The sequence below is a fragment of the Mesoplodon mirus genome, assembly GCF_964341445.2.
Source record: "Mesoplodon mirus genome assembly, chromosome: 1".
Lineage (NCBI taxonomy): Eukaryota > Metazoa > Chordata > Mammalia > Artiodactyla > Ziphiidae > Mesoplodon > Mesoplodon mirus.
Window position 1 is genome coordinate 26,533,951 of NC_138976.1, and position 528,041 is coordinate 27,061,991.

General features: G+C 38.9%; 6 protein-coding genes and 2 pseudogenes across 15 annotated transcripts; 4 read left to right on the forward strand and 4 right to left on the reverse strand.

The window, feature by feature from the left end:
- Positions 1-9,947: 9,947 nt before the first annotated feature.
- LOC309800378 (cytochrome b-c1 complex subunit 7-like) lies at positions 9,948-10,290 on the reverse strand (annotated as a pseudogene). Its single transcript has one exon. The product of its transcript is annotated as a cytochrome b-c1 complex subunit 7-like (transcript).
- Positions 10,291-32,525: 22,235 nt separating this feature from the next.
- STX17 (syntaxin 17) lies at positions 32,526-117,873 on the forward strand. 4 transcript variants are annotated; one of them, XM_082619737.1, is made up of 8 exons: positions 32,526-32,544; positions 41,078-41,260; positions 54,042-54,107; positions 93,647-93,872; positions 101,642-101,757; positions 101,835-101,885; positions 116,794-116,880; positions 117,625-117,873. In XM_082619737.1, exons 2-8 carry the CDS (start codon positions 41,138-41,140, stop codon positions 117,862-117,864), a joined length of 909 nt encoding a protein of 302 aa, XP_082475863.1. In that variant the 5' UTR covers positions 32,526-32,544; positions 41,078-41,137; the 3' UTR covers positions 117,865-117,873. The 4 variants fall into 4 exon arrangements, with proteins under 4 accessions (XP_082475863.1, XP_082475862.1, XP_082475861.1 ...); XM_082619736.1 differs by lacking the exon at positions 32,526-32,544 and adding an exon at positions 32,571-32,655; XM_082619735.1 differs by lacking the exon at positions 32,526-32,544 and adding an exon at positions 32,590-32,720.
- Positions 79,987-81,356, reverse strand: LOC309801564 (large ribosomal subunit protein uL22-like; annotated as a pseudogene). Its single transcript has one exon. The product of its transcript is annotated as a large ribosomal subunit protein uL22-like (transcript).
- A 13,953-nt stretch (positions 117,874-131,826) lies between the features above and the next one.
- On the reverse strand, positions 131,827-219,849 carry ERP44 (endoplasmic reticulum protein 44). The gene is made up of 12 exons (XM_082628937.1): positions 219,621-219,849; positions 187,478-187,550; positions 185,675-185,714; positions 180,597-180,712; positions 160,468-160,652; positions 159,621-159,736; positions 156,793-156,850; positions 154,292-154,408; positions 150,480-150,591; positions 149,289-149,430; positions 133,963-134,065; positions 131,827-132,062 (listed from the first exon to the last, which is right to left on the reverse strand). Exons 1-12 carry the CDS (start codon positions 219,675-219,677, stop codon positions 131,961-131,963), a joined length of 1,221 nt encoding a protein of 406 aa, XP_082485063.1. The 5' UTR covers positions 219,678-219,849; the 3' UTR covers positions 131,827-131,960.
- A 214-nt stretch (positions 219,850-220,063) lies between these two features.
- INVS (inversin) lies at positions 220,064-367,044 on the forward strand. 2 transcript variants are annotated; one of them, XR_014293943.1, is made up of 18 exons: positions 220,064-220,224; positions 223,401-223,530; positions 237,959-238,125; positions 291,692-291,865; positions 295,689-295,856; positions 299,573-299,753; positions 302,054-302,163; positions 305,517-305,688; positions 310,692-310,847; positions 311,616-311,845; positions 315,661-315,767; positions 324,394-324,606; positions 336,222-336,508; positions 349,325-350,042; positions 362,814-363,043; positions 363,812-363,883; positions 366,417-366,539; positions 366,872-366,951. XR_014293943.1 is itself a non-coding variant. In XM_082619619.1 (17 exons), exons 2-17 carry the CDS (start codon positions 223,425-223,427, stop codon positions 367,018-367,020), a joined length of 3,240 nt encoding a protein of 1,079 aa, XP_082475745.1. In that variant the 5' UTR covers positions 220,082-220,224; positions 223,401-223,424; the 3' UTR covers positions 367,021-367,044. The 2 variants fall into 2 exon arrangements, 1 of the variants encoding a protein (XP_082475745.1); XM_082619619.1 differs by lacking the exon at positions 366,417-366,539 and having other exon boundaries at positions 220,082-220,224; positions 366,872-367,044.
- A 1,603-nt stretch (positions 367,045-368,647) lies between these two features.
- TEX10 (testis expressed 10) lies at positions 368,648-432,515 on the reverse strand. 3 transcript variants are annotated; one of them, XM_082619690.1, is made up of 16 exons: positions 432,337-432,515; positions 428,832-429,020; positions 427,145-427,384; positions 426,672-426,856; positions 426,036-426,279; positions 419,056-419,168; positions 410,079-410,317; positions 409,211-409,346; positions 407,528-407,703; positions 405,741-405,918; positions 401,361-401,449; positions 399,705-399,838; positions 377,146-377,226; positions 375,335-375,516; positions 370,285-370,495; positions 368,648-368,782 (listed from the first exon to the last, which is right to left on the reverse strand). In XM_082619690.1, the coding sequence occupies exons 2-16, from the start codon at positions 429,009-429,011 to the stop codon at positions 368,669-368,671; spliced, it is 2,502 nt and encodes an 833-aa protein (XP_082475816.1). In that variant the 5' UTR covers positions 429,012-429,020; positions 432,337-432,515; the 3' UTR covers positions 368,648-368,668. The 3 variants fall into 3 exon arrangements, with proteins under 3 accessions (XP_082475816.1, XP_082475815.1, XP_082475817.1); XM_082619689.1 differs by having other exon boundaries at positions 426,672-427,384; XM_082619691.1 differs by lacking the exons at positions 426,672-426,856; positions 428,832-429,020; positions 432,337-432,515 and having other exon boundaries at positions 427,145-427,230.
- On the forward strand, positions 421,383-423,228 carry LOC309797730 (ADP-ribosylation factor 1-like). Its single transcript, XM_082610965.1, has one exon. The coding sequence runs from the start codon at positions 421,509-421,511 to the stop codon at positions 422,052-422,054; it is 546 nt and encodes a 181-aa protein (XP_082467091.1). The 5' UTR covers positions 421,383-421,508; the 3' UTR covers positions 422,055-423,228.
- Positions 432,516-484,306: 51,791 nt separating the features above from the next.
- On the forward strand, positions 484,307-507,939 carry MSANTD3 (Myb/SANT DNA binding domain containing 3). 2 transcript variants are annotated; one of them, XM_082624038.1, is made up of 3 exons: positions 484,307-484,459; positions 498,166-498,616; positions 507,260-507,939. In XM_082624038.1, the coding sequence occupies exons 2-3, from the start codon at positions 498,199-498,201 to the stop codon at positions 507,667-507,669; spliced, it is 828 nt and encodes a 275-aa protein (XP_082480164.1). In that variant the 5' UTR covers positions 484,307-484,459; positions 498,166-498,198; the 3' UTR covers positions 507,670-507,939. The 2 variants fall into 2 exon arrangements, with proteins under 2 accessions (XP_082480164.1, XP_082480165.1); XM_082624039.1 differs by lacking the exon at positions 484,307-484,459 and adding an exon at positions 484,561-484,639.
- Positions 507,940-528,041: the final 20,102 nt, after the last annotated feature.

The following is a 528,041-nucleotide window of genomic DNA, read 5'->3' on the forward strand; positions in this document are numbered from 1 at the left end:
GGTAAATTAGGAATTTGGGATTAGCAGATACAAACTACTATATGTAAAATAGATAAACAACAAGGTCCTACTATATAGCACAGGGAACTATATTCAGTATACTGTAATAGACTATAATGGAAAATAATCTGTATATGTATAACTGAATCACTTTGCTGTACACCAGAAACTAACACAACATTGTAAATCAACTATACTTCAATTTTTTAAATATATGTATCCATGATATCATATGGCTCTAATTCATTAATTTTCACTGCTTTGTAGTACTTCTTTTAATACATTATAATTTCTTTATTCACTGTCCTGTCAATGGTTATTTAAGTTGTTTTTAAGTTGTTGTTTTTAAGTTGTTACTTAAGTTGTTATTTAAGTTTCCATGTTCTTACTATTACAAGCTATAATATCAGGAACATTTTTGTACACATCTCTTGATAAACACAGGCAAGAATTTTTCTAGGCTAGTGGTTTTCAAAGTGTGGTCCCAGGACCAGTAGCATCAGCATCACTTGGGAACTTGCTAGCAATGTAAATTCTCAGGTCCCACCCCAGACCTCCTGAATCAGAAACTCTGGGGATAGGGCTTAAGAATCTGTTTTAATAAGCCCTCCAGGTGATTATGATGCATGCTAAAGTTTGAGAATCACTGCTCTAGGATTACCAAGAAGTAGAATTGCTAGGTTATAAAGTATGCAAATCTTCTCCTGTACTGGGTATACCAATATTCTTCAAAAGTGGTTGTACCAATTTACACTCTGAACAACATTATATGAGGGTTCCATCTGTTCTACATCTTCCCCAACACTTGAATTCATCAGGATTTTTTATTTTTGCTAACTCAGCATTTATAAAATGGCACCATGTTGTGTTTTATACAATTATGAATAGAGCTGCCTATTTACCTACAGGCCTTTGTGTGATCATGCTTCATTTTTCTAGAGTAAATACCTAGGAGTGGAATTGCTGGGTAGGTTTAACTTCATAAGAAACTGTCAAACCTTTTTACATAGGAATAGAATATTTAGCCCGGCGCATAGCTACTCAGGATAAACACGTTTCTCAGACTTCCTTGCAGCTAGGGGTGGTCTTGGCACTGTGTTCTGGTCAATGGGATATAAGTGAAATTGTCGTCTGGGTACTATGTCTCTCCTTCCAGATGGCATTTGACAGTGGCCTTCTAGAGACAACATTATTATTGTTTGGCCCCAGAAAGTGGCTTTATGGGTAGAAATTTCAGCTTGGAGAAGAATCAAGAGTAGTATCATAATAGGTGATATTTTAGGATGACTTGTACATAGGGCTGGTCCTGGAATATGTCTGATTGGTATTGTAACCCACATGTTAGCTGGGGCCTCTTCTCCTTAGGATCTAGAAGGGATTGTTTTGAACTCCCTATTCCACAAATAGTGAGGTCCAAAGACTTCCTCAAGATATCTGCAAATTCTGCCAATTTTTACATTAGCTCTGGCTTCAGTTTCCCAGTTCTGTTTGCTTAGCTCTGTTAATGGACTGTCTTGCTGTACTGCTGATGTCATCCCTATTTCTGGTGTTGCTCTAGAAGTAGAACCATCTCCCTACCCCATCAGTTAACTGTGGTTGAAGAGGAACATGCATTGACCCTTCAGAAAATATTGTGACCTGAATAGTTTAAATCTGAAGGGGCTGTAAATATAGTGGCACTGTAACTATCATGTCTAGTATAGTAGGAAGCTTGACTTGGCTCATGAAGCCATTGTGAAGGGTAGTTTTGGTAGAATCATCCTCAGTACCTAGCACAGTGCCTGGTTCACCAGAAACCCTTAGAAATGCTTACTTAGTGAATTCAAGTTAGATAGTCATTGATGGAGGTGGGAGATGGAAACCACATCAAATTCCCAAGAGATAGACTATGTCATGATTTTTGAAGTTGGTATCTAGAGCCAAAGTGTCTAGTCTCATATTTTTCTGAACTTCAATGCCAAAGAGAGAGAGAGAGAGAGAGAAAATCAACACAACCCCAAGGAAGGTTTGTTTTTTCCCTTCCCTTTAGAAAGCAGCTGTCAGTTTAACTTATCCCAAAATACTGTCAGTGATGAGCATGACTGAAAATGCGTTTTATCTGTAATTAGAGAGATTACATTAAACACTATTATTTGCAGACACACATTGAATTAACCCTAATCGAGGCTAGCAAATAGTAGAGCCTGCCTATTTTTCACCTCAAAATTTTTAGAAAATTGTGACAGTTGACACACGAGGGACAATGCTGACAAGATTCCTTTCCATCAAATGCCAGACAGTAATTACAATTGCCTTTAAAAATGTTTTAAGCAGTTTCGTTAGTAAATCAGAAGTTGCCACAAATCATGCTGATAGTTTCTAAACATGGAGGTTGTTGACTGTGCATTCCAATATGAGTTTAATGAATTGATTTTCTAAGGAATTTAACTTTTCATGTTTTCAGGTGTAATTAATTCACTCTGATTAATGTGATTAGCATAGATATCAGTGGATTACACATGATGCCCTCTATTTATTCACTTATTTTTAATCTGCCACACTGTCCATTGGGAAATTATATATGTGTCTTTTGGGGGAAACATCTTGCTCACGGCTCTGATCACATTGGATTTCTGCAAAGCAAAATCCTGGTAGGAATTCATTGATTATTTACAGGCTATGCAGCAATGTACTTTTGTTTGAGGGACCTATTACAGTTTACACCGTTCCGGGCTTTAAAGAGCTTATAATCCAGAGGGGAAGATGAGACAAACATTCCGATGCAAGTCACTCACAAGGAAGAATGACTGTCCTCAAATTCTTCTTTTTCTGAGCACTTCTCCCCTCCTCCTCTTAAATAATGCTATTACTCAATGGCCCTCCTCTTCTCCAGTGTTTCCCACTATCCTGGGTACTCTTATTTGTGGCTTCAACTACCACTCCCAAACCTATATCTCTAACTCAGTCCTTGCAGATGCCTCCAGGTAGCTTCACCTGTATATCCCACGGGTACTCCAAATTTAACATACCAAACCCCAATCTCCATCCAAACATGCCCCTCCTGTCTTCCCAATCTCTGTAAATGCCTCCTCCATCCATCCAATCAGCCAAGCTATACTATTATTGTGAGTCTCAGGACAAGAAGAAATTCATTTATTCCCCATCGTTCTCAAAATTTAACATTCATTTTAACGTTCATTAGAATCATCTGGAAAGCTAATTTAAAGCACAGCTTCCTGAGACTCGTGCCCAGAAATTCTAATTCAGTGGTCTGGAATGGGATCCATGAATTTGCATTTCTAACAAGCTCACATGTGACACCAATGCTGTTGGACCAGGGGCCACAGTTTGAGAACCATTGCCCTAGATAATGAATATAACATAGACACATTTCCATGAGCCGTCAAATCCCTAATCGGTGAGCAATCATTGCTAGAGAATGAAGGCCCAGGAAGTAAATCTCTGGAGAAAGCCTCTCTGCATCAATCAGAGTCAGTAAGAATTAATGAAAAGGCATGTGATTTAATTATTCCTTCATCCATTAACTATGTATGAGTGCCTACTCTCTGCGAGGCACAGTGCAAGGCACTGAGCTATTCTCTGAGATACAGTGCTGAGTAAAACCATGACACAATCCATGTTTTAACAGGTGGATTCAGGCACTCCACTGAGACTTAGATAATCTGTAAAATGGGGACTGTACAGACTTTATGAGAGATATCAAACAGAGGACTAAAGTAAATGCCTAATTCAGCACCTGGCACACTGATTCTCAAAAAGGATGCTGAATAATTGGTAATTAGTTCTTATTTTTTCATGTGAGAATTAGCCACTCTAAAGTGCTATGCAAATGCTAGTTGTAATTATTTTTAGCATTATTTCATAGACTCCTCAATGAGTTTACCCAGGTAGTTTTTGATTAAAAAAGAGTATTGGTTTATTTACTTATGTGTATATACATAGAAAGAAGTTCTGGAAAGATATATAACAAATTGTTAACAGTATTTATTTCTCTGTGGAATAATTATGATTAATCTCCAAAGATTAATCTATATTTTCTAGATTTTTTTACTTCTTTCTCTTTTTCTTACTTTTTAAAAATTGAAGTACAGTTGACTTACAATATTATATTAGTTTAGGTGTACAACATAGTGATTCAGTATTTTTATAGATTATACTCCATATTAAGTTATTATAAAATATTGGCTGTATTCCCTGTGCTGTACATTACATCTCGGTGTCTTATTTATTTGTTTCTAAATTTATTTATTTATTTATGGCTGTGTTGGGTCTTCATTGCTGCACATGGGCTTTCTCTGCTTGCGGTAAGCGGGGGCTACTCTTCCTTGTGTTGTGCAGTCTTCTCATTTCTGTGGCTTTGTTGCGGAGCATGGGTTCTAGGCACGCAGGCTCAGTAGTTGTAGCTCATGGGCTCTAGAGCACAAGCTCAGTAGCTGTGGTGCGTGGGCTTAGTTGCTCTGCGGCATGTGGGATCTTCCCGGACCAGGGCTCGAACCTGTGTCCCCTGCATTGGCAGGCGGATTCTTAACCACTGCACCACCAGGGAAGCCCCCCTTCTTTCTTTTTTTTTCTTTTTTTTTTTTTTTGCGGTACGCGGGCCTCTCACTGTTGTTGCCTCTCCCACTGCGGACCACAGGCTCCGGACACGCAGGCTCAGCCGCCATGGCTCACGGGCCCAGCCGCCCCGTGGCACGTGGGATCCTCCCGGACCGGGGCACGAACCTGCGTCCCCTGCACCGGCAGGCAGACTCCCAACCACCAAGCCACCAGGGAAGCCCCCGCAGCCCCTATTTTTTAACCTAGAAGTTTATACCACTTATTCCCCTTTCTCTATCTTGCCCCTCCCCCCTCACCTCTTCCCACTGGTAACCACTAGTTTGTTATCTATGAGTCTGTTTCTGTATTGTTATATTCGTTCATTTGTTTTAATTTTTAGACTCCACATATGAGTGAAAACATACAGTATTTGATTTATTTCACTAAGCATAATAACCTCAGGACCATCCATGTTGCTGCAAATGGCAAAATTTCATTCTTTTTTAAGGCTAATATACCATAATATATATATTAATATATATATTCCGTTATATCTTCTTTATCCACTCATTTGTTGGTGAAAACTTGGCTATTGTAAATAATGCTGCAATGAACATTGGGGTGTATATATCTTTTTGAATTTGTGTTTTAGTTTTCTTCAGATGTATACCCAGTAGAGTAGGTCATATGGTAGTTCTATTTTTAATTTATTGAGGATCCTCTATACTGTTTTCCATAGTGGCTATACCAATTTTCATTCTCACAAACAGTATACTAGGGTTTCCTTTCTCCACATTCTCACTGACACTTGTGAGAATAGCAATTCTGACAGGTGTGAGGTGATAGCTCATTGTGATTTTGATTTGCATTTCCCTGATGATTAGTGATGATGAGCATCTTTTCATGTACCTGTTGGCCATCTGTACATCTTCTTTGGAAAAATGCCTGTTCAGGTCCTCTGCCCATTTTTAAAATCAGCTTGTTTGTTTTTGTGATATTGAGTTGTATGAGCTTGTTATTAATCCCTTATCAGACATACCATTTGCAAATATCTTCTCCTGTTCAGTGTGTTGTATTTTCATTTTGTCAATGGTTTCCTTTGCTGTGCAATAGCCTTTAAGTTTAATTAAGTCCCATTTATTTATTTTTGCTTTTGTTTCCATTGTCTGAGGAGACAGATCCAAAAAGATATTGCTAAGACTGACGTCAAAGAGTGTACTGTCGGGCTTCCCTGGTGGCGCAGTGGTTGAGAGTGAGCCTGCCAATGCAGCGGACATGGGTTCGTGCCCCAGTCCGGGAAGATCCCACATGCTGCGGAGCAGTTGGGCCCGTGAGCCATGGCAGTTGAGCCTGCGCGTCCGGAGCCTGTGCTCCGCAACGGGAGAGGCCACAACAGTGAGAGGCCCACATACCGCAAAAAAAAAAAAAAAAAAAAAAAAAGAGTGTACTGTCTATGTTTTCTTCTAAGAGTTTTATGGTTTCCAGGCTTACATTTGGGTCTTTAGTTCATTTTGAGTTTATTTTTGTAGATGGTATGAGAAAATGTTCTAATTTCATTCTTTTCCATGTAGCTGAACAGTTTTCCCAATACCACTTATTGAAGAGACAGTTGTTACCCCACTGTATATTCTTGTCTTCTATGTAATAAATTAATTGACCATAGGTACATGGGTTAATTTCTGGGCTCTCTCTTCTGTTCCAAGGATCTATGTGTCTGTTTTTGTGCCAGCACTATGATGTTTTGAATGTTAATGTTGGTATGCTTGATATTGTCCCAGAGGGATTCATTTTTTTAAATTTGTTTTTCTTTTTGCTGTTACAACTGGGTGAATTCCACTATTCTATCCTCGAGATCATTTATGCATTCTTCTGTATCACCTAATCTGCTATTAATTCCTTCTAGCTTTTCATTTCACTTATTGTATTCAGCCTCTGACTGGGTCTTTTTTATATTTTCTAGTACTTTGTTGAATTTCTCACTCTGTTCATCTATTCTTTTCCCAAGTCTAGTTAGCATTCTTATTACTATTGCTTTGAACTCTTTATCAGGTAAATTATTTGTCTCTGTTTCATTAGGGTTTTTTCAAGGACCTTATCTTGGTCTTTTATTTGAAACATCTGCCTCTGTTTTCTCATTTTGTTTACCTTTCTCGGTTTGTCTCTATGAAATTAGGTGAAACAGTTACCTATCCTGGTCTTGAAGGCATGTCCTTGTGTGGGAGGGTCCCTATGCAGTCTGCGTGTCTCCAGCGGCTTTAGGGGAAGAACTGGATCTGAAGTGAGCATGGGCCATGTCTTCCCCCCTGCACTGGCAGCCACCACCTTGATGGGAGGTAGGGCTGGAATCAGTGGGGCTGGGTGCAGAGAGCCAGGTGCCAGCACCAGTTTCTCCTAGGCTCAAAGACAGTCACCGCCCTATCGTGGTGGGGGTCAAGGCCAGAGGGGCTGGAGCAGAAGCCCTGAGGAAGTTGGGCTTCTACCCGGTGTGATGGAGTCTCCACCTTGGTTGGGAGCATGGTCAGAGCCTGAGGGCTTGGGGCTGCACTTCCGAGCTGGTTCCACTTTTCCCCCAATGTGTGGAGCTTGGTTAGAGGCTGGGCTGGGGTCAGAGGTGGAACTGAAGGGGTTGGAGACACACTGTTCAGCTGGCTCTGCTCCCTCCCGGGTGTGAGCTTGTGATGGTGGCGGGCTCCTGCTAGAGGCAGGGCCAGACCAAGCTTGTTCATCTCCCTCCAAGCGTGAGCACACTCACTGGCAGTGGTGGCCTCGGCCTTAGCGGGGAGCAGCGGCGGAACAGGAGCCTGGTATGGGGTTGGGGGCAGGCCCTCAGAGCACCTGGCAGTTTTCAGACCGCTGCTTCCACACTGGGACTGGGAGCAACCAAGTTTGTGCACGTGACCTTCAAGAGCAGAGTCTCGGTTTCTTACAGCCCTCCGGTAAGCCCCACTTCTTTTCAAACCAGCTCATGTTCCTAGTGTTGAACCCCAGGGCTGGGGTGCCTAATATGGGGCTCGAACCCCTCACTCCTTAGGGAGGATCTCCAAACCTGTGATATCCCCGTCCTGTTCTGGGTCACCCGCGAGGGGTGCAGGTCCTCATTAGATCACTTCTCCTTCCCTCCTACCAGACTCTGTGTGGTCCTTTCATTACAGCCTAGGTCGTAGGAGAGTCATTCTGCCAGTTTTCATGTCATTCTCAGTGAGAGTTGCTCAATATGTAGTTGTAGTTTTATTGTTGTTGGTTTTTTTTTGCGGTACGTGGGCCTCTCACTGTTGTGGCCTCTCCCGCTGCGGAGCACAGGCTCCGGACGTGCAGGCTCAGCGGCCATGGCTCACGGGCCAAGCTGCTCCGCGGCATGTGGGATCTTCCCGGACTGGGGCACGAACCCGTGTCCCCTGCGTCGGCAGGCGGACTCTCAACCACTGCGCCACCAGGGAAGCCCGTAGTTGTAGTTTTGATGGATTCATTGTGGGGAGGTGAGCTCAGGGTCCTCCTGTTCCACCATCTTGATCCTGCCTCCTGCATTTTCTAGATTTTATTAAACAACCATATAGGATTGGTGTAATAAGCATTTAGCAAAGGGAGAAAGAATGAGTCCACAGGACCTACAAGGAACAGGTAAACACATGGAAGCCCTCAGGCAATGTTTCCAAACTAGGCTGCATATTAGTATCAGCTGGGGAGTTTTTAAACATCTAATGGCCTGGCTGCCCCCAAGACCAATTCAATGTAAATCTCTGGGACTAGAACCCAGGCTTCAGTAGTGTTTAAAGCTCCCCAGCTGTTTTCAATGTGTAGCCAAAGTGGAGAACCCCTGCCTCAGGAGAACTCCTGGGTTTTCTTGTTCTTGGTAGGTCCTGGGAGTCCTGGCTTATGGGGGCTTCCTGGATCCCTACAACCAAGCTCAGCCCCAGGAGAGACATCAGTGTTCCTTGGCTCCCAGTATGAACATAGTTTTGTTCAGATTTCAGGATAAATGGATGAAGGATGAAATGAAATGGATCAGGGCTAGAAATGACTTTGGCCACTGGATGAATATAGGGAGAAATAGTTGAAAGAAGATGTGAATTAGAATATCTGGGTTCTTTGTGAGGTCTGTCATCCAACAGCTATGTGATCTTAGGTTGCTTTTCACTGAACCTCAGGTTCCTCATGGCTCTGCCTTTCTGTGATGCTATTAGGATTAAATGAACTAAAACACATGAAAAGAGTTTTGTGAAATGTAAGGTACTATATAAGTATTATTATTTTTATTATTTTGTAACTAATATTATGAAGAATGCGCTCAGAGAAAGATAGTATCTGAGGAAGACACGAGAAAGGTTGAATTATCCTCCCATAGGAGACCCAGGCCTCTGGATGGACAGGGGGAACTAAGTTCAAAGCAAATCAAATAAGGGGCAAATCCATGGACTGAAATGAAAAGCAACTTGACATGCTAAACACGAAACACTTCTTTCTCAGAAATCCAGAGAAGAGACTCTGAGAAAGATCTTCCCTTTGCTTTTATGATGGCTTCCAGGAATTTATCCCAAAGTGGTGATGTCTCAGAATAAATAGGTTTTCTTCTCATAATTAAGCCAGAAGTTCTGGAAAAAGGCTGAGCACAAGGCTGAATTCACTACTGAGATTGCTTGCAGTTTAGCTTAGGTCCCAATGAGGCGATCCCTATGTGTCACCAAAAAAAGAGTCCTTGCATATAGCTTTTTAAATCGGTGGTGGTTTTCCAGAATCCTTGCATCTGGACAACAGCCTATGTATGTCTCTAGACTGCCTTTATTTTCCTCTGAAATTAATTTATTCTTTGAAAATAATAGGCCCTGGAAGGAACTTTACTGCAGCACTCTTTGTGGGAGGAGCTCAGCTTTAGAAAGGGCCATCTGAGATATCATTTGATGTGGGTCATGATGAAGAGAGCTGAGAGCCCCTTAAGCATAGGGACCATGACTTTTTCATCTTTGTATCCCCTACATGTGCGGTACCCAGAAAAAGTACACAGTGAATCAATGCCCTGGAAGCATATCCTGTAGGCACAGTCCCTAGCTCATGGTAGGAAATTAATAAATATTTGTGGAAAGAATAGCACTGTCACCATGTCTAACACACTGACAATGTCCACTATCATGCAAGCATGTTTTCCTTTTGTTCATCTCAGCCCACTATCAGATGCAACTTCTCCCATAAAATGGAAATCTATTGACCCACATTCTCAGGGTTAATAGGGATCTATACTGAAAATAAACCATAGCGTTTGTATGGTACATTATAGTTGTGTTACTTTTTTATAATTATTATAGACATTTATTTAAAATAATACATTTACAGCCCAGATAGTTCTACATTGTATATTCCAGGTTTAACTAACTTCATAAAAAGACTTTGAGAACAGCTGCATCCACAGATTTTTAAACTACATGATTATTTCTTTGCCCATTCTTCTCTCTCTTTTCTTTCCCAAATAACCTCTTTCAGATATGGTTCAAGGTAGAATTTATCCTCCTCATATTTTGTCCACTGCTCTTTAGGCAAGATCTGCTGCCTCATGGTCAGGTCCAGTGCTCTCTTAACGCAGAACACCCTGTTGTTATAAAGGTTCTCAGGAAGCCTTCTTATGGATTCTTTTACATCGTCATTCTCATATGTTGTATCATCTCACATTAAGCCCAGTTTATTGAACCCGACAGCATTGTAATACCATTTTCAAATACCCTCCAGCCGTTTCCTTGACGCTGCAACAGCAGGCTTGCTTGCCATTTTGACCCGAGACCTAGCTGTATTATTGAACTGGAGCTTCACAACTTGAGGAAGAATGACTTGCAATAATCATTGCAGGCAAAAGATTAAGGAAACCTAAGCAAAGAGAGTGACAGCTTTCTGGCTTGGGCACCTGAGTGGATGACAGTGCTATTCACTGAGATATGAAGGAGGTATAGTTTTGAGGGGAAATAGGACACATTTAGTTATAGACCTGCTGTGTTGTAGGTGCCTATCATCCAGGTGGCGGCACTGGGTAGACCACTGAATATACAGGTATGAAACTCGGGAGACACCTGGATAGATACATTCTTGAGCACTATCAGCATATAATAGTTATAGAAATCCAGGGAAAAAAATAGTATAGAGAGAAGAACAGTGAGAGCAATTTTAAGGGGAAGGATGTGATAGGCCAGTAGCAGAGGATTGAGGAGAAAGGTGAAAATGGACACAGCATGAAAGAAGAGAAGGTAGTGTGGAAGGGGCCATAAGGTTAAGGGGGAGATTTTTAAAGATTGGAAAGACATGTTTAAATGCTAATGGGAAAAGACAAGATGGACCTGCTAGGCACCTCTGTATCTGTTCATCACCACATTTGACCACAATAACCCTCAGAAAGTGTTGACTTCAGCCTTTCAGACCTTTAGCACAAGTTCCTCTCTTAGCCAACTCTAACTCATACAAAAAAAATGGAATTCTAGGAAATGAAGCTCTCAGTTCATCCAAGTTGATATATCACAATCCAGCATAGTTCATCCCTTGTCAACTTGGTGTCTACACACGCTCTTTAACTATATTTAATTTCCAAATAAAACCATCAATGAGACCATGCTTTTGTATAACATGATTAAACTACTCTTCACACAACTGAAAACATGCTAACCGTCTCCTAACCAAAAGCTACACAAAGTCCACTTCATCTATCCTGAAGAGCAAAGTTTTGCCATCCATCAGGCACTAAACTGAATCTTCAAAAGGCTATTACATAATTCAATCAGGTGAGCTGTTTCTAGGTGATGGGAAGACTAGTATTGCCCTCGTTTTCTGTAAAGTGAGTTCTCTGGTCAGCAATAATGCTCTGTGGGATACGATGACGGTGCATAGCGCTTTCTGTAAGTCCATACATAGATGGGTGTTTTGGGAAGAATCACTGAGGAGGGGAAAGCAAATCTATATGCAAAGTAAGTATCTATTCTAGTAAGAACAATACACTTTCCCTTCTATTATGGAAATGGCTCTGTATACTCAGCCTGATGCCAGGTGAACTGAGAAACAATGTCATATATTTGACTGGTGTTGGTCTTTGCTTTTGGCAGTTAGGGACTCAGTAGTGGAGGTAACCAGACTGGCTCTTTAACCAGCAACATGGACAACCTCTATCCTGCAGCCATGGCCACTTTATTTATGAATGCCTTGGTCGAGGACAGGAGTCACTGGGGAAAGAGTTTGACTGACATCCACAAAACAGGTCATCTTGTCTACCTGATTAAGATCTTGCTCTTTGGTTAGCATTCACCTGGGACACGAATATCATATTCTGTGCTCTTTCAAAGAGGTCTATCCTCATACTTCTTCTCCAGAACTCATTGCCTCCAATTCTCCAAGTCATCTTCCTTCCAATCCAAACTCAGTGATTTGCTCATGAATTAATGTAGAGCAATACTTTTGTTCATCTCTCCTTCCAGGCAAATTAACCAACCAGGTGTACTGCTTGGAGTTTTGACCACCGAAGAGATTTCTCTTCAACACTGACCTTCATAGTCACACTGAGTGGAGCTATAGTGCTGCAGGCATCCAATTTCAACTTGTGCCAGTATTTTTGGTGTTGATTTGGAATGAGAGACTGAAGAGGGGTGTGAGCTTAGAGAATAATTCTGGAGAGAGGGGAAAGAATTTTGAAGAGAAAAGAGAGCTGCTGTCCACAATGGAAAACTGGGGAAAGAACAGAGATATTTAACAGATTTTATTAATGTTTAAAATATAATTTTTCAATATAGAACCTCTTCCCCTAGTCCCACGGGATTTTCAGTAAAATATTCATTTCTCATCCATGCATGGAAGAGGTGGACCTACAGTGGGAATACATCAAAATGCTGAGTGCAGTCTCAATAGTAGGCCTGGAGCAACAGCTTAAGCTGCTCCCAGGAAGCCTGCTACACCCCTGTTATATTGGCGAAAACCAATGCAAAGCACTGTTATTAAATTGCTGTGAGCAGTTTCTGCCCTGCAAGAATACACTTTGAGGCAGATTGTCCTTTGTTTCAGGAGGCTAAAGCCCTGAACTGGCCCTTTAGTCACCCAAAGTTTCTACCTGTTTTTCTTGGGAAGATCTGTTGTGTAACATAAATGCAAATATTTTTGCCTAAAAAGCTAAATGACTGTGGTATAATATAAATTGTCCTGGCTAGGTTTTAGCAGCCAAAATTATGCATCTACAGATTTTGTTGCTTCTTTTTGGAGAAATGTTTATTTTCTTTGTAGACAATTAAACTGGAAGTTCTTCACCTAGAACTGGTTGCTTACTCCTGTGGATATACATGTGCCCTTATGTGCAGAAATAGGAGCTATGAGGAAAAGAAAGGCAGGGGGGACATGTAAGTAAGGTCTTCACCTCACCCTGGAATAGTCTTTAAAAGCTGGGCTTGGTTTGATGCATGCCAGCTGTTTAATGTCTTGTACATGGGACATGTGGTTAAGAGCATGGACTCTGGGGTTAGATCACCTTTGTCTGAATCCCCCCCTCTACCATTTACAGGCCATCTTGCCTTGAGAAAATTACCTAACTTCTCTGTTCTTCATTTTCCTTATTTTAAAGTTGGAGGGATAATAGTTGTTACTCTATAAGGTTGTTGAGAGGATTGAAATGAGTATGTAGAGAGTTTAGCACAATGCTTGGCATATAGTAATATCTCAATAAATTTTAAAACAATCAAGAAAATACTGATACTGGGCTATCAATGCTATGATTGTTTTGTAGGAACCAGCAGGTGAGGCCACACTCCTTTGGGTAGGCTGGAGTCTCTTCCAGAAAGGTAAAATTCCTACTGGCACTCATCCCAAGAAGATGTGGATTCCAGGAGCAGATGATGGAATGAGAAATCAAGGATAGGTAACATGAGAAATGGGTCAGAAATGAGTGAGGCAAAAGTATTTACAGTGAAGTCCCAGATCTTCTGGGGGAAATGGAGAAACAGTCTCTGAAATAAATAGTGGGGTTTCTGACCAGAAGTAAGACCCCCAAAAACAAGAAATGAAGGCTGTCAAGCTCTGGTCAAGGAAGATGCTTCAAGATGATAAGAAACTTATGTATGAGATAAAGGGGAGTTGGGGTCTGCACCCATCTTGGGGTACCCACTCACGACTTATGAGGAACACACTGAAGAGGATACTTTTTCTGTCAGTATTGCTGTATAACAAACCACCCCAAAATTCAGTGTCATAAAACAATAATTGTATTATACTCTTGGTTTCTGTGGGTCAGGAATTTTGACACAGCACAGTAGGGCTGGCTTGTTTCTGGTCTCTGATGTGTGGGGCCTCCGCTAGCAAGGCTTGAATGCTGAGGTGACTTGATAGCTGGGGTTTGGGATCATCTAGAGGTGTCTTTAAAGTTGATCCTGGCTGTGGCTGGGACCTCAGGTGGGCTGATGGCTGGAAAAAGTACAAGTGATCTCTCCATGTGGTGTCTCAGCATGAGATAGTTTGGGCTTCCCCATAGCTTGGTGGTTGGGTTCTAAAAGTGAGTCTCCCAAGAGAACTGGGCAGAGACATGATTCCTTTTTATAATCTAACCTTGGAAGTCACATAATGTTGCTTCTTTCAACCACAAATCCACCGTTTCTAGGGAAGGGAACATAGATTCCACTTCTCTATGGAAGGACTGTCAAAGTCACATTGTAAATAAGACTATGTGGAATGGGAGTTATTCTTTTTGTCATATTTAGAAAATATAATCTGCCACAGATGGATGACACTACCAAATTGCTCTCTTGCCTGGGTTTTGGGGGAATTCTTTTAACATCCCTCCACACTTGGGACTCAAAAGCTAAATGAGCAAAGCTCTATTTGACAGTCCAATAGGACAGCATTCCTTTAAAAGTTAGAATTGGAAAAGTTGGCTGCATGATATGTTATCAGCTGGAAGGAAAAACCACTTTCAACACAGTGAGTGGAAAACAGGGACAAACATAATTATGGAAAAGTAGGAGCAACAGAAGCAAATCCTGCCTGGAGAAGCAATGGAGAACAATAGTAGCAGGATGAAGAATGGGGAGAAACAGCAGACCAGTGAAGACCATAAAAGGAAAGAATAGTTTCTGTGAAACAAATAAATCTTGGGTAAATTTAGCCAATCTTTTTTTTTTTTTTAGATGTTGGGGGTAGGAGTTTATTAATTCATTTATTTATTTTTGTGTTGGGTCTTCGTTTCTGTGCGAGGGCTTTCTCTAGTTGTGGCAAGTGGGGGCCACTCTTCATCGCGGTGCACGGGCCTCTCGCTATCGTGGCCTCTCTTGTTGCGGAGCACAGGCTCCAGATGTGCAGGCTCAGTATTTATGGCTCAGGGGCCTAGTTGCTCCACGGCATGTGGGATCCTCCCAGACCAGGGCTTGAACCCGTGTCCCCTGCATTAGCAGGCAGATTCTCAACCACTGCGCCACCAGGGAAACCCCAAATTTAGCCAATCTTGACTTACAAAGAGTATAAGTTAAATGCCCCCTCCCATTTTAAATTAGGGGGGACATTAACTGAGAGAAATTATTTGTTGTTAATGTGTATTAACACTAAGTATTCTTTCATATTCAGGAGTGACAGCTCAAATGGGGACCATACTTCTAAGAGATGGTGACATCTCAGAACTACATAGTAATTACTACTATTGCTTCTTATAAATTTGTGCTAACAGGTATACTACATTCATTTCTTAAATGATTATATGATATTAAATTAGGGATTTTTCAATGTTATATCTTTTATTTATTATGTTAAGCATCCAGTATCCTAATTTGTGTTATCTCTGAGTCTAGGTTATACTTCTGGAGTTTGTCAAACTATTTAGGCATCACTACCTAGAACATTTCAGCACCAGGTGGCAGCAAAATCTGAGAGCTGAGATAAAATTCTTGGCAAGAAAGTAAACAATTAAGAATTTGCCTCAAACCTCAGGATGGTTAATAAGGAGTAACAAATGCATAACTTCCCCGCTCCCCTTGCTTCTGTTTAGAGCTCCTTCTCTCTCTCTCTCTCTCTCTCTCTCTCTCATTTTAGTGAGTGATTATCCAAATTGTGCACACACCCTCCCCCTGCCCCCCTTACACTCACTTATACTCTTGAACACACAGAGAAAACAGCCAGTCAGCCAGCTGAGTGGACTGTGCTGGAAATTAGATTCAGAAGGGCAAGAACTAGGATAGCCCAGAGCATAGAAAGCCAGCAGAATAAACCAAATTGGAATCTGTTAGGAAAATCCAGGGTCTAAAGGAACAGAGACTAAGCTCAAACACCAATTCCAAATGGCCAGAAGCAGAACCAAAGTCAGGTAGCTGAATAAAACAAAGAGGTGTAAAGCAAGAGCAGGTAAGACAGATAAGAGTAATTGATCTTCAGAGGTCAGTGAGGACAAGTGCTTGGTTATTTTGAGCTAACCTAAAGAGACAGAGAAGAAACTAGAGTCATTCTCTCTTCTTAAATGTATCCAAGTGTTAATGACATCAACTCTACAAGATTCTCCATTCTCTATGGACTGGCCAAAGAACAGAATTCTGGGATCTTTTTTCGGTTTTACCCTGTACTTGCTGGATGATCCCGACTGGCTGTTTCCAAGCTTGAGGCGACTCCTTCATCAGACGAGAGTTAGTGCTAATCTAGTCTTGCCAGAAGAGATGGTAGTGATTGGGGATGGCAGCTCAAATTTGCTCTTATTTAAGAAGCACTGCCTTAGTCACTTCAGATTTTTTTCTGGCTAGGGCCTGGTATTTAAACTGCCAAACCAGATAGAAATGCATACTTCTTTTTTTTTAATGCATATTTCTTAAACACAAATACAAAATCATTTTAAAGTCCATTAAACAGATTTTTTAGTTGGAGAGTAACTCAAAATTGTCAATCAACTTTCCTTTCAGGTGCTTCCTTAATTATGATAAAGTTCCAAGTTGTATTTTTCAATAGTTATATTTTGCCAGTGTTTTTTAAGAACGGGTGTTAGGGCTTTTAGGCATTTTTGAACCTTTTTCCTACTTGTTGAAAAGGCCCACAGTTCAGTCCTTGGAACGTGTATCAAACTCTCATCAACATTCATCAAACTCTCATCATCGTCTGAAGAATCTCTAAAAGGTTTGGAAGGGACTCTGTTGTAATCTTTATTTCTGAAGCTTCCCACACAATTGCATGGCTGTAAAAATGGATTTTCACATCATATGTCTAAAGAAAAAAACAAGTGTCTTTGTTCCATGGTGCATTTCAGAAGATTAACAGGTGTTAACAGATGGGAGGATTCCAGCTTTTGCTCTTAAGAGTAAAAGGTCTATCGTGGTCAGTAATTGCCTCTTAAGAAGTAGCCGTGTTCATTTCTGGCCTTGCAAACCAAGAGGTGGACTGTCTTTATAGAGCAGGTGTTTGTGGACAACTAGCAACAAGTAGGAATCAAAGTGCCCCATGGTGAAGAGTTGCTAGGTGCCTGGGGAAGCCTTAAAGTGGCAGTACCTCCATGCTCCAGGGTTATACCTCGGGAACCTGATTTTGTAGCATGGTGACAGGATTTCTCTCTCTCTCTCTCTCTCTCTCTCTCAGGTGAACATTTACTAACAAACTCTGAAATATAAACCAGGAAGCTTGTTTATTAACTTATAACTAGGAACTTGGATCCTCTTATTTCTACCTGTGATCTACAGACAGATCTACACAGAAAGCCAAATTATTATCAAAAGTCTGCTGCACATGAGCATAGATTCAGCATAAGGTGAATTAGCACATGATTCAAATGTTTAATAGCATTAACTTTGATAAAGCCCAATGTACTTGTCTCCACAAGGAACAAGATACATCAAATCCTTCACTTGTTTCTTGACCTTAATTTGATCTAATAGCTTTTCTAGTTCTGACATTTATATTCAATTTCAACTTGATTTCCATTTTCTTCTGGTGCAAATGGAAGCATAAAGGAAATCAAAAGAGTCAAGACCAACCACAGTAGTAGAGAACTGTGGCTCGAGATATATGAGGAGGAAGAAAGAGTGCTCTAAATACTCTGCGTGACTTCAAATCTCTAGACCGAGATAAATTTTATTCCACAATGTACAAGAAACACAGACACTGTTTATCATCCTCTGAGCTGTCATAGAGATGAGAAGAGGTGCTTGAACACTAGAAATAATCATATATTTTGACTTTCTAAATAGAGAAATTATTTGAGCCTTCAAAGACAGGAAAAGTAAGTCTAATGAAAACCTCTGGAAAAATTCAGGCAGATTATTGAGCATAGAAAAGAATGCAGTGATCACCAGGAAGTAAAATGAGTTCACTACAAATGCATCAGTCATTCAACCAGTTCATCATTTACGTTCTAGGCTGAGTTATTAGTAGACACATTTATGTATTGGTTTATCAGATTTAAGATAAACCCAAATTTAGATCATAAAGTCAACCGGATGGTACTTAATTTTCTTTCTATGTTCCAAATCAGTTCATGTAGCAGCAGTTATTCATTCATCAGAAGTCTGGGTAAAACTCAGTAGTGGGTCCATCCTGACCATGCACCCAGTCTACCTCCTGCAGTCACCCTGAAGGTAATGTTTTAGTTCTAATAATATTGCCTGCATTTGGAACATCTCTAATTCCACTTTCAGAATTCTCTTCTGAAGTTTACTACAGGTAGAAAGGCATTGCCCTTTGGAGAATGGGTTTTTAACTTTTTCAGAAATAATCAAGTCTATTAGAAACAAAAAAGGATGAACCTGATCACCTAGTCAATTGAATGAGGGGGTACGGAAGTGAGGAAGGCAGAGATTAACTGTCTACACATAAACCAAGGAAACTGATTTAGTTAGGGGTCTTGTAAATTGGCTCTGAAAGCAATCTCTAAACAGGGTTTTTTTTAATGGAGGAAAATGTCCTTAATACTTTCAAATTCTTAAAGATTGTCTTGCTTTTTAACGTTTAAAAACGCAAGTTTAGGGCTTCCCTGGTGGCGCAGTGGTTAAGAGTCTGCCAGCCAATGCAGGGGACACAGGTTCGAGCCCCGGTCCGGGAAGATCCCACATGCCGTGGAGCAACAAAGCCCGTGCACCACAACTACTGAGCCTGTGCTCTAGAGTCTGTGAGCCACAACTACTGAAGCCCGCATGCCTAGAGCCCATGCTCCACAACAAGAGAAGCCACCACAATGAGAGGCCTGCGCACCGCAAAGAGGAGTGGCCCCCGCTCGCCGCAACTAGAGAAAGCCTGCACACAGCAACGAAGACCCAATGCAGCCAAAAATAAATAAATTTTTTTAAAAAAGCAAGTTTAAAATGATAAGGGAGATTGAATATCGGAAGACATACAGACTTTTCTATATCTTCCTTTCTTCTGATCTAGCAATGTAATTCTAGCATTACAAATATCTTTTAGTAACAGAACAGGTTTCATTCCATTTCAAATGCATTTTTATATGTATGATTTTTTTTAATCAAGATAACAGATTTTATCTTCTAATGCTCTGATAGGCTGTAAATCTTAGCTCTTTTTTTTTTTTTTTTTTTTTTTTTTTTGCGGTATGCGGGCCTCTCACTGTTGTGGCCTCCCCCGTTGCGGAGCACAGGCTCCGGATGCGCAGGCCCAGCGGCCATGGCTCACGGGCCCAGCCGCTCCGCGGCATATGGGATCCTCCCAGACCGGGGCACGAACCCGTATCCCCTGCATCGGCAGGCGGACTCTCAACCACTGCGCCACCAGGGAGGCCCAATCTTAGCTCTTTTATTTAAACTTAAATAGAATTTTTTAAACACACAGGAACAAAGATTTAGGTAGTCTTAAGTTTGTATCTTTTCTTAAATTCTTTTGAAAACAAAATTCAAACTTTAACTCTAAATGCAAAAATATTCAGTTACCAATAGATTCACATTATGTTCAAGTGCTATGTTATACAGGACTTAAACCAAATTTTAAAAGTTAGGAGATCAGCAGTAGAACCAGAAAGTAACGCCTGTAATGTTATTTTTCCAATCTGCCTGATCCATGCAAATTTCCCCAGGAGACATTTCAAATACTCTTCACTAGAAGTTAATTGAATAAGAAATTTAAAAATAAGAAATGATCTTTATCTATTTATAACTTACCCTTATTCCAGAAAGGATTGAAGATGGTTTACAAAACTACATATAATTCAACTAAAATTTTTATTTTTTTAATTTATTTTTTATTGAAGTGTAGTTGATTTACTATGTTGTGACCATCTCTGCTGTGCAGCAAAGTGACTCAGTTATACACATGTAGACATGCGTTCTTTTTTATATTCTTTTCCATTATGGTTTATCCCAGGAGACTGGATATAGTTCCCTGTGCTATACAGTAGGACTTTGTTGTCTATCCATTCTAAATTCAACAAAAAAATTTTAAAAGCAAGGGAAGGATTAAAAAGAAAACAAATGTGGGTAAAGTAAGAAAGGGCTGAAGTGAATATTCACATTCATGATTTGAAGTCCGATACACTTGCTAAATTTGACTTAGGCTTTTTAACAGCCGTTGCAAAGAAGGAAACAATCAGTTCCATAATTCATAAAGTTTGGGAGGGGGGAAAGGTCTGTTTAGAGGGGGACAACATTCTAGATTCTGAAGCCTGGGGGTGAAGGAGCTCAATCATCTGCTAACCTAAAATATTTCCTGATGGTTGAAAGCTAAACTGAGCCTTTTGTCAGGAATACCTGAAATGCAGTCACACCATGTCACTCCCCTGCTCTAAAAAGTTCAGGAGCTCTCCATGGCCTATAAATTAACTATAAATGTCTTAATCTAATATTTGAGGCCAAATATCAAAACCAAATCAAGGTGACCTCTCTGAAGGCAGACAGCATTTCGTATTCAATATGGTGTTAACCAACGTTGTCACAGGCCTTTGTGACAGAGTAGGTGTCAACAGACACTCAAAGATGTTATCTAGAGGAACTCTAAACCAGCCAAGAAAGTTGGCAGAAACCTCTCCAGTCCTCATTTCTGTACTCGTAGGGCCTTCCTCTGACAGCTTTCCCTGTGGAATGCTGACCAATATCTTCAAAGTCAATAATAACGATAACATCTCCATCACCAATAACAGCTACAGTAACATCACTTTGCGTTTGTAGAGTGCCTTACAGTTAACAAAGTTCAGATACAAAGATTTTAAAAGTATTCTCACAACCAGTTTGCTTTTTGGTCTGAGTAGGAATCATGGGCCTTCCTACAATGCAGAAACGAAGTCTTGTAGAAGGTATGTCTTTATTAAGTGGTGGAGGCCATTTCCTCCTGATTTCCACAGCAGGATGTGGTCTCTTCCTCCCCTTCAAATCCTGGTGGCATTTGGTTTGCACATCTCTTATGACAATAATAACTCCATATGTTTTATATCAGGTGTTACAGTTTGCAAAATTTCTTATGCTAAATACCTGTTTCTTTTTTCATTCTCACAACAATTTCATTTAAGGAGAAGATAATCCTTTACCTTGAGTACCCTGCTGCTCTCCCCACACTCTCTAAAAATATAAAAAGTGAAAGCTACTCTGTAGATTAACACTGCCCATTACCACCACCATACCATCCTCCAACGGAAACTAACATTTTTTCAGCTCCCTATTCTCTGCCAGATGCTGGGATAATTTTTTATAAATAATACAGTCGGCCTTCGATATCCTCAGGTTCTGCATCCAAAGATTCAACCAACCACGGATTGAAAATATTTGAAAAAAATTCCCGAAAATTCCAGAAACCAAAACTCGAATTTGCTGCACACTGGCAACTATTTACATAGCGTTTACATTCTATTTTAAATTATTTCTATAGCATTTACATATATGCAATTTTATATAAGGGACTTGAGCCTGCTTGGATTTTGGTATCCATGGGGGTCCTGGAACCAATCCCCCTTGGATTCCAAGGGAGGACTGTACAGCTTCAATTTATCTCTTCTTTGCCTTTAGATTGTTCAATTTGATTCCCTGCCTCCCCCAAAAAACCCAGCCAAAATCTAGAAATAAAATATGTACTTTCCTTCTCTGTGGATATTCTAATAAGGAAAAAGAAAAGGGGTGGCAAAGCTGAGAAGAAACTGACACCCTTTCTGAAAACTTTCCTGCAGTGGTTGATTTAGGGACCAATTCTGTGGATTTCAGCAGGATAGCGTAACACACTGGCTGGATCAAGGCTGTGTTGACAAGAGCTGCCACTTACGGGAATTTCCAATGAAGACATCATCAGGTAGGAAAAGACTCCAGCAGAAGTATTTTAGTGAGAAGGCTCTTCATTCCCCACGTTGGTTCAGAGTAACAGTTCCAAGCCAGAAGAAGGCTGGGGAGAAGAAGCAAGATGGAGGCCACCACCGGAAATCTGGGAGGACAGGAAAAGCCCTGCTCCAAGATGTGGCATTACCCAATTCCAGGGGGCGCCCTTCATATCGAATACAATGTGCGTTGTGCCCTTGGAGTTGTGCAACATGTGATCCTCCCCATTCCACTGAGGGCTATAGGGGGTATCCATGTTGGGGACTGTCAAGAGAACTGGGAACTCTCAAGCTTTCTTACTCATTTGATGGTTTGATGCCTGGCATTTTGATTTCAGTTCAACGGGATTCTCTAGACAAGTTGATCAGGACCGTGAAGGCAAGTATCATGTCCAACATGTGATTCCTCCTACAGAAACTCAGGCTCCTTGTGGCAAAGATTTCTCTGGAAAAAAAAGTCAATTTCATGTAAACTGTGTGGCCCCATTCCTGTAGTTATGTTTTTTTCTGGGAAAAGCATCACCATTTGAGAAAAATGAATTAGAAATTATTCTAATTCCTATATGGGGCCTAGTAACTATTTCTCACCTGCCCTTTAAGTCTATGGTTCTCAAAACCGACCACACTTAAGAATTATCCAGAGAACTTTAAAAAACATATTGATGCCTGGTTTCCACTTCAGCCCAATGAAATCATAATCTCTGAAGGTGGGGACCAGGCAATTACATTTTTTAAAGATCCCCAAGTGACTTTGTTGTGTGCCTCAGGTGGTTTTCTTATTCTTCCTCTGATCTCACCCTCAGTGACAAATAGCTTTAAGAAGGCTTGCGGCTGCGGGAACTCAGTTGTGAAACTGGAGAAGACTAATCAGATTACAAAGGTGATGAGACACACGTCATTGAAAACAAATATTATCAAATGCCACATTCCAGGGCATGTGCTGGGAACACACAATAAATGACACAAGGTGCCTGCCCTCAATAAGTTTCTGCTCTAGTTGGAAAGACAGATATGTGAATGACTATACTGCAGAGTAAAATTAAATCAAGGTACTGTGGGAACAGGTGGGGGGGGATAAAGGAAGGTTTCTCTGGAGAGAAGAGATTTGAGGTGTGTCTTCAGGGAGAAGTAAAATTTTGATCAATGGAAAGGAAGCAGAAAACATTCCAAAGAAAAGAACAGCTTGAGCAAAGGCATAGAAGAAAGAAAGTGGATGGGATATTAGGAAATTAGAGGAACCTTGTGGAGCTTCAGAAAATGGTGGGCTATGAAGCTGGAAATTTAAATGAAAACTTGGAGAGCCTCAGAAGCCCCCACAAGAAATCACAAGTGTGTGTAAGATTGTATGATGCATGTCTGAGAAGGAGGGGGCCACAATAAAGGTTTAAAAGTAATTAGTGCCATGACCAGATCTGAAACAAATAGGAACATGATCAACATGTGTTGGTAAATACATTTGAGGTAGTTACTCATCCTACCTTCAGGCAACCTTCTCTGCTTATCTGCCCCTGGAACCTGCACTCTGGGGACCTGAACACACCTTTGTTTCATTCTTTGTGCCTTTTACATATTTTCTCTCTGTGCAGAATGCTCTGTCCTCCCTTCTTTAATAATTCCTATGTATTGACCAAACTCTGAAGTCACCTTCTCTGTGCTTCTTTCTATAGCACTTGTGTAGGGATAGCTTAAAAGGGCTTGTTAACTGTATTGTATTCATTGACATGTCTGTCTTTCCCTCCAGAAGGTGAGCTCCTAGAAGACAGAAATGAGATCTTTTTAAACTTTCAATCACCAGGACTCAGCACAGTGGCTGGCATATTGGCTGTGCAGACAGACTGATTGAATGAATGTGAAAGCACTTACCAGATGTTAGAAAGATTCAAACTTACAATTTATGTCCTGTAATGTTTAAGTACAGGGATTCAGGAACATTTTTTCCATATTTAAAACCCGTTGCCCAGGCTTGAAACATTTATCGTCTGAAGTGTTCATTTATATAAGCAAAGTGAAAGTTACTGAACCTATCAGTTTATTTCCATGGAGCAAGCAATATTTCTTTCTTTAGTAATAATCTGCCAAAGGAATATTACAGTTAATGTGTCTTTGGCTAGAGGAAATATAAATACAATTCAAACAGCTCCTGTAATCCATTGAGGCCTACAAAAGGGAAAAAATCCCCTAAAGGGTGTGACAATGACATTTGGGCACTTGCTGGGCTGAGAAGAGGGAGGGTGGAACTCTGTGAATTTTGTTGATTTCCAATCCCTTAAATGTATTTCTGCTAGTTGGAGGATTAAAAGTTTCACTGATGAGAGTGTCAGTTATGAAAGGATTGAGGATAGATTCTATAATCCTGTAAAAGAGAGCCTCGGCAGGTTCTCCAACGGGAATCTAGAAATATTTGGTATCTTGGAAATCATTTTGCGCTATTGTTATATTCTTAGTTCTTCTATGACAATCCTGCTGCCCCTGGAAGAAATGGCAACTTTCATGAACTTAATTTTTGTTGCTCTCATATTCTATTTGCAAGGCACTTTATTTTTCCCTGCAGTTCTATCAGGCTTTGCCTCATGTATTTTGGTGTTCTGTTGTTAGGTGCATACACATTAAGGACTGTTACATCTTCTTGGAGAATTAACCCCTTTATCATTAGGCAAAGTGTCCCTCTTTATTCTTGATAATTTTCCTTGTTCTCAAGTCTGCTTTGTCTGAAATTAATACAGCTACTCCTTTTTTTTTTTGAAGATTTATTTATTATTTAGTTAGTTAATTTATTTTTGGCTGCGTCTGGTCTTAGTTGCAGCACGCAGGACCTTTGTTGTGGTGCATGGGCTTCTCTCTAGTTGTGGTGTGTGGATTTTCTCTTTTCTAGTTGTGGTGTGCAGGCTTCAGAGTGTGTGGGCTCTGTAGTTTGCGGCACTCAGGCTCTAGTTGAGGCGCGTAAGCTCGGTAGTTGCGGCACTCGGGCTTAGCTGCCCCAGCATGTGGGATCTTAGTTCCCTGACCAGGGATCGAACTCACGTCCCCTGCATTGTAGGGTGGATTCTTTGCCACTGGACCACCAAGGAAGTCTCTGTATAGCTACTCTTTTTTTAAAAAAATATTTATTTATTTATTTATTTATGGCTGTGTTGGGTCTTCATTTCTGTGCGAGGGCTTTCTCTAGTTGTGGCAAGCGGGGGCCACTCTTCATCGCGGTGCGTGGGCCTCTCACTATCGCGGCCTCTCGTTGCGGAGCACAGGCTCCAGACGCGCAGGCTCAGTAATTGTGGCTCACGGGCCCAGTTGCTCCGCGGCATGTGGGATCCTCCCAGACCAGGGCTTGAACCCGTGTCCCCTGCATTGGCAGGCAGATTCTCAACCACTGTGCCACCAGGGAAGCCCTGTATAGCTACTCTTGATTAGCATTAGCATGGTATATCTTTCTCCATTCCTTTACTTTTAACCTTTCTGTGTCTTTATATTTAAGGTGGGTTTCTTGCAGAAAACATATAGCTGGGTCATGTTTTTTTGTTCACTCAGACAATCATGCTGACAAAAAAAAATTGGTGTATTCAGAGCATTCATATTTAAAGTGGTTATTAATATAGTTGGTTTAATATTTACTATGTTTATAACTCTTTTCTGTTTGTACTTGTTCTTTGTTTCTCTCCTGCCCCCTTTTTGCACTCTCTGGTATATCAATTATACTTCTTTTTAAACTTTTTTTTAGTAATTTCTCTAGAGTTTATAATGTATATTTCAACAAATCTAAGTCCCCTTTCATATTACACTTACCACTTTATGGGTAGTTCAGTTACCTTAAACAGAGTTTTCCCAATTCCTCCCTCCTATTCCTTAAAACATTGCTACCATTTATTTTACCCAATGTATTGTTACTATTATTACTTTGAATAGTTATCTATTAGACCAAGTAAGAAGAAGAAAAATAAAATATTTTATTTTAAATTTATTCCTCTTCTGGGCTCATCCTTTCTTTACATATCCAGATTTGTAATCTATTACATTTTCTTCCTCCCTGGAAGAATTTCTTTTAACATTTCTTGCAGAGCAGGTCTGCTGGAAGTGAATTCTTTCACTTTTTTTTTTTTTTGTCATCTGAGAAAGTCTTTATTTGTCCTTCACTTGTAAAGGATAAATTTGCTGGATATCAAATTCTAGGTTTGTGTTTTTTTGGATTCTTCTTTCCCCAACACTTTAAATATTTCACTCCACTCTTTTCTTGCTTGCATGGTTTCTGACGAGAATTCAGATGTAATTCTTATCCTTGTTCCTCTATACATAAGATGTTCTTTCCCTCTGACTTCTTTCAAGATTTTCCCGTTGTCTCTGTTTTTTTTGAGTTTGACTATGACATACCTAGGTATAGATTTTTTTGGCATTTATCTTGCTTGGTTTTCTGTGAGCTTCCTGCATCTGTGGTTTGGTTTCTGTCATTAATTTTGGAAAATTCTCATCCATTTTTACTTCAAATACTTCTTCTGTTCCATTTTCTTTCTCCTCTCCTTCTAGTGTGCCAATTATGTATACGTTATATCTTTTGAAATTGTCCCACAGTTCTTAGGTGTTCTGTTCTTTTTTTTTTTTCCTTTGCATTTTAGTTTGGGGAGTTTCTATTGCTATATCTTCACACTCACTGATTCTTTCCTTGGGACCATGTCCAGTCTACTGAAAAGCCCATCAAAGGTGTTCTTCATTTTCATTAGAGTGTTTCTCATTCTCGGCATTTCCTTTTGATTCTTTCTTAGAGTTTCCATCTCTCTCCTTCCATTACCCATCTGTTCTTGTATGTTGTCAATTTTTTCCGTTAGACTCCTTACCATATTAATCACAGTTATTTTAAATTTCCTGTCTAATAATTACAAAAATCTATGTCATATCTGAGTCTGATTCTGATCCTTCCTTTCTTTAGACAGTGCTTTTTCTTGTCTGTTAATAGGCCTTGTAATTTTTTGTTGAAAGCCAAACATGTTGTATCAGGTAGTGGGAACTGAGGTGAACAGGCTTTTAGTGTGAGGTTTTACATTAATCTGGCTAGGAGCTGGGCTGTCTTTAATGTTTGCAGTAGGTATAAGAGGCTTCAATTTCCTCTAGCATCCTTGTTGTCTGGATTCTCCTAAAAACTCCTTATATAGAGACTGCACCTTGCAGTTCTTTCAGTTCTAATCCGCTGTGATTATTCTGAAGACCTGTAGAGATGGTGCTAAGGTGTAGGGGGAGCAGAAGCATTCAATAATTATGATTTACCTATGATTAATTTTCAGTCTTTCAGTGGTCTTGTGTCTTTGGGCTTTGACCTTCAGAAGTGTTTCTCAGCCACTTCCCTGCCTTAGGAGAGACAGGAAGTATAGAAGGGGCTGGAGTTGGGTAATGCAACCCTCTCTCAGCACCTCCACTCCCCCCACCACCATTCGTCTCTGGCTATGTAGGCCTTTGTTGTAGAGAAGGCTCCATGTATTTCAACATAGGTTATTTTCTCCTCCTCTGCCAGAAACATGAGTTTTTTTTCTTGGCTCTTCACCATGAGAACCTGGTGAGCTTCCTGGAGGTAAAGCTCATGAATGTATGCAGTTCCCCCCCTAAGACTGCAGGCCCCAAGAGTTTCTCACTCTCACACTAGTCCACACTCCACCTCCAAGGATTTGTCAAAGTTATCATGTAAATGTTTCCACCAGCTTAAGGCTCCAGGGACTTCTGTTTCAGATAAGCTAATGTTAGTTGTGATTCTCTGTATTTGCCTGTCTCTCCAGATTTCTGGGAGAGGGGCAGTTTGCCCTGAACCTCAATTCTTTTATGAGTCAAAGAAAGGTAATTTACTTTAAGTTTGTTCATCTTTTTTCTTGTTGTACGGATGGGGGTGATGACCTTCAAGTTCTTTACAAGTCAGAGCTGAAACTGGAAGCCCTCAGAACTCTGTAAAAACAAATTTAAATAGTGCTTTGTCATTTATCCAATTATTCATTTATTACAGGTACAAGGTATTGAACTAGAATCTATAGGTGGATACTGACATAAGCAAACATGGAGCCGGTCCTCAGGAAGCTTATCTTCTAACGTGGGATGGTACAAGACAGCTTCTCAACCCCTGTGCTTGACCGTGTCATAGGTATGTGGAAGCATTAACTTTCCGAGCTCCCAGTGCAACTGAGCCAGTGGCAGACGCTGAGAACAGCTTTCTCTCTCAGTTTTGCTTTATAAATATCATTTTCTATTTGTGTCATGACAGGGAAAAGGGTGAAAAACACTGGATGTGGCAACAAAACACACACCAAATTACTATAATAAAATGCAGACAGTGATGTGTCAAAAAAAGATCGGATTATTAAGGTGGGTGTTTAGAGGAGGGAGGCCTTAAATCTAGAAATTCTAGAAAAATTACGAGAGGTCACATTTGGAGTGAACATGGGAAGATGAGTAGGATTTGAATGTGCAGAGAGGGAGGGGCAGTCGATGGAGAATATTCCAGGTGTAAGGCACAGGTAGGATTGGGAAAAGGATTGGGATGAAGAATACTGAGTTCAATTTGGTTAGAGCAGAGGATGAGTGAAGAGGAATAATGGGAGCTAAAGTCAGAAAGAAAGGTTGGGTGCATGTGGCATATCTATCAACTTGCACATTTGTATATTTATCATGTGATATTAATTATATTCATGACAATAACTAAGGTACTACAAAATTCAAGGTGCCTTGTAACTTGCCAAGGTTTAAACAATATTTAGTAAGATTCTAGTGCTAAGTAAGTTTACTGTGTCTTAGCTGCAAGCATAGTATAAAGTTGCATCTTTTGAAGGTGAGTTGGATGGTAAGAGGTGTGGGTATGGATTAAAGTCATTGATAAAGCGAAAATTACCATGTTAAAACTACTCTTGAAAATTGCTTAAATTGCCCATAAGGTCTTTTTTTTTTTTTTTTTTTTTTTTTTGCGGTACGTGGGCCTCTCATTGTTGTGGTCTCTCCCATTGCGGAGCACAGGCTCAGCGGCCATGGCTCACAGGCCTAGCGGCTCCGTGGCATGTGGGACCGGGGAACGAACCCATGTCCCCTGCATCAGCAGGCGGACTCCCAACCACTGTGCCACCAGGGAAGCCCGCCCATAAGGTCTTTTAAGCATGGTTTTATAAATACTACCTTGTGCAATAATTGTTGGGAGCACTAAGTTCTGAGAATTATTAAGATAATTAAAAGAACAAAAAGGTGGGGAAGGAGTCTTTAGAGAGATGTCTGGGCATTTAAGCTATTCTACATGTTAAATGGTTATCAAATTCCTAAGTAGTGAATGGTTGATAAGCAGAGAATTCTAGTGTTATTGTTTGCCTGCAGAGTTCACTCCTTTTGGTTTGACGTAAGGTCTCTATAATCTTAATATATATGGACAGATTGTTTGGTAATGGTGTATGTGTGTGGTGGCAGGAGCCACTAAAGCAGAAAGTGGAAAGGTTTAAGTACTAAAGCCAGGGAACACTATGTGTAAGTTTAAAATGATATCATAAGATAATAGAAACAAATGGAATTTTGTGTTGATAACAGAACTCTCTTGATTGAAAGTAGAAGTTCACTTGAGCTAGTTTAAGCAATTAAAGAAAATGCAGGGTGAGAGCTGGGGTAGGGTGGGGGATTAGGAGGCTTTGGGGTTTAACCAGACCTAAGTGGTTAATGCTAAGCCACTCTGGGGTTAAGCTAAGCCTCAGGAATGAGCTGGAACCAGGAATTTGAATGTGCTGCAAACTCTGTTTCTTTTTTGTGCATCTAATCACTCTCACCTACCTCGCTTTCTGTCTCTTTCATGGCTTTTCATTTTATATTCTAAAGGTTGAAGGTTTCTAACAAGGGTAGGGATTACTGCTGCTATTTCACCACTATTTCAGAGACAGGTAGTAAAGAGAAATGCTATTAAGGAAGTATATATTCCTTGTCTACTAAGAGGTTTTATTTGTTCTAAATCAAGAATTACTAGCTCCTTATTTTCCTTTTTTTATTATGGTGTAACTCACAAAGTATATACACAAATCGTAAGTGTACAGCTTGATGAATTTTCACATATGTAATCACAACGGTTCAATACACAGAAACTTTCCAGCACCCCAGAAAGCTACTTATGCTCTCTCCCAGTTAATCCCACATTAAAGGTAACCACTATTATCACTTTATTTTTAACCTTTCTTCATCTCAGTTCACAAGATTGTTGGAATGTTAGAATGCACAAAGATAGAATGCATTCAGAACTGCAGTAGATATTTCAATAGTTCATATGCTAGAGAAAGAACTTAGTGAAGGTAATGGCTTTACATATTTTTTGAACATGACCTACAGTAAAAAAAAAAACAACCCCCCCACATTTTTTAACAACATGGCCTAGGATATACATACAATCATCTCTCCACAATTTTAAGTGGGATCATGGGCAGCATGGCTTCCTCTGATTCACCAGTCTATGGAGTCAAAAACACAGCCACCAGGAGCTCTGCTGTGAGCATCTTCTCCATTCAAGAAACAAACCATATTAAAGCTAGAATCCTAGTCCCAATCTCAGATTCCTGGAACAGGTATATTATTGTTCCAGCTTGGGTTAGGGGTCTGCTCCTGGACCAATTCACTATGGTCAGGAGCATGGGTTCATGCCTGTATAAAATGGCTGCCAGAGGCTCATAACTGATAGCCTGCAGATCTGGTGGGGAGAAGCAGTTCCCAGAAGAGGAATGGACTAGGAAGATAACCTAGGAGGTCTATATTATTGTGCCAAATCTGAATTTGATTCTCCATATACTTGCTCTACAATACTGGAAAAATTATGTCTTAATTCATAGAGTGAATATATATTGTTTTCTTAGCCTGTTCCAAGAACGTGCTACTTTCTAAGCAAATGATAATATACACCTTTCCTCAAGAAACAGCCTTATTCAGGTATAACTGACATACCATAAACAATATTCATATTTAAAGTGTATAATTTGGTAAGTTTTAACATATATATACACCCATGCAACCAGTACCACAAGCAAGATAATGAACATATCCATTATCCCCAGAGTTTCCTCGTGCCTCTTGGAAATCCCTCCCTTCACCCCTACTCCATTTAGCTATTATTCTTAATTCTTCAAATAGCTCCCACAATTCCTTACAGACACAAATTAGATTCTGCTATTTGAAAGTGATCTTTTCTCCCATTACAATTTTAAACAGGTGATCGCTGTTTAGGAAAGCTATTGCTCTAGCCATTTTACTGAATGTGTTTCAATTCATTCCTTGGGTTTTCTAAGTAAGCAATCATAATACCTAAAAAGAATATTTTTCTTTTTCTCCATTTATTTATTTATTACTGTTTGTTTTGTTTGGCCTTCCTGGTTCAGTTAGGACCTCAGGAAAATGTTGGCTAGTAGCAGCAGGCCTGCTCCTAACAATTTCAGTGCCCAGGCAAGAGTACAAAAAGAGGTCCACACACCATATATCTAAATATTTAAAGATTATAAATCAAGCTAACAAACTGTTAGATTAAAACATTCTATTTAGCTACCTTGACACACCTAACTTAGAGCAAACATACGTATAATAACCTAGAAGGCTAGGTTCAAGTTTAGAATCCTTGAGTGTCATATCTCCCTAGTGTACTTGAGGTAGATTTTTCAGAGCTTAACTTGAATGACCTTTACTTCAAAAGCTCTTGTCTTGCATAAAAAATTTTTTCCCATGGTATTGGCTAATACTTTAATTTTTCTCCTTAGAATTAAAATCTTATAAACACCTCATTCCTAGAGTAAAAGAAATCAGCATTCATTATACTCACAAAGAAAATCCAAAATGCTTAGCAGATTTTATGCTTTATTTTAGAAATTACCTTTCAATGCAATTCTTACAGACCCCTAATATTCATTGGTCCACAATTTCTACCCCTACTCCCACTCCACTGGAAGACCCTAAGAGCTGAGTTTCCTTAGCTATGGCTTGAATATCCTTATGACTTCTAAGGATAGTACCATCAGTGGATACGTTCTGAGCAAGTCATCTGAATACTCACAAACGCATATTAAAAAGGCTGGATCTGGAAGTCAGGCCATCCAGGGAGGAGGACTTGTGACGTGAACAGGGCTTCAAAGCCGTTCATTGGTATCAGCTGGTATGACTGGAAGAACTTGAAAAGGGAATTAGGAAACCCAGTTGAAGTTCCAACTGTGTCACTACATGGCTGAACTGCTAGTGAGTCACTAGAACTCTTTGTTGAGCCTTAGCGTCATTATCTATAAAATTGGAATAAGGTTACTGGCACTGGGTTGACACTGGTTCAACCCGTTTTTGGGAAAAAGCACAACTTGTCTGAGTTTCAGTTTCTGTGCCTGTTACAGTTAAGACTTGTGCCGTCTACCTCAGAGGGGGGTGTAGATGGAGAAGGCACAACCTCTGTGAGCTTCAGTTTCTACAAGTGTAAAGAGGTAAGAACGCCCGGCCAGCCCACCAATAAAATTCCTAGAAGAACAGAGGAAAATGGACAAAAAAGTTGCAAAATGTAGTGGGCTATACAGATGTGTATTGCCTCACACTTAAAACACAACGAACAGACAGACTTAAAGAACATTTGTGCGTCTCCTTCCTCTTGGCTCCCTTGTTACAACCCCACAACATAAATCAAGACCACGTAGTAAGACGATCCAGAGCGGCGACCGCGTCTGTACACACAGGGGCGCCAGCCACACCCCTCGAAGCCGGGACTGGGCGGGAGGGGGCGTGGCGCAGCCCAGCCCGCCTATCGCGACGCCCAGTCCCGTCGCGCCCGCGCCTGCGCCGTGCGTACCCACCGGCCTCGAACGTCCCGGCGGGAGGTAAGGGGATCGCGATAGGCCCCCTCGGGAGCGTAAGGCCCTGGCAGGCGTCGTGGGCCGGGTGCCAGACCCGCGCGCGGGAGGGGTGCCCCGCAGGAAGCAGGGCATCAGGTTGGAAGTGCAAACGCTGTGGGAGCTCCTCTCGGCTTGAAGAAATGGTGGTTTCGGTTTTGGAGGTGCTTTCGAAGCGGGTATAGGGAGGCGGCCGACCGGGCGAGCTTGACGGCCTCCCGGGGTCTCGGGGTGGAAAAGTTTACTTCGTCTGCCCTGCGTGTGACGCGCTGTGGGTCTTAGGTCATCAGGGTCGCCGGCGTCTCGGTCCGGAGAGGGGCCCGCGCACCCGTTCGGGGGCGGGGGTTGGGGGAGGCGGCGTTTGGTTTATATGGCCCAGGTGCGCGGTGGGTGACGCTGCGAGGGATGACGCGAGGCTCGAGGGTTTTGAGGGGAGGTCCTGGGGCGCGAGGGGGGAGCCTCCTGTCAGCCATACCGGGCAGAGTGGTTCGCAGAAGGCCCCACGTCTGTCTCCCCTTTTTACAATTCGGGGAGGCTCCGAGAGCAGACCGTACGGTAGGTAGGTCCGAGGGCCTTGATTTTCTTTCCAAATTCAGTACCCCTTCCCCCAGTGAGAAACATGGGGCGACGTGCCTGAGGGAATTCGGTGCCCCAGGTGTGGGGAAATGTGGGAAGGTGTTCATAACTTTTTTGGAAGGGGGTGTTGCCAGCGCTATTGGACTTTTCCTGAGAAATGGGGCTTTTCACTTATAAGTAACCTTAAGTAATTTGGTTAACCTCCCAGTACTTTTTCCTTATTGGAAACGTGAGTAGTATGGTACTCAGCTGGTAATAGTTGTAAGCACTAAAGGTAGTTTGTAAAGCACCTGGCACCCGCCCCGCCCACCCCAAGTGTTAGTGCAGTGAATATGATTGCAATTCTTTGACCTCAAAATATTTGACCTGTCTTATGGGAAACATCAGTCTACACATTATTTTAAGAGACTTTTTATTTTGAAATATTTTACAATTACAGAAAAGTTACAAAAGTAATGCAGAGTTCTCTACAATTTCCTTTAATGTTAACATCTTACATAACTGTAATGCAATTATCAAAAGTAAGAAATTAACTTCAGTACAACGCTGTTAACTAAATCACCAACTTTCTTCAGATTTCATCATTTTTTGTACTAAAGTCCTTTTGCTGTTCCACGATCCAATCTAAGATCCCGCGTTGCATTTAGTTGGCATGGCTCCTTAGTCTTCTCCAATCTGTGACAACTTCTAAGTCTTTTCCTGTCTTTCATGACCGTTACACTTTGGAAGAGTCCTGGTTAGTTATTTTGTAGAGTGTCCTTCAATTGGGTTTTGTCTGATGTTTTCTCAAGATTAGATTAAGGTTGTGTACTTTTGTTGATACCACAGAAGTGTATATGCCCTTCTCAGTAGTTCATCATATGAGGGGTACATGATATGACACACTGCATTTGATATTGCTCTTGATCACTTGGTTAAGGTGGTATCTGTTGGAATTATCTAATGTAAAGTAACTATTTTTCCCTTTGTAATTAATCAGTATCTTGGGGGAGAACTACTTTTAAACAATGCAAATATCCTGTTTCTCCTCAAACTTTAATTTGTTGATTTTAGCATCCATTGATGACCTTGCCTTCAGTAATTATTACCGTAATGTTCTAATGGTGGTTTTCTGTTTCCCTCATTCCTTCATAATTTATTAATTGGAGTTTTTCTGTAAGGAAGAGCTGCATCTTCATCCCATTTATTTATTGTTAATTTTTTGTATCTGTATGGACTCATTTTTCTATTGGTTATTTTCCTACACTTTCGTTATTTGTTTTATGTCTCAAATTGTTCCAGCTTCGTCCATTTCAAGTTTTTTCAGGTTGCTTCCTGTGCCCTTTTTATAGGCTCTCATCCTTTTTTGAGAACTTCCTTGCTTTTTGGATGCTCCAAGCTTCTCTTGCGTTTTCCCTGCCCTGGAATCCACCATTTCTCCAAAGACCCTTGCTTTCTTTGTTTGGAGGGTAGTATTTAAACACCAAGGATCTGGGCGCTAGGTGTGCTCATTGCTACTGGGTTATCATTACTTCCAGTGCCTGGCAGAAGACATCTTAGAAGCGTGTGTGAGTGTATGTATATATTTCTAGCTGTATATACAGTCGTCCCTTGGTATCCACAGAGAATGGTTCTAGGACCTGCAGTGGATAGCAAAACCCGAAGCCGCTTAGGTCCCATAGTTGGCCCTTTGTATCTGCGGTTCCATATCCATGGATTCAACTGTGGATCATGTAGTATTTATTGAAAAAATAGTATTTATTGAAAAAAATTCACTGTAAGTGGACCCTCGCAGTTCAAATCCATATTGTTCAAGGGTCAACTGTAAATCCATATATTTCATGGAGGTACAGGCACACATATGTGTATATTCATGCATCTGCAAAGACTTATATTTATTTTTGTGTTTATCTGTATATATGTATACACACACATGTATTTTAGATATATGTCTCTATATATCTATATAAAGATTTTTTTTTCTAAACTAAAGTTTATCCTGATACTTTTGTTTCTAATACAGTACCACAGGGTTCATTCTAGTCTTGCCTCTTACTTGTAACTTCTTTCTTCAACAGTGAGAAATCTGGCCTTTGTGTTCTACAAAATATTTCCTTATTTGTTCAGCCCTAGTATACACATAAAGTAATTTCAAGATTTCTAACCCATAGTCCTATGAGAAACAAATATACTAACTAGAGTACAGTATAGTTGTGTGTAATTCTTTTTGTCTTTAGCCTTGTAGTGTCCAGTTTAGTATCTAGGATCCCATATCTAGACACTAGTATCGAGTATGCAGCATCTGTTTTCCAAAGTTACCTAGATTAGTTATTTTCTTCCCCTACTTCTTTCATTATGGTTATATTGTTCATTTGTAATACAATTAATTTTATTTTTTATAGTTTGTATTTCATTTTGGGTTCCCCCACATCTCGTTGTTTTTGTTTTTTAATATACAAAAATTCACCTTTTGTGGTGTACAGTTCTGTGAATTTTGATAAATGCATGTAATTGTTTATCCACCACCGTTGTCATGATACAAACAATTCTGTCGCCCCAAATATTCCATTACACTTGAAAAATAAAGTTAAAAGTAATACAACAACTTTACAGAAGTTTGAGAAATTAGGCATTTTTGTGTGTTTTCTCTTGTTTTTTCATGGGCATATTTTAAATACCTGTGATGTTAATGTAAATGTATTTTTTAATCCTATGTTTGACTTATATCAGAAATATTTCCCAGTTTTCTGACTTAAAAATCAAGAAATGCTGAAATACATTTTCAACTCATTATTTAATCACACTTTTAAACCAGAATTTCTTTATTGAATTATGACCTTCCCTTAATAGCTTATAAATATTAGTTGAGCTATTTTATGATCAGAGGCACTGTTGGATGACTTTGTTTCAGTAACATCATACTTTATACAACTATTTGAATGCTGTGTTCCCTTCTTAGTTTTATATGGGTATTTTATTATAATTTTATAGAAATGGAAATGGTGGAGAGAAAAAAAATACTCTAGAAGGAGACCAAGAGTTGGGAAAGTCTCTTGGGAGGGTCTTGGGCCAGAATGTCTTCCCCTAGAGATGGCCCTTGTGAGGCAGCAGGTTATTCCTTGAGCACAAAAAGCTGAGGGGCAGAGTCATGCACTCTGACCTGGAAATATTACTTTTTGAATTCAGAAAAGAGAGCTATCATCATAACATAGGGGAGCAGTGAAAACAAGCCAAATAGTCAATAATTGGGGTTTGTCAAGTACACCGTAAACTGATTAGTGGAAGAGAAGGCAGAATCATTTGAGTTGTATCTCAAATGATACACAAAGTTGAGAGGCAGATGGGATATAAAAGAGCATCTAGACAGAGGGAACACCTTGCAAAGCCAAAAGTAGAGATTGGGTGGCTTACTTATGAACATTTTATTTTCTTGTTCAGATAATAGGGAACTCTTAGAAGTTTTTATTCAGAGGAGGAGCATGTTGCCTTTGGTGTTTTAGATATATTCATTGGTGATAGTCTATGGGGAAAAATTGGAGAGGGGAGAGTCTAAACGCAGGCCAAATAAGACACTTGTAACGTGCTATGCATATTGTGCTGTTTGACTAGAGTGATAGGATTAGATATAGTGTAGAAGAGACATGTGAAGAAATGTTTTAGTTCCATTAGCATCTGTTGAATACCAGGTATGTTAAAAAACATTTTGATAGGAATAGTAATAGATATAAAGGTAGCTTCTTATATAATCTGCATAATGGAAGAAAACACAAGAGGCAATGTGATAAACTGGGAACATTAGTGTTAGGGAAATATTGATAATTTATGAGACTATTATATGTTAATATAATAAGAAAAAGTCCCTGTAGCATGAGCAGGCAATTGATGAAAGAAGAAATGCAAATAGAGAATAAATCTCATTAGTAATTTAAAGAATGCAAAATAAAACAATAATGAGATACCATTTTTGTCACCAGTTGAATGTCTTAAGAAGAATGATAATATCAGGTATTGGTTGGAGTATGGATAAATGGACATTTTAAAGTTTTTTAAATTGAAGTATAGTTGGCATACAATACTGTATTTATTTCCAGTATACAAGCATAATGATTTGACATTTTTATCCGTTATGAGTTTATCACCATGATGTCTAGTAACCATGTATCATCCTACAAAGTCATTACAATATTATTGACTATATTCCGTACGCTGTACCTTACATCCCTGTGACTTGTTTATTTTATAACTGGAAATTTGCACCCCTTACTCCCCTTCACGCATTTCACTCACCACGCTGCCTCTGTTCTGGTGACCACCAGATTATTCTCTGTATCTGTGGATCTGTTTCCGTTCTGTTTTGTTTTTTAAATTCCACGTGTACATTAAATCATATGGCATTTGTCTTTGGCTTATTTCACTTAGCATAATATCCTCTAGGTCCATCCATGTTGTTGCAAATGACAAGATTTCATTCTTTTTTATGACTGAGTAATAGTCCATTGTGTGTGTGTGTGTGTGTGTGTGTGTGTGTGTGTGTGTGTATGTATCACACCTTCTTTAGCCATTCATCTATCTTTGAGCACTTAAAGGTTGCTTCCATATCTTGCTAATGTGAATAATGCTCTATGAACATAGGGGTGTATATATCTTTTCAGTTAGTGTTTTCATTTTCTTCAGATAAATACCAGAATTAGAATTGGTGGATCATATGATAGTTCTGTTTTTAATTTTTTGAGGAACCTCCATACTGTTTTTCATAGTGGTTGCACCAGTTTACATTCCCACCACATGCATGTGGGTTCCCTTTTCTCCACATCCTTGCCAACAACCAACACTTGAAATTTCTTGTCTTTTTGATGATAGCCATTCTGACAGGTGTGAGGTGATAGCTCATTGTGGTTTTGATTTGCATTTTCCTGATGATTAGAGATGTTGATCATCTTCTCATGTGTCTGTTTCCCATCTGTATGTCTTTCCTGGAAAAATATCTGTTCAGATCCTCTACCCAGTTTTTGATTGGATTGTTTATTTTTTTGATATTGAGTTGTGTGAATTCTTTGTATATTTTGGATATTAATGCCTTATTAGATATATCATTTCCAAATATCTTTTCTCATTTAATAGGTTACCTTTTTGTTTTGTTGATGGGTTCCTTCACTGAGAAAGCTTTTTATTTTGATGTAGTCCTGTTTCTGTGTTTGCTTTTGTTGCCCTTGCCTGAGGAGACAGATCCAAAAACATATTGCTAAGACCAGTGTCAAAGAGTGTACTGCCTATGTTTTCTTCTAGGAGTTTTATGGCTTTGGATCTCCCATTTAAGTCTTTAATCCAGATAAATGGACATTTTGATATGTTGCTAGTGGGAATGTAAATAGGCACAGCCTTTTTTGGGACATTTAGAATCAGGAGCCTTAAAAAATGTGTGTACCTATTAATTCTATTTCCAGGTATTTACTTTAAAGAAATAATCATAGATGGTAGTATGGATTTGTGTGAAAGAAGAGTAATTACACTGTGGTTTAGTTTATAATAGTGGAAAATTGGAAACATCCTGAGTGGCCAACATTAGATGATTAAATTATTGAACATCTGTACAATGTGATACCATGCTGCTATAAAAAATACATTATAGAAAAATAGTAATTTACATGGAAACATTTTTATTATATTTGATCAGGTTATTCAAAATAAATCTTTTATTTGTTCTTCATTGCTTCCTTTATTCACCCAGTAACAGTATACTTTATTATACTTTTTTGCTCCTTGCCATTCCTTTCTTTTGGGTTTATTTTCTTTATTGTTAAAGCATGCCTTTTTAGTAGTTCTTTTAATGAAGGGCTTGGTAATAAACTCAGTCGTTGTATGTCTGAAAATGATTATTTTACCTTCACTTCTGAATAATAATTAACCTGGGTATACACCAACTCAGCACTTTGAAGATATTCCTATCTTTTGATATGTTGCTTTGATGAAAAGTTTACTGCTTTTGTTGTTTTAGTTTATCTGTCTTTTATCTCTGGTTTGCTTTTTAAGATATTTTTTCTTTGTCCTTAATGTTCTGAAATTTCCCTTCCATGTGTTTAGGTAAATTTGTTTTTTTATTTATGCTACTTAGTGTTTATGTGCATTTTCAGTTTGAGGCTTTACATCTTAATTTTCAGCATATTCTCTTTGAATAGTGCCTTTTTGCCACTTTATTTATTCTTTCCTTATGGGACTCCTACTTGTTATTGAGCTTGTCATTTTATCCTTAATGTTGCTTATCTTCTTTTTATGGGTCCTTATTCCTCTGTGTTCATACTGATAGCTTCCAATCAATAATTGCCTTTTCAGCTACAAAATTTACTGTTTAACCCGTCTTTGGAGGTTTTTATTTGTAGAATTTTTACTTGGTTTATTTTCAGATTGACCTGTTACTGTTTCATAATATTATCTATTTTTTTAAGATTCTGTTTCTTTCTTTATATCTTTATTTTAAAATGTACCTATTTTAATTTTATTTTTAGGTTACTTTATTATCTCTAGTCCCTTAGCTGTAAATTTTCCCATTTTGTTGGGTCTGTGGACCAATCTTTTGACGGTGAACTTCCCCATCATCTCTAATTCCCACTAACTACTGTAGCTGTTAGACTCTTTATTTTTGGTGTTTGGAGATTTTCCTTTTTTGCTTTCACGTTTAGATTAACTGTAAAGACCAAGTTACTGGTAGATGAGATAATCTGTATAACCAACACTTCAAGATTTTCAACTGTGAAAGAGAGAAACAACATTATTTAGAATAATAGTTCTTAATGATTCTGGAGTGATAGAGCTTTTTGATAATTTCCTGAAAGCAATGGACTCTGTCTTCTGAAATAATTCAAAAATATATTCATAATTTTTTGTAAACAAACATTCAGGAACTCTCAAGTCCCACACTCCTATCTCTATGGACCCAAGTCTAAGATACCATAACCCAATGGAATTAACATAGTCAACTTATTTATTTTTAATATGGGAGAGGTTATGGCTAATTAGATGGCATGAAAACATGATGTACAACAGTGGTTTTCAAGCTTGCTTAAGCAGTGGAGCCCTTTATTTACAGAAAATCTAATAAGTTCAAATTTATGAAATAGATATAAGTAAATTTTCTCCAGCTGAAGCAGGTGTGGGGTCCTGGAGCCTGTCCACTTGATAACCTTTACCATCACCTACCCTGACCCCAAAGACATAACCCTGGACTCTCTGGAACACTGCTCAAAAAACTGGTGAATTAGAAAGAGCATTTGATTGCACTCTCAGGAATACTGGGTTCTTATTCCAGCTCTGTCACTGGTTACGTGTACTGATTGTAGACAATGCTAATCACTTTGTAAGAAAGGGAAGATGCAATTTAAAGGACATCAATGAGAAGAGTTGCATTTTATAATATATTTGAAGTATATAATTACATATGTTATATTAGAAATGGAGTTTTTACAGCAGAAATGTTAAGAATGAAATTTTTTCTTCCAATTTTGCCATTTGACGCTTTTTTAGAAAACATTATTCACTGTCCAGGGTACATTGGGAGATAAAGACTTGAACAGTATATTTCTGGTTTTTTGAAAAAAGTTATTTAAATATATGCATACATATATATATCCTTATATTAAAAAGCCCTGGAAAGACATACATCAAAATGGAAGTAGGGGGGTGGGAGGGGGAAAAATGGAAAGAGTAGTTAACTATAAGTGAGGAGATGATTGTTGATTTTATTTTATTCTCTTTTTCCTATTTTCTAATCATTCTAAGGTGAATGAATATACATTACCTTTGTAGAGAGAAAAAGATTTTAAAATAAAAGTTTTGTTAAAAAAACAGTCACTGAAGTTCAGCATTAAGTTGAGTATGTATTTAGAATATATTGTAAAATTACCTAATTGTTGGCTTTTAAAAATAATGGAAATTGATTTTTAAAATTCTTAAATAAATATTTCCCTTTTAGGTTTTTCTACATGAGTGGAGAAGGAGAGTGCAAGTAGAAGAGATACAACATTTTTTTAGGATGTCTGAAGATGAAGAAAAAGTGAAATTACGCCGTCTTGAACCAGCTATTCAGAAATTTACTAAGATAGTAATCCCAACGGACCTGGAGAGGTTAAGAAAGCACCAGATAAATATTGAGAAGGTGAGTTTTTTTCTTTCTTTCTTTTTTTCCATTTTTTTCTTTTTTTACCACAAGAAACAGTTACATATTCTGATTTATATTTGTTGTGCATTTCACCTACATTGAGAATATTAGATAAGAGTCTTTGCTAAAACATCTAGCTCCTGTTGATTTAACAACATTATTCATTTTTTCATCTGGTTTTTCTGTTCTACAAATACCCCTCTCACATTATTCCTTTTTTAGGAAGGGATATAAGAATAGAATCAGGGGCTTCCCTGGTGGCGCGGTGGTTGAGAGTCCACCTGCTGATGCAGGGGACACGGGTTCGTGCCCCGGCCTGGGAGGATCCCACGGGCCGTGGAGCGGCTGGGCCCGTGAGCCATGGCCCCTGAGCCTGCGTGTCCAGAGCCTGTGCTCCGCAGCGGGAGAGGCCACAACAGTGAGAGGCATGTGTACCGATTAAAAAAAAAAAAAAAGAGTAGAATCAATGCCTTTTTAGTTATACACAGTGATGAATTGAGCAGTTAATAATTAAAATACAAACTGTTTGATAGTTGACTATAATGTGAAGGTAGTGGACTTTGGTTAAAGGGCTTCCCTTAATTTCATTCACCCCATGGCAAGTTTTCTGAACTGTGAGTGTGTGTTCCTGTCCTTTTCAGGTGCCTGTAGATTAAAGAGGTAAAATCACTGTTTGATATGAGGGAATTTCCCAACTTCACTGCTTCCCTTTGAGGAAAGCCCAAAGTTGAGAAATATTAGCTAGAGGTCAGTTTAAGAGATAGGTAGAAGGAAGAACCAGTCTCAGGGACTGTGGTGGTTTCATAGAACCTGGTCTGGCTAGGGTCTGATGGAGTGGTTGTGGCATTTGTGGGAACGTCAAGTTTACTGAACACTGAGCATTGATTTCGCAGGTTACCTTGTTTTATTTGCTGTGGGACAGATCAGTGGTATTTGATCCTTCAGAAGAACCTCCCCCAGTATAAATTTTAAGCTGTGTGGCCCTCCATTAATTTTTTTGGGAGGGCGGGGGGAGGGTGGAAGTGGTCATTAAGCCTTTCAGTATAAATAATAATTATCACCCTCAACTGCATACCTTATACAAGTAAGAAGAGTGTCAACTTTTTCTCTCATAGATACCAGCTGTCTTCCTAGTACTTAAGTCTTTTGTAAAAGTATAGAAAATAAGTGCCAAGAAAAATAAGATGAAAATTTCAATGCAAATATGAATAGAATTAAAGATTAATATTTAGTCATCTCTTAACTTCTTTCTTCTTTATCCATAAGCAATAAGTGCGATGACTTTTAAGGATGGAGAAGTTGTCTGCTAAACTGATTATTCTTGTCATGAGCAGAAACAAAGTGTTCCATGCTTTGATTAATAAGGAGGGCTTGTTCTTTTAGCACTGTAACAATATAGAAATGGAGTTGTTTACTTCTGATTAATCATATCTGTGTTTGGTAATGTGTGTGTCAAAGTCCTGAGCTTATGTTGAAGTGCTCAGTTACAAAGATGGTAAGAATTTGGCAAGTGAATTGATTCTGAAAGGAATAAATAGGTGGACTGTGGTCTATTAAGACTATTTCTTTTATTGTCCTATTTTACCTTTGGCATTTTCCCTTTGGCAAATTTCCCTTTCCTTATATTTATTCTATACAAATGTGCTTGCTGTCATTACCCTCAGATCCTAGCCACATGTACCACCAAGTCATCAATGGAAAGGCCCGAACCCTGGGAGAAAGCTGTGGGGATAGAAACAGGTCTATTACTGATTTAATTAGCTGCGTCAGAATTCAGAAGAAAATTATTCCAGAGTTATATAGATCTTTTTCTGCTGGAACATTTTTCCTTTACCATTTTCTTTTTTTTTTTTTTTTTTTTTTTTTTGCGGTACACGGGCCTCTCACTGTTGTGGCCTCTCCCGTTGCGGAGCACAGGCTCCGGACGCGCAGGCTCAGCAGCCATGCCTCATGGGCCCAGCCGCTCTGCGGCATGTGGGATCTTCCCGGACCAGGGCACGAACCAGTGTCCCCTGCATCGGCAGGCGGACTCTCAACCACTGCGCCACCAGGGAAGCCCCTCCTTTACCATTTTCTGAAATTTTTACTTACTAAGAAATTTTTAGACAATATCAGAATAATTATAATTTACAATATAGGTGATGCTGTCTGAAGCTAAGCAGTTAAACTCATACTGAGCTATGTTTTATTCCATAATCTTGATCATTCTGTCTCTAGGTTTTCTAGTTTAGTTATGAAAGTAATTTTTTTATCTATGTAAGATTGAATAGCATATTTTAATAGATAGTTTATGGCAAAGTAAAAACATTTAAAAGCCACAGTGTTCACTGTGGACAAAAGAGTTAAGAACTAAGTTTAGACTCCAGGTGTCTAACAATGCCTCATTTTCAAAAAGGCATGTTTTTCCTGGGGGAAGGGTGTAGAAAGATAAAATATTTATTATGTTAGCCATCAGTCATCCAATATGAATTTAAAAGAAGAAAGTCAGGCTGAAGGGAAATTGAAAGTAAGCCTTAGTGGAGTGATTCTGCAACATCTGAAAACAATGAGAGTAGTGTGTTGTGGACACCTGGGACTATATTCCATAGGTCCTTCAGCATTATGTTTTATTACACATGATAGACTTGATTAGAATGTAATCCTGAAATTTGAAGTGTTAGCATTCAGCTTTCTTGGCTAACGCAAAATAGACTTAAGCATAGTTAATGGGAACAATATCATAAGCTTGGAACATAATTTTCTTTGTTTCATTTTATAGGGGTTTGGGGGAAAACTTACTGTGTAACATGTACTGTATTAGTATATGGTTAAAATGCAAGTGGCAGAAAACCTAAAAATAGCTTATTAGATGAGATAGAGGTTTTTTGGTTTTGGTTTTATTTTTAATCTCTCATAGTTTTGGAGGTGATCTAGGGCTCCAGTGGCAGCTCAACAGTCATTAAAGACTTAGGCTGTTTTTATCTTGCTTTCCAATCCTCAACTTGTTTCTGTCTTACATGTAAAACAGCAGCTCCAGCTCTAGCTATCACATCCACATTCCAACTAAGATGAAAGAACCAGAATCCTATTTTTTCTGAATATGTTCTTTTTTCTCTCAATTCTCTCTTTTTTTCTTTTAAAGAGAATCCTCCTGTTCTTGTTTTATGGATGCAGTATCATATAGTCTCTCTATGGTGGTATTATTATTACATTTTTTAAAGTTTTCTTCTGCTTCCCCTTCTGTGTTTCCTTCCTTCCTTCCTCCTGGCTTCCTTTCCCCCCTTCCTTCCTTCCCCCTTCCTCCTGCCTTCCTTTTCCCCCCTTCCTTCCTTCCTACCTCCCTTCCCCCTCCCTTCCTCCCTCCCTCCCTCTCTCTCTCCCTTCCTTCCTTCTTTCCTCCTTCCTTCTCTCTTTTTCCCTTTTCATTTCCTAAATGTATTCTTCTCTCTCTTTCCCTCTCTCCTTTTCTTCCTCCCTCCTCCCTCCCTTTCTTCCTCTTCTCCTTCCTTCCTTTCTTTGTGTCAGTCTACAGTATTTTAGGCTTTCCTTGGCCAGCTGTCAATATTTAAGAGTGCTAATTGGAAGGGGTGTGTGTGTGAGAGAGAGAGAGAGAGAGAGAATGGGTAGCAGAGAGAGAGAGAGAGAGAGGGAGGGAGAGGGAGAGGGAGAGAGAATGGGTAGCAGGGCAGTAGTAGGGGCCTTTTTACCTGGAGAGGTGAACAGAGGAGGATCTGTTTTGATGGGGACCCACCAGATACTCTCCTGGAGTGTTGTCTTCTGTGATGATAGAGGCAGTCCAGTTGCTTGGGCCTATGAAGAGGACATCTGATAGACTACCTATTCCTTACATAAACTTTCAACTAATCCTTCTGTTTTTAGCCCCACCGTACACATCCTCCTGGTTACCTGGTAGCTGGTACCTTTGGTTACTGAGTCTTTCTGGAGTAGTGCTATGCATTGGTTTGCTTCTCACTGCCTTTCTCCCCCACCATCCACCCCTTCTGTAGCCCTAGGTTTCAGCTTTCTCTGATCTGCTAAGTTCAGCTGCAACATGTCCATAGTCTTTCCAGCTTCCAAAATTTTGTTAAAATTTATTGTTCATTGATATCTTGTTGTATTCTCATTATTCTTGTGAATTTATACCTTTTAAAGTTCTTTACTGTCATTTTAGTTGAGTTTTGGAAAAGAACAGAGATGACTGTTCAGTCTGCCAGGTTTAATGAGAAGGGAAATTATTACAGGATATAAATATATGTTAGCTTTTCATAAGTGTTGGTGTTTGCTGTTTCTTATATTGTTAACATTGAAAATTATGTAAAAAATTAGCTTTCTAACCTGCAAGAAGTTTACAGTCCAGTTAAGGAAATAAGATAGGATATGATGGGGCAACATATAATTAGGTGTGAAAATGAGTGTTCAGGACTGTTCAGGCAGCATGAAGCCTGAACTATGTGGTACAAAATCAGATATAAGCAGTCTTATTGATTTGTTATTTTATTGATTTGGTTTCATTTATTTGTTTTCTTAATTTGTGGTTACAACAGAAACCTTTCCCATTTCTCTTTTTAGTCTGAGAATGTTTATTTCAATCTTACAATCACATTTTACCCCTCATTCTTTTTTTCTGATAGACTCCTGATTCAGTTTGCTTTCTCCTGTGTTACAGGATAGGAAAGCCTCAGCACAGGTGGTGAACTCCTCTCCAAGTGTTTGGAATAATAGCCTTTAATAATGTAACCTAATTTAGGTTTAACATTGTGTAGCAAGCATAGAAAGTCTGACCTATTTTATTCCTTATTTTTCTTAGAATTTTGTTATTATAAGACATAAGATCATCTATTCAGTCTTCATCCAAGACACTAATCTCTTCTACAACTTACTTGACAAGTGAGCAAATAATAATAATAGTAAAGATAGTCGCTGTTGTGTTTATTTGTTGAGTGCTGTGTAGGGTTTTTATATATATCATTTAATCCTCACAACATCCCTATAGGTTACCCTTATTTTTGTCTTCCTTTTTTAGGTGGGGAAGCAGACTTGGAGTGGTTAAATTACTTTCTTGAGATCACTATGCTGCTAAATATATTAATCTTCTAATGTTGTGCTTGAAACATAGTGTGTTCTAAGTTTGTTCTTACTCTTTCTTGGTTTTCATTTTCCTCTTAGTCATGTTTATTGCGGACAGTTCTATTTTATGATCATTTTCCTCAATGAAGAAGGAAGATGTAAAAAAAAAATAGAGTTGAATACTTTGGCTTTCCTCCATCTATTAGCAACATCCACTCCATTTGTTCACCTTTCAAACTTTGTTTTTTTGTTCAGATCCCAACTTAGTAATGTTCTGTGGAACATGCCCTGGTTGATTCCATCCTGGGTCAGATATAAATGCACCATCCTCACACAGCACTCTGCAGTAGACCTTAAGGTTCACTACCCCATGATTGATCTTTAGAGAGTTGTAAAGGTAACATTAAAATCTTTCTCATAGAGTTATTCTGAGGATTGAGATACTATGTGAAGAACCCTTGAATGCAAGGTTGATACTTGGAAATGAGTTACTTATAAGTAAGTTATCGTTCCCGGGCAGTCAACATTGGTGCTGTCAGTTAATTGTTTGTAATCATTAGGAGATTCACAGCATTCCTGAGACCCTTTTTGTTTGTTTTGGGTTTTATATTTTTTATACATGGTAGGCACAGTAAGATGCCTTACATTAGCTACACTATAAGGTAGATATTATTATTTATCTTCATTACATGAGTAATCCTAAGTTTATGGCTTATAATCATTGGGCCATCTATTATTATTATGTAGCTTTACTTTTAGAGTCTTTGATATTTTCTCTTTTGTTGAGTTTAATAAAGTGAATTTATTTGAATTGAATACTTACACTTTTTATCATCTACAATACTGATTATTATCCCACCTAATTAATCCCCCACAAAACCATCATCTTCCCTATGAAAAGTTCTGTTCATTCTGATCACTGAGATATCTTCTGATACCTGGCAAAAGAAGCCTTCATCTACTTTTTCTGCTTCTTTTCTCATCACTCTTCCCATCATACATTATACCACAAACACATTGATCTTACTTCAGTCCTTTGGATTCCACATGACTTTACACCTCAGAGTATCCCCAGGTCTTTTTCTCTCCAATTGAAACGTCTTTTTTCCCTACTATGCTTTGTAAATTCAAATAAATCTTTTAAGTGTCAGCATAAAGTTTAAATTAAAGTGCTTTTATACCTTAAAATCCTAAATTCTGAATATTCTCTATGTTATATCATCATCAAATTCCCTGAACCTCTAGTGAATAACATTATATAATTTTAGAAAATTATTTTTAATAATTATGAGTAGCTTTCATGTTTTTATACTCTAAGCAATATGAAGCAGACTTATTATTGTTATTCAATTTTGAATCAAAATATTCTGGAAGATGAAATGACATAAAATGCGAGGCTACAAATATATAAAGTTGATTAAATAAATGGTGGGGTGTTCTAGAGAGAACTTTTAGTCCAGGAACCACTCTTAAAATATTTGTTCTCTTTGCCCAGCAGGCAAAGCAAAACTGAGACCTGGGTGTCACTGCCAAAGAGCACAAAGGGATGAATGTTGGAAGCCTGAAAACACCTGTGCAGAGGTGTTCATCACACCATGGTGTGGGTTTATAATCAGGGTTATCCAAAAAGATAAAATAGAAGAGTGGGTAAAAGGAGACAATGTATTCACCAGGATGAGAATGGTGAACACGGCTTTTGTCTCACCAGGATAAGAATGTGCTTTCGTCTCATGGGAAAGTCTAGGGGAAAGGCTGTTTCTGTGAATGTTGGATTCTCTGCTTATGCCTGTGCCAGAGGAGAACCATGGCGCCACTGGTAGACCATGGGGCCATAACATGTCAATGAAGAGCAACATGAATGCATGTAGTGAGACAATACATCTTTCTGAAATGACTGAAAAACAGTATCTATGAATTTTTTCTGTAGTTGTTTTTCCTCTTTCTTGATCCTGTTTATTCATAGCAATTAGAGGTATTTATCAGAAGTTTCAGTATCCAGTGGAGGAAAGAGCAGAATCCAATGCACTTTGGGCATGTCATTCTGAGTTCCACCTACCTTGAAATGTTGGGGCAGAGCTTAATGGCCTGGAAGCCACTCAAGAGCAAGTAGTGCTGAGACAAATCCTTCTGCCCACTCTGTGAAGATAAAAGTATAAATCCAACATCATCTAGAAAATATTTCCTTGCAAAGCTACCATTACCTTTAAAAACCCTGTAGAGAAAAGCCCAAAGGAGAAGCCCTTGGCAAAGACAAGCTGTTTTACCCAATCTCTTGACAGATAATCTCCCCGTCATTGCTATTCAGTCTCTTTGAATCTAGTCTTTGATATTTTCTTTGTAGACAATCATGTGAAGACACACTGTTTTATTTCTTCCTTTCCAGTCTTGGCCTGTCTGCCCACTTCCTTCCTTCCTTCCTCTCCTTCTTTCTTTCTTTCCCTCTTTCTTCTCTTTCCTCTCTTTCCCCTCTTTCCCTTCCCCTCCTCCCTCCTTTCCTTCCCTCCTTCCCTTTCTTCCCTCACTTCCTTTCTTACCTTATTGTGCTGACTAGGGCCTCCAGTGCAATATTGAATAGGAATGGCAAGATCAGACATCCTTACCTTGTTCCCAATATTAGGGAATGGTCTTTCACCACTAAGCATGATGTTGACTGTAGGGTTTTTGTAGATGCCTCTAATGTTAACTTCTTTTTTAAGTTTGCTGAGAATTTTTATAATGAACAGATGTTTATCAAATGGTTGTCTTTAAATCTACCATCTTGCTCTTTTTGTCTGTTTGTCCCATCTCTTCTTTGTCCCCTTTTTTCATCTTTTACTCCCTTTTGGATTAATTGCATATTTTTTAAGATTCCATTTTTTCTTTTGTTGGCTTATTAATTATACCTTTTTGTATTTTTATTTTTAATGGTTGCTTTACAGTTCAGAGTATTTATCTTTAACTTATGACAGTCTACCTTCAAGTAATGTGTTTCCATATATATATATATATATATATATATATATATCACTTCACGTATATTATAAGAACCTTGGACTTCCCTGATGGCGCAGTGGTTAAGAATCCGCCTGCCAATGCAGGGGACACGGGTTCAAGCCCTGGTCTGGGAAGATCCCACATGCCGCGGAGCAACTAAGCCCATGCGCCACAACTACTGAACCTATGCTCTAGAGCCCATGAGCCACAACTTCTGAGCCCATGCGCCACAACTACTGAAGCCCACACGCCTGGAGCCCGTGCTCTGCAACAAGAGAAGCCACCGCAATGAGAAGCCTGCGCACTACAAAGAAGAGTAGCCCCCACTCACCTCAACTAGAGAAAGCCCGCGTGCAGCAACAAAGACCTAACACAGTCATAAATAAATAAATAGCCTTATAACAGTACACTTCGATTTCCTCTCTCAGGGTCTTTGTAGTATTATTGTAATTTATTTTACTTCTATGTAATATTGTTATTTTTGTTTTAAACAGTGTTATCTTTCAAAGAGATATTTAAAATAATAAAAAGTATATTTTATATTTATCTATATATTTGCCAATTTTCAATGCTGTCACTTTTTTGTAGAACCAGGTTTCTGTCTGGTATCATTTTCCCATTAACCTGAAGGACTTCCTTTAACATTTCTTTTTTTCTTTTTTTTTTTTTTTTTGTGGTACGCGGGCCTCTCACTGTTGTGGCCTCTCCCGTTGTGGAGCACAGGCTCCGGACACGCAGGCTCAGCGGCCATGGCTCACGGACCCAGCCGCTCCGCGGCATGTGGGATCCTCCTGGACCGGGGCACGAACCCGTGTCCCCTGCATCGACAGGCAGACTCTCAACCACTGCGCCACCAGGGAAGCCCTAACATTTCTTATAGTACAGGTTTGCTGGTAATGAATTCTGCTTGCTTTTCTGTGTTTGAAAAAAAATGTTTATTTTGCCTTCACTTTAAAAAAATATTTTCCCTGTGTATAGAATTCTAGGTTGAGTTTTAGATTGTTTCAGTACTTTAAAGATGTTGCTCTGGTGTTTTCTGGCTTGCATTGTTTCTCACAAGAAGTCTTCTGTCATTCTTATCTGTGTTGTTCTGTGCTTCACATATCTTTTTTTTCCCCCCAAGGGAAAGGCATTAATTTTATTCTTCAGTCTTTTAACAGCCATCTCTCTCTTTGAACTCTAGATGCAAAGGTTACAAAGATTACACATATCTTTTTTTCCTCTTGCTGTTTTTAAGATTTTTCTATCACTTATTGTAAGTAATTTTATTATGATGTGCATTAGTTTAGTTTTGTTCATTTTTCTTATTTATGGTATTCCTTGAGTTTCTTGGATCTGTGGGTTTATAATTTTTACCAGATTTGGAAAAGCTTTGGCCACTCATTTTTCTTTTTTTTCTTCCTTACTGGGATATAACTGACATACAGCACTGTGTAAGTTTAAGGTGTACAATATAATGATTTGACTTACATACATCATGAAATGATTATCACAATAAAGTAGTGAAGGTCCATCATCTCATATAGATACAAAATAAAAGAAAAGCATTTTTTTCTCTTGTCATGAGATTTAAATTAGGATTTACTTTCTTAACAACTTTCATATATAATATAGCAGTGTTAATTATATATATTAATCATGGCATACATTACATCCGTAGTACTTATTTATCTTATGACTGGAAGTTTGTACCTTTTGACCATAAACTATAGGGTTCCTTTATATCTTTAGTTGTGGAAAATCTCTTCTGCTAGTCTTTAAGTCATTCTCATCCATAATTGCTCTGAAATTAGTTGTAATTTCGGTGCACCTATGGGAAGAGGTGAGCTCAGGGTCTTCCTCCTCCACCATCTCAGTCACTATCTCATTAGTTTTTCAAAATTTTTTTCTCTCCTTCAAGGAGCCCAATTGTATACATAAAATGTTGCTTTCAGTTGGCCTGCGACTCATTGATACTCTATTCATTTACTGTCCATCTTTTTTTCTCTCTGTGTTTCATTTTGGATTGATTCTACTTTATATCTTTAAATTTACTAGTCTTTTCTTTGCATTGTCTTACCTTCAATTAAACCCATCCATTGCATTTTTCATTTCAGATACCTTTTTTAATTTTAGGAATTGAATTTTTAAAAATATCTTCCATGTCTCAATATGCTCATGTTTTCTTCGTTCTTAACAACATGGAATATATCATAATAATTTTTAATATCCTTGTCTATTAATTCCATTATCTATCATATCTGAATCTGTTTCTAGTGATTGGTTTTTCTCATTGCAGATCATATTTTCCTGCTTTTTTGCATGCATGGTAATTGTTTATTGGATGCCAGACATTCTGAACTTGTTGGATACTGAATATTTTTAAATTACTTTGAGTACTTTTGAGCTTTATTTATTCTGAGACACATTTAAGTTACTTGGGAACAGCTTGATCCTTTTGAGGCTCTTTTAAGCTTGCATAGGATCAGAATAGCCTTTATTCCAGGCCTAATTTTTCCCCACGTAGGACAGTGCTTTGGAGTACTCCACCTGATGTCTAGTGTGTTGAGAGATTTTTCCAGTCTGACTTGTGGTCACATGAACTGTTTCTGGCCTTGTGTGATTTTGGGGGATTAGTTTACCTGGTCTTTTCCAGTGGTTCTTTTTCTGACTTCAGGTAGTTTGCTTATGTGCATGTGCTGATCTGTTCTCAGCTGAAGCCTCAAAAGGAAAACCCTGCAGATCTCTGGAGCTCTGTCTCAGTATAGTCCTCTCATTTTCAGTTATCTCCTCACATGCAGCTTTTTCCTCTCTGGGACTCTGCTCCACGATTCTTGCAACCCTGACCTCTCTGGACTTTGAACTGTTTCCTTAACATTAATTTTTCTTAAAATGTCATGACAGATTAGTATTAAGTAATAAATTTTAAAGTCGCTTATTTTCAGACATGTATCTTTGGCTTACATTCTTCTTGTTAATATAACACTAAAGGAGCATTTATACTGGGTCTGATGGCATCAATTAAATTTTTCTTAGAAGCAAAAGTAGTTTGATAGTGGTTTTAAATTTATTTGATGGCATAGTGGTTTTAAGTTTATGTTTGGTAAATATATTCTCAATATAGTCTATTTATTTTTATTGGAGTATAGTTGCTTTACAGTGTTGTGTCAGTTTCTACTGTACAGCAAAGTGACTCAGCTATACATACACATATATCTGCTCTTTTTTGATTTCCTTCCCATTTAGGTCACCACACAGAGCACTGAGTAGAGTTCCTTGTGCTGTACAGTAGGTTTTCACTAGTTATCTGTTTTATACATAGTTTCAATAGCATATATATGTCAATCTCAATCTCCCAATTCATCCCACCCTCCTTCCCCCTTGGTGTCCATATGTTTGTTCTGTACATCTGTGTCTCTATTTCTGCTTTGCAAATAAGATCATCTATACCATTTTTCTAGATTCCACATATATGCATTAATACACAATGTTTGTTTTTCTCTTTCTGACTTATTTCACTCTGTAGATGTAGTCTCTAGGCCCATCTACATCTCTACAAATGACCCAATTTCACTCCTTTTTATGGCTGAGTAATATTCCATTGTATATATGTACCATGTCTTCTTTATCCATTCATCTGTTGATGGGCATTTAGGTTGCTTCCATGTCCTGGCTATGGTAAATAGTGCTGCAGTGAACATTGGGGTGCATGTGTCTTTTTGAATTATGGTTTTCTCAGGGTATATGCCCAGTAGTGGGATTGCTCGGTCATATGGTAGTTCTATTTTTAGTTTTTTAAGGAACCTCCATATTGTTCTCCATAGTCTAGTTATTTTTAAGCTTAATGGCTATTGTTTAGTTCTTAGATGATATAAAAAACAAAAATTCAGGAGTATCAAGAGTTTTTTGCTGCATTATTCACTACCAAATTTAAAGAATATGCAGAATAGGGAATATAAAAATACCCTAGAAAAAATTTTAGAGCTCTACGTTCCTTCCATGTGCATATGGGGCATTTTCATGTTTCTGTGCTTTCAAAGTAGTGTGTGTGTGGGGGTTATACCAAAAATGTGTTTAATGTCATTATTCACATCTGCTAACATCTTAATTATTTGGGTTTTTTATTTCAACCAAAAATAATGTGTGACATTTGGTGGTGTTTATATTTTATACAAGTATTCCGTCATAATGTTATCACATTTTCCTGTCAAATTTTCCATTATCATGCTCATTAAGTTTCTTGGATGAACTCTGAAAACTAAACATTACTTTGGTAAAAATTAAGACATATATATTAAATGTTTATTCTCATTTTTATATACTTTCTAGTCTGTAGTATCCATGTTACTTTTTCTCAAATCAGATTTTAGTTTTCAATGCTTGACTCTATCATTAACAAACATTTCAAAGTCTTCATATATAGTAGGAATATCTGATGAATGCTGTTAATCTTTTCATTTTTCACACTCTTTTACATTCTCACTTTTTTCACCTCCTAAGATTGTGCATTATAGACAAAATACATAATCTTTTTCAGTAAAATAAAGAGTATTTAGTGATTTTTGTTTGTTTTTACCATTTACCAGAATTTTGTGTGTAATGTTTTTGAAAACTTCCTATTGTATGGACTTTGGACAGTTAATTTCCACTACTAAGTCAGTAGCTTTTTTAGCTGTTATGTTTAAGTGTGGGTGGGTGAGTGGGGATTTTTGAGGTAAATTGGGAATAATCACTTAGTGATAAAAAAAAATTCAGTACCTTTCCCCTTTCTTTCGTATAGTATCAGAGGTGCAGAATCTGGGACAAGTTGCATGAAGAGCATATCAATGCAGGACGTACAGTTCAGGTAAGGCTATTTTATTGTTTCAGGTAAATCAGTATGAAAAAGACAGTCTTAAGGAAATTTTGCTAAAATTTATATACCCTTGTAGCTGAATCCTTTTATATGTATTTGTAACAATTTCCTTAAGGATGCATTTTTAGCAGGAATTATTGAATCAGATGTCATACATATTTTTAAGATTTTGATTCATATCACCAAAATTTTCTCCAGAAATGATACATCAACTTACACTTTCACAATGAATGCATTTTACAACACTAGTATTACTCATTCCTCAGATTTTTGCTAATTAGTAGGTTAAAATAACACTGCTTTGTTGTTTTAATCTGGATTTTTTCTTTTATTGCTTTGAAGGGTGAAAGTTTTTTAAATGCACCTTGGATAGTAATGTTTTTTGCGTGGATTGCCTGTTCATGTCCCTTGCATATATTATATTATGTTGTTGTCTTTTGTCAGAGTTCCTTATAATTTTAAGATATTGGTCTTCTGTTTATAAGATTGTTGCAATAATGTAGTGTTGCAAATATTTTTTTGCTAGCTTTTGGCTTTGTAATAAATTTTAATTATTTTAAATTACTTTTTGAAAGTCATATATTTACATAGTTAACAGCCAAGTAAAATTAAAAGCCTTATAGAACCCTACCCTTCTCCATCTCCAAGTCCTACTTTTAGGAGACTACTTTAAATCCTTTTGGCCATTTTCCCTGGTATTTAGCTCTTTATTCCTAAATACCATGTGTAGACTGGTATTTCTTCATTAATCAGGTTTAGGCATAGTCTCTTCACTTCTTGCTATAGGAGATGCAGATCTAGCTTTCCACCCTACTCTCCTAATTCCTTTCCCCCCTATAATTACATATATTATAATTGCTGGTTAAATTAGTGATCAATATCTCATTATTTTGATTATAAAGGTATTGTTTCTTGCTAAGCCAAATAGTGACATACAGTACAGCCTTTTGCTTTTTTTCCCTTAAAGTGTCACTTTCACTCTAATGACTTTTTAAATGTGTTTAGTGTTTTTTGTTTTTAATTGAGATATAGTTGATGTACAATATTATATGAGTTATAGGTGTACAACATAGTGATTCACAATTTTTAAAGGTTATACTCCATTTATAGTTATAAAATATTGGCTATATTTCGTGTTGTGCAAGGATATATTTATCCTTGTAGCTTGCTTATTTTATACATAACAGTTTGTACCTCTTAGTCCCCTACCCCTATCTTGCTCCACCACCTTTCCCTCTCCCCACTGGTAACCATCAGTTTGTTCTCTATATCTGTGAGTCTGTTTCCTTATTGTTATATTCACTAGTTTGTTTTATTTTTTAGATTCTACATATAAGTGATATCATACAGTATTTGTCTTTCTCTGTCTTTTGACTTGTTTCACTTATACCCTCTAAGTCTATCCATGTTGTTGCAAATGGCAAAATTTCATTCTTTTTTATGGCCGAGTAGTATTCCAGTGTGTGTTTGTGTGTGTGTGTGTGTGTGTGTGTGTGTGTGTGTATACCACATCTTCTTTATCCATTCATCAGTTCATGGACACTTAGGTTGCTTCCATATCTTGGCTATTGTAAATAATGCTGATATGAACATTGGGGTGCATGTATCTTTCTGAATTAGTGTTTTTGGATTTTTTTGGACATATACCCAGGAGTAGAATTGCTGGGTAATATGGTAGTTTTATTTTTAGATTTTTGAGAAACTGCTGTACAGTTTTCCACAGTGACCATGCTAGTTTACATTCCCACTAACAGTGTATGAGGGTTCCCTTTTCCCCACATCTTTACCAGCATTTATTTGTGGTCTTTTTGATGATAGCCATCTGGCAGGTGTGAGATGATATCTCATTGTAGTTTTAATTTGCATTTCTCTGATGATTAACAGTGTTTAGCATCTTTTCATGTGCCTGTTGGCCATCTGTATGTCTTCTTTGGAAAAATGTCTATTTAGGTCTTCCGCCCATTTCTTAATTGAGGTGTTTGGGGGTTTTTTGATGTTGAGTTGTATGAGCTGTTTATCACATTTTGGATATAAACTCCTTATTGGTTATATCATTAGCAAATATTTTCTCCCATTAAGTAGGTTGTCTTTTCATTTTGCCAATGGTTTCTTTTGCTGTGCAAAAGCTTTTAAGTTTAATTAGGTCCCATTTTTTAATTTTTGCTTTTATTTCCTTTTCTTTAGGAGACAGATCCAAAAAAATATTGCTATGATTTATGTCAGAGTGTTCTGCCTATGTTTTTTTCTAGGAGTCTTATGGTTTCTGGTCTTACATTTAGGTCTTTAATCCATTTTGAGTTTATTTTTGTATATGGTGTTAGAGAATGTTTTGATGTCATTCTTTTACATGTAGTTGTCCAGTTTTCCCAGCACCATTTATTGAAGAGGCTGTTTTTCTCCATTGTATATTCTTGCCTCCATTGTTGTGGATTCATTGACCACGAGTGTGTGGGTTTATTTCTGGGCTCTCTGTTCCATTGATCTAAATGTCTGTTTTTGTGCCAGTACCGTACTGTTTTGATTACTGTAGCTTTGGAGTATAGCCTGAAGTCAGGGAGCATGATTCCTCCAGCTCTGTTCTTTCTCAGGATTGTTTTGGCTTTTTGGAGCCTTTTGTGTTTGCATACAAATTTTAAAATTATTTGTTCTAGTACTGCAAAAAATGCCCTTGGTATCTTGATAGGGATTGCACCGAATCTGTAGATTGCCTTGGCTAGTATGGTCATTTTAACAATATTAACTCTTCCAGTCCATGTACATGGTATATCTTTCCATTTGTTTGTATCATCTTCAGTTTCTTTCATTAGTACCTTATAGTTTTCTTAGTACAGATCTTTTACCACCTTAGGTAGGTTTATCCCTAGGTGTTTTATTCTTTTCGATGCAGTGGTGAGTGGAATTGTTTCCTTAATTTCTCTTTCTGATAGTTTGTTGTTAGTATATAGAAATGCAACAGATTTCTATATACTAATTTTGCATCCTGCAACTTTACCAAATTCATTGAGCTCTGGTAATTTGCTGGTGGCGTGTTTAGGATTTTCTGTGTGTAGTATCATGTCACCTGCAAATAGTGACAGTTTTACTTTTTCCTTTTCAGTTTGGATTCCTTTTATTTCTTTTTCTTGTCTGATTGCTGTGGCTAGGACTTCCAATACTATGTTGAATAAAAGTGCTAAGAGTGGACATCCTTGTCTTGTTCCTAACCTTAGAGGAAATGGTTTCCTCTTTTTACTGTTAACTATGATGTTAGCTGTCCTTTTGCTTCTTTGGAGTTAATACTTTTCTCACTTTTTTATATTGCCGGGGTTTTTATGTATTTTTAGTTAATTTTTTTTAAGTGCTCCACATTTCTGCCACATGCTGTCAATATTTTTCATGTGTTCAAATACATCACTTCCATTCTTTATCCTAAAGACTCCTCCCTGAAGCCCTTCTTCCTCCAATTCCAATCTGGACTCACTTTCTAGGCTTGTTGCACAGCTGTTGTTCTAGGACTTCCCTCCACTCCTCGTGTGTGGGATTCCTGTTTTTCCTGGCTATCATGTCTTCTTTATTTTGGGCTTACTCTGTTATTTTGTTGGAATACATCTTTCAATAGCTTTCAAGTAAGGGTACCTTAGAGGTAAATTTTTAATTTATTATGTGTCTGATAAACACCTTTATTCTCCCCTCACATGTGATTGCTACTTTGAGTAGGTATAGAATTCTCTTTCAATATTGAAGGCTTTCTAGGCTTTCTAGTTTAGTGTTGCTCTTAAAAAAGCAGATATCATCTAGTTTCCTTATCTTTGTATAAGACCAATTTTTTTTTCTCTTTGGGAACTTTTGTGATCTGTTTATCCTGGTGTTCTGAAGTTTGATAATATGATGTGCTTTGTGTTGGACCCTTTCAATCTAAAAACTCATGGTTTTAGTTCTGGGAATTTTCTTAAATAATTTATTTGATGATTTATTCCTCTTTGTTTTTTGTTATTCTCTCTCTCTCTTTTTTAAATTCTTTTATTGCAAGGGTCAGCAAACTATAGCTCACAGGCCACATCTTGCCTGCTGTCTGCCCCATTTGTTTATGTACTGTCTTTGGCTGCTTTCATAGTACAACAGCAGAGTTGTTTGTTTGCAACAAGAGACCATATGGTCTGCAAAGCCTAAACTATCTACTGTCTGGCCCTTTGAAGAAAAAGTTTGCTGATCCCTATTCTGTTGGATGGAAGACTCTTGGATTGCTAGTCTAATTTTCTGTTCTATTTTCTGAGAGATTTCCTCAGCTTTATTTTCAATTCTTTCTACTGAATTCTTTATTTCTATTACAATATTTATTTTCCAAGAGCTTTTTCTTTTCTTCTTATTTTTCGTAGCACTTTATCTTTGGACATAAAAATATTTCCTGCTTTTCTGAGACACTAAAAAGCTGATTGCTTGTCTCCTGGTGGACTTCACCAAAGGTGCTTTGGTAGGCTGTCAATTTCCTTGGAGCAACCTCCAAGTGTCAGTATCTAGAGGTGGTTCTGGTTTAGTTTTCCAAAGAAGAATCCTCATTTTCCCCCAGGGTAAGTAGGCACTTATTTCCTAATTATAGAAGCAGCTTAGATGAAGGCTCCTGTGCTTTCATTGTTTAGTACAGTCTTTCATATGAATTCCATTTTTCAGTCCTGTGCCTAGTGTTTCTTTTTTTTTTTAATACATCTTTATTGGAGTATAGTTGCTTTACAATGTTGTGTTAGTTTCTGCTGTATAACAAAGTGAATCAGCTATATGTATACATATATCCCCAAATCCCCTCCCTCTTGCATCTCCCTTCCACCCTCCCTGTGCTCCACAAAGCATGGAGCTGATCTCCCTGTGCTATGTGGCTGCTTCCCACTAGCTATCTCTTTTACATTTGGTACTGTATACATGTCAATGCCACTCTCTCACTTCGGCCAAGCTTACCCTTCCCTCTCCATGTCTGCAAGTCCATTCTCTAAGTCTGTGTCTTTATTCCTGTCCTGCCCCTAGGTTCTTCAGAACCATTTATATGTGTTAGCATATATGTGTTAGATTCCATATATATTCCATATATATGTGCTAGCATACGGTATTTGTTTTTCTCCTTCTGACTTACTTCACTCTGTATGACAGACTCTAGGTCCGTCCACCTCACTACAAATAACTCAATTTCATTTCTTCTTATGGCTGAGTAATACTCTATTGTATATATGTGCCACATCTTCTTTTTCCATTCATCTGTTGATGGACACTTAGGTTGCTTCCATGACCTGGCTATTGTAAATAGAGCTGCAATGAACACTGTAGTACATGACTGTTTTTGAATTACGGTTTTCTCAGGGTATATGCCCAGTAGTGAGATTGCTTGGTTGTATGGTAGTTCTGTTTTTAGTTTTTTAAGGAACCTCCATACTATTCTCCATAGTGAGTGTATTACTTTACATTCCCACCAACAGTGCAAGAGGGTTCCCTTTTCTCCACACCCTCTCCAGCATTTATTGTTTGTAGATTTTTTGATGATGGCCATTCTGACTGCTGTGAGAATTACAACTGGATTGTATAAATATACCTCATTGTAGTTTTTTTTTTTTTTTTTTTTTTTTTTTTTGCAATACGCGGGCCTCTCACTGTTGTGGCCTCTCCCGTTGCGGAGCCCAGGCTCCGGACGTGCAGGCCCAGCGGCCATGGCTCACGGGCCCAGCCGCTCTGCGGCACGTGGGACCCTCCCGGACCAGGGCACGAACCCGTGTCCCCTGCATCGGCAGGCAGACTCTCAACCACTGCGCCACCAGGGAAGCCCCTCATTGTAGTTTTGATTTGCATTTCTCTAATGATTCGTGATGTTGAGCATCCTTTCATGTGTTTCTTGGCAATCTGTATATCTTCTTTGGAGAAATGTCTATTTAAGTCTTCTGCCCATTTTTGGATTGGGTAGTTTGTTTTTCTGATATTCAGCTGCATGACCTGCTTGAATATTTTGGAGATTAATCCTTTGTCAGTTGCTTCATTTGCAAATATTTTCTCCCATTCTGAGGGTTGTCTTTTCATCTTGTTTGTAGTTTCCTTGGCTGTACAAAAGCTTTGAAGTTTCATTAGGTCCCATTTGTTTATTTTTGTTTGTATTTCCATTTCTCTAGGAGGTGGGTCAAAAAGGATCTTGCTGTGATTTATGTCGTAGAGTGTTCTGCCTATGTTTTCCTCTAAGAGTTTTATAGTGTCTGGCCTTACATTTAGGTCTTTAATCCATTTGGAGTTTATTTTTGTGTATGGTGTTACAGAGTGTTCTAATTTCATTCTTTTACATGTAGCTGTCCAGTTTCCCCAGCACCACTTATTGAAGAGGCTGTCTTTTCTGCATTGTATATTCTTGCCTTGTTTATCCAAGATAAGATGACCATATGTACGTGGGTTTACCTCTGGGCTTTCTATCCTGTTCCATTGGTCTGTATTTCTGTTTTTGTGCCAGTACCATACAGTCTTGATTACTGTAGCTTTGTAGTAGTCTGAAGTCAGGGACCCTGATTCCTCCAGCTCCGTTTTTCTTTCTCAAGATTGCTTTGACTATTTGGGGTCTTTAGTGTTTCCATACAAATTGTGAAATTTTTTGTTCTAGTTCTGTGAAAAATGCCAGTGGTAGTTTGATAGGGATTGCATTGAATCTGTAGATTGCTTTGGGTAGTATATTCATTTTCATAATGTTGATTCTTCCAATCCAAAAACATGGTATATCTCTCCATCTGTTTGTATCATCTTTAATTTCTTTCATCAGTGTCTTATAGTTTTCTGCATACAGGTCTTTTATCTCCTTAGGTAGGTTTATTCCTAGGTATTTTATTCTTTTTGTTACAGTGGTAAATGGGAGTGTTTCCTTAATTTCTCTTTCAGATTTCTCATCATTAGTGTATAGGAGTGCAAGAGATTTCTGTGCCTTAATTTCGTATCCTGCTACTTTACCAAATTCACCTATTAGTTATAGTAGTTTTCTGGTAGTATCTTTAGGATTCTCTATGTGTAGTATCACGTCATCAGCAAACAGTGACAGTTTTACTTCTTCTTTTCCAATTTGGATTCCTTTTATTTCTTTTTCTTCTCTGATTGCTGTGGCTAAAACTTCCAAAACTATGTTGAATAATAGTGGTGAGAGTGGGCAGCCTTGTCTTTTTCCTGATTTTGGTGGAAATGGTTTCAGTTTTTCACCACTGAGAATGATGTTGGCTGTGGGTTTGTCATATACACCCTTTATTATGTTGAGATAAGTTCCCTCTATGCCTACTTTCTGGAGGGTTTTTATCACAAATGGGTGTTGAATTTTATTGAAAGCTTTTCCTGCGTCTATTGAGATGATCATATGTTTTTTTTTGTTTTTTTTGTTTTTTTTGCGGTACGCGGGCCTCTCACTGTTGTGGCCTCTCCCGTTGTGGAGCACAGGCTCCGGACGCACAGGCCCAGCGGCCATGGCTCACGGGCTCAGCCGCTCCGCTGCACGTGAGATCTTCCCGGACTGGGGCACGAACCCGCGTCCCCTGCATCGGCAGGCAGACTCTCAACCACTGCGTCACCAGGGAAGCCCGATCATATGGTTTTTATCATTCAGTTTTGTTAACGTGGTGTATCACACTGATTGATTTGTGTATACTGAAGAATCCTTGCATTCCTGGAATAAACCCCACTTGATCATGGTGTATGATCCTTTTAATGTGCTGTTGGATTCTGTTTGCTAGTATTTTGTTGAGGATTTTTGCATGTATATTCATCAGTGATATTGGCCTGTAGTTTTCTTTTTTTGTGACATCTTTGTCTGGTTTTGGTAGCAGGGTGATGGTGCCCTCATAGAATGAGTTTGGGAGTGTTCTTCCCTCTGATATTTTGGAAGAGTTTGAGAAGGATAGGTGTTAGCTCTTCTCTATAAATGTTTGATAGAATTCGCCTGTGAATCCATCTGGTCCTGGGCTTTTGTTTGTTGGAAGATTTTAAATCACAGTTTCAACTTCAGTGCTTGTGATTGGTCTGTTTATATTTTCTATTTGTTCCTGGTTCAGTCTCAGAAGGTTGTGCTTTTCTAAGAATTTGTCTGTTTCTTCCAGGTTGTCTGGCATATAGTTGCTTGTAGTAATCTCTCATGATCCTTTGTATTTCTGCAGTGTCAGTTGTTACTTTTTGTTTTTCCCTTCTAATTCTGTTGATTTGTCTTCTCCCTTTTTTTCTTGATGAGTCTGGACAATGGTTTATCAGTTTTGTTTATCTTCTCAAAGAACCAGCTTTTAGTTTTATTGATCTTTGCTATTGTTTCCTTCATTTCTTTTTCATTTATTTCTGCTCTGATCTTTATGATTTCTTTCCTTCTGCTGACTTTGGGTTTTTTTTATTCTTCTTTCTCTAATTGCTTTAGGTGTAAGGTTAGTTTGTTTATTTGGATGTTTCTTGTTTCTTGAGGTAAGATTGTATTGCTCTAAATTCTGTCTTAGAACTGCTTTTGCTGTATCCCATAGGTTTTGGGTTGTCGTGTTTTCATTGTCATTTGTTTCTAGGTTTTTTTTTTTTTTTTTTTTTTTGGCTGTGTTGGTTCTTTGTTGCTGCGCGCAGGCTTTCTCAAGTTGCGGTGAATGGGGTCTACTCTTTGTTGCAGTGTGCAGGCTTCTCATTGTGGTGGCTTCTCTTGTTGCAGAGCACAGGCTCTAGGTGCAGGGGCTTCAGTAGTTGTGCCTTATGAGCTCTAGAGCGCAGGCTCAGTAGTTGTGGCGCACGGGCTTAGTTGCTCCGCAGCATGTGGGAATCTTCCCGGAGCAGGGCTCGAACCCGTGTCCCCTGCAATGGCAGGCGGATTCTTAACCACTGTGCCACCAGGGAAGCCCCTCTAGGTATTTTTTGATTTCTTCAGTGATCTCTTGGTTATTTAGTAGTGTATTGTTTAGCCTCCATGTGTTTGTACTTTTTACAGTTTTTTTTTTTTCCTGTAATTGCTATCTAGTCTCATAGCGTTGTGGGCAGAAAAGATACTTGATACGATTTCAATTTTCATAAATTTACCAAGGCTTGATTTGTGACCCAAGATATGATCTATCCTGGGGAGTGTTCCATGAGCACTTGAGAATGTCCTATAAATATCAATTAAGTCCATCGTGTTTAATGTATCATTTAAAGCCTGTGTTTCCTTATTATTTTCATTTTGGATGATCTGTCCATTGGTGAAAGTGGGATCTTAAAGTCCCCTATTATTGTGTTACTGTCGATTTCCCCTTTTATGGCTGTTAGTATTCGCCTTATGTATTGAGGTGCTCCTATGTTGGGTGCATAAGTATTTACCATTGTTATATCTTCTTGGATTGATCCCTTGATCATTCTGTAGTGTCCTTCTTTGTCTCTTGTAATAGTCTTTATTTTAAAGTCTATTTTGTCTGATACGAGAATTGCTACTCCAGCTTTGTTTTGATTTCCATTTGCATGGAATATCTTTTCCATCACCTCACTTTCAGTCTGTATATGTCCCTAGGTCTGAAGTGGGTCTCTTGTAGACATCATATATACAGGTCCTGTTTTTGTATCCATTCAGCCACTGTGTGTCTTCTGGTTGGAGCATTTAATCCATTTACATTTAAGGTAATAATTGATATGTATGTTCCTATTACCATTTTCTTAATTGTTTTGGGTTTGTTATTGTAGGTGTTTTCCTTCTCTTGTGTTTCCTGCCTAGAGAAGTTCCTTTAGCATTTGCTGTAGAGTTGGTCTGGTGCTGCTGAATTCTCTTAGCTTTTGCTTGTCTGTTAACGTTTTAATTTCTCCGTCAAATCTGAATGAGATCCTTGCTGGGTAGAGTTATCTTGGTTGTAGCTTTTTCCCTTTCATCACTTTAAATATGTCTTGCCAGTCCTTTCTGGCTTGCAGAGTTTCTGCTGAAAGATCAACTATTAACCTTATGGGGATTCCCTTGTATGTTATTTGTTGCTTTTCCTTGCTGCTTTTAATATGTTTTCTTTGTATTTAATTTTTGATAGTTTGATTAATATGTGTCTTGGCGTGTTTCTCCTTGGATTTATCTTGTATGGGACTCTCTGCACTTCCTGGACTTGATTGACTATTCCCTTTCCCATATTAGGGCAGTTTTCAAGTATAATCTCTTCAAATATTTCTCAGTCCCTTTCTTTTTCTCTTCTTCTTCTGGGACCCCTATAATTCGAATGTTGGTGTGTTTAATGTTGTCCCAGATGTCTCTCAGACTGTCCTCAATTCTTTTCATTCTTTTTTCTTTATTCTGTTCTGTGGCAGTTTATTCCACTATTTTATCTTCCAGGTCACTTATCCGTTCTTCTGCCTCAGTTATTCTGCTATTGATTCCTTCTAGAGAATTTTAAATTTCATTTATTGTGTTGTTCATCATTGTTTGCTGTTTAGTTCTTCTAGGTCCTTTTAAACATTTCTTGTATTTTCTCTATTCTATTTCCAGGATTTTGGATCAGCTTTACTCTCATTACTCTGAAATCTTTTTCAGGTAGACTACCTATTTGCTCTTCATTTGTTTGGTCTGGTGGGTTTTTACTTTGCTTCTTCATCTGCTGTGTATTTCTCTGTCTTCTCATTTTGGTTTACTTGCTGTGTTTGGGGTCTCCTTTTCTCAGGCTGCAGGTTCACAGTTCCTGTTGTTTTTGGTGTCTGCCTCCAGTGGGTAAGGTTGGTTCAGTGGGTTGTGTAGGCTTCCTGGTGGAGGGGCCTGCTGCCTGTGTTCTGGTAGATGAGGCTGGATCTTGCCTTTCTGGTGGGCAGGACCATGTCTGGTGGTGTGTTTTGGTGTGTCTATGAACTTATTATGATTTTAGGCAGCCTCTCTGCTAATGGGTGGGGTTGTGTTCCTGCCTTGATAATTGTTTGGCATGGGATGTTCAGCACTGGAGCTTGCGGGTCGTTGAGTGGAGCTGGGTCTTAGTGTTAAGATGAAGATCTCTGGGAGAGCTCTTGCTGTTTGATATTACATGGGGCTCGGAGGTCTCTGGTGGTCCAGTGTCCTGAACTCGGCTCTCCCACCTCAGAGCCTGAGGCCTGACATCCGGCCAGAGCACCAAGACCCTGTCAGCCACATGGCCAGGTGCCTGGGGAGTTTCTTGTCTTTTGGGAAATCTGAGGTCTTCTGCCAGTGTTCAGTAGGTGTTCTGTAGGAGTTGTTCCATATGTAGTTGTATTTTTGATGTATTTGTGGGAGGAAGGTGATCTCCACGTCTTACTCCTCTCTGCCATCTTGAAGGTCCTCTCTTGTGTTTGTGAGTCTATAGTCTTTTTCACCGAAAAATGCATCTCTGGTCCTCTTACATTTCAAAAGGTTATTATAGCTGCAGTATAGTGAATAGACTGGGAGAGAATGAAATGAATGCAAAAGATCATTTAGGAGTGGTTACGGAGATGGTGAAGATAGAGAAAAAAAGATTGATTTGAGACTTAGGTGGAAATTTGACTTGCCTCTCTATATGTGTATTTTATTTCTTGCTACCTAGATTATAGCCCTAAAGATCAGGGACTATGTCTCCACTAATTGTGTATGTCACGGTACCAGGTGCTCAGCAAGATGCAGAGTTTATTAAATGGTACTGTACATGTTAATGTCAATGAGATTATTATGACTTTCATTTCTTACCATCTTCACTGTTTAACATGTCATTAAAAATCCCTTATGATTTTCTTGAGACAGTGGTATGGTCAAAGTGTTTGTTTACTGATTTAAAAATATATATATATATTTACATTATTGATCTCCATCTGGCATAAAAGCTTCGTGTGTGCCATTAAAATAATGAGATCGAAACTGTTGTTAGATGTAGGTATTTGCTTAGCTTTATTCATATCTGCCTTGAATTTTTTGTATAGGCTTGTTCTTTGCTAGTTTGTGTAAAACTTATTTTTAGACAATTTCATGAACAGTTACTATAAATTTTCTAGATTTATCATTATTTGTATAGTAAGGAGTAACTTTTTACTTTTGGTATAGTGTCTTTGTTGAAAAGGGGTTCTTAATTTAAATGTGTCAGTCTTTATCTAATTTATCAGTGTTTTCTCTTGTGGTTCATGCTGTTGGTATCTTGTTCAAAGAATGTTCTGTATCCTAAGATCAAGAAGATAATTTCCCTATATTTTCTGTTGAATGTTTTAAATGTTTTGCTTTTAACAGTTAAGTTGTTAATCCATCTGGTATTGATGGTATGAGATAGATATAAATAAAATTTTGTTTTATTTCTTTTGGAAAACTAGTTGTCTCTCATTATTAACTGATTTCTGCAGTGTTATTTACATATCACAATTCCATATATGCATAAGTGTGTCTCCAGTCTTTCTCTTCTATTCCACTGGTCAATTTGTCTATTTCTCCACCAAGGTCCACAATATGTTAATTAAGAAAGTCTTATGATAAGGCTTGATATCTAGTTGGATAATACAATTACCTTATTCTACCTTTTCAGGAGTGTTTTGGCAATTCTTGGCCATTTAGCCTTCCATATAAAATTTGGAATCTGCTTTTCAAAGTTCATACACAGTCTTGTTGGAAATTTGGGAATTGCATTAGATTTATCCATCTATTTAGAGAAAAATTTACAATGTCCAGTTTTACTGCCTGTGAATATGGGATATTCTTGTACTTGGTTATGTATTCTTTATTATTTGTGTATCTTTATAGTTTTCTGCATACAGATTGTGGTAGATTGTACATTTTAAAGATACCTGCAAAGTATCTTGCATCCTACATCATCTTCTACAGTATGACATTGCTACTTACCCACAAACAGTAGCAACAGTGGAGTCTAATTCTCCTTCCTTTGAATCTGAGCTGAGGCAGAAGTAATGCCACCAGACTTCTGAGGCTAGATCAGAAAAGGCCAGATAGATCCCACTGGTTCTCTGAGGATGCTTGCACTGGGGGAACTTAGCCATCATGTGAAATGTCCAAATATCTGAAGACTCCCACATGGGAGATAGCCACAGCCACAGCTGAGCTCAGAAATTTCCAGCCTCAGGTGCCAGCACATGAGTGAGCCATCTTGGACATCAGTGCAGTTGAGCCTTCAGATGACTGTAGCTTCAGCCAACATCTGACTCAACCACATGAGAGACCCCAAGTGAGAACTCCTCAGCTGACTTCCTAAATGTCTGATCTGCAAAATCATTAGCAGAACTAAGTGGCGGTTTTAGGCCTTTAAGTTTTGGAGGAATTTGTTATGCAGCAACAGATGACGAATACAGGGCTTACACTTAACTTTGTTTCTCTATTTCAGTCTATTTCATTAATCTGTTCTTAAGTACTTTATTGTTTTAGGGTTTGTGTGTGTGTGTGTGTGTGTTTGGGGGAGGTGTTAAATATGTCCTTTTGAATTATGTTTTCTAACTTTTGGTGGTGTATATAGAAATATAGTTAGTTTTCATATATAGATCTTATGGCCAATTATCTTTAAACTTATTATTTCTAATAATTGGTCTAAATCCCTTTTGCACCTTCTATTAATAGGGTTTTTGGGGGGAGGGTGATATTTTTCTTGTCTTACAATATCACCCATTTTTCCTTTCTTGTTTCAATTCTTTATGGTTTTTTTTCAATCTGGCTCACTGGTTATTGAAAGAAACAGTTAATAAAGCAACTTGTTCAAATTTATCTTTTAAGGAGTTTTTTTTTTTTTTTTTTTTTTTGGCTGCGTTGGGTCTTCATTGCTGTGCTCCGGCTTTCTCTAGTTGTAGCGAGTGAGGGCTACTCTTCGTTGAGGTGCATGGGCTTCTCATTGTGGTGGCTTCTCTTGTTGTGGATCATGGGCTATAGGCGTGTGGGCTTCAGTAGTTGTGGCGTGTGGGCTTAGTAGTTGTGGCTCATGGGTGCTAGAGCACAGGCTCAGTAGTTGGGCATACAGGCTTAGTTGCTCCGTGGCGTGTGGAATCTTCCCAGACCAGGGCTCGAACCCATGTCCCCTGCATTGGCAGGCGGATTCTTAACCACTGCGGCACCAGGAAAGCCCCAAATTTATCTTTTAAAAAAGACCTTATAAATGACAGCAGCTCCCTCTGCAAAAAAATTCTTAATGCTATTTATATATATTTTTTCTGAAAGTAAAATTTCATTCTGTATGACAGGATGGTTGTAAGGATTGTTGACCATTGTAAGGATTGTTGACCATGTGTGCAAAGTGCTTACACAGCTCCTCTCAGGGGAATTGGAGTAAGTTTGATTTGAAACTCCCATTTTTAACTGCTAGATCAAGCTAAAAAGATTCTTGGCTTTTTGTTAGTTTAATTTAAAACACATTATAATTGCATCACTTTTTACCATTTTTTTGGCTTGTCATAGAAAAGTACAAAACATATTCTTTAAAACTCAGCTCTCTCTGTCCCTCTCCCCAAACAGTTAACATATGGTAATAATACTAGTTGATAATAGAGGATTCTGAAAAATGTGTCATGGTTTCTGCTTTGAAGAAACTTACCTAGATGAGAATTCATGAGATGTTAAATGTTTAAATAATAATTTAAAGCTTTAGTAAAATGTTAATATAAGTCAGTATATGACTAATTGTCAAATATTCTATAGAGACCAGTAAGTGAAAGAGTGCCAGCTATCTGGATGCTAGATTAGGGCAGTGTTATCCTTATTTTTCAGATAAAAGAAGGCTGAAGAACAGAGAAACTTTGGTGTTTGTCTAAAGCACAAGGCCTTCATAAGTGGAAGGGCAGGGATCCAATCTGGAATTATTTTTACTATTAACTCAGATGGATAGACAATCCAGGAATATTCTCAGGAATACTGTGCTTAATACCTATATTGTAGGTCTTCATTAGATATTTGTTGAGTAAATGAATGGAGGCCCTTTTCTCCTTTGGTTTTCATTCCTTTTGGTGGTTCATTTAATATTTTTTAAGCTGTATCTATTCTTTTTGGTGCCTTCTGATTTTGAAGTAAGTGTGAAGTCATTACTATTAATACCTTAGTGTAGTAGTTAGGTAATACAAGCAAGGAGAAGTCCAGATTTATTTTAATTAAATAGTTATGACTCTGGAGTCCTTAATGATAAATTGTATGACATCTAGAATGTGTTTACTCTAAGTTGTTTAAATGTTTACCAGTGGACTTGTGCTCTGTGTTTGTAAAGAAATTAGATTAATTATTATGATACCAAATGTTTTCTACTGTGTACATTTGCTCTTAAAATTACATGTTGTAAAAACATATTAGAAATCCTTAAATCAATATTTAACAAAGGCAAATATATGCATAGCCTCTCTTCTTTTAATCATTAAATACATAATTGAACATTTTTCAGAATTTTAATTAACTCAGAATAATTACTTTTTACAATTATCAGTATGGATAAATATACATTTAAACATATCTTTTAATCTTTAGACAGAAATTTCAGGATATTTCTGGAAGAAGGGAAAAAGCCATAACTAGTTATTAAATTTAGTTTCAAAACTAAAAAGAGAGAGATGTCACCTTTACTGAAAGTTTGGCCATAGTTTGCTGTTTACTGGTTGCATACTGCAAAGCTTTTTAATTACTGAGTTGGTATACTTTCTTTTTTTCCCTAAACTTCCTTGGTTATAGTGCCATTTATCAAACTTGATATTTTTGCAGATTTTCAGAACTTGACATAATATCTTCCTTTCTGACCTGATTATTAGAAGAACAGAAACATTTGAATATTTACTACATCCTAGACACATTCTAGACACTGGAAATATAGCTGTGAGCAAAACAGAAGAAAATTCTTTTCTCATTGAACTTACATTCTGGAGGTAGGAGTGAAGAAAACAGATATATTTTAAATAAATAAATATGTAATATTTAGATGGCTATAAGTACCTTGAAATAAAAGCAAAAGCAGGTTAAAAAGAATAGAGAGTCACAGAAGGTGATGAGTGTTCTTTTATATAGGGTGGTTATGGAAGGTTTCTGATGACATTTGAGCAAAGACCTGAAGGAAGTGGAGGCATAAACCATTGGGAATAGACTTCTCCAGGTAGAAGGGAAATCAAGTGTGAAGACTCTGAGGTGAGAGGATACGTGGCATATTCAGGGAGTAATAAGGAGGTCAGTGTGGCTGATTGTGAGCACAGGAGAGGAGGTCAGAGAGATCAGCTGGGCCTGATTACGGAAGGATATCTAACAAAGTTAGATATCTAACAGGATATCTAACAAAGTTGGATAGAAAACCTTTGGAAGGTCCTGAGCAGATGATAACCTGATATGATTTAAAAGATGACCTTGACTGTTTTGAAAAGGATAGATTCTAAGGGAGCAAGGATTGAAGCAAGAATACCAGGTAGGTGGCTAATATAATAATCAGGATACTATGGGTCTACTTTTTAGAAAAATGCAGAAACACCCATGTACAGACAATTTTGTGTAGAATGTCAGGGGCCTAGTATGTTATATTTTTACCTACTCTCTGTAGCCCTAGGAAATGGTTCTGAACTTAAACGCTTGAGAGAGGAATAAGGAACTACCCTGACAACAACCTTAACATTGAAGTACCTTTTTCAAAAATTACACATGCACACACACACACACACACACACTTCAAATGTACAAAAATGTAGGAAATAATAAAAATAATATAACACTCATCACCCAACTTTGTCAACTCTTAACATTTTTTGCCACAGTTTCATCCCCTTTTTTGGAAGAAAACTTTAAAAATACCACTGAAGTCCCTTGTGTACCCTTCCTTGATTCCATTTACTTTGTTCCTGTCTGCATCTGAAGGAAATCTTTTCCCCTGTTTTAAGTATTTATCATTTTTGTGCACATAACTATATATAAATAATATATGATATTGTTTTGCAGTTTTCTTTCTGCTTTTTTCCAAACAGGTTTCTTGAGGTGTAATTGACATATAATAAACTATACAATTCGATAAGTTTTGACATATGTATACACCATGACACCATCACCACAATCAAGATAATGTGAACCCATCACCACAGTCAAGATAATGAATATATCCATTGCCCCCAAAAGTTTCCTTATACCCGTTTGTAACCGGCCTTCTGTCTTCTCCCTCCCACATCCTCCCACATGCACATACACCCTCACGACTCAAGCAACCATTGACCTGCTTTCTGTCACTATACATTAGTTCGAATTTTCTAGCATTTTATATAAATAGAATCATACAATATGTACTTCTTTTTTGTCTGGTTTCTTTCACTCTGCATGTATATTTTGAGGTTCATCCATGTTGTGATGTGTATCAGTATTTCATGGCTTTTTATTGTTGAGTAGATACTCTGTTGTATGGATATACCACAGTTTGTTTATCCATTCGTTTGTTGATGAACATTTGGGTATTTCCAGTTTTTGGCTACTACAAATAAGGCTACTATGAACATTTGAATACAAGACTTTGTATGGAAAAAGGATCTCATTTCTCTTGGATAAATACTTATGAATGGAATGACTGGGTCGTATTCTTCACCTAAGAACTGCCAAACTGTTTTCCAAAATAATTGTACCATTTTATATTCCCAACAGTTCCTTCATATCCTTGCCAACACTTAATATGGTTAGCCTTTTTAATTATAGCCATTCTAATAGGTCTGTAGTGGTATCTCATTGTTGTTTTAATTTTCATTTGACTAATGATGTTTCTGTTTCATATTGAATTAATTCAGTATTTTTTATCCCATTTTGTCTTCTTTCTTGTTTTGCTGGCTTTAACTCTTTGTTTTTTTAGTGGTTATTTTAGGGTTTATAGTATACCTCTTATTATAGTTTATCTTCAAGTGAGATTCTACTATTTCACATGTTTAAGAAATTTACAATATACTTCTTCTCCCCTCCCAGTCTTTATGCCATTGTTGTCATATCTTTTACTTATACACGTGTTATATACTTAATAATGTTTAAACAGTTGTCTTTTTCAAGTGATTTAGATATTAAAGGGGGAAAATCTTACCTGTTTACTTCTGTCATTTCCATTTTTGGTGTGCTTAATGCCTTTGTGTAAGCCCATATTTCCTTGTGGTGTAATTTTCCTTTTGCCTGAAAGACTTCCTTTAACATTTCTTAGAGTGCAGTTCTGCTGTTGATAAATTCCTTTGTGTATCTATCTAAAAAGGCTTCATCTGGCCTCTGTTTTCAAAAGGAATTTTTCTGTATATAGAATTCCATATTGAATTTTTTCTTTCAGTACTTTACAGATGTTCAACTGTCTTTTCAGTTGCACTATTTCCAATGAGAAATCTGTTTTATTCTTATTTTTATTCCTCCGTATGTAATATGTCTTTTTCCTCTGCGTACTTCTACATTTTCCCTTTATAACTGGTTTTGAGCACTTTGATTATTATTGGCCTTGGTGGAGTTTTCTTCATGTTTGTTGTGCTTCAAATTTATTGAGCTTCTTGGATCTCTTCTTTTATAGTTTGCATCAAATTAGGAAAATTTTTGGCCATTATTTCTTCAATATATTTCTGTCCCCTCCAATCTCTATTCTCCTTCAGGGACTCTAATTACACATATGCTATGCTACTTGAAGTTATCTCACAGCTCACTGATGCTCTTTTAAATTCTTTTGGATTCTGTTTCCTCTGTGTGTTTCATTTTGTATAGTTTCTTTTTCTATGCCTTCATGTTCACTAGTCTTAGCAGCAGCCATGTCTAATCTGTTATTCCATTCAGTGTATTTTTTATCTCATATTGTAATTTTCAACTCTAGAATTTTGATTTGGGTTTATTTTAATATCTTCCATGTCTCTACTTAACTTTTTGAACATATGGAATACAATTATAATAGTTTTAATATGCTCTGCTAATTCTAACGTCAATGTCAATTCTGGGTCAGTTTCAATTGATCGATTATTGTCTTCATTATAAGCCATATTTTCCTCTCTCTTTGTATGTCTGGTGGTCTTTGCTTGGGTTACCTTTCCATGGCTGGATGCTAGATATTTTCATATTCCTATAAATCTTCTTGAGCTTTGTTCTGGAATATAGTTAAGTTACTTGGAAACAGTTTGATCCTTTTGGGCCTCACTTTTATGGTTTATTAAGCTTGATTGGAGCAATGCTTGTCTGGGGCTAATTATTTCCCCACTACTGAAGTAAAAACCTTTCTGAGTGCTCTGTCTAATGCCCTATGAATTAAGAGTTTTTCCAGTTTAGCTGGAGGGAACAGACACTCTTTCCAGCTTTGAATGAGTGATGGGCACTGTTCCCTCTAATCTTTTGGGATGATTTTTTTCTCCAGCCTTGAGTAGTTTCCTCACATACATGTTCTGATCAGTTCTTTGCCAAATACTTGAGAGTTACCCTTCTGCGTATCTCCAGCATTCTCTTTCTGTACAGCTCTCTCCTCTCCAGTACTCTGTTCTACACACTCTGCAGAAGCAGAAGTCTATCTATTATTACATTTTGAAACTACAAGTAGAATAGGTTTAACAGTTTTATTCTCTGAGATAAGAAATCATTAGGAATAAGAAAGATTTTGTGATCAACTTTTGAAACAGTGAAAAAGTTGAAATGGTAACTACTGTAATAATTCAATGAAGAACATTAATTTGGCTTTTATAGAAACTTGGTCAGCCTAGTCTCTGTAACAGTGGTGATGCAGAACTTGCTGAGAACACAGATTTCTGGGACTTACCTTAAAGATTCTGATTCAGTAGATGTCAGACCACATTTGGAAAGATACTGCTCTACAGAGTCTATCCTAGTTCCACAGGTAGTGTAAATACAAAGAAAGTCAGACATGGAACTGGTAGAAGTAGAATGTGACTTTCATGATTTTACTAGGAGAAATATAGAATTCTTGAGCTACTTTTAAATTTTTTAAAAGAAAATTTTAAAGGGAGAAGCAATAGAAAAGAGAGGGAACAAGGAGGAGAGAGGGAGAAGTGAGGATAGTAGACAAAAGTTAGGAAAAAAGAAGAAAAGATTAGACAGGAGCAAGGCCAGGTAGAGAACAGAAGAGAAGATAGAAGAGTAGATTCCAAAGTGAATGCTGTTAGGAGGTAAATTGTTTTAGGTTATTATGACTTTAGAGGAATTTAAACTTAAATTTTGCCTTGAAATATCTGTGAGCCGATTAATCAGGATTTAGGATCCCCCCCCCTTTTTAAAATAGGTATAGTACCTATGCCTCTACTCTCATTGGCAGAGTATACCTATAGTATCTATGCCTTTACTCTGATTGGAACTATAGAACCTCAGGGAGGAAATTAAATCTAAGTTACCATCACTTGTAAGATACACCAGTATTTTGTGTACCTCTAAGAGAGAAAAGTGCTGCCAGTTAAGTATAGCACAGTGCTTTTTTTTAACCATCTATTTTAAGATACATTCCAATTTCAGAGATGTTAAAATGTGGGAAAGATGTTGTGTCCTCAGATTGATGAAATACAGTATTTAGAAGTCTTCTACCTTTCTACTCCACCTCTGTCTTTTCCTGATTTATTCTTTCTGTTTAGTAAGTTCTGTTTTTTCAGTATTATTCATCAGGAGTGGCTCAAATCTCACCTCCTTCATGAAGTCCGTGTAGATCCTTACAGTAAGATGTTTCAAGTGTCCTTTGAGCATGTTTCTTACGCCCCTTTCAATTTTGAATATTTCTTCTTAATGGAAAGTCAAAAGCAAAATAGGAGTTAAGTAGTTCTGTTTTCTCTGTATTGTCTGCTAACATTATACCATCTGCCCCAAGCAGTAGGCCTGTACCTTCTTTCTTGTTCCTCTTGCCCTACATGCATTTTTAAAAATCTTTTTTATTGTTCTTAACATTTTTCGCCAGCCTCTGCTCATTTTGGGCTCTTACTTACATGGTTCTCCTCGTTTCGCATCAGTCTTTTGTATTCATCCTTGTTTACATGCCTTTCTTTTCATTCCTTTTTTTTTTTTAAAGAAGTATCTTAAAATTCTGAACTTACAGCACACCTTACCCAATCATATTAGATTTTTTTAAGATGTCACTTTTCTTCCTTATCTGATTAACTTTTAACTTTTTTTTATAGTGTCAGAATTTTTACTTTTTAGAAACTCTCTTTTAAAAAATGTTTTCCTGTTACAATATAATCTCTGCTATGGCATCATACAAGTATTTTCTCTAAACTTGACTCACTTCCCTAAAGTATCACTGTTTCCAGTATTCCTTTTTGTAACTCTTATGAACTCCAAGATGGCAAGGTTGCTTTCTCATGGTTTTCATTTCCACTTTAGTTTTTTTTTTTTCTTTTTTTTTTTTTTCTTTTTGCGGTATGCGGGCCTCTCACTATTGTGGCCTCTCCCGTTGCGGAGCACAGGCTCCGGATGCGCAGGCCCAGCGGCCATGGCTCACGGGCCCAGCCGCTCCGCGGCATATGGGATCCTCCCAGACCGGGGCACGAACCCGTATCCCCTGCATCGGCAGGCGGACTCTCAACCACTGCGCCACCAGGGAGGCCCTCCACTTTAGTATTTTATGCTTCTGTGTCAGAATTAATTCCCAAAAAGTAGTTCCTTTCATTATTTCTTCCAACTAATGGAAGATGAAATGTTTCATATGCTAGTGACTTATATTATGCTTTCCTCGGCAAGTTCTAGCTGGTTTCTTGATAGTTGGAGATCCCTGTTGTTGGACCACCACTTTGCTACTTTGTGGAAAATATTATAATAAAAATTTCTAAAACTATTATTGTAACTTTCTATTATGAAATATAATATACATGCTATAAAAATTCATTAAGCATAAATATAAACCTGAACAAGTTATTGTACTGTGAATACTCATGTAACCACTACTCAGATTAAGAAATAGACAATTACCAGCATCCTAGAATCCCCTTATAGCCTCTTCCCACTTATAAACACGTCTCCCTGCAAAAGTAATCACCATCTTGATTTGTATGTTAACTGCTACTTAGTTCTTCTGTATGGTTTTACCACCAAAATACGTCATTAAGACTATAGTTTAATTTATTCTGGGTTTGAACATCATACAAATTGAACTAAACAATATATCTTTATATTTGGCTTGAAATTTACCTACATTATTGCCTATAGCACTAGTTCATTCATTTTCATTGTTGTATGTATTCCATTGTATGAAATACATTGGAATATCCATTCGACAGTTGATTAATGTTTGGGTTGTTTTCAGTTTCTGTTACAAATGCTATTAACATTCTTCTGTATGTTTACTGGTACACATGAACATATATTTCTGTTGAGTATATTCCTAGAACTGGAACTGCTGGTTCATTGGGCATCCTGTTTTCAACTATAGTGGATAATGCCAAACTATCAATATTTTCCAAAATAACTGTACTAGTTTTACACCCCTTCCAGCAGTAAACACGAGTTCCCGTGGATGCCATATCCTCACCAATATTTAGTGAAGTCGGATTTTAATTTTAGCTGTTCTGGTGGGTAACTAATTATGGTTTAATGTACATTTACCTGATTATTAGTGAGATCAAGTAACACTATTACTTATGAGATGTGCCCATTTAGGGTACTTGCCCACATTTCTACAGGTTGTTCCATCTTTTTCTTACTGATTTGTAAGGGCTATCAGTATGTGTGTTGCAATTGTCTTCTAACACTCAGTGGTTAACCTTTTCACTATCTGGGCTGTATCCCTTGATGACTAGAAGTTCACTTAATATAGTTAAGGTTATCAGTCTTTTATGGTTGATGCTTTTTGTGCCACATTTAAGAGGTCTTTCCTACCCCAGTATTGTGAAGATATTCTTCTATTGTTTTGCCTTTCACATTTAGGTCTATAATCCATCTAGTTGATTATTGTGTATGGTGTGAGGTGGTGTATCCAGTTTTATTTTTTTCCATGTGGATACCTGAATAATCAAGCACCATGTTTTGGAAAGATCGTTTTTCCTAGCACTGCCACCCTTGTCATAAATTCAGTGCACATGTGTTTGGGTTGTTACTGGGTGGTTTCATTGGTGTATTTGTCTGTTCTTGCACCATTACCACACTGTCTTAATTACTATGGCATTTTTTTTTTACACCTGTATTGGAGTATAATTGCTTTACAGTGGTGTGTTAGTTTCTGCTTTATAACAAAGTGAGTCAGTTATATGTATACATATGTTCCCATATCTCTTCCCTCTTGTGTCTCCCTCCCTCCCACCCTCCCTATCCCACCCCTCTAGGTGGTCACAAAGCACTGAGCTGATCTCCCTGTGCTATGTGGCTGCTTCCCACTAGCTATCTATTTTACGTTCGTTAGTGTATATATGTCTATGCCACTCTCTCGCTTTGTCACAGCTTACCTTTCCCCCTCCCCATATCCTCAAGTCCATTCTCCAGTAGGTCTGTTTCTTTATTCGTGTCTTACCCCTAGGTTCTTCATGACATTTTTTCCCCTTAAATTCCATATATATGTGTTAGCATACGGTATTTGTCTCTTTCTGACTTACTTCACTCTGTATGACAGACTCTAGGTCCATCCACCTCATTACAGATAGCTCAATTTCGTTTCTTTTTATGGCTGAGTAATATTCCATTGTATATTTGAGCCAAATCTTCTTTATCCATTCATCCGATGATGGACACTTAGGTTGTTTCCATCTGCAGGCTATTGTAAATAGGGCTGCTATGAACATTTTGGTACATGACTCTTTTTGAATTATGGTTTTCTCAGGGTATATGCCCAGTAGTGGGATTGCTGGGTCATATGGTAGTTCTATTTGTAGTTTTCTAAGGAACCTCCATACTGTTCTCCTTAGTGGCTGTACCAATTCACATTCCCACCAGCAGTGCAAGAGTGTTCCCCTTTCTCCACACCCTCTCCAGCATTTATTGTTTCTAGATTTTTTGATGATGGCCATTCTGACTGGTGTGAGATGATATCTCATTGTAGTTTTGATTTGCATTTCTCTAATGATTAATGATGTTGAGCATTCTTTCATGTGTTTGTTGGCATTCTGTATATCTTCTTTGGAGAAATGTCTATTTAGGTCTTCTGCCCATTTTTGGATTGGGTTATTTGTGTTTTGTTATTGAGCTGCATGAGCTGCTTATAAATTTTGGAGATTAATCCTTTGTCAGTTGCTTCATTTGCAAATATTTTCTCCCATTCTGAGGGTTGTCTTTTGGTCTTGTTTATGGTTTCCTTTGCTGTGCAAAAGCTTTGAAGTTTCATTAGGTCCCATTTGTTTATTTTTGATTTTATTTCCATTTCTCTAGGAGGTGGGTCAAAAAGGATCTTGCTGTGATTTATGTCATAGAGTGTTCTATAACACTCTACTATGGCATTTTAATCAGTCAGTATCTAATAGGCAATTTCTGTTACCTTTTATTTCAAAAGCTAGTCTCAGCACTTTTTATTTATTTTCATATACATTAACCTTTTAAATATTTATTCTAGATGTATTCATCTAGATTATTGAATCTGTAGATTCAAATTTTATTTGATTTTATTGAATTAATAGATATTGAGTCTATATATTAAGTAGATTTATTGAATCTGTTGATCTATAGATGTCTATCAAAGTGACATCTTTGCAATACTGAGTCCTCCAATCCATGAACATGTTCTATCTGTTGATTTATTATTATTGTTATATTTTATATAGTGGTAGATTTAAATTGCTGATATTTTATTTAGAATTTTTGTATCTTTTTTTTTTTTTTTTTTTTTGCGGTACGCGGGCCTCTCACTGTTGTGGCCTCTCCCATTGCGGAGCACAGGCTCCGGATGCGCAGGCTCAGCGGCCATGGCTCACAGGCCCAGCCGCTCCACGGCATGTGGGATCTTCCCAGACCAGGGCACAAACCCGTGTCCCCTGCATCGGCAGGTGGACTCTCAACCACTGCGCCACCAGGGAAGCCCGAATTTTTGTATCTTGTTCTTAAGTCTGTGAGACTGATTTGAATTTTTCCTTTTGCTTACTTTCTTCGTTGAGTTTTGGTATCAAGATTTGCTATCATAAAATGAGTTAGAAAATGTTCTCTCTTTCTCTTGAATAATTAGTGTAATTTCCTTTAACTATTTGGAAGATTGGCCAGTGAAGCCACCTGTGCTGGTGTTTGGTTTTGTTTATGTGTACAGGGAGGTGGGGGAGTTTCAAAATGCACATTTAATTTTTTAATAGTTATGACTACTCAGATATTTTTCTTGTCAGTTTTGGTAAGTTACAGTTTTCTAGTACTTTATCCATTTCATCTAACTTTTCTAGTTTATTGACATAAATGTATTCATATATCCTCTCGTTAGCTTTTTTTTTTAAATTTAACTTTATTTTTGGCTGCATTGGGTCTTCGTTGCTGCACACGGGCTTTCTCTAGTTGCGGCGAGCGGGGTCTACTCTTCGTTGTGGTGCGTCGGCTTCTCATTGCAGTGGCTTCTTTTGTTGTAGAGCACAGGCTCTAGGCATGCGGGCTGCAGTAATTATGGCATACGGGCCCAGTTGCTCCACAGCATGTGGGATCTTCCTGGACCAGGGATCGAACCCGTGTCACCTGCACTGGCAGGCAGATTCTTAACTAGTGTGCCATCCCCTCTTCTTATCTTTTTAATATCTGAAAGATCATTAGCGATGTCCCCTTTTTTTCATTTCTGATTTTGGTTATTTGGACCTTCTTTATTTTTTTTAACTACTTCTGAGTGAATTTTACCAACTTTATTAGTCTTCTAAAACTGAAAATTCGGCTTTTTTAACCTATTGTATGCTTGCTTTTTCTGTTTAATGAAATTTATGTTCACATATTTATTATTTTCTGCTTTCTTTGCATTTCTGAGTTCCTGAGATGGATGTTTAGTTTATTAATTTTCAGCCTTTCTTCTTTTCTAATATATATGCATTTAGAGTTATAAATTTCTAACTACTGCTTCATCTGCCTATAAGTTTTAGTGTGCGTTATTTTTCTAATGCAGTTCAGAGCATTTTAATTTCCATTGTGGGGACTCCCCTGGTGGCACAGTGGTTAAGAATCCACCTGCCAATGCAGGGGACATGGGTTCGATCCCTGGTCCGGGAAGGCCCCACATGCCGCGGAGCAACTAAGCCCATGTACCACAACTACTGAGCCTGCACTTTAGAGCCTGTGCGCCGCAACTCAACTACTGAAGCCCACAAGCTCTGGGTCCCGCGTGCCGCAACTACTGAGCCTGCGTGCTGTGACTGCTGAAGCCTGCATGCCTAGAGCCCCGTGCTCTGCAACAAGAGAAGCCACCGCAATGAGAAGTCTGCACACTGCAATAAAGAGTAGCCCTTGCTCGCCACAATCAGAGAAAGCCAATGCACAGCAATGAAGACCCAACACAGCCAAAAATGAAATAAATAAATTTATTTTAAAAAATAATAATAATTTCCATTGTGATCTCTTCTTTGCTTTGTGGATTATGTATAAGGGTTTTTCTTTGTTTCCAGGCATGTAGTGTTTCTGGGTATATTTTTGTTAACGGTTTCAAGTTTAATTTTATTTATTTATTTTTTTTATTTTTTTATTTTTTTCTTTTTGCGGTATGCGGGCCTCTCACTGTTGTGGCCTCTCCCGTTGCGGAGCACAGGCTCCGGACGCGCAGGCCCAGCGGCCATGGCTCACGGGCCCAGCCGCTCCGCGGCATATGGGATCCTCCCAGACCGGGGCACGAACCCGCATCCCCTGCATCGGCAGGCGGACTCTCAACCACTGCGCCACCAGGGAGGCCCTCAAGTTTAATTTTATTACGATCAGAGTACATGGTCTTGAATGATGTTCCTTTTTTTTTTTTCTGCTTTTACTTTTATTGGCATTTTTTTATGGCATTTACTCCCGGGCCGTAAGTTTTTGTTTCTTCAGTTGCTTCTGGGATATCTTCTTCTGGGCAACGTCCTCTTCTGGTTTAGGAACAATCTGTTCATTTTCTGTAAGGATCATCTCAGTGTGGCAGGGAGAGCTCATGTACGGGTTGATCCGACTATGAGCTCTGTAAGTCCTGTGCCACATCTTAGGGACTTTGTTCACCTAGATGTGGTTAATGACCAGAGAATCTACATCTAAGCCCTTAAGTTCAGCATTACTCTCTGCACTTCTGAGCATGTGCATTAAAAATTCAGCACTCTTTTTGGGCTACTGACCCTGCGTCCAGCCCCACTGTTTGGCCTGGGCACACCTACCAACTCTACCATTGTAATGACAGAATGGCACACATTGCTTCTTTAAAGTGACATCCTTCAGATACTTGGTGGCTTTTCGGATATGCATACACTTAATGGCCTGGGCAGTTTCACGAGTGTTCTTAAAGTGAACATGAAGATTTGAACCTCTTGACTTGCATGATTTTGTGGGTTTTTTTCTGGGTCAAGTGAATAGTGAACCATTTTTAGAGGTCACCTCAGGCCGCTTACCAGAAAAGTCCATTTTTTTAATTATAGTTGATTTACAGTGTCCTGTTAGTTTCAGGTGTACAGCACAGTGATTCAGTTATACACACACACACACACACACACACACACACATTCTTTTGCAGATTCTTTTCCCTTATAGGTTATTACAAATTATTGCATATAGTTCCCTGTGCTATACAGTATGTCCTTGTTGGTTGTCTAGTTACATATGGTAGTGTGTATATGTTAATCCCATCCTCCTAATTTATCCCCCTGCCCCCCGCCCCTCCCCTTTGGTAACCATAAGTTTGTTTTCTATGTCTGTGGGTCTATTTCTGTTTTGTAAATAAGTTCATTTGTATCTTATTTTTGTTTCAGATTCCACATATAAATGATATCATATGATATTTGTCTTTGTCCAGCTTACTTCACTCATTATGACAATCTCTAGGTCCATCCATGTTGCTGCAAATGGCATTATTTCATTCTTTTTATGGCTGAGTAATATTCCATTGTATATATGTACCACATCTTCTTTATCTACTCTTCTGTTGATGGATATTTAGGTTGCTTCCAGGCCTTGGCTATTGTACACAGTGCTGCAATAAACATTGCGGTGCATGTATCCTTTCACATCATGTTTTTCTCTGGATATATGCCCAGGAGTGGGATTGCAGGGTCATATGGTAGCTCTGTTTTTATAGTTTTTTAAGGAACCTCCATACTGTTCTCCATAGTGGCTGTATCAATTTACATTTCCACCAACATTGCCTTTTCTCCACACCCTCTCCAGCATTTATTGTTTGTAGACTTTTTGATGATGACCATTCTGACCGGTGTGGGGTGATACCTCATTATAGTTTTGATTTGCATTACTCTAACGATTAGTGATGTTGAGCATCCGTTCATGTGTTTGTTGGCAGTCTGTATATCTTCTTTGGAGAAATGTCTATTTGGGTCTTCTGCCCATTTTTGGATTGGGTTGTTTGTTTTTTTTGATATTGAGCTTTGGATTGGGTTTTTTGGATTGGGTTGTTTGTTTTTTTTGATATTGAGCTTCATGAGCTGCTTGTTTATTTTGGAGATTAATCCTTTGTCCGTTGCTTCATTTACAAATATTTTCTCCCATTCTGGGGGTTGTCTTTTCATCTTGTTTATGGTTTCCTTTTCTGTGCAAAAGCTTCTAAGTTTCATTAGGTCCCATTTGTTTATTTTTGTTTGTATTTCTGTTTCTCTAGGAGGTGGGTCCAAAAGGATCTTGCTGTGATTTATGTCATAGAGTGTTCTGCCTATCTTTTCCTCTAAGTGTTTTAAAGTTTTTTGGCCTTACATTTAGGTCTTTAATCCATTTTGAGTTTATTTTTGTGTATGGTGTTACAGAGTGTTCTAATTTCATTCTTTTACATGTAGCTGTCCAGTTTCCCCAGCACCACTTATTGAAGAGGCTGTCTTTTCTCCATTGTGTATTCTTGCCTCCTTTATCAAAGATAAGGTGACCATATGTGTGTGGGTTTACCTCTGGGCTTTCTTTCTTTTTTTTTTTTGTTATTAGTTTCTGCTTTATAACAAAGTGAATCAGTCATACATATACATCTGTTCCCACATCCTTCCAATCTTGCGTCTTACCTCTGGGCTTTCTATCCTGTTCCATTGATCTATATTTCTGTTTTTGTGCCAGTACCATACAGTCTTGATTACTGTAGCTTTGTAGTATGCTCTGAAATCAGGGAGCCTGATTCCTCCAGCTGCATTCTTCTTTCTCAAGATTGCTTTGTCTATTCAGGGTCTTTTGTGTTTCTGTACAAGTTGTGAATTTTTTTGTTCTAGTTCGGTGAAAAATGCCATTGGTAGTTTGATAGGGATTGCATTGAATCTGTAGATTGCTTTGGGTAGTAGAGTCATTTTCACAATGTTGATTCTTCCAATCCAAGAACATGGTATATCGCTCCATCTGTTTGTATCATCTTTAATTTCCTTCATCAGTGTCTTACAGTTTTCTGCATACAGGTCTTTTGTCTCCTTAGGTAGGTTTATTCCTAGGTATTTTATTCTTTTTGTTACAGTGGTAAATGGGAGTGTTTCCTTAATTTCTCTTTCAGATTTCTCATCATTAGTGTATAGGAATGCAAGAGATTTCTGTGCCTTAATTTCGTATCCTGCTACTTTACCAAATTCACTGATTAGCTCTAGTAGTTTTCTGGTACTATCTTTAGGATTCTCTATGTATAGTATCTTGTCATCTGCAAACAGTGACAGTTTTACTTCTTCTTTTCCAATTTGGATTCCTTTTATTTCTTTTTCTTCTCTAATTGCTGTGGCCGATACTTCCAAAACTATGTTAAATAATAGTGGTGAGAGTGGGCAACCTTGTCTTGTTCCTGATTTTGGTGGAAATGGTTTCAGTTTTTCACCATTGAGAACGATGTTGGCTGTAGGTTTGTCATATATGACCTTTAATATGTTGAGGAAAGTTCCCTCTATACCTACTTTCTGGAGGGTTTTTGTCATAAATGGGTGTTGAATTTTATTGAAAGCTTTTTCTACATCTATTGAAATGATCATATGGTTTTTCTCCTTCAGTTTGTTAATATGGTATATCACATTGATTGATTTGCATATATTGAAGAATCCTTGCATTCCTGGGATAAACCCCACTTGATAATGTTGTATGATCCTTTTAATGTGCTGTTGGATTCTGTTTGCTAATATTTTGCTGAGGATTTTTGCATGTATGTTTATCAGTGATATTGCCCTGTAGTTTTTTTTGTGTGTGACATCCTTGTCTAGTTTTGGTATCAGGGTGATGGTGGCCTCATAGAATGAGTTTGGGAGTGTTCCTCCCTCTGATATATTTTGGAAGAGTTTGAGAAGGATGGGTGTTAGCTCTTCTCTAAATGTTTGATAGAATTCTCCTGTGAATCCATCTGGTCCTGGGCTTTTGTTTGTAGGGAGATTTTTTTTTTTTTTTTTTTTTTTGCGGTACGCGGGCTTCTCACTGTTGTGGCCTCTCCCGTTGCAAAGCACAGGCTCCGGATGCGCAGGCTCAGCGGCCATGGCTCACGGGCCCAGCCACTCCACGGCATGTGGGATCTTCTCGGACCGGGGCATGACCCTGTGTCCCCTGCATCGGCAGGCGGACTCTCAACCACTGCGCCACCAGGGAAGCCCCTGTTGGAAGATTTTTATTCACAGTCTCAATTTCATTGCTTGTGATTAGTCTGTTTATATTTTCTGTTTGTTCCTGGTTCAGTCTCAGAAGGTTGTGCTTTTCTAAGCATGCATCCATTTCTTCCAGGTTGTCCATTTTATTGGCATATAGTTGCTTGTAGTAATCTCTCATGATCCTTTTTATTTCTGCAGTGTCAGTTGTTACTTCTCCTTTTTCATTTCTAATTCTACTGATTTGAGTCTTTTACCTTTTTTTTCTTGATGAGTCTGAATAATGGTTTATCAATTTTGTTTATCTTCTCAGAAAACCAGCTTTTATTTTTATTTATCTTTGCTATCGTTTCCTTCATTTCTTTTTCATTTATTTCTCATCTGATCTTTATGATTTCTTTCCTTCTGCTAACTTTGGGGTTTTTTTGTTCTTATTTGTCTAAGTGCGTTATGTGTAAGGTTAGGTTGTTTATTTGAGATGTTTCTTGTTTCTTGAGGTAGGATTGTATTGCTGTAAACTTCGCTTTTAGAACTGCTTTTTCTGCATACTATAGGTTTTGGGTCGTCGTGTTTTCATTGTCATTTGTTTCTAGGTATTTTTGGATTTCCTCTTTGATTTCTTCAGTGATCTCTTGGTTATTTAGTAGTGTACTGTTTAGCCTCCATGTGTTTGTACTTTTTACAGTTTTTTTTCTTGTAATTGATATCTAGTCTCATAGCTTTGTGGTCAGAAAAGATCCTTGATATGATTTCAATTTTCTTAAATTTACGAAGGCTTGATTTGTGAATCAAGATATCTGTCCTGGCGAATGTTCCGTGAGCACTTAAGAAGAAAGTGTATTCTGTTGTTTTTGGATGGAATGTCCTATAAATATCAATTAAGTCCATCTTGTTTAATGTGTCATTTAAAGCTTGTGTTCCCTTATTACTTTCATTTTGGATGATCTGTCCATTGGTGAAAGTAGGGTGTTAATATCCCCTACTATGATTGTGTTACTGTCGATTTCCCCTTTTATGGCTGTTAGCATTTGCCTTATGTATTGAGGTGCTTCTATGTTGGGTGCATAAATATTTACCATTGTTGTATCTTCTTGGATTGATCCCTTGATCATTATGTAGTGTCCTTCTTTGTCTCTTGTAATAGTGTCTATTTTGTTTGATATGAGAATTGCTACTCCAGCTTTGTTTTGATTTCCATATGGAATATCTTTTTCCATCCCCTCAATTTCATTCGGTATGTGTCCCTATGTCTGAAGTGGGTCTTTTGTAGACATCATATATATGGGTCTTGTTTTTGTATCCATTCAGCCAGTCTCTGTCTTTTGGTTGGAGCATTTAATCCATTTATGTTTAAGGTAATTATCAATATGTGTGTTCCTATTACCACTTTCTTAATTGTTTTGGGTTTGTTATTGTAGGTCTTTTCCTTCTCTTGTGTTTCCTGCCTAGAGAAGTTCCTTTAGCATTTGTTGTAAAGCTGGTTTGGTGGTGCTGAATTCTCTTAGCTTTTGCCTGTCTGTAAAGGTTTTAATTTCTCTGTCGAATCTGAATGAGATCCTTGCTGGGTAGAGTCATCTTGGTTGTACATTTTTCCCTTTCATCACTCTAAATATGTCCTGCCACACCCTTCTGTCTTGCAATTTCTGCTAAAAGATCAGCTGTTAACCTTATGGTGATTCCCTTGTATGATATTTGTTGCTTTTCCTTGCTGCTTTTAATATGTTTTCTTTGTATTTAATTTTTGATAGTTTGATTAATATGTGTCTTGGCGTGTTTCTCCTTGGATTTATCTTGTATGGGACTCTCTGCACTTCCTGGACTTGACTGACTATTCCCTTTCCCATATTAGGGCAGTTTTCAAGTATAATCTCTTCAAATATTTCTCAGTCCCTTTCTTTTTCTCTTCTTCTTCTGGGACCCCTATAATTCGAATGTTGGTGTGTTTAATGTTGTCCCAGAAGTCTCTCAGACTGTCCTCAATTCTTTTTTTTTTTTTTTTTTTTTTTAATTTTTTATTTATTTTATTTATTTATTTTTGGCTGCATTGGGTCTTCGTTGCTGCATGCGGGCTTTCTCCAGTTAGGGCGATCGGGGGCTACTCTTCGCTGCGGTGCGCAGGCTTCTCATTGTGGTGGCTTCTCTTGCTGTGGAACACAGGCTCCAGGCACACGGACTTCACTAGTTGTGGCACGCAGGCTCAGTAGTTGTGGCTCACGGGCTCTAGAGCACAGGCTCAGAAGTTGTGGCTCATAGGCTTAGTCGCTCCGCGCATGTGGGATCTTCCCGGACCAGGGCCCGAACCCGTGTCCCCTGCATTGGCAGGCGGACTCCCAACCACTGCGCCACCAAGGAAGCCCTGTCCTCAATTCTTTTCATTCTTTTTTCTTTATTCTGTTCTGTGGCAGTTTATTCCACTATTTTATCTTCCAGGTCACTTATCCGTTCTTCTGCCTCAGTTATTCTGCTATTGATTCCTTCTAGAGAATTTTAAATTTCATTTATTGTGTTGTTCATCATTGTTTGCTGTTTAGTTCTTCTAGGTCCTTTTTAAACATTTCTTGTATTTTCTCTATTCTGTTTCCAAGATTTTGGATCATCTTTACTCTCATTACTCTGAATTCTTTTTCAGGTAGACTGCCTGTTTGCTCTTCATTTGTTTGGTCTGGTGGGTTTTTACCTTGCTCCTTCATCTGCTGTGTATTTCTCTGTCTTCTCATTTTGCTTAGCTTACTGTGTTTGGAGTCTCCTTTTCGCAGGCTGCACGTTTGTAGTTCCCATTGTTTTTTGTGTCTGTACCCAGTGCGTAAGCTTGGTTCAGTGGGTTGTGTAGGGTTCCTGGTGGAGGGCCTGGTGCCTGTGTTCTGGTGGATGAGGCTGGATCTTGTCTTTATGGTGGGCAGGACCACGTCCAGTGGTGTGTTTTGGTGTGTCTGTGAGCTTATTATGATTTAAGACAGCCTCTCTGCTAATGGGTGGGGTTGTGTTCTTGTCTTGCTAGTTGTTTGGCATGGGGTGTCCAGCACTGGAGCTTGCGGGTCATTGAGTGGAGCTGGGTCTTAGTGTTGAGACAGAGATCTCCGGGAGTGCTCTCACTGATTGATACTACATGGGGTTGGGAGGTCTCTGGTGGTCCAGTGTCCTCAACTCTGCTCTCCCACCTCAGAGGCTTAGGCCTGACACCCGGCCAGAGCACCAAGACCCTGTCAGCCACACGGCCAGGTACCTGGGGAGTTTCTTGCCTTTTGGGAAGTCTGAGGTCTTCTGCCAGCATTCAGTAGGTGTTCTGTGGGAACTGTTCAACATGTAGATGTATTTTTGATGTATTTGTGGGGAGGAAGGTGATCTCCACGTCTTACTCCTCCGCCATCTTGACGGTCCTCTCACTTTCTTTTGGATTGATCTCTTATTTTTTATTGATCCATTTTTTCCTCTGTTAGTTTTGGAATTATATAGTCTTTTAATAGAATTTTCTTTTCATACTTTGAATATATCCTTGTTCTGTCTTCTGGCTTTCATTATTACTTTAAGAAGTTAAATTATAATCTTACTGTTTCTTTGGTCTTTATTCTGGTCTTCTAGGGGTGACAATGCCTTTTTTCCCCCTTTGTTCAAGTTTTATTTGGTGTTTTTGTTGGTATGACACTTGGATTTTGGTTGCATTTTTTATAAGTAAATTTTTCTTTTTACTCTATAATGCAGTGTATAGTATTCTGATATGTATAGTAAACAAAGTAAGACCCTTTAGAATATTTATGAATGATACATGTAATTTGGATTTATACATTAAATCGCAGGGCATAATTGATTGGAAGGAAAAAAGTTGGATCAGGCATGTTGGGTGAGAGAACCAGATGTTACATAACACGGCAAACATGCATCTTGTTTGAAGGGCAACTACAGCATGTGTAACATTGGCTGTGGTTCCTCTGAGGTGATGGATCTGTTATTCAAGAGATTGTGTTGTCTTTAACTCCTTTTGAGCTCCTTTTGAGACATCAGTTCTCCACCTCTTCTTTTTTTCTTTTTTGGCTAAGTGTATTTTTCTTTGTCTATACTTTTCTTAGGATTTGTTGACCTTCTTGAAACGTGGGTTGATGTCTTTTCTTAGTTTTGGAAACTCAGTCACTATCTATCCAAATTTATTTTCTGTCCATTTCTTCTAGGATTCTAAATATATGTATACTGTACCCTTCTCTAACCGTATCCTCTATGTCTCTTACCTTCTCTTCTGTATTTTTTTTTTTTTTTTACTTTCTTTGTTTCTTTTTTGTATAGTTTTACATAGTTTCTTCCTATCTAGTTTCCAGTTTACTGTCGTTCTTGAGTTGGGTCTAATATGCAGCTGAACTCATTTATTATTTTTCTTTTGCATAGTCTTTTTTTAATTTTTAAAAACATTATATTTTTATACAATTTTTAAAGATTACTTTCCATTTACAGTTATTACAAAATATTGGCTATATACCCTGTTTTGCACAGTACATCCTTGAGCCTATCTTACAGCCAGTAGTTTGTGCCTCCTGTTCCCGCATCCCTCCCCTACCATGGTAATCACTAGTTTGTTCTCTATATCTGTGAGTCTGCTTCTTTTTTGTTATATTCACTTGTCTGTTTCATTTTTTAGATTCCACATGTAAGTGATGTTATACAATATTTGTATTTCTCTGTCTGACTTATTTCACTTAGCATAATGCCCTCCAAGTCCATCCATGTTGCTGCAAATGGAAAAATTTCGGTCTTTTTCATGGCTGATTGGTATTGCATTAAGTATATATACCACACCTTCTTTATTCATTCATCTGTTGATGGACACTTACTTTGGGTCCATATCTTGGCAGTTGTAAATAACGTCGCTATGAATACTGGGTGGGGTGCATGTATCTTTTCAAATTAATGTTTTTGGGTTTTTTTGGATATATATCCAGGAGTGGAATTGCTGGGTCATATGGTAGTTCTATTTTTATTTTTTTAAGAAACCTCTATACTGTTTTTCACAGTGGCTGTACCAAATTACATTCCCACCAACAGTGTACAAGGATTGTATACTCTATTTTTAAATGATATTCATTCTTTTCTAAAATCTGTATTTTGCTTTTTATAGTTTCCGGTTATCTCCTGAATTTTCAAGCTTGATACTTATATCTTGGAACAAAATAACCATAGTTTTTTATAAGTCACATTTGCTAATTCCCCTATTAGATGTCCCTTTGGATGCTTCAATTGTCTGTTGTTTCTGCTGTTTCTTCATTATGTTGTGTATGTCCTCATGTGCTTGGTTGTCTTTGATTGGTGGACATTATATTTGAAACATAATTTATGGAAGTTATTGATAGCTAGGAATGATTTTCCTCCAGAGAGGATGTTCATTTGCTTCTTCTAAGCCTCTGGGATGCTAACTTCCAAGATTATCTTTATACTATTTCAGAGATAAAGATTTATATTAGCTGTACAAAAGACAGGAAGCCAAACTGCAGTTCATGCAAGGGCTGATTTATTTCAGGATCACCTGTGCTCCTAGGGTGCAATTCTTTTAAGATTCCAGCCCAAGGCACCATAGTGCTTATCCTTAGTAGGTCCTGGCATTGGATATTTTACCCTGAGATTTGTGAGGCCGTCAAGCACTCTGGTAAGCAGATACCCTCAAGCAAATGTGACCTAAATTCAAGACTCATGTCTCTGGATTTCCATCTTTGCCCAATTCTTGGCCTACAAATTTCTCGCTATCTTGTTTGCTTTTTGATGCTTTTGAATTTATTTTTCTTTTGGTTTGTTTTTTGATTTATGTTGGTTTCAGCTTTTTAAGTAGTCATTAATGGGAGGGTTATTTTGAATTATCCAGCCTGCTATAGCCAGAAGCAGAAACACCTACTTTATATTCTTCACATATTAACTTTAGAGAGACTCTGTAGCTATATAGTAGCTGTCCAATATAGTAGCCCTTAGCCCCATATAATTGTTGAGCACTTAAAATGTGGCTAGTTTGAATTGAGATGTGCTGTGAATATAATATATATGCCAAATTTCTAAGACTGACTGCAAATAAAATCACGTAAAATATTGCATTAATAATTTTTATATTAATTACATGTTGAAATGATAATGTTTTGGATGCATTGGGTTAAATAAAATATATTAAAACTGATTCATCTCTTCCTTTTTACTTTTTTAATGTGACTATTAGAAAATTTAAAATTACATAGTGTATGGCTTGCATTTATGGTTTGTATTATATTTCTTTTGGATAGTATAGCTATATAGTAAAGTTGTTGAGAACACATGCTCTATAGCCTGAATTTGATTCCTGGCTTTACTTTTTACTAGAAGTGTAATCCTGGGATATTTTCTTAATTTGCTCTTAATTTTCTCTTCTGTAGAATGAGAATAACAGTAATATCTATTTCAAAAATAAATTGTGAAGGTAAAACAAGATAAAGAAGGTAAAGCACTTAACATAATGGACAACTTACAGTAGTGTTGATACAAATTTAGCCATTATTTGTGTTTTTGTTATTACAGTATCAGATTTTATAGTTAAATGGGTATTTTCTTTCTCTCCTTTAACATTTTTCCCTTCACCCATAGTAATAAAGAGTTCTTAAAGCTAGACACCATAATTTGACTGGGGATGTAACATCTGTAAGAGGGGAAGAATATGTCAGAGGCAAATGCTCATTAGCTGCAGAAACTTCTTAATGCTTCTCCAAAGTAACATCGCCTAAAATACCTCTATGAACTATGTAGCAAGTACATAACCAAGTTTTAACTGTAGTCCAGAAAGGAATCACACAGCCAAGAGGTGGTGTGTAGGAGACAATATTTTTCCAGGACTTGAAAACTGGACTCTAGTCCTAATTCTGCCTCTGTGTTCAGCTGGACTCTAGTTTCCATATTGTAAAATTGTGAAGTTGAATTGAATGATCACATAAGCCCCTTAGGGTTCCGTGAATTTTACATCTAAAATGCTTATGTATCACATATTTTTAATCCACAGTCCAATTATCTTTAGGTTTCCCAGCTCACATGGGGATGATAAGAGTGGACATAAAGTTAAATGAAGTATAGAGTCATGATAGGATAGAGGTATAACTTTTTGATTCACCCACAGAATCTTACAAGATGCTTTAGGTGGTAGCTAAACTTTTTTTTTTCAGAATTAGCTTTAATTTTAAGAATACAATAGATAATTTAGATTGTATTAAGGTACCGTATAGCTAGGAATCATGGTTATAGTTTAATAGAAAGGTTTCTGGACTTGTAAGAATACCTGGGTTTTAACCTGAGCTTTGCTGCTAGATAATTAAGTAAATCCTGAACAAATTTTTTTTGTGTGTGGTACGCGGGCCTCTCACTGTTGTGGCCTCTCCTGTTGTGGAGCACAGGCTCTGGACGCGCAGGCTCAGCGGCCATGGCTCACGGGCCCAGCCGCTCCACGGCATGTGGGATCTTCCCAGACTGGGGCACGAACCAGTGTCCCCTGCATTGGCAGGTGGACTCCCAACCACTGCGCCACCAGCGAAGCCCCTGAACAAATTTTGTTTTTATTTCTCTATGTGTAATAATGTGGAATGTAATAATATGGACTATATCATTTCACTCATAGTAGGCACTTGAAAAATTGAAGAAATCAATACTTTTCTGTCTACTGTACAGGATTTGCATTAGTGTCTGTGAAAGTACATTAGGGGAAAAGAATTTAAAATATTATATGACTAGAGATCTGTAATTTTAAAATAAGCATCATATATAGATCATTCTTACAAGCTCTGTTTAATTGTAAAAGAAGAATTGGTTTTTATGTTTTTCAAAGTCTAGACCATTGAAAAAGATGAAAAGCTCCCCAGTTTATTTTATGAAGCTAGCACAAACTTAAACCTGTTAGAATACGTTTAAACCTAGTGAAGATAGTATAGACACACACACTGTTCATGTATGCATCCATGCACACACACACACATTCATATACTCACACAGATGTACTAAAATTCCAAATAAAATATTAGCAAATTGAATCCCACAGTGTATTAAAAAATTGTATATATTGACCAAGGAGGGTCTATCTCAGAAATATTAAAATGGCCCTATACCATGAAATTTGCCCATAATTTATTATATCAATACATTCGAGAACAATTTATAAATTATGCCAACAGGTGATTTTTAACAGCAGAGAAAGTCATTTCATAAAAATCTAGCAACTTCAGAGAGCAATTCAAAGTAAAACAACAGTGAGATAACATGTAGTACTGGCAGTATATGGGGAAATGGAAACTCAGACTTTAGTGGTAGTGTGAGTTGTTAAGCCTTTTGAGGAAGAACTGATAATAGCTATTGAAATAAAAATACATATTATCATTTGAGTGAGTACTCTAACTTTGGGGAATCATTCCTACAAAATGTAGTATAATAGTATATGCTAGAACACTAATATATACTGTTACCATATATTAGGGTTTATAGTCTAGTACATTTGTTTCATAGTTTGTAATAACTAAAAACTGGAAACAACATGAATGATTTTAATCACTGGAGGAGTGATCGAATAAATTATACTACATCAGTACTATGGAATATGGTACAGTCATTGACCAGGAGGGATATCCATTATGATATTGTTAAGTTGGGGACTGGAAGTTTGTCAATTGTAGATTATTGTGCATAATGTAATTCGTTTTTTATAAAAAGAAAAGCTGTATATGCTAATGTTTGTATGAGCAATAAGTATGTGAAAGGACTGAGTTAAGAGAATTGGTAGGATTGGTGAAGTGGGGAAAACTAACACAACATTGTTAATCAGCTATACTCCAATATAAAATAAAAAGTCATTAAGTTTTTCTTGATGTGTTTCTGCAGTGTTTCATTTATTGTGAAGAGCATTTGTTACCTTTGTAATAATCACATTTAATGAAGGAAAAAATGCTAAATAAACTCAGAGTATGATGATGTGAGCTCTAAAGAAGCTGGATTTGGCCAGAGACATGAAAAAACAGAAAAGTATTAATACATACTGTATGTTGTAGAGAATACTTCTGATTTCCATTGAAAGCCATTATCACAAATTACCTCTGAAAATAAAGATATTTTATATTAAGAGATGGTGGCTTTAATGATTTTTTTTTCTTTTACAGCAACTCCGCTCCAATATCCGAGAAATGGAGAAACTTTGTTTGAAAGTCCAAAAGGATGACCTTGGACTTCTGAAGAGAATGATAGATCCTGTTAAAGAAGAAGCATCAGCAGCAACAGCAGAATTTCTTCAACTCCATCTGGAATCTGTAGAAGAACTTAAGAAACAATTTAATGATGAAGAAACTTTATTACAGCCTTCTTTGACCAGATCCATGACTGTTGGTGGTAATGTACTAAGTCTTATTCTTGATCATAGTATAGTAATGCAGTTAATTAAGTTTACCTCATTGTATTGATATTGCAGATTATATATAAATCTCCAGGGATCACCTCCTAGTCCAGTATGCTGAATTCTTGGACTCTGAGTGTGCTTGGAAATGCATATCCTAAAAGTTTTACAGGGTAAAAAAATTGAGGCTATGCTGTATAGTGAGGAACTTAAAGGCTTCAAGGACCTATTTGTGCATATATTAAAAATAAATTTTAAAATGTTTCCTAAGGAGAATGTCATCCTTGTTTGCAGAGTACTCCTCCCTCATCTCCAGGTGCAGGAGTGGCCTAGGTAGGCATGCTTCTTTCTTAGGCATTCTGGTTTTCAGAGGGCATGTTAGATCTGTCTCCCAGAAAAGTCTGCATTGGGGGTCATGCCATTAACTTTTATGAAGTGATACTCTAAGAAAGAGGCCAATGAAACTTGTCATGATAACTCTTCTAAGGATGTAATTGATAATTGTTGATTGCATTGTATAGTGTCTGTGTAAGGAACCCTGAAAACAATTCTTGGTTTAATAGGTAGTAGTACTTCAAAGCAATTAATCTTTTTTTTTTTTTTTTTTGCGGTACGTGGGCCTCTCACTGTTGTGGCCTCTCGCGTTGTGGAGCACAGGCTCCGGACGCGCAGCCTCAGCGGCCATGGCTCACAGGCCCAGCTGCTCCGCGGCATGTGGGATCTTCCCGGACTGGGGCACGAACCCGTGTCCCCTGCATCGGCAGGCGGACTCCCAACCACTGCACCACCAGGGAAGCCCCAATTAATCTTTTTTATTCTTCTGGGTATTGAATGGCATAACTAATAAGATTTCTCTACTTGAATTGTTTACTGGAATACTTAAATCTAAATTTTTTAATTTGCAAAAGCCCAAATTTTGAACTTTCTTGGCTTTGTTTTATGATTGCTGTCCTTGTATTTCCGTTTTTGTTTTAGAGTTTCTCTTTTTAATTTATGCCATCTTGTTACAGTTTATATGTGTTCTAAGCCACCTTAAAACTTTATGGAAAAGATGCAGTATAAATAAATTACAAATTAGAATACAATCTGAGAGATGTTACAGCTGACCTGTTTTCCTCTTTTTATTTACCTAGGAGTTAGGAGGCTCCTGTATCACTCCCTGTCTCCAAAACCAGATTATTTTTAACGCTGTATTTTCAGTGCTAATGATCCAGTTTTACAGGGAAATTTTTGTAAAATATAGAAGAAACATTTAGGCCATCATGCAGAGTTTCTGGGTAATCTTGCTTTTATTGCCTCCTTAGTACCTAAGCACATAATACATAGTACTTGGCACATAGTGGACCATTAATAAATGTTTTAGAAATATGAATGAATAAACATCTTTTTAGAGACAATTTTATAATTTCAGATGTGGTCTAATCACTTCACTCTGTCGATAACCACTACCTAGCAACACTGCCTTAAGTGTTGTTCTGGGGAGAAGGAAATGTTAGCACTCAACCTTGGTCGAAGAGTGTTTGGGACGAATGCTTTTTGATAGTTTGTAGTTACTGTTTGCATCATCTTGTTCATATGTAATTATCACCTCCATAATGATGCAGCTTAATGCTGTTCTTACCATGTAGTGCAAACCTATACTTTATGTTTGTGTATAGAGAAACTGGGCCTTATAAGTTCCATGAGATTAAGGAGTCATCTTATCTACCAGACATTGTGACAGTTGTGATGACAGTAATAACACTGATAATGTTGGATTTTCTGGAAAGAGTCACTGGCATCAGTCTCTTCTGCTATTTAGTTTGTTTTGTTTGTTTTTTTGTTTTTTTTGCGGTATGCGGGCCTCTCACTGTTGTGGCCTCTCCCGTTGCGGAGCACAGACTCCAGACGCGCAGGCTCAGCGGCCATGGCTCACGGGCCTAGCCCCTCCGCGGCATGTGGGATCTTCCCGGACCGGGGTACGAACCCACGTTCCCTGCATCGGCAGGTGGACTCTCAACCACTGCGCCACCAGGGAAGCCCTGCTATTTAGTTTTGAATTGCTATCACCAGCAATTCCCTAGAAAACAAAAATTTTGAGTTCTGTTTAAGTATTCTAGCTTTAATTTGCATTTTAGTATTGCATTGTTTGTGTTTCTACCAGTAGGATTGTTTGGGCTCAACAAATTTGGATTTATATGTCATCAGAGGAATTGGGTGATTATTAGAAAAAGGTAGTTTACCCAGTTTGCTGGCAATTAACTTTCTCTGTAGGGAGCTGACTGGTGTTAAAAAAGAAATGTTGGCAAAATTTGAGGAAGCATGTGTACGGAGGAAGTGAAGAAGATTGGGGCAGAGCCAGAGGATGAGGGAGAAGAAATAGGTAAAATTTATTTTCCAACTCTGTTGGTTCTCAAACTTCTCAATTCATGGAATACCAAATTAGCTAAAGAGCTAATCACTTGCCACTGAGAGAAACTACAAAATTAAATCTCTGCATCTAGTGCTGATTTAATTAAAACAGTCATTCTATTTATAAAATCAGATACCTAAATTAAACCTAAAACAGTGTGTATAGTTTCAAATTCTGAACTGTCTGCTGGTCAGATTGTGCTTTGACTTTGAATCCATTGCCAACATTAAGCAGTTAAAATTAACTGTCTCACTCAATGCCTGAGTATTTCACCAAATGTGAAGTTTCTACTAGGTTGTGTTAAATCCATAAATATTATTAACAAGTAATTGAGAGGGTGGGAAAGAAGAAGAATAAAGAAAAGAGAGCAACTAATACATAAGACTTTAATAGTGGGGTAAGAACTGGGTTTGCTCCATGTGTGGTCTTCTAGCTGTAGACTCTTTTCTGTCATTCTACATGTTTTTATCCTGTGCTCTCTTTTTTTCTTATTTTTGCTTTAGGCACTCATAATAGTAATGACAGCCTATACAGAAAATATGTGTTTGATTTGCACAGAAATTAAGTGCCTTCAAATACTTTTTCCTTTAAAAATTCAATCTGATTATAAATAAATTGGTTGGAGACATCGAGATTCAGGAGCAATGTTGCCACATTTCCATGACTGAGATCAAAATACAAAAATAGTTTTTCATTTACAGATAGAAATAACAAGTAGAATAGAATGTTTTATGTTCTCTGGAGAATGAAAGAAGCTTATTAAGTTTAGGGGGAAGCTGTGATGATTTTGCTATTTCTTTTGTCCAGATTCTGAGAGTTCCTAAAGCAAATCTTCTCTGCCGATCTTGCTTGATCTGAGAAACTCCCTTCTTTCTCTCCTGTGTGTCTAGTTCATTTTTAGCATATTGCCTCCCACCAAGAGAAGTGATGGGCCTACACATTTGTTTTGTATTTAGAAGGGTGTATCAAGGCATACAGAGCAAACCAGTGCTTCTCTCTATCTTTCTTTCTTACTCCCCATCCAGCACACACACTTCATCAGTGCATTAGAAACAGAATCTTATTACATTTTAAACAAATACTCACAAAAGGAAAGAATCCAACCTTTTAAACTGCTGGGAACTTCAGACCAGCATATTGAATTTAATGAAATATTAGATTTTATTACAGGTATATATATACACTTGTATTGAACAGTTTTGTAAATCATGTAGATGCTTTTGTATATTATTCAGAAGGTGTATTTTGTATTGGTTTTAATATTCTTAAAAATTCTCCTCTGCAGCTTAGTTAAGCCATGACTTAGAAGTCATCTTATTTCAATGGGTAGGTTTATGTAGATGATCAGTAAAATAATGTCACTATGTTAAAGCTGTTAGAACATGAAAGAATTTAGGAAATGCTTTTGAATTAACTTGGATTTATAATGGAACTTTTTCTAATATAGTAAAATTTAGTAGAAATTCCTTAAATATGTGTTGTAATTCTTACTAGAATCATTGCCCTTCGTGATGTATGGAGAAAGATGGGGGGGCAGAGAGAGAATATGTTTAGACACCTAGAGAGAAGGGAGAAGTCTTATGTCCATGTTATTAAGCTTATTTTTCACATGAACTAAAAATATCTTAATGTTTATTTGAGTTTATAGTCAATAATGTTTTATAAACAGAATTTGAAAAACACTGGTGAGCGGTACGTATAGTCCATGTGCCCTTTACACTTGCAGTTGTTTGCAAGTGGATGGAACTGAGATTGTTATGTCCTGTAAAACAATAGCAATTTTGACTTCTGTGGACAGGATAAGAACTCTTCAGCCATCTTTCCTGCAGCTATAATCTATCTCTGTGTTTTGCCTCATCATGTCTGTAGCAACTTGTAAAAGTTCAAAGTCAATGGATGATCACTGAGATATAGTGATTTTTAATACAAGCTGGAATAAATGAATTACGGAAGTTGTAGAAATTAAAAGATTCCTTTCTCAATTGTTAGTCACGCCTCGAATTGATTAGTGATGTTCCGAGTTGTAAGTTTACAGCAGGATTTTCCATGGAAGAGAACAGATTTCTTTGTTCTAAGTCTCCATTTGAACTAAGATGCATACGCAGTTTGGTTTCAAGTGAAACATAAATGACTTAAACATTTTTTATTTTTTCACTGAGGGAAATCTTTTGTGTTTGCTTCAAATGTCAAACATTTCCCATCCCTTCATTTTTTAGATCAAGAATTTATGTAATCAAGATAATAATAATTATTTTGTTATATATCCTGGCATATTTCATTGGAATCTTCTCTAACAGAATGAAGATTATGGCTTAAAAAAATCTTTTGAGTGGTGGTATGTTTATAAAGTTCTGCTTTACATTTGATCTGTTAATGATAACAGTTATCATTATTCATCATCCTATTAAAGAAGTTGGAAGCTCTTATTACAAAAGCAATATTAAGTAGAAGAAAGATCTTAGAGTAATTAATTACTTTGAAGTGAGAAGTATTTTTATGTGATGACTTAAGACATAGGGTAGGGCCTCCCTGGTGGCGCAGTGGTTGAGAGTCCGCCTGCCGATGCAGGGGATACGGGTTCGTGCCCCGGTCTGGGAGGATCCCATATGCCGCGGAGCGGCTGGGCCCGTGAGCCATGGCCGCTGAGCCTGCGCATCCGGAGCCTGTGCTCCGCAACGGGAGAGGCCACAACAGTGAGAGGCCCGCATACCGCAAAAAAAAAAAAAAAAAAAAAAAAATCATTTGAGGGCTTCCCTGGTGGCGCGGTGGTTGGGAGTCTGCCTGCCGATGCAGGGGACCCGGGTTCGTGCCCCGGTCTGGGAAGATCCCACGTGCCGCGGAGCGGCTGGGCCCGTGAGCCATGGCCGCTGAGCCTGCGCGTCCGGAGCCTGTGCTCCGCAGCGGGAGAGGCCACAACGGTGAGAGGCCCGCGTGCCGCAGAAAAAAAAAAAAAAAAAAAAGACATAGGGTAAATAACTCTTTTAAGCATTTGTAAAAATCAGAGCTTTAAAAATGTTGGATATTTGCTATATGTTGTAATGTAAAACATATTTTGTTTTTGATGTTTTTGCTCTTCCTTTAAGGTAGGGAAATGTACTCATTTCAGTGAAGATTCAAAATTAAAAGAACACTGTCAGTTCTAATAAGCCTACAAATTAACTTTTAATCAACTGACTGTGCCCTTCCTAAACAATTCAAATGGGTTTTTTTCCTCAAGAGGTAAAACATTCTCAAATTTTAAACATAAAATAGTAATGCAGTTTTATAAAATACCACTTTTATATTGTATGTCTTTTACTTTATGCTTTGGCAAGACCAGACTGCTGATTTTATATTAAGCTATATTGGGTTTTTTTTTTGTTTTTTTTTTTTAGAGGACCTTTTTCATGCTGGTCTCTCCACCTAGAATTTCTATTCCTATCTTCTTAGGCTAGTAGAAAAGGTCACCCTTTTTAGTTTGGTGCACACCACACCAAACTAGGTCAGATGCCACCCCCAGCTTGAAAGTGCCATAAATACTATATGTATCTATATTTATCTAGATATCAGTGCACTCTCTTATTGTTTTAGGATTGTCTCTTTATATGTCTTCTCTGCTAGAATATAAGTTCCTTGAGAGCAGCTACTTTGTATTCACTTTTTTATCCCTGGTACTCAACACAATACATAATGGGTGCTCAGAAAATATTAAAGTGGAAGGTGTTTTGAGCTTGCAGTAAGGAAGACAAAGGGAAGTAGACCTTCAGATCTCTTCTATCCATTTCCACTGCCACTATCCTAGAGCACACCATCATCATTTTGCACCAGACACATTGAAAAGCCTCCCAACTGGTTTTTCACTCTTTAAGTTTTCACCTTTCAACTCCATCCTTAATCTGTTGTTCACACTACAGCTGTGGTTACCTTTCTAAATCTGAAATCTGATATGGCACCCTCAGCTTCCCAGTAGTCTCCCACTCCTTTTAAAAGTTCCATATTCATCTTAAGAGAAAGACAAAACTCTTTAATATAGTTTACAGTGCCATAAATGATGTCATCTTAGATTTCCAGCCTCAGCCTTTGCTTTCTCTTGTCGTAGTCTATGCTTCAGTTATACTGACTCCTTTCAGTTCCCAAACTTATGCAAATATTGTTCTCCCTGGCCTGAATACTTTCTCCTTCCTCCTCTACCCTTGCCCCAGTTCAGCTATATAATTTCTGTTCATCCTCAGGCTTCAGCTTCAGAACCTTCTCAGACCACTCTTCCTCCACAAGTCTAGGTTAAATACCTTTCTTTGGTGCTCACATAGCATTCCATGCTTACCCATATCATAGTTCTTATCAGACTATACTGAACTTGCCTGTTAACATGTCTATATCACACATTATACAGTAAGTTCCATTAACAATAGCAGCAGTAGCAGTGACAGTAATAGTAACTATTAACCACTTGTTCTCAATAGATAAGCCAGCCACAGTGCAAAATAAATACCACCTCATTTTACAAATGAGGAAAATAAGTCAAAGAGGTGAAATACCTTCCCAAGTCAAAGAGCTAGTAAATAGCCAAACTAGGATTCTAACCCAGGTCTTTCTGACTAGGCCCATACCCCTAACCACTATGACTTGGAAATGTCTTGTGATTTACCTTAGCACACTGATTGGCATATAGTAGGCATTTTATAAATATCAGTTTAATGAATGGATTGGTAAAACCAATAGAAGGAAATAAGAAAGACTTGGAGGTGGAGTTTGGAGTATAAATTAATTCATCTTTATAGCAGTGTTTAATGAGGAAAGCCTTAATGGGTTGATGACTTTTTAAAATCCAGAAATGACATAGAAGCAATGGAGGCATGGGCCAGAAAAATTACTCTGAGGAGAAGAAGGATGGCAATATGTACAAAAAGATACATATGGTAAGAGATGTTAGTTTGATGACAAATTTATTGTTACCAAAAATGACTTGATTTTCATTGCTAAAAATACATCAGTTCCCTACTTTTAAAATCTTGTGAATCTGATGTTTATTACTAAAATAGCTGAAGAAATGTTAATGATTTAGCAATGAAAAGTGTTAAACATATCTACTGGGTATCTCTTCATAGAACATTGGCCAAATAGAATAGTTCTACTTTGTGCTACTTCCACATCTAGCCCTAGTTATTCAGATTGGGTAAGTTGTATTTGTAGCAATTTTTTAAGATGACTTTGTAAAATAATTAAGGAAAAATATTTGTTAACTAACTTGCCCATAGATATATAATCAATTTACTTTTAGCCTGAATTCTGTTAGTAAGCCTTTCACATGGTAGTTGTTTTATGGAATTGATTCATTCTACCGTCTTTCTAACAAAGCAGATAAACTCTAAACATGAGGCTGTGTTCATCCAGGAACATTTCACACTACTGAAGATGAAGCTGATCCTCAGAGTATGACTCAGATATATGTGTTGCCTGAAATTCCTCGAGATCAAAATGCTGCAGAATCATGGGAAACCTTAGAAGCGGTATGTTAAAAATGATTTTCCTTTGGTAGCTGTGAGGTATGAAAGTAAGTAACTTCCTCTTTCTCTTTCTTTTTAAGGACTTAATTGAACTTAGCCAACTGGTTACTAATTTCTCTCTCCTAGTGAATGTAAGTATATAACTTTTTGGCTCAGAGATGTTAGATTAATAGGATAAGAGACTTTTATCAGTCACTAGGCTTCTGATTAGAATTTTAATAGAATTTACAATTTTAAAAAAATTAAGCCTCCTTATTCTTTTTTTAAAATTAATTAATTTTTTATTTTTGGCTGTGTTGGGTCTTCGTTGCTGCGCGCGGGCTTTCTCTAGTTGCGACGACCGGGGGCTACTCTTCATTGCGGTGCGCAGGCTTCTCATTGCAGTGGCTTCTCTTGTTGCAGACCATGGGCTCTAGGCACGTGGGCTTTGGCAGTTGTGGCACGTGGGCTCAGTAGTTGTGGTGCATGGGCTTAGTTGCTCTGCAGCATGTGGGATCTTCCCGGACCAGGGCTCGAACCCGTGTCCCCTGCATTGGCAGATTCTTAACCACTGCGCCACCAGGGAAGTCCCGAATTTACAATTTTTAAGACGGGTATTGAGCCATGGACAGAAGTCTTAACTGTCCTCAAATCCCAGTTCAATTAAAAAAAAACATTTATTAAGCACTTTTTATAAGAAAGGTACTTGGTATTGGGGTTCTGACAAGGTTGGATATAGAAATGAAGCCTGCTGTCTGTCTGTAAGGATTTACAGTGGGTCGCCATAAGCTGGGACCCACCCAAAACTGAAATTTCAAGCATTATTGTTAAATGCAAAAATAAGGTGTGAAGGGCGTCCCTGGTGGCGCAGTGGTTGGGAGTCCGCCTGCCGATGCAGGGGACGTGGGTTCGTGCCCTGGTCCAGGAGGGTCCCACGTGCCGCGGAGTGGCTGGGCCCGTGAGCCATGGCCGCTGGGCCTGCGCGTCCAGAGCCTGTGCTCCACAGTGGGAGAGGCCACAGCAGTGAGAGGCCCGCGTACCACAAAAAAAAAAAGAATTTTAACTCGGGGCTCTCTTTTCTGTTGCATTGATCCATATGTCTTTTTTTGGTGCCAGTACCACACTGTTTTGATTACTGTAGCTTTGTAGTATTGTCTGAAGTCTGGGAAGGTTATGCCTCCTGCTTTGTTCTTTTTCTTCAGGATTGCTTTGGCAATTCTGGGTCTTTTATGATTCCATATAAATTTCAGGATTATTTGTTGTAGGTCTGTGAAAAATGTCATGGGTAATTTGATAAGGATAGTATTAAATCTGTAGATTACCTTGGGTATATGGCCATTTTAACAATATTAATTTCTCCAATCGAAGAACACGGGATATCTTTACATTTCTTTGCATCATCTTCAGTTTCCTTTATCAGTGTTTTATAGTTCTCAGCATACAATTCTTTCACCTCCTTGGTCAGGTTTATTCCTAAGGTTTTGTGTTTTTTTGATGTGATTTTAAAAGGGATTGTTTTTTTACTTTCTGATATTTCATTGTTATTGTAAAGAAATGCAACAGATTTCTGTATGCTAATCTTGTATCCTGCTACCTTGGTGAATTCATTTATCATTTCTAGTAGTTTTTTTATGGAGTCATTAGGGTTTTTTCTATACTACTCAGCCATAAAAAAGAATGAAATAATGCCATTTGCAGCAACATGAATGAACCTAGAGATTATCATACCAAGTGAAGTAAGTCAGAAAGAGAAAGATACCATATGATATCACTTATATGTGGAATCAACAGAAACAGACTCACAGACAGAGAGAACAGACTTGTGATTGCCAAGGCAGAAGTGGGGCTAGGGAGGGATGGATTGGGAATTTGGAATTAGCAGATGCAAATTATATATAGAATGGATAAACAACAAGGTCCTATTGAATATAGTTCCCTGTATAGCACAGGGAACTATATTCAATATCCTGTAATAAACCATAAAGGAGAGGGGAAAAAAACCAAAAAGTTTTTCACTTCTTTGAGATCAACATTATCCTTCCCAACCCTACCACACCTCAGCATATTTTCTTCTCTTAAGAACCCTTGATTCTCTAATGTGTTCTTTCTAGAATATGATTTCTCAGCTTTTCAGTACTAGCGACTCACTCTGCTTGTTTTCTGGTTTGTGGATTTTTTTCTTGAAATGTAATGCCTAAAATTGAGTACAGTAAATTGTTAAAAGCGTTTTCCTTTTTTTAATGCTTCTAAATCAGAAGCAGCAAAATGTTTGAAATTTCTGAATTAGGTATCTATATAGTGTGTTAATATATTTGCATATAAAAGGGAATAGTACAATATAAATCCCAAAATATGTTGTTTTTACAATCAAGATTTATTCAATTATTGTAACTCATAATCTGATCTAATGCAGTTTGTAAAATCTGTACATAGTTTGTAAAATCTGTATCGTTACACAAATATTTACATTTGCCAAAAGTCATAGATATGTACACGATAAAATGGATAAGTTACAGTGTATGTAAATTATACCTCAAAGTTGATATAAAAAACAATCTAAACATGTACAAAGTTCTTCTCATTCAAAAGGAATACATTTCTCTTCCAATGGAATAGGCATGTGAAAGGGAAATTAAGGGTTTGTGGCCACTTAACAAGTTGTATTTCTGATTACATTATGTAAGCAGCTCCTAACTCCTAATCTGAGGAAGATTTGTGCAGGAAAACTTTGGGTGTAGCCATGGCTGTATACAAATGTCCTATTTATAATAGTCTGTGTAAGGACATGAGACAGAATGCTATTAGGCAAAAGCTCAAGGGAGAACCCCTGATTACTGTTCCCAGGGTGAGTGAGTTCTCATGACCACATTGTCAAGCACTCAACAGAAACTCCATTTAGACACCATATGATTTGGGAACGTAACAAGAGTGACCACATCCTCTCATTATCGTCACATGGTCATGATAGTATCTACGCTAATTAACCATGTATTTATGGAGTGCTTTCTATGTGCATAACACTGTGCCAAACTCAATGAAGAATAGAGAATAGTATAAAAAAAGAACCTATGGTTTAGTCAAGATAGTTACACAACATTGTGAATGTACTTAATGCCACTGAATTGTACACTTAAAAATTGTTAATTTTATATATATATATTACCACAATAAAAAAGTACTTGCAAAGCCATTGAGAGATCCACATGTGGTCCAATAAATGTCAATAAGTTAATATCTACTAGGCACCCTGCTTTTTTTCTTCAACCTTATTGCTCAAGTGCCCTCTTCTATTCCTGTATCTGTGGAACCAACCCTATTTCTAGTCAAGGGGAATTAGAAGAACTCTGGGCCATTCGCTCAACAGCACATCACCACTGCTACTAGTCCAGTTTTGTCTCTACCTTTTGTCTTATTCCTTATGGCTTTTATAATCAAGTTTTAGTCCCAATGCATAAAAACTGGGTTGTAATAGATTAGATCAGATTCCTCCATTTATTACCAATGCGACCTTGAGGATGTTAACAACACTAGCTTTGTAAGTTGGTGGGAAGACTCCATGAGATACTTTCTGTTATTTCCCACTCCATTCCCTACCACACTGACCCACTGCATTCTTTCTTTTGTCCCTCCCTTATTAGATTCCCTCTTTGCTTGGTATTCTGCTTTGCCACCACCAATACCTTTAGACATTTTAGTACTATGGTTCCTATAGTCCCTTTCCTATTACTAAAATCTCCTAATGTCAACACCGTACTTACCTACTCTGTTTATTGCCTACTGTAGGACAGTATACTCTGCCTGTATATCATAGTGTTTGTGTGTTTGTTTCTGGGCTTTTCTCTGTATATGATTGCATGTTAATTAAGGCATATAGATTATGTATCTTTGGAGTTCAGAACCAAGATAGCTCAATTGGTTGGGATCTAAGACTAAAGCTGGCCTTGAAAGCTGGCTGGAATTTAGAGAGTGAAGAATAAAGGAACATACCTGGAATTTTGGCATTAGCATCTTAAACCTGTAGCTTTCCAAGCACATTGATTAAACTGCACAACTACCAGCAAGGGAAAAACAATTCTTCATTAGTTTTGACTTCAAATGCCTAAATTGCATTCTACTTGACAAATATTAATAAATCACATTTTTTTCAGTCTCTTAGGTGCTCCTATAACTGCTTATTAAGATTCTGTTATTTTTTTCAGGCAGACAAGGAAACCTAATTCAGTGTTTCTTAAAATCCATGGACATATTCTTAGAGTATTTCGAGAATTGTTTTCCTTTAAAAAGGGAAAAGTCTGTATATTACTCTAGTTTGAGAAAACTACAGTGTCCCTCATAAATGGTTTTAACTCATTGTTAAAGGGATGTTGAGAGCATATATGAGGTGCCAAATGTTAAAAAGGAAGTTTAATTGTTGTCAGGTTTGGGAGGCCTAGGAGATGAAAGCAAACATAAGCAAATCAGAAGCAAAAAGGGAAGGCTCGTAGATAGTGACGTGTAGGCTTCTGAGCTGCCAGTGTTGTTAGGAGCTTGGTGTGCTGTACCAGGATAAAGTTATGTATGTATGGTTTGGCCCAGCATAAAGAGCCAAGGTCATAGTGGACAAGTGGTGACCAGATTCAGCTCTGAATGGAGCCTAGTTCGGCATTCTATGGACAGTGATAGACAACTCTGACACCAATTTGCTGCCTAACAATAATTGTCTAACTATATCACTGAGTCCTCCTTACTCAAGGAATAGAATTTGAAGATATGGGCAAAATTTGAGATTCAAATCAAGCAAAATAGGGGAAGAAGAAGGTATAAAAAGAAAGAGGGCCAACTGTTTGTTGATCCCGGGAGAGGGGCTGGTCTGTGCTTTGCTTTACCTCCATGCCATTATTTAAGCAAGCTTCCTGATATCAGTAAATATGTCCTTACAGGTGTGGACTACTGTCCAGGGTGAGATAGACTTTATCAAGTACTGGTGATTGCGGTGATGGGGAATATTACAGTTCAAATAATCAGTGATCTCAGGCTTCATTTTGTTTTGTGGTCCTTTCTCCAATTATTCCAAAGGATTTTTGTGGAAAAAAAATTTTTTTTTATTGGAGTATAATTGCTTTACAATGTTGTGTTAGTTTCTGCTGTACAGTGAAGTGAATCAGCTATATGTATACCTATATCCCCTCCCTCTTGGACCTCCCTCCAACCCACCCTCACCCCCCGCCATCCCACACGTCTAGGTCATCACAGAGCACCAAGCTGAGCTTCCTGTGCATTATAGCATGTTCCCATTAGCTATCTATTTTATGCATAGTAGTGTATATATGTCAATCCTAATCTCCCAATTCGTCCCACCCTCTCCTTCCCGCCTGTGTCCACATGTCCATTCTCTTATGTCTGCATCTCTATTCCTGCCCTGCATATAGGTTCATCTGTACCAGTTTTCTAGCTTTCACATATATGCGTTAATATACGGTGTTTGTTTTTCTGGCTTACTTCGCTCTGTATGACAGACTCTAGGTCCATTCACATCTCTACAAATGACCCAATTTCGTTCATTTTTATGGCTGAGTAATATTCCATTGTATATATGTACCATATCTTCTTTATCCATTTGTCTGTCGTTGGACATTTAGGTTGTTTCCATGTCCTGGCTATTGTAAATAGTGCTACAATGAACATTGGGGCACGTGTGTCCTTTTGAATTATGGTTCTCTTAGGGTATATGCCCAGTAGTGGGATTGCTGGGTCATATGGTAGTTCTATTTTTAGTTTTTTAAGGAACCTCCATACTGTTCTCCATTTATTGTTTGTAGATCTTTTTTTTTTTGTGGTACGCGGGCTTCTCACTGCTGTGGCCTCTCCCATTGCGGAGCACAGGCTCCGGACACGCAGGCTCAGCGGCCATGGCGCACGGACCCAGCCGCTCCGCGGCACGTGGGATCCTCCCAAACCGGGGCACGAACCCACGTCCCCTGCATCGGCAGGCGGACTCTCAACCACTGCGCCACCAGGGAAGCCCTGTAGATCTTTTGATGATGGCCATTCTGACTGGTGTGAGGTGATACCTCATTATAGTTTTGATTTGCATATCTCTAATAATTAGTGATGTTGAGCCTCTGTATGTCTTCTTTGGTGAAAAGTCTGTTTAGGTCTTCTGCCCATTTTTTAATTGGGTTGTTTGTTTTTTTTTCATATTGAGCTCCATGAGCTGTTTGTATATTTTGGAGATTAATCCTTTGTCAGTTGCTTCATTTGCAAATGTTTTCTCCCATTCTGAGGGTTGTCTTTTTGTCTTGTTTATGGTTTCCTTTGCTGTGCAAAAGCTTTTAAGTTTCATTACGTCCCATTTGTTTATTTTTGTTTTTATTTTCATTACTCTAAGAAGTGGGTCAAAAAAGATCTTGTTGTGGTTTTTGTCAAAGAGTGTTTCCTATGTTTTCTTCTAAGAGTTTTATAGTGTCCGGTCTTATATTTAGGTCTTTAATCCATTTTGAGTTTATTTTTGTGTATGGTATTAGGTAGTGTTCTAATTTCATTCTTTTGCATGTATCTGTCCAGTTTTCCCAGCACCACTTATGGAAGAGGCTGTCTTTTCTCCATTTTATGTTCTTGTCTCCTTTGTCATAAATTAGGTGCCAGTACGTGTGTAGGTTTATCTCTGGGCTTTCTATCCTGTACCATTGATCTATATTTTTTGTTTTTGTGCCAGTACCATACTGTCTTGATTATTGCTGCTTCATAGTATAGTTTGAAGTCAGGGAGCTGATTCCTCCAGCTCCGTTTTTCTTTCTCAAGACTGCTTTGGCTGTTTGGCATTCTCAAGAATGGTAATTTGTTGTTGTTGTTGTTGTTGTTGCGGTACGCGGGCCTCTCACTGTTGTGGCCTCTCCCTTTGCGGAGCACAGGCTCCGGACGCGCAGGCTCAGCGGCCACGGCTTGCGAGCCCAGCCGCTCTGCGGCATGTGGGATCTTCCCGGACCGGGGCATGAACCCGTGTCCCCTGCATCAGCAGGCGGACTCTCAACCACTGCGCCACCAGGGAAGCCCAGCCATTGGTAACTTGATAGGGATTGCATTGAGTGTGTAGATTGCTTTGGGTAGTATAGTCATTTTCATGATATTGATTCTTCCAATACAAGAACATGGTATATTTCTTCATCTGTTTATGTCATCTTTGATTTCTTTTTTTTTTTTTTTTTGTGGTACGTGGCCCTCTCACTGTTGTGGCCTCTCCCATTGTGGAGCACAGGCTCCGGATGCACAGGCTCAGCAGCCATGGCTCATGGGCCCAGCCGCTCCGCAGCATGTGGGATCTTCCCGGATCAGGGCACAAACCCGTGTCCCCTGCATCGGCAGGCAGACTCTCAACCACTACGCCACCAGGGAAGCCCCTCATCAGTGTCTTATAGTTTTCTGAGTACAGGTCTTTTGCCTCCTTAGGTAGGTTTGTTCCTAGGTATTTTATTTTTTTATTGCATTGGTAAATTGGACTGTTTCCTTAATTTCTCTCTGAGTTTTCATTGTTGGTGTATAGGAATGCAAGAGATTTCTGTGCATTAATTTTGTATCCTGCAACCTTACCAAATTCATTGATTAGTTCTGGTAGTTTTCTGGTGGCATCTTTAGGATTTTCTATGTATAGTATCATGTCATCTGCAAACAGTGACAGTTTTACTTCTTCTTTTCCAGTTGGTATTCCTTTTATTTCTTTTTCTTTTCTGAGTGCCTTGGCTAGGACTTCGAAAACTATGTTGAATAAGAGTGGCGAGTGTGACGTCCTTGTCTTGTTCCTGAGCTTAGTGGAAATGCTTTCAATTTTTCACGATTGAGAATGATGTTTGCTGTGTGTTTGTCATACATGGCCTATATTATGTTGAGGTAGGTTACCTCTATGCCCATTTTGTGGAGAGTTTTTAACATAAATCAGTGTTGAGTTTTGTCAAAAGCTTTTTCTGCATGTATTGAGATGATCACATGTTTTTTTATTCCTTAATTTGTTAATATGGTGTAGCACATTGATTGATTTGCATATATTGAAAAATCCTTGCGTTCCTGGGATAAACCCCACTTGATCATGGTGTATGATTCTTTTAATGTGTTGTTGTATTCTGTTTGCTAGTATTTTGTTGAGGATTTTTGCATCTATGTTCATCAGTGATAGTGGTCTGTAATTTTCTTTTTTTGTGATATCTTTGTCTGGTTTTGGTATGAGGGTGATGGTGGCCTCATAGAACGAATTTGGGAATGTTCCTCGCTCTGCAATGTTTTGGAAGAGTTTGAGAAGGATGGGTGTTAGCTCTTCTCTAAATGTTTGATAGAATTCACCTGTGATGCCATCTGGTCCTGGACTTTGTTTGTTGGAAGATTTAATAACAGTTTTAATTTCATTACTTGTGATTGGTCTGTTTATATTTTCTAATTCTTCCTGATTAAGTGTTAGAAAATTGTACCTTTTCAAGAATTTGTCCATTTCTTCCAGGTTGTCCATTTTATTGGCATATAGTTGTTTGTAGTAGTCTCTTATAATCCTTTGTATTTCTGCATTGTCTGTGATTTCTCCTTTTTCATTTATAATTTTATTGATTTGCGTCCTCTCCCTTTTTTTCTTGATGAGTCTGGCTAAAGGTTTATCAATTTTGTTGATCTTCTCGAAGAACCAACTTTTAGTTTTATTGATCTTTGCTGTTGTTCTCTTTGTTTCTATTTCATTTATTTCTGCTCTGACCTTTATGATTTCTTTGCTTCTACTGACGTTGGGTTTTCTTTGTTCTTTTTTCTCTAGTTGCTTTAGGTGTAAGTTTACATTGTTTATTTGAGATTTTTCTTGTTTCTTGAGGTGAGATTGAATTGCTGTAAACTTCCTTCTTAGAACTGCTTTTATTGAGTCCCATAGGTTTTGGGTTGTTGTGTTTTCATTGTCATTTGTTTCTATGTATTTTTTAAATTTCCTCTTTGATTTCTTCAGTGACCTCTTGGTTATTCAGTAGTGCACTGTTTAGCCTCCATGTATTTGTGGTTTTTACAGTTTTTTTCCTGTAACTAATTTCTAATCCATAGTATTGTGGTCAGAAAAGATGCTTGATACGATTTCAGTTTTCTTAAATTTTCCAAGGCTTGATTTGTGGCCCAAGATGTGGTCTATCCTGGAGAATGTTCCATGTGCACTTGAGAAGAAAGTGTATTCTGCCACTTTCAGGTGGAATGTCCTATAAATATCTATTAAATCTATCTGGTGTATTGTGTCATTTAAAGCTTGTGTTTCCTTATTTATTTTCTGTCTGGATGCTCTGTCCATTGGTGTAAGTGGAGTGTTGAGGTCCCCTACTCTTATTGTGTTACTGTGAATTTCCCCTTTTATGGTTGTTAGCGTTTGCCTCATGTATTGAGGTGCTCCTGTGTTGGGTGCATAAATATTTGTAATTGTTATATCTTCTTCTTGGATTGATCCCTTGATCATTATGTAGTGTCCTTCCTTCTCTCTTGTAACAGTCTTTATTTTAAAGTCTATTTTATCTGATACAAGTATTGCTCCTCCTGCTTTCTTTTGATTTCCATTTGCATAGAATATCTTTTTCCATGCCTTCACTTTCATTCTGTATGTGTCCCTAGGTGTGAAGCAGGTCTCTTGTAGACAGCATATATATGGGTCTTATTTTTATATCCATTCAGCCAGTCTGTGTCTTTTGGTTGGAGCATTTAGTCCATTTACATTCAAGGTTATTATTGAATGTATGTTCCTATTACCACTTTCTTAATTGTTTTGGTGTTATTTTTGTGGGTCTTTTTCTTCTCTTGTGTTTCCTGCCTAGAGAAGTTCCTTTAGCATTTGTAAAGCTGGTTTTGTGGTGCTGAATTCGCTTAGCTTTTGCTTCTCTGTAAAGCTTTTGATTTCTCCGTCAAATCTGAATGAGATCCTTGCTGGGTAGAGTAATCTTGGTTGTATGTTTTTCTATTTCATCACTTTAAGTATATCCTGCCACTCCGTTCTGGCCTGCAGAGTTTCTGCTGAAAAATCAGCTGGTAACCTTAGGGGGATTCCTTTGTATGTTATATTTTGCTTTTCCCTTGTTGCTTTTAATATTTTTCTTTGAATTTAATTTTTGTTTGTTTGTTTAATATGTGTCTTGGTGTGTTTCTCCTAGGGTTTATCCTGTATGGGACTCCCTGCAGTTCCTGGACTTGGGTGGCTATTTCCTTTCCCATGTTAGGGAAGTTTTCCGCTATAATCTCTTTGAATATTTTCTTAGACCCTTTCTTTTTCTCTTCTTCTTCTGGCTCCCCTATAATTCAAATGTTGGTGTGTTTACTGCTGTCCCAGAGGTCTCTGAGATTGTCTTCAATTCTTTTCATTCTTTTTTCTTTATTCTGCTCCTCAGCAGTTATTTCTACCAATCTGTCTTCCAGCTCACTTATTCGTTCTTCTGCCGCAGTTATTCTGTTTTTGATTCCTTCTAGTGTATTTTTCATTTCAGTTATTGTGTTGTTCATCTCTGTTTGTTTGTTCTTTAGTTCTTCTAGATCTTTGTTAAACATTTCTTGTATTTTCTCGATCCATGCCTCCATTCTATTTCAGAGATTCTGGATCATCTTTACTATCATTACTCTGAATCCTTTTTCAGGTAGGTTGCCTATTTCCTCTTCATTTATTTGGTCTTGTAGGTTTTTCCTTGTTCCTTCATCTGTGACATATATTTTGTCATCCCTTTTTTTTTTGACAGGTGGGATTGTGTTCCTGTCTTACTGGTTGTTTGGCCTGAGGCTTCCAGCACTGGAGTTTGTAGGCTGTTGGGTAGAGCTGGGTCTTGGTGCCAAGATGAGGACCTCTGGGATACCTCACTCTGTTGAATATTCCCTGGGGTCTGAGGTTCTCTGTTAGTCCACTGGTTCGGACTCAGAGGTCCCACCACAGGAGCTCAGGCCTGACCCCCGGCTTGTGAACCTAGATCCCGCAAGACGTGCAGGGTGGCAAAAAAAAAAAAGGAGCAGAACAATAACAAAGAGTAAAAAATAAAATAAATTAGAAAACTAACAGATATGTTAGAAAAAATAAAAATATAAAAATATAGATGAGGGACTTCCCTGGTGGTGCAGTGGTTAGGAATCTACCTGCCAGTGCAGGGGACACAGGTTCAAGCCCTGGCCCAGGAAGATCCCACATGCCACGGAGCAACTAAGCCCATGTGCCACAACTACTGAGCCTGTGCTCTAGATCCTACAAGGCACAACTGCCGAGCCCATGCACCACAACTACTGAAGCCAGTGTGCCTAGAGCCCCTGCTCCACAACAAGAAAAGCCACCACAATGAGAACCACGCGCACTGCAACAAAGAGTAGCCCCTGCTCGCCACAGCTAGAGAAAGCCCACGTGCAGCAACAAAGACCCAACGCAACCAAAAATAATAAAATAAATAAATGTATCAAAAATATATATATAGATGAAACAACAACCAGAAGGTAAAACAACCACAATAGCAAAAAAGAGGAAAAAAAAAAAAAAGCCAGAAAAGGCCTTGGCTGTGGGGCATGGGGCTTAGGCAGGGGCGGGGTTTAGGTGGTGGGCGGGACCTATGTTTAGGGCCCACAGGGCTGGAAAAGGAGGGGCCCAGGAGTGCCTCTAGCCTTGGAGGGCAGGGGACCAGGTCTGGGACCCCAGCAGGATCCCTGGGCCCGAGTGGGTCAGGGATACGCTAGGCGTGTTCCCCCATCCTCCAATCCCAGAGTGTCCCTCCCTGTTAGCCTCTCTTCTTCCCCCCCACTCCTATGCCCCTAGGACCCATGTGGCCAGAGGGTGGCCCCAGAAGGCAGGGGACCAGACGTGGAAGCTCAGCAGGCTTCCCAGGGCCGAGTGGGCAGGGGAAATGCCTGCAGCGCTTCCCCTGATCCTCTGGTCCCAGAGGGTTCCCTGTCCACTGTCCACCTCTCCTCCTCTTCTCCCCCCCTCCCTCCCTACCACACCCCTAGGACCCATGTGGCTGGAGGGGGCCCCAGAAGGCAGAGGACCAGGCTCAGGAACCCAGCAGGCTTCCCAAGGCCCAAGTGGGTAGGGGAAATGCCCACCGCGCCTCCCCTGGTCTTCCAAGCCCCTGAGGGTCCCTCCAGGCGTGGGAACCCCTCCCCTCACCCAGCCACCCCTCAGGGGCACCGGTCCTGTCCAGCCTCCACTTCTCCTCCCCCCTCACTCCCCCCCACATCCTACCCAGTCACTTGGGGGTTCCTCCCATCTCCTTGGGCTTCAAGGTCCCCCACCAGCATCCAGCAGGTGCCCTAGTTGTGGGAAGATGTGAACTCCGCATCCTCCCATGCTGCCATCTTGACTCCATGCCCTTGGAAAAAAATATTAAAAACTTTTTTGAATTTCACTTTATTGAAAAAAGGTCATAGAGCTTCAGTATCCAACCATTTTAGAAAAAAGCATTAAAATTTTTTTCTCTTGAGGTCTTGAAATCGCTCTTGGAGTATAGAAATGGCAATAATCCTGGCAGCCTGTACCATCGTGGCAGAATTATTTTGGGGCTGAGAGAAAGGAGACATGTTGGCTTTTCCCTCTACTCCTCAACTAGTCAAGATATGAAGGTTGATGTTTTATACCTGTGATTTATCTGCTATCATAGACTTTCCGGCAAGAACTGAAAGTGTTGGGGGTGTCCCAAATAGAAATAATGACAGAAATCAAGACAAGCTGAATATTATAAGCACTGGCACTTGATGCCTCTTTGGGTTGGAAAAAGAAAGCTAACATAAAAGAAGTTTTATTGTCTGAGGAAAATAAAAATTGAATGAATGAATGAGTGAATGCTAGGAGAGATTTAATGTTTTAGTGCCCCAGAAATTTTCAAGCATCACAGGAAAAACTTTGATATATTTTTTGATAGAAAAGATGGGAGTTAAGCTTTCTTGGGAAGACAATGACTTTTCAAATTTTTACCCTCATACTGTACAGACACTGTCTCATTTTATTCTCAGTTCAGCTCTGTGAGGTGTAAGTATCATTATCCTCAGTTGGCAGATAAGAATATTGACAGCTAGAGAGCTTGAGTAATTTGTCCAAGGGCGTACAGTGATAGTGCTGGGATTTGAACACAGGACATCTGACCAATGGTTGTGCCCTTAATCCTATGGTGTATAGATACTAGTGGTTTTTAAAGTATGAGAATCATGGAGTTGCACCATCAGCATCACCTGGGAACTCATTAGAAACGCAAATTCTCAGGCCTCATCCCAGGCCTGCTAAATCAGAAACTCTGGGGATGGGGCCCAGCAACCTGTGTTTTGAGAAGTCCTCCAGGTGATTCTGGTGCACACTCATGCATGAGAACCACTGTTGTATTTGCTCGGACAGAGATGTTGGAAGGAAAACTGATAAAGAACTTTTTTAGGGATTGTGTTAGAGATGTCAAGATAGTAGTGGAGAATATGGGAATGAAGGTATACCATGTAAAGCTCCAGTAGTGAAAAGGATATGAGAAGGGAAAGAATGTCATTGATACTGATAGGAAGCAACTGTGGAGAAAAACTAGATGTGTTGTTTGCGTTTCATGTTCTCAAATGAAATGATTGGAATTAGAACAGTGTGTTAGTTATAATCGCTTCAGTATAAATGAAGAGGTCAGTTATATAAGGGCAATCAAATACTTCAGGATTAAAGTTGAATTATTTAACAGTCATTGTAGAAGTTGAAATTTAGCTGGGATCAAAGAGGGATTCTCTTCTTTTTTCTGTGAATTAAAAAAACCAAAAACTAAATAGTGTATATATTGATGTGATTGTGGTTACGTGGGTTTATACATTGTCAGAACTAATCAAAGTATGTGCCCTAAAAATTGGGTGCATATTATCATATGTAAATTCCATATAAATAAGTTGATTTAAAAATGGGAGTGTGGGACTTCCCTGTGGCGCAGTGGTTAAGAATCCACCTGCCAATGCAGGGGACACAGGTTCGAGCCCTGGTCCGGGAAGATTCCACATGCCACGGAGCAACTAAGCCCGTGCACCACAGCTACTGAGCCTGTGCTCTAGAGCCCGTGAGCCACAACTACTGAGCCCGTGTGCCACAGCTACTGAAGCCCGCATGCCTAGAGCCCATGCTCCACAACAAGAAAAGCCACTGCGATGAGAAGCCCTTGCACCGCAACAAAGAGTAGCCCCCCCTCACCGCAACTAGAGAAAGCCTGCGCGTAGCAGCAAAGACCCAACACAGCCAAAAATAAATAAATAAAATAAAATAAACATTTTTTTAAATAGATAAAAGTGTGTTCCTGTGTCAAGTAGTGAGTTCCTGTCACTGGAGGTGTTTGAGCAGAGATTCAGTAGCCACTTGTCGGAAGTGTAGTGAGGCTTCACACAGCTGAGGGGAAAATTGCACTCAATGACCTAAACATTCCTTCTACCCAGAGATTCCATGAGTTTCTGTTGTGTCAGCACAGGTGTTGCCTTTTTATGTAGAATGCTTTATTAATATGTTGGATCTGAAACATTTTAACTTGTCACGATTTTAAAATGTATTAAAGTGTACAGGTGTATAACATGGGACAGTAAATTCATTTACTACTCCCTAGTGCATATCACAGGTGGAACAGTTTCATGGCAGATCAAGCCATATTCTTATTCCTAAAATATAATAATTTGTGTTTATTGGATCAAGGGCATTTAACTCCTAAGGAAATTTGCCTGTTTTAAACTGAATCTTCAAAGAAAGTAAGTTAGAAAGGCTTTTTGGTTTGATTTTGTTTTTGTTTTTTTCTGTAAAACCCAACATGACATGTAAATGCTTATTTAGATATTTTTCCTCCTGGAAAGTAAATTCATTTGGAGAATAATATGTTTGTATGTTTGATTGAATTTTAGTGTGAGATGCCTTTTTCTATAAAGGTGCCACCCTCTTCTTATCTAATAATTAAGTCACCCTCTTTTTTTCATATGAGTGAATTTGTACTTTCGACATCGTTTATCAGATGCTATTAAGACTGCAAGGCTGCAGTACCCAGGGCTCTGATTACAGGAATTAAAGTAGTGTGTATTGGCTGACTGCTGCTCCCCAGCAGGAACGCTCACTCATAATTCCTTTGCATCTAGTCTCAGCAGGAGAAGATTGACAGCGTTGAAGACCATGTCAACAGTGCTGCTGTGAACGTTGAAGAGGGAACCAAAAACTTGGGGAAGGTAAGATTCTGCTCCTGCTGACAAATCAATGGTACTCTGGCTCTCAGGAATCCCTAGTATTAACCCAATTGATCTGCTCTCTTTAATGTTGAGGGAACCAGCAATTAAGAAAATAAGGAAGAAATGACACATGGGTAGTGCAAGAAATCAATGGCTCTTGTAATATTCTGCTCTAAGATTCATTCTGTTGGGAGAGAAATTTTTTCAAAGAGAATAAACTGAAGCCCTACTTTAAGGTATTTGGTGTTACAAGGGGATATTTGCCGGAGTTCAGGGAGAGGCATAGAGAGGCTTTCCAGAATCCAATAGGGGCAAAATTGTAAGGACGTGACAGCACACATGGAGTGGGTCCATTTGTTTCCCATAGAATGTTGCGTTTAACCCCAGGTATTCGCACGAAATAATCTCTGCAATTTAAAAGCTTTGGGAATATCTGTGGCTGCTGAAACTGTTTAAATAAGCCAGCTAGATAGTTAGTGGATTGATTGTTTTGCAAGTAAAATCAATTTATAACAGTCTACTCTTTGTAGCTCATTTCTCTTAAGTTCTGAGATCTGGAGCAATTGTAGTACCTGTGGAATATTTTCTCCCCTCCCCTGACCCCAGAACGATCTCTAAGGTTAATTATGTACCACGAGTTAAAGAGGCATTGCCAGGAGTAATGAGAGGAAAATGCACATCACCACAGGGAGATATTCTCAACTCAGTTTCTAAATTGAATTTTTTTTTTTTTTTTTTTTACAGGCTGCAAAATACAAGCTGGCAGCTCTGCCTGTGGCAGGTGCACTCATCGGAGGAGTGGTGGGGGGTCCGATTGGCCTCCTTGCAGGCTTCAAAGTGGCAGGAATTGCAGCTGCACTTGGTGGTGGGGTGTTGGGCTTCACAGGTGGAAAATTGTTACAAAGAAAGAAACAGAAAATGATGGAGAAGCTCACTTCCAGCTGTCCAAATCTTCCTAGCCAAACTGACAAAAAATGCAGTTAAAAACCAAACTTCAATATTACTGGTGCCAACATGTCTGTCCTTTGCTGCTGTTGGACACTCAGTCAGCTTTTGGAACATGATTATATCAAAATAGTGGCTATAGATTCTCAAGTGGGATTGAACTGTGATAAGTGGATATATTTTATTGTTTGCTGGGGTGTTAATGGGGATGTTAGAGATTGAGGAGCCTGGACTGAGGGTGTACAGTGTTTGTCAGGTAAAGTTTAAGGACTGCCAGGGAGCAGATTTTTTACCTGGAAATGTGAAAACCCAACCATAACTTTGATAAGGACTTGTGATGTGTGAACATGTTGTGTTATGGAAGGATAGTTTTCAGAATAGTTTCTTCCATAACCCTGACTTGGAGACTCCAAGGCTAAGCATATTGTAAATATGCTTCTTTATCTCCTAAATATAGATTTTTAAGGCATTTTAGCAGAGAAAAGAATGGAAGTTCAGCAGCTTTTCATATCAAATAGGGAAATCAGGATCTAGCAAGGTGCATGAGTAAACTGCATAATGGAGTCCATTTGGTGAGCCCTATTGCAATTTGGTCTAACAATATTTTCAAGTGAAGGAAACAAACAGTGTAAGAAAATGGAAAGAGAGGCCCAACTTCTCTTTCAGATATCTTAATTTATGACCCTGGCTTCTTCTCTGAACTCTTTTTTCTGCCTCTCTGTAAATAAAGAACACAGAGTCTCAAGTGGTAGACTTATAAAGCCAGTCACTAAGCTTGCTCTGTCAGCCTGTCTCTTAACACCTCAAATATCTAGTCCTCTCTGCCTTCCCTCTCTTGTAATTTTGAAAAGTTCTTTGACTTAATGGGGTGAATTCTACCCATGTGTAATGCAGACTTCTCTCATAATGTTTTTTTTTTGGTAACATCTTTATTAGAGTATAATTGCTTTACAGTGATGTGTCAGTTTCTGCTTTATAACAAATGTTTGGTTTTTTTGTTGTTGTTTTTGGTGTTTTTTTTTTTTTTTTTTGGTATTGGCTGCCATCTTTGTTCATCCTCTCCTGTAACCTCTAGGTAAAAAAGAAGGTGAGAGAAAGAGAGGTGTCGATTTCCAAATACTTCCAACACTGTTAGACTTTGAGCTAAAAAATAAGCAAGGAGGGAACACCAGATCATTTCTTGGGGCATCTTACAATTTCAGGGGGCTCATGTACTTGCCGTGCAAGGGAGTGTTTGACCCTAAGTCTCTTAAGCTGGCACTTGGAGGAGCTAAAAACTAGCTTTCTACCTCACTTCTGTTGCTACCATCCTTTTCCCCAGGCTTTGCTATCTCCTGTGATTCCTTCACTTTGCACAGCTGCTGTTTCTTCCCAAGAATGGCATTCATGCTTGCCTTTTCTCACATTCAAGGTTGATGATGGACAAAGCCTGATGCCAAGACTCAGTCCTGGTGGAGGATTTGTGGTGCTAATCTCAACACTTGACATTGACAGCAAGCGTGGCTCAGCCCAACCCACTGTCTGTCTCAAATAGCAGAAAAGTTTTAGATTTAGAAAAAAAGAACTTAAGATTATATAGGCAGCCTCATCCTGTACCCTCAACTGATTTGAAATAGGAAGGAACCACCTTTTGCCTTATTCTTTATTTTCTGAGGACAGAGGAAAGGGCACCTACACCACAGAAGGTGTGAACTCTGCTCAGGAGCCAAACGGATTCATCAAGTAGTTGAATGGTTTATCACTTCTCTCTTGCTGGGTTTACTCTTAATAACTTTTATTGATTGCTACCTTTTTTTTTTTTTTTTTTTCCCGGTACGCGGGCCTCTCACTGCTGTGGCCTCTCCCGCTGCGGAGCACAGGCTCCGGACGCGCAGGCCCAGCGGCCATGGCTCACGGGCCCAGCCGCTCCGCGGCATGTGGGATCCTCCCGGACCGGGGCACGAACCCGCGTCCCCTGCATCGGCAGGCAGACTCTCAACCACTGCGCCACCAGGGAAGCCCTGATTGCTACCTTTTACTTCTATATCTAATCTAAAGAGACCTTTCTCTTTCATACTTTTTGCTTCTCACCAGTGAATTCCAATGAGGCAACACACCATTTCTCATTGTTCTTAAATAACTGGAAAACATCAAGTATTGCTACCTGCTGACTCTCATCTTTAATATAATACCAAGAAGGCAAGTACTTTGAGTAAGTGTCAGATTCTGATCAAGTATTTGGTATGTGATATTTATCCCAACCTGTAAGGTTAAATAAATAAATTTTCTGATCCTTGCTGTCCCTTTGACACAGGGCGTTCAAACCAGAATGAGGATCAGAATTGCCCAGGGTGCTAATTTAAAACAAGATTCCTAAACTTCAGTCCCATGGGTTCTAATAATAGCCAATCTGGCCTGGTCAGCTAAAATTATAAATTTAAGATACAGTTATATCAAGATTCAGCTGTATCGTTGAATTCTGTAATTTCTAGTATTCTACCCTTCAGCCAACCTAAAATTCCTATTCTGCCAACCTAAAATTGGCTAGCTCACCATCTTAACAGCACTAGGGACTCATTATACTGTCAGGCTGGTTTTACCTCAAGACATGAAGGAGAAAAGAGGCCTGTTATTGACTCTCACAGTTTGTTTTGGGAGCTCTCCTTTTTACTGAGCCAGTGTGGGACATCACTGTATATGCTCGTATAGGCCTTTGATTTTTACTACTCATCAGGATTTGAATATTACTCTGACAGTCTTCATGCTTAGGCAAGTTACAATCCTTTTAAGAAGTTTTATAATTTAAAATTATTTAGAAATTGTATCTTATTTCCCCATAATAGAACCTAATAGCCAACTTTTTGTAGAAATTCTAGATGTGCTTAATCAACTATAAATGATATACCTATAAACTGTAAAGTGTTTAGAAGTATAAATTAGTCAGTATAACACAGAAACCAATCTTAAAATTAAATTTAATGCCCTACAGTATCAGATTAAATTTATCTTCTCTATGATTCATGTCTTGTTTTTATTGCAACAAGTTAGAAGGTAAGGAACACTTTAAGTTCTTAAAATTTACAGGGTCTCATTTGGATAAAGGCAGCACTCCTAAAGCCTTTTTAATATAATAATCTGAGAATTTCTCTGTAGAGCAGAGACTTTGAAACTTTTTGGTTGTAATCCACAGTAAAAACTGCATTTATATCAAAACTCAGCATGTGCATTATGGAACAATACTTGCCATTATGTGCAGTGTACTCTGATGTTTTTTATTGTTTCAGTTTTTAAAATATTCTAGTTGTAACCTACTAAATTGATTTCATAATCTACCAAAGGGTTTTTTGACCCTTAGTTTGAAGAAAAAAACAACACCCTTATAGAGGAACTGATATTTATGGAGTATTTTCTGTTTGCTAGGCACTTCACTAGGCATTTTACAGGTAAGGAAACTGGGTCTCAGAGAAGGTAAATAATTTGCAGAGGGTTATTCAACTACAAAAGGGTGAAGCCAGGATGTAAACTAGGTCTGTTGAACTACAAAAACTTCTGTTACTCTCATACTGTGTTGCTTCTGTATATTAAAATCGAGATGGGCTATTCACTCTGCTTCACCCAAACACCCATATATTCTGTAAGGCAGGCCTGCTTTGAAATTACACATACCATTCATTTGCACTTTTCTTAAAATCTTCCGTGTCCTCACCAGATGGCCAGCAGCCTCGAAGTTTTTAATGGTGGCCAGTGCAGAAGTATGTAGTGCTGAATTTGGTCCTTAGACTATAAAATTAATAGTGTTTCCATCCCACCCACACATCCTACAGACTTCCTTATATTTGTGAGTCATAGCCATCACTTAAACAGTGCTTTTTATATTGAGTTTTAAAATAAACTTTAATATTTTTTAAAACAGTCGTAACTCACAGAATCAAATGATTATCCGTCAAAGTGGTGCCCTTGGGAGGCCATGCACTTACTGTAGTGATGCTAGTGCTACTTAGAGTAGTTTTGAAACTCTCCTCTTGGAGTTGCCTTTAACGACAGTTTACAAATCCCATTAAAAAAGCCATCGCAGCGCTTATCAGTCCCAGCCTATGCTCCCTTGTCCTTATGACCTCTTCTCTCTTCCTTCCTCAGTTTTGCTTTTCTTCTGCTGGTTTAGCTCTCCTACCCACCTAAGCTGGAGCCAGTAACCTAAGAAGCCCCAGAAAAGGGGTGTGCTGGCCAGAGCTCCTGGAGCAAGAACTTTCAGGTTATAATGAAGCCGAGTGCTGTATAGGGAGAGTTCTGCGAGTCCAAAATCCTTCCTCTGTGGGTTGCCTGCCTGCCTGTAAGTGCCCTAAAGTAGTCTGCACAGGAGTAAGGACTGAATACTGGCGTTCTCTATCAATCACAAGAAGCTGTACATAAAATGTACAACATTTTTCTCCAGTGAAAGTCACAGACGCCAAACCAAGCCATTCTTTGTGTTAACTTAAAAACGGAAAAGTCATTTTCAGGGTCCCCCTTGCCCTTTGTTGCTGCCACATGAAATCTTTGGGAGGAAGGATGAAGAAAAGCATGGGGAAATGGTTCTCCTGGGAAATGGAACATTTTCTTCTCATAATAAAGTATAACATGGCGGTGGCTATCAGGTACTTATGAACGCTAGAAACTCCTTTTAAGTAGTCAGAGGCCTATTAAAAGGTAGGGAGGCTTCCCCCTAGCCTAAATTAATGTGAACAGTTCAGGTTCTGTTTGTGTTTTTATTAACATTTCATGTTGTTTCTAACAAGATGTTCTCAACTATTTATATTCATTAATTTGACACCATTTTACAGAGACACTTCTTGGGTATTGTAAACTATCAATGGTAAAAGATCCACATATAGTCCATATTACTGCCCTCAAAGAAGTTATTTATTGTGGGAGACAAGAAAAACGTCTGTGCAATATTAACAAAAGAAATAAATTCATATAAAAATGTAAAAGGTGTCAAAGGCAAATGAATTGCCCAGTATTAAAGCTAGTTAGCCAAAAAGCTAGAATTATAACCATGGTTTAAGAAAAAAAAATCCACAAAGTAATTTAACTGAGTTTGTTACACCATATCAGGTTGCCTGCTGAAGCTTGTGGTCTTTCAGACCAGCTTTAACATTCCAAATCAGTCAACAGCTATAGTGGAAAGAGAACTGGATGGGGAATCAGGAGATCAGAGTTTTACTTGTGGCTTTGTCTCTTATAGTAAGCTTTTACTCAGGCGTGGCTGCTTTCGCCCATTCTAGCCAGGGATTCTCCATTCTTTATATCTAGCCTCTTACTGGGTCTTGTTAATTGTTTGAATATTAGTTGCATTCATTTCTTAAATATATTCATAACCATCACTCTAGTAAAAGACTTTATTACTTCACATCCCCTACCTCATCTTCCCCAACTTTAGGCCATTCCTCACATCATTGCCACAAGAACTGTCTTTCATTTTTCTGCTGAAATATTTTCAGCAGATCCTGTTGAATACCTGATAAAGTTCAGCCTTCCACATACTGGCCCCAGCTTTGTCTCTTCAGACTCACTACTCAACCATCTGACAATGCCACTGAAAATCAGACATTCCACAAGAATGATTTTAAGCTTTTTCTATGGTGAAGGTACAAACTGGTAGTAAACTATGTTTACGTTTTTTCCAGACTAAAGCAATTTTTGTAGTACTACATTTTACAAAACTAGTCAACTGAGTTTTGTTTAAGCTCTTGGACAAGTCTAGAAGTTGTTTCCTAAGGAGAAGAAATCTTTTGTCCCCTCAGAGGAAATTACATTCAATTTCTTAACCTCCAAAACAATGTCAGTCTTGTCACCTGTACATTGGATAGCCAAAGCATGAAGATTTTAATTTAGCAGCATAGATACTCCAGACTTGAATGGACCATTGTCCAGCTCCTGTGAGAAACGTGACTAATAAATATTTGAGGCAATTACTCGAGTATATACATGTTATCCATACATTTCTCAAGTACTTGAGATTATCTTTTATTAAGGTTAATCACTAAAAAAGATGTTTACCAAGGTTACTTTAATTAACCCCCTAAAGATGTTTTCCACTTTATTGTTAAAACCCTTGGTGTTAGCAAGGTTCAGCACAAAAAATGGCCCAATGGTGAGAATTTCTACAAATTCTGTAAAGCTTACTGAATTCGCTTATTATGTTGCTGAGTGGTGCTTATATAAGGAAATATGCAATAAATTCATTCAACAAACATTTAACTGAATGCCTGTTGTGTGTTGAGTGTCAGTGCCATACGTAGAAAAATATTAGGCCTGTAGGATCTACCCATGTAAACCATTCAGGCTAATGAATTCAGATACTCAAAGCAAGTAAATCACAGTAAAACATGGTTAAGTACCCTAAAAGAGGAGAGCAAAGTAATATGAGGACACAGAGAATGGAGTGACTCTTTCTGCCTGGAAACGAAGGGGAAGGCTTTGTGGAACAGGTGGTATTTGAACAGTACTCTATAAAGAAGAATCTGCCTGACTGAAGACCAGGTTTGTGAGCTTTCAAGTGGCAGAGGAATTGCTCGTACAAAGGGTTCAAAACATGAACAAATATTCATGTTTTAGTGCGCTTAGAGAAAACAGGAATTGAATGTGAGTGATGAAGCTGGTGAGATGAAAATACAGGCTATGGTAGTTTTCATACGTGTATGTGTATATGTATTATGTATATATTTTTGTATATACTTAATAATTCTTTGTTTAAAGGGATTAATGTATTGCTTTGTGTCAAGTGAGTCTGTTATAAGCCTCCGAGTTCTTCGTTTTGCCTTCGTTGGCAGAGAAGTTAGTAATAAACCTCACATTTGCCTGGACTCTTGGTATATTTGGCATATTTGCTTTTCTTTCCCACATGTAAGAAATGATTTGTGCTTTCTTGCCTCTGCTGTAAGATCCCCTGCTTGACATTGAATGCCTGCTTTCTTCCTATCCTGTTATTCATTCCATAAATATTTATTGAAAACCCACTGAGAAAATAGTCATGAAATTTACTTTTGCCTTTCAGTGTCCAAGACCTTCATGGTCCAGTTTTCCATCTCTCTATGAATATTTCTTGACAACTGCAATTCAGTGGCTTCCATTTTCACTTGGGGCTAATTCTGCAATGTTTTACAACTTCAGAGGTATAAAATTCTTTCATTTGTGCTAGTGTGACCTCTATAACTAGAATGTAAGCTTCTTACAGGGCAGGGACCTATCATCTGCTTCTTAGAGTATTTTATAACACAAAGTACAGTGATGAGAAGGGGAAAAGAAACTACACCCCTATTAGTGACTCCCTGATGGTGAGTGATAAGGTCATGGCATGTGTGTTCTGCTGTTTACAGGGATACGTACTGAAATGTTAAAAAGCCTTCTAAAACGTATCAAACCTTTCCTCAGTCCTCACTTTTGTATATTAACATAGGAATGAATGAAGCAAAAGAAGAAATCTGGATAACATCTCTAAGACTTGGAAGTCATGAATTGAAAATTTCAGAATTTGGAGGTAAAGATATTTCAATCTCTTTTTCCAATTAAAAGTCATGACTTGGAAGAGAGAGGATATGAATCACTGAAGAAATGATGTGGGAAAATTGTGTTATTTTCTGTCTTACCATAAGATTAGTGGGCTCAGAATATTAGGGACCCAAGAAGGCTATAATCCGATGGTCTAGTATTGAAACAGAATAGTGGCAGGAATTTAAATGGTTTCTCAGGCAAACAGAGATTGGAATTAAGCAAGGGCAAGGTTCAAGTTAAGAGGTAGGCATTTGATAGGATTTGAACCAAGTTTTCTAATACTCAGATTCATGTACTTATTCCACCAAACTGCCTCTCAGTGAGTTTAGGAATGAAAAGGAATAAAGTGCTCGTCACTTACTAATTCTCCATAGAATTAGTCCATAGGTGTTAGTTCCCTTTCTTTCCTCTCTAGGTTTTATTTTTCATAACAGATTGCTGCCTCTTATCTGGGTGAGGATGGGGGCCAACAACTCAGGGCTTCCTTAGTGTTCCCCTCCTTGCATCCCCCTCCCCATTGGTACCTCACCCATCTTACAGGGTAGTCATGAAGATTTAAAAAGTTATACATGTTAAGTGCCTAAATGGAGCCTGGCTCATAGTAACTGTACAAATGTTAGTTGCTACTCTTACTGTTGTTAACTATTACTATTATTTTTCCCCAAAGTTTAAACAAAAGGCACATTAATGAGAAATTATGTACCTACAAGAATAGTGTTAGGGAGACACCTAAAATGAGTGGAGACTTGATTTAAAAAATAGCAAGTATTCTTAAATTTTTTAATAGGCTTAGTTATTAAGATGATGATATAATGGTGACAGATGCTTGGTGGAAAGTAAATCTTTTTTATCTCTATTAAGAATGCTACCCAAACATAAAAATGTATAAGATCTGGTTAGGAACAGGGTGATGATACATCCCATCTTGTCTGGGACAGTCTTGATTTACATCTCTTGTCCTGGTCAAATTATTACTTAATGCTCCCTTTCACTCTCAGATGTCCTGGTTTGGATGAAAAAAATTACATGGTCACCCTAGTTACACAGGCAGTGGAAATAAGTGTGGGGTTACCAGAAAAAAAAAAAAAAGCATCTGTGTTTTAAAAGAATTTATAGTTTCTAGGCTCAGAGAAAAAAAAACATCCTAAGGTTCGTGGGAACTTGTAGATGTGATCCTGAAGTACTACCAGCAATCTTCGAGGAACCAGGAAACAGAGAAGGTGCCAGAACACTGAGCTTGGGCAAAAGTCTAAAATTTAAGGGATGAAGTTGCATTCCAGAAGCCAGAGAGCAGGGACTTTACCTTCTAATCCTAGAAAATTTTAAGTGGACTATTCAACAATATTTTAAATCAGAAAGCCATGCTCATTATGAAGACATGAAGAATTATGAAGAACTGATAAGTCAGAAGAGAGGCCTTGTTTTTATCCCTATGTGCATAGCCAGGGATGCCCTGCTCTATTCCTCTGCTTGGGCAATGGTTAGGGCAAGAAAACAATCATAGTATCAGGCTTCCAAGACTGATCTGGTCTTCCCTAGGCAAGTTTACACATGGCATCATGAGAGTGGGCATACAGCTTCCTCCCTGGCATTCATCCCAGTAAGTAAAACACATGAGAGCACAGATAGGCAAGTATGTGATCTTTCAGCTGAGTGGCCGAGTTAGGAAAGAAACAACAGGACAGCAAGGCCTAGCAATACTTTGCTATTAAAGTAAGATACTAATAGAGAATAAAAACAGCCTCTATTAATGTAATTCTCCTGGAGGGGAGAAATTTAGGAAAGTATAGCTCTTTCTATTCCTAGGCAAGAAAACCAGTTCTTGTGGGAAGGCTCCCTTGACCCCCCAGCTGCACACACACCTCCAGGTGCCTGTGGTTAACTCACAGCACGGCACCTACAACATTCTATTATAATCATCTTTTTACCCGTCTATTTTGCTCCTTCGCTCAACTTAGAGCTGACAGTAGGGGCAGTCTTGTTCACTGTTGTATCCTTAGCCTGGCAACAGTAGACTAATGCTTGCCAAACGGTAAATGTATGGTGTTTTGTAAACCACATGTGGCATTCTGTCAACTCACTGTAGTCTGTCCTTCCACAAGGCTGAGTGACTAAGCTAGGGGTCAAATATACCTCACAGAAAATGTGTAGTGTTCATGGGAAAGTTTCCAGCACTTCTGCAGGACTCTGCACTGCCCAAAAGAGCACTCCAGTATCATTCTGAAAGTTATGCATCTCTGGGTTGGTGTAAGATTTTAATCTATTCTAGACTAAAACTCTTAAGACCCCATAATCAATTTAGGGTATAGGATTAAATGTGACTAGATATCAGATAATTGGGATTCACAGATGACTGAGTCCATTCCAGTTATGGTGATGCTTTCTTGTCCCTTATTCATTCGTTCATTTATTATGTAATTTGGCTTTTTTTTTTCCATCAGAGACTTATTAATCACAGTGCTCTAGGTTGCTGGAAATACAAAGATGGAGCAGTTCCTGCTTCCAGAGCATTCACATGGTGATAAGGAAAAGGGATACATATACTTCCAATTTTCTATTAGACTGGCTATTCTAAAACATAAATAAAGGGCTGTGGGACCACAAGTGATGATAATTCATCCTGGGCATTGAAGGATGGACAGAAGGAATTTACTAGGCAAGGTGGGGAGTGGAAATAAAGGGAGCATTTTAGAGAAGCAATTTGTAAGCTGCACTTTTCCTCTTCCAGTGACTCCAAAACCTATTCTCTAAGGGCAGGCCAGCCCTTCCCCAGTGTGCTGTGCAAGAGGGACCTTTGATGCTTAAGCTAAAGGCTAGGTTTGAGTTATCTGCACATGGATTCATATAGCTTCCCATTCTGAGTCATGTACTATTAAATAATCCAAAAAATAACTTTAAAACTGGAAAATCTTGTGACTTTGGTCATCTGGATTCTGAATAAAATGTTCATATTTATGACAAATTGAATTAGTAAAAAGTCTCAAATATAGAAATATTTTATAAATATAGTTTTATTACTTGGAAATACATACAAAAATTCAAACACAGCTAAAAAACAGTTGCCAAGCAGCAGTCCTATCCAACCTGTTTTAATGAACACATAAAAGTTATAATCAGCACAAAACAATTTAAGTCCTAAAACAACTTATTGTCTTCAGGGTCTTTAAATATTGGGCTTAAAAACTGGTTATTCTTTGCAGTTATTTAAATCATTCCCCCAAATATAGACTACTAACATTTCAGTTTGGTTCATATTTTATTTAGAAAATAGCAAAAGCCCTTTTACTACTGATTTTGAAAACTGGAATACTGTTTGTCCATTTCTAGTCTTCTGTTACTTTATAATCCCCATGGTGTCTCAGAAATTCCCAACAGTTGCTAACAGAGCATTTGCAACATCCAGCAGCTCTCTGCAATACTGAATTTTGGGCCTAAGAATCCTAAAACTATTCAAGGTGACAAGATTTTTACTTCTCATTTTTACAGTTTTGCTTATGTCATTTTATTTTTGTCCAGGCAGACTAGACCTCCTTGTCAGAGAAAAAAAAAACATTGAATTATTCTGCGTTTCCAGATTGTTAATCCAGTATACTCCTTTTCTATTCTTTTTGCTGATTCAGGTTTTTAATTCTTTCTTGGCAACTTCAGCATTTTCTGCAAATTTAAGCTCATTCTGAGCTTTAACATTTCAAACACTTTTTTATATTTCACTTTGCTCTTTTGGGGCTTTATCATGCCAGTTTTTCCTTCTTTTATATGTGATCTTGACAAACTGACTTCATCAAAGAGCTCTCCATGAGATGCTTTAGATGCTCATTCTCTGTCTTCCTCTCTAGGTCCATTTAACTTAAAAAAATAAAAGGTTCAGAATTTCGTCTAAAGTAAGTTTTCATTCTTTTATGGTCCCCCTCACTACTGTAACACTTTTTGAAAAACTGGAAAAGGTAGTGGGCTGACAAGCAGTCTAATTTTGGTTTTGCAACCTAACTATGTTTTTCAGTCTAGTCTAGCATCCCTTCTCTTCACAGCTAAGGAGCCTGAGGCCTGGAGTAGATTGGATAATATTAGAAGACTTCCACCTGTAATATTCTCTGATTCGTGCATGGTTCAGAGGGGAAGAAGTCTAAATTGTGAGTTCTAGATTCCTGGAAGTTCTCTCTTTACATCCAGCTGATGACAAATCCCTATGGAATCTCTTGTATTTGTTCCTCTCCATCTCTGCTGTCACTGTCTTATTTCTGGCCATTATCTCTCCTCTACTGGACTCAATTTAATCATAACCTAGACTTGCTGCTACAGTGTTCTTTCTCAAACTTAAATATGAACGTACTTGCCTGCTTAAATTTGTTGCTGGATCTGTACTGGCTATAAGATACAGTAAAAACCCCTTCCTTAGCTTGGCATACAAGGCCCTGCACAATCAGCTCCAACTTTCTTTCTCACTGCTCTAGCTACAGGCCTTCTCCCCACCCTGACCCTGCACTAGCCCTGTGGCAAGAACTTATTTTATCTAATGCATTTTGCTGTTTTGCACTTGAGCTTGTTAACTTTTTATGAAATTGGGCACCAGGTCCTCGTGAGTGCTGAGCCTTTCAGGGATACAAAATTACCCAAGGTCACTGCATATCTCATTCACTCAATAAACATATGATGATGACTACTAAGTGTCCAGAAATGCTAGACACTGGAGATATAGGCATACAATTCAGTATCCTTGTCCTCAGTGGCTTCATACTCTAGAGAAGACAGTGATAGTGGCAGGGCTAGAGCTTAAGTCCCCATATGCATGAATGCTAAATAAAGTCTCAGATCCACTCACTTTTTTAACAGCCACTCAGTTACCTTAGATCACATTGAACATGTGCTCCTTGAGGCCTTTATCATAATAACTACTCTAAAACCAATGCTGTGCAACACAATTCTTAAGTGTTATCTTTTGTTTACTATTTTCTAAAAGCCAATTACAGGATTACAAATTTATTCCAGTCAACTGCAGGTGCTGCTTTTGGTTTTGTGTGCTAGTTTAATGTTTGTAAATTTTCATTCTGACCACCTCACATTTGGTCCATCTTCTGACCTGAAGACTGTAGCTCTGATTTCAACGTTAATGATTAAAAGCAATGAAGAGAACAGAACTAAGGCCCAACCTTTAGGAAGCTCTGTCCTGCTTTTCTAGCATCTTCTACTAAACATGCCCCTTACTACCTGGTTAACAACATTTATTATTCTAAATGAAATGATGGGTAAGTCATGCATAACTAAGAATTTTAGGCTGATTTTTAAAAATAACAATCATTAAATATTTATTATAAATATTTATTTTAAAAGAATTGGAAGATGTTACATATATTACATACTACATATAATGGCACATGTCAGCCTTTTAAGCTTAAAAATAATCTTTCCCCAAACTGGGATTGACTTAGACTCTAAGTATAAAATGACTCTTGGCCTATAGCACCAACCCAGGCCCAGAGGAAAGCCAATTTTGAACATGTCCTCTGGCATTGGGCTTCCTGATATGACACTTGAGGGTCCTCTCCCTCTGGTTTTGTTCCCTGGCAGTATTGAGGCCTGGCACAGGGACCCATTTGACTACACTGCAGGCCTAGGAGATCAGGGAATCTATAGGGCGCAGCGTCCTCTAACAATTTTACAATGGAAAAAACAAAACAACCTATGTGCCTTATTGTCTTCATTTTTGATCTATACAACTAGAACAAGACTACAAGATAGAAGAAGGTTAGAATTACTGAAATACATTTTCTCTGCTGGTTTTTCTCTTTGGAAATTTAAGTATCGTGATAGGAGGAGCCTTAAAAGTCATCTAGTTCAATATTGGTAATCTGTTCCACTAGTATCTCCTTTTCCCAGATTTAGGTATAATTCAAAGTTTTAAATGCCATCCATATGACACTTTGTTAGACAAACACATAGAAATTTAATAACACTTTTCATTTTCTTTTTCTTAATTCATAAGGACAATTCCTGCCAAATGTTCTGGCTTATGGCTCTCCTCCTCTTCATAGTATGTTTAAGTTACACATTAAGAATAAAAAAAAACCCACTATGGAATCTTCATAAGCAATATCCAACCAATCAGTAAAACACAGTACACAGTGTGAAAATTTTAATTTATTCCCCCCCCAAGTATCCAGAATACGTACCCCCTTAGCTTTGAGAAATGTGATAACTAAAATAACCAACAGAGGTGATCATATATAAAGAAAAGAAAGAAAAGCACATACTACACAAGAAACATCCCTAAGTCCTCCCTAACCTAGTAGTGCAAGTTAATGGTATATTTCTGGCAATGTCACCTTTCACTTGATTTATAAAAATTTTACAAGACAGATTTAAAGCAAAGATAGACCTCAGATTTAAAGTAAAGATAGGCCTCTGATTTTCATTTATTTTTTAACCCTAGCAGATTTTTTAAAAGAGGCTGTATAAATGACAATACATTTTGAGTCAGGGAGAAAAAAAAAATTAAAAGCCCAAAACTTCTTTCAGTTTATTCAAAATAAAAATACACATAGAATTATGAAAATATAGGTTTACTATTTCCACCATGTAAGTTGATGCTGCTGTTTGAAAGGCTTGCAAATTGTTTTTCCAAGTTTTTAAAGCTCATCTCGATCCCTCAATAAAGTATACCTATATTCACTGGGTGCTAGTTTCTGGAAGGAGCTCTCAGGTGGACTGCTTGCTACATCTTGGACTTCCTATTAGGGAAAGAATAAAACATTTTTACATCAGTATATTTTATAGTTATAATATTTTAAGAATATTAGATGAATGGTAATTGCCCTTTAATTATTTGCTTAATAATCAATAAAATAGAGCTATTATGTACCAAAGACAAGAGTTAAGTTTGAAATCTTGCTTTCCCCATTTCAGATGCCCTTAACTCAGATTCTCCAAGGCAAGGCTGCCACAGAGCCATTAACCATGAACCTGATGACAGTTCTGAGGTGTGGTGGAGAAACAAAATACCTGACACCTGGTTGCTTTCCTAGAATATTCTGTAGAGGCAGCATAACCCTAAGTTAGCCAGAACCCTTCCCTCTTACAAAGGACTGCTAAGATTATTAAAGACACCTACTCTGAAGATAGAGACCTGGATGCCAGCAATTATCAAAACTCAGTTGACGTAAGGAAGAAAAACACTTCAATACTGCAAGAAATTAATTTCTGTAGTATTTTACGTGTACACCAACAGTACATAAAAATATACAGTGGAAATATGAGCGACTTGCAATAATTTTAGAGAAAAGACAGTGTAGCCTATCTCTACACCATGAGCTCCTCAAGAACAAACATGATTATCATTGTTTTAGTATTTCCTGTAGTTTACATAGGCACATAGTACATTATATATATATATATATATATATATATATATAAAGCACATTCCCATTATAATCGGAAGCAGTGTGTCCACAAACTTCCCTTATTAGTCATGTTCCCCTTCCCCAATATATTTTTTATTTTTTTGCTGAGATGTTTTGTTTAAGCTGAAGCTATATTACTATGAAACGAACGTGTATTTGGTGCCAACTATGTATTAGTATGCAAAGATGAATAAATACAATGAGTTCATTGTCTAATGGAGAAACTGAAACAAATCAGGATAATATAATAATAGCAAGCTACATCTTTTCCTAATCTGATAAAATACTAAGCAGGCCTACTTTGGGTTACTGCCAACAAAGTTTTCCTGCATCTGTAGTTGCTTAATTATCAAAGAAAATCTGACCTCAGATTTCAAGGAAAAAGCATGTCATCAGATTTCTAAAAGGAACTCTTAACGCTGAACTTAATTTGACTCTTAAAGAAAAATTCACTTAGTTTTTATTTTTCTTTTACATGCGGTTCTTTGGACAAAATAGTGGATTGAAGTTCTGGGCATAGGCAATAAGAGTTTTGGTATATATCATCTTCCCTCTCAGTATAATGGTAATAGACATGATATAAATCAATAATGCATCAAAATGCAAATTTAGGAATATTTAAGTGGAACTTATACAGAAGTTTAGAAGGTTACTTGTAACAGAAGAAAATCCTCAGGTTAAAAAATATATATCTATATATCAAGCAGATATAAAGTTGTGTTGATAAACAGTTGTCAAGCATTCTAAATCTCAAATGGAAAAGCTGCATAAAACTAAGTTTTGAGCATTATGAATACTGTAGTGATGAGGGCTCTTAGGATATCAAATCATTATTTTCTTTATAGTGTGGTCAATCTCTCAGCCACAGAGGAAGGCTTGAACAATTAATGGAATCCACTGATTTCTTCACTAATTACCTGCTTCTAATCCCTACCTCCTACTTCTGTATGAAGCCAACTGTATTTAACCCCTTCATAGCCATTTTCCACAAAGGACTTACTCAGACAACCTTCATTTATATGATCAAGAAACTATATTGTAATATTCCTGCAACTTCTCTGAAGGTTTAAAATTTTTAAAGGAAAATAATTTGTATATTATCTAGAGTTTGTTCAGAATTTCTTTACAAAGACATTTGGGGCAGAAACTCAAGCCTATGCAAGAGCTTCAGAGTCTCCTCAAGACTAATTGAAAAAGAAAAAGAGTTCCCACTGAAAAACAAGAGTCCTACCTGTCCTGGGGCTGTATCAGTTGGGTCAGGACCATGATGGAATTCTCTGTGTAGTTTTCCAGAATGTAAGTCAAATACAAACTGCTTGAGTTTTCCAGGAATTCTAAAACCAAAGTAAAATAAAAATTTAGCTTAAACTATTTAAATGGACTTACATCTATTTTACCAACTTCACAACATTAAAAACAATTTTTTAAAAAACTTACCTACAATCCCACCATCCTACCATAACTATTAACAGGCTAGGTACATGTCAAACATTTTGACACAATTGTAATCATGGTATGTAGATACTCAATTTTTTGTTCTAATGCTTGCATTTGTTTTATAGACATTTTTCTATGCTTATTGTAACAGATGCATCAGAGTCTATCAAGATGCTGTCCTAAGACTTACTCCCTTACTGTTGGGCATTAATATATTTTCCTTAATATATATAACTGCAAAACTTTATGTTCTGCAAAATTACACTAAAAATAATAGGGGCTCAAGGGAAAAATAGTGTTAGGGACTAACCACTTAAAACTATGTAGCTTTGTAACCAGAGTACTACTAAGAGCCTAGAGCAAAAATGTTAGCACCCTTCAGCCTCCTCCAGCATTTGAGCCCTGTGTCAGCCAGGTGACCCTACGTAACCTTAACCTGGAGCTTAGCAGTCCTCTTTTGAGATGTATGTAGGTCCTTGAGGGCATTCACTGCCAGCACAACCAATTTTATTAAAATAATCTAAACCAGGGTGTAGCTTTTTCATATTTTTCTTAAAACAGAGGAGGAAATTTCTTCACAACTTCTTCAACCACACAGGCGGTTTCACAGTGTTCACTTCACAGCTTAACACTGAAAAGCAAAGCACTTCTCAAAGCCATGAAAGTGGCTTTTTTTTTTTTTTAATGTCTTCATATACCACTAAGGCATTGTCTTTTATGGTGAAAAAGCTTTCTTTGGTGGCTTCATACTATTCTGAGGAATATAACATGAACCAACACAACTCACTATATACCTGACATCATTCCCATAATTCCCAATCATTGTAATGAGCAAATCTGCAGTACAGAAACATGCACTGTAGCAAAACAGACCAATATAAAGCTAAGCAGATTTATATAGCAGCCGTTTTTTCTTCATAATTATTTCCTTGAGTTGTATCTGGTAAAGTAGGAGTAATGAGTTAAAGAATAAGAACTTTAAACAAAGTGTGGGCAAATTATAGGCACAAAACATCGATATTTACTGCTACTTGCCTACCTGTTCTCTGAAGTCTTGCCAGCACATTTGTCTTTATTAAAATTTGTTTCACTAATTTAATAAGTAAAAGACACCAGCACTTTAATTTCCATTTCTTCAGAAATTAAGCATTTTTTCCATTGTTTTAATTTATATTTCTGCTCATATGAATTGTCCTCTACCGAGATCAATTAAAATTCATTATATTTTTAAATAGAAACACTTTGTTTTTCATATCCATTACAAGAATTAAAATGCAGGTCCACAAACACTTTAATTCCTTCAATAGAACTGACTTTTTAAATCACTGCTTTTTTGGTAGCATACCTGGCTTGTGTTAATATTACCAGTTTCTTTTTCTTTTTATCCTCTCCTGAGGTCCTGCAAGTGCTGTTTCTTCTCTTCAATAACTCCCACTGAGATGTAACGCCAATAACTTCATTGTACACCCATTTTGGCTCCCCACTAGCTCCAGTGCAACAGAGGCCAGCAGGTGCCAAATGCACAGTTTACAAATACAAATGACTGTCAGGTAGCTGTATTGACAGAATGCCTCTGAAAGGTTCTCTGGTACAGAAGAAATTGCATATGCACTAGAGATAAACACTGAGAGGATGTCAATTTAAATTTAATCTGACATCATCTACTGTCACCCATAGCAAAGTGCTAAAATATATCCATTCAATGCAAAGAACTGCAAAGAATCTATAATGTTTAAGATAAAGCCCCTGCTAATTTGTTATTTTACAACGTTCAAAGATGATCACAACCAATACAGTGTGAATTGCTTCTGCTAGTCGAGCAATAATTTATAATTAGATCTTAAGTGTAACAAATTCATAGAGTACACTCAAAACAGATTTTTCCCCAGCTTGAGTTTTTTCCCCTTGGCAACATATGAGAGAATTGTGAGCAAAAAGCAAAGATGAGAGATAGGATGAATCGGAATTGATGTGGTAGAAAACAGATTACGAAAGAACTCTTACCTAGCTTGTGGCTAGAAATTATCCATCATTATTAGGTAACAATCAGTGAATCAACAATATATTGTCAAGAAAACAGACAACATGGTTATCTGCTAAAAAAGAATAAATGGACCCTTGCCGTAATAAATTCAATTATATTTTCACACTTTAAGGTATACTTTTTCTAATCAGAACACGTAAGTGTTTCCCATCCTCCACTTACTTTTTTGTTTACAGTATTTTTAGGTGATGCAAAATTTATACAGTGAAATGCACAAAACATGTTAAGTATCATTTAAACGAGCTTTGACAAATGCATACAAGGTAAGAAGTATTTTTATTATTTTTAAAAATTTACATAGAGTAGAATTCATTTTGGGGGCTTAAGTTGTATGAGTTTTAACATAGGCTTATGGCATCTTGTTACCACCTCCACAAATAGGATACAGAACACCCTTTTTTTTTTAACTCATATCTTCCTCTTCCCCTTAACTCCTGCTGATCTGTTCTCTATTCCCATAATTTGCCTTTTCCAGAATGTCACGGACATGGAATCATACAGCATATCATCACGAGACTGGCTTCTTTTACTTAGCACACTACATTTGAGATTTATCCATTTTGCTGCATGCATAAAAATGTTTGTTCTTTTATTTATTGAATAGAATTCCACTGAGTGGATATACCACAACTAGTTTATCCATTCACCCACTGAAGGACTTTGGGTTCTTTCTAGGTTTTGGTGATTGTGAACAATGCTACCACAAACATTTGTGCACAGGTTTTTGTGTGAACGTAAGTTTATTTCTATAGGAAAAATACTGGATTACATGGGTGGTGTATGTTTGACTTTTAAAGAAACTGACAAATTGTCTTCCAGACTGGCTGTATCATTTTGCAGTCCCACCAGCAATGTATGGGAGTTCCATTTGCTCCATATCCTCATGAACACCTGGTATTATCAGTATTTTAATTTAGCCATTCTGAAATATATAATGGGATCTCATTCTGGTTTTAATTTGCATTTCTATAATGAATAATAATGTTGAGCATTTTTTCATGTGCTTATTTGTCATTCATATATCTTCTTTATATTCTAACAGTATATTTTGTGGAACAAAAGTTCTTAACACCATGAAGGCCAGTTTATCAATTGTTTTCTTTTATGGACGGTGCTCTATCTAAGAACTCTTTGTCTAACACCAGGTCATGAAGAGTTTCTCCTACATTTACTTGTAAGAGTTTTACCTTTCAATTTTGGTCTGTGATCAGTTCTGACTTAATTTTTTTTTTGGTATGAACGTGTTCAGGTGGTCCAGCACCATTTATTGAAAAGATTATCCTTCTCCACTGAATTGTCTTTGCACCTTAAAAAAAAAGCAATTACTATATTTGTGTGTCTATTTCTAGATTCTCTTTTCTGTCCCACAGCTCTATGTACCTACTTTTTCACTGATATTACACTGCCGTGATAATTTTAGCTTACAGTAAGTATATCTTAAAATTGGGTAGTATGAGTCTTCCAACTTTTTCAATAGTGCTTTTGTTATTCCAGTTTTACCTTGCCATATAAATTTTAGAATCAGCTTGTCTGTATCTACAATAAATCTAGCTGAGATTTTGATTGAGACTGCATTAAATCTATAGGTCAGTTTGGGGAGAATTGGTATCTTAACAGTACTGAGTCTTCCAATCCATGCACACAGTATGTTTCTTCATTTCTTTTGGTCATCTTTGATTTCTTTCATCAGCATTTTGTAGTTTTCAGCATATAGATCCTGTACATATTGTGTTAGACTTATACCTAAATAGTCCTTTAAAAATTTTTTCCTTTGGAGCTATTATAAATGGTACTTCAAAAGTTTAATGGGGCTTCCCTGGTGGCGCAGTGGTTGGGAGTCCGCCTGCCGATGCAGGGGACACGGGTTTGTGCCCCGGTCCGGGAGGATCCCACATGCCGCGGAGCGGCTGGGCCCGTGAGCCATGGCCGCTGAGCCTGCGCGTCCGGAGCCTGTGCTCCGCAACGGGAGAGGCCACAACAGTGAGAGGCCTGTGTACCGCAAAAAAAAAAAAAAAGTTTAATGGTTTCCAACTGTTCTCTGTTAGTGTATAGAAATAAAAGTGATTTTAAAAAAGTTGACCTTGTATTCTGCTAAAAGCACTTATCAGTTCTAGGAGCTGTTTTGTGAATTCATTGGGAGTTTTTACATACACAAGCATGTCATCTACAAAGAAAGATAGTTTCTTTCCAGTCTGAACACCTTTTATTTATTTTCTTGTCTTACTGTACTTGCTAGGACTTCCACTATGACATTAAATAGAACTCGTGGGAGTGGGCATATTTATCAAAAACAAGAAAATACTTAGGAAGAAATTTAGCCAAGGAGGTAAAATATCTGTACACTGAAAACTATAAAACACTGATGAAAAATGACATAAATAAATGGAAAGATACCCTGTGTTCATGAACTGGAAGAATTAATATTGTTAAAATGTCCATACTACCTAAAGCAATCTAGAGATTCAACACAATCCCTATCAAATCCCAAAGGTATTTTTCACAGAAATAGAAAAAACAATCCTGAAATTCATATGTAACCACAAAAGACCCTGAATAGCCAAATCAATCTTGAGCAAGAACAACAAAGATGGAAACATCACACTACCTGATTTCAACATATACTACAAAGCTGTAGTAATCAAGACAATATGGTACTGTTATAAAGACATATAGATGAATGGAACAGAATAGAGAGCCCAGAAGTAAATCCAGACATTCATAGTGAACTGATCTTCCACAAAGGTACCAAGAATACACAATGAGGAAAGGCTAGTTTTAATTTATTTATTTTATTTTTGGCTGTGTTGGGTCTTCGTTGCTGCGTGCAGGCTTTACTCTGGTTGTGGCGAGTGGGGGCTACTCTTTGTTGAGGTGCGCAGGCTTCTCATTGCGGTGGTTTCTCTTGTTGTGGAGCATAGGCTCTAGGCGCACAGGCTTCAGTAGTTGTGGCTTACGGGCTCTAGAGCACAGACTCCGTAGTTGTGGTACACGGGCTTAGTTGCTCCAAGGCATGTGGGATCTTCCTGGACCAGGGCTTGAACCCGTGTGCCCTGCTTGGCAGGTGGATTCTTTTTTTTTTTTTTTTTTTTTTGGCGGTATACGAGCCTCTCACTGCTGTGGCCTCTCCCGTTGCGGAGCACAGGCTCCGGACGCACAGGCCCAGCGGCCATGGCCCACGGGCCCAGCCGCTCCGTGGCACGTGGGATCCTCCCAGACCGGGGCACAAACCCGTGTCCCCTGCATCGGCAGGCGTACTCTCAACCACTGCGCCACCAGGGAAGCCCAGCAGGTGGATTCTTAACCACTGTGCCATCAGGGAAGCCCAACAAAGAGTAGTTTTTTAAATAAATGGTGCTGGGAATCACATGAAGAGGAATAAAACTGGACCCCTACCCAATTTTATTTTGTATATCTCTCTCACACCATATACAAAATCAATTCAAAATGGATTAAGGACTTAAATGTGAGACCTGAAACTGTAAAACTCCTAGAAGAAAACATAGGCATAAAGTTTCTTGACATCAGTCTGGGCAATGACTTTTTGGATATGACCCCAAAAAGCATAGGCAATAAAAGCAAAGACAGGGCTTCCCTGGTGGCGCAGTGGTTGAGAGTCCGCCTGCCAATGCAGGGGACATGGGTTCGTGCCCCGGTCCCGGAAGATCCCACATGCCACGGAGCAGCTGGGCCCGTAAGCCATGGCCGCTGAGCCTGCGCGTCCAGAGCCTGTGCTCCACAATGGGAGAGGCCACAACAGTGAGAGGCCCACGTACCGCCAAAAAAAAAACAACAAAGATAGACAATGCAATTGTATCAAGCAGAAAAGCTTCTGCACAGCAAAGGAAACAACAGAGTGAACAGACAACCTACAGAATGAGAGAAAATATATGCAAATCATATACATGGTAAGGGTTTAATATCCAAAAACAGAAGGAACTAACACAACTCAATAGCAAGAAAACAAAAGCCTAATTTAAAAATGGGCAGAGGACATGAATAGACATTTCTCAAAAGACAATATATGAAGGGCTAATGGGTACATGAAAAGGTATTCAACATCACTAGGCATCAGGGAAATGCAAATCAAAAACCACAATGATTTGCAAAATGCACAATGATTTTACAAAACTCACACCTGTTAGAATGGTTATTATCAAAAAGACAAAAGATAATAAGTGTTGGCAAGAATATGGAGAAGAGAGAGCCCTTGTATGCTGTTCATGATAATATAAACTGGTAAGGCCATTATGGCAAACAGTATGGAGGTTCCTCAAAAAATTAAAAATATAACTACCATATGACCCAACAATCCCACTTCTGTGTGTATACCCAAAGGAAATGAAATCAGTATCTTGAGATATCTGCACTCTCATGTTCATTTCAGCATTATTCACAATATCCAAGAGAGAAATAACCTAGTGACCATGAATCAATGAATGGATAAGGAAAATATGGGTAAGGTTTATATACACACACACAATGCAATGTTATTCAGCTTTAACAAAGAAGGAAATCCTGTCATTTTCGACAACGTGGATGAACCTGAATGACATTATGCTAAGTGAAATATGAAAAAACAACTCACAGAAGCAGAGGACAGACTGGTGGGCACCAAGGACTGAGTGGGTGGGAGACATGGGAAAGTGTTGGTCAAAGGATACAAAGTTTCAGTTATGCAAGATGAGTAAGTTCTGGAGATCTAATGTACAACATGGTGACTATAGTACTAATATTGTATATTAGTATTGTATATTTGAAATTTGCTAAGAGAATACACCTTAATTGTTCTCACCAAAAAAAGAAAAAAAAACATAACTATGGGAGGTAATAGATAGGTTAATGAGCTTGACTGTGGTAATTATTTCACAATGTATACATATATCAAAATGTATCTTAAATATATTCAATTTTGTCAGTTATACCTCAATAAAGCTGGAAAAAAAAGGGGGGACATATAATTTGGAGTGCAGAGGGAACCGATCTATGTGTGTTGAGCCAATCAGATCCTAGAGGATGTGAACTAAGAGATATAAGGAACACAGATGATTTGATTAGAGTTACAAAGTCAAAGAGTTATAAAATATAGAGTTCACGCTAAGTCCTGTCATGATAAATCAGAACCACATCTGTGGGGCTTCCCTGGTGGCGCAGTGGTTAGGAATCCGCCTGCCAATGTAGGGGAAACGGGTTCGAGCCCTGGTTCAGGAAGATCCCACATGCTGCAGAGCAACTAGGCCCGTGCGCCACAACTACTGAGCCTGAGCTCTAGAGCCCGCGCGCCTAGAGCTGGTGCTCCAAGACGAGAGAGGCCACCATAATGAGAGGCCCGCTCACTGCAACTAAAAAGAAAGCCCACGCACAGCAACGAAGACCCAATGCAGCCAAAAATTAATTAATTAATTAATTAAAAAAAAAGAACGATATCCATGCAGAAGTTACAGCACAGCAGCAGAAGAAGCTGCTATCCAGAGAGAAGGATGGGGCACTTGTGTGAAGATGGAAAAATATTGTATATCTATGCTGTCAAATACAGGAACCACTACCGCATGTGGCCATCGAGCACCTGAAATGGATTTAGAGTGCCCGAGAAACTGACTTTTAATTTATATCATTTTAATTAATGTAAACTTAAGTATTCATATAGGGCTAGTAACTATCATATTAGACAGCACAGCACTATGATCATTATTACAAAGGGTGAAAGACAAGAAGCACAATCAGTAAAAGACAATGAAAGCACCAAAAAAAGGTGGGGGGGAACAAGGGAAAATCATGATGGTGTCACAGAACTCGAAGTGTTCCACACACCCAAAACTACAAGAATGTTCATGAGGATGAATCAGGTAAAGTCCCATTACTAGCAGTGTTATTTATTTTTTCATGGGAAAAACCTGGATTTCAAACGACAGGGGTTATTTAGACAAATCATGAAACAATCCATTCAAAGGCAAGCTATCTGACCATTAGAAATAACAGAAAAATATTAATGACATGGAAGATGTTTATAATGTGTGGATAAAAAGAAAATTCATAAAATAGCATAGCTCTAATTTTATAACATACATATGTATAGAGCTCTTGTGGATTTATGGGTGATTTTTAATTTATTCTTTGGCATTTTATCAACTTTAAGAATTATCCACAAAGAAGATAAAATTTTTATAATCAGAAATAAGGAACAAATGATATACTTAACACACACATACAAAGAGAGTAGACATCTTTGCCTGGTTCCTGATCTTAAGGGGAAAGTATTCAGTCTTTCACCATTAAATATGGTATTAGCAGTAGGTTCTTTGTAAATGTCCTTTATCAGATTGAGGAAGTTTCCATATATTCCTAGTTTGTTAAGCATTTTTGTCATGATGGGTATTGAATTTTGTCAAATGCTTCTTGCATATGTTGATATAATCAGTATATGCTGAATTACTCTCATTGATTTTTGAAGGTTGAATGAGCCTTGCACACTTGGGATAAAGCCCACTTGGTTGTGATATATTATTCTTCTTTCATACATTGCTGGATTCAATTTCCTAATATTGTTTTCTACTTTTTGACTCAACTTATACAATAATGTAGTTTGAACTCATTCAGTGTATTACAGTGTAAAATCACTGTATCTTGCCATTTAAGTTACTTAACGTCTTTGACGTCTTCAGCTTTCTGATATGTAAAATGAGAACAACTGCTTTAATTAACTGTATTGTTTTTATAGTCTAACAGACTTGGATTTGAATCCAAATATATTATTGCCTATAGTAATCATAGCTAGCCTTCTAATAGCACTGGCCATGTATCAGACACCGTTCTAAGAGCTATAGATATATACGTTCATTTAATGCTCACAACAACCCTATTAAGTAGATGCTATTATTATTCCTATTTTACCAATGAGGAAACAGAGGCATAGAGGTGGTAAGAAATTGCCCAGGGTGATATAACTAATAGGTAACAGATTGGGATTTAAGTCTAAGCAGTCTGGATCTAGAGTCTTGTGCATCTAACCACTATGCTATATCGCCTCTATGGTGACTCCATTTCAGTAAAGTTTATAAATCTCTCAGAGCTTAACTTCTTTATTGTAAAAGTGGAAATAATACCTATCTTCTAAGCTTGTTATAGATTAACTGAAAACACATACAAAAGTATAAAGTAAGGCTGGTACAGTGCCTGGCTCTGTCAGTGTTTGATGTCTATTTTGCTGGCAGGACCAAATAAGGTAAAATATATTGGAATGATTTGTAAAATAAAAAGTACTTATAAATATACTACGTATCAATATCAGTTGTACGATAAGTACGTTATATGAAAATAAAAATGGTGTTTAGGGACCTGGACCACTGTGTATATTGCCCAGTGGTTGACAGGAGAGACAAATTCAGAGAATCAAAAGTATACAGATGAATAGGAGAGGTGGGGAATAGGGCAGATGGGTAGTTGATAAATATTAGGATATATTCCAGATATATACATTCAAAGTAGTCAAACTCTTAAACTTGTAATAAGCAGATGAAACTAAAAGCAAAGCACTTGATGAACATCTACTAACGCCGTTACAACGCAGTTATTATAGCAAGAGATAATAAAAACTAAATAAGGTTTGCCTTTTAGAAAGATTTCTCATGAATTGGTTTGCAGGGCACAAGTTGAGACACAGATGTAGAGAACAAACGTATGGACACCAAGGGGGGAAAGCGGCGGGGGTGGTGGTGGTGGTGTGATGAATGGGGCAATTGGGATTGACATGTATACATTGATGTGTATAAAATTGATGACTAATAAGAACCTGCTGTATAAAAAATAAAATTTTAAAATTTAAAAAATAATAAAAAAAAGATTTCTCGGCACCATTTTATTTTCAATCAAGAAAAGCCTAATTTGGGTAAAAAAAAAGAACCCCCTAGACAATGAAGAACAAAACCAGATTCTCAGGGTTAAAGGGGAACTTAATGGTGACCTGATTTTAAACATTTCTCTTACCTGTCCCTCCAAGTTCTTTACCATTTCATTCAGTTCCTGGTTGGTTCCAAGTTCAACCAGACAGGCTAGTTCATCGTGGCAGACAAGCAAATTGCTGAATTAGGGAGATACCCCACCCCTGTAGTTTCAGTGTCGTCTCAGCTCCTCACCACAACCACCCTCACCTGAGTACTTCAAGGAATTACGATCATAATTCTCAGTGATTTAGTGATTTGGAAGAAATGACCTAGAGCCCAGAGTTGGGGAACTCATTAGCATTAGAGTAGCTTGTTAATTTTCCTAGGAGTGACCTGAAGTCTGTCCTGCTGCTTTTTCCCATCACTGGGGCTCCAGTGGCAGCTTACATAAGAACCCTTAAGCAAAGGAACAGATGGTAGGGTATTTGCAGGCCACAGTTTTTTAGAAGGTAAGATTCTCTAGAAAGCCCTTCCACAGTCTTATACCAGACCCCATCATTTATTCTCTTCTCTCCGGACTGGAGAACATTTCCTAGACCTACCCTTAGGTGCTCTTGGGCTTCAAAACTTCCCCCCATTCCCATCTCCACATAAAAGTTTTTCCTTTACGTTTGGCAAGAAACCAATCTGGTCAAACTATAGAAAAAAACTAAGGATTTAGAGATCTGTGACTTAGTTTCCGGTACTAGCAATATTGTCTCTTCAAACATCTTTCACATTCACACTTACACTGCTTTTATATATACTGAAAATGTAACTGCTTTGGTATCAAGTGTTATGAGCTTGGGATTTGGGGGTTCAGTATACTCTGACATGACTCCTAGCCCTGCCACTAATTAGTTGTGTGGCCTTGCTGGTTACCTTACCTCCCTAACCCTCATTTTCTCTGCAAGAAGGAAGAGATGAATACAACACTGGTTAGCACCTCGCCCTGCCCCCACTATGCTGCAGTGCCTGCCTCTAGCTTGGGAGGAAACTGCAGCATAAATCTGCATTGTCTGTCGTTACCACAACCATACGTCCCCCACTTAACCCCAGAAATGCTGTGCTACTAAGCAAAAGTAATAGTAATTACACTAATTTATGGAAACTGTTGATCATTTAAGCCTTAATTACCATGCAGCACAATAACAATTACACAAGCCATTAAATGTGTCTGATTCACTTTGCTGCATGTTTTGATTTTTAACACTTATCTATTCACATAGGCTCAGTTTGTAGCTCACACAGCATGTGCCTCCTTACAATTAAAAAAATATTAGAGGAAATAGTGCTTAGGAGGGGAAATCAGGCACCTAAGGGAGAAATTAAAGAAGTAATTTGTTTCAGAGCTTCAAATACAGTCACTTCTCTTATCTCCGTCCCTGCTCACAGGACTAACCACTTTCAGGATGGGAGAGGATAATTTCCCATTTCCATATTTCTTTGGGGAATCTTATTGACTCGGTGTCTTTTGGTACCAGGGCACAAGCACAATGCTGCCAGCTGATAAATTAGCTTTTCTTGGTCAAGTGCCCATCTCTTGATCCAGTGAACTATGGTTGGAGGATAGGGGGACTGGGTCATGTGATAAAGAATATGACCATTTATCTTAGTTTGGATACTCTAAGAAACAGACACCAAGATGGGATTGTTAGTGCTAGAGTGTTTTAAACCCGACTTCAGAACTGGAGGAAAAAAACTTAAGATAGCCAAGATGGAATTCGTCACGTTTCCCTTCATGTGTAACATTCCTAGGAATAAAAGCCAAAGTTGGGCATAGTTTGGTTGCTGATTGGTAAACCTAACCTGAGTCAACATCCTATTGACTTCCACTAATTTGAGACTTCATAATTAGGGCTGTAAATTTCCAGTGAAAAGAAGAAGTAAATAATCAACCCAAGAGTTATCCACTCTACCAAAGGTAGGGAAATGGCCTGATAAGACTTCATGCAAATGACCCATGAATAGGGCAGCATTTTAAAGCCAAGCACAGTCACTGCCTGGAAGCTCTTGCAGCGAGCTCAACCACTAGAACAGCTGCCCCCTCTCCTAAAAAGTTTGTTCTTTTATCTTGAGCTTGCAGTCTCTGGAGGCAAGCCAATGAAGTAAGAGGAAAAGGACATGCAATCAGCTAAGACATTTCTTTCTGTCTAGCACAACAGTCAACGCTCACACAGTTGCTAAGCGGACTGTATGAGTTCCAATTTTTATCCAAATAAATCCCGGATTGTTAGGGAGATCTGCATCTTTATGGTGGATTTCTGGGAACAACTACTTTTTAAATCCTTTTTAAATCCAGCACAGTCCTGCCCTCTCAAGTATCCCCCAGCTCCTCACTCAGCAAATGATCTTGCTTCCTTAGCCACAGTTAAAAACAAGAATCAGACAGGATCCTCAGCAGTCTTCTGCTGCTTCACTAACACCATAATCCCCAAAAAACCCAAAGAAATGCTGCACCCTTCCTTCTCTTTCTCACTAGGAAGGGTAGGTTATTTCCTCTCCTTTGCCCCTCATTCCCTCTGTGCTCCTTACGGCTTTGCTTTATCAGTGAGCCCCTCTTTTCCCTATCTCTTCAATAAATCCATTGGATTCTGTCCCACAAGCATTTAATCATGTTTAGTTTCTTGTTACCCTAAGGGGGGTGGGGGGAAGAAAAGCTAAAACTTCACTTCACCCTATGTCTCTCTGGAGCTATCTCCCTATTTTTCTTTCCCTTTAGAGGCTAGCTTCTTGCAAGAATCTTCATGTCAAATCTTCATTTCCTTACCAAACACTCTTCAATTCATTGCAATACAGCCTTTTGAGGGTCAGATCTAACAGATGCTCCATCCTTACCTTCTGGTTGAGCATTCCTTCCTGCTACAAGTGCTCCTCCCGCAATTACCATATTACTCTTCTCTGTTTTTTCTTTCACTTCTTTGATTCCTCCTCCTCTTCAGTCTTCTGCACATGTTCCTTCTTCTATCCTCTCCTTAAATGTTGGTATTCATCAGGGTTCCATTTTCAACCCTGTTCTAGGTCATCTCATCTGTTTCAGTAACTTCAACTACATCCCCATGTGTTCAAGACCCAGCCCTTATCTCTCTGTTGAATCCCAGAGCCATGTAAACTCTGTTCTGGACAATCTTCTCCTTTGTAGCCCACAAGCACCTCAAATTCAATATGCCAAGAAAGGGAACTCGTCATCTTTACCACAAGGCTGCTCCTCCACTAAGTTCCCAGCTCAGTTAGTGGCATCACAACCCAGTTAGTTGTCCAAATCAGAGTCCTGGCCATCAGGGCTAGCCTTGCCCCTCGCCCACTTTCTGAAATACCAAGTCCTCCTATTCCACCTAAAAAAAAGTCGCAAGAATCCTGCTTCTCTCTAGCTTTACTTAGTGCTACTGCCAGAATTTTGGAAATTCATTCATTTAAGTATCTATCATCAACTCTTGCCTGGATTACTGAACAGCCTCCTAGATCCTATTTTGACTCCCTCTAATCTATTCTCCAGTTTGCATTCAGAGTGATCTTTAAAAAAACAATCCCCTGATTAAAATCCTTCATTGGCTCTTCATAGTTTTCAGGATCAAACTTCCTTAACACAGCATGTAGGGGCTTTCATGAACAAGCTCCTATTTACTTCTCTTGACCTCATCCCTCAGCGATACCCCTGCTGTCCACTCATATTCAGCCAAGAGACTCTGTACTTGTTTCTGCCAACATCACCTTTCTCCAAGCCCTGTCTCCTTCTCACTTCCATGAACAACTTCTAGAGAACTTTAGGTCCTACCTTAGGCATTAACATCTCCAGAAATCTTGAATCAGGTGCCCCTTCTGCTGAACTCTGTCAGAGCACTTATCACATTATAAAACAACTGCCTGTTACCCAGCTTGTCTCCTTTTTCTACCTGGTTGTGAGTTCTTTGAGGGCAGGGATACAGTCTTAGTAAACTTTAAACCGTTGGTTTTTATATGACTTGGTTTATGTTATACAACTGTCGTATAGAAGACCCGAATAAATTTTCAATGAGTTAATATGCTAAGTGGTATTCTTTTGAGTACAGGTAAAATAAAAACAGTATCTGTAAGTACTTTAAGGTTCATAACACAGCCATCATCTCTCATTAATTTCTGTAACAATCCCATTAGGGAGGCTGTACCACCAACCATATTTTAAGTGTAAAGAAACAAGAACAGAGAAGTTAAGTGACTTGACCGAGGTAGGACTCAAATGTAGGCCTCCTCTATATGAGGACTGAGAATCTTCTATCAAACAACCACATCTCTGTTAAAATATTTAGAAATGAGTGAGGTAATTCATCCTGCAATAGGACTTCAAATCACCCTCTAACTGTGAAATTTAATCTTTGGACATTAAAAAAGGGGGTTATTTAAATGAATTTTAAAAAGAAAAGGTCTAGTTTGAATTAATACCTGTATTGCTTAAATTTTTCATATATGAAGAAACATTTTCATTTTTAATCACTGTATTTAACATCTCAGAAGGCTGATAAAAATTTAATATCTGTGGTAGTTACAAGGTTTATATGTTTATTAATACTATGGAAAGGTGAGAATAGAGTCAGAAAGCATATTTGTTCTTGGAAAGGTTTCTAGCTGTATGCCCTTATAAATGCCTTGTCATAGCCATCTTCTGGGTCTTCAATACCACTAATGTTCTTGGTAGACACAGTCACAAATGAGCATCAATATTACCCATTTCCTTTAACCTACCTAGGATTAACCTACTTTCCTTGATGTGCTGACAAAGACCAAACTCAATTCTAAACGAATTTCTCATAGGTCAAAAATTTTCTTTCAGAGATTAATTCCCAAGCATTTAGGATCATCTAATGCTGGCATTTCTATAGAGATATATCATAATTCTCAGAGTCAATTAACATTTTCTTTTCTTTTTTTTTTTTTTTTACCACACTGCTCAGCTTGCAGGATCTTAGTTCCCCGACCAGTGAAAGCGCCAAGTCCTAACCACTGGACCATCAGGGAACTCCCCACAGTCAATTATACTATACTCTGGAGTGAAAAAAAAAAACCTCTTCCTTCTGAATAACAAGGTATTTCAACACAGCATTATGTAAAATATTCAGACAATTACTTTAAGTTCATTTTTGAGACATATATCAGTAATTTAAAAAAACCAAAATGAATACTTACAATACATCCCTGAAGTCTCCAAACACATACATATGCCTAAAGCTGTCAATAGCTATTACAGGGCAATCTGCTGGAGTTTTCTGTATATGCAGAAGAGGATGTCTAAATTTGTCACAGTCAGCATGTAAAAAGTTTATTGTACCTTTAAAAGAAATAGAATTTGGAGAGGTAGATTAGAATATTCTTTTGAGGGTCAAAAGAGGAAGAGGACATGCAATCAGCTAAGACATTTCTGTCTAGCATAACAGTCAGCGCTCACACAGCGTATTCTCGTAAGTTTGCAAGTTCATAAAAAGTGACGTACTAAAAAAACCCAACATGCTCTAGAGTAATGTAGACCACAAAAACTAAAACCTAAATATTACACTTTAAAAAGGTAGGATCTTAATTCTTAGGGCAGAGAGTATAATTTCCTTAAAAATTATAGGAACTCAACCCAAATTCAAATGCTATAGTGAATTTTTAAATTTTCTTTAAGTGGGTAATCATTTGCTCTGCAGATTACCCAGGTCTTGGGAACAAGTTCCAGAAACTGATATATGATTTGTTCTCATGGGAGCATCTTCATTTCATCAAGGATGCCCCTCCAGTCCCTATTGGTTGATTTTTAATCCAATTCAACCCCAAAAATATTTACAGTGACTAATATGGGCATGGCTCTATACAAAGCCTTCAGTTTATTTTGTTTGACTTTCTTCTCTAACTACAGAGGGAAAGCTGGTGATACCTCAAATTCATTTTTGATGCTTTGGAGAAGTCTGCAGAGAACTACTCAACTTTCTTTCACTTGGAAATATAGTAAATGTTAATCTGACTGTGTAAGTTCTCTCAGCAGTAATTCTGGGACTATTTGAAAAGGACCAGAGAAGTATCAAGGTGCTGCAAGAAAGTGCCTAAAACTTACACTGTCCACCCATGACCCCACTTTTCATGCTGTTTGATTTTAGAGAGCTAAAAGAGTCAGGGTTTTTTTTGTTTTTTGTTTTTTTTAAAAAGCTATTGCTTCATATTATCTCTACCAATGCCTCCCATCCCCATGTTTTCATGTAAATTCAGGAGTTGAGTAGCGTTAAGATAATTTGTTAAGTTTTTAACCCAAATATGTTTATGTGAGTATTAATGTAATGGAAAAGGGAGAAGGTAAAAAAATAGAGAAAGGAAGGATATAAACAAACACCTTAATCTGTCTACCTTTTTCACTTATTAATTGTCGGGCTACTTCATTCTGGAATATTTCTAAACTCTCTGTATCTTCTTTCATGTGGAAGAGTATGAGAAAAGGCAGTCCTTCTTCTGTCAATTCCTGTATAGAGAAGTATTCAGTGAGAATTATCAGGCCTCTCCATTCAGCTCTAGCTATTTTCTAGGTAGGAACAATTTTAAACCCAGCCCACATAACATGCAACAGCTGCAACATCCCAGGAAAGAGATCCAATGGTGTAAATAAATGCCTTAATGCAAAAGGAACGCATGCCCTCCACCTGAAGTATCCAAGCACTCAGAGGACTCACATGTCCTACTGTACTGTAGATGCTGACCTGCCTTAAAGTAACCACTGGGCTGACCTGTTAGCTAGTATTGGATGAAGCCATGACATTTAAAACGTGAGTTGACCAAAGGAGGAACCATGCTGATTCTTTTTCAAGATGTTGATTTTATGAGGGGATAAACAGTCTTCGCAGATAACACTGAAAAACTGAGTGTACCAGCAGTAAATAAATCTAACTGATTTGCAAACTTATGCTTATTCTAAGGTTTATTGCAAAAACCACTCCACTTACATGAGACCTACCAAAAGCTGAAAAGTGTGATTCAGAACAAAAGACAAAAACCCCATAACATAGCCAGTTTTCAACCAATACACAATTTATCAACATTATTAACAAATACTTGCCACTATATATGTGTATGTTTATATATCTTGTATGTATACATACACAAAAACATCTTGAAATTTTTGTTACTTAAAAAAATTTTATAATTGTTATTGGAGAATACAAGAGAAATGTGATAAGTAGACAGCATATTTTGATCATTTATTCTCTCTGACAAATGCTAAGTTCTGACTCATAAAAAAAGTCCAGAAAGGGCCTCATAATAAAATCATTTCCATTAACAATTCTTTTGCCTATCTCTCTATAATTTAGGAACTGCCTCAGCAGAAAGCACACATGTCCTTACCCTAAAAAAACTGAAACTGGAACCTATTTTATAGGATAAGAGTTTTTTTTCTGGTTCCTGTCTCCATGTTTAAGCCTGTTCCACTCATACACAGGATAAATGATTAAGCTTTTCATCAAGTTCACCTTTTTTTGTTAATTGAGATATATAGTCGGCCTTCCATATCCACAGGATCCACGACTGGTTGAATCCATAGATGTGGAACCCACAAATACTGGAGGGCCAACTGTAAGGGACTTGAGCATCCGAGGATTTTGATATCCGTGGGGGCCTGGGAATCAATTCCCGGTAGAAAGCAAGAGATGACTGTAATTCAAATACCATAAAATGCAGCATTTTAAAGTGTACAATTTGGTGGGTTTTATTATATTCACAAGGTTGCAAGCATCAACACTATCTAATTCCAGAACATTTCATCACTCCTAAAAGAAATCCACAGTCATTAGCAGTCACTTCCCATCTCTCTTCCCCCCAGCTCCTGGCATCACAATGATGTTTTATAGCAAACTGATTTAGAATTTCTTCTTCCTCACTTTTTATCTCTTGTGCTCACATTTTTTCTTTCCCAACATATTAATTGCAACTACTCCTCCATGGTTCTGTCTTTGGACTTCTCTACTCTAGCCTGGCAACTTCAACTAGGTCAACAATCTCAGTCACCAACTCAAATTGGTCCCTTATTTATATCTCCAAGTCCAGTTCCAGTACCTTCAATGCTCAACATAAATGCACTGTCCCCTCCTCTTAATTCCCTATTTCCATTAGTACTCCTCTTTCTCTTTTATCCCTTTTGTTTCAGGACTGAAATGCCTCTTTTAGAGAGCCATTCCTGATTCTATCCCATTTCTGCCAAAGGTAGAACTGAGTTCTCTCCTCTGAACTCTCAGAACATTTTCTCAGTGCCCCTCATGTGGCATGGGGCATGTCTTTATATTGTCTGTACTTGTGAACTACTGGATTGAAAACCCCTTAAAGACAGAGAATCTTATTTCACTTCTCCTTTGCTCACAGATTTTTGTACACAATATATAATCAACCTATGACTGAATAAATGAAGACACAAATGTTGCTGAATAAATACTAATTGGGAAAGAAGACTCAGCAGTTACCTTTTGGAAAATTTAAGAACTAAGAAGTTAAAAGTAGAAACAAATATATTACTTTGTTAGTAATAAACAAAAGTACTAATTTTGTAAGTAAACAAAAAAAATTTTTTTAAACAAAAAACACAAATATGGATTAGATAACAGCTGTTAAGAAGCAAGTAATAAACAGATTAATAGTTCAAAACTATGTGAATTCGTTTGCTAAACTGATTTATCAGTACATACGTTAACATAGTAGCTGGTAGTTTATGCTGCTAGAGCTTCCAAGTGTACCCATGTCCACATCCATACCAACATATTCTTTACCCAGCAGGTATTAAAGGATTCAGGAGAGGGATAGCAAGACAACCAGATTCAGAGGTTAACAAATCTTTCCCTATAGTTTAAAGGATTTATGGGTAGTTGGTTACAACATGTAATAAATCTAAAGAATTATTAAATGTGCCAACTACCGTAGGGCGGGAGGCAGGGCTGGGGGAGGATGGACAGAACCCTGTTTAATTGTTTAAGATTTTCCAGCTCCATAACTTTAAATTCTGTTTTGAAAGTATCCCTGTAAGAACTGTCAAAGCAGGTGAATAATCGTGACAGGTTACTAGATCTTTCTCAGCCTCTAAGGACTAAATGATACAATAAAAATGTAAGTTAATTCAGCTAAACATACCTGAAGCCCTGAGAACTGAGAAAAGTAGAAGGGATGTTCATTTGATAAAAACTAAGACAATAAGCAAGCAAGCAAGCTTTACTGGAACACAACCATACTTATTTATGTACTATCTAGGGCTGCTTTTGTGCCACAACTGCCAAGTTGAGTAGTTGCAACAGAGACTATATGAACTGCAAAGCCTGAAATATTTACTATCTGACTTCTTACAGAATTGCCAACCTCTGACTTGGTGGGGATTACATGGGTGTGTTTTTACTCTGTGATAATTTCTTGAGTTGTGCATTCAATACCTGAGCTATGCACTTATAATTCTTTGAAGTATGCATATAGAAAGGTTTTTTTAAACTTTTTTTAAATGTTTTTTAAAAATTACATTCTTAGACTGAGGGTTTTGAAAATGAAGGAGTAAAATGAAATGAAATATATGTTTCAAATACAGTAAAGAACAGAGAGATGCACCTCACAGACACAGCTCTTTGTTCTTGCTCCTCCAACTTCTTAGGTTTTTGTGTTTTGGTTTTGTGGGAGTTGTTCAGAGTTTGGGATGGGCTTTATTTCAGGCGCATGGGATGACTGAGGACAGTTACATGGTAACTGATAATTGCCTTCATTATTTATGATGGAAAGAGAACACAGTTTCATTCTTTTAGGATAGACAGGAATCAGAAAAACCTTTTTATACCAAAGGATTATTCACTGTATGTAATTAATTGTAACTAAAATCTGCAGAGCATTGCTTCTAAAGCAATCCCCTTAAACAAGGATCTTCAACCAAGAGTGGGATCAGAATCACCTGAGAGGCACTTTCAAACTCATTTTCAAGGCTGTCATGAACCACTGCTATTGCAGGAAATACAACAGTGAGGTTCTGGTGTAGCAGAGGTGGAGAACCATTGGCCTGTATTATGGAAATAGCTATATGTACTTATGGTCACTGTATGATTTTTGTAACTGATAAGTTCTGTGGTAAAATAGTAAGATGGGTGGAGGAAGCTTGCTCTTTCGGAAATCTTAATTAAAAATAACAACACACATTACAAAGTCCGTACCTCTCCATTTTCAAATGTTATTTCTCGGACAAGAGGAACACATTTATCTTGAATCCAATTGTAAGTCCCATCAAAATTTGTCATAGATCCCAAGTACACCATATCTGGAGCAGAATGCTGTTATAAAAACAAAGAAAAAAAATTAAACAAATCTAACCTGTGCTAGCAAAAATGCATTCTTAAAGCCATCAATAAGCCCAGAAAATCTACACAGGATACAAAAGAAACAAAAAACATGGAACTTCTAAGAAAGAGGGCTAGCTATAGATGGTAATAAGCTGATAACTCTGTGATTATCGGGGACCTGATTATGCAACCTGTGATGTGTAAGCCTTCTGCTTTCCCTTAGATTGCGTCAATTAAATGTTTACCAGTATCTTCATCAATAGCAGGCAGACATTGTGAAAAGAAGAATTATCCTAATGATTTAATTTAGCTATCTCTCCCTTCAAAAATGTTAGAAGAAAATTTGGAGACTTCCAGTGAAAAAGCCTTGAAAAATACATGATACTATATAAATCTAAGGTATGGCTTATCTCTAAAATTAATTAACTGCAGTATCTGTTTCCACATTCACTCAAAATCGTATCTATGAAGTGCCTAAAATGATGGTAAATAGCTAACGTTACCTAAGCCAACTTACTGTGACCAAGCACTGTTTTACCACTGTAAATACCTTGTATGTGTTGACTCAATTAATCCTCGAAACATCCCCATAAAGCAGGTACCACTATTATCATGGATGTTTTTACTAATGAACAAACTAAAGCACAGAGAAGCTAATAAACTTTCCCAGAGTTATACACCTAGGAAGGTAGCAGATTCTTTTTTTTATTTTATTGAAGTATAATTGATTTACAATGTTGTGTTAATTTTTTCTATAGAGCAAAGTGACTCAGTTATACATATATATGTATAAGAATATATATATATTCTTTTTCATATTCTTTTCCATTATGAATATTGAATATAGTTCCCTGTGCTATACAGTAGGACCTTGTTTATCCATCCTATATACAGTAATAGTTTGCCTCTGCTAATCCAAAACTCCCATTCCTTCCCTCCCCTACCCACTCTCCCCCTTGGCAACCACAAGTCTGTTCTCTATGTCTGTGAGTCTGTTCGTAGATATGTTGATTTGTACTGTATTTTAGATTCCACATATAAGTGATATGGTATTTGTCCTTCTCTTTCTGACTTAACTTCCCTTAGTATGATAATCTCTAGGTCCATCCATGATGCTACAAATGCCATTATTTTATTCTTTTTATGGCTGAGTAATATTCCATTGTATATATGTACCACATCTTTGTCCATTCATCTGTTGATGGATATTTAGGTTGTTTCCATATCTTGGCTATTGTAAATAGTGCTGCTATGAACATAGGGGTGTGTGTATCTTCTTGAATTATGGTTTTGTCTGGGTATATGCCCAGGAGTGGGAGTGCTGGATCATACAGCAACTCTATTTTTTGTTTTTTAAGGAACCTCCATATTGTTTTCCATAGTGGCTGCACCAATTTACATTCCTACCAACAGTGTAGGAGGGTTCTCTTTTCTCCACACCCTCTCCAGCATTTGTTACTTATAGACTTTTTAATGATGGCTATTCTGACCAGTGTGAGGTGGTAAGGAAGGCGGCAGATTTGACATTAAAACAGTCTCATTCCAGAGCCTGTGCTCTTAACAAGAAAACTACACTGAGAGACACATAGATTCTGATAATCCAGAGATGGTCACACTATGTAAGCTATTATTAAAGAAATACAATTGCAGAGAATACAGGCAAATACCTATATGAATTCAAAATAGGAAATGAGCTTTCTAAGCAAAAAATTCATTCATATGACTACAGAAAAGTTAAAAACTTCAGTGTGTCAAAACACCACAAAAAAAAACATTAAAATGAAAACTATGAATTAAAAAAAAATCCATAGATTTCTATTTGTGTGTGTGTGAAAATTGCAATGACAGACAGTTACATCAATTTGGGGTGACAATACTGTGATTTCGGTCTTTTTTGTGGCTACCATCACCTGGGCCTAAACAGCTACTTCTAAGTTTAGACACACCTAACTTCTTAGCCAAGGGTTAAAAACAACTTAGCACTCTTAGTATCTGGCAAGTACCAGGTGAACTTATACCCCAGGAGATTTGGGAGCGTGGCTAGTCTCACTCAAGTTGGAGTGATGATCATAGACCACTGAAGCCTTTTTTAAAATTTGAGTCCCAGGCCAAAGGCAAAACAGAGAGGTGAAAAAGGCCTGGGGATCAGGGGATCTCTAGTCCCAGCTCTGCCACTAAATGCCTGAGTGACTTTAGGCTTGTGTCCTCATCTTTACTTTGAAAGGTTTGGATTAGCATAAAATGATGCCTTAAGGTTCCTTCCTATATTAAAACTTTATGATTCTGTGAACATTAACAATGTACAAAAGTACAGATTATACTATATATGTATTTAAATTATATTAAAAATTATACACTAAGAAATGGCAACTTACCCCTGGTGGTTTGTAGATTATGTTGTCTCCACTGTATCTTTCTGGTTTTGAAACAGCTCTAATGGAAAGAGAGAAGCAGTAATAATATTTTTTAAGAAAACTAATAGCAGCAATATAACTGAATGAAGAAGAATTCCCTAGCTGTTTTGCAACATATGAACTATAACAACTTGAAATATATACTTGTCCATCCTCTTTTCTACTTATAAGATTATGCAATACCGGGCTTCCCTGGTGGCTCAATGGTTAAGAATCCACTGGCCAATGCAGGAGACACGGGTTCGAGCCCTGGTCCAGGAAGATCCCACATGCCACGGAGCAACTAAGCCTGTACGCCACAACTACTGAGCCTGCGCTCTAGAGCCCGCGAGCCACAACTACTGAGCGCACGTGCCACAACTACTGAAGCCCGCACGCCTAGAGCCTGTGCTCCACAAGAGAAGCCACCGCAATGAGAAGCCTGCACGCCACAACGAAGAGTAGCCCCCACTCACCGCAACTACAGAAAGTCCACACGCTACAACGAAGACCCAACACAGCCATAAATAAATAAATAAATAAATAAGATTATGCAATACCAACAAAAGCATACATTTAAAGGAAAAATTTAATACGAGGCAGATTTTTTTAAAGGGAAATTTTAGTTAGCTGTTTTTGTGACTCAGTATTTTATCTGTGGATTGTCAGTTTTGGCACTAAATAGCTGTTTTTGACCCCAGATTGTTTCTAGTAACTGAGGATCAAGGTCATTGATGTAGTCACATAAACCAGTCACACAAACATATTATCTGCTTGTTAAGTCAGACTCAACCGTGAATTCTCTTTTTTATTTTTAAAACCAAAACTTCTAAAAAAAATAGATGAAATGAAATAACCCACACATCATTAGAATATAGTTCCATAAATAACTAATTTTTTGTTTATTTGTTTACTATTTCCCATGCCTGGTACAGGCACATAATAGGTGAATAAATATTTGGTGAGTGAATTCTACAACAAATTCTAAGTCAAAATGGGTAACTTTTTCTCTCTCTAAATTATATTTGGATTAATTGAACCCTGATTTATCTCCAGGTTCTGACTGCAGTAGTCAGGAGACAGGGGCAAGCAGTACTAAGCTAGATTGATGACACTGGAACAGAAAGGAAGAACATGCTCCATTCATTCATTCACTATTTACTATGTGCTTCCTCTGTACCAGCTATGTTCTTGGCACTTGGTACACAGGAGTGAACAAAACTGACAACACCCTCTCATGGAGCTTCCATTTTTGTGGGGAAAAACAAACAACTAGATATTTTTATCTTGGGTGGTTAAAAACAAACAAAAAGTGCTATGAAGAAAAATAAGTGGATAAAGAATGACAAGTTGGATGATGATAGTGCTATTTTATATACAGCTATCAGGAAAGATCTTTCTGATGAGATGATATCTGGACAAAGCACTCTGGATAGAGACAGTAAGGGCAAAGGCTCTGCTGCAGAAGCGTGCTTGCAGTGGTTGAGGAATAGCAAGGGGCCTGCATGGCTGGAAACAGTATTACAAAAAGCATGGGGGAGAAGTTCTTTCGTTATTTACTCTCTACAACGATCTTCAAAAAACACTGATAATGTTTACAATAAAACACACATAGAAAACCTATAGAAGCATTTAAAACAAGGAAAGAGGTCACAAAATGAAGAGGACATACTATGCCAGAAATCTGGGCTCTACTCAAGATAGGTACCACAATAGAGTCTACCAGTTATAGGCCAAAGAAAAGAGAAAAATAATATTGTATAACATCAAAGCATGGGGGAAGATAACCTCCAATGAGAAGAAAGAGTCAAAGACAGAACCATAAGAATGATTCCATTTTGAAAGAGAAAGAAAAAAAAAAACAAGATAAAGCCAGAGAAGTCAGAAAGGTAAGGATCAAACCAGGGAGTTCAACATAAAATGTAGACACAGCAGAAGAAGGACAGGGTAGTTGAGGGTCACATCCTTCAGAGAAACTGAAGAGGATTAAGATTGAAAAAAGGCCACTGGATTTGTTAATTAAGAAGTCACTTCGTGACTGTGTAGAGAGAAGTTTCTTTAGGGTAATGGAGGTAAAAGTTAGCTTCCAGGAGGTTAAGGTATTTTAACTGGTTAAAGTATGAGAAATTCAAGGTAGCCAAGCAAAACTAATCTCTGAAAAGAAATTGAGAATGAAAAGAAAGAGATGAGATTATAGCTCAAGAGATAGAAGGGACAGATCAGGAAAGAGAATCATGTTTTTGGAAAAGGAAAGGAGTTCATGAAAAGCGTCAGGTTGAAAACATGAGAAGGCAAGGACAACTGATGGATCAAAGCCCCAGAGGATTTTGAAGGGACAATTACAAGGAAACAAAGAGGTTAGCCGGGGAAAGGAGCATTGTTCCTCTGAGACAGGGAAGGCAGAAGAAAAGGTGGTGGAGAGCCAGAGATGAGTAAAGATGATGAAGTTCATGGTCATTAATGAGAAACACTGTGTTGTTTCAGTTTGGAAACCCCACGGGTTAATAAGCATTTTTTGTGGCACAGGATAGTGTTAGTAAATGAGCTGAACAAAAGTATGAGAGTTAACCTGTCCAACCTTTTCCTCTTACCCACATTTTGAAATAGAATATAGTACAGAAAGAATAATTAACAGACTTAAACTCTTAGAAGGAGGTCAGAGATAGGTGTAAAAATTTGTTGGTGACTTTAAGAGGACTGAGATAATCTTTGGAGAGGTCATCTTCAGAAGACGACCACACACAACAAGAATTTAACACGACAGCTGAGCAGACCCGACCCACGAACACACTCTCAGTTAGGCTACTTACCCAAATGCAGCTAGAAAGGCACAATCATCATGCAAAATATTTGCTACTCTTTCAAAAACTCTATAGTTTTCTGAATCCTTCTGCTCAAAATATCCAATGATATTTCTTTTGCTGCGCTGTAAAATAAAGTATGTAATTACTTTATAAATACATATAGTTCTTTAAGAATAATGTTATTGCATTTACCCAGCTGCTGTTCAATTATCTCCAAATGAAGTATGACTATAAATGCATAATTGGCTTTTAACACCTAGTCCAAAACTATTAAAGATTACATTAGGTTGAAAACAGTCTTAATTATCATCTAATATAATAATTTCCTTCCAACATTTTATTTTAAAATTTCAAGAAATATATAACTGTTTAATCAGTGACAGTCCTTCCTAAATAAGATGATTAATTCTAAGATGTGTTAAAATAATACATCAATTCGTAATGTGTGACTGTTGGTAGAGACTCCACCGTGGGTCTCTCACGCTTCTACATAAGGGTCTCCACTAAGCAAACTATGGAAACTTTGTTTGTGTATGCCTGACATTAACTTCTATTTCTTCATAATTCAGGCTACCCTTTGCCCTCAATTAATTCAAATTAGTACAACTTTACTGTACTGCTATATACATTTTATCCAAAGGTTCAGTAAAATATTAGCATTTCCCTTGAGAATTAATTCAAGAAAAATTCAACTTGTTAAGTATGTGTGTGTGTGTGTGTGTGTGTGTGTATATATATATATATAATCCACTGCAATGAACTATGAGAAAATGCCAGATTCTTTGATTGCATAAGAATTCGTTTACATTAATCAGGCAGGCTTCATTTGATCCAGCAAAAGTTAATGACTTACGTCAAGAGTGGTGATTTCTGCTAAGTCATGAATTTCTTGAATAGGGTCACTTTTTTGTTGCCTGATGTAATCTGCAAGTGCTTTCACTGATCGCTGACCCCTGTATTCTCTCTTCATCATCATCCCATTACGAAACAATTTGAGGGTTGGGTATTTGCTTATCCTATATCTCTGGGCTATATCAGCTAAAAGAATGAAAAAAAAAAAAGTAACGTCATCCTCAAACTTAGTCTGAGTGGGCCCATTAGCCCAACAGTGAAAAATCTTACAATTATTTAGGGAGAACATTTTGGTTCATATAATTATTTTCCAGTATTAGAGAAAAAAAGAGTTTATACTGGTTAAGAGGCCAGGCTCCAGACATATATTACCTGGTTTAAATCCCAAAGCTATTTACTGTATGTGTGAACTTGTAAGGTACATCAACTCTCCATGCCTTACTCTCTCATCTGTAGGGATAATAATTTCTACTACATAGAGTTGTTTTAAGGACTAAATGAGACAATACAAATGCATGACAGAGTAAACTCTAAATAAATGTCAGTATTATTATAGATACAGTCTAGAAAAAAATTGGAATGTACAAAATTCCAATTTTGAAAACAGTCATTCAAATCACTTTATATTGTGAGGATCTCTTACAGTATTTAATAAAAGGGAATTAAATGTAAATTAAAATCACTCTTAAAGGCTAAAAACTAATATTAGATTCTTTGCTAGTAGAAGAATTTATAATCCCACATATGCAAATTTTGTGTAAGCTAATACAATTAAGAGCAAAACTCAGCAGTATACACTAAAAGAAAAATCCCTTTATTATGACCTGTGGGTATACTCTCGCACAAATCATTAAAATTAGGATTTATAGCCTCAAAATAAGAAACTAAGTAAAAATGTATGCTGATCTCACTTTTAGGAATCACAATTACTAAGATACTGACTCAATCAGAATGGAATAGCCTTTAAACTTTTCTGCTGTTATTTCCAAGAGGTAGCAAATAGGAGAAATCAATGGTTTCTAGACATTGGTAAAGCTCAAATGTCATGCTAGTCACATGTATGAGAATGATAAAAGATACACTACTTTTTTAGAGTGAAGGGGACCTGAGAGAGCACAAGTAGCTTAAAACAGATGAAAAAAAAATTTTTTAACTGAATTTTAAAATGAGGGCAGAATTCTAAAATGGTGGCTAAAAAAAAAATACATGAAAATTCTCTAGCCCCACCTCCATTCTTAGTAGTTACAAAACAAACAGAACTGCAATAAACTCTGTTAACCATCTTAATTTTCTAGGAGATTAGATGGTAGAAACAACTGTACCAGAGGGTATATACATATATGTGTGCTGACAGTTTCACAGGTGTATACATAGGTCAAACTTAATTTGTACATTTTACAGTTAATTCTAGGTTAGCTATACCTCAAAAAAGATTTTAAAAAATCTAAATGAATACTGACTATACAAAACAACAATAATTATGCCTTATGGAGTTTGACACAAATTAAAATATATAATAACAACAACAACATATAAACTGGGGGAGGGGATGTAAGCAGAAGGTTAATGATTCTAAGTATTCTAAGGTCTTTACACTGCCTAGGAAGAGCTAAAAGTACTTATACTATTTCGATAAGTCAAGGTTGCAATTTTTCCTAAGATAAGAAATCAAAGAATACTAAAACGGTGTATTAGAAGTTAAGGATGGAATATGGGTTCTCAGAAGGGGGTTTGGAGAAAAGACTATGTAATTAAGATCACATAACACTTTGTTAAACTCCATGGAGGACTTATAAAGGGGAAATATACTTGACTATTAAAATTCTTTAAACAGAAGACAGATATGAGCAAACAGACAGAATCACTGGTCATTCTTGAGATCGAGGAGAATATTTTATTCACCAAATCACAGAAATCTGAAATAATATTAAGATACCTTAATATACAAGTATTTAAATAGACATTAATCTGTTTGGTTTAGGAGTTAATACTTTTTGAAGCAGAACACTAGTGGATATATCAGCCATAAGCCCTTTTTCAACCTGATAAATTAATGAGAAAACGTGTCTTTGAGTTGTAAAAATGGTGATTCTATTACCTTATCAAGGAATTAATTAGATTAAACTGGTACTACAAATTCACGGGTAAGAGTGGTTGTAAAAGCAAGTAGAAGTCTTTTAAGATAAACAGAGGCACCTGTTATAAGGCAAAGGCCACAAAGGCTTAGGCTTAACCTACTTAGTAGAAAATGAGCCCAAAGAAATAATAAAAAGTACGGAACCTCACCTTCCTAACTAAAAAACTCATTCAGTCACCAGAATACTACACACTGAAACCTAGCATACTGAATTTTTGCACTGATATATAAATGAAAAAGTTTTTAATAAAAATGCTGTTAAAATTAGGTTAAATAGTTCTATAATACTAGCCAATGCTACAATGCTATGGTCTGGAATGTGGAAAATGTGTTTTTAAAAGTTCCTATTTCCCCCAAATATCCATCAGTAGGAGACTGGTTAAATGAAGTATGGTACACCCATACAATGAAGTACTAGGCTGTTATATAAAGGAATGAAAAAGATCTCTTTGTGCTGCTAAGGAGCAATCTCCAGATACACTGTGTTAAGTGAAAAAAGCCAGGTGCAGAGAAGGTAAAAGAAATATGGAGAAGAAACCTGGAAAATAAGTAGGAATATATATATACACGTGTGTGTATGTGTGTGTGTGTGTGTATACACACACACACACACACACACACACACACACACACACACACACACACACACACACACATATATCTTTGCGGCGCTACCTCCTCCAAAAAACAACATCAATGGAAGAAAATGGAAGGAGAAGTCAGGAATGGAATTCATATCTCCCTGACTATACCTTGTTACAGTTTTGACTTGGGACCAAGGAAATGTTTAATAGTAAAACAAAATTAGATTAAAAAAATTTTAATACTGTAATTGTTATTTTGAACTAAACACGCACAAATTATAAATAAAGCACACGAGTAATCACGCTAATGCTATTAAGAATCAAGATTTTCAGCATAAGGAAAAAAGATACAAATATAAAATTGAGGGAATTAAGTAAAAACCCTGTAATATTTAGTTTGAATTAAAACTATTAGCAAAAATTCATGATGTGTTTTTCTCTTTCAAAAATACATATTTCTAAGCTCTTTCCACTGAGAGCTGCACTGGCTAATTCTACCAAATATTTAAGGAAGAAATAATTCCACTTCCACACAAACTTTTCTTGAAAACTGAAGAGAAGGGATTACTTCCCAACTCATTCTGTGAGGCCAGCATTACCCTTATACCAAAACCAGACAAAGACATTATAAAAAAATTACAGACCAATATACCCAATAAACAAAATTAGAGGACCTACACTAGTGGACTTCAACACTTATTGTAAACCTACAGGAATCTAGACAATGTGATACTGGCATAAAGACAGACGACAGACAAATAGATCAATGGAAGAGAGTCCAGAAACAGACCCACATACACATGTAGAAGTGATTTTTGACAAAGGTGCAAAAGTAAAATCTAACTATATACTACTTATAACATATACATCTAAACATAAGGATGCAAAAACTTTAAAATTAAAAGGATGGGAAAAATATTCTATATAAAACGAGTCAAACAAAATCTCGTACAGCTATATTAATAGTAAATATGTACACATTAAGGCAAAAAGCATTACTACAGATCAAGAAGGTCCCTTCATACTAATAAAAAGTTTAATTCCCTAGGCAGATGTAACTATTCTGAATTTCTATGTGTCAAATAAAAACCTAAAAATACATAAAGTAAAAAATGACAGAACTACAAGGAATATCTATAATCATGGTGGGAGATTATTATCACACCTCTTATAGCAACTGATATAACAAATAAAATCAATAAAATATAGAGAATTTGAACAACACAACTAAGAAACCAGAATTATTTGACAGATATATTATTCACTATCCCAAAGCTGCAACATACACATTTTTGCAGGTATATATATCATATAAAAAACAAACATATGATGAATCAGAAAAAAAGTCTCAACAACTTTCAAACGATTCAACTCATAATGAGAATAAAGTAACTTCTACATGCCATGGATCAAAGATGAAATTACAAAGGGAAACCGGAAAATATTTTGAACTGAATGATAATGAAAAATACATATCAGAACTTGCAGCCTACAGCCAAAGCAATGCTTAGAATGAAATTTATAACATTAAAATGTATATGTTAGGGGGAAAAGGCTAAAAAACAAAAAAGTATTAATCAAAAAAAAAACATAAAAGAACAACAAAAACAAAGAAGAAAGAAGTGAATGAAAAAGATAAAAGTGGAAGTTGATGAAGTGGAAAATAAATATACAATATAAAAAACCAAAAAAGCCAAAATCTGGCTCTTTGCAAAGGCTAATATAATAAAATCCATAAAGCCCTGGAGAGACTAACCCAGAAAAAAAAAAAAGAGAAAAAACACAATTTCAGGAATATAGCGGGAGTCTGCAACTCAGATAATAAGAGAATATTATCAATAACTTAATGACAGTAAGTATGGAGATTTCGATAAAATGCAAAAATTCTCACAAAACCACAACTCACCAAACAAACACTAGAAAATATAACTGGTCCTACAATTAAGGAAACTGAACCCATAATCCAAAGCCTTCTCACAAAGAAAACTCCATTCCTAGAAAACTTTACCAGCAAATTCTACCAAACATTTAAGGAGCCAATAATGCTATTTATACAACCATTCAGAGAAAACAAAAAGAGGGGACATTTCCCAAATATGAGGTCAACATAAACTTTCTGCCAAATCTGACAAGGAAATGATGAGAAAAGAAAAATACATGTTAGTCTCAATCAAGAACATAAGATGCAAAACTTGAAAAGAAAGTATTAAAGTGAATTTAGCACTGTGTACAAAAGATAATACATCACAAGCTGGATTTAGCCTAGCACTTCAGTTTAATGCTTGAAAATCAATCAATGTAATTCATGACATTAACAGAATGAAAGAGAAAGGTTCTACTACTTCTCAAAAGAAACAGAAAAACATTTGGTAAAATCAACATCTACTCACACTTAAAAATTTTGTCAAACTAGGAATAGAAGGGAACTTCCTTAATTTAATAAAGGGTATCTAAATAAACAAATACCAAACAACTTGACAGTAAAACACTAAAAGCTATCCTGCTGATATCAAGAAAGAAATAAAAATGCTTGCCATCACTTCTACATAACACTGTACTGGAGTTCTTAGTGTGATAAGATAAGAAAAAGAAATAAATACACACACACACACTGGTAAAGAATTAAAATGTCATTATTTGCAGACAATCTTACTGAGTTCACAGAAAACCCAAAAGAGGATCTACGAAAGGATTTCCACTTCCAAGCAGGATATAGTAGGTAGCAGAAATCTACTGCTTCCGCTGTGATGACTAGGAAAAAAACAGACTTTTTTTTAAAATCACATTTTTAAAGATACCAGAGACCATGAAACCAATGAAGACTAAGTGATTTGAAATTCCAGAAAGGAAAGGACCATTCCTAAGTAAGCAAAAGCTCACTCACTGGCATTTTTTTTTCCTCTAGGTTTCCTATGCAATATTCTTTTTAGGAATTAAATCTGCAACTTGTGCAGATTTAGGGCCAAGGATTACACCTGCATAGGCAGAGAGAAAGAGAAATCAGTGAAGCTATTCATAGTACCTGGGCTGCAATGGTGGACTGAAAGGGACCTTGAAACACACAGGAAGTTTTCCCCAGAGGATATTTACTGAGTACAGGGGTGGCATAGGAAGCTGGGGACTGAGCTAAAAAGACAGAGTAAAATCTCCCATGGCCTTGTAGTGCTTAGGAGATACTGTCTAATTGTATAAAGGCCTGCATCAGCATCAAACATACAACCAAGACATTTGCCAGATTTTGAAGCTGCCTAGGCAAGGAAGCATCTAGATGTTGAAAACACCATGAATTTTTAAGACAAACAGGAAGAAAGATATTGGTGACATATATGAGACAAATTATTAATATTCAGAATATATAAAGAACAGTTACAAAAGGACCATCAAAAAGATAAATGGGCTAAGATTATCAGTCAATTTATGAAAGAAACACAAATGGCCAATAAACATGTAAAAACATGCTCAGTTGTAATTAAGAAGCAACGAATTAAAGCTACCAGAGAACACATTTGGCCCATCTTATCAGCAAAATAACAATAACTTTTAAAGAATTTTTAAAATCAATATTATCAAGCCCTATGAAGGGAAAATATATCCTACCAGGTCCAATTTAGGTGCACATTCAATGTTAATAAAGCTAAACTAGGGACTTCCCTGTTGGCGCAGTGGTTAAGAATCCACCTGCTAATGCAGGGGACACAGGTTTGATCCCTGGTTCGGGAAGATCCCACATGCTGCGAAGCAACTAAGCCCATGTGCCACAACTACTGAGCCTGTGAGTCACAAATACTGAGCCCATGCACCACAACTACTGAAGCCCACGTGCTGCAAATACTGAAGCCAGCGCACTCTAGGGCCTGTGTGCCACAACTACTGAGGCCGCATGCTGCAACTACTGAAGACCGCACATCTAGAGCCCATGCTCCAGAACAAGAGAAGCCACCGCAATGAGAAGCCCGTGCACAGCAACAAAGAGTAACCCCTGCTCGCTGCAACTAGAGAAAGCCTGCGTGCAGCAACAAAGACCCAACACAGCCAATAAAAAGAAAAAAAGCTAAACTAGACTAGCTGGTGCCTGATTTGCCAAGGGATTTAATCCCCAAAGGATTTGGCAGAAAAAAATATGCAATAGACCCAGAAAGAAATGAACTAGTGTAATACGAAACATCCATTTTCTATGTGGCCTAAGGATCAGTATGAAATTGGACAGCAAGAGGCACTGCTAGAGACAATATAATGCTTTCTACTTCCTTAACTTGGTGAATTAGTGGCCATAATCGGAAAACAGTGTGCTAACAGCAAATACGCATAAACTAGAAGTGAAATAAATAAGGCTACAGATGGACTCCAGAGAGTCTTAAGTGCTAAATTAATGGTATTTGAATTTTATCCTACATGTGATAAAAGGTCACTGAGCAGCAAAGCTGGGCTTTAAAAATATTCACCTAACAGTGGTAGAGAACCAGGGAGACTAGTAAGGAAGCCACTATAATAGTCCTGGAGAAATAAGAGTCTGTTTACCAACTTAAAAGTACAACCTTTAGGTTGCCTTAAAATTCTAGTTATGGATAGAAAAAGATTTAACACTTAAAAACTATTAGAGGAATAGATACTTGCATGCTTAATTCTCAAACAACATCATGACAACAAGAATACTGCATAATTAATTAATTTAATTTAATTATTAAGAAGCAAAAACCTGGGACTTCCCAGGTGGCACAGTGGTAAGAGTCTGCCTGCCAATGCAGGGGGACATGGGTTCAAGCCCTGGTCCAGGAAGATCCCACAAGCCGTGGAGCAACTGAGCCCACGTGCCACAACTACTGAGCCTGCGCTCTAGAGCCTGCGAGCCACAACTGCTGAAGCCCGCATGCCTAGAGCCCATGCTCTGCAACAAGAGAAGCCACCGCAATGAGAAGCCCATGAGCCACAATGAAGAGTAGCCCCAGCTCGCTGCAACTAGAGAAAGCCTGCGCATAGCAACGAAGACCCAACGCAGCCAAAAATAAATAAAAAATTTTTTAGAAAAAGCAAAAACCTTAAAATTACATTGATCAATAATCTCAGACATAAAGGTGACTTTTTACAAGCTTTGGTCAAAAGTGATTTTAAGATAATTACAATGTGACATTTTGACAATATAACAAAGAATGACTTAAGGGGTATAATAAATGGAGGGTTTTTTTTATTATTATTAACTGGATGGATCAAATGTTAAAATGGATGTCAAAGGAATTATAAATTTAAGAAGGTTAACATCTCGCTGACTGGAAAATTAGCAGGTACTTTTGCTTCAGTGGCCACTTACTTTGCCTTGATGGGTTCTGCCTGCCAGCCTGCCTGCCTAATGCCCAGCAGGGTTCCAAATGGGAAAATGCCTCTCCTCTTGTCTCAGCAATGTCCCTCCCTGCCATGATTATCCATGTCAGATAGTAAAAGAGGCAGATGATTTCAACAGGAAGGTCTTACTGTTCTGGTTCCAGGATAAAGACCACTGCCACCTATGTACTTTTTCCATTCCCAAACCATGCCCTCCCACAATGTGGTAAAAAAAACAAAACAAAAAACAAAACAAAAACACAACAGCAAAATAAAACCGTAAACAGAAAAATTACAAACAAAGCCTATAAACTTATTCAGGATTCAGACTAAACCTGTTCATCCAAGTTCTATTTTATGCACATGAATCCTTCACTGTATATTTTCTCTTTTTTTTTTTTTACTGAAATACAGTTGACATATAACATTGTATATAAATTTAAGGTGTACAACATGTTGATTTGCTACATTTCTATATTACAATATTACAATATGATCCTCATTGTAGTGTTAGCTAGCACTCCTATCACTTTACATAATTATGATTTTTTTTTGTGGTGAGAATAATTAAGAGCCAGTCTCTTAGTAAGTTTGATGTTAATACAATATTGTTGTCTATAATTATTTTCCTATTCTTAATGTCTCATTTGTGTATAGCTCTTATAAAAACTTCTCAGTTTCTAATGTGGAAGGTTCAAGTTGCATTGGAAGGCAGACAAGTGTGAGTAACTCTGGTATTTGGGAGCAAGTGCTGCCTAATTCAAGGACAATTACAAAGTACATTCCTAAAAATGTTAGTGGGAGTCAATGTTCTGCACTGGCCAGCAAATAATATAAGAACGTCTCTTGCTCAGTGCTATACAGCCTATAGCCACTGGAGGGCAGCACAGAACCTGGTCCCAGCAGGGGCAGATGGATGGGACTTTCTACATCTAAGGCAGCATGACCACCAGAGAGAGTGATGAATTCTACTCTCAAACTCTCCAAAAGAGGCTGCAAAAGATTAGATAAAGTGATATCATGATCCATAGTTGAAGCAAAGGCAAGTTTTAATTGTGTGTGTGTGTGTGTGTGTGTGTAGAAATTTTGGAAAACAAAGACAACTACAAAAAAAGGAAACAACCATTTGTAATCCAACTACCACTGGGGAAAACCACTATTATTAACATTTTGGTTATATCTTGCTGACTTTGAATAAAAACTGCTTAACTAGCAGTTGACATGTTTCAATTGAGAAAAAATGAACTCTACGGTTAGTCAAATAGTAAAGTCTCAGCATCAATACTTGCAGAATGGGTATGAGCAGCCTGGAAGAAAATCCTAGAAAAAGTAGAGTAACATTCTTTAATCAAGAGTGATACCAACACTCTTAATGGCACAGAAATCAATAAATATTGTGTGGAAAACCACAAAAATCAATGACTCAGAATTGGTAAGTGATTGCACAAGAGTCAGATTCTGAAAGTGAAACTGTTTCAGGATTACTTGAATAAATTACTACCCTTTTTAGGTACACAAATGAATGATATGACAAAAAATCTGTTATCTAAGTAATTCTAAAATAGTTCTTATGATAGACATAAAAATCCTAAATGATAAGAAAACATTGTGCTAGGGCTTCCCTGGTGGCGCAGTGGTTGAGAATCTGCCTGCCAATGCAGGGGACACGGGTTCGAGCCCTGGTCTGGGAGGATCCCACATGCCGCGGAGCAACGAGGCCCGTGAGCCACAATTACTGAGCCTGTGCGTCTGGAGCCTGTGCTCCGCAACAAGAGAGGCTGCCATAGTGAGAGGCCCACGCACCGCGATGAAGAGTGGCCCCCACTTGCCACAACTAGAGAAAGCCCTTGCACAGAAACGAAGACGCAACACAACAAAAATAAATTAATTAATTAATAAACTCTTACCCCCGACATCTTCTTTAAAAAAAAAAAGAAAGAAAGAAAACGTGCTATAGTTCAATTTTTCTGTTTTTCAGTTACAGATAAAAGTGTGCCTTATAATCAGTGACAAGTAAACTTGACAAAATACTGCAAAAAATACCTTACCGTATGTTGAGAGATAATGATATAACCTATTTAAAGTATTTAACAAAGCACCTATAAAACTAATAGTTCATAAATGCTGGCTACTATTTATCCATCCATCTATTCAATAACTATAAATAAACACCTATTATGTGCTAGACACCCCAATCCAGTGCTAGGGATAGAGGGGTAAAAAGATAAGGTTCTTGCTCTTATAGAGCTTACATTTTATCATTATTATTATTATCATTAATATTACTACTGCTGCTGCTACTACTTCTAATTGTTTCCACAGACTAGAATCTTAAATGAAATTCTTAAAACTCTTAATGTATAATACATGTAACAAAAAGATATACCAGTTTGGATTCCCTAAGATCAGTATAAAAGAAATCCCCTAGTAAGTCCATAATAAATATGTCTTCACCAGAGATGTAGAGATTCCTTTTATGGGACCCCCAGCTGGGAGAAACTAAAAGGGCAACTGTCAGATCTGTGACAAATATGAAACACAGTACCCGTCCTCTGCAGGATAAGTGGGGACACAGCGGCAAATGCTCTCTGGGCTGTAGGAGGGAGCTGCTCCTCTATGTGTACCTTGAGTCTGTCTCTTTAATTGCCCTGACTTCCTTTTCCTTTTTCTCTTCCTCTACTTCTCTTCTACTTTGTCTGTTCCCTACCTTAAATACAATAGATGGAGAAGTTAGGGGCTTAGGAGGTGAACTAAATTTTACCACTAGATGAGGGTTTTTCAAGCTACAAGATTTACACTGGGATTTCAAAAAATATATAGCTAAGCTTAAATAGTTGGAAGCTTCCTGATGTCATTCCAGCAACAGTCTAAGTTTAAAATTCTCTTACAGTTTCCAACCTTTTTTGGGGAAGGCGGTAGAGTGGGGAAGGGAAATCAAAGCTGCTGCAAGCAGCTCATACACAGAAACAAAAGGGCTGACTGAGTGAAATAAGCCTGTTACATCCACTCTTGCCTTCTCTCCTCCAGTTGCAAGTTCTCAGCCTATTTACCTGAACCTTTCAACAAAGAAAGTCCTAGGAAGGGCATATAACGAAGTGAGATAAAGGTAGGGCAGAAAGCACTCCATGGGATGCTCCTACGTGAAAGAGACAGAGATAGAAAGAAATGCGGGCAGCAAACCTAGAATTATGTACTGAGATGGCTTTTCCTGATCAACTAGTAAACTGGCGTAGAGGACAACTCCAAAAGGAGGCCCAGCAGGTTCTAAGGGATGAATACATGCATTGCCTCCCACAGGGGCTGCTTTGAAAATACTCGGCATGTTTTATGAAAATCAGTGCCATTACATTTTTATATTGTTATATAATTATGTTGTTTCTTCACTTTATGGTCTCACCTCATCCTCAATTCTTAAGCAGTGCTGATAAAGTAAAAAACTATAACACCGCACTGGCAGAAATTCCCAAATGCAAGACAATATACCAGATTTGTGGCTAAGACAGACAGACTCACAACTAAATTCAGACGTGTCACACCTCAATTTGAGCTTGCAAAATGTTAAGAAGCAATACATAGTCATTAAAGACTTTAAAAATTCAATGCAAGCAAAGGATGGCTCATTCATTTTGCCACATTAATTTCTTCCAGGAACCTTGTTGGGTTTTATCAAGTCTTTCAGCATTTATTGATAGGATAAGCTGGTTTTCCCCATTTTAGATACTGATGGGATTTATTCTATTTCCTAACATTAAGCCATCTTTGTGTTACTGGCATTCTACTTGGTAATGGGAGAATATTCACAAAAGGCACATCTACCTTCCATAGCACCCAGTGGTAACGCAGACATGCTACTGTCCAGGAGATGGCAACTTATGAGAGAAGGCAGTTCATGACCAAGAAAATGCCTTCAACTGCCATCCCTGCACACAGGAGGTTTTCACTAAGAAATCGAGACAGCCACAGAGAGAACCAGGGCTCAGTTTCCAAAAGCCATCAAGTGGCTCTAAGTATTCCTCAAAATGCCAGTAAAAGTCTATCCAAGGAAATTCTCTTTAAATTCAATAATCATGTTGAAGGTTACTTATCATAGTGAAAGTAACAGAAATTACAATTAACAGTATCACAGTACACCTGTACAGTGCAGATTTCAAGCTTCTTTCACACATATTCTCTCAAAAACTCTAAAGCAACAAGGTGCTCCTCCCTCTTTTCCAAACCAGACAAATTACAGGTTGTGAATTTTTATAACAGCTTTCTATTTTGAAAATTTCAAACTTAAAAAAAGATGAAAAAGTAATATAATGAGCACCTGTATGCCCTCACCTGGATTTAACATTTTACCACATTTGGTTACCATATCCCTCTTTCTCACCACACACACACACACACACACACACACACACACACACACACTTTTTATGGTGAGTCCTAAATCAAGTTTAGCAATTTTTTTGTTTTTTTAGATAACCTGCCCAACTGTATATGACTTAGTAAGTAGTAGGCCTCTGGTACCAGAACAAAGGATTCTACCTTAGTAGAGGGTTGGGCCACACAGTATAGAAACAATAATACCACATATAAGTAATTACATTTTTGTTTATATACTGACCCAGTAGGGATAACGTAAACAGACTATTACATTATTCATAACAAACATTTTGTCTTTTTTTTTTTTGGCCATGCAGCACAGCATTCTGCACCTCAGTTCCCCGAACAGGGATTGAACCAGCGCCCCCTGCAGTGGAAGCGCAGAGTCTTAACCACTGGACTACCAGGGAAGTCCCCTTGAGTCATTTTTATGCAGGAACTGCGTGAGTTCTCAGTTTCTATGAGAAACCTCAATTTAAATTACTTTACTTTGACCTTCAAAATAGTACAGTTACCTGATAAAAGCTGTATACTGCTGGCGACAAGTCTGGCTCCCCCCATTTACTATGTAACCTTGGTAAATCACTCAGCCTCTCTAAGTCTTTCAGTGTCTTCATCTATAAGATGATAATATACTCCAGCTCTCTGCAAGTCCACTGTTCATTACCACCTCAGAAACTTCACACCTACTCCTCCATTTGTCTGAAACACTCTTCTTCTCTTTTTTCCCTTAAAAACTCCTACTCTTCCTTCAGGTCTTGTATCATTGCCTCAAGAGAGGACCTTTCTATGCCCCTAGACTAAGTCAGACTTATTATCTCATAGCACCCAAAACCTTCCCTTCAAAACAGTTATCCCAATAAGCAATTGTGTATTTATTGCTCTTGCCTTTCTGGGTGTGTTTGGCTCACTGCTATATCTCTAGAACCTCCCACATTGCATTCTAAAGGGCAGGCATATTAAAAAAAATGTTGTGGAAGAAATGCATAACACTATCTCAGTAGTGAAGATAACTGAAATAATACATTCAAAAAGCATGCCTGGGCTTCCCTGGTGGCGCAGTGGTTGGGAGTCTGCCTGCCGATGCAGGGGACACGGGTTCGAGCCCCAGTCCGGGAAGACCCCACATGCTGCGGAGTGGCTGGGCCCGTGAGCCATGGCCGCTGAGCCTGCATGTCCGGAGCCTGTGCTCTGCGACGGGAGAGGCCACAGCAGTGAGAGGCCTGCATACAGCAAAAAAAAAAAAAAAAAAAAAAAAAAAGCATGCCTAACTCCAAGTAAGCACTACATCAACAATAGTTTTTCCCAGCAATTTGACTAGAAACCTTTTACAGGACCTTTTCCAAGAAATAACACTATTACTATGAATGGAAGTTATGGGTGACACACTGAGCCGGAAGCAAGAGAGACAGACTTAAGTATCAGAAGGCAGGACAGAGTGGGTTGCCACAATGCCAGACAGGTGATTAATAAGAACACATATGTGAGCAGGATGATATCTTGATTCTGAGATCACCTTCTGGTTCTGCTAGGAAGCTTCATAGAGAACTTCTGCCTGACAGAAACTAATCCTGAAGCAGCAAGTAGGTACACTTGGCTGGAAAGAATACTGTAAGGAAATAAAGACCGTAAGTAGTAAAACTTTTTATTTGCAAACAGTACAATTGCCTAAGTAGAAAATCCTATGGGATCTACATAAAACTTATTAGAACTAATAAGTACCAGTGTACAAGATCATTATACAAAAATCAATTGTATTTCTATATACTAGCAACAAACAACAGAAATAAAAATTTTAGTTTTGACAAATGTACCATGGTAATGTAAAATGTCAACATTAGGGTAAACTGGGTAAGGAGTATAAGGGAACTCACCGTATTATCTTTGCAACTTCTCTGTATCTCTACATTTGTTCCAAAAATAAAAAGTTTATTTTAAAAATATCATTTACAACAGCATCAAAAAATAAATAGTGATAAATCTGACAAAGATGTGAAAGACATGTAGACTAAAACATTGCTGAAAACTGCAAAACATTGCTAAGAGAAATTGAAAAGACCTAAATAAATGGGGAGATATACAATGTTCATGAATTAGAAGATTCAATAGTGTCAAAATGACAGTTCTCCACAAAGTGGTCTAAGGATTCAAAGTAATCCCAATTAAAATCCCAGCAGTCTTCCCCCTCAGCACCCCCTCTGGCTAAAAATTAACAAGCTGATTCTAAAAGTCATACAGAAATCCAAAGCAACTAGGGTAACCAAACCACTTTGAAAAAAACTGCAAAGTTGGAAGATTTACACTAATGACTTCAAGACTTATTTATAAAGCTACAGTAATCTAGAAAGTGTGGTATTGGTGTAAACATAGACAAATAAACAAATAAATCACAGACAAATATATCCAGTACAGAATAGAGACTAGAAATAAGATCCATATATATATATGGTCAGTTGATTTTAACAAAGATGCAAAGTTAGTTACTGAAGAAAGGATAGTCTTTTCAATAAATTATGTCAGGACAACTTGATAACTATTTGCAAAAAATGCATTCCAATCCATACATTGTGCCACATGTACAAACTAACTCCAAATGCATAATAGACCTAAATGTAAAACTTCACGCTATAAAATGTATGAAAGAAAACATGGCAGAAAATCTTTGTGATCTTGGGTGAGGCAAAGACTTCTGAGATACAGAATTTAAAAATATAATCCATTTTGTAAAAGGATAAATTGTACTCCATCAAAATTAAGAGTATATGCCCTTCAGAAGATACTCTCAAACACAACTGGAGATCTCACACTTCCTGATTTCAAAACTTATTACAAAGCTACAGTAATAAAAACAGTGTGGTACTAGCATAAAGATAGACATATTGACCAATGGAACACAACAGAGAGCCCAGAAATAAACCCTCACGTATATGGTCAAATGAATTTTGACAAGGATGTCAAGTCATTCAACAGGGAAAGGACAGTCCATCAACAAATGGTGTTAGAAAAGCTGAATGTCCACATGCAAAAGAACGAAATTGGATCCTTACCTTGCACCATATATGAAAATTAATTTGAAATGAGTAAAGACCTAAAGTACCACCTAAATGATTAATACTCTAAAAAGAAAATAGGGGAGAAAAGATTCATGACATTGGATTCGCAATAATTTCGTGGATATGACACCAAAAGCAAAGGCAACAAATGTAAAACCAGATTAACTGGACGTCACAATTTAAAACTTCTGTGCAAAGGACATAATCAACAGAGTGAAAAGGCACCCTATGGAATGGAAGAAAATATTTATAAATCCTATTATCTGATAAAGGGTTAATGTCTAGAATATACAAAGAACACCTACAGCTCAACAACAAAAAATAAACGGATTAAAAAGTGAGCAAAGGATTCAAACAGACTTTTCACCAAAGAAGGTATACAAATGGCCAAGAAGCACATGAAAAGATGCTCAACACTACTAATCACTAGGGAAATGTAAATCAAAACCAGGATGAAATATCACTTCACACCCTTTAGGATGGCCGTTATCTCAAAAACAGAAAATAAGTGTTGGCAAGGATGTGGAGAAATCAGAACCCTTGTGCACTGCTGGCAGGAATATAAAAATTGGTACAGCTGCTTTGGAAAGCAGTATTGTGATTCCTCAAAAATTAAAAAATAGAACTATCATATGGTCCAGCAATTCCACTTCTGGGTATATATCTGAAGGAAATGAAAACAGTATGTTGAAGAGATATCTGCACCCCTATGTTCACAGCAGCATTATTTACAATAGCTAGGACATGGAAACAACCTAAGTGTCCATCGATGGATAAATGGATAAAGAAGTTGTAGGATAGCCATACAACAGAATATCATTCAGCCATCACATGGAAGGAAATTCTGACACACGCGACAACATGGAAGTACCTTCAGGACATTATGCTAAGTGAAATAAGCCTGCCACAAAAAGAAAATGCTGTATGATTCCACTTTTTACCAGGTATCTAGAATAGTCAAACTCATAGAAAAATAAAGAGGAATGGTGGTTACCAGGAACTAGGGGGAGAGGGAAATAGGGAGTTGTTTAATGAGTATAGCATTTAAGTTTCACAAGATGAAGTCCTGGGGACTGGTTGTACAGCAGTGTGAATATACTTAATGTTACTGAACTGTACAATTAAAAATGGTAAAGATGGTAAATTTTATGCTCTGTGTATTTTAGCACAATTAAAGACACTCTTAAGAGAGTAAAATGGGAGAAAAAGATCTGCAAATTACACGTGTAAAAGAGAACTTGTATAAAGAGTTCTCAAAACCCAGTAAGAGTTTATTATAAGAAATTATTACACCTGTTAATAATTTAACAGATATGCTAAATTAAAAAGACTGACCATACCAAATGTTGGCAAGAATATGGAACAACCTGAACACTCATACACTGCTAGCAGACGTGTAAAATAATACAAGTACTTTGGAAAACAGTTTGGCAGTTTCTTAAAAAGTTAAATATACACCTACCGTAAGACCCATATATTTCACACCTAGGTATTCGCCCAGGATAAATGAAAGCATGTGTACAAAGAGTCGTACCTGAATGGTCATAGCAGCTTTACTTATGATAGCCCCAAAATGGAAACAACCCAAATGTCTGTCAACAGGTGAATAGTTAAACAAATTATAGTATATAGCCATACAATGGCATGCCACTCAATAATAAAAATGAATAATACATGTAGCCATCTCGAAATAACCATGCTGAGTCAAGAACAACAACAACACACACACACATACACACACACAGAACACATGATGTATGATTTCACTTATATAAAATCCTAGAAAATACAAACTAATCTATAGCAACAGAAAGCAGTTCCATGGTCCCCTGAGGATTGACAGGGGAAGAGAGGGACCACAAAGGAGCACAAGCAAAATCTGGGGGATGACAGATATGTTGACATCTTGACTGTGATCATGGTTGCACAGCTGCATACATGTGTCAAAACATTAAATTGTATAATTTAAGCTTGTACGGTTTATTATATGTCAATTATATTTCAATAAATCATTTTTTTCTTTAAAAAAGCAAATCCTACCAAAGAACAATGTGCCTAACAGGCACTTCTCTCCAGACCACAGGGCTCTTACGGTCTTTCCAGTTCAAAACCTCTATAATTCAACTGGCACATGAGGGGTTACCCAAAGTACAGTCTGTCATACAATCTCAAAGAAAGAGTGGAAAACATGAACAAAACATCAATAAGGATTTCATAATGTCACTTTAAAAAGTGAAGAATTACACAGAAGGGAAAAAATATTTAGAGAAAATACACAATGTCTCAGATATAACTTTCATTAGTAAAAAACTAATTTTGTAGATATCTCTGGTGGATCAAAAAAACATCTTAACTATGGTTATTTACTCCCATAAAAAGAGAACTTAATTACTAGCAATGATGTCAGATTTATCTCATATGTTAATATGTTCAGAAGTAGAATAAATGATATGTATTGTTCAACAATAGTTAATTTTTCTTTCTGATAACTGTAAGCTTGAGAGCATAATTTCAGACCTTATACTCCAAATTCAGTGAAAGTAGGCACTGTTGTCTGTACTGTAATGTCTAATTAAATACATAAAGAATAGAAAAATCTGAAATGAGAGTCCACACCAAAAACATCATGTTCTCTGTCAGTGAAAGGTGGGAGGAAAGATCCAGAAAGCAGTGTGGAAATGCAGGCCATGCTTGTACTGACAACCTTTTATTGCTCCCTTCATCGTATCTAGTTATGAACCACGGCAGACAGAAATGTGGGGTATGGCTTATAAGATTTTGAAATGCTCTGCTGTTAGCCGTTTCTGGGATTTTTTACCAGAAAATCCCCAAAACGTTTGTTGAATTGAATAGAAAAGAAGCAAATAGGTCTAGGAAGGCATTTGGTCAGGAGGATTCTGGATTCTAAGCCTGCCATGACTAGATAGTAGGCTGTATGACACTGGTTAAGCCACTTTATTTCCATTTCCTCATCAGCAAAGTGAAAAGTTAGTGTATACACATACATACACACACACACACACACACACACACACAGAAATTCTACTTGTCAGGTGAAATGTAAAGGATAGGAAATTTGCACAATGGGAGTGTTCCATAATTCAGGACAACTTATCAATAACTCAATGCAACAAGCTTTCATTTTTTTATTTTTTTTTAATTGGAGTAAAATTGCTTTACAATGTTGTGTCGGTTTCTACTGTACAATGAAGTGAATCAGCTATATGTATACCTATATCCCCTCCCTCTTGGACCTCCCTCCCACTGCCCTCCATCCCACCCATCTAGGTCGTCAGAGCACCAAGCTGAGCTCCCTGTGCTATACAGTGGGTTCCCACTAGCTATCTATTTTACACATGGTAGTGTATTTATGTAAAACCTAATCTCCCAATTTGTTCCACCCTCCCCTTCCCACCCTGTGTCCACATGTCAGTTCTCTACATCTATGTCTCTATTCCTGCCCTACAAATAGGTTCATCTGTACCATTTTCCTAGATTCCACATATATGCGTTAATATATGATATTTGTTTTTCTCTTTCTGGCTTACTTCACTCTGTATGACAGACTCTAGGTCCATCCACATCTCTATAAATGCCCCAATTTTGTTCCTTTTTATGGCTGAGTAATATTCCATTGTATATATGTTACCACATCTTCTTTATCCATTCGTCTATCGTTTGACATTTAGGTTGTTTCCACGTCCTGGCTATTGTAAATAGTGCTGCAATGAACACTGGAGTACATGTGTCCTTTTGAATTATGGTTTTCTCAGTGTATATGCTCAGTAGTGGGATTACTGGGTCAAATGGTAGTTCTATTTTTAGTTTTTTAAGGAACTTCCATGCTGTTCTCCACAGTGGCTGTATCAATTTACATTCCCACCAACAGTGCAAAAGGGTTCCCTTTTCTCCACACCCTCCCCAGCATTTATTGTTTGTAGATTTTTTGATGATGGCCATTCTGACTGGTGTGAGGTAATACCTCATTGTAGTTTTGACTTGCATTTCTCTATTAGTGATGTTGAACATCTTTTCATGTGCCTCTTGGCCATCTGTATGTCACACACACACACACAGAAATTCTACTTGTCAGGTGATACATAAAGGATAGGAAATTTGCACAATGGGAGTGTTCTGTAATTCAGGGCAACTTACCAATAACTCATTGCAACAAATTTTTAATCAGTAACTACAGCAAATTTTACCTCAAAGACAGTCTAAGACAATCTTAGTATAATCTTTTAAACAAAAGAAACCACCCCAAAATCTGAGATTGTTTTATCTGAAATGACTACAAATAGTATTTTTGCATGATTCTAAAACTAACAGAAATCCTCTTCTTTCCTAAAACTGTATTTCAATTTTATTTATTGATTTTGGTATTTGCTTTGGTAGAAAACCAAAATGATTTACTACCTATATGCTTGCCCTACTATATTTTAATGAAAAAAAATTTTTTTAATCCCTCACACAGGCAAAATGGAAAGTAGTGTTGTAAATACATAAAGATGAAATATTAACATTTTAACCAAGGTCACTAGAACATTTTGGCTTGTTCTCTACTTAAAACAGAGCATTAGGAAAAAAAAAAAAAGTGTGTGTGTGTGTGTGTGTGTGTGTAGGAGAGGTGGGGACAGGACAGTTTCTTCCAGACTTCCTATAAGGTACTTACAGTGCTGATCACAATCAACTCTGGCAAACACGACTTGATTTTCATTTGGATATTCTTCCTTAATGACATTGGAAGCTTCCTCAAAAATTGGGTGCAACATCTGGCTGAAACGACACCTATGCACAGAGGAGGATACCAATTAAAACTGAAAATCAGAAGCCATAAAATTCTATTGATATTTCTGTTGTTATCCATCCATAGTTAGCATATAATAATAAACAGAATTAACAATCACACTGTTAATTCAGGAATCCTGATGTCATTCATTGGAGAGGAAAACAATTTTGAATTCAAAGACTATTCCATTTCAAAGACTGGACAAATAATTTAAAGATTCTGGTTTTTTTCACTGGAAGAAAATGGCCAATATTATGGAGCACAAAGCTAAGGACCTCTCACAGTGGCAATGAAACAAGTCTGAAATAAGCCCTCTAAGATGTATCTACTTGGACTTGTAACTACTAAGACTCAGGCATTTATGAAGGAAATTAGTTTTCTCCAAATAATGAACATATTTTTAGGCTACAAAATCTTTAAAATCGTAAGTTTATTGCAAATATTAGACTGATTCACCTGACAAGTTCAGTCAAATCTCATAGGCAAGTTAGCATACTAAATAAATAAGTTTTATAAAAATGATATATGGGGGCTTCCCTGGTGGCACAGTGGTTGAGAGTCCGCCTGCCGATGCAGGGGACACAGGTTCGTGCCCCGGTCCAGGAGGATCCCACATGCCGCGGAGCGGCTGGGCCCGTGAGCCACGGCCGCTGAGCCTGCGCGTCCGGAGCCTGTGCTCCGCAACCGGAGAGGCCACAACAGTGAGAGGTCCGCGTACCGCAAAAAAAAAAAAAAAAAAAAAAAAAAAAGATATATGGTATAGAGTGAATTTCCCCCTCAAAATTTACCTCTGGTTAAAATGGGCTTTTGTATCTATAAACTATTAAATATACTAAGTTCAGGAGCAAAATTTTTTAATCCCCAAATGAGACTTTCCTGTCCATGTTTCCTTTGTCTGTTTTTGTTTTGCTTTTACTTTTAAAAGGGGGCACAAACCCCATAATATTTCAGAAACTTGATACCTCTAATTCTGACTGCCCCTTAATCAGGCCAACCACTTCACAAATATATTCTATGGGTCATTAAAGGGACCCGATAAGAAAGAGAAGAATAAGAATCAGCACACGAGCAGCTGCGCTAGAATGGTCATTCTCATATGAAAACGGTTTGCAGTGTTTGTCAACAACAACAACAAAACCATAATTGCTACTATTGCTTCCTGAGCCCTTTGCCATCAAGAAATTTTCTTAAATGAAGCCTGTGAGCTCTTTAATCCACATGTGATTAGGTCATACATATTAACTGTAATTCAACAAAAATATTATTAAAGCCTGTGAAAGGAAAACAAACTTTATGCTTCTTCCCTATTTCTTTCTGTATGTAACTCTTCTAGCCCACTCACCTGACTTCCTAAGGAGATGTCCTAGAATATACCAAGGAGACACAATCTGTATCTTCAATCTCTCGCTTTCAAGTGGCTCTTTCCTCTTTTAGCATTCTTAAATCTCTCCCATCTGGGATAGGTGGGTGGGGTCTGTGGATATCAGGGACCGTGTCTTATTTGACTACATATTCTAATAAGCATTTCAGTAGATGTCCGTTAAATGAATAAACTGATAGACTGGAGGAACTGGAGAGGCTAGGACCACAGGCTTGTGGGTTCTTACAGTTTGCTGAAGATAGCGTTCTAGAGGGCCAGGGAGGCAAGGGGTAAGGACTGATTAATGGTTTCTTGAAGAATTAGGATATGGCCTAGTAAAGAATCAGTGGACAGGCTCCTGGCTTATGGGCAAGGTAAAGACAGATATTAACGGCTCCTTTCTGGATTGTCCAGTTTGCTGCCCAGTAAGCACTTAAGCACAGATTCATGTTTAAAATAGGATCAGTTTTAATACCAAAATGTGAAAGGGGAAGATGAAATAAAAATTCAATTGCAATATTACTGTACCTTCATACATATGGAAAGTTACATTTATAAAAGTAACACAACCAAAGAAAATAGATCTATTAACAGGGCCTTAAGGGTCATCAGAATCCAATCTCCAATCTAGTACTTGAATCGACCCTTTACAAATCAACCAAATGGGTAAAAGTCTCTGCAGGGACAATTTAGGGGCACCTGCTAATAGTATAACCTAGTGGGGAAAAAAATAAGCTTTGGAGTCAGACATACCTGAGTTTAAATCCCAGTTCCACCACTTACTAGCCATCTGACCTTTCTGAGCCTCAATTTCCTCAACCTAAAATGGAAATTATAATACCTACCTGCAGGGTAGTTCTGAGCATTAAAAGCAATATATGTAAAGAGTCTGGCACATAACAGCATTATTAAGTTCCTATTATGGTTTATTGTCCTCTCAGGTATATTTTTAGGCAGGTCTATTAGAGAATTCTTCCTTAAACTGTGCCACATCCATAACTTCCAGAGGGAACTCAGAATCCAGCCTTTGAGGCCACACAGTGTAAGTCTATGTCCTATGGCCAGTTACCCAAGTTTTTTCAGTTGAATAAAAGAGTATTAATTTATGAACAATTCCAGGTATTCTTTGGTAATATGTTTCTCAAATAACTGCAGTTATTCCACATTTCCAATTCACTTTTTGCAAGAAGGTCAGTGGCATGTTCTATTTCTTTTTCTTATAACACACAAAATCCCTCCATCAAAATAACTGCATTCTAGTTTTAACTCTGCCATAATCTAGTCAGGTGACTGTGGGGAAATACTTTACTCCTCTGGATCTCAGTTTTATCTTTAAAGTGGACTGAATTAAATAATCTTCTACCAAATGTTGTGGCTAATGTTACATCTGGATAATCCTAATTTACCTTGGAAAATGCTTCCTTTTGTTGTACATTTTATAAATGGTATTTTCTCTGTATATCTTCAACATTTTACTGAAGTTCTTCAAATACAGATACTATACATCATTCATCCAGTAAATATTTATTTGTTGATAAATATAATAAATAAATTAATAATATAATAATATAATAAATAATATAATAAATAAAAATAAATATTTATTTATTATGTTAATACTTATCTGCCAAGTATTATGCAAAGTGCTTGGGGATTCATGTTGAAAAAAGAGATACAGTAACTTTTCACAAAGCTACTAATACAGTAGGGAAGTACCAACTAAACCACAGCATACAAGTGTTATGACTGGGTAAGTATGTAGTGTTATGAGAAGATATAAAAAGGGTTCCTAACCTGACTTAAGAGTAGGGGTAGGGGTACTGATGTAGGAAGGTGACCTGGAGAAAGTGGCATCTAATCCAAGACTTGAAAGATGATTCAGACTTAAGGAAGTAAACAAGTGGGTAAGAGAAGAGAGATCCATTTAGACAGAGAAAATACCATGACTAAAGGTCCAATGATGAAAGAATACAGAATATTACATAAACTGAAAGACATTCAGTATAACAGAACAGAATGTGGGAGTGGAGAGAGGCAAGAGATACAGCTGCAGAGGAAGGAAGGGACCAGGTCATCAGGGGCCTCCTAGGCAAAGGTAACAGAAAACATTTAAGGGTTTTAAGATGAGATGTAAACTAATCCAATTTGCACTTTAGGAAACATACTCCGGCTTACTTTGTAGTGAACAGAATGGAGACACAAAGGACTAGAAGCACAGGAAGTAAACTAGGAGACTGTCACAGGAATCTAGGTAAATTGCAGTACTGTGGCCTGAAGTAGGGTAGTGGCATCTACTAGGTAGTAAGCCTAAAAGGGTCATATTCAGATACAGATTGTCTAGGAATAAGGATCATGTGAGTGTTTCAAACTTCTCTCCATCTGAAGCTCCCTTCTTCCTATCCCCATGCCACATTCTTTAACGTCTGCTATATATTATGCCCTTGTAGATGCTGGGAATACTAAGTAAGACATCTCTGCTCTCAAACTCTGTTTGCTAGAGCACAAAGATGAAAGACAAAACAAAACAAACAAACAAATAAAATGGTTCCAATGAACCTAGGGGCAAGGACAGGAATAAAGACCCAGACATAGAGAATGGACTTGAGGACACAGGGAGGGGGAAGGGTAAGCTGTGACAAAGTGAGGGAGTAGCATGGACATATATACACTACCAAATGTAAAACAGATAGCTAGTGGGAAGCAGCCACATAGCACAGGGACATCAGCTCGGTGCTTTGTGACCACCTAGAGGAGTGGGATAGGGAGGGTGGGAGGGAGACGCAAGAGGGAGGAGATATGGGGATATATGTATATGTATAGCTGATTCACTTTGTTATACAGCAGCAACTAACACACCATTGTAAAGCAATTATACTCCAATAAAGATGTTAAAAAAAAAAACAATGTAGCAAGAAAAGAATGTGGTACATAGGGAACTATATGAACACATAAGACAGAATCCAATTCAGACAGGGAAAGGAGTAAAGGCTTCCTAGAAGTAGTAGGTAGTAGTAGATGGTATATGTTATAAAATGTCAAGATTATTTTTCCTTCTAAACTTGCCACACCCACATCCTCACCTCCAAACACTGCCTTACTCCTCAGTCAGGAAAAATAGAGAATTGCAATACGTAATTGTGTGTGTGTGTGTGTGTGTGTGTGTGTGTGAGAGAGAGAGAGAGAGAGAGAGAGAGAGAGAGAGAGAGAGAGAGAGAGAGAGAGGGAGAGACAGAGACATCTGAGTTTTTTTTTTTTTTTTTGATTAAAGTTTTTTTTCTTTTTTAAATTTTATTTTATTTTATTTTTTTGCTTTATAACAAATTTAATCAGTTAGACATCTGAGTTTTTATGTTACCTGCTTTTATTTTAAAGTGTGGGATAATGGAATCAGGTATATTTTCTCTCAAGACAAATGCTCACCAAATTGAGCTGTTTCATCTTTGAATGAACCTTAATTGATTTTTGTATATGGAATATTGTCTCACAAAAAAAAGAGGCTTCCCCACTTACTCCTTTCTAGCAAAGAAAAATCACCTCTAGAAAGTTAAAAAAAAACTTAATGATGCACTCCCCCCCGCCAAAAAAATAAAATATTACTTACCAATCAGCATAAAAATTTACTAAAGCAACATCAGCATTGTCTGAAATTGAAAAACAAAACCAAATAACCTAAGTTACTCGTGCCTACATAATTATGACATAATTAAAGATATGGTTTTCATCATGGTCTTTTTTCCATTCTTAAAGGCTCACTAAAAATACACAGTAACTTATCTCTCACTCAGAAACCCATACAGAGAGTCATGGACAGCTTATATAATTTGTGGGAGTCCCTGTTCCTTTTCTCTGTATCGTCCTCCATCTTAATACCTCCACTGAATGAATATAAAATAAACAGAGAATCAAACCCAGATCAGGCAAGTAAGCTACTAAATAGCCTACTCTCATAAAAAGTGAAGTGGAGTGATTTGGATTTTAATAATCCATTTTTTGACCTTTCATATTCATGAATAACCGAGTTTTGCAAATAAAATCCTATTCAGAGAACAGACTTGTATAACTAATCTATTTCTAAAACTCAGATGCCACCTAGTTGCAACAAGTAATCTACAAATAACAGTGTTGCATAAGATGTACCTTTTCTGGTTCCTACCCATTTAACAGTTATTCTCTGTTGTAAAATATAACAGTATTATTTGCATATCCGGATGTGAAGACATGAGAAAGATATATCTGTTCCTTTTGCCTAAACCTAACAAAGAGAAACTTAAATAAACTCAAGTACTCAGTACTCACACACACACACACACACACACACACACACACACACAGAAACCATACCCACAAAGATATTCTAGAATTTGAAAGATAAAAGGAGTGAAGATGATTTGCAAGTTTCAATTCTCTTTTTCCTTTGTTTACCTTCAAAGCACTTTTTATCTACTTGCTATTTACTCTAAAGCAGTGTGGTTCACAAACTGTGATCCCTGGGACCAGAAGCACCAGCATCATGCTGGAACTTGTAGAAATGCAAATTCTTAGGCGGGGTCTAGCAATTCCTATCAGAAACTGGGGGCAGGCCTAGCAATACTGACAATAAGTCCTCCAGGTGACACTGATACAGGCTAAAGTTTATAGCACCATTTCTCTAAAGAGATCCCATAATATGGGAATAGACTTTCTAGCATTTAAAACCAGTTCCAAGAACACAAAACAATATATGATGGTCAATGAATAACTCCTTTTAACTCTTACTATTTTTAGTTTTGCTCAAACCAGTGGGTGAAATGGAATGCTTAAAAAAAAAAAAGACATTATTTATCCACACTACATTTTCTTAAAACTCCTAAGTTGTGATTTTTCTATCAACCACGTCTTCATCTTCCCTCTACTACTTTTAAAAACAAGAAATGTTTTCCCCCAAGTTAACTGTATCTACAATCACATTGTCAGCAAACAAGCAAAACACTTATTGAACTTAATTGGACCAATGACAATAAAAGAGATCAGAGTAGGTGATTTAGTTAAAAGCTAAAAAAAAAAAGACAAAAAAAAATTGTAGGCTGTGTCCTAAGGTCATTAACATGAAATACTGCACAGTGGAAACTGCTGGCCTCTAAGCAACAAAATACTCTGAATTGTTAAGAGCGGTATTCATGACAAGGCAAAGAAACAAAACAAGACTAAAAGCTTACTTGTAACACAGGAAAGTAGACTTACGCATTTTAAGAAACTTTACTAAAAACTAAAACCAAAAATGCTTAGTTAATTCCCTATACCATGGAATTAATCAGAATGCTGGCTCCTCAATTGTTCTAGATAACTGAGATTTTATTTTGTTTTTGTATATAAACTAACTCTTTAGAGAGAAGAAAGTATACTTTAAAAATATCAAGGTACTTACTTAAAATGTCATCTATATTCTCTGTATCAAGACTTGCTATTTCAGTTGTTACAGGGGTAAGAACCCAAGTTACCTGGAAATTTAAAAAATGTGAAATTAATAAATGTTTCCACAAAAGGCAAATAATGCTGAAAGTCTAAAAAGAAAAAGAAAATTTATGAATTAAGTTGGTTCCACTATTTAAAAAATTATCCATCAGTTGGTTTTAATCTTTATTATCTATTCTAGCCCTTCACAAGATCAGTGAAGTAGAAGTACAATTTCTCAAGCCTAGAAACTGGTTCAATACATTTCCTATACTTCTAAATACATAATTAAAAATGTACTCACTGTTTTAAATTAATATTCTCAACAAATTTATCTCTGGTGCCACAAGAAAAATTTTGCCAGATTATTAACAGTTTTGAAAGAATATAAAACCAAAAGCTAAGTCTGCTGATTCTATCCCACCATGTCTCTAAGACAGAACAAAATAATAAAAAGAACAATTCAAGAAAGACTTTTCAAATTGTTAACCAAAAGCCCTTCTTGTCTGGTCTTCACTTACAGGTGGTAACGATGTGTTAGGTGAGAGGTTATTAAAAAGAGAGTTAAGAGCAGTAAAGTGCATCCACTTTAACGTGTCTAAAACGCTAAGTTCAATTTTATCAAAACCTTAGTGTTTCTTAGTGTTCAAAGAAAATCTCAGCTTGCCATCTGCAGAACAAAGAAAAGGCATGATTTTAAACTAAACTAACAACTGCTTACTTATTTTAAAAAGTAATATTTAGTGTATTTTGTTTTTAGGTTCCATCTTTAATACATTATGTGTTTTTTTGTGGGTTTTTGTTTTTTCTGCACTCAGAAAGTTTATTGTCTAATGGAGAAACAAGCATTAAGTTACAACAAAATCAAATAAATCGTGTATTGTCTCTAATGCAGTAAGTAGTTTGATAATATCTAATACAATAAGTGAAAGAGAGATGTTTCAGCATCATATTTGGTGGGACTGGTGAACAAGGCCATGAAAAATAAAATCAAGCAAGGAATGAATACATACAAAATCAGCATAGAGGATAAAGGTAGAAGCGCAAGTATTTAATTTCAAAAAGAGACACACATCTGCTTTGGCAGCAAGCTATAAGGAAAGGTTTGAAACTTACATTTGGCCCAAAAGTATAAACAGGATTACCCATGGTGATGTTGCTATTTTTTTTTTGTTTTTTTAAATTTTTATTGGACTATAGTTGATTTACAATGTTGTGTTAGTTTCAGGTGTACAGCAAAGTGAATCAGTTATACATATACATATATTCACTCTTTTTTAGATTCTTTTTCCATATAGGTCATTTCAGAGTACTGAGTAGAGTTATGCAGTAGGTCCTTATTAGTTATCTATTTTTTCGTTTCTCTCTCTCTTTTTTTGGCCATACCTCAGAGCACGCAGGATCTTAGTTCCCCCACCAGGGATAGAACCCATGCCCCCTGCAGTGGAAGCGTGGCATCCTAACCACTGAACCGCCAGGAAATTCCCTAGGTTTCTATTTTGTATATAGTAGTGTGTATATGTCAATCCCAATCTCTCAATTTATCCCCCACTACCCGGTAACCATAAGTTTGTTTTCTACATCTGTGACTCTTTTTCTGTTTTGTAAATAAGTTCATTTGTACCATTTTTTTTGTTCCACATATAAGCAATATCATATGATATTTGTCTTTCTCTGTCTGACTTACTATACTGAGTGTGACAATCTCTAGGTCCATCCATGTTGCCGCAAATGGCATTATTTTGTTCTTTTTTATGGCTGAGTAATATTCCATTGTATGTATGTACCACATCTTCTTTATTCATTCCTCTGTTGATGGACATTTAGGTTGCGCCCATTTGATGCCTGGACAGTTTTTTGCTCAATCTCGTTTATGTATGGAAATCCATTCGCTGAACCACTGCTCTTTATCAAGTGACAATTAACATTAGGCCCCGATCAAGGTACTGAAGACACTCCTCTGCCCACTCATTTCATGGACACTTTTGGTACTCACAACAGTTACAACTCAAAATTGTATAATTCACCAACAATTCAATTTCTGAATAGTATAAAGAGACATGTTGATGCTGGTAGGTAAATAAGCCCATCTAATTATTTGAAATATTGCTATAAATTCATTCTTTTCTTAGAAAAAACCTAAGAATAACACCAGTCTTATTTTCAAGTTACCATAATAGTGTAGCCAATAGCTGACATTATTTCTGTTAGCAACCAGTAAATTATACTCTCCTAAAAGTAAGCTAGATAACTTAAAATCCCTGAATATTTTACTTCTATAACTAATTTCATTATTTTCAATACCTCAAAAATCAACTGGAAAGATCAGACTTCCCTCACTAGTCATTACTTACTACCCATACCTCAATTAACAGATCCCTCCCACATCAGTGTATGACCAGCTCTAGACAACTGTATAAACTGTCAGAAGATAAACTGAAGCGTATTAAGATGTTTAAGGGTTTATATGAGCAGAAATCAATTTGAAGCACACAGCATCCAATCTAGCAGATAGAAAGGAGCTCCAAGGAGCTGTACAAAATATCAGACTTTTATAGGCAGAGGGGAGCAGGAACAAGGACGTTATACTAGGCAAAAAAATTGGATTGGTTATTGCAAAGTTAATTTCCTTTAGAAGATGGCAGGGGTCTATCTGGCAGATTACCTAACATGTGCTGATCAGGAGACTCCTGATTGACTGCTTTAGATTCCATTTCTGGAAGAGCCTAAACTGTAAGTTAAGCCTCAGTTTGGTGATGTGGGGCTTAGCATAAGCAACTCCATTTGGGGCCTGTTGTCTTGTTTCTAACAATTATATTGATAAAGGAAGATTTTAAAGTGGATTGTACGCTGAAGAAAAATTCAAGAAGACCACATAAAAATAAAGCAACAAAGTTGGTCATTATCAAACTCAAGTCATTAAATAACTTGACAGTCATTTACAATGTCTGCTAGGTACTGAGGGCACAAATGCACAAGGCATAGCGTTCATGCTCTATCTCAAGGAGCTCAAACTAGTGGTGGTGGTAAGGAGGGGAGAAAAAAGTGATAAATACAGATATGATCATGGCCTTCAGCTGTATAATCTAAGGAAGCCCATTTTTGAAGAGTTACTTACTGCCTATCAAAATACACGTTTCCAGGGAAATATATTCTAAATGTAATTGCTTTTTACATGTTAGATAATGACAAAAATGAGGCACAATCAATTTGGCTGTATTAAACATAACCATTACGTAAGAAACATTGTGCTAATAAGCATGCAACTGGTAAGAAGAATTCTGTTAACAGCTGTGTTTAAGAGGGCCCAAAGCAAGAAAACTGTCTCTGACCCAATAATTTCTCCTCCCTGTAGGGTGTAAAAGAGGCAATTTATCATTAACATTTCTATTAATATGCAGTATGAAAGGAAAGACAAGTTGTTTATTTGAATTGTTAGCAAGCTCCACTAGTCTGACAAATCGTTTCTTTTCATGTCAGCCCCGGGCAGAAACAATATTCTCCTGGGGAAACACCTTTATGTGTCAAATGCTATAGTGCTTAAGTAAAATAAAGACAAGTAGCTCTAAACCAGGAAAGGAGGAGGGAAATCATTTAATTTTTAAATTTAGACTTGAAGTAAACTTTTAATTTTTTTTTTAAAGAAACAACAAAAACCTACACAGAAATTTTCCGTAGATCTTAATAGTCATGGAGAATTTAGCCTCTAATGATGGAATATTACAACATATGTAAATATACAGACATAAACTTATGAAATATTTTACAAACTGGTCACTCTCTTCAGTTCATTAGCTCATTTTCTTGCCAAGAAAACCGAGAAGCATCTCCAATAATCTTCTATAATTCATTAGATAATTCCTTCCACATGCATTTATTGTACAAAATGTTAAACATTTCAGTCTGAGACATGTCTACTGATATGATCTTATATAAAAGGCACATAGTAAATAGTAAACACTGCACCCAAATTCATTAAAAAACAAATAAAGTGAAAGGCTAGCTTTAAATAGGAGCTTCTTCAGACTCAGCAGATATAGAGAACAAACTAGTGGTTACCAGTGGGGGGGCCTGGGGGGTAGGCAGGGCAATATAGGGGTGGGGGAGTGGGAGGTACAAGCTATTGGGTGTAAGATAGGCTCAAGGACGTACTGTACAACACAGGGAATATACCCAGTATTTTGTAGTAGCTGTAAATGGAAAGTAACCTTTAAAATTGTATAAATTTTTTTTAATTTAATAAATAAATAGGAGCTTCTTTAGCAAGTAAAGTGTATTTTCTTCCATTAGATGGTTTTTAAACATTGAGATATCTTTGGGAACTAAAAAAGCTTTCCTTTCCTTTAATTTCCCTGTATCCTTCATGACCACCTAACTGGCTGGTGATGCCAGTGCACTAGCTGTATTTCCACAGCATTTTTTAAGCCACCCAGTAGCCAGCTGCTTTTCCCAAAACATGCCCCACAATTTTTCTGCTTCCTTCTCTGTGCGTACATGGTCTCCTCTTTGTGGAATGTCCTCTTCTCCACTACTGCATAATCAATCCTTCAAGGACTGATTCCCTCTTCCAGGATGCCTTATCTGGTTTTCCTGGTAGAAAATGCCTTTTCTTTCCCAAAAGCCAACCTACTCCATGAGGATAGAAAAAGGAAAAATGTAGGTTAGGGAAATGGGAGTTACTGCAAAATCAAAATTCTCTCTAAATTAGACATCAGTTTGAAACAAGATACAATGAAAAGTTGGTTACATGATTTTTAAAAAAAGTATTTTAGAAATAAATCTTGGGAAGATTTTTTACTATGCACTCTCTCTCAATGTTAGGTCAAACTTTAATTGTTACAATATTAACACATAAACATGCTATAATACGAACACATATAAAATGCTCTGGCATTCACTGCTAGGCCCCAGTGCTATTCCTCTTTTGAAAAAAACATTAGTTGAACAAGACACCAACCTAACAGGATCTTTAGAAGTACGAACTAACATCAATAATAACACATATTGGAAGCAAGTTATTAAAGCTCTCAGCATAATTTTTAAAATAAATAAATACATTTTCCTGGTACATTAAGACCATTCGAGTAGTTACCATTTGAATATACCCTTAAAGGGGAGTACTATGACACTCTCTGAATCGATATCTCCCTTCAATCCAACCTGCCCACAGAGTCCGGACTAGTCTTTTCCAATGCTGTTTTGCATATATTGATTCCTCTGCCCCTAACAAAACTCCAAGTGTTTTTCGCTGTCTACAGTATAAAAGCCTAACTCCTTAGCCTGCATTTAGGACCACTCACAACTAGCCCACACATGCCTTCCTAAATCACATGGTACTGCTCCCCGTCCATATTCTATACTCCAACTAACAAGAACTATAATTAGAGTAACCATACTTTCTAGTCGGCCATATACTTACTCTAGATTGCTTGAGACAAACCCAGGATATGCCTGTTGCCCTGGAATATTATTAATAGCACCACTCTCTTTCAAAAGGGTCCCAGTTTGGGCAATAAATTATATATATGGTCACCCTATTTGCAGTAGACTCTTGGCAACTGAGAGGAACCATAACAATCTCTTCACAAATTCTAAATTATTAATAAGCATATAGTGTCCTCCCATATAACATGTGGTAAAATGAGAAAGGAATGAGAATGAATAGAGAAAAATAAAGATGGACCAAGATATGAATGCTAAGCTACACCAATCACTAGCCTCAGTCATTGACTTGAAACATTAGGCTCTTAGGAAGGGAATAAAATCAGTAACTCAGAAAAATTACTACATGACCCTTCAAGGGTCACTCACAAATGGTCCAAATCCTCTAAGTTACAAATCCAAGAGCAAGGGGTCTTAGTACTTGCAATTCCTAAAATGTATCATCTTAGTCTCTTGCCTCCATACTTGGCTCATGTAGTTTCCTCTGCTTGAAACAGCTAGGAAAGCTTATCTAGTTTTCAAGACCCAATTCAAATGCTATCTTTTCTATGAAGCCTTTCCTGATGGTCCCAGACAAGAGTGATTAACTTCTCTCTCTAAACCTCCAGAGCACTTTCTTAGGGTGTTAACATATTATTTTTCACACAGATTATTTGTGCCATCTTACCTCCTCTAGGAGACTCTGAGTACCTTGAAAGTAGAGACTGTTCCTTATTCAATTTTGTACCCCACATATCACCTACTACAGTACCCTACCAGTACACAATGAGCACTCAAATATGTACTAGGTGAATGAATGGGTGGATTATGGTAATAAACTAAGAATTTAGAGGGAGGGTGTTAGAAGTAAGAAATAGGGGAAAGGGGTTCAGAAATGGGAATAGTCAATAAATATTTTTTACATGTTTGAGGAAAATAAGGTTATCAATAGGAATGAAGTCTGTATTAAAATTTGTTTTTAATAATGTAACAATGAAAAGCACAATACTAGGTGATGATTCATAGACTCAGATTTAGAGGGAATCTCAGAAGTGATCTTCCCACCCACTGCAGAAACCCCTCTATATTGCTGTCTAAGAGCCGTCACGAATTCCCAGCAATACCTTCTTCCAGTTCCCCCAGCTATTCCTTGGCATGACTTCCAGACATTTCAGCACATAGAACACCCTCACTTAAAAATAGCCATGCTGGGCCTCCCTGGTGGCGCAGTGGTTGAGAGTCCGCCTGCCGATGCAGGGGATACGGGTTCGTGCCCCGGTCTGGGAGGATCCCATGTGCCGCGGAGCGGCTGGGCCCGTGAGCCATGGCCGCTGGGCCTGCGCGTCCGGAGCCTGTGCTCCGCAACGGGAGAGGCCACGACAGTGAGAGGCCCGCATACCGCAAAAAGAAAAAAAAAAAAAAAAAAATAGCCATGCTACGTTAGTGGATAAAAATCCAATACGTCTTGTATTGTTCCACTGTAAGGTTGTTAATTCAGTCATGAAAATAAATGATTTCAGACTTTCAGGACCAGAAGCTAATAAAGTACCAGGAAGAAGAGGTTATTAAATATGATTTCTGATAGCAAGATTTACAGTCACAAAAGCATTTGCTAGGCCTTACTTTAAGTGTTTTATTAGAATATCTTAGTATAAATGAGTTTAGAAAACAGAAAGTATTTCCGGTGAGTTGGTTTGTTTTAAAACTCAATACTTAAAACCTTGCATTCAAATGGTGGTCCCTGAACCAGCAGCATTGGCATCACCTAGGCGTCTGTGAGAAATGCAGGCCCCACCCCAGACCTACTGAAACAGAATCTCCATTTTTATAAGATCCCCAAGTGATTCCTATGCATATTAAGTACCACTGCCTTAGAGAACAAAACTCTTGACTCTACAAGCATGTAAATTCATTTTAAACTTTGTACAATGTTTTTGGTCCTCAAATATGAATACAGTAATACTCATTCGTGAGAATTCTGTATTGAGATGCGTAATACTGTGATTTTAGAAAAATGTGGAATCTAAAATCTCATTAGAAATCTACATTGATGTTCATTTTTCAAAGTATACTGCCTTCTGCTTGAATAGATATTTCTACACTAAAATTATTGGCAAAAAATAGAAGCTTCAATAGAGGATGTTTCCTTCCCTACGGCATTACTGTTCTCAACTGCCATTACATCTGCTAGGAGCTCTGCAGTAACGGCTTAGTGTATTTTTGCTAAATCTATCATTTACCTGCCTTTCTGCTGGGAGATTCTCAAAGCCCTTTACAAACTATGTCTCTTCTATAGCAAGAAATAAGTAATGTACCAGGCAACAGCTCCCTTCTATTTCTAATCCAGATTGACAAATCAGCCTCCCACCTGAAGTCCCAATGCCATGGGACCCAGGCAGCTTCTCCTCCCTGGGGCCACTACTCTCACTCTCAGTTTTGCATTAAGTTGGCAGGCAGCAGAAACACAGAGGTCTGCAGTTAGCTGCAAGGAGCTAAGAGATATGAAAGGTCCCCAGAGAAAGGCTGACAGGCACTGTATTGAAGCTGAGTATCAATCAAGGCACATCTCACTGTTAGTATTCCCAGAAGCATTATAATGAGCCAGAAGTTCAAAGAGAGGGGGAAAATAGGACTAAGTATAGAATAGCACTGGAAAGCCACTTTAACCCTTAAATTGCTCAGTGATACAACCTTCCTATAATATCAGGGCAACCCATTTTGGACAAGTCAGAACCAATCTGCTTTTATAAAGAAACATTAAAACAGTCACAACCTTCTTCATTAAATAACTCAAAACATGGTGGGCACAGACATGTTTGGGAAAACAAATTCTATGCAAAAACAAATAATTCAAAAATGAATAATATAACCCCTAAAATCAAATTCTGCCAGTAAAAACAACCATAGAAAATAAAAAGAAAAAAATTGTTGCAATTCATTTTCTTGCATATTAGTTATTAATCATGCACGGATTTCCATTAAAAATTGATGTTGAGTGTGTTTTGTTCTTCACTGTATCCTAAAAATGGGATGAATTAATTTACCTGGAATAGACAGTGCATTTCTCCGACCTTCAGGAAAGGATGCTCTTATTACAAAAAGTTCTTCACAACTGGGAATGAGCTTCTCAATGTGTGGAAAGGATTTTTCTGTTAAAACGACCATCTCACTAAAACTCAGACCTAGCAATGAAAGTACTAACAAAGCATAGGAACTGGGAGAAAATTCAAGTTGAGAATTGTTTTCTTCTTTTTCTGAACACCCTCTGGGACCCAGGGTTACGGGGCGGGGGGGAGGATGTGTGAGACAATGTTCCATTCATCACTGTCTCCCGATTAGTACCCAGCACTGGATCTTCTGAGTAATAATCCAGAACAAACATTCATACATATATGCCAAGAGAAAATTATGACTGCCCGCCTTGTGCTACACTGTAATTCTTCCCCAGGGTGCCTGATGAAACTAAGTTCCCTTAAGAGAGTCTACAAACATGTTGGTACATGCATTCTTTTGTTAGGTCATTCCACAAATCTTTCACTGAGTCATCTATTACATGCTAGGCACTGTCCTAGGCACTGGGGAAAGGGGTGTGAATAACATTATATAGATATTTATATTACACCTGGCAATATCATCAAACTTAACAATTTCACTTTCATATTAAAAAAGAGAAAGAGAAGATTCTCTCTCGAGTATTTTAATTTAAGAGCCACCATAATTCCTGCAAAGTCATGATCTATTCCCAAAAGATAACTGCTGGGCACTGAACAATGAGAATTACACAGTATGTCATACTCCCTTTTTGCGTAGGTTTCAAGAAGCCTTGAGTTAATCTTAATGTGGAACAACTGCATCAACACTGTCACTGAACAATCTTAACATCACTGAAAGTGGGACAACCACATATTATCACTTCTTTTTTCTTTCTTCCTGTTTTCTTGGGATATGATTGACATACAGCACTATGTAAGTGTTAGGCGTACAGCATAATCATTGGATGTATACACTCATGAAATTATTACCACAGTAAGTTTAGTAAATATCCATCATCTCATGTAGAAACAAAATAAAAGAAAAAGAAAAAAATATATTTTCCTGTGATGAGAATGCTTAGGATTTACTTTCATTACAACTTTCATATAGCATTCAGCAGTGTTAATTATATATTAATGCTTCTTGATAAGATGCAATAGGAAATAAAAAGTACCACTTATTAAGTAATCTTAACCCCCCCAAAACTGAACCTGACCACAATCTAATCAAGCCCAAGAACTAGTGTATAGGAAACAATGAATACAGAGGAACATGTAAAACGACACCATGAGGATGCAAGAAGCTATGTCAAAATAAAGGGAATTTTATAGGAAAAATGACAGCCTATCTTCATTTGGGCTCCCGCCAGAAGTGGATCCCTGAGACAAGTGGTAAAGTACAAGCAGTTTATTTGGGAGAAAAAGGAAGGACCCATAGAAAAATGAGGAAGTAGGATGGGAAAGACAGCGAATATATAATATAATATAGTGAAATAAATACCAGTGTTTTCACTTATGTAATTTAAATTCTTTAACTTTCTTATTTACCAGATTCTGCTGGTAGCATATGCATTTCTACAATGCAGAAAATGAATATGAAGGAAATATCTCCTACATATGTCAAAGAATGCTTTTATTTCACTATTAAACATGTGAACTTGACTTTTTTTTGGTGAGTCAACAGCCTTCAATGAAAAACTGTTCTTCAGTGAAACCTCTGGTTTCCTACTTTCTATATTCATTTGGTTCTAGAATGAACTCGGGCTTTCTAGTTTCTTATTCTTCGGTACTATGTTCTAGGGTAAAAATATTTTTATTACCAAATCCAAGGATGATTCCATTATTATATAGGCCTAATGTATTAATCCACTGCTTACTTTAAAAACATGTTATCTTAATAACTGTCCTGTTACTTCTAACCAAACCAATTCTAAATGTCAATCAGAAGTAGTCCTCGAAAGGCCATATACTTTTTTTTTTTAATTTTTATTTATTTATTTTTGGTTGCATTGGGTCTTCATTGCTGTGCGCAGGCTTCCTCTAGTTGCATCGAGCGGGGGGCTACTCTTTGTTGCAGTGTGTGGTCTTCTCATTGCGGTGACTTCTCTTGTTGTGGAGCATGGGCTCTAGGCATGCAGGCTTCAGTAGTCATGGCACACGGGCTCGGTAGTTTGGGCTCGAGGGCTCTAGAGTGCAGGCTCAGTAGTTGTGGCACACGGGCTTAGTTGCTCCATGGCATGTGGGATCTTCCTGGACCAGGGAATTGAACCCATGTCCCCTGCATTGGCAGGCAGATTCTTAACCACTGTGCCACCAGGGAAGCCCTGAAAGGGCATATACTTGCTGAGACATCTAAACTAATTAAATAATCATTAGAAGAGAGACTCTTTAATGCTGCTTCATATGCCACATACCGTTTTAATTAACTTTGTAAAGCAAATGGGTTTGTCTTTCCCTCATTTGGTCTAAACCCCCCCGAGAGATGATCTCAAAGCTTTCATATATATTAAGGGTCATTATCTCATGACCTCCATCACTACCATATAGTATGTGTCTACCAAAATATTAATCAGGAAATGACCATGGTTTACTAAAAGGAAACCTGAATTTAGGAATCTATCTCCTTTGTGCATTTTTGTCTCCCTTTTCTTAACTGCCATGAGATAGAGGTAAAGAAAGAAGGAAAAAGCATTGGCATAATTAGGAATTACAAACATTAGAAATGAATGAGGGGACATCACTACAGATCTCATGGACATTAAAAGGATAATCAAGGAATATTAACAACAACTCTATGCCCACAAATATGATAACCTAGATGAAATGGACCAATTCCTCAAATGACACAACCTATCAAAACTCACACTAGAAGAAACAGACTATCTAAATAGATCTATACCTATTAAAGAAATTGAATCAATAATTAATAACCTTCCAAAACAGAAAGCACCAGGCACAGATGGGTTCACTGGTGAATTTTACCAAACATTTAAGGAAGAAATTATACCTATTCTCTACAATCTCTTTCAGAAGACAGAAGCAGAGGGAATATTTCCTAACACATTCTATGAAGCCAGTATTACCTTAATACCAAAACCAGACAAAAACATTGCAAGAAAATAAAACTACAAACCAATATCTCTCATGAACATAGATGCAAAAATCCTCCAAAAGATATCAGTAATTCGAATCTAACAGTGAATAGAAAGAATTATACACCATGACCAAGTGGGATTTACCCTAGGTATGCAAGGCCAGTTCAACATTTGAAAATCATTTAATGTAATCTACCACATCAATGAGCTAAAGAAGAAAAGTCATATGATCATATCAATACATGCAGAAAATGCATTTGACAAAATCCAACACCTACTCATGATAAAAACTCTCAGTAAACTAGGAATAGAGGGGAACTTCTACAACTTGTTAATGAACATACAAAAAGCTTACAGCTAACATCATACTTAATGGTGAAAACCTTGAAGCATTCCCACTGAGATCAGTTATAAGGCAAGGATGTCTCCTCACACCATTGTTTTTCAAGATCATACTGGATATCCTACCTAATGCGATAAGATAAGAAAGGGAAATAAAACATGCAGACTGGGAAGGAAAAAATAAAACTGTCTTTGTTTGCAGATGACATGATAATCTATGTAGAAATTCAAAACAAATGACAAAAAAACTGCTGGAACAAATAAACGATTATAGCAAGGCTGCAGAATACAATGTTGATATACAAAAGTTAGTTGCTTTCCTAAATCAATAAACAAGATAAATATGAAATTCAAGACACAGCATCACATTGGCACCCCCCATAATGAAACACTTAGTATAAATCTAACAAAATATGTACAAGATCTATATGAGGAAAATTTCAAAATTCTGATGAACAAAATCAAGGAAGAACCAAATACATGGAGAGTTATTCCATGTTCATGTACAGGAAAACTCAAAATTGTCGAGAGGTCAATTCTTCCCAACTTGACCTACAGAGTTAATGCAAACCCAGTCAAGTTCCCAGCAAGTTATTTTATGGATATTGAGAAAATAATTCTAAAGTTTATAGACAAAGGCAAAAGATCCAGAATAGCCAACATAACACTGAAGGACAAGAACAAAATCGGAGGACTAACACCACAGATTCAAGACTAACTATAATGCCACAGTAATCTAGACAGTGTGGTATTGGCAAAAGATCAATGGAAATACACAAATAGATCAATGGAAAAGAATAGACAGCCCAGAGACAGAGCCAGATAAATAGAACCAACTGATCCTTGATGAAGGAACAAAGGCAATACAATGGAGAAAAGACAGTCTTTTCAACAATGGTGCTGTAACAAACTGGACATGCAAAAAAATGAATGTAGACACAGACCACACACCTTTCACAAAAAATAACTCAAAATAGATCACTAACCTAAATGTAAAACACAAAACTATAAAACTCCTAGAAGATAACATAGGAGAAAATCTAGATGACCTTAGGTTTGGAGATGACTTTTTAGATACAACAGCAAAGGCATGATCCATGAAGGAATGAATTGATAAGCTGGACATCATTAAAATTAAAATTTTCTGCTCTGCAAAAATTTTATTTTACTTTACTATTTTTTTTTTTTTTTTTTTTTTTTTTTGCGGTGCGCGGGCCTCTCACTGCTGTGGCCTCTCCCGTTGCGGAGCACAGGCTCCGGACGTGCAGGCTCAGCGGCCATGGCTCACAGGCCCAGCTGCTCCGCGGCATGTGGGATCCTCCCGGACCGGGGCACGAACCCGTGTCCCCTGCATCGGCAGGCGGACTTTCAACCACTGTGCCACCAGGGAAGCCCCTACTTTACTATTTTTTAGTAAATTTTATTTTGCCAATGAAGTGTAGTTTTTATACTGTTTTATTCATTTACTTGGTAGAGACTGAACAATGTTTAATGAACAAAGGGATTAACCAAGTAACTTTAAAATTCTTCCATGTTTAGACATTCTACAATTCTTTGAGACCTCAAGAGAAGCCCAACTACTTAAAGCTGGGAGAGGACATGAATGACATTTACTTTGCTGTTAGAAGGCATTTTCTGAAATCTTTGCTTGGGGACTAGAACTCAAATTATGACAGTGAAAAGGATCACTTTTAAATAGAAAAAAACATATAATTCATCAAACAGCAATAATTCTAGAGAGCTTCCACCCCGAAAAAGACTTGAGAAGAACACTTTGGCCTGCCTTAGGACAAACTAGCAAGTAAAAAAGTGACAAATCAATTCACAATCAAATTAAGAGAATGAATCACCATTGGATTCATTTAAAAAGCGAGAAAAAGGCAAGTTTCAATCAACCAAAGTTCACATTCTCTATCCTTGCAAGAAGGAGTATAATTTTCCTATTTATCATAAGTAAAATGAACGCAGCAGTTCCGATGAACATTTTGTTTTCAGTAATTCAAAACAATAAAGTTTTCGGATAAAGCATCTATGTAGGCTAGATAGTCTTCTAAATGGAACTCTCTCAGTAGTCAAAGAAATAACCAAATGTGAAGGCCACAAAAATATATTTTGTAATTTTGAATTTTGTTTTCAACATCACAAGGTGTAAAGAGAGCACTGAAAAACAGGTCTATAAACTACAAAGATTACTCAGCTATAAATTATAAGTATTATTTTTTAACTTCTTATCATTACCTTTGTCAATTCCTCAATTCCCATCAGCCTCTCTGGCCTCTATTTTATTAGGTCAAAATAGTACTTATTTAGAATTACAAAGTGAAGGGGGCACTAGTTTATCTGACTGAATAATACCCTCCCCTCCTACCTCGTGCAGGACTCTCCTTGACAGCATCCTTGGCAGAATGACCATTTAGCCTTCAAGTGAACACTAGCTATTATAGAGAACTCACAGGACGAACCAATACACTTTAAAGTGGAAAGTTTTACCCTACTGGGCTGAACATCTGCTCACCTTTACCTTCTACACATTCATCACAATTCTATCATGTACAGCTCACCAGGAATATATCCACCTGCTCTCCCACAAGCTCACCGAAGTCCTTCGATGAGAACCTATGGGGATGGAAGCACTGAACCAGGTAGGGCCTGCAGGGAATAAAAGGCACATTCTGTCCTTCAAGAAATTCATGACCATGCATGAAAAGTTAGCCTACCAGATGTATGACGCAAGTACTGTAAGGCTTACAGAAAAATTTAGAGAGAGGGCCGAAAAAAAGGCAGAGAATGCTGCATCGCTTAAATGAGCAGAGTAGTTTCTATAGATGAAGTAAGTGAAGAGAAAGCCTGGCTAAGGAAGTTCATGTAGTGCAGTAGTGGGAGATGAAGCTGGAAGGTTAGGCTGGGGCCAGAATGTTAAGGAAAAAACCAAGGTGTTAGCAGAGTAAGTATAATACCCTTGAAAGCCAGATAGAAGAACTGATATCTGCTGTAGCAGAAAGTAAGAAGCCAGGGGAGACTTCTCAGTAAGGGGGGAGCACTCATCTTTAAGTCTTGAAATTACTGTGCTTCTCCCTTTACTGGGGAGAAGTAAGACTATACAGCTAAGAGTAAAATGGTAATACAAGGAAGGAAGGGAAACAAGGGCCTGGACTGAGGTGGGGAGATTTGGAGAAACTTTCAAAAGAAAGACAAATGGGTCATGGTGACAAACTAAAGGGCTGCAAAAGTCAATGAGCCAAAGCTCATGATGTGTCACTCTGGACTTATGAACTAGGCATAACAAACATCATTTCAGAAGCTAAGCAGAAAGAGAAATCTTTCTTTATACTTTTTAATGATTTCCAGCAAAAAAAAAAAAAAGGGACACATTCACATTTATTTGGCTTGTGTGAATGAAACTGACTTTAATTACCTAAAACAACTTATGGATAGGAATTACCCCAGTCCTAACAATGGGATAATAAACTTTGATAGTAATACAAGTGTCCTGTATTTCTCTTAGAAGAAAATGTGCCCAGAAGACACCCTTGTTCCTTAAACTAAAAACCATTTAAACAACCTGAATAAAAGTGCATTTTAAGCCATTAAGAAAATATTTTCTATCCCATCTTTAGACTATTCAGGGATATTTATTAACTTAGTACTTCAAAGTAATATTCCAAAATAGTATACTCTTGGAAAATCAACTCATGTAGGAATACAGACAAACTCTCTGCTAATTTCCTTATATATCACAATCTATTTTGCATTAGAAATAACAGCTAAAGATGATCAAGGGAAGTTAGTACCACTGTACATGTAAGTATTCCCCAAATAATGTAAGCTAAGAAAGACTTACATTAAGGCATCAAACACTATACTTTGAGTACAATTAACTACTTCAGTGATGGTTTCTCTTGCCTCATGGGCCAAATGAGAAAAAGAAGACTGAAAATCTGATTATTTTGCTACAGAATATTGGATACTTCTCAGAATTAAAAGCTAACCAAGTACCCATCTTCCCAAAGGAAGGGGTTTGTAGATGTATTCATGAGATTAGAAAAGGAAAACCGTACAACGAGCTTTTCTTGATCCAAGCTGAAATTCTCATTATAAACTACCTTATATGCCAATAGGTTCTTACCAAATACCTTCATCACAGTATCTAAATTCAAGAAGATCTGTTATATCCTCAGTTTTCATCAAATCTATAAGCAGATTTAGATTAACGGCCAAAGCTTACTAAAAGTAGTAGATATCATACATGCTTATGTGTAAATAACTTCACACCTCACTGGAAGCAATATTTAAGGGATAACTATGGTATATGTAAGTTAAGCTTATAGGAACATATGAAACTATATAACCAGCAATTTGAAATCTTCCACACTTACACAAATAGGATTTTTACGTTTGCATCTTTTTAGTGACCAAAATATGCTATAATCATCTTCTCTTCCCTAACTAAATTCTACTAGAGAAAGATTATATATTTCTAAAGAATCGTCATCGGGCTTCCCTGGTGGCACAGTGGTTGAGAGTCCGCCTGCCGATGCAGGGGACATGGGTTCGTGCCCCGGTCCAGGAAGATCCCACATGCCGCGGAGCGGCTGGGTCTGTGAGCCATGGCTGCTGAGCCTGTGCGTCCGGAGCCTGTGCTCCGCAACGGGAGAGGCCACAAGAATCGTCATCATTTTCCAAATATCTAGTCAACTACAACAGTCAGGGATGTATTTTTTGAATGTACAAAGTAAAAGAAATGATGCCTTTCTATGTGGAGCAAATGATACCTTTCAAATAGCAAAGCATAAAGCATGTTTCCCACTTTCATTTATACCACTTACAGGAATTTATTTGCTTTTGTATTAAAGGTAGAAATGCATATCAAGTTAGATTTTTATTTTTATCAATCACAGTTACATTTGTCACTATTTTGATAAGACTATGCTATAACTTACCAGGGGAAAGAGACAAGTTGATAAGCACTTTAAGAAACCACTAATATTTAGAATCAGACTTTTAAAATAAAAAGCCTCATCCATTTACCCATTTCAGAAGGTCGAAAAGGCACTAGAAGCAGAGAGAGATTGTCAGAACAAGCGCAATCCTCCTCCAAGGCACTTCTTCCATTTTATAATGACGACTCTATCCACTTGGCAACCTTTCCTTCTCTGTTCATTACCTTACAAAACAAAAATCTCTTCTATACGCCAGACATGATGCAAAGTACTTAATATACATTATATCTTAATCTTACAACCTTGCAAAATAATTATCCCCACTTGCAAAATAGGAAATTGGAGGGTCAGAAAGATAAAGAAATTTGCTTAATATCACACAGCTACAAAGAGGTAGAACCAAGAATGAACTAGGTCTTTCCAGCTTCAAAGTCACTCTACTTCTACTATTGTCAGTTATCCCGGAAATTCAGACCCTAGAACTATTTCCATAATGCATCAACTCTCCCTGAAAGGGATGAACACATTGCATACCTAGGCTTCTGGGGGAAAAAAAAAATCTGAGTAACAAACATACGTTTGAAGCACACAAGAATATTTCAATGTAACAACATATATATTTACTATTTACAAACACATATCTCTTTTACATCATCACATCAACTCTTGAAGCTGAAGTAGGAATTATATTATCCCTATTTTATAAATGAGGAAAATGAAAGTATGCAGTATGTGACATATAGTATATGCAAATATTTGCTAAAGAATTAAGACTCAAATAGGCTAAGTGACTTGTGCAAACTAGTGGCAGAACAGGGTTCAAACCCAGGTCTCTCTTAATTCTAAAACCAGTGGTCTGTACAACAAAATACAACTGTTTCCATAAACTATTTTCATCATTATATACTGAATTTAAGTACAAAACTAAGTAAAGTTATAAAACAGAACTAGACAGATAATTTATTCACTTCATGGTCACATTTTTAAGCTGTTTTTGTTAGTATAATACTGACAGTGCAATTATCACCAGAAGACCACAGGGGGCTTGGAAGCTAGTCATGCCAGCGCATTATTTCAGTGCATACAATTTTAATACCACAGGGTGGACAATTTGAAGGTTACCCAAAACAGCAAATGTATTCAATCATTCATTCACTCACTGATTCCTTCATCTAAACAACATTTATTGAACACCTATGATGGACAGAAGTCGGAAAAGTTTAAGTGCCTACAACGTACCATGGACACGTTCATAAACAGTCTCATTTTGTCTTCCCAGAATTCTTCAAAAGAGGGCTGTATCCTCATTTGAAAGGTGAGAAAAAGGAAGCTCAGAAGGGTTAAATAACTTTCTAAAGTTAAGTGGTCAAGCTCAGTGCCATTTCCAAGTTCTATGAGTACAAGCACCGGTATACACACAGGCATCATCTTCTGTTCCCACGTAGCTGGCAGTCTACCACTCTACACCACGACCAAACAAGAGTGAGAGCCCAACCCTACATTGTTCAAAACGTACATTTTACTGTTAAAAGTCCTTTCAATATGCACACAAAAGAACTGGAAGGATATTCATTAAAATGTTATCAGTGGTAGGGGTATGTACTTTTTTTCTTCATTATGCTTTTCTGTACCATGAAAGTATACTGCTTTCAGGAATCAAAAAATATGTCAGGAAATCTTTTGTTTTCACAGTTTAAGTTATTACAACTGCAGGTTGTGACCCATCCTGTCACACTTAGGGAATATTTTGAAAATAGCAAACTGGGGGAACACTGGGGTAAGCAGCCAAGGCAACTCCCAGCAGAGCCAACTGGGCCAGGGCTGAGGAGATCAATATTACCAGCAACCCTGTTATGGAGTTCTACCTTACTGGGTCAGATCAGCGATTTTAGAAAACAAGAAGAAAGAAAACATCAGCAAACAACATACATAGTAAGTACAGTTTTGGAAATTGTGTTTTAGCTACATGGTCTTTTTTGGCCCAGCCACGTGGCATGCAGGATCTTAGTAGAAGTGCGAAGTCCTAACCACTGGACCGTCGGGGAATTCTCAACTTAATCTTCTAATACGCTGCACCTTCTTCACAGCATGACAGCTATACTGCCCTCCTTGCTGCTCCTTGAATATGCCTGTGACACTGAGGAACTTTGCACTGGCTAATGCCCTTGCCTGGAAGGTTCTTCCCCCCAAGAAATCCAAATGACTAACTTCCTCACCTAGTTCAAGGCTCACCTTCTTGGTGATGCTTACAAACTCCCACTCCCCTGGGCATTCCTGATCCTCCTTACCCTAGCTGTACCTTTTCTTTTTTCCATACACGCAATAAATTATTATTAAGCACTTAACCTGTGTAAGGTATTGTACTAGAAACTAAGATCTAAGAATAAGAAAGCGTGATACCTTTTTAACACTTTTTGTTCCACAAAATCATAGAAGCATGCAAACAACACCTCCTATAAGTCAGACACAAAACCTGTATTATTCCTCAGAGGTTAACAGGCAAGATAACAAAGGTGAAAAGCAGCAGATTCAAGATTTGAGCCCACATCTCTGACTCCTAAATTAAATATTCTCCTAAAAGTCTTCTCTTTAGTTGATATATTTTCAAGTTATTATTAATGGAAAATATTGTGTGGGCCAAAAGGTTCATTTGGTTTTTTCCATAAGATGGCTCTAGTAGCACTTAGTTGTCTTCAACTTCATTCAAAACAATTTTGTTAGATTGTATTGTGACAGCTATCATATCAGCGTGCATTTTAAAAAAGACATCAAAATTGGTAAGTTTTTGTGTAGCCTTTTTAATATTGAAGATGCAAGAAAAAAAGCAACATTTTTGGCATATTATGCTTTATTATTTCAAGAAAGGTAAAAACGCAACTGAAATGCACAAAAACATTTATGCAATGTATGGAGAAGGTGCTGTGACTGATTGAACGTGTCAAAAGTGGTTTGCGAAGTTTTGTGCTGGAGATTTCTCACTGGACGATGCTCCATGGTTGGGTGGACCAGTTGAAGTTGATAGCGATCAAATCGAAACAATAATTGATAACAATCTTCTTATACCACACAAGAGATAGCCGACATACTCAAAATATCCAAATCAAGCGTTAAAAATCATTTACACCAGCTTGGTTACGTTCATCGCTTTGATGTTTGGGTTCCACGTAAGTTAAGCGGAAAAAACCTTCTTGACTGTATTTCCACATGTGATTCTCTACTGAAACATAATGTAAATGTTCTGTTTTTAAAACAAATTGTGACGGGTGATGAAAAGTGGATATCGTACAACAATGTGGAATGGAAGAGATCTTGGGGCAGATGAAATGAACCACCACCAACCACACCAAAGGCTGGTCTTCACTCAAATAAGGTGATGTTGTGTATATGGTGGGATTGGAAGGGAGTCCTCTATCATGAGCTCCTTCCGGAAAGCCAAACGATTAATTCTAACAAGTAGTGTTCCCAATCAAACCAACTGAACGCAGCACTCGACGAAAAGCATCCAGGATGACTCAACAGAAAACACATAATCTTCCATCAGGATAAAGCAAGACCACGTTTCTTTGATAACCAGGCAAAAACGGTTATGACTTGGCTGGGAAGTTCTGATTCATCCACTGTATTCACCAGACATTACACCTTCAGATTTCCATTTATTTCAGTCTTTTACAAAATTCTATTAATGGGAAAAATTTCAATTCCCTGGAAGACTGTAAAAGGCACCTGTAACAGTTCTTTGCTCAAAAAGATAAAAAGTTTTGGGAAGATGGAATTATGAAGTTGCCTGAAAAATGGCAGAAGGTAGTGGAACAAAAGGGTGAACACGTTGTTCTATAAAGTTCTTGGTGAAAATGAAAAAATGTGTCTTTTATTTTTACTTAAAAACCCCAAGGCACTTTTTGGCCCAGCCAATACTTCACTTTACCTCTGGAAGATACTCTATAAGACCAGAGTACAGGCACAATTAAATAATAAACAAACTGGACAATTTCTAAAACAAATAAGTAGAACATGCTTTAAAATTTAGCACAGTTTTTATAGTTCTAAAGCAAAATTAGGGTATGTGAAACTGTTCATTCAAAGATTAAATAAAGAACCAAGTATTTTGCAACACTGGTACTTGTGTTAATTGTGAACAGATCACAAGACTTCCTATGAGAATCAGTATCCATTCTTTTTTTTAAATAACTTTTGTTTAAATTTATTTATTTAATTAATTTTTGGGGCTGCGTTGGGTCTTTGTTGCTGTGCATGGGCTTTCTCTAGTTGCGGTGAGCGGGGGCTACTCTTCATTGTGGTGCATGGGTTTCTCGTTGCTGTGGCTTCTCTTGTTGCAGAGCACAGGCTCCAGGCGCCCGGGCTTCAGGAGTTGTGGCTCGCGGGCTCAGGAGCGCAGGCTCAGTAGTTGCGGCGCACGGGCTTAGTTGCTCCGTGGCATGTGGGATCTTCCCAGACCAGGGCTCAAACCCGTGTTCCATGCACTGGCAAGAGGATTCTTTTTTTGTGTGTGTGTGGTATGCGGGCCTCTCACTGTTGGGGCCTCTCCCGTTGCGGAGTACAGGCTCCGGACGCGCAGGCTCAGCAGCCATGGCTCACGGGCCCCCAGCCGCTCCGCGGCATGTGGGATCTTCCCGGACCGGGGCACGAACCCGTGTCCCCTGCATCGGCAGGCAGACTCTCAACTACTGCGCCACCAAGGAAGCCCCGGCAGGAGGATTCTTAACCACTGCACCACCAGGGAAGCCCAGTATCCATTCTTATAGTAAAAACTGGTGCTAGAAACTGTGAAATGAGTCAATTTGAGTAGCTGTTTTCAAAGAATTATTTTGACTACAAAAAAAAAAAATGTAGCTCTTTCAGAATGTGAAGTCATTACAGAAACGTGAGCTTTTACCAGCTAGCTGGGATTCTACTGCAGTTGGTCCAGAACCATAGTAATAAAATGAAAGGAACTGAGAAATATCCAAATTTCTCTCTCAGATCACATTCACAACTGAAACTGTTCTTTACTCACAGACAGACTTTAATGTTGTGTCAGTAATATTTTAAGAGTTGGCATTTCCCCCTACATTTTACAAAACTTCAAATACAACAAAACACCTAAACAGTAGGCATGTAAATATGAGTATCTTGTCCAAAGGGCCAAGAAATTTTAACTCCATTTAATATTTTACCTTATAAACTTATTCATGATCTCTACTCCATCACTAAATCATACTTTCTTCACATTTTGGAGTGGGCTCAAATTTAGAAAACTGCTATATGTATTAAATATTAGCCTGTCTTCATGAGCTCATACAACTTCTGGCCGTTTTAAAGTATGCAGGAAGAGAGATGCACAGTAATTTGAGTTTATCAAATTAGAAGATTAAGTTCCTGGCAAAGGTACCCTTCTGATACCTGAGGCAAACAAAATGTATCAACAGGCCATCTTTTTACAGGTAATTTTACTATTTAAAAATGTAGGTAAGGGCCTCCCTGGTGGCGCAGTGGTTGAGAGTCCGCCTGCCGATGCAGGGGATGCGGGTTCGTGCCCCGGTCTGGGAGGATCCCATATGCCGCGGAGCGGCTGGGCCCGTGAGCCATGGCCGCTGAGCCTGCGCGTCCGGAGCCTGTGCTCCGCAACGGGAGAGGCCACAACAGTGAGAGGCCCGCGTACGGAAAAAAAAAAAAAAAAAAATGTAGGTATGTATTTAATAAAATTTTCTCTATATCATTTCTAAAAATTAAGACTTCAAAAGGGACTTTATCACAGAGACAAACCATAGGCCATCAAGTCCCAACATCCCAGTCACATTCCACTGGAAGGTCTGCTAGACTCCTCCAAATAGTCTATGCAATCCTACTCAATTTTCAGTTGAAAAACTAAGGCCTCAAGAAGGAAAGAGATTTGCCCTAAATGACCTTGTGAACTAGTAAAAGAAAAATACTAACACTCCAACTCTTATTTTCAAGTTTTAACTAGTATTCTCTGGTGCCTCCCTAAATCTGCCATTAGGCAACAACCAAAAGCCAAATCTGTGCTAATAAGATTATTGACATTTTTTTCCAGGTTATTGCTATTCCTTGGACAGGTAAAATATGTGTTCCTCACAAGCCATGAAAGACTATTTGAGGCATTTTCCTCATTCTTTACGTCACCTTTGTCTTGGTTTCTGAGACAGACAGCGAGAGCAAAGCTCTAGACCAGCCCTATCCAATGGCACTTTCTGCAACAATGGAAATGTTTCAGCACCTGCATTGTTCAATACAGAAGCCACTAGTTGCATGTGACTACTGTGCCCTTGAAATATGGCTACTGTGACTGAGGAACGGAATTTTTTATTTTATTCCATTTTAATGAAGTTAAGTTTACAGTACAACTCTAGATAACTATAACTTCAGTCATTATACTGCCTGTGACCCAGTCATGGTTCTTATATCCCTTCCCACCTACTGAACTGAGCAAAACACTAACGATAGAGTCCCACAGAAATAAAAAGGCCTCCAATTCCTTTTTTCCAGGGTCAAAAATTCTTCTGATTCCTAAAGACCTTTTTCTAAAATCTCTTAAATCCAGTTACCAAAGCTTCCACCACTAGACCCTTATAATCTTGAGGAAGAAATGGGTAAAGTATTGGCACTCTACTATTCACCCTGCAGTTTTCTTTAGCTCCAATACTAGAATGTTTTTCTGAGATGATTTCTTCCTTCATTTTCATTGTTTTTCTCTATCATTTTAGTAATGTTCATGTCTACAAACTCAGGTGACTAAAAATTAGATACATTAAAATATAATGTTGGGGCTTCCATGGTGGCGCAGTGGTTGAGAGTAGTCCACTTGCCGATGCAGGGGACACGGGTTCGTGCCCCGGTCCGGGAGGATCCCACATGCCGCGGAGTGGCTAGGCCCATGAGCCATGGCCACTGAGCCTGCGCGTCCAGAGCCTGTGCTCCGCAACGGGAGAGGCCACAACAGTGAGAGGACCGCGTACCGCAAAAAAAAATTTTTTTAATAAAATAAAATAAAAAAATATATATAATGTTCAAGGTTCTACATAATGAGAAAATTACAGAGCTAGAGGAATCAGAGATCTTGACCACAATATTACCGTGGGAATCAAAGCAGTTAGAATTTGACTGCAATCTTTACAAGAATAGAACTAAGACCTAAGATCCATGGCATTACATAAGAAACTTCTCCAAAGTTTCTTCTCCAAAGAAAGTCTCCAAAGTCCCTTTTTTGTCCCTCTCCTCTTGAGTGGAGTAATCGGAAAGCTGGTGAGAATCCACTAAAGACCATGATTTTTATTTTGGCTAAGATAATAATGAGCTGTTCTAATGGAAACTGGCCAAAGGGTTTGCCAGCTTCTTTAGGGCCAAGTCTGACATCTGGCCATGTCAGTAAGCCACACAGCAAGACTCCTTAAAAAAAAATGAGACCAAAAAAGCAGGTATCCAATTCACGTTAACGATTTACTGTTATTGCAGGGTACAAGCCTTCTTATTCATTCCACCCAAGCCTGAAAATTAACCCATCAATTTAACCTTTCAAGGCTCTACTCTCATCTTCCTTCAAGAAGATTTCTCTGATTCTGCCAATGAGAATAAATTAGCTTCCTTTCAAACATCTACAGCTGTACTTCTCATACTTTAATGGGCATATAGGAATCAGCTGGGTACATTGTTAAAGTGCAGATTCTGAATCAGTAGGCCTGGGGTGAGGACACTGGAAGAAGATCCCAGGTGATGCCCAGGCTCACCACCACATTTCTGTATAGCAAGATCTACAACCCACTTCTACAAATACCTTAAGGGCACCTATCACTTTCATTTTGGAATTCTAATTATTTACATATACATCTTGTCTCCCCCACTGAATTATAAATTCCTTGGAAGCATGATATGAATCTCAATTATCTTTTTCTTTTCCACAGCAGACAGCAAACAGGCATTCAAATGCCAGGAGTAAAGGAAAGAATAATACCAAAGAAATAAAGTTCCTGCAGCCTGGGCCAAAGGTAGTTCCTCTCTATGGAATCAAAGGTAGGTTAAAGAGCACTGAATTCTGTGAAAAGTCAAACTGTTTTTCATTTACTTGGTTAAATGAAATAGAGTGCAGTAATATCAGAAAAGCTGTGACCAAAGCATGCTATTCCTTATACTGGATAGCAGAGTGATGGGGCACAGACCTGCAAAGCTAGCAGATTTTTTGAGGAAATACCCAATCAAATAATAAATTTATTAATTAGAGGAGTTAGAGGAATATCCTTTTTAAAAAACATAATAGACTACACAAAGAATCACTGAATCATCAAATCCAGTATGTTTAACTTATAGACTAAAAAATTTAGCTAGGTGATTTATCCAAGGATACAAGTATATGGAAGAGGTGGAACTTGTACAGAGATGCCCTGACAGCTAGTCCAGTATTCCTTGCACTATGCTACCTCATGAATGGACACTACATGAAGAAATAACACTTTCCGTCATTCTTAAACTGTATCTTGTGAGCACATCTATTCTGAATTACTGGAAGAAGAATGAGTGAACAATTTTTTGAAAAGGGGGCAACTAACATAAATACATACTCAAGCAGGAATATAAATGGTTAATAAATATGAAAAAAAATCAACTTTGGTTGTAATCACAGAAACGTAAATTTAAATCAGATAATATTTTTGGTCTACTAAATTGGCACAGACTACAAAAACACCCACTGTAACTAGAGTGTAAGGAAGTGGGCATACTCATACACTGTTTTGTTTTGGGGTTTTTTTCCAGAAAAATTGCTTTGTTTGCGTAATACCAAAGTGTTTCTCCCGTTGTAAAAAAAATACATCTTTATTGGAGTATAATTGCTTCACAATACCGTGTTAGTTTCTGTTGCACAACAAAGCGAATCAGCCATATGCATACACATGTCCCCATATCCCCTCCCTCTGGAGCCTCCCTCCCATCCTCCCTATCCCACCCCTCTAGGTGGTCACAAAGCACCGAGCTGATCTCCCTGTGTTATGCTGCTGCTTCCCACTAGCCATCCATTTTACATTTGGTGTGTATATATGTCGATGCTACCTACTCTCACTTCGCCCCAGCTTCCCCCTCCCCACCATGTCCTCAAGTCCATTCTCTATGTCTATGTCTGTATTCCTGCCCTGCCACTCATACACTGTTGACAGAAATAAATGTCTGTACAACTTTTCAGTAGGGCAAATTTGTACAATGTATCAGAAATCCTAAATAAAAGACATACCATAGGATCTATGAAATACAATTCTGGAAAATTAACCTGAGGATGTATCTGGAGATCTGCAGTGAACATCATTGTATATGTATCATTTGTACATTTTTTTTACAATTGTGAAAAGCTGGAGATGACCAATAACCATATTTTATATTAAAAATACCATAATTTATATTAAAATAATAGTATTTTAACATACGATGGAGGAAAATATAGTGCATCTAAAAGTTGAGCTACTATAGTGTGGAAAATGTTTTCAATAACTGACAATCAGACATCTTTTCCAAGGCTTTTACAAGTTTTAACCCATCAGAAATATTACTGAATAGAGTAATATATTCCAGTGCTTCTCAATCTGGCTGCATCCTTGGATCAACTAAGGAGACAAAGGGTTAAGAACTCCGTGTCAAAGAATGCAAATGGCCTTTACACATAAAAAAGCTCACATGGAAAGAGAATCAAGTTAAAATGCACTGAGACAGGGCTTCCCTGGTGGCGCAGTGGTTGAGAACCTGCCTGCTAATGCACGGGACATGGGTTCGAGCCCTGATCTGGGAGGATCCCACATGCCGCGGAGCAACTAGGCCCGTGAGCCACAACTACTGAGCCTGCGTGTCTGGAGCCTGTGCTCCCCAACAAAAGCCGCCATAGTGAGAGGCCCGCGCACCGCGATGAAGAGTGGCCCCACTTGCCACAACTAGAGAAAGCCCTCGCACAGAAACTAAGACCCAACACAGCAAAAATAAATAAATAAATAAATAAACTCCTACCCCCAACATCTAAAAAAAAAAAAAAAGCACTGAGATACCATTTCTCACCTATCAGATTGACAAACACCCAATCATTTGACATCAACCTTATTAGCAAGGATATGAGAAAAGCCTGTTACATTGTTGGTGAGAACTCAAAACTGCAAAACTCCAGGTGGAGAGGAGTTTCCACTATCTAGCAACATCTACAAAGTTACAAATACATTTACCATTTGCCTGAGTAACGTCAATTACAGGAATCTATCTCAAAGATACACTAGCAAAAGTAGTTTTGCAAAGTAGTTTAACACATTTGTTAAAGCAAAAGGACGGAAACAATAGTAGCACATCTACCCAGAGGAGCAATAAGCAGTTTAAAAGAAATAGGGAATATTTCTACCCTGATCTCTAGGATACACTTCATAGAGTTTTAAAGGGGAGAGAAAGAGGTGGGGAGAGAAAGTATGAATAATATGCTAGAGTTTATCAAGGGAAGGGAGAAACAAATATACACAAATATATAAGTACAAGTAGATTGCTTACATTTTCTTTTTAAAAGGAAGAATTAAAAAAATTTTTTTTAATTTTAAAGGTTTCTTATATTAGGAGGAAGTTAAGACAGTAGAATAGACAGGGATAGAAGTTAGCCTGCTGTAAACATAGCTTGCTTTAAAGATTTGCTTTGGAAGCAGTCAATTTTACATAATTATATATTAGAAGATATTTTTTTAAAACCTGAAAATTGAAAGCTAAATGAAACAAATGAACCTAACCATATATTGAGTTGATGGTTAAGCCCACGTAAATTTAATTACAAATTTATAGGGAACAAAAGGAACAGAGAAACATGAAACTACACTATGAGGATCCAATCAGCAATACTCAGAATGTGGCAAATTCTACAGGACAGAGGACCCAGTTTCCCCAACAGTAACTTACAAGGAAAACAAATGAGATGGAGAGTGAGCCTATAGATTTGTAAAGTTTTATAAGAGACATATAAGCCTATTGGGATGTATGAACCTTATATAGCTCCTGCTTTGAACGTTCAAGTTGTTTAAAAAAATTTTTTTTTCTTTGAAACAGTCATGAAAATCTGAACATTGACTAGATATTTGATGACATAAAGAAATTTCAGTTACTTTTTCTAGATGTGATAATGGTATTCTGGTTTTTGCTTTGTTGTTTAATTCTTATCTTTTAGAGAGACTTACTAAAGAAAAAACAAATGACCTGGGAATTAAAAACAAACAAACAAAGAACAATGTTTGGATCCCACAGATACAACTAGCCTGATATAGGGCCTACACATCATTGTATTAAAACTGCCCCAGGTGGTTCTAATGAGTCACCAAGTTTTGTAAACCACTGATCTGGGGCAAGTCATATCAATAGGATAAATAACTCACTGAGTTATGAATGGAACTACATGTCTCCAAAAGTACTCTTCTTGAAGGTAGGAATCAGTATTTATCATTGGCACTAATGGCTAAAACTGACATCTTTGAATTCTACTGTACTTATTTTTAAGGTACTTATAAAGTTAAATAAATGTTTACTTAGCTCTCTGATTTACTTAGTTTCCTAAGCAAACTTTTCTTGGCTTCTTATACATATTGAACAAACCAGGAGCAATAATGGTAAAAGCCTTAATGTCCAGGCACAAGGCAATTAGAGCTAGTAACAACTTATGATCTATAAACATAAACCACTAAGAGATTAACAAGAAAGCATTCTCAATAAAGCAACTGGAGGAGGTTACAAACCTCTGAACCACAGAAGGTTATTTAGGCTATATCAGACAACTTCATTCCAATTTAGTCTTATTTCTCTTATCTCACCTTTTCAAAACTTTTGTACACAACCAATGCAGGAAGAACAACTGCTAAGAAATAATTAATTTAAGGGGAAAATGATCACTTTTAATCCTGAATAAACCCATCTCAGGTAGAAAGATAAGCAGAAAAGGGCTAATTAATAAGTAACTGATCCAGGGCTCCCCTGGTGGCGCAGTGGTTGGGAGTCCGCCTGCCGATGCAGGGGACACAGGTTCGTGCCCCGGTCTGGGAAGATCCCACATGCCGCGGAGCGGCTGGGCCCGTGAGCCATGGCCGCTGAGCCTGCGCGCCCGGAGCCTGTGCTCCGCAACGGGAGAGGCCACAACAGTGAGAGGCCCACATACCGCAAAAAAAATAAAAATAAATAAGTAATTGATCCTTTGGTTAGTGATAAATGAAATGTCCCTTTAAATTATCCTATAAGCTGCCAAGTAATGACTGGCACAAAGCAAAATGAAAAGATAATGCCGATCTGGCCAGGTGTTTTCCTCTGATTCCGGCAGCTCTCCTTAAAAGAGCACACAACTGGGAAGGAATTTCCCAATCCAGACATTATATACATGGGGTTTTAGCAGAGAAACATTGCTGTCTCCAGTATTCCAATCATCCACAAAATATGATGAACAGTTATGGAGGCAGAGATTATACAGTTCAGAGACTAAAGTTGTAATCACATACCTAATGGATCAATTCAAACCGTTACAGAAACAATAAATATTCGTGAGGTACTGAAAAGGTATCAGGAGAATTATGCCTCTTTGCATTTGCCAGGTGACTCAAATTTTTCTTCTGAGTTATCCAAAATCAGTGCACCCCTATACTACCGCACTTTGTCCAAGACATGCTGCAAATTCAGTGGAGTTTAAAAATAATTTAAAGGCAATGGGGGTGTTTCAAAAAGCAAGTCTGAAATAAAAGAACTCATTCTCTAAGACCCTGACTTTAAAGATATCTATACATAAAAGCTCACGGGGAAAAAAGTTATCACATTGAACTTCTGTGTTTAGTTACCCATCCCAGAAAGGCTTTTTAGGCATAGAATGATATGTCCCAACATGCTTTTGAGATCAGGGGGAAAAAAAAAACTACCTGCCTGCAGAAGTTTAGGATTTTATGTTTCTGCTGTTATCTTATGAACACCACTAAACCTCAATAGATCTAGTTCTTTAGGGCTGAGGTAGAGTTTACCTGAAAAAAAATTATTGTGGTAAGAGAATATATGGCTTCTTATAGCAGGCCATTTAAGGAAAAAAATGACCTCAGCTAGGGGGAAACTTGGATATTCAATGGCTGTATGTGGGAGGGAATAAACTTGAAGTCTGAGAGGGGAAGTTGGAGGGAGGAGGAAGAAAGCCCATTGGAGAAGATAAAGGGTGTATTTTTAGACAGGTGGGATACTGAGTAAGCAGTTTGCATCACTAGAACAGAACTGCCAGTTAGATAAGTAATTCAAACTGTGATCAGACAGATGTTCTATAAATATTTGCTAACTGGTATATGACTATTAAAACTACTTTGGTAAATACTGTGTTCAAACTGAATCTAGCTCGACTTGTAACTCTGGCTTACTAAACCTTTTCTTGGGCTTTATTTTCCAGCCTACTAACCTTTACAGGTATTCTCTAAAATGTCTTCTATTCCTCTACATTTACTCAGAGAGATAAGTATACAAAATGTTAACCAGATTTTAAAAGTATTAGAAAAAACTTTTTTGTGCTTAACACGGTTTGTAGGTTTTCTATAAAAAGCATGAGTTATTTCAAAATAAGTTCTTTTCTCCTTCTTAAACTTAGCTCTACAACCAAACAGTGCATCTGATGTAGTTTTCCTATTCAGTATTTCAACTTTTCTTTCCAATCTCTTAAGATTTTTTGCCCTTCATATTTTTTGTAACCTAAAAGTAATTTCTGGCAAACAACTCATAATTCAGGCCATGTTTATGGATATGGAAAGATTAGTATCTATTATCCTTAAAGAGGAAGTGGTCTCTGATAACAATGAGTATTATTCCAGTACTGCTAGAAGGAAGAGAGCCACAGAGTATAATGCAATTACCAAGAAACAGCTCTCTACAGAGTATTTTCCTCTATACAGAAGCCATTCATTACCACATAATTATAAGAAGTCCCAATAAGACACTTCATCATTTAACATCACCATGTTTATATGCAACTTTTAGTTCTCAAAAGTACTTTGACATTGCCCTTAGTTTTTATAGCACTTATCCTCTGAAAAGGTCCAAATACTGTGTATGGCCTTTGAATATGACTTGAAAATCACAAAGAAAAGAGAGGGGAGAGAGGAAGGAGAGGGGAGAGACGGGAAAATGGGGAGAGAGGGAAAAGGGAGAGGGAGAGAGAAACTATTTCAAACACAAATATTAAAAATGTAACGTGATATGGCAGAATAAGCACTGCGAGTCAAGAGATATGCTTCAAATCCCAGTTCTGCCGGCAACCAGCTATACGCCTTCCTCTGAGTCATTTAATTATTTTTTTTACATTGTCAAGAGTGATTTTGACTTAGTGTTCACCTTAAATTTAGCTTTTTTAAAACCTACTACAATTAAAGTACTTCAAATATCGTATTATAACACTAGCTCAGTTAAAGGTACATCATTTTACCACCTGGAGTTAGTCCTTCACTTTTGTCTCAATTTGACCTGCAGCCTGGATTACTTAGGCTGCACCCTCAAGATGTATTTGGAGGAGGAGGGACTGGAGGAAGATTCCTTTACAAGATGGGATGGTGCTGAGCCGGTGAGGAAGTTAAGGAATAAGTGCACATGCATGCAGAAAACCTGGTCATTCACAACTCAGGAGCACTGAAGAACAACTCTGCTTAAATTTCGGGAGGTATAACCAGATTTGAGGGAGGCTCTGAGCTGAGGCTTTCTGGTAATCACAGCCTCCACCCTTCAAACCTTTACTCCCCCAGTGGACACCAAACCAATTTCCAGTTCCGGGTTCCCAACCAATCGTATCAAGCCACAACAGAGGGCTCCACCGACCCGGGCACCGTTTCTGGGCTCCAGAGCGAGATGCACAAGACCCCAGCACCTGTCGGCCTCACATTCTTCCCAAAAAGAGGGGGTGGGAGGGAACAGTAGGTCTATGCCCCGACCTTCTGTACTCAGGTTACCACCAAGTCCATGAGCCCTCTGGACTGAAACAACCTCCGAACTCCAGGGGAAGGGGCGCTGCTCGCCATGACCCTCCCACAGATCCTTCTCCCAGGGCTAATCTCCGGTTTATAGGTCCCACCTCCGACCGTGGTTTCTCAGGCCTCGGGAACCCCGGGCCTGGGAAGCTGACGGACGGATGCCGAGAATGAAGGCAGCGGGGGAGGGTGCAGTCCTCGCCACCAGGGGAAAAGATAGGAAAGCAGGGATAGCGGCAACTGTGTCCCCCTCGGCGAGGGCGGCAGGCCATCCGAATGTCTGTCGAAGGGTCTGTCATTCCTTCAGTCACTCACCAGGAGCAGCAGGGAGCATCTGAGGTCGGGTAAGGATAGGAAGACGGCAGGACTCATGGTAACGCCGGGGTCCGCGGCAGGGACTGGCGTTGGCGGCTGGGACTGGACAGGGTTGGGTTGGGTTAGGAAAGGGCTGGGCTCCGGGAGCCGGCGGCAGGATTCTCCCGGCAGCTGCACCTCGTCCTCTCGACCCGGAGCTCCAGCGGCGAACACCCGGGACAACTTCCAGAGAGGCCTTACACACCCTCACTTCCGGGTCCTGCCTACCTCGGAGCACATCGGAACATGTAGTCCTGCCCCATTCTCAAAGAGCACGTCATTGGGCACCAAGAACTCTTTTCCCATCAGGCTCTCGGCCCTGGTCCACCGAGCCCGCCGCGCGCGGGGCCCTGTGGGATAGAAAGGGCGGAGGGCGGGAACTACAATTCCCAGAAGGCTGTGCGGTCGAGAGTCTCGGGCGGCCTTCCGAGGGGTTCCGCCAGTTTCAGCGTGGTGGGCTCTGTCCCAGCCGGATGTAGTGGCCTGACCTGGCAGGAGGGGCGGCCCAGCGGGGTTCGTGCCTCCTGGAGCCGCCCCCAGGACGTGAGTCCTGGAGGAGGCGAGGGTGAGTAAGAGGGGGCCTGGCTGGGGAGGCTCCTATCGATCTGCACTGCTTGGCCCCTGCCTCAAACTCACGACCCTCCTGTCCTGGGCTGTGGCCTGAACCTCCCATCACTGGCCTCCTCGCCTGCTGCCTCTTCTCTCTGCGCTAATTCTTGCATTATAAAGCCCGAGCCACCCCTCTGGGTTTCAGTGGAATGTGTCAATGACTTACCCCTAATTGTCTCTTTGGGCTACTGTAAGGAATAGATGTGGGATGGACTGGGAAAGCACGTTGTAAACTGAAAAGCTCAGCGCGAGAGTGATTGCTACTAATGCATTGATCACACCTGCAGGATAATTTAAAAATTCGTTAGCCAAGCAGTTGAGGAACAACCTGGCTGCCCCCGTTAGCTCTCCAGCCTCATCTAGCAACACCCAGCCAGGTCCACGTGCCCCCAATTGTAGCCACACAAATCACAACTGAGTAGCCGTGAGGCATTTGACTCTTCTGTGGTTCTCCCTACTCCTTGCCTTTGCTTCAGCTTCCCTGCTGCCTGGAATGGCCCTAACCCCTTCTCTACCTGGATAGCCATCTCAAATGTCGCCATCTCTGAGAACGTACCAAACAACCAACCATTTGGTCCTAATCAAAATTTCTCTTCCTTTGCTTATGACTACAGCACCACTAGTTTTCTATGGTTTTAACTATTAGAGCATTTATTACACTGGCTTGTTCTATAATTAGTTAATGATGATTGTACCTTTGCATTGTATAGCATTCCATAATTAACAGTGGTTTTGATTTTCATCTGTAAAAAATTTACAAATAGCATTAGCGCTAAAAAAAAATACGTATCCGTTTAAGCTTAAAAAAAGGGGGGGGGGCTTCCCTGGTGGCGCAGTGGTTGGGAGTCCGCCTGCCGATTCAGGGGACGCGGGTTCGTGCCCCGGTCCGGGAGGATCCCACGTGCCGCGGAGCGGCTGGGCCCGTGAGCCATGGCTGCTGGGCCTGCGCGTCCGGAGCCTAAAAAAAGGGGGGGGGGGGACCTTAAAGAATGGATTTCTCAGGCTGACAAAATTAAACAGTGATGGAGCCAAGATTTTTATTTAAGTCTCCTCTCTCCTAGTCCAGTGTTCTTATCTCTATACCACTCAGCGACCTCTCTGACAGAGAGATAGAAATGAGGAATTAAAAAAGAGCAGAGACTCAAGAGTATGAACTCATTACTTCAAGAAACTAAACTTTGACCCTGCTCACCCTCTGGACTTAGCACTCAGCCTATGACTTTTCATTCAACCAACATTCACTGAACACTAGCACCTGTTACTGTGCTAAATGCTAAGAATTATGAGGTGAAGTATATATAAATATATTGGACTGGCCAAAAATTTCATTTGGTTAGTGAATACGTTTTTCAGTAAAGTTCTTCGTGAAAATGAAAAATGTCTTTTATTTTTACTTAAAAGCGAACGAACTTTTTGGCCAACCAAATATATAACAGATACAATTTTTAGTTTATTTTCAAACGTTTTTTGTGATTCTGATGTGCCTAAAACTCTGATTACCTAGAGTCTAAAGTGATAGGCATTAGAGTTCAGTACAGTGCCTAGCACATAGTTGGCACTCAACTTGTTGAATGATCAACTTGGTCTACCAATTTCATGTTTCGTATTTTACAGAAAAGCAGAGCTGAGGCAGCCTAAGTGTTCACTCCATATTAACGAACTGGATCTTGATCCCAAGTGCAGTTACTCCTCTACCGTGTTTCCACCTCCACCCCTGTTTTGTAGCTTCTTTCAAGTCACTTTAATATAATCCTGTATATGACTGGTTTTTCTGACATGACAGACATGCTCAGACATGACAGAGTCTCTCAAAACGCCCATAATTTCTGCCAACACGTTAACTCAAATTGTCAGCAAAATAAAGCCATGAAGAGCTGACTTTACCAAAATTAAGAAAATGCTTTCACTCTAAGGCAGAACTTGAACCAAAACTCTTCATCAATGACAGCCAAGTACTAGCTCATGAGTTGTGATAAATTTATTTTACAAAGCTCTCAGATCCTTGGTAGTCACAGAGATTGGAGTGTCAGTTTCTGGTAAAATCAGAAGAGGGCTTGCTTACCCTTATTGCAGATACTAACTGTAGCTAATTAACAGCTGCTCCCTTTAGATAGGTATGTATGCTCCAGTTTGCCATGTTCCCCATGACTCCCCGTGTTTCTTGCCCTTGTTACCTCCCTGATCCTTGTAGGCATTCAACTTTGGAACTTTGATATAGCATCTTTGCTTTAGGATGGAAGTTTAAGATCATTGATGAAACTACCCCTCTTTCCTTCCCATCAGATGCTTGAATTCTTCCTGCTGCATTTCTGACATAATCCAGCCTCTGCTTAAACACTCTTATGATAAGGAACTCACTATTTTCCTATGCAGCTAATACATTTCTAGAAGGTTCTATCAAACCATATGAGACTACCAGAGCAAAATTTTTCCTTAATGAAACATGGTTTATCCTAATGATGTGATTTCCAAGTTAAGTTCCTAAGGTCAAGATCTCTAACTAGGTATATTTCCCTGGTGGACACAAAGGAAGAACAAATATAAATTCCTCCTTTTGTGGGCATGAGAGGAAGAATGAGGTACCTTCTAATTTAGTGCTTAAATCTAGGTAATTCTAACCTGACAATTAAGTTCACATCATACCTATTTTGTAGCTTGGTCATCACCTTTATTCCCAATATCAATTCTAATATTTAGTATTATGTGGAATCAAATCACCTGTATTAACTTAGCAAGTCACTGTGACTTTTGGACCCTGTATCTAATGTTAAATATTCAGCCTTTTTTTTTTCTCAGCCCCTGAGAAGGGTCTTGAAGCATCTAATCCTTTCATTTTACAGATGAGCATCTTGTACAAAGGGTCACCTAACTTACTCCATTATGGCAATTCTAAGACTAGGACTGTAGACTTTTTGAATCCTGGTGAAATATTTCTAGTAAACCATGTTTATAACATACCCATTTAGAACTGATGAGATGGATTTCCTACAGATACTTATTGGTTGCATCATCATTTCAGGTTGTTCCAGTTGTTGAGAAGACTATGAATGTAAACCGTGTTTATAATGTACCCATTTAGAACTGATGAGATGGATTTCCTACAGATACTTATTGGTTGCATCATCATTTCAGGTTGTTCCAGTTGTTGAGAAGACTATGAACAGGTCAGAGAACTTGTTCTTTCCTGGTTCCTCATTAGCATCCCAAGTTCATGCTGCTGCTATTAATGGAGATAAGGGTGCTCTTCACAAGCTTATCATAGGTAAGCTCCAAGCTCCCCTTAAGTACAGAAACTTTAAAAATAACTCTTTGTCCTAAGGAAGTTTGTTAATCTTAGTCTTAATTTGCAATTTACTTACACATTTTAATGGAAACACATTATTGTTTATATTTGGTTTCAGGACTTGGACAAGAAAGAAATTAAGTCCCGAAACTTAAAAATACAGGTCAAGATTAGATGAAAAGTACTTGAGAAATGTCTGTGTGTTTGGCATTGAACCTGGATATGTACTTTAAGGTGCTAAGAGAATTCATCTTTGTAACAGCAGAGATCTGGAATGAGATATTGGATAGTGAGCTATAACATTTAATATATACCCAAAGTACTAATGTTTACAAATAATTTAAATTTTAATGATTTAAAAAAATTTTTAACATCTTTATTGGAGTATAATTGCTTTACAATGGTGTGTTAGTTTCTGCTAATGATTTAAAATTGATTCAGTGTTCTCATTGTCATTGATTCAACTAATTGAAATTGATTGTGTTCACCCTATCTTATAGTGAGAGAAAGGTCCAATATGGAGGGTCTAGAAGAACTTTCTAGAGAAGTTCTAGAGAGTAAAGTGAATAGGAGAAAGACAGTGGGTAAGAATATTCCAGAATTGTAAAAACCACAAATCCACATGTTTACAAGTCATTAGTCCCAAAGAAAATAAATAAAATAAAAATTTCCACTTCTCCCTCCCTCCCTTCTCTGCTAATGCTTTATGCTTCTTACCAAAAATGAAAACACTAAATAGGAACTCCCTCATCTTTCAGCCCGATAACTACAAATCAACCTACAGCTACACCATCCTCTTCTCTCTCCCTGCTAAAACAGAGCAAATATCCCTTTCTGTCAAAGATCAGTTTTTCCACACATACTCTGTATTATATTCCTTCCTATCTTCTCAGGGATCTTGTTCCATTTTTTTTAAACCTCTGATTACTATATCAACCTTTTCTTCTATTCTATATTCTTTTATCAACATTTAAACATGCTCTATTGTCTCCATTATTTAAAAATCCCATCCGAGTCACTGCACCAAAGGGAAAAAAAAAAAAATCCCTTCTCTGTTCCTTCATCCTGCTCTAGGTATTACCATATCTCTCAACTTTCCTTTGTGTAAGTGTATCAGTACATGGGCTAAACTGCTATAACAGTGACTTAAATAAGATAGAGATATGTTTCATTCTCATAACAGTACAAAGGTAAGTGGGCAGCTAGGGTGGATAAACATCTCTGCTTCATAAAATCATCCAGGGATGCTGCTAGGGCTTAGCTTTGCCATTCTCAACATGTGGCTTCCACCTCTGGGTCAAAGGCAGATTCTTCCACTGTAGTCACAGCCCAGCCAACAGGAAGGGGGAAGGAGAGAGTGCAGAATAGCAATTTGTCATTCTGGAAATGCGTGGACTTAGAGCCACACCTAGGACAAAAGAGGCTTAAAAAAAATCTCTCTCCCTGGATGGCATCATGCCCAGCTAAAACTCAGGGTGTTCAGTTCCCAAAAAGAAGAATGAGAGAATGGATATGGGGACAATTATCACTCTCTGTCACCAAAATCCAGCTTCTTGAGCCACCTGCACTCATTATCCCCACTTCTTTATCTCAATCCATATTTTTCTGAAAGAAAATAATAAAACATGCTTTCATATTTTGAAATATACATATAGTGAAGTCCATAGAACATAAATGTTCAGTGTAACAAATAAATATAAAGCAAACATCGATGTAATCATCACTAGGTCAAAGAACAGAACATTGTTCCCCCAGAAACCCCACTGCATCCTTCCCTCCCCCTTGGACTAATTTGCTGTCTTGACGTTTACGGTAATAATTATATTGTAGTTTTACCACCTAGTTATATATCTTAAACACTATAGTTTAGCTTTGCCTTTTCTGGACTTTTTTGGCTAAATGTTCCATGTTTACTTGTACTAAAAATTGTGTACTCAGTTATGTCACTTTCATGCTCAAAACTCTTTAATTGCTTCCCATTGTACCTGGAATAAAATTTGAAAGTGTACCTGTACCTCTTTCCCTCTCCAACCTCACGTTTCACCACTCTCTTCCTAGAAAAGCCTGCTTTATTTTCATTTCCCAAATCTGTAAACCCTTTTCCGTCTCAGGGCTTTTGCCTGAAATACTATTCTCCCCATTCTCTGTCTGACTGACCCTTACTCATTCTTCATATCTCAGCATTAAGGTCACTTATTCAAAGAGGCCTGCTCTGCCCATCCATTCTCAGAGAATTCTGTTCATCGTGTCCTGTCTTGGAACTCTGCAGTTTTCCTTCACAGAATTTATCTCAGATTGTAATTCTGTGTGTATATGTATGACTATTTTAATGACTCTCTCCTCTGTAAGCTAAGAGCCTCCACAAGTATAGACTAGGTCTGTCTATAGTTCATCATTATATACACAAAATCCAGCACAGTGCTTGGCACATAGTAGCCATATGAGAAATATTTGTTGAAGGAGTAAATAAATATTATAATCATTCTTTAAGTATCTTTCCTCCCAAGAAGTCTGTAATCATCTAGAGGGCTGAGATTAAATCTGAATTTAGTTGAATTGAATTGAGAGACAAGTTAGGACTAAATTCCATTGGAAAAAAAATTATTTAAGTCAGAATTCCTCAAGAAAACATATCTTATAAAATAAATCTTTTATTATTTTAACATGAAATATAATCTTCAAAGGGAACAAAGTGTGCAGTATGTTGTAAATTCAAAACACTTATACAGGCTCAATCATATAAATTAATGTGTTACATAATAAAACTTGAAATATTCCTATAATTCTATATCCCCAAAGAAAAAATTCCTTAGAAACAAAGAAGCAATCATGATGTGAAACGAGTACAGAGCTGATAAATGTATTTATAAATTGGTCCCCTATGTTTTCTGTCATCTTGTCTAAGGAACCCCTTATTCATTACTGACTTTGAGCTGTAACACTGTTCACCTTTTAAGAATTCCGCCATTTTTGTCTTCCGTGCAAAGACAATAATACCTTTGCTCTGTGGTATTTCCTAACATTTGTATATTCCTATCAAATAATGTGGTTTTTTTTAGTATTAAGATACATATTAAATTTCAATGCATCTTGTACCTTCTTTTATATAGCACGAGAGTGACTATCTCTAAATATATGCTATTTCTCTTTTCTAAACTAGTCACATAGTACTACAAATGAGTTATATTTTTTCTTCAATCTTTGCTCACCAATTCAGTGAATTCATTCACTTTAGCATTTTCTGTTTTCCCTTCTCCGTTTCCATGGAGAAGTATGTCGTGATGTGTTTGACTCCATGGAAACAGATGAGCATCTCTTTCTACATACACAACTAATTAAATCGAACACTTTCTGTGCTGCCCATTGTCTAGGAGGAGGAGTGAAGAGGCTTTCCCTGAATGAGACATCATTTTAGTCGCAATTCTTAGTGTTTACTGTAATACAATAGATTAATGTTTTAACATAACTCATTACATCCTAGATTCAGATGAATTAGGGCTCAGTCTTGGGCCCTAAAAACATAAACATACATAGTAAAATCCTTACATGCTATGACTATCATTTATACATAAGTAGATTTTTCTTGTAATATCCATCTCAAGTAATTTAATTGAATACCAGAGACATCGTTGATAATATATTCTAGTAGATTCATTATAATACTATACAGTGTAATGTAGTAGAAAGGTTATAGATTTAGAGTCAGGTAAACCTGAGTCTTGAATTCTGGCTTTGTCATTTATCAGTTATATTACCTTGGCTTGAACCACTTAATCTTTTTGAGCCCTCAGTTTCCTCATCTGTAAACTATAGATTATAATACTTTGCCTGTGGGACAGTTAAATTAGATAATGACTGTAAAACATCTAGCATCGCACCTGACACATTGTAGACAATAAATAGAACCTTATTACTATTATTATATCAGGTTGGATTTCCTGTAAAATAATCCAATCTTACATAGTTTCAGAAATGTCTCAAAATGAAAAAGCTCTAAATGCTAAGAAAAAAAAGATGCTGCTTTCTTTGTGAAAACCAAACAAAATAATCTATAAATATTCGCTGTGTAATGATGGTTCCTGGCATTGCTGCTAACAGTGTTTGGGGCATTTGCAGTGGTGAAGTGACCAAGCAGCACCATTTCTGATTCTACTACAACTTTTGTTGGCCTGTCCATGTTCTACACTAATATAAATCTCTCTGAATCATTGTCTCTCTTTGTTTATAACATCTCCTAACACAATAGCTGGGTGTGGCAAGGAGCCTCATAAGTGGTAGGGCAGTGACAGTATTTCAGGTTCCTTCTTCCTTTACTTCAACCCTGTCACTGAGGGTTAGGGTCATTGAATGTTTTATAAATGCTTGCTTATATACATGTATTTACAAATATACTTACATGCATATGCATCCATACTAATAATAGCAATAAAATGAGCCAACATTCATAAAGTTATGTTATATAAGCACTGTGTTAAGCATTTTGTAACTTATGAGCTCATTTAACAGCAAGACACCACAAAGGGTTTGGGGTACTCTCATTTCCCTCATTTCACAGGTCAGGAAACTGAGATGCAGACAGATTAAGTAACTTGTCTAATAAGTAACAGAACTGAGATTGAGGCCTGCAAGACTCATTGTAAAGCCCATGCTTTTAACTACTAACATATGGGGCCTCCATGTGTGGGTGGATATGTCTACATATACATGCACATTCGTATGTATGAGTACATAGAGAATGAGAAAGACAAGAAAGATGATTAGGTCTAAACCTTGACAGATGAAATTCATGGTTATCTAGTTGGAACTTTTCTGAATTTTTTTTGTGCTATGAGCCCTTTTGGCAATCTGGTGAACTTCATGGACCCCTTCTCAGAAATATATATTTTAAGAGCTTAAATGTAATATAATAAGAATCCAAAGAAAATCAGCTGTACTGAAATACAGTTATCAAAGTATTTTCAAATTATTATGTAGCAGTATACTTGCAGTCATTTTTTAACACAGCAAATAGCAAGATCTAGTGGCAGATCTAACAACTATGATAATTTCAAAGTAGCAATGAGTGTAAATGATATTTAAGATACCTCAACAATGATAATGAGATGTGTAAAAATATTTTCTAAAATCTCAAGTACCCTCAAAATATAATATGTCCCATGTTATTATTATTATTCTCATTTTAAATTAGGACACTGAGACTCACTCAGAAGTTAAGCAGTTTAGTTGCATAGTTAATAACTGCAAGGTTGAAACCCAAACCAAGTCACTGGATTATGAATGCTATCTTCTTTCCATTGTTCACATGTTGCCTCTATTACAATAAGCAGATATTTTTAAATGACCACAGATGATGGTGACAATATGAAAGGTGTGAAGAAGTAGGTGAAAACAGATAAATGCATCTTTGATGCCACACAAAGGTAACATTTTAGAACAAACATAAGATATCAGTAGAGAATGCTGGATTTACTTGTGTTGGACAGTATGGCACCATAGCTATTGTGTAGAGTGGCACAACTGTCACTACAAGTGACAGTCATTTCCTCTAACTGCTAGAGCTGGAGCTCTGGTTTCTACACATACATACAGAGACTCTTCTGCTTCAACTAGCCTTAAAATAACCGAATGCAGTAGAGCAATCATGGTTCCACCTCAGCTTTCTGATCTATGTTCAGACTGAGCACAAGCAGAATGCTGGCCCCCGTTGGTCATGGATTAGAGGCTACCTCCACAGTTGCCAGAATAATTAAAACAACACAGCACACTAGCCAGCTGCATCCTATATTAGCTGTTCCTGATAGGAATGCAAGTTTAAATGCACTGCCATCCAGTGAATATTAGTTTACATCATAAGCCCCACATTTGTGTAACATGTTGCAGTTACCAGACACAAACGACAAATCATTTAATTCATTCATCAAAATAAGCTATGGTAGAGACTGGACAGGTATTGGCTGAATGTTGTAACTGAGGAAACGAAGGAAGGGAGTAGGGTAGCTAGATAAAGAAACAGGCCTTTCTCAGTTACTCTCGTTCAGAAAGCTCAGAACTTAATGGGACACTCACCACTCAGGAACTAGCCATAGAACCACTATCCCCCTAAAAGCAACTCAAAACAGGACCCAGGTGAGACTAAGTGCTGCTTTTTCTAGTTATGACTAGGGGATGCATGCTTTCAGCTACCTCAGGTGCAGAAATTTTCCTTATAGGCACAACATATTAGATGGTGGTGACATAACCCAATTAAATCTTCTGTTGGGAAGTATAAATACCTGTGACACAAAAGCAAAGTATGTCAGGGATTGAAGAGAAGGCTTGAAGTTTCCCTGTGTCTTACAGCCGACTTGGTAAGAGTGGAGCAACTGGTGTCCTGGGAGGTAGAGTGACCTATTACCCCTGTGGTTCTGACTCCACTTTGGCCCTGAGAAACCTGATCAGTTAGGATTGTCCCAATGTGTGATGATTGCCTTCATTTATCACATTTGTTCTTGTGACCACAGGTCCTAAATCCTCTCCTTTACTCAAGCTTCCAAGGAAGAATCTCACTGGGCGGGGACGGGGTGGGGGTGGGTGATTATAATATGAATTACTGTCATCTTGCTAATACTAAGTACTACTGTCTTTGCTTAACGCTAACAAATAAGATGCTGGTAGAGAGTAGCTGTTAATCATGAAAGACAACTGGAGACTAGCTTTTACTACAGCATATTCTCTGTATCATTTTCACTCCAGAAGGGCTCAAGTGATAAAAGGAACATGCTCTACCTGTAATACATTTTAGTTCTGTTAATGAGTTTGGGTTTAAATGATTCCTTATCTATAAATGCAGTGATAGAATCTACGGAATCTTCTGGATTAGATATTGGAGGTCTTTGTATAGAGAATAGTACCTAATGGACTTGAGGACACAGGGAGGGGGAGGGTAAGCTGGGACGAAGTGAGAGAGTGGCATGGACATATATACACTACCAAACATAAAATAGATAGCTAGTGGGAAGCAGCCTCATAGCACAAGGAGATCAGCTCTGTGCTTTGTGACCACCTAGAGAGGTGGGATAGGGAGGGTGGGAGGGAGATGCAGAGGGAGGAGATATAGGGATATATGTATATGTATAGCTGATTCACTTTGTTATAAAGCAGAAACTAACACACCATTGTAAGGCAATTATACTCCAATAAATATGTTTCAAAAATAAACAAATAAATACCTAGCTCTGCGTGACCACTCAGAAGACTTGTGCATAAGAGCTTCTGTTATCAGATATGTTGAGTCAAATGCAAAACTTGCCTCATCTTCAAAACCAAGATTCTGAAAAAAACAAAACAAAACAAAACAAAAACCATGCCTCTTCCAGGAGTTACTATACACAACCTGAGTATTTTGTAAAGCTCTTTCAAATTTCAGGAGCAGTGACCTTTCTTGACTTATTACCAGCATACAGGGAAACATGGATTAGCAAAGTGAGTTATCTGAGAAGCTATGAAGTACTTCTGGGTCCCAATATATACAAGATTTAAATATATATTGAAATATTTAGAGCTAAAACATCTTAGTTTCAGGCACAAAACAACTCAGACAGAAGTGTGGCACATTCTCTTTCTTCATCTAGCATTTGTATTTTGCCAAAGCAAGTATTTCATTTGCTCAGTTTTCTTCCACCATTATCAGTTCATGCCAAAATACCTTAAAAGTAACTGGCTTCCCTCATGCGCAACTCATATATGATTACCCTTAGCCAGTGTGTGAATACCTGGTCATTGTTTGTGATGAAAGTAACAAAATTTTTTCACTTAAAGTACATGGCAGGAGCCATGATATCTTTTTTTTTGGTGTTGTTTTTAAGTAAAGTTTATGGAGCTTTTTACACTTTTGCAGTGTACAGTTATTTAATTTTAACAAACATATGATCATGTAATTACCACCACAGTCAAGATGTACAACGGGTCCATCACACCCCAAAATTCCCCCATGTCCCTTTATCATCAATCCCTCCACACATCTTAGCCCCTAGATACCACTGTTTTCTGTCCCGTGGTTTTACCTTTTCCAGAATGCCATGTAAATGAATCATAACAATATGTACCCTTTGAGACTGAGTTCTTTCACTTAGCATAATGCATTTGAGATTTTTCCATGTTATTGAGTAGATCATTACTTCATTCCTTTTTATTGCTGAGCAGTATTCTATTGTATGGATGTACTACAGTTTCTTTTGTCATTCTCCAGTTGAATGACAGTGAGATGTTTCTAGTTTTTAGCAATAATAAATGAAGCTTTCAGGGCCTCCCTGGTGGCGCAGTGGTTGAGAGTCCGCCTGCCGATGCAGGGGATACGGGTTCGTGCCCCGGTCTGGGAGGATCCCATATGCCGCGGAGCGGCTGGGCCCGTGAGCCATGGCCGCTGGGCCTGCGCATCCGGAGCCTGTGCTCCGCAACGGGAGAGGCCACAACAGTGAGAGGCCCGCATACCGCAAAAAGAAAAAAAAAAAAAAAAATAAATAAATAAATAAATAAATAAATAAATAAATGAAGCTTTCATAAACATCCACATGCAGGTTTTTATGTGAACATAAGCCTTCATGCTTTTATTTTTCCTGAGTAATAAACACCTAGAAGAGATTATTGGGCCATGTAGTAAGTGTATATTTAACTTGCTATGAGTGGCGAACAGTTTTCCATAGTGGCTGTACCATCTATGATACCAATCCTACCAGCAAAGTTTGAGAGTTCTAGTTGTTCTACATCCTCACCAAGCATTTGGTATTGACAGGTTTATTTTGGTTTTGGTTTAACCATTCTAATAGATGCATATTGGCCTCACGTTGTGGTTTAGATTTGTATTTCCCTGTGTATTAATGATGTTGAGCATCTTTTCATATGCTTTATTGGCGAAATGTCTATTCAAACCTTTTGGCCATCTTATAATATCATTATCAGTCTTTTTTTATTTTTATTTTTTGGCTGCGTTGCGTCTTCGTTGCTGCATGTGGGCTTTCTCTAGTTGTGCCGAGCGGGGACTACTCTTCGTTGCGGTGCGTGGGCTTCTCATTGCAGTGGCTTCTCTTGTTGTGGAGCATGGGCTCTAGGCACGCAGGCTTTAGTAGTTGCAACACGTGGACCCCAGAGCACAGGGGCTTCAGTAGTTGTAGCACACAGGCTCAGTAGTTGTGGCTCGCAGGCTCTAGGGCGCAGGCTCAGTAGTTGTGGCGCACGGGCTTAATAGCTCCACAGCATGTGGGATCTTCCTGGGCCAGGGATCAAACCTGTGTCCCCTGCATTGGCAGGCAGATTCTTAACCACTGCGCCACCAGGGAAATCCATTATCAGTCTTTTTATTATTCACTTGTAAGAGTTCTTTCTTTATTCTGGATAGAAGGCTTAGTCAGATATGTGTTTTGCAAATATTTTCTCCTAATTTTTGCGGCTTGTGTTTTCATTTTCATAACAGTGTCTTTCAAACAGAGTTTTAAATTTGGATGAAATTCAATTTATCGATATTTTAATGGATTGTTCTTTGGTATCATATCTAAGAAATTTTTGCCTAACTCAACGTCACAGAGATTTTTTTTCATCTTTGTTTGCTTCTAAAAGTTTTATGTAGTTATAGAGACTTTACATTAAAATTTATTATTGATTTCGAGATAATTTTTGTATATGATGAAAAGTATAGGTTGAGAGGTTTTGGTTTGTTTTTTCTTTTTGCATATGGATGTCCAATATTTTTAGTACCATTTGTTTAAAAAATTGTTTATTGGTTTGCCTTTGCACCTTTGTCAAAAATCAATTGATCAGGGAGGGATTAAATTAGGAGTTTGGGATTAAACTATACATACTACTAAATATAAAATAGATAACCCACAAGGGCCTACTGTATAGCACAGGGAACTATACTCAGTATCTTATAATAACCTGTAATGGAAGAGAATGTAAAATATATATATATATATGTATGTATGTATGTATGTATGTACAACTGAATCACTTTGCTCGAAACCTAAAACTGACACAATATTGTAAATAAACTATATTTCAATAAAATTTTATAATAAATAAAAGAATACTTGTTATTCCAAAAAAATCAATTGATCATACATATAAGTCTATTTCTGTACTTTCACCTCTATCCTATTGATCTATATGTCTTTTTTTTGTTATTTAAATCGTGAGTTTATGGGCATAAAATTGTTTATTATTTATAATATCCCCTTATTTTCCTTTTAATGTCTACAGGCTCTGTAGGGATATCCCTACTTCAATTCCTGATATTGGAAATTCTTGTCTGCTCTGTCTTTAATGATCAATCTGATTGAAGAGTTATCAATTTTATTGATGTTTTCCAAGAACCAACTTTTAGCTTCACTGATTTTTCTCTAGTGTTTTTCAGACTTTAATTTCATTGATCTCTACTTTTTATCTTTATTATGTACTTCCTCTGCTTGTTTTGGGTTAAGTTTGCTCTTTTTTTTTTCTTTTTCTTTTTTTTGGGGGGGAGGGGGTCCTAAGTAAAAGCATAGATCACTGATTTGAAACTATTCTTCTATTCTAATACAAGTATTCAATGCTGTATATTTCCTCCTAAGCTCCCCTCATGTGTAGGGTAGGAATCTTACAATAGTATTTTTATTTTCATTCATTTAACTGTATTTTTACATTTCCCCTGAGATTTTCTCTTTAACCAATGGACTGTCTATTTGTTGAACACATAGTTAATTAATCATAGTTAATTAATTAATCACTGAATAATTCCCAAATATTCAGTGATTTCCAATTATCTTTCTGTTATTGATTTCTAGTTTAATTACATTATGGTCAGAGGACATACTTCATATGAATTCGCTTCTTCTAACCTGTTAACATTTATGACCAATCTGTGGTCTATTTTGGTAAATGTCCCATGGTTGTTTTAAAAGACTGTGTATCTGGCTGTCAATGGATAATATGTTCAATAAATACCAGTATACCTGCTGCTTTATGATAATATTCGCTTCTTCTTTATCCTTGCGATTTTCATTCTAGTGATTCAAGCAATTATTAAGGGAGGGGTGTTGAAGTTACCAGCTCTAACTGTGAATTTTTCAAGTGTTTTTTCAATTCTCCCAGTTTTTGCTATTTGTATTTTGAAGCTCTGTGGTTTGGTACATACACATTTAGGATTGTCATGTATTCTTGATGAATTGAACCTTTTATCATTGTATAATATATCTGTTTGTCTCTGGTAATTGCCTGTGCTCTGAAGTCTACTTTATCAGATATTAATATAGACACTCCAGCTTTTTTTTTTTTTTTTTTGCGGTACGCGGGCCTCTCACTGTTGTGGCCTCTCCCGCTGCGGAGCACAGGCTCCGGATGCGCAGGCTCAGCGGCCATGGCTCACGGGCCCAGCCGCTCCGCGGCATGTGAGATCTTCCCGGACCGGGACACGAGCCCGTGTCCCCTGTATCAGCAGGCGGACTCCCAACCACTGCGCCACCAGGGAAGCCCGCTCCAGCTTTTTTGATTAGTGTTCACATGGTATATTTGTGCCCATTCTTTTACTTTTAACCTATTTATGCCATTATATTTCAAGTGAGTTTCTTATAAACAACATATAGTTGGGTCCTCCTTTTTTTTTTTTAATCTTTTTATTGGCGTGCTTATACCATTTGCCAATAATGGAATCATTAATGTTAGAATTTAAGATTTCCAACGTATTACGTATTGTTTCCTCTGTTTTTCAATCCCCCATTCCTGTCTTCCTCTGCATTTCTTAAATGTTTTTAATAGTCCATTTTAATGTGTATGTAGCGGAGTGTTTTGTAACAGCTTTGTTGAGATCCACCATACCAACATACCATACAATTCACCAATTTAAAGTGTGCAGTTTAGTAGTTTTTGTATATTCACGGAGTTGTGTTGTACAAACATCACCATAATTGATTTTATTTCATTAGCCCCCCCAAAAAACCCTTTACCCTTTAGCTATGACCCCTCAAACACTCCTCTTTCCTCCCTACCCCTGGCCCTATGCAAGCACTAGATATAAAATTCTGGGTTGATAGTTCTCCCCCCTCCCCCAACACTTGAAAAATGTTGTGCTATTGCCTTATGGCCTCCATAGTTTCTTATGAGAAATACACTGTAATTTGAATTTAGTTTTCAGAAATTTGATTTTGATTGACTCAGTATGGATTTCTTTGGGTTTATTTTGTTTGAGCTTTGTTCAACTTCTTAAATTTGTAGGTTTGTGTCTTTCACCAAATTTGGGACATTTCTAACCATTATTCCTTCAAATATGTTTTCAGCCCTTCATTCTTTTTCCTCTCTTTCTGGGACTCTGATGATATAAATGGTAGAAACTTTGTTATTATCCCACAGAGCCCTGAGACTCTGTTGATTCTATTTGTTTCAATCTTTTCTATCAGTTGTTCAGACTGAATAATTTCTATTGGTCTGTCATCAAGTTCAGTGATTCTTTCCTCTGTCATTTCCATTATGCTATTGTGCCTATTAGGTGAGATTTTTATTTTGGTTATTTTATTTGCTTTTTTACCTTTTTTTTTTTTGGCTGCATTGAGTCTTTTGCTGTATGCAGGCTTAGTTACAGCGAGTGGGGGCTACTCTTCATTGCAGTGCATGGGCTTCTCATTGCAGTGGCTTCTCTTGTTGTGGAGCACGGGCTCTGGGCATGTGGGTTTCAGTAGTTGTGGCGCATAGGCTCAGTAGTTGCGGTGTGCAGGCTCCATAGTTGTGGCTCATGGGCTCTATAGCGCAGGCTCAGTAGTTGTGGCACACGGGCTTAGTTGCTCCGCGTCATGTGGGATCTTCCCGGACCAGGGCTTGAACCTGTGTCCCCTGCATTGGCAGGCAGATTCTTAGCCACTGTGCTACCAGGGAAGTCTGGTTTTTTACTTATTTTTAAACATTTATTATTCTAAATTTTTCACTGGGTTTATATTTTCTCTCTTTGCTGGGACTTTGGATTTTTCCATTTGTTTCAAGAGCATTCATAGTTACTTGTCAGAGCATTTTTATGACCGTTGCTTTAAAATCTTTGTCAGATAATTCTAATATCTGTATCATCACAGTTTTGGTGCCTGCTGATTGTGTTTTCTTGTTTAATATTTTCCTGGTGTTTGGTTTGTCTGGTAATTTTGGATTATATCTTGGACATTTTGTGTATTATGTTATAAGACTCTGGATCCTACTTTAAATCTCCTATTTTAGTACACTGACAATCTGTTTAGGTTTGGAATGAACATCTTGTTCCAATTTTGTAGACTGTGGTTCAAATGTCAAGTTAGTTTTGAGAGCTCTTGCGAGTTATTTTCTGGTCTGCCCTATTTTTGTGCTACCCAGGCCAATTTAGAACCTAGGAAGTATCCCACCAAGAGTTCCATTCTCAAAGCTTTTGCTATTTTGACTCTGGTCAGTTTCACATATGGGCTGCTCAGTTATCCATGGCATCATGCACTGATTTAAAGAATTGCTTTCTCTAGCTTCCTCCTCTCCATAACCTTTCCCCACTCTCTAGCTGGGAAGGGGTAAGATACCACCTTGTTGCTATCCTTTGCCTAATTCAGGGCACAATGCTTCATAGGGCTCCTCCCCACAGTCTCTGCAGTATCCATTGGAGAGAAAAAGAGGTACAATCTATTTTGTTGAATGTGCTTTGAGTAGCAGAAGTATAGTCAAAAGAGTTCACTCCTGCAGAGCTACTCCCTTCCCAATATTTTAACTGGAGAGAGCAGGCTTCTTGGGGAATTTTGTGTATGTGCCCACTGGTATTTCTGATGAGCTACTTTAGCACCCAGGCTGGCTTTATATAGGAGGCAAAAAAAAAAAAAAATCAGGGAACTCAATACCAGGTTGTTCCTGAAGTTTCATAGTTCCCTAACCAATTTGCCTTCTTTTCACCACCTTTCATTTATTTTGCCTGGGGTGTTTAGTTTTAAGTAGCAGGAGGATCATGATAGTATGCGTTTGCTCCATATTGTCTAAAACAGGAAGCCAACTATGATTCATTTTTGTAGATCTCAAAAACATGCCACAATGCCTAGTGTATGATCTACACTAAGTATTTTTTCACAAAAGGAGTAAGGGAGGAAAAAAATAACCTCACATCTCAAAATGTTAATTTAGTATGACAGAGTTGTTAAGAACATACCCTTTAAAGTCAACTATCAGTTTGAATTTTAGCTTCACCACCTACTGTCATTGTAATGTGTACGAGTTACCTAACTTCTCTAAGTCTCAGTTTCCTATACTATAGGGACAGTAATATCTATCTCATAGGGTAAGAATGAGATAATATATTTAATGCATTTACCACAGTACTTGATAAGAAACAGCTAGTAAATATAGTTCATAGTTATATTAGTAATAAAAACAATAATTATCAAATATCACTATCTGTTTCTTATCCTCATAGGAAATTCTGCCGTTAAAGACAAAGAAGATCAATTTGGGAGAACACCACTTATGTATTGTGTGTTGGCTGACAGACTGGATTGTGCAGATACTCTCCTGAAGGCAGGAGCAGATGTTAATAAAACCGACCATAGCCAGAGAACAGCCCTCCATCTTGCAGCTCAAAAGGTGAGAAGTAAAACTACCGTGAAGAGTAAACCTTTTCTGGGCCTCCCTGGTGGCGCAGTGGTTGAGAGTCCGCCTGCCGATGCAGGGGATACGGGTTCGTGCCCCGGTCCGGGAGGATCCCATATGCCGCGGAGCGGCTGGGCCCGTGAGCCATGGCCGCTGAGCCTGCGCATCCGGAGCCTGTGCTCCGCAACGGGAGAGGCCACAACAGTGAGAGGCCCGCATACCGCAAAAAAAAAAAAAAAAAAAAAGAGTAAACCTTTTCTGTGGTATTTGTTAATTGATTAGTGGAACTGTGAGATGGACACATGGTAAAGAAATCACAAGTATATAACTCTTAGTTTCATATGTTTTCTCTAAAAACTGTAATCTTTAAACTGCAGAGAGTAAGCACAGATAACCGTCAGTGGCTGCTTTCACTTATCCAAGTTCCTCCAGCGATGGAATTTATTTTCTGATCTAAAGTTAAGTTGGGAAAAAGGAAATAAAATTATATGTATTAATATGATTAAACTATATTACAAATCAATTTATGCATGAGAAAAGGCAAAGAAAAAAAGAAAACCACCATACACTAAATTGTCAATAGTGGTTGGATTTGGGAATTCGCTGGCCATCCAGTGGCTAGGGCTCCATGCTTCCATTGCAGGGGGCATGGGTTCGATCCCTGGTTGGGGAACTAAGGTCCTGCAAGCTGTGCGGTACGGCCAATATATATATATATATATATATATATATATATATATGAACTGTATATATATCTCAGTAGTGGTTGAGTTTAAATATTGGGAATATATATGAATTTTGGTACTTTTCATTGTTTAAAATGTTTTCCTTAACGCGTGTTACTTTTACAATAAAAAGTTGTAGTTGCCCATAAAGTATGTGGCATTAGGGAGCATAAAAGAAATTTATTTTCTGATATGTATTTTCAAATTTTTAAAAATCTAAATCTATATTGCTAGTATAAATGATTTCAAGTTTTTAAAGGCTTGTTAAGAGCTCAGTTTTTTAGGATTATACATATCAAAAAAAATAAAATGGGAAGCTTCTAAATTTATTTGAAGACTTATTTATCTGAAAATGATTTTTCTCACCATAAAATTTTGGTCTATAAAATATATTTCCAGTGCCTGATATTTTTCTCTTTGTTATTTTAGACTTATGTATTTTGGGAATAAAAAGCAATGAAAATTAGTTAGATCCAGCAGAAACTATTAGAGTTACTTCCCATTAAAAAATGTGAACCAGATATAGCTGATTAATTGAGGGGTTAGAAAAATACCTTTTCATTAGTTGAAAGCATAAAAAGAGACTGACATTAAGATATACTTCTGAATATGCTAGTTATATTCTCTTATCAGTTAGGTCTGTCAGGTTATTTCCAAAGTTATTGCTCTTGAATTTGCTTTTCATTACAGTAATTTTTTAAAAAAATCTCTCATTTTCAATCTCAGTTTTAACTACTGCTCAGGTATTTATAACCTTTCACCTAGGCTTGTCAGCTGTTAAAATTATTTACTAAGGAAGTGTAACTCTATTTAACTTGTTATCATAAAAAAGTAAACATTTCAGATTGGGAATAGCCCCACTACTAAGAATTTGACACACTTTAGATTTTTTCATTGTGATTCACTTAGGTTTAAAACTCAACTTTAAAAATGTAAGTTGGGGGAAACTAACTGCACATCAAGTGGACCATGTGAGGAAAGAAAAAGAGTTTAAGTTGATGATCCAACAGTATGACGTTTTTGTAGAGGTATCATGTGAAAACGGTTGAGAGGAGGGGAGAGCACAACCAGACATGGGAGCTGCTAAGTCTCTCTGTGCGATGCAGTGCATTGTTTCTGTTTGCTTTTTGTTTCTCCTTTATTTTTTTAAGCAGATATTTCTTTAGTGTCAAAGAATAAATAGAACTATGATTTACATGTCACAGTTTACATAGCTGATTTCATAAGTAACACGTTTCATGTTCTTTCACCTATCTGATAATTATGCGTTTCCCCATCTCTGTGTTCCTGTTTGTATTTGCATGTTTGCCAAAAGCCGTAATATACCTTTAAGCTATACTAGCAGTAGAATTTCTAGAACAAGGGTGATAATCATTCTTTAATACTCCACTCTGTCCAGATCAAACCTGGGTATTGTGTTTGGTTTTGTGCTTCATGCAAAAGCACCATGATTAAGAAATCAGAGGTAGTATACTTCAGGCAGGGATAAGATGGTGGACGATCTAGAAATAATTTTCACAAATAGTTGGAGATGACATGTCCCAGCTCTGTAGCCACCCTGCCTCTAAGCAGACACAAACACAAATTCTTTTAGAAAAAATATCTTCACCTTTAACTTCCAGGATTCCCCCATATTAAAACAGACCAAACATGATCTCACAGTGAAAGATCACCAAACACATGAGCAATCAATCTACCGTGAAGGAGAGTCAGCTGAAACAATAAACAGATTTCTATCAAAAACATCAGATATTGGCACCATTAGAAACACAATATAAATTAACCACTGATGGAACATTTAAAGATATAAAAGAAGAAATCACAAAAAGGAGCAACCAACCCGAGACTTTCATGACTAGGCATAAGTTCTCACCATGACCACCTATTTTAGAACAGCTCATCTGCCAAACACATCTGAAAACTGAACAAAACAGATTGTTTGAAGGCACTGGGAGCAGTCAGCATAGGCAGGATGGTTCAGAGAAGGGAAGCACATGAAATTAGCTCCGCATTTATCCTGGCTTTTTCCTTCAAGGCATTTTCCAAATTGGAAAGCAAAAGAATAACAACCCTAGCAGGAAGCAGGATTCTTAGTCAGTTGGGGAAACCCAGGTGTAGTTTGGTGTTAGCAGTAGCTGGAACTTGAAGGGCAAACTCCTGAAGAGAAGGGGACCACAGAGAAGGAACCCGAAAACCTGAGTACAAATTCCTCGCAAGTCATTAGCAGTTGCCTAAACTCTGCTTGTATAGGGTGAGACTCTAAGAAACCTAGCAGTAAACAACAGCTGGTAGACTAAACAGAGCTAAGCAGAGATTGTTTTTACGTTATCCTATATTTTCTTTTCTACTTAAATCTTTTAATACATAACAAATTGATTTTTGTGTAGGGATCCATTCTCATTTTAAAACATATGAATAACTAACTTTCCCAGGACAACCTAGCTCATTAATGTTTAGCTGTTTAGTATCTGCTGTGTGCCAGTGCCAGACTTTTGTGCTATGCACTTCCTATGCCTTTTTTTTTTTTAATTACATTTTTTAAATGAAGGGTCCTGAATTCTAGGGAGCTGCTTAGGAAATTTGAGAACGGAAGTTACATGATCAAATTATTTTAGGGGGACAAATATGGCAACTAAAGCTACTTTGGAAGAGGACAAGAATGGAGGTACATAGAAATCTATTACAGTTCAGGCCAATGGAAAGGAACAGTTGGATCCAATAGATACATTGTGGAGGTAGAACTGTTCATTCAATAAGTAGTTGCCAAGTGTCTATTGTGTATCATGATTATACATCTAGAGAGAATATTTAAAAATGAATCACATGTCTGCTATAAATAAGTACTGTCAGTACCGATCCCTATTAAACTTCACATCCCTTTGTTTAGTGAACCTCTCTGATATTTTGGATATCAAATATTCTTGTCAAGTATTGTCTAGCGCACTTAATTCTGTTGTCTGTGAACTCAGAAGTGTGCTATTTATGTAACATCAATATCCATATATACGTGCATGCATGCATTCATTCAACATATGTTAAAACTTACTGTGCAACAGGCACTGTGCTAGGTCTTGGAATGCAAGGATGAAAGACGTGATTCCTACTCTTAAGTTGCTTACAAAGACCATAGATAAAGATATTAAGTGATGATTAAAGTTGGCCTATCTACTGTAAGGTATGTATACCTATGTGTGATAGTAATATACCTAAGTGTTTTATAAAATATCAACAGCCATAACATGTAAATAGCACTGTTATTATTAATGACCCAAAGATCAACTATTCTCATATATTATTTATTATGGTTTTGTGTTTTTTGTGATAGGGAACTATATTATGGCATCTTAGATTGATTAGTAAGAAAAACTCATGTTCGCGTAGCATTTTGTTTGTGTTTGTATTAGAGCCCCACTATCTTGTATGTACTTGCCTCTTTCCCACTACATTGGAGCTCCAGGAGGAGACTTGTTTTATTTATTTTTGAATCCCCCAGAATCTAACACAGTGTCTGATATGTCTTCGTTGAACAAATGAATACATTTTATGTTACTTATATAGAAAGTCATTATGAATACAAATGCTAGACATTTTGTTTATTAGAAACATTTATCCAGTTTCAAAATACATATATAGGAGAAACTTACTGAACTGTGTTGATTGACTTAGTTATTTTGACACATATTCACTTTTCTGGGAACAAATTGCTGTTAGTCCAAGCAGCTAAGGAAATGATATCCATGAGAATCAAATTAATCTCAATATACTGAACATCTGTACCTAATTTGTTTTTCATTTAGTACCCTCAGTTTAATCCAAGAAAGCAATCGGTCATACCTTTTCTGGGTTTCTCACAAAAGATATCTAATTGTTAGAAATGTTTTGCTCCTGGGAAGCTACTACTTCTCTGACTTCCACAGATACATTTATTTGTTGATAAGGATAAAATAAAAACTTTAGCAATCACACTAAATTTTAATAGTTACGCATTTTTAATCTTCCAAAAATTATTAATTTGGCTTCAAGAAGATTGACTACCCACTTCAAAAAATTATATCATGTTAAACACAAAAATTAAAGAAGCTTCAGGTTGTGGTTGGGTTGTTTTTTCATTTTGGTTTACAAAGAGAATTCTCATTCATCTATGAAAATTAAATATTAATTTTCAGTTTTAAAAATATGTTGTTTCCATGTTAATGACTTATAAAAAGTAAAGGAGAAGAGTAGAATACCTCCGAAACTTTTCTGGAAAACTTAATACCACCTAACAGTATTTGTTTCCTTATCTTACACGTACTCAACACTTAAACACCAAACAACCCCTACCCGGTCCCCTTCAACTCTGTATTCCATTATTCCTCCTCAGTACGTATACCTAACAATTAACTATGAATTTCACTTATCTATATTTCATCCCCTCTAATGCTGTTTGAAGGCAGAGGTCACGTCTTACTTGATTTTTTTTAAACTAACTTATTTATTTATTTTTATTTTGGGCTGCATTGCATCTTCATTGCTGTGCGCAGGCTTTCTCTAGGTGCGGTAAGCATGGGCAACTCTTCATTGTGGTACGTGGGCTTCTCATTGCAGTGGCTTCTCTTGTTGTGGAGCATGGGCTCTAGGTGCACAGGCTTCAGTAGTTGTGGCACACAGGCTCAGTAGTTGTGGCACATGGGCTTAGTTGCTCCGTGGCATGTGGGATCTTCCCAGACCAGGGCTTGAACCCCTGTCCCCTGCATTGGCAGGAGGATTCTTAACCACTGTGCCACCAGGGAAGTCCCTTATTTGATTTTATAGTTCCAGTCTTAACACAGTTCCTGCCATTTAATAAAGGCTCAGTTAATGTTTGTTTAATGAATACATAAATGAAGGAATCAATCAATCAATGTGAACATCAGATAAATTTATCATGAATGGTATAGTCTTCAAAACTGTTGGAGTTTAAATTATATATTATTTATTCCTGTTCATTATCCACCCCAACACATAATTTTGTAAGTAGGATTTTACAACACTCTGTGAGCTTAATTTCTCAACAAATGTAATTTTTGTATGCCTCAATTTCTTTATTATAAAATGGGACAGTACCTCTCCCTGTCCACCATATAGGAATGATGAGTTCTTAGATATAAAGCATTCTGCTTGGTGGAGAAATATACCCTCTAGAAGTGTAAGTTATCAATGTTATTGCTGTTAGTCATGCTGCAATACACGTGTAAACATCAAATTAGTCTTTAGGAATCAATAGACATCAGAAACAGAAAGATCCTTTAGGATCTTCTAGTCCAGTTAGCCATTGGATGAGGAAATGGAGTCAATTCTCCTTTCAGTTCTCGTCTCTTAATAACTTATTCATCATTCACTTTGCCTTGTATATGCCTTAATGTTCCATGTCTTTTTTTTTTTTTTTTTTTTTTGTGGTACACAAGCCTCTCACTGTTGTGGCCTCTCCCGTTGCGGAGCACAGGCTCCGGATGCTCAGGCTCAGCGGCCATGGCTCACGGGCCTAGCCGCTCCATGGCATGTGGGATCCTCCCGGACCAGGGCACGAACCCGTGTCCCCTGCATTGGCAGGTGGACTCTCAACCACTATGCCACCAGGGAAGCCCTCTGTCTTATTTTTAAATTAATTATTTTAAACTTATAGGTAAGAATAGAAAATAATATAAAAACACTCAGGTACCTAATATCCAGAAGAGATGAACCTGAATTTTTTAAAGTTTTTACTTCCGATTTTTTTAAATGAAATAAAACTTGAAGTTTTTAATCTTCTAAATCCCATTCCCCTCTTTTTCTGCCACCTTAGTCTATCTTAATTTTTGTGGTTTCAATTCCCATGTGTATTTTTCTACTTTTACTTTATATATATTTACATGCCCAGAAACAATAATATTATTTTGCATGTTTAAAATCTTTATGTAAATGGTATTATACTGTGTGTTACTCTCCAACTTGCTTTTTTTTTTTGACTTAACATTATGTCTGTGAGATTTATTCATGTTGAAACATGTAACCCTAGTTTACAAAGGGTATAGCCAAATGCCCAAAAGACAAATGAAAAGGTGCTCAACATCATTATTAATTAGGGAAATGCAAATTAAAGCCACAATGAGATACCGCCACACAACCATTTGAATGTCTAAAATGAAAAAGTCTGACAGTACCTACTGATGGTGAGGGTATGGAACAAATGGGACTCTCAAATATTTTTGGTAAGAATGTAAATTGGTAACATCCACTCTGAAAAACCAGATATATCTACTAAAGTTAAAAATATATGTGCAGGGGCTTCCCTGGTGGCGCAGTGGTTGAGAGTCCGCCTGCCGATGCAGGGGACGTGGGTTTGTGCCCCATTCTGGGAGGATCCCACATGCCGCGGAGCGGCTGGGCCCGTGAGCCACGGCTGCTGGGCCTGCGCGTCCGGAGCCTGTGCTCCGCGATGGGAGAGGCCACAGCAGTGAGAGGCCTGCGTACCGCCAAAAAAAAAAAAAAAAAAAAAAAAAAAATATATATATATATATATATATATATATGCACACATGCACACACACACGATCACTGCAATTCACACCCCTACGCCAGTCATATCTAAGATAAGTGCTTTTTTCCACCAAAAGACATGTATGAGAACATACATGACAGCTTTGTTTGAAATAGCAAATGTTCTTATAACGCAAACAACCCAAATGCCTATCAACAGACAAATGAGTAAATTAATTGTGGTGTATTCCTGCAATGGAATACCACACAATAAAAAATAACAAACTACTGATACATTCAACCACATGAATGAACTTCATAGACATCGTGTCGAATGAGAGAAGTCAGATATATATGCTATTTATATGAATTTTAAAAACAGGCAAAACGATATGATGACCCAAATCAGATTTGTGGTTACCCAAGAGATAGGTAATGACTGAAGAGTGGCATGAGGAATCTTTCAGGGATGCTGGAAATGTTCTATGTCTTGATCTGTGTGTTACTTACATAAAAATTTATCAAACTGTTTACTTGAGACTTATGCAGTTTATTATATATAGGTTATGCCTCAATAAAAGCCTATTATAAAAAATGATAAAATGTCCAGAACTTGGTGACCATTATTTGTAGGTAGGCAAAAGGAGAATGGAAGCAAGAATAGTTCCTGGCCTAGGCCTTTTTGTTGTTGTTGTTATTCATTATTATACTTTAAAAACAATTTTATTTTATATTGGAGTATAGCTGATTAACAGTGTTGTGTTAGTTTCAGGTGTACAGCAAAGTGACTCACTTATACATATACATGCACCTGTTCTTTTTCAAATTCTTTTCCCATTTAGGTTATTACAGTGTACTGAGAAGAGTTCCCTGTGCTATATAGTAGGTCCTTGTTGGTTATCTGTTTTAAATATAGCAGTGTGTCCATGTCAATCCCAAACTCCCAATCTATCCCTCCTCCTCACCCTTCCCTTCAGTACCCATAAGTTTGTTCTCTAAGTCTGTGAGTCTGTTTCTGTTTTGTAAATAAGTTCATTTGTATCATTTTTTTTAGATTCTGCATATAAGTGATATCATATGATATTTGTCTTTCTTTGTCTGACTCACTTCACTTAGTAGAATAATCTCTAGGTCCATCCATGTTGCTACAAATGGCATTATTTCATTCTTTTTAATGGCTGAGTAATATTCCATTGTATATATGTGCCACATCTTCTTTATCCATCCACCTGTCAATGGACATTTAGGTTGCTTCCATGTCTTGGCTATTGTAAATAGTGCTGCAATGAACACTGCAGTGCCTGGATCCTTTCCAACCATGTTCTTCTCTGGATATATGCCCAGGAGTGACATTGCTGGATTATATGGTAATTCTATTTTTCATTTCTTAAGGAACCTCCGTACTGTTCTCCACAGTGGCTGCACCAATTTACATTCCCACCAACAGTGTAGGAGGGTTCCCTTTTCTCCACATCCTCTCCAGCATTTATTGTTTGTAGACTTTTTATTTATTTATTTATTTATTTATTTATTTATTTATTTATTTATTTATGGCTGCATTGGGTCTTCGTTGCTGCGTGCAGGCTTTTCTCTAGTTGCGGTGAGCGGGGGCTACTCTTCATTGCGGTGTGCGGGCTTCTCACTGAGGTGGCTTCTCGTTGCAGAGCACGAGCTCTAGACACACGGGCTTCAGTAGTTGTGGCACACAGGCTCAGTAGTTGTGGTTTTCAGGCTCTAGAGCACCGGCTCAGTAGTTGTGGCACACGGGCTTAGTTGCTCCATGGCATGTGATATCTTCCCAGACCAGGGCTCGATCCCTTGTCTCCTGCATTGGCAGGCGGGTTCTTAACCACTGTGCCACAAGGAAAGCCCCTTTAGACTTTTTTATGATGGCCATTCTGACTGGTATGAGGTGATATCTCATTGTAGTTTTGATTTGCATTTCTCCAGTAATTAGCAGTGTTGAGCATGTTTTCATGTGCCTCTTGGCCATCTGTATGTCTTCTTTGGAGAAATGTCTATTTAGGTGTTCTGCCCATTTTTGATTGGGTTGTTTGTTTCTGGCTTAGGCTTTTAAGCACTCAGGTCACATTTCCCCAGCCTTCACCTCAGGAGCTATCTGGAAGCCTTGTATCTGTGCTCTAATCTAGTGGTTCTTAAACTTGAGCAAGCAGCAAGATGGCCTGGGGTATTTAGTGGGTACTTCCAGGCTTCTCTGTGGCTGTATTCACTCAGGCTATTTAAAACCAATTTAATAGCTGCTCACTCTGCCACAAACTGTGTTGCCAGAGGATATGTGAAGAGTAAGCAAGTGGGGTTTTAGATGTTGGTGTGCTTCTAAAAGAACGCACCAAAAGACGTTTGCAATGCCCACATTACCTAGAAATGTAGGAAAGTCTGAGCATATGAAACCCTTATATTCTGGAATTTTAATGATCTCTCAAGACATCTCTGGACTGAGAGGGGCTATGTTAGACAACCCTTGCAGTTTACCCCATTTGACTTCAACCTCAGCTAAGCTACCTTTTCCAGGCAGACAGAGTCTTAGTCTGAAGAATCTTTGCTTCATTACATTCTAACTTCTGAGGTTTCCAAACTAGCATCAGTTTTGTCCTCTTCTGAGTATTTAGAAACTGTATCTAAACCTGACCTCTGGCTTTCCAGTTTAGAACCTGGTTTCAAATAATTAGGGTCAAATGAGTGTTCCAACCAAAACCCAGATTGGTCTATTTTTAAACAAATCTGAGACTTGAAATAAAAACCTGTCCATTCTTTAATACTTTGATTATAGTTAATGTACCTCCACCTGCATAGATGAAATTTATAGTCACAAGAAACAGCATGTCAGCAAATCTTCACTGAAATCACTACTTTGAGTTGTAACATAGTTCTAGTAAGAAAAAAATTATTTAATTTCATAGTAGCTTCTTAGCAGTTAGAATAGTTGAATATTAACTATTTTCTATAGAAGTAAACTGAGGTCTAGTTTGAGTTCTTCAAGGCCACTTCGTCATTTGCAGAGTCAGGAATTATCTCGTTTTTTTTTTGATTCCCTGCTCAGTGCTCCTGATAATGCTCCACTGAAAGAGAAGTTACTCTTCTGCAGCTTACCTTCTCAGGCCTCTGGTTCTTCTGTCTTAGAGTAATTCTCAGATCCAGTCAGTTTCCCTGTCAGCTCCCCCCAAAAATACCTAAAGTTTTCTTTCTTTTCCTTTCTTCCTCCCTCCCTCCCTCCCTCCCTCCCTCTCTCTCTCCCTCTCTCCCTCCCTCCCTCCCTTCCTTCCTCCCTCCCTCCCTTCCTTCCTTCCTTTCTTTCTTTCCTTCTTTCTCCCTTCCCTCCCTTCCTCCCTCCCTCCCTTCCTCCCTTCCTTCCTTCCTTCCTTCCTTCCTTTCTTTCTTTCCTTCTTTCTCTCTCCCTCCCTCCCTTCCTTCCTTCCTCTCCTTTCTTGACAAAGCAAAAGACTTTTTTGGAAAGGGGCGCTCAAGCAGAGAGCAGCAGGGTAAGGGAACTCAGGAGAACTGCTCTCCTAAGGGCTTCTTCCTTATGGGCCAGATTCAGAATTTGAACCCAGAGCTAATGCCTTTAAGTCCAGTGTTTTCTTTCTTTGTGATATAATACCTCTCAAACACAGTAGAACTGCCTTGCAGATTGTTTTTAAATCTACGTGGCTTGCAGCATTTTGTTTTGAACATGATCATGTTTCCTACAACCACATTCATTTTCTAATCATCTTTATCTCTACACTGACCCCCACTTTTACTGTCATGAAAATTCAAGCATCTGCTTTCCATGAATAGATAAGAGATCCCCACAAGCCTAGATTCCCATGGAAACCAATCAAAAACTAAAAGGAAAAGAAAGAGTATATATTGAATTTCCCTGAGACCTACAGCTTGTTTTTCATTAGACTCATGCTGATTTCTTTTAAACTCTGGGCACAGGACCAGTGAATATTTTTACAGCTGATAAAAAGGAACTTCAGATCCATTTACTTTCATTTAAACGTCTAAAAATTAATTTTGTATATAACATCAATTCCAAAGAAAATTTGAGCATTAATTTGCTAATTACCTTATGTCATAGAACTGTATTTGTTCATATAATTTCCTCTTCTTGTCTTTTTCCTACCTATATTTTACTATTCAGAATTGAATGAGAGGAAATCAAGGGGCTTATTATTCCTATAGTATGAATATTGTCAGCCCCTGGGCACAATATTTTCCCTGTGACCAATCATAGGACTCTTTCTACCTCTTTTGACCGTTAAGATTTTACAAAGCCCAGATGATCACTTACTAATATAATAACAGAAATACAACAAAAATGCCAAAGTAAGGGTGATCAAGAAAGCCAGGGAGAAGGCACCTGGGGAGGGCAAGTTAGAATTTTAAATAAGGTAATCAAGATAGTCTTCATTGAGATGGTGACATTTGAAGCAAGACTCGCAGAAGGTGAGGAAGTTAGCCATGTGAATGGCTGAGGGAAGAACCTTGTTTCATTCCAGGCTGGAGGAACAGTCAGAGCAAAGGCCTTCAAGTGGGAGCATGCCTGGAATGTTTGAGGAGTAACAAGGAGGCTAGTGTGGTTATAATAAGTGAGCAAGGGGAGAGCAGCAGGTGATGAGGACAAGGAAGAAATGGGGGCCAGACTCAGTAGGGCCTTTTGGCCATTGTCAAGAATATGTTTTTACTCTTAATGATAAAGGAGGCATTGGAGGGTTTTTGAGGAAAGGAATGACATGATCTGACATGTCTTAATAAAAAAAATAATCATTTTGGCCAAGTAAAGAAAATTTTCTCCAGTTTTACTATTATCTATTCCTTCATTCCTTCTTCATATAATATGTTTTCAAGTTTCTGTTCCATCCTGATCCCTTTCACTGTATATGTACACAGTTGCCTAAATTCCCCTTAAAATAAGACACCTAGAATGGAATACAGTGCCAGTTTGATGAGCACAGAGTATAGCATGATGTTCATCTTTGGCATTTTGGCAACCAAATATAGCTGATTCATGGTGAAAGGTTTTCAAACAAAACCTCTAAAGTCTACTTTATACTTCCTACTGCTTAAATTCATCCTGTATTCATATTGTTGTGGTTTTGGACTCAAGTATAACATTTTATCATACCTATATTTAATCATTTATTTGAACTTCCCAGACTGACTTAGGTAGAGTTTACCATTCCCTCCTTTGTTCCTCCAGTACCTGTGTACTCAACTACCGTTACATCACCTATCGCACCAAAAGATATTTATTTGTTTACCCATTTGATTTCCCCATGGACAGTAAGCATCTTACTATCAGGAAGAGGGCCATAGTCATCTTTTTTATTTCCAGTGCCTAGTACTTAACATATACTCAGTTAATGCTTGGTGAATTGAATTGGGTTCATCGTTCAACCTGTCAAGGTCCTCTTGGTTCTTGAGTCTCTCATCCAGTATAGTTGTCATCTCTCCCACACATGAGTCACCAGATTCTCATCCTAATCTTTAATATCAAAATAGAACCTGCCTGCAGAAAAGCTTAATCATTGAAACACTACTACTAAAATTAACTTCACCAATTTAAAAGATTATTTTATTCTTTCCTTATACTTGTCTAAACTATGTCATCAGTGGTAACCAGGCTTCTTGAAAATTTTTATATAGTCTATCAGAGTGTACTTGTTTGCCATTCCAATTCTGATGAGTATATAATTCATTCATTTTGTTCAACAAATAAATTTTTGTTATTTAATATGTTTGAGGCATTGAGCTATATATCTTGAAGTATTTAAATTCAACCTCTGTCTAAATATTTAAAGTATTTCAGATTCTGAATCATCATAAAGTTAACATCATAGAGTTAAAATAAAACTACTCATTTTAAGGAAATTTACTGAGTATACTCAGTTTATCTCAAACAATTTTGGATATCAGAAGATATAGTTTGTATTCTTTCAATTTTTTATTCAAATCCTTTCTATCTCTTTGTCATTCATCCGACTGACTCTTTGCAAACAATTTGTTAGGAATTTGGGCTAAAATATCAGACTACACTTTGAAGTAATGACTATAAATTTCTAACCATGTATGTAACTGGTCATTTCAATGCTGTACTTATTGTAAACTAGTAAAATCTGTGTGTGTTTGTGAGTATGCAAATATTTGCACCAGGTGTATGCTTTAAATTGTTATTTAGTTGAGTGGTAATCTGTATACATATTATAAAACGTTAACAATACCATGAAGGTTTACAGTGCATAATCTGGGAATAGGGGAAACCTATCTCTGAATCAAAATAAAGAAGTGATAGGAAAAAGATTAATAAATATGACTACATAGAAGTAAGAAAGACTTTTCCCTCTAGAAAACATCATAAGCAAAGAAAAAGACAAACTGAGAAATAATATTTGCAAGCTATGTCATTAACAGTAGGTTAATATCCCGGACTTCCCTGGTGGCACAGTGGTTAAGAATCCGCCTGCCAATACAGGGGACACAGGTTCAAGCCCTGGTCCGGGAAGATCCCACATGCCATGGCACAACTAAGCCCGTGCGCCACAACTACTGAGCCTGCACTCTAGAGCCTGTGAGCCACAACTGCTGAGCCCGTGTGCCACAACTACTGAAGCCTGTGTGCCTAGAGTCCGTGCTCCGCAACAAGAGAAACCACCGCAATAAGAAGCCCGCTCACCACAACGAAGAGTAGCCCCCGCTCGCCGCAACTAGAGAAAGCCTGCGTGCAGCAACGAAGACCCAACGCAGCCATAAATAAATAAAATTAAAAACAGAAAAAACAATAGGTTAATATCCCTAATGTATAAAATGGAGAAGAAAAAGACCAATGATTCTATAAAAAATGAACAAGAGATATGAATAGATAGTTCACAGGAAAGGAAATGCAAGTGACCCTTAAATATGGGAAAATGCGCTCAACATTGTTTATCAAAAGACAAATGCATGTTAAAATTACAATAACATGTTTTTCGTATGTCACAGTGGCAAAAGTCAAAAAGCTTGACAGTATGCTCTGATGGCAAAACTGTTGCTAGAGGGAATGAAAAAAAGTACAATCCCTATGGAGGAAAACCAAACAATATCCAGCAAAATTAACAAGAATATGCATTTACCTTTGACCCAGCATTTCCACTCCTAGAAATCTATCCCAAACATACACTGGTAAAAATAAGAAATGGTGTATGCACAAGACTATTCAATTGAAGCAGTATTTGTAATAGAAAAAGCATGAAGGGAAATGTCCTTTTAAAGGACTGATTGAATGAATAAATGTGTGTCCACACAATGGAATGTTATGTAGTTGTAACAGATAATGAGAAGTATTTTTATATAATATTTTTAAATGATCTCCTGGAGTTAAAAAAATGTGAAATGTTATGTGTGGTCTATCAGAAGTGGAACTTGTAATTCAATTGACAGTGGACAAACTAGACTTGGAGTACCTGGGACTGAGGACATCACTGGGATGGGCAGAAAATGACAGAAAGTCTAGCCAGAAATTATGGGTGGTATCCTAGAGTACAAAAACACACTGAGATGTGGTGACAAGAAAGTGGGTAATTTGTCAGCGACACCTCAGCCACAAAATTGGAAGAGGGGGTGAGGCATGATAGTACACCATCCCTTGGGAGAACTCACAAAGGACAAGGCTTGAAGAAATATGGATACTAGGCAAGTTTGTAAGTTAGTATATAGAGAACATAACTAGAGCTCCAATACCTAAGACCATAATACTGTTGAGTGGATAGATGGATGGATGGATAGATAGGTATCCCTTTGCTAGACCTTGAGGTACCAGATGGGACTAGACAGCAACAAGACAGAAAACTGAGTTATGCTATATGGATCACAACATGAAGGCATCCAGGCTGACTTTCACTGATCTCACCAATGAGCTAAGCTTAAATTTTTCCTGGGGGAAGGATAATACATGGACCACAATATCTAGAATCAGAAAAATTGAACATTCTTGTCTTTTTCACCTTTTCAACATCAAGAAAAACCTTCCCAGAAGCCCTGTGGCAGACTTTCCTTCTATCTCTTTGACTCTCTAGGCAAGGAGAATAAAATTGCCATGATTGTTTAAAACAATCAAAGCCATTGTCTGGATTTGGTAAGGGCCCAGCCTCCTCTGAAGGACAAAACCACTTAAAGGAGGATCAACAAAAATCAGGATTCTGTTAGCCTGGAAGAAGATGGGTGTAGATGTTAGGCAGGCACTCTACAGTGTTGGCCACAATGTTGTTTGGACACTTAACAGAGCTTTGTGGACCTATAACTCCTATGTAAAGCAATGACTGTAGTCCACCTTTGTGGAATTCCAACCCATGGCACCGCCCTCCAGCTTTAGGTTGTATTCTGCTTATGACAGGAGTGGCTTAACACTTACCCTACTTTTTTCTTTTTTTTATGATAAAGAATATCTTTTTATTTTATTTTATTTTATTGGAGTATAGTTGGTTTACAATGTTGTGTTAGTTTCAGGTATACAGAAAAGTGATTCAATTACACATATACATATATTCATTCTTTTTCAGATTCTTTACCCATTTAGGTTATTACAGAATATTGAGTAGAGTTCCCTGTGCTATACAGTAGGTCCTTGTTGGTTATCTATTTTATATATAGTAGTGTGTATATGTTAATCCCCAAATCCTAATTTATCCCTCCCTGCTACATTTCCCCTTTGGTAAACATAAATTTGTTTTTGAAGTCTGTGGGTCTGTTTCTGTTTTATAAATAACTTCATTTGTATCTTTTTTTAAATTATGTTCCACATATGAGTGATATCATATGATATTTGTCTTTCTCTGTCTGACTTACTTCACTTAGTATGATAATCTCTAGGTCCATCCATGTTGCTGCAAAAGCATTATTTTATTCTTTTTTATGGCTGAGAAATATTCCATTGTGTATATGTATATTTGTACCACATCTTCTTTATCCATTCGTCTGTCGATGGACATTGAGGTTGTTTCCATGTCTTGGCTATTGTAAATAGTGCTGCAATGAACAGTTGGGGTGCATGTATCTTTTCAAAGTATGGTTTTCTCTGGATATATGCCCAGGAGTGGATCATATTGCTGGATCATAAGGTAGTTCTATTTTTAGTTTTTTTAAGGAACTTCCATACTGTTCTCCATAATGGTTGTACCAATTTACATTCCCACCAACAGTGTAGGAGGGTTCCCTTTTCTCCACACCCTCTCCAGCATTTATTGTTTGTAGACTTTTTGATGATGCCCATTCTGACTGGTGTGAGGTGATACCTCATTGTAGTTTTGATTTGCATTTCTTGGATAATTAGTGATGTTGAACATCTTTTCATGTGCTTTTTGACCATCTGTATGTCTTCTTTGGAGAAATGTCTATTTAGATCTTCTGCCCGTTTTTTATTGGGTTGTTTGTTTTTTTTGACTTAGAGCTACATGAGCTGTTTGTATATCTTAGAGATTAATCCCTTGTCGGTCACTTCATTTGCAAATATTTTCTCCCACTCTGTGGGTTGTCTTTTTGTTTTGTTTATGGTTTCCTTTGCTGTGCAAAAGCTTTTAAGTTTAATTAGGTCACATTTGTTTATTTTTGTTTTTATTTTCATTATTCTAGGAGGTGGATCCAAAAAGATATTGCTGCGATTTATGTGAAAGAGTGTTCTGCCTCTGTTTTCCTCTAAGAATTTTATGGTGTCCAGCCTTACATTTAGGTCTTCGATCCATTTTGAGTTTAACACTTAGCCTACCTTGATGTCCTTCCTGTTTTTTAGTAAATATGGATATCTCCTCCCAAATGCTCCCATATAAGGGAATAGTCAGATCACTTAGCTTTGTCAGTAACAAATATAGGCACCACCTATCGTGTTAGCCCACCCTTCACCCCACAAGCTTAATTGAGAAGTATAGTTGTAAAGAGCACTGGTCTGAAAATCAAAGGATTCATTTAGTGAACAGATATTTATTAAGCATCTACTAATCATAAGGTACTCTTTTATATGTTTGGGCTACAGCGGTGAACAAAACCAAACAAAACCCCTGCATTCAAGGGGCTTATATTTTGTTGGTGGAAGACAAATTAATAAATATTATAAAATAAGTTATGTCAGATGGGGATACATGCTGTGGGAAAAAAATAAGGCAGGTGAAGGAGATAGGGAGCCTAGGGGTTGCAAATATAAAGAGAGCGATGGGGATAAACCTCACTTAAAAAAGTAACATTAAGCAAACGTTTGACATTTAAGTGACCTAAAGGCAATGAGAGAGAGAGAGAGAATGCCATGTGCAAAGATCCTGAGATGGGAGCATGCTTGGTATTTATCAGGATCCATCAGCAAGAAGGCCACTGTGGGCACTAGTGATGTGAGGAGGAGGTCAGAGGTCAGGTAGGGCCAGTAGGATATTTAAGAATTCTGCTTTTCCTCTGCACGAGAGAGGAAGGTTATTGAAGGGTATGAGCACAGAAAATATAATCTAGGTTGTATGTTGAAACTCTCATTCTAACTGCTGTGCTGAGGATAGATTGTCAAAAGGATGAGGGGGGAAGAAGGGAAACTAATAGGAAGCTGAGAGATGATGTTGATTTGGACCAGAGTGGAAGTGGTGAAAATGGTAAGAAGTGGTTCAATTTTAAATATTTTTTTAATTTACTGATGGATTACAGATATGAGATGAGAAATCAATGAATTTGACACTAAGGTTTTTTTAAGCCTCATATCTTTTTAAGTGTTTTATTAGGGAGAACTTCTCCCCTTCCGATGTTGAAGCAAATCCCAGGAATTATATCATTATATTCAATATTTATTTATATAACAATGATTTTTAATATAATCATTGTGATACTTATTAAAATTTAGCAAGAATTATGTAGCATAGTATCATAAAATAGCCCATTGATATTCAAATTATGAATTGTCTAATAAATGTTTTTGTTTGTTGATTTACATTTGTTTGAATTAAGATCCAAAAAGGGCAATATACTGTGATTTGTTTATGTTTTTTAAGTCTTTTTTTTTTTTTTTTTTCTTTTTGCGGTATGCGGGCCTCTCACTGTTGTGGCCTCTCCCGTTGCGGAGCACAGGCTCCGGATGCGCAGGCCCAGCGGCCGTGGCTCACGGGCCCAGCCGCTCTGCGGCATATGGGATCCTCCCAGACCCGGGCACGAACCCGTATCCCCTGCATCGGCAGGCGGACTCTCAACCACTGCGCCACCAGGGAGGCCCAAGTCTTTTTTAATCTATAGGTTCTCCCTCCATCTTTCTTTCTTTTTTTTCTTACAGTTTTTTGTAATTGTGGTTTAACTCCCACCCTAACTTGATATCTTGGTCAGGACCGATTCTCTCAGTCTAGATTATGTTGATTCTCTCCCTGGGTATAGTTAACTTGTTCCTCTGTCTTCTGTATTCCCTATAAATTACTTATTTTATCTATAGGCTTCATCTGATTCAGGTTCAATTTTTTTGGCTAAACCACTTCATGGTTATGATAACATTTCTCATCAAGGAGACACATAATGTTTCGTTGTCTCTATTTTTGTGATGTTAGCAGTTACTGATGTTCAGTGCCCAAAGCCAGTTGTTTATTAGGTGTTGCAAAATGGTGATATTCTAATTCTACCATCCCTTCTGCAGTTGTTAGCTGGAATAATTCATCAAAGAGAAACTAACCCATATCTGCTATTAGGTTACTCAATGGTATATATAGTTCATATAGAAAAGGAAGAATAAATCCTTAATTCTTTCTGTTTAATAGTTTTCAAAATGAGTTGGTTTCCTGAGTCTCCCCATGATGACCAATTAATCTTTTTCTTTTTTCCTTTTTAATATCATTATGAATAAGACATAGGATTCGATAGTATCATTTTTTAAATATAATTTTTATCTTCCTTATTCCTGCTGGTTATGCAGGCTGTAACACTGGTACAGGCGTGAGAGCTCTCCTTCAGGCCTTCCTGATTCCGTTTTATTTATTTATTTTTCAAATTAAAAATTTTTTTTGGCTTCACAACGAGGCATGTGGGATCTTAGTTCCCCGACCAGGGATCGAACCCGCGCCCCCTGCAGTAGAAGCGCAGAGTCTTAACCACTGGACCACTAAAGAAGTCCCTTTAGTATCATTTTAACATATTTGCTATATCAATCCAGTGACGTTATTATCCTTAACTGATATTCAAATTACTCCATCTTTGGTTGAGAGAGGTCCTTCAAGTTGGTTCCTAGATCCTTTTGGCATGATCCTATGATTTGATAGCTCCCTTACTATCTGCTACGACCAAATTTTCCAAATATTTTTTGCTCCAGATCTGGAATCAGCCATTTCTCCAAGGAACTGCCGTTCCTTATAGCAGGAAAAAGTATTTGGAGACTATAGTCTAAAGTCTAGAGGTGCTCAACAACCCATTGTTACCGGGTTGGTGATTGTTTCTAAGCCTTTACAGTGGACACTGCTTGGAAATTTTTTTTTTTGGAAATATTTTTTAATAAAAATACAGTTTTATCACTTCCTATTCTAATTCAGGACTAAGATTGTTTTTCTGTTGTGGTTGTTTTTTGCTTTTTTAGACTCACCCTCTTTTATCTTACATCTCTACTCCTTTTTCTCACTTGGCTGAGAATGATAGAGTATCACGTGGCATAGATGAAGAAACTGAGACTCAAAGAGCTTGAGTAATTTTTCACTAAGTGGCAGAGCCAGGATTCAAACATAGATCTATGTGACTCCACAGTCTTTGCTTAAATTCTTCTTTTAAAAAATTTGACTTGACACTCTTCCCTTGCTTCAAAGAAGAGCTTTTTTTTTTTAACATCTTTACTGGAGTATAATTGCTTTACAATGGTGTGTTAGTTTCTGCTTTATAACAGAGTGAATCAGCTATATGTATACATATATCCCTATATCTCCTCCCTCTTGCGTCTCCCTCCCACCCTCCCTATCCCACCCCTCTAGGTGGACACAAAGCATCGAGCTGATCTCCCTGTGCTATGCGGCTGCTTCCCACTAGCTATCTGTTTTACATGTGGTAGAGACATTTACACTGTCTCACTAGAAGAGCATTTTTAATAGAACTTCCAGGTATAGAATTTAATTCAACTAACATGTATTGAGCACCCATTACCATGCAGAGTCCTGTTCTCTTGTGTAAGACTAGCGTCAGTCAGCAAATCTTGTCAGCTCTACATTCCAAAATGTTTCCAGAATTCAACCACTTCTCAACACCCCATCTGCTGCCACCCTAGTAGTAACCACCAGTATCTTGGATTGGATTAATGATGTAGTAGCCTTGCTTGGATTATTGTAGCAGCCTCCTAACTGGCCTCCTGGCTTGTGCTCTTGCCCCTACAGTCTATGGTCATCACATCAGCCAGAACGACCCTTTAAAACCTAAGTCAGGGACTTCCCTGGTGGTCCAGTGGTTAAGACTCTGCACTTCCACTGCAGGGGGCGCGTGTTTGATCCCTGGTCGGGGAACTGAGATCCCACATGCCATGCAGCACAGCCAAAAAACAAGAAAAAATCATGTCACTCTTCTGCTCCAGACCCCAAGCGTCTTCCACCTCAGAGTAAAAGCCCAAATACTTCCTATGGATTATAAATCCTTATATGTTTTGAATCCCCTGTTACCTATATGACCTCATTTTTAATCTTCCTCAGTTTTCTCTGCATAAGCCACTCTGGCTTCAGCGCTGTTGCTCTAAGAAGCAAAGAATGCTCTTGCCTCAAGGTTTTTGCATTTGCTCATTCCTCTTCTAGGAGTGATATCCCAATAAGTGTCTCTGTGTTCAACTCTCTCACTTTCATCAGTTCTTTACTCAAATATCACTGTTTCAGTAAAGCCTCCCCTGGCTCTCCTATCTAATACCTCCTCACTTCACACATTTTATTCCACCTACTTTGCTTTCTTTTTTTCCTTAGCACTTAACACCATCTAAAATACTGTATGTTTTACTTGTTTACCTTGTTCATTGTCTTATACTCCACTGGGATGTAAACTCCATAAAGTCAGGGATTTTTTGGGTCTGTTTTATTCACTGTTTTCTCCCTATTGCCTAGAACAGTGCCTGGTACATGGTTCGTGCTCAGAAAATGTTCGTTAAATGAATGAGTATACTTCTAAAGTTACAGCTTCATTAACTTTCCCACATGGCCCAGCATTTCCTACACTGTGCATGTATTCTCAACTAAAAACGTATGATGCCATTCTGGTTGTCTTATATTAGAGTACTTTTTTAAAGGAAGAATAGCTATCTCTCTTTTTCTCATACAACCCTTTACCCCCACCCCAATGCTTCCTGCTTGTTCTTCACAGAATACTTCTCTCTTGGGACTGTATATTTCTTTTTCTTTTCTTTTCTTTTTTTCTTCTGGTTAAATAGCCACAGACTGTCTATTTGAGCTGACTCTTTGTTGGAAAGTGAGTCAGTGCAGCCTAGTGGAAAGCAGAGGCCTGAGCATTTGCATCTCCAGAATGTTTGTATTGACAAATGGCAGTCAGTTATTGGCATTTATGTCCCTTGGTGATACTTCAATTGGCTTATCTTTGCTGGTCAAATGCCTTAATTGTTCTGGCCTTTAATTCAGTCAAAGTTGGAGCTAGAGCAGAGGGGAAAGAGAAGGAGCAAGCCTAACAGAACATCAAGCTTGAGCTGGGAGGCTGCTGGCAACGATCAGCCTGTCATAATGTTATGATTTGTTCATTTTTATACCATTTATTAGCCTTTACTTGTTGTGCCATTTGGCCTCCAGGGCAGATAAAGTGCTGTCTAATTTGGTAGGTTTGCCTCTGTCAGAGCAGCCTCAACAGGGAAGGTGTTAGCTGCAGTGACAAATAATCAATAGCTGTCGTTGTCATGAGGAACGTGAGCAGTTGGGCCTTTCATCTGGAGGATTAGAGGTCTAATTGGATTGAGAATAGGGAGGGTGGGCTGTTGGGTAACCCTGTCAGCCTTGTGAAGCTGTCAAATGTCGGCCTTATTCATGGTGAAGGGAATAGGAACCGTGTGCTTTCAGAATTGAGGAGGAAGGCATGTTAAAGCCCTTTATACAAAGGAACAGATCCTGAAGTCGACTCAGCTAACGTATGCTCCCTTTTTTATTTAATTAGAGATCCCTTAGGATAATAAATCTATGTAACTTTAAATGATACCTTCAAGCCTAGATGTGCAAAACACACACACATACACACAATACAAATCTAGATTCGTTCTTTTGTCTTTGGTCATGCTACAAGGTAAACCACTTAAATGGAGATTAAGAATGAAACTATAGGGGAGAAATTGCATAAAGTGTCATCTCATTGTCAGAACTAACAAGTGATAATCATTTTTAACTATTATTAAAAGAAAATAACTGAGACATTAAATGAAAAGAATAGATGAGTTAATAATGAAGTATGGATATTTGACAGTATTTTTCTCCCATACTCATTTAGAAATGGGGTTCCTTATAAAACAAAATCTTTCTTTTACCCCAACATGAACTAACCCAAAGAATGAAGAATTATGCATTGGCTAAATTGTTTCTTCAAAAGGATGCACAATTCTTTATTTCTTAAAGAATTAGAACAAGTGACAGGATTGGATTTAAATGATACCAATGCTATCATATAAATTCAGGCTCAAAACCTCTTCTCTTCTATATCCCTACATACTTATGTAGTCCCCTATACTCCTGTATCCTTATGCTGTCATGGATTTGTAGTATGAATGGAGAAGTTGTTTGGAAAAAATGAGTTGACTTATTCTCTAATGTACAGAAATCTTAATACTGCCTCTTCAAGACCAAGTGAATGGTTTTAAATTTCAGTAAATTCTATGGAACAAACTTAATGATAAATGCTAAACACAATGTGTAAACAAAATTTATGTTTCCTTATATATACACTCTCTATGTACAAATTAAATTCAATGCATTTTTGTCATCCAAAAGCATACATAATGTTTTAAATACTTTTACAATACACTAGGTACTGTAAGCATCATTTATGCAGTATATCTTGATGAAAGCCTTGAATAAAGGTGAATTGACAGTAGTGTCAAGAGTGTGTGAATAAGCATTCCTAGGTTATGGATTATGTATTCAGCCAATCTCTATAACCCCTTGGTCTCTTTTCGATAGCCATTCAAAGCTTTGCTAACTAATTTGAAATGACTCAGAAAAGAATGCCAAAAGAACTGAATGATATACAAACTAGACACTGGATGGATGAACCCAGTGACCTCATTGGGCCCTTGAAACTCTGAGATTCATTATCATTACAAGTATTTCATTAAGTTCTTTCTATGTAAGTGCTAGCTTGAAGATTCTATTATAGTCCATAAAGATTCTATTCTTTATAGTCCATAATGAAGATTAGGAAAATTCTCAATACTGCTGACTAAGCATTTATTAGAATTATTATCTAAAGTACTTGTTTTGCTTGATCTAAGCTAGGAAAATTTAAGTTTCAAAACAACTCTTCAAGGTTGCAGAAATCTCTCAGATTTTATGCAATTCTTCTATATATATATATCTGTGAAAGTATAATTTCTTCTACAATTACATCTGTGAAAGTATAATTGTGACCACATTTTCTTAAGCAGAATTGCTCACAGGAAATGGTAGAGGCAAACTTGATGTCCTTGCACAAGAATTTCAACGTTTAGGTAGCTAGATTCACATTAGGGTGTTTGATCAGAACATACTGTCTGTGACCTATAAGTAGAGTCTTTGCTCTTGAAGTCACATTAGAATATTTTGTTGCTTTGTAACTCCTCATAATCTTCTTCATTCATTCATTTAACAAATGTTTATGCAAAAGCCACTATGCTAAATTTCAGAAATACAACCATGAACAGGGCATAATCCTGCCCTCAATGACTTCATAGTTTAATGGGGAAAACAGACAAGGCAAATGGTAATTAGACTATAGTATTCTTATGTTAAATCCTAGAAAAGGAGTAAGCTTAGGGATATCATGGAGAAAAGTAGGAGGGGCGCCTAAGCCACCCTGGGGTGCTGTAGTCTGGAATGACTTCCTTAAACAAATCGCATCTATGCCAAGTGGAGAGGGAAAAGAGGTGGGAAGGCCACTCCAAGAATACCTTGGAGTGTTCTTGTAGTACCCTCAAGGAGAGAAAGAATATGTAGTTTAATATGTATGGATCATTGAATATGAGGTATACAATATGGAGAGATAATATTGGGCAAGTAAAATGGGGTCAAACCTTGAAGGGTCCTACATGGAGAACAGTGAAAGGATTTGAAATTTTATTGAAGGGTTATATTTAAAACTTGAAAATTGATTATATTGGGCTGAAGGAAAGGGCTTTGTAGCTAACTCACCAATGCCTTTCTGATCACCAAATTCAAAGACCTTTCCTAAGTCCTAGTCGTCCTTGGCTTCGTTGGTACATTTGACCTTCCTTATAACCCTCTCCATGAATTTCTTTCTTTTCCCTGAGGTATATTACCTGTAACAGTGGCAAAAATATTGAACTAGACTTGGAAGTCAGAAGACCTAGATTCATGACTTAGGTCCTGCTTCTTTCTAACTAAGTGATTTGGGACAAGTTTTAAGCATAAATGTTCTGGGCTTCTGTTTCATGTTCTTTAAATTTGTAATACTGATCTCAAAAGGTTCTAATGGGGGTTAAATAAATTCCTGGATTTGAAAGGACCCTTTGTTTCTGTTAAGGGACATACAGTCTGAAGAGCCCTGACTTGGATCCCAAAATGATAAGCCTGTTGAGTAAGGAAAAAAGTGTATTCAGGCAGATTAAATGAGTCACTTTGAAGCTAAAATTAAGAAGCAACAACAAAGATAATCAAGTAACAGTTCTGAGAATATTTTATTAGATCTTCTCTTATGGACCTTAGCACTTTTTATCCTGTATTATGATTATTCATGAACAAATCCACTCCTAGTGTTCTGTAAGCCCATGAAGTACAGAGTCCTATCAAATTTATCTTTGTCTCCCCCTGCAATTCATTGCACAAAGTAGGTGTTAAATAAATATCTGTGTGTTGGGAGGAATGAAACAATGAATTATTGTGCTAGTATTGTCAGAATTCATTCTGGATACAGTTTCATATCCAACATCCTTGAATCTATTTGTTCTTTCATTTTCAGTTTTGTAGAGATGTTAAAAATAGCATTTACTCTATTATTATCCAAAGTTTGGGATTTATTAACAAAATATAGCATGCTCACTTTGGCAGCACATATACTAAACAAAATATAGCATTTGACTTACAGTGAGAAAGGACAGAAGTGTGATACGGACCTCACCTGCTTGGACAAGGACAAATCTGAGAGAAGTTGTGTTACCCAGCTTGTTGTAGGGGTTCAGCAGGAGGGGATGTTGAATTGTGTAAATAGTATAATTTATCTTTAATCAAGTATTGCTATTGTCAGCACGAGATCCAAAATAAAATAGTTAAGTGATACTTATGAGGATGATTGAGTGCCTAAATACTTCTATCATCAGGTTATTGTGAGATTTTTTTTTTTTTTTTTTTTTTTTTTGCGGTATGCGGGCCTCTCACTGTTGTGGCCTCTCCCGTTGTGGAGCACAGGCTCTGGATGCGCAGGCCCAGTGGCCATGGCTCACGGGCCCAGCCGCTCCACGGCATATGGGATCCTCCCAGACCGGGGCACGAACCCGTATCCCCTGCATCGGCAGGCGGACTCTCAACCACTGCGCCACCAGGGAGGCCCTATTGTGAGATTTTTAAACATAACAATGCCTTTACCATTTGCAGCAACATGATGGACCTAGAGATTATCTTACTAAGCAAAGTAAGTCAGAAAGAGAAAGACGAATACCATATGATGTCACTTATATATGGAATCTATAATACGACACAAGTGAACATATCTACAAAACAGAAACAGACTCACAGATATAGAGAACAGACCTGTGGTTGCCAAGGGGGAGGTAGAGTGGGGGAGGGATGGAGTGGGAGTTTGGGATTAGCAGATGTAAACTATTATGTATAGGATGGATAAACAACAAGGTCCTACTGTATAGCACAAGGAACTATATTCAATATCCTGTGATAAACCATAATGGAAAAGAATATGAAAAAGAATATGTATGTATAACTGAATCACTTTACTATACAGCAGAAACTAACACATTGTAAATCAATTATACTTCAATAAAAAAAATTTTTTGAAAGAAATGAAAAATTACAACACCTTCTGTTAATGATGGTGTAGCTCATTTTGGATCATCCCTCCCACAAATTTTATTTTAAAACTATGGGCAAAATTTAAAAACAACTACCTGGAGCAACTGAAGAGTGAACAGATGCAGGCAGAAATTGGAGAGGAATAAATTCTTGGAATAAGAGAAGATAAGGATGACATTGCATGGGTTTCCACTTTTATCACAGGGCCTAGTCAGTTCTTCAAGGAGACGGAAAATTGAATAGAAGTCTGCACTGTTACTTGTGAGGAATCAGAGGATAACATTTGGGGCAATGGCTCCAAGTCAAGAAAGATATTACAGAATAAAAATACCCCAAGTTCTACATATAAACTGCCAAAATCTCTGGTTGACCCCTTACCAAAACATACATGGGGAAAACTTCAGGCACCCAAGCTAAGGCTAAAATAACTCATCAGAGATTTTAGCTGCTGCCTGCCTATGCAGGAGAAACAGTTTGGAGTTTGAGTTCAGTCAAGTTAACTGCCTACTTAAAAAGAAAAAAAAAAAAAATCCGTACAGGCATACCTTGAAGATAATGCAGGTTCAATATCAGACCACTGCAATAAAGTGAATATCATAATAAAGCAAGTCACATGAATTATTTGGTTTTCCAGTGCATATAAAAGTTATGTTTACACTATACTGTAGTCTAAGTGTGCAATAGCATTATATCTTAAAAATGTACATACCTTAATTAAAAAATAATTTAGTGCTGAAAAATGCTAACCATCATCTGTCAACACAGGATTGCCACAAACCTTCAATTTTTAAAAAAATGCAACATCTGCTAAGCACAATAAAGTGAAGCGCAATAAAATGAGTTATATCTATAATCTTTAATGTAACATACAGAATCCAAAGTCTCATTTACAATGTTGAAAATATTATCCAAAATTACTAGATACGTGGACAAATGGGAAACTGTGATCCATAATCAAGAGAAAAGGAAATCTTGGAAAACAACCCAAGATGATCGAGATGTTGTAATTAACAGATGAGGATTTTAAAGCAGCTATTTTAACTCTGCTCAAGGATGCAAAGAAAAATATGCTTATAATGAATAAACACGTAGAAAGTATCACAGAAAGTAGAAGCTGTAAAAAAATAACTAAATGGAAATTCTAGAACTGAAAAATGTAATATATAAATATTTTATTGGAAGAACTTATCAGTAGATTGGAGATAACAAGAGTCAATGGGTTTGAAGATAGATCTATATAAATTGTGCAACCATAAACATGAGAGGAATGTATTAAGAAAAAAAAATGGTGTCTCACTGCCTTGTGGGACAATATTGAAAGATCTAACATACTTGTAATGAGATTATCAGAAGGTGAGGAGAGAAGAAATGGGGCAGAAAAATAATTGAGAAAACAGTGACCAAAACTTGCCCAAACTTGGTGAAAAACATATATTTAAAGATTCAAGAGGCAAGTGAACCCCAAAAAGATAAATACACAGAAAACCTTACCTAGAAATACCATAGTCAAACTACTGAAAACCAAAGATAAAGAGAAAATCTTGAAAGCAGCCAGAGAAAAAGACACAATCCAATATGGTAAACCATGAATACCAATGACAGCATATTTCCCAGAAACAATAGACACAAGAAGACAGTAGAATGATAGCCTTAAAATGCTTGGGGAAAGAAAACTATCAACCTAGAATTCTTATGGAGTAAAACTGTCTTTCCATATTAAAATTAAAATAAGGACAAACAAAAAATAAGAGAATTTATCTCAAACAAACCTGCATTATAAGAAATACTAAAGGAGGTTCTTCAGGCTGAAAGGAAATGACACCAGATGGAAACTTACAGTATTCCTGCTGTACCATCTACTGTTAAAGCCAAATTCTGTGGCAGCTGGCACAGGAGAAAATGGTTATAAGGTCTGGTTCCAGTATCATAAAACAAGGTATAGAAGAGTTGATTTGGAGTTGTAAGGCAGATAATTGATAACTGCTACACTGATTGAGTAAATTTATTTTGATTCTAGTTTGCTGAGAATGTATACCAAGAGTGAGTGTTGAATATTATCAAATGCCTTTCCCTCATATTTTCGTTCATTATGACCATTTTTTTCTGGTAAGCTGTTATAATAGCCTCTATTTTTTTTTATTGAAATATATATTTGATTTACAATGTTGTATTAATTTCTGCTGTATAGCAAAGTGATTCAGTTTTACATACATATACATTGTTTTTTTATATTCTTTTCCATTATGGTTTATCATAGGATATTGAACATAGTTCTCTGTGCTATCCAGTAAGACCTTGTTTATCCATTCTGTATATAATAACTTACATCTGCTAACCATAACCTCCCACTCCATCTCTCCCCCAACACTCTCCCCCTTGGCAGCCACAAGTCTGTTCTCTATGTCTGTAGTCTGTTTCTATTTTGTAGATAGGTTCGTGTGATATTTTAGATTCCACATATGAGTGATATCATATGGTATTTGACTTTCTCTTTCTGACTTACTTCACTTAGTATGATAATCTCTAGTTGTATCCATGTTGCTGTAAATGGCATTATTTAGTTCTTTTTTATGGCTGAGTAGTATTCCATTGTATATATTTACCACATCCTCTTTATCCATTCATCTGTTGATGGACATTTACATTGTTTCCATGTCTTGGCTATCGTGAATAGTGCTGCTATGAACATAAGGGTGCATGTATCTTTTTGAATTAGAGTTTTGCCTGGGTATATGCCCAGTAGTGGGACTGCTGGGTCATATGGTAATTCTATTTTTAGTTTTCTGAGGAACCTCCATACTGTTCTCCATAGTGGCTGTACCAACTTACATTCCCACCAACAGTGTAAGAGGGTTCCCTTTTCTTCAGATCCTCTCCAGCATTTGTTATTTGTAGAGTTTTTAAAGATGACCATTCTGACCAGTGTGAGGTGTACCTCACTGTAGTTTTGATTTGCATTTCTCTAATAATTAGAGATGTTGAGCATCTTTTCATGTGCCTATTGCCCATTTGTGTTTCTTCTTTAGAGAAATGTGTATTTAGGTCTTCTGCCTAAATAGAGATGTCTATTTAGGTCTTTTTCGATTGAGTTGTTTGTTTTTTGTTGTGGCATTGTATGAGCTGTTTGTATGTTTTGGAAATTAAGCCCTTGTTGGTCGTGTCATTTGCAAATATTTTCTTCCATTCTGTAGGTTGTCTTTTTGTTTTGTTTATGCTTTTCTTTGCTGTGCAAATGCTTGTAAGTTTGATTAGGTCCCATTTGTTTATTTTTGTTTTTATTTCTATTGCCTTGGAAGACTGACCTAAGAAAACATTGGTACGATTTATGTCAGAGAATGTTTTGCCTATGATTTCTTCTAGGAGGTTTATGGTGTCATGTCTTATGTTCAAGTCCTTAAGCCATTTTGAGTTTATCTTTGTGTATGGTGAGAGGGTGTATTCTAACTTCATTGATTGACATGCGACTATCCAACTTTCCCAACACCGCTTGCTGAAGAGACTGTCTTTTTCCCATTGTGTATTCTTGCCTCCTTTGTGAAGATTAATTGACCATAGGTGTGTGGGTTTATTTCTGGGCTCTCTATTCTGTTCCATTGATCCACGTCTGTTTTTGTGCCATTACCACACTGTTTTGTACAATAGCTGCTCTAAAGTCCTTGTGTGTTAATTCCAACATCTTGGTCATCTTGAGGCCTATTTATATTTGTTTTTTCCCCCCTCTTTTTCTGTTTCTTTGCATCTGTAGTCATTTTTTATCATATACTCAGAATTTCAGTTGGTACAGTATGGGGACTCTTCATTCTGTTGTCTTCCACTTAAGAGTGTGGATTTTTTATTTTATCAGGTAGTTAAAACTGGCTAATTACACTGAACTTATTGAGTGTTTTACTTTTTTCTCATAGTCTTTAGTTGAATCTCTTAGACCTGACCCATAGTCCTGGTATATAATCTATGCTTTTAAGGCATGGCTCTTCTGAGATTTGAGTGAAAAGCCTGAGATGTGTACCAAGCCCTCTAACTAGGAGAGACTAAAACTCCAAATTCTGTCTCCTCTCTGTTGGATAGTAGCTGAAATCTCTGATCAACTTTTTCAACCTTTAGTTTCTTAGTTTCTGCAGACTTCTTGGAGTTTCTACATGCATTTGCAATTCAGGGGTCAGCCAAGGATTTTCATAGAGTCCATATATATATCTGAGGTTTCCCCACTTTGGCTCTTTTCCATCTCTGTTATTCCATCATTCTAATCCAGTCCACCATAATTTAATGTCTAAAAAAACTAAAGTAGCCTATCAGTATTCCTGATTCAATTCTTCCTCTTCAAACCATTCTCCATGCTGCAGACAGCTTTTATTCATTCATTTACTCATTTGTCAAATAGTTGATGAGCACACACTCAGAAGACAATATAGGGCTTACCTGGTGGCGCAGTGGTTGAGAGTCCGCCTGCCGATGCAGGGGACATGGGTTCGTGCCCCAGTCCGGGAAGATCCCACATGCCGTGGAGCGGCTAGGTCCATGAGCCATGGCCGCTGAGCCTGTGCGTCCGGAGCCTGTGCTCCGCAACAGGAGAGGCCACAACAGTGAGAGGCCTGCGTACTGCAAAAAAAAAAAAAAAAGACAATATAGTCAAGCAGTCACCCTATTGCAGCTGTTAGGTTGGCTTGCCACATAGATTCATCAGGTGAAGAGACCATAAGACCAAATTTATTTAGGTCGTTTGTTATTCATGATACATACAGCAGGCAGCATTGATTCTCCTTGCCCTCAAGTCCTATAGTGGTAATGGAGAAGGAAGTCCAGGTAGATGCTGCACAGGCAGTGGGACTGTGTCACATTTGAGGAAACTTGAGCTTAGAAGTCTTAACCTCAGGAATATGAGCACACCTGCCCAACCAAGAACAAACCAAACTTACCTTAGGATGAGCTTTGAGAGTGATTTCAGAGATAACAGAAATGTGTCTGTCTGTTCCCCTAAGCCCTTTTATCCTTCTCCTTTCCATCTGCAAAGGAAAAAAGAAATCTCAACCGCATGCTAATTATAGGCTTAAATTTCCACAATAGATTTTAAATCTTTTACCCCACAACCAGATATAAGGCTGAAAATTAGAATTATCTTGGAAGTTTTGGACTTACACTCTTTTACACTAAATTGGAAAGGTGTGGTCTGCAAAGGCAGTATGTTTACAGTTAGCAACTTATTACTACTTTGAACAACTATCCAAAGGAATTGGATTAGTTTTGATTGGAGAAGGAAAAAATTAGAGATATATGTCATGATTCTAGCTACAAGGGCCTTATACCCAAGATAAGGAGAATGGGCTTATACTTGAAGAGGGTATTTTTTTTTACAAGACAATGTCAGTATACCAAGTGTCCCTCATAAGAAAGTCAGCCTGTAAGGGCTTCTCAGGTGGGAAGCTTTTCTTCAGCATTCCGGTTTCTGGTATTCTTCCTCCTAGGTACTGAGAGGCAGTTATTACAGCAGCTTTTTCCCCCTGACTTGCTGATGCAGCTACAGACTTCCATTGAACTTAATACTGTAGTCACAATGGTAGCTTTGCATTGTTCAAGGAGTCAGTCCTTGAAGCCTAGTTAGAATCCTTCTGATTATTTTATAAGCATGTAAAATCCCCGTATTAAAAATTCTTCCTGTGTAAAATGGCAAAAATAGCTGTTTCCTGTACTGAATATCCCTAATACATGGAGGGATTGAAATTTCAGGTGGGCCTTAATGAAATGGTTAAACTTAGACAAGAATTGGGAATGGGGGATAGAATTTCAGGTAGAGGGGATAGAGTGAGCAAAGATTGAACCACAGAAATGGCCATAGCATTTTTTTTTTGGTAACATTGAGGAAGTTGATTATAGAAGAAAATGAGAGATGAATTAGTTTTCTATTATACAAATTTCTTTCTTTCCTGTCTAATCCTAATTCTTTTCTTTCTCTTTTCCTATTCCACTTTCTTTCTTTTTTCCCCATCTTTTCCTTCCCTGTTTTACTTGTCTATAGTGTAAACTTTTCAGTTTCATACACTAGCATCCACAGCCATTGCTTACTTATTTTGGTGGCCTTCAGAATTAAAGTTGCTGCATGTCCAAAGTTTGTCCTTTCCATTGAATATTCCACTGTTAGGTCAGCAGAGTCATTCTTGAGCTTGGCTGTATTACTGAGCAGACTTATAAATAAATTTAGTCTCCTTGGACTAACTAGATTTATTATGGGCTACCAGAAATCCTCTTCAGATGTGCATGACTGCCCTTGGAAGCTCTGAGCTTTACAGCCCTGTTTACTGCCATCTCTTCTAACCAAAGCAATATCTCTTATCCATTGGCAGAGTAGAGTTAAGGATGTGATTGGGAGTTTGAGCATGAAAGTAATGTGACGGGCTTGAAGAGGGTGCATGCAAGGCGTGCTGGAGGTAATAAGATAGGTATTTCACCATAGCTCTAGGCAAATTCTGTCTCCTAATGTACAAAACATAAAGTCCAATATACACGTGATATTTAGCATCTGTAGCATTTGGTGAGCCGTTGTGAAGGACATATTCCTTACTTCTGATAAAGTAGGTTGAAAGGAGACTTAATTGGGAATGATCTCTGCTTCAAGTATTTTGGGAGTTTTGGGGTGATTTTTTTGAATTTTGTTTCCTGCCACATTCCTGGCATTTGTTCTTGATGTTTTATATTACCCATTACCCAGCAGCTTGATTTTTATTGTTGATAACTATAGTCTCAAGTAACTTTCTCCTTGGCTTTGTGAGAGTTTTTTTTCCTCCAAGCATATTTCTCAAGTTTATTCTATCCAAGAAAAATGAGGGTAGTTATTAAGCTACTGTATGTTTCTTATTTTAAAAAACAATAAAAATTATAAAAGCTTAAAGGACCTTGAAAATCATTATCTACAGCATTTCACAAAGCTTCTTCCTTAGGACAGTAGTCTCATGAAATGTGTGAAAAATGGGTCCCATGGTCAAATAAGTTTGGGAAATACTGCATGCTCTTTCTTGGAAATTCACAATGCACATTAGCATCTTAAAGGCTCTGAAAAGTCATACAGTAAAGAAACCTGTGTATTTTTTTTAATCCAGGATTTTTTCATAATCGTTTGATTTCAGCACTTTTTTTAAAGCATAAACTAATAGCATCTTAAGGAACTGGTCAAACACTTTGGTAAATACTAGTTTATAACTTACTCGAATATCTTTATTTCACAGTTGAAGAAACTGGGGCCCAGAAAATTGTCTTACCCAGCACATCTAAAAACAATGCCTTACATCCACAAAGTAGATAATAAATAATGATATGCTCATGTTTAGGTAACTAGTTAGAACCAGGACCAAAACCCAGATGTCCTGACTTATATCTCATAGCATTTAATAATGATAATGCATTTAAACTTATATTTGCTACTATTTAAGCTGGTGATAAATAAAAAAGATTTTACATTGCTGTAAAATGTGACATGCTAGCTAAGAAAGCAAACTAAAGAGTGAAGTAGTTTACTGATGTTCTAAATAGTTTTCCTGTCTCTTTAGTCTATAACTGTCAAATGTTGGTCCCTTGAAATTGGTTAGAACACTCTGGGTTTTGAAAAAACAGTTCAAGTCTGTCTAAAGGCATCTGAAAGGGGAATTTTCTGAAGCATTTTCTATCCCCATGATTCTCACAAAATTCTCCAATTCATTCTAGCCTAGAAAGTAATCTTCCCTTAAAAAAGCGCTAATCCCATATATGTGGAATCTAGAAAAATGGTACAGATGAACCGGTTTGCAAGGCAGAAATAGAGACACAGATGTAGAGAACAAATGTACGGACACCAAGGGGGGAAAGCGGGTGTGGGGGGTGCTGGTGGGATGAACTGGGAGATTGGGATTGACATGTATACACTAATATGTATAAAATAGATAATAAGAACCTGCTGTATAAAAAATAAATAAATGAACTTTAAAAAAAAAAAGTGCTAATCCCATGGTGATCACAAAAGATAGATTTTCCCACCTCTGATCAGGTTTCTTCTTTTATTTTGTTGTATATTTTTAGCATGCTTGATAGTTTATCCCCAAGATGTTTCTTTTTTCATAAAATATTGTACAATATATAAGAAACGCTCTTGGAATTTTTATTTTTCAGGACTCCATTTTGGCATAATATTTTTTGGTCATTACCATACTTAGCTAAGTCATATCTCACTATCACCAAAGAATATATCTTAGAATTAAATTCTTGAATTGCGCTTGACCTTACTGATTGGCAGTCCATTTAAATTAGATAGTATCTCCCATCATCTTAAAACAGATTATCTCTTAGGAATGCTACCATTTGTGGAGAAAGAAACTGTAACAATAGGAAAGGGATGTGGGGTGAAGAAAAACGCCTGTATCGTTTGTTTTAGCATCAAAAAAATCTGTGAATAGCTTTTATTGCTGGAAATAAATGGGTATGATGAATGGTATGGGGGTTCACATTAGTATCAGAAGTTTTTATGGGCGCTCTGCTAGTTACTTGATGCAGACCTGTATATTGTGCTGTGTTTTCTCAACTGCCTTTGTAAACACCATAGCCTTAATAGATCATTTTGAAAGAAGCTACCATCCTGCCACATCCGTTGGTAGCCTTCTTTCAGGTTTCTGACATATCCTTAATCTGATGCTCAGCCTTGTCATTTGGATCAATAGTAAACCAGATAAGATGTCTTCTACTTGCAAGGCTATGACTATAAAAGGTATTTGAAAAATAAATTCACTTTTTATGTCCATGCCACAAACCTGGGGAGTACTAATTTGTCATTTGTCTCTCCATCTGTCTGTAAACAGTCAGTTAAATTGGTTATTGATGAGAATAAGGTGAATTATACTTGAAACAAGAGTAATATAGAAATAAACTTCATAGTAAATTTCTTAGATTCCTACAAAAAGGTGACATCTCTTTTTTTTAAGAGGTGGCATATCTTAACTTTAATCTCTATTTCAGAATGAGCAATTTGTTCTATATTGTTTTCTATTCCAAATCAATAATAATAATAATCACTTATACTTACGTTATACTTTACAAAGCACTTTTATATACATGATCTTATCTTCATAACCTCTATAACATAATACCCACTTTATAATTTGTGATGCATTTGTTATTCATTCAAAAATATTTATCTAGTACCTACTACATATAAGGCACTATGCTAGGCACTGCAGATTCTGCATACAAAAAAAAATGTTGGTGATAATAGAAGAGGTTAGAATTGTAACATTTTAGTGTTAGAAGGAATCCCAAGAATCATCTCCAAACTTGTCATTTTTCAGGAAACTAAATCGCGGCCAGTTTGTGAATCATGGTCAACCAACTATTTAGTGGCATTATTTTGTTTTTCTGTTACATGATATAAAGTGATAATCTTTCTAAAGTCAACCCATAATTTAATCTTTTTGAATCTGTGTTTCTTAATCTATGAAGTGACAATAATTCTGGCTTTCACAACAGGGATATTGTGAATATTAATGAAGGCATGATTATGGAACATTTCAAAATTTAAATGCCCATCTGAGAGTAAGAAACATTCCCCATAAATAAGAGACAGAGAGTATATCAAAATGTAAACCATGGTTTCCTCAGGTTTGTGAGATGCAGGCTGCTCATTGTTTTCTTCTTTATATTTTTCTTTATTCTTGAAATTTCTTTAATAAATATCTTATTACTTTTATAATAAAATTTTTTCCTCTAACTTTATATTTTGGCATAATTTCAGATTTACAGAAAAGTTGTGAGAATACTGCAAAGAATTCTCATATACCCTTCACCCAAATTCCCCAGATATGTACATTTAACCAGATATGCTTTATCCTTCTCTCTCAGTGTATGTGAGTGTGACATTGTCTTCTGAACCATCTGGAGTAAGCTATAGACATGATACTCCTTTGCTGTCAAATCTTTAGTGCATATTTCCAATAAACAAGGACATTCTCTTGAATAACCACAGTTCAATTACCAAAATCAGGCAATTAACATAAATACTATTATCTAATCCACAAATCTTATTTAGATTTTGCCAATTGTCCCAATAATGTCATCTACATAAAAGAAAATCCAGGATCAGGCATTTTATTCAATTATTATGTCTTTTTAATTTTCATTAATCTGCAACAGTTCCTCAGTCTTGTGCGTGCGTGTGTGTGTGTGTGCACATATGACATTACATTCTAAGTGTACAGACCAATTATATTGTCTTTCATTTTGGATTTGTCTGATGTTTCCTCATAATCTAGGTTATGCATTTTTGGTATGAATACCACAGGAATGATGTTGTGTTCTTCTTAGTGCATCATATCAGAAAGCACATGATGTTATTTGTCCCATGATTGGTGATGTTAACTTTGATCATTTGGATAAAGTGGTATCTACCAGGTTCCTTTGTGATTAATAAGTATTTTATGGAGAGCTAATTTGAAACTATGTAAATATCCTATTATTCCTCAAACTTTCACCCACAAGTATTAGCATCCTCCGGCCACTCCACCTGAGTCAGTTAATATTATGATGGCTGCCAATGGTAAAAGTTATTTTTAATCAATCACTGCTTATTCTAGATATGAAATTAGATGAAAGGTCTGATGGAAATTGTAAAAATCATCTCTCACATTAAATAAAAAAGCTAAAAAAGAATGGAAGAGATTGTACCAAAAGGCTAACAAAAGCTTGTGTTAGACTTAGGATAATGGAATTATAGGTGATCTTTTTTCTTATTTTCCCAATTTTCAATAATTTTCCAAATTTTTCAATACATACGAAATATATAATTCATAATTTTTGAATCCCTTTCTAAAATGTATATTTGTTTATATCTAATTGGTCCACAAAGAGCTTGAGGGAGACACTAAAATGTTGATTTAAGAGTTGTGATGTGCTTGAACTTAGAAGAACTGTTAAACTAGAATTAAAACATAGCTGTGGCGCTCGGTGCTTTGTGACCGCCTGGAGGGGTGGGATGGGGAGGGTGGGAGGGAGGGAGATGCATGAGGGAAGGGATGTGGGAACAGATGTATATGTATGACTGATTCACTTTGTTATAAAGCAGAAACTAATAAAAAAAAAACATAGCTGTGGCAAACAGGACACCTACCTACCCTGGGATAAGTTACCAAATGACACAACTAAAATAACCTTTGATCTGCAAATCTTTCTTCCCCACTCTAACCACTACTAGCATTATTTTTTACTGATTCAGTTGCCTCTTTCTTAGTTTCAAAGAGAAAAGGTCCCAGAACAGTGAAGGAAAAGTGAGGAACAGTACAGAGTTCAGGGATGGATTTGTAGATGGAGGTGGTTTGTGATATGATTTTTTGAAGATGGCTAGATTTGAGACTAGAAGATACAGGTTTGAATTCAAGCATCACTATCCATTGTGAGGACTTTGGCTACCGTTTTGAAAATGGGTAACGGTTACCAAGTCAGATTACTACTTAGTGCTCAGCATTTAATGAAAACCTTTAATGCATACCCTGAATGAGGTTCACTAAGGATTTCTGAGTTTAATTGAATTTATTTACACATTTATCTGTCATTTGTCTTTTTCACTATCTAAGAAATCCCATCCATAGTGTGGAACTGAAGTAGAGAAGGCAACAGATGGATTCAATCAGTTGTTTGCAACAGCTTCCCCAAAAGGCACATATCTAAGCCAAGTAGATGAATTGATTTTTTTTAAACTGCATGTTAGGATCAATAAAACTAAGGTACATTGTTGAAAAACTAAAGATGGAGCCTACTGCAAGACTTGGGGTGCTTCAAAGGAACCAGGTGTTAAACAAGATTTGTTTGGATTTAGCTTCTGAACTTAATGTTAAAACATGATTTTTTAAAGTAACTACTTGCAGTGCAACTCAGAAGACCGGTCAGGGTCAGTGAGGAGAACAGACCAGGCAGATTATAATGTTCATCAAACAATGAGAACACTAGGAGCAAATACTTTCTTTTCTTTCTTTCTTTCTTTTTCTTTTCTTTTCTTTTTTTTTTGTATCTGAAACAACAAATATGGTCAAATAAAAAATGTTTTGTTTACAAGGACTACTTTTATGATGAGAGGAGAACCATAATGGTATCTGAGAAAGAAACCAATATTTACTAAGCCCTTGCTGTGAACTGGTCACTATGGGTTTTTGGGTGTTTTTTTTTTTTTTTTTTTTCTTTTTTACCAGTGGGAAATCTGGGGCTTTGAGAAATAACATGCTCACAGTTAATACAGCCAATGAAGTACCCAGATCTGACTGGTTCCAAAATACATTCTCATTTAATTATACCATGCTGCCTCCCCATGGGTAGCATTTCTGGTTCCCCTAAAGCTTGAACTTCATTATGCTAGGAAAAGGAATTTTTGTATCTGAAAAAAGGAAATAGGCTCAAAAACTATTACGCTGTGCTTAGGAAAAATGAAAATTATTAGAAATTTAGGTTATTGTTGAGGCAGCTAGAATAAAAAACATTTAGTTTTGAAGTAGCTATAAAAACTGGGTCATCTGCTTCTTAGAATCATAAAGTCAAAGAACATTAAGCTGGGTAAGCCTTTAGATCATAATCCAACCTCCTTATTTTTTCATGTGGGAAGAAACTGAGGCTGGGAGAAAATCAGTAATTTGCCTTTGTATGTGAGGTTGAGCTGGCTGAGATCCTCTCATGTCACTGCCTTACTTAAATTCTTCAGTACTGCTTCAGAAACCCTAAAGAAAAAGTGCAAACTCCTTAGTCTGGCACATTTCATCCTCTAGTCCTTGCTTACCTTTTTGGCTTCAGCTTCCTGTGTCTCCCTTTCTACTCTATTTAAAGCTTTTATTCTAATCACCTCTTCCTCACCCTCATTCTCCATGCACAGTGCCCTTGCACACTCACTTCCCACTTAAGCTGGCTTTAAATACAGCTCAGGCACTGTTTTCTTCAAGAAGCCTTTACTGAACCCTCAAGGCTGGGTGAGGTACCCCTCTTTAGAGTTCTTACCACTGTCCTTACATAGGGCTGATCTCATTCATTGTATTACAATAGTGAGCAACACTTGCAAATGGCTTCACCATCTGTTACAGCCAAAGTGAGTGATAGTGTGGGATTAACTGCACCATGTAATAAGTGAATATGAGAGACTTGCTATATACAGCTTAACTAATGTTGGCTTCAGAATTTCTCCATAGGAGGAGCTTATGGGGACAAATTGATCGGAAGGGGTGGGAATAAGACTCAAAGCTATCTTTGTATAGCACTTTGCATAAAATTCAGAAAATATCTATTGTCCCTATCAAAGAAATGGGGAGGGGAGAAAATATGGAGACATGGAGAGATGCTAAAGTATTGGTGATCCCAAATCAAGATCCAGCTCAACTGCCATGTCCTTCATGGGGTCTTTCCTGATCTGACATTTCCCCTCCCCATAAAGGGCTGAAAGTACATCCTCATCCAACCTGCCTGGTCTATTTTGTATTTTTTATTCACTTGCCCCTCCTTGCTTGTACTACATCATAGTGTATAATGAGTGTACATCTCTATTTTAATTACTTTGAAAGCTTCCAAAACCCTTAGCATAGTGTCTGGTTCAGAGTAATTACATAGTAAGTAACTGTTGAATGTGGAATGAATTATTGAATTAGGTCAGCGCATCTCAATCTTAATACCATTTTCAAATCACCTGCAGAGCATTTAGGAAATATTAATTCCAAATCCTCAGAAATTCTTCTTTTTTCAAATTATTATTTTTTTAATGCAGCAGGTTCTCGTTAGTTATCTGTTTTATACATATTAGTGTATATATGTCAATCCCAATCTCCCAATTCATCACACCACCACCAGCACCACCCCCCACCCCCGCTTTCCCCCCTTGGTGTCCTTACATTTGTTCTCTACATCTGTGTCTCTATTGCTGCCTTGCACACTGGTTCGTCTGTACCATTTTTCTAGATTCCACATATATGCATTAATATATGATATTTGTTTTTCTCCTTCTGACTTACTTCACTCTGTATGACAGTCTCTGGGTCCATCCACGTCTATGCCAATGACTCAATTTCGTTCCTTTTTATGGCTGAGTAATATTCCATTGTATATATATACACACCACATCTTCTTTATCCATTTGTCTGTCAGTGGGCATTTAGGTTGCTTCCATGACCTGGCTATTGTAAATAGTGCTGCAATGAACAATGGAGTGCATGTGTCTTTCTGAATTATGGTTTTCTCTGGATATATGCCCAGTAGTGGGATTGCTGGGTCATATGGTAATTCTATTTTTAGTTTTTTAAGGAAGCTTCATACTGTTCTCCTTAGTGGCTGTATCAAGTTACATTTCCACCAACAGTGCAAGAGGGTTCCCTTTTCTCCACACCCTCTCCAGCATTTGTTGTTCATAGATTTTCTGATGATGCCCATACTAACTGCTGTGAGTTGATACCTCATTGTAGTTTTGATTTGCATTTCTCTAATAATTAGTGATGTTGAGCAGCTTTTCATGTGCCTCTTGGTCATCTGTATGTCTTCTTTGGAGAAATATCTATTTAAGTCTTCTGCCCATTTTTTGATTGGGTTGTGTTTTTTAATATTGAGCTGCATGAGCTGTTTATATATTTTGGAGATTAATCCTTTGTCAGTTGCCTCATTTGCAAATATTTTCTCCCATTCTGAGGGTTGTCTTTTTGTCTTGTTTATAGTTTCCTTTGCTGTGCAAAAGATTTTAAGTCTCATTAGGCCCCATTTGTTTATTTTTGTTTTTATTTCCATTACTCTGGGAGGTGAGTCAAAAAGACCTTGCTGCAATTTATGTCAAATAGTGTTTTTCCTATGTTTTCCTCTAAGAGCTTTATAGTGTCTGGCCTTACATTTAGATCTTTAATCCATTTTGAGTTTATTTTTGTGTATGGTGTTAGGGAGTGTTCTAATTTCATTTTTTTACATGTAGCTGTCCAGTTTTCCCAGCACCACTTATTGAAGAGGCTGTCTTTTCTCCATTGTATATCCTTGCCTCCTTTGTCATAGATTGGTTGACCATAGGTGCAAGGGTTTATCTCTGGGCTTTCTCTCCTGTTCCATTGATCTATATTTCTGTTTTTGCGCCAGTACCATATTGTCTTGATTACTGTAGCTTTGTAGTATAGTCTGAAGTCAGGGAGTCTGACTTCTGCAGCTCCATTTTTTTCCCTCAAGGTTGCTTTGACTATTCAGGGTCTTTTCTGTTTCCATACAAGTTGTGAATTTTTTTGTTCTAGTTCTGTGAAAAATGCCATTGGTAGTTTGACAGGGATTGCATTGAATCTGTAGGTTGCTTTGGATAGTATAGTCATTTTCACAATATTGATTCTTCCAATCCAAGAAGATGGTATATCTCTCCATCTGTTTGTGTCATCTTTGATTTCTTTCATCAGTGTCTTATAGTTTCTGAGTACAGGTCTTTTACCTCCTTAGGTAGGTTTATCCCTAGGTATTTTATTCTTTTAGTTGCAATGGTGAATAGGATTGTTTCCTTAATTTCTTCTTCTGATCTTTCATTGTTAGTATATAGGAATACAAGAGATTTCTCTGCATTAATTTTGTATCCTGCAACTTTACCAAATTCATTTATTAGCTCTAGTAGTTTTCTGGTGCCAAAGCCTCAGAAATTCTGACTTCATTGATCTAAGATGAAGCAGGCATTCTTTTTTTGGTGGTTTTTGTTGTTTGTTTTTTTTAAGTTCTTCAGGGTTTAGAACTCTGTTATTAGATTCTTTGTTTAAACAATGATTCTCAAAGTGTGAACTCCTGGACCTAGCAGCACCAGTGTCTCCCAGAAACTTGTTTGAAATGTAGATTCTGGGACCCCACACCAGAGTTAGTGAATGAAAAACTCTGAGGGAAGTCCTCAGCAGACTGTGTTTTCCAGCTCTCCAGAGATCCTGATGCATGCTAGAGTTTGAGAACTACTGATTTAAGATGAAATAAATGTTTTCCTATAAATAAAATGTCAATCTATGAGAAACAAAATACATTTTATAATCAGCCCAAAAGGTTTTGCCAACTCAAAGCACCACTCTGAATAAATGAGGGTAGCTCACAAGCACAAGAGAATTGTACTTGTGGAAATAAGCATCACAGCATTTTATACCTTTTAATATTTTTTGTATGAAATCCTCTCCACTGAAGGGACTAATTTTCATCATAATCTTAAAAAAAAATAGTCTATGTCAGGCAGGAAAAGCACATGAAAAATCCAGCACTGGGTAAGGAAGCCTCAGAGTCAAGGATATATTTTCATAGTTTCTTTTCTTAGAGAAAAGTCTGTCTACTTTTTTTTGACAGTAACATTTTCTCGTTCTGTTGTGCTGTTTGACTATGTGCCACTTGATAGTTCTGTCTATTCCTATGGAAACCAAGTTAGTAGATGGAGCCAAGCCTTGGAGGAGGCATTGAGGAGAAATATTAGAAGAGTTCAGCCACAGAGCAAATAAAGATGTTGCCTTTCCTTCAGTCAAATCCTCTCTGAGAGCCAGAATCTGTTTCAAGCCAGAGAGATGTTCTTGGCTGATGTATTGTCTAGCTGCTCTGCCAGATGGATGAACATCTTAAACTTGAAAAGCAACAAATAGAGCTCCATTCTGCCTTTGAAGTGCCATTCTTAACCTTTGCTTAGAGAATTGTCAAATAGCTTTTTAAAAACATTTTTTTCAGATTTGCATAAGATGGCAGGTTAGTGATGTGGTTACCATCATAATTGTTGAGTAATTAGAAATTTTAGCTGTAAAACACAGTACTTAGGCTTGAAATCAGAAATTTAAGGAAAGAAAGAGAATGTCTGTGATTGGGAAAAGCAATACAGATTTGATTTCATTTCTATAGCTCAGTAATTCATGTCATTCAAAAATGGTTTTTGTAACTGTTTCCTGTAAAGATTCACATTAAATTTTTAAAAAAAGAAGAAGAAGAAGAAAAAAAAGCAGGAAACCAGAGTACAACGAGACACCTAAATCAACCGGGATCAAAGAATGATCCAAGCAGACAAGAATAATGAGGAAAGGCCCATCCTTTTTCCAATCCACTTATACTCTATATTTGATATGGTAGTAGTATCTCATGGTCTAGGTAAAAGAACAGTATAGATTGCACTGTACTGAGCTATTTATGTGGATATTTAAATCATGTTTATATTTCAGCTAAGATGTATAGATTCATTTTTCCAGTTTCATGTACTTTAATTTATGCCAGAAATTATGTCTTTAGATAAAACAGTTGAAACAGCTATTAATATAGATGATTCATAACCCTATATCTTGAATCTAGCTGTCTCTTCCAATCTTCAGATCCATATAGATTCTTTTCTTTCTTTCTTTTTTTTTTTTTTTTTGCTAGCTATCTCTATATAGATTTCCCTCAGACACCCCAAACTCCACGTTAGGAAAACAGAACTCAAAATCTTTATCCTTAATCCTATTTCTCCTTCTGTCTTTTCAGTTGTTGACACCACTCTCCATTTTGTACCCATTCAGGAGGCCTCTTACATATTTCACAGTCTGTCCTCTTATTTCCACTTAGCTCCCAACATTTCTATTCTGGATTGCTGTAGTAACCCCCTCACCAGTCTCACTACCAAAGATTTGTTTCCCTCAAATCAGTACTTCACACAGCCTCCAGGATATTTCTTAAACACGTAAATCCACTCATGTCATTTCCTTCTTCAACTCTTCACTGGCACCCCATTACCTATATGATAAATTTTAGACTCTTCGTCATACTGTATTAGACTCCATTTTCTAGCCCCTACTCACCTCTCTAATCAATTTTCGCTTCTTATATTCAATGCTTCATTTCATATTACAATAGTATAGAACTATTTCAAGGCTTGAGATTTTGTCTCACCATATATTGCAAGATAAGAAGTTAGTCTGTTACTGCTTCATGGATGTTGACAACAGACACAAGCCTCCAGGGTCAGGGACAAAGAAGTTTATTATTCACAGCATAGCAAAAAGCATCAGCACCTATATGTTTGTATTGATTTCCCTTTCCCCCAAGAACCATGGGGGAGTCACAGAAGGCCCAGATGGATGCTGTACACACAGCAGGTTTCCATCATAGCACAGAGGAACACTGAACTTCAGGAATCTACGCTTTTGTAGTGAGCAGCTAGTAAACCCAGAAGAAGAGATGACCTCCTCCCTCAAACTGATTGCAGCAAACACAACCCAGAGAAGTTGCCTAGGCCAAGAGTGGTCAAGTCTCTGCATTTTTGGCATAAGAACATGCAGTGATGATTAGGGCCCATGGTAAATTGCTTCTCCCAGCAACCCATCACTTAGCCCTACATGTTCTTGACATGAGCATGCTATTCCGTCAGCTACTCTGATTAATCTGACCAACAGAGGCTGGGAACAAATCTGTTTATGTCTCATACAGCATTTAGATAATAAAACTCCAAGCTGCAGGATGAGAACAACCTGCAGAATTGACTTCAGTGTCCTGGATTAAGTCCACTGTGAATAAGTACCAGGGGAAACAGTAGGTCTTACTTTATACAGTGAAGATATACTCTAAGGCTATTCTGTTATCTATTATGACCCATGCAAGGGAGTTTGAGTGACCTGCTGATCTTTGGTGTTATTGCCAATAATTACATGAGGCACTAGGGGCTGAAAAGCAACCCCTAAGCCCAATGGAGAACTATTTAATGGCCCTCTCTCCCCCAGATACGAACATATAACCTGAAGAGGCACAAGTCACTTTAGTTCAGGATTTGTTGTTAAACGTGGATCACCATTTCATTGTTTGGCTAAGCCACATGGGCAGTATCACCAAGTAGTTACAGCTTTGATTGTCATACATGGCATAACCCAAGGCTTCTCATGCTGCCATTGATGGCATCAAGCGTGGCAGAAGAGTTCAGGTCCATCCATGTCCACATGAATTTTTCTGTTTCATAGCACACGGATGGGGATGACAAACACAAAAGCAGACCAGATTGCTAGTCTCAGCTGCTATTTGATTGAGGTAGTGAAAAGTAATTTTCTTTTTTTTCTGGGATACAATACTGGATCCAGAGGACAAAGAGAGCATCAGTTGTTCTCTCCCTCCCTGTACCTCCCAAGGTGTCCCCTTCCGAGGTGCTGAAGTTGTTGCATTCCCTCCTCAACCACAAAATCAGTGTGTCCCACCCTAATAGCTAGAACTCCTCACCTTTTCTCTCATCATCTACTTGCACCCATACCTTTCATCTAGAAGGGTAGATGCATATAGGACAAATTTACAGAGACCCATTATGTCCCCCACTTTAGCCCACGTGGGCATTTAGGAGGACTTTGTGAGTAGTGTACTCAAGCAAGTGGTCATTATGGATGTGTATGATGTAGGACCGTGTCAATCAACAAACAAATTCAGGTGGCTGAACCAGAGTTAAGTTTGAATCTCTAAGCTCCCTTTTGGTTGGGCTGCCACCCAGAGGGTGTACCAATGAGGCCAGCCTGGGATTACTCTTAGGGGAAAGAAAGAAAGAAGCATCATAACCAGGGATGGACAGGGCGGAACCCTAAATTTTCAACATAGGTATATATGATCCCCCATTCCTTTTGTCCTGATTACTTCCCAGGAGGCTGCCATGAGGAGATGAACTCTTTCTGTGGGTGGCCACATACAGTAACCAAACTACCCTACCTCTCTCAGGTGTGTGGATCAGGAAGAGGTAACTGAGGTGGAATCAGAAATCTTTCTGAGTTTATTTTCAAGGAGGCCATGCCTGCTCTTGATAATTTCAGATTCCTGAGGACAGCATGGGGCGCAGAATGCCCATAAAATGTAAAGGGCTGACCTGCCCTGTACACAGTCGGTCTTCCAGAGTTGTCATGGATGTTGGACTGCTTCCCAGTGGTTGCCATCAGGTTTTAACTTAGCCAAATCATGAGTAAACCAGGACAAGGCATTCAGGGGAACCTCTGAGCATCAAGGGCACCATTAAACCAGCAGTTTGCTTCAGACAGTGGCCATGTCTACGTCCAGTTCTTTGTCCCCATTGCCAGACAAAGCAGACTATAGCAGGGATCAGGTACGTGGCGCAGTTGCCTCTGTGTTATCAGGCAAGGCTTTGCATTCACTTTCACTTTTGAGCAGCTGCCCACTCATGTCTCAGCCAAGGGAACCTCTGCTGTTTTCAGTCCACCCAAAATTCTGTATCAAGTAGCAGGGTCTCATTGCTTTCTCCATTGCTTTCCACTTTGGAGATTCCTTGACTCAGAGGCCACAACTACATTGCCTTTCAGCTTGCTGCCCCATTGTCATGCTTTCATCCCTTCCTCTGCTTGCCCAGGGGAAGGTGAGCCAAGACCAAGGCATCATTTGGGTGGCTTGTTTTAATCCTGCTCTTCCTCATTGAGTCATTAACAGGACAGTGGGTTCCTTTATCTCCCCAACCTTGCCCACCGCTTGGATATTATCACATGGAATCTTCTCATCCCTGAACCTGACCTGCAGGGCCCTGGTCCTTACTCTTCAAGAAAACTGTCTCCGTCAGTATCCCCTCCTCATTTCCTGTACTGTCAGGTGTTGGATTTAATTTACCCTACTTTTTTCTTTGTTTGTGCCAACTTATTACAAGGTAATAAATTGGTTCTGAGTACTGGCAGAAGCCACAAGACTACCATCAGAGACAAAAAAAAAGCTTTATTACTGATGGCAAAAGCAGGAGCACTTGCATTTTTGCATCCCTTACCCCCAAGAACCAGGAGGCAATGCAGAGGCCCCAGATGGACACTGAGCACACAGTGGGTTCACATGGCATCTGAGGAATGCTGAATTTGGGGTAGCTCCAGACTTTACTACTTACTTTAGTAAGTAGTAAGCAAGACTCTTTATCTAATGTCCTGGGAGACATTAATGTCCCTTAAGACTGCTTGATACAAACCCAACTCAGAGAAATGGCCCAGGTAGAGGAGTCAGGGCTTTGCATTCTTGGCATACTTAGTAAGAACATGCAGGGACGCTCAGGGCCCACGGCAGATTGCCTCTCCCAACACTATGTGGTATTTCTAAGACTCATTTGTGTCTGCAACCATTACAGGAAAGATTGAGATAAAGAGGTTATTGATATTTGTGACCTATGTACTTCCTAGGGATAGTGATTCTTTTTAAAAATTAACATGGTAAATGCCTTGAGAGTTTATAAATATATAATTACATAGATATCATTAGACTTTATAGTAACAGATCATGTTTCTATTATTTCCATTTCAGTTTTAAATCATGTATCTTTTGGTATATAGTATGATTAGGATTTAGAATAAAGTATGACAGAATGCCTACCTTACATTTATTTGTGCTATTATACATATAATTATAATATTTCCAGGACAAAATTATACACAAACCTATAAATGAGCAAAAAAATAAATGAACATTTGGTGGACAATTGTTTTCTCCCCAGCTACCGTGAGAGTAAATTAAGTGCTGAGGACACAGAGAGAACAAGAATGCAAAGAGATTCATCAGGAAACGTAGGTTTTGAGAAAATATCTAGTCTCTTCAGTGTCCCAGTGGGGAAAAGGACTGCTACAGGCAGTCCTATATTCACACTAAAGCCAAGAAAATACTTAGAATTTGGGAGTATTCTTTGCCTTGATATGAGGCTATAGCTTTAGAGGAAGCTGTTTTAGAGAAGTGGCAGGAGCAGGACAAAGATAAGCCTCAGGATCAGGAAGCTACCCACTAGCTCAGTGACAGTAACTGTGATACCCCTAGTATCACTTAGACATGGGGCTGCGAAACATCATTATAAGTACAGATTCTTATAATGGACCAGGAGCTGGATGTTAGCAGCTATAAGGGTGAGCAAAGAGAAAAAAAGAAAAAAACAAAAAAACCCAAAAAATAACAGCAAGCAATCTTCTCTTTAAAATGAGCCCGCAAACAAAATATATGAAGAAATCTAATGCTAAGAAAGCTACCAGTATCATCATTCAGACCATGAATTCATTCCTAGTGGAAGAACATAAACAAAGCAAAAAGAAAAGCCACACAAGAGAGAAGATATTTGCAAAACAAGCCAAGAATTAGTATCCAGAATATGTAAGTAACTTCTATAGATCAGTAAGAAAAAGACAAATAGCTCAGTTGCAAAATGAGTAAACAATGCAAAAAAGCTCTTCACAGAAGAAGAAACAAATAGCTAACAAAGACGTTCCACTTCAAGAAGGGAAATGAAAATTAAATCCATGGTAAAATACAATTGTATACCCATCATATTGGCAAAAGTTAGCAAGTCTGACAAAAACCAAGTGTGGAGAGGATGTGGCGAAACAAGCATTCTCAAACATTACTGGTGGAAGTGTAAATTGGAGTAACTACTTGAGAGAACAATTTCAGCCCAGCAGCTTCAGAAATTCTGGCACATGTACCAGGAGCTATGTATGAGAAAATTCATTACAGTATTGTTTGTAATAGTGAAAAGTGAGAAACATGCTAAATATTCCCTTAGAGAATAAATAAATATAACATTATTTTCATATGACAGAAAGCTTTCTTCAGTGAAAAGGTATGAACCAAAGCAATTTGGATACATCTCAAAAATATTGCTTTGAGTTAAAGGTGGCAAGTGATTCACGTAGGGCTACTTATATAAAGATTGAAAACATGTAAAATAATGCTATGTAGTTTATGAATACATTTATTTGTAAGAAATAAAATGTATCAAAACATTCACTGGAATGATAACCACCAAGTTCTCCAAAGAGAGAAAAGGTAATAGAATTGGGGAAGGATACAAAGGGCGTATTAACCATATATGTTATGTTTTATTTCTTAAAAATGAAAAATCTAAAACAAAATATCAAAGTATTTCACTCAAAACTTCCATATCATTGTTATTAAGATTAAATGACTTTTCCTAAAAAAAGGAGTTCATCTTAGCAAATTGGACAGACAAAAATATGAGCTTAAGTGGCATTTTGAGTTGATTTGTTCCTAGATTCATTTCAAGAGCTGTTCTCCAGGTCAGAGAGCTTTTTCATTCTCTTTTACCCTTTCAGATATTATACTCCTTTTCATGTATTTGGGGAAAATCCAAATGTCATAATCACTTACATTACAGACAAAAGAAGCTCATGGTGTTAATAATTACAGGAAGATTAAGATGAGGATTATTAGTACCTAACAACAACAGCAACGACAAAAAAACAGAAACTGAGAAATGACATCTTATTCAATGTTTCAGAGACATTAGGAAATATTTTCACATTTCAGTGGCATAATAGACCTCATCATATCAGAGTTAATGTCCTTTTAGTGATGAAATCAGGACTTTTTTGCAACTTTAACTCTCATTTCTGCTCACCTACCACCGGAATTTTCTTAAGAATATACACTCTTTTGATCTATTATCTCTTTTGCTCTTATACTATTTCCTACCCAGTCAGAAATTATAAAAGCAAATTCCAAAACAGTCTTCACCTCAGGGTCATGTTCTGTGTGGCCCTAAGATATGATACTAAATTGTTAACTTCCAAATCATCCCCAAAGTATTTGTGTTATAATAAACCTGAAAACTTAAGAAGTCCTAATTTCAAGCAATAGAGAGGAAATGTTTAGACATTTTGTTTGTTTGCTTTTGTATTGAGGAGGCTTAACGGGAAACAAAGTAGCCTATAACATGTATCCCCAGGGTCATACAGTCTTCAGGGGGTTATCAAAATAGCTTGCTTCCTCAAGCTAATGTTTTCCTCTTTTCCACTTATATTACAAATACTCTCCTGATTTTAGCTCAAAGGTTGTCTGTCTCCTCTGTTCAGTCTCAGAATTGAGTTTGCATACACTGGGCATTTAATAAATGCTTGTTCATGAGACCAAGGAGGTTGACCTTGGTCCAAATGGATTATATTGTTTCTAGTCCCAGCTTTCGTCAGTAATATCTGCTGTGTCTCTGTCCTTTGGAATAGAAGAAGCTGGCCTGATCATATAGCTGACCCCTCCCCAGGGTACCAGCTAAATTCCTATTGGGTATGTACTTGTTGGTACTATATCACCTTTATCCATAGGTAGAGTATAGACATCTTTCTCAATGTAAAAAAAAAAATCAGAAAAGCCATTATTTATAACATTCCAACTATTTTTACTTTTACCTGTTCCTAACCTTGGTTCTCTCCTTAATCAGTAGCTGAACTACGTATACCATGTTCAGTCAGATCTTTCTATCTACATGCCCTCTGTCATGGGCCATTCTTGGTTCCACTTGACCATTTATGTTTTATTGCCTCCTCCACATTGGAAAACTGTCCATAATGAAGTTAGCAAACATTACTGAGCATTTGCTTTGTGTACTGTTCTAAGTACAGATATTACCTTTATCATTTCATATGCATGATAATCTCAGGTACTATTATTATTCCTGTTTTACAGATGAGGAAATTAGAGTCACAGGAAGATACTTTAATTGATATGTAAAAATTTTCCATGATACTTCTCTGAGGAGCAAAGATGAAATCTATGTCAAAGAGCTTTATAATAAGTAAAGTACAAACATTTTACTCCTGGCTGCTTTGTAACAAGGTTCAATGGATGTTTATTGAATGAATGAGTGATTATTACTGAGGTGTACGATGTTTTGTGTAGGTAGAATCCGCAGAATAATGTGAAATGTAAATATACCAAGCACTATGTCTATTAGTCAGTAGCCACCCCCTAACATATTCTAATTTCCTCCTTCTCCTTCCCATTTCCTTTAAATTTCAAAATCACAATGATTGTCTGATTGAATATCTTTAAAAGGTCATGATGAATTATTCTGTAATATTTGAAATGTTATGCTGAGAAAGGTCAAACCTTATTTTTTTGATATGAAGTACCACATATGTTTGTTTTTCCTGGGCATTTTTCTCTTTTTTTGAAAGAAAAGATGGCAAGAGATTTAGAGCAGGGTGCCCTCTTGAGGAAATTTTAGCACCTTCTCAAAAACTGGCATTGGGTGAAATCAGAAAATCCAGATAAATGATGTCCACTATGAATGAAGCTCAGATAAATAAAACATTAAAAAGTAATAGTAACAAAATTCCAGATATTTGACAGTTAATATTCTTTTTTATATATATATTGGGGGTAGGAGTTTTTAAATTTATTTTATTTATTTTTGCTGTGTTGGGTCTTCGTTTCTGTGCAAGGGCCTTCTCCAGTCAAGCGGGGGCCACCCTTCATCACGGTGCGCGGGCCTCTCACTATCGCGGCCTCTCCCGTTGCGGAACACAGGCTCCAGACGCGCGGGCTCAGCAGCTGTGGCTCATGGGCCCAGCCGCTCCGTGGCACGCGGGATCCCCCCAGACCAGGGCTCGAACCCATGTCCCCTGCATCAGCAGGCAGACTGTCAACCACTGCGCCACCAGGGAAGCCCCGAGAGTTAATATTCTTAACTGTTATGATCTAATTTAGCAACTGTAAATAAGAATTTTTTAAAAAAAACAAAAACCTCTAGAAGATATTTCATTTCCTCTTATTCACTCAGTCCTTCAAGTAATATTTGTTAAGCACCTATTATGTGCCAGGAACCATGCCGAGCACAGTAGTCAACAGAACATAGTCTCTGCCTTCATGATGCTTACTGCTTATGAGGGAAATCTCAGTGAAGGGAAATAAAAACATGTGTAACTACAAACTGGGGAAAGTACTATGAAGGAAATGAAAGGGTACTGCAATAAAGAAGAACAAAATAAGTTCTGCTTAGGGTAGTCAAGGAAAGCCTCTCTGAAAGGAAATAAATGAGCTGCATTCATTTGTTTTTCAGTCCATTCCAATTTTGCCCATCTAGTATAGACAGCCTTATGACCCTTTTCCTAGCCTTGTTCTCCCTTATCTCTGCCCCAGCCCTGGAGCTGAGTTGAATCCTGTCTTTGCCCCCGTAGGCAAGCAGGCAAGTCTCATTCTTCCGTCTGCACCTCACTGTTGCTCTAGCTAGTTCCCTTTGCCTTACTTAGAGCCTCACATTCATCACAGTGGGGAACCTGCTCAATCAATAAATGTCTTCCTTACTAATACCGATAGCTCCTGATAGTAGAACATTAATGCATTGTAATTATAATACTTAAAGGTCACATTTCCAACAATGTTTAGGATGTAGAGGGTCTCAGAAGATGAAAAAGACAGGTAGCCCTGCCTGCCACTACGCTTTGAATAGGGAAAGAGAAAAATACACATGAAGTAGGCAGAGAACTTGATCATGCAATGCAGTTTGTTCATGTTGACTTGGAAATATCTGTGATGCCAAGCATATTGAAGGCTCCAATCAGAATTGGAAATATGGAACTAGATCTCAGGAAAGAGCTTAAAAGAACTACTGAATATTTTTCAAGGATTTCAAAGCTCACACAGACATACTATAAAATGGTCGACCTGAGTCCCCACCAGTGTATTACTCTAACCCTTATAGCTAAACTTCTTTATCAGATGGGTTGGTTCTGCCAGATTGGAGGGTTTAACTGGTGTGGAGAGCACTGACTGCAACTGGGTGGCCTACAGTGATTTCTGGGTTGGTGTTTGTGTGACCAGATGAGTCTGGGACCTGAACTTTGAGGAAGCTGCTTCTACCTTAGTTGTACCTGTAAATAACTCTTCAAGAAAGCTAACCACCTTTTCCTTATTAACCAAATGACTGTGAACAAAATATTTAACCCCTTTAATCTCAATTCCCTCACCTGTAAATTGGGGTTTAAAATCTCTACTTATTTCACAAAGTTATTATACTCCAAATATAAATAATATGTGCTGTGCTGGTCAGATTGTGCTGAAACTAATACATTCACACATTGTTGCTACTAGATAGCCATTTGGAAAATACACCAAAAACCATAAAATGCACAAACTCCTTTGACCCAGTTATTTGGTTCCTGATAATTTATTCTATGGAAAAAAAATATGTGAAAAATCATGTACATTGTAGCATTTTCTATTAAAAAAATTATATGCAGTAATAGAATGATTAAATAAAATGTCTTGCCTTAACACAATGAAATATTGACCAGCCACTGAGTAAACTAAATGCATATAGAAAGCAGTTGGAAAGAAACATGAAAAAATAAAACAATTGCTAGAGTAGTAGAATTATAAGTACTTTACTTTTATTAATTTATCTGAATGTTATTATTCTAGCAGAATAATTAAAATGCTTAAAACATTTTAAAATTTAAAAAATTTTTGGCTCCAAACTAAATTTCTTCTTACTGTCTCTTATTTTTTATTTAGGGAAATTATCGTTTCATGAAACTCTTACTTACACGCAGAGCAAACTGGATGCAGAAAGATCTAGAAGAAATGACTCCTTTACACTTGACTACCCGGCACAAGAGCCCTAAGTGTTTGGCGCTTCTGCTGAAGTTTATGGCACCAGGAGAAGTGGATACACAGGATAAAAACAAGGTAATGGACTGTCAAAATCTAAGACAAATAGAGCAGAAAGCAAATGCTTTATTTTATGATGTGACATCTCAAGGAAGAAGGCCTAAATTACCACTCATGCATGGTAGAACAATTCCAAGTCTCCACACACCCCAGTAAAGTATTTCACTTAAATTCTGTCATTTTATCCTCCCAGCAACCAGGTGTGGTGGGTAGTATCATCTTTTTACATATAGGAAAACTGAAGCTCAAGAAGATTAAAATTCTGCCCAAGATCCAATTGGCAGGACTAGAATTCAAACCAGGCCTGTCTAACTCCAACTCAGTATTTGACTGCCAGTCAAGATAGTTGCTAAAGGTAGTTAGATTTGTGGTGGCCAAATGCCCTGGGTAATGTACTAAGTGCATAGTGCTTTAATGGCCTGGGCTTTGGCATCATTCTTCTTGGGTTTCAGTGTAGAAGCCACCGCTTGTTCTATGTCCATCGAATTACTTAACTCCTCTATTCCTCAATTTTCTCATATAAAGGGTTGTTGAAGATAAAATGAGATGATATATGTAAAGTGTTTAGCGCAATGCCCAGTGCATAGTATTCTCTCAATAAATATTAGCTTAAAATTATTATTATTAGTTCATTTTGATTCTAACATCTGCTCTGGCATTCTTACTAGGATCCATTATCTTTCCTGATCTTGAGTTTTAACATAGTGTACACATTGGTCATTGTTTTGATCAACACTCTGATCATTCCTTACAGGAAAAAAATGTGGTCTTTAGACAATGCAATCATCCTCTTCCTTTTCATCAGGCACTTAATCATAGAGTCTTGCTAACTCCAGCACTCTCATGTAATTAAAACTCTTATAAGTCATTCACTGGGTTTATATTCAATAATCTTTTCACTCCCATAGTGTTCTTTATGTGATTTTTAGATTTTGTTTAGTAGTCATTCACATAACCCAGAGTTCTGAAATCAACTTTAACTTTATTTTACAACTTGTAAATTAATATTATTCCTAAGTCAGAGCATTTATAGTACTAATATTTCACTGAGAATTCCCTGGTGGTCCAGTGGTTGGAACTCTGTCTTTTCACTGCTGAGGGCCTGGGTTCAATCCCTGGTCAGGGAACTAGGATTCCACGAGCCATGTGGTGTGGCTAAATAAATAAATAAATAAATAAATATTTCACTGAAAAAAGCACAAGACCCATGAATCACTTGAGAAGCTACAACTGTCTTTGGGCTTCATGTCTTCCCCAATATATTCTGTGAACTTCCTGCTGTCTTCCAGTCCCTGTATGTTCTTCTATTATTGAACAGGGATGGGAGGTTATTCAGTCAGAGAGATGGAAAATGGATCTGCATAGTCCAGGCAGCCACAGAGAAGAAAGAAGGACAAAAGCACAGAGCACTGAGTCTCAAACCATCTGAGGTGAAGGATCAGTTTTTTTTTAATTTCTAATCTGTCACAGACCAATCATATTATAAAATACATTAAAAATGAGCAACAAAAAACCAAACCACTCAATTAAAAAACTGGCAAAGGACTTGAATAGACATTTCTCCAAAGAAGATATACAAATGACCAATAAGCACATGAAAAGATGCTTAATATAACTAATCACAAAAGAAACACAAATCAAAAACCACAGTGAGATAGCACTTCACACCCTTTAGGATAGCGATTATCACAAAAAAACAAAAATAACAAGTGTTGGTGAGGATGTGGAGAGATTTGAACCCTTGTGCACTGTTGGTGGGAATGTAAAATGGTACAGCCACTGTGGAAAACAATATGGCAGTTCCTCAAAAAATTAAACATAGAACTACTGTATGATCCAGTAAATCTACTTCTGGTTATATACCCAAAAGAATTGAAATCAGGAATGCGAACAGATATTTGTACATCCATGTTCATAGCAGCGTTACTCAAAATAGCCCAAAGATGTTACTCACAAACCTCCCAAATGTCTTTTGATGGACAGCTGGATTAAAAAAATGCAGTATATACATACAGTGGAATATTATTCAGCCTTAAAGAGGAATGGAAGTCTGACACATGCTACAATGTGGATGAACTTTGAGGACATTATGCCAAGTGACAAGTCAGACACAAAAAGACAAGTATTGTAAGATTCCACTTACGAGGTATTCATAGAGACAGAAAGTAGAATGGTGGTTGCCAGGTGACGGGGAGGAGGTGGGAATTGGGAGTTATTGTTAAATGGGTTTGGAGTTTCAGTTTGGAAAGATGAAAAATTCTGGAGATAAATAGTACTGATGGTTACACAACAATGTGAACGTACTTAATACCACTGAACACTACACTTAGAAACAGTTAAAATGGTAAATTTTATTTTATGTACATTTTACCACAGTCAAAAAAAAAGAAAAAATGACTAGAAAAATAAAAAACAAAGATGTAAAAAAATGCAACCCCAAACTTTTTACTGTTAGGTTCAACAGCATAATATATTTCAGTAAATATATTCAGAACAGGGACTTCCCTGGTGGTGCAGTGGTTAAGAATCTGCCTGCCAATGCAGGGGACACGGGTTCAATCCCTGGTCCAGAAAGATCCCACATGCCATGGAGCAACTAAGCCCGTGTGCCACAACTACTGAGCCCGCGTGCTGCAACTACTGAAGCCCACGTGTCTAAAACCCGTGCTCCACAACAAGAGAAGCCACCACAATGAGAAGCCCGCGCACCACAACGAAGAGTAACCCCGGCTCGCCGCAACTAGAGAAAGCCCACGCACAGCAGTGAAGACCCAACGCAGCCAAAAATTAATTAATTAATTCTTTAAAAAAGAACAAATATAGGAAAAGAAAAGAACTACAGAAACTGTACATGTTGTTTACTGAAAATGTGGTTTTAGGCGATTAACTGCTTTGATATTTGTGACTTTTTTCTTCTGCAGTTATCACTAAACAAAAAGTAATGAGTTAATAACTCTACATGTTAGACGCCTGTAGGTTCACTTTGAATGAATACCACATATGCCAACATTTAAAGTTTTTAATGTGACAAATGAGCTTGGTTCCTGCTGTTAAATGATCTCATTCTAGATTGGATTCATGACAATGCTACTCTCAAGGCATAAAGTATATCTAAACAGTTTCTCTGTGGTTTCATTAATAGTTCTCCTAATAGAGAAACCAGTATGTTGATGAGAGTGGCAGAAGAGATTTTTAAAGCAACATTGGCAAATTCAGCATGTTCATTTTTAACTTTATCTAAAAATAAAGCAAGTGTTGCTGTATTTTCAAAATATATCTTAACAATTTATCCTGTAAAATTATAGTTAAATTTAAATTTATCCTTTGATATAAAAAATGGATTCTAGATCCATGATTTCCTATGCATAGATCTTTTCTGATAGATATTAAAATATAAAACCTTCTATCAAATTCTTAAGGTGCTTAGTGCAATATCAAGATGATCACTTACTTTGTTGATAATTATTCATAAAATATTTCGCTGCGTTTTTCTTTCTCGGTATTATCAGTTATTAGTACTTGATGACCTAAATCCCTGCCATGGTTAAGATGTCAGATTCTGGAGTCAGACTGCCTGGGTTTAAAATCTCTATTCAGTCACTTGCTACCTTCACACCTTTGAGCAGATTACTTATCCTCTTCGTACTTAACTTTCCTCATCAGTCGCATGCAAATTCAAGAGTACTTATTTCCCAGAGTTGTCATGATATAGACTACATGAGACAAAATATATAAAACTCTTACGACAGTGCCTGTCACACACTGGAAGTTTGGGAAGAGTTTGTTGTGTTTTCACTGTTACTGTAGTTACTGTTATTTTGAGAATCTCTCAATTTTGCAGCAAACAGCTCTGCATTGGAGTGCCTACTACAATAACCCTGAGCATGTGAAGCTGCTCATCAAGCATGATTCCAACATTGGAATTCCTGATGTCGAAGGCAAGATCCCACTTCACTGGGCAGCCAACCACAAAGATCCGAGTGCTGTTCATACAGTGCGGTGCATTCTGGTGGGTACAAGGGATGGCCTTTCCAAATATATATATACACACTATATATATATATAATGAAATATCCAATATATGCAAAAGCATTTATATGACACACAACCAAGTTATGAAGCAAAAGAGTATAACAAACATGTGAGCTCATCACCAAGAAATAAAACATTTTAATACTGTTATTTAAGACCACACAGAACTTTCCTATGTGCCAGTTTCCAAATACATTCTCTCTCCCTGTGCCATGCTCATTCCTGTCCCCCATCAACTATTTTTCTGAGTTTATATTTATCATCCCTGTCTTTGTTTTATACTTGTTCTTATTAAATAGTAAATAGATGTAAGTGAATATTTATATAATACATTTAAGATATATAAGGAAACAACAAATACTCATGTACTCATCACTGAGTTGAGGAGCCAAGTACATTACCATTGAAGTTCCCTGGATACCTCCCAGTACCGTTCTTTTCTCTCCTTTCTCAGAGTCAGCCACTATCCTCAGTTTTGTGCTTATCATTCCACTGGTTTTCGTTATAGTTTTGACACGTTTGTATCCCTAAAAAATATATTGTTTAGTTTTTAACATTTTTTAATTTTATATTCATAGAATCGTACTGTATGTATTCTTCCGCAACATACTTTCCTCTTGCTCAGGGTTAAGCTGGTGATTTTATCTATGTTGCTGTGTGTAGCTGTAATATATTACTTTTTACTGCTGTATAGTATTCCATTTTATGAAGATTAAATGACACATTATTCAGTCTGTTATTGACTGACATTTGGAACTGTTTCCAGTTTGTTGCTATTTACAACAGTGCTGCTCTGAACCTTTTTTAAAAGCATATCTAGGGTATCTAGGGTATGTATTTAACTGGTTGTTGCAGGTGTATAAAAATGCTATTGATAGTTTGGGCCATTAATTATATATTTAACCAACTTGCTATACTTTCTTATTAATTTTGAATGTTTATCAGTATGTTCTTTGAGGTTTTCTAATCACTCCTTCCCAAATTCCAACTTACAGGCTATGGTAGTCTAATATTTAGTCCTATTTGCTTATAACACACAAATTAGACTGCAAAAGATATTATTGTTTTATTTGTACAATGAAAATTTATTTCTACTTCTGTGTTAACTAATTTCTTTTCTCTGCATTTCTTCTTGAGTCTCAAATTTTCCTTCTAGAGTTATTATTATCTTACTTCCTGAAGTATAATTCTTAGAACTTCCTTTAGTGTAAATCTATGGTGGTAAACTCCCTGATTTTTTTTGTAAATTTATTTATTTGTTTGTTTGGTTTTTGTTTTGTTTTTTTGGCTGTGTTGGGTCTTTGTTGCTGTGCATGGGCTTTCTCTAGTTGCAGTGAGTAGGGGCTACTCTTCATTGCAGTGTGTGGGCTTCTTTTGTTGTGGAGCACAGGCTCTAGGCGCACAGACTTCAGTAGTTGTGTCATGTGGGCTCTAGAGCTCAGGCTCGGTAGTTGTGCACGGGCTTTGTTGCTCCATGGCATGTAGGATCTTCCCAGGCCAGGGATTGAACGCGTGTCCCCTGCATTGGCAGGTGGATTCTTAACCACTGCACCACCAGGGAAGCCCTCCCTGATTTTATTTGTTAAGAATGTCTACATTTCTACTGTACTCTTGAATATATAGTTTTCCTGTATACACAGTCCTAAGTAGTTACTTTTCTCAACTCTTTCAGACTGTCATTTTGCTGCTTTCTGCCTTTCATTAATTCCTCTTGAAGAGCCTATTATTGGTCTATGTCATCCCTTTATAGATATCTTTTCTCTCAGGCTGCTTTTTAAAATTTTTTCTATATGGCATACTACAGTTTTACTATGGTTTGTCTAGGTGTACCTTTTTTTTTTTTTCCTGTTTGGTATACATTCTGATTATTGCATCTCATTTCTGGAAAATATATAACCATTATCTCTTTAAATATTGCGTCTCTTTTATTCTCTCTACTCCTGCCTTTGGGGTCTCCAGTAATACATATTTTAGACCTTTCCATTTTACTTTCCATGTCTCTTAACTTCTCTTTTATGTTTCTATCATCTTGTCTCTTTCTGCTACATTCTGGGTAATTACATCAGATCTGCCTTCCAGTTTGCCAAGTCTTTCTTCAGCTGCATCCAATCTCTTGTTTACCCTATTCATTTAGTCTTCAATCTTAGTGATTATATTTTCACTTCTAAAAGTTCTACTTGGTTCTTTTTCAGATCTGCCTGATCATTTTGAGAGTTTTTTTTCCTTGCTCACCTTTTATTTCATTTTTTATTTTCTTACATGTTTCATAGATAGTTATTTTATATTCTTTATGTGTTAATTCCAAGATCTGAAGTCTTTGGAGGATGATTCTCACTCATAATATCTTACTTCCTCACAGATTTGGCTTTTTTTTTCTCCCTTATAAATGAATCTAAGTCCTTGGGAGACTCAAGGGCCTAGAATACCATTGTGGTAATATTCTACTTCTTTTTTTGAAGTGTTTATAATACCTTTAATACTCTTTTTTGTAAAATAGCCTGACTGTATAGACAGCTCTAAATCTGGGATGGCCCTTCAGAGAGTTCTTAAATTTAGACAAGAGAGCTTGGCTTTGGATGTAATGTAATCTGAGAAGGGACCTGACCATGGGTGAGGTCAGGTCATTGCTTTAGCTGAAGCAATTCCAAAAGGATGACAGTAGAAAGTCATTTGCTGGCAGCACTTGCAGCATCTGGGGAAGTAGGTCCTTTAGTCTTGAAGGGGGACCTAAGCAATGCATCATATCTGCTACAAAGATCCAGTAGAAAAATGAATAAATGTTGTGAACTGTCAATTTAAACCGAATATCCAATAAACATATGATAAAAAAAAACTCAACCTCATTCATAAAAGAAATACAAATTAAAACATCAGTGAAATGCTTTTCATACCTATAAGGGGAAAAATGTAAGTCTGTGGTTAAGTGGTTAATATGTACCAGCATGTGGGGAAATAAAAGCTTTTACACATTGTCATAGATGTGTTAGTTAGTACAGCCATTTAGAGAGCAGTTTGACAATACTAGCTGAAGATACAAATATCCTTCAACCCAGCAATTTCCCATCTAGGTGTCTGGGCTAGAAAAAAATCACATGTGCCACAAAGGGACATGTAAAGGAAGTGTGTTCATTGCAGCATTATTGTTAATAGTGGGAAAAAATGTAAATAACCTAAATATCCCTCAATAGGAGAATGGTTAACTAAATTGTGGTTTAACAAATGGACTAGTATCATCATAGATACCCAAATGTGTTGAAATTAAAAATTCAGAAGTATAATTTTGAAAGAAAAAATTCAGGGATATGTATGGTATAATACATAAGTATAAATACTGAAAACACACATACAAAATTCAACTGTTGTTTATGGATGTATATATATGAAGCAAAAATCCAAAACATATGCCTTTAGCTGAATCTGTAAGAGATAAAAAGAAGCACGTTAGGCAAAATGTTGATCCCTATTTAATCTATCAGTAGATGGTACATGTTGTTTATGGTATCTTTTCTGTACTTTTTATAGTTAAATATGAAAATTAATTTTAAAGATTTAGACTGTATACTTTTTTCTGAATTTATCACTTCTGCTGAGAGAGAATATGTAGGTTTCAAAAATTGCTCAGTTAATACTGTGTCAAATGTGATTTAGTAAGGATTCCATGTATGTCTGAGGTCTCTGGTTCCTTAAAAATAGGATGCTGCTCCAACAGAGTCTTTACTGAACTGGCAAGACTATGAGGGTCGAACACCTCTTCACTTTGCAGTTGCTGATGGGAACGTGACAGTGGTTGATGTCCTGACCTCATATGAAAGCTGCAATATAACATCTTACGATAACTTATTTCGAACGCCTCTTCACTGGGCAGCTTTACTAGGTGAGTTGAATGTGAAACCAAGGATCGACAGCAGGAGGAACTGCATGAGTATAGGAAATTTTCCATGGCTTCTCTCCCCCTGTCAGCTCCCACCTCCTATTTAATTGTTTTAGTTTTTAATTGATATGTGGCACTTCATACCTAAATCCCTCTGTTGTATGCTTAAATTTTAGCAATATAAAATGTATTCTCTGTTATATATTAATTTCAACATCGTGTCTTTTCATTTTTATTATAAAAGTAATGCACATTTGTTGACAAATGTAAATATAAAATAATCATCACATTCAATGCCTTTGCTTTTTTGGAGAAGGGCTTTAATTTTATGTGTGAGCTAATACTATGATATTTGATTTCCTTTTCATATTTCTTGATATGCCTTTGACTTAACCTTTTTGGGGATCACTTTTTTAGATGAGAGAGTATATATGTGTATGTGTCTGATTTTTGGCAATCTGAGAGTCTTTCTCTTTTAGTGAAGGAGTTTTACCCACTGATAATCATTGTTATAAATTGTATAATTTGATCTTTTTTCTGTTATTCTGCTCTTTGAGTATTATTAGTGTTTTGGGTTTTTTCCTGATTCCTTTGTTTTCTGCCTTGTGGTGTGTGGATTACATTCGTTGTTGTTTGGTTTTGAATTGCCTAATGTTTTAGGAGGATTTTTAAGTTCTACTAGTAGTTACTTTTAAACTTTTAAGCCTAAGTCAGAGTCCAGAGCAAAACTGTGTCTATTGATTCCCATCTATTTAAAATGAGGAATTTAGCACACTTTCACTTATCATTCTTTGGGTATTTGTAAATATAATCTGATAGTAATTATTAATTAATATTAATAATTATAATAAACCATTATTATTATGGACTTAGTTTTTAAATTACACATTATCTCTTTTTTAAATGATTGCATTCAGTTTTATAGTCAGATTTATAATTATTATTTACACTTCATTTCAAGGTGCAGTTTCATCCCTTTTCCTCTGCATACTAGGAGGACTTTGCAAATTTGTCTCCACAACACTAAATTGACTTGTGTTTCACAAGTTCAGCTTTCTTTCTGCCTCTTATAGATTGTATTTTAGGTTATATTTTGATTTCCTTCTCTCATCCATATTTCTTTTTATCTCAGCTTTTTTCCTTTTTATCTCCTTCCATTACCTTTTCATTTTAGATTATTTTCTTCTTAGGATATTCTGTTTCATTTCATAGAGGCCATCTCTTTGCAAAAGTCAAGGATGCCAAACAGTTGCCTGAAATTTTCCTCTGGATCCTTCTCTAGACCATTTTCTGAGGTATGCTCTTCTTCTTTCTGATGGTGTTCCTTTCTCCCTGTCCTAGAGTATGTTTTCATATAGCCTTTTCTGAATTTTTCTCTTTATCTTTCAAACGAGAGATATTTAGATTGACTATGTGCATAGATTGCCTTTGATCCTGTTTTTGCCCATTCATGTTATGGAGAACTCCATCTCAAACCATAGCTGGAGAGCAGGTAGACGAGCACAACTCCCACTCCAATTCCTTTTTTGCTGCCTGGCTTTCATGCAGTGTATTCTTGCTCTGCTAATGTGGCATCTTCTTCATTGCCTCATTCCCTATACACTGAAGCAATGGCATGTATGAAATTCAGGTTTCCTAAATATACTATTACCAGGTTTATTTATTCTTTGATCCTTTCTACAGTTCTTCACCTGTGGAGACCACATCCACATCCTCCAAAGTGTACTGCAGAGCATGTTTCTCTACTACCACCTCATCATTCCTGCCCACTTGTTTTCTGGGATTTGAAATCACTGCCTAGATGTTAAAAAATTGGGGGAGGGAGGTTAGAGGGGATGGATAGAAGGCCTCAGAGGTTACAGGAGTTTGTATTATAGGTTGTCCTCCTGAATAGCAGAAGAGAACAACCGTGCAGTTCTGATTGATGGTGCAATGGAACCTGGAGACGAGGGACACTAATGGCTGAGAGGGGCTGGCTTCTAACACGCCTTCTTCTGTTTTTATGGGCAGTTTTATTAGGTGAAGCCAGGGGATGCAGTGAGCTTATACTTAATACAGTTTTTTCTCAATCTGGCTATTATAATTAGTCATTTCCTTCCTGGTTGAAGCATTAAGTTTTTAGTGTTGTAAGTTTTTGCCTTTGTGCTACATAATCATGTATTTTCGTGAGAAGTTAGAAGAGGCTGCACTGGGCATTGTGAATGCTGGTTTATGTGCTAATGATTTTTCTTACCCCTTTCCTTTAAATAGATTATAAGTGAATCAGTCCTTTTATGTGATAACTACCTTGTGTCTGCTTTCAGGCCACGCACAGATTGTCCATCTCCTTTTAGAAAGAAATAAGTCTGGAACCATCCCATCTGACAGCCAAGGAGCAACACCCTTGCACTATGCAGCTCAGAGTAACTTTGCTGTAAGTAAGCCATGACAATTTTTTTTTTAAATTAAATTTTTATTTTGATATAATTGTAAATTCACATGCAGTTGTAAGAAATAAAACAGCAAGATCCCATGTACGCTTCATTCAGTTCCCTCCAGTGGTAACATCTTGCAAAAGTATAATATAATGTCATAAACTGGAAATTGATATTGATATAATGCGCTGACCTTATTCAGATTTCACACTGTTACATGTACTCATTTGTGTGTTTGTGTAGCAATTATTTTTTAACAATTGCTCATACTGTTCACTCTCTGATTCAGGTGATAGTCTGAATTTTCATAAAGCTGTTAGTCACATGGGAAGTTTTAAAGAATTATTTATTTTAACTATTCAGTGTAACATTTTGCTTTACTGTAAGTGTACTTAATCTTTTCTGTTAATTGTAAGGCACTAAAGACAATCTAGTGTTTGGCAATCTGTAATTGTCCTGAAGGCAGTGGGCAAGGCTTTAGAACTAGATAGACCTTGGCTAGAATCTTGACTGTGCTATTTGCTAGCTGTATGACCTTGCATAAGTTCTTAACCTCTCTGAATCTTAGTTTCTTCATATGTAAAATGAGAATAATTATACCTTTTCTTTTAGGATTATTGTAAGGATTAGAGAAAGTTTATGACCAGTGCCTCGTGTAATACCTGGCATAGAAATAGCATTCATTGTTATTATTATTTGTGCTAATAATTTTGTATATTGTACATCTGAGAAAGCAAAAATATGAATTATTGATATATCCAAAGATATTAACTATTATTAATAGTTCCTTCCTGCCACCCTTTACAATTTACAAAGTACTTTCTCATCCATTATGTCACTCAGTCCAGCCAGCAACATGATAATGTCTAGGCTGCTTCAGCCTCCTGAGTATGAGTGGCCACTAAGAACTAGAGACACATCCAAAGAGGCACACATTAATGCAGTCACAGTGGATTTTGCTGCCTTCTACATGAGAGTGCATAGTGAAACACCTGGTTTCATTAAATTATGAGAATGTTATCATCAGCATAGTGTAATTCTATCTTCCTGACCTCCCCAAATGCACTATTGAATACACTGAATTCTTGGATTGAGAAAACCTCTTATTTTCCCACTTTTCTTTCTCTCTGATACCCAGAGCAACTATAACAATCATCCCCCTTCTTGGCATTCCTAAAAATCTATTCTATATATCACGTAAAGTTTTGGTAAACCATTATCTTCTATTATCTCCCAAGATCTCAGAAAAATACAGAGTTTTTGAGGAGGAGTTCATTCTGATTACACATAGGTAAGAAATCCAATTGGCCCAGTCTAGTCAACCTATGGAAATCAGAATTCAATCCATATTTCAACATAGGCCTATGAAAGGACATGTTATCCCTACTTACAGATGAAGAAACCAAGGTTCCAAGAGATTAAATGATTGGCTCAAGATCTTGAACCCAAGTCTTAGACTCCAAATTTAACCTATGTACAGAAACCAGTAATTAAGTAACTGGGCTAATGCAAGTAAGAAAGAATGCTAGAACATTATAGATGTTTATTCAAAGAAACACTTGCTTTAGACAATCTGCCAATTACAGAAATAGTTTTTTAATAATTATGCAAATTTTATAGGCTCAGTTTCAAGTCCCTTGATCTCCTGGGACTCTATTAATTCACAAGAGGTTGAAATTCTCTTTTTAAAAAGCATCATCAACAACAACAACAGTCCCATAAAACCCTTGCAAACATTCATCATTAAGAAAACATACTCAACAAAGAAATGTTTACAAATTATTAAAAGAAACCCCCCAAATCACCAACATTTTAAATTTTTATTTCTTTTTTTTAATAAATTTATTTATTTATTTATTTTTGGCTGCATCAGGTCTTCATTGCTGCACATGGGCTTTCTCTAGTTGTGGCGAGCGGGGGCTACTCTTCGTTTCAGTGCATGGGCTTCTCGTTGCGGGGTGGCTTGTTGCGGACACGGGCTCTAGTGCGCGGGCTTCAGTAGTTGTGGCACGTGGGCTCAGTAGTTCTGGCTCGCAAGCTCTAGAGTGCAGGCTCAGTAGTTGTGGCACATGGGCTTAGTTGCTCCACAGCATGTGCGATCTTCCTGGACCAGGGATTGAACCCGTGTCCCCTGCACTGGATTCTTAACCACCAGGGAAGTCCCAAAATTATATTTCTTTATTCAAATCTACTTAATAAGGACATACACTAGATCCTAAGGAGCACTAAGCTGTAATACCTCAGTAGCTTAACATCTAGTTTTAAGACTAGGAAGCAGTGTGTGTTACAGTGGAAAGACTGCAGTGATTTAACCCTGCATTCTACTCCTATTAACTGCTACCAATGCTTATATGACCTTGAGTCTAAATATCATCTGTAAAATGAGGAGCTGGACGAGATGAGCCCTTAAATATTTTCTTGCTCTGAAATATTAATCATCAACATTTTGTACATTTTTGGCCAACTCACAGCCTCCAGAAATTGTTTTTTTCTGAAACTATTTTATTTCCATTCAAGCAAAAGTTTCTATGATCTTCCTAAAAGCGTGTAAGCATCTGAGTTTTGAGGAAAATGCAATTTTAAATGCTATGAATATTAACCCCCATTAAAATTGTTAAACACTATTAGAATTACTAAGGGTCCTAATTTTTGTATGATTCTATAGAGGAAGGACCTTGAATGTAGGAAATGCTGAATAAATATTTGTTTAGATGAATTGAACACTGCATTTCTCAGTAACCACCCATAATTATTTGATAAATGCACTATTTTTAAAAATAGCAACAAAACATACAGTGAGAAAATGTATTAGGCTTCTCTGCAGTTGAGTTTTTTAAATTAATTGAGAATGATCATTCTCAATTATTAGAATGTTGAATGAGGGAGTTAGGTTATATTTTTGAAGTGCTATGAAAACTAAAACCAATGTATAAGGACAGAAGATTGTTACTTTCAATGGAAATTGTCATTTCATTATTCATAAAAAGATAATTTCATTTGATTCAAAAGTAGAGGAGGGCTTCCCTGGTGGCACAGTGGTTGAGAGTCCGCCTGCCAATGCAGGGGACACGGGTTCGTGCCCCGGTCCGGGAAGATCCCACATGCCTCAGAGTGGCTAGGCCTATGAGCCATGGCCGCTGGGCCTGTGCATCCGGAGCCTGTGCTCCGCAACGGGAGAGGCCACAACAGTGAGAGGCCCGCGTACCGCAAAAAAAAAAAAAAAAAAAAAAAAAAAAAAAAGTAGAGGAAAAAATACTTTGCTTCTTAGTGGAAGTCACATATAACATTGGCTTTCTTACCAAAGAAAATGCCACTCTCTTGTCTCAAATTTTTAAATGAAGTTTTCTTACAGGAAACAGTTAAAGTGTTTCTAAAACATCCTTCAGTAAAAGATGATTCAGACCTTGAAGGAAGAACATCCTTTATGTGGGCTGCTGGGAAAGGCAGTGATGACGTCCTTAGGACTATGCTGAGTTTAAAATCTGACATTGACATTAACATGGCAGACAAATATGGAGGTACAGGTAAGAACTGGCAGACATATTCAGTTTGCTTTCATTCAGGCTTCAAAGTGTAGATGGTGCTACTTTGCAAAATTGTAAGTTGAAACCATCGTTCCTAATCTAATATTGTTTGACTTTCATCTTAACTTTTTAAGTTTAGGTTGCCAGGACATCACTCCAACGGCTTTATTTCTTCCAAGTATTATGGCTAAAATTAGCCTGTGTTTCTACCAAGTGAATCTTGGCATTTGATTTACAAGCCTTGTTGCTCCTTAGACATGATTGCGGGAACTCTTCTGATCATATATCTTTGTGTAAAAAAGAATGAACCTGCATTTTAAAACTATACATACCTAGCAATTATTAGGTATATTTTCAAACATTTAGAATTACATTTTAGAGAATGCAAACATCTAAGTATGTTCTCACCAGTCTCATTTAATATGCTCTTTTCTCAGTTTTGAACAGCATTGCTGCATCCTGAATCTCCCATTTCAGAGTTAACCTCCCATGTCTCTAGAAGCTTCAAAGCTTCAAAAGCTCTTACTAGGTGCTTCCTTTAATCTCTTTTTCTAATAAGAGAGCCCTCTAACCATGTGTTGATTAGTAAGAGAAGTATAAGTTTTTTAACACTCATTGTCACCTTAGAGGTCTCTTCCTTATATACTGCAGTCAGCCCTCCGTATCTGAGGGTTTTGCATCTGTGGATATGGAAGCCTGACTTGTATTCACTGTACTATACCATCTTATATAAGGGTCTTGAGCATCTTCAGATTTTGGTATCTATAGAGGCTCCTGGAACCAATCCCCCACAGATATCGAGGGACACCTGTATATCCAACTTGAAAGTCAGAAAGAGAAAGAAAAATCACACAACAGCACAATAACACTGAACAGAACAAAACCTCAGCTCTGAGCTTCTCAATGTTATGTTTTTTTATTTGTAGAAACATACTAGAGCTGTTTGCACCTACCTGTTTTCCTGGATAAGATCTTTCTTGACCACCGACACTATTGATATAGCACTTGGGGGACAGAGGGGAATGGAGTTGCTACACCTCGTATCTCCCTCCCTATACCTAGACCATCGCACCTTCTAAGTTTTTAAAAAGAGTTTTTAGGTAATATCAATTTTGATAAAGGCTTTAACTTTTGAAAGTATTGAATATTTCTATACCAAAGCTTCATAGTAGACCTTAAGCTTCTTAAGGAGTATTGTATAGACACATAGGACATTGAGTTTATAAATGATCTGAATATTTAATTTTTTTGTCAGACTTGTATTAGTATGCAGACTTTATCACTAGCATCACTCTTTGTTTAACTTTTCATGTATTTTAATAAAGTATGGGCTAGGATACTTGCATTCTATCGACCAAAGTTGCCTTTCTGATGTGCATCATGGTTGGGGTTGAGACATAAATTCCTCTCAAATTCATTCATCCCCTGGGCTCTTTATCCTAAGGAGATTTTATTATATGTCAGAGATACCTTCCTGACATTTCTCTTCTATGCAGGTGAGTTCATTTCCATCATCCCTCTACAGAGTTGTTTTGCCTTAATTAAAAATGAGTTCTTATCAATAGCAATATATGGGTATTATTTGGATCTTGATTCAAATAAATCCATTACAAAAAAATTATAAAGCTCTCAGGAAAATGTGAACACTATCTGGATATTTGATATTACAAAACTTTTGTTAATATTTTTTAGATATGAAAATGGGCCTCTCTTTTCTTTGCATGGCTAGGGCTGGGGTTCTGCAAACCACATTCCCTCTTTGCCAGCCGGGGAGTCAGCCCATAGGGGGCAGTACAGGGAGACTGGAAAGCTGGAAGAGGAGCATGGGAGTGCATCTTCCTGTTTGCTTCCTATTCTTGTTTTTGTTTCCCGTTCCTGTCAGCATTACCCTAGTAAGTCTCACACAACAGAGCACTGAGAGCTTGTTCCAGTGGCAACAGTTAATTTCACTTTGCAGTTTTTCCAGCACCCACGGTAGCAGCCAAAGAGCACCCTCCTCAGAGATACCAGCAACAGCCAAGCAAAGCCCCTCCTCTGAGGTCTGAGTTTCAGCTCTGCCGGGTGCCTCTTCTGAGCGTTTAAAGTTGTAATAATTCCATCCTTTTCTTTTTGTTTCCTCAGTCTTAGAATTGCTAGCCATTTTCTGCATTTACTGCCTCTGTGATTCCTTAGTGTTCCCTTTTTGCTTTTTCAGTTCTTCAGTACAAAGGTAGCAATTCTTCATATTGAATTCTGTCTGTTAGAGTTATATGAGAGATACTCTGACTGATACAGTGGTTGTGTTTAAAAAAAGAATCCTTGTCTTTCAGACATACTAAAATATTCACAAACGGAAGCATATGACTCTAGAATTCTCTTCAAAAAATCAGAAGTGGGGGAATGGATAGCAGTTAGATGGAACAAGATTAGCCAACACATAATTGTTGAATCTGGGTGATGACAATATTGAGTTCACTGGGCTATTATTGCCTTTACTTTTGAATATGTTTGAAATTTTCCATAACAGAAAGTTATTGAAAATAATTTTTAAAGCTCCTAGGTAAACTTGTACTTTTTCAAAGAGGGAGCAGCAATAGTAGTCTAAGATTATGTTTTAAAATAAATGAAAATAGTCAGAAATGGGGAACTTCCTTTAATATCATTAATTCTATCTTATGCTTAATTGAAATTTTGTCTTTTTTTTTTAAATTTGACATTGATATTTGTCTGAAGAGTATCTGTTGCATACTTGAAGCCACATTACATAATTGTAGAATTTCAGAATTAAAAAGTACCTTAAAATTAAATCTAGTCCACGGTTTTCCAAACCATGTTCTTCGGAACAACACGTTCCTATAGAGGTACCTGAAATGTTGCTGAGGGGTAAATGCTTAAGTGAGTAACCCTCTACCCCTACTTTAGTCAGAACCACTCAACTCTTAACTATTTTATATGTTGGATGTTGTATAAAATTTCATCTGGGAGAAAAAAAAAAGCATTCTTATGCCCTTAAATGTGAAAATCAAAGAACTCTCACAGATATATCATGCCTTAACTTGCCTTATAACATTCTCACCAGTGTTTTTCACCAAAGACATCTCCCCAGTGTCTTTCAGCCTCTGGTTGAACAGCTCCAATATAGAGAACCCATTACTTCCATCTTAATCTCACTCTATTAGGGTGCGCTTCCTTATACTGAGCCAAAATTTGTCAAACTGAATGTTCCACTCTGCGTTGTCTTCCATATGACACACTTAAGATTTTTGAAGTCTCTCACACCCATCTGAATCTTGTCTAGGCCAAACTAACATTCAGCCATTTAGGTCAGGCTTTTCAAACTCAAGTATGCATGAGAATTACTAGGGGTGTTCCCAGACTATATAGAGATCCTACATCAAATCCTGTCAACAAGTCCTGTTGACTCCACCTCCAAAATATAATCTAAATCTTTCTGCTTCTTTCCATCTCCATTCCTGTCACCCTAGTTTAAGCCACCAGTTTTCACCCAGTCAACTGCGCTAGTGTTAACTGGTCTCCCTGCTTACACTCTAATTTACTGTAATGCATTCTCAAAACAGCTAGAGTGATCTGTTGAAAGCATAAATCAAATATCATTCACCTACGTAAAGCCCTTCAGTGTCTTCCATCACTCTGACCTGTATGGCCATTTATGATCTGGCCTTTTCTACCTTTCTGACTTACCTCATTCTCACTCATTGTGCTGCAACTTCTTTGCCTTCCTTAAACACATAGATTCATTCCTATCCCTGTACTCATTGTTCTCTTTGCCCAGACTACTCTCCCTTGAGATCTCTGCTGTCTCTTTTTTATGATTTACTCTCAACTTAAATGTCAGCGCCTTAGCAAGGCTTTCCCCAACCACCAATCAAAAGTAATCCCCCAGTCACTCTATATATCAAAATACTTTTTACTTCTTTAATTATACCATCCATCACCATCTAATACTTAAATGTTATTACTTCAGTGTTTTTGTCTTGTTTTGTTTTGCTTCCGCTATGAGAATATAACCTTAGCTATCTTGTTCCCTGCTGAATTCCCAGCATTATATTAGTACCCAGTCCGCAATAGCTTCTCAACAAATCCCCAGGAATCTGCATTTCATAGGCATCCCAAGTTTGGTCCATGAATCACACTTTATGAAAGAAACATTATCCTAGACAGTATAGAGCCATAATCCTTAGAAAGAATTGGCCCAGGCCTCTAGACAGTTATCCTGAAAAATTCAGAATTTAGAGAGTGATGAATTAAATAGAATTTCCAGAGTAATCTAAAGAGTGATGACATAAGCACTAGAGTGGAATAATGTAGGCGGGGATCAGCGTAACATGAAACTCACACATAGTCAAAATTACTCTTTCAAACCCCTTACCAGAGAGACTACATTCCATCCCACTTTTTTCTCCAATCTTGAAATGAATTGCTGTTTTTGAAATTGGGCCCTGAGGAAATAGCTGGCTTGCATTTGGAGTCATGTTGTATGAAAATGCACTCAGTGCAGTAAGATACACATACTCTCAGTACCATGTGGGTACACAGACCAACTGCAGGAATAGCACAGGTAACCAACTGAAGGAACAGTAGATTGACGGTCCCGTCACACAACCCCTCAGGGACATATACGAATTGAGTGGGTTTGTGGGCAGAATTGCCTGCATCATTTAAATCATTTCTCTTTGTCATTTTTTTGTTCTCTTACTCTCTTAGAAAGAGGAAAAGATAATAAACTAGTAACTGAGAAGAGGAGACCATTTCAGAACAGGATGGAAAGGAAGAAAACAGTGAGATGAGAAAGGTAGAAGGAAAGGGGAAAAGTGTGAGTAATACATATGAATAGAAAGGAAGATAGAAATCTATAAAAGTTAAAAAAGAGAGAATCCTGAAGATTAAATTGCATTTAGCCAAAATGATGAGAAAATCAAAAGTGAAGAAGACACATAGTTAGGATAATAAAAAGGTAAAGCTGTTATTTGGAAGTTCTTCACTTTCTTTCGCTCCCTTTTTAGCTTTACATGCTGCTGCCCTTTCTGGCCATGTCAGCACCGTGAAGTTATTATTGGAAAATAATGCTCAAGTAGATGCCACTGATGTCATGAAACATACTCCACTTTTCCGAGCCTGTGAGATGGGACACAAAGATGTGATTCAGACACTCATAAAAGGTTAGTTAAGAGTGCTCCTAACAAGTCACTCTCAAAAGGTACGATTTCTTATTCACCTTTTTTTAAATAGATTTATTTATTTATTTATTTATTATTTTTTAAAAATTTTTGGCTGCGTTGGGTCTTCATTGCTGCATGCGGGCTTTCTCTAGTTGTGGCGAATGAGGGCTACTCTTCGTTGCGGTGTGCGGGCTTCTCATTGCGGTGGCTTCTCTTGTTGCGGAGCACAGGCTCTAGGTGCACGGGCTTCAGTAGTTGTGGCTCGCGGGCTCTAGAGCACAGGCTCAGTAGTTGTGGCGCACGGGCTTAGTTGCTCCACGGCATGTGGGATCTTCCCAGACCAGGGCTCGAACCCAAGTCCCCTACATTGGCAGGCGGACTCTCAACTGCTGTGCCACCAGGGAAGCCCCTGCATTTGCCTTTTGAAATATAGCTTTACATGGCAGAGAGCTGCCTGGGTAGAAGGATGGAGGGAAGAGCCTGGCATCGGGAAACTCAAGGTTCACTGCTAGCTCCACGTGTTAGTAGCTGTTCAATTTGCGAAAAGTCACTGCATCTGCCTGATCCTCAGTTTCACTTTATGTATAAGGGGAAGGAGTCCTACACTGACCAGCTCACAGGCTTATTGTAAGAATCTGAAGTAGATGATATACATGAAAGCTTTTTGCTAAGAGTAAAGCATTTAAAGGACTGTTGTTATATTTTTAAACTTCTTTTTGATAAATGCTCTCTGTATTAGACATTTTCATTATATTTTTGCTTTTTCAGGTGGAGCAAGGGTAGATCTAGTCGACCAAGATGGACATTCTCTTCTACACTGGGCAGCGCTGGGAGGAAATGCTGATGTCTGCCAGATATTGATAGAAAATAAGATCAACCCAAATGTGCAGGATTATGCAGGAAGAACCCCACTGCAGTGCGCTGCATATGGGGGATATATCAACTGCATGGCCGTGCTCATGGAAAATAACGCAGACCCTAACATTCAAGACAAAGAGGTAGAAATTCTACGTCTTTTTTATATTGTCTGCTCCAAAGTGTTTGGAGCATTGCTTCTTTGTTAACTAAAATTAAGGAAGACAACAATTTACCGAGTGAAGAGATCACTCACAAATCTGTTAATTAAAAGTGATTTGTATTTGTCCATGTTCTCTTCTAGTCCTTGCCTATATATCCGTATATAGTTTAACAAAGTCATCATATAGAACGGGAACAGTTTGATAACTTTTATAAAATATATATACATGGCATATGATTATAGGTATATAAATATATATATCATATGATTTTACAAACCACATTTTGTTTTGCTCCCTCAGAATTATCACCAGTACTTTTTCAGTTGGTATATAATTTTTTTCATAATCATGGATGCTTAATATTCCAAAGTTCTAAGAGCTTTCTGTAAAATAACTCATTCACTCCTCACAGCAAGCCTATAAAGTAGTTACTATTATCATCCCTGTTTTACAGAGGAGGAAATTGAAGCTCATGGAGCTTAAATAATTACCCTAAGGTGACAACAGTGGTGGGAGTATTGGGGGCGGAGTCAGGTCCAAGCTATGCCTGTAACCTAGACTTTAGAATTAAATCAGTAACTTCCTATTGCTGGATACTTTTTCATTATTTATAGAACATGTTGCATTAATCATCTTTGTGCATTTAACTTTTTCCTTTTGGGTTATTCTCTTAGAATAATTTCATGTAAGTGAGATTTTTGAATCAAAGTAATGAATGGTATATGAATGTGACTAGGCTCTGATATATACTGTCACACCAATTATTAAAACACGCAGGTTAATCTATGCTTCCCGCAGCTATGTAGCAGTGTATTGATTTCTCTCAATTTAGCCAATATTGACATAATTTGCTAATTTACTTACTTTAACTCTTTAAAAATACTAGCATATTATGTTTTCCAAGTCAGAAAATATATTCCCTATTAATTCATTGAATAAGTATTTATCAAGATTGTTACTATCTGTGAAAGTAGCATAATGAAAAATGTGTAACATATGGTCCCTATACCAATGTTATTAGAAATGCATCTTTTATACTTTGTTGTACCTTTTACATTTTTTTTACAAGTTCATACATAAGTAGTATATTACTTATGTAAGCTACTTCCCACTTCTGTTAGTTTTCATGTGTATTGTTTTGGACTATCCAAATAAACAATCATGCTGTCTGTGAACAATAACATTTTTATTTCTTTCTTTCCAATTCTTATGACTTTCATTTCTTTATCTTGCCTTATTGAACTAGCTAGGACCGCCAATGCAATGTTGAATAGAACTAGTGATAGCTGACATCCTTAAGTCATTCTGGCTTCTCAGGGGAAAGCTTTAAATATTTCACCATTGAGTATGATGTTTGCTCTAGGTTCTCTCATATTTTTGGTTGCTAAGAGTTCTTCTAAATCACAATTAGCTGTTTAATTTTCATCCGATACTGTATCTGCATCTATCAACATGATTGTTATTTTTTCTGCTCTTTGCTATTAATGTGGTGAATTACATTGATTACATTGGCCTACTTATGATATATTTTTGAAATATATGTACTGATGGATTTTTGTTTGCTAATATTATGAGATTTTTGCATTTATGTTCATGAGAGAGATTGACCTATAATTTTCCTTTCTTGTATTGTCAGGTTTTGGTAGCAAGGTTACATTGACCTTATAAAAAGAGTTAGGGAGTAGTCCCTCTTTTCTCATTCTCCTAAAGAATTTGTGTAAGATTGTGTTAAATTCTTCTTTAAATGTTTGGAAGAATTCCCTGCTGAAGTCATCTGGTCTAGGGGTTTTCTTTGTGCAAAGGTTGTTAATAACTGATTCAGCTTCATTAATAATTAAAAGACAATTCAGATTTTCTAATCATTTTCCGTTCAGCTTTGGTAAGTTGCACTTTTTTGAGAAATTTATCCATTTTATTAAAAATGTCAAATGTATTCATATAAAGTTCATCATACATTCTCTTTTCTATTTTATGTCTGTAAGACCTGTAATGATTTCCTCTTATTCATTCCATACATTGGTAATACATGTTGTCTCTTTTCCTTTTTTAAAAAAATTTCAGTCTTGCTTATTCATCTCTTCAAAGGACTCCAGTCTTTTTTTATTTTCTATATTTTAAGTTTTTCACTATTTCATTGGTATTTACTCTTATCTTTATTATTTCCTGCCATCTGCTTCCATCAGATTTGATTTAATATTTTTTAAAAGATTCTTTTGATGAAAGTTTAAGTCATTGATTTTTTTCAATATTTTTTTCAATATATGTATTTAAGCATGTTTCTTATTCTAGAGCATGCTTTAGCTGCATCTTACAAATTTGGATAAATTGTACGATCACTATCATTCAACTCAAACACTGTCTGATTTCCATTTTGATTTACTATTTGACCCATAGATTATTTAGAAGTGTGTTGTTTAATTTACAGGCAGTTGGACATTTTCTCATTATCTTTTTGTTATTGATTATATTGGTTTCCTATTGCTGCTATAACAAATTACCAGAAACTTAGTGTCTTAGAACAACACAGATTTATTATCTTACTGTTCTGGAAGTCAGAAGTCCAAAATGTCCTAAAAATCAAGGTGTTGGCAGGACTTCATTCTCTTTGGAGGCTCTAGGAGAGAATCTCTTCCTTGACTTTTCCAACTTCTAGATGCTGCCCACATTCTGTGGTTTGTGGCTGCATTCCTCACAGCTAGCAGTGACTGGCTGAGTTTCGCTCATGCTACATCACTCTGATATTCACCTTCTGCCTCTCTCTGTCACTTACTTATAAGGACCCTTGTGGTTATATGGGCCCACCTGGATAATCCAGGATAATCTCCCCAACTCAGAGTGAGCTGATTAGTAACCTTAATTCCATCTACAACCTTAATTCCCCCTTTCCATTTACTATGACATAGTTACAGATTCCAGAGATTAGGATGTAGACATCTTTGCAAGGGAGTTCCTTATTCTACCTACCGCACTGATTTGTAGCTTAAATTTTACTGTAGTTAAATAACATACTCTGAACTATTTTAATCTTTCAAAAGCTTTTGAGGCTTTACGTCCCCACACATGGTTGATTTTGGTACATGTTCTGTGTATACTTGAAAAGGGTACTAATTTTGTCATTGTTCGATGCAATGGTTTATATATATATCACTTAGTTCAAATTTTACATTGTATTGTTCACGCCTTCTATATCTTTACTGCTTTTTTATCTATTTGTTCTATTAACTATTGTAAAGATGGGTTAAAAATCTCCCACTGTGGTTATGGATATGACTATCTCCCCTTTCAATTTTGTCAATTTTAATCCTGTATATTTAGAAGCTATGCTATTATGTGCATACAGATTTAGGATTGTGATAGCTTCCTCTTTGACGCCTTTAACACTATGAAGTATTCCTTTTTATCTCTAGCAATGCTTCAAGCCTTTTTTATCTTTCATGACATTGAAATGTTTTAAGAATACAGGCCATTTATTTTATAGAATTTCACTCAATTTGAGTTTGCCTAATGATTCATCATAATTAGATTCAAGTTTTACGTTTTGGGTTGGAATATTGCATAAGTGATATTGAATTCTCAGGGTATCACTTCTGGAGACATATGATGCCTCTTAACATAGTATTAATTTTGATCATTTGGTTAAGATACAGTCCATTTTCTCCACTGTATACTTAATATTTTCTCTTTTTGTAATTAAGCGATTTGAGAGAAGTGTTTATATATTTGAGTCATCATAAATAACTATGTGTCCAAAAATACCGACACCAGATGTACTTGATTTTTCTTTATGCTTGTAGGGAAGGACAGCTTTGCACTGGTCCTGTAACAATGGATACCTTGATGCGATTAAATTACTACTAGACTTTGCTGCTTTCCCTAATCAGATGGAAAACAACGAAGAGAGGTAAGCCACTGATAAAAGGAATGTATTGTTGTTCATCTCACATCCTTTCTGCCATATTTTAAAAATCTCAAGTTTAGATATTGGTTCAGAAATAATGAAATATATATTCAGAAATCAGAAATAAATATATTCATAGGGAAACACTACACTAAGAAATCCTGAACCAGAAGAAAAGAACAAAAGTTCTATGCAGTGTTGATTTAGAATCATGGGATTTTAAAGCTACTCAGAACTTTAGATATTACCTAGGGCAAGCTCACATTTTCCAGATGAAGAAATTAGGGCCTCTGGCTTTTGGCTAGTAGCATCAAGTCAGGGGAGTCCTGACTGACCAGGACTACGAATTCAGTTAGGCCAGTGGAATGTGTTATATATTCAAGAAGTTTCTCTTGATGAAGAGGATATTATCAGTTAGTGGACAGAGGTGCCACCATGCAGCATGAAAAAATAAGGAGAAACTAAGATGAAAGTTTGGGATTTTAATTTAAATACAGATTTCTTGAATAATATGAGATCCACAGATTTAGGCTGGAATTGTTGTCCAAGAACCCAGGTCCAATAAAAAGGACTAGACATGGTGTGAAGTCTAAGCAAGAGAGATTCTTGATGGTCTTGGATCTAGGAAGATTCTAGTAACTTGTAGGTAACGAATAAGATGGTAATCAGATTTCCATCCCTGAGTCCCCCCAGCCCAGGTCTGTGCTTTAGTTTTCATTGTTCATGGATGCTGTCACTCAAATGGCCCTGCAGTGACACCATCCCCACACTCTTGGTCACCACCAGCTCCTTCTGTCAGGAGGTGGGAAACTCTGTAGGAAAGAGGCTTTCTCCAGGCCTGCTGTCTTGGAGGAAACATGGGGCCTTCATCTTTCCCACTTCTTTCAGAACCTTTCCCCATTAGTTATACCTCCATCTGTTATTCTCCAGTTCTCTTTCTTCTGAAGTTTGTCTTCTTTGCCTTCTCTCACACTGTCTTCCCTGCCTCCATTTCTTTATTATCACATTTAGACTGAAACCTGTGTCTGAATGGTCGCTGACAAATTCCTAGTTGATAAATCACATGATGTCTTCATGATGTCTTCTCTGCCCACCCTCATTGGCCTTTCTCTATCTCCTTTCTATTGCCTCCTCTTCTTTACCTTATTGAGCCTATGTCTTCTCTAAGCTTCTGTGACAGTATATTTTCTTCTATTTTATTTTATTTATTTATTTATTTTGGCCGTGCCTCGCAGTTTGCGGGATCCCCAACCAGGGATCAAACCCTGCAGTAAAAGCACAGAGTCCTAATCACTGGAACGCTCGGGAATTTCCCTAATTCTCTTCTTTTATTATTATTATTATTATTTTTTTTTTTTTTTTTGGCTGCTTTGGGTCTTCGTTGCTGCGCACGGGCTTTTCTCTAGTTGTGGCAAATGGGGGCTACTCTTCGTTGCAGTGCACGGGCTTCTCATTGCGGTGGCTTCTCTTGTTTCAGAGCACGGGCTCTAGGCGCGTGGGCTTCAGTAGTTGCGGCACGTGGGCCCCAGAGCACAGGGGCTTCAGTAGTTGTGGCACACGGGCTCAGTAGTTGTGGCTCTCAGGCTCTAGAGCACAGGCTCAGTAGTTGTGGCACACAGGCTTAGTTGCTCCACAACATGTGGGATCTTCCCGGACCAGGGCTTGAACCTGTATCCCCTGCATTGGCAGGTGGATTCTTAACCACTGCACGACCAGGGAAGTCCCCCAGTTCTCTTCTAATCATGCGCCTTCTCCATTTCTTTGGCTTCTGTTCCATTTTTTATTTTTTAAATATAAACAGTCTTCAAGGACTGGATCTCTTCTCTCAGCCTATCTCCTTTGGGGACCTGACCAACCACCGAGGCTTCCGCACTCACTTGGGTGCTGGTGAGTCCTCAATCTCTATTTCAGACTCAACACCCCTCCTTGATTCACACTGTCATCTCCACTTCATTACCAGCACCATTGTCTAGATCTTGCCCTCTTTGACTCTTCCTGGGATTATCGCAATGCCTTACTTGTTTTCCTTCCTTTGATCTTTCCCTCCTTCAATTCGTCACCTTCCAAAGTAGCCTTTCTAAATCATATCGCTAATATAATTGTTAACCATGTCATTCCCCTGTTCAAATGCAGTCTCGTCTAAGAAGATTGTTCTGTCCCACAGTCATGTGTCCCAAACTGTGTTCTCCCTACACTGTAAATCTTTACAGCACTTGGCACATTTCACATTATATTATGATTTTATGTAATCCGTCTTCCCTATTAATGGAGAACTCCTGAAGATCATGGTCATCTCTCTATTGCTCACAGTGCCTTTCATGAAGTAGGTGCTCAGTAAATAACTGTTGAGTTGTCACATCGGTGTTTTCAGGCTCCTAGTAGCATCACTCTGCTTCATACCAGCCTTAGAAACTTATGTGGAATTCTTAGACCATGTGCAGACTTAGATAAAGCAGATTAGTGTGCCTCACTTTGGGAGTGATAAATAACAGGGAAGAGCTAAATCGGACTCCACATTGGATCTGTTTCTTTGACTTTAACCTTTGCTTTTCGTTCCTTTTGTTACTATAATCATACATAATGGCCTGCCTCAGGGAACGCTGCCCACCTGTGAATGGCTGCAAGAAAAAAGAAACCAACACATCCCCTCACCGAGGCTGGCCATTCCAGGAGATGTTTTGCAAGACTGGTTGCCCTTTTATTTTACTTCCTCACTGCCTCTTCCTCTCTGATTCTATAAAAGAAACTGGCATCCAGGCCCAGATAAGATGGTTTTTCAGAGACACTAGTCTGCCATCTTCTCGGTCTGCCGGCTTTCCAAATAAAGTATTCCTCGCCTCAACACCTCGTCTCCGATTCATTGGCCTGTCGTGCAGTGAGCAGAGCAAGCTTGGACTTGGTGACAATTATATAAAGAACTCACTGTCTCTATTATAGTCAAATGACAATTGCAAAACAGAAAAAGACTTGAAGATTTAGGTATTTGAACATTTAAGGAAACTGGAAAGCCAAGTGAAGTCCTCAAGGCTGAGGTTTTGACATTAAAACAGATATTTGAGGGTGCTGAAGGTTTCTCCCTTTGAAACCCTGAAAAAACAAAAGGGAAAGATAAGAATGTATTCTATAACATGTTTACTGCCTGACTGCTATTTTTTTAGGAAACAATAAAAAAAAAGTAATATTTTGTAATTCCATTTCCATTTATATGCTAACCCTTGAATTTCAGACCTAAGTAAGCATGTGAATTAAGGTGCTTACTGCCTGCTGGAGTAAACATACGTTAATTACAGACCAAAAGACCAAAGGAAGGAGCCTCCTAAGGGTACTTGCCAGTCTACAGATAAAAAGAGACAGTGGCAATATCCCAGGCTCCTTTAATGTTTCATCAGCCATGCACCTTGATGTACAGATGTCGGGACTTGGCACTGCCTTTTACGTTTATTGACATTCCAGTTTAGGCATTCTGCTTATTCCATCAGACCATTCCCACATGGCAAGTCCAGTTGAATCTTGTCGCTTGTCTTTATCTACATTGTTTCTTGACTGGTTACCATCAATGTAGTGCTAATTTTTACTTCACGTGCATTGACACAAACCACTTGGTGTGCACTGTATAGACATAATTTTTGCCAACTACTGCTGATTTTCAGTCAATAACTATCTGGCAGCCATACTCTGACATAGATGGGAGTATTCACAGCACTAGAATGTTTCTAAATTGAGTTTGGGATGAAGAAAAATTCAATAGTAATAATCACAATATGGTCAGTTGCTTAAACACTAGGTATAGATGTCAATCTTAAACCTTGCTAGATATTTGGATTGTGTCTCCCTGAATCAAAAATTGACTGAGAATTGTAATTTGAATAAAGCAATTGTTAAAAAAAAAACATTTTTGAGAAAATCAGGAGAACATGTATTTAGAGTGGGCATTAGATCTTACTAAGGAATTCCTGTTAATTTTGTTAATACAAGGACGTTGTGGTTATGTTCACATTATTTATAGATGAATCTAAAATGCAGAGAGATTAAATGATAGGAGCTCTGGGATTTGCTTTATTTATTTGTTTGTTTGTTTATTTTTTTATTTGCCGCGCCGCTGCTCGGCTTGCAGGATCTGGCAGTGAAACCGCCATGTCTGCCAGGGAATTCCCCTGGAATTTGCTTTAAAATACTTGAGCAAAAATAAAAAGGAAGGGGATAGATGAAGCAAATACGGCAAAAGTTTTGCTAATTATTAAATTTGGGTAATGAGAATATAAAGCATTATTATGCTATTCTCTTGTTTATGCTTGAATTTTCTCATAATAAAAATACAATTTTTTTGTAATAAAAATATTTAACATATTTGAAATGCACCTTTCTATCCACAAGCAGCCTGAGAGATCTAGTTCTTCTTCTCCCCTTCCTTTCACCTTTTACAGATGAGGAAATAGAAGCTCAGGAAGTGAAGAGAATGCCCAGGGTCACACAGATCTGCTGACTTCCAGTTCAGCATTCTTTAGGGTATATTATGCCCATGTCATTTCTTTTTGTCATATTTGTAAGTAAACACATAATTTGGGCCTCATTTTCGTAAGCCATATTTTGATAATACTGTTTCTATACTATGTGAAAGACACTATATTAGTAATTACAGAAAAAATGATCAAGCTTACTAAAAATACATATGTTATTTGCATGTTGATTTAGAAGCAGTTTCATTCTGTAGGAGACATATATATTCAATAATTGATAGATGAATTATGGAAGGATTACTGAACAGGGAGTCATGTGATTTTAGTCCTCATCTAGATTTTCCAGGTAACTAGTAACTTGACCTTCAGTAAGTTGCTTAATCTTTCTGAGTCTGTTTATTCATTTATGAAATGAAGGTGTTAAACTAAACCTCTGAAATTCAATTCAGCTCTACTCTTGTGTGGTTCTATGACTCTGATGATTTTTCCTATTGGGGAAAGTACAGTCATGAAAGGCATTTTTTTTTTTTTTTTTTTTTTTTTGGCTGTGTTTGGTCTTTGTTGCCGCACACGGGCTTTCTCTAATTGCAGCGAACGGGGGCTACTCTTCATTATGGTGAGTGGGCTTCTCACTGCGGTGGCTTCTCTTGTTGTGGAGCATGGGCTCTAGGTACGCGGGCTTCAGTAGTTGTGGCGCGCAGGCTCACTAGTTGTGGCGCACAGGCTTAGTTGCTCCGCGGCATGTGGGATCTTCCCAGACCAGGGATCGAACTTGTGTCCCCTGCATCGGCAGGCAGATTCTTATCCACCGCCGCCACCAGGGAAACCCCTGAAAGGCATTTTATTGATAGAATATATAGTGAAATTTGTAAAAGTTCTTCTGAATTTACAAAATGCTATTTACGTATAAATAATGTTTTAAAGTTTATATAGGCACCTCTACTTTATGGCCTTCTGGTTTCTGAACAGTAGTGGCAGATCAAGCTGTCCTAAAATGGGGGTTCCTTAATTTTAGCATTTAGGACTTCCTTCTGAAGTTATAGTTTCCTTACTAAAGTGATCAAATCACCCTTTGCTTTTACTGAAAACCTCTTCCTTTTATATCTTACTGTGACTGTTAGGTGAGTTTTGAAGAGCAAGTTTCTTTTCTATAATCATTGGATAATTTTCTGTGTCTAATCATGCATCCATATAATCATCGTTTTTCCACCTGGTCAATCAACTGATTATTTCCTCCCCGCACCTCTGACCCACTGACTCAGCAACAGTCACCCAGAGGGATCCGATCAGGCGGTTTTTCAGTAGAGTCATAAGTTCTGGTTTCAGTCCTATGCAGATAATATTCGTGATAAGTGACTGTGCTGTCACCAACTGTGCTGCAGTGTATGTCCTGTAATATCAGCAATCACAGCTGACTTTCATGAACTGCTTCCTTCTTGCCAGGCACACTGCTATCTTCCTCACATTGATTATTTCATTCTCTCTTCATGCCAAGTCTGTGATTAGGAAAAGCGGGGCTTAGAAGCACCAAGTAAGTTGGTTAGGAAGTGACAACCATCATTACCATTGTTGGATGGTAGAATTTGGGGTGTTTACTTCAAATTTTTGTACTTTCTGCATTGTTTGAATTCTTAAACTATGTGTCATTTTTACAAAGTAATCATTTTTCTTTAAAAAAGGAAAGCATACTTGCAAAGATTTAACAGTGGTTAATTCTGAGTGTGGTAGTATAGATGACTTATTTTATTCTGTGTATTTATCCAATTTGTTTTATATTTCCAAAAGTAGAGAAGATATTTTTTTTTCTTTTTTTGATGCATTGGGTCTTCATTGCTGCACGCGGGCTTTCTCTAGTTGCAGTGAGCAGGGGCTACTCTTTGTTGCAGTAAGTGGGCTTCTCATTGCAGTGGCTTCTCTTGTTGCGAAGCATGGGCTCTAGGTGCGTGGGCTTCAGTAGTTGTGGCACGCGGGCTCAGTAGTTGTGACTTGTGGGCTCTAGAGCACAGGTTTAGTAGTTGTGGCGCATGGACTTAGTTGCTCCGCAGCATGTGGGGCCTTCCCAGACCAGGGCTCGAATCCATGTCCCCTGTGTTGACAGGCAGATTCTTAACCACTGCACCACCAGAGAAGTCCCAAGAGAAGATATATTTTTTAAAGGAATCTGCCTAAACTCACACATCTAGAAAGTAGTCAGCTGAGATTCAAATATATAACTATATGACACTAATACCCATCTTTTCTAAATAATATATTTATCAAAAAGGTATGTAGGGGCTTCCCTGGTGGCGCAGTGGTTGAGAGTCCGCCTGCCGATGCAGGGGACACGGGTTCGTGCCCCGGTCTGGGAAGATCCCACATGCCGCGGAGTGGCTGGGCCCATGAGCCATGGCCGCTGAGCCTGCGCGTCCGGAGCCTGTGCTCCGCAATGGGAGAGGCCACAACAGTGAGAGGCCCGCGTACCGCAAAAAAAAAAAAAAAAAAGGTATGCAAAAAAAAAAGGTATGCACACTGTACAAAATTTAAGGACATTTAGTAAAACTAAGTGTCCCACTTATCCCCATCTCTGAGGCAACTAGCTTCCTCCCCAGAGGCATCACTGTCACCAGTTTCTTGGATAACTTCTAGAGATATATTTTACATAGATGAGCACACAGGGATGTGTTCTTTTTATATCAGTGGAGCACACCATAATACTGCTCTGTTTCTTACTTTTTTCTCTTTTCCTTCATTCAACAAGTCATCCTGGAAATTGTTCCTTATATATGCATATACCACAATAATGGCCACATTATGCAGATGACTTTATTACATGGATGGCCTGTACTTTATTTAACCAGTCCTCTGTTGATGGAATTGAGGTTGTTTCTGTGCTTCTATGAATATCCTCGTACATACAGCATTTCACACAGGAGAGCATATCTATAGGATAAATGCCTGTAAGTGAAATGGCTATGTCAAGGGCAGATCATGAATAATTCCTGTATATCGTGCCAAAGTGTCTCCCCAAAGATTTAGGTAGCATACGGAGAGCCTGTCTCCCTCTACCCTCGCCAGCAGAGTGTGTTATTAAACTTTCTGATCTTTGCTAAGCTGATCATTAGATTCAAGTGCTCACTCATATTAGTCTTAAACTGTATTTCTCTTAAATGAGTGAAGTTGAACATATTTTTATATGTTAGCAGCCACTAGTATTTCCTGTTTGAAGAACTTTTATCTTTGTTTGGTATTTTTGCCTTATAAATATTTGTTATTTTTATGTAGTTGGATTTATCAATCTTAAGGTTTCTGAATTTTTGTATCTTTTTTTGGAAAAAACTTTTCACTCCAATATTTTATTTTATTTTATTTTATTTATTTATTTTTTGCGGTACGCAGGCCTCTCACTGTCGCGGCCTCTCCCGTTGCGGAGCACAGGCTCCAGACGCGCAGGCTCAGCGGCCATGGCTCACGGGCCCAGCCGCTCCGCGGCATGTGGGATCTTCCCGGACCAGGGCACGAACCCGTGTCCCCTGAATCGGCAGGCGGACTCTCAACCACTGCGCCACCAGGGAAGCCCCACTCCAATATTTTAAAAAATATTCCATGATTTCTTCTAGTACTTTCATGGTTTCTTTTTTTTTTAATATTTAGATCTTTGCTTCATCCATTTTGGAATGAAATGTGATGTAAGAATCTTTTTTTTTTTCCAGATGGTTGCCCAGTTGTCCCAACTCTATTTAATAATCTATCCTTACTGTGGTGATTTAAAGGGCCATCTTTATCATAGACTAAATCTCTCCATTTGGAGGTATATTTTTCATTTCATAAGCATTAACTATCAGTAATCATGGGCTCAAACTTACGAATCTCACAGAATATTATTTGCAGTGCTTTTTTTAGATAGGAGCAAGGAATTACTTGGAACATGGGGAAGAAGAAAAGTGATCATGTGTTCTGATTTGTGAGCAAGTTAGCAAAACTGAGGAATAGACATGGTCAGCAGCACAAAGCACCTGACCCTTGTTTTGTGTGCATCAGAGAAGAAAGGAACAGTCCTGGAGTACAGAAGATAGCTTTGCCTGAGGAACATTTCCACATCTTAGAATGAGTTTTCCTTCTGCTGCGTAATATTGCCAGTTTAACTGTGCCCTGAACTACATTCTGACACTTAAAAAAAAATCTCCCTGCTTCAGGTACACTCCCCTCGATTATGCTTTGCTTGGTGAACGCCATGAAGTGATCCAGTTCATGTTGGAGCACGGCGCCCTGTCCATCGCAGCCATACAGGACATCGCTGCCTTCAAAATCCAGGCTGTCTACAAAGGGTACAAGGTCAGAAAAGCTTTCCGAGACCGGAAAAATCTCCTCATGAAGCATGAACAGTTGAGAAAAGATGCTGCTGCCAAGTAAGTATGAGATCTAGCGACTGTGTTCTCACAACTCAGAGTCAACGTGGAATGGGGCACGGTGGTGGGAGTGGCCAGGAGAGAGAATCAGGAGGGAATCTGAAATCACTGTGATCCTTGTACCCATGTCACCTTCCCTCTTCTGCTCACCAGCCCTTCAGAGGACTGAGGCTAACAGGAAGGATAACAGCCTAATCTCTACTTGGTGGCTGTTCCTCTAGGTTAGTCCTTGACCTTCTAACTCCGGAACAAATCACCGTCACACCCACCCATGGCAAGGAGTTGGAGGATGCGGGTGCTACCTGCAGTAAGCTACGAAGGGACAACTGTCCTCTCACCTTTCCTACCTTTCCACAAGAAACTTATGCCAATACCTAGCCTACTTTCGCTAGACTAAGTCTAGTTTTGATTTGATTGAAGCAACCAACTTGCATAAATAACTTGCTTTCCCCCACCTATTCCTTAACAAATCTGTACTAGGTAATGTAATTTATTCAGGAAATATTGATTGAATTCTTACTACACATACATAACTCTTGGCTTGAGCTTAAGGAGAAAATAGTACTTGCTTCGAGGACCTCACACTTTTTTGGATAATGATATATAATACGCAAAATAGTCATTTTTGCCTTATACATTGTGATTATTTTGCCATAAGTAATTGATTCTAGATTATGCCTTGGTTTGCCTTTTCTTTGATACTTGTTTTGGGTATTTTAAATAGCAAGAGAGTATTGTGTTAGCAGGTGTAATACCGAAACCTCTGATGAGAAAGATACGGATGACAGGCAGATTCTTGAGGGATAACTTCCTGGCTGTATCTTGAATGTTTCCAAATCTTGAGTCCTTCCAATTCTTGAATCCTACCATATCTTGCCCACAAGGAGGAAGCATAAGTGTAATAAATAACAGTTAAAAATAATAATAAAAGGCAAGATAAACTATGTTAGTAAGAAGTTGAATACCACTATGAGCTGGAATGCTAACCATCTTGTCAGTCTTCAAGACAAGACTGACAGAAACACATCATTTTCTGCGACTCTGAAGCTACTGAAATAGTTGATATCTTGGGAAGTATTATTTTGCACTCTTCTCATAACAAGGCTCTTTTCACTTTTACCAAAGAATCCGGTATTAACCTAAAGCCTCTACGTGCCTCTTTTGCAGCCTTCTCATAAAAGTTCTCTGCATGTGAGTGACAGCTGTAAGTGGGTAATACTTGTGACAAATTATCCTGAGTTGCAAGTAAACATTCTCTGCAAGGGAAGGAATATTGTATTTCCAACTACCGATGTTTCTATAAACTCAAGTTTAATGTGTGAGAATCCACTTTCCGAATTTGAAGTCATATCTACCTGAATATGAGGTGGGGCTCTATAAAGCCACCATAGCTGACTTTCTATGTTCCCAAAAAGGAGTGTATTGATCCAAACACATTCCACTTTGTTACTGCAGAGAGGGGCCCCAGAGTTCTCCTTCCCCCCCACCAAACTCCCTTTCCAGGGGAATAGAAGGATTGTGGTTGAGTGAAAAGGAGACCAGGGTTCAAATCCAGCATCTGATATTTACTTGAGATGAACTGAACACAGCATTTCTCTCTCTGGGCCTCAGTTTCTCTATCTGTAAAACATGACAAATTAGACTAGCTGATTTTAGGCACGCTCCAGCTCAGTGGAAACCCCTGTCTTCATTGTTAGTGACCTCAGCCTCCTCTTCCTCTCCTTTGCCAGTGATGCTGCCCAGAGGCTGTATGCCTGGGGCCAAGAGTTCCAAGTCTGCACGCTGGGAACTGAAAATATATTTATCAGGAGAGCTGTACGGAGGAAGGGGTTTCAAATAATGCCATGCTTAAAAAGAGTACTGGTTTGCAGTATTTTTTCCCTAACATGGCCTTTTGTAACTCCAGGCCCAGAGGGTTTGAACCGACAAGGAGATAGATTTAGGAGACATCTCTGTAGTCTAAGCCCCACCTTCTACCCTTTTAGTTGTTATCCTGATTAGTTTCAGTGTTGTGAAAGATAGGCCCTCTTCGTTCTTAATTCTTCGTTTCTGAAATTGATTTTTAAAAACACTTTTAAATGGTAGCTGTGCTTACTGTGATAATCATTGCAATTACCAACACTGAAAATCTCCTGTACTGTTTCTCAGTCACAGTCTTTCCTTTATTGGTCCTCATTATTGGGAGTGAACAAGTTTCTTACACTTCCTAACCATCACCTCCTACAGACACTGTAGCATAGATCTCCAAGAGAAATACTTAAATGGAGAAGTAACTGGTTTAAGTTGTATTAATTTTATTTCTCAAAAGTTATTTCTGAAACTCTGAGTCAGTGTTTAATTTTGGTTTTAAGAAACAGAAATCAGAATGTTAAAGCCAGTCTTCGCTGCTGCCGCCTCATTGGCGCAGGCACATCACGTTGCCTCAATGTACCCTTCCCTGTTTCTCACGTTACGATGGCAGAAATCACCTTCCTTAAAGTAAGGATATCGAAGAAACTGATTAAACTTAAAGGGATTACTATTTTACTGGTAGAGAAATTGGGAGAGAGAGAAGTTTTAGTCATATTTTTGAAGTCATTTCTTTTTAGAAAATACTATTTAGGAAATACCTATAATCCATTTTAAAGCACTTAACAACTCATACTGCACCTCCTATGAGGTTGCCAAAATGCACATTACTGTAGTTTACCTGCCAAAGCACAGAGTTGAATGCACATGAAAATAAGACTGTGTTTATGTTGATCACTCTTATTCCTTGAAGCTTCCTTTTTCCCAGGTTTTTATTTCACTCTCTAGTCTCAGATCTCCTCTAAGTCCCTGAACTCCCCCTTCTCACATCTTCTTAATTATACCATTTCCACACTGAGGTCAGCACGGCAGGCTAACTCCTCAGACTTCTATTCGTGCTGTACTCTTTTCACTGAAAATATGTCCACTTTGAAAACTTAAATTACTTCATCTCTGTAGATAACCCCTTCATCTCTCTCACACCTTGAGCTCCTGGAACTCTAATCCCAAATCATCCGTTGCCTACCGGGCATTTCCACTTGTTACTTGCCAGTAGGTCAGATCCTTGGACACTTCCATTTGCATGTCCTGTTGTCACCGTCACTTCAGGCTCACTGGGTGGAACCTACAACTCATCACCACAGCCTGTCTCCCCTGGCCTCCTGATTTCCCTACTAGGGCTGCTGCCACTGATTCTGCTAATTCCTCTTTCTGAAATGGCCTTTGCTTCGGTTCTTCTGTCCCACTGCTCTATAGAGGCCATCATGCTTGAATACCATCCGTGATACTACATCAGACCCTTCAACATTTGACTTCCGCTTATATCTCCAAGTCTCATTTCTCTCCATTAGTTCCACCCTCCCACCCCTCACACTCGAGGCCTCAGCCATCCTGAACTTTCGCCACTTCCTCACTTACCACCACGCTCTAGGGAGACCTGAGCTTCCTTCTGGCTAGTGTATGAGACTGAGTATGACTCTTAGAGTTACATAATCAAGTCCAGTTTGGGTCACCCACTTCAAACTCTTGTAATGCCAAAGTCCCTTGCATGGGAAGTTGCGCTGTGTCCTCAAAAAGTCAAGTGACAAGTTCTGTGCCTCTCAAGCAGCACATTTCATTAGTGGGCAGTTCTGTCTGGCAGAAGTTCTTTTCTACCTTTGGATCTTGAGCTACCCCTTGAAGCAAAAGAGAAAAGTCTAAATCCTTTTCTATAAACCAACTTCCAGATAATTAAAGAAGGTGCTCATGATACTCACACGCGTACCCCAGCTCTCCTTCTCACTTTGTAATAGATCCCCTTGCAGCCAGCTCCCCAGACATGTTCAGTTTGTCAATGCCTTTCTTCAGGGTTGACCCATAGGTCTGAATCTCCTGCTCATCCAGTGGTCTGATCCATGGGGAATCACTTCCATGATTCTACTCCATACCATTCCACTTCTCTGAGCCTCAGTTTCTCATCAGTAAAATGAAAAGATTTCTTAGTCCAGGACAAGCTTTGGGGCTTCATGAGTGCCCTGAGACTGTAGGCAGTATTTTGTGTGTCATGAGCATATGTGCATTTGGTGGGGGAGAGAGGATCTTTGGATTTTTATTACATTCTCTAAGAGAGTTCGTGAATCATAGAAAGAATTTTTTTAAAAATCGCACTAAATGATATCTGAGGTTCCTCCCAGCTCTAACATTCTGTAAGTCAAAGGTCCTAAAATGCATGACATTTTCTCATTCCCCCGAGAGGAAGTCAAAGACCAAATATTACTAAGCCTGTTATTCAGCGACAATGAAGAGATAGAATCTGACAGACCCCCACATACAATGCAATACCACCTGAAAAGGTTAGAGCTAAACCTTTTCTGTCTGGTGAGGTAATCAGTTTCCTCTCACTGGAAATGTTCCAGCAGAAACTGAATTGTCATCTCTCCAGGATAATATATAAGGAATTTTAAAACGTATGTGAAGAGCTGGTCTCTCAGATCTCTTCAGAGTCAAAGATTCTATGAGAGCTGTGCCCTCCCATCCGCCTGAAATAACCTTTTCTCACCTCCCTCCTTTCTCATTTTGACATTATCTCCATGTAGCCTTTTTTCCTCTCCTAGTTTAATTAGTCTCCCACATCGTCCCTTAGCTCTGGGTAGATATCTCTATTTCAGCATGCATCACATCTAGAACTCACTATCTGCAGGAGGTATGGGTCTGATTCCCTGCTAGATTGTCAATTCCTGGAAAGCAGGGATTGTATTATGTACCTCCATACTTCTAGTGCCTTAGAGCCCTTGATATATAGCAAGCATTTAATAATATGTGTTCAGTAACTGCTCCTACAGTGGGTCTAAGACCTTACCTAAGTCGTTCGTCATTCTGGGCCTTAGTTTCCCCCTCTGTCAAATGGAAGGGTTGGACCAGGTCCTCTCTGAGGTCTCCTTCAATCTCTGTAAGTGGACCAATCACTGTAACTTGTTTGCCTTACTCAGGCAGCAAACACATTTATGTACCATTTATCCTCATAACACGCACTGGCACTTGTATTTGTGCATTTGGTTTTCCAGCTCCCTCCATATTTATCATGAGCAAATTACCATTTGACAGGTTTATGATTTTAAAAAGAAACCTAAGAGCACTAAGGTTTATCACTGCATATACTTGAACATTAGAACCCACTATGTGGCTTCCCCAGAGGTGTATTTGCCCAGTTTTGCCAAGAAATTAATTCTATCAGACATTGTAGTAATAAGCAGGCTCTTTCCCATTCCATGAGCATTCAAGTTGCTATTTGCCATGAATACAAGACCTAAGAGAGGCTTGAGAGATGTGGTTAAAATAGCTTCTACAGAAAAAGGATTTGTGTGGTTTCAACAATGAGCATTTTCTGAAAATATCGATAGGCCCAGCCCTGTAACTCTTAGATGGCGAGGCACTCGTGCCACACCCGGGTTTCTTCACTTCTAACCAGATGCAGTTGCAGCTTAACAGCTTTACCTGTTAATAAAGTAATAATGATTACTTATATTAATATAGTGCTTTATAGCTTACAGAATTCTTGTACATTAAATTTGTACAAAACCCAATGAAGTAGACAGGGCAACTATCCTTAAACCCATTTCATGCAGGGGAAAATAACACAGAGAGATTAACTTGCCTGAAATCACACAGCTAGTAAGGGAGAGTTGGCACATGAATCTCAGTCTTACCCAAAGCCAGGGCTCCTACCATTGCTTGGTTCAGGGGAATCAGCCCTCCAGCCATGCTTATGCTAAGAGGCTCTCTCCAGATGCCAGCACCATCTGATAGGCCAGCATGGAACAACCTTGCTTGTTTTTCCTGACTTGTATGCAACATGTAATTGTTGGTGGCAAAAGTCACCAGGCCCCCAAGTCAGCTTTTGTCCTAACTCAGTGCTTTTTCTGTTGTGCCGTGTCATTTCCAGTGATTGTTAAGAGAGTGGTACCAAGCCACCAGCATCAGTTCTGCAACATAGTTCAGTAAAAATCTTCCTGTTATTCTCCAAGCTAAACATAGCAGAGCATACCAGTATCCTTCTAAATCCTTGAGAAAGTTAAGAAAATTAGTTGGCCCCAAGCCTACACCAGGACAATGAACAAGAATGGCACTAGGGCAAAGCTGGGTTAAATCGGTACAACAGCAGGACACGCTAACTTAACCTCCTTTTTCTGTGGAAACCATTTTAATCACATCTCTCAAACCTCTCTCAGTCCTGTATTCATGGCAATGGCAACTTGAATACTCATGAATGACAATGAGCCTGCTTTATTTCTGCAATGTCTGACAGAATTAATTTCTTCTTGTTAAAAATTGACAACTAAAACTCTGTGGAAGCCACATAGTGGGGTAGGGAAAAAATCCCTCAACTGCCAGGACTTAAACTTTCCAGGCCCAGAGGCAGGTCTGTGCCGTATTGCGCAAACAGACGCATTCAGTGCTGAGATGCTGAAGCCATGGAACATTCAAGTCTTTGAAGTTACTGCCCTTGATCTGGTTCTCTGCACATCAAGCAATCTTTTGATCACTTGGTTTCTTACTGGCCTTTTTTTTTTTTTTTTTTTTTTTTTTTTGCAGTGGTTATCTAGGTTTCTCATTTGCAGAAGTCCCCATTCTTGGGTCTTAGATCTGGCTTGGGAGGGCTCCAGGGTATATCTCTGACCCACAACAGCCCTTCAGAGATTTGCACCAGCAATGTATGCCTTGGGTCTTTTCTTCCCTGGGTGAAACAGCCCCGTTCCTCCAGCCCTTCCTTTGGAGACCCTCTTTACCCTGTGGTGCATAGGACCCAAAGCAGAGGTTGTCAAAGATCTGATCCCCAGTTGGCTTTCTTACATTTTTATACTGTGAGCCTCTGGGGAGCTGCAAAAATTGCTCTAGAAGAGACAGTACAAGCCAGACTAATTGGTAGCCCATCAAAAGCTGTTGTCTGGCTGATTTCCCTTAAGATAATAGAAAAAAAAAAGTGGGGGGGTGAAATGTGGGACTAGTTTATACATTAAGATTCTGCTATCTTAATAAATTTCCTGCTAAAATATTACTTGCTGTGTCACGGACAGGATTTTTTTTCTCTTTAAATTTTCATGTAAAGTAGAATAACATTGGTTCTTTTTCTTGTATTTGTTTCCTAAACTTTACAAAAATAGGTCAAGTGTATAGCATGGCCTACCATAAAGGTTAAAGATCTTTGACATTCTGTAATAAATTAGTTGGAGAAAAAACACTTAAATTTTAGGACAGTTATTGAGTCTAAGGATTCAGGACTAAAAACTACGCTAGAAGCTAGCTTGAAATGCTGTTAATGGTTACTTTAATGTAGTCTTACCACTTTTTTCATATGACCCAATTACTTTTTTAAATGATGGAAGAAGACTGAGTAAAATTTTTAAAAATGATTTGTGAGATGAACTTTACAGGAAGAAGTAAAGCTGCTGAATTCCAGCTCAGCTCTGTGTATAGAAAGCTGTTAGCACGTAACCTTGGATAAGTCACTAAGCTCTCTGCCTCAGTTTCCTTATCTACTAAATAAGTGCATTGCCCTCATTAAAGTGAGATTCCTTCAAGTTCTTAGATTATGAGCAGTGGTTCTGGTCCTTTTCCCCCAGGGAAACACACAAACACACACGGGATCATATTCTATTCTGAGGAGCTGTATCGTATGTGTGTGTGTGTGTGTGTGTGTGTGTGTGTGTGTGTGTGGTTGCTTTTTGTTTCAAGGCAGCAGTACAGATAAAATAGGATGCAGCTTATGTATAATTCCCAGTTCTAATCCCTTTTCCTCGGTGATCACTACTTTTACATTCAAGAACCACAGCTCTGGAGATCTGCACATTTGTGGGCTGTGTGCCACCTGGAAGATTTTTTTAATGCAAAATGCATCCATTTTTAAAAAACATTAATTTACTTCTGTTCATCAGCTGAGTGTGTAATTATATATTCTCATGATTACATTCTTTCTCCAGAATCTGCTTACTGAGTTCCACCAGAATGAAAAAATAACCCCTTGCAAACCTCCCCCCTCCAGAAAAGTCTTCAGAAGGCAGAGCTCCCTTACCTGCTGGCCATCTTGATCACTCTAAAAGGCTAGATCCCCTGTTTGTCCTGTGACTGCCTTTTTGGGAAGCCCAGAAAGGTCTTCAGTGACAAGGTTTGCCCAGGGGCTGATTGCACAGTGGCTTCTTGGAACTGAAAAGGAAAGGGGTTTGGTGTCCTAAAAGCAGGAGAAATGACTGCTCAAATAACAAAGTCTAGGTTATCACCTCAAAGCTTCTTTTGATGGCAATGATATCCATGCAAATGCCAAGCCAGGCAACCCCACACGCCTGTCTGTCTGAAGGACCAATATATTCTCTTAAATCACTTCTGTTCATCAGTGCCAGTAAAAAGAGCAGCTCTCTCTCTGCCTGCCAGGAGCACGGCTATTAGATCAATTAGCAGCACCTCAGCCACCCGGATGCTTCCACCTTCTTCTGAAAAGCAGCCTTCCCACAGACAGATCACACTGAAATGGCACTTGCTAGCATCCATGTGAATCCCAGGCACTGATGATGACAGGCTGTCCAGCTCGCCTGTCGACTGCAATGCAGTACACACAAGTGTCAGCATTTGGCAAAGCCTGTAACAAGGCCAGAATCAAATGAGAACATTCGAGCTGTACAGGAGTCAGCACGAGCCATCTGACCACTTTCTCTGGATTGCAGTCAGTGGGAACCTATCAGAGAGGCAAGCTTGGACCCCAGATCAGGGGCTTCACCACACAGGATGAAAGACCTTCAGAAGGGGAATTAAGGGACTTCCCTGGTGGTCCAGTGGTTAAGACTCTGTACTCCCAATGCAGGGGGCCAGGGTTTGATCCCTAGTTGGGGAACTAGATCCCGCATGCACGCCGCAACTCAGAGCCTGCATGCTGCAGCTGAGAAGTCCACATTGCCACAACTAAGAAGCCCACATGCTGCAGTGAAGATCCCGTGTGCCACGACTAAGACCCGGCACAGCCAAAATAAATACATAAGTAAATATATTTTTTTTAAAAGGTGGTGGGGAGTTAAGTTGACAAGACTTTATATTAAAGTGTGACTCGGATATCTGTCATCTGGGACTTCCCTCTCCCTTGAGATATAAATAAGCTTTGCTTCAGATTGCACAGTCTGTGGAAATCTGAATTCTATGACTTCTTGGGGGCTTGGGGTCTCTGCCTCAGCTCTTGGTTCCATTCCTGGGACCGTAGCCCTACAACTTGTCAGGTTGCCTATAAAAAAGCATGTATGAGCGTGGGAGGCCTTCCGAAAAGCTGGTGCCATTGAGGAGACTCACACTGCATATCCTCTAATGGCATAGTTAACGGGCCACACGAGACTTTCCTATTCTCTTAAGCTTTGCTACTCAGGGTGTGGCCAGAGGACCAGGAGCACCTGTAGGACCTGGGTGCTTGGAAGAAATGCAGACTCTTGAGCCCCACCCCAGCCCCAGTAAATCAGAATCTAGGTTTTAGTAAGATCTCAGGAGATTCCATTCATTAATGAGTGTGGATCACAGATCTGAAGTCCTTTTCTGTCCCCTCACCCTGGACGATTCTCTGCCCTGCCCTTGCTCCACTCAGCACCCAATCTTTCGCCTTCTCTTTCTTCCCCCTCCCTTCTCTCCTGTTCTTTCATCTCTTCCCTCCCTGTCAGGAGCCACAAACAAATTCTTTGTGTCCTGACAGAGCAGACCTCTTTTCTAGAGCCTCAAAGCCAGTCACCACCTAGGCCCTGAGGGTCTCACCTTCTACCAGCCCTCAACCCTGTCCCCAAGCTTACTGAGGTATTTGTCTAAACAAGGCCCCCCACTAAGAGGGACCCTGATACCAGCTACTCTGATAAAAGAAATATTTCCATCTCATTACATAACACAGCCCCGATTTTATAAAGACATTCCAAACAGACCCTTAAATCAATTCAGGATTATTAGCCATCATGTAAGTGTTAGACCTGGGGAAACTGAGTCTTCGGCAGGAAAGTGACTTATCCAAGGTCTTTTTGTGGTTACTGGCAGAGGCAGGACCAGAAGAATTCTTAGACTTCCCAGTACAGTGTTCTCTTCACTATACCTCTAATTATTCTACTTTAAACTGCACCTTGAAATGGCAACCAAATTCTCTTCCTGAGCAGCAAATATGTATTGGGTGCCTGCTGTTTATAGCAAGCATTGTTTAAAGCTCAGAAGAGGGCTTCCCTGGTGGCGCAGTGGTTGAGAGTCTGCCTGCCGATGCAGGGGACCAGGGTTCATGCCCCAGTCCTGGAAGATCCCACGTGCCGCAGAGCGGCTGGGCCTGTGAGCCACGGCCGCTGAGCCTGCGCATCCGGAGCCTGTGCTCCGCAACGGGAGAGGCCACAACAGTGAGAGGCCTGCGTACCACAAAAAAATAAATAAATAAAAATGAATGAATGAATGAATGAATGAATATATGTATGTCAGAAGAAGCAAAACAGACCCAGTTTTTCCATACCCTCTCCTTTGCCCAGACGGCTCCCTCAGACTAACATCCTCATTCCCACCTATCTGCCTGGCAAACTCCTACACATCTTTGAGAATCAACAGTTGGGACCTTCTTCCAGGTTCCTCCACAAAATTAATCACTACTTCCTCTGTGCAAGCACGTTATTATAACATTTCTTCCATCATATGTTAAGCCTTTGTTGTCCTAGCTGTTCCGCTCTGGGTAGAAGGTTCTTCAAGGGAGGGCCGAACTCCGTGGTCCTCATCACTGTATCATCAGTGCCCAGCACAGGAGAGGCGCAGAAAATGTTCGTTTTCATCCTCTTTTTTTTCCCTTGGATATCCCTACAAATTAATGACATCAGTCAAACAAATCCTGTCCTTAACTCAGCCACTTCGTCCTTAGGCACCTGGCCCCTTTCTGGACCTGCGCTACCTCGGCCCATCTGCCTCACCCGGCCACTCATTTCTAGTCTTGGCCTCCCCTCTCTATTCTGTTGCTACCCAAAGGTTGCAGCTTAGCCACCAGCTACTTGTGTATGATTTCTTGAAAATCACCGTACCTTCTGGACCTCATCTGTAAGTTGAGTGGGTTTGACGCATAAGCTAAGAGCTCTCGATGGCAGTGTTACGAGATTATAACACACCTCACAGGTGTGTTACAATCAGCTGTGAGGTGCTTTGTAATTTTTTCATGTAATCGTTAAGGTTTACCAGTGGTCTTTTTAACGAATAGAGAAGATTAAGGGTTATCCCTCTGACCCTCATTCTCAGTTGCATTCTGATGTGCTTTCTGGAATAGGAGAAAAGGGGTGTAGTTACAGGTAGTTCCAGGGATCACACACACTTGGGGCACACACACCTTGGGATCCTCTTATGTCTCACCAAAAAGTTCCATATCATGTGTGTCTCAACTGCGCACAGGTTGATCTATAAGATTCTTCCTGCCTCCATCATCCTTTGAGCTATAAGACCTGGATAGAGGACAGGAAATTGTGAAATTGTGAAAATCCTGAATTTCCAAATCCCCCCTGTGTTGTGGTAGCTCTTTTAAAGTTTAAATCTCACTCAGGAACACTTAAACAGGTAACGAACGCTCTTAATTTTTTCCTCTTCCCCTTTGGCTTTGCTCCCAGGAAGCGAGAAGAAGAAAATAGGCGAAGAGAGGCAGAACAGCAGAAGGGAAGGCTGAGCCCAGATTCCTGCAGACCCCAAGCTCCTCCCTGTCTGCCCAGCACCCAGGCTGAGCCCCGCAGGCAGAACTGGGCGCCCAGCAAACAGCCTCCCTGCAGCGACAAGGCCCAGGGCCCTGAGCGGAAAGCCTGTAGACGGTCTCCAGGCAGAGGGTCTCCAAGCAGAGCCCCCCAGAAGGAGCAGCATCTCTCCCCAGACTTGCAGAGAACAGATCCCAGAAAACCAAATGGTAGGTGTATTGCCTTGTTATTCAGTGCTAACCTATGGACTGTGGGCTCTTTTGATTCGTGTATTTAGACCATTTACATTTAAGGTAATTATGTCAGCACTTAAGTTGGCCATTTTATTATTTATTTGCTCTTTATTTCCTCTGTTTCTCTTTTCTTCCCTTCATTAACCAGACTCTCATGATGTGACAGCCCTGTTGTATTTCCTCAAGTTCTTTCTTAGCTTGGGACCTTTGCATATAACAATCCTTTTATCTATATGGACAAAAAGTACCTTTTGTTTTTCAGCTCTCAGAGTGAATGCTCCTTCCTCTGTACAGCCATGCCTTCCCACTAAACAAGGCTTTGTTTTCCTGCTGTATGCTCCCATAGCTTTCTTGTATTTCCCTATTATAAGGATCATCACCTTTCAGTGTTATTACTGGCTTACTTGTCTATTTTTTCCACTAGACTATAAGATCTGTAAGATCAGGGTTGCTTCAGTTATCTACTGCTGTGTAACAAACTACACTAAAACTAAGTGGCTTACAATAACAGTTTATTATTTCTTATGATTTTATGGGTTGGTTGGGCAGTTCCTCTGCAGGCTTCTCCTGCTCTCACTCATGTGGCTGCATTCACTTCAAGGTCAGTTGAATTGGATGGTCTAAGATGGACTGACTTGAATGTCTGACAGTTGATGCTGGCTATCAGCTGGGATTCCTCGACTCTGTTTTACCTGGCCTTTCATCCTCCTATAGGCTAAACTGGCTTTCTTACACAGTGGTCTCAGGACATCATTCTAAGAAAGCACAGGAAAAGCTATAGGACCCTTGAGGAATAGGCTCTAGAATGTGCACGCTACATTCTATTGATCAAAGCCAAGTTATGTGACCATCCCAAACTAAATAATATGGAGAAATAGATTCCATCCTTATGCGTACTAGGATGGGAGTGATTTGGGGCTATTAAACAATCTATCACAGTTCCTTCTGGTCACAGGTTATTCACATTTCTCCCACATGCAAAATATTCTCACCCTTATCTTAGGACCCCCAAATCTCATGCCAATTATCACATCAAGTTTGAAGTCTGGGATCTTGAGACCGGTGTCGTGTCCAGATGTTGTTGAGGTTCCCCAGGTGTGAATCTTTCTGATTCAGAGACCAATGGACAAAACACACATCAACCACACACACATCCAGCAAGCAGTGGTGAGACAGGAACAGAATAACCACAGGAGACATTCCTGTTCCAAAAGGAGAGAAATAGGAGGTACATAGCAGTCACTAGTCCATAGCAATTCTGAAAGCCAGCTGGTTATACATTAGCAGGGCCCCTACTCTGAGGTATGAAACGTGCCTTGATTAGGGTCTGGTTTTACTCCTATGTGTGTTTTCTACTCCGTTGTTCTCCTTGGCTCTGGGCTCTGCCACCTGGGTTCTTGGTTCTGCTCTCTGAGAAGTCTTCCTTTTCCTTGAGACACAGCCCATGTTTGCAGCTGAGTAGACTTCTTAGCCTGTTTCCTGCATATAGGAAATTGGGGCCCCAGAGGCTCCTTTTCATTTGGGACCGCCTCAATAGTTCAAGCTGGTGGCAGTCTCAGTGATACAATTATCTCAAACACTTCATGGGTCTTCTATGAATCTGACTGGGTTCACTCCATGTTCCAAAACCACATCCATAATTATTTTTCAAATAGGCCTCTCTCTACTTTGGGTGGCTCAGGCTGCTGTGGAAAAATGCCCTTGAGATTCTTAGAGGTTCTTTTGTCTAGCTGAGAGGCCTACAATGTACCATCTTTAATATTTTTGAGGTCTTAATAAAGGGTTGCACAGCCATACTCTTGATTTGATCTTTATCTCTAGGTCACATCTTACTATATGAGACTCTTCTGTTGGCAAGAAAAAATGAAAATTTAAAACAGTTTTCTAACCCAGCACACTCTGTGCTCTTTATATTTACTCTAAATTCTGCTTGCAAGCTGAGTAGTTCTTTGTTTCTTTCTCCCCATACCTTATCATATGCAGCTAAAAAAAGCCAGTTGAGGGCTTCCCTGGTGGCGCAGTGGTTGAGAGTCCGCCTGCCGATGCAGGGGACACGGGTTCGTGCCCCAGTCCGGGAAGATCCTACATGCCGCGGAGCGGCTAGGCCTGTGAGCCATGGCCACTGAGCCTGCGCGTCCAGAGCCTGTGCTCCGCAACGGGAGAGGCCACAACAGTGAGAGGCCCGCGTACCGCAAAAAAAAAAAAAAAAAAAATTAAAAAAGCCAGTTGATATTTTCTTCAACATTCCACCTAGAAAGCTCCTAAGCCATATCTACAAGTTCATTAGGTGTATTTTCTATCTTCCAAGTTACTGCAGATGACAATTTTGCCAATTATCCTGCCATCGAATTACACAGTTCACTTTTCTCCAGACTCCAATAGCAATTTCTTCTCTGCTCCTCCAGACCTCACTAATAGTTTCTTCATTGCCTTTCTAGCTTCTGCTCACCAGCCAGTTCCAAAGTCAACGCTCTGATTTTTTGTTAGGCCAGCATGTCTCTTTTTTAGGTATTAGTTTCTGTGTTATCTCTAGCAGCATAACACACTACCCCCCAGACTAAGTGGCTTAAAACAATGGTTTATTATTTTTCACATTATTTTTTTCACATTATTATTTTTCACCCATTATTCTATGGGTTGGTTAGGCAGCTCCTCTACTGGATCAGCTGGGCTTACTCCTGTGGCTGCTAGAAGTTTGGCCAGGCGAGAAAGTCCAAATGGCTTCCTTCACATGTCTGGTAATTGGTGCTGGCTGTTGGCCAAGGTGTCTCAGTTCTCTTCTGTATGACCTTTCATCGTCCAGCAAATTAGACCATCTTCCTTGCATGTTTTTCTCAGGGCAGTGCTCTGAGGGAGAGAAGGTAGAAGCTACAGGTCCTCTTGAGGCCTGGGCTCCAGAACTGTCACATCACTTATACCAGATTCTGTTGATCAGAGCAATTCGCAAGGCCAGCCCAGCTCAAGAGAGTGGAGACGTAGACATACTGCAAAATCACATTTGAAAGGTGAGTGGATCCTAGGGTAGGAAGACTCTTTGACCTTTAAACAATCTCTCAGAAGGAGCAATATGTCTCTTACTTCTTTATCCCAGCAGGGTGTCTGGCACATAAGAGATATAATAAACATTTGTTGAATGTATACTAGCTAAGTGCTTGAGATTTGGAGATTGTTAAACATGACACAAAAAGTATTCATTGGGTAAACACATTTTCTGTAACAGAGTCCCATTTTTATGGCAAAGCTTTGCTTCTACTTAGTTCACCAAATCAACTTATGCATGCATTTATTCAACAGATATGTTTTTGAGCCCATACTATGTGCCAGCCATACTGAATTATAAATAAGACTAAGGACCATACCATCAGCATTTTCTTACAGCAGTGAGCACAGTATTGGTTACATAGGTAAATATTTCTTGACCTGACTCCTCTCTTAGAAAGCACCTGTTGAAAGTTTGATTGGTTTTGGGTTTACTCTGTACCCCAAGGATTATACTTAATTCCTGCAACTTCAAATAGACAATGGTTTTCCCCCAATCCAGTGCTCTACAGAGCAGAGAGAAGGGGGAGCACAGTTATTTCAGACTACTTACGACTACACAGGGTAATTGTGTACCTTGAGACAGTTATGCTGCAAAGCTAGTCACATCTACTGTGGACCTGGTCACATTCAGGTAGTTACCTCACATCCTGAGAAGTCCATGAAGATTGGTTTTTTCATAACCAATCCTTTTGTCCTTAATTTACTGATACTACTGATAGTTAGACTTCCTGTCCTCACTATTGGTTTAAAGGTGAACTAGTGCATGGTTTTATAATGATTTTCAAGCCATGTAGGGCTCATGAAATGAATTCAGTGGATTGGACTAGGATAATTTTCATGGAACAGACTTCAATAGAACCTATCAAAGTTCATCGCACATTATAAAGGTAGTAAGTTCTGTTGCAGTTATATGTCTATGTACATAGGGGTGTGTGTGTGTGTGTGTGTATACATGCAGATGAGTATACTGGGCCACAATTTAAGATTTATTTCTTGGTATGGGTTATTGTCAAAAATTTTTGAAAATTACCGTTCTAGAACAGTTGAGAGGCAGGAGAGCTCCTCATTCGTTTGAGGGCAGGAAGTGGTGTCCTGAATAAGGGACCTCTGGGAAAAGCCAGATTCAGATATGCAAACAGGCTCAGAGAAGCCCAGCATCCAGACTTTGGGGAGAGTTGGAGGAAGGGAGGCCCGTGAGCCTGATTCAGGTGTAAGGAGAGGCAGCTCCAGTTTCATGGGCAGCCTTTGCCCTTGCTGACCTGCCCAAGAGGCCAGAGTACAAAGGAAAATAGGGAGATACTTCTAAGAATCAAGACTGGACATTGACCAGGGCTTCTCCAGTATAGTGTTCCCAGGAAACCCAACATAATTGGGCAAAGGACACCCCAAGCCACATTATGTTTGGCCACATAAAGAAGGGTCACAGCTGCCTCAGCTGATCAGTGATCGGGCAGTATAGCCTTTGCAGCATGGGCATCCTAGCAGGAAGCCAGAGAGGGGAAACGTTGACCCCTTCTTCTTCTCCATTATCCTATTTCATAAATTAGAGCCTGAGGGTTGTTAGAGAGCATCTAGTTCAGCCTCCTCAAAACAGGTCAGCACCCTGAGGCCCTGAGGGAGGGGCTTGCCTAAGGTCTCTTAACAGGCGATTGCTTTCTTCTTCCTTATTCTTCCCTTTTTGTTGTCTACAGTGTGTATAGAGCATAATGGCTAAGTGTGTAAGCTTTAGACCCTACCACTTACTAGCTATACAATCTTGAGCAGGTTACGTAGCCTCTCCAGGCCTCCTTTTCTTTATTTGTAAAAAAAAAAAAAAAAAAAAGAGTGAGAGATAATAATGCCTGTCTTAGAAAATTTCGACCATTAATGAGATAACCCATGTAAAGATTTAAACACAGTGCCTAAAGTACTCTATAAGTATGAGCTGTTACTATAATTAACCTCATTACTATTTCAAAGGGGGGAAGGAAAGAGGGGAAGGAGACACTATTTAGAAAGACCGCTGTGACTGGGTGGAGGATGGATTTGGAGGGCCACATAGGGCCTATACTAAGGCACAGTAGCAGCAGGGTGATGAGAAGCGGATGGACTTGAGAGGTAGAATTGCAATGACTTGGCAGCAGACTGCTTGTGGGAGGTGGTGGAATAAAGCTGTCTTTGAGTCAGTGTGGTTTTCAGGAGAGTCTAGTGGAGGAGAAACTCACTGTTTTAAAGGCCATCCCTGATGTTTTCTTATTCTCACCATATGGGCTGCCAGGGCTAGTGGGTATGATTGGTGGGAGTATCAGGGGGCCCTTACATTTGGCACATGTGCAGTGGCTAAGGCAGCAAACTCTATTACCATCTAGATACCAGAGACTCCTTGACCTCTTTTCCTTACCCCAGTTATGTATATTCAGCTATTTACTATGTCCTTATTTAGGTGTCCCAAAGGCATCTCAAACTCATCCTGTCCAAGACAGAACTAATATGATTTCATGTAAAACTACTCCTGATATTGGCTAATATCCAATACTTATCCATCTGTATGTCCATCCCAGGAGTAAAAATCTGATCATTATCTTCTTTTCCTTTACCGCCCAAAATCCAGTCTGTCACCGGGTCTTGTCACCTTTACTTCCTAAATAGCTTTCAAATCATTCTTTGTATCTCATCCACCACCACCACATAGTCTGCCTAACATTTGCTTACCTTCATCTCTAACTTGGACTGTTGCAGTAGCTTCCTAACTGGTCCTACTTATCTACTCTGACTCCCCTAATCCATTTTCCTCTCTGTGAGCATATCAGTCCCTTCAGTATGAAATCCCATCATATTCCTCCCCTACCCAAGGCCCTGGAATCAACCACTTCTCCAAGGGACCTGGTTCCTTTTGTTGGAGATGGTATTAGAATCCAAGATCTGAGTGCTAGCTGTGTATACTACTCTTGGACTGTCATTGCTCCTAAGCCCTTTCAGCAGAGAGAACTGAGAAATATTTATATCTATTTGTGCACCTATCAAGTGTACATGTGTATTACACACACACACACTGATTTCACACTGTTACCTCCAATTCCATTCAACACCACAGGGTTATTCTAGCTTTTATCTTTTTATTTGAAATTTTTTTCTCCAATAGTGAAAGACCTGGCTCCCATTATCTATGATATATGTGCTTATTTGTTCAATCCTCATATACACGTAAAGTAGATTCAGAATTGCCAACCCATACCCCTTTGAGAAATAAGTTTACTAACTAGAGCATAGTATTTACATACATTTCTTTTTGTCCTTAGTCTTACAGTACTCAGCCAAAATATGATTTTATAAAGTTACTTGGGTGAGTTCCCTTCTTCTCCACCTTTTTAGTGTGGTTACCTGATCTAATTTTGTAATAGTGTTAGGTTTATTTGTTATTGTTTTTATTCCATTTTGGTTTCTTTCCCACATCCTAGCTGATTCTAATTGCTGTTCTTTTTTTTTTTTTTTTTGGTAGTTGGGTACTTTAAACAGAAAATGACATTTTCTCATAATTATAAAATTACTTAATGTACATTACCAAAAAATTAAAATCAGAGAAAAGAACAAAGAAGAAAAAATTAAAATCCTCCTTAATCTTAAAATAAACAACTATACAAACTCTTCTACTAGAACTTTTTTTTTTTTTTGCGGTACACGGGCCTCTCATTGCTGTGGCCTCTCCTGTTGCAGAGCACAGGCTCCAGATGCGCAGGCTCAGCGGCCATGGCTCACAGACCCAGCCACTCCGCAGCATGTGGGATCCTCCCGGACTGGGGCACGAACTCGTGTCCCCTGCATCGGCAGGCGGACTCTCAACCACTGCGCCACCAGGGAAGCCCTAGAACTTTTTTTTAATTCAGAAAATTGTGGGCATCCTGTTTTGAGATGTTCTTACATAATTTCTTTGTTTTCAACAAAAATGTTAGTAGCTGCTTAGCATTATATCAGATTATGAAAACAGCATGCTTTGTTTAATCATGCCTGTGTTGGACATATAAACTAAACAGCCTTTCATATAAGTTTTTGTATATACCTCTAATTTTTATGGCTCTTTAAACATGCTGCCAGGGACTTCCCTGGTGGCGCTGTTGTTAAGAATCTGCCTGCCAATGCAGGGGACACGGGTTCAAGCCCTGGTCCAGGAAGATCCCCCATGCCGCGGAGCAACTAAGCCCATGCACTGCAACTACTGAGCCTGCGCTCTACAGCCTGCGAGCCACAACTACTGAGCCCATGTGCCACAACTACTGAAGCCTGCGCGCCTAAAGCCCATGCTCCACCGCAATGAGAAACCCGCACACCGTAATGAAGAGTAGCCCCTGGTCACCACGACTAGAGAAAGCCCACGTGCAGCAACAAAGATGCAAAGCAGCCAAATAAATAAATAAATAGAAAATTTAGACAATAAATAAAAGATAGATAGAAAATAAATAAAAGAAAATTTAAAAACAAAAACCCCAAAAAAAACATGCTGCCAGATTTCTTTCCAGGAAGGTTGCAGACGTTTGTTTCACCCTTTCAAAAGCAAAACCCAGAAAACTCTCTCCAAACACTTAGGCAAATAATGGTTTTACTAAACCCTAGTTAGTAAGATGGAATTTTGTCATATTTTTATTGGCTTTGTGTATCTATTTTCTGGATTATTCACTGATGTCCGCTGTCAATTTTTATATTGGTTTTTCATTTTCTTAGTATTTCTAAAAGCTCTTTATATAATAAGGATAGTAACCTTTCTCTGTCATATATAATGAACTTTTTTTGTTTACCTTTTAATTCTGTTTCATTTTTTTCTTCTGAGATTTTTTTCTTTGTGGTTTTATGCCAAGAAAAGGTTTTTCCCACTTTAAGATCTAATAAACACATATACTTTCTAATTTTTACTATCTATATTTCATTATATAGTGAGGTTGGAATTGAACGATTTCTTTTTAGAGAATAAACAGTTGTTCTAGCCATAAACATGGAATAATCCGGAGCTGCAGCGCTGGCAGTAGGCTTGTGAATAATGGCTTCTGAAGGAGTATAGCATCACTCTCTGGGGTCATACCCAGGGCCTGTGAGCACCTCATCTCCTGGGTCCACAAATTCAAAATGCTATCTTTATTGTTTATTTTCATATATGGGAATATTTTTAGCATTCTATTCTTTCTCACTGATCTATCTCTACTAATACCTAAATCACATTATCTTTATTATTACTAGGTATTAGTATCTAATGATATCTAGCCGTCTCTTTATTATTTTTCTTTTTTCTCTTCTTTTTAATAGAGTTTACTTTTTAGAGCAGTTTTAAGTTCACAGTAAAACTGAGCAGAAAGTACAGAGAGTTCCCACATACTCCTCCTCCCACACATGTACATACTCCCCAACATCAACACCCTATACCAGCGTAGCACGTTTGCTACAATTGATGACCTACACTGACACATCATTATCACCCAAGTCCAATTTACATCAGGATTCACATCTGGTGTTGTACATTCTGTGAGTTTTCACAAATGTATAATGACTTGTATCCTGCATTGTGTCATACAGAATAGTTTCACTGCCCGTATTAGGGGTCTCCAGAGAAACAGAACCAGTCAGATAGATAGATAGATAGATAGACAGACAGACAGACAGACATAAGGGGAGATTTGGTATAGAAATTTGCTCACTTGATTATGGAGGCTGAGAAGACCCACAGTCTGCCATCTGTAAGCTGGAGACCCAGGAAAGTTGGTGGTGTGATTCAGTGAGTCCAAAGGCTTAAGAACAGGAGAGCAGATGCTATGAGTCTGAGTCCAAAGGTTTGGAAATTGAGGGGCTAAGGGTATAAATCCTGGTCCAAGTCTAAACGCCTGATAAACAGGAACACCTGTGTCCAAGGGCAGGCGAAAATGGATGTCCCAGCTCAAGCAAAGAGCACAAAATCACCCTTCCTCCACGGTTTTGTTCTATTTAGGCCCTGAACAGACTGGACAGTGCCCACCTGCCTTAGTGAGGGTGATCTTCTTTACTCAGACTGCCAACTCAAATGCTAATCTCTTCCAGAGACACCCTCACAGACACACCCAGAAATAATGTTTTATCAGCTATATGGGCATCCCTTATACTAGTCAAGTTGACACATAAAGTTAACCATCACACTGCCCTAAAAATCCGCTGTGCTCTGCCTATGCATCACTCTCCTCCCCAAACCCCTGGTAACCACTGAGCCATTTAGGATCTCCATAGTTTTGCCTTTTTCCAGAAGGTGATATAGTTGGAATTATATAGTATATGGCCTTTTCAGAGTGGCCTCCTTCACTTAATAATATGTATTAGTAATATTCATGCAAGTAAAGTAATATTTCACTTAATAATATTCTGCATGGCTTGGTAGCTTATTTCTTTTTGGTACACATTTCACTTTTAGCTCATTTTCTTTTAGTTTATTTCTTTTTATTGCTGAATAATATTCCATTGTCTGGGGACTTCCCTGGTGGTCCAGTGGTTAAGACTCCATGCTTCCACTGCAGGGGGCTGGGGTTCAATCCTTGGTAGGGGAACTAAGATCCCACATGCCATACAATGCAGCCAAAAAAAAATAAAATTCCATTGTCTGGATGTACCACAATTTATTTATCTGTTCACCTACTGAAGGACATCTTGGTTGCTCCAAGTTTGGACAATTATGAATAAAGCTAGTATAAACATCCATATGCAGGATGTTGGGTGGACATAAGGTTTTAATTCATTTGGGGAAATACCAAAGAGCAAGATTGCTGGATTGTATGGTAAGAACATGCTCAGTTTCATAAGACACTGCCAAACAGTCTTCCAAAGTGGCTGCACCATTTTGCATTCCACCAGCAATGAATGAGAGTTCCTGTTGCTTGTCACCCACATCAGCATTTGGTGTTGTCAGTGTTTTTGATTTTCACCATTCTAGTAGATGTGTAGTGGTATCTTCTTGTTTTAATTAATTAATTAATAATTTAATTATTTTGTTTTGTTTTGGTGTGTGTGGAACATTATAATGGTTATTATAAGAGTCAGAGCTATACAGAAAGGTTTACTCAGAGAAGTGTTGCTCCCTCCTCATCCTACTACTCAGTTTCCATTTCCCTCTTCTTTCTATCCCTTTCCCACTCCATCCCTATAGGGATCCAATCTCTTCAGTTGCTAGATTATCCTTTCTATATTTCTTTTGTACAAATGAGCAGATACAAATATATTCTTTCTTTTTTTTAAAACCATACCAGTTTTTTTTGTTTGTTTGATTTTTTTTTTTTTTTTTTTTTTGGTTGAGTCAGGTCTTAGTTGCAGCCGGCGGGCTCCTTAGTTGTGGCATGTGGGCTTCTTAGTTGTGGCATGCATGTGGGATATAGTTCCTGGACCAGGGATGGAACCCAGGCCCCCTGCATTGGGAGTGCAGAGCCTTAACCACTGCACCACCAGGGAAGTCCCAGGTACAAGTATATTTTCTTATATCCTCTTGTTTCTTACATGAAGAGTAGTATAGTTTATATACTCTTTTGCACTTAAGAATAGTTATTTTAAAGTCTGTTTCTGAAAACACATTATCTGGATAAGCAGATAATGTGTGTCTGTTTTATTGTCTATTCTCTCTCCCTCCCTCCCTCTCTCGATTTTGTCTCATCTCCCTGTATATTTTTCACTAAGGACTGGATCACTGAATATAAAAAAATTAGAGAAATAACTAGAAGCCTCGCATGATATTAATTCCTCCAGGGAGGATTTACATTGGCTTCTCTCAGGCATTCAGGAGCAAGAACAATCCAAGGTCACCTTAATCCAGTTTCCAAAACTGAGATGATACAGAGCTGGGCTTCAGTCCCTGCAAGGTCAATCCACGGCCAGTGGACCTTTTTTCCTAAGACATAGCCTTCCAGAGTCCCAGTCCAAAACAACGCTTCTTGGCAGGATCTGGACTCCAAGTTTTGTCCTCCAAACCTCAAGGAGCCTCATTTCCCTAGGGATATGTGGCCCCAAATGCCTTGCTCATCTCCTGGTTGCCTGATTCTCTTGGATCTTGGCCCCATATTTTTTTTCTGCCTTGTTAGCTCTTTGATGCCTTCAAACAGGTAGTTTGTAATATTTTGTTTAACTTTTCTATTGTCCTTTTTGGTGAGTATGCTTCAATTCTGCCATTATGGAAGCAGAAGTTCCTTCACTGTTTTTCACATTGAGACTAAAATTTTTATTTTATATGTTGTATTTAGTTATTGAAAAAAATATATATATATATATATTCTTTTCTCAAATTCTAAATTTCTTTTATGTGTTTAATGAGTGCGTATGTGTGAGTGTGCATACACACTGTTCTATTAGCTAAAATTCTTGTTGATCTAATCTTCCTATTTTCTCTATTAACTATTCCTCATGGTAGATTGTTTCCTTGTGTATTTTGTAATTTGGGATTGTGAAGTTATTTTCAGGAGGTCCCCTCTGTGCAGGCTGAGTTGAGGTCATGCCATCCTAAAGCAATATTGTGTTTGCTTCTAAGAGGCACCCTGCGATACCACCATCCTGAGACTAGTTTTTATATTAATTTTTCCTATAGGCTGAGAATAAATGAATACCAAACCCATGTGAGGCACAGCACTTTGGTTTCAAATTCTCATGCATGACTCTTTACCCAATCCCGAACCCAAGCTGAGACAAATTTCCTTGTCATCTTCCAGTGCTGGGAAGATACTTTATCTGGACCATCATTTCCCAAGGGTCTACCACCTCAAGAGTCCTGGCTTCATGCAGGGTCCTGTTTCCAGTTAACTTTCTGCCTGCAAGGCTCATTTTCTGTTCTTATCTGGAAGTTAAAACAGCCAGTTATTTAATAAGACCAGCCGTTGCCCCACTTCACCGCTACCACTTGCCCGACAGTCGCTGGATCAGCTCACAAGCTTATCACTCGGGTTCTCAGTTTTCCCTTTGTTTTTGGCCCCCAGGAATTTCCTTTATTTTCTTGAAGGCACTATGGTGCTTTTAAAGTAATGTTTATTATAAATATTTTAGTCAGCATTTCTAGGTATTTTTTTATAATATATTTTTTTAAATTTTATTTTATTTTTGGCTGCATTGGGTCTTCCTTGCTGCGTGCGGGCTTTCTCTAGTTGCAGCAAGCAGGGGCTACTCTTACTTGCAGTGCTTGGGCTTCTCATTGCAGTGGCTTCTCTCGTTGCAGAGCATGGGCTCTAGGCGTGAAGACTCAGTAGTTGTGGCGCACGGGCTCTAGAGCACAGGCTCAGTAGTTGTGGCACATGGGCTTAGTTGCTCTGTGGCATGTGGGATCTTCCTGGACCAGGGATCGAACCTGTGTCTCCTGCATTGGCAGGTGGATTCTAAACTGCTGCGCCACCACCAGGGAATAGGTCTTTTTTTTTTTTTTTTTTTGGCTGAACCGGGTCTTAGTGGCAGCATGCGGGATCTTTTAGTTGCAGCATGTGGGATCTAGTTCCCTGACCACGGATCGAACTCGGGCCCCCTGCATTGGGAACGCAGGGTCTTAACCACTGGACCACCAGGGAAATCCCATTTCTAGGTATTTGTAGGGGAAGGCTTTCAGGTTATCTAACCTACTGTTGCTAGAAATAGAAGTTAAACAATTTTTTCCTAATCGTAATCAGCACTGTCATGGTGATACAAGAGGACAAGTCTGAATTTTTTTTTTTTTTTTTTTTTTTGTGAACAGTGAGCAGAACTGCCCTACTATGCAAGTTTTGGACAATAAAGATTCTTCCCCTTCTTCCTTGTCTCCCCAAGAAACATCCAGAGAACATTCTAAAGGCCGATCTGCCTGTGTCCACTTCAGCCCCAGTGAAGGCAGTGATGGAAACAGGCGTCCAGGAGCCTCCTCTGTTGAGAAGTCCAGAGGTGAGACAGTTGGCGAGCAGCAGTGTGACAAGGGGAAAGGCTCCTTGAAGCAGCCCTCCTGTGTCAGGGCGTCTGGGCCTGCTGAGGAAGGAGAGGACCCCAGTTGGGCAGCTGCAAGCCTTCCACAGCAGGACGCCCACTGGAAGCCCAGCCGGCGGCAGGATGCAGCACCCAAGGCCAAATGTGCCTCCCAGAAAAGGCGCAGCCAGGAGCTCAGAGGAGGGAGGCGCTCCCCGGCTGGGTCCAGCCGGCCTGGCAGTGCCAAGGGGGAGGCCATCCATGCTGGGCAGAGTCCTCTCCACCACCGGACACCAAGAAACACAGTGACGCAGGACAAGCTCGCAGGAGGGACCTGCTCAGATTTGCCATCGAGCACAGAGGTGTTGAGGTCAGGAGTCAGGAAGCTGGGTACATCCGCCCTGTTGGAGGACACTCAGCTATCTAAGGAGACTGATCCAGCACCTGGTCCCCTCTCTGGGCAGAGTGTGAATATTGACCTTCTCCCCGTAGAGCTGCGGCTGCAGATAATCCAGAGAGAAAGAAGCAGGAAAGAGCTGTTTCGCAAAAAGAACAAGGCAGCAGCGGTCATCCAGCGGGCCTGGAGAAGGTAGGAAGATGGGATGCCACAGCATCTTTTTGGCTCTGTGGCTGTCCTAATCCCCCTGATGTGATACCCCCTATGCTCTGTGATACTTTCTAGTGAATTCAATATGCTGGCATGACAAGGCCAATTTAATTGAGCCTACTCATGAGTCACACACGTGTAGATCTTAGTAATTTATATTGGGTAAGCTATTTGGAAGGTGTTTTTACCCAGAAAGATAGGAAAGTACCCAGGATAGCCTGGTGTAAATGAAAAACCATGAAGCCTAAGTTTCAGGGGAAGCTCTAAGAGGTTATCTGACCTTGAGCAAATCACTCAGCCTCCCTGACCCTCAGTTTCCTCCTCTGTAAAATGGGATTTAACAATTGCTGCACCCGTCCTGTTCATGTGACAGGTTGCTAGAATGAGATAACGTGTGCTTTGTAAATTCTAAAGCACTACACATTTAAGATATTTTATTTTCCTTCTTTACTACACAGGAATTAGATACAGTGGATTAAGTGACTGAAATTTATCACAAAAACCTGAGCCTCAACCAAGCTCAGATGTGGGGTAGGAGCTGGGAGTGGTGGAGGAGGCTTACCGAAACACTGAGGTGAACACCACCAGGGGATAATTCTGGGACGACTGGAAGAGTGCTTTGCTGCAAGTTTTCACATATCTCACAATCTCCTTCACACTGCAGGCCCCACGAGGGCCTCCATCCAGATTAGGCCTTTCAGTGATGACCACGCCCAGGGGAGGGCCGGACCTTCGGCCCCAGGTGGGGGTCATGTGGTCTCCATCTCCGGAGAGAGGGAGTTTTACGGGGGAACAAAGCAAGCAGATCACTGCGAGTGCAGGTGTGCCCCTGTCAGGAGATAAAAGGGCCGAAGAAACCCTGCTGTTGGCAGAGGGAGAGCTGAGCGGCTTGTGAGGTCCAGGGAGAGGCCTCAGGGACTGACATGCCAAAGTCTCCTAACCCAGAGCTGGGCGACCTGCACGGCCTTCGCTATAGTGCGTCCTCACATCTGTTCAGGCTCGTGGCTGTTTACAAAGTCGTCTCATGCCTGACCCCTTTGTTCTCCCAACCATTGCCAGGAAGCCGTCACCATAGGGATTAGCGTCCCTGTTTTTCAGACAAGCAGTGGTCTCAGGAAAAAAGACCTGTCCTGATGGTCAGACCCAGCACTCGAAGTTCTTTCTGACTTGAGTCCAGGGGCCTTTCCCTTACATTCTCGGTAAAGGTAGTGTCTGCCGTGGTCAAAATAATGGAGGCGGAGGCCGACCTCGCGCTCTGCACCTCAGGACAGGCTGGAGGACAGGCTGCCTGGATGGTCTCTCATGCATCAAGGTAATGTTGTTATGGGGGACGTTGTTGTTAGCACTGTTACTCATACTGGTAGTTGCGTTCATCAGGCACTTGGGCCGGACACTGTTCTAAGCAGTTTTACGTGTATTAACTCATTTAAATCCTCAGTCACCCTGTGAGGGATACTGGGATTACTGTTCTTCTCCCCATTCCACGAGTGAGGAAACTGAAGCACAGATAGGTTCATCACCCTCAGGCTACAGAGCCAGTGCGTGCCAGTGCTGGCCTGCAGCTGAGACCGTCGGCCTCTGAAGCCACGGATGGGAAGGGTCCCTGCTCCCCCTCCTTGGGGCGTTCTGCCAGGACGTGCACTGGCTACCATCCCAGAGGAACTTCTTGTGAAGCATTTCAGCTGACACCTGGGGTCCAAACAAGCCCACGAGGTTTGCCACGTCAGGCCCCACAGCTGCTCCCCAGCTGCAACACCTCCCCATCACACTGTCCTTTGACTCCTTTGAAGAGTCAGCAGCTGACAGGTCCTGTCATTAAGTGTCCATAACAGCAAATGAGCCTTCAGTCATTCCCCCCAAGAACAGTGGACTCATATCTGGGGAGGCAATTACGCAGGCCCCCTCTGGCTGCACCACTGTGCAATTCCGAGTCCCGGGACGTCGACTCCCAAAGGGCTTCTGGGAAGCTGCACACCGTGGCAAGTCCTGTGTCTGGTGACAGTAAAAATCCTTTTATTGATTCCGCTATGGCCATATGTCTTCCATTTGAAGCACAGGAGCCCTAAGTGCTGTCCGGGGACAGTGTGTGGTGTCCGACAGACCTCAGGGGCACCAAGGGCTGGGGTAGGGAACGGGGCTTGGCACACGACCTCCCATAAATGCAGGCCGCCGTCATAGGAGACGTGCCCGGGGGCAGCAGGGAGGCAGGCTGACTGGAAAACGCACAGGATGCGGTGAGCAGATTGAACCTGGGGCCCAGAGAAAATGAAGCTTTGTCTAAGCGTCTGAGTTTTATTACCAGTCAAGACTTGACTATTTTAAAGGTTGAAACTGGATACTGGACAAGCTAGGCTGGGCTGGAAAGTTGCTGTGGTGAAGAGGAGTTGCTGTGTAAGGCAATTCCCATCGGGTCCTCTCCAGCATGTTCTGAGGTGAATAAACAAGGTTAGGCTAGACCATAACAAGCACCCTGCACCCCGGGCTGAAAGGGATGATTGGGTGTGCTCAGATTCTCAGCAAACCAGGTGTGCATGTTCTCCCTGAGAAGGGGAGAACAGAGGCTGTGACTGACCACTAGGACCATGAGACACAGCCTCGGTCTCCATACCAGAGTCGATGAGGTGGCAGCTGTGCCCCCCAAAAGCCGGAGCTGTTAGAGCTTCAGCCAACACCCAGGCTTCCCGACAAGTCCTCTGCCCACAGAGCGGGGGTGTGGAAGAACTGACTGCAGAGCAGTATTGTCCTGTTAACTCTCGCTTCTCTCTACACTTGGCTTTTTGGAAATGTGGTACATGTTCTAGTAAAGGGGTGCCATGGTTTGTCACGCTCCAGGAAAGGAAAGGAAGAATTATGTAGTTCGACTGAAATCAGCCTTTAGAGCAGGAGGGAGGGGCTGCCCCAAGCACTGCAAGGAGCTTCGAGCATTTGGGAAGGTTATGTCCCGGTTGGTGTATCATAAGATCAGGCACAGGGCCTGCTGCTCTCTGCACCCTGTGGGCTCACCAGTAGTCAATCAGCCATGGATCATGAACACTGGTGCAGCTTTCCTTAGGAGGCTCTGAAACATCTGTGCTCAATAAGAGGTTTGGGAGTGCACATGGGATAAACACCATCAGAAAAGCACTAGAGGTAAATATAGCCATCATCCTGGTGCCCCTCCCCTCTCTCCCGCCCCAGGCTCTGCCCTCCAACACATTGATCTTAGTAAAATTCAGCTCTTACATTTGCCACTATTCTTTTTTTTTTTACAACTTTATTGGAGTGTAATTGCTTCACAATGGTGTGTTAGTTTCTGCTTTATAACAAAGTGAATCAGTTATACATATACATCTGTTCCCATATCCCTTCCCTCTTGCATCTCCCTCCCTCCCACCCTATCCCACCCCTCCAGGCGGTCACAAAGCACCGAGCTGATCTCCCTGTGCTATGCCGCTGCTTCCCACTATCTATCTACCTTACGTTTGGTAGTGTATATATGTCCATGCCTCTCTCTCGCTTTGTCACAGCTTACCCTTCCCCCTCCCCATATCCTCAAGTCCATTCTCAAGTAGGTCTGTGTCTATTCCTGTTTTACCCCTAGGTTCTTCATGACATTTTTTTTCTTAAATTCCATATATATGTGTTAGCATATGGTATTTGTCTTTCTCTTTCTGACTTACTTCACTCTTTATGACAGACTCTAGGTCTATCCACCTCATTACAAATAGCTCAGTTTCGTTTCTTTTTATGGCTGAGTAATATTCCATTGTATATATGTGCCACATCTTCTTTATCCATTCATCCGATGATGGACACTTAGGTTGTTTACATCTCCGGGCTATTGTAAATAGAGCTGCAATGAACATTTTGGTACATGACTCTTTTTGAATTATGGTTTTCTCAGGGTATATGCCCAGTAGTGGGATTGCTGGGTCATATGGTAGTTCTATTTGTAGTTTTTTAAGGAACCTCCATACCGTTCTCCATAGTGGCTGTACCAATTCACATTCCCACCAGCAGTGCATGCCACTACTCTTAAAAACCCCTGATCATCCCCACCAAGTCCTTAGCAGTATTTGGCTGTTGGACCAGACAGCACTGATTTTGAATGTTGGCCTCTCCTAGCTCTAGCTGTTTGCCTTTTCCCCCTGATTTTTACTGTGATATAATTGACATATGGCACTGTATAAATTTAAGGTGTACAGCATAATGATTTGATTTACATATATTGTTAAATGATTACCACAATAAGTTTAGTTAACATCCGTCATCTCACACAGATAAAAAGAAAAAGGTTTTCTTCCTTGTGATGAGAACTCTTAAGATTTACTCTTTAACAGCTTTCATATATACCATAAAGCAGTGTTAGGTACAGTCATCATGTTGTACATTACATCCCCAGTACTTATTTGTCTTACAACTGGAAATTTGCACCTTTTGATCACTTTCATCCAATTACCCTCCTCTAATAACCACAAATCTGATTTCTTTTTCTATGAGTTTGTTTTTTTGTTTTTGTTTTTGAAGATTTCACATGTAAGTGAAATAATACAGTAGTTTTCTTTCTCTGACTTATTTCACTTAGCATAATGCCCTCAAGGTCCATCCATGTTGTTGCAAATGGCAGGATTTCCTTCTTATTTTAGGCTGAATAGTATTCTACTGTGTGTATATATAATATATATAATAATCTAATGTGTGTGTGTGTGTATATATATATATTCCACAACTTCTTTATTCATCCATCAGTGGACACTTAGGTTGTTTCCATGTTCTGGCTATTGTAAATACTACTACTGTGAACATAGGGGTGCAGATGTCTCTTCATTTCCTTCAGATATATACCCTGTAGTGGGATTGCTGGATCATATGGTAGTTCTATTTTTACTTTTTTGAGGAACCTCCATAGTGGCTGCACTAATTTACATTCTCACTAACAGTGCAGGAGGGTCCCGTTTTCTCCACATTCTCACCAGCACTTTTCTCTTGTCTTTTTGATGACAACTGTTCTAACGGATGTGAGGCGATATCTCATTGTGGTTTTTTTGTTTTTGTTTTTGCGGTACACGGGCCTCTCACTGTTGTGGTCTCTCCCGCTGGGGAGCACAGGCTCAGGACGCACAGGCTCGGCGGCCATGGCTCACGGGCCCAGCCGCTCCGCGGCATTCGGGATTCTCCGGGACCAGGGCACGAACCAGCGTCCCCTGCATCGGCAGGTGGACTCTCAACCACTGCGCCATCAGGGAAGCCCTGTGGGTTTTTTTTATAGATTTATTTTTATTTTTGGCTGCGTTGGGTCTTCATTGCTACGCGTGGGCTTTCTCTAGTTGCAGTGAGCAGGGGCTACTCTTTGTTGTGGTACGCGGGCTTCTCAGTGCTGTGGCTTCTCTTGTGGAGCCCGGGCTCTAGGCACACGGGCTTTAGAAGCTGTGGCGTGTGGGCTCAGCAGTTGTGGCACACGGGCTTAGGTGCTCCACAGCATGTGGGATCTTCCTGGACCAGGGATCAAACCTGTGTCCCCTGCATTGGCAAGCAGATTCTTAACCACTGCGCCACCAGGGAAGTCCCTCTCACTGTGATTTTGATTTTCATTTCCTTGACGATAAGTGATGTTGAACACCTTTTTATGTACCTGTTGGCCATCTGTATATCTTGGGGAAATTTCTATTCAGGCTCCTTGCACATTGGATTATTATTATTTGCTTTCTAGTTGTATGACTTCTTTATATTCTTTGGATATTAACCTCTTATCATATACATGGTTTGCAAATATTTTCTTTTCCATTTGTAGGTTGCCTTTTTTATTCTGTTGATCATTTCTTTTGCTGTGCAGAAGTTTTTTAGTTTGATGTAGTCCCACTTATTTTTTATTTTGTTGCTTATGCTTTAACTGTTGTATCTAGGAAATCACTGCAAAGACCCACATTAAGGAACTTTTTCCTATGTTTTCTTCGAGGAGTTTTGTAGTTTCTGGTCTTTTATTTAAGTCTTTGATCCACTTTGAGTTAATTTCTGTGAGAGGTGTAATATAGGGTTCTAGTTTCATTCTTTCACGTGTGAATATTTAATTTTCCCAGTACCATTTACTGAAGAGACTGTCTTTTCTCCATTGAGTATTCTTGGCTCCCTTGTCAAATATTAGTTGACTATTTATATGTGGGTTTATTTCTGGGCTCTAAATTCTGTTCTGTTGGTCTATGTGTCTATTTTTATTCCATTTATACTGTTTTGATTACTATAGTTTTATAGTGTAGCTTGAAATCAGGAAGTGTGATGCTTTATCCTTCTTTCTCAGGATTGCTTTGGCTATTCAAGGTCTTTTGTGTTTCTATATAAATTTTGGTATTGTTTGTTCTACTTGTTTTTTTTTCCATATTTATTATTTATTTATTTGGCTGTGCCGGGTCTTGGTTGCGGCATGCAGGATCTTTAGTTGCGGCATGCAGTATCTTTTAGTTGCGGAATGCAAACTCTTAGTTGCGGCATGTAGGATCTAGTTCCCTGAACAGGGATCAAACCCGGGCCCCCCTGCATTAGGAGCGTGGAGTCTTAAGCACTGGAACACCAGGGAAGTCCCTCTAATTCTGTTTGGTTTTTTTTTTTTAAAGCCATTGGAATCTTGATAGGGATTGAATCTATAAATGGCTTTGGGTAGCATAGATATTTTAACAATATTAATTCTTCCAATCCGTGAACACGGAATACCCTTCCATTTATTTGTATTTTCTTCAGTATCTTTCATCAATGTCTTGTAGTTTTCAGGGTAGAGATTTTTTCACCTCCCTGGTTAAACTTACTCCTAAGTATTTTATTGTTTTTGATGCTACTGTAAATGGAATTCTTTTATTTATTTATTTTTCACATCACTCTCAATGTATAGAAGCACTACTGATTTTGTATATTAATTTTGTATCCTGAACCTGTACTGAAGTTGTTGATTAAATCTAACAGTTTTGTGAAGTTTTTAGCATTTTCTATATATAAAATCATGTCATCTGCAAATGAAGACAATTTTAATTCTTCATTTCCCATTCTGATTCCTTTTTTTTCTTTCTTGATTGCTCTGGCTAGGACTTGTAGTATTTTGTTGAAAAGGAGTGGTGAGTGTAGGCATCCTTGCCTTATTCCTGATCTTAGAGGAAACACTTTCAACCTTACCCCATTGAGTATGATGTTAGCTGTGGGCTTGTCATATATGACTTTTATTATGTTGAGGTATGTTCCTTCTATACTGAATTTGTTAAGGGTTTTTATCATGAACAGATGTTGGATTTTGTCAAATGCTTTTTCTGTGTCTTTTGAGATCATATGATTTCTTTCATTCTATTAATATGATATATCACATCGATTTATGTGCATATGTTGAGCCATCCTTGCATTCCAGGAATAAATCCTGCTTGACCATGGGGAATGATCCTTTCAATGTGCTGCTGAATTTGGTTTGCTAGTATTTTATTGAGAAATTTTGCATCTGTATTCATCAGGGATATTGGCCTATACTTTTCTTGTAGTGGAATTTTTTTCTAGCTTTTGTGTCAGGGTAATGTGGGCTCATGAAGTGAGTTTGGGAGTGTTCCCTCCTTTTCAAATGTTTTGAAGAATTTGAAGGATTGGAATTCTTCTTTAAATGTTTAGTAAAATTCATCAGTGAAGCCATCTGGTCCTGGACTTTTCTTCATTAGGAGATTTTTTATTACAAATTCAATCTTCTTACTCTTTATAATAGTCTGTCAGATTTTTTATTTCTTCCTGATTCAGTCATGGTAGGTTGGTTGTTTCTAAGAATTTCTCCATTTCTTTTAGGTTGTCTAGTTTGTTGGTATATAGTTGTTTACAGTAGCCTCTTATGATCCTTTGTATTTCTGTGGTATCAGTTGCAGTGTTTCCTTTTCCATTTATGATTTTGTTGCTTTGAATCCTTTTTTTCCCTTCTTGCTTTGTATAGCTAATTGTCAATTTGGTTTACCTTTTCAAAGAACCAACTTAGGGCTTCCCTGGTGGTGCAGTGGTTGAGAGTCCACCTACCGATGCAGGGGACACAGGTTCGTGCCCCGGTCTGGGAGGATCCCACATGCCGCAGAGCGGCTGGGCCCGTGAGCCATGGCCGCTGAGCCTGCGCGTCCAGAGCCTGTGCTCCGCAACGGGAGAGGCCACACAGTGAGAGGCCTGCATACTGCAAAAAAAAAAAAAAAAAAAAAAAAAAAAGAACCAACTTAGTCTTTTAAATCCTTTCTATTGTTTTCCTGTTCTCTATGTCATTTATTTCTGCTCTAATCTTTATTATTTCCTTCCTTCTAACTCTGGGCTCAGTTTGTTCTTGTTCTAGTTCCTTAAGGCATACCGTTAGATTGTTTATTTGAGATCTTTGTTATTTCTTAATGTAGGCATTTATTGCCATGAACTTCCCTCTTAAAATTACATTTGCTGCATCTCATAAGTTTTAGTATGTAGAGTTTCCATTTGCAATTTGTCTCAAGTTACCTTTTAAGTTTCCCTTTCAGTTTCTTCTTTGATCCATTGGTTGTTCAGGAGAGTGTTTAATTTCCATGTATTTATGAGTCTTCCAATATCCCTCCTATTATTGATTTCTTATTTCATACCATTACAGTCAGAGAAGATATTTGGTATGATTTCAATCTTCTTGAATTTGCTAAGACTTATTTTGTGGCCTAACACATGATTTATCCTAGAAAATGTTCCATGTGCACTTGAAGAATGTTTTTTCTGATTGTTGGATAACTATTCTCTATATGTCTGTTATGTCCATTTGGTCTATAGTGTTCAAATCCACTGTTTCCTCTTTGACTCTTTAAGTGATTTATCCACTGCTGAGTGTAGGGTATTAAAGTCCCTAGCTATTACTGTATTGCTGTTTATTTCTTCTGTTAGCTTTGGTAGTTTTGCTTTGTATATTTAGGTGCTCTGATGTTGGGTGCATAAATATCTACAATTGTTATATCTTCCGGATGGATTGACCCCTTTATCATTATGTAATGACCTTCTTTGTTTCTTTAGAACATTTTTAAAGTCTGTTTTGTCTGATATAATTATAGTTACCCCTGCTTTCTTTTTTTGTTTTTGGGTATGTTTTTTGGTTACAATTTGCTTGAAATATCCTCATTTCTTCACTGTGTGTGTGGGTGTTTAAAGCTAAAATGAGTCTCTTGAAGATAATGTATCATTGGATCTTGTTTTTTGTTTTTTTTTTAATCCATTCAGCCATTCTGTATTGATTGGAGGAATTAATCTATTTATATTTAAAGTAATTATTGGTAGGTAAGGACTTACTATTGCAATTTGTTAATTGTTTTCTGGATGTTCTGTTGATCCATTGTTCCTCATTTCTTATCCTGCTATCTTTCCTGTGTGTTTTTTTTTTTTTTTTTTTTTTCCGTACGCGGGCCTCTCACTGTTGTGGCCTCTCCCGTTGCGGAGCACAGGCTCCGGATGCGCAGGCTCAGCGGCCATGGCTCACGGGCCCAGCCGCTCCGCGGCATATGGGATCCTCCCAGACCGGGGCACGAACCCGTATCCCCTGCATCGGCAGGCGGACTCTCAACCACTGCGCCACCAGGGAGGCCCTCCTGTGTGTTTTGATGCCTTTTGGCATCAGTCTGCTTTGACTTCTTTATCATGTTCTTTGGTGTAATTAGTACAGGTTTTTTCCCTTGTGGTTACCATGAAGCTTACATAAAGTATCTTAAAATATGATAAAATATCTTAAAATAACACCCTATTTTAAACTGTTAACTTATCTTCAATAGCACTGCTAAATATTACACTTCTCCCTCTTCACATTTTAGGTTATTTATGTTACAGTTTACATAAATATTTTTTTTTAATTTAATTTTTTTTAATTTTTTTTCTCTTTTTACTCCATTTTCTTTTTTTTTTATTAGTTTCTGCTTTATAACAAAGTGAATCAGTTATACATATACATCTGTTCCCACATCCCTTCCCTCATGCATCTCCCTCCCTCCCACCCTCCCCATCGCACCCCTCCAGGTGGTCACAAAGCACCGAGCTGATCTCCCTGTGCTCTGCCATAAATATTTCTTATGTTGCACATCCAGTAAAGCTTACTGTAGTTATGGTTATGTTTACTACTTTTTTTAACTTTTAAACTAGAGTTGTATGTTAATTATGCACCATCATTACCATATTACAGAATCTAACTTTGACTATATGTTTATCATTACCTGTGAGTTTTACACTGCCTTAAGATGATTAATGTCCTTTTACTTTACTCCCTTTAGCATTTTTTGCAAGGCAGGTGTGGTGGTGATGAACCCCCTCAGCTCTTATTTGGGAAAGTATTTATCTCTCCTTAATTTCTGAAAGATAACTTTGTCGGGTATAGTATTCTTGGTTAATAGTCTTTTTCTTTCAATGTTTTTTTTTATTTGGTTTTTTTTTTTTTTGTGGTACGCGGGCCTCTCACTGTTGTGGCCTCTCCCGTTGTGGAGCACAGGCTCCAGACGCGCAGGCTCAGTGGCCATGGCTCACGGGCCCAGCCGCTCTGCGGCATGTGGGATCTTCCCAGACGGGGGCACGAACCCACATCCCCTGCATCAGCAGGCGGACTCTCAACCACTGCACCACCAGGGAAGCCCTCTTTCAATGTTTTGATCCTGTCATCCCATTCTTTCCTGAAAAGTTCCTGACAAGAAATCTGTTTATAGTCTTATGGGAGTTTACTTACATGTAACTTCTCTTTTTTCTTACTGTTTGCCTTTGACTTTTAATAATTATAATGTGTCTCAGTGTAGCCCTACTCTGGTTCAACCTATTTGACATCCTTTGAGCCTCATGGGTCTGGATGTCTATTTCTCTTCTCAGGTTTGGGAAGTTTGCAGCCATTATTGCTTTAAATATACTTTCTGTCCCTTTCTCTTCTCCTCCTGGAATTCCCATAATGCAGATACTGTTTCTTTTGTGTCCCATACGTCTCCCATAGGCTTTTTTCACTTCTTTTTTTCTTTTTCCCTTCTCTGACTGGGTAATTTCAAATGTCCTGTCTTCTAGGTCACTGATTTTTCTTCTGCATGGTTAAGTGTGCCTTTGAAGCTATTGATTTCTTCAATTCAGTCATAGTATTTTTCAGCTCTAGGATTTGGCTTTTTTTGATAGTTTCTATTTCTTAGAACTTCTTCTCATTTTATTCATGCATTGTTTGCCTAATTTTGTTTAGTGAACTATAAGATCACACAGACAACTAAACTTAAGAGAATTCTGAATTCTTTGTCTGACAGTTCACAGATCTCCATTTCTGTAAGGTCAGTTTTCAGAGCTTTTTAAAGTTTCCTTTTGTGTCATGTTTACCTGTTTTTTCTCATTTTTTTGTATCCTTGATTCCTTATGTTGGCATCTGTGCATTTGAATAAGCAGGCTCCTCTTCCAGGTTTGCTTTGGCAGACAGCATACTGAACTCTTCAACAGTCAGCTCAGTTTGGGTTTCTGGATGTGTCTGCTGGTGATGTATTTGGGCAGGTGGGGCTTGCTGTCTCTCTGGGGGCAGGGCCACCGCCCAAGCTCTGAGGTTGTGAGCAGGGGGTGGGCGGAGGAGGGTGCTGCCACTGCTGACTGCGAACAGTTGGACAGGACTGTTGGTTTGGTTCCCTGCTCAAGTGAGACTACAGGATGGGCTCCGCAGTTGTCCAGGCTCTCTGATCAGGCTTACTTAGACAGCCGGGACTGGGTGCTACACTCAGCAGTGGGTAGGGGTATGATTTAGTTTCCTTGCTCTGGTGGGACAGTAGGACAGGCCCAGGGCCTGCATAGCTCATTGTTCAGGGACCCAAATTGGGTAAAAGACTGTGCACTGAATTTCCTGGCCAGACACAGCCACTAGCTCTATTCTGAGGTGGGGTGGGGGAGCCACGGGCTGTGCTCTCTTCAAGTGCTACGGTAAGAAAGGTTGATGGACGGGCTACAAAGCTTCTTGTGTGTTCTGGTGAGCTTTCCTGGTTGGACAGGCTGAAGGCTGTATTCAGCAATGGCTGGGGCTATGAATTACTTTCCCCGCCCAGGCAGAGTGGGGGAAACCGGTTCCAAAGGTGGCGAGCCTCTTTGTTTGTGGTCTTGATTCAAACTGGCCTGCTCCCCAAGTTCCCTGGCTGAACAATGCTATTGGCTTTGTTCTGTGGATGATCGGCTCTGCCTACTGTACACCCTTTTTGAGCACTGCTGGGCTACGCAGCTTCCAGGTGGTCTGGCCAGCCTTCCTGATCAGGGTAGGGGCCAGGAGCTACACTCAGCCATGGGCTGGGCTATGACTCAACTCCCCTGACACAGCTTCCACAATGTAGCCCAGCCTCCCATCCTCCTTCCCTTACCAAATATATAATGCTTCACACACATCTCACTTTAACATTCCTGCACAAATGCATCTACCTCTGCTCGTGCCAGTTCTGCTACTTAAAATGCCCTTCCCTGCCTAGCAAGCTCCTACTCATCCCTTAAAACCCAGCACAAGTATCAGCCATCTAGCTTTTGCTCTCACATAGTACTTCTCATTCTGCATTTGTTTACACATTGGCCTGTCCCACTTTGAGGGCAAGGACCCATCTGACTGATTCCTAGTTCAGGAAGTACTGATGGACAAAGACAGAATTCAATATTCAACATACTGCCACTGAAATTAGGAATGGGAGCTTGACTGAATCTCCTAAGAGTTCATCAACTACTATTCCTATAGCTTCTAGGAACTTTAAGGAACATTGGTTTTCTCAGTATTATGATCTTAAAGTCTCTCCCCTCCTCTGACCCCACCAGCTACCAGCTCAGGAAGCACCTGTCCCACCTTCTGCACATAAAGCAGCTTGGAACCAGAGATATGGACAGATGGAACCGAGAGTACATGGCTTTGATCCTCCAGGTTTGGAGGAAGGAACTGGAACTGAAACCCCCAAAGACCATGGCAGTAAGCAGGACCACCAAGAGTCCACCCAAGGGCAGCTCAGGCACCAAGCCCACCAGGCACTCAGTGCTCAGGCAGATCTACGGTAACTGTCCTTCTGGGTACTTTGTAGTTTACAACAAGCACCCCCAAGAGTGTGTCACATCAGAATTTGAAAACAGGATTTAATTACATTGGGCAAACCTCCATTCAGGTAGGAACTTTATTAAACTTACAGGCACCAACAGAATTCTCATCATAATTGGTGCCTCCCTTCCAGCAATTCTGGGTCAGAATTGGTTTCATGAGGTATTCTGGTATCTCAACCGAGAAAGCCTTACAGACAAGAGATTGTCTGCTGGGCTTCACGACTGAAAGCCTCACCACAGCAACCGCTCTAGGCTGCTGCCTGTTTTCCCTAAAATTCTCCATTTAGAGGACTCTAGGCCCAGGCAGACCCGGCCTGCCTCACACTGACCTTCCCTATGCTTAGATAGTACAGAGTTGCCTATCTGTGGGAATACCCCAGATCCAAGCCCTACAAGTACATACTTGTCTAGCAGATGAACTGTTGCATACTGAAACACTTTCAGCTCTGCAAAGTGCCCACCCAAATAAACTCAGAGAACAGGACTGGCTAGCTCCCCAGTGGAAAAAAAGTTGTCAGGGCACCCTTACAAACAGATCTGTGGCCCTGGCAGCAAAATCTGCAGACTTGACCCGGGCAGGCCTATGCAGTTTTTCCACACCATACCTAATCTATCTTGGCAGACACCTGCAAGCTCAAGCCTTCACCTCAATAAAGAATTCAGAACTTGATCAGGCCACAGTTGTCACTGGTCAGAAATAGATGATCATTGTTGGTTGATTTCAGGTTCTCAAGAAGGAAAAGTACATCAGCCCACGAGATCTTCAAAAGCCCATTCTGTGCTGGGTCTCAACTCAGGTAAGGCAGCCACTGCATGGGCAAAGCAGACTGGGGAGACCATGTGGGGAAACAGTTCTCTTTTTTTGTTTCATCCTCAAAGGTGGAAGACATTAGAACAGACTGCCAGGGGTTCCAATAGTCATTTGATTTCAGAATTACATGTGCTCTTCATCCCCCTTTCATGGAATTACCACTATAATAAACATCTCTTCTCCAGAAGAGGCAAGTTATTTTTGCAACCAAAAGCTTAATAACATTACCTCCAGCAGAAACAATAAATGGCACCTATTATTGATCACTTTTACATACTTGTTCACATACAGTAGGGGGAAACACAAATACTGTCATTCTTCAAAGTAATACCTTGGGAGTTCTTGCTCCGTTTTGGTTTCACATTAAGATCCTCCATCTCCTTCCCAAAGATGGAAAGAAGTCCCTTGACCACAGATTCTGACTTTTGCCTTTTAGGGCCCCCTAAGGTGGCATTTACTATTTTAATATTTAACAGCATGTCTAGCTCAGGCTCAACTGTGCACACTTCCACTCATACAGGAGCAGCTCAGGGAACTTTCTTTTTAGCCACAAGACAAGACTGTTTTACTCAGGGCCCCTTCATTCATGCCAGAATTAAATTTGGGTGATAAGTTCAGTGCTGTCAGCAGTTAATGCCAGGTCCAGTGTTTCTCATGGATGGCTATGGCAACACACTCCCCCCAGTCCCTGATCCACAGTCATCCTGCAGGAACAGAGAGCACAGCTGGGAAGGTGAACAATGACTGTCAGCGTGAACTTTAACATTCATTTATTTTTGATGGGGGGAAAACCAAGAGGTGGGGGGACAGTAATTACTGCCAAAGCTTTAATAAGAGTTGGGCAACTCATGTAATATAGACAGGCTGATCAGGGGCAATTAGAGACTTTCAAAGGAATCAGGCCCATTGTTCTAGGTTTAAAACAAAACAAAACAAAAAACCTCTAGTTACACTTCAGTGAATTAGAGAATAGTTTCAAAAACACACTGTCAGATAAAACTACTTAAGAAGTAGCATTTAGATAATCAGATATTAAAATGAGATAATCAGAGCATTTTTTACTTTGTCTCAAAAGTCCAGGACTATCAAATCTTTAAAAATGAAGGTGATTAGTGGCATAAAGGTTTTTAGTTAAAGGACTCACAGTTAAAGGACAGAATAAATAAAAGAAATAATGGTTTCTTAGGATGTCATATAAACTATCAGCTTGTTTGTCCTACACTGGCTTGAAAACAGATGAGGACCAAAGAGAATCTTTTCCTAAACCTAAGCTTGGGGGACAAAGGTTTTATGAGGCCCACCTACCCACATTAACCATTAACCTGTGAATAAGGCTGATGACAGTCACCAGAGCTCCTAGCTAGTTAGCTGCAGCCTGTGTTTTATACAGAATACAGTCTATAAATTTCCATGAAATGGGCATGACTTGGACATACACATAAGTAAGTTTCTGCAATGTAGAATCACAGATGGCAAATGGAACCAAGAAGGACAAACCATTCATTTTAGTCTTTACCTTGAATAGAAATTTTTGCTTTGAGAATTCCATGAGGTTAAGGATCTTTGGATTTTGCTCACTGTTCTACTTAGCTTTAGTACATTGTTTGGCACATTGTAGGTGCTCAAATATTTGAGTGAAGATTGTGGCTCCTAACCCCTTCAATTCGGGGAGAGACTTTAGCAGTGCCTTTACCTCTTAAAACAAGGAGCAGAAAGTGAGCTGGTTAGAGCAAAGTAACAAACTCCTTGGACTATTTCTCTACCTGCATCCAGGAGGCAAACATTCACATTCTCCTCAGTCTTCTATACCCACCTGCAAACCACCCACACCCACAGAGAACAGCAGCACAGTCATTCATGATCAGAGAGCATATATATATATCAGTGTCCTAAATCTGGGGGCCCTCTTGTTAAAAATAAAAGAATTTCCTCTAAAAAAAATTCCATTCCAATGAATGGAATAACCATGGCTTAAGTGATTACTAAAAATGGTAACCCCTGTATGAGCGCAGAATATTCCTGCCCACCTACAGAGGGGTATGCAGATGACAACTCAAGACTTGATACAACAAAGGCAGCCACAAACACACCAGAGTTCCGAAACAGTTCACTTTAACTTTATTGAAGTAACAGTAATAAAACCAGATGAGAGAAAGACATATTTTTGTAACTTTTTAAAAACTACTCACCTTTCACGTTTGCTTCTTTGCTCCACTTAGGAGCAACATCCATCAGTACGGCCTCAGCAAGTTCTCTTAACTGGTCGGGGGCTCAGTAACCTCATTTGTTAAGTGAGAGGGTTGAGCACACCACTAAAGTTTTCCAACTGTAGCATCCTGTAACTCTGTGATTTTAAAGTCATAAAAAGGCCTAAAAAAAAAATCCACTTCGTTTGATATGCCTATTATTCTATCACCTGAATAGTTTTCAGAGGAACCTATTTTCTAGAATGGACTATAGCCAAGTATGTGGCACAGGGGAAAGTTAAATGATAGATATATGTTTGTGTTATGTTACAGAGATGCACAGAGAAAGCAGTATCATACCAGTTATTCCAGGCAGACTGAAGACCTAAGTTCCAGTCCTACCTCCTCAAGCAGCTGCCCCCTCATAGTCAAGGTTATTCCTTAAAGAGATGTCAGGTATCTTTGAGAGGATGGAAAATGGAGGGCTGACGTCCTCCTGTCTCTACAATAAACTAGCCATCACCTTATTCAGCCCCATGGATAATCCAAACCTAAACCCTTCTTCCTCCCCACCAATCAACTCTGCCCTTTAGCATTAAAATTAATAATCTGAATATCGGGGACTTCCCTGGCGGTCCAGTGGTTAAGACTCCACACTCCCAATGCAGGGGGCGCAGGTTCGATCCCTGGTCGGGGAACTAAATCCTGCATGCTGCACGGCACAGCCAAAAATAATAATAATAGTAGCAATAATAATAATCTGAATATCTGGTATTTGTTTTTAACAGTGAGCAACTTGCAGTGTATACACCTCCTTGAGAACAGTGGAAGATCAAAGAATTTTTCTTATAACCTGCAATCAGCTAACCCATCAAGAAACAAAACAAAGCTTCGACTGCCTATGGAGGAAGACTGTGCCCGGAGGGGGCGGTTCTAACAGCTAGTGCAGAATTCTCTGATTAGCTTTTACACTTTGGGAAAACTTTAATATCCATGCCTGAAGGCTTATTAGCCTGAAAATGTGGTAACAACCGAAAGAAATGTGTTTTCTTTCTCCTCTTACACAGCACTGTTTTGTAAATTCTTAGCCAGTGCTGAAAGGACCAGGGTAGACTATACCTGTGCAAAACTGCCCGTGTGCCTACACGTCCATGAGGACGACTGGAAAAGAGTATTTCTAATAACAGTTAAGTCTAAGTAAAACTAAGGAAGTGAGCACTAAAGACGCTGCTGGGTTGGGATTTCTCCTCAACTGGTGCAAGCCTGGTTTGTTGGCTCCAGTGAAGAACCTAAATGAGATGGGGAAGAGCCTGTCCCACAGCAGATGCCTTCAGTTCACTACTTTTCTGGAATCTAATGCAATGGACTTCATTACAGACACCACATCCTGTTATTCCAACATCATCAGTTTTAACTTTTAGACCAGAGTCAGGACCCAGTGTTTCGCTGTTAGACACTGTAAGACTGTAACAGGTATACTGTTGGTGGCTTACATTTTACAGTTCCCGTGTCAGCCTCTGAAGGCCACAGGCTGCTGCCACATCCTGTGAATGGCGTTCCTTCTGCTGAGGGAGGTATCACAGCACCAAGGCCTCGGTCGGGAAGGTCTACAGACCAGACATTCACGCACGGGGTGCCAATTCAGGCCTTAACCTTCCACTTGTATTTTCTGCTTGACCTGCAGAAGTGAGCAACCTTGTCAAAATGCTGTTCCTTTGGCATGGGAAACTGCTAACTATGCATTCTAGCTTTCTAAGAACACATGGTTTAAATAAAATCCAGTGATTGTGGGCTTTTTCACATTTTTTAAGGGCAAAGCTACTAGGAATGTAGACAGGCAGAAACAATGGCATATTAGGCTCACAGATATTTCTAGAACTGCTTTTTGCATTTTAAGATTACTGCCACCCCTGTCCTGACAGTAAGAGACTGGAAGCAATGAAGTGTTATTTAATTACCTGGATTGTTTACAGTTGGCTAACGAAATTACTTCATTTTTATGAAAATGATTATAACATAAATTAAGAACTCTTATAATGGATCACTAGTAGAAAACCATTTTGTAAGAGTTACCCAGCTCAGACCAAGGACCATTTAGGTACAGGAAAATCCACAACAGATGGGAGCACTGTTCTGAAACCCTGCTAGAAATCCTCTGGAAACACAACTCCAGAGTGAGAAGCAACCACTCCCAAACAAAACCAAACCAAAAACTAGTTTAGTTTGTTGCTGTCTGAATGAACTGGGGCTGAGAACAAAAAGAATGAAGTTTGCCTAGATGGGACCACAAAGACTCAGCTTATTTCTTACTATACAATAGAAGGTACCATATTATTGCTCTGTATTTTATATATACTTAGCTATGAAATACAGAATACCTGTAACCACATATCACATGCTAGTCCAGGAAGCCAGCCTATGCATCAGTGGGAACTCCCAAGCATTATTTTCCTATTTCAGTGCAAAGGAAGGTTCATAAACAACTTCTTTAAAAGTTCAGCTTTAATGACAAACATTTGTTACATCAGTCTCTTCAAAATTAGATGTGAATAAACAATTTCAAACAGAGGTGCCACAGAGCCTTTTCAATACACTGTGCTCAACATGCTGGGTCCCTGGGGATGCCCAGTAATGTACACATTGAAGCAATAATGTAAGTCTGTGAGCCACTGCTCCTGAACACCTCCACTCTTCAATGTCTGCAGAGAAAAACAAGAGTAATGTGAGAGCTGTACTAAAACTGCTTCCTGATGTTTTTTTCCCACACACAAACAAGATCTCAAACAGTCCTTGCGATAGTATCCTCATCTATAAATTATCACATGAAATCTCACTGAAAAAAGGAACCTATCAATCAGGTATTATTACCACAGGTAGTTAAAATTCCTAGTTTCATCCTCAAGTATTAAGTGCTACCAGTTTCCTGTTGGGTCCCTTCCCTCCCACATTTGCTGAAGTTTCCCCATTACCCACCCCTACACTCTGTACTTCTGCCCCTTCGCATTGTAGGATCTCATAACATTAACTGAGAATAATGATTCAACAGGTCTCAGTTTGTCATTCTTTTTTTTTTTTTTTTTTTTTTTTTTTGCGGTATGCGGGCCTCTCACTGTTGTGGCCTCTCCCGTTGCGGAGCACAGGCTCCGGATGCGCAGGCTCAGCGGCCATGGCTCACGGGCCCAGCCGCTCCGCGGCATATGGGATCCTCCCGGACCGGGGCACGAACCCGTATCCCCTGCATCAGCAGGCGGACTCTCAACCACTGCGCCACCAGGGAGGCCCTCAGTTTGTCATTCTTGTAGAGATTGGCTGATTCTCCAACCTCGGAATAATCCAAGTTCTTAACTTTTCTTCCCTTCTGTTTCTGAATTCTGCATCCTCTTCCATTACTGAGAAAATCCAGAATACATCTTGTGTTGTATGTAGGTATAAGCTCTATTACTCTGAAGTATTATTACATATACCAATTAATAACCCCCTCCAATCAAAGGCCTATACAAAAAACCTCACTTTAACTCTCCCAAACCAAAAACACCAAAGGAATCCTTAATAAACATAACTGCCCGCCCCAGGTGAACACACAGAACCAACCATTAGACAAAGCTGAAGCCAGCAACTTCCAACTTCTTCCCGCCTCTCCAGTGAACTAAGTGACTAGAAATGGGCCTTATTTTATTCCTGCTAAGTTTCCTTAATGACAGCTAACATTTGTTGGGTGCTTAGTAACTATCAGTTACAGTATAAACCTTACTTGGATGATCTCATTTAATGGTCAACAAAACCCAACAATGTTGCTATTATTCCCATTTCTACAGCTAGGAAAACAAAGCTCAGATAGGTTTTAAAAAAAAAAAAAAACACACACACACAACTTGCCAAATTATCACAGTTAAGCAATAGAATCTGTATCACAAAACAGGTAGCAGTGACTCTTATGCCTGTACTTTTTCCAACTAAGCTGCCTGCCACCTTAATTCAGTTTGAATATTTTAAGGTTTTTAGTACTGATTCTGCAGTCAAAGTCACCCCCCTGGTTAAGTGACAGTCAGTTACTAGACGGCAGGGGAAGCCCTAAGAAATCACCACACTGGGCTTAATTCCAGGAGTCCGTCAACGCACAGAAACCCTGGCCTCCCAAGAGCACCTCCATGCCCATGAATCTAGTATGAACAGTACAAAGCCCTTGTTCCATGCTTCTTACTGTGATATTCTTGATGATCTGCTGCACCAAGATGGCATTGGTCAACATGTGAGTCCTGAGGGGTGCGTGCTGCAGCAGCAGGCGAAGCAGCTGGCCCACAACAGGCAGCTCCTCAGGTCCAGCTCTGCTCACCCGCAGGCTCTGCAGCATCAACCTGAGCACTCGAGGCAGGAGTGCCAGGATGGAGACACAGACGCCCCACAGCTTGTCCCTACAAAACAAATGAGTCAGTGAACCAACGCATACAGGAAAAGTGCCCCTTCCATACTTCCCAAGACTGAAAATGACCTTTTAAGAAACACGGTGTTTTCTGATAGAACCCCAGAAACCAAAACTAATAAGAACTGGGTTTCATCAGAGCTAAAAAAGCAAATGCAGTAAAGAATCAGCTGCTTTCCCCTATTTTACAGGTTTCAGGAAGCCTAGCAACCAGCGTTTCCCTGGGTTTAACAAGACATTCTTGAAGCCCTAGTGATCATATTTAACACAGAATTCACCAAAGAATGGTCTATACATGCGTACTATTCTCTACCAGTGGACATTATTCAACTGTCTATTACACAACACCAAATGTCAAAAGAGAATGTCCCAATGGCAAAAAGGGAAGAAAAGAACTTCATGAAACTCTAAGCCTCTGACCTGGATTATGAGTCTCTTCAATGTGTTAGAACAGGGCAGCTTTCCAGAGAAAGATGTGCTCACAAGGAACCAAAGGGATTTGAGAAAACAGCCAGTAAGGGAACTATTACAGGCCAGAGATGGTAAATAAATACAAATTTCAGTGAGCGTCTTTCTTTTGGTATCTTTACAGAACAGGAACAAAATGTTTTATGATAGAGGTAAGTGGCCTAACCACATTCTAGAAGTGTGTCAATTAAATGGAGCAATATCCTTTTGGAGAAAAAGTTCACTGGCTGCTAAAGGCTCTGACCTTAGCCTGTTACAATTTCTCTACCAAGAGTGCATAATCCTCCCAGTCCCAAGTCTTTCTAAGAAAGCCTACCTCCAGACCTTTCACCATTTGACCCCCTTCCCAACTCCACATACAGCAATTGCATCAAAGGAAGATACCAAATCCATTAAGCCAAACAGATCCTCTTACTTGAAGAGACTTTATTCAGCCTGTGGACTCATGCACAGCCAGGTTAGGACAGCCATGTGCAAGGAGAAAAGAGAAAGCCAGACTGTAGACACAGCTAATGATGAGGCAAAGGCACAGAGATTAAAGACTACAAAATTTAGAAGAAAAAGAAAAGAATAGAGGAAGCTGCTTTGGTTCCTGCTGGGTTTCAAATTCCTACCTCCACAATTCCTTTTTAATAAGTTACTACTGTACTGATCCAATATATTCACTCTCTACTTAAACTTCAGTGGATTTCAAATAACTGTGGATCAAAACTGCTAAAAGAGCTTATGGATTCTACATTATACCAAGTACAAGTATACTGAATGGATGAGTAAAGTTCAGAATTCCACCTTCACACACAATTAAAACTGTCAGGCCAAAAAGAAGAGAGACCTGGGTACCAGGAACGATGTAAGCAATACCATTTGAGGAGCCATTCTCAGGGTTTTCTAAGAGTTGTCATGCACAGAAATAACAGTACCAACTCCATATAAATCGTTATGAAGTTGAGATTTTAGGTCAACATAAAGCAATGGTTCTAAACCACTCTAAAGGAACTGATGAAAGTCCAATATTTCACAGATAATTTTCAGGAGTTCCACTAACTCTGCAAACTTCTGATGTATTCTGGTCAGATAATACCAACCAACACCCCCCCCCACTCCCCAAACACAGGAAAATACAGATAATATACTTTAAAAAACAAAACAAAAATACAGCCAAGCTCAAAAGCCAGAATGGGTGATATCTCTAGGTGCCAGAAGCTATGACAGAACTCATGAAGATACACAGGAGCACAGACCTGGATATGGGATGTGGGGGCTGGGTATTCAACAGCCAGCAAACAATGTTGGAAGCTGAGGCTTCAGCCTCAGGTATGGAAAGCAGGGAGCTAGAACTGGGCTCCCTGCATAGAGCTGGAAGCCAGGAAAATGCAAATGTGAACCTGCCCCATAGGGAGGTCTCCACAACCTCCACAAACTCACAAAAGATGCATTCAGAGAAAGTTATACAATCCAAAACATGAGCTTGTTTGTTCAACCCCACTAGAGACAACCTCCAGAGCCCCACCTGCTCCCCAAAATAAGAGAATTCCCACACCAGAGAGAAACAGAGCAAACAGAACAAACGGACAAGACCTTTAATACCAATAAAGCAAGAATGACAAAGAGCCAAGTAAAAACTCAAAATAGATGAAAGAGAAAACAATAGCTGATACAATAAAAACTCAACAGAAGGATTAAACAAAAGAATTAGCAAAGCGGAAGATGTTAAGAGAGGCCAGAATGAGGAACTCCCTATGTTTAAAAGGGGTTTTTAGGAGAGAACAGAAACAGTGGGGAAGATAACAAATAAAAACACAGCTGAAGAAAAAACACTAAGTCTTCAGATTAAAGGAGTACACTAAGTCTCAAGCAGGATAAATAACAACAAACCTACACTAGGATACACCCTGATTTGCAATGCAACAAAGAGAAAACAGTGAAACCACAGAAAAGAATAGATTACTAACCTAGGGGCAGGACGTTAATAAAGACGCAGACCTACTAGAGAATGGACTTGAGGACACGAGGAGGGGAAAGGGTAAGCTGTGACAAAGTGAGAGAGTGGCATGGACATATATACACTACCAAACGTAAAATAGATAGCTAGTTGGAAGCAGCCGCATAGCACAGGGAGATCAGCTTGGTGCTTTGTGACCACCTAGAGGGGTGGGATAGGGAAGGTGGGAGGGAGGGAGACGCAAGAGGTAAGAGACATGGGGATATATGTACACATATAGCTGATTCACTTTGTTATAAAGCAGAAACTAACACACCATTGTAAAGCAATTATACTCCAATAAAGATGTCAAAAAAAAAGAATAGATTACTACCTACAAACCAAAAGGGCTCAGTTGAACAGCAGATCTTTCATTACTAACAATGAATCCAGAAGACAACAGAATAGTTTCTTCAAAGTACAGTGGCCACAGTCTGAATACCTCAAATTGGTCAAGCCCGATTTTTTGGTCAGCACTTGTGAAATCAAAAGCTCCCAGTAGTTTGACTGGCACTCTCATTATTTGTAATCTCACAAACACCTTCTCTAGGAGGGTAGGAGCAGCCCAAAAGGGAAACTTCAGTACCTAAGACTTTGACTGCCAACACTTCTTTGTGACTAATGTCATCCTGAGAGATGCATATCAAACTCAATACACAGTATAAAATACTTTTAAAAACAGAATTTTACAGAGGCAAAATGTATTAAGTACAGTGAATTTTGTTCAGTCCAACCATATAAAATCAAAGCAGGATGTTTTTCTATAAGAAACTAAAAAAGATCTTTGAAACTTCTTATCAGAGTATATCACAAATGGGCTATATTTCAAGTGACAGGAAATGACAAACAGCAATATACATATTTCATAAATAAGGATGCTCATTATAAAATTTTTAGAACCCTGAGAAGTTTCTTGCTATTTACGAAGCCTTTTCTTGAACTATCAGGCCCAAAAGTTTGATGATGGTAAGAAAAGTACCATCAAATCTATGCTTGTTTATGTGTAAATTTTACAGGATATCAACAGTGAAATGTACAAAGTTTTAAATACACACACTTAATGGAAAAAATCCAAATGTCTGTTGACAGTAAAATGGATAAGTTATAGTACATTCATATAACAGAATATTACAGAGCAGGGGTACTAGACCACAGCCAATCCAGCTCACAGCCTGTATTTGTAAACAGAATTTTATTGGAACACAGCTACACCCATTCATTTATGTATCATCTAATGCTGCTTTCACATGACCAGGGCAGTGCTGAGTAGTTCTGACAAGAGACTTTATGGTTTGAAAAACCTAAAATATTCACTGACTCCTTACAGAAAGAAGTTTGCTGACTCCTGGTATAGAGAAACAAAAATGAATGAAATACATCTTCAACATGAGTACTCTCACAAATGATGATGAAAATCAAGTTACAAAAAATACATATAGTATGATTCCTTTTATATCAAATTCTTAAAATATGCAAAACAAAAATGAAACTGCTTATAAATGCACATAAAATTTTTAAATAAAAAGGTAAGGAAGTGACTAACACAGAAGTGATCTCTGGGGATGTAGAAGAGAAATGTAACTGTGGAGGGTACATGGAGAAAGTGTGCTGACGATGTTCTATTTCTGAACCGGGAGGTTGGTTAAACAGGTGTTCAGTTTGTACTCTTTAAACTATTTAAATGTTTTATACAATCATATGTATATTTTGGTGACATTTAAAAGCTCAAAAAAGAAAGGCAAATGTCAAAATGTGATAGAATGATTTTTATTTTCTTATATTTGCTCATCTGTTTGATTTTTTAAAAACCTTCTGCAATGAATTATTAACAGCATACCAATGAGAACATAAGCATGAGAACACTCTTTGAAAATTAAAGTGAAATCTTCTGTACTATCCTAGAAGCTTTAGTCTAAAAATTATATAGGAGCAAAAGTACTAATTAAAAACACTAGCATCTTAGAACAATTTCCTTAAACCCAAGAATTTAAAAATCCATGCTGGCTAGTTCTAATGAAGCCCAAAACAAAATACAAAGGCTTGTATTAATAGTAAACCCATCCTTCTAAAAGTAGAATTTTTTTTCTTGCCAGATCTATAGCAAAGTTAATAAGGAAAGCTCTCAGGAAACTTTCTAATGCCATCTAACTTTTCAAATTTGTAGCTTAAAGGAAAAAAAAACAAACTAAGACTGCTCACCATCACAAAGGGGATTCATAAAAGAACAAAGAAAAAGCTAGCTAGGTTTATACAAACTCTAAAAGAGAATTAGATTTTGGAAATATCTCTTACAGATTGAATGACTGACCGACTGCCTGACTGATTGAGGGGAGGTGAACAAGTAGGAAAAAAATTAAAGTTTAAGAATACAAAAACTGTTACCTCTTTCTTAGATGTTCTGCTTCTCCCTTCTCTAAAGTGAGCAGAAAATAAAGAAGACTGTAGCAACAAGAAGCCAGAAATGGCAGCAGCGTCTCACTAAGTACACACGTATGATCCAGGAGCTTACAGATAACACCCAAAACACAGCCCACCGTGCTGTCAGGAATTACAGTCAACCCAACCTAGGCAGAGAAAAATGAGATTAATGACCTCTTCACAACAGCCCCTCTCCCCAGAATAAAACCAAACACCATTATCTGGAGAGTTAACCTTCCATCACTACTGGTGGAAACTTGTATATACATAATACATGCCATGCCACCAACCACACCTTAAGATCCTGTTTTACTTTGAGAATTTAGTGGCTACGTTAAATGACTTTGAAAATACGCAAACTCAAGAAATACTATTAACCCAATCCACTGCCTCCCCTTCATGACAAAGTCTCCTAAAATTTTCTAGATGTTACAATTTCTACTGATGGACAGAAACACTATTATTTAAAAGGATTATTTCATACATCCAAAGAAGATCTTGATACCAGCAATCACATTTACATGATCTTCAGATTATTCAGACTGGAAAACTCTAATATCTGGCACCACCCCCACCCCAGGTAATTAAATGTACAAACCAGTTCCTTTTACAATTATCCTTCCCCTGCCCTTTGATTTAACCAGTCACTCAGACATAACTAAGGAAAATACCTATACTGGAGTAAGATAATACTATACTTAACACTTGACTGCTTCACTGTCCCAAAACCCATATAAGGGACATCATGGTATGCTAACTCACCTGGACTCTACTGTATAGTTGTCATTAAGGTGGACTCTAACTTGTAACTGCATGTATACATGGTTTAAATCTCCTGCAAACTACTGCTGAGTTATCATAAACTCTGCAGGTTCTGAGGTCTTAACCTTTACCCAGGCTGTCTGAAAAGAGTGGCCAGATCAACACTGGAATGTTTATCTTTTACTAGAATAGTGAATGTAGTCAAAGGGCATAAATTTCTGGAGTGGAAGTAAAAAAAAAAAAAAGAAAAAAGATGGGGATCTTTGGAGACACAGTGTATAAGGATTAGAAGTTTGATAGCAGGGAGAAAAGAGAGTACTGAGGATTCAAAGCAGTAGTCTTCCAACTCGAGGGAAGTAAAGAAAAGGTGGTGTAGATATGCCTATAAAATTATCCAAACAAGTGAGAATCCCTGGAAGATAAAGTTTTGGAGTCTCCCCTTGCACTGTAACACATCATTATACTAAAAAGCCAAAGGGCAAAGTGTAAATGTTGGAGGAAGTTAAAAGCAAAACCCAGGCATACCTAATGAGAATTTAATGCCATTGGGAACGAGAGACACCCACTGGCCAAAAGACAAGTCAGTTTCATGGCTAAGCTCACTGCTTCCAGTGACCAGGCCTTGAGCCTGTGAGGTGACATCCCTACTTTACACCCCAAACCTTCTGGGTGGAAACTGAACCCCAGTATGGATGCTAGATTCCCAACACAATGACACCTGGCACATGTTAATTAAAGCATTTTAAGTCAGAAGGACCTGAGGTATAAGAGGTCTTTCATTGCTCAGATGTAAAAAGTAAGGTCCTGGCAAAAGAGGAGATTTTCCCAAGGTCACAGAATTAATTAGTAACAGCCAGGAAAAACACCCAAGATTTCTCAGTTCTCACCACAGCATCATGAAATTATTAAGCTTAGACTTCTGGACACTCACGCTCTCCTTGGTTATGGCAAACTCAATCTTAACCAAATCTCTATGCTTTTGTGTAACAGAAAAAAATTTTAAGTATACTTACCAAATGCTTACTGATGCCACTTTGCAGGATGTCAAAGCTTTGGCTTCGGGCAGGGATAACCAATAAATTGTGACAAACTGTCTGTCAGAAAAGGAGAAAACCAATACCAAATCAGAACATTTTAAGTCAGAAACAAGTTCAATAGTTTTTTTTAAAAATCTACTTGCTCTATATACTAAAAGGAAACTTAACAAAAAGTGACTTTAAAGATGCAAATGTCAAACAAGCCTCATATAAATGGTCCAGTTTTCCAAATAATTCATTAAACATGTTCATTAAACATTTATTGAGCACTGAGCTAGGCCTATTAGGTGCTATGCATAGGAATGAAAGAAAGAGAAACTCTTGTCTCACAGCCCTCAAGGAGCTTACAATCTACCAAGGCAGAGACTACATTTCTATTAAGTAAGTGCTACAATTGGAGATCTCAGTGACATGAACAAAGGGCAGACAAAAGCCTTTCTCCCATTTGGTGGAAAAATATAACACTGAAAAAAACTTATAATTCAGAAAATACGAATACCACGTTCAAATTAATTATAATGCTGCCTCTTATTCCCTAAAGATAAAAGGAAAATAGTCTATAGGAAAAGAAGAAAAGTATGAATGAGGTGGGAATCAAATCTCTAGTATTTTTCATTTTCTAAGTTCTCAAGAAAACAAGAAGAGGGAAGGACAGCATCAAGTCCTTCAAAGAATCACAACACAACTCCAGAAGCTGATGGAATTCAGTACCAAAAATCAAGTATGCAGAAAAATCCCATGGAAGGATAAAGGTAAGACTGGTGGAAAGAATAGCACTCTAGGAAGAGAATGAATAGTCAAGATAAATTCAAGAGGACTGTCAGTCCTCAAAAAATCAACAGCTCTATGCATTATGTCTCTATAAAACCTCTTGTAGAGTGACCACCCAGAGTTTTCACATGGCAATTATCTTTTTTTTTTTTTTTTTTGCGGTACGTGGGCCTCTCACTGTTGTGGCCTCTCCCGTTGTGGAGCACAGGCTCCGGACGCGCAGGCTCAGCCGCCATGGCTCACGGGCCCAGCCGCTCCGCGGCATGTGGGACCCTCCCGGACCGGGTCACGAACCCGTGTCCCCTGCATCGGCAGGCGGACTCTCAACCACTGCGCCACCAGGGGAGCCCACAATTGTCTTATCTTTTAAACCTATAGGTAACAACAGAAACAACATACTTCCAATGCCATCTTTCTACTTCAAAATGAGTGTAATGAATATTTTCACTCATAAATGATAAATCATATTTGAAAGGCCCATTCGATAACAAATGATCACTCAATCCCTTCCTTTCTGCCTCTCCTCCCCTTCCTGAACAATTCAGTTCTAAAGACACTGCATGAGGCGAAGCTAGACATCACCACTAGAGTGGGTGGGAGAGCTTCAGTGGCCCAGAGCAGGCTACCCATTAACAAATGGAGGCACACTGTCCCCAATAGTTGGAGTTCAAATGTGATAAGGAAGATGCCTGCATGGGAAAGGGGTGGTACCAAAAGGAGACTGATTACAGGCAAAGTAACTGATGAAGTAGGTAAATATATTAAGCAAAATGGAAGTCAGGTTTCTCACCATCAGAAAAGGCAGGTACAAGAGGAAAAGGAGACAGCTAGAATGAACCCAGGGGTGTTGCATTCCTGATTTCTGTTCACTGATAGGGCATGGGAACAGCAACAGCTAATAGCAATGACCACACCTAAGAGTCCAGAAGCTGGTTTCTAAAATCCATTCTCCACTTAAAGGAAAACTGGGCTTCTTAAAGAAATACCTGATTGCAGGGCTGGGACAGGGAAAATACAACAGGAATCTGTAACAATTTGTGGTACAAGAAAGTAAGGAAGTAAGCTGACCCTTGAACAATGTAGGGGGGAGTGGGTAGGGGTGCCGACACTCCATGCAATCGAAAATCTGCGTGTATCACTTCATAGTCGGCCCTCCATATCTGAGGTTCCTCATATCTGCAGATTCAACCAACCATGCGTCATGTAGTACTGTAGTATTTACTACTGAAATAAATCTCCAAATAAGTGGGCCTGCAGAGCTCAAACCTATGTTGTTCAAGGGTCAACTGTACTCAGAGAAAAATGAGGATGTATCAAAAGAACAAAGAAGCCAGCTTTCAGGAGGTAACCATGGCAAACATGAGAGTATCAAAATTAATAAGGATAGTAAGGAATTTTAACCCACTGGAAAATACAGGAAACCATACTAACAAAAATAAATAAATGAATAAATTCGAAGACCAAAAAGGAATGGGATATTTACATTGTTTCAAAGTATCTCCTCATAAAATATTATTAATAACAAAGGGGAAGAAATAAAGAGTGGGGAACATGGACAGATACCACTTAAGTGATCAAAGTGAACATCTAATGGGACAAATCAAAACCATGCACCACCTGACAGGATGCAATCAGAAAACCACAGCATCACTCATGTCATATTCCTGCCAAATTTGTATAACCTGATCTAACCATGAGAAAATAAATTAAACCTGAATTGAGAGAAATTTTACAAAATAACCATCCTGTGTTCTTCAAAAGTGTCAACGTCGACGAAAGACAAGGACAGACTGAGGAACTATTCCAGATTTTGAAAAAGACTAAACAGACATTACAACTAAATGCAATGAATCATTTCAGATGGATCCTTTAAAGTACATTATTGGGACAACTAGCAAAACACAAGTAAAGTCTGAGGATTAGATGACAGTAATATACCAATGTTAATTTCCTGATTCTGATGACTATATTGTGTTTACGTAATGGAATGGTCTTGTTTAAGACAAATACAGGACTTCCGGGTAAGATGGCGGAAGAGTAAGACACGGAGATCACCTTCCTCCCCACGGATACACCAGAAATAGCTACACGTGGAACAACTCCTACAGAACACCTACTGAACGCTGGCAGAAGACCCCAGACCTCCCAAAAGGCAAGAAACTCCCCACATACCTGGGTAGGGCAAAGCGGAGAGATCCCCACACAGAGGATCAGTGCCGAGCGGCACTCACCAGCCCGAGAGGCTTGTCTGCTCGCCCGCCGGGGCGCGCAGCGCTGGAAGCTGAGGCTCGGGCTTCGGTCAGAGCGCAGGGAGAGGACTGGGGCTGGCGGCGAGAACTCAGCCTAAAGGGGGCTAATGTGCCACAGCTAGCCGGGAGGGAGTCCGGGAAAACTCTGGAGCTGCCGAAGAGGCAAGAGAATTTTTCTTCCCTCTTGGTTTCCTGGTGCGCGAGGAGAGGGGATTAAGAGCGCTGCTTAAAGGGGCTCCACAGACGGGCGCGAGTCGCGACTGAAAGCGCGGAGCCCACTGACGGGCGTGGGATGCTGGGGCTGCTGCTGCCGCCGCCAAGAAGCCTGTGTGCAAGCGCAGGTCACTGCCCACACCGCCCTTCCGGGAGCCTGTGCAGCCCGCCACTGCCGGGGTCCCGGGATCCAGGGGCGGCTTCCCTGGGAGAACGCACGGCGCGCCTCGGGCTGGGGCAACGTCACGCCGACCTCTGCCGCTGCAGGCTCGCCCCACACTCCGTGCCCCTCCCTCCCGCCCGGCCTGAGTGAGCCAGAGTCCCCGAAGAGGCTGCTCCTTTAACCCTGTCCTGTCTGAGCGAAGAACAGACGCCCTCCGGCAACCTACACGCAGAGGCGGGGCCAAATCCAAAGCTGAGACCCAGGAGCTGTGAGAACAAAGAAGAGAAAGGGAAACCTCTCCCAGCAGCCTCAGAAGCAGCGGATTAAAGCTCCACAATCAACTTGATGTACCCTGCATCTGTGGAATACATGAATAGACAACACATCATCCCAAATTGAGGAGCCAGGAGTCAGTGCTGTGCCTCTGAGGTGGGAGAGCCAACTTCAGGACACTGGTCCACAAGAGACCTCCCAGCTCCACATAATATCAAACGGCAAAAATCTTCCAGAGATCTCCATCTCAACACCAGCACCCAGATTCACTCAACGACCAGCAAGCTACAGTGCTGGACACCCTACGCCAAACAACTAGCAAGACAGGAACACAACGCCACCCATTAGCAGAGAGGTGGCCTAAAATCATAAAAAGTCCACAGACACCCCAAAACACACCACCAGACGTGGACCTGCCCACCAGAAAGACAAGATCCAGCCTCATCCACCAGAACACAGGCACTAGTCCCCTCCACCAGGAAGCCTACACAACCCACTAAACCAACCTTAGCCACTGGGGACAGACACCAAAAACAACGGGAACTATGAACCTGCAGCCTGCAAAAAGGAGACCCCAAACACAGTAACATAAGCAAAATGAGAAGACAGAAAAACACACAGCAGGAGAAGGAGCAAGATAAAAACCCACCAGATCTAACAAATGAAGAGGTAATAGGCAGTCTACCTGAAAAAGAATTCAGAATAATGATGGTAAAGATGACCCAAGATTCTATTTCCCAGATCCCAAATCTTGGAAATAGAATAGACAAAATGCAAGAAACAGTTAACAAGGACCTAGAACTAAAGATGAATCAAGCATCGATTAAAAACACAATACATGAAATAAAAAATACTCTAGATGGGATCAATAGCAGAATAACTGAGGCAGAAGAACGGATAAGTGAGGTGGAAGATAAAATAGTGGAAATAACTGCTGCAGAGCAAAATAAAGAAAAAAGAATGAAAAGAACAGAGGACAGTCTCAGAGACCTCTGGGACAACATTAAACGCACCAACATTCGAATTATAGGGGTTCCAGAAGAAGAAGAGAAAAAGAAAGGGACTGAGAAAATATTTGAAGAGATTATAGTTGAAAACTTCCCTAATATGGGAAAGGAAATAGTTAATCAAGTCCAGGAGGCACAGAGAGTCCCATACAGAATAAATCCAAGGAGAAATACGCCAAGACACATATTAATCAAACTGTCAAAAATTAAACACAAAGAAATCATATTAAAAGCAGCAAGGCAAAAACAACAAATAACACACAAGGGAATCCCCATCAGGATAACAGCTGATCTCTCAGCAGAAACTCTACAAGCCAGAAGGGAGTGGCAGGACATAAAAAGTGATGAAGGAGAAAAACCTGCAACCAAGATTACTCTACCCAGCAAGGATCTCATTCAGATTTGATGGAGAAATTAAAACGTTTACAGACAAGCAAAAGCTGAGAGAGTTCAGCACCACCAAACCAGCTTTACAACAAATGCTAAAGGAACTTCACCAGGCAAGAAACACAACAGAAGGAAAAGACCTACAATAACGAACCCAAAACAATTAAGAAAATGGGAATAGGAACATACATATCGATAATTACCTTAAATGTAAATGGACTAAATGCTCCCACCAAAAGATACAGATTGGCTGAATGGATACAAAAACAAGACCCATATATATGCTGTCTACAAGAGACCCACTTCAGACCTAGAGACACATACAGACTGAAAGTAAGGGGATGGAAAAAGATATTCCTTGCAAATGGAAACCAAAAGAAAGCTGGAGTAGCAATTCTCATATCAGACAAAATAGACTTTAAAATAAAGACTACTAGAAGAGACAAAGAAGGACACTACATTATGATCAAGGGATCGATCCAAGAAGAAGATATAACAATTGTAAATATTTATGCACCAAACATAGGAGCACCTCAATACATAAGGCAAATACTAACAGCCATAAAAGGGGAAATCGACAGTAACACAATCATAGTAGGGGATTTTAACACCCCACTTTCACCAATGGACAGATCATCCAAAATGAAAATAAATAAGGAAACACAAGCTTTAAATGCTACATTAAACAAGATGGACTTAATTGATATTTATAGGACATTCCATCCAAAAACAACAGAATACACATTTTTCTCAAGTGCTCATGGAACATTCTCCAGGATAGATCATATCTTGGGTCACAAATCAAGCCTTCGTAAATTTAAGAAAATTGAAATTGTATCAAGTATCTTTTCCGACCACAATGCTATGAGACTAGATATCAATTACAGGAAAAGAGCTGTAAAAAATACAAACACATGGAGGCTAAACAATACACTACTTAATAACGAAGTGATCACTGAAGAAATCAAAGAGGAAATTAAAAAATACCTAGAAACAAATGACAATGGAGACACGACGACCCAAAACCTATGGGATGCAACAAAAGCAGTTCTAAGGGGGAAGTTTATAGCAATACAATCCCACCTTAAGAAACAGGAAACATCTCGAATAAACAACCTAACCTTGCACCTAAAGCAATTAGAGAAAGAAGAACAAAAACATCCCAAAGTTAGCAGAAGGAAAGAAATCATAAAAATCAGATCAGAAATAAATGAAAAAGAAATGAAGGAAACGATAGCAAAGATCAATAAAACTAAAAGCTGGTTCTTTGAGAAGATAAACAAAATTGATAAACCATTAGCCAGACTCATCAAGAAAAAAAGGGAGAAGACTCAAATCAATAGAATTAGAAATGAAAAAGGAGAAGTAACAACTGACACTGTAGAAATACAAAAGATCATGAGAGATTACTATAAGCAACTCTATGCCAATAAAATGGACAACCTGGAAGAAATGGACAAATTCTTAGAAATGCACAACCTGCCGAGACTGAACCAGGAAGAAATAGAAAATATGAACAGACCAATCACAAGCACTGAAATTGAAACTGTGATAAAAAATCTTCCAACAAACAAAAGCCCAGGACCAGATGGCTTCACAGGCGAATTCTATCAAGCATTTAGAGAAGAGCTAACACCTATCCTTCTGAAACTCTTCCAAAATATAGCAGAGGGAGGAACACTCCCAAACTCATTCTACGAGGCCACCATCACCTTGATACCAAAACCAGACAAGGATGTCACAAAGAAAGAAAACTACAGGCCAATATCACTGATGAACATAGATGCAAAAATCCTCAACAAAATACTAGCAAACAGAATCCCACAGCACATTAAAAGGATCATACACCATGATCAAGTGGGGTTTATTCCAGGAATGCAAGGATTCTTCAATATACGCAAATCAATCAACGTGATACACCATATTAACAAATTGAAGAAGAAAAGCCATATGATCATCTCAATAGATGCAGAGAAAGCTTTTGACAAAATTCAACACCCATTTATGATAAAAACCCTGCAGAAAGTAGGCATAGAGGGAACTTTCCTCAACATAATAAAGGCCATATATGACAAACCCACAGCCAGCATCGTCCTCAATGGTGAAAAACTGAAACCATTTCCACTAAGATCAGGAACAAGACAAGGTTGCCCACTCTCACCACTCTTATTCAACCTAGTTTTGGAAGTTTTAGCCACAGCAATCAGAGAAGAAAAGGAAATAAAAGGAATCCAAATTGGAAAAGAAGAAGTAAAGCTGTCACTGTTTGCAGATGACATGATACTATACATAGAGAATCCTAAAGATGCTACCAGAAAACTACTAGAGTTAATCAATGAATTTGGTAAAGTTGCAGGATACAAAATTAATGCACAGAAATCTCTGGCATTCCTATATACTAATGATGAAAAATCTGAAAGTGAAATCAAGGAAACACTCCCATTTACCACTGCAACAAAAAGAATAAAATATCTAGGAATAAACCTACCTAAGGAGACAAAAGACCTGTATGCAGAAAATTATAAGACACTGATGAAAGAAATTAAAGATGATACAAATAGATGGAGAGATGTACCATGTTCTTGGATTGGAAGAATCAACATTGTGAAAATGACTCTACTACCCAAAGCAATCTACAGATTCAATGCAATCCCTATCAAACTACCACTGGCATTTTTCACAGAACTAGAGCAAAAAGTTTCACAATTTGTATGGAAACACAAAAGACCCCGAATAGCCAAAGCAATCTTGAGAACGAAAAATGGAGCTGGAGGAATCAGGCTCCCTGACTTCAGACTATACTACAAAGCTACAGTAATCAAGACAGTATGGTACTGGCACAAAAACAGAAAGATAGATCAATGGAACAGGATAGAAAGCCCAGAGTTAAACCCACGGACATATGGTCACCTTATCTTTGATAAAGGAGGCAGGAATGTACAGTGGAGAAAGGACAGTCTCTTCAATAAGTGGTGCTGGGAAAACTGGATAGGGACATGTAAAAGTATGAGATTAGATCACTCCCTAACACCATACACAAAAATAAGCTCAAAATGGATTAAAGACCTAAATGTAAGGCCAGACACTATCAAACTCTTAGAGGAAAACATAAGCAGAACACTCTATGACATAAATCACAGCAAGATCCTTTTTGACCCACCTCCTAGAGAAATGGAAATAAAGACAAAAATAAGCACATGGGACCTAATGAAACTTAAAAGCTTTTGCACAGCAAAGGAAACCATAAACAAGACCAAAAGACAACCCTCAGAATGGGAGAAAATATTTGCAAATGAAGCAACTGACAAAGGATTAATCTCCAAAATTTATAAGCAGCTCATGCAGCTCAATAACAAAAAAACAAACAACCCAATCCAAAAATGGGCAGAAGACGTAAATAGACATTTCTCCACAGAAGATATACAGAGTGCCAACAAACACATTAAAGGATGCTCAACATCTTTACTCATTAGAGAAATGCAAATCAAAACTACAATGAGATATCATCTCACACCAGTCAGAATGGCCATCATCAAAAAATCTAGAAACAATAAATGCTGGAGAGGGTGCGGAAAAAAGGGAACACTCTTGCACTGCTGGTGGGAATGTGAATTGGTACAGCCACTATGGAGAACGGTATGGAGGTTCCTTAAAAAACTACAAATAGAACTACCATATGACCCAGCAATCCCACTACTGGGCATATACCCTGAGAAAACCATAATTCAAAAAGAGACATGTACCAAAATGTTCATAGCAGCCCTATTTACAATAGCCCGGAGATGGAAACAACCTAAGTGTCCATCATCGGATGAATGGATAAAGAAGATGTGGCACATATATACAATGGAATATTACTCAGCCATAAAAAGAAATGAAATTGAGCTATTTGTAATGAGGTGGATAGACCTAGAGTCTGTCATACAGAGTGAAGTAAGTCAGAAAGAGAAAGACAAATACTGTATGCTAACACATATATATGGAATTTAAGAAAAAAAAATGTCATGAAGAACACAGGGGTAAGACAGGAATAAAGACACAGACCTACTAGAGAATGGACTTGAGGATATGGGGAGGGGGAAGGGTAAGCTGTGACAAAGTGAAAGACTGGCATGGACATATATACTCTACCAATCGTAAGGTAGATAGCTAGTGGGAAGCAGCCGCATAGCACAGGGAGATCAGCTCGGTGCTTTGTGACCGCCTGGAGGGGTGGGATAGGGAGGGTGGGAGGGAGACGCAAAAGGGAGGGGATATGGAAACATGTATATGTATAACTGATTAAATTTGTTATAAAGCAAAAAATTAAAAAAAATTAAAATTAAAAAAAATAGTAATAATAAAAAAAAGACAAATACAGGCATACCCCAGATATTGTGGGTTCAGTTCCAGACCACTGCGATAACATAAATACAGCAATAAAGCAAATATCACAATAAAGCAAGTCGCACAAATTTTTTTGGTTTCCCAGTGCATATAAAAGATGTTTATACTATACTGTAGTCCATTTCATGTACAAGAGCATTGTCTATAAAAACAATGTACATATCTTAATTTTAAAATATTCCATTGCTAAAAAATGCTAACCATCATCTGAGCCTTCAGTGAGTCATAATCTTTGTGATAGTGCAGGGTCCTGCCTTGATGGTGATGGCTGCTGACTGATCAGGGTGGTGACTATTGAAGGCTGAGGTGGCTGTGGACATTTCTTTTAAAATAAGACAACAATAAAAGTTGCCACATAGATTGACTCTTCCTTCCAACAGCACTTTACCCAAAATGGAACTTCTTTCAAAATTGGAGTCAATCTTCTCAAACCCTGTCACTGCTTTATCAACTAAGTTTATGTAATATTCTAAATCCTTTGCTGTCATTTCAACAATCTTCACATCTTCACCAGGAGTAGATTCCATCTCAAGAAACTACTTTCTCTGCTTATCCATTGGAAGCAACTCCTCATCCATTATAAGTTTTATCATGACATATCTACAATAAAAGTCACATCTTCAGGCTCCACTTCTAATTCTAGTTCTCTTGCTATTTCCACATCTGCAGTTATTTCCTCCACTGAAGTCTTGAATACGCCTCAAAATCATGAGGGTTGGGATCAACTTCTTCCAAACTCCTCTTAATGATGATATTTTGACCTCTTGCCATGAATCACAAATGATCTTAATGGCATCTAGAATGATGAATCCTTTCCAGAAAGTTTCCAATTTACTTCGCTCAGATACATCAGAGGAATCACTATCTATGGCAGCTATAGCTTTACGAAATGTGTTTCTTATATAATACGACTTGAAGGTCTAAATGACTCCTTGATCCATGGACTGCAGAAAGGATGTGTGTGAGCAGGCATGAAAAAAACAATAATCTCATTGTACATCTCCATGAAAGTTCTAGGGTGACCAGGTGCACTGTCAATGAGTAGTTAATATTTTGAAAGTAATCTTTTTTTCTGTGCAGAAGATATCAACAGTGGGCTTAAAATAATCAGTAAACCATGTTGTAAACAGAAGTGCTGTCATCCAGGCTTTGTTGTTTCATTTACAGAACACAAGCAGAGAAGATTTAGCATAATTCCTTTTTTTTTTAACTGTTTTTTTTTCTGCTCACTTCTCTTTTTTAAAAATATTTACTTATTTATATTTTATTTTTGGCTGCATTGGGTCTTCGCTGCTTCGCACAGGCTTTCTCTAATTGCAGCGAACAGGGGCTACTCTTCACTGCGGTGTGCGGGCTTCTCATTGTGGTGGCATCTCTTGTGGCAGATCACAGGCTCTAGAGCGCAGGCTCAGTAGTTGTGGTATATGGACTTGGTTGTTCCGCGGCAATGTGGGATCTTCCCGGACCAGGGCTCGAACCCATGTCCCCTGCATTGGCAGGCGGATTCTAACCACTGCACCACCAGAGAAGTCCATAATTCTTAAGGGCGCTAGGACTTTCAGAACAGTAAATGAGTGTTGGCTTCAACTTAAAGTTACCAGCTGCATTAGCCCCTAACAAGTCAGCATGACCTTTGAAGCTTCGAAACCAGGCACTGACTTCTCCTCTCTTATCTATGAAAGTCCTAGATGGCAACTCCTTCCAATATAAAGCTGTTTTGTCTACACTGAAAACCTCTGTTTAGTGTAGCCACCTTCAATAATATCTTAGCTAGATCTTCTGGATAATTTGCTGCAACTTCTCCATCAGCTGCTTCATCTTACACTTTTAATGTTATGCAGACAGCTCTTTTCCTTAAACCTCATGAACCAACCTCAGCTACCTTCAAACTTTTCTTCTGCAGCTTCCTCACCTCTCTCAGCCTTCATAGAATCAAAGAGAGTTAGGGCTTTGCTCTAGATTTGGCTTAAGGGAATGTTGTAGGTGGTCTGATATTCTATCCAGACCACTCAAACTTTCTCCATGTCATCAATAAGGCTGTTTCACTTTCTTATCATTCCTGTGTTCACTGAAATAGCACTTTTAATTTCAGGAACTTTTCTTTTGCATTCACAACTTGGCTAACTGGCAGAGAGGTCTAGTTTTCAGCCTATCTTGGCTTTAAACATGCCTTCCTCACTAAGCTTATAATCATTTCTAGCTTTTGATTTAAAGTAAGAGTTGTGCAACTCTTCCTTTCACTCGAACACACCTATAGGCCACTGTAGGGTTATTAATTGGCCTAATGGCAGTATTGTGTTTCAGGGAACAGGGAGAGAGATGAGGGACGGCTGGTTGGTGGAACAGTCAGAACACACACATTTATTAAGTTCACCGTCTCATGTGGGCATGGTTCGTGATGCCCCAAAACAATTACAATAGTAATGTCAAAGATCACTGATCACAGATCACCATAAGAAATATAGTAACAATGAAAAAGTTTGAAATATTGCAAAAAAATACCAAAATGTGACACAGAGACATGAAGTGTACAAATGCTGTTGGAAAAATGAACACCAACAGACATCCTCGATGCAGGGTTGCCACAAATCTTCAGTTTGTAAAAAACAGAGTATCTGCAAAATGCTTTAAAACAAAGTATGCCTGTATGCTGAAGTATGAGGTACAGGCATTCTGTCAAATAGTCTAAGAAAACAGAAGTTCTTTGTCCTGTAGTTATAATTTTTCTCTAAGTTTGAAAATGTTTCAAAGTAAAAGTAGGTAAAAATATAAGGGCTTCCCTGGTGGCGCAGTGGTTGAGAGTCCACCTGCCGATGCTAGGGGACACAGGTTCGTGTCCCAGTCCGGGAAGATCCCACATGCCGCGGAGCGGCTGGGCCCGTGAGCCATGGCCGCTGAGCCTGCGCGTCCGGAGCCTGTGCTCCGCAACGCAAGAGGCCACAACAGTGAGAGGCACGCGTACGGCAAAAAAAAAAAAAAAATATATATATATATATATAAACACATAGATGTATACACACACATAAACATACACAAATACAGGCAATCCTCACTTCTGCAATTACAGTGTTAACAAAAACTTGCATACTTCAGAACCCTGACCTCACATTGCATAATTCCAGAACAGGCATGCTAATTTAGTATAATGTGGAAATTAAGGGTTTTTTAAAAATATAAAACTTCATTTTTCTTGAGAAGGTTCTGTACATTTAATTTCTACACTGAAGTATTTTCTACCTAATTTTATCAGGAAATAAACAGAAATGTCATGCACCTAACACTTTTTATAAAATCATTTTATTGCTATATTAAAATGTTGAAAAGAGCAAGTAAAAGAAAGAAATTATTAAAATACTAAAATTCAGATTTAGAGATTCTTTCACTTCCCAATAAAATTACATCACAGAATATATTTACAGAATGAAAATTTCCATACACTCACACTACAAAACAGGGCTCAATTGTTCTAAGAAAGTGTCAAATTTACCTCTGGCAGATTACATTTTACCTTTCCCCTGTTGGCCATGTCTCAACTATTATCAATGAATAATAAAAACGGTAAGAAAGAGATAGACAACCTGCCATTATTCTGGGGCTCTTTCCTTACCCCAGTATTTCTTTACGTACATGCTTTGTGGGGGCAACAAACTCACTTCAACCAAGCTGCCTCTAAAGACCACCCAAGAGTTCCCTAGTATTGGAAGCATGTTTGTGTTCAGAGTCCTTTTGTGCCCCACTTGCTTTTTCCTATTATCCTAACTGCTTAATTACCATGGCTTTGTAATAGATATTTGATAGTACAAGCCCTCTGGCTTTATTTTTATTCAACACTTTCTTGTTATTCTTGTTCCTCTGTATTTCAATATAAATTTTAGGATCACCTTTTCAATTTCCACAAAAACATTTGCTCTGATTTTGATCTGGATTACACTGAATCTGTACTATACATTAATTTAGAGAGAGCTATTATTTGTACAATATTGGAGTCTCCCAATCCATGAACATTATATATCCCTGCATGTATTTAGGTCATCTTTAATATCTCTCAGTAATGTTTTATGGTTTTCAATGTTTTCAGAGGTCCTCAGCAATTGTTTTGTGAAATTCTCCTTTAATCTATATTCATGTTATGTATGTGTGTGTCCCCATTACTAAGGTACAGCCTTTAAGAGTCTGCAATGAGGGGCTCCCCTGGTGGCACACTGGTTAAGAATCCGCCTGCCAATGCAGGGGACAAGGGTTCAATCCCTGGTCCGGGAAGATCCCATATGCCGCAGAGCAACTAAGCCCGTGTGCCACGACTACTTAGTCTACTCTCTAGAGCCACAACTACTGAAGCCCGAGTGCCTAGAGCCCGTGCTCCACAACAAGAGAAGCCACCGCAATGAGAAGCCCGTGCACCACAACAAAGAGTAGCCCCCGCTCGCTACAACTAGAGAAAGCCCACACACAGCAACAAAGACCCAATGCAGCCAAAAACAAATAAATAAATAAAAAGAAAAAAAAAGAGTCTGCAATGAGAGCTTATGTGTACACTGAAGACCCAACCCACTTCCAGGCCAGGAACTTAAACTAATCATTGTTTCCTTAGGACCATGAGTCACAGAGGTTACTGGCTTAGCTTTTAAGCCCCTCTGCTTTTGCAGCTTAAGAATTTGGGAAATGCTGGAGGGGATCAGGCCCCTCAGAGGCCTCTTGAGTCTCCTATTTTCTCAATTCAGCTCAGCAAGATGGTCAAAAGATTGAATGGATTCTCTGTCCTCCAAGAGAGGCCATTTGACAAAGCCAAATTCTTATCCTCTTTGCCTGAGAGACAGCTCCAGTCTCCTCAGATATGTTGATGAATAAAAGCTGTACATGCACAAGGTGATGAAATTCCACATGGCCAAAGAAGCAGCAGAGTTGTGAGCAAAAGAATTCCCAAAGCTCAAACAGGGAAGAGAGATGTTTGAGTTCTAACCAGCCAGCATGGAGTGCTCCATAGAACAACCAGGTCATTCAGATGATACTCAGAAAGAGAACCTATTAATAGTAGGGCTAAATTAGCACTAGGGCAGGAGTTAGCAAACTTTTTCTATAAAAGGCCAAAGAGTAAATAAATATTTTAGGCTTTGCAGGTCACATACAGATTCTGCCACATATTCTTGGTTTTTTTTCTGTTTTAACAACTGTCAAAAAAATGTAAACAGGGACTTCCCTGGTGGTCCAGTGGGTAAGACTCCACACTCCTAATGCAAGAGGCCTGGGTTCAATCCCTGGTCAGGGAAGTAGATCCTGCATGCATGCCACAACTAAGAGTTCACCTGCCACAACTAAAAAAGATGCTGCATGCCACAACTAAGACCCGGCACAGCCTGGATGGATGGATAGATGGATGGATGGATGGATGGATGGATGGATAGATAGATGGATGGATAGATAGATAGATAGATAGATAAATAAATAAATATATATATATATTTTTTAAAGTAAACCCTGCTCTTAGCTCAAGGATGGCACAAAAATAGGGCCACCAAGATTTGGCCTACAGGCTGTAGTTTGCTGATCCTTGCCTTAGTAAAGGTTACTTGCTCTGATAAACCACCCCAACAAAATTTAAAAACAAGACACTAAAGGATAAAGGTGATAACTCAAGTATCTTGACTACCTGCCAGAACAAAGCAAAACACTCTTTAAAAAACAACAAAATCCACCATATAAAATTTCCATTGTCCAATATATACTCAAAAACTACCATACATGGTAAAAACATGAAAATGTGCCACATAACCAGGGGAATCAAACCATAACCAAGCAATCAAAAGAGATGACGGAATTAGCAGGCAAGAACTTTAAAACAACTATTACAAATATATTCAAGTAGTTAAAGAAAAATGAATGTAAGAGAAACAGAAGATGAACCAAAAAAGTTGAGATTAAAAAACCCATTATCAGACACAGACCTACTAGAGAATGGACTTGAGGATATGGAGAGGGGGAAGGGTAAGTTGGGACAAAATGAGAGAGTAGCATGGACATATACACACTACCAAATGTAAAACAGATAGCCAGTGGGAAGCAGCCGCATAGCACAGGGAGATCAGCTGGGGGCTCTGTGACCACCTAGAGGGGTGGGATAGGGAGGATGGGAGGGAGGGAGATGCAAGAGGGAAGAGATATGGGGATATATGTATATGTATAACTGATTCACTTTGTTATAAAGCAGAAACTAACACACCACTGTAAAGCAATTATACTTCAATAAATATGTTAAAATAAAAAAAAACCCATTATCTAAAATTTAAAATTCATTGGGCGGTCTTTGTTCACAGATCACATGGTCATCTTTGTAGAAAATCTGAAACAATCAACAGAAAAAAATCCTGGAACTAATAAGCAATTATAGCAAGGTTGCAGGACACAGCATTAATATATAAAAGTCAAACCACTTCCCTAAATATCAGCAATGAACAAACGAAATTTGAAATTAAAAACATAATATGATTTACATTAGCACCCCCAAAAATGAAATATTTAGGTATAAACCTAATAAAATATATATATGGCCTATATGAAGAAAACTAAAAAACTCTGATGAACAAAATCAAAGAACTAAATAAATGGAGGATATTCCAAGTTCACGGATAGGAAGACTCAATATTGTCAAGATGTCAGTTCTTCCCAACATGATCTATACATTCAACATAAATCCAACCAAAATCTTACCAAGTCATCTTGTGGAGATCCATGAACTGATTCTAAAGTTTATACAAAGAGGCAAAAGACCCAGAATAGCCAATATATATTGGAGGAGAAGAACAATTTGAAGGACTGACACTAACCAATTTCAAAAATTACTAAAAAGCTACAGTAATCAAAACAGTGTGCTACTGGCAAAAGGATAAATAAATACATGGAACAGAAAGAGACCCACACAGTCAACTGATCTCTGACAATGGAGCAAAGATTGTTTCAACAAATGGTACTGTAATAACTGGACATCCATATGTAAAAAAAAATGAATCTAGACACAGACCTTCAACCCTTCACAAAAATTAACTCAAAATGGATCCCAACAGACCTAAATGTAAAACACAAAACTATAAAACTCTTAGAAGATAACAAAGGAGGAAAAATGTAGATGACCCTGAGTATGATGACTTTTTAGATACAACACTAAAGGCACAATGCATGAATGAAATAACTGATAAGTTGGATGTCATTAAAATTTTAAACTTTTGTTTTGTGAAAGACAATGTCAAGAGTCTGAAAGGATAAACCACAGATTAGGAAAAAACCCAAAATATTCAAAGAACTCTTAAAATCCAACAATAAGAAAATAACCTAATTTTAAAATCAGCCAAAGACCATAACAAACACCTCACCAAAGAAGACACATGGCAAATAAGCATATGAAAAAACATTCCACATCATATGTTATCAGGGGAATGCAAATTAAAACAATTATGAGATACCACTACACACCTATTAGAATGACCAAAATCTGGAACACTGACAATACCAAATACTAGCAAGGATGTGGGGCAACAGAAACTCTCATTTACTGCTTGGTGAAAATACAAAATGGTACAGCACTTTGGAAATATGTTTGGTGGTTTTTTACAATATTAAATACACTCTTACCATATGATCCAGCAACTGCTCTCCTTAGTATTTAACCAAAGGAGTTGAAACCTTATGTCTACACAAAAACCTACACACAGATATTTACAGCAGCTTTATTCACAACTGCCAAAATTTGAAAGTAATCAAGATGTCCTTCAGTAGGTAAATGGATAAACTGATATAACCAGACAATGGAATATAATTCAGTGCTAAAAGGAAATGAGCTATGAAGTCATGAAAACACATGGAGGAACCTTAAATAAATATTACTAAGTGAAAAAAAATATTTGACTAAGCAAATAATTCCTCCTGCTATCTTCCTAACATCATTCAAATGTATTTTGTAAATTATACTCTTCCTGGAATTATTAAAATAATCTAATTCTGATTCTAGTTACAGCTGTCACTTAATCTATTCCTGATAAATTGTCACACTTGTAACTTTTTTTTTTTTTTTTTTTTTTTTTTGCGGTATGCGGGCCTCTCACTGTTGTGGCCTCTCCCGTTCCGGAGCACAGGCTCCGGATGCGCAGGCTCAGCGGCCATGGCTCACGGGCCCAGCCGCTCCGCGGCATATGGGATCCTCCCGGACCGGGGCACGAACCCGTATCCCCTGCATCGGCAGGCGGACTCTCAACCACTGCGCCACCAGGGAGGCCCTGTTCTTTTTCTCAGTTTAAAATTGCACAATGTTAGTGAAATGTTTAGACAAGTAACCTTATGAAGGAAGAAGTGTAGGTTAAAATAAATGTAACATTATATAATTTTGTGTTGTCTCTGCAAATAGTTTAAAAATAAAAGAGAACAAAATTACTCATTTGACATTTCAAAGCACTGAAAAAAAAGGTATTAATATAATCAAACTGCTGGAAAAAATGTGATAAAAGGAAAAATCTTTAAAACTTGTAAAAAAAAAAAAGCATGTAGAGAAAAAAAACACATTACATACAGAGAAACAAAAATAAGAAAAACCTCACACATCATTACACACTACATTATGGCATGAAGCGGTACAGTATAGAAGGTAGGCTGTATTAACTTGAAGAGCAAATGGTTAAAAACATAAGAGGCAAAGCTAACGTGACAAAAGAGATAAAAATGGAATGATAAAAATACTGAAACTATGAAAAAAAATACTGAAACTATGAAAAACAACCAATCGATATCTGATTACAATGGAATGCTACACAGCAATGAAAAAGAATGAACTCCTTACACATTAACATGGGTATCTTAGTATACTGAATGAAAAAAAAGGAAATTACTAAAAAATATTTCACTTTTAAAAAGTTCAATAGGGCTTCCCTGGTGGCGCAGTGGTTGAGAGTCCGCCTGCCGATGCAGGGGACATGGGTTCGTGCCCCGGTCCGGGAAGATCCCACATGCCATGGAGCAGCTGGGCCCGTGAGCCATGGCCGCTGAGCCTGCGCGTCCGGAGCCTGTGCTCCGCAACGGGAGAGGCCACAATGGTGAGAGGCCAGTGTACCGCAAAAAAAAAAAAAAAAAAAAAAAAAAAAAAAAAGTTCAATAACATGTAAAACTAAACAATATGATTTGGAGTTACATGCTAATATGGTAAAACTATAAAGGAGCAAGAGTATGATAAAATTTAAGACAGTGTTACTCTAAAGGGAGAGGGGAAAAGCACATAGGGGTTTCAAAAATAATGAAAAATATTCTATTTCTTAAACTAGATTAATGTTTTATTATTATCATTCAGAATTTAGTTAAAAAATAACTTATAAAACCATTCAAAATTTTATAAATCATAAATAAAATTAACCTTAAAACCTTTCATTGGCTCTGGAATAGATATCTCCATTTGGAAACAGTATCTCTGTCTAGAGATTCCTTTTCCCTTTGTGATCTTTCCCTGTTAATTACTATTTCCATCACTAACGGCAAGGTCATACAATTCTTTCAGAAGAAATGATCGCAAATATACTAAGTGTGGAACTTCCCTGGTGGCATGGTGGTTAAGAATCCGCCTGCCAATGCAGGGGACAGGGGTTCGAGCCCTAGTCCAGGAAGATCCCACATGCCACGGAGCAACTAAGCCCATGCGCCACAACTACTGAGACTGTGCTCTAGAGCCCATGAGCCACTACTGAGCCCGCGTGCCACAACTACTGAAGCCCATGTGCCTAGAGCCCGTGCTCCGCAACAAGAGAAGCCACTGCAGTGAAAAGCCTGTGCACCGCAGCAAAGAGTAGCCCCCGCTCGCCACAACTAGAGAAAGCCCACGCACAGCAACAAAGACCCGATGCAGCCAAAAATAATTAATTAATTAATTAATTAAATATTAAGAAAGTTAAAATATATATATATATACACTAAGTGAAAACTGCAAGATCCAAATCAGTGTACAGAGTATGTTATTTCTATAAAAGGAGAAAACTAAAAGAATACATGTAACCATTTGTGATGACACAGAAGTTACCTAAAAGAATACATTTAGATGAGGTATCACCTAACACCAGTCAGAATGGCCATCATCAAAAAACCTAGAAACGATAAATGCTGGAGAGGATGTGAAGGAAACCCTTACACACTGTTGGTGGGAACGTAAATTGGTACAGCCACTATGGAGAACAATATGGGGGTTCCTCAAAAAACTAAAAACAAAACTACCATATGACCCAGCAATACCACTCCTGGGCACATAGCTGGAGAAAGCCATAATTCAAAAAGATACACGCACCCCAATGTTCACTGCAGCACTATTTACAATAGCCAAGACACAGAAGCAACCTAAATGTCCATCAACAGAGGAATGGATAAAGAAGATGTGGTACATGTATACAATGGAATATTACTTAACCATAAAAAGGAATGAAATTTACAGAGACATGGATAGACCTAGAGACTGTCATACAGAGTGAACTAAGTCAGAAAAACAAATATATAATATTGCTTTATGTGGAATCTAGAAAAATGGTACAGATGAACTTATTGGCAAAGCAGAAACAGAGACACGGATGTAGAGAACAAACTTAGGGATATCAAGGTGGGGAGGGAGGGTGGGATGAACTGGGAGATTGAGATTGACATATATACACTACTGTGTATAAACTAGATAACTAATGAGAACCTACTGTATAGCACAGGGAACTCTACTCAATGCTCTGTGGTGACCTAAATGGGAAGGAAATCTAAAAAAGAGGGGTTATATGTATACGTATAACTGATTCACTTTACTGTACAGCAGAAACTAACACAACACTGTAAAGCAACTATACTCCAATAAAAATTTTTTTTAAAAAGACTACATTTAGAAACTAGGGAGGGAAAACGGATGGCTGGGAGATAGGGAATGGAGGAACACTTTTTACTATTATCCTTCTATTCTTCTAAATTGTACTTTGTGATAATACCTACTCCAAAAACAAAAAATTAGAAAAATAAATTTTTATACTAAGGCTGTCAAAAACTATATATTTCAAATAATTTCACATGAAGAGGCCAACTTAAATATGGCAAATTTTATCCAAAATAAAACTGAAATCTTCACTTAAGAACTTCAAAAACTAAACCCAAAACTTTCAGATTTTTCCTAATATATGTCTTAACATTTCAAAGACAGCAACCTTGAAGTTTAATACATGTTCTTGCCAAATGTACACTCAGAAATACAACTGATCACATTTTCATGACAACTGTGTCTTGGCTTTACACAGATAATGTAATTGTCAGAGAAAGATTAATGGAGTTGTCTAAGTTACCAAACTAGACACTAACAAATCTATGCCGGGAATCTGGGGCCCACTTATCCCCATACAATGGTTTTTCCAATACAGCATGATACAGTTTAAAAACATTAGAAACAGTCTGTCCTACAAAACAACTACCAATACTACTGTTGGCAAACCTAAACTTCCCAATCTAGTATTCAAGGCCTCAATCTCAGTCTTTCTTAGCTCTCTTCACTTACTATGGATTAATATAAAATTTCAGATATTAAATAATTAGGTTGGTTACCCAATTCATTATTTTTCACTTTTTTAAATCCACTATTTTTTGAGAGCCTGTATATGTTCATATATATAGGCACCAGGGTAATAAAAAGAACAAAGTGTCATTGGCATGACTTAAGTATTGTGATCAGAGTCAAACAAAACCATGAGAGAAATGTGTTAAACATCTACAAAAGGTATAGCCCTAAGGGACAGGAAGAACATGAAGAGTATTCAGGAACAGAATGAAAGAAGTAGTAAATAGATCAGTTGATTGTAATAAAATCAATTGGTATAGCAACAAAACAGATGTAGGTTCTAGAGACTACCTTGTTGAGAACACTGACAAAGCGGTTTTAAAAATAAAAAAGGCTTATGGCCTAGCAATTAGGAGTTACAAGAAAAGAATAGTCAGTGTCCTAACCAGAAACCTTCTGAATCATTAAAAAAAAACTGGCCAGCAGAGAACATAACCTCAGAACTTGCAAGGTTCAAACCAAAATTATTTGGCATGACACAATGGCATTCCTACCGGGCAAGTACCTTTCCAATGCAAGGAAAGAAACTGAAGAAATAAACAACAGAAATTAACTAATAGATACATGTTTTTAGAGACTCAAATCCTTAGTATTAACAGTTAGGATGTTTTTACATATTTAGTTTACATATTTGTAACACAGAAGACAATTTTGACTATTAGGGTAAAAGATCAGCCCTGTAATTCCAATTTAAAACATATCAATAATTAATTTAGACTTGTGGTTTTAATTTGAATTTCACTACAAACAGTACCAAAACTTAAAGATATTAAGATTTATCATACTTATATAAATTTATTAGATATTTAAGATTTACTGTAACATTTGTGAAGGTTTGTCAAAAAACTGTACTTGACTAATAGTGAATATATTAAGTTATTTAAACAGTTTTAAAGTTTTAAATAGTTTGTAAAAGGAATAAAATATAATCAAAGTCTCCCTTTAAAATGATTGCTTAAATTTACTATATTTATCTAAAAAATAAGATTTGTAAGTTGAACTTAAAAATTCAAGGAGAAATTAGGGTTTAAAATTTAACTCTGATAAACTACATACTAATTCTTAAAACCAAAGGAAATTCCAAATAATCTTTTCTGATTAGAAAAACCCACCTTCAGGATACCAAATCCTACCCTATTATTCATCCTTCAATACCTAAGTCAAATTCTTCCTTTTCTATGAAGCCTTTCCTCTTTTCCATAGATGGATCCATCCTTTCTTCCCTATGCTAGAAAAAATAAATTTGTCTCTATAGTTCAAACTGCTAATTTATTCTATTGTATTGGCATAACTTATAATGAAAATACTCTTTTAGAAACATACATCTCCTATCCAAGGATCACAAGCACTTTCAGAACATGGATTGTGTTTTATACTACTCTGAATCTCTGAAAGCATCTTACACAAGGCAACCCTAACATACAGCAACTGTTGGTGGTTGATTAACTGAATTCCAATAATTATGAGTTTCTTTTAAGATGGACAATTACCTCTGTTACGTCCCAATGGTGTAAAAATTGATCCAAGTCAGTAAGGTAAAGCAGCACAGGGGAAAGCTGCGTCTGGATGACATGAGGAACTCCTCGAAGGCTCTGAAGCCAAGTCAGCTCCTCTTTTGAAAATCCTAATTTGGGTATAAAGAAAGCCAATAAATAAATAAATAAAGCACAAGGCAAGTGACATTCTTTTTTTTTTTTTTTTTTTTTGCGGTACGCGGGCCTCTCACTGTTGTGGCCTCTCCCATTGCAGAGCACAGGCTCAGCGGCCATGGCTCAAGGGCCCAGCCACTCCGTGGCATGTAGGATCTTCCCGGACCGGGGCACGAACCCATGTCCCCTGCATCGGCAGGTGGACTCTCAACCGCTGCGCCACCAGGGAAGCCCGTGACATTCTTTATTAATTTTTTAAAAACAGATGACATGTATCTTCAAGTTAAATTCTTCTTTAAGTTACCTGTATCCTCTGAATTTCTGTATTTCATGTGTAGTAGTTTTAAAAATGAAATGTTAGCAATGTAATGTAGTAAAATTCATATAATTATGTTCACAAAGGATGTAACCTGACTCAACCTGTAATACAGCAAGAAACAGGTTTTACCCCTAATATTGGGGGCATTACCACCTTTACTTAAATAACTGTGAAAGGCATAATCGTTCTAATTAATGGTAGGTTTAATAAAGCTACTGAACAAGTAAAATAATATACTCATTCATACATATACCAAACTCTATTATTCTCTTACATAATAGCCCTTCGAATGTTTTAAAACTACTCCATCCCTCCTAAGTCTTTTTTTTTCGATAATGCAGTTCCTTCAACCATACCTTACATAATAAAATTTCTGATTCTCTTACCACCTCTATTACACTTGGCCTGACCTATACAGACAACTTGCCAAAGTCCCTCCTGAAAGATAGCTCTTGGAATGATCAGAATACTTGCAATGTGGTCTGACCCTAGCTACCTGCTTTGATGGTTTCAGATCACTATATTTCCATGAACATGCCCTAGAGAGTCATCATCTAGTTTGGAAGCCACACCCCACTACTGATTCCTAATGAGTTTCCTAAAACCACTAAACCTTTTGACTAGTACTACTATTAAAACATAAAGCCTTCACCTCCAACTCAAATGTGTACATCCAAAACGATCAAATAAACGTGTAGGAGTCTACTTTTATCTTTTATATAATATTTATCTTGCTAGATTCAGCTCCTTATCAGAACCTGTCGAGTTTTTTTTGGATTCTGACTTAACATATTAAGTCTCCAAATTTCAAGTCTTCAGAAAATTTCAAAGATTCTCATCTTCATCATCCAAGTACAAAACAAAAATACTGAGACAGTACATCATTTAAAACAATAGTAATAATACTTAGAAATCAAACTTATAACATTTCTAGACTCATTTTACTAATTTTGCTTTGAGGTCAATGGAATGCAAAAAATGGCTAATTGAAATCTGATATTCTTCCTATCATGTTAAACATTTCAAACATGTTTAAAATGGATATTCTGTGCATCAACTTTTTGAAGTATGCAATGGGGTTCAAAACTTAGAGCCAAACAGGTATGAGAGTAAATCTCAGGAGAATCTTCATACTAGGCTTTTTTCCTTTCCTTAACTTGGCAGATCAATGTGGTTACCTGTAAGTGTTGAAAATAAGAAGCTGAAATAGTCCACATCACTCATCAACCAGTCTTTAACTGAAGACTTCCATCCAGAAAATGATGATCTATAATAAACAATGGGAGAACTATTACGAGAAGTGACCACTTGAAGACTCAAGAATAAAGCACAGTATATATAACCATTTTTCTTTATTGAAAACAAGTCTAATTTAATAGCTTAAACAAAATCCACAGTATGTGTTAACTTTAAATATAAGGGTTCAAGTACCACAATATGGAAAATGTAACTTCTAACTTACTTATATTTATGTAAAGTTTCACTGAAAAGCGTAATTGGTCCACAAATATCTTACAAACTTAAAAAATTTTCCACACCACTTGAAAATCAGACTCAAGGAGCCAAGATAAAGTTTTGCTTTTCAGTAGTACGTTCAGCTGCTATGTATTTACTGCTTGATTTTTATAAAGTCTTACCTTGCTTACGTAAATGAGTTAAGTTTAAACAAGTTCCTGCTTCCTACCTAAGCAACAGTGTATTAATTAGGCAAAGAATACTTCAATTTAAAGCCACTCTAAGATAACTATGTGTTCCTATTCTTTTCAAAGTTGTAACTAGGTCTACTTCACAATATTGTGGCTGAAGTACTGGTAGGGGACTCCAGGGAATAGCTGAATGTACAGCAGCTTCTCATTAAATGAGGATTATCTGGTTCTTGCTATAAGATCAGTTTTTAGTGACTCCTTTAAAAACTCTCTTCAAGGTAAGTCTAAGAAGGAAGAGAGCAAATGTCAACCATGGATATAGCCAAAAAAAGAAAAAAAAAGCTGAGAATGATCAGATCCAACAAGCTGAAACTACAAATTTTTATCACAGAAATCTGAATAAATGTCACACAAAATTAGGAATTTATAATTCAACTAGAAGCACTAAAATTTTTTTACCTATGAAATAATTGTATTTATTATTAACATTCTTAAAAGTTGGGGAGTTCAAAATAATGGAAACACTCTTCTGATTATCGTTCCCACAATAAGCAAAGGACTATGGAGGCAATATCACAAGCTAGGGGTCTATAAAACATCAGAGATGCTCAATGGAAAGGAGTACAAAATGATGATTAGAAAACAAACTAATATCCTCTTGAACCCAGTGAAAACTGTGCCATCCAGTGGCTAAAGGGGGTAGGAAATCCATTTAAGAGTCTAGTTTGGACAAAAGACAAGCAATACATCACACTGTCCTTAAAATGATGATGAATATATATACTGTGCAAGCCAGAACACTTCTGAGAGTAAAAGGGGATGCTATTACTAAACGTGCTGGGACAAAAGAAGTAAACCAGAACCGTTCCTGGCAGTCCAGCTCACATATTCACTCTACTTAAAAACCAAGCCAGGGGCTTCCCTGGTGGCGCAGTGGTTGAGAGTCCGCCTGCCGATGCAGGGGACACGGGTTCGTGCCCCGGTCTGGGAAGATCCCACGTGCCATGGAGTGGCTGGGCCCGTGAGCCATGGCCGCCTGCGCGTCCAGAGCCTGTGCTCCGCAATGGGAGAGGCCACAACAGTGAGAGGCCCACGTACCACATGCATGCACGCACGCACACGCACACACACACACACACACACACACACACAAACCAAGCCAAATTTCTTAGTCCAAGAAGTTCTCCCTTCTCTGATATTTTTATCTCACAGTGTAGATTACCTTTCCACATTTATGTCTTATGTTCCCCAACCCAGCTGTAAATAAACTAGGAGCAGAGAGGATAAGGAATGAGTAAAGGCCAGTAGAACAACACAGATGGGGGGGAAAATCAAACTCAAAAAAGCTCTAAGTAGATGGTAAAAAAAGGTAGGAGCAGGAATTCTAAGTACACTTTTTAAAAGATAAAATGAACACCAACGGTATTTTAGCTGATGAGTTTTTCACACATGGAACACACTGATATTCTTTGCTGGTAACCTGCTCTTCAAGTCTCTCAGATAGAGACAGCAGAATATCAGAACTACAGTACCTGAAGTGAACTAGATCTCACAGTCCAATTAATGTAACGGATGAAAATCAGAAATGATTAAAGGAACATTTCAGGAAAATTAATCTGGCAACAGTGCACAAAACAGATGGGACTAAGAAGCAAGACTACTTGCTGTAATAGTACAGGTGGGAGATAATGAAAAAGCTGGTTAGTTTATAGTCATGATCAGGGACAGAAAGGGATATTTTGAAGAGAAAACTAAACATATGAAATAACCCAGGTTATTTCTAAGGAAATATTCTTAAATTCTAAATCTAGGAAAGGTGATACAATAATAATGCCACTGGCCTGAGAAAGTTGAAAAGTCCCAATTTTGTTTTATTTTTTAAGAGAGATTAATTTGAATAGGAACAATACATCTACAGAAAGAGAAGTCTAGTAACAGACTCTGTGCAAATACTAAAAAGCAAAATTTAACTCAGTGGACTTTTAACTACAATGACATTCTGCTCTTAATAATTATAAACCCCTATGACCATTATTTATAAATTAACAGATTTTCTCAATACTCACCACAAATCCACAAAAAGAAAAAAGTAAAAAAAACTTTTGAAAAAATCCTTGACAAAAGTTATTAAGCATAAGTCAATCATAACTGATAAAGATATTAAATATAGCTTCCAAAGAGAATCAATTTCAAGAAGTGTTCAAAAGGTGCTTTTAAATGAATGTTAAAACAGAACCAACCTCCAGTAGTTATATCAAAGGAACAGTGCCCTCCACTGGAAGTTTTATTAACTTGAAACCACTTAAGTTATAAGAAAATAAATAATATTTCTTTAAAGGCCTAGCATTAAATGCTGCACTAGACAAAGAGCAGGGCTTTGGTTTTTTTGTTTTGTTTTGTTTTTTAATTTCTAAGAAAGGAAAACATGGGAAACTAATAAATGTTTAGAGTACTTCAAATTAAGACCAAGTCTTTCTTTAATGCACATGAACACAGAAATAAACCTTGAATTTTCACATACAAACAACACATTGCAAACAGCTCTCTTTTTCTAAAAGGAAATGTTATCAGTTACGAAGCACACTCTGGGTGACAACATTCAAACGTATGTCCTATACTGGTATGAAGAGACTGGCAAACAAAGCTAAAGAAAATCTACTAATAATGTGAGCTACTCCTATTGAACTGGGATAGGGGATCTGTACAAGAAGCCACAAGGAAGCTAGTCTTTAAATTTTCAGTTCTGCCTAAAACCGTATCAGACCCTGTCCATAGGCCACTATCAGTAACAAATATTGCTGAATACTAAAGTACCATACCTGATACAGACATGAAATTTTTAAGAATATTTTAAACACTCGCAATACGAGTGTTATAAAACCTTTCAGAGTAAAATGGTACCGTCACTATGGAAAACAGTATGGCAGTTCCTTGAAAAATTAAACAGATTACCATATGATCTGGCAATTCCACTTCTGGGTATATAGCCAAAAGAATTAAAAGGATTCAAACAGGTATCTGTACACCAGTGTTCACAGCAGCATTATTCACCATAGCCAAAGGGTAGAAACAACGAAGAGTCCATCAACAGATGAATAAACAAAATGTGGTATAATGGAATACAATGGAATATCGAATATTCAGACTTAAAAAAGGAAACCGTGAAACGTGCTACAATATGGATGAACCCTGAAAAGTTACACTGAGTGAAATAAGCAAAACACAAAAGGAAAATATTGTATGATTCAATTTATATGAGGTTACCTAGAATAATCAAAATCATGAAGATAGAATAGTGGTAAACGGGGGCTGGGGGAAGGGGAAATGATTAGTACAGAGTTTCAGTTTGGGATGATGAAAGTTCTGGAGACGAATAGTGGTGCTGGTTGCACAACAATGTGAATGTACTTAATGCCACTGAACAGTTTTAACTGTATACCTAAAACTGGTTAAAATGGTAAGTTTTATGTTATGTATACTTTGCCACACACACACACACACAGATATTTCAAGTGATTCCTTGTCTGAGTATACAAACTTATTTATTTCGTCAGCTACATTAAATTCTGAGCTCCCTTCCAGAAAGGATCTGTACTGCCATTTTGTAACACCAAAGGTTTTAAGCACAGTACTCTCACCTGCCACTGAACCCTTACTGCATACTTTTGATAATTTTAACCCTTATTCCAATCCACCTACACAAGTCACTAAACAAATAATGTGAAACAGTCTTACTCTAGTGAACTTCCTCTATCTAATAACAGTATCCACAGTTTTAACTGTTGCATTAAGAGCAAATGAAGGGAGGAGCAGTATTTTTAAAAGCCTCTATAGTTCATGAATTGCCAGTAAAAGGACAGAGGGTGGGGGGAAGATTATACGCTTAAAATACAGCTCACTTGAGCATGCTACCTCATGTGCAGTATCCTGATAAGCATGGCAGCCAAACTTGAACTGAGTCTTCCCATAATACAGCAACGACTTAACCGAGAAAGCAAATCAGCAGGCAGACTGGGTAGAAAATATACAAGCTGGACCAAAAGCTGTTGAGACTCTGCTGGGAGAACCACCACAGTGCCTTCTTGTGGATCTAGTGGGGTAAGAAAATAAGTTAAACTAAAAAAGATATACAAACCAGAGTTAATAAAGCAGATTAAGTGATTATTTTCACTGTGTTATGTTGAATTCTAATACATCAATTACATGGAGAAAAGTTTTTTTCACAAAGCATGTATGTATGGCTTAAGGTATTGTCTAGAATAAAACACTGAATACAATCATTATTTAAAGATATGTTTAACACTATTAATTTCATAACACTCAAATGTGTTATTTGAAATAAAAACTATGATGGGGTTAACGGGATTGGACACAAAGCGAAACGGTAAAAAACAAGCACTTTTGCCAAACGGTGACAATTATAATATCGACTTAAAGCCAAAGACCTATCTGTGTACACACACACACACACCACCCCACATATGAGCAATACCGAAAAATACAGATTTTAAAATATTACCCACAAAAGGTGGAAACAAACCAATGTCTATCACCTAATGAATGGATAAATATAAGTGGTATATCCACACAATGGAATACTACTCAACATTAAAAAGAAATAAAGTACTGATATATGCTACAACATAGATGAATCCTAAAAATAGTATATTAAGTGAAAGAAGCCAGACTCAAAAGACCCATATTGTATAATTCCATCTATAAAAAATGTCCAGAATAGGCAAATACACAGAGACAGAAAAGAAGATTGTGGTTGCCAGGAGGTGGGGAAGGATAAAGTAGGGAGGGACTTACTAATGGTACAGTTTCTTTTTAGGGTGATAAAAATATCCTGGAATTAGATAATGAACACTATTGCACAATCGTGGGACTATGTTAAAAAATCAAAGAATTGTACATTGTAAAATGGCAAATTTTATGGTATATGAATTACGTCCCAATAATAAATATAAATTATATACGTGTATATATCCCAGTATGCTTTATTGATATTTTTGCTTAAAAAATGAAAGTTTCAGTGATGAATAAAAAAGTTATTAATAGATGAAAGTCATACAAGATACCCATTATGGTTAAGTAAGTAAAATTTGCCACCAAAGCTTCAAGGGAATTTTATAAAAATACCTGATCAGTTTTGAATTCGTGAATAACATGTGGCTTAAAAGACAATTTAAGAATGCAAGAAGCGGGCTTTCCTGGTGGCACAGTGGTTAAGAATCCACCTGCCAATGCAGGGGACACGGGTTCAATCCCTGGTCTGGGAAGATCCCACATGCTGCAGAGCAACTAAGCCCGTGCGCCACAACTACTAAAGCCTGCGTGCCTACAGCCCACACTCCGCAACGAGAAGCCACCACAATGAGAAGCCTGCGCACCACAACGAAGAGTAACCCCTGCTCGCTGCAACTAGAGAAAGCCCGCACACAGCAACATAGACCCAAAGCAGACAAAAATACATAAATTAAAAAAAAGAATGCAAGAAGCATCTATAATCATTAATTTCTAGAACTATTCTAATAGATAATACTAGTGAAAATGAATTTACTGTTTGATGTTTTGTTAATTTTCCCATGGTATAATTAATTTAAAGGAAAAGCAAACCTAAAGAGCTCCCCTTTGAAACGTCTTTCCTAAATTGGGGTAGACCAATTATTACTTACATAGTTAAACAAAACTCTTACCATAGATTCGGAGAGCACTAACTTGTAAACTTTTTAGTAATTCTTTATTTGCTCGTGCTGCAGCGGTATGAATAATGTCAATAAGCTGTGTTGAGAGCTCAGGGTTTCGGGAGCCAAGATGAGCAAGTTGCAATGGTAAACCAGCCAACCAACGGGATAACACTTTACTACGATACCTAAGGCCAAGGAAGAACGAAATAGAGCGTAATTTTCAAAGACAAGGGAAATAAATTTAAACAAAGAATATTTTTAACTTAAAACACCTCACAAAGTGACAAATCATCTACCAATAACACCATATTTACTTATTTAAACATGTGAGAGCCTACAAGATGGCCGGCATCATTTATTTAGCTATAGCAGTTTCTAAAGTTTTACCCACTATATTAAAAGTTCATGTGATTTGCGGCAGGCAGTATGTAAACTGTATTTTTATCTTAAAGGACACAGACACTACTTAACTCTTCGTGAACTATTTATACTAATTAGCGTTAATTATTACACTATATTAAGTCATTGATGCATTCAGTGTAGGGTGCCGCCACATTAAATGACTTCAAACTTGTGTTATTTCATATTTCAGTTCTTTTATATACTTGCTAATGTTCTAATGTCTCCTTACTCAGGTTACAGCAATCACTTTTGCTGTCCCCCTTAGTGACTTAAGCATGACCTTTGTAGTCAGACAGACCTGAACTTAAGTCTCAGTTCCACTGCCCTTAGTTGCGTGACACTCACCAGATTATTTAACCTAAGAATCCATTTCCTTCTGTTAAGACAGAAGCCAACAGTACCTACACTTCAAAGTATGAGTATTGAGATTAAGTAAAGCACCTGACTTACAGTAAAGACTCAAATACGTTCTAACCACCACCTACGTATCCCAAATCTCTATGTTCCACCCAAACATCTCTTCCCGACTATCCCAAATAAACCTCAAACCCACCCTATCAAAAACCTGATTCCTTAGTTCTATTCTTTGTATTGTCTATTTCATCTGGTAGCACCAAACTAAGCCAGAAACCTTCTCATCTTTTACTGCCCTCATTTTAAAAAAATCTACTGAAATATTTTTAACATACAGTATTATATGTTAGTTTCAGGTATATACTACATAATAATTTGACATATGCATACATTACAAATGATCACCATGATAAGTCGCCATTTGTCCCCATACAAAGTTATTACAGTATTATTATTATTCCTTATGCTATATATTACATCCCCGTGGCTTATTTACTTTATAACTAAGTTTGTACCTCTTAATCCCCTTCACCCATTTCACACCTCCTCTTCTACTGCCCTCATTCTTATACCGTATGTCTCAAATATGTCACTAAGGACCAGCTGTTAAACCTCCATAATTTTTATGGGAGGCAAAAGAAAAGGCTGAGGCTGCTACAGGTTGTTCCAACTGCCCTTTAGCTGTTAAGTGGACAAGTGGAAATATATGCTCAAAGAGACTTTTATCTGCTCAGTTATGCATATAAAGATTACTGGCACTATTACGTATGCTTCTTTATAAAATTAAATTTCTTCTCGTTTCTTAAATGCAACCAAATAGGATATAAAGAGTGAATTTCTCCAAAGATTTAATCACCCCATCTAGTCTATTATTTAAAAAGACTACAAAATAACTTGGTGAGAAAAAGAAAGGCAAAATAACAAAGGAAACTTTACCTGACTCTGTAAGATCTCAGTTCTTCTTTTTGATAGATTTTACTGAAAAACTTCAGCAACAGAGTCCGAACTGGAAGGAGAAGGCCTCTCTGCTGATACAATGTATAAACTGCCTTAATAAGTGACTCCGTAGCCTCTAAAAAAAAAAAAGAAAAAAACTGCATATGATTCAAAATGTTTCTTCAGCAGCCCCCTAATTCTAAAAAGCACAGAAGTACTTTACTTTGCTCCTATGACAAAGCAGACCTTAGACACAAACTGATGACTACTGTCAAAATCCTACAGTAATAGCCTGACTAATACAAAAGTCAAGCCAACCAGAGACTGCAGAGTAAATTTTCCTAAGAGACAACAAACCTAGGCAGGGAAGACAAAAACCAGGCTAGAAAGGTGGATAAGCTGGAAACCAAACAGGAAAGCTCTGTTTCTGAATGAAAAGAATTAGTAAGTCATACTAAAAACTGACTTAATGCGACATAACTTCAAGCTACAAGAAAGGTAAAAAGATAAGCAGGATTCATCAATTTCTAGTCAAATTACATCAGAAGAGGGTATTTCTTCATCATTAGATTCACTGTCATTTCATCTTAATAACAGCTACCTCCTTTCACTCCAACTCTGTAATCTAGTAGAAATCCTACCAATTAACTTCAGAGTGGACCTACCCACTGAGAAAGGGATGCCCTGAGCCATAAAAGATTTCAGTGTTCAAGTAGATATTCCTTTATAATTATGCTAGCTGCCTTTCATGGCTTGAATGTAAGTAACTTGACTACGTGAAATGTTTGAAAGTCATCAACTCAAAGCTAGACTCTAAATAGCATGCATAAGAGCTCCTCTTAAATAAGGACAAAGCAGTAACACCTACCTCTGTTTGGTTGTATCTGCATTAACCTCCATGAGACCCCAAGCAATCTGTTCAGCTGCTTACTATTTAGCCTAAAGCCATCTTCAAGGGTCTCTGTTACAAATTTCCTTATCATTTCTATCCAATTGGAATCCTTCTGCAAAGTTGAGGCATTTGCCAGGGAGACCATGATATCAGACAGTGTTAAATTCAGTAAGAGATGATCTACATTATTGGAGAGAATCGTGCAATGCTTGATGCTAAAAACAAACAGAGACACACACATCTCTAAGTGTTGTATCTACCATGCCTCCTTAACTTAGAATACTTAAAATAATCAGTGGGTCAAAAAATATTCCTCCTAGGATAAACTGCCAAGAAGGCGGGAATATAAAGCCACTGTTTTGTAAATAAACCATTCATTATGAAATCAGGTTTGTTAAGGCATAAAGAATGCATATTGTTCAGTTCATTACCCAAGTTGCTATTCACACAAAAAGTACAGGCTCTTTTAACATTGCCTGGTAATCCTAGATGTAACTTGGAGGTAAGAAAACTTGAAAACCTCAACACACCTGGAAGATTTTCTTTAAGCAGATACTTATATTAGGATGGAGGTCACAGTAGACCTTGATTTTGCTTCTAACTCAGTTTGACTTAACAGAAACACTAATTTCTCCCGGCCACAATTTCCTTATGTGTGAAATAGGAGACTGGTCCAGATAAGCACTATTCTGAAATGACTTAATTTTATGACTCACATATTAAAATCACTTTTTTCTAGCCAAATAAAACACATTTCTTTCAAAGCTTCAAAGAAATTTCAAAAAAAAAAAAAAACACTTTAAATAGAATATCCTAACAAAAACAAAATTTGCAACTTATGATATAAATACTTATTTCAGGCTACAATGTATTCAACAGCAGGGTCTATTTTCATGTTCAGAAATATTTACAGTTGATTAAAATTTTTAAAAACCTCAAACTAACTTATTTTTAAAAGAAAAAGTTAATCCTGGATTAGGCATGCAAGGACATAGTAGTAAGGAACCACAAATACATGGGAAGGAAAATTTTTAAAATCTGGTGCTATCAGGGGATCAAATGTAGGGCTAGGAATGACAAGTGAGCCTAAAAAAGTAAAATGGGACCAGATAACAAAGAGTTGAAGGCTAAGGACACTGAAATCAACTCTGCAGGCACAGGAGTAACATGGTTGAAAAGTTGTTTCAGATGTATAATTCTGCAGATGAAAAAGAAAAAATCAGAGTTACAAGACTCTAAACAAAGAAGCAGTTGTATGTCTATTTGAGCAATTCAGGCAAGACACGACAAGTGCAAGAACCAATGTTGGTACAGACTGGGAGAAAGGGGGACATTTAGGAAGAATAAAAATTAGCTGGATTTGAAGTCTGCTTAAATGTATACATGTATGTGAGTTCTGGGATGATGAGGATTGGAAGAATCGAGGGTTCTAGCACTGTTGACTGGGAAATGGAGATGAAGTAGCAGAGAGAAACAAATATCCAGAAGATAAATTCTACTTTTAACATACTGAGCTTAAAGTGTCTCTGGTATAAATCCAGGCAGAGATGGCCATCAAACAACTCAATGTATAAGTCTGACACTGGAGGGAGGAGTCTGAACTATTTAAATAGAAATTACCCACATGACCACTCCTAACTACAAAAGAAGTTAGGAAATCTAGTTTTTATTTTGTGTAGTCATATGCCCAGCTAAAACCTGGAAATTCCATCACTAAGAGAGGGGAGAATGAATGAAAGCTGAGACAGACAACTAGCAATCTATACCACAAACCCAAAATTACTAGTAGGTTCTCTTTGCCAAACTGCTCAGCACCCAAAACCAAGGCACATTTTACACTAACTAGACCACAAAAAAACTCAATTGCAACATTTCTTCAACAAAGGTAGAGCTTTCCAAGATCTACCTAAGTTTACCTCAAGCAACATAATCTATTACTGTCTGGAAGGTCTCAGTCGACACCGCAAACTTGGGAGAATTCATCCTGCTCCTCCAATAATTTATACAAAATTCTGAAGTCTAAATAAGCCGACCACCAGTTCTACAAGGGAGGCAGGCCACTGGGGAAACTCTCATTTTCAATGACACAGCAGGTAATTCGAACTAATCTCCTTCCTGAAAATAACTTTTAAAAGCTGGATGAAATAGTTTTTAACAACTCAAAAGCATTCAAGAGCTAACAAGATAATGAACATTTACTGGGTACCCAAATCTAAAATAAAGCAAGACCTGAGGGCAACTGCCAATTCCAAAGAAAAGGCTGGAAAAACAAAGTAACATTTTAGAGGCTTCACAGGGAAAAGTCAAACAAAGCCCAGGGCCTGCCAAACATGGGGACTTTCATATATTATCCCTACTTCAAGCTGGACCCTTAAGGGCCTCCCTTCCAGGGTAAAGGTGAACTGGAAGTAAAAACAGCTCTTACATAAAACTTAATCCCAGTTTTGCATCATCTCAGCAACCAACGTAACAATTTTTCCCAACTAGATCTATAGAGTCAATGCAATTCCAATCAAAATCCCAGCAAGTTATTTTGTAATTATCAACTAATTGATTCTAAAGTTTATACAGAAAGGCAAAAACCTAGACTACCCAAGACTGAAGCACAACAAAGTTGGAGGACTCATACTACTCAATTTCAAGACTTACTATACAACTACAGTAATCAAGACAGCATGGTTTTGGTGAAAGAACAGATAAACATATAGGTTAATGGAAGAGCTCTATAACAGGCCTACAAAGTATAGTCAACTGATGATCTTAGACAAAGGAGCAGAAGCAACCCAATGGAGAAAGGATAGTCTTTTCAACAAATGATGCTGGAATAACTGCACAGAAAGTCTAAAACTGAAAAATAAAAACAGAAAACAAATTCAACAAATATACATGTTTGAATACAACTGAACAAAACTAAAAAATTAAAACCTGGAAGATTTGAGATAAAGACAAGAGAAATAGGTAGAAGATTCAGCAAGCAGGTCTAACATACATTCAATTAGAGTCTTTAAAGGAAAGGAGAAAAATGGCACTACAGCAATTTCTCACCTGTGGTCTATTAAATGTGCAATAGCATCACGCTTTAAAAAAAATGCACATACCTTAATTAAAAAATACTTTATTGGTAAAAAATGCTAACCACCATCTGAGCCTTCAGTGAGTCACAGTAGTAACATCAAAGATCAGTGGTCACAGATCACTATAACAAATATAATAATAATGAAAAAGTTCGAAATATTCCAAGAATTACCAAAATGTGACAGAGAGACATGAATGAAGTGAGCAAATACTGTTAGAAAAATGACGCCAACAGACTTGCTCAATGCAGGGTTGCCGCAAACCTTCAATTTATAAAAAATTATGCACTATCTGCCAAGGGCAAAGAAGCAAAACAAAATAAAACGAGGTAGGCTTGTACAATACATTCAACAAATTTCTTTTTACTAAGTAACCTTCTATACTGTCCCAGATGATCTTTCCTTTTAGCCTTAAAACATTTCTGTTCAATTACAGGAAGCCCAGATTTCTTCTATAGATGAAACTGCAAGTCAATTTCCTTTTGATTTCTGCTTAAGTACAGTTAACCCTTGAACAACATGGATCTGAACTGCGTGGGACCACCTATACACAGATTTTTTTCAATAAATACGAACTACAGTACTACACAATCCCCAGTTGGTTGAATATGAGGATGTGGAACCGAGGATATGAAGGGCTGACTGTAAAGTTCTCTGTGGATTTTCCACTGCACAGAGGGGTCAGCACCCCAACCCCAGAGCTGTTCAAGGGTCGACTGTACTCAATTCCTACTGCACTGTCTTACTCTGGGGCTTATTCTATCCTTGGGTTCCCACAAAGAATCTATTTGTTAGTACATTTTTCTAAAATGTAATCATTCACGTACTGTCTGAACTATTATTTACCCGCTATGTTTCTTTAATATAGCTCACTTTTTAAAAACAAGTATTTCGGGCTTCCCTGGTGGTGCAGTGGTTGAGGATCTGCCTGCCAATGCAGGGGACATGGGTTCGAGCCCTGGTCTGGGAAGATCCCACATGCTGCAGAGCAACTAGGCCTGTGAGCCACAACTACTGAGCCTGCGCATCTGGAGCCTGGGCTCCGCAACAAGAGAGGCTGAGCACCGCGATGAAGAATGGCCCCCGCTCGCCGCAACTAGAGAAAGCCCTCCCACAGAAACAAAGACCCAACACAGCCAAAAATTAATTATTTAAATAATAATAATAACAATAATAAAACAAGTATTTCTAAAAGAAACTTTCTATCACTACCATAAAGAGAAAATCAGCCTCTCCCAATACACTTTGCAATAGATCCCAACCACCCAACCACCACTTAGTTAACCTCAACTTGCTAAATCAATCAAAGCTCTCCAATCCCTCTGAAAAAATAAACTTATTTTTCCCAGCACACTGGAAAATCTTCCCAACTATTAGGCTACTCTAGTCAGCAGTGAACTTTTCCCTCTCACAAGCTCATTTGTAAGCCAAAGGCAAGACTTAGCTGTTATCTGTTCCCAGCACTTATTAGAATTACCTCATTAGAATAATCACCGTATAAACTAATAAAGGATGAGTACAAGAAGAAAGCTTTCTTAAAGACCACTCAACTACACTGAATTTTAAAAATGTCACTATTTTCAGTAATGCCAAAGTTATAACCTTTGATACACACAAAAGAATTGAAAGCAGGGATTGAAACAGCTATGTGGAGACCAATATTCATAGCAGCATAATTCACAATAGCCAAAAGGTAGAAACCACCCACGTGTCCACTGACAGATGAATAGATAAAATATGATATATACATACAATGGAAGATAATTTAGCCTTAGAAAGTAATGAAAACATGGAAGCAACCAAGAGGTTCTTCAGTAGGTGAATGGATAAACACATCCATATAATGGAATATTATTTAGCACTAAAAAGAAATGAGCTATCAAACTATGAAAAAAACATGGGGGAAGGTAGGATGAACAGGCAAAGCACAGAGGATTTTTAGGACAGTGAAAATGTCATGTATGATACTATAATGGCAGGTACATATCATTACACATTTGTCAAAACTCACAGCATGCACAATACCAAGAGTGAACCCTAACATAAACTACGGACTTTGAGTGTTAATGATGTGCCAACATAGGTTCATAGATTACAACACATATGTAACTGTGGGGTGGGACGCCAACAATGAGGGACCTGTGGGGGCAGGAGTACAGTGTATGAGAACTTTATTCTTTCTGTTCAGTTTTACTATGAATCTCACACTGCTCTAAAACATAAACTCCATTTAAAACAAAACAAGGAGTGAAATGCTGGTAGTGCCACAACATGAATAAACCTTGAGATACCGCGGTAAGAGAAATCAAGCCAGACACAGAACAATATTGTATGCTTCTACTGGGATGAGGCACCTAAAAAAGTCAAATTAATAGAAGCAAAAAAGTAGAAGAGCGGTTCCCAGGAGCTGGGGGAAGGGGAGCATGGGGAGTTACTGCTTAACGTGCACTGAGTTTCAAAGTTTGGGAACGTGAAAAAGTTCTAGAGATGGATGGTGGTGATGGTTGCACAACAATGGGAATGTATTTAATGCCACCCAACTATACAATTAAAAATGGCTAAAATGCTAAATTTTACGTTATATATATTTTACCACAATAATAATAAACAACATCCTCTGTAACTCTGCATTTCAACCTAAGATTTAAAAAATTTAGACGTCAGGTCAAATATTAACTGGGAGTACATGAGTAAGTATGAAGACCACTGGCCTAGACCATTGTTGGCTCCCCTAACTTTAACCCGTGTTGCCCTCCACAGGCCATCTGCTAAATATTCAATGCACTTCCTTATGGAAGTATTTTGGCCAACTCAATACAATAGCAGCCTGTGGTCCCTAAAAACAAATCACTGGGGAAATTTACGAAGAATAAATTATACTGCCAATTCACTTTTGTTAAAAATTCCACAATTTCACCACCTCAGCCTCTTCATATCCTTTTTTCACCTTTTATATCTTGGCACAAACCACTTGATCAGGGCAGCGTTCCCTCGGACTCTACTCGCCCCATGAAAGAGCAGGACCAGCTTCTTATCATATACTCTTATATTACCCTACATTCTTTTTCACTGATCTTATCACAGTTAGTCACTGAAAAGAATCATAGAAATAAAGTCTCCCTCACTAGACTGTACTCCCCGAGAACTGGCCTATCTCCTTTTCCACTAAATGCTCAGCACCTGGTATAGTAACTGCCTTAAACATATTAAGTGTCCAGTAAAGTGAATAATGACAGTATACCCATATACTCTTGAATAATTTACTTACATTTAATGGTCTACCAAATTCCAAACATCCTAACCATTATTTAATCTCATTTTAATGAAAATTATATCTGAAACCTCTTACTGGACAAAATATACAGACACACACAGTTCTATTCAAGAGTTCAAGGATTCTAAAGCTTATCCACACACCTGATTAAAAACTTTTGCTTTAGTAAGAAAATTGTATCTGGAGGAAACAAACTCTAACAACCTACTTGCTCAAGAAAGTATCTCCCTATTTGATTCTCTGTCCCCTCCAACTCCAGAAACTCTAAACTAATATTCCTAAAACATGGTTTTGATCCAACCAATAGTCTTCAATGCCAAAAGGATCAAGGATGAAAGATAAAGGAAGTTCAGAGACAAGAAATGACTTTCAGCATCAAGGCTAGTCAACAGCAGAAACCAGATTTGACCCAGATCGGTCCCAAGTTCTCCATTACCTAACCCTACAGCTTTCTCATATGCTATCTTCTCCACTTAGTGTAATCTCTCCTCCCTTGCTTCACTTCTGCCTGCTAAAATCATATCCGTGCTCAAATACTACCCTCTAACACAGCTTTGTCTGTTAATCCTAACAAGGATGTCTCTTCCTATGAATTCCTACAGCACTTCTTAATTGTAAAGTTCTAATGACACTTACGCCTTGTGTTAAATATGTAAATTCACTTTTTCTCCTGCAAGTTATTGAGTTATTGTTTCTCAGCTTCAAAACCACCCTTCTACACTCTGCTTCGTGATCCTGGAACTGAGCCACATTTTTTCCTTTACAGCTGGCTTCTTGTTCGGCTCTGCCAATAAGGAAGTACTAGAGACTGGAAAGCTAGAGAGGAAAATGGGACACTTTCCTTTCTGTTTGCTTCCTAGTCCTACTTTTGCTTCCCTTTGCCACCAGTGCAACCCAACAACTCTTCTAGAAGCCAGGAGCAGTTCATTCTAGTAGCCACATTTGGTTCCACTTTGTGGTTTTTCTGACACAGAACCAGCATCATCATGTCCCTAGAAACACCAGCACCAGCCAGCCAGAACCCCTGTTGCCAAATCCTGGACCCCTGCCCCACAGGGCCGCTCTTGTGATCTCAAAGACATTAGCACCAGCTGAGCACCAACCCCTTCCTAGAGGTCTGAGCTTTGGCTCCAGACAGGCTTTCCTCCAAACTTCTTCCCCTCTTCTCTTTGTTCTCCCAATCTAGAGGTAGTAGCCGCTTCCTGTAGGTGCTACCTCCACAATACCTTACTGTTCCCTTTTGTCTTTCCACTTCTTTAATACCTAGTTAAAAACTGTTTGTATTAAATTCTCTGTTAAAATCACTGGTGTGACTTCCATCTTCTGACTAGACCATGACACACTCTTTTATCAATTTTAAGACTTTGTACTGATTTTAGCAATTTATGAAATCACTTAAGAGAACAAGGAGTATACCTTAAGACATCTAATTATCTGTCATAATACTTTGCAACCAAAATAATTAGTGAATGAATGAAAAGTTCATCCGCCTACAATAGACTTATCTCTAGACTTATCACTTCTGAGCATATCCTCTAAACTCTGCTCCATGAGCCTGATTCTCCACATAGTTTCTTTCTTTTGATAAATTTAAGAACCTCCTGACAGACTTCAAGATCCCTTCAATTGTTTGCTCATGGTGGGGAACTGCACCTTTCGTGCTCTAGCTTGTATCTGTTTGTCAATTCTTTTTTTTTTTAAGAAACCTGTAGACTTTTTTTTTTAATTTATCTTATTTATTTTTGTCTGTGTTGGCTCTTCGTTGCTGTGCGCACGCTTTCTCTAGATGCAGCGAGCGAGAGCTACTCTTCATTGTGCGCTTTTTATTACGGTGGCTTCTCTTGTTGCGGAGCATGGGCTCTAGGTGCGCGCACTTCAGTAGTTGCGGCTCGCAGGCTCTAGAGCACAGGCTCAGTAGCTGTGGTGCACGGGCTTAGTTGCTCTGCGCCATGTGGGACCTTCCCAGACCAGGGCTCCAACCCGTGTCCCCTGCGTTGGCATGCAGATTCTTAACCACCGCGCCACCAGGGAAGCCCTGCTTGTCAAATTTTATTAGACAATTTGTTTTTACATTTATCTGCTCTCACTTGAGGTAAACATTTTAAATAACTTCCAGGCTTACATTTTTTTTTTAAACTCCATCTTCTAATCCATAAATTTTTTTTAGAAAAGAGAACTCTTCTTCTCCAATTATCCCTCTTCCTTCGGAATACTGATATTAGTTTCATTACCAGTTTCCTCATGTACAAATGAACTAATGACCTTTAAGACACTCTCTCACCTAAAGATTCAATAATTACACAGTGCCTCTCACAAATAAACCACCCACCTCAGTAAATTTTATTAAATTCATATCTGCATAATCTGATACCTGACACTCATTTCGCATAAAACATTCACTTTAAAGATTAAAAAAATAAAAATAAAAGTGAGTAAAATTGGAAGTCCCAGGGTTTAAAGTGACTTGTTCAAGATCAGCCATACTACTGCTTTTATCTCTATTTGACAAAATCTAGATAAAAAAACCTCACAGTATAGAAAGTTCCAGTTTAAGGCTAAATTTTCTGATAATTTTAGGTTAACCAGTGGAAAAGAATGGCAGTACCTTTTGTTTGTCTCTTTCCTTCTGTGCTTGGTTATTTCTTTTAAGGCATATGGGAAATTACTCATGAAATGGTGTTTGAAATCAATAAGATAATTCTTTCGAAGCCATGACTCCTAGTAAAATAAGCAAAGATTAGAAATCTATAAGAAACAATAACTTAAAATGACAAATAAGACTTTAAGCAGAAATCTAACAACTTGCCAATATTCAATTATAAATTTACCATTATAATACACCTGCTAATGATACAATATGTAAATAAATCTTAAAGTCAGAATAAACTGTTAGGCCACCCAATTTTCATCTTTTTGGTGCTTTTATTTAATTATTTTTACTTGCATTTTATCTGTTTAAAAAGGAGAAAAAAGGGAGAAAGTAAATAAGATTTAAGAAAATTCTGAATCTGAATACAATATTTACAAAACATACAAGAAAGTCTTCAACCTACTGTTCCACTTAACTGTAACTCCATTCCCTAGCAATTCTGTTGCCCATTAAACGTATTTAACACTTTCACAAAGCAATGCACTTCTCTAAAATTGCTCAGCAGTATTCATCAGTGTATCATTTTCTCCTACTTGAAACAGTCTTAATTTCAGATTACAACACTCTTATTTCCTGCTATCCACAAAACCAATCATTCCATTTTGCCAGGGACTGAGGGGCTGCTTGGCTTGTGGGATTTGAGGTGCTAAAATAGGTAGTCACCCTACATCTCCTTAGTTACCTTCACTGGATTCTTCTCTTCTCCCGAACCTAAAAATGTGTACTTGACAACTTGTCTTGGACTTCTAACAGGCATCTTAAATTTAAAATGAATAAACTGAACTCTCCTCACAGGTAGTCAGTCACACTGTCATTTGAACCATAACATAGGGATCACCCTTGCTCCTCTTTTCTTCACTATGCACACCCATCTGTCCTGTTGGCTTTATCAGAATCCAGCTGTTTCTCATCACTTCAACCACTAGCTACCATTCTACTCCAAGCCACCATTACCTCTTACCTAGATTACTGTAACAGCCTCCCAATGGTCTCCTTGCTTTTCGTCTTGCTCCCCCTAAACACAGTAATCTACATAGCAGCCAGGGTGATCTTTTAAAACATAAATCACACTTCAGGGCTTCCCTGGTGGCGCAGTGGTTGAGAGTCCGTCTGCCGATGCAGGGGACACGGGTTCGTGCCCCAGTCCGGGAAGATCCCACATGCCACGGAGCAGCTGGGCCCATGAGCCATGGCTGCTGAGCCTGTGCGTCCGGAGCCTGTGCTCCGCAACGTGAGAGGCCACAACAGTGAGGGGCCCACGTACCGCAAAAAAAATAAATAAAAAATAAATAAAAGAAAAAAATCACACTTCAAAATAATATAGGAAAGGATACAGGAAATAGGTGTGTATGTAGGGCAGGACTAGTCATCCATGGGATCAATGGTCTGAGTTTGGCCTCCAGTTTTGCTAGAGCTGGATAGTGAGCACGTGGAAGTTCATTAGTGTTTTATTTAACTTTAAGATGTCAAATTTACAAATAAACATAATTTAGATCATGCCACTCCTCTGCTCAAACCCTCCAATGTCGTCTTTTCACCAAACTCAGGTTAAAATCCCAACTCTTTACCACAAGGTACCATATGATCTGGCTACTGTCACTTTTCTTCCCTCATCATCTACCATTTTCCTAGTACCTCACTTGCACAGGACTTCCTGCCATGCCTCAAATATGTCAAATTTGTTCTCACTTCAGGGATTTTCACTTGCTGTTCCCTGTGCCTAGAAGGTCCTTCCCACAGGTCTTCACAAGACTTGGTCCTTCACTTCATTCAGTGACATTTAAATATCAAGAAAGCATTTCCTGACCTCCTATTTAAAATAGCTTCCCCACACTGTTCCATCATATGTTCTCCCTTTACCCCACTTTTCTTTCATCTTTATTCCTAATAACAACATCATCTATTTGTTTACCATCCATCAACCCCACCAAGAGCTAAGTACTCAGCTTGTCAGTCATGTTCATCTCTGTATTCCCAGAGCCTAGAACAGAACCTGGCACACTACAGAGCAGTGCTATTCAAAAGACCTTTCTGCAATGATGGAGCTGTTATATATCTATGCTGTCCAGTACAGTAGCCACTGCCACCTGAAGCTATTGAGCACCTGAAATGTGGCTAGTGTTTACTGAGGAACTGAATTTTAATTAACTTAAAGACCCACACTTATACATGCTCAATAAATCTTTGACACGATTGCATCTAACTTTTCTTCACAAATTCTAATCTTCATGGTAAAAAGACAACAATAATGAAACATTTGGACAAAAAGTAGTAAGCATTAAAATACAAAGCTAATCCGTCAGAGCTGCCATCTTGTGGGAGCGAAACCAACGCCTGCCTCCGAGCAGCAGCTGCGCCGCGGCCGCCGAGGGTTTCTCTGGCCAGTGTTGCTCCCACCAGTCTACAGCATGGGGAATATCTTTGCAAACCTCTTCAAGGGCCTTTTTGGCAAAAAAGAAACGCGCATTCTCATGGTGGGCCTAGATGCTGCGGGAAAGACCACCATCCTGTACAAACTGAAGCTGGGTGAAATCGTGACCACCATTCCCACTATAGGCTTCAACGTGGAAACCGTGGAATGCAAGAACATCAGCTTCACTGTGTGGGACGTGGGTGGCCAGGACAAGATCTGGCCTCTGTGGCACCACTACTTCCAGAACACACAAGGTCTCATCTTCGTGGTTGACAGCAATGACAGAGAGCGTGTGAACGAGGCCCGAGAGGAGCTTATGAGGATGCTGGCAGAAGACGAGCTCAGGGACGCCGTTCTGCTCGTGTTTGCTAACAAACAGGACCTCCCCAATGCCACGAATGCAGCTGAGATCACGGACAAGCTGGGTCTGCACTCTCTGCGCCACAGGAACTGGTACATTCAGGCCCCCTGTGCCACCAGCGGGGACGGGCTCTATGAGGGACTGGACTGGCTGTCCAATCAGCTCCAGAACCAGAAGTGAGCTGAACTCCTCTCTCCTCCCCTCACATTCCCTCCTTCTGCCCTCGCTTTACTCTCATGTGGCAAACGTGCCCCTGTGGTGTGAGTGCCAGAAGCTGTCTCCATGGTCGGTCACAGTGTGCTTCACCATGCTGTAAATGTGCAGACGCAGCCTGCAACTGGGTTTTTATTTAATGTAAATAGTTTTTGTTTCCAATGAGGCAGTTTCTGGTACTCCTATGCAATATTACTCAGCTTTTTTTATTGTAAAAAGAAAATCAACCCACTGTTTAGTACTGAGAAGGGATTTTAGGCACACGGGTCATCCAGGAGTCACTGTGTCAGAAAAGCCCGATGTTCCTCTTCTGGGCTTTACATCTGTGTTGAGATCCATTTGGGTGGTTGGTTTTTAACCCAAACTCAGTGATTTTTTAAAATAGTTACAAATACAAGATAAGGAGAACACTTGAACACACAGAAGGGAGAAATGTGCCTACTGTAGGTTCTGCAGTAATGGCCTGAGTCCAGTCCACCAGTGGTCTGTTTCCCGTTGGGAACGTGAAACGGGGCAGAACCAGCTATGATCCATTCTGCATGGTCACAATAGGGTCCCTGTGATTTGCTCTGTCTTGGGTCATCCCACACCCCATAGCGTTTGTGCTTGTATCTGTGCTTACATGGCTGCCCAGGAGATGGGCTGGAGGCTGCATCCACCGCTCTCAGACCCCTTGGAGGAACCCCAGCCTTTTCTTGGGTCAGCATGGGCACTTTCGCTGGAACACTCTGGTCTGAGTGGGAGCCCTGCAGTCCCCTTGCTTGCCTGCTCCGGGCTCTCTGGGGTCTCACCAGCAGGAGCGCAGGTGGTCATCCTTGAGCCCCAGCCCCTCGGAGCCCCTGTCTACGTGTGCTTTCACTCCCTCAGCCTGCAAGGGTCAGATTTGCCATCGAAAAATGATAACCTCTACTTTTTTCTTTTGTATTTTGATAAACACTGAAGAAGCTCGAGCTGTTAAACTTTATCTTGGGGAAAACCTCAGAACTGGTTTATTTGGTGTCGAGGAACCTCTTACTGCTTTCAATACACAATTAGTAATCAACTGTTTTGCATACTTGTTTTCAGTTTTCATTATGACAAACAAGCACTGTAATTACAGCTATTAGAATAAAATCTCTTAACTATTAAAAAAAAATACAAAGCTAAGACACTACAAAATTTCTATAGTGTAAAATTATAATACTGACCTGAAGCTATTAATACAGGACTCCAAAAACCAAAGTTAATTAAAAAGTTAATGTTAAATTGTATTTCATTTTTAAAACTAGCTATATATTAAGGATACACACAGTATATCAGAAATAAGCAACCTCAGTAAGGATCTGAGTACTCAACCACTGCAAATAAAATTTAACGTAACTTGAGATTTGTTTTCAAAGCAAAGATGAAGGATTTCAGATTCCTAAAAAGGTTTAAAAGAACAGTACTTGGATAAAAATGAAATTTCTCAACTTTGCAGCAAAATACGAACACACTACATGCATTTAGCAAAACCTAAAAGTAAGTGGTCAGTGACCCTAATACAGATGCCAATTTATCAATAGAAAACCTACGCATTTTCTGAGAGAAAAGAGCTACAATTCAGCCTGTGGTACATAGTTAGAATTTAAGACTGAGGAATGCCATTTCATTCCTCCTAAAGTTTGAGCTGTTACAGGTCACCCAATACCTTAACTACTAAACTATAACTGAAGGTGAGTGAGAGAGAGGAACTAACAGTGGGAATGGTAACAAAAAATAAACTAACGTGCATTTTAATGTCACCTGATATAACTAACATACATACTTTGTCTCTAAGATAATAGATCTTACCTTATCTAGTTATTATAGTTCGAAAATAACAAATTTGCCAGGGTAAATTAGCGAATTCTACCAGTGGATGCTTTTAAATACTATTCCTATTTGAATTAACCACCTCGGTTTATTTCAATTTTATACAGTATCCCAATTCAGTATTCTATATAACCTTCAACAGTCTAGGCAAACCAGTCTTCTGAACTTAGTATCCTATGTTAATGGACTGCTAATAAATAGTCATAATACCACAGAACAGCTCTGAATATAGCACTTTAAATATCCATAAAATTAAGGCAGTGTTTAGATCCTTTGTCAGTATCATCTGAATGACAGTAGATGATCCAAAACTAGCACAATTAATGAATTTGCATTTAGTCCTACCATTCTAATTACAAATACTATTACTAAAGCAATAATAAACACTAACCAGTGCCCAGGAAAAAACAAACACCAAAATGCCTGGAATTTTATTTTTCAGCTTTCTGAAAATGAAAAAAAGCCTAGTACTTAAGATCACACTGAATATCATTACTTTTACTTCTTATCTTAGCCTTTCAGATGAAAATATAGCCATTCAAGACTCCAAATAATATATATATTTTCTAAGAAGCTGCATGCATTATTACTGTGACTAGCCTACAATCACAGATTAACTGCCATAAAGGAGAACAAGCTTCACTTTCATAAAATCATATATAATACCCCTAACCATGATCACTTTCTTGCCAATTTATGCAATAAATCATAAAACAGGCTCAAAACTGTAATCAACAAAATGCCATCCTATTTGAGAAATTCATAAAACATCCCTACAGAATGATGGGTAATGGGTTAATAGCAATACAGTAAGCTATTAAAAGAAACACACACCTTAGTACGATTCTGTAACGCTTTTCAAGATTATGAAATACTATTATAATTTACCCCAGTCATATTTTATGTGTCTTACTAATTCGTGAGCTTGAATGAAATAAAAAGAGCTAAATAAAACTAAAAAACTGCCTTGCCCGTTTTGGACGTATGTAGGCAACTTCAAGGATTCACACCTCCCTTGTCAAGTCCTTGCAGAAATTCTTCTATAAAACAGATGCTTCGGGGCTTCCCTGGTGGCACAGTGGTTGGGAGTCTGCCTGCCGATGCAGGGGACATGGGTTTGTGCCCCGGTCCATGAAGATCCCACACGCCGCGGAGCGGCTGGGCCCGTGAGCCATGGCCGCTGAGCCTGCGCGTCCGGAGCCTGTGCTCCGCAACGGGAGAGGCCACAGCAGTGAGAGGCCCACGAACCGCAAAAAAAACACAGATGCTTCAAGCTTTAGTATTGTTCCTGCAGCTACCCTTTTTAAGATTAACCACATTAATCCAGCACCAATTAATCTTAGAGCTTGTTCTTCCTTACTTGCTCCATGCACTATATATTCACTACAACATAACACTTTAAAAAAGCCACCAACACTCAATTCTCCCCAAACAGGAGGTAAATTTACTCATCAAGAAATATGTCTTCGCTATCAGCTTTCTAGCAAGAAACTGTCCTATGACTTGGAATTACTTAGGTTAACTTCACTCACACCATATCTACAACTACAGCTTACCTACAGTAAAGGTAACTTTAAGAAATGTTTTCAGATCTTACATCCTTTATCAAGAAAAAACAAAAAAGCATACACTAAGCAAATCTGTGTGTAGCTTCTTCCCTAAAATGTAGTAGTTTAAAAACTTCTCTGGGTTGATTATGAGATCTTCAGTTTGGTCCATTTCTTGCCATAAACTTGGTAACATGGCACAAAATGGAAGAGACTACTTAATAAGCCACTTTTTAAATCCTATAATAGGTCTCCAGAAACTAGAACGTTCCTACATAATCAATCTGCCATAAACAATACATTGTAACTCTATTGTGAATTATAGCTAATAAAAACAAATGAAATCAAGCACACTGTTATACATTTCGCTTAAAAATTTAAACATACAGATAATAAACTCGCAAAACTGTTTTAATTTGTAGTTTTGAGCAAATGTAAGAAATAAGTTTACAGTTAAACCCTGGAAATTTTTTGGAAAATGCATAACCAATTAGTAGTAATATGCTGATTTCTAATTTGTCATGATAAAAGGCATTACTCAGAAAATAAAGAACCTATTAGTTCTCACCAATTTATGGGTCTCATCTTGTTGTTTAGAGAGTTTCCACAGAAGGGAAATAATGTTAAGAACTTGCTGCATAATCTGCAGAGATTCTCGTTCTATACCATTTCCAACAGAAGCAGCTAGTTGTGGAGGCACAGCTTCAATCCAGCACTCAATTAGCAATGGAATTATTATCTCAATAAATCCTTTCAGGTTTTCAGTAGATGACAGGCCTTCATCCACACTGCCTAGTCCTCCAACCAGGTACCTAACAAGGAAAGGTAAGAATAAAAAAATTTTTTAATTTAATTAAAAAATATTATTCCTTGCTTAATTTAAACCTTAAAATATAAAGTACCAGCAAAATGAAGCACCATGAATTGATAATTACATTGATCAACACTAGGAAGAAAAATAGAATTCTAAGATGACAAAGCCAAAAGACTATAATTTTTTACTTTTCAGTAGGCTTTGCTACAAATGAGTAAATTAATATACTTTGAAAAGACTCCTCCCATCAGTAAATAAAATCAAATTATGAGTAACTATATGAAACTACAGAAGACAACTGCATGTCTTCCCACCATTAACCATCAACGGTCAGCAGTTATAATTCAATATAGGAAAACTGAGTGTGGACATAACTGAAATCCTTCTTACCGTAGCCTGAACTGTGAACTGACATTTGGCTGTGAACCCCCATTTTCATAAACCTGGATGTGTTGCTGGTCGTTGGCATGTTCCTTCCAGTTGATAAAAATGGAGTTGCTAGTGGCATGGGGATTTTCTTTTTGTTCCTGAAGTCCTTCACTTTCTCTCACCCTACTGGATCCATCTGCCAAGGCCTGAAGGAATTTACTGAGTCTCACTAAGACTTTCAGCCTCCACTGCTGAGAAGTGAGTCTCCGATTAGGATTTACAGAAAGTATCCAGGACTGGGATCTGTCTCTATTTACCAGTCCTTTGGACAGCTGCTGATGAGAAATAAGTTCTACAAAATTCTTAAGCAATATACTGCTACGGCCAGTAATTAGAGCTGGGTACTGTTCCAGCAGAATGTCCAAAACTTTTAAAGAGTCCTCCTGAATTCCTTCAGTAATGTGAGTCATGGCACTAGAGAGATGGGCACTTACCAAAGGAAAAAATGGAGAAATTTGTTCAGCTCGTATTTTGGGGGCCAGGAATTGAAGAAGTTGAACTGCTGCTAATCGTACATTAGCATCTTTATCTGTAAACACAGCAGTCACTTCACTTAATATGTTTGAAAGGTGTGCATCAATTATAAATGGGTATTGAGACAAAAGGTCTTTAAGTCCAAGAAGAGCACTTTGTTTAACCCCAGAATTGTAGTGATGCATCTGTGACAGCAAATCCTATAAATAAAAATAAAAACACAAGCTTTAGGTATATACATATACATACACATTGTATCATTTTCAAATAAGCATGCTAACTAAAACTATGCTAATAAACTGACACTCCAGTGGGGGTGGGGGGTTGGAGACTGCTTTGGTAAGTATTTCTAAATGTTACTTTTAGAAAAATGAAGCTTTTGTTAAGATCAGAAAGTTTTATCTTTAGCATAGCTTTAGCCGAATAAAAGCATAACATAACTTTCAGTCAGAATTTTCTTTTTGAAACTACGCAGGGTTAGGCACACTATCATTTAAAATGACAGCCATCATTACCACCACTTAAAGACCTACTATGTACCAAATATGTATTTATACCTATATTCTACCTATTTTAAGTGGTCTTTCAGAGTGTCTGTGTATTTTATTCAGAGTACAACACTTGGCAATTTTATTTGCGGAATAATTTACATAATCTGTAAAGAAACAATAACTTCAAATACCTTTTGACATTATTTAACCTTCAGAGATTAAAAAGCAAAACTAGAAAATGTGTCTCTTCACAAAGATTTGTCCACAAATGTTCATAACAGCATTATTCATAAGAGTCAAAAAGTGGGAACAACCAAATGCCCATCAACTGATGAGTGAAAAAATATGACATAGCCCTGCAGTGGAATACTATTTGACAATACAAAGGAATGAAGTACTGTTCTGATACATGCTACAACATGGATGAACCTCAAAAACATGCTAAGTGAAAGACCAGTAATAACAGACCACATTTCGTATGATTCCACTTATATGAATTGTCTAGAATAAGCAAATCTTTACAGATAGATCAGTGTCTGTCTAGTGGGGGGAAGGAATGGAGAGTGACTTCTAATAGGTATAAGGTTTCTTTCTGAAGTGACAAAAATGTTCTGAAATTAGATTATTGTGATATAAGCATAACAATGTAAATACATTAAAAACCACTGAATTGTCCACTCTAAAATGATAAATTTTATTATGTGTAAATTACATTTCAATAAAACTGTTAAATTTTTAAGCAAAACCACTGCTCAAATTTCAATTAACTTCACACATTCACTATGAATCTGGAATAAACTACATACTATAAGGGTTCAAAAACATTAATCCTATGTTAATGTGCTATAAAAACAGCTAAAAGACTGTCACATCAAAAACTTGATGCATCAAAAAGTGAAATACAGAAATTATTTCCAGATGACATATTAAATCATCAAATAAATATACAAGGGAGAAATCACTTTGACTTTAGCCGAGCAAGTCTTTCTGGAGGAAGTGGGAAAGCTGCAGTGGCAACATCAGATCTGGGTAACAGATAAACTCCAACCTTTAGCCATTAATAAACCCTGAGTTAAAACAACTTTTCACAAAAATATAACATTCTAGATGATTTCAAGGAAAATCCTACTTTATCAAAATAATATTTACGATTTACCTTAATGTTAAGTTTTCTGTTGTTTGTTGGAAGTGTTCCATCCTCTTTGAGTTGGTCAGGCAGATGTATAGTCTTCGTTTTAAAGTTTGTAACAGTAGCATTTTCTAACCTGGGCTTCTTTTTACCAACTTTTAGTTTTACTTTTTGAAAATCATCTTGGCGTTTTCTTTTTTTAGTCATTCTTGAGTGCTATGATAAAATAATTAATTTAAAAACAATCAGTAAAGACAAAGATAAATTACCTTTACGAAGTAAAAAAAAAAATCAGTTTAGTCAAGAGATATTTTGGCCATGGAATCTTTTGTCAAGCAATGTTCTAAACAGGACCTTTGGTTGGGCAATGTGCTAAATAGAAAACTTTTGTATACTTCAATTAATATATATACTTCAATTAAAAAAAAAAGAAAACTTCTGAAAATTTTTTTGTGCCCATAGGATGAGGGGGAGACAGCACAGAGTTGCTATAGATACACCTTGCACGTGCGGGGAAGCTCCTGGCCCCCAGAAGCCCCCAAGAAACCCTAGCAAAACAAAGTCTGAAAACCAATGTTATTATTTAATGCAGCCTGTAATAGTTAGGAAAAGTTTCATGAACCTAAGCTGGGTGCTTGAAAATGGGTAAGATTCAGATATGCATCAAGGACAGTTAATGAGCATTTCATGACCAAGGAAAAGTATGGATCAGGAGTAGGGATAAGCCTGGTACAGGCAAAAATGAAAGTACCAACACTGTGAACACCAGGAAAAGTTCAGACTAGATATAAACAGTAAACAAAAATGCAGGAGAAAAACCAGTATAAAAGGAAATATAGTGTAACAGAGGAACAAAGACCAGCTAGGCCATTATTACAATAAATAACTCAGGTGTAACCCTGTCATCCTGCACTTCCCCCTCTTCACCACATTCTTTCAACTTACATCCTAATCATCCCAATTACACACAAAATCTTTGATCTGTACCTCCTACCCATTCCCAGGCGCCTTCTTAAGTCCTTTATCTCTACCCAAGACTGTTAACAGGTCCCCTACCAGAATTCTTGTCTTGTCTCTAGTGTCTACCCCATGGTCCATTTGGTAGAGAATCACCAGGGGGCTCTTTCTAAACACAGATCTGACCAAAGCTCAGGAGCTTTCAGCTGCTCCTTTTACTCGCTTACAGTAAACACACCTTGTCTTGACATATTCGGTCCTTCCTAACTTCCTCTCCAGCATTATTTTTCCACAAACTAACCTCTATCTAAAAAAGAGCCTCCTATACCTGGAACTAGCTCAGCGCTTCTTGAAGCCTTTTCCACACACTACAAAAATACTGAATTCTGCCTTGCACTGTACACCCACTGCAGTAGGTATCTCTGGAATAAATAAAATTTCTCCTGATCTGTCATAATTATCCTATCCCTAGCTATTTTTTTAAGTTACAATGCTACACATGGGAGTCCAAAAAATTTGACTAAAATGAAGGCTTGCATTATTGTGAGATTAATAAAATGGCTGGTGCAAGACCAGACAGCTCTAATTCTAGGAATCCAGAAGCCAATCACCTATGACATTATATCCAAATTCACATGATTGCAAGGTTTTACTACATTAGAGCCCCGTGATCTAGGGTTTGGCTACACAGGTTAAGAGCAGATTCAAGACTCAGAGTGACTAGGTTCTTATCCAGACTCTCCCACCTTCTAGCCATAGTTAACCACCCTGCCTCAGTTTTTATCTATAATAAAATAATAATAATAATAATGCTTACCTCACAGTTGTTATGAGGTAGGATGAATGAGGAGCAAATGAGCTCATATCTGTAAAACACTCCGAACTGTGCCTGGCACACTTACAGATATGCTATAAGCACAAACATGTATATTTTCTTGGTCTCAGGACCGGTAAATACCAAGCATAATATTAGATGCACCAATCGCTTTCAATTCTCACAAGACCATGTGAAGAAGGTGGTACTAAAACCATTTTAAAGACATAGCTCAGAAAGGTTTGTCAGTCCCTTATTAAGGAGTTGAAGAGGGATTCATAAACAAGACTGAACTCTGCAAAACCAACTTGATGTTATATATACCGGAACTCAGGTGAGGATTGGAAAAAAGTGGCAAAATGGCTTGCCTTATTTATCCCAATGCTAAATTTTCATCCCACCCACACCTCTAGTTATTTTAGTCTAAAAAATGAGTAAGTGAAAACTAAGGCCCTAATACTCACCTGGTGTCTATTAAGCAAGCACGTTTTGTGAGTTTTCCCTACAATTTTATTACTAGCTAGTACCAGAGATGAAAATAAATGGAACAAGACATTCAGGAAAATCGATGAATTAACCCTCCCCCGCCCAATTCTCTGTGCTATCTTTAGCCACTAACTATCTGATCAGTGTCCAACATACAGTCTACTGTCAAGCTTATGCCATATTACCCACCACTTTGTATTAATCACTCTACCGTTCTCCGTTAGGAAAAGTGGGCTTATCGCCCCTTCGTGACTTTTCAAGCTAGTAAGATTATTTTCATGGTACACAGGGAACATCTTTATACTAGGAACTAAAAGTTCTACAGCAACTTATGTTATTTTCGCTTAAAATAAAGATTTTTCATAGTACAGCAAATCAAACAGTCCGACTAAGCCACTTTTATAGTAGCTGGTATCGAATAAGAAGTTAGGAGGTCCAGCCTCAGAGGCTGAGCTCTCACATCACTGGACCAGGTGAGCCTCAAAAGCTTTAAACCTGAATCTCATAAACTCCAGCTGCAGGCCTTCTAATTTCAACAGAAGGGAGATTCTAGCCTATCAGGATTTCGACCGAACCGAATCCCAGCTACTCTGTCTGCCACCTCATTACCTTCCCCTGATTTCCAACTTCTTTCCCCTGCCAAAAAAAGAATCAAGAAAGCACACTGTACTCGGTCTTTGGTAATTTCCTCTCCAACCCTTTACGCTCACCGAGTTCCTCCAAACTCTACCTAGGGGGCCAATCGGAGGCACCAGACTTCCCAAAAAACAAATACCACAGACTGGGGCGACTCGAGAGGACCGACGGACGGAACCGGCTTCATACATATCGCTTAACCGTCCACACCTGGACGGCGAGAGGGCCGATTAGGAGACGGCTGCGCATGCCCATCCCCAGACTTTGGTTCCGCAACCCAGAAGTGAACACCCCGCGGTTTTAAGAAACTATCTTTTCTGCTCCTTCCGGAGACGGCGGTCAGGACCACAGTCGGGGAAGCGGGGCCCAATCAACGTACCCCGGCCTAAAAGTCTCCTAGACCCGAAACCGCGCGAACCCGCCCCGCCCAGTCACTTGAGGCGCTTCAAAAGCCCGCGGGGCGCCCCGCAACCGCAAGCCCCTCTCCGCACCGAGGCCCGGCTCTTCAGGGGCGCAGACTGGCCCCAGCCGGCCCTGCCCGCCTGGGCCGCGGACCGGGGGGCGACGGCCCCACGAGCCGTTCCGCTCGCCGTCCCGTGCCCCGGAGAGGGCCCTGCCAGACCGGCGGCGGCAGCTCACCTGAGGGCCCGGCCGGGACCGGGACACGGAGGCAGGTGGAGAGAGCGTCCGAGGAGGAGCCCACGGGGCGACGGCGTGCGCCACCGGCCTCAGGCTCTCGGTCCCGGAGCGTGTTTTCAAATCTCCTCGTCTTCACGCGGCCGCGTCTCCTTCCGCCGCCCGGAAACCACGGCCCCTCCCCCGCCGCGCCGCGCTCACGTGACCGCGGCCCGCAGCCGCGCGCAGCCGGGGAGGCGGGAGCGGGAGCGGTAGGCCCGGCCCCCGGAGGAGGGGGCTGGCGCCGGAAGCCCCCCGCGCTCCGGGAAGCCAAGAGAGGAGAGCGCCCGGTCCAAGGACAAAGCTTGGATCTAGGTCCAGCCCTGAGCTTCCCGGGCGGCATCCGTTTCTGGAGGGTGTCGCCCTGGTTACAGCTAGTTGGGAGCATGCCTTTTCTCTCCTCGCTAGACCACTGTTATTCAGACCTGGAGACATTCAAAGAAGAGTATAAATTGAACTGAATTGAGAAAGAGAAAAGTTTAGGACTGCAAGGACCTTAGAATTCCTGGGAACTTAACCTGGATGGAGCAATTAAGAATTAGTTGACGACAGAGGGCAAAATACACCTAGTAGCTGGAGCCAGAAAGTCTTAGGTGAGGATTTTCCCTAATATTTCAGTTTCTCAGCACTGAGGTTCCTGCTACTGAAATCAAGTGGGCCCAGGGAAGCTAGAGAGAAATTTAAATGCCTAGAAAGGGAATGAGAAAGCAAAGAGAATGCGTCTTTGGAAGATAGCCTTGTCAAAGACTGGCAGGTGGCATGGAGGGAAGAGCCCCTGGTATGGATTTTAGAACTTGATTCAAATTTGTTTCTGTAGTTTACCAGATTATAAGACTCAGTAAAGCTGACAAGGAATGAGCCTCAGTTTGCTGCGTAGGGATTCAGAGCAATGATGTCTGAGGTGGGGAGAGACCCAAGCACTGGGACTAAGATCATGCATGTTCTATGAACAGAGACAAAGAGCCAGTCCGACACCCTGGCAATACAGCCATACTACCACAATCTGCCTGTTTTTTGTGGTTTTTTGTTTGTTTTTTGCGGTATGTGGGCCTCTCACTGGCCTCTCCCATTGCGGAGTACAGGCTCCGGACGCGCAGGCTCAGCGGCCATGGCTCACGGGCCCAGCCGCTCCGCAGCATGTGGGATCTTCCCGGACCGGGGCACGAACCCCTGTCCCCTGCACCGGCAGGCGGACTCTCAACCACTGCGCCACCAGGGAAGCCCTGCCTGTTTTTTTATTAAATTTATTTATTTACTTGGCTGTGTTGGGTTTGTTTGTTTGTTTGTTTGTTGCTGCGCGAGGGCTTTCTCTAGTTGCGGGGGCGTGCGGGGGCTACTCTCTGTTGCAGTGGCTTCTCTTCTGGAGCACAGGCTCTAGAGCGCAGGATCAGTCGTGACGCACGGGCTTTGTTGCTCCGCCGCATGTGGGATCTTCCCAGACCAGGGATCGAACCTGTGACCCCTGCATTGGCAGGCAGATTCTTAAGCACTGCGCCATCAGGGAAGGCCCCACAATCTGCCTTGATTCCAGCATGAACATATGTATTTGGTAGTCAGCAGCATTATGTGGCATTATATGTTATTAAAAGTTATGAGACCAAATCAGAAGAGGAAAGGTTTATTGCCAGCCAGACATGTCCTCTGAACTCCAGACTCATATCTGACAGCTTTCTCAACATTTTCTTTGGACATCTGCTCTACATCTCAAGGTCAATGTGTCCAAAATGGAATTCCTGATTTTCCCCCTGAAATCTAATCTTCCTACAGCTTCATCTCAAATGGCAACTCCATCCTTCCAGTTACTGAAGCCAAGACCTTTGGAGTTTGGGCCTGGCTTCTTTCCTTCCTTCACATCTCACATCTAAGCCATCAGGAGAGTCTGTTGACTCTATCTTCAAACACATCCTGACTTTCACCACTTAACACACCTCCCTTGCTACCATGATATTAGAAGCCGTCCCATGATCACTGTAAAAAGCCTCTGACCTGGTCTCCCTGCTTCCACCACTGCAGTCTAGTGTCTTCCCCCTACAGTCTAATCCTAGCAGGGCAGTTGTGTGATTATTTAGAAATCTAAGTCAGATCTTTTTCTCAAAACCTCCCGATAGCTCCCCATTTCTTTTGGAGTAAAAACCAGAGTCACTGATGGCCTCAAACTGTGCCATGTTCTGACACATCCTCTTAACCTCTGGGCATTCCTCCTACCACTCTCTACTTTTTTGCTCTGCTTTCCAACCACTCTTGCTTCTTTGCCTGTGGCAAACTGGGCCTGGTGATAATGCAGCTGACAGAAATGTGGCCTGGCTAAAGGAAGCAGGTCTTCAGCAATAGCCAACTGTTGCCATGAGGGAATGCATATCTCATTTTCAAGAAAAACTCAGAAATCCAGAAGTGTTTATCAGAAATCTGATCTTTAAATACTGGTAAGCAAGTACATCTTTTTCTTGTTTTAAAACACTGGGTGGGCCAAACGAAATACTTACAAGCAGGTTGCCAGTTTACAACCTCTGGTTTAAATCATGAACAGTATGTACCTAAAAAGAGATTTCCAACTCCAAGGGGTGAACACAATAATTACAAGTATTGTCTGCTTAGCTGAGCCAGGATAGACCTTTGATAAATAACAAGCATAGAACTAATCAAGGGTCCTTGACCCATGCCAGAAAAACATGTACAGTGAACATGCATTCCAGAATCTGTAGGATATTCCACCTCCAAAACTCTGTCCAGTTGGCCACTTAAACCTCTCTATCAGTTTCCTCGGGCTACTATAACAAAGTATCACAAACTAGGTGACTTAAACAGAAGAAATTTATTGGCTCTCTGTTTTGGAGACCAGAAGTCTGAAATCAAGGTGTTGGCAGGGTTGATTCCTTCTGGGAGCTCTGAGGAAAAATCTGGTCCAAGCTTCTGGTAGCCTTAGATGTTCCTTGGCTTGTAGATGGCATTCTCTCTGTCTTCACATTGTCTGCCTTTTGTGTGTGTCTGTGTCCAAATTTCCTCTTTTTATAAGGACACCAGTCATTTAGGGCCCCCCCAAATGATCTCATTTTAACTTGACTACCTCTGTAAAGACCCTATTTCCAAATAAGGTCACCTTCTGAGGTACTAGTGGTTAGGACTTCAACATATCTTTTCAGAAGGACACAATTCAACCCAAACAGTCACCAAGATCTATGTCCTGGGAATTCCCTGGTGGTCCAGTGGTTAGTATTCTGCACTTCCACTGCAGGGGGCACAGGTTTGATCCCTGGTCCGGGAACTAAGATTCCACAAGCTGTGTGGGGCGGCCAAAACAAAAACAGATTTGTGTCTTGAAATGTCCATACTTCACCATTTGAACATCCTCTCTTTTTTTGTCTATGCTGAGAAGCATCACAAAATTCTAACTTAAGTAACTATTACCACACCATCTACCTAAACTTTGCAGCTTCTCTGTTCTTTATACTGGGCTTCCAGTTAATATTTGCTTTGGAAATAGGATACCACTGCTAAAAAAAAAAAAAATTGAAACCTCTGTTAATCTAATAAACTTGATTTTATAATGTCAAGACAAATAATAAAAGCATAAACATATTAAACTGGCTTTTACATTTCAGAGTTACTACTGACACGGAAAGCAGAGACTCTTTGAAGAAAGGTAAAAAGATGAGTTCAAATTTGGTACTTTAACCAGGGACAAGAATTCAAAGTGCATTCTCCAGAAATCTCTTGCATTCTTCCTATATACTAACAAAGAAAGATCAGGAAGAGAAATTAAGGAAACAATCCTATTTACCATCTCAACAAAAAGAATAAAATCCCTAGGAATAAACCTACCTAAGGAGGAAAAAGACCTGTACTCAGAAAACTATAAAACACTGATGAAAGAAATCAAAGATAACAGAAACAGATGAAGAGATATACCATGCTCCTGGATTGGAAGAATCAATATTGTGAAAATGACTATACTACCCAAAGCAATCTACAGGTTCAGTGCAATCCCTGTCAAATTACCAATGGCATTATTCACAGAATTAGAACAAAAAATTTCATAATTAGTATGGAAACACAAAAGACCCCAAATAGCTAAAGCAATCTTGAGAAAGAAAAATGGAGCTGGAGAAATCAGGCTCCCTGACTTCAGACTATACTACAAAGCTACAGTAATCAAGACAGTATAGAACTGGCACAAAAAACAGAAATATAGATCAATGAAACAGGATAGAAAGCCCAGAGATAAATCCATGCACCTATGGTCACCTTATCTTTGACGAAGGGGGCAAGAATATACAATGGAGAAAAGACATCCTCTTCAATAAGTGGTGCTGGGAAAACTGGACAACTACATGTAAAAGAATGAAATTAGAACAAACCCTAACACCATACACAAAAATAAACTCAAAATGGATTAAAGACCTAAATGTAAGGCTGACACTATAAAACTCTTTTAGAGGAAAACATAGGCAGAATACTCTATGACATAAATCACAGCAAGATCCTTTTTGACCCACCTCCTAGAATAAGGGAAATAAAAACAAAAATAAACAAACGAGACCTAATGAAACTTAAAAGCTTTTGCACAACAAAGGATACCATAAACAAGATGAAAAGACAACCCTCAGAATGGGAGAAAATATTTGCAAATGAAGCAACTGACAAAGGAGTAATCTCCAAAATATACAAGCAGCTCATGCAGCTCAATATCACAAAAACAAACAACCCAATCCAAAAATGGGCAGAAGACCTAAATAGACATTTGGCCAAAGAAGACATACAGATGGCCAACAAATACATGAAAAGGTGCTCAACATCACTAATCATTAGAGAAATGCAAATCAAAACCACAATGAGGTATCACCTCACACCAGTCAGAATGGGCATCATCAAAAAATCTAGAAACAATAAATGCTGGAGAGGGTGTGGAGATAAGGGAACTCTCCTGCACTGTTGGTGGGAATGTAAACTGATACAGCCTCTATGGAGAACAGTATGGAGGTTCCTTAAAAAACTACAAATAGAACTACCATATGACCCAGCAATCCCACTACTGGGCATATACCCTGAGAAAACCATAATTCAAAAAGAGTCAGGTACCAAAATGTTCATTGCAGCTCTATTTACAACAGCCCGGAGATGGAAACAACCTAAGGTCCATCATCAGATGACTGGATAAAGAAGATGTGGCACATATATAAAATGGAATATTACTTAGACATAAAAAGAAACGAAATTGAGCTATTTGTAATGAGGTGGATAGACCTAGAGTCTGTCATTCAGAGTGAAGTAAGTCAGAAAGAAAAAGACAAATACCGTATGCTAACACATATATATGGAATTTAAGAAAAAAAGAAAATGTCATGAAGAACCTAGGGGTAAAACAGGAATAAAGACACAGACCTACTAGAGAATGGACTTGAGGATATGGGGAGGGGGAAGGGTAAGCTGTGACAAAGCGAGAGAGAGGCATGGACATATATACACTACCAAACGTAAGGTAGATAGCCAGTGGGAAACAGCCGCATAGCACAGGGAGATCAGCTCGGTGCTTTGTGACCGCCTGGAGGGGTGGGATAGGGAGGGTGGGAGGGAGGGAGAGGCAAGAGGGAAGAGATATGGGAACATATGTATATGTATAACTAATTCACTTTGTTATAAAGCAGAAACTAACACACCATTGTAAAGCAATTATACTCCAATAAAGATGTTTTTAAAAAGTCATGTGATCATCGCAGAGGTTAAATTGCCACCTTGCAGATCCTACACATATTCATAGTCTCTGTAAATATTTTCCCACATCTCAATGTCGCTTTGCCCCTCTCATCAATTCTGCTAAACAGGAAGACTGACAATTTCCACAGCTAGAGAGTGAATAAAGGGCTCTGTAGGGATTCAGATAGGCATCCTTGATCCCACTATGAGAGTCAGAATGTATAACTACCAGACTGATATCCTTATTTCCAAGGATGATAGAATCATCGCTCAAAAGTTTTAACAAATGATACAGCTCAGCACCAAACAATCAGCACAGAGGCCAGCTTTAAAATACCAACACAGCCATCTTAGTGCCTCCCAGTTGGACACCAGCCCTCAGGAAACTAAGGTGCAAGGATGCACATGTCTAGGAAACTATAAACTCTGAAACCAGATATCAAAACCCTTACGTTTACAGGGAAAGAAGTAAGACAGTCTTCCTATTATAGCCAACTAAAGAAAACTTTAAAATTAGAAAATGGCCATTGCAGAGCCTGGGGCATTATTTCTAAAATACTATCTTTAAAACAGCATTTTGGGGTTTTCATGGTGGTGCAGTGGTTGAGAATCCTCCTGCCAATGCAGGGGACACGGGCTCGAGCCCCGGTCCAGGAAGATCCCAGATGCCGCAGAGCAACTAAGCCCATGCGCCACAACTACTGAGCCTGCTCTCTAGAGCTTGCAAGCCACAACTACTGAGCGCACGTGCCACAACTACTAAAGCCCGCATGCCTAGAGCCCGTGCTCCGCAACAAGAGAAGCCACTGCACTGAGAAGCCCGCACACCACAACGAAGAGCAGCCCCCGCTCGATGCATCTAGAGAAAGCCTGTGTGCAGCAGCGAAGACCCAACACAGCCAAAAAAAAAAAAAAAAAAAAAAGGGCAGAGACCTGAATTTTACTGAGATAGTATTGTCTTATGCTTTATTAATAATGAATTTCTGTTTAGTAAATGTCCCATAATTATGTCCCAGACTTGCTTTCCTATAACCTAGTAGTGAGGTTAAGGAGGCATAGTTAATCTTCATCCACTCTAACTAATAGATACTTCACTAATCTACCAAAAAGGACCTTATAACTGTGCCTGAAAAATTGGCTTAGGGCAGCTCTTAGTAGGGTGTTTGGGGGAACACTAAGCCCCAAGAGGCTCATTTGAAGAAAGAAGACTTGCATGATTAAATAAACCTAGGAAATGTTGCATAGCTCATTTCCCTCTTGGGAGTGTATATTACCAATTTAAAGGCTCTGAGAAATTGTGGATAAAGAAATATATTTTATTTTCATTTAGTCCAATCAAACTTATTTGATTAAAGATTTTAACATTTCATGAGAATAATATTTTATGGAATACATATTTAGAACAGAATTTCCCAGTGCTCTGGTGAAAATCTTAGCTGTGAAGGGGAACTTTAGGATAAGTAGGCAAATCAGTTTGGCATTTCTGACTTCAAACTTACTTTAACCATATTTATTTGTACTATTAAATGTAAAGAATTTGAATGGATTTACCAACAGTCATCAAGGATTGTCAGAAGGTATTCAAGTTCCTATTTGAAATTTTAGCTGCATTTGACAGCTCAGTCAGCAATTCTTTTTTTTTTTTCTTTTTTTTTTGCGGTACGCAGGTCTCTCACTGTTGTGGCCTCTCCCGTTGCAGAGCACAGGCTCCGGAAGCGCAGGCTCAGCGGCCATGGCTCACGGGCCTAGCCGCTACGCAGCGTGTGGGATCTTCCCGGACCAGGGCACGAACCCGTGTCCCCTGCATTAGCAGACAGACTCTCAACCACTGCGCCACCAGGGAAGCCCAGCAATTCTTTTTTTTAATATTTATGTATTTATTATGGCTGCACTGGGTCTTATTTGTGGAATGTGGACTTCTTAGTTGCGGCATGCATGTGGGATCTCATTCCCCAACCAGGGATGGAACCCAGGCCCCCTGCATTGGGAGCTCGGAGTCTTACCCACTGAACCACCAGGGAAGTCCCTCAGTCAACAATTGTTTACCTAGAATTCTCTTAACAATTCTTAGCGAATGAAACATAGGTTCAAACATCTGCATGTTAATGTTAAGCATCAATTCTCTGGGACATACCGCAGTAAATGGAAAGATCAAGCTCTAGAGTTAAGCTCTCTGGGTGGGAATCCCAGTCCACAACTTTTTGGCATTATGACTCTGGGTAACTTAACCTCTCCAAGTCCTTGGTGTAAATGAATACTGTTTGAAAGACCAAATTTCTGAGACAAAAAAGAAATGGGGCATTAATTTTTTTTTTTTTAAACAATTTGTGTTTTTTTTTTAATTTTATTTATTTATTTATGGCTGTGTTGGGTCTTCGTTTCTGTGTGAGGGCTTCCTCTAGTTGCGGCAAGTGGGGGCCACTCCTCATCACGGTGCGCGGGCCTCTCATTATCGCGGCCTCTCCTGTTGCGGAGCACAGGCTCCAGACGCGCAGGCTCAGTAATTGTGGCTCACGGGGCTAGCTGCTCTGCGGCATGTGGGATCTTCCCAGACCAGGGCTCGAACCCATGTCCCCTGCATTGGCAGGCAGATTCTCAACCACTGCACCACCAGGGAAGCCCGGGGCATTAATTTTAAATGTTAATTCACACTATTATTACATTTTTCATTTTACCTAAAATTACCATTACACTTCCAAGTAGCTTCTGACAAATTTATCTTTCTCCAATGAACAAACTGATGATTCTTACACAGAGTATGATTTATTATAAAAGATTCAGATTTTAATATTATCCTTTGGGATATACACATATAATATATATTTTTAAAATAAAATTTCTATATAATGATTGTAAAATAAATTTTGCTATTTCTCATCTTTTCATTTCAAAACATTTAAATGATTTTCAAAAACTTGCCTCTCAAATCATTGATTTCTCTGTAGAGTTTTTCATAGTTTTCAAGAGTTTGAATATTTCATCAATTTTATCTTCAGCTAATTTTTAAAACCATTTTAGAGATATGGTTTCTCTTTTCATCATCAGAGGCCATTCCAGCTGCAGGATAGAAAGATATTTTAAAAGAGCAGGAGAAAATTATTTGAATTCCTATATTTTGATTCTGTGAAGTTACAACTGGCAACCTTTTTTCTTTTCTAGGAGAGAAAAGCTCTCTATAAATATTATTTCACTTTACTTCAATGGATTCATGAGATGAGCAACAACTGCATTGATGTTTTGAAAGGAAACTGTGATTCAGAGGTCTTTGGAGGGAAAAATACTGGTAATTTGTGCCAGTACTTTGGTAACTTTACTAACGTGTCTACAGGGTCTGACTCTTACCCCCTGAAGGCTTAAAGGTTAGCTTAGGCAGGCTTAGAGTAAGCTTACATTAACCAAGCTCAAAGGAGCTAGTGCCCAAAGGCTGAGTGTCAATGTTTGAATTTATAATAAAAATACACCTGCTACAGAGACCAGAACACTCAGGGAAATAAGCCTAGCACATTTGCCTCCAATAGGCACACTTCCATGGGACAAAAGAAAAATTATGACCACAGGTCTGAATAGTGGACATGGAAATGGAACAAAAGGAATAAGTTAACTTGAATGATTACTAGTAAGAGACCTAATATAGCCACTTTCAAAATTGGGTTAGATTTGCCACTGGGAAAGTGGTTTCTGAAATTTTCCAATAAGTTTCTTCCCCTGAGCCGTGTTAAATGAGTACAGCCAAAATTTTCTTTAGGAATTTCCCTTTTCTTTTTCTTTTGTTTAAAAGACCCATCGGGCTTCCCTGGTGGCGCAGTGGTTGAGAGTCCGCCTGCCAATGCATGGGACGAGGGTTCATGCCCCGGTCCAGGAAGATCCCACATGCCACGGAGCGGCTGGGCCTGTGAGCCTGGCCGTTGAGCTTGCGCATCCGGAGCCTGTGCTCCGCAACGGGACAGGCCACAACAGTGAGAGGCCCACATACTGCAAAAAAATAAAATAAAATAAAAGACCCATCAATTCCTCTCCTGACTGACACATTCTTTCTTTAACTATAAAAATAAATTCAATTTAGCTTCAGTCTTGCAATGCAGAAGCCTGTCTTTCTTTTTAAGTGACACATCCTTAACTCAAAACCAGTAGATGGTTTTTGTACTTTAAAAAATGGAATGTTATTTCCTTTATTTGTAATTTCTATTTGGGCCTCCCTATCACCACCTCCCACACACATGTAAGTCTGCCCTTATAATGTGATCATCACCATTAATTATACAGTTGTACAAAACCAGAATCAGGAACTTAGAAGTTTCCTTTTGAATACTCAGGCAAAACAAATTTATTTTATTGTGAGATATAAGATATGCTCATAAATGCTGAGACCTTGGAAGAATATCATCTTTATAATTTATGAATCTTAATAGATTTTTCATTTTACTGTCACTAAATCTAAATTCTAAATTTTGATTCTGTTTTCAGTGTGGAACTCAGATAATAGAAAACACAAATGCTCTTATTCGTCTTTATGGAGCACAGGAAAGTACCAAGAACACCTTGAAGCAAAATATCGATTTTTAGGTTAAGAAAATAAATACATACCCACATTCATATACTCACAAATATATGCACATTTATATCAGTTTCAACATAAAACCAGAAAAATATTTCAAATTAACGTTTTTCCTTTTCTGCACGACTTAGTCTTTTTGTATGAAATATGATTACAGGGACTAATAATTACAAAATAAGAAAGCTAACTTGTCTTTAGTATCAACCAAACCAAACCAAAACAAAATGCAGAAGCCTGCAGAGAGTTTATTTGGGGTCTTAAGAATTGCAATTTGGGAGACAGAGATTCAGGTAAAACCAAAAGAGTGTTCTGGGGAAGAGAGTCAGGGGCTTATAAAGGCAAATGGCATGAGGCTGTACTCTGACATGAAAAATGAAATATTTGTCCTTAAGGGGTGGCTGTCACCAGTCATTTTAGGGTAAAGGTCAGATAAGTAGATAAGCTGTCATGACTTATTTTAGGATAAGGGCTCCATAAGTATCTTGAGATGCTGGCAGATGTTCTGGAAGACTTGGTTAGGACAATAAGTGGTCAAAAGGTTAAATTCCATCCAGGCTGAGACTTGCATAAGTTATGCTTCCTCAATGGCCTCCTGCCTCCATTTTAGTGAGCTCTCTCAGCAATACCAACTCCATTTTAATTTTTCTCCCACATTAGCAAACAGTTCACAGATATTTCCTATTTACACAGGAGTTAGTTTCTTTGTGAAGCAGTAAATCAGATGTTTGGAGTTAGAAAAGACCTAAGAGTATTGTCACTCTGTCCTAACACAACAGCTATGCTTCAGTCCTCCTTCCTTCTTTGGAATCATTTTCATGACCCAGGATGGAAAAATATACCTAAGCATCTAAAACTTTGAAAAATAACCAGGAAGTTTAGGAAGAGCAAAGGGCACAAGTGCCAAATTCTATTCAGGTTTATTCTTTTCATTTGTACATAAGAGTGAAGTAGGGACTTCCCTGGTGGCGCAGTGGTTAAGAATCCGCCTGCCAATGCAGGGGACACGGCTTCGAGCCCTGGGCCGGGAAGATCCCACATGCCACAGAGCAACTAAGCCCTTGCACCACAACTACTGAGCCCGCATGCCTCAGCTACTGAAGCCTGCATGCCTAGATCCCGTGCTCCGCAACAAGAGAAGCCACTGCAATGAGAAGCCCACGCACTGCAGTGAAGAGCAGCCCCCACTCGCCGCAACTAGAGAAAGCCCGTGCGTGGCAGCAAAAAAAAGAGAGTGAAGTAACTGGATTATATAAATTATACATGTGTAAAATATAATATATGGTAACAATATCTATTATAGCTCTCTCTCTTTAAGCTATATGTGGAGAAGGCAGTATGTAGTGAGTGAGAGCAGTACTGGAAGCAGGCTACCCGATAAAATTCCCTGCACCACCATTTGAAAGTTGTATGACCTTAAGCAAGTGATTTTATATTTATGTACTTTAGTTTCCTCATCTACAAAATGTCGGTAATGTTAGTACCTATTTTATCGGTCATTGCGAGGACGAACGGGTATATAGAGATAGAGAGAGAAGGAGAATTGGACATAATCCCTGTTGTAAAGAGGCAAAACTTAACCCACCTTAGGTTTTCAACTGGGACTCTTTAGCAAAAAGACAGATTAGCAAGAGAAAACCAGTTTATTAACACCTGCAGTACACATAACACATCATGGGGTAAAAATCTAAACAAGAAGTGACACAAAATGACAGCCTAGAATTCCTGCTTACAGAGCATCTTCAACAAAGAACAATAAATTTGTAGAGAAATGACAGGATGAAGGAAAGAAGTTTAGGCTTCCAAGGTCAGCCAACTGTGGGAAAGTAGGTATGGGAGGAAACGAATGGAGTAAGATTTATTTGCAGCTTCCTCTGGGCTGATAAGAATGTCTCCTCTCCTCCTGGTACAGGGAGGAAACCTTTCACATGGGAGTTTTATCTCCTACTTTCAGAAAGAAAAATGAGGATCAGAGCATCCTTCTTATATCTGCTGTTTCCTAAGTGTCTTTAATCAACATGCCAAAGCAACATATTTTGGGGTGACATATTCTGGTTTCCTTCACTGTTATGTAATATGACAATATCAAATGGTAGCAAGGAAGTAGAGTAACAGGAATTCTCATATTTTGCTGGGAGGTCTATAAAATGGTATGCCCACTTTTGAAAACCATTCTTCAGTTTTTTATCAAGTTTAATATATACTTACTGTATGATGCAGTAATTCCACTCCTAGGTATTTACACAAGAGAAATGAAAACTTACCTTCATAAGAAATTTTGTTCAAGAATGCTCATAGCAGCTTTATTCATAACTGGAAGTAACCCAAATGTCTGTCAACAGGAGAATGAATAAACAAATTGTGATATGTTCATACTACTCAGCAATAAAAAGGAAGGAACACCTGAAACACACAATGACATAGATAAATATCACAGACATTATTTTGATCGAAAGAAGCTAGATACTACAGAGTACATATTGAAAAATTCTATTTCAATGATTTCAACAATGGACAAAACTACAATGATTTGTAAACTAATTTTTAGAGACTGAGCAGTGGTTATCTCTCATAGGGTAGGAAGGAATGACTTGAAAGGTACACAAGGGAACTTCTGGGATGACAGAAAAGGTCTATACTTCGATTGGGATGTGGGTTACACAGAGGCATACATTTGTCAAAGCTCATCAAACTATATTCTTAAGATGTGTGCATGTCACTGTTTTAAAAGCTAAGAAGAATTATATCTTTATGGAATAAGCAGATACTTCACCTCCTCTAGTTTTTTTAAAAATATTTATTTATTTATTTAACATTTATTGATCATTTACTTTATGCTAAACAGTTCTTACATACACTTTGTTACAAGCACTCTCATATAATTTATAATTATGGTTTAGGTATTATTATTATCACTATTATATAGCAGTATATAATAGAAATAAAATAATAATAGAAATAAACAAAATAATAAACATAACTTATTACAGCAATATATTGTTTATTAACAAGTTAAATAACTTAACCAAGCTCACACAACTAGTAAGAGATATTGCTGGAGTTAGAAGTCTTATTGCTTTCAATGCTATTCTGTCCTCCTTATTTCAGATTGAGTTTATGATGTAATCCCATAACTAGAACAAATCATGTTAACTAGTTCACTGCTACATGTATTTGAAAAAATTATTGTTTTAACAATAGTTGAGACATGGAAATAACCTAAGTGTCCATTGGTGGATGAATGGATAAAGAAGTTGTGGTATATATCTATATATATATAATGGAATATTATTCAGCCATAAAAAATGAGGAAATCCTACTATTTGTGACAACATGGATGGAACTTGAAGACATTATGCTAAGTGAAATAAATCAGATAGAGAAAGACAAATACTATATGATTTCACTTATGTGTGGGATCTAAAAGAAATAAAAACAAAAACAAAAAAAACCCCAAACTCATAGAAAAAGACATCTGACTTGTGGTTAGCAGAGGTGGAGGTTCGAGGGGGAAGGAATTGGAGGAAGGTGGTCAAAGTGTACAAACTTCCAATTATAAGATAAATAAGTACTAGGGATGTAATATACAACAGGATGACTATAGCTAACCCTGCTGTATGATATGTAGGAAAGTTCTTAAGATGGTAGATCCTAAGAATTCTTTTTCTTTATTCTTTTCTTTTTTATTGTATCTGTATGAGAAAATGGAGGTCAGCTGAACCTATCATGGTAATCATTGCACAACATATGTAAATCAAACCAGCATTCTGTATGCCTTAAACATATACAGTGATGTATGTCAATTATTTCTCAATGAAACCTGGGGAAATATTCCTTTTTGGTGTTTTTTTTTTTTTTTTTTTGCGGTACCCGGGCCTCTCACCGCTGTGGCCCCTCCCGCTGCGGAGCACAGACTCCGGACGCACAGGCTCAGCAGCCATGTCCCACGGGCCCAGCCGCTCCGCGGCATGTGGGATCTTCCCGGACTGGGGCACGAACCCGTGTCCCCTGCATCGGCAGGCGGACTCTCAACCACTGCGCCACCAGGGAAGCCCAATATTCCTTTTTTAATTTTGACATAATTGCAGACTTCTGACCTACAGAACTGTGAGATAATAAATGCGTATTGTTTATAAGCCACTATGTGTGTTTGCGGTAATTTGTTACAGCAGCAATAGAAAAATAATACAGATGTCTTGCTCTTCTTTAGACTGGGCATCAGCCACTGTCAAAGCCCTTTCCAAGCACGATGAAATGCTAACACTCAAACATCTAGTACCATGCAATATCCACATTAGATGTTAAGTACACTTTTCAAAAAATAAAAAAAAAATGTTTTACTGAAGGATCTTTTGGCGGCTAGGAGCAGGAAGCTAGTCAAACCACTCAAATTAAAGGGAGTTTGTTGTAAGAATATGAGAGGAAATCTCATGGACCACCAGCACAGCTAATGAACCCAGTCATTCCGCAAAGGAAAAGGGTTCCAATAGTATTCCTTGAAAAGGTTCCCCTCACACCTTCAAGCCAGAGCAGAGTCAGGATGAACACAAAAATAGGTCACTGTCAACAAATTAGTTAAAATTAAATGCTTCATTTCCATGCACACTCTGCACATTCCTGGCTCATTTGATAAAGCCCTCTATAAGCCTGGTTATGTAGGAGCTATGTAATTTAGGATTTAAACAAATATCTACAGCGGTGACACTGGTGGGAAAATGGGGAAGTGGGGTGCAGAATAGTACTTTGGATGGAAGTAGAATTCATGGGTCTTCATTATGGATTGGGTGTAGGAGTGACGGAGAAGAAAGAACTGCATGATTCCCAGGATTTTAGCTCCTCTGTAAGCTCCAGGAGGACAAATAATCTTTGTTTTCCTTATCACTGTATCTATAATATTCCACCCCTAATAGGTGCTCAATAAAAATATTTGTTGTTCAATGATAGAAAACCACTGCATATTTCTTTTATGCAGTGGGAATGACAGGATCAGATTTGGGATTCAGTTAGCTAACATTGGTAGCAGTGTGGAGGCTGAGCAAAGCTGAGGGGGTGTGGCAGAGACTGAGAGCTGTCTGTCCAAGTCCAGTCTCCTTTTCTTCCTGAGCATACAACCAGACTATATTTCCCAGCCTCTGTTGAGTTCGGTATGGCCATGTGAATATGTTCTATCCAAAGGAATGTGAGACGGAAGTTATGGAAGTGTGTGCACTTACTTCCATCCCAGCATCTTCAGACCAGACTAAGACTTTTTCTACTTTCTCTTGCTGGTAAAAAATCAGAACCCAGACTTAATTTTGCAAATGAGGAAAATGTCCTAGCCGGTGGCAGAGACCTAAGACAGAAAGAGTTTGGACTGAATCACTATATGGAGGAGAGTCACCTGCTGACTTGGAAACCTACTCTGGAATGAGATGAGAAATTAACTTATTGCTCTTTAAGCCACTAAATTCTGTAAGTCTTGATTTTCTATCAACATAGCTATCCTTATTAATACAGGGTAGGAGGTAGAGAGTAACACTGGGAACATGGCTATTTTAATAACCCGAGTAAGAGATGATGAATACCTGTGATAGGATTGGGGAGTAGGTGAAGAAAAGATATGGAGCTATTTATATAAATACACTCAACATGATTGCTTTCATTTCAAATTTCTTAAAATGCCAACACTTCCTTAGCTCACTACTGGGTTTCCTGCAAGGAGACTTTTTTGTCCATCAGTTAACTAAAACTTTTCTTTCAAAAATTATTAGACACAGGGCTTCCCTGGTGGCGCAGTGGTTGAGAGTCCGCCTGCCAATGCAGGGGACACGGGTTCGTGCCCTGGTCTGGGAAGATCCCACATGCCGCGGAGTGGCTAGGCCTGTGAGCCATGGCCGCTGAGCCTGCGCGTCCGGAGCCTGTGCTCGGCAATGGGAGAGGCCACAACGGTGAGAGACCCGCATACTGCAAAAAAAAAAAAAAAAAAAAAAATTATTAGACACAACCACACACATTCAACTTCTAAGCAAGGGAAAAAAGAGTAGAAAATCCAAATCTAGAAGCATTTGGAAAATATAATATTCAAACAAATGAGAGACATTAGTGTCAAAGAACAGACTCAATTGTTGACACGATGTGATAAAAGACAAAAGAATGCAAAGTCTATATAATGATTTGAAGTGGAGAAAGATGTGGAAGGCTCTTCCTTTTTTTTGAGGGGGGGACAGTAGACATTTGTTAATATTTGTAAAGATCATTTCCCACCCCCCCTTTAGTAGACAATAACTATTGGTTATTAATAATGTCCCCAATTTAAAAACAACCTAAAGGCTCAACAATAGGGATTTGGCTAAATCGAGTATAGTAAATTCATATAAGGAAATAGTCGGCAGTCACTTCAAACTGTAACTGATTTTTGTCATTTTTTTGCATAAATTTAGATTATAAGCCATTTCTGAATAGACATTCTTTTTTCTTCTCTTCTCCGTAAATAATAAATGTTTAAGTATATTTTAGAACTATACAGATTTTGGAAATTCAGTTTTCATTGTGAATTACTAGTAAGAATGATTAAAAAAATAAAAACTAATGGATGCACTGACTCAAGTTCTAGATATTTACATTATCTAGCCCAAGGCATTCTTTTAAGGTCTTCTCAGCCGTTATTCAGGATCACAGTAAACAACACAAAAGATATAATTCACAAACAAAATCTTAGCTCTCCCTCACACAATCAACTAGTGTGAATAATGAAATTACATTAAGATGGATCTGGAGAAAGGGTTTAAATCCCTTATCTTTTGCCTGCAACTTGCCTGAGGCTTGATTGAAATGAGTGTCTGCACCTCTTACTCTACAGTTCACTTCCCCTCCTTTCTCAGGCATCAAATTGTGTTCCTTTCAACTTGGGTCATCCAGGAGGGTTGGATGACTGGGTGATAATCATATGTGTGCTTAATGCTCACTGAAATTTTACTTCTTTAAATAAACCAAAAAATACCATATATAATAAGAAAAAATCAATATAATATAGAGGAGAGAAGAAGGAAGGAAGGAAATTGACATTTGCCAAGAGTGTACTTTGTGCCAAATTCCATATGAGAGTCTGCTTTATTTTTTAAATATTTATTTATTTATTTGGCTGTGAAGGGTCTTAGTTGCGGCACATGGGATCTTCGTTGCCACGTGCGGGATCTTTAGTTGCGGCATGCGAACTCTTAGTTGTGGTATGCGTGTGGGATCTGTTCCCTGACCAGGGATTGAACCTGAGCCCCCTGCATTGGGAGCGCAGAGTCTTAGCCACTGGACCACCAGGAAAATCCTGAGAGTCTACCTTAATATGGAGTTATTGTCATGTAACTCTTAACTTTAAGATTAGAATGTTTGTTTCCTCGTTTGGTGTAGAAAATTTTATCTATTCATTCTAAATGTATTAAGGGAAATCAAACAAATTTATTCATAAATCTTGAAATATTTAACTAGCTACTATGACTTTACAGACCCTGGTTATAATTAACACAATCAATATAAAAGACTATGAGGGGGCTTCCCTGGTGGCGCAGTGGTTGAGAGTCCACCTGCCGATGCAGGGGACACGGGTTCGTGCACCGGTCTGGGAAGATCCCACATGCCGCGGAGCGGCTAGGCCCGTGAGCCATGGCCGCTGAGCCTGCGCGTCCGGAGCCTGTGCTCCGCAACGGGAGAGGCCACAGCAGTGAGAGGCCCGCGTACCGCAAAAAGAAAAAAAAAAAGACTATGAGGAGGAAAGCACCATATTTCTTTTAAAATCAATTTGGTGCACGTAGGGACTTCCCTGGTGGCACAGTGTATAGGACTCTGTACTCCCACTGCGGGGGGCCCAGGGTTCGATCCCTGGTCAAGTAACTAGATCCCACATGCATGCTGCAACTAAGAGTTCACATGCCACAACTAAGGAGCCCACCTCCTTCAACTAAGACCTGGTGTAACCAAATAAATTTTTTAAAAAAATGATGGTGCACGTAAAAATAAATGATGATTAGAAGAGAAATATTTTTTCTTCTTTTTAAATTTATTTATTTTTTGTTTATTTTTGGCTGTGTTGGGTCTTCATTGCAGCATGTGGGCTTTCTCTAGCTGCAGGGAGCGGGGGCTACTCTTCGTTGTGGTGCGCGGGCTTCTCTTGTTGCAGAGCACGGGCTCTAGGCATGCAGGCTCAGTAGTTGTGGCTCGTGGGCTCTAAAGTGCAGTCAGTAGTTGTGGCACACGAGCTTAGTGGCTCCGCAGCATGTGGGATATTCCCAGACCAGGGCTCGAACCTGTGTCCCCTGCATTGGCAGGTGGACTCTTTACCACTGTGCCACAAGGGAAGCCCTAAGAGGAATACTTTAAAACACATTATAGAACTAGACTTCTGTGACTGTTTCCTGAACCCACAACACTCCCCAGCACAATAAACTCATCTACTAACCCTTATTTGAAATTTGTTTAATTATTTCATCACAGAATTCTTGTAGCAAGTATGTTAATGAAGTAGGAATATTGCCTATCAATGAAATTTATGTGACAATTAGGTGTTATCTGGGGTATGCTAATGCAAATACAACCTATTTTTTTGTTACAATTAAATATTCACCATAATGGAATTTAAAATGTAGCTTGAAAAAAAAAAAACTCCTAAATGTAAACTATTTGTGCAATAATTTTCTAGTACCTCCCTCCTCAGACTGATAATGGCCACATTAGAATGTCTAAAACAGCAGCCTCCCAAGTTCTTTTTGGCCCTCTTGGGAATCACACAGTTGCATTTTTCACTTAGAAATCCCATTAACCCAACTATATTATAGGATTTTTACATTGTCCCATTTCAACTCCCTTGCACATTGTACAAACACTCACAAAATGAACAGAGTATATCTATCTTAAATCTTAAGCTTTTGACTTTTACAAAGCAATCGTATGTGGTATATTTACTAATACCTGATATTAAGCATTTAAAAAAATATATTTATTTATTTGGCTGCACTGGGTCTTGGTTGCGGCACGCAGGATCTAGCTCCTTGACCAGGGGTCAAACCCAGGTCCCCTGCATTGGGAACATGGAGTCTTATCCGCGGGACCATCAGGGAAGTCCCTGATATTAAGCATTTAAAAAATATTTTTTGATGACTAGATATTGTAGAGAATCTCTCGTGGAGCATAGTTATGGGCCAGGCCTGCAGGAAGTACACATTACTTCTGAAAACTTAAGGGTAAATACAAACCTAAAATTTTTAAAAATTGATTTAATTTAAAATTTTCGCTGGTGCCAAAAAGGAAAAAGAAATTTCCCCATCTTCCTTCATTTTAGAATTTCCTTTAGAAAACTTGAAGCTGTCAATGCTTTCTCTGTCTCCTAGAGATGTATGTAAATCTTTTTAAAAGCTAAATAAGCTTCTTGACAGTTTTACATCTCAGGAACCTCTTTCTTGGAGCCAACTTTTTGAAATGTGAACCTCAAAGAGCATGATTTCCTAGCTGCCTGTTCTAGCCCAGCTGCTTGGCTACAAGATGTGACTTCCCACTTGTTGAAAAGATTTGAGAAGTTTTATTTTCCCCTTTCATAAGGATAATTAACATGTATATATAAAAAGGCAAGAATTCTTTTTGATTTTGCAATTTGGCCATTTACTGTGACAAGCATGGTTTAATGCTTATTTAATAATAAAACTTATTTCTTCCTGAAGTACCTTTGTGAGATGTTTCCTGGATTGACAGTAAAATTAATTTTAATTATTTCCTCAACACTCATGTTCCATTGGCTAGTACACAGTCACAGGGCCACAGCTACAGGAGGAATCTAAATATAGCTAAATTGCCCAGGTAAATAAGGGCCTGGGTTTTGCGGGGGAGGAAAACTTCTCTACCAGTTTAGGTCTGACTGGTTACTGGTTGGGGTGGGACTTCAAATTAAATTAACTAACAATAGACAGATTAACAAAGAAAAGTTTATTTTGCCTCAAGAGTACTCAGCAGTGAGTAATTCCCTGAATAGTCAGAGATAAAGGTTTACATACCAGCTTTAAAAAGGAGGCTGGGGCTTCCCTGGTGGCGCAGTGGTTGAGAGTCCGCCTGCAGATACAAGGGACACAGGTTCGTGCCCCGGTCGGGGAAGATCCCACATGCCACGGAGCGGCTGGGCCCATGAGCCATGGCCATTGAGCCTGCACGTCCGGAGCCTGTGCTCCACAATGGGAGAGGCCACAGCAGTGAGAGGCCCGTGTACAGCAAAAAAAAAAAAAAAAAAGAGGCTGTTTTAGGGCTTCAGTGAGAAAGTATGTTTCCCACTAACAGGAAGGTTCTATTGGATTTTTTGATATTAATGACAGCTGAGTTTATGCTTCCTCATGCTAAGGGTCAGTCTTTTTCCAAGAAGGAAACTTTCTCAGAGGAGGGTCAATGGCAGCTGTATTTTCTAGAGGTTCTGCTTAAGTTCAGATAATATTTCTTTCTGTGGCCGCTGATTGTTCAGATGTTTCCAGTTTAAAATAATTTTCAGACCATTTTCATACCACTTTGGTGAGCTGTTAATTCCTCTAGTTTGATAAACAACTAGCTAGCTTCTGCATCTGCTGAAGATGAGATTCACATGTTCCCCAACACAGAACACTCTCAACCCTTATCCAATGAAGAAATCCTAAAGTTCCATCCAGTCACGGCATTCAGGAACAGAGTAACTTGGTGCATAGTCCCTGTTGAAGATCTTGTCTCCTCTCAGCAACAGATAACCCAACACAGGTGTTAGATTTGTATTTACCCTTACGTAAGCAGAAGTAATGTACACCTCCTTTCAGGCCTGGCCCACAAAAATGTTCCACAAGTGATTCTCCATAACCTTTCTCCTTCTAACATCTTGATACAGAGGAGCTAGATGCCATAGTTATATGGCTTTTCCGATTGTTTGCTGCTAATATATAGAACACATGATGGTTCAAATAGGTTAATATGCACATGGACAAAATTTCACACACTCTTATACCCAGAGCAGAAACATTAATTTGAAAGGGGCCATCTGCTGTTCTTGGAGAGCCTCCCAGAGATGAGAGAGGCAACTGGGACTCCCCTGGCCACATAGACTCTGGAGGCAGCTATTCTGGGGGCTTGTTCCACCATGAGGATACTGATGCCATTAAGAGCCATTTTGGAATCCTCCCTCTAGTTTATTAGTGCCGGCCTGGCCTTGCCCATTGGGCAGTTAGCAGTAGTCCTGGGACACCCCAGGCCAAGCAGCTAGTCAGGCAGGGATATAGCCTCACCTACCAGCAGACAAGCTGCCACTGAGCCCCCAGCCACCCAGGGAAGAAGCCCCGCCCACCAGCGGGCCAACACCAACTCCAGGAACCCCAGAACCCTGCAGCAAGAGACCCCAGGACCCGGTTCCACCCACCACTGGGGAAACACCAGTCCTGGGACTATCCCAACCCTTCAGCCAGCCATCTCAAGACCAGGCTCACCCACCAGCAGGCCAACGCCAGCCTCAGGACACCTTCAGCCCCTCAGCCAACTGCCTCAGGGTCTGGCCCCACCTACCAGCGGGCTGACACCAGTTTGGGGACACCTCAGAGTCCACAGCCAGCTGTGTCAGGAACCACCCCCACCTACCAGCAGGCCGACACCAGCCCCAGGACACCTGTGGGCCATGGCCTCGCCCACCAGCAGGCTGACACTAGCTCTGAAACACCCTACCTTGCAACCAGCCATCCTGGGACCTGGCTCTGACCACCAGTGGACCAGCAATAGCCCAGGGACCCCCCCCAGGGCTTTGCAGCCGGCTGCCTTGTGACCCAACCCCACCCAACAACAGGCAAATATTTTATAAGTTTCAGGTGTATAACATAGGGGTGGGTGGGGTTGGTACTGACACATAGATCAATGGAATAGAATAGAGAGCCCAGAAATGAACCCACACTTATATGGTCAATTCATCTATGACAAAGGAGGCAAGAATATACAAGGGGGAAAAGATAGCCTCTTCAGTAAATGGTGTTGGGAAAACTGGACAGCTACATACAAAAGAAACAAACTGGACTACTTTCTCACACCATATACAAAAACAAACTCAAAATGATTAAAGACCTACATATAAGACCTGACACCATAAAACTCCTAGAAGAAAACACAGGCAGTACACTCTTTGACATAAGTCATAGCAATATTTTTTGGATCTATCTCCTCAGGCAGGGGAAACAAAAGCAAAACAAACAAATGGAACTAAACAAACTAAACAACTAAACAAACATCAAACTAAAAAGCTTTTGCACAACAGAGAAAATGATCAACAAAATGAAAAGGCTGCCTACTGAATGGGAGAAGATATTTGTAAATAATATATCTGATAAGGGGTTAATATCCAAAATATACAAAGAACTCATGCAACTCAACATGAAAAAAACAAAAAACTAACAACCCAATTAAAAAATGGGCAGAGGATCTTGTAAGGCCAACTGGCCCGAGGCAGGGGAACGCAATCAGATTCACAGGTTGCATCAGACTGAAACTCTCCGGACCACCCAGTTCCAGACACTGACCTGGAGACTTTCCGGACCACCCAGTTCCAGGAACTGACCTGGGGACGTTCCACCCGGCCCAGCCTTCCCGCCTTTCGAGGGGCGGGACTAACGGTCCCAAGACTGATGCAACCGGCACCAGATATTGCCACGATACCCGAAGAGACCACCAAATAACGAATACCCTGCGCCCTCCCAGATTCACCACACCCCTTTCCCTTCTTCCCCTATAAAATCTTGCCCAACCCTCACCCGGGTGCGACTTCTCTGGTCCCTTTCTCTCGGACCAGTGAACCTCGCCCGGGAGCGCCCCCTAATAAAGCTCACTTGAAGCTTTCCTCTGTTCCGCGATGCCGTTTGTTAAGATCCGACCTTACAGATCTGAATAGACATTTTACCAAAGAAGACATACAAGTGGCCAACGGGCACATGAGAAATGCTCAATATCACTAATCATCAGGGAAATGCAAATAAAAAACATAATGAAATATCACCTCACCAGCATGGCTATTATCAAGAAGAACACAAATAACAAGTGTTGGCAAGGATGTGGAGAAAAGGGAACCCTCATGAACTGTGGATGGGAATGTAAATTGGTACAGCCACTATGGGAAACAGCACGGAGGTTCCTCAAAAAATTAAAAATAAAACTACCATATGATCCAGGATTGCCAATCCTGGGTATTTATTCTAAGAAAACAAAAACACTAATAGAAAAGATATATACACCCCTATGTTCCTTGCAGCATTATTCACAATAGGCAAGATACAGAATCCAGCTAAGTACTCATTGGATAGATGAATGGACAAAGAAGATGTGAGATATATATATATTTTTTTAATGGAATTTTACTCAGCCATAAAAAAAGAATGAAATTTTGCAAGCTGTGACAACATGGATGGACCTTGAGGTTATTATGCTAAGTGAAATAAGTAAGAGAGAGAAAGATAAATACTGTATGATTTCACTTATATGTAGAATCTAAAAGAGCAAAACAAATGAACAAACATAAGAAAACAGAAACAGAGTCATAGATACAGAGAACAGACAGGTGGTTGCAAGAGGGGAAAGGTGAGGGGATGAGTGAAATAAGTGAGGGAAATTAAGAGGTACAAACTTCCAATTACAAAATATATGAGTCACAGGTATGAAATGTACAATATGGGGATTATAGTCAATAATTATGTAATATCTTTGTATGATGACAGATGGTAACTAGACTTATTGGGGTGATCACTTTGAAATGTATAGACATATCAAATCACTATATTGTGCACCAGGAAATAACATGGTGTTGCAGGTCAATTATACTTCAAAAAGTAAGCAAACAAATCCACAGAAAAGGAGATCGGATTTGTGGTTACCAGAGGCAAGGGGGAGGGGGAGGGGGAATTGGATAAAGGTGGTCAAAAGGTACAAACTTCCAGTTACAAGGTAAACAAATACCAGGGGGGTAATGTACAACATGGTTAATATAATTAACACTAAGGTGTGTTACACATGAAAGTTGTTAAAAGAGTAAATCCTAGTCAAATAGAGAAAGACAAATACTGTATGTTATCACTTATTTGTGGAATCTAAAAAATAAAACAAACAAATGAATATAACAAAACAAAAACAGACTCACAGATATAGAGAACAAACTAGTGGTTACCAACGGGGAGGAGGAAGGGGGAGGGGCAAATTAGGGGTAGGGTATTAAGAGGTATAAGCTACTATGTATAAAATAAATAAGCTACAAGAATATATTGTACAGCACAGGGAATATAGCCAATATTTTATAACTTTAAATGGAGTATAATCTATAAAAAATTTGAACCACTATGGTATACACCTGAAACTAATAAAATATTGTAAATCAACTGTACCTCAATAAAAATTAAAAAACTTAGAAAAAAATTTTTTTAAAAAGAGTAAATCCTAAGAGTCCTCATCACAAGGAAAATACATTTTTTTCTTTTATTTTGTATCTGTATGATATGATGGATGCTCACTAAAATTATTGTGGTAATCATTAAGAAAAACAAGCAAACAAAACAAAAACTCAGGAAGAAATCTAAACAAAAGGGCAAGAACCTATATTTACGAAAACTATAAAAGTTGGCCAAAGGATGTAAATTTTTTTCCTTCTAACTAAATGGAGAGAAAGACATTCTACATGACCTTCTTTGGAAGACGCAAATATAGTGATGTTTCTTTTGCCCAAATTAAATCTATAAATTTCAAGGCAACTCTCCTTAAAATCCTGGTTGGATTTTTACAAAATAGAACTTGATAAGATGATTCTAAAGTACCTTTGAGGGACTTCCTTTGTGGCGCAGTAGTTAAGAATCCACCTGCCAATGCAGGGGACACAGGTTCGACCCCTGGTCTGGGAAGATCCCACATGCCGCAGACCAACTAAGCCCATGCGCCACAACTACTGAGCTTGTGCTCTAGGGCCCATGTGCCGCAACTACTGAGCCCACATGCTGCAACTACTGAAACCTGCGTGCCTAGAGCCCATGCTCCACAACAAGAGAAGCCACTGCAATGAGAAGCCCGTGCACTACAATGAAGAGTAGTCCTTGCTCGCCACAACTAGAGAATGCCCACACGCAGCAATGAAGATCCAACGTAGCCAAAATAATAATAATTATTATTATTATAAAATAAAATAATGTTCCTTTGATTCACTGTAGCATTGTTCATTATAGCAAGGGACTGGGAACTACTTAAATGTGCATTGGGAGGGAACAATAGAATGCTAAGTAGTTATTAAAAAGAATGAGGCAGAACTATAAATATTGACATTGAAAGCTTTCCAAGATCTATTGTTAAATGAAAAATGCAAAGTACAGAACAGAGTGCATACTATGCTACAATATGGACCAAGAAGGAAGGGATGTGTATAGGAATTGATACCTATGTATATGTATATACACACACACACACACATATACACACACGATTGTGTATATCTAGGCTGTTTCTGGAATGATATAGAAGAATCTAGTAAAGGTAGTTTTCTCTAAGAAGGGAATTTCTGGAAGTGAGGGTCAGAGATGGGAGGGGAAACTTACTTTTTACATAGCCTTTTGTCATCATGTGCATGCTTTAATTAAAAAGAAAATAATCTTGGGCTTCCCTGGTGGCGCAGTGGTTGGGAGTCCACCTGCCGATGCAGGGGACACGGGTTCGTGCCCCGGTCCAGGAAGATCCCACATGCCACGGAGCGGCTGGGCCCGTGAGCCATGGCCATTGAGCCTGCGTGTCCGGAGCCTGTGCTCGGCAATGGGAGAGGCCACAACAGTGAGAGGCCCGCGTACCGCAAAAAAAAAAGAAAATAATCTTTGTGAAACAAGTTCAGTTGGAAGTATATGCACAAGAATAGACAAAAATATTCTGACAAAGAAGACAATGTAGGGGATTTATTCAACTGAATTTCAAAATATACCATAAAGCTGTAATTATGGTAATTACAGCTTTACGGTATATTTGTAATTAAAACTCTGTGAGGGACTTCCCTGGTGGCACAATGGTTAAGAATCTGCCTGCCGATGCAGGGGACACGGGTTTGACCCCTGGTCTGGGAAGATCCCACATGCCACGAAGCAACTAAGCCCGTGCACCACAACTACTGAGCCTGCGCTCTAGAGCCCGCGAGCCACAACTACTGAGCCCACGTGCCACAACTACTGAAGCCCGTGCGCCTAGAGACCCTGCTCCGCAACGAGAAGCCACCACAATGAGAAGCCCGCGCACCGCAACGAAGAGTAGCCCCCCCTTGTCGCAACTAGAGAAAGCCTGCATGCAGCAACGAAGACCCAAAGCAGCCAAAAATAAATAAAATAAAATAAATAATAAAATTTTTTAAAAAACTGTGATAACAGACCTAGAATAGACAAATAGATCAATGAAACAAAGAGACCCATGTATACTGTGTTAGTCCAGATCCTCTGAAAACCAAAGTATGAGCTGTCTCCCATCTACTGTGGGAAATATCTGTGAGGAAAAATTAAGAGTGAGGGAAGAGGACTGGGAATGCACAGTCAGACAAAAATGCAGACCACCCCCATCCCCCCACCCTGGGAAAGAGGGAAGGAAGGGAGGAAGGTCTTAGCCTGCAATGCAGTTCTAAGAAAGATTCAGAGAGTGGAATTGTGGATTACCAGGGGCTGCTGGGGTGGGGGAAATAGGGAGAAGTTGATAAAAGAGTATAAACTTTCAGTTATAAGATGAATAAGGTCTGAGGATCTAATGTAGAAAATGGTATCTATAGTTGATTATACTGTACTGTATAACTGAAATTTGCTAAAAGAGTAGAACTTAAGTGTTCCAGTCCAAAAAAAAAAAAAGTAAATATGTAAGGTGATGAATGTGTTAACTCAATGGTGGGAATTCTTTCCATATATACATATATATAATACATATTTTTTATGAAACAAGTTCAGCTGGAAGTATATGCACAAGATATTTATTACATAAATTATTTTATTTATTAATTAGTATATAAATTAATAAGTTATATAAATTATTATTATTTATATAATAATCTTATTGTACACTTTAAACATATTACCATTTTATTTGTCAATTATACCTCTATAAAGCTGAAGAAAAAGAAAAAGTTTTGACAGGCCGACAAGAAGTCTTCCAGCCAAAGTGATTTGTCAGAGGCATCTTGTCTCCCAGAAATAGACCTACCTTAGTAGATACTCAGTCACTAGGAGCAACCCATGGGAAGTGAGGCCTCAGAGCAAAAAAGATGATGGATTTCAGATTGTAAGAGGTGGAGCTGATTCTAGCTGTAAGAAGCTGGAAGAAGGACCTCGGTTCTTGTCTTTTTTGAAGAAAGAATTCAGCAGAGAGACTAAGATTCTGAAAAAAGCAAAAGTGTTTATTAGAAGCAAAATACTTGTAGAAGAAGAAAAGTATGTGTGGAAGAGCACACAGATGAGCTCAGAGTTGCCTGCAATAGGAGCAGCTTAAGTTGCTTATATAGGGGCAGTTTTCCAGGTTTTTTTCTGGCCAATTATCTCCATATTTGGTACTGGGCATCTCTCAGCCAAGATGGATTCCAGCTGGCATCTTCTCCCTCCTTTTGTCCTTCCCCTAGACCTAGGGCCTTCTCTGCACATGTGTTGGACTGGAAACCCACAAGAATGCACCCAATCAGGGCCCAATGCTCCCACTGGTATCCCATCTGGAAGCATCAGCAGGAGACCAGCTGCAGCTGCTCAGTCTGGGGCCTATCTTCTACCTCAGAGCTGCTGGTAATTACTCTCCTGCAGTAAGAGATCTAAGATCTCTACACTCACACACACACACAGAGATATATATACACACATATATGTATATATACACAAATATGTGTGTATATATATCAGAATATAGTACACGATGGATGTGACATTTCAAGTCAATGAAGGAAAAGATGATTCAATACATAATGTTGGGATCATTGGCTATGGATTTGAAAATCAAAATTTTATTTACATCCCAACCTAACATCTAAATTTTTTTTAAAAACACCTTAGAAAGAAAATATAAAACAATATTTTCTTGGCCATGTAATGTTTAAGAAAATCACTAAACCCTAAATCCATAATAAAAAGATTGATCATTAGATTTTATAAAAATTTCAAGCTTTGGTGTAGTGAAAAGATATCATGACAGATAAAAAAAGACAATTATCAGATTATACACACACACATACACACACACACACAAACTAAACAAAAAATAGTCTTGAAAAAGAAACTGAAATGATCATTAAGCTATGAAATATTGTCCTTCTTACTAGTAATTAGGAAAATGCCATTTAAAATAATGAGATCTCATTTTTAGTTATCCATGCAGGTGAAGTTTTTTTTTTTCATTGATAATACCCAGTATTTATGGGAAGTGAAGAAAAAAAGCACTCAGATTCTTTGTTAAAGGAAGTGTAAATTGGTGCAGCTTTTTGGGAGGGAGATTGGACAGTGGTCATCAAAATTTTAAGTGCCTATATACCTTAACTCAATTCAAAATCTAGAAATCTATCCAAGAAAAGTATTCGCACATATGCACAAAGATATATGAACACGGATGTTTAGTGTGGGCAAAGCTTGTAGAAGCAAAACACTGGAAACCACCTAAAAGCTGTCATTAGAAGAATATTAATGGAACGTTAGAGGACGTAAGTGATTTTATATACAAGGTATTCCATGTAGAGTAAATGGTTGTACTTATTATGTACAATACATTACGTTTTATGGAATATTATGAATCCATTAAAAAGAAAAGAATACTGGGACTTCCCTGGTGGTCGAGCAGTTAAGACTCCATGCTCCCAATGCAGGGGGCCCAGGTTCGACCCCTCGTCAGGAAGCTAGATCCCGTGTGCTGCAACTAAGAGCCTGCATGCCGCAACTGAAAAAAAAGATCCCGCACGCCACAGCTAAGACCTGGCACAGCCAAATAAATAAATAAATAAATATATTTTTTTTTAAAAAGAAAAGAATACTATAGCTTTACATATACTAATATGTAAAGATCTCCAAGGTATATACTATTAAGTAAAAAATCAATGTGTGGAACAATGTTATAATGACTCCTTTTCTGTTAACTTTTAATTTATTTATTTTATTTTTATTTATTTTTGGCTGCATTGGAACTTCGTTGCTGAGCATGGGCTTTCTCTAGTTGCGGCGAGTGGGGGCTACTCTTCGTTGCGGTGTGCGGGCTTCTCATTGCGGTGGCTTCTCTTGTTGCGGAGCATGGGCTCTAGGCACGCGAGCTTCAGTAGTTGTGGTTCACAGGCTCAGTAGTTGTGGCTCGTGGGCTCTAGAGCACAGGCTCAGTAGTTGTGGCGCATGGGGTTAGTTGCTCTGCGGCATGTGCGATCTTCCCAGACCAGGGCTGGAACCTGTGTCCTCTGCATTGGCAGGTGGATTCTTAACCACTGAGCCACCAGGGAAGCCCCCATGTTAACTTTTTAAACAAAAGAAAAATTTGCATAGATAATGTATGTTAATAAATATAATTTTTTCCAGGAAGAGTCACATGCTATCATGTTGTTCTTTTCTGAGCTGTTTCTATTTTCTAGCCATGAATGATTATTACTTTTATTATTTTAAAAATATCAATACATGAGCAGTGAGATTATGAGCACCTCTTTATTTTTCTCTGAATTTGAAAAAAATAACAAACATTATTTTTAAATAACATTTAAAAGAAGAAGAGCTTTATAGTAAAAAAGCTGAATCTGATCCCTATGGTTTATTGTTACATGAAAAGAGAAAGTTGTACAGCAAATGTATTATAAGATCCCGTTTATTAATTAAAAACCAACACACACTGAACTATATAATATACTTGTATAAATATGGATAGATAGCTATAGATATAGATGTATTGCTATTGATACAGCTATGGATACAGGTGTACACCCATACACCAAGCCGTTAAGAGGGCTGACTGGTGGAGGAGAGGGAAGTGATATTGAGGGGATAGATGAAGGAGGACTTCAACTGCATACACTTTATACTTCCATAGTATAGTCTTTTCTTTTTTTTTTTTTTTTTTGTGGTATGCGGGCCTCTCACTGTTGTGGCCTCTCCTGTTGCGGAGCACAGGCTCCGGACGCGCAGGCTCAGTGACCATGGCTCACGGGCCCAGCGGCTCCGTGGCATGTGGGATCTTCCCGGACCGGGTCACGAACCCCTGTCCCCTGCATCCGCAGGTGGACTCCCAACCGCTGCGCCACCAGGGAAGCCCTTAAGCTTTTCTTATTCCTTATAATTTTACAGATTCACTGTAAATTTTACAGATTCACTAGAGTGTATCTAGGGCTTTCTCTCTGAGAACTTAAGATTTTATTCAGTTCTAGAAAATTATCAGCTGCTGTCTCTTCAGTAACACTTCACTACTATCCCTTCTATTCTCTTCTGGAACGCCTATTTGTCTAGATCTATATCTATTTTAAAATTTATTTTTAGGCAGCTTTACTGAGATATAATTCCCATAACACATAATCATTCACCCACTATTAAATATATATTTGGAATGTCTTTTTTTTTGGCTGCACTGGGTCTTCTTTGCTGCATGCAGGCTTTCTCTCGTTGTGAGCGGGGGCTTCTCTTGTTGCAGAGCACAGGCTTAGAGGCCCATGTTTTTTAAGTCCATAAATTTTTCTTTTTCTTCCCTTTTTTTAGAAATCTTAATTTTAAATTCCCTTTTTTTCTTATTTTACATTGATTCCTTTTTTCCAAGTTATTTTCTCTTTTAATGATTATTTTAATCAATTTTCTTCAACCCAACATATATGATAAAACTTTATTTCATTCACCTGTGTAGTGACATTTCTTTATTTTTTCTTTATTTTTATTTTTTATTATGTTTTCCCTCTTCAATAATATATCACTGGTTTACTACAGGCAGCTTAGAGGCTGCCCTGAATGTCATTTCCCCAAAGTGTGCATATTTGGACCCTGACCTACACCATGCCATTCTGTAAGCAGCTCTTTGCAGGAAACAGCTCTCAGCAGATAGCCCCTTTCCTTGCCACTTTAGCAAAGCTATATTGTAGCTATTTTTTTTTAACATCTTTATTGAAGTATAATTGCTTTACAGTGTTGTGTTAGTTTCTGCTGTATAGCAAAGTGAATCAGCTATTTGCATTCGTATATCCCCATATCCCCTCCCTCTTGCGTCTCCCTCCCACCCTCCTTATCCCACTCTCTAGGTGGCCGCAAAGCACTGAGCCAATCTCCCTGTGCCATGCAGCTGCTTCCCACTATCTATTTTACATTTGGTAGTGTATATATGTCAGTGCTACTCTCTCACTTCGTCCCAGCTTACCCTTCCCCCTCCCCGTGTCCTCAAGTCCATTCTCTACGTCTGTGGCTTTATTCCTGTCCTGGCCCTAGGTTCATCAGAAAGAGAAAAACAAATAACATATGCTAACATGTATATATGGAATCTAAAAAAAAAATGGTTCTGTAACTAACTTTTTTTTTTTTTTTTGTGGTACGCGGGCCTCTCACTGTTGTGGCCTCTCCCGTTGCGGAGCACAGGCTCCGGACGCGCAGGCCCAGCGGCCATGGCCCACGGGCCCAGCCGCTCCGCGGCATATGGGATCCCCCCAGACAGGGGCACGAACCCGTATCCCCTGCATCGGCAGGCGGACTCTCAACCACTGCGCCACCAGGGAGGCCCACGATGGGTGTTTTTGATTAATACATTTTTGCTAATCTGGTCCTGAAAAGTGGTATCTCATTGTTTTAATTTGTTTGTCCTTTAACTTTGCTCATCATCTCATGCAGAAGACAATTTTTACATAGTTAATTGTCAGTCTTTTGCATTTGCATAAAGTATTAATCAAGATTATAAACAAACTTCTTATATTTGCTTTTAGTAATTGTATAAATCCTTATTGTTAAGCTCTATAATCCATACAGAATTCATTTTTGTCTTAGTGTATGGTAGAATTTTATTTCTATTCTAAATGGATAGATAGCTGTTTCAATACCATTTATGGACTTGAAAAGCCTTTCCCCCGGTCCTTAATATTTCTATTTATGCTTGAACTCTATTTTGTTCCTTTGTTAAAATTGTCCACTTCTTCACAGAAATGTACATTTTAAATTACATATCTTTAACATCTTGTAGAGCAAACTCCACCAATCTGTTCTTTGCAAAAAGCCTCTGGACTATTCTCGAGTGAGTCTCCTTTCAGACAAACATTAGAATCAGCTAGTCAAATTCCATGTAAACTGCTTTTGGAAATTCAACTGGTGTATATTGATCCCTCCTCTCCTATCTCTCTACACTCTCTCTGCGTGATTTTATCCATTCCCAAGGCTTTAAATACTATCTGAAGATTATGATTACATGTACAGAATTCTAGGAAAGGCAAGTTTAATAGGGGTATAAATGTGAAAATAAGCCTATAACGTTTCTAGGAGAAAACATAGGGAAATGCCTCTTCATGACCCTGGGGTAGGCAAATAAATATTTCTTACAATGCAATTAACTAACTGGACAAGAAATAATTGATGACTTGGACTTCATAAAAATTAAAAACTTCTTCATGCTAAATGGTACTTTAAAGAAGTGAAACAGCAAGCTACAGACCAGAAGAATATGTTCACAATAAATACATCAAAGGACAGGTTAGTAGAATACATAAAGAACTTTCACAAATCAGTTATAAAAATGCAACACAATTTTTTAAATGGGCAAAAGATTTGAATAGAGACTTTACAAAATAAGGTATCTGAATGACTACTAAACTTATAAAAACATGCTCAACAAGTTGAGATCATAATGAGATAACACCCCATACACACCAAAATGGCTAAAATTTGAGTGGTAATTCTAAGTATTTGTGAGGACGTGGGGTAGTGGAAGAGAGCCTAAAATATAACAACCACTTTGAAAAATTGCTTGGTAGTTTCCTACAATGTGAAATGTGCAGCATAATAGAGAAATTCCTATGATAAAGCATTTCCTCTGCTAGGCATATCCCTGAAAGAAATGAGTGCAAAAAAGGACTTGTACAGGAATGTTCATAACAGTTTTATTCATAATATCTCAAACTGGAAACAACCCAACTGTCTATCAACAGAGGAATGGACAAAGAAATTGTGGTATATTCATACAGTAGAATACTACACAGCAATATAAAGGAATGAAAAATGGATATACATAACAGTACAAACTATATGATTCCGTTTACGGGAAATTCAAGAACAGACAAAACCAAGCTATGAAATCAGAAGAGTGGTTGTGTTGTGCCATGGTGGGGGATCAGGGGAGGGAGGTTGCAGGGCATAGAAAGACAGGAAGGCTCATGAGGGAATTATCTGAGGTAAAGGACTATTGACTGAAAGAAAATTGTACAATGTGGGCTTCTCTGGTGGCGCAGTGGTTGAGAGTCCGCCTGCCGGTGCAGGGGACACGGGTTCGTGCCCCGGTCTGGGAAGATCCCACATGCCACGGAGCGGCTGGGCCCGTGAGCCATGGCCGCTGAGCCTGCGCGTCTGGAGCCTGTGCTCCACAACGGGAGAGGCCACAACAGTGAGAGGACTGCGTACCGCAAAAAAAAAAAAAAATTGTACTACGTAAGAGTTGTGAGCCAAGTTTCATTTAGGTTCTTACTGAAAACACTAGCCTGGGAGACAGTCTTTCAGTAGCTCTGAAAAACTGCTCTGAAGAGATAGCTGGCAGGCCCTTTATACATGATTTTTGGCTGGGGAATGCATGCAGTCTACTATACATCTTGGTAACAGATTACTGCTAGTCACCCAGAACAGATATATATCGAGTTAATGATTTTGGTGCTTTTCTATGTATGGGAAGATGCAAGAAGACTCATTCACTAAAATTCTTTCTGAGATACATCTAACTATCTAAGGGCCTGTTTGTCCAGAGCATAAAGCATCCTGTTATCATTTTAATTTCCTCTGTCTGAAGCACAGAGTGCACTGTCGGACTGCAGCGGGTTAATCTTTGCAGAACTGGGTAATAAGCAAGGCTGTCTTTCCTTGTTTATAGGACATTTCTTTATCTTGATCTAGACAATAGTTGCACAAGTATATATGCTTGTCAAAATTCATTAAACTTTACACTTAAACCTGTTCATTTTTTCATATATAAAGTATGTTTCACCAAAGTACTGTTAGGATAAAGAGTTGGAGAAAGGTGACAATGGATGTTTGTGTGATTTCTGAAGGGGAGTACAAGACATGTTAATGGGCTCTAAAAGTTGATAGCATTCATTCTTTTTTAAATTTAATTTTACTCTGAAACTTTTTGATTTCCTTTTACTGTGTTCTAGCACTAGGACTCATTTCACCCGATTAGTTCCACTTCCAGAACAAAAATAGAACTGAGACAAGGAGAGAGAAGAAAAAATTGTACATGATGTACTATGATAAAGATAGAAATAGACTTAATTACTTAACACAAAGCCTGTAATAGAATTAACTAAGTTGTGAGTAGTGACAAATACAGGAAAAGAAGTATTTCTCCAGAGGGAAGGAAGGATGTCTCGGAGGAAGTCTTTAGAGAGAGGGTGAGCTGAGAGCACTAATTAGCTGTATATGACCTCAGGGAAGTCACTTAATCTCTCTGGGGATGATTCCATTTGATGCATTTTCTTATATGCTAAATGATAAAATTGAACTAACTGAGCTCAAAGCATCATGCTATTAAAGAACAATATAATGATTAATATTTCTGAGTCATTCAGAAAAGGCTAATTTCTATTCTCTGTATTTAGTTTCATAAGGCAGAGAAATACGTAAAACATGATTTGTAATAATAAGTTATAATTGACATATTGAATACCTACTCTGTGCCAAGTAATAGGCACGTATCCTAGGCAATATACTTTCTGTCTTATTTAACTTTCATTTTAATTAATTAGTAATTTTATAATTTGTATTGGATCAAGTAAAATGTTTTAAAATAACATATATATATTTCATCATCATAATAATGTAGCATTATTACAGACAATGGGAAAAAATAGAAAATCATAAAGAAAAAATCCTGTCACTCTGAAAGCAACTATTACCATTTTGGAACATATCTGTTGAATCTTTTATACACACACATTTGTTTTAGTTTGTTTTCTTTGGTTTTATAAAACTGAGATCAAATTCAATATATGCTTTGCATCGTGTTTCTATTTTTTAAAAACATGATTTTTCAATAACCAATAGCATTCCATTTTGTAACTATAATAGATTAGATAATCCCTTACTGTTGACCAGAGGAAAAGTTTTGACACCAATAATGTAAATTTTAGTTACTTGAAAAATCCCCAGGGGCAATGTCTCTAACAGGATCCCTGGGGGAAACAGATGGCACACTTTGAGAGAGTAATTTGAGGAGTGCTTAACACAAGATCTGTTTACAAAAGAGTGGGCAGGGATTAAAGAAGCCACAAGTAATAATGTAGTATGTGACCACACTGCTGATGGCACCCATTGGCCTGAAGTGGCAAGAGGAGGGAGGAGGGGCAGTTAAGGGAATCTAGAAACCAAGAAAGCTCAGAGGAAACCCCTGCCTGACAGAAGCTTAGTAAGTACACGGTCGAGGGAGCAGCCAGTCTGCAGGGACCCCAAAGGAGGAGGCAGGGGGATAAAAGCCAAGACACCCCCTGGCTCTGAGCTCCTGCCTATGCGCCCCACTCAGACTGTTCTCCCCAGTCAGAAGCCATAGGGCCAGGGAGACTTTGGTGTGGCCCACACAGGTTGGCCCCCTTGGGTATAACGCATGGTAAAGAAAAATGAAGAGTGCATCTGGAAGAGGAAATGGAATTCCAAACACATGCACTTTCTTGATTTAATCATGCTTACTTGCCAGAATTTATCCTTGTAGTGACCTGGTCTGGGAATCAGAGAAATTTTCTCTTGAGAAGTGATGTTGAATCTGAGATCTAAAGGATGTGCAGGTGTTTAGAATATGATGAGTTCAAAGAAGACATTCAAATGGCTAATAGGTATCTGAAAAGGTGCTCAACATCACTAATCATCAGGAAAATGAAAATCAAAACCACAATGAGATATCACCTCACACATGTTAGGATGGCTATAATCAAAAAGACAAGAGATAACAAATGTTGGTGTGGATGTGGAGGTAATATAAGCTGTTGATGGGAATGTAAACTGGTATAGCCATTATGGAAAACAGTATGGAATTTCCTCAAAAAGTTAAAAATAGAAGTACCATATGAGCCAGCAATCCCACTCCTTTGGTATATATCTGAAGGAAACAAAATCGGTATCTCAGAAAGATATATGTATACCCATGTTCATTGCAGTGTCATTCACAAGAGCCAAGATATGGAAACAACCTAAGTGTCATTGATGGATGAATGGGTAAAGAAAATGTGGTCTATGTAGACAATGAAATAATATTCAGCTTTGAAACAGAAGAAAATTTTGTCATTTGTGACAACATGGATGAACCTGGAGGTCATTATGCTAAATGAAATAAGCCAGAGAAAGACAAATACTGTATGGTATCATTTATATGTAGAGTCTTAAAAAAAAAAAAGCCAATTTCATAGAAACAGAGAATAGAATGGTGGTTGCCAGGGGTTGGGGTGAGGGGGAAATGAGGAGATATAGATCAAAGAGCACAAACTTTTGGTTATAAGAAGATTAAGTTCTGAGAATGTAATATGGAGCATGTTGACTATAGTTAATAATATGGTATTATATACTCGAAAATTGCTGAGAGAGTACGCCTTAAGCATTCTTACCAGAAAAAAAAGAGTTAATTGTGTGAGGTGATGGATGTGTTAATTATCTTGATCTTGGTAATCATTCCAATCATTTGATACAATGTATCAAATCATCTCATTGTACACTGTAAGTATATACAAATATATTTGTCAATTATTCCTCGATAATACTGGGAAAAATTTTTAACTAAAAAATAATGTTATAAGTAAGGAAAAGAACACTCTAAGCAGAGGGAATAGCATGTGCAAAGTCCCTGAGGTGAAAGCATATTCAAGAAACTAAAAGAAGGCCAGTGGGTGTAACAGAAAGACAAAGGAGAGAACAGAGTCAAAGAGTAAAGATTTCGACAGGGTCACATTGTAGGTCGCACTAAGGATTTTGGGTTTTTTTTTTTTTTTTTTTTTTTTTTTTGCGGTACGCGGGCCTCTTACTGTTGTGGCCTCTCTCATTGCGGAGCACAGGCTCCGGATGCTCAGGCTCAGTGGCCATGGCTCACGGGCCTAGCCACTCCGCGGCATGTGGGATCTTCCCGGACCAGGGCACGAACCCATGTCCCCTGCATCGGCAGGCGGACTCTCAACCACTGCACCACCAGGGAAGCCCAGGATTTTGGTTTTTATCCTTAAAACAAAGGTAAGCCAGTGCTCAGAATCCAATGACAGATTAGATTTTGTGTCTCAAGCAAATCACTCTACTCTGGGGAGAATGGATTAGCAGGAATGGAAAAATGAAAGGGAAGTGGGTATACCAGTAATTCATATGAAAGCTTGAACTAAGGTAGTGGGTGGACATGGTGAGACAGAGAAAAGTTTGAGAAATTTTAGGGTCATGAAACTGAAAAGACATATATATGGGATATAACAGTGTAGAGGTGATGGCAGTGACAAGGAATGTACTAGATTACTTGTAAGACTGAATGGAAGAAAAGCGTTTTTGGAACTGGGAAATTACAAAATGATTAATGATAATTAATCACATGTTAATTATTAGAGGAAAGTGGAAGGCATAGAAAGGAAGACCTGGGAGGGAGGGATCTTTATTTTTATTCCACTCTCCACTCCGCCCCGCCCCTCCCATATACTTTTTCTTTCTTTAAACATTGTGAGCTTCCTAAGGGAGGGCCCACACTTTCCCAAGTATTATGAACACTGGGTCTATCATTACCTAGTTCCTTTGAACCACAGTGATAATCCTAAGGGTGAGCATGAGGATTAATCGTCTGCCTTCTACAGACCCATCCCTAGCTACTTGCTCCTCTTTTGAGTACCCCCTTTCCTCATCTTATATTATGGTGAAGTGTTCTAACCCCGCTACAGTGTAAGCAGGGCTGACAGAACCTTGACATAAGGGCGGGTGGGGTAAGTACAAGTGTCTGGGAGAACAGACGAGCATGGAATGACAAGCCTAGAGACAACCTGGGGGCCATTTCCCAGGTAGGTGCAGACCTGAACCCTGATCTGGGCCGGCTTTTCCTCCTACAGTATTAGGAATTCTCCTGTGTGGATGTTGGAGTGTGGGGGTGAGGTTCAAGGAACCCCGCTCTCGCACTTTCTCTAGTATCTATCAAGTGGGGGAGCCCCGGGGGGACAGTTTTCATGCCAAGTGGGTACCCGCACTCACACATATTTCTGGAATAAATGGATGGGTAGATGAAATACTTGTGCAATGGAAACTTCTTGTGGCTCCTCCCCGGCGAGAAGTATAACCCGTATAATCCCCGCCATCATTCGCAAATCCAAGGCTCGCGTCACTCTGCCCATTCCACGGAGGCCCCACCCACCTCCGGGCGCGGCCCCGCTCGGCGCGCTCCCTCGGCTCGGCTCGGCTCGGCTCCATAGCACTCGGGGACACGCGGGGCCTTAGTCAAGTTCCGGGCCACAGTGCGCTTGCGCAGAAGGTGATACGGGCTAGTGGAGGGGCGGAGCTCAGGCGGCGGTGATAAGGAAAAAACGGAAAGGATCGGAATGGCAGTCAACTCTGGCTAAGTGGGGCAGCTTAGTGAGTGTTTGAAGGGTACGCAAAGAGAACCTGTTGGGGACTGACCTGAGTTTACACTTTTACTGATTTTGCCTTTTTTTCAGTTAAGCTTGGTGGTCAAGAGCTGGTGCTTTGCAGGTCGCAGTCTGTTCTGACACCGCGTGCCTCTGTGTGGCTTTGGGCAAGTTACCGCCGAGCTTCAGGGTCTCTGTGAAATGGAACTCACGGGACTTTTGTGAAGATGACATTAGACAGTGTGTGTAAAGTGCTTAGCACAGTGCCTGGCACAAAGGAAATGCCCAATAAGTGGTAAGTGCCATTACTATCACGAACGTTAATAGCATAAGAATCATCATAATGTGTTTTTTTTGTGTGCCAGGATCTTTTGTATGCAACTGTTATGCTGGCAGAGAACATGAGCAGTATCAGGAAATTAAAGACTGGAAAATGTGCTGATTTTAGAAATGAGAAAAAAGTAGATCTTGAAAAGTGGACTCTGGTAATCTTGACTTTTACTGAGCACCAATCAAACCCAGGATGGATCATATCAAAGGTAGTTTATGAGGGGAATTCCCTGGCGGTCCAGTGCTTAGGGCGCCGTGCTTTCACTGCAGAGGATGCAGGTTCGACTCCTGGTTGGGGAAATAAGATCCCTACAAGACACGCGGCCAAAAACAAACAAAAAAAGGTAGTTTGAGAGCCTTTAGAAAAGGAACTAGTATGCACTATGAAGCAGTCTAAACTCTCTAAGAACAAATAAAGCAAGCCAGCTTAACCTTTTTGAATGGATAGTAAACTGATAACTCAGTGGAAAAACTTTTTGTCTCTTCTGGACCTAAGTCATTTGAACAAAGGTCTCAGCCTGAGATGCTACCCCATTGTAAGCGCCTTTCTTGTCAGCGAGTCTCTTTCCATTTCTGACATAAGTCTTACAAAAAATAATTATTTTAGCTATATAGGTAATATGTGAATACCTTTACGTTGTAAAAAACTAAAAATGAAGGGAAATTCCCCCAACATACCCCCCCAATTCTATTCCCAACTCCACTCATCAGTTTACTGTGCATTTTGTTCAGATACTTAAAAATCTAGCCCTACCCTGACTTGTAGCAGTTAGAGCTTTATTCTGCCAACTGAATACCCAACAAAAGGAAGCAGTTTATTAGTCTCATTCGAAAGGAAGCCCAGGGGTAGGAGCGCAGAGCCAGCAGGCTCTTTCTGTCTTGGTTTCACCATCCACAGGTTTGTCCTCATGGTCACAAGGTGATTGCTTCTTCTCTAAAGGTGAGTCCACATATTAGCAGGAAAGGACAAAAGCCATCTTGTGAAGTTTTATATTTTAATTCAAGAAAGGAAGCCTACCAGAACGTCTGCCTACAAGTCACTGGCCATACTGTATCACATGACCCCTCTATCAACAAGGGAGTCTAGGGAAGTAATTTACTTTTCAAGTATCTAAACTATAGAATGGCACAGTAAAAGGGAGTTGTGAATATCTTTTGGGTGACCGAATTTTCAGTGTCTGCCACAGAAATATAGAGTTTCCATAAATGAACTCACACTATATATTTTTTGCAACTTGCTAGTTTTCCTTGGTGATATGAATGAATTAGAACTTTCCATGGTGGTCTGTGTGAAACTTCCTTGGTTGCTTTAGCTGCTGCATAATACCCTTGTTTCATTATTCTAAGGCACACTTTTTCATTCACATGTTATTATCTCTAAAATTAGTATGCATCTTACAATTGCTATCAGCTAGGCAGCAGTAGTGATATAGTTGTCCTAACCTGCTGGAGATGCTTCAAAACTTGCAGAATGGATGTTAGCAGCCTGGAATATTGATGATCCTGAGTCTAAACATGGTTCAGATGGTTCAGACTCTGAGAAGAAGATTTATATATGCTTTAATCAATTTATTTGATTAATACTTTCATTTTAATGTATGCATGAGGATGATATGGAGTTAAAAATCCATGTCTTAAGTTTCATATGGCCTCTGAATAAGTATAAAATAAAAATTATAAATGATAAGAAAGCTTTATTTGTTTTTTTTTAAATTTATTTTATTTATTTATTTTTGGCTGCATTGGGTCTTCGTTGCTACGCGCAGGCTTTCTCTAGTTGCAGGGAACGGGAGCTACTCTTCATCACAGTGCGCGGGCTTCTCATTACGGTGGCTACTCTGCTGCGGAGCACGGGCTCTAGGCGTGCGGTCTTCAGTAGTTGTGGCATTTGGGTTCAGTAGTTGTGTCTCGCGGGCTCTAGAGCGCAGGCTCAGTAGTTGTGGCGCATGAGCTTAGTTGCTATGCGGCCTGTGGGATCTTCCAGGACCAGGGCTTGAACCTGTGTCCCCTGCATTGGCAGGTGGATTCTTAACCACTGTGCCACCAGGGAAGTCCCTGTGTCATAGTTTTATTAGGAGCATTTTTCTTTTTCAATGATACATAAAATAATGATGTCTATAATTATGACATCCTGAAGTCAATGAAATATGTACTACACTATGGCTATTCTGTAGTTTAATCATTTTCTTATCAATAGGTGTTAAGTTTTCACTTTTTTTTCCCCCAATAATGCTTCAGTAAACCCCTTTTCATGCCTTTTTTCCATATGTGCAAATAGTATTTCTCAAGATTCCTAGAATTTCATATTTAAAAATTCTAATAGCTACTGTCCTCCCCCAAATCCATAACTCCAGTCTAATACTGGGAAAAACTGAGGAACATCCTATAAGATACCTGACTGATACTCCTCAAAATTGTCAAGGTCGGGACTTCCCTGGTGGCGCAGTGGTTGAGAATCTGCCTGCCAATACAGGGGACACAGGTTCGATCCCTGGTCCGGGAAGATCCCACATGCCACGGAACAGCTAAGACCGTGCACCACAACCACTGAGCCTCTGCTCTAGAGCCCGTGAGCCACAACTACTGAGCCTGTGTGCCACAACTACTGAAGCTCACGCACCTAGAGCCTGTACTCCGCAACAAGAGAAGACACTGTAGTGAGAAGCCAGCACACCACAACGAAGAGTAGCCCCTGCTTGCTGCAACTAGAGAAAGCCCATGTGCAGCAATGAAGACCCAACACAGCCAAATAAATAAATAAATTTATTTAAAAAAATTGTCAAGGTCACAGTGAACTAAAGATAGTACAGCGTTGCTATATACCTCCACACTCTGTTTCTCATATTGTTAACATCTCACTTAAGTATGGAACCTTTGTCACAATTAATGAACCAATACTGATATATTATTATTAACTAAAGCTTATACTGTATTCAAATTTCTTTAGTTTTTGCCTAATGTCCTTTTTCTGTTGCAGGGTCCCATCCACAATAGCACATTATTATATTTACTCATCATGTCCCCTTATGATCCTCTTGGCTGTAAAGGTTTCCAGACTTTCCTTGTTTTTGATGTCCTTGTCATTTTAAGGAGTACTAGTTAGGTATTCTGTCCCCCAGTTGGGATTTACCTGGTGTTTTTCTCATCATTAGACTGGAGTTTTGGGTTTGGGGGAGGAAAACCACAGAGGTAAAGTGCCCTTCTTATCACCTCATTTCAAGCCTATCAACATGACTTATCACTATTGATATTAATCTTGATCAACTGGCTGAGGTAGTGTTTGTTTGGTTTATCCACTATAAAGTTACTCTTCCTTTTCTCCCTTTACGTACTGTACTCATTGGAAGAGTCACTATGCACAGCCCACACTTAAGGAATGGGGAGTTATGCTGGAATTCTTTGGCGTGGCAGATTTATCTATTCTCCCTCATTTACTTATTTATTCAATCATATATGTATGGACTTATGATATTTATTTTATACTTTGGGTTCTAATTCAATACTACTTTATTTATATTATTGCTCAAATTGTTACAACTATGGCCAATGGTGCTTTTTCAATTGGCTCCTATGTCTCTTTGACACATCCCCATAACTGTGTGTGAATGTGTGTGTGTGTGTGTGTGTGTGTGTGTGTAGTTTAGCTCTTCTTTATCTTCTGGCACTACAAAATTCTCCAGACTCATCTTGTATATTTCCTACCCTATTAATAGAACCAACCATTTCTCCAAGGAACCCTGGTTCCTTTTATTGGAGAATGGTACTAGAATCTAAGATCTGGGCACTCTGAGTGTAGAATTCAATTTTTACCTAGTTAAATGTATCAGTCGTGCCTTGTATAGCTTTGCTTTTTGTATCTTATGTAGGAAAGTATTATCTTTTTTGATAAAATGAAAAAGATCTGTATATTATTATTTTTTAAAATTTATTTTTGGCTGCGTTGGATCTTCATTGCTGCATGCAGGCTTTCTCTAGTTGCAGTGAGCGGGGGCTACTCTTCATTGCGGTGTGCGGGCTTCTTATTGCGGTGGCTTCTCTTGTTGCCAAGCATGGGCTCTTAGCATGCGGGCTCTAGAGCACAGGCTCAGTAGTTGTGCACAGGCTTAGTTGCTCCGCGGCATGTGGGATCTTCCAGGACCAGGGCTTGAACCCGTGTCCCCTGCATTGGCAGGCGGATTCTTAACCACTGCACCACCAGGGAAGCCCTCTGTATATTATTTTAATACTTGTACAATTTTCTTTTACATGTAGCTTTAAAATTCATCTGGAATTTTTAAAATATGATGTAGAGTAGAAATGTTATTTCTTTGTAAATGGATAGCTAAGTATCTCAACCCCATTTGTGGACTAATCAATCCTTTCCATATAGTTTATACATATGATATTCCCACATGTCCAAGAATATGTTTGGGCTTTATTTTAGTCCTTGGATTTAGTTACCTATTCCTGTATAGCAACATGCAGGTTTAATTTATATGAGTTTATAGAATATTTTGTTATCTGGTAAGACAAGTCCCATCTCTGATCAAAAAAGTAAAATAAAACTTTCTTCACTATTCTTGAACATTTTCTCTTGCAGATGAATTTTAGAATCAACTTGTCAAATTCCATGAAAAATGCTTTGGGGATTTTAATTGGTATGCACTGGACCCTCCTTTCTTATCTGGCTACAGAAGTGGTTCTCAAACCACTGGCTGTAAGAATTAACTTTAAGAACTAAGAAGAAATGTGAATGCATAGAGCCTGTAGAGAGAAACAGGACTTTTTTAACACCAGGATTTTGACTCTGCTATTTTTGACTCAAGGACATTTTGAACACAAGTTTAAGAACATAAGAATATCAGTCGGAATTATACAATCATTCACAAATTTTTGTTGAGAATATACTTTCTGGAGTCAATTCTATTACACTCATTTAATTCCTTGGCCAGTGAGCACAGTTAAATGATTTCCAAATTTTTACATTTCTATTTTACTGAAATTATAATTAATAGAATTAATTGGGTCAATTCTTTTCTATGAAAATTTTCTATTTTAAATTTGATTAGATTTTCTGCCATTTTGAGTGCTAGTTTGTGAACGGTGTTTCTAGCAAGTCCTGTTTTCCCAAGTCAAGGTTAGCAGATCTGATATTTGCCACGTGCAGTTTTAGCCTTTGTCAATTTTATTTTGTATTAATTATTTCTGCCAGAAATATTTATTATGAATTGGATAAAATACTGACATCTTACACTTAATTACTGATTAATTTATGAGAATGTTATAAGCAAATCCTTTCAGATACTCCAGAAGAATAATATTTCCTTGTCATCTTTCATTGACCTATTGCTTTTTTAGCTTTGCTCATAGTAATACTAACTACTCATACTTACAGTAGAGTTAAGAGCAAGCTAACTCTTTGTTGGATCAAAATGTCCTTGGTGGGAATATGCCCAGGACTAAAATGTTGACCAGGTCTAAAACTGTGGAGTCATAATGGCTGCGTAAAATAAAACAAAAGAAAAATAAGCAAACAAACACATCATACACTGCTTTGTCAGTCCTATGAAGTACCATAGTTTATTGAAACATTCCCTATTGATGGACTTTTAGGTTGCTTCCAGTGATTTTTCCCTTCTCTCCCTGCCCCTCCTCTTTTTTTTTTTTTTTTTTTTTGATTTTTGGCCGCACCGTGGGGCATGTGGGATCATAGTTCCCCGAACCCCAACGCCCTGCAGTGGAAGCACAGTCTTAACCACTGGACCACTGGGGAAGTCCCCTCCCTCCCTCCCTCCCTTCCTCCCCTCCCTCCCTCCCTCCCTCCCTTCCTCCCCTCCCTCCCTCCCTCCCTCCCTTCCTCCCCTCCCTCCCTCCCTCCCTCCCTTCCTCCCCTCCCTCCCTCCCTCCCTCCCTCCCTCCCTTCCTCCCCTCCCTTCCTCCCTCCTTTCTTTCTTTCTTTCTTTCTTTCTTTCCCTCCCCCTCTCCCTCTCCCTCTCCCTCTTCCTCTCCATCTCTCTTCCTTCATCTCCTCTCTATACCTTCCTTTATTTTCCATTATCAAAGCTGCAATGAACATGCCTCTTTGTAATCACAGGCAAATGTTTTTCTAGCAGAGGACCTAGAAGTGGAATTGCTGAGTTAGAAATTTGATAGTGAAAAAAAGAGAGTAGTAGCAACTAATATTGAAGCTACAATTAGGGATCTAAACCAAACTCTTCATTTTTCAGACACTAAACCTCTTCCCCAAGATTTCACAGCCTATTAGTGGCAAAGTAGGTCTAGAAATGTAGAACAGGGACTTCCCTCGTGGTCCAGTGGTAAAGAATACGCCTTTCAATGCAGGGGACACGAGTTCGATCCCTGGTCAGGGAATTAAGATCCCACACGCTACGGGGCAACTAAGCCTGTGCACCACAACTACTGAGCCCATGTGCCTCAACTAGAGAGCCTGCATGCCGCAAACTACAGAGCCCACATGCTGTGGAACCCACGTGCTGCAACTACAGAGCTCACTCACCCTGGAGCTTGCGTGCCACAACTAGAGAAGAGAAAACCCACCCGCCACAACTGGAGAGAAGCCTGCGCGCTGCCACGAAAGAGCCCGCATGGCACAACTAAGACCCAACACAGCCAAAAAATAAATAATAAATAAATCTTGGGGAAAAAAAGGAAATGTAGAACAGTTTCAAGCAGCTCTATGAAAAGTAACACAGGCTTGTAGCAGTGTCTTCAGACATTTAAAAGGTGTTAGACCTCATGCAACTGTGGCAGCTGGTGGAACAGTCTATGTAGGCTGCTGTTGCCTCAAGTTTAGTGTTGAGCCTGAAGTTGCTGTAGGTCAGCCAGATCGGCAGTTGGGAAGGAAAGCTGGATGTGGACAAGATCAAGGACAAACTAGAACCTTCCAGGGCAAATTTGGGCCCACAAAGAACACTGGGACCCTCGAGGACAAACTGGAACCTGCCTCTTGCCCCAGCTGACATCGTGACTGTGACCCTGTAAGAGACCCCAAGGCAGAACTGTTTAGATAAGCTGCTTCCTGACCCACAGAAACTGTGAGATAATACACGTTCATTGGTTTAAGCCTCTCAATTCTGGTAACTGGTTACACCACAGCGAGTAACTAATAAACCTAGATACTGATAGCGTGTTCACCAAAACCGCCTCAACATCAAATTGCTGTGGCACCGGCAGTACCAGTGGCCAGTAGCTTGCAAATCCAGCCACTTTAAAATAGACAAGGTGGGTACCATGGAAAGGTAGAGTATACGCATTTGAAATCCATGAGTTCTGGAATTTTCATGCAGCCTGGATTTCATTCTGGCCCTGATAGCCCATCACTTTCTGACCTGGCACTCTTCTAGGTTGCTCCCTCAGCAGTAGCTTTTGGTCTCCTAACGACTCCACCTGTACGCTCTTGTTCAGCACTCCCAGGTCCTCACCCCTCATTCCTTCCCTGGACAGTTGGATCCTGTAAATTGAGACATTTTTGTTTTTCTCCATGCCCATGTCTTACGAAAGATATTTGGATCTATCTAGCCAGCTGAAGAATAGTCTGCCCTTCTCCAATTTAGGGAAGGAGATGTTCAGATAAAAAATCAACTCTATGTACTTAGTGGTAAGCAACACTGCCAGCCTCTGAAGCTTCCTAAAAACTATCCTCCTACTTGTCTGGTGTTTGATGTTATGTTTGAAGAGAAATGTGCAAAGAGACAGATTGTCTAGCAGCCAGAGATTGCCTAACAGGATAGCTGTATCTTGGTGGGGTCACCATAGATTAAGGGCTATCCAGTCTTCTATTATGTGATAATAACATTTATATAGGAACTACTAAAGTGATTTATATATGTAACTCATTTAATCCTCTCAACAATTCTGTGATGTAGGTATTCTGCTTTATAAGATCACTCACCATCTTACGGTGACTAAGATTTTTCAGGAAAGTCTCAATTTCAAAAGTCTTGGTCTGTTGTCATTAGCCATCAAAATGCTTCAGAAGTTCTGAGATTTCAGTATTTGAACTATACCTCAGACTGTCTCTACCATTAGAGAGTGGATTGCATATACTTTTTTTTTTTTTTTTTTGGCTACAACACGCGGCATGAAGGATCTTAGTTCCTGGACCAGGGATGGAACCCACACCCGCTGTAGTGGAAGAGTGGAATCTTAACCACTGGACCGCCAGGGAAGTCCCTGCAAATACTTTTTTTTTTTTTTTTTTTTGCTGTACGTGGGCCTCTCACTGCTGTGGCCTCTCCCGTTGCGGAGCACAGGCTCCGGACACACAGGCTCCGCGGCCATGGCTCGCGGGCCCAGCCGCTCCGCGGCATGTGGGATCTTCCGGGATCGGGGCACGAACCCGTGTCCCCTGCATCGGCAGGCGGACTCTCAACCACTGCGCCACCAGGGAAGCCCCTTGCAAATACTTTTTATACTATTTATTCTGACATTTGGTTCAGGAAGTATGGTCATATTAATAGAATGATTTCAGTGCATCTACCCACCCATGCCAGCTTCTGGTGAATACCCCTACTCCCAGTCTCTGCTGTGTGGGGTGGTTATTTTTGTACCAGATGATACCCCCCTTCCATCTCATAACAGCTGATTGAGTTAAAGCGGACTTCTAGTCCAAAAGCAATCAATTCATAGGCTGCCAGCCTGTATCCTATCTTGAAGTGATGAGCTGGGCCAATCACATTTTTTTGTGTGGGTAAATATGAACCAAGAGGCGAGCAGGAGGTTTCTACCCTAGGCTGGGGAGTCCATGATGGCCAAGTGAAGGTGAGTAAGCAGAGGGAGCACGCAGGGAAGAAGGAGCATATTTCCAGAGAGAGACAAAGGTGTAACAGGACAAAGAGGGAGACAGACAAAGAAGTTCAGAGGCAGAGACATAGAAAGACACACTGACCTCAAATGAGAGAGAGAAAAATTGGGTTCCTAGTGGCTCTTAGGTTTCTGTGAGGTCCTGCATAACTTGGGTTGTTCCTGTATTTCAAATTCACCTAAAATTCAGTAAACACCTTTCCCTTTAGCGAGTTTGAATGGATCTCTTCCTTGCCACTAAGAAAGCCTGATGAAAGTTGTCTCTAATGTCCATACTTAATTCAATTTTAGGGATACTGGATCTGAGCAGTCAAAATGGTTGGATAGGGCTCCCCTGGTGGCGCAGTGGTTGAGAGTCTGCCTGCTAACGCAGGGGACACGGGTTCGGGCCCTGGTCTGGGAGGATCCCACATGCCGCGGAGCAACTAGGCCCGTGAGCCACAACTACTGAGCCTGCGCGTCTGGAGCCTGTGCTCCGCAATGAGAGGCCGCGATAGTGAGAGGCCCGCGCACCGTGATGAAGAATGGCCGCCGCTTGCCACAACTAGAGAAAGCCCTCCCACAGAAACGAAGACCCAACACAGCAAAAATAAATAAAATTAATTAATTTTAAAAAATGGTTGGATAAACTAAACCTCAATGTATTAAGAGAACTGTACTTTCTCAAAATTGTGGAGTATTCAGGTTGGATGATCAGTGCATTTTCCCTCCCTTAAGGAAGCTTATGTAGAAACCAACTCCTATGTCAAGTCTGCTTGGTGAGACTGGATCTGGGCAAAGGAGAAACTGTTTTCAGAGTTATTCTCAACAAGCTATCAGAGTGCAATGCATCACTCACCTTCATCCCTGGAATGGCCCTCCTGCTCTTGAGGAAGGGACAAGTCACACAGATGGGTTCTCTTGAAAGGCTTCCTTTTATTAGACTCTGTGTAGGTTCCACCCTTCTATTGACTCTTTCTACAGAGAAGTTATAGCAACTTTATTATTATTATTATTTTTTTTTTTTTTTTTTGCGGTACGCGGGCCTCTCACTGTTGTGGCCTCTCCCGTTGCGGAGCACAGGCTCCGGCCGCGCAGGCTCAGCGGCCATGGCTCACGGGCCCAGCCGCTCCGCGGCATGTGGGGTCTTCCCGGACCGGGGCACGAACCCGTGTCCCCTGCATCGGCAGGCGGACTCTCAACCACTGCGCCACCAGGGAAATCCGCAACTTTATTATTAATAATAAATAATAGATAACATTTATAGAGTGTTTTCTATGTAACTTGCACTGTACTAAGCCTTTTATAAATACCTTACTGAATCCTCAAACAACCCTGTTAAGTAGGTATTGTTACATCACTTTACAGATAAGACTCAGGAGGGTTAAGAAGCTTGTCCAAGGGCAGGGAACAAGGAGAGAGCTGGGAGGGCAGCGACCATATTACACACATTACGAGATGCCCTTGTCACATTAGTTTTGGAGATAGTTTACTCTCATTTATTTATTTATTTATTTATTTTGGCTGTGTTGGGTCTTTGTTTCTGTGCGAGGGCTTTCTAGTTGCGGCAAGCGGGGGCCTCTCTTCATCACAGTGTGCGGGCCTCTCACTAGTTTACTCTCTTGATTTGAGGAGGAGACACATGATTAGATAGGAGTTTCTGTTTCCTTAGCAGCATTTCTGCATGTGGCTCATGTCAATCATCATTATTTTAAATATTATTATTTTAAACAATAATAACAATACTGACAACATGCAGTAATAATAATGATACTGATCATGTATTAAAGTCAAGACTAGAAGCTTTCATCACCCTGCCAGGTAAGTATCATTATTCTCACCTTAGAAATGAAAAACCTGAGATTCTAAGTGGTTAACTTAGTTCACAAAGTATAAGCAGTAAAGTCAGGATTCAGGCTCCTGTCTGTCTGTTAAATTCATTGCTTTCTTTTCCCTTACTGTACCACCTGTCAATCAAATTTCCAATCTGAATTGACTATTTTCACACCCCAGTAGTTTTCCCTTGGCTGTATCCTCATTTTAGAAGGAAATCTTCATAGACATCTAACATGGCACTAGGGTGGAAAACTCGAAGTGGAAATGGTGTACTGCCTTGGGTTCCAGTGAGGTGAGTGTCATAAAGTTTGTTTGCCAATAGTAACTCTCTTGGGATGGTCTTAGTTTCCAAGTTCTCTGGACAATTTCAAAGCTTCTTGGACACCAGACAAATTATTGTTAAAATAATGAACAAGGAGCAGTATAACTCTAAGTTATAGTAAGGGTCTTTATTTTTATTGGTGCCTCTGACCCCTAGAAGTGTTTGGGTGTTTCTTTGTAGTCAAAAGACCTGGCTCAGCCTCTCAGCCTCTGAGCCAAGTGGGTCTGTGAGTCATGGGAGCTGGGAGGGTGGCAGTAGCCTCACATATAGTCAAGACATTTTTACAAAATGAAAAAATAGCGAGTGTTGGTGAGGTGGTGGAGAATTTGGAACCCTCATACATTGCTGGTGGGAATGTAAAATCATTCATTTAGCCACTATAGAAAATCTTTTTGGCAGTTCCTCAAAAAGTTAAACATAGAATTACCATATGACCCAGCAAGCCCTCTCCTAGGTATATACCCCAAAGAACTGAAAACAGATATACAGACAAATACGTTTACAGGCATGTTCAGAGCAGCACTATGCACAGTAGTCAAAGGGTGGAAATAATACAAATATCCATCAATGGATACATGTACAAACGCACTGTGGTGTACATACAATTATTTAGCCATGAAAAGGAATGAGGTACTGATACATGCTACTATCTGGATGAACCTTGAAAACACCATGCTAAGTGAAAGAAGCCAGACACAAAAGACTACATATTGTATGATTCCATTGATATGAAATGTCTAGAATAGCCAAATCCAGAGAGACAGAAAATAAATTAGTGGTTACCCCTGGTTGGGGAGAGTGGGGGATAGAGAGTGACTGCTTAATGGGTAGGGGGTTTCCTTTTGGGGTGATAAATGTTTCAGAACTAGATAGAGATGGTGTGGCTGCTTAACATTGTGAATGTAATAAACGCCACTGGGTTGTTGACTTTAAAGTGGTTATTTTTATGTTATGTGAATTTCACTTCGATTAGAACAAGAGAAATTTCAGGAGCCCTCTGTGCCCTTCTGAGCTTGGAATCTTCCCAATGGATACAGGGCAAAAGAAACACCTAGCCCCCATCCTTGTGGAGGCACTATAAAAGGTGCCTTGCCCTAGAGTTGCATCTGTCGTGCATTCATTCATCCCCGCACAAATTCCCACTTACTCAGCGCACAGTGTCTGAACCAGGTCCTGGGGTGCAGAGGGTACAGTCTCTGCCCTCGAGGTGCGCAGCCTAGGGGGAGACATCCCGCAAATTAAAAAACAAAACAAAACACAACTCCGTGATGAACCCAGCCAAGGAGGGTTGTCTACTCAAGTAGCAGGGTGTCCCGAAGGAAAAGGGGCCTTTCTCAGACAGGGGGTTTGGACTGGGCTAATTCGCGTCCATGGCCGCCAAATACCTTGCGACAAATACATTCTTTTGTTGTTCATGGAAATGAAACAGTTGTTTCAAGTCCTTCAGGAGCTCGTCCGCAAAGGTGGGAAGAGGGAACTCAATCAGCATAAGAATGTCAGCCTGGAGGGAGAGGGGTGGGTAGGCGGAGGACCCGCTGCGCCCCGCCCCGAACCTCGGGGGAGGCTGGCGACCAGGGCTGGGGGAGGTGGGGACTGCTCGGGGCCGCGCTCCCGCCCTCCGCGGCGCCTGCGGACCCGCAGGCGGCGGGCGGCCCGCGAGGGGGCGGCGGCTCCCGGGCTTTGTGGCCGCTGCGCGCGCGGTGGGGCCTGACCGGCCGGGGGCGCGCCGCCGCCGCCCGGCGCTCCGGAGCCTGCGGCCCTCCCGGCCGCCCAGCCTGCCAGAGGAGCCGAGGCCGCCCGTGCTCGCATCCCGCCGGCCCCTCTCCCGATCGCCGTGGCCGCTGCGCCGCCGCTGCAGGTAGGAGGCTGGCCCGCCGGGCGGGCCGCAGCGACGCGGGGGCGCTGGCGAGGGTCAGGCGGGAGGCTCGGGCCAGACGTGCGGGGGCCGCGCGGCCGGCAGGGCGGGCTTCCGGCCCAGGCGCCACGACCCCTGCCCCGCAGGCCCGGCTGCCACCTCCGCGCGCCGCGATGGGACTCGGTGAGTGGGGCCGGCCTGCGGCGTACAAAGCCCCACGGCGCGGACCTCGGGGAGATTCAGCGTCGCACCCGGGGTCGGGGGACTCTCGATTCTGGGAGTGGAGGAGCCGCTTGGGAGGAATCCAGATGACTCGCAGTGCCGGGGTCTCCCCATCCCGGGGTCCCCACTGTATGCCGGGCACTGTGCTCGCGCTTTTCCATACTCGTCTCCTTTAAGACCCCTTGTGTCCCTTACAGGGGTGTAATGGGAGGGGTCTCTCACCCAGAGGCTGAGGGCCGAACATCACATCGGTGCCCTACTGACCTTGGGAAATCTCCTTTGCTCCGAGCCTTGGCTTTACAGAAGTAAATGGGGGTGAGATGGGGGGAGGGATGGTGGCAGGGGAGTGCGTGGTTAAATGCCTACCCCCAGGTGCTATTGTGAGAGATAATGTACGTAAATGATCATAGCTAAATATTGAGCACTTTCTATATACCAGGCCCTAGGTACCAAACAGTTGGCATGAGTTATCTAATTAAGTCATCGCACTGGCGCTGTGATGTAGCTACTGTAAATTGCACGAGTAATTTTTATTTAGGAGTAGGAAATAGAGAAGAATTTAGTCTCCCTATTCTGATTCAGGAGATTGGGTGACTCTTAGGTATGGTAACATTTAAGATCACAGATGTTCCTGCAGTGTCAGGAGAGTGGTTATAGGACATATTTGTTACACATTTAAAACCGGGAGGTAGGATAATATCAGGGCCAGGGGTGTGCATTTTAGTATGTCAGATAAGTCAATTGTGTTACCAAGGAAATTGTTGAATGTTAATTCAAAAACATAGTTCCTGAGTTAGGACTGAGGACTGCTAGGGGAGTTTGGGGCCAGAGAGACAAGGGGTGGACGGGGAGGAGAAGGGAGGATTCTGAGGCTCTGGAAGAGGATATGGAGGAAGGGACCAGCATCTACCACCCCAGCAGTTTTCTGGACCAGGATTCCATCCTGCCCTTAGAGACCAGGCATCCTGTCTGGGAGGAGAGAGGGGGAGGGATCCTGGGGTGAGATCAGTGAATTGTCTCTTCTTATTCCCAGGACACCCCAAAAGTGTTCAGATGGGTTGAGAGCCAGGTGACGGGGCCTCCTAAAATGTCATGGTCGCTTCTCATGATTCTTGAAATTCTTTTACTATGTTTGAGGCGATTAGGATGCTCAAGAACCCTGAAGATTGGTAAGATGCTTAAAATATCAGTACAAAGACTGAACTGATGTAATGAAGGAGTGTGTTTGAATACAGTTCCCTTGGTTAGAGAAGCAATGGGCCTGAGGAGATTATTTTGGGGTTCAGTTTGAAATGGGGAGAACTGGAAGGCTTTGGACCCTGAAGAAGGAAGAGGAAGGCAGGAAGGGCCAAGCATTGCACCCAGGGGCAGGGGGTAGAAGGAGAGCTGAGGACCCACAACACCATCTGAAGAACACCCACCCGGCCCGCTGGTGCTCGGCTACCCAGAAGGCACCCCTTCCTCTCCCGACTGGGACCGTGTCTTACCTGAGTGTTGTTTAAGGTCGGGGCTGAACTCGGGCTGACTCTTCTCCTGAGTGAGCAGGAAAGGCTTCTTAGAGAAGGGTTGCTTTAAAACCAGGACTTGAAGGAGGGGGTGTTTGGGCACATAGTGATGGTGAAAGTTGGGAGCTGTGTGCCTAGTAAAAAAGAGCAGTTGCTTTGGAGAGACAGACAGTGGGAGGTTCGAATCCTAGGTCTGCTATTTCTCCGCCATGTAATTTTTTGGTGAGGATTAAAGAATGTTTTTTCAAATGCCTGGTAGGGAGCTCAACAAGCACTAGGAACTTTTTCCCTGTCCATGGTGACAGTTGTTTAATTCTTGTCTGCTGAGCACCAGTCTTATGCTGAGTCATGTGCTTCATGCCTGGGAGAGAGATGAGTCAGAAATTATGTGTTTCCCTTAGGAATTTCCCAGCCTAGTGAGGGAGATGGACACAACAAGCAAATCACAGAAAATATGGGAAGTACCATCATATACAACTGGCAGTGAGCTCAGAGAAGAGTAACCCATTCATTCTGGGTAGAATACTCAGGGCTAATCTACCTCTTTAACAAGATTTAACAAGATGAGACGTTATCATAGAGGTTTTGAATGCTACACAAATTCCTAACTTCTGTCTTTTTTACCTCTGTCTTGTCTTTGCCCTGATATCCTCTCTCTTAAAAAAAAATCTAGTTGCAGTGTGTACGTACTTTGTAAGCTGCCTCAAACTCATGTTAGGAGGAAGCTGTTATAAATAAAATAAACATAATAGCCTGGGTATTAGTTGAGGAAGGCTTCACAAAAATTTCATGAGAGTGGGACCTTGAGGGTTAAAGATGAGCCCTTGGTGGATCTTGGGGTAAAGAATTCCAGCCAGAGGAGGCCCCATGTCTAGAGGCATGAGAACACAGTAGGTTCAAGGGCATGAAGGTGAGTTTGGTCTGGCCGGGTTGAAACATACATGGAAAGGGTGGTTTGGGGTGGGGTGGAGGGGGCACTGTAATTGGGGCCAAATCTGGAAAGGCCTTGAATGCCTTGTGAGCAGTTTGGACTTTATTGCTTAGACAGTGGGCGAGATGTCAGAGGTTTACACGCAGGACTGTGGCATCATCACTGTGTTTAAGAAAGATCCCTCTGGTGGCTGTGTGGAAGAGGAGCTGGAAGTTTGGGAGATCATTTTGGGAGACTAGGGCTGACCTTGGACGTAGGGAATGAGGATGGGAGCAGAGAGAAGAGATATTGAGGTAAAATGTGTAGTAGTGGTAAATGTGATGAGTGGTTCCCTGTGATAGAAGAGCACGCTGAGGTTTCTGCTTTGAGCCACGTTAATGTGGCTGAAATTATTAGAAATCAGGAGGTCTGGGGGTAGAGGAATAATTCATTTGCTTTTGGAGATTTCTGAGGTACCCATAATGGACAGCTAGATAGAGGTGGCTAGGAGACAATTGGAAATGTGTGTGGTGCTGAGGAGAGAAGATGGGGCTGGAGAGAGGTTCTCCCTGACGCCCCTACTTTCTTTTGAACAGACACCGAGAGTCAACTGTGTGCTCAAGATACAAGTAAAATGTAGTTCCGTGCCTCAGGAGCTCAGATAGAGGAGCCCCTCGAGGGTATGGATAGATTGCAGTACAGAGTAATTCTGAGGGCTGCAGGAAAAGGTAAATACTTGAGACCCTGGGCCCAGAGATTTTTTTTTTTTTAATAAATTATTTTTTATTTGTGGTGTGCGGGCTCAGTAGTTGTGGCTCCCAGGCTTAGTTGCTCCGCGGCATGTGGGATCTTCCTGGACCAGGGCTCGAACTTGTGTCCCCTGCATTGGCAGTAGGATTCTTAACCACTGCGCCACCAGGGAAGTCCAGGCCCAGAGATTTGAGAGCCGTTGATGCTGAAGTGGTGGGCCTAGAGGAGCGAGTCCTCACAGACAAGAAGCAGGCTGGAGCAGGAACACCTACATAAGGGGACTTTCTGTATTGTAAAAGCACTTTCTGTGGAGGGTACTTTAATAATGACTCCAAGGGAATTTCAGGGAGACTGGGATGGGGGTGGGGAGATCGTTTAGGAAGGAGCAGTGGGGGAGAGGAAGGAAGGGGTCAGGACCTTTAGGAACCTGCCTCTGGTTCACGGAGGGAACTGTGAGGGAGGGGGGACGGGAGGGGGGAGCTCTTGCCTTAAACACAAGGCTGGTCCTGCTCACAGTCACCCTCAGACACAGATGGTAAAAATAAACACTTCCCAGTTACTTGGCTGCCTGGAGTGGGTGGCGAAGGGAAAGGGGAGGGAGAGCACTGGAGGAAGCAAATTTAGTGCTAGGTTTAGACTGGAAGCTCCCCTAAAGGAAAGAAAGAAGACGGAGAGGGCACAGGTGAGTGGCCATCCTGAGTAGACAGGTCTGAACACGTGAGAGCAGGTACACGGCCAGGTGTGCACGGGGACAGTAATGTCTGACTGTTCCTACCTCTGCGTCAAATGAAATCATGAAGGCATCATAGCTGTAGAAATTTGTTGTATCGTGTTGTAAAAATTTTGGCATACAACAGTATTTACAAGAAGAAGCCAGGAAATGATTTTTGTTATGAGACATCCTTTATAGAAGAAGAAATTTAAGATAGTAGAACATCTAGATATAATTAGTAAAAAATGCGAATGGCGAGCAGGTTAGTTTCAACATATATTCCACAAATATTTATGGAATACCTTCTGTGTACCAGGTGGTCTTCAAGGAGCTGGGGCTACAGTAGTGAAAGAGAGATCCCATCACCTGCTTTAGATGTTTCACTTGGAACTACTTAACCTTTAGAGTTAAACCTGGGCGTGGGCCTTAAATCCTCTGTAGTGCTGAGATCACTTTATTCCGTGGCAATGTTCTCTTTCTTTGGCTAGTAGCTACACTAGCCTCATAAATAATCAGAAAATACCATCTATGCGTCTTTGGCAGAGAACTGTGGAAATTAGGTTGCAGAAAAACCATCGTAGCAGCACCGGACTGCCAGCACCGGATGGGGCTTTAGAGAACACCCATTGCAGCTTTATGTTTTAGAGATGAGGAATCAACAGTCAGGGAGGAAAGGGGACTTGCCTGATGTCACAGAGGGAGTGTCAGAGTTGAGAGCAGTGCCCTCGAGTTTTCCATTGGGAGAGTGGGGAAGGCTTGAGGGTACCTAGCAAAAGGGCATCATGATGACGGGAGGGTTCCAGAGAAGAGATGTGGGGGGAGGGGTTGAAAACAAATAATGGAGCTTCGCTTTTAGGCCCTCCTCTGTTACTGGGACCCCAGGAACCCCTGTAGTTTGCTCTAAGCCTAAGTTTCCTCATCTGTAAAATGAGAGGATTGGACTGAAGTCCTTTTTCAGTTATAACATGTTAGGATCTATGTTGTTTCCAAAAAAAGTTGTTTGGGGGATGTGGAGTCAGGAGACAGAGTCAACAGACCTGACTGTTGGAAATAGGCTCTCATCTCTTTAGAGCAAACTGATCACCCATAGCCTGTGGCCAGGCCTCCCTTCAGGGATTGGCTGCCACATTTCCTGCAGCTTACTCACCAATTCTGTATTTGTTCCTTCTTTCAGTCTTTCCAAAGTGGCCCTGCTTTGTTCTAATGCTAATTCTACTTCCAGTCTATTCTGATAGGAATTAAGGTCCTTATTCTAAATCCCACCCAATCCTGGAGTAACATCCCTGGGCACATCTCTGTGACTGTGCTTATCACACTGCCTTGTCACCAGCCCATCCACAGTACTCTGTGTTGTGATATGTCTTCACTAGACTGTGGTCTCCTGGATCTTAAGGAATACCCCTCCCTCCAGTACCTGTGCATGTAGGTGCTCTAGGTGCTTGTTTAATCCTCCTGTATCCTCTTTGCCTCTACTTTCTCTTGATCCCCCACCGTAGTGTGGACACACACACGTCCTGGTCATTTCTCACTTTGAAACAGTCCCTGGCATGCACCGCCTCCTTTCCATTAACATCACCACCACTCAGAATCCAGGTCCTTTCTTATCAATTATTTATCTGAATGATCTCCTTCAGCTCTCTCTGTTCATATCCTATACATTCTTAAAGATCTAGCTCAAATGTCCTCTTGTTCATGAAGAGTGCAAATTAACCTCTTCTCTCCTCTGAGCACCCAGGGTGCTTTGTCCTCTGTTGTGGTGTCCATTCATTGTACCTCTCCTTTTGGTTGTCAGTTTCTGCCAGTGCTCCTTCAGCTTGTCTTTGTATCTCCCACATACTCTAGGACAGTACTGAGCCTTCGGCAGGAGTCCATTACATATTTGTTGAATTGTGTGTCTATGAATAAAAGAGCCAATAAGTATTTGAGTATATACTGTACTTAGACCACTATTCTACTTTTGGAAGCAGTTCAGTATGAGTGAGAGGGGTGCAAAGAACTAAAATTTATTGAAGATCTAGTCTGTGCTTCTTTACTCCCATTGCAGAACAGTTGTGTAGAGAGAATAAAGCAGAGTAGGGAGTATTAACCCTGTTTTACAGAGGAAGCATTAGAGGTTAATTGACTTGCCCAAAGTCACACAGCTAGGTGAGTGCTGAATTCGGGATTTGAGCCCAGGTTCTCTGCATCCACTGGCTTGGTTATTTCACTTCACTTTAAGAGCAGTAGTGCATTAATATCCTAATATCTGTCTGAGGTCTTAGTGTCACAGATTTTTAGTCATGGTTCCCATCCTGAGTATTGACTTCAAAGAACTCCCTTTTCTACAAATAGCAGTAGAAGTAAAATCTGGCCAACTTTCTCTGGTCTTTGCTCAAATTTTAGGACTTAGTTTGACCCTTGGTGGACTTAAAATATCATTAGATGGTGTGTTAGTCAGCTTGGCCTGCCATAATAAAAGACCACAGACTGGGAGGCTTAAACAACAGAAATTTATTTCTCACAGTTCTGGAAGCTAGGAAGTCCAGATCAAGGTGCCAGCAAGGTAGGTTTCATTCTGAGGCCTCTTCTCTTGGCTTGTAGGTGGCTGCCATCTCTCTGTGTGCTCACATGGTCTCTTTGTAAGCCCTGGGATTAGTGGGGGTAGGGGCAAGCTCTCTGTTGTCTTTTCTTCTAAGGGCACTAATCCTCTTGAACCAGGGCCCCATCCTTAGGACCACATTTAATCTTCCTTCCTTAAAAGCCTAATCTCCAAATACAGTCACCCTGGGAGTTAGGGTTGCAGCAAATGAATTTTTTTGGGGGGGAGGATACAAACATTCAGTCCCCTAACAGATGGATTTTTAAGGTGCATATTAAATGTACTTATTACAATCTTCTGGTGGTTTAGTCAATGTTAGTGTTTTGGGAATTGTGCTGATTATTTCCTCTTTCTTTTTTATGGTATTGGAATCCTGCTATTTTATTTAGTCTTGTATATGGGTCTTTGCTTAGCCCAAGAGGAACTTCCATTGCATTTGGATTTTGCTATTTTATTTGACCATTTTTACTTTAATGCAGCTTTTCGGTGTACTGATTGTTTTACCATGTATGATACTCATTCTGTGCATGGTAGACAGTTTTATGACTATATCAAGATACATTCATTCATTAAATCTTGCTGAGGCCCCACTGTGGGGTCTCTGGGCTGCTTGTTGTTCTATGACCACGCCGGGTAGCACTCTGTCTAGCAGAACAGCAGACAAAAAAGATGATCCGTACAGAGGGGAGTTGGAGTTCCCTACAAGGGAAGGGCAGTTTCTAATAAAGGCTAATGTAGCAGAGAAGGCTTGTTGTGTTGTCATCTATAACCAGTTATGGACGTTCCTAAGCAGTTTTAATCTATAATGTGCTTTCTAGCCTCGAAGTTTCTATTAATAAGCTTCTCTTGGAGATCTCTTTCTTTGGGAAGTGTTTGTTTGTTTGTTTGTTTGTTTTACATCTTTATTGGAGTATAATTGCTTTACAATGGTGTGTTAGTTTCTGCTTTATAACAAAGTGAATCAGTTATACATATACATATGTTCCTATATCTGGGAAGTGTTTGTTTACTTAGGACTGTCAGTCAGGTGCTCAAGCAGAGTGTCAGCATCCAGTTCCCCTGAAGTGTGGACCATTTTAAAGCTCCATATTATTGCTACAGTTACTTTTCAAACATACATTCTTAGCAGATCAACAGTGGAAATTATTTCTGAACCCTAGTTAGAGTGAGAGGGGTGCACCTGGGTTGGGGTGGGGAGCTGTGGACCCTAGGTTTGAGACCTAGAAGTGGGGAGGTGATGGGAGTGGGGATGGGAGGGGAGGAGCCAACAAATGGAGATGATGGAAGCAGGCACAGCTCTTCCTAGGTTGTCCTTGCTGGCAATCAGATTGCTAATTGATATGTAATTTGAGCTTGGGCACTAGAGGCTGTCACTAGGCCTGAAAGAAGAGGGCTAAGCAGATCAGAGAGCAGCCTGGGCTTGGAGTCAGACCTGGGTTTGAATCCTAGTGCTGCTACTATTTGTGTGATCACCGGAAAGTTACTGAGCCTCACTTTTCTGATCCAGGAAATAGGAATAATAATTGGTTTAGTGGGGATAAACAGCCTGCTTCAGGAGGCTGTTGGGGATCCATAGGGGACCTTTGGGGTACACTGTCTCACACCAGAATCCCTTTATAGCCCGGCAGGATGCAACCACATGGCCTAGGGAGGCCTGCTGTTCTACAAAATTAAGCAAAGTAAATTGGTAACTTGGATTTACTTAGCTAGTGATTAAGTAATAGTTTAATTAGTAGGCTATTAATGGTCCCCGGGTGTTAGTAATTCTGAGTATTTGCTTTTGAGAGCAGTTGTATAATTTCTTCTGGTATTTCTGATACTTTCATAAAGTTTCATGGGGTTTTTTTTGTTTTTTGTTTTTTTTAACAGTGTAACGAATGATGCTCTCAGGGGCTATTTTTGGGAAGATTAAATGATATAGTGCATATTAAGCAGTTAGTATTGTGTCAAACTCACAGTAGAGGCTCAATAAAAATTATCTGCAATTGTAATTATTGCTCTTATTAGAGACTCAACTGGCCACACTTAGGTTAAGATCCTTATGAATTTAGACTCCCCCCCAGCCCACCACCACCTGGTGGCAGTTAGTGGTACTGCACATATTGTGAGGAAGAATTATTAAATTGCTTGGAACTAATTCCATGTAGTTTCATTTCCACTAAGTATCAAAGGGACTTTGTTCAGACAGAGTATGGCTTATTTGCCGAGAGCTGCAATTCATATATCACTAAACAATGAAGGGACATTTTTTCACCTCCACAGTTGGCATAGATTTAAAAAATGTTAACAGCAGAAGTCAATGAAGAGCGGCATGGACATATATACACTACCAAATGTAAGGTAGATAGCTAGTGGGAAGCAGCCGCATAGCACAGGGAGATCAGCTCGGTGCTTTGTGACCGCCTGGAGGGGTGGGATAGGGAGGGTGGGAGGGAGACGCAAAAGGGAGGGGATATGGAAACATATGTATATGTATAACTGATTAAATTTGTTATAAAGCAAAAAATAAAAAAAAAATCCTTTAAAAAAAAAAAAAAGAAGTCAATGAAGTGGGCATGTCAATTAGTACCCCATTTCTGGAGGGCAGATGGTGATGGAACAAAAGTCTCGAGTGTTTTTATATTTTGTGGCAACCATTCCTCTTCTGGGAATTTACCTTGAAATAATCAAGGATAGAAAAAAATATTTATTTAAAAAGAAAAAAATATATAATGTATAAAATAGCATTAATATATAATGTATAAAATAGCATTACCTTTTCTTTTTTTTTTTTTTTTTGCGGTACGCGGGCCTCTCACTGTTGTGGCCTCTCCCGTTGCAGAGCACAGGCTTCGGACACGCAGGCTCAGCGGCCATGGCTCACGGGCCTAGCCGCTCCACAGCATGTGGGATCTTCCCAGACCGGGGCACGAACCCGTGTCCCCTGCATCGGTAGGCGGGCTCTCAACCACTAGCGCCACGAGGAGAAGCCCCAGCAGTGATTCTTAAAAAGAGTGGGTAGACATCTTCTGGGGGCAGAAGAATTGGGATGGGCTTCAGATCAGAATCTGCTCTGGGGGCTGTGTAGTTTAAGAACATTCCGTATACCTATTGATTTCATAATAAAAACTATAGAACATAAAGATGAACATAGTCATCTTGGCAGAGAGAGATCATATAGAAGAAATATAGGGAGGGTGTGTTAATAAATTTCAGTTTGTGAACACTGATTTATACGAAATAGGAGTATTGATGAAGGCAAAAATTAACTTTGGACCTTTGGGGAAGAAGGGGCCTGGATTGGATCATTGTAGGAACATTACAGCAACGTGACTGAAGTGTAGGCCTGATAATTTAGGGGTACAGGGACACATCTCCAAAGATAACTTCCCCCTCATTTCTCTTTGCCCAAGACCTGAGGGCCAAACCACCTTTGGCTTGTCTAAATCTCTCGATTTCTGATACTGATGTGTCCATGATGAATGTGAGGTACCTTGTATCTGGAGACACTGATCACACTAAGTTTAACTTTTGGGAGGAAGTGGTACATAGTGGGGGACCCTGACTAGACTCTGTTGCCCCCATGTAAAGCCTACATTCCTTGGCCTCTATTTCAAGGCTCTCTGATCTGGCTGGGTCCCCTCCAGCCTCAGATCTAACAGATTTCAGTTATTTACAACTATAGTAACCCCTCCCCAGGCATAGTAGGTGAAGAGCTGAGTTGTAATGGTGTGATTTTAAATCAGTGTACCATAAACTTAAAAGTCACAGCCTCCCCCCACCCCCCAGCTTTGTATTGTGGAACTTTTCAAACGTGCACAAAGATCAAGAGAATAATTTAATGAAACTTTGTATACCCATCACCCTTGTTCAAATGTCCAGTGGGACTTCTTTCAAGTTAGTTTCTAATTCTTTCAATACAGGTTGGTCAGGTTTTTTTTTTTTTTTTTAATTTATTTATTTATTTTTGGCTGTGTTGGGTCTTCGTTGCTGTGTGTGGGCCTTCTCCAGTTGCGGTAAGCGGGGGCTACTCTTCGTTGCGGTACGGTGGCTTCTCCCGCTGCAGGGCACGGGCTCCAGGCACATGGGGCTCAGTAGTTGTGGCTCGCGGGCTCTAGAGTGCAGGCCCAGCAGTTGTGGCGCATGGGCCCAGTTGCTCCGCAGTATGTGGGATCCTCCCGGACCAGGGCTCGAACCTGTGTCCCCTGCATTGGCAGGCGGATTCCCAACCACTGCGCCACCAGGGAAGCCCGGTTGGAAGCAGTCTTGATGCTTGCTTGTTATTCTGAAAAATCAGAGGCTTAGAGAATGTAAGGAGGAGGACTGGGCGTGTCGGCCCTTTCCACAAAGGGGACATGCAACGCTTGCTTTATTGCTGCATTCTCTGTTGCCGGCCCTTTCCACAAAGGGGACATGCAACGCTTGCTTTATTGCTGCATTCTCTGTTGCTTAGCAACATTCTTGCCATAATGTAACTGAGAGATTAATTTTGTAGGAAGTTTCCTGTGATTAAAAGATGTGGAAAACTGTGCAGTCATAAAACACACATAGGTTCAGTGGAATAAGACATTTATTAAGCATTTATTGTGTGAAAGATGCTGGCTCAGCACTGGGGAGGATGGCAAGATGACCTAGGGAGTCATGGTTGAGTAATTTGGAGTCACCCAAGGTGAGAGCTCAAGAGATAGTTGTGAAATGATACTAAGAATACCAGGCTATTCAAACTCACAGAAGCAGAGAGTAGAACAGTGCTTACTGGGGGCTGGAGATGGGGGGGTGAGGGAAACGGGGAGATGTTGGTCAAACGGTACAAAGTGCAGTTATGTAGGATGAATAAGTCTAGAGATCTAGTGTACAGGAGTGATGACTGTAGCTAATAACATTGTATTGAATATTGGAAATATGATGAGACTAGATTTTAGGCGCTCTCGTCACGCATATAAAAGATAACTATGTGAGGAGATATGTTATTTAGCTTATTTGTAGTAATCATTTCACTATGTATGTTAAATATATGCAATTTTTATTAAAAATATAAAAAGGTATGTAGACTGTAATAATGATAAGGGAGAAAATGTAATGTCATTTCAAATTTTTAAAATAATATAAAATTGGTAACTTTTACTATAATATGTGAACAAAGACTTTTAACGAATATGCATTAAAAAATGGCTATTATTTGGTGTGTTTAAAAAAAAGATTACCAAACTATCAGGGCAGTCCAGGTTCTTGACTTCTGAAGTCACCATCTTTGTGATCTTGTACAATCCATTTCACCTTACTGGCCCTTAGTTTAGTTCCCTCAGTTGAAAAGAGGGATAAGGAAAATGTGGTATATAGGTACACAAAAGAATATTATTAAACCACACAAAAAAAGGATAGCCTGCTATATATGACAGCAGGGATGGACCTTAAGGGTGTTATGCTAAGTGAAATAGTCAGACAGAGAAAGACAAATACTGTATGATCTCACATGTATGTGGAATCTAAAAAAAAAAAAAAAAAAAAAAAGAAGGAGGAAAAAGAAAAAGAACTCATAGATATAGAGCAGATTGGTAGTTGCAAGAGATGGGGAGTTGGGGGGGCAAATTGGGTGAAGGTGGTTAAAAGGTACAAATTTCCAGTTATAATGTAAGTAAGTCCTGGGATGTAATATACAGCATGGCGACTATAGTTAATAGTATTATATTGTATATTTGAAATTTGCTAAGAGAATAGATCTTAAAAGAAAAAAATTGTAACTGTGGTGATGGATGTTAACTAGATTTATTGTGGTGATCATTTCCATATGTGTGTATATATATATAAATAAATAAAATCGTTATGTTGTATACCTGAAACTAATGTAATGTTATATGTCAATATATCTCAATTTTTAAAATCCATTAATTGGTAAATGGATATAGACTGTGCTACATCTATAAAATGGAATACCATTGGTAATAACAAGGAATGAAAACATCATACTAAGTGAAAGAAACAAGTCACAAAAGACCTCATATTGAATTATTCCATTTATATGAAATGTCCAGGAAAAAAAAAAAAAAGAAAGAAAAGAGAGGCACTGGACTCAAGCTCTAAAGTGTCCAGGCCCTTACACTTCTGAAATTATATTAATTATTTACACAGAACTGTACACTTTTAAAAGTGGCCCGCCATTGTAAAGCAATTATACTCCAATAAAGATGTTTAAAAAACAGAAAAATAAATAAAATAAAAGTGGCCCTTAGACCTTAAGGATCACAGACTCCAAGCCCTCATTTTTTTTTTTTTTTTTTTTTTTTGCAGTACGCGGGCCTCTCACTGTTGTGGCCTCTCCCATTGCGGAGCACAGGTTCTGCACGCGCAGGTTCAGCGGCCACGGCTCACGGGCCCAGCCGCTCCGCGGCATGTGGGATCCTCCCGGACCGGGGCACGAACCCGTGTCCCCTGCATTGGCAGGCGGACTCTCAACCACTGCGCCACCAGGGAAGCCCCAAGCCCTCATTTTAAAGATAAAGAAACTGAGGTTCTTCTAAGCATGGACCTAACGAAGGTCACAGACATAGTGATGGAAATGTCAGATCTTCTGGGGTGATTTCTGGATGATTCTGAAATCTTGGTAGTATTTACATTATCTGTTGTATTAGATCACACAGTGGCTTCTCTTGTCTTCAGCTGTGACAAAACTTTGAGAGACCTGTTTAGTTTAAAAGCTGCCTAACATTATGAATTTGGGGAATTATCTGTTCCTTAATATTAAGCGGAAATAAATGAACACATTAGAGTTCCACATAGATGTTCAACTTTTTTTTTTTTGCTGTTCTGTACCAGATAATCACAAAATGGTCAAGACCTACAGCAAAGGTCCTACCTGAAAATCTACTTTTAAGTAAAAACCCCATTCCTTGTAATCTTCTGAATGTTTTCTTGAGAATACCACAATTCAACATGAGTGGAAAAGAAAGTACCGTATTTCAGACCAGGGAATCAAGTCAGGGATAGAGCTTGAGTGATTCGCTGACTTGTTTATTGCTGGAGTTGGTACTGATTGTTTCAAACTTCCTGTTCCAGGATAGCTAACAGCCAGGAGAAACGTAGTGGAAAATGCAAAACAACGAAATCATAAAACCTGCCAAATACTTCTCAGAATTGGAAAAGAGCATCCTGCTGGCTTTAGTAGAAAAGTACAAGTATGTGCTGGAGTGTAAGAAAAGCGACGCGCGAACTATTGCCCTCAAGCAGCGTACCTGGCAGGCACTCGCCCATGAATACAACTCGCAGCCCAGCGTGTCACTGCGGGATTTCAAACAGCTGAAGAAGTGCTGGGAGAACATCAAGGCTCGGACCAAAAAGATTATGGCCCATGAAAGGAGAGAGAAAGTGAAACGGAGCGTCAGTCCCCTTCTGAGCACCCACGTCCTGGGGAAGGAGAAGATCGCCAACATGCTGCCCGAGCAGCTGTACTTCCTGCAGAGCCCTCCCGAGGAGGAGCCCGAGTACCATGCTGATGCCGCCACCCAAGGTATCGTTCCTGACACCCGCTTGCATGTTGTCCTTGGGTACCTGTTTGACGTTGCGATTTTCAAGTCCTTCATTTTGAGGGAATTTAGAAAAAAGAAACTTTCATATCAAACTTGACTTTCTCAATACAAAATTTCCCAATTAGATAGGACAGTCAAGTCGTACATAAAAACAGAGGCTCTTATCTCGTGTCTCTCTTAGAGAGATCTCACTTATCTCTGTTATTACTTAAGAAGGAAAACTAAGGGGCTACATTAATATAGTTATTAATGAAGTATCTTAGTTGCTTATCTCAATCTATCTCAAATATATTAAAGAGAACTGGAGGATTTATAGTCATTCACACTATCGTATTTTTTTTCAAAAAATAGTTTTTGAGGACCTATTATGTGCAAAGCTCTGCATTAAGTTACTCAAAATGCCACATTAAGAAAGTGAACTATTTCAAACTTAGGAAAAGTACAGAGACTAATATAGCAAACACCCATTTAGCAGTCACCCAGATTAAAAACCAGCATTTCTACCCATTATAATATTGTGATCTATAGTTTTGGTTTGTGCACTCTAGGAAACTTGAGAAATAATGGAAAAAAATCATTTTAGTTTTAATATACTTCCACTGAAAAGAGAAAAATGTCATACATAATTCTTGGGGAGGGAAAAGAATGTCATATAATCAAGGCTGTAGCGATAGTGTGTCATGGCTTTAAAAAGTTGGAATTAAGGGGCTTATTGAAATGTCTCCAGACAAGGGCAGGGTGAGGATGCATATAGATAAATTGCCAATAATTCCTGCCTCTTTTAAGATAGGAATGACCAGTTTATATAAAGATTGATTGCAGTTTGCAGAAAATATACTTGAAGCAGAGGTAGATTTCTGGGAAGGCCAGAGGGCTGTTCATAAGGTGCTCCAAGGACCCAGGAAGCAAGCATTTGCCTAGGAAAATCCGATTCTTGGCTTGCAGGATGAGAAATTCACTTATTAGTGTCCCCAGAGTAAATTGAGCTCTGAGGGACTGGTTAAGTAAAAGTCACAAGAAATTGTCTAAAACCAAGAATGTTACCCATATAGAGTGGAAAAGATAATAACCAAGTGAACAGAATACATGGTTTTGATTAGCACTTTTTTTTTTTTCCCGTCGGCAGATCATCCTGGGAAGCTAAATTATGATCAAATGTTTGTCTTCTGATCATTTGGCCAAGGTTAAGTCTAGGGAGCCAGTTGGGCAACCATAGTGGTGAATGTCAAGAAACTCATGTATTGTTTCTCAGGGTAGGAACCCTGTGTCTGAGTTTTGATTCTTGAGCTCCCCAGCCAGGGCAGCTCCCAGAAGAGAGTGTTGATATGGACACTGCCAGCTCTCTCTCCTTGTTGCTGCTTCTGTGGTGGAGGGGGCCCGCTGCTAATTGCGTGTCCTTGCTTTGGAGATGTTTATAGCTTCAGCCTGTTCCTCTCCATTATGCTGGCCTTGGAGCGATTGTGTGTCTGTGAGGCAGTGAATGGAATGGTGCTGGGAGGGAGGTGAATCAGCAGGGCTGCTTTTCAAATTGCTCATATTCCCTGGGAGATGTTGCCGAGGAAGATGCTGGTGTGGACTGCATGCAGTTTACTTCGCAAATCTGTGATCTGGATGATTGTATATTGATTTCATAAACTTATTTTAATGGGACAGTCTTATTTCCCCATTTTCAAGTTCTAGGGTAGGATCTAGAAAGTCCATTCCACAGATTTTTTTCTCTTGCTTTTAGGAGGAAAGAATGTAGTTCATTTACTCATAAAAACAATTTCTAAATTTCCAGCAAGAAAGCAATAAATATGGATTCTCAGTGTCCTTCCTGTAGTGACATTTGCTAGAGACTCACTTGTAAAAGAGATTTATTTTAAATTGGATGTTTGTACATATATATGACACATGAGACTTCTCTTTGTTGGTGATTATTAAAGTACAGCCATATGCTGCCTGGTTCCTGTTTCCAGGTCAAATCTGGAGGGCGGTGGAGAACATGCTGCTTTGTCAGTTGGGAAATGTGTCCAAAGTATCTGTAAACTCTAGTAGTTAAAGTACTGGAACGCTTTCCATACATTTAAACAGCTTTGAGGTTACCTCACTCATTTTGCATTTCAACTTAGTTTTAAGAAGGAAAAAGAAAGCTGGAATTGTTAATCATCTCTTCTGGGTCTTTCTGGGGAAGAGGTTGAAAACCTGCTATAGGGTTATGGCTCCCATTCCACTGTGTGTATTTTGACACATGGACTCTGTGTGTGTGTGTGTGTGTGTGTGTGTGTGTGTTCATTTATTATCTCTACTAACTTTGTCTCTACTATCTCTCTGTCTCTACTGTGCTGTCCAGTACAGTAACCACAAGCCACATGGGGCTGGTAAGCACTTGAAATGTGGGGAGACTGAATTGAGATGTGCTATAAATGTACACACTGTATCTCAAAGATTTAGTACCAAAAAAGAATGTATCAATAAAATATCTTACTAATAACGTTTATGTTGATTAAATGTTGAAATGATAATACTTTAGATATATTGGATCAAAAATATATTACTAAAATTAATTTTACCTCTTTTTACTTCCTTAATGTGCCTATGAGAAAAATTTTTAATTACATATGTATCTCATATTATATTTCTGTCGGCCAGCTCTGTCCAAACACCTTACAGAGTGCCTGTGACAGAATTAGGTGCTGAAAGATTTGTCAGAACTTGTTAAACAGGAAGGAGCCTGGCAGATTCCACTAGAGGCCTCCCTCCAACTGTTTCTTGTGTGAGATGGCTTCAGCTGTCATCTTTTTTTTTTTTTCTTCAGATTCTTCAATAATCTAATGTTCTATGCCCTTAAGACTATTAGACCTTAAGGTGTCCGGGTCTGGTTATGTCCCAGTGATAACAGAGGGCCTGTTGCATGATGTATGCCAAATACACAGTAAAATCCAGAAATTCCAAGTGCTTCCTCATTTGAACCTATTTGGCTTCTCTCGTTTGTAACAGGGGTTTGATTTTCCCAGTAATGAATGACTTAAAATAAGGTGCTTAAAAATTCCACACTGAGTCTCAAGATAGTGAACAAACACTATTTTAAAATGCCCTCTGAGCCTCAGTTTCCCCTTCTGTAAAACGAAGGAATTGGGTTTGAGTTAGTTTTGCAGACCATACCACGGATGAGTGAATTAAATTTGCTGTCACAATCCCCAGCAGTGAGGAAGTGAGGGGAACCCGGCTGCAAATGTGGATGTGAGAGTGGGGTGGAGGGTTGAGCCAGGGCAGCAAATGGCTGGAAAACTGGCCTTCAAGAGGTCAATGTCAGCTTTGAACTTTCAAGCCTCAAAAGTATGACTTTGTCTTTTGATCTGATGATTTGGTCTAATATGATTGTCTCTCATTCCAGTGTATGTACTCGCTGTAGATTTATGTACAGAACTAAATATCCCATTTATTCGTGTATAAACCATAATAAAACCAGTCAGATATTTCCCCTCACCAGCAGATCTTGCATTGGAAAAGGAAAACAAATATACAAATTTCAGCAACCTCAGAAATTTCATTAAACCTGCATAGAGGCATAGTTTATTTTAGAGTTCAATTATACATTCAAGGAATCAGTTCCTATCATAAAGACAACTACCGTAGTGTCTGTGTCGTGCAAAATTATCCCCATTTATTGTGGTTCAACTGCAGACTCTACTGCCTCTGGTGATGGCACTCAGCAAGTTCTTTTCACAAATAACACCCTTCAGGATGGCCCCTTCCTGTTTTATACAGCATTTTCTCCGAACTTGTGGCCAAAGTAATTAAAAAGCAAGCTAACGACAAACAGGGACTCCTGAGGTCAGTGGTACTAAACTCACAGGCCAGAAGGGGACCCTGTGACCTCTCCAGGAGCTGCCCATTCATAAGCTGACAAAATGTAACCTCTAAATACAAAATTCCAATGATCAAAAACAGCTGTGTCATCTTGATCACCATCCCCTGCATGCATATTCTTAGCTTCGTCAATGACTTGCTTGAAATGTACATCTGTAGTTGAACACAGTAGTCTTAAAATTTTTTTTTTTTTTTTTTTTCTGTACGCGGGCCTCTCACTGTTGCGGCTTCTCCCGTCGCGGAGCACGGGCTCCGGACGCTCAGGCCCAGAGGCCATGGCTCACGGGCCCAGCCGCTCCGCGGCACATGGGATCCTCCCAGACCGGGGCACAAACCCGTGTCCCCTGCATCGGCAGGCGGACTCTCAACCACTGCGCCACCAGGGAAGCCCAGTAGTCTTAAAATTTAACACTTAGGAATGTATTTGTAAAAAACCAGTGTTTTCCCTTTAAATATATTAAAACAATTTATACCCTGTAGATTTATGATCTGTGATAATTTGCCTTTGACACTTATCTTCCATTATCTTTGGGGAAGAGGTTTGCAGAACAAACTAAGGTAGCCAACAAAATTTGCTAGGGGTGGTCGGGAGGGAAGGATGGCCAAATGTCAAATACACTTAGGAAAACTAAGCTTTCAGTAGTACTCAAATGTCTTGAGAGAACTTACACTTAATTCATATGCTATTATTTCTCTACTATAAAGCTATAATCCAGTAACACAGACATAGGTATGCAAAGCTATATTAAATAATGCAAACATTTCTTAATAATTTCCATTATTATCACTGTTTAGACCAATCCTATTCTTTTGGGGTGGGAACTGCAGTAGAGGGGACTGACTTATATTTCCAGTCACGGCACACTAGCATCATTGGTCTGGAAAAGCCCTTTTTGTGTGTGTTACTTACACATTTATTACTTTTTTATCCCCATTCACCACTTTCATTCTTTTCTTCTGCACCTTAATCATTCTAAGGTGCTTGTGTATTCTCTCACGTGTTCTTGAAAGCATGCGTTGGTGTTGTGTGTGCCTATATTTTAAATTTACATGGATTAAAAATTGTGCAGTAGATACCTTCCTTTTCCTTTTGCTGCTTTTCACTTAGAATGTTTTAAATATCTATTCCCATTGCAGTGTGTAAGTCTAATTTGTTTCTTTCAGTTGATGGATAATATTCCGTAGTATGCATCCCCCACATCTTATTTATCCGTGTTCCCAGTCCGTCCTGTTTCCTTTGTTCTTCTAAGAAGAGCTGAGCTTTGGCCTGTACACAGTTTCCTTCCCATCCTGTTACTGCCTTAGTAGGTTTTCCCTATGAGCTTAAACGTACTCAAATTGCCCAAGTGGAAGAATACCCCCTTGACTGTGTTCTCTGCTCCCAGGAAAGCTTTCAGGCCTTCCTGTCCATTTTGCACAAGATTGAATTGTTTTCTACTTCAGGTGGCTTTGTTTTACCTGGGAGAGAGATTACATGGTATGTGTTTGCAGTAGGTTGCCATGCCCAGGATAATCTTCCTCTAATTAAGAGGAGATTCTCCCCATCTGAACACTAGCTTCCATTCATTGGAGCTAATATTTGTGTGAAAGTTAATTACTCCATTGAACTTCTCTAGTTTTAAGCCCCAGCTTCTGCCAGAGCCTTAAGAGGCCTGGCTTTTTAAATTTAAAATGCGTTTGTTAGCACACATTTAAACTATAAAAATTAGTTTTAAAGTAGAGTCATTTCTCTGCTCCTGGACATAAACATGCTGTCTTCATTTTCACAACTCTAGAGAGAAATTTGGAGATCAGAATTTAGGATATACACCCATATTCTTAATAATAGATGGCTTTGTAGTTGATACAACTTGGAGATTGCCTTTTAAGACACACAAGTGATCAGCTGAGCAAGTGACACAGTGAGAGGCCAGGTGTTGTAGTAGCTGAGCTTGGATTTTGGAGTTGTGCAGACCTGGACTGGAGTCCTGGTTCTTTGAACTAGCCAAATGACTTTAGATGTTGTGTTTGGTTTTCTATACTAATACCTCCCTCAGAGGGTTACTGTAAGGATTAAATGAGGTAATGCTGCAAAGCACTAGCCTAATGCCTGGTTAGCTACTCAGAAAATGGTAGCTGCTGTCGTCATCGTCATCACCATCACCATCATCAAAAGGCTCCTAAAGCCAAGAATTACTGAGATAAAAATGAGCATTTGGAAATTGGGAGAGATGAGTAGCATTATCAGGGCATGAACTTTAAAGGCTCAGAGGAGTATTCAGAACTATCCTCTGGAATGAAATCAAAAAGAAAAGAGGGGCTTCCCTGGTGGCGCAGTGGTTGAGAGTCCACCTGCCGATGCAGGGGACACGGGTTCGTGCCCCGGTCTGGGAAGATCCCACATGCCGTGGAGCGGCTGGGCCCATGAGCCATGGCCGCTGAGCCTGCGCGTCCGGAGCCTGTGCTCCACAACGGGAGAGGCCACAACAGTGAGAGGCCCGTGTAACGCAAAAAAAAAAAAAGAGAGAGAGAGAGAGAAAAGAGGCTAAAGGTACCAAAAAACGTCTAATGTGTCCAGTCTTCTTTGAAGAAGTTTCAGATCTGAGACTAGAAAGGAAACGGATGAGGTAATCCTCTTTGCATCTGATCCCATCTGAGGAATCCTGTTCTCAGTGCCAAGCCTTTCCTGTTCCTTTGTCCTGTGCCTCAGCTCTCCACTCAGAACACTGTTCTTTCTACACAGTTGTGCTGTGTTGAGAGGGATGTGACCTACTGCAGCCAATTCATCCTGCGCACGTTTCTTATATGCCTAGCAGTGTGTCAGGCCCTGTTCTGGGTCCTCCAGGAGGATGAACTAGAGGCAGTCTCTGTCTTCAAAGTAATCAGAGACCTGAAGGGGAGGTAGTTAAGCCGCCAGTTTTAACAAGTGCTCTGCCAGAGGTAGGCTTAGGAACCAGTGGGAGCGTGAAGGAAGGACATCTAATTGAGGCTGTAGCCGCTGGATTTGGGAAAGATTCCTAGGGAGACGTTTTCATTATCTCTGGATGACAGAGAAGTCCTTTTAACCTTCTCTTTCAAAAGTAAGGTTTTTACCTTTTCTTTTATCTTAATTAGGGACTAGTTATGGTTGTTACCTAACCCCTTGGAGTGAAATAATCTAAATAAACAGTAGCCATTTCCCTTTTATTAACAGACCATTATGAGTTAGGTTTCCCCCAGTAGCCCTTAACATTCCCAGCATCCCATCTTCTGGAATAATGGAGTGGATGTAATAATGTAATCAACTCTGTTAATAAATTGATATTATTTTTCTTCAAGGAGAGGATTCTCATTATTGGAAATATAAAGCTTCCCAAGAAGGCATTGGAGTCACAGCTAGAAGACTCCATGGGTTAGTGGGGTTAGTGGTTTCCTTATTGAAACTTCCTAATTGATACTTGTATCATTGCCCAATAAAAATACTAGTGCAAACATGGCACCACCAAATGTGGCATCCTTTTATATCCATGAGCTCTTTTCCCCTTTTGTTCAAAGCTTCAGCCCATAAGTATTCACTAGGCATCCACTAGGTTCCAAGCAAAATAATTGGTGCCCAAGGATAAAAGAAATGATTAAGGCATGGTCCCCAAATAATACTAGAATGTGTTAAGTGCTGTAACAGAAGAGTATGTACAGAGAAAGGAGAGGGCTGAGGTTTCACAGCAAGTGGCATTGATCCTGAATGAAGTAGGGGTTAGGAGGGAGGTTGAAAGGGGAAACTGGAGTAAGAGTGTGTGTTTGAGTAAGGGAGTGGCAACAAATAGTGAGCCCAACTTTAGCTGAAGGAGCAGTGAGACAGAATTATGGGAAAAAATAAAGATTGTGGTAGGATTGGAGGGTACACAGGGTATTTTGAAGAGTAAGGCAAGGAAGATAAAGGAAGTCGGAACCAGATTATGAGGGTTACTTAGGGTGGATTGAAAACAGAGCCAAAGATAGGAACCCCAGGGGAGCATTTAAGTGTGAGTCCTGACAGGAGACTTAAAGAGCAATCAGAGAGGAGGCTGTAGAAAACTTAGGAGAGAGCAATGGTTCAGAAACTAATAGAGGAAAGAAATGTCAAGAAGGATTGTCAAGTGCTAGGGAGAAGTTACATGCGAGGGACGTTGGAAAGTGTCTTTGGGATCTGAATATTGACCCCCAGATGGCAGTGCTAGAGGCAACAGCCAGATGTAGGAGACTGAAGAGAAGTCTGAGGAAGTTAAGCCAGGGAGTGTAGGCTCATCTTTCAAGGAAGCACCTTTGTTAAGATGGCTATCCTGGGTAAGGGTTAAGACCTGTGACCAGGACCCACAGCAAAGGTGCCCTTATGGAGACTGAACTTCAGTGTTCATGGCTGAATGAGAATCGGAGAGGGAGATAGACTGAGGGAGAACGTAATCTGAAAACCCACTGCTGGCCTCATACTGTGGTCTTCTGCTCACTGGGAGTCGTGCACATGTCATGTTAGGATTTATATCCACATAACCAGGTCTCCAGTTCTTGATAAGCACAGTCTCTGACCACTGTTCCCGTAGTTCGAAGTGCCAGAAATGACATAATGAAACCCTTTATCGTTACTTCTTCAGGGAAAATTGCTCTCGATTTATGGGTTTTTGAGAAGTCAGGTGGGGCAGGGGTCCCTGTGAACATGCAGACCAGAGCAGATGCTACTTCAGATCATCCTGTCGTGGGGGACCCTGTCATTTGAAATAGGATTGATTTACTCTCTGCCTGTAAAATCTTTGAACATGTTTTCTGCTACTGTTTTTCAGAATCATTTGCTGTTTCAAATAGAGAACTGTGCGATGATGAGAAAGAGTTCATACATTTCCCAGTATGTGAGGGGACCTCTCAACCTGAACCCTCGTGTTCAGCTGTCAGAATAACAGCCAATAAAAACTACAGGAGCAAAACCTCTCAGGAAGGTGCTTTAAAAAAGATGCACGAGGAAGAACACCATCAACAAATGTCCATCTTACAACTGCAGCTGATACAGATGAATGAGGTGCATGTGGCCAAAATCCAGCAGCTAGAGCGAGAGTGTGAGATGGCAGAGGAGGAACACAGGATAAAAATGGAAGTTCTCAATAAAAAGAAGATGTATTGGGAAAGAAAACTGCAAACTTTTACCAAGGAATGGCCTGTTTCCTCATTTAACCGGCCCTTTCCCAATTCACCCTAAGACGGTGGGGTGTGGCTCCCTTGTAATTAATCTGTGTTGGCAAAGAAGGTCTGGAACACGAACTTGCGGTCGGTAGCCTGTCACAGAGCTACAACTAGGAAGATGAGAGTGGTAGTAGTCACTTATTTAAGAATACATTCAGGTAAACAGCTGCACCCTGTGTACCCCTGAAGTGGCAAAGAAGCTCTTCGAGTCTTCTGAAAATTACCACTATACATGCTACCATTCTGAATGCAATGTCTCTTAATTAGAATTCATACAAGAACCATGTGTGAGTGCTGTTGTATTTTTTTAATCAGATGCAAGTGTGACTATAAAGGAGTGTGGCTGGGTTTTGTGGGTTTTTTTTTTTTTTTTTTAAATAGACGTCAGACCTTGTCTATCCAAATGAATGGCCTCCCATTGAAAGTGGCTGTCCTGGGAGGACACACGTTTCTCCAGCGGTGATGCTGTTGCTCAGAATTTGCTAGAGGTCTTTCGGAGCCTCCACAAGAGCTCCAGCACACTTTTCATTTTTTCAGTGTCATCTTTGGAGTGTGGATTTTCTGTTTTTAAACAGCCGAACATAATGCAAGGCTGTTTTCTAATGTGGCTCATAGGCTGCCTTTTTTAAGGCCTTCCTTTCCCCAAAGAGGAGTTCCAGATAATGTCTCCAGCAGGTGTAGCTTTGTTGGAACGAAGGATGTGACTACTCTGAGGGAGAAACGTTCGTTGAGAGCTCTGCATTCTGTCATGCTTGTTTTATTAAAAGACAAGACTTGTGATTTTATAGTCACACTGTGTATGTTTTTTAAAGGTGCTGCCCGCCCCCACTGTGCTACAGTTTTTGCCTTCCTGCTGTAGTTTCCTCCCGACTTTGTACTACTGAGTAAATGGTTGCCCTTGTTTTTAATCTTTAGCCACCTAAGGCAAGGCCCTTCCCTCGCCATGCTCCTGGTGCTAGCTAATAGTGATGCTACATAGTCTGCATAGTATGCAGTTAGTATTGAGCTTTTTCAGAATCCATTACCAATATATTTGGAAATGTGGATTGATAAATGGATATTTTGACTGAGCTGTGAGGTAACTTCTCCTGTAGCCTACTGTGAAAAACAGCCTTGGGAGTTGGGCATAACAGTAGCTGGAAGAAGCAAAGTGACAGTTAAGTGCCAAGGCAGGTCAGCAGTTTCTGAGAATGAAAGTTCAAGGCCATGGGGTGGGGAAGGAGGAGTGTGTGCGACAGAGGCTATATAGGGAGTGTAGGACGAGGAGTCAGGGCTTGAATTCTGAGCTCGGCTCTGTCTCAAATGCTGTGTGACCTTAAGTTACTCCATTTAGTCTTTGGCCCTGGTGTTTCCTGTCTATAGAACAGGAGAGTTGGTCTAGATGATGGTTAGAATCTGCTACAGCTCCTTGCCTGTGACGTGATCTGCACAGTCTTGGATGAGTACAGCTAACATCATAATTGTCCGGAGGATGTGGGTCCACAGGGAGAGTTTACTGCAGTGGCTAAGCTTCCTTCCTTTCATAATTTTGGAATTCGGGTCGTGGGGTCTGTATATACTAATATACTAATATATGCACTGCATAAAACTTAAGTGGATATCCATTTATTTTATACACTGATCATATTTTAAATATCTTCGAGGAACTGGTTATTTGAAGGAACCCTGTGAAGACTAGTTTTCTTTCAAAGGAAGGATGCTTTTGTAAGGATTTGTGTTCTTAATTTAGTTTTTACCAAATGGACCCTTTAGAGAAGCAGCATCTGGAAAAAGTCCCAAGCTTAACCGATTTATGGGAGACATTAGGGCAGAGAGTGGCAAGTCCTCAACACAGATGATGTGGACTGAGAAAAGTTTGCCTTTGCTTCACCTACTGAGCCATCTGGAAATCTCCTTAATATGCAGATTCTGGTGGGGGGGGGGCCTGAGATTGTGCATTTCTCACAAGCTCCCAGGTTATGCCAGTTCTGCTTGTCTGGTCACCACAATTGTGTGTAGCAAGGTTTTAGAGGACCCTGTGAAGCTTTTACCTATTCTCAAAAAAAAAAAAAAAAAAAAAAAAAAAACCATTGTGTTAGGTACATTTTTTTTTTTTGTGGTACACGGGCCTCTCACTGCTGTGGCCTCTCCTGTTGCGGAGCACAGGCTCCGGACGTGCAGGCTCAGCGGCCATGGCTCACAGGCCCAGCCGCTCCGTGACATGTGGGATCCTCCTGGACCGGGGCACGAACCCACGTCCCCTGCATTGGCAGGCGGACTCTCAACCACTGTGCCACCAGGGAAGCCCTAGGTACATTTTTGTGTACAGCATTGTGCCAGGTATTATTCCTCTCTCAGAATTTACCACCTAATCACACAAATAACAATGTAGAACAGCACAAAAAAAAAGCATCGAACTAATTCCTAACTGAACAAATAAAGGATAATTAAACCAGCAGGCTAAAGCACCTTGTTCTACTGTAAATGGTATTTATGAGTTTATAACAGTTTTCAACCTTGAGTATGCATTAGAAACAGTATTTTATAAAAAATTAGTCCCGCTGGGTCCCACTCCCAGGGTATTCTCATTCAGTTTACCTGGGTTGAGGCCTGGTCCTCTGTATTTTTTGGAAGCTTTACAGGGGGTGATGATGCCCAATTGGGATTGAGAACCACTGGTGTAGAGTTCACCAATGTGTCTCATTTGGTCCTTAGTCCTGTGAAGTCCTGCAGAAGTGAGGAAATGTTGCTCAGAGAAGAACCACCTGCACCAGGCTGAAAGCTAGTGAACAGCAAAGCAGAACCTCAGTCCTAGGCCTCTCGACTCAAAAACAAATAGGCCCACCTGCCTTCCCCCACCCCATCCCTCAAAGCTATATCGTGGATTTGCTTTCTCCCGAGAGCCAGATCACATCTACAGGATACTTGTAATGCCTCCACTCGTGAACAGGTACATCCCAATTCATTCCACTTTTGAGTAGTTCCTTACCTGAGGTGGAAATGCAATAATCATTTCTTGGTAGGTGCTGTAGAGAATTGACCGATACATACTAAGACAGTTTACCATCCCCTGACCTGCCAAATCATGGACACAGCCCGGGAGGGGACTTACGTAAGGCTTATATACAGCTATCACGTACTTGATCAGGCACGTCTTCTAGAGAATTTGAAGCTCAGCAGAGAGTGAAGAAGCTTGAAGGAAAGCCTGGAGGAGGTGGCATTTGAGCTAAATCTTTAGAGTTGGTATTTTGGTAGGTGCAGATTCAGAAAGGAGAGGAACTTCACTAGATGCAAGGTCCTGTTGAAGATTCAAGATGGTGAGACACATAATTGGGAGGACATGGGGGAATTTCCAAATTAGGCAGTAACATGATCAAAACTGTGCTCCAGGAGGAAGATTAGAAGATGGAATTGAGTTTAGAGAAGACTGGAGTCCAGGAGATGAGGTAGGAGGGTTTGGTTAGGATAGATGATAGGAGCACCTAGTGAAAAACGAGGGAGACCAACGTGAAGGGCGTTGCCGAAGTGGAATCAGTCAGGCTTGGCAGCACATTGCTTTTGTTGGAGGGGACGGGTAAAGTTTTAAAGCTAGAGGCCGGAAAGAATGATGCTGATTGAAATAAAGAACGGATGCATTTCTGGCTGACGTGTCCTAGGAGAGGCCTAGACATGAACTAGTGCAGTTGCTCCCACCCGCTCAGCCTCAAACACCAGCACCTCCTCCCATCTCCTCTTCGGCTGTCACCTCTTTGCTCTGACTTCTGCCTCTGCAGCCTCCTGTGCTGCCTCTTGCACCTGCTCATCTGACGTTTTAACCCCTCCCTGCTGGGTCCTTGTCCCCCGACTCAATTTGGTGCTCCCTCTGCCATCAGTACCTCCATTGCAGCTGGTGGTGCATCAGTCACCATCTCTTATAATGGCTTCACACTTGAAAAAGCAGGAAAGACTATAGTTGACGCTTAACAACCAGGGGGCTAGGGGTGCCCACCACCCCCAGCTGTGGAAAATCCGCTTATAACTTTACAGTCAGCCCTCTGTATCTGCAGTTCTGCATCTGGGGATTCAATCAACTGCGGATGGTGTGCTGTAGTACCCATTTATTGAAAAAAAAAAACCTGAGTATAAGTGGACCAGCACAGTTGAAACCAATGTTGTTCAAGGGTCAACTGGATTTCTTTCTTTATTTTTTAAAATATTTATTTATTTAATTTATTTTGGCTGCGCTGTGCCAGGTCTTAATTGCAAATTGCAACATGAGGGATCTTATTTTTTATTTTTATTTGTTTTTACTTGTGGCACGTGGGCTTCTTAGTTGCAGCATGCATGTCGGATCTAGTTCCCCGACCAGGGATTGAACCCAGGCCCCCTGCATTGGGAGCGTGGAATCTTACCCACTGGACCACCAGGAAAGTCCCTCAACTGGATTTCTTTATCTTGAGCTTCAATTCTTTTCTAGCTGGCATCCACAAATTTCAGGGTATTTTTTAAGTGTCCCATGTTGTGTAAAGGTACACTGGCTGAGAGGGGATGTTAATTCCCATGTATCCCTATTACAGCCTGTTTCCAAAAATCAAACATAGAATCTTACCTTATTATGCATTAAAAATTAGCAAATATTTTAGGAACTTTTCAGGGAGAATCTTAAAATGCATTGGCTTTTTTTTTTTTTTTTTTTTTTTTAAAGTAGAAAGAGAACAGAAGAAGAGAGGTATGGTGGGGCAGTGCATTTGAGTTGTCAACAGCTTCTGCAGTGTCAGGTCAATTACATCAACACTTGGTCTGGACCAGGGGAAAGGAATGGTTCTGCCTCCTGGGAATGTCAGAAGGACCTGATAATTATATTTGGCAAAGCCAAGAAGAGTGGCTCTGTAATGTCATTGCTAAGAATTACCCTTTTAATAGTATCTCTGGATGTCTGAGCTGTTCAAATGGAATGACACTTCTTTTCTGCTGTGGCTTTCATTTCTGTTGGGCTGCTTCCCAGCTGGTCCTTTTGTTCTTCCTTGCCCTTTTCTATCTTCTGCCTTCCCAGCCCTGTTTCTCCAACCCCTCCTTCTGCACCCACAGCAGTTTCCACTGTCCCCCTTGTACAGCTGGAGTCATGTGAGAATGTGTGTAAGGGAGATACTTGCCCCAAACCAGCATATTCAACATGTGGTATCAACAAGGTGAAGTGTAGCCTTGGACTAGACAAAATATTGACCATCTGCTTCCTTGCTGCATCTGCTACTTTTGTGTTGGTGGGACTCAGAAGTCATGGAAAAGGTCACCAGTGATTCATGTCTGCAACAAATTCTTTTCTAATTGTGCCGTATATTATGCCCTTCAATACAACTTATTAATCTCTGCCTCAGTTTTTCCATCTGTGAAAGTGGTGTAATACTTATCTACCTCCCTTGAATGTTGTAAAGATTAGTCTATGTTAGTAAAGCACTTTTGAAATAAAGAGTGATGTAAAGCATTTTAATATTATTGTTGTCATTGTGATATGGATGCCCCCCTGTAGAGATGCTGCTCTGTAGGGGAAGTGCCCCACGGATACCATGGTTTAGGAACACCCAGTACAGAAAATTTCCATACCAGATACAAGAGTGATTTCTTGGCGTGTGTGAAAGTTTTCAACATAGTATTTCCTTAAACAGCCCTTTGGTTCATTTAGAATGAGATTTGATTGTAGAAGAGTGATTTATGTAAGATTTTTAAAGAACATATCTATTGAACTTCTATTACCCCGTATAATAGGGTTTGCAAGCTGATTATTAACCTAACAGTGCAGTTTGTCAACATTAGGTGGAAAACTTCCATTTCTACATTATCCAGATGCCCAGATTGTGCATGAAGGTTTTTTCACTGTTGACACTGATTAGAGTGGACAGAATGGGGATCCTGCTACTTCTGAGTGAGGGGATCACAGCTCCAGTTCCACTTGCAAAATATTCTCACAGCACCTCTAGTGTGGGGGGAAAAGACTCACCATGTGTGTTCATCGGAGTAGGGGGTTCTCTAGCCATAAACTTGGGCTCCCTTTCTTAACTCCCGATAACTGCTAAGAGATTTAATTAGGTTCTGGTCTGAATTTTCTCTTTTGTGGGTTTGTCGGGGGGAAAAATTCCAAACTGTTATTTAAGAAATTGGTTATTCTTAGTGAAAAGGACACCTGTTACAGTGGAACTACTGTAAATAGTAGCAGAAGTTAAGGTTCCGGTTCCTTTTTTTTTTTTTTTTTTTTGCGGTACGCGGCATGGCTCACGGGCCCAGCCGCTCCGCGGCATGCGGGATCTTCCCGGACCTGGGCATGAAGCCGTTTCCCCTGCATCGGCAGGCGGACTCTCAACCACTGCGCCACCAGGGAAGCCCCCGGTTCCTTTTTGTCTCATCATCTGGTTTAGCTTCCAGAATAACCAAGAAGGAAACTCACACTGGTGCTCCGCTCGTGAGGTGCATGTGGTTCTAGATTTTTATCCTTGAGTCTCAAAGGGTTTTTGGATGGGCTGGTGTTACACTTTCTGCAGGAATGGAAGGTGGTCACTCTGGTCACTCAGCCTTTGGGAAATCTGGGGGGCTGCTGGGGCCCATCTGCTCTCATGTGGTCACTCTGAGTCCAAGGCTGCAGGGGCAGGAGTTGCCCAGGGGAACCCCTTCTCATGGTGACGGCAGAAGTACAAGAGGGCAAGCCCACCTGTGGAAGCACATTTCAAGTTTCAGTGTCATATCTGCTAATATCTCCTTGGCCAAGGCAAGTCATGTGGCTGAGCCAAAGGTCAAGGGGAGGGAAGTAGACTCCTCTTAAGAGGGTGAGGGGAGGGTGTGAAAAATTTGAACAATAATCTCATTTACCACAGTGTCACAAGTGGGGAGGCAACGAGTGGAATACCAAGGAGTTGAGATTATATTATTAATTGAGGAACAGAGAATCTAGGGGGGAACTGCACCCCTGTTCCTTCCTCTCTTTCTTTTTTTGGAGGGGGAGGCTTTAAAATAGTGATAATAATAGAATATATGTCATAGGGATTAAATGAGCAATATGTATTTAGTTATATGTATTTAGAACAGAGCCTGGCACACAAACACTGTAAGTTTTAGCCATTATTTTTTTCTCTTAAGGTCATATGGCTTCTAAATGGGCCGGGGATATTTGAACCCAAGTGGCCTGGCTCTGGAGCTCGTGCTTTTAAGAATCAGAATGCACAGTGTTTCTATTCGGAGCTTGAGTTCACATCTTTGCTTTGCAAAGAATGTGGCCTCCTGAATATTAGATCATCATCTGTAAAATACTTTCCAAGATTGCTATAATGATTACATGAGAATATACATATGAAAGGGCCACATAAACTATAAAATCAACCCCCCCCCAAATCCCTAAACCTTTCTTCTGATATTTTGTGTTGCAGGACAGTCCAAGACGCTCTTCTCCCATTACAAAACTTCACCTTAATCTCTTCCTCCAGCCTCCCCACTCTGTGACAATCCCTGAACTCCCTTATCATCTTGGTTTCAGAACCAGGCTCTGTGAAATTACTTCTGTTGATCCCTCTAACTGGAGTGCTCTCAGCCTCTCTACAACCCCTTCCCATCACCTGTGCTGCTGAAGTGTCACCCACCCTTCAAGGTCAAGTGACACCAGGACACACTCCTGTAACCTGAGCTCTGGTCCCAGCTTTGCTGGTAACTCATCACTCTCTGGATTAATATAATTTCCTTGTTTGTAAATTAAAGGTGTTGGAGGAGAGGATGTCTACATTTCCTTCCCCTGTTCTAATTAGTCTAATTCTGAAGTTAAACTAATATTTTCAATTTACTTCATGTAACACAAGTTTTCAATGTAGCATTCTCCTTAAAAGATAATGTGTACATAAACGGAATTCTAATCATGCATCCAAGTGGATCAGCCCCAAGGTTGAAAGTGCTATTTGTGAAAGTTATTGATATTAGCATAATGATTTTACTTAAACTGTTTCTAAAACAATCTAAATATAGGCAACACAAGAATTTCTATATAATGGGCACAGAAAGGTTGTTGCTTCCCAAAATGTAATTTTCCCAACAAGTTGTAACTGGCTGCTATTTACTTTAGCTCTTTAAATTGCCCATTTCTATAGATTATAGAATACTTCTATTTTACAGATTGCCCTGTTCTAAGGCAATAATGTGCCCAGAATATGTAGATTTTTGTATTTGTTTTTAAAACTTTATCAGTTGATTTCAGTAGATGGTATCTGTTGTAAACATCCAGGGCTGCCTGAAAACCTACTTCAAATGGAAGGAAGTTAGCATTTATTGAATATTTTCTATGGGTGCTAAGAACATTCATATATTATTTCATTTTATTCTTAAAATACTCTGTAGGAGTAGGTAATATTATCCATATTTTAAAGATAATGAAATGAAGCTTGGAGAGGTTAAATCACATACCCAAAGTTTTGGAGATGGTTGTACAACAATGTGGATAAACTTAATGTCACTGAACTTTACACTTAAAAACAGAAGGGTAAATTTTATGGTGTTTCACCACAGTAAGAAAAAAATCACATACCTAGCTTAACTAGATTTAGATCCCAAGTTAGTATGCTTTGATTAGTCTGCTTATGGCTGGTTATGATTATCAACATCTGCTAGGACTGATGAGCCAGAAACAAAGAGAAGCAGAGAGAAGAGCTAAGTGAGGTTAAAGGTATCAGCAATGGCAAAGGTAGTACCCAATTCTATCTGACAGCAAGCTGAGAATCAGTGACCAAGGCAAAAAAGAGAGGTCACCCATCAGTCTTGCCATTTAGTGCTTCTCAAACGTTAACGTGGATAAGAATCACCTGGGCCGGGCTTCCCTGGTGGCGCAGTGGTTGAGAGTCCGCCTGCCGACGCAGGGGACACGGGTTCGTGCCCCGGTCCGGGAAGATCCCACATGCTGCGGAGTGGCTGGGCCAGTGAGCCATGGCCGCTGGGCCTGTGCGTCTGGAGCCTGTGCTCTGTAACAGGAGAGACCACAACAGTGAGAGGCCCGTGTACCGCAAAAAAAAAAAAAAAAAAAAAAAAAAAAGAATCACCTGGGCATCTTGTTAAAAATGCAGATTCTGATTCAGTAAGTCTGGGCTAAGGCCAAATTTTACGTTCCTAACAAGCTTCCAGGTACCAGTGATATTGATGATCCATGGACCAAACATTGAGCAGCAAGGATTTTACATCACAGGAACTTCCAGGGCAGCTCTCTAAGTGTTTCAGATCCCTTGTGTCAGAGAATCTGGGGTGCTTTCCCAAAGCAAGTTCTGCATCCCTGCCCAGACCTACTGAAATCAGAATCTCTGAGGGCAAGACTGGGAATCTAAACTTCTAACAAGCTTCCCTGTTGCTTGTTAGGTGTAATAAAGTTGAAGAACCACTGCTAATAGGACATCACCATAGTATGAAAACAAAAATCACTTTATTTCCATTCCCATTTCCAGTTTATGAAGTCTTTTTATATCCTGTTTCTCCTGTGCCTGTACAGCAGGATAATGGAGGCGATACAATTAGCCCCACTTTGCTGATGAGGAAACGGACACCTCCAGTGGTTAAGTGCTAGACCCAAAGGTCTTCAACTCCCAGAAAGTTTTCTTTTTATTATTTCATGGCTCTCTCTCCCACTTTACCGTATCTTCACTTATAGTCCTACACAAATTAGTTCTTTTATGTCTAAAAAGCTTTGCAGAGCAATTTTCTTTCTATGATGCTTTTAAAGATTTCAATCTAATTTAGCATATTAAGAAGCACAGTTTATGCTTAGAAGCATGAAGCTATCCAAGGTCATGGCAAAAAAAATGTTTGAAGTAATGAAATAGATTGCCTGGAATTTTTAAAAAATCCTTTTTTTACCCCTCACCTAGATTCACCAATTGTTAACAGTTTGCTTTTCTCTCTCTTTGAACCACTTGAAAGTTGCAGACTTTGACACTTCACCCCTAAATTCTTCAGCATGCATATACTAAGAATAAGAACATTTTCCTACATCCACAATCCCATTATCACACTGGAGGAAATCAATATTAACTCAGTAGTATCTTCTATATGTAGTCTACATTCAAATTTATCCAGTTGTCTTAAGAATGTCTTTTATTGCTGTTTACTTTCTCAGATCCAATCAAGGTTTATTGTGTTTGGTTGTTTTGTGTCTTTAGTCTAATTTAATCTAGAAGAAATCTCTCTCCTTTGTTGTTTTTCATGACATTAAATTTCTTTTAAAGTCCAGGCCTCGTCAATGTGCCCCACATTCTGGATTCATTTGATTACTTCCTCGTGATTAGATTCAGGTTAAACTTCTTTGGCAAGGCTATCTTATAGATAACTTCATGTACCTCTGTTTACATAGTTTCAGGAGCCACATGGTCAAAAGCTGCCCCACCATTGGTGAGGCTAAATTTGATCACCTGGAGAAGGCAGCATCTGCTAGATCTCTCCATTATAAAGTTACTTCCTTTCACTCATAGTTAATTAGTTATGTGTGGGGTGATAGTTTAAGTCTCTCTGAATATCCTGTCCCCAGCCACCTTTCACCCCATGGTTTTAGCATCCATCAATGATCATTACTCAAATCAATTATTTCATGGGGATTTCAATGGTGAGTAAACCAATCTTGACCATTTGCCAGCATTTATACAGAAAGAAGGTATGCCAGATTGGAGAAAATCTGAATTTAGGTCACCTTAAGTCACGCCTGGCTACTCACAAAGCATAGGGTCCATTTTGCTCCAACTTTCATAAGAGGCCATCTCCCTTAGAACTCCCGAGCCAGAGGTCAGTAGTAGGAGGTGTTGTTTTCTTTTTCCAGTGCTAATAAATGCCCACCTGAAAGCACCCCTACTCCAGGGTCTCTCTCATGTCTGCCTCTGGTGCTGTCTATCTCTCCTGAGCGCTACTGGGGAAAATCATGTGCTTTCTCTTCCTTTATCATCAATGACCACTTCGCAATATTCCCTTCCTTCTCAAATCTGACCCCAAATTGCTGTGTAGTAGGGACTTGGCGCAGTAACCCACCTGAAAGGGAGGGGTCAGGGTACTTGATCTGAAGTGGTATCTGTTGTATATATTGCATGTCAGAAGTCAGTTTAAAGAGAAAGTAACTTTTTACATAAGGTTGAGAGACTGCAACTGCTCACAGCAAAGATGGTAATGAAGATTGGGGTGGAAAGGCTAAGAGGGAGTTAATGGAGATTACAGGGGGCCAAAGCTGCCTTCAGCTACCTTTTGATGCAGCCACTCCCCCACCCACTATCCCCACTCCACCCTGCCCCCCTTGCTCTACGGAGAAAGAGACCCTGAAGCCAAGATCCAGGATGTTCCTCAGTGTCTCAGTGTCTCAATACCGTACCTACAACCCCCAACCCTACCCCCATATCAGCCTCCACTCTTCCCTCTTGTTTCAAAGAAGAAAGTGTCTTCCCTCAAAAGTCAGTCCCTCCATCCATGCTTTGAATTCCATGCCTCCTTGTCTTCTCAAGAATCTTACACATCTGATTATCCTTTTTCCTGTGTTGTATAGTCAACTCCCCCATCCCAGGATCTTTTCCATCATTGTTTAAATATTTTACAGTCTCATCTTAAAAAGTCCCTCCTCCACCCAGTCACCTCTAGCTTTGTTTCTCTTCTTCTCTTCACAGCCAAGCTGTCCAAACATTCTGTCTCCACTTCCTACTTCCTACTCATGTCTCAGGAGGCTCCAATCTGGATCCTGTCCCTACCATTTTACCAAATGGCTCTTGCTAAGGTCACCGATGACTTCAAGTGACTCTATCCATTGGACACTATTCAGTGCTCGTCTTGCTTGACCTTTTAGCAGCATTTGACCAGTTAGCCATGTCCTCCTGCTTGAAACATTTTTGTTCCTTGGTCTCTGTGACCCTGTTCTTTCCCTGGTTTTCCTCCTAATTTTCTGGCAGTTCTTTCACATTTCCCTCCATTGGAATTCCTCAGGGATTCAGGCTAGACCCTCTTCTAATTTTATAGTACAGTTGACCTTTGAACAACACGGGGGTTAGGGGGACCAACCCTCCTCACAGTTGAAAATCCGAGTATAACTTTACGGTTGGCCCTCTGAATCCACAGCTCTGCATTGGAGGAGTCAACCAACCTCATAGGGTGTAGTACTGTAGTATCTATTTATTGAAAAAATTGAGTGGACCCTTGCAATTCAAATCCATGTTGTTCGAGGGCCAACTGTATCTCATATACTTTTAAGTTGTCACACCCACTTCTATGACTTCAATTAATTTTTTCTCTGATGACTCCCACACTTACATGTCCATTGTAAATCTCTTATGAGCACCAGACTTATACATCCAACTGCTACTGGATGTCTTGTTACAGATGCCTCAGTGGCCCCTCAAACTCAGTGTGCCTACAAATGAGCTTCTCATCCTCTCTCCAAACTGGCTTTTTCTCCAGAGGTGGCTATTTTAGTAAACACCCTTGAACCTAGGGATAACCACGGCTTGATACGTTCTCTCCCTCAGCTCCCACATCTAGTCCGTCATCAAATTCTGTTGCTTTTACCTCTTTAACCTGTCTAATTCATTTACTTATCCCCATCTTCTCTAGTTCAAGCCACCATCATCACTTACCCAGACCACTAACAGCTCTCCCATGATTTTCTTGGGTACGTTTTGGCTTTCCAATCCATTCTGCACACTACAGCCCAAGCTATTTTTCAACAGTGTCATTGAGATACAATTAACATACCTTACAGGTCATGCATATAACCAAGTAATCTTTTTTTTTAATTGAAGTATAGTTGACTTACAGTGTTTCATAACCAAGTAATCTAAAAACATAAATCTGAGCAGGTTATTCCCCATTCATAACCTTTGGATCAAATCTGAATCCTTATTCTGGCTTAAAAGGCCCTGTGTGGTCTGGTCTCTAACTTCATCCTTTGTGTCATCTGACTCCTCACTCTCCAGGCTTCAACCACAGCTGCCTTTTCTCTTTTTTTTTTTTGCGGTACGCGGGCCTCTCATTGTTGTGGCCTCTCCCATTGCGGAGCACAGGCTCGGGACGTGCAGGCTCAGCGGCCATGGCTCACAGGCCCAGCCGCTCCGCAGCACGTGGGATCTTCCCAGACCGGGGCACGAAACCGTGTCCCCTGCATCGGCAGGCGGACTCTCAACCACTGCGCCACCAGGGAAGCCCTTCTCTGTTTCTTAAACTTGCCCTATTCTTTATCATTTTTACCTGTTGAACTTTCCTCATAGAATACTGTTCCCTCTCTACCCCACTCTAACTCTTCACCAGTCTCCCAGGTTTGGCTTAATATCATGTCTTAGGGGAAGCTTTCTTTGATACTAGTACCCAACCCCTAGGAGTTAGGGGTCCCTGTCTGGTGCTTTTACACCTCCTTTGCAAAACCCTTCATAATTGTAATTGATTGTTCCTGTTAGACAATAGGACGGGGACTGTGTCTATCTGATTCACCTCTGCATCCTCACTGCCTAACACGGTTGCCTGGCACATAATGGGCAATCTCTATATATTGTTGGATGAATGCGGCTACTGTCACTGCTTTCCATGCCCTGCCCTGACCCCTGCTCCCATTGTTGTCGAAGTCACCACTATCAGAGCTGCCCAAAGTCTCACCACAATTGTTCTGCTTTGAGAGAAACAGCTTTAGAATGTGGTCTTGCTGTTTCACCTTTACAACTCCCTTAATTAGGAACCCAGATTAAGTGCCAAGTCTAACTATGTTGACCCTGATGCTGAGTCCCAAGGCCATCAGACTGTAGGGAATAATTTTCAACTGGTTGCCAAGGGAGAAGAGTGAGAAAACCACCGACTCAACTCAAGTTCACATGTACATGTACTGATGAGTTGCTGTATACAGTAATGTGTGCATGGATACACACATTTAAATGTGCATGTACAAACACAGGGTCCAGCTGTCACACTCAAATATGCAGACATACACACTCTCCCAGAGGCAACCTTATATATATATATATACTCATTCCCTACGTATGCACACAGAGAGTAAAAGGACATATGCTTGGCACTTATGCATATGTACAGAGGCAAGCTGATATACTCATTACATATATATATACACATAGGCAAATGACATATGCTCAGTACATATGTGTACATACAGAGTCAAGCTGACATACTTAAACATACACAGTGGTAAAATAGAATTATTTAGCTCCATTTGACTCTCTCTAATTCCTTTGTGTACTTAACTCCTTGCTTTATCTCTCTTTCATGATTCTTAGCCCAATGGATGCCATTCTCAAGTTCCCAGGCTCTTGCCTGTAACCTCCTGTCCCTTCCCTTTGACCTACCTGGCTAACTGTCATGACTTGCCCCTCCAGTAGCTTGGCTGCCCCTGCCAGGCACCAGGCTGCCCTCCTGCAGGTCTCTCTAGTAGCCAGCCAGGTCAGATGATCTCTTTTGACTGCTGACTTCAACTCTTAAGGTGACCGTAGGCTTTGGAGTCGATTTGAGTCCCAGTCCTACTGCCCACTAGCTGTATAACCTTGGACAAATAATTAACTGCTCCAAACCTCAGTTTTCTCATCTACAGAATGAGGATAATATTATAATAGCACCCTCCCCATTAGGTTTCTGGGTGCATTACATTAGAATATACAAGTGGCGCTCTTAGCCTAGTATATAAATGCAGTTAATGGCTACTGCCACTCATAACAGCTAACATTTATTTGCTTATTATGCCACTACTACCTCTAGCCAATTACTTATTGAATACTTACAGTGTACTAAGCATTGTTCAAAGCACTTTACCTATGCAAACCCATTTTATCCTTACAACAACCCTATGAAGTAAGTAAAAATTCTGTTTCCATGTTACAGATTATGAAACTGAGGTCCAGAGAATTGAAGTAACTTATCCAAGGTCATTAAACTAGCAAGTGGCAGAGTCAAGATGCAAAACCAGATGCTTTGGTTCCAGAGCTTACACTCTTAATTACTATGCTATACCTCTTACTACAATTTATGTGTGATTGTCTTTGTCAGAGAAGCTATTTGTTTGGTACAATCCTTTATGAGTTAAACCCTTGGAGAAAGTTTTGAATTGCAGCTGAAAATTTCCATTTGCTGAAAGATGGAGGAAATCTTCATTCTGTATTCAGTGCAATACCGAACAACTGAATGACAAGAAGACCTGCAGGCAAAACCCAGAGATGCTTCTTCGGTCTCTCTACCCACTCACAGGAACTGTTTGGGTGAGAAGCCTTTCAAATCGACAGAATTATCGTGCTGAAGTCTCTTCTCCTCAGGCAGAGTAAGGCTACTCTTTGAATTCCCACAGCACTTTTTTGTTCAGATGTCTGTAACCCTGGCCTCCTTGGCTTCTGCCCATCTACAGAATTGAGGACCATTAAGGCCATGTGGGTAACAAGAACGGTGCCTTCAACTGGAGTTGTAGTTACAAGCAATGTAATCACAATAATCCCTGCATGTAATCACAAGAAGCCCCAACAAAAGTCTCCTGATGCGCTGGCAGGGGGCTCAGGATGACTTGTGCACACCCCTTGGTGGGTGCAGTATTAGTGGTGCCAATTTTTGCTCCATCTTGTATCGGGTGATGATGCCTCTCCACCTGCTCATGCTTGTGATGTGGTGGGGCTTTGGAGTCAGATGGGGCCAGGTGACTCCAACTTCCTAGCTTTGTGGTTTAGGTAGGTTACTTAACCTCATGAGCCTCCGTTTCCTCATCTATAAAATGGAACTGGGGCTTCCCTGGTGGCGTAGTGGTTGAGAGTCCGCCTGCCGATGCAGGGGACACGGGTTCGTGCCCCAGTCCGGGAGGATCCCACATGCCGTGGAGCGGCTGGACCTGTGAGCCATGGCCGCTGAGCCTGCGCGTCCGGAGCCTGTGCTCCGCAATGGGAGAGGCCACAACAGTGAGAGGCCCGCGTACTGCAAAAGAAAAAAAAAAAAAAAAATGGAACTAATACTTACCAACAGGGTAGGTGGGAAAATCAGTGACAACAAATAGGAAGTGCCTGGCAGTACCTGGGATGTAGCAGGTCTTCAGTGAATTATAGTTACTATTGTCATGGCTCAACCCAACAATTATTCTCTTCCACCAATATTATTATGGGGTCTCTCCGAGTAGACTATAAGTTCTGTGAAAAGCAGAGACTTTGTTTTGTTCAGTGTTGTTTCTCAGCATCTAGAACAGTGCATAGGCCATAGTAGGTGCTCAGTAAATATTTGTTGAATGAAGCTTAAAGCCGGTTGATCTTGTTCTCTGTCCCCACTATGCTGGCCAGCATTCAGACCCTTTTGTTCACAGGCCCTTTGCTCTGATGTTCCCTCTGCCTGGAACAATCCTTCTTCACCTAGTTAACTCCTACTCATCCTCCTGATCTTAGCACAAGTATCACACTTTCAGATTTTGACCTTTCCTTTCATAGCCTCTGTCAACATTGTTGCAATTTTACTTTTATTCATATAACTGCTTGATTAATATTTGACAGTAAACTTCATAAGGACAGGGACCAGATCTGTTGTACCCATCACTGTATTTTCAGGGACTAGGAATAGACTTTCAGTATAAATTTGCTGAATGAATGAATGACTTTATCCACTCTTTCCATTTTTTGTTTTTTTGTTTTTTTTTTTGTTTTGGTTGTTACTGTTGTTTTTGAGGCGTGTGGGATCTCAGTTCCCCCACCAGGGACTGAACCCAGGCCACGGCAGTACAAGCCCGAAATCCTAACCACTAGGCCACTAGGGAACTTCCCACTTTTTTCATTTTTTAAAAAGATCCCCCCTCTCTAGGAAGTGGGGTCCAATTTCTTGAGTTGGGTCAGAGGTCAGTCCCAGGCTTGCACTGGGCCTGCACCATAAATCATTCCAGTGTTTCTGGACTGAACTCAAGTACTGTGATCCTCTCCTACCAGGGCCAATTTGTCAGTCCCAGAGTTCTCATTACTGCTTATCAGGGCTTCATTATGCAGCTAGACCCTCCAGCAGTAGGTCCAGCAAGGCCAGAATTTTGGCTGGGTTGGGAGTGTGAAGTAGGATTTGCCATTTACTCCTCCTCTCCGTCCCCCGCTCTATGTCTGTTTAGTGTTTATCACACTGAATTGTAATGATTAATTTTTAGATGTATGCCCTTCCCCTCCCCCAGCAAGGAAGGACTGTCTCTTTCCCCCAGTGGCTATTGTGATGCCTAGCATGCAGCTGATGCTCACAAAGATTTCCTGAAGGAATGAAATGTTTTCCATGAATGAAGCTTTACTGGGGACAAAAACCAACTCACAGGAGAGGGCACTACCTCTGGCTTTTTTTTTTTTTTAAACCTGAGCCAATAAATCTCCTTTAGTTTAAGTTAATTCGGGTTGTGTTTGTTTTCTATTACTTGGAACTGAAAACATTCTGATAGAGCATAACTAATGGTGTTCAAGTATGGGATCTCTGATAGATTATTGTTAAAAAATGTTCATTCCATAGTCACTCCTCTTACCTCCATAAAAAGAATAGACTTCTCTACCCCTTTGTCTTTGGGCTCAGCTATGAGACTTGCTTTAGCCAGTGGGATGTTAGCAGACATGTACAAACAGGGGTGTGAAAAGTGCTTGCACAATTGGGCATGCCCCTTGTACCACTACCACCTCCAAAAAAAGAGGTTCCCCCAGGTAGCTTCTGCCCTTTCAGCTGGGACCCCAAAGCGAATACTCCTGGGGAAGATCAGAACTCAACCTGTACACAGGAGCCAAGACAAGCTGAACCTGCAGTTTAGAGCAGAGCCATCCAGCCAAGCCTATAGTCAACCCCCAGCCCTATGAGAAATGAGTGTTTACTACAGCACATTGCTGACATTTTGTGGTTGTTTGTTGTGGAGCAATAACTGACTAATAAGGTTAGGCCAGGGGTTTCCAAACTGGCAGTGCATGTGAATTACTTAGAGAACTTTAAAATAAATAAGGGATACTTGAGCTTCCCCCAGAATGTCTGAAGTGGTATTCAGAAACCTATATTCTTTTAAAATTCTCTGGGTGGTTTTTATGTAGTGAGTCCCCCACTCTTTTGTTATCTGACATTTTGGGGTCACCAATATTAAAGCATGTCATGGGGGTTCTATTAAATGACCACTAAGATTTTTTTAATTTGGGATGTTGGGATTGACATATATACACAAATATGTATAAAACAGATAACTAAGAACCTGCTTATAAAAAATAAAATAAAATTCAAATAAAAAAGCAATAAAAAAAGAATTTTATTGAGTTATAGTTGATTTACAGTATGAGTTTCAGGTGTACTACATATGGATTCAAAATTTTTATAGATTATACTCCATTTAAAGTTGTTATAAAATGTTGGCTATATTCCCTGTGCTGTACAATATATCCTTGTAGCTTATTTATTTTATACATAGTAGTTTGTACCTCTTAAGATCTTTTTTTGTCTCTGAGACTGGATGATTGAAGTCAGAGAACTCCTGTTTCTGAAGTACAATCCTTTTCAGTTTGAAAACTTTTGAGAAATCTGTGTTGAATTTTTCTTAGCTGATTTGGAGAAAGATGCAGAAGTAAATTAGCTGTGATTTATGGCCACAGGAGTTTTGTTTTTTATTTAAGTATTGTCTCCTCTTAGTATTTCTGCTTGGGCTACGGTTAGCAGTCAAATGAAAATTAAAAGCAGAAGACTGGGGCTGGGTGAGTCAAAACACATGGCAGGAAAAAAATCACTGGTGAGGTCAAGTTTAGGGGAGAAGCTGCTGAAGGAGTGGTCTGAGAGGAGCCTTCAGCTGTGGCTTAGCAATTAGGAACCTGAGATCACACCTGATGCAGAAGCCAGTTGCATTTTAGATGAATAATTGCCACGCCACTGCCCAGTTTAGAGGTTTGAGGCAATCTTAATAAAATGTTACAAATGTGAATTTATATAAAAAGCATGATAAAAGTATAATTTAAAAGAAAATAGCTTTTTAAAGTTATAACAGTAAAAATTTTCATTGACAAAAATTCGAATAATATAGAAAAGTATAAAGAACAGGAATTTCTTTTTTTATAGTTTTTTTGTTTGTTTGTAAATTTTATTTATTTATTTATTTGTTTGTTTATTTTTGGCTGTGTTGGGTCTTCGTTTCTGTGCGAGGGCTTTCTCTAGTTGTGGCAAGTGGGGGCCACTCTTCATCGCGGTGTGCGGGCCTCTCACTATTGCGGCCTCTCTTGTTGCGGAGCACAGGCTCCAGACGCGCAGGCTCAGTAATTGTGGCTCACGGGCCTAGTTGCTCTGCGGCATGTGGGATCTTCCCAAACCAGGGCTATGAACCTGTGTCCCCTGCATTGGCAGGCAGATTCTCAACCACTGCACCACCAGGGAAGCCCCAAGGACAGAAATCTTTTATTCATAAGCCCACCTTTCAGAGATAACCACTGCTAATATATTGCTGTGTATTCTTCTGAACTTTTTTCCTATGGATGTGTACACACACATGCCTATTTCAGAAAAATAGGATTTTCTTATACATACTCATTAGTATCATTTTTTTCCATGTCAGTAAACACTAACCAATCATCACTGTTAAAACTGCATAATACCCCATCGTACAAAGCGGTACCATACTGGGACTTCCCTGGTGGTGCAGTGGTTAAGAATCCGCCTGCCAATGCAGGGGACACGGGCTCAATCCCTGGTCCGGGAAGATCCCACATGCCGCGGAGCAACTAAGCCTGTGCGCCACAACTACTGAGCCTGCGCTCTGGAGCCCGCGAGCCACAGCTATTGAGCCCCCGCGCCTAGAGCCCATGCTCTGCAACAAGAGAAGCCACCGCAATGAGGAGCCCGTGCACCGCAACAAAGAGTAGCCCAGCTCGCCGCAACTAGAGAAAGCCCTCGCGTAGCAACAAAGACCCAACGCAGCCAAAAAGAAAGAAAGAAATAATTAAAAAAAAAAAGAGGTACCATACTTTAGTTCCCACAGATGGATATTTAGATTACATTTACTATTATAAAAAGGCTGTGGTGGATATCCACACAGACATTTTGTGTACTTGTCCAGTTATTTCTTTAGGCAAAATTCCAATATGTGTAATTGCTAGATTAAAGGATAAACATTTTAAAGATTTTGATACATAGTCGAATTGCCCTCCTCAAACATATAAATTAATAGTGCTAGGTTTTGTCTTTTTTTTTTAACTCTTGTTAGTCATCAACAGGAAAAAAAAGTTTTGCAGGTTTAATCCGCCTTTTACTAGTAGTGGGTTTAAGTATATTTTCATATATTTATTGTCTGTATTTTATGTGAATAAGACATTAGCTTCCCATTTTTCTACTGTATCAACTTGTTCTTCCTGATTTATATTAAGCATATTGTCTCCTATTTATATTGAAGACATTATCCCTAATGTGGCTTTGCTTGTAGTGGCTTTCCACACATTAAAAAATTTTATGAGTCAAATTTATCAGTTTTTC

Excerpts from the sequence above, each read along its gene's own strand:
- LOC309797730 (XM_082610965.1), top strand. The coding sequence starts at position 421,509 with ATGGGGAATATCTTTGCAAACCTCTTCAAGGGCCTTTTTGGCAAAAAA.
- INVS (XM_082619619.1), top strand. The coding sequence starts at position 223,425 with ATGAACAGGTCAGAGAACTTGTTCTTTCCTGGTTCCTCATTAGCATCC. Across the intron at positions 311,846-315,660 it reads CTAACATTCAAGACAAAGAG|GGAAGGACAGCTTTGCACTG; the intron begins GTAGAAATTCTA and ends TTATGCTTGTAG. Across the intron at positions 350,043-362,813 it reads ATCCAGCGGGCCTGGAGAAG|CTACCAGCTCAGGAAGCACC; the intron begins GTAGGAAGATGG and ends TGACCCCACCAG.
- TEX10 (XM_082619689.1), bottom strand. The coding sequence starts at position 429,011 with ATGACTAAAAAAAGAAAACGCCAAGATGATTTTCAAAAAGTAAAACTA. Across the intron at positions 427,385-428,831 it reads ACAGAAAACTTAACATTAAG|GATTTGCTGTCACAGATGCA; the intron begins GTAAATCGTAAA and ends TTTTATTTATAG. Across the intron at positions 409,347-410,078 it reads GCAGATACAACCAAACAGAG|AGGCTACGGAGTCACTTATT; the intron begins GTAGGTGTTACT and ends TTTTTTTTTTAG.
- ERP44 (XM_082628937.1), bottom strand. The coding sequence starts at position 219,677 with ATGAGTCCTGCCGTCTTCCTATCCTTACCCGACCTCAGATGCTCCCTG. Across the intron at positions 180,713-185,674 it reads GTAAATTTTTATGCTGATTG|GTGTCGTTTCAGCCAGATGT; the intron begins GTAAGTAATATT and ends CTCTGTGCATAG. Across the intron at positions 160,653-180,596 it reads AGTTGATTGTGATCAGCACT|CTGATATAGCCCAGAGATAT; the intron begins GTAAGTACCTTA and ends TCATTCTTTTAG.
- STX17 (XM_082619734.1), top strand. The coding sequence starts at position 32,962 with ATGACGCGAGGCTCGAGGGTTTTGAGGGGAGGTCCTGGGGCGCGAGGG. Across the intron at positions 54,108-93,646 it reads ATGCAGGACGTACAGTTCAG|CAACTCCGCTCCAATATCCG; the intron begins GTAAGGCTATTT and ends TTTCTTTTACAG. Across the intron at positions 93,873-101,641 it reads CAGATCCATGACTGTTGGTG|GAACATTTCACACTACTGAA; the intron begins GTAATGTACTAA and ends GTGTTCATCCAG.
- MSANTD3 (XM_082624038.1), top strand. The coding sequence starts at position 498,199 with ATGCAAAACAACGAAATCATAAAACCTGCCAAATACTTCTCAGAATTG. Across the intron at positions 498,617-507,259 it reads TGCTGATGCCGCCACCCAAG|AATCATTTGCTGTTTCAAAT; the intron begins GTATCGTTCCTG and ends ACTGTTTTTCAG.